Source organism: Ylistrum balloti, unplaced genomic scaffold (assembly GCF_031769215.1).
Source record: "Ylistrum balloti isolate Yb309-2 unplaced genomic scaffold, AGI_CSIRO_Ybal_v1 Utg370388, whole genome shotgun sequence".
In the NCBI taxonomy this organism is placed as follows: domain Eukaryota; kingdom Metazoa; phylum Mollusca; class Bivalvia; order Pectinida; family Pectinidae; genus Ylistrum; species Ylistrum balloti.
In genome coordinates, this window is record NW_026782269.1 from 160,033 (window position 1) to 695,862 (window position 535,830).

At 35.5% G+C, this 535,830-nt stretch overlaps 15 protein-coding genes and 1 non-coding gene across 17 annotated transcripts; 9 read left to right on the forward strand and 7 right to left on the reverse strand.

The window, feature by feature from the left end:
* Positions 1 to 892: 892 nt before the first annotated feature.
* On the reverse strand, positions 893 to 9,467 carry LOC132554283 (cilia- and flagella-associated protein 90-like). Its single transcript, XM_060218590.1, has 4 exons — positions 9,315 to 9,467; positions 7,873 to 7,893; positions 1,415 to 1,534; positions 893 to 1,157 (listed from the first exon to the last, which is right to left on the reverse strand). The coding sequence occupies exons 1-4, from the start codon at positions 9,465 to 9,467 to the stop codon at positions 1,014 to 1,016; spliced, it is 438 nt and encodes a 145-aa protein (XP_060074573.1). The 3' UTR covers positions 893 to 1,013.
* Positions 9,468 to 10,132: 665 nt separating this feature from the next.
* Positions 10,133 to 45,017, forward strand: LOC132554255 (RING finger and SPRY domain-containing protein 1-like). Its single transcript, XM_060218562.1, has 14 exons — positions 10,133 to 10,472; positions 11,237 to 11,402; positions 11,659 to 11,791; positions 12,297 to 12,355; positions 12,789 to 12,855; positions 13,102 to 13,242; positions 14,234 to 14,244; positions 14,525 to 14,629; positions 15,620 to 15,763; positions 16,646 to 16,757; positions 43,258 to 43,360; positions 43,725 to 43,886; positions 44,340 to 44,444; positions 44,726 to 45,017. The coding sequence occupies exons 1-14, from the start codon at positions 10,138 to 10,140 to the stop codon at positions 44,877 to 44,879; spliced, it is 1,797 nt and encodes a 598-aa protein (XP_060074545.1). The 5' UTR covers positions 10,133 to 10,137; the 3' UTR covers positions 44,880 to 45,017.
* On the reverse strand, positions 23,924 to 27,885 carry LOC132554236 (uncharacterized). The gene is made up of 2 exons (XM_060218542.1): positions 27,816 to 27,885; positions 23,924 to 25,602 (listed from the first exon to the last, which is right to left on the reverse strand). Exons 1-2 carry the CDS (start codon positions 27,883 to 27,885, stop codon positions 23,924 to 23,926), a joined length of 1,749 nt encoding a protein of 582 aa, XP_060074525.1.
* A 17,857-nt stretch (positions 45,018 to 62,874) lies between the features above and the next one.
* On the forward strand, positions 62,875 to 80,411 carry LOC132554240 (serine/threonine-protein phosphatase 4 regulatory subunit 1-like). Of its 2 annotated transcripts, none has more exons than XM_060218546.1 (19): positions 62,875 to 62,981; positions 63,278 to 63,387; positions 64,407 to 64,549; positions 64,840 to 64,900; positions 65,244 to 65,329; positions 68,059 to 68,163; positions 69,293 to 69,358; positions 69,732 to 69,890; positions 70,324 to 70,451; positions 70,924 to 71,771; positions 73,328 to 73,392; positions 73,706 to 73,912; positions 74,346 to 74,507; positions 74,841 to 74,941; positions 75,094 to 75,214; positions 75,520 to 75,635; positions 76,145 to 76,305; positions 76,536 to 76,720; positions 77,188 to 80,411. In XM_060218546.1, the coding sequence occupies exons 1-19, from the start codon at positions 62,956 to 62,958 to the stop codon at positions 77,197 to 77,199; spliced, it is 2,862 nt and encodes a 953-aa protein (XP_060074529.1). In that variant the 5' UTR covers positions 62,875 to 62,955; the 3' UTR covers positions 77,200 to 80,411. The 2 variants fall into 2 exon arrangements, with proteins under 2 accessions (XP_060074529.1, XP_060074530.1); XM_060218547.1 differs by having other exon boundaries at positions 73,727 to 73,912.
* A 26,118-nt stretch (positions 80,412 to 106,529) lies between these two features.
* Positions 106,530 to 145,707, reverse strand: LOC132554257 (carboxypeptidase B-like). The gene is made up of 12 exons (XM_060218565.1): positions 145,235 to 145,707; positions 120,610 to 120,689; positions 119,550 to 119,625; positions 116,628 to 116,764; positions 116,221 to 116,320; positions 115,676 to 115,780; positions 114,821 to 114,925; positions 112,856 to 112,948; positions 112,421 to 112,517; positions 110,522 to 110,727; positions 109,993 to 110,077; positions 106,530 to 106,865 (listed from the first exon to the last, which is right to left on the reverse strand). The coding sequence occupies exons 2-12, from the start codon at positions 120,684 to 120,686 to the stop codon at positions 106,663 to 106,665; spliced, it is 1,284 nt and encodes a 427-aa protein (XP_060074548.1). The 5' UTR covers positions 120,687 to 120,689; positions 145,235 to 145,707; the 3' UTR covers positions 106,530 to 106,662.
* Positions 121,950 to 123,055, forward strand: LOC132554262 (uncharacterized protein DDB_G0284671-like). Its single transcript, XM_060218570.1, has 2 exons — positions 121,950 to 121,965; positions 122,415 to 123,055. The coding sequence occupies exons 1-2, from the start codon at positions 121,950 to 121,952 to the stop codon at positions 123,053 to 123,055; spliced, it is 657 nt and encodes a 218-aa protein (XP_060074553.1).
* A 6,694-nt stretch (positions 145,708 to 152,401) lies between the features above and the next one.
* On the forward strand, positions 152,402 to 160,938 carry LOC132554251 (dysbindin-like). The gene is made up of 8 exons (XM_060218558.1): positions 152,402 to 152,488; positions 153,641 to 153,736; positions 154,233 to 154,293; positions 156,562 to 156,694; positions 157,059 to 157,214; positions 157,446 to 157,586; positions 157,898 to 158,032; positions 158,616 to 160,938. Exons 1-8 carry the CDS (start codon positions 152,448 to 152,450, stop codon positions 158,867 to 158,869), a joined length of 1,017 nt encoding a protein of 338 aa, XP_060074541.1. The 5' UTR covers positions 152,402 to 152,447; the 3' UTR covers positions 158,870 to 160,938.
* A 4,166-nt stretch (positions 160,939 to 165,104) lies between these two features.
* On the reverse strand, positions 165,105 to 363,895 carry LOC132554263 (ATP-dependent DNA helicase Q4-like). The gene is made up of 21 exons (XM_060218571.1): positions 363,874 to 363,895; positions 363,484 to 363,524; positions 361,325 to 362,485; positions 358,456 to 358,553; positions 355,093 to 355,286; positions 354,790 to 354,954; positions 346,907 to 347,035; positions 345,234 to 345,367; positions 342,333 to 342,468; positions 341,971 to 342,107; positions 341,413 to 341,676; positions 330,986 to 331,168; positions 330,559 to 330,721; positions 328,814 to 329,085; positions 209,433 to 209,570; positions 205,162 to 205,660; positions 201,623 to 201,753; positions 194,024 to 194,192; positions 180,357 to 180,537; positions 166,933 to 167,074; positions 165,105 to 165,341 (listed from the first exon to the last, which is right to left on the reverse strand). Exons 1-21 carry the CDS (start codon positions 363,893 to 363,895, stop codon positions 165,105 to 165,107), a joined length of 4,596 nt encoding a protein of 1,531 aa, XP_060074554.1.
* Positions 363,896 to 391,369: 27,474 nt separating this feature from the next.
* Positions 391,370 to 410,087, forward strand: LOC132554246 (sodium/hydrogen exchanger 3-like). Its single transcript, XM_060218552.1, has 12 exons — positions 391,370 to 391,682; positions 395,279 to 395,745; positions 396,120 to 396,376; positions 397,499 to 397,716; positions 398,584 to 398,786; positions 399,184 to 399,273; positions 399,794 to 399,864; positions 400,283 to 400,474; positions 401,074 to 401,200; positions 402,156 to 402,324; positions 403,359 to 403,445; positions 404,027 to 410,087. The coding sequence occupies exons 1-12, from the start codon at positions 391,478 to 391,480 to the stop codon at positions 404,815 to 404,817; spliced, it is 2,877 nt and encodes a 958-aa protein (XP_060074535.1). The 5' UTR covers positions 391,370 to 391,477; the 3' UTR covers positions 404,818 to 410,087.
* A 2,274-nt stretch (positions 410,088 to 412,361) lies between these two features.
* On the reverse strand, positions 412,362 to 413,636 carry LOC132554265 (uncharacterized). The gene has a single exon (XM_060218572.1). It carries the CDS (start codon positions 413,634 to 413,636, stop codon positions 412,362 to 412,364), a length of 1,275 nt encoding a protein of 424 aa, XP_060074555.1.
* A 4,935-nt stretch (positions 413,637 to 418,571) lies between these two features.
* LOC132554266 (uncharacterized) lies at positions 418,572 to 418,991 on the reverse strand. Its single transcript, XM_060218573.1, has one exon. The coding sequence runs from the start codon at positions 418,989 to 418,991 to the stop codon at positions 418,572 to 418,574; it is 420 nt and encodes a 139-aa protein (XP_060074556.1).
* Positions 418,992 to 418,994: 3 nt separating this feature from the next.
* On the reverse strand, positions 418,995 to 420,591 carry LOC132554267 (uncharacterized). The gene is made up of 2 exons (XM_060218574.1): positions 419,240 to 420,591; positions 418,995 to 419,196 (listed from the first exon to the last, which is right to left on the reverse strand). Exons 1-2 carry the CDS (start codon positions 420,589 to 420,591, stop codon positions 418,995 to 418,997), a joined length of 1,554 nt encoding a protein of 517 aa, XP_060074557.1.
* A 9,059-nt stretch (positions 420,592 to 429,650) lies between these two features.
* On the forward strand, positions 429,651 to 471,214 carry LOC132554242 (chromodomain-helicase-DNA-binding protein 8-like). Its single transcript, XM_060218549.1, has 42 exons — positions 429,651 to 432,017; positions 438,867 to 439,651; positions 442,512 to 442,632; positions 443,303 to 443,440; positions 443,876 to 443,953; positions 445,705 to 445,775; positions 446,169 to 446,286; positions 446,536 to 446,763; positions 447,202 to 447,329; positions 447,535 to 447,723; positions 448,021 to 448,252; positions 448,642 to 448,803; positions 448,937 to 449,017; positions 449,287 to 449,446; positions 449,734 to 449,941; positions 450,077 to 450,272; positions 450,598 to 450,759; positions 451,113 to 451,292; positions 451,754 to 451,864; positions 452,254 to 452,537; positions 452,752 to 452,839; positions 453,075 to 453,177; positions 453,415 to 453,583; positions 453,843 to 453,932; positions 454,103 to 454,203; positions 454,563 to 454,668; positions 455,108 to 455,369; positions 455,566 to 455,639; positions 456,004 to 456,216; positions 456,520 to 456,747; positions 457,723 to 457,841; positions 458,051 to 458,670; positions 458,981 to 459,073; positions 459,175 to 459,420; positions 460,596 to 460,686; positions 461,199 to 461,338; positions 464,097 to 464,162; positions 464,303 to 464,438; positions 465,515 to 465,687; positions 466,242 to 466,367; positions 466,703 to 466,807; positions 466,969 to 471,214. The coding sequence occupies exons 1-42, from the start codon at positions 429,651 to 429,653 to the stop codon at positions 468,451 to 468,453; spliced, it is 10,833 nt and encodes a 3,610-aa protein (XP_060074532.1). The 3' UTR covers positions 468,454 to 471,214.
* On the forward strand, positions 454,824 to 454,925 carry LOC132554285 (small nucleolar RNA U6-53/MBII-28). Its single transcript, XR_009554385.1, has one exon. It is a non-coding gene; the product is annotated as a small nucleolar RNA U6-53/MBII-28 (small nucleolar RNA).
* Positions 471,215 to 475,707: 4,493 nt separating the features above from the next.
* LOC132554247 (retinoblastoma-like protein 1) lies at positions 475,708 to 506,689 on the forward strand. Its single transcript, XM_060218554.1, has 25 exons — positions 475,708 to 475,845; positions 476,056 to 476,192; positions 477,028 to 477,228; positions 477,463 to 477,527; positions 477,925 to 478,050; positions 478,240 to 478,400; positions 478,984 to 479,048; positions 481,118 to 481,165; positions 481,936 to 482,119; positions 493,244 to 493,410; positions 494,197 to 494,278; positions 494,526 to 494,669; positions 496,119 to 496,201; positions 497,181 to 497,301; positions 498,088 to 498,186; positions 500,335 to 500,464; positions 500,983 to 501,209; positions 501,837 to 501,995; positions 502,161 to 502,340; positions 503,428 to 503,499; positions 503,719 to 503,845; positions 504,799 to 504,941; positions 505,183 to 505,242; positions 505,769 to 505,927; positions 506,157 to 506,689. Exons 1-25 carry the CDS (start codon positions 475,708 to 475,710, stop codon positions 506,346 to 506,348), a joined length of 3,270 nt encoding a protein of 1,089 aa, XP_060074537.1. The 3' UTR covers positions 506,349 to 506,689.
* A 9,461-nt stretch (positions 506,690 to 516,150) lies between these two features.
* LOC132554269 (uncharacterized) lies at positions 516,151 to 527,860 on the forward strand. Its single transcript, XM_060218576.1, is given in 15 exon segments — positions 516,151 to 516,461; positions 518,112 to 518,429; positions 518,912 to 518,984; positions 518,986 to 519,120; positions 519,329 to 519,460; positions 520,953 to 521,132; positions 521,256 to 521,382; positions 521,810 to 521,964; positions 522,866 to 523,034; positions 524,297 to 524,423; positions 524,726 to 525,233; positions 526,225 to 526,267; positions 526,476 to 526,681; positions 527,188 to 527,269; positions 527,580 to 527,860. Coding segments are annotated over 15 exon segments (2,847 nt in total).
* Positions 527,861 to 535,830: the final 7,970 nt, after the last annotated feature.

Consider the following 535,830-nt stretch of genomic DNA (forward strand, 5'->3'; position numbering starts at 1 on the left):
GCCAGTGGAAACAAAACACTTCAATGGTTGTGTCCAGTGATGATGAATTTGTAATTAAGTGTGGCCCCTGTATGTTGAATTTAATTTGATTATCTTTTGATGGTGTTTAAGCAGCATATCTCAATATCCAAGTCTCACCTTCACTAAGTCAGAAACATAAAAAATTACCAATTGATCTGAGGCTGTCAGTTGATAAACAAACAAAATTTGTTTGGGTAAGTCACGATTAACAGTATACAAATAGCTTTCCAGCTGACGGTTAATGAAAGGCCAAAATTTCAATTGGTAAATCACGCTTAATTCTCAGGTTGTCAGTGAAGAAACTGATCAAATTTGTATTAATAAATCATGCTATGTTTTTCATGATTCATAATACTACAACCATACAAAACTTGATAATGAGTACAATTCTTACCCATACCACAATCTACTGGGAACATATCTCATGAAACCCCTAAAAAGTTACTGTTAAGTTATTTATTTTCATGGGTAGACTTAATCTACTAATTCATATGTCCAAAACCTGTGAAGATCAGTACAAGTATATTTATTGAGGTTATGTTTATCTATGAAATCAATTAAGTGTCCACGAAAAAGTAATTTTTTGAAACCATAAAAAGAAGTGATTTTACAATACATTGTATATTGGTTAATAAATAAAACACTACATACAGTATACACAATTTTGATAAAAATAATAAAAATCATCAAGGAAATAAACAAATTTGTCAACCCATTTTCCTGAAATACAGGAACTTAAATTTTTCTGGAATAATGCTTTCATGTACATTACATGAATACAATGCTAACATGAATACCTTAATCGTTACTCCAAATTACATGCATCTGTAAGTTAGCCTACTCTTGATAAAATATATCAGCCACTATTAGATACCAACAATGAAGTCAACATCATCTTTTATGACCTGCAGTAAGTTAGCTATGTTGTCTATGAATGAATTGCACAACCAATGATGTCTTAGATGAAGTCAGGAAGCACCAGTCTAAAGGTCTCATGATGTGATCCCGTTCCTCCTGTAGAACTGTGATTTGACATGGGCAATCCTCACATGCTGTCTGGTTGGAGGGTCGCTACACATGTCCAGTCGATGGCCGTACTCCGAGGAAGCGAGGGTGGGTACTTCTTTTACTTTTTCCTGTAAACCCCATAAAGTAGATGTGATTCTGAGCACAGCTATAATAGATATATCCATTTCTGCTTTTTATCATTATATATATAATCCTGGTAGACAGCATCTCTGCCCCTTTATATCACTTGCCTCAATCAAAATTCAGATCAATATATTTAATTAACTACAATCTATCAACAAAACTTAAAAATGCAAATCTTTTCAGATTTTATTTAGAATCTGAGAAAATATGACATAGGTATTAAATGTAGTGATCAACTTACCTCATCATTGACCTTAAGACCCCGAGATTTGGCATGCTCTCTGTCATCACGATGAAGCTTATTGTTGAATCCAACTTGTTTTCTAAAAAGTCTCTGATATGTTGAATAGGGATATCTTTCCTAAAGATAAACAAAGCATTTTTATTTCACAAAAACATAAACATTTATCATGCAGTATTATAGTTAAACACATTAAATATAGATCAGATTTTAAAAACTATTTTGTGTAAAATTAAGATAGTTTAGAAGAAAGCATCTTTTATCTCTCAGCCATGAGAAGAAATTTAGAAATTTCATAGAATTTCCATCTCTGTTTTAATCAGATCAAGTTCGTACTCAGCTTTTCTGTCACTCTGATTAAGTTCCAATAAAGCATCCATTTTATATGCACATTAAGGGAATTGATGTGGAAATCAGTAGAAATTCGTGCTTTTGCTTATATGAGAATATGTTATTGTGAAATTAATAAAAACAGGTATGAATTAATTCAATATTTCATTGGTTATATTGGTGTTAATATGGTTTATTTGAATGTCCTATTACAGAAATAATATAAGATAGGAACCCAGTCTAGTATCATGATAAATACACATGGATTTTTTCTTATATTCCACAATTAAATATATACACCACAACATAACACATGTATCATTCATTAAAAACTTCTGTACATTGTTAGTAACAAAAGGGTTGAGTAAAGATTTCATCCAGTGTACACATGGCAAATACCAGATATTTATTTTTCAAAGCAAAACAAATTGAAATCTTGTTTTATTTCTATCTTAAATACACTTATACTCAAGAAAGCATGTTCCCCATAATTCCACCACTTCCATAACTAAGTATAACTGTGGGTAGGTTAACCTGTACAGTTCTTTCTATCCCCTTCGTCATTCTCATAATTAACTCAAAAACCTCAACATCGTTTTCACAGCCAATTCATTCTTATGTATCATCTCTGCCATTCTCATTACTTTGTGTAATTATATATACCCTCCATCATAGTCACAAATCTGTGTAACTGTATCATCATTCTCATGACTCAGTGTAATAATATATCCCCTCCATCATTCTCATGACTCAGTAACAATAAATCCCTCCATCATTCTCATGACTCAGTGTAACAATATATCCCTCCATTATTCTCATGACTCAGTAACAATAAATCCCTCCATCATTCTCATGACTCAGTGTAACAATATATCCCCTCCATCATTCTCATGACTCAGTAACATTATATCCCCTCCATCATTCTCATGACTCAGTGTAATAATATATCCCCTCCATCATTCTCATGACTCAGTGTAATAATATATCCCCTCCATCATTCTCATGACTCAGTGTAATAATATATCCCCTCCATCATTCTCATGACTCAGTGTAATAATATATCCCCTCCATCATTCTCATGACTCAGTGTAATAATATATCCCCTCCATCATTCTCATGACTCAGTAACAATATATCCCCTCCATCATTCTCATGACTCAGTAACAATAAATCCCTCCATCATTCTCATGACTCAGTGTAACAATATATCCCTCCATTATTCTCATGACTCAGTAACAATAAATCCCTCCATCATTCTCATGACTCAGTGTAACAATATATCCCTCCATTATTCTCATGACTCAGTAACAATAAATCCCTCCATCATTCTCATGACTCAGTGTAACAATATATCCCCTCCATCATTCTCATGACTCAGTAACATTATACCCCCTCCATCATTCTCATGACTCAGTGTAATAATATATCCCCTCCATCATTCTCATGACTCAGTGTAATAATATATCCCCTTCATCATTCTCATGACTCAGTGTAACAATATATCCCCTCCATCATTCTCATGACTCAGTAACATTATATCCCCTCCATCATTCTCATGACTCAGTAACATTATATCCCCTCCATCATTCTCATGACTCAGTGTAATAATATATCCCCTCCATCATTCTCATGACTCAGTGTAATAATATATCCCCTCCATCATTCTCATGACTCAGTGTAACAATATATCCCCTCCATCATTCTCATGACTCAGTGTAACAATATATCCCCTCCATCATTCTCATGACTCAGTAACATTATATCCCCTCCATCATTCTCATGACTCAGTAACATTATATCCCCTCCATCATTCTCATGACTCAGTAACATTATATCCCCTCCATCATTCTCATGACTCAGTGTAATAATATATCCCCTCCATCATTCTCATGACTCAGTGTAATAATATATCCCCTCCATCATTCTCATGACTCAGTGTAACAATATATCCCCTCCATCATTCTCATGACTCAGTAACATTATATCCCCTCCATCATTCTCATGACTCAGTAACATTATATCCCCTCCATCATTCTCATGACTCAGTAACATTATATCCCCTCCATCATTCTCATGACTCAGTGTAACAATAAATCCCCTCCATCATTCTCATGACTCAGTGTAACAATATAGCCCCTCCATCATTCTCATGACTCAGTAACAATAAATCCCCTCCATCATTCTCATGACTCAGTAACATTAAATCTCCTCCATCATTCTCATGACTCAGTGTAACAATAAATCCCCTCCATCATTCTCATGACTCAGTGTAACAATATAGCCCCTCCATCATTCTCATGACTCAGTAACAATAAATCCCCTCCATCATTCTCATGACTCAGTAACATTATATCCCCTCCATCATTCTCATGACTCAGTGTAACAATATATCCCCTCCATCATTCTCATGACTCAGTGTAACAATAAATCCCCTCCATCATTATCATGACTCAGTGTAACAGTGTAACAATATATCCCCTCCATCGTTCTCATGACTCAGTGTAACAATAAATCTCCTCCATCATTATCATGACTCAGTGTAACAGTGTAACATTAAATCTCCTCCATCGTTCTCATGACTCAGTGTAACAATAATTCCCCTCCATCATTATCATGACTCAGTGTAACAGTGTAACATTAAATCTCCTCCATCATTCTCATGACTCAGTAACATTATATCCCCTCCATTATTCTCATGACTCAGTAACAATAAATCCCTCCATCATTCTCATGACCTAGTAACATTATATCCCCTCCATCATTATCATGACTCAGTGTAACAATAAATCCCTCCATCATTCTCATGACTCAGTAACATTATATCCCCTCCATCATTCTCATGACTCAGTGTAACAATAAATCCCCTCCATCATTCTCATGACTCAGTGTAACAATATATCCCCTCCATCATTCTCATGACTCAGTGTAACAATAAATCCCCCCCATCATTATCATGACTCAGTGTAACAGTGTAACAATATATCCCCTCCATCGTTCTCATGACTCAGTGTAACAATAAATCTCCTCCATCATTATCATGACTCAGTGTAACAGTGTAACATTAAATCTCCTCCATCGTTCTCATGACTCAGTGTAACAATAATTCCCCTCCATCATTATCATGACTCAGTGTAACAGTGTAACATTAAATCTCCTCCATCATTCTCATGACTCAGTGTAACAATATATCCCTCCATCATTCTCATGACTCAGTAACAATAAATCCCTCCATCATTCTCATGACCTAGTAACATTATATCCCCTCCATCATTATCATGACTCAGTGTAACAATAAATCCCTCCATCATTCTCATGACTCAGTAACATTATATCCCCTCCATCATTCTCATGACTCAGTGTAACAATATATCCCCTCCATCATTCTCATGACTCAGTAACAATAAATCCCTCCATCATTCTCATGACTCAGTAACATTATATCTCCTCCATCATTCTCATGACTCAGTGTAACAATATATCCCCTCCATCATTCTCATGACTCAGTAACAATAAATCCCCTCCATCATTATCATGACTCAGTGTAACAATATATCCCCTCCATCATGCTCATGACTCAGTGTAACAATATATCCCCTCAATCGTTCTCATGACTCAGTAACATTATATCCCCTCCATCATTCTCATGACTCAGTGTAACAATATATCCCCTCCATCGTTCTCATGACTCAGTGTAACAATAAATCTCCTCCATCATTATCATGACTCAGTGTAACAGTGTAACATTAAATTTCCTCCATCGTTCTCATGACTCAGGGTAACAATAATTCCCCTCCATCATTATCATGATTCAGTGTAACAGTGTAACATTATATCCCCTCCATCATGCTCATGACTCAGTGTAACAATATATCCCCTCCATCATGCTCATGACTCAGTGTAACAATATATCCCCTCCATCATTCTTATGACTCAGTGTAACAGTGTAACAATATATCCCCTCCATCATTCTCATGACTCAGTGTAACTATTAATTCAATTCCATCATTCTCATGACTCAGTGTAACATTATATCCCCTCCATCATTATCATGACTCAGTGTAACATTAAATCCCCTCCATCATTCTCATGACTCAGTGTAACAATATATCTCCTCCAGCATGCTCATGACTCAGTGTAACTTTATATCTCCTCCATTATTATCATGACTCAGTGTAACAGTGTAACATTAAATCCCCTCCATCATGCTCATGACTCAGTGTAACTTTATATCTCCTCCATCATTATCATGACTCAGTGTAACAGTGTAACATTAAATCCCCTCCATCATCCTCATGACTCAGTGTAACTTTATATCCCCTCCATCATGCTCATGACTCAGTGTAACTTTATATCTCCTCCATCATGCTCATGACTCAGTGTAACTTTATATCCCCTCCATCATGCTCATGACTCAACATAACTTTATATCTCCTCCATCATGCTCATGACTCAGTGTAACTTTATATCTCCTCCATCATGCTCATGACTCAGTGTAACTTTATATCCCCTCCATCATGCTCATGACTCAACATAACTTTATATCTCCTCCATCATGCTCATGACTCAGTGTAACTTTATATCCCCTCCATCATGCTCTTGACTCAGTGTAACTTTATATCTCCTCCATCATGCTCATGACTCAGTGTAACTTTATATCCCCTCCATCATGCTCATGACTCAGTGTAACTTTATATCCCCTCCATCATGCTCATGACTCAGTGTAACTTTATATCCCCTCCATCATGCTCATGACTCAGTGTAACTTTATATCTCCTCCATCATGCTCATGACTCAGTGTAACTTTATATCTCCTACATCATGCTCATGACTCAGTGTAACTTTATATCCCCTCCATCATGCTCATGACTCAGTGAAACTTTATATCCCCTCCATCATGCTCATGACTCAGTGTAACTTTATATCCCCTTTGTTATTCTAATGATTCAGTTTAACTATCTACTCACTCTATCATTATCCTGATTCAGTGCAAACATATATTCTTTCCATCATTATCAGATTAAAATGTGACTATATATATGTTTACTCCTCACCTCCACCACTCACACAACTCAATCATGCTTTTCCAGCCACCATTTTTATTACTTAATCAACTAGCTCTTAACTGACCAAGCTACTAATACAGTACAGCAAATTTTGGGGTATTTTCCCTGACCATTATGACACATATAGAATTTTGAAATACATTTTTTTTCCCCTGTGAATAAAGGAATTTATCAATTCAATATAAACTTCTATCATCAATACAATGAGGATGTAAAAAATCTTATATATTCACTTGACTTTTCAAGTAATAATATAATTTTTGTAGTTTTGACCAATCAGAGAAATGCTTTCTAGTCACTGAATTGAACTTTACTGACTTTCCTATTTGGATGCAAACTATCTGCCATCAAAACATTTTTGAATTCACTTCATAAAATGATAAGAATTTTCATGTTTTTTCCACTTACCAAAAGTAATTACAACAATGAGACATATACAGATATAGGTACACGAATATATATTTTTACATACATTTATACATAATTATGAATTCAAGTTTGTGCATGGCCCTCCCAGTTGACCCTATTTAAAACTGTCCTAATTGCTCTAGATGGCATGAGGTGGGCCTTCCATATGTTGTTCAGTTGGTAGCCACCAGCTGCTGCAAAGAATTGCACTCTCAAAATGACCCTGGATGTTACGAGGCAATAAACTCAGCAAATAGACAATTGATATAGAACCAACACAACAAACGGTTGAAATAAAAGGAAAAATACCACTGGGATGAATCACAAAATTAATGCCTTAAACATGCAATTAGTTTTTACTGTTATTTATAAAATGGTTGCTTATTAAAGAATCTTTAAACTTGCTTCACTCCACATGCAACTTTTGAGTGTTCCAGTGTTTCAGTGAAAATAACAACAATTTGGGAAGAAAAACAAACACCAAATCTCTTCATAATGTTAACATATATACACCTGTTCTGCAAAGCAAAATTCTTTTCTTGTTTTGAAAGCAAATGTAAGCACATGCAAATCAAGCAATATATATTTTGAACAAACAAAAAGCCATGGTAACTGACACACACTAATAACACTATATTGTGTATAGGGCTCTGTTACCTCAGCCACAGCTATAGATACCTGGAAAACAAGCATCAAATTGACCATTCTTTATCATTGTCATAACATATCTAGTTACAAAATTATAAAATCATCTACCTGACAATATGATATCCTGCACATGTCTAGTACATCTGACATTTGAAATAAATGTTCACTCTAGTGTTGGAACTATAGTCTGTTGTGTGAACTATAATGTGACATTGGAATTTAGAGTGTGATGTTGAAACTGTGTTCTAATATTGAAACTATAGTCTTATGTTGAAAACATAATTAAATGTTTGAAATATAGTCTAATGTTGGTATAGTGAATTGTTTGACCTTTAGTCTGATGTTACAACCAGGGTTTTCCATAATTTTGTTAGTAGTAGGCTGTGTAGTGAAAGTAGGAGGCTGTCCTGTTGTTTACGTGTAGTCGTGTATGGAACATTATTACAGAACTGGATTGGTGTAGGCGGCCAAATGATCAAAGTAGCCGGTCAAATTGGCTGGCGACTGGCTCTTATGGAAAACCCTGGTTACAACTAAAGTCTGACATTTTAACTACAGTATAACATCTGAACTACAGTATAACATTGGAAATATAGTATAAAATTGGAACTACAGTACAACATTGGAACTATAGTATAAACTGGAACTATAGTCTGATGTTGGAACTACAAAATGTTTAATAGAATGTTGAAACTATAGTCTGATGTTGGAACTATAGTATAATGTCGATACTATAGTGACACATGTCTGAACTAAAGTGACATTCTGATGCTAGAACTATGGTATAATGTTGGGCTATAGTATGATGTTGGAACTATAGTCTGGTGTTGGAACTATAGTATAATGTCTGCTTATATTTAAGATTTTTGGAGTTTCTTGATATACATGTAAAATAACATTCCCAATAATCAGTTATGAATTTTCACTTCAAGCCTACTTGCATATTTATTAACTATGGAAACAAATTTGAATTTCTGACTGATACCAATAATAATTACATTTGGTCAGAACCATTAACATTTCTCAAAGTAGAATCTAGTAGCAACATCTTAAGTGCAGGCTTATTACCGATATGCGGGGTTGTGCCAAGGGTAAGACCCGGACATTGTCAGATTATCAAAAAGAAAAGGACTGAATGCCCTGCGACTCATTGCAAACCATGAGCATGGCAATATTGTTTATTTATATCACAGGGACATGTACTCCAACAATGCTAGAGGTTTTACACGGCGAGACAGCGGCCTCTTATATTATAGGAATAAGGGACATGTTACAATGTTTCTGAGGATGGGGGCTTGTATGGTATAGTTTTACAAGTTATGGTATACTATTACTAGTTACGGCATACTAGATCTATCACTAGTTATAGCATACTATTACTTGACATATAGTATACCATCCAACTACAAGCCCTCGTCACAAAGAAACATGTCCCTTTATTATTTACGTACATCTTTAGGGGTGTTGAAAACAGTCCTCTCCGCAGGATCTTCCCTTTTCGTGGGTATAAATGAATAGGCTGACATTTCACATGATCTTCCTTTAAGGGTGAAGCTATTGGTGTCTGTTTGGACCTCCAGTTTTCGTTCTGTTGATTCCGCCATCGTTTTCCCGTTTTCAGCAAATCCAATATGGCCGATGTCAACTTCCGTTGTCAGGTGCCCGCTTTTATTATTTTCATTTTGTATAAGCTATTCAGATACTGCATTAGACCATAATATATTGTGCCAATTTAGTGTATTCAATCAATGTTAATATCACTTTATCCAGATACACGAAAATATAATTAATAAACCAATTTCCCATGGTACTTTTCGTCATTCCAACATGGACGACGTCGTACTAGTTTCTCTTCCTACATTGAGCAGGTAGATGATGAAAACTGTTTTACTTCATTATAGTGTGACATTCAGGTGCTTTTTTCATTTGTATCGAATAATTATGGTATTTCATATATATGTCTGTTCCTATAATCGCACTTTGAGGAAACGTTTGATTATTCTTTGCTCACATTTGCCACCTTATCTGCACTCCGACTGTTCTTAATTTTGTGATAATGCATTGATATATTTATGTTACTGTACAGTATACATAATGATTTCATTTGCTAGATAGTTGTTGAACAGCTTTAAATCCAGTATTTGAATGGCATATTTTAAGTTGTTTCTACGTTGTTATGTTGTTGTTTTCAGGTCTTAACAACTGGAAAAAAACATGGCCATCCAGGGAAATTATATTTGTGAACCTCAAACTTGACAAGAAATACGATATGGTATGATTGTAACATTTTGGATATTGCATAGCGTTTTTAGAAGTGCAATACAAAACAGAGGACTGCTGAAATCAGCACTGCAGTCATTGGTGTGGAAAATGGGAGCATGTATTTGTAAAGATAAGACCAACAACAGAGACAATCGAAGAGGTAGCAATGTTGTGTCAAGTCTCATGTCTTCTGAGACAAGTACAAGGGGGCAGCATTCTGTGCAGACAGATTCAAGAATGGGTGCCCACAGGCCGACATCCTCTGGAGGCTGGCGATCAAGAGAGAGAAAGCCTGTAGATGCACTTGTGCTGGAAACACTTGCTGTTATTCGTTCTCTTGTAGATAAGTATGTAAACAAATGAATGTATCAGTTTATCAACAAAGGTGTAATATAAAAAGGTAGCATATTGCTTTTCAGATGATTCTATGAAAAGGTAGAATTTTTTTTTTCATTTCATTTCCTGATATGTGGTTAATGCATACATATATTGAGAAAATGAAAACCAAAGGAATTGTTATCAGAATAAAACTCTTCTAGATTTAGCTTCTGTTTGAAAAAGTGACATTTTTATTTTCATTTACATTTTGAATCCAGAATAAAAGCACTTAACACATACATATATAAGTATGGGGTGCAGTTTTAATATTTATCCATACTGGTTGGAATTTATCATGCAATAACGTCATTAAATAAATGGTTAACAAGTTTAATATGAGCTAAACCCTTGGGTATCATTTTTTCCCCTTTAATGATATCATTAACTGAATTAATCATATCAATAGTTCATTTAGTGCTTAAATATCATTAGAAACTCTTATTTATTGATATTAGTTAAATTAAAGATATAGATATATCATTAAATTGAATTATTGACACCACTTCTTCTGTGAATAAATGATATATCAATCACTGATTGTACCTAATGATATTATTAACTCTATTTTATTTCACATCATCAGAAATTAAATGTAACTATGTCACCATCAACTGAGTTTTTATCTCAAACAATAAATGTCAGATCTAAATATAGATCTTGTCTGAAATTGATGAAGTAGAATGTGGATAGGGAGTGATTTTGAGTGTTTGACTAGTTTGACATATGTTGACAGTGAGAGGGAACCACCACAGGCGATGCTGTGTCTACAGGAAGTAGCTGAGTCACAGAGTGGATGGCTGGATATGGTCAACTCTCTGATCTATTCTATACCTATACAGGATCCTTTAGGACCTGCTGTGGTTACTCTACTCTTAGATGAATGTCCTCTTCCAACCAAGGTAAAATGGCATGTCTTCAAGTTATGGTAATACAGCATTGTAAACAGAATGCTCTTCCAGCATCATTACTTTAATACTGGTAGATATCAGATAATTAACCACCCAGCATATATCATATATCAAATTGTTTTCTTGTGATGTTTTGAAATATAGATTTTCAGGTATCTCACTAGTCTTAATTCTTTTATCTTATAAATCTTATAAATTAAAAAAAGCAAATGTTTTTTCTTTCATGTTTTTTTTTCTCAAATCTAAGGAAACAACATTGATTTTATGTGAAAAGATGAATTTGACCAACGAAGAACCAGGGGCCAAAAATTTAAACACTTTTCGTCAGATCCATAGGAATAATGGAGTTGTCCTTGGTTGTTTAGCAGAAAAATTAGCAGGTAAGTAGTATATACATGTAATTATATATAAATTCCCTATAGACGGTTACATTGAGTTCTCCATAGATAGTACTGAATAACATATGAAGACCTTGTAGATAAGAATATATGAGGTCCCTGTGCATATTGAGCTACATATATAAATTTTTTGCTTTTTTATCGAGTCAAAGCCTACGACAATTTGTTCATCAGTATAAGATGAAGCATTGACCTTACTTTTGCTTGCCATGTTGACTCGTTTCAATGCAGTTATTGCCCTGTTGCTATTTCAGATAATTAAAGCCTGTTACTTTAGATTTGGTACATGATATCAATTGGATATGAGCATTGGTACCTTTTCTTTTCAAATACAGTATACATCTTGCAGTAGACCTTTTAAGATTACCTTTTATAAATTGATATTTCATTATATGATATGGTTCCATCCATTATTTCATCTTGATTTTTGAGGATTTGTCATCTTCTGATGACTCCTTTCTAATTCTAATGAACTCTGAAATTTCAGGACCAAACAGTATCGCTCTTTTGACTTCTAGAGTAATGGATTACTTACTGGGAAATCTAGTAAGTATGTAAGGGCCTGACTGTAATCTTTTAGTCATTATTGAAACAATTAAACATCTTCAGTATTACATCAAAATGATCTGAACAGAGTTGGATCCTTTGTTTCACAAATGGTACCTCATCATATGTTCCATAAACAATGGTAAATTATACTGGAAATTACATCATGCTTGCCCAGTTTATTTACAGCATTTGGAATGTATTAGATAAATTTTAGTAGTATGAAGCCTGTAAAGAATTCTTAATTCTTAAAGTTTTGTCAGAAACTGATTAAGTCTTACAGAAATTATAAACAAAGAACGAACGGACATATCATGTTAAAAATTAAATTTGCTACTTTAATGCAGGTGCTCTAATTTTGAATGACCAGCTTTTATGTCGTGTTATCTAAATCCTTTTCAGCCTTAATTTTGTGTATAATGTTGTGTTGTAGGACATGTCACTGCCTTCTGTAGTCATACTTCATTCCTTGGTAGCATTGGAGAAGTTTGCACAGACGAGTAAGTAAAACATACTAGTAGTGACATAGATCAGACATGCCGGAGTGATCTTGTTCTTTGTTGTGTTGTACATGCTTATTGATATATCTGTGAACATTATGAAGTGTATACTGTTCTAATCCAGCCTTGAATAAATGATTGATTAAAGAGTTGATAGTACAGCTGTACAGACCTATCCCACTACTGTGTATTGGGTGGGTAAAACTTAAGCAAATTAATTATAAGTATGTATACTGTACATTTCAGGTGAAAACAAGGCAACAATTAATAGGGCTCTACAGAGAAATTCCCCAAACCAAATAGAGAATCTCGAGAAATGGTGGAAGAACTCAGATTATCAGAAACGAGAGGTTGGATTCTGTGCCAAATGGTGCCTGGATAATCTCTGTAAGTTGCTTTGAATAAAAATCATGATGGGAATACAATAATTGTAACCTGATGAATCCTAGATGAGAAAGTCCATGGTAAACATTGTTCGGCCTTAGTTTATAGTGAGCAGTTTTATCAATAAAATTGGATAAAGTTTCATAGTAAGTAATAATATATGATATGTTCAGGTTAAATTGGTTTATGCCTGTTGATGTTTGATGGTAAATGGGTATAAGGTAGGTAATCCTGTGTAGTTTAGATATTAACTGGGTGTACAGTTGGTAAACCTGTGTTGTTAAGATATTAACTGGGTATACAGTAGGTAATCCTGTGTAGTTTAGATTTTAAACATGTTTACAGTATGTAATCCTGTGTAGTTTAGATATTAACTGGATGTACAGTTGGTAAACCTGTGTAGTTAAGATATTAACTGGGTATACAGAGGGTAAACCTGTGTAGTTAAGATATTAACTAGGTGTACAGTTGGTAAACCTGTGTTGTTAAGATATTAACTGGGTGTACAGTAGGTAATCCTGTGTAGTTTAGATTTTAAACATGTTTACAGTATGTAATCCTGTGTAGTTAAACAGGTTTTAGTATGTAATCCTGTGTAGTTAAAAAGGTATTAGTATGTAATCCTGTGTAGTTAAACAGGTATTAGTATGTAATCCTGTGTAGTTAAAAAGTTATACAGTGGGTAAACCTGTGTAGTTTAGATTTTAAACAGGTTTTAGTATGTAATCCTGTGTAGTTAAACAGGTATACAATGGGTAAACCTGTGTAGTTAAACAGGTATATGATGGGTAAACCTGTGTAGTTAAACAGGTATATGATGGGTAAACCTGTGTAGTTAAACAGGTATATGATGGGTAAACCTGTGTAGTTAAACAGGTATACGATGGGTTAACCTGTGTAGTTTAGATTTTACTTGGAATACTCTGTGATTAATCCTTTCATTTTTCTCTACCCTTGCTGTTGCTAATTGCTGTTGCCTTGGAATCACTGACAGTCATCACTGAGGTAATCTGTCTTTTTCTGTATATCAAATAAACAATTCTGATTTGTGAATGATGGGAGGTTATAATGATTTCCAAACCAGTGGTCTTTTTCATTTTATTTTATTCAGAAAGCAAAATACTGTGGCTTCATTTCAGAAAATCTGATTATTTGTTAAGATAAGATGATTTCTTAATCTGATAGGCAAACAAGATATATCAGTTTTCTGATACTTTAGTTACAGCTCAGTTTTCATACATGCTGCTATGTATTGTTTATGAAAAGAATAAATTATAAAATCCAGGGTCACAAATTTTCCCATGAGGCTGAGGACTTGAGTGCTGTTAATGTGATGTTGAATAGTAATGATGTCAGTGAATACCTCAAGATTTCACCAGATGGCACAGAGGTAAGTTACACAATTGTGGTTCAATGGCTGTCAAAAAACTTTTAAAGCATGTATTTGAACATCAGCGAAAAGTTTCCTTTTCAATTTCAGTAATGTAATCCTAGTGATAAATTTAGAGGGAATATTCTTATATGAAGGAACATGCAGAAACTGGGATCAGACTTTCCGATGTTATTGTAGACATGGTTATCTCCCTTGGAACAATTTAATAGACTTATTATTAAACATTGTTTTTTTTTTTAATTTTCAACCAGTCTTACTTAATGAAAAAAAATAATCTGACATTATTTTGTACATTAGTTTAGGTTTTCTTACCCCAGTTATATTATAGATGACTAGACTGCATTATTCACACCAATTTCATTCCTTTACTTCTGTCCTATCTCAGTGTCTCTGTTGACAACATTTCATGATTAAAATAATTGACAAAGTGAAGGTATGAAAGTACCACAGTGGGATTCTCCCAGGATACCAAGGTCAAGGCTATTGAATCTGATTCAGCATCATTGCTCAGATACCTTTACCTTAGGATCAGTATCAAACATTTAAGTGACATTTAAAGCATATAGTGATTCCTCTTTATTTTCATCATTTTATTGAAGTGTTTCTGGAAATATGTTTCCTTCTCTTCGGAACTGATCATTTTGTACATAAATTGATTATGAATTCCCTTATCAGTTACCAGAAATCGATTCTGTCATGTCAGCTGAAGTGTTCATTAAGATTGAAGGTGTTAATAATGCTTGAACCCTGCTTTGTACATTTTGTACAATTTCAGATCTTTGTCAGTTACAGATATAAATACTACTAGATATTCTTAATTCTTTCATGGTGAATTAAAACAAAATTCTATGTAATCATTTTATGCTAATAAAGTGGAAAAAAAGTAGTTTTTTGCTAAAATATTATTTCATGGTGAATTCTATACTATAGGTATTAATGAACCAAATCTGAGACTTACTTTGATTTCTGAACTTGTCTCCTTTACAGGCGAGGAGTGATGCTTCTTCCTTCGAGAGCGTGCGCTGTACCTTCCAGGTAGACACAGGGATATGGTACTATGAGGTTACAATTATAACAGATGGAGTGATGCAGATCGGCTGGGCTACTAAAGACAGCAGTTTTCTTAACCATGTAAGTAGTTCTGCCATTAGTGTTTCTGACGTAACTAAGTGAACTTTAACACTTCTTTCTTTTGCATTGGTCTTTGTTTCTTATGAATGGCCTTTGAGTTGTAATTTATCTGGACTCTGTGTTATCCTGGCTTTTATCACCTCAGTAAGATTTTTATTTGTTTATGTTTTCGCAATCTTGGTGATGTAAATGCTTGACTAGTGAAACGCATGCAAAGTGGTGACCTGTCGTAGATTGTGTAAAATTAGACTAGTCAACTCTTTCTCTGAAGGAAATGACTGAAAATAGCAAAGCCTAATATGCAGGAATTTGTGTCTGTACTCTGGAAAAACAAGACAGGGTTTTTTGTAGTTATTAATTTGTCGGTATGTTGGGTGTTTTTTTCCTCGAAAATGCATGGCAGTGTGTAAATTGTAATGTAAATAAATGTGTATTTCTGTTATTTGGCTAATATTGTATCTATTTGTCATAGATACATATTCAGTGTCCATTACCAGGTTCTTCATTCACTAGGTATAAAAACAATTGGAAGCAAGTAAATGTTCTTATGCAATGTAGCTATTAGTGGCATTGCACAGTCATTGAAATAATGTGTCTGGTTTGACAGACTGCAGGTCTTTTTTACCCTTGGATGCCCATATATGTTTCCAAATAAGGGTTGGACTAAAATGCTTGCTACTTCCTTTGATACAATGGCTTGAAGATAGCATTAGCTTAGTGGAGGAGATCTCGGAATCATTCTAAAAACTATATGTATTTTGTTATCTCAACATGGAAATTTTTTTGACTTCCATAGTCAGCTTTAAACAGTATCAATTGTGACTAAACCCTAAAACAGTAAATAACCTATAGATTGCTTTTAAATTTCCTTCAATCTTGTAGGAAGGATATGGTATAGGTGATGATGAATATTCCATGGCGTATGATGGGTGTCGACAGCTGATCTGGTACAATGCTGACAGCAAGCCTCATGACCACCCCTGCTGGAAACCAGGTAGGTCTTATTAGCCCATTATCATCAGACTGTTCCGTTTACACTTCATCCATGCTCTGTTGTCTGTCCTTAAACTGTTATTGTTATTGTTGTGTTTTAAGTACTGGATGGATCTTTCTCACATTTCCTATTATGGTGAACATTGGTTCTTGTAGAACCCTTCATATACTGTGACAGATTAGGAAAACCACATTTTCTGACAGGTAGTCATCTTGGTTTTAACAATGAAAAGTTTTTACTGCTATAAATAGACAAGTACTTGTTATATTGTTGGGGTGTACATTATCAATATAGACAATATGTTGGGGTGTAGATCATCAATATAGACAATATGTTGGGGTGTAGATCATCAATATAGACAATATGTTGTAGATCATCAATATAGACAATATGTTGTAGATCATCAATATAGACAATATGTTGTAGATCATCAATATAGACAATATGTTGGGGTTGTAAATCATCAATATAGACAATATGTTGTAGATCATCAATATAGACAATATGTTGTAGATCATCAATATAGACAATATGTTGTAGATCATCAATATAGACAATATGTTGGGGTTGTAAATCATCAATATAGACAATATGTTGTAGATCATCAATATAGACAATATGTTGTAGGTGTAGATCATCAATATAGACAATATGTTGGGGTGTAGATCATCAATATAGACAATATGTTGTAGGTCTAGATCATCAATATAGACAATATGTTGTAGGTCTAGATCATCAATATAGACAATATGTTGGGGGTGTAGATCATCAATATAGACAATATGTTGTAGGTGTAGATCATCAATATAGATAATATGTTGGGGTGTAGATCATCAATATAGACAATATGTTGTAGGTGTAGATCATCAATATAGACAATATATTGTAGATCATCAATATAGACAATATGAAGCAAATGAATTTAATAAGTATAATTGATTTTTTTCAATTCTTTGATGAACACAGGTGTTCTGTAAATACCAGTAGGACAATGATTCCTATCAGACAATGATATAAAAAAGTTGTTTATTGTTTATCCTGAATGGCCAATTCATGATGGGGTGGTCATAATTTCAAAAGTTATGTAATACCTATTTGACTTCAAAAAACATGGTAATGTATCCTGTCCCTTTTTCGTAGGCAGATTTGTTATATATTTGGATCAACTCAAATATGTAATGAAAAGAAAATTGGATTGTTTCTTGTTAATGTCATATCTATTTCACTTGTATATACATGTATAGGTATTCTCTTCCTGCTCCAAACTCAGGAAAACCATCTTCTGTCATACTAATAAAATATATACAGTGTTAAACAAAGCCAAGAAACGTTCTCTACATACACAATTATGACGATGTTTAATTGGTATACTAAAGGATTAGAACTGATAGTTTAGTAGGTCAGTGTGAGTGGGATTATTATCCTGGCCAGTGAGTTTGTCCTGGATTAGTGGAGCCCCAGGTTTACTGTTAGTTGTGATTAGTGACTCATTATGGGCTACTTAGACAAGATTAGTCCTGATTGCTGACATACTTTGATTGTAAAAATGACCGTGTGACTCTTGTGAATCATATTTGTTATAGAGACAGTATACATAGCTTCAGGTATTCTCACGAACTATATATCCTGTAAGACAAACTTTGCCCTAGTACCATTGTTTGTAAGTACATACAGAGAATAAGCCTCAATAGTAACTAGTGATAATTCTTTGTTTTTTATACAGTATAACAAGATTCATTTGATGCCTTTAAGCTGTAAACTTTTCGGGTACCATGTTTGTATTCATATTAATTTTAGATCAAAGTCTCAAACCTTATAACTGAAAACACACTGGTTTACATGTAGTTCGAATTATGCTGATGTTCTATCAACTTTTTGATATCAGGTAGGCATCGATGTCAAAATAGATAGAATGTCAGAATAACTCAGACAAGTTTCCATGGTGACACTGTGGGAATGTAAAACAAACACATGATTATACATCTACATAAAAGTTTATGTCCTTTTCTTAAAAAAAAAAAACCAGAACTATATTACAAACATTAACCCTTTATAAAATGACTTTTGTGTGATTTAAATTTTTCATGGGGATTACTGCAAACTTAATTGAGATGTTATCAATATATTCATGATTAATTGGAAAAAAATTAATGAAAACCACTTGTGCCTGATATAAATATTTAACTCAGAATAAATAGTTTTCTTTCCTAATGTACACCCCTACATTGATTTCATGTTTTCATCTACATGGAAATGTTACTGAATGCACTCACATTATTACTGTCACTGTTTAAAATTATTGGGTAATAGATATGTACCTGTTACACATGCCTAACATCTTTACCTCTATATGATATGTGTCAAGGTCTATGGAAGTGCATGTTTTGTTGGGGAAAAATGGAAAAAAACAATTTGTGAAAAGTATTTTGTGTCTAACTATCACCAACTTACATACATCACCATCTCATCTATCTTCATGGCAACATAGCAATGTCATGTTCACTGTATTATATCTGACACCACAATGTCATGATGTTATGTTCATTGTTTTATATCTGACACCACAATATCACGATGTGATGCCCAAAATCTTGTATCTGAAACCATAATGTCATGATGTGATGTTCATCTTATACCTAAAATTACAATGTCATAATGTCAGGTTCATCTCAATATATCTGGCTTCACAATGTCATGATGTCATATTCATCATGTTATATCTGGCATCACAATGTCATGATGTCATATTCATCATGTTGTATCTGGCATCACAATGTTATGATGTCATATTCATCATGTTATATCTGACATCACAATGTCATGATGTCATATTCTTCATGTTATATCTGGCATCACAATGTCATGATGTCATATTCTTCATGTTATATCTGGCATCACAATGTCATGATGTCATATTCATCATGTTATATCTGGCATCACAATGTCATGATGTCATATTCTTCATGTTATATCTGGCATCACAATGTCATGATGTCATATTCATCATGTTATATCTGGCATCACAATGTCATGATGTCATATTCATCATGTTATATCTGGCATCACAATGTCATGATGTCATATTCATCATGTTATATCTGGCATCACAATGTCATGATGTCATATTCATCATGTTATATCTGGCATCACAATGTCATGATGTCATATTCATCATGTTATATCTGGCATCACAATGTCATGATGTGGTGTTTAGTCTGGTGCTAATATTTTCTTGTAAGTGTTTCTTTAATCTGTATTGGAATGTTGGAAACACCGATTTTTTTATCATATGGATCAAAATACAATGATACACCAAACATATATCATATTGTTTATTCAAACTCTGTAAAAACTTGAAAATCCATCAGAATAGCATTCACCAATTGTATCTGCCAACATCTAACACAAACAAACTAAAAACAAACTACTGTACGATAAAACTGAAAAGATTTACTATATAGGTCAATTAGGAATGATCCCTACAATAACCTAGATAAATTAAGATCTATATATATACATATCTCGATCAGATGTTTAAAAAATCCCCATTGTGTCATATTTGCTGGCTTACTGATATGTTGTTGGGGATTTAAAAATCAAATGTTTTACAGAATATAATGTTATTTTTTGTGAGAAATGAGCAAAGAAAATATGGCAATGTATGTATTTGTGATTTGATATTTTTTACGTAATGGTGTTCTATAGAATCTCTCAGCACATGTCTACCATGTAGATAAATGATTATACCAACATGTCCCTATAAATCCTTTTCTGTGTAACAATAGGAATATTGCTGGCCCACTTTAACTTTTCTTGTCCACCACAGGTTTCATAGGATATTTTGATATGCACAAACTAGTTATTGAAGGTGTCTAAATCTGTACATAAATAGAAAACCGACTGAGGAGTGAGCCCAGACAATAACATATGTAACATGAAATTTCCCTTGTGTAGAAATATTTGTGGTTTTCATGGGAGTTCTTATGTAATACAAAGGAGCAACACAAAAAATGGCCTCTGTCCTGCTGGGGATTTAATGCTTGGTCTCAAGCTAGACACTCTGCCGTTCAGATAAAGGAAAATTCTGCTAACCGAGGGTAGTATGGTGATTTGTACTGTCTACGTCTTCACGTTGACCATTGAAAATGAATACAAAATTTTTTGTTTATGTTCTTTACTGCCTTGTAGGGTCAGTTAGGGGTTGTATTGTTAACATGACATAACTCCTTTCTAAATCACTACCTATGGAGATGAATGTTGATGAAATATAAATACAAAACATAAATACCATCACACCTTTACATTATTGTACTGTTAATTATAGTACAATATAGCACCTTAAGATGATTGACAAGAACATTACAAAACATACACAAATATGGCTACATACAAATAGCTTTAAATCGACATGTAAAAACTCCTCATTGAAAAAAAAAAGAGAAAATGGCTGCTCATAAATGAAAACATTCATAAATGACAAGTCAAATAGAAAATCTCTAAATCTTTAGAAAAGGATTGCATTCATAAATATATAAATTTTATCCAACATGATTTTAGACTATACAACTATCCTGTTTGTTGGTATGTATGAAATAGACATAACTTATGTCAATGTAAGCTGTAATCTTTAATTAGTCAAGATGGCTTTTAATCACTCTTTTTTAATCATCTCAATTTCAAAAAAGGATAGGTAGTCTGAAAAAATTATTAGAATTTTGAACTGTAGATTTTAATTAGATTGCCAAAAGTAATGCAGGCCAAAGATTTCTCCCCGCCAATACCTATAAACCTTAATTCATTTTTTTCATTTTCTAGAAATTACTATTATTTCAATCATACCTAATGCTAGAATATGATTGTTTTGATTTACATTGAGGTAAATGAATTATGCACCAAACATGGAGACATTTGGTGGTGTATATGTTAACAATTTTCATGTTATACAACATATAAATGTAAATCACCATGAGTGGTCAAAATTGATTAATGTCAGTTTTGAAGTCCAGCCAGATGCTGATAATTCCTGTAATGAAATACTACTTAATTAATCACTCTATAAGATATTAACACACAGATACTCTAAAAGTTTTTTCTTGGGGTTAACACAAGGACCTGTATCTCCATGTCAGATAAATGACACACACATACCCTAGGTTGTACTAAGCTCCATGGGAGAGCATGATTATATACATGAACAGTTTTGGCACATTGGAGGAAGTTGTAAGACATTGTATATGCATATAGATCCAGTATTGAATTACAGGTTTTCAGATATCACACCTTACTGTCTGTCACAGCGGGCTAGTCTGATATCATTGTTGTTGAGTCATACTTGTTAGATACTGCAGTGCATTCCACTATTGATATTAAAATGGAGTATTACATTAAACAGGGTGATATGTGATATAATGGGGAATAGTATTGTACTTTATCGAAAGTAATATTAATTATGTTATCAAAAAATGATATTACATTGTCAAAGGTAACATATTATCAAGAATAATATATTACATTATCAGATGTAATAAGTTACATTTTAGATTAATATGTTATATTGATGGAAGTAATAAATTACATTAACAGGAGTAAAATATTACATTAACAGGAATAATATATTACTTTATCAGATGTAATAAGTTACATTTTAGATTAATATGTTATATTGATGGAAGTAATAAATTACATTAACAGGAGTAAAATATTACATTAACAGGAATAATATATTACTTTATCAGATGTAATAAGTTACATTTTAGATTAATATGTTATATTGATGGAAGTAATATATTACATTAACAGGAGTAAAATATTACATTAACAGGAATAATATATTACTTTATCAGATGTAATAAGTTACATTTTAGATTAATATGTTATATTGATGGAAGTAATATATTACATTAACAGGAGTAAAATATTACATTAACAGGAATAATATATTACTTTATCAGATGTAATAAGTTACATTTTAGATTAATATGTTATATTGATAGAAGTAATATATTACATTAACAGGAGTAAGATATTACATTATCAGGAATAATATATTGTTAACAGGTGTAGGTGTAATATGTTGCTGCATTTAACATATTACTTTATCTGGTGTAATATTTTACATCAGTAGGAATGATATATTACATTATCAACAGTTATACATAACAATGAATTGTTTTAGATATTGATTTTGAGATAAATATACATGACTAAGAACAGGAGTTTGGATCACACACAATAGAAGAGAGAAAAATAATGTTTGGAAAACATAGTGCTGACATAGAACTTGATATGTTATAGAGTGGAATGCACTGTTTATCTCATACAAGTAGCAGACAATTGCATCAGTCTGTAACCTGGTCTGGTGAAGCACTTAAAGATATTTGATACCAGTAATCTAATTCTGATATGATTCTGGGTCCAAGCAACACAATTTTATCTTAATTCCGGCCAGATCAGGTCACATGATGTTAACTTTACATGGAACTCGGTTACTGGTCGTGTTTGGTAGATGTCGGTCATTCTTTTGCTTTATTCTGGTAGGATTATATCTTTTGTTTTATAGCCATTTTTATGGTGTTATGATATTTTAGGGTCTGTGTTATTGACCAATCAGTGATGCTTGGCTTGACATAATTGAGTGCAAAACTGCACCAGTATTGTATCATACTGTAGGAATTTATGTGACTACTTCTGATCTGAAATTAAATAAGAATTAGTTATATTGATTTAAGATGTCTGAACCTAAACAAGAAAGAAGGATGTAATATATTTCTATGTTTATTCACCTCAAATTATACACTCAACCCAAAACTTGTAATTCCATCTTGAAAACTGAAATAAACAATTTGTTTTGAAATGTAATTCCTTTATGTTGTCAATTACAGTAGACGTATTCCAACAGTCGAATAGATCTACCAATTTCTGTAACCAGTAAAAGTTGGTTATTATATGTCACAAGTTCCCTGTTAACATACAGTTTTGACACTATCTCCCTTGTCAAGATCACACTTGGCTTAGTACAGCTATTTTTGTAACATTGTATCAAGCTGCCACCTGCACTCTGCTTATTCCCACCATTCACAAGGGGCATACATATGGTTGCACCCACAGTAGCCCCTGTGGTCACATTGTGGTCACCCTGTGCTCATCCCCATCGTTTGTACAGGCCTTTATGCTGTTGCCCCTACCATTTGCCCTTCCCCTTCTGCCCCACCACCTCCTCCACCTTCAAGCTGCTTTTTCAAATTTTCTACTTCCTGTTGTTCAAATTTTGTACGATTCTTCATTAATCCTTCAACAATTCGCCTCATTTTGAATGTAGGTGTGTGTCGCATTGCTCGACTGGCTGAGTTCAATGGTACATGTGATTGCCGTCTGTTTGATAAATCCAGTTTTGTCATTTGTGAAAGAATAAGTTGAGTTGGTGTCACGGCACGTTTGATTTTACCTTCATCCATAGATGTTTTGATTAATTCCCATAGATTTTTCTTTTCTTTGCCTTCCTTATTTACGGGTTTGACTTTTTCTACCACAACTGATCTCTCACTCATCCTAGAAGCTTGGTTGTTTCTAGCTTCCTCTGCAGCTTGCTGAAGTTCCTCCTTTTTAAGTTCCTCCTCTGTTTTCCATTTTTTCGAATTGTCAAGAGGTTTAGAAAATACACTGAGAATAGCAGAGGCCTTGGACTGATGTGCCACAACAGGAAACTTACTAGTTTTAGGTGGAGGAGGTTTCACTTCAATAATCTCCTCTTCTTCATCAGATACATCATCAACTTTCTTATCACATAGTTTATAAAATTGCACCAGTTTTTTATCCAGCTTCTTTTGTTCGTCGACCATCATTTCTTGTGTCATTGGCTGAGACTGACCTCGCCTCACACTTCGTACTGATCGCACACTCTCTCGTGTCTGGGGCCGTGATGTCCCTGAAACTTCAGAAAACTTGTCTCCAAAAAGAAGAGCTCGCAGATCAATTCTTTCCATTGCATCTAAGTCATCCATGTCATCATCACTGTCTTCCCATGCAGTGGTGCGACGTGTCGTTACAGATCGTGTGGAAGCGTATGTTTGTGATCGGGTTAAACGATCAGCCGTTGAACTTTTCTTATCAAAATCATCACGAAGAGAAAATTTTACATGAGAAGCACTTTTCTTTGGCCTTTCTATAGATGGCAACTTGGAATCATTGTGATCAGTTTCTTTTTTGTATTGTTTCGTTGATGCTATAGAGGATGGTGGAGCAGGGTATGATGAAGGAGGGGCTGACTTTGAGCTCCGTCTTCTCCAGATTGGCACATGTGTACTTTGAGAATTGACTGACAGAGCTCCAGGTGTTGACGCTGCTATTCGAGACCGTTCCTCGGCGCGTTGTAACTGTTCTTGCTCCCGTAGTTTGTTACGGGCTTTAGACACCAAAGGCGCAGAATCCAAGTCATTTAGGGTACGACCCCGTAATGGAAACTTTTGTTGTTTGTCTAGATAATAACAATCCTGCATAATACCTAGACGCTTTTCAGAATTGTTTATTTGTGTAGCATCGTAAGTAAAGTCTTTCTCGGGTTGAATTCTTTGTTTCGTCTCTAGATCTATTTTCCTTTTATTGATATCAAACACTTTTACTTCGTAGCGAAGAGCACTCGAGTTGTCATGAATTTTCTTCATTTTCTGGTTCACCTCACGCTGAAGTTGGCCATGCTTGATATTGAAATGGTTGTCACATATATTGTTTTTGACACTGACTAATTTCTCAGTAACCGACACTTTTTTTGTGACATCCAGAGCCTCTTTCTGAAGATCTTCGAATGGATTCACTACTAGTTGCTCTGAATCCATGATGAAGAAGTTTCCTGTGAAAAGAATTGAGAATTTTAATCATTCTGATATGTTAAAAGTTGATTTTATATTTATCATTAACACATAAAGATAACATTTCTTTATAAATACATAAAACATTTACTTAATAAAAAAAAAAAAATGATAAAATCTCACTTTTTATTATACTATTTAACTACATTATTACTGAATCCTAAATCCATAGAAATATTTCCTGTGGTGCCTTCATAGTAACGTAAACACTTACATGAGAGCATGTGATGACACCTACATAGAAACCATTATTTGTGTCACTATGACCGATTTCTGTTGTACAGCAACACATATAGGTACACAGATTTCATTTTACATTGATTAAATAACCCCTCGATATAGAAACATTCGCCAGCCTGACACCCTGACTGCACACTGTCAGCCTGGCCACTGGTGCAGTGTTTGAAAGGCTAATTGTTCAGCCATTAGAGAACAGCCACTCCTGGGATGGCTCAGTTACGTCCTATCAATAATCCATGTGTTGGTCATCAATCGGAAGATTAAACTCGTAAACCATCACTTTATTGACAAACTGTCATCGTGATAAAAGGCCGGGCATTGAAAAGTGATTGAACCAAACACTCTCTATATGGTCAATGATGTTTCAACTGTTAATCAATGCTTATTATGCATTGAATCCAGGAATTGTTTGATTGCAAATTCAAAGCAAAATCCTGATTTAAGTCAACTTCAATGTAAACAAATTATACATGTGTCCTTTGTATCAAATTGTTATGTTTCTTTTTAGTTCATTATAATGGCTGACTTCCATAGGTTTCCGAGTCTTCAGGCCAACATGTCTAATCATTATTACATTTATCATACTATTGTGTGTTATAGTTTGGTTATTACATATTGTATGTTTCAGTATAATTTGATTGTAATACAGTGTCGCTTCTGATTTAGGATATTTTGATATGAGTTAGTTAAATATGTGACTATAGATTTAGTACAATGTATTTGTTGAAGTACAATGTAATTTCTGATTTTAGTATATTCTGATATGATTTAGTTTTAGTATGTAGATATAGATTAAGTATGTGTCTATTTAGTCCTGTATCACAATGCGACTGTAGATTTAATACACTAATGGATTATGTATATAAAGTAAATGTAGGTTGAAACCTGCCTTCCTGTGTTAACGCTGTAATGATTATATAACTATTAATACTACTCAGCAATCTATCCAGGGCACAGCAAACACTTGATCTTAAAACAAAACCTAGTGACATAATTGTTACCATTGCCTTGGAGATGGCGTGATAGTGTGTAGAAACAGGAAGTGGTATCTCATTGTGTTAGGACTGGTCAATGTTTCAGTGTAAAACAGTTACTGTTTTATTGTTGGATGATTGACATTGGTAAAGCAAATATTTTACATCAGGTTGATTAAATGTGTCTGTGTTTCTATATAGGGAAAATATCAATGTTATGCTGAATATAAAAAGATACATTTCGGTTTTTTTTGGTTTTTTTTTTTAAATTTTTTTTGGCAGTAAATAATCTTTGTACTGTTAGTCTATTTAATTGATATTTACAAAATAAGGAGGCATATTTGCTGAAAGATGAAACAAAAATTAAGAAAAATGGAAATAAAAAAAGCAATATTGGAGTATTTCTATTTAGAACTAGTGTATAAGGGATTAAACTCAAGTGACAAGAATAGATAACTAATAAGATGTTTTAGAGCAGGTGCTAGACTTCTTGTCCAATCTGCCTGGTAACTTTACCTGATATTGGTGCCAGGAGATGACAAAGTTAAAATGATTTCATATTCGATAATTTTTTGACTTGTAACAAAATAGGGAGAGTAATTTAATTGATTGAAGTATTAGGAAATGAAACTTTTTATAGAAATTTTAAATAATTTTGACAAAATTATGTGTGGAAATATGTTTGAGAACACGTACAGATAAGATTCTAGTAACTGAAATTTCCTGTACTGAGACAGAAATATAATTAGTTAATTATGTTCTGAGAAATTTTGTTAAATATCCATTCAGTTAAAAATTCAGAAAAACATGTGGATGAGTTAAGTAGAACACAGAAGTCTTTACTTTCCCTCTACGACTTGTCCCCTCCCCTATTTACCACGGTAGTAAATGTCACTAGTAAATCTGTCCTCAACCCCATTAGTTATTATGTAAACTTCCCCCATATCCTTCTCGTAACGTTTCAAGTTAGAGTGACCTACTTGTGGAATCCTGAACCTCCATGATGCTGTTTTTGTGCAGCATACCGCTAAGGTCTCCTAACACATCCATATTTATAGAATCAGAGCACAGCCTTCACAGTGTCAAAAATATCAAAGAAGTCAACTTTGTATCATTTTGTCAACATTCACACGATATCTAATAGAAGTTGATGGAAACATGTCATATCCATGGAGTTAGTATGTTGTTTCCTATACTGGTACGTAAATCAACAAAATGGCCAGATGGCCTCATCTTTGGCTCAAACAGGTTCCAAATACCACCAACAAGTTTGTTTCTCTGTTGATCAACAGTTGAAATTTGAATTGTCAATGAATTAATTGATGAAATGCTGCCTGAAGAATTCTGCTTGTTGTAACACTAGTGAACTACAGAAATCCTTTTGATAAAGTTTTTAGAACAATGACAAAAGTATCGTACAGAACTGATAAACGATCGGACATATCATGTAGTGACATGATTTCAGTACATTCACTTAAAAAATTCCCTGTAAGTTATACATTGTTGTCTTTCTATAACAAATATGTGACAGTTGTCCTTTTTCACAGTTTGTTCGGTAAGTTTTAGTGTCCAGTGGCCACTGAGACATCATTGAATTGTGTGCGTGGACACGTAAAGATTCCACACTGAATACTACTGTTACAAACCTGAGGTAATACTCAAAGTCCTTGTCTAAACTTAAACAGATTAAAAACCAGGGTGTAAAAACACCAGGCCAAAAGAAAACAAAACGTTAAAGTTCCGCTCATAATCTGTCGCAGGATTTCATGTGGGGATTAGTAGGATTATATCTTGCTTTGTCAGTGGACACTGTGAAAGCCACACTGGCAATTGATTTCAGAAACAAGATTATAGCTAGGGAAGTCTCTTAGTAAGTGAGAATGTCAACATACTTTTCTGATGTTGGACTATCTAATTAGTTAAATTGACACCAATGTATCAATCTTTAGTTACACCAACCATCCTTCCTAATGGACAAAATCTTCAAGGATTTCTATTTTTACTCTTTTTGAGAAAATTATACAGTTGTAAAAAACAGATTCCTTGCAAATGAAAAATGAAAAAGAAAATGTTCATTCCAAAATTCTGTAAAAAGACCTACTTATTGCTTCAAATGTTTAGATTTTAACAAATGAAAATTAGAATCATAAAAAAGCCCAGCTTTAGAGTTCCTGACCATAACACTGACCCAGAGGACTTTTCCATCTGTAATGCCACACATAATTGGAAGTCTTTGGCCCATGACATTGTGACATCATACCTGGTGCCTAGAGGCATAGGTAGTATCTATTATGTGACAGTTATATCAACACTAAAGCATTGGACCCATAGCTCCATGTCAGTCCAATTCTGTTCTGTAGGAAAAACAACCAATTCTATCCCATTGTCCTGTATTAAGCCCATGCCTGCTTTGATTTATGTCTTGACCAACAAAAGGAAAATCTTGTAGTCACTACGTTAGAATTCTATTAAACTATTTCTGGGAAGAAAAAGAATAATCATAAAAATTTTTGTAATGTTTACACATGGTCTTTAGTTAATTACGGAAAATCTTGTAGTCACTACGTTAGAATTCTATTAAACCATTTCTGGGAAGAAAACTTGAATAATCATAAAACCGTTTGTAAACATTTGCACATGGTCTTTAATTAATCACTATTTCACTATGCCATATTGTGTGGGCTGTACAAAGAGGATAGAGTTATTATAGTCTTGTAGTCAATATGTTAGCATTCTTTTCAGCTATATCGGTGAAGAAAACTTGAATAATCATAAAAATGTTTATAAACCTTTACACATGGTCTTTAATCAATCGTTATTTCACTCTGCCATGTTGTGTGGGCTGTACAAAGAGGATATAGTTATTACCTACTAGGACCCATACATATGTGTTTAACAGTACAGGAATCCAGGTTTCCAACTGTCAATTGTAATACATGGAATTAAGGTATGTTATATTGAATGACCTGGGTCATTATTAAGTCTGCGTAACAGATATTTAAGGGTAGAGCTATCAGAGATTACAATCTAATTACCGAGTGTACAGGTGATAGGCTCTACCGTTACCACCACTTCATATACAAGTAGTCTAGTCGAAGGGTGGTGTAGTCTCACCACACAATGTTTCAACATGCTTAATTCAACTGAAATTATAACCATCTAGAAAATATTGCTGAACGTCATAGTATCTTGTATAATTAGTAGCTTTTACTCAGTGCTTGGTTAGATTTATTTTAATACACAATATTAAAAGCTTTACTCAGCCTATCATTTTTACACAGATGCCAATATGTATGTAAAGATTTTAGTACACAATATTAGTGACTTTACTCAGCCCTTGGTTTTACTCTGGTGGTATTACATATATAGATTTTAGTACACAATGTGAAGAATATTTATATAGGTAACAGTAGAACATAGAAAAGTCTCTGTAGAATTTTCATTCTGATTACCACGTTTGTTTCTCTTTGTTGGCATTTTAGTGCAACATTTCTCATATTTTGGTCTGACTTTTCTACCACATTCAGGCCTGTTTTAGACATGACTTATTCTATGTTGTTTCTTGGACTGGCTTTCACTATTTAACATTACCAGAGTTTAAGATTCTATTACTCTGGCTGTGTAGTTCCTTAACAGCATTCAAAAGTTATTAAGTGTATGCTTTTCTACAAATGTAGCATACATGTATATTAAAAGTGAGTTTTGAGTTACATTTTAAATGTATATTTTCTACAGAAAATGTTTCTTTGCTATTATACATACCATACTGTGTCATACTGTGATTGGTTGCCATGGTTTCGCACCAGGTTCACTTTTCTCCAAATTTCAGACAAGTATGATCTATTACTATTTTAAGCACTATTAAGCTTTCTCTGCACTACCATGTAAAGTTTACACATCCATCTTTCATTAGAATATAACATCTTTAGTACAAGAATCTATCTCCTCATTGAAAGCTTTGGTGTTGGTTTACATGTTGTGAGTATAGGGGTGAATCCATCACCCTGAGGTTTCTTAGGGTCATCACAACACACAGTATTGACCACCAGCCGGCCATTAACACTGCAGGTAGCTGATCAATACTCCAAAGTAACAGCAGAGAATCTCGAAGCGAAGAGTATCAGAAAGCAAGAGCTACAGAAAACATCTCCAATTAACTCACAAAGTGTGTGAAGTGGTAGTTACAGAAGAACTTAACAAGGTTAAGGTAATGGTTTAGTCATCATCCCGGTGATCAAGTCTTTACACTCTATTCTCTGTGCTGTTTACAATGACTTCAGTGTCAGATACCCCGCAAATCCAACAACAATCTTGACAAACATCTTTTTTTCTGTCAAATTCTATGGCATACATTAAGCATATTCAAAATTCTTCCTATGAGAAATAAAACATTGTACACACTAGGAAAATTTCCACACCTCCTAATGTCTGTAACCGTTTAGAGAGGATTCATCAGATGTCTCCTCTTAATGTCACAGATTCTTACAAACACAAGAAACACAGGGTAAAACTTGTCCTCCTCTGCAGGTGGTAATTAGCGATAGAGACAGGTACGCTTTAACGACACCAGATGGCAGCATTTGGATCTGTGTGGTTGGTCATGAATTAAGATTAACATCACAAGTCTTAATCTGATTTGTTTACTCGCAAAACAAGTTTTCTAAACACAAATTAAAGGTCTACTGGTTTTGTAAACAGGATTTAATCAAATCATAAGTAGTAATTATATACTTATAATTGAAGTCACAACAGGTAGATGACCCTCAGTACTGGGTGTTTGGGTGCTGTGTCTTATGAACAGACTGCTTTGACTGGATGTAGTTTACCAATTTTAAATTTCTTTTCATTGATTATATAAAAATACAGCCACAATAATCATACTGAAAACTTCAGCCACCAACTTGATGATTTCTAAATGAAACCCTGGTTTTTATTACAAAAGTTAAGGTCAGTTTAGTCCAGTCTTCACAAATGTATTGTTGTTTTTATTAACTAATTCTGAAGGATTTGGTGAGGTTGGAATTAGTGATTACTGCCATTGGGGGATAACCTTCCGATCTGTGGTGATTTCAACACCACTAAAATTCCCAGCTTGAGCTAAGATTGAAATTTAAGATTCATGGTGAGCTGTAAGGTGTATAATGGAATTTAAATATAGTCGTATTCAGGGAATAGAGAGGTGTTTATCATGGTAGAAATAACAAATTTGACACCCCACTTGATTCGGTGTTGACTGAATCAGAGCTAAGTAAGTAATTATCTACTAATTAAAAGGATTCCGTAGATCCATCTGTATGTGTATCCTGCTGGTAAGTTTCCTGTAGAAAGCAATCCAAGGATAAAATATCAAGTACAATAATCCCTTCAATTAACTGAACTTTCCTGACATCTTAATTCAGAACAAAAATAACACTGTTACTAATGCTGAATACCTGTACACTCCATCTTAGACTTTCCACAGTTAGCTATTTCTTCTGTCACATTTGTCACTTTTTTGGAGACTCTTTCTGTAATAACCAATAAATTGAGGACAGGATTTCTACCAGTCTGGTATGCTCCATGTGGATTTTTGTTATATGTAACAAAATCTATTGAATTTTGAAATGTGCAGTTTGTCAGTGTTTGATCACAGTATGTTCTGACAATCTAAAGACAATTACAAACATGATGAGACCATATTATTGATTTACACCTGGGTAGATTGTTAATCCTACTAATCCACATGACCTGTCACTATATCAATGTTTAAACATCAGTGACCTGCTCTATATGAATAAGCTTTGGTCTATTTTATAATAGTATAAGACTTCCAATGTAACACTATGAAACTTCTCTCATATTGTCCTTTTTTTCTAGTGGGGGGTCTTTCAAATGTTTGAAATGGAACCATCTTCCATTTAGAGATTTTTATACAGCATAGGAGGATCACACAATAGTGTGTAGTTATGGTTTACTTAGAGAAATCGGGAGCATGATTGCCTGACATTGGGTAGTGGAAGTTGCCCAAGGTATCCCTGAAGGCAGTCATGTAGATAGGAATATTTACATTGTTGATTCAGGAATGTGTATTCATGGTATTGTTACACATTATCATAACTATTTAATGCTATTACATTTTGTATAGTGATTTATACCGATTACTTTAAGTATTAAGTACTTTTTGTGATTTATTGTATAACTGAGACAGCTACATTGACAAGGATGTTAATTGGCAAGCATATCCTAAATATTTTTTCTGTCTAATGCTCAAGATGTTTCAATACACTTAGTTTGAAATTTTCTCTTAAATTCATGCAAAAACATTTATCTTGGAAATTATGTGAATTATAAATAAATTTTAAATCAAAATTTTTATAGATGCTTTTACTGATGTAATTTGGAAACAGTTTATTGATGTGAATCTATTGTATTTGGAAGGTTACCCAATACTTAAAGAGTTTCATGTTTAGTCAAATTGGAGTCTCAGTGTCATGAAAATAAAGACCCTTCATACATATTTCAGTACACTTTTTTCAGACCTTTCATACATATATTACAAAGTTTTAAACCTAGGACGCTCCATATATACACCACAAAGCTAATAAATCTTGAGACACATCATACATATTCCACAAAACTTTAAATCTTTAGAAACTCCATACATATTCCACAAAGAAATTAATCTTGAGACACGTCATATCATATTTCACAAAGTTCTAAGTCTTTAGAAACTCCATATATATTCCACGAAGAAATTAATCTTGAGACACTTCATATATACACCACAAAGCTATAAATCTTGAGACACTTCATGCATATTCCATGAAGCTATAAGTCTTTAGAAACTCCGTATTTATTCCAAAAAGCTATAAGTCTTGAGACACATCATACATCTTTTAATTAAAATTTAACTTCTGAGACATTCCATTCTGATCTCTGATTTGTACATGAACTCCTAAGTTTTAAATCTTGAAGTTTTACAGATGCTCCATACATATTTTACTATGTCTGAAAATTTCTACCCTGAATTGATACCAACTCCTTCATTAGTGATACAGAGGTTAGTTACTATTATCATGGATTGGTTTATCACTATACTGGGGGTTTTGTCTAAGAAGGTGAACAATGTATATAGAACTCTTATTAAAAGTTTTATTAGAAATTTGATATCTAACATGGCTTAAAATTAAAGTTCAATTTTCAAATCTAATCTGGAGCTTTATTACTTTCACGATGTTAAAGTATAAAATCTGATGATATAGATTATTTCACACCAATTAATCACCATTAGTTATTAACTTTTGTCCTTGCTAACAAGATAAGGCCCACTTTTGGGATGTTTGTCTTTAAATATAGGGAATGTCAACATGATAGGATGAAATATGAAAGGGGATGAAATCTGAAATGGTGGAACCAATATGAGAAAAGAATTTTTCCTTCTTTCTGTCCTTACCTGATTGTTCTATAGGAGAAACAATGGAGTTCTCCGACAGAAGTGCATCAAACGAAGACATGACTAGATATCACTTGTTCTCTAAAATCTTAATACGATATAAGGATGTTAACGATAACGATTAGTATCCACACATATCCTCTATAACAGAATACATCTTATATCATGTCTTCTTCTGTAGGTTTAATCTCCAAGGTAATAATATCCGCAGGGTAAGGGTGTTTAGTATCCTCTGAAGCTGCTAACTCCCAATAATTTCATTTGTATCCTCTAAGAATAATCAAGGTTTGATTAAACTTGATGAAAAAATTTCAATTGTTTTTTTCAAATTCATTCAATCAATCATGACTTTGTTAAACACACATGGTTGGTCATCAAAGGAAGTCCATATTGTCTTTAAAATGTTTTGATTGTAAACCTTTTTCTTTCTAATGAATATCCTGCTCCATTTTGGTAATCCAGTCTTGTCAAATTGTATGTAAGGCATTAAATGGCTCTATAGAATAGAAGGGGTTGCTAAAGCTTATATTGAAACATTGGACGAGATGAGGTATCATGTTACTAGTTGTTAGGCACTGATAGTCTTTATTCTGTGGATCTGATGAACTGCTTCTAAAGCATTGTGTCCACTAGGCTTATAGGTAATTGTTGATAAGCCTGCAATAAGAAATCTTTTGTTGGCCCACCAAACTGATCTATGATATAGTATACTTAAATATTTAAATGTATTTGTTTTATAATTACTCAGTGATCCTTGCCCTACCTACGTAGACCGGCCTGGCAGACACCACATCCACCTGCCACCATAATGTTGATATTCTATTAACGACACAAGGATCAAATGACAGTGTGGGGCTTTGGTGACACCACATTTAAATTTGTCATCCTTTGAAATCATGAATTATAATTATGTATCTACATTTCAATGTTACTAAGATGGGTTACACTATCACAGATAATGTTATTGTAGAATTAGTTTCTCAATTTGTAAAACTGTGGTGTCGGCAATACATTGTTACCAAATGCTGATACGATTGATTTTAGGATTATTTTCAAATTATTTTTTTAATATTGTAGTATCAGAATATTTCATCAATAAGATATTCTCACAGTGTCACTATAACAGGGTGTCATGATAACAGGGTGTCACAATAACAGGGTGTCACTATAACAGGAATTCACCATATTAGGGTGTCACTATAACAGCTTGACTGTCACTGTAGTAGGATGTCATTGTATACAGGTTATAATGTATTTACAACAGAATGTCAATATAGAGAGGATAGTTTCTATAAACAGGTTACTTTAAATAGGGTGTTACCATGAGCAGAAAAGATTATCACAGCTGGCAATATGTCTTATACATGAACAAATTTACACCAGAAGTGAAGGACTAACACAACATTGAAAAACTCATTCCTTAAAAAAAGACACATGCCCAATATGCCTCTTTAGTCATTATTACACAGGTTATAATGTATTGACAACACAATGTCAATATAGAGAGGATAGTTTCTATAAACAGGTTTCTTTAAATGGGGTGTTACCATGAGCAGAAAAGATTGTCACAGCTGGCAATATCACTCTAATACAAGGAAAAATTTTACACCAGATCACTATCACAAGGTACCCAAACACAACATCTAAAAAAAGACACAAGTACCCAATGGATCCTCTTTACAAGGTACCCTAGGTTGGATCACTATCACAAGGTACCCTAGGATGGATCACTCTATTACAAGGTACCCTAGGATGGATCACTCTATTACAAGGTACCCTAGGTTGGATCACTATCACAAGGTACCCTAGGATGGATCACTCTATCACAAGGTACCCTAGGATGGATCACTCTATTACAAGGTACCCTAGGATGGATCACTCTATTACAAGGTACCCTAGGTTGGATCACTATCACAAGGTACCCTAGGATGGATCACTCTATTACAAGGTACCCTAGGTTGGATCACTATCACAAGGTACCCTAGGATGGATCACTCTATCACAAGGTACCCTAGGATGGATCACTCTATTACAAGGTACCCTAGGATGGATCACTCTATTACAAGGTACCCTAGGATGGATCACTCTTTCACAAGGTACCCTAGGTTGGATCACTATCACAAGGTACCCTAGGATGGATCACTATCACAAGGTACCCTAGGATGTGTCACTCTATCACAAGGTACCCAAGGATGGATCACTTTATTACAAGGTACCCTAGGATGGATCACTCTATTACAAGGTACCCTAGGATGGATCACTCTTCACAAGGTACCCTAGGATGGATCACTCTGTCACAAGGTACCCGGGGATGGGTCACTCTATCACAAGGTACCCTAGGATGGATCACTCTATCACAAGGTACCCAAGGATGGATCACTCTATCACAAGGTACCCTAGGATGGATCACTGTATCACAAGGTACCCTAGGATGGATCATTATATCACAAGGTATCTTAGGATGGATCACTATATCACAAGGTACCCTAGGATGGATCATTATATCACAAGGTATCTTAGGATGGATCATTATATCACAAGGTATCTTAGGATGGATCACTATATCACAAGGTACCTTTGGTTGGATCACTCTATCACTAGGTACCTAAGGACATCTTTGATGTTTGAGACATCAATTGAACTCCTGGCATAATTATTGGAAAATAGTGTTCCTGTCATAGAAATAGCTCTACTGAATTAATATTCTATTATTGCAACACATGACACAAAACAGAACTTCTTAGATATTTAAAGGCATGATTACCTCACAACAGGCAGACCTATATTTGTAGCAAATCGCTGATAATCATAAACCCCAGAATACATTATGTCCAATGTGCCATCAGATTTTAGGCACTGCTCCCTTTGAACAGATATAAACAAAAACTTATCTGCATTTGCAAAGGCACGAAAGATTTATCTTCTTATCAACAAAAGTGTTAAAACAATTACAAATGGCTATGATTACATGGTATTGTGGGTCATTCAAGTACAGATTCTGTCACCTGAGTACAGTCTTTGTCATTCAAGTACGGAGGTTCTCTCCTCTGAGAACAGAGATTATGTCATTGAAATACAGGTACTGTTGCCTAAGTACAGGTTCTGTCACCCAATTACAGGTTTCGTCAGTTTGAGTACAGGTTTGGTCGTCCCAGCACAGGTTCTGTCACCAGTGTACTGGTCCTGCCAACCAAGCGCTGGTTCTGTCACCCAGCACAAGTTCTGCCACCCAAGCACTGGTTCTCTTGCCCAAGTTTGGGTTCTGTTACCCCAGCAAAGGATTTGTCACCCAGGTACTGCTAACTGAGTTCAGGTTCTGTCAGCATACCACAGGTACTGATACCTGAGTACAGTCAGTATAAGCCAGGCCCTAAGATATACCTGCCAGATAAGATTTAGTATCTGTAAGGCAATGCTTCTACCTAGATTTTTGATACAGTTTGGTACATTAGAGCTGTTGATTGAAGCCCTTAAACCTCTTAAACCCTGATCCAAAGGAGGGAGAATTCTCTGATTGGTAATTGGTAAAATTTAGGTTAGAGGTAGAAAACCACCCAGAGTTTGGTTACAATTTTATACATCAGAGTGGTTGGAAGCCTAAAACCCTGTCCACAGGGTAAAAAATACTCTAATGGGTAACTATCAAACTTTGATGAAGAATTCAAAGTTAGAGGTAGATAGTTAGGGTAGAAAGTTAGGAAGGTAAACACTTGATTACAAGGGTAGTCAGAGAGGTAAATCACATGTTAGAGACAATGATGAAACAATATCATCTTAGTAAGAGCATGTACACGGTGACTACAAACTATTGTATGGGATGTTCTCCAACTTATATATATGACTTGTAAAGAATTAAAATGCTCAAACATCAAAGAAGACATGTGAGGTGTTTTTATGATTCAAGTTTGAGAATTCAAAAATTGTGTGAATTCTTTTCCAGATTATACATGCTGGATAATTTCATCTCACATGTCATGAAATTGATTTAACAAATTGCTTAACTCCATAGCTTTTCTGTAACACATAAACTATATACAGCTGTTCTTATCAGAATTATCGGATGTTTGACTGACATAATTTAAAGTTCAGTTTGAATCTGTATGTAAATAATGATACAACCTTGTTGTTCAAAATCCTTTTCTTCTGGGATTCCAGTATACATCATTTTGAGTTGGTTGCTAAGGAAACTTGTCTTCCAGTGACATAAGATCAACATGTCTCCAACACCCCAGAATGCTGGTCCAAAGAAACATGGCCCGAAAATCTAACACTCTAACACTCCATTTACAAGTGTTACATGATACGCAGAGTCGTTTAAATGTTATAGTTTTCTCTTAAATGCTTTTAAATGTGTTTGACTTGACTTTGATAGTGTTTTTCTCCTGCCATTTTATACCCTTTTCTCTTGCCATTCATAATTTCATACCTCTGTAGATTTTCTCTAGATACCATCTCTAATCTTTGGAAGATCTATTAGGGGAATACTGGGGCTTTAAATCTACAATAATGGTCAGACTGTCAGCTGACCAGTAAAACTGGTATGTGATGTAATGGTCAGTGGTGTAATGGTATGTAATGGTCAGTGGTGTACTGGTATGTAATGGTCAGTGGTGTACTGGTATGTAATGGTCAGTGGTGTACTGGTATGGTATGGTCAGTGGTGGACTGGTATGGTATGGTCAGTGGTGTACTGGTATGTAATGGTCAGTGGTGTACTGGTATGGTATGGTCAGTGGTGTACTGGTATTGTATGGTCAGTGGTGTACTGGTATGGTATGGTCAGTGGTGTACTGGTATGTAATGGTCAGTGGTGTACTGGTATTGTATGGTCAGTGGTGTACTGGTATGGTATGGTCAGTGGTGTACTGGTATGTAATGGTCAGTGGTGTACTGGTATTGTATGGTCAGTGGTGTACTGGTATGGTATGGTCAGTGGTGTACTGGTATGGTATGGTCAGTGGTGTAATGGTATGGTATGGTCAGTGGTGTACTGGTATGGTATGGTCAGTGGTGTACTGGTATGGTATGGTCAGTGGTGTAATGGTATGTACTGGTATGGTATGGTCAGTGGTGTACTGGTGTGGTATGGTCAGTGGTGTACTGGTATGGTATGGTCAGTGGTGTACTGGTATGGTATGGTCAGTGGTGTAATCGTATGTACTGGTATGGAATAGTATATAGAATACAAGTACATCTAATAAGAAATTTACCACGTGATGTTAATGGGTCTCTTACCCTCAGAACTCATTAAACTGAAAAAGTTCTTATTGAAGAAAATAAAAATCATGAAACAATACATTCACCAACTTTAGAAAATCATTCGCTCTTTGTTAACATCTCTTAAATGACTAAATGTAGAAAAAAATCTTCTTAAATAATTACTTGGATCACAACCAAAATGTACAGAAAAAAATGATGAATTATGCAATAATTTGAAAAGTTTTCCGTTTAAATGGTTGGTGTAAATTATATTTAAATGGTCCTTAAAACTCATGGCCGATTAGGTAGTCTACTGCCCATTCTATGGAGATCATATTTGTATTTAAAGTAATTGGAATGAGAATAATTCCAAGGCCAATCAGTGTCTTGACAGCCTACAATTATCCCCAAAGTGGGGTTGAGTAAGTGTGTGTAAACTGTCACACTGTTTCGCCAATACTCTCAAGTCTCTGTGCAGGGATTTAGCAAATACCTGATAAATATATATCCTTGCTTTTGCTCTTTATCTCTGAACCATGAATTCTCCACACTGAGAAATCCTGTAACACATACCCATGGTTTTCTGTCTACTGAGAAACCCTGTTACACACACCCTAGGTTTACTCTCTACTGAGAAACCCTGTCACATATACCCTAGGTTTTCTCCCTACTTAGAAACCCTGTCACATACACCCTAGGTTCACTCTACTGAGAAACCCTGTTACATATACCCTAGGTTCACTCTACTGAGAAACCCTGTTACATATACCCTAGGTTCACTCTACTGAGAAACCCTGTTACATATACCCTAGGTTTACTCTCTACTGAGAAACCCTGTCACATATACCCTAGGTTTTCTCCCTACTTAGAAACCCTGTCACATACACCCTAGGTTCACTCTACTGAGAAACCCTGTTACATATACCCTAGGTTCACTCTACTGAGAAACCCTGTTACATATACCCTAGGTTCACTCTACTGAGAAACCCTGTTACATATACCCTAGGTTTACACTCTACTGAGAAACCCTGTTGCATATACCCTAGGTTCACTCTACTGAGAAACCCTGTTACATATACCCTAGGTTTTCTCCCTACTGGGAAACCCTGTTACATATACCCTAGGTTTACTCTCTGCTGAGAAACCCTGTTACATATACCCTAGGTTCACTCTACTGAGAAACCCTGTTACATATACCCTAAGTTTTCTCCCTACTGAGAAACCCTGTTACATATACCCTAGGTTTTCACTGCTTTACTACTCCATGTAATGGAAAAGTTACTTTGTCTTTCTACTGTGAATGTTAACAGCATTGGTTTGATATGGAGTTTAGAACAAGCTATAGCACCCACCTATGTAAGTGGTATGCCCCCTGGCAAGCACAACTGGATAAATTTATCAGATATCCACTTGTACAGGGAGTTTAAGTGGATATTTCTACTTAGTGATGACAGTAATCGTGAAAACAGCGTCATGTAGAATTAAGTAATAATAAAAATTGTAGAATAATAGGAAACTTCTAGATTGATGTTTTCACTGATACCTTACTACAAACATAACAGGAATGACTTCAGTAATTAACCTACCATATCTACCTGTTAATTAGCCCACCTATATATACGGGTGGTAAGTAAAATGACAACAAATAAGTCCTGAAAATATTGTCCTTTAAAAATGGTGTCGCTTTGTCAGTATGCTGATAATATTTTGTAGGAGAGACAGTGAATTACTAATGAAGGATGATGTATATTTCAGAGGTGAAAGTTGAGAGGTAACAGACTACTACAGTTCCATAAAGTCAAAATATCAAACTTACCTTTGTGGTAAAATGTTACATCAGTTACTTCAATTTAATCCCAGACTTACTTTTCTGGTAACAGGTTACCTCAGTTTCCTAAAGTCACAATCCCAGACTTACCTTTCTGGTAAAAGGTTACCACAGCTCCTGAAAGTCACAATCCCAGACTTACCTTTCTGGTAACAGGTTACCACAGTTCCTGAAAGTCACAATTCCAGACTTACCTTTCTGGTAACAGGTTACCACAGTTCCTGAAAGTCACAATTCCAGACTTACCTTTCTGGTAACAGGTTACCACAGATTCCTAAAGTCACAATCCCAGACTTACCTTTCTGGTAAAAGGTTACCACAGTTCCTGAAAGTCACAATCCCAGACTTACCTTTCTGGTAACAGGTTACCACAGTTCCTGAAAGTCACAATTCCAGACTTACCTTTCTGGTAACAGGTTACCACAGTTTCCTAAAGTCACCATCCCAGACTTACCTTTCTGGTAACAGGTTACCACAGTTTCCTGAGAAGTGGGATTCATTCTCCCATTGAATTAGATGATATTCCATACAAGTGTTTACCGTAAGCTGTTGGAATGGTAGATTAAAAAGTACGAAATAAATAAAAAACCTACTGGCTACGAAATATATATCAGACAAATCCATAAAGTTTGTTGTTAATTGGTAAGTTGTAGGAATAATATGATAAATGATTTGATACTTACAAAGCAGTTGAATGATCTTCAGTCAATTAAACAATATTTGTTGAAAGACTTTTATCAGTAGAGGTTGTTTGTATAAGTGTTAGTAGTCTGTCATTATATGTGGTTATAGTGACATAGAACACTGATCTACTGCAATAATACATGACGTCCAACTACCTAAAACCATTAATGTCTTTTGAGAAACACGAATAGATTACTTTTTTTTAGTGTGAATTACCTCGCACAAACAAAACTGAAAACACTTTGAGTAAGAAAGAAACATTCAGACAATTGTCAGTGTAGAAACTATCCAAGGCAATTAAACTGTTCACTTTAATGTCAAGACTGAACCATTAGGAGAAAAACTTGTCATAATCATTTCAGTTTTCAAATATTTTTAAAAAAATAAAGACTTCCAGTCATGTAATAGGGTGAGATCTGTCTTTGTTACATTTAAAATAATTTCAGATTTAAAAGAGGAGATTTTTTTTTGTCAGTTCCAGACAGTAATGACTGACAGTATTACAAACCAGTTGTCCCTACAGTATTCTACAGTATAACATGAAAGGTTCCTCGGTACTGCTTTTTGTAGTTAAAACTTATGACGTTGTTGCAAGGATGAAATCTTTCATGTTCATTACATAACTGTACATTACGCTTTAATCTGAAGTCTTGTTTGATTAATTATATTCCTTGTTTGTTTATAAACAGAAAAATCAAAGTTTCTGTACTCCCAATATTTTATGTTATATGGTACATATCCTAATGATTTCACCAATATTATGTCAGAATGAAATCTTTTTATTACAGGTTAGGCTGTTACAAAAGCAGCTGGCTCCTGTTATTTGTTGTATGAACCTGAAAATTTTACATGCTCTCTTGTATGTAATAGGAAACATGATTAGCTTGAAGAGTCACATGTTAAAGGAGACTTGATTTGCCAAAAGTTTTTTCTTGTATGTAAAAGGGGACTTGATTGGCCCTAAGTCATGTGTTGTATATAACAAGAAACATGATTAGCTCCAAAATGTTCATTGTATGTCACAGGAGACATGAGTGGCCCAAAGGTTTGTGTTTAGGTGAAAGGACATATAACAAGAAAGAGATGTGATTGGCCAAAATGTTTGTGTTCAATGTAAAAGGACACTTGAATGACTAAAATGTTTGTTTTGTATGTAAAAGGACACTTGAATGACCAAAATGTTTGTTTTGTATGTAAAGGACACTTGTTTTGCCCACATATTTATGATGTATGTAACAGGAATCGTGATTGGACTAATGATATATTTCCATTTTTACAGGGGACACCATTGGTCTACTGTTGAACCTTGAGGATAAGGAGCTGATATTTTCACTGAATGGTGTCAGCCTCCCACCATATAGGAACCTATTTGATCATGCCAAGTTAGTATGCTTTCTTACCTTACACAAATTGTGTGCGAGTTTATGCTGTAGTGTGTTGTCATCAACTTCCAAAAGGTGCATAATTGGAAGGGTAAAAACTTTCATTTTGTATCAAAACTGAGCCTTGAATTCAATTAATTAGATCAAGTTTGACAATGAACACTTACAGAATAGTAAGATGTGTAAGTCTGTGTAGAGTTATATGTGTTAACACCATTAGTAAACACAGAATTGATCTAGACAATTTAAAACTGCCTTTTCATAGTCAATTCATTTCAAAACAGGAAAATGAATAATCTTTTTTTTTTTTTTTTTTTTTTTGAATTTGCTTGAAAATGTTGATTGTATGTTCATGAATTTTCAGGGGAGGATTTTTTGCTGCTGCTAGCTTCATGTCTTACCAGCAATGTGAATTCAACTTTGGTGCCAAAAAGCCTTACAAGTATCCTCCTCTAGATGATGTGAAGTTCAAGAGTTTTAATGACCATGCTTTTCTGTCAGATGAGGAAAAAGTTATATTACCAAGGTGACCTAATAGAAAACTTCCCTAGGAAAATTGATTCAAACAATCAATATCTGAAACTTTATAACAAATAAATAATGTATAGTTTAAGAATATTTCTGTTTTTGAAAATCAAATTTATTGTAGAATTAAATAATTTTTGGTATCATTTCCATTGATTGTAGAGGTGTTGATGTATTTTTAGGGTCCAGTGTCTATCTGTCTATATACCTCAGCTTCCCCCTGCAGGGTTTCTCAGAAAATGCTGGACAGATGTTCATAATACTTAGGAATTTTAAACATTCTTTTATGAAAATTTTTGGCTGCAATGGTAACAAGTCACTCAAGTTTTAGGATGGAAATCTGTTACTCTTGAGCCCTATATTGAATTCTATTCAGACTTGGTTCATAAAGTTCACTAATCATGTCTTCTCATGTCTTATATGTCTTCTTATTTATTTACTTATATATTCTCAGGCATAAAAAGTTGGAGCTGTTGAAGAGTCTAAAAGTACATGAAGATTCATGTACACTTTGTTTTGACAACAAAGCCACACAGAGTCTATTGCCTTGTAACCATATGTAAGTTTGTGTATGTTGTGTTCAACACACATTATTTGCACCATTATGGATATGTAAAAAAAGATATAAATTAATGAAAATGAAATATTAAATCAATGTTTGCAAAGTAGAGGCAATGTATGATGAAAATTATTCTGTAAAAACTTAAGTGATTATAAGACAAATGATTGAAAATGTTAATGTAATTTGGTGTCTCTAATTTCAAATGTTATGTAAGTTCTCCTTATAATATTGTTTGGCACATTGCTGAAGATTTCATTCTGTCTAATGTTCTGTTTCAGGGGTTTCTGCTACAAATGTTCAATACAGTTAGAAATTTGTCCAATTTGTCGGTGTAAGATTGAGGAAAGAATCAACACATGTGATACAGATGACAGAGACATTGTAAAACTCAATCCTACAGCTTCAAAGAAACGGAAACACAAAAAAAGCTGATGTTTCTTTTGTCCTTCCTGACCCTTCTGCTACACAAATCTGTTCAGCCTTACGTGACATACACAAAACAGCTAATTAAAAAATTTTGAACTTTTTTATAATTCAACAAAGTCATTTTAGAGGAGATGTTATGCGACAAAGAATGGTGTTTTTATCTACAATATCAGGCACTTTCTTTTACAGAGTTTTTTTTGTTGATGTCTACATTAAATCATTACAATATATAATGAATCATGGGGAAAATTTATACAAACATTGTTCAAGAGTTATATATGATATAGAACATTGTTCAAGAGTTATATATGATATAGAACATTGTTCAAGTATTACTAATAAGATATTGAACAATTTTTCAGGTATCACATAGTTTTATGGTATTGAACTATGCTCAAGTACATGTTACATATAATATTGAACAATGTTCAAGTACAATGTATGGTATTGAACAATGTATAACATATGTAATCGAATTAATGTTCTGCTATCACATTTGATATTGAACAATGTTAAGTATTTTATATGATACTGAACAATGTTCAAATATAATGTTGATATCAAATAATGTTCAAGTATTATGTATGGTATTGAACAATGTTCAAGTCTTATGTATGATAGTGAACAGAGCTATAAGAGTATGTAGAATTTCCATGTTACAACTTCCTGTAAACTTTTCCTATTGAACATGCTCTATTTTTCAACATAAGTTCTTTTTACCAAGAGTCTAAGGAAAACCCTAGTATTCTGTGTATAATTTGTTACCTAAAATCTTGAATGGACATCTGTTTTTAAGCTGTTCGAGTAAAGACTTTGAATTCCTGATCAAGAAAAACATACTTACCAAGAGACAAAGAGGACAAAAAGACAGACATAAAGACAGAGGGAAAAGAAAGCCCAACATAACAAAATGATAGGCATAACATAAAAACATACACACAGAGAAACAGACAATGGACAGACAGAGCAGAGAGAAGACAGCATGGACAAAGACAGACAATGTACATACTTTTACCTGATTTTAAAAGATAAGACTCAGTCTTTATGATGAGCTTGTTATTCTAACACTTAACGAAAACTTTTGTAATTTGTCTACAATTCAAATTACTTAAAGTAACTCAGTTATTATATCTGACACCTTTTTTTCATTGTTATAGTTACAGTGTATCAAAGACTTAGATGCACTGACAAGGAATGTTTGCTAATAATTTAAAGGGTTTTGACCACGATTTTTCATAATTCAATATTCCAGTCTAATATAATGCAATAATATATATATATTCTGCAGTATCCTGTCTCTCTGACCACAAAAGCTGGTACAGCTCCTTTAGCTTAGCAAGGTGAATATGCATATTTTCAATGCAGAATCTTTTAATAAAATATCTGTATAATTGTGTGATATGTTATATCAGAAAGTTATGTTATAACAAGAAAAGCTGTTATAGACCTAAACACATACACAGAGATGTATATATGATTGAACATTGCTGACTCACAATCCTGTGATATGGTTATTCAACTAATTTTGTTTTATTTTAATAGTTATATTTACTCGAGTATGTATAGAAATATAAGTAGTGTTTAGGTTAAGTAAAATATTTCACTGCTAATCAAGGGTTTTACAAAAGTATGGGATTATATGAGAAGTGCCTGCCTTCTGCACTACTGTTAACATATTAGCCAGTCAGTCAAAGTAACACTTTGATGTCACATGTGTCATGTGACTGGTCATTTCATTTAATTTCTCACTCTCACTCACAAATCTTTTCAACCGCATAAAAAAGAGACATACTTGAAAGGTGCCATATTGATGGCAGAGTTTTTTGGATTATGATTTAACAGAATTTAACAAAAACCAAAATCGTGGCCAAAATCCTAGTGGCAAACTCTATGACCTGATTAATTTTTGTTAAAACACTTAAAAGTGACTCTTAATTTTTCATGGGTCAGCTTTATCACTGTAACTATGTACAATAATCAGGACGACATTTTTACACTTAGTAGGCAGGTTTGTATGTAAAATTCCCAGAAACTTTGTTAGGACACAACAAGATACCTTATGACAGACTCATTGAGGACCAAATGACCCCTGAATCATTCTTTGTTAGTTTTAACGTGAATAAACTTTTATATTTCTTTCATAACTAAACAGTAAAATTAAAACAATGCTAAAGATGTTTGATTTAACATGCAGTCCTAGCAGTAACAGGGTGCTGTTTCAGTGATATCAGTAATAGCATAACTTACTGACCAGAGTTATCTCCCATGATTGAATCATATTGTGTGTGAGCTTGTACCAGTCACATTATGAGTGCAAACGTGTTAACTTCTGCTTTTATTGGAGATATATTTTCCAAAGTAAAGTATGTTGTTGTTCCAGTGCAAAAAATCCAGTATATTAAATGTACAAGGCCATAATAGCAAAAGGAGAAAAAATAGGGCCTCCGACTTCTTACAAAAAATGTTAACGTTTTATTTCATTTGAAGTGTGCTTTTTTTAAAGTATAAAACTATAGTGGAAATTCTTAAGTATATTTCATTTTCATTTCAGTATTTTTTCAAACAAAATATTTGTTTGAAAAGAATTTAGAACATTATTTTAGATAAGATGTGGAGTTGAAGATTTCTGTTGAAGACTTTTACAATTGTTTAAGGCTGTGATTATTTAATGTGTGTTAGAATCTTGTCATCCTTAAATCATGTATTTTATATGTTTTCTATATTTAAGCAGTTTGATGTGTCTTGTTTCTTCGTGCTTATTTACAAAATAACCAAATTCGACAGTGTGAAAAGCTTCACCAAATACGTCTCAGTAATACAGCATATACTTCCTATATTTTAGTAGTAATTTTATTTTAACTCTTTTGTTTGTCTTACACAATGGTGTCGATTTTCATTTGTAACACTTTTTTCTGCATTCTTGAAAAGAACAGATTTGCTGCTTATGGTGGTGCCATATGCTTCTCATTCAAGCATTTTCTAGTAGATTTGATAATTAACATTTATATAAAGTCAGCGTGTTAATTTTACATCAATTCAAAAATATTCCATTATCTATACATCAATACATATGTATACATACCCATCAATACTTCTGATTTTCTTCACACTATTTTATACCCCTGTCATGGTCAAGGCATGCAGTATTACCCTTATGTGTCACTTTGTTTCTGCTTACCTACAGACATAGATCTGATTCTATTTAGTTGTAAATCAGTTATGTGCCGGTCAAATTCTGGTTTTGTTATGGTTTATTTATTTTTCCAAGGTTATTGCCATTTAACTTTGGGGGAATCAGTAGGCAGAATTTCACTGGGTCCCCCCTCCAAGATTCTTTACTATGGATTCTGCTGGCAGAACTTCAGTATTATTTTATGAGTCATGAGTATACCTCTTCAAAACCATTAACACTACGGTTCTATGACGCTTAACTTTGTTTTATCCATACTGAAGTTATATGATGCTTAACTGGAAACAAATGTTGTACACCTCAATCTTGTCATATAGGGCATGATATGTAAGTTTTTGGAATTTTGATACATACTTTTCTCCCGAATTTCAAATATAGAAGATTGACTGGTTTTTTATAAATTGTAGCACTGTTTTTATTGTAATAAGGCCAGTCGTAAGGTTATTACAGAACAGAAGGGGCCATCACAAAGCTCTGAATCAAAATCAATGGATGGGCCTTTCACATGACCCCCAGAAACTGTCACAAAACCTCTGATTCAAAGTCAAGGGGTGGGCCTATTTCAGAGCCCCAGCAAACTGTCACAAAATGTCTGGTTCAAAGTCAACGAATGGGCTCATTACAGGACCCAGGGGGCCATCACAAGGCTTCTGATTCAAAGTCAAAGGTCAAGGGGTTAGTTTATTAAGGGACCCAGGGAGCCATCACAAAACCTCTGATTCAGAGTCAAGAGATGGTCTTATTACAGGACCCAGGGAGCCATCATAAAACTTCTGATTCAAAGTCAAAGGTCAGGGAGTGGGCTTATTACAGGACCATACTACTATACTGTAACATTGGTTTGTTGAAATTTCTTCTCAACCCTAAAATCAAGGTTTTAGAAATGTGAAAACTGATCAATTAACTTAAATAATGGTAAATAATTATTGCCGAAAGTGAGCATAGTTTGATCAAAAAGAAACATATATAGATATATACTATGTATATAGTTTCTAATTGCCTGTTTGCTGGCTTCACTCAAGTTGATTATACATTATTAGAAATGAATTTATTTTTTTCGTAAACGTATAAATATCAAATTCAAACAAATATTGCAAATACATCCTAATAATGTGATTGCAGTTTGTAGACAAGGCAATAAAAATACAACTAGTTTCATGCTAAATCAGAAACCTGTGTTACTTTCCATGGAAGAAACTATACATTTCTAGATGAGTGAAGATGGTCCCTGACCTTTCAACTTGAAATCAGGTGAACAGGAAATCTTGATTAGTTAAAGTTGTATTTATTTCGACAAGGTTTTTGGCAACCTGCATTTCAAGTATGCATTAATGTATATGTTTGTAAAATTTATTTCAAGTTATTATTAGTATGTTTTTATTTCCACGTGAGAAAGTTGAAATTTCTCATTCCATGCTGCAAGCAACTGTTGAAGACAATCACATGTGCAGTCTGCGGTTTTGTTAGGGTTTTTGGGTGTCTCATGGTGACCTATTCTATTACCCTTTAACCGGCGTCTTGCATCCTAAACACTTTCGACTTCTTCTCAATGAAATTTTGCAGAAACTGTCCCGGGCCTAAGATAAACAAACATTGTGAATTATACAGTCCCCACACTCCAGGGGCCTGAGGCAGGGCCAAAAGGAGTTGAATTGACTAAGATTTCAAAAATCTTTATATTCAATATTGCTCAGGTGACCGTCAAGGCCACTAGGCCTCATGTTTAATTTTTCCTCACATGATACTGTAAAGTGCTTGCTATCACTGTGTATATGAACAATAAAAGTATAGTCCAGATCTGATGTATTCATTGTTCACACTACAGAACAAAAAATGCATCAAGGTGGGCTTATTAGGAGACGTGGGTTATTGTGGGATAGAATATGATAAACTACCTTTGTTTAGAGGTTGTAAAAGTGTATGAGAGGTCACCTTTCCTTTGTATATCTGAATGTATATACCCAGTCCTACTGGAATATATACAATATCTGTTAACTTTTTTCTGCGTTACATAATTTGTATTATTTACATGTTGCCTACCAAAGGCTGAATGTTTAATTTTGTTTGCAAGTCTTACACCGCTTCAGCTAGGCGAACATTGAAGCCATCTACAGTCTGTATTTGTTTAACCTGATCCTTTGGCCATATTGTTTAGATATGACCAATATCTAATAGTACTTTGTATCAGGTTACATACAGGACGTATTACTGCATGTATTAATATTACTGGTAAAACTGCAGTCTTTCTATGTCATTAATAAACACTAATACACAGGTCATATACAGAAAGACTTTCTATATGTCACTAATACACAGGTCACATACAGGAAGTCTTTCTATATGTCACTAATACATAGGTCACATACAGGGTGTCTTTCTATATGTCACTAATACACAGGTCACATACAGGGAGTCTTTCTATATGTCACTAACACACAGGTTACATACAGGGTGTCTTTCTATATGTCACTAATACACAGGTTACATACAGGAAGTCTTTCTATATGTCACTAATACACAGGTCACATACAGGAAGTCTTTCTATACGTCACTAATACACAGGTTACATACAGGAAGTCTTTCTATATGTCACTAATACACAGGTCACATACAGGAAGTCTTTCTATATGTCACTGGTAAATTGTTATCAGCAACTGTTATTATTTATTATTGTCATTTTATAACAGCTTTCATTAAAGTAATATCAATGTCATACAATATTGTATATTTTTTTATTGACTGAATCAGTTCATACTTAATGTTTTCTAACAATACAACATTGACTTAAATATCTAATATCTTGTCTTTTCCAACACTGGTCAAATGATTGCTATCCTAATTTTGTCACATGATCACTCTTCCACATTGGGCACTTGTTTTTTCTCCTCTTCGGTTTATATGATTGTTTTGCAACATTGGTCATATATTACTCTCTTATCTTCCAATTGGTTGCTTTCATATTCTAGTCACATGCTTGCTCTCCTGTACTGGTCACATGATTACTCTCCTGTACTGGTCACTTGATTTCTCTCCTATACTGGTCACATGATTTCTCTCCTATGCTGGTCATTTGATTACTCTCCTATACTGGTCACATGATTTCTCCCCTATGTTGGTCACTTGATTACTCTCCTATACTGGTCACGTGATTTCTCTCCTATGCTGGTCACTTGATTACTCTCCTATACTGGTCACATGATTTCTCCCCTATGCTGGTCACTTGATTACTCTCCTATACTGGTCACATGATTTCTCTCCTATGCTGGTCACATGATTTCTCTCCTCTCATAGTCACATGATTTCTCTCCTACCTTGGTCCCATGATTGCTCTTCTATACTAGTGTAAATGGCAGTGTTTTATGTGCAGCAACACAACCAATGAGTTCAGGAACCAGACTTTATTGGCACGACCATACCAATCTATAACTCTGCAGTAAAGTTTTTTAAAAAAAGCATATTAAACACTTTTTTTCACAAACACAAGTACAAACAAGGGACATAACTCTCAGTAATCTTATATTACCCATCGTATGTAGTTATAATACAGTCATAAATCACAATTAACACTACTTATATAAAATGTTATATTACTCAATCAAATAAATACAGTTTTAACACATTTCAGCAGTATCATACCTGCATGTAGGATAGACTCAATCGTAAGAATTGATTGTAAGACTGAGACACACAAGTAAACATCTCACATCCAGGAATAAAAACAAACCTTCTCTCCTGTTTAACATCAGATATATGGACAATCAACAAAACATCACTTTAAAATCACAGATATTATTGATGAACCATTGGCATTCACAATGATTTTCTTTACATAACAAGACTTGTGATAGCTAAATCTAAAATACAAACAATTATGACAAATCCTGCTAATATGATAGAAAAGGAGAAATAATGAATTTAGCAAATAGACTGTTTAAACTACTTACATTCATGTCCAGTCTTTCAATCTGTCTGACTTGTGATCTAATGAACTCCTGCCAACTTACCACTACACTAAACAAACACATGACCACACAATGACCACAACAACCTCACCAATCAGAATGCAGGACAACTACAATGAAGTAACGAGACATTAACACCACATAGCAAAACCACACATAGGAATATGGATGCACAACGCAATACACACGAACACAACAGCAAAACAAACGCATGGCATAATATAATAATAATCATATAAATTGGGTACAAAATGAAGCATAAAATCCACCCCTTCTACACTAGTCACATAATTCCTCTACTCGCTTATACTGGTCACATGATTACTCGCCTATACTGGTCACATGATTACTGTCCTATACTGGTCACATAATTACTCTCCTATACTGGTCACATGATTACTCTCCTATAGTGATCACATGATTTCTGCCCTACACTGATCATATTTAAATTTTTTTAATGAAGTAACTTGTTAATTTATTTGCATTTGTCATTTTGCCAAACCTCAGTTGTTTGAAACCGCATTGACAGTTTCAGTGTTGTTTACCCATCACTGTGTATATCTTGATTTGAACAAGTGGAAGTTTGGTCATCTCCATGATTTCTTTTGATATAATCTGTATCATGATTGTTAATGTCACTTTTGTATAAGCTCCATGAAGTAAAGCAGAATTACCCACCTGTGTAAGTGTAACAGTGAAGACAAAGGTTATTATTTCGAAGAATTGGAACATTTTAGAATTATTCCCAGTCCAGTAATCCTATTTTTGATCGCAGGTGCAGTAGATTGGTTGGTTGGTTACAGAATTTCCATCTCCTCGACTTGTCCTATTTCTAGACTGTGGTTGACTGCTTTGCTTTATAATCAGGAATTTAATCCCCATAACAGAAATGTTTCCTTTTGCATTCAGTTATTTGCGATACTAAATGACCATATAACACCCGTCACAACAGCGAGAAAACAATTTTGACAAATATGTTTTTAATGTCTGACAGTTAAAGGGACATAACTCCTTGATTTCCATACATTGTTTTGAGTGTCTGGCTATTCAGTCTCGTGTAGCAACATTTCAGTTTGCCAACACAGGTATTTGAAAAGGTTGTTAATGTCTTGTATGAGCAGCACTAATCCCTATAACATCAAATACCTCTCACAACAAAACAGAGTTTTAAATCATTAGATCACTATCATAATTTAGCCATTTAAGCTGCAGGTTAGATGCTTTCAGGAGTTTTACACTGCAGGCAAGGTGCTTTCTCCAGTTTACACTGCAAGTTAGATGCTTTCTCCAGTTTTACAAGGCAGGGAAGATGCTTTCTCGAATTTTACACTGCAAATTAGATGTTTTCTCAAGTTTTACACTGCTGGTAAGATGATTTCTTGAGGTTTATACTGCAGTTTAGGTGTCTTCAGGACCTTTTTACACAGGGTAAGATGTTATCTGGAGTTTTATACTTCAGGTTGTATACTGTCTGGTTTTCATCTGCAGGCTAAATTCTGTCTTAAGAGTTCCATTCTGGAGGCAAGATGTTACTTGAAATTCAAACTGAAGGCAAGTTGCAAGTCATATTCTGCAGACTAGATGAAATGCTGTCTGTTGTTCTACAGGCTAGATGCTGTCTAAAGTTCTGTGCTAAAGATTACATGTTGTCTGCAGTTCTACACTACAAGCTAGATGCTGCAGGCTTTATGTTGTTGGGAATTCTACACTGTAGACTAGATTCTAGATGTCTTTAGCAACTTGATTTATTACTTTTTAGGTCATCTGACCCTAAGGGTCAAGATAACCTGTAGCCTTGTGTGAACTTTCCATTCATGACTTCTCAATAACCAAGAGGCCCTGTGGACTGTGATTGGGCCTGTATTGGTCCATCTTGGGTGAAGGGCTACCAATATTGTTTAAATGGTTTACCTTGGCCCACATTTAAGTCACAGGGGTCAAATGTAATAAAATCTTTAAATAACCAAAAGGCCCAGGGTGGTAGTATACTTTAATATAGGGCTGCAAGTTTGTTCAAATGAATGATCTTGACCTACTTTCAAGGTTATAGGGGTCATAAGTCTTAAAACCTCCAAAAGATTTCATCTAAATAAACCAAAAGATCCAAGGTTCTGATATTGGGACTATAGCATGCTGGGATGTAAGGCTGTCAAATCTGTTCAAAGGAATGATCTTAACAGACTTTCAATGGCATAGTGATCAGATCTTAAAACAACTTATTCTCAAAAAGCCCAGGGTGCTGATATTAGTCCTGAAGCATGCTGGAATTAAGGACTACAAATTTTGTATATATAAATGACAACCCACTTTCAAAGTCACAGGGGAATAACATGTTATAATCTTTAAATGATTTCTTAATAGCTTAAAGGTTTAGGCTACCGATATTGGTTCTGTAACATGAAGATGAAGGGTTACTCTATTTATTCAAATAACTGACTTTCAATGTCACTGGGTGAAATGTGTTGAGAACTTAAAATTTGTTCTTTCAAAAAGCAATATGTCTTTGGTCATGGTATTTGTGTAGCAGCATGCTTGGGGAATAGGATTTCAAGTTTACAGATATTGAACTGATGAACTGACAAACTCTTCTGTGTATGTTGTTGAAAGGCGGGCAATTTAGGCCCATTGAATCTCTATTTGTCTTTATCGTAAGATGACCATAAAGACCCATGGACTTCTTCTTGACATGAAGATGGAGTGGCAGAAATATAATATTTTACTTTTCCTGCACAGGATGTCAACAACCAACATCAAAAGTTGTATTAGTTTCTCAGAAAATAAAGTACTCAAGCCACTAAGGTTGTACAGCTCAAGTCAGAACCATTTTGAAGGGGAGGAGGAGGGAGGGAGACATTGGCAATGTTATTTGAGACATGTACAGCTGTAAAGGATTTTTTGCTCATTCAGACAAATCTTTTAATTTTCATCTGTTTTTTTTCTTGGTTACTTCCAATGACAGTTAAAAATTATGTTTAGATTTAGTTTCCAAAGAAATAAATACTGTAGCTACCACATTTATTTATATCATAAATCAAGACTAAAATTATAATTAGTTTGGTGAAAAACTCATGATTTTGATGGGTTTTTAGAATAAGAAAACAAAGTCCTTGAGTTTTTGTATTTGCTTCTTTGTTAAACACCTTCAGCTACAGAAGTATGAGCAACTTGGATGTTAAGTAAGTTTTGGACAGTCATTCCGAACTTCATACGCAATGAGGGTTTCAATTTTAAGACTGATCAAAGCTTTGCTTAGCAATATTTCAGTAAATAGTCCTGGATCTTTCCTAAAGGCTTTTCTTTCTGAATAAGGAGTAGTGATATTTTACTTAATTTGATTAACAATATGATCTTAACCATGCTCATTGTAATCATTGTCACTGTTAATAAACACTGTTTTCTGCCATTATTGTTCTTTCTTTTTTACTATTGTATGTAAATACCATATTGTGTCTTGGTGATAAAAATGGATGTTACCACATTGTGGTGACCATAGTGTATTGCATGTGAAGAAAAGGAGGTAAATGATATATCGTTTACACCATTATATTTTAATATCATTGATGAAAAGGGAGATAACTGATTTCTACATCATATACATTATCATAATGTATAGTCTGTGATGACAAGGGGAGATATATAATGGATTACTACATCATATACACAACCATGGTGTATTGTCTATGATGAATAGGGAGATAACTGGTCACTATATACTATACACCATCATAGTGTATTGTCTGTTATGACAAGGGAGATAACTGGTCACTATATACTGTACACCATCATAGTGTGTTGTCTGTGATGACAAGGGAGATAACTGGTCACTATATACTATACACCATCATAGTGTATTGTCTGTAATGACAAGGGAGATAACTGGTCACTCTATGCTATACACCATCATAGTGTATTTTCTGTGATGACAAGGAGAAGTAACTGGTCTCTACATCATATACACCAACACGCAGGTGATAAGTTGGGGAGGGGGTAATTCTGGTCACTTTGATGGCAACGAAAAGTAATTTCGATCACTACAGTTATGAAAAAGCTATGTAATTACGGCCAGTTTTGTTATTGAGTGCCACAACAGGAAATTCAACATTTTGAATTTATTTGGCGAATCCTTCGTTGTATTCCTTAGGTCGTAATTTGGCCCATATTGATTGTGTGCGTGCGTGCGTGCGTGCTTGCGTGTTTTTTTTTTTTTTTTTTACTGAAAGAAAATGTGTAGTCGGGCCTAATATATAGCTATATGTACACATCGGATCTAGGAGATACAATGTACACCATACTGATATCAATGAAACCGTCTGTCTATACCACTGTATAGTAAAATATGGTATAATCCTTTACGGATTGTACACAGCTGATATACAGTCTTAACATGTATAAGATTTATTTTAAAACGCCAAGTGTTTGGGTTTTTTTTTCTGTCGTTACTAGTACTTTCGTTTCAAATAGATATTCAACTTTCTTACGTTATACAAAAATACGTGTTACTAATTTTATACATCTAGATTTCTGATGTTTGGGTTCAAAATAACTTTATATCCGTGTCAAAATACCCTATTAGACAAGTCCTGCATGGCGTGCTTTGTGCTGATCCACTGTAGTGTATGGGAGATAATCCATTCTACGATTTGTCTTAATACAGTCTGGTTTAGTTCACCGCAATAGATAGCCTACTGAAAAACATGTAATCATTCAAAGTCAAAGGTTGTCATCTTTTTCTGTTTTTAACTTTAAGCTTGCATCTGCATTCTCAGTAATAATGTTTTTTTCAGTTTTTTTTTCAACTTGTTCTCTTCGGAAAATACGTTTGTGATTTCTTCATCAAACAAATATATTTTACATTTTACAAAATTTGAAGTACTTGTAAATAATCATACATAAGTTACTATAAAGTCTCCGGAGTAAGGCACTGTAAAGAATGCATACAGCCTTTGAAGACAGGCTAGAAAATAAAAATTTTTACAAATCTCTAAAAATCAAGAAAATACAGAATGGAACATGGCTTTTATACCAATGATTAACAAGGCGCCAGTCAATCAGGAGATCTCCTCTCTATCTCCAGGAATGATCGATGGGACATCTCGGAATACAGGAACACTTCTTACCCTCTCGGAATACAGGAATACTTCTTAACATCTCGGAATACAGGAACGCTTTTTACCCTCTCGGAATACAGAAACACTTCTTACCCTCTCGGAATACAGAAACACTTCTTACCCCCTCGGAATACAGGAACACTTCTTACCCTCTCGGAATACAGGAACACTTCTTACCCTCTCGGAATACAGGAACACTTCTTACCCCCTCGGAATACAGGAACACTTCTTACCCCCTCGGAATACAGGAACACTTCTTACCCTCTCGGAATACAGAAACACTTCTTACCCTCTCGGAATACAGGAACACTTACAGGAACACTTCTTACCCTCTCGGAATACAGGAACACTTCTTACCCTCTCGGAATACAGAAACACTTCTTACCCTCTCGGAATACAGGAACACTTCTTACCCTCTCGGAATACAGGAACACTTCTTACCCCCTCGGAATACAGAAACACTTCTTACCCTCTCGGAATACAGGAACACTTCTTACCCTCTCGGAATACAGGAACACTTCTTACCCTCTCGGAATACAGGAACACTTCTTACCCTCCAACGATATACTGGTGTTAAGCACTCTTCATTCTCGCGGAATGACACATTCGGGACAGCACTGAATATGGGACAAGTCTCACTGTCCGGAATAATAAACTTGGGGAAGGGGACACTTTTCACTCTCAAGATACGATACTCTGAGGATAGCAAAGAATACGAGAACACTTTTCACTATTCAGGAATGATACAGTAAGGGGGACTCTGCTCACTCTTCAGGTATTATACGCTGGGGACGTCACAGAATGCGGGAACACTGTCCTTACTCTCAAAGAATGATACACTGGGAACATCACAGAACGTGGGAACACTGTTCTTACTCTCAAAGAATGATACACTGGGGCGTCACAGAACACGGGAACACTGTTCTTACTCTCCAAGAGTGATACACTGGGGCGTCACAGAATACGGGAACACTGATCTTCCTCTCCAAGAACGATACACTGGGGACGTCACAGAACACGGGAACACTGTTCTTACTCTCCAAGAATGATACACTGGGGCGTCACAGAATACGGGAACACTGTTCTTCCTCTCCAAGAACGATACACTGGGGACGTTACAAAATAAGGAGACACTTCTCGCTCTCCGGAATGATACACTTGGGATATCACGGAGTACAGACACGCATATGAATCTTCATGTATTCTTGGGACTTGACTATTTAGACACTTTGAACCCAGGTATCACATAGATCGGGATATATCAGTGAATGTTTCCGATATTGTGATCACCCATCTAGGGCTCTCCTCGACTGAATGGCATTTTAGTATGTTGGTTCTTCTTTTAAAAGAAAACAATTTTCCGCAAGGGAACGTTGGTGATAGCATTTCATGATTTTGATGTCTTTAACAGGAAAACCGTTCAGAAAACGCGTCTCCGTCTAAATAAATAATTATTGTTGATTAAATCTTATTAATAAGCTTGTTTCCCATCCCATACGTATCATATGCATATGTGTTACATTGATGAATATGAGATAAAAATATACAAAATACATCATATATATGTTTTTGAAAAGTAATCACGTGACACGATTACTTATGTCACAATGTATTAGAATACTATAACGTTTTACATGCCGTAGTGAAGAAAAGGGGGGTTACTAGATGCCCGTGAGAAGTTCAATCGTCAATACCAAACGTCTGACACATTAATGTTATAATTAGTAGGTTAATGATGGTCACACCTCTGGGCACTCACTTGTACTAAGAACCCGGGGGAGATGGAAGTGATTATGATAGAACAAAATTTCGGACACACCTGTACCCCCTACTTATCTCAGGTAACAGGTGTGATGGTGGTAAGTGCGACCGAACAGGTGTTAACTTCTGTCAAAAGCTAGTTATGTGGGAATATAAAGGTGAAAGCTAGTCAGTAGAATGTAGCATTACTTCAGTGTAAACATTACCTAAACTACTGCACCTAAACGAAATCCAGAAGTTAAATACATTATTTCAAATGAAATTGATACTAGGTAAGTTTCTACTCGCTTTAAAATTCTCAAATCACTGCTATTCTCTTACGTATTAAGTACCCGCATCGCTTAATTAATAGCAATTAAGTTATAATACATGATGAAAAAATATCTATATGATGTAACTGGGGAAAACACACCTCTTCTATGAACACGGTTCCACACTACGTCTAATGATATAACATATAACGTCACTGAGGTCTGGTGAAACCCTAACATACTACGTCACTGAGGTCTGGTGAAATCCTAACATACTACGTCACTGAGGTCCAGTGAAATCCTAACATACTACGTCACTGAGGTCTAGTGAAATCCTAACATACTACGTCACTGAGGTCTGGTGAAATCCTAACATACTACGTCACTGAGGTCTAGTGAAATCCTAACATACTACGTCACTGAGGTCTGGTGAAATCCTAACATACTACGTCACTGAGGTCTGGTGAAATCCTAACATACTACGTCACTGAGGTCCAGTGAAATCCTAACATACTACGTCACTGAGGTCCAGTGAAATCCTAACATACTACGTCACTGAGGTCTGGTGAAATCCTGACATACTACGTCACTGAGGTCCAGTGAAATCCTAACATATGAATGAAGACACCACACAAACATGGTGGAATTAGATTATCTACATTAAGTCCATAGTACTTATCCGAACACTATCACGAAGCATTATTGAAATTCTGTAAAAATTGTTAAAATCGTTTCCTCTGAACTTCTATTTTCCTCTTTATGTGTAAACCAGGCAACACAATATAATGTGATATACACACGTGTGTCACTTTTGTTAATTATAACGTATCCTCCACATTCGTCATCAGTTATATTCATATAATTTCAAGTCATAACTAATAATATAATTATTATAATGACAAGTGGTTAAAATCATCATTGCATACAAGTGCAACCTGGTAATATATTTAAGAAACAACAAATGGTTTAAGTATTTCCGTGATCAACGATTAGTATCGATCGGTTATTTGGTAATTATGTAGGCGACCGTTCTGTTTTCACTGGCAGCAGCCTGATCATCATGGTAGCTTCCTGCTACATTACATATAATTATATTTTGTGGACAAACCATTCTTCATTAACAACATTAAATAACACCAACAACAATGCAATATAATAATCAGTGTATTTATATTAACAAAAAATGTGGTAGCTCTCTTAATGTCAATTATGTAGTACACAAAAAAAGTCTATTTATATGGCCTATTTTCACTACGCGGACGCACCCACTTAGAACCAAATTGCACCAGACGCCCTATCACACCCTTTCAGCACACCCCTTTGTCTTCCTTGAAGATGTAACCGAGAAATTGTACCTATATACACACAATCCTGTGTACATGGAAGATAGTGCAACACGTATGCAACAAATACGGAATCGATGTGACAATATGCATCACAATAAACGACGAAAATGCATTAGAAGTACGATGCAAATGTCAGACAAATAAAACGATTTCTGACTCATCGTGAACCTTCGGCAAACTTCGGCACTATCCGAAAAACAAAATATTACCAACCAATCAAAAACGGGAAGTTCCAACAAGCCGACCAATCGTATCGCCTGTTACATATTGATGGGCCTTTTCCAACATGGCGGGTGAGTCCTCCTCACATATCAATAGTTTGTTATACGAAATTTGAACTTTTGCGCCTTCACTGACGTAATTATATTACCTTTCAGATATTGACTTTTATACCGACTTAAACGATGACAACCCCGAAGATGGTATGTATTGCCTCCATTTTATTATAATCGTATGTGGGTCAGTTTTGATGATGCGGAGAAGAAAAATGCCGTCCCAAGTTCTATATAGATTCGATATCCTTTCGCGCCGTTATTTGTAAATTTCTCATTCATAAAATGATTTCATGGTGTGATTTCTATGTCATAGATAAGTTTATTTTGGTATTTTGAGCAGGAATAGTGTAATAATTGTTGAATGATATCTGTGCACGTGTATTTTGGTCGAAATTCAAACACGACGCCGAGTTTTTCCGAATATCGTGATGCCATGAAGGTGGGTCACGTGACCTTGGGTTTCCCTGACCTTTTGAACTGTAGTGTTCGCGCGCAGTGATGTCCCGTTCAATTTCGGGACGTTTGTATTTTGTGTGATTTCGTGTTACCCTAATTTATTTCTCTCGTGGAAATTCTGAAGTATTTTATGTTTTGATGTTACTTACTCGTATTATGTCTCGGTATTGATTTCGAAATATCGGCACTTAGTCATTTATGAGTAAGAACATCCTTCATGAGTGGTTCTGTGATTAATGGTAAATTGGGTCACGCTGCCATCTCCTTCAGCGGGGGGATTCGACAGGAGCCCGCCAATTTTGGGTTTTTTTATTGACGTGAGTATATCGAATATTGTACAGAATTTTAAAGCAGTTCATTTTGCAGATGAATTTATTAATGTAAATGTCATATGAGGTAATATATGAAGGTCCAAGAAACGTTCGAGAACAAAGCCATTGTGCAGGAAGCCATCTCCCCATGTAAATAGTCCGCGCACATGTCCTACGACTATTACGGGCAGGTGTAGAGGTTTCCGTAAACTTTTCTTTTTTTTCGTCGATTCATTTGTTGTGATTTTTTTTTATATATTTTTTTTATTTGGATCTTCTTTCTTGATCTATGAGGAACACGTGTTTACCTGGTATTTAGGCAGTTGTTGCACAACTATATATCTATCTAACCAACCAATATTTAATCCAGTGTTGTAATATTGTTTATTCTTTGTGACTTAATACTTAGAAATTTATGGTTAACTTTATTCAAACATCATTTCAGTAAACCAACTCACCATTTTACCCAAATTAAAGGTATTGCATTGAAATTACATGTTAATGGATTAATTTTTAAGAAAAACAAAATTAACAATATTTTGAAAAAAAAAGACATACAGAATATTCCTAGTTATTGTGGAATCGACTAGTTCCAGTTTTTTGTACAGGTTTTCGGATCATGTTTGAAGTCTCCCAAGTTACTGTGGTAGAAATACCTTCAGTGGTACATTGCATGTAAAATGTTGCTGCAGACTTGTAAAAGTTGCGAGTTTTTATTTTGCTTTTAAAACTTGAGAAAACTTGATAAGAGATTATTTGAAAATTATTATAGTTTTAAATATGGGTATTGTAAGTAGCATTCATGTAAAAAGAACTTTCATTGAGCTAAAAGCATTACTAGAAAATGCTGTGATATGATTTAAAATTAAGCACTATCAAGCATCCTATCTTTGTATTTGATCAGGTTTCATCTTCAGATACACATTTACTGTTCAAGCTTAATAATTTTCCATCATACAGTGCCAAAATACCAATTATGCTGTTTGGTTTTCAGCAAACATCAGACTTGTTAAGGTTTCTCTCTCTCTTTCATGTTAATGAATATATTTATCAAAAAAAATTGGTTAGTGATTCTTTAAAAATAAACCTGTAACACATTACTGCTAAATACATGAAAATCATGTAAATTAAACAGGCAGTTGTAATTCTTGTTTCAAGTTTGTGTTCTTGTTAGTACTGTAGTCGTATTGATATGGTAAGTGAAGAAAGAACTTTTTCTAATTTGACAAATTTTTTGAAAATTAATCAGGACACAATAAGCATGCAATTTCCAAATTTTAGATTGTCCAGACACTCTCTGGTAAGTACAAATGTCTTATACAACATATATTTATAGGATTTGGATTGGACGACAGCCTTGATGGAGAAGACAGTTATGGAACAGATGACAAGCTTACGCCACTTCAGAAACTTGAGAAATACATGCAGAGTGACAATGTTTATACAAGGTAAATGATGCTGTCAGCTCCTATCAAACATAAAAATATTTATTTCATTAATATGTTCTATGTTTTCTGTTAGAAATTTTGATTACAGTAAGATCTTGTATTTTCCTTGGCCATTTTAGGAAATATATTTTTGGATATTGTGCAGACTGCATTGGGAAAAATTAAAACATCAACAGTTGGAAACAGGTGTCCATGTCTGGTTAGATATCAAAAGTACCATGAAAATCTTGAGTATGTATTAAAAATAACTTTTTTTGTTTAAAAAAGAATTTTGAAATTGGTGTTTATTTTAACAGACAAATGGTGGCAAGAGGTCTGCTGGATACACTGCGGGCTGTGGAGGACACAACAGACGGGGAATGTGTTGCCGTCCTTAATGCCATGGTCAGGTTGTCTGAGGACAGTGGTTAGTACATCTGTGTGAAATTTTTCTGTTTTAAGGAGATGGATCTAGTCTTTTGCAATTCACAGAAAGTGCATGTTTGACTGATCTTTCAAGGTTTAGGGATACAATATTATCCTTATTAGTCATTCCATCATAATCTTTGTTTCTGCTCATTTACTGCTTGATGAATACAGATACTGAAATGTGTCTTTATGCATTTGTAAAATGATATCAGTGCTCCAGATAGCCTGCGTGAATGCGTTTTCACACACAATATTTCTAATTTCACGCTAGGAAAAAAATAAGATTTGCGTCATTAACCCGTGCGAAATCCGGACTCTGCGTCAATGTCCGGCTCCAATATTACGTAGTTAGAAAACTCAATAATCTAAGTCAAACAGACACTTATCAAGTAAACGAAACTTGTAACAAGCGCTTTCTTGATCGTGATTATAAACCAGTCGCATAGCAAATATGGCGCTGTCAAAAATGTTTACAAATTCAGTGTTACCCTAATATGGAAAAACCCATACACTTGATGAAGGCAGGGGTGAAAAAACCCCTCAATTTATAAAGGTAGGAGTGAAAACCCCACATGTCAAAAAGTTATCTGGAGCACTGGATATGTAGGTCAGGTTTTGATTTGTCAATGGTCACTTTGTGAATGTCATGTAAAATTTTCATAATACCGAATATTATAAGTGTCTTCCATTGAGAATTAAGTAAAAAAATCTGCAGACAGAACTTATATTTTTTTAATACCATAAATTTTTCCCATTTTTTTTCTTGAGTCTTGAGCATACCATATACCAATAATGCTAAAGTGGCCCAAAATTGTGGCATGGTCATTCATGTCACTGTAAAATATCTGGATGTGTACAACCTACGAAGTTAGTTTGGAAATATGATTTTACCTAAAGGTTATCCATATTTAAAAAGTACAGGTATATTTGCTATTACTTTCAAAAAGGAAAATTAATGCCTCCATAATGTAAACCCTAAATTGACTTTGTTCTGATCCTAAATATTTTGTTTTTCAGATCCCATTGTTCGATCAGAGTTGATGGAACAGGTTCCACACATAGCAGTATATTGCCATGAACATGCTATAGTGTTCCAAAATTCTGTGCCTTTGTATGTCCTACCTATGGTAGTCCGGTACCTCAACGACCATCACAATCAGGTAATTGGCCAGTCTTCCTTGTTGGAAGTTCATGCTAAAATCATCTTTTTGTCATTGAGACTTTGCTTGAGCTTTTCCAATTTCAAGATCTTGAATATTTTGAAAGGTAAGGAATTATGGAATTCTAGAAAGGTAGTGGAAAGGAACCAAATTACTGCTGGAGTGTTCATTAAAGTCTCATCCTCTGTCAGGTTTCAGGGTTAGACTTTATGCACAAATTGGCCTGTAAATATTGAACTTTGTGTAGTTGAATACTCTCATTGTTGCAACATTAAATTGTCTTTTTCTAGGTAAGGAAAACAAGCCAAGCTGCTCTATTGGTGCTGCTGGAACAGGAGCTGATTGTGAAAGGTGAGTTAAGTAAAAGGGGAAAATATATTTTCATAATTATACAAACTTTCACAGGATATTTCCATTTTGACAATTTTCTATTCTAGCTACAGATTATATCTCATTATAATCAGAGTACTTGTTCACAGGCACAAACGTTCACAAAAACCTTAATCTGTTATAAAGATCTTGGTGTAAACATTTGCTGGATTTGTTGAGCTTAAACAATCTGCAAGGATTTTAAGCTTTTTAGTGCAAGAGGAATATGGCTTAACATCTTTGAACACATTTCTTAGAATGCTTGTTTTGGGAACAATAAAATACACCCATTAGTAATCATCTGCTTTATTTTTGTGCATTTCAGCGGATATAGAACAGCAGGTAGTGAGCGTCATCCTCGACCTTGCCAGTCCTGATAGTTTAGATGACTATAGAACCGAGGCTGTTGCTGTAAGTTTATCACACAGGAATAGAATAAATATCAAGTGTTTGTATGACTATTGGTTTTATACGAAAGTAGATGAGTATAAGGATTATCTTCATTTGGTGCAATATTGAGCTTGAGAATTACAAACTAAAAAAGATGCCCCACTTTCCTGTGGAAGGATCCGTTTTCCTCTACTTTGTGAAAGACATGGGTAGTGAGATGTTCTACAGCATCACCTTACTACCCTGTCTTTTGCGTAGTGGGGGTATATGCTGCCATATAGAAGTGTTGTTGTAGCAGGACATGCTTCACTCTAATTCCGTTTCTTGTTGAGTTATTCCATCTTCAGCTGGTAATGCTTTAAATATAGTGAGTGTTTTTGCATGTATATTAAATGTCGTTACAACCTGAGATGTTGTAGGTGGTCAAGGTATTGTGAAGAGTTGTGTCCACTGGAATGCTTGTCATTGCAAGATTCACCCGTCAGTGCGGTGTGTCTGTCAATGCTGGATGTTATAGTAAGCTATACGCCCTGTCACAGCCAGCTTTGATGAGCCATACTGTCTGCTTTCTCACCATTATTACCTCCTTCAGTGGTTTTTGTGTCCATTTTCCCATTATATTTTTTTTATCCGACTGCTTCCCAGGTGTTGTGTTTTACTAGTTTTACAAGAAACCTGAAGAGCTGAATTGAGGTTCTGACTAAGTGGTTGTGATTCATTGATATTAACTGTATCACAGCCTGCTTGGATCAGTACCTAAGTTTGGCATAACCATCATTCTGGTCACTTGGCATCATTAATTCTTTGTCAAATGTTTTTCATACCACTACCCATTTCCTTTATTATCCATACCCAATGACCTTCTCATCAGAACCTGCTTTGTTTGAAGCTTTCATTCCATTTATGCCCACAAATAGGGTGGCAATTCTTGCACAACATTTTGATAGTGTAGCTCTTTAATATTCTGGCATTTTTATCTGTACAATAAGCCCAATCATTATGCTTTATTTTGAATAATGTGTGTTTATTAGAACAATTCTAGCATATATGCTGATATACTGATATAGGGATTCAGTGCAAAGAATGGGATTTTTGTCAGATGCAAAGTTGCTGTCTATTTAATCGTTTGGTTTTGTATTTTTTATCCTGTTGTTTTAATGCTTTATATTGTGACGTTTTGTCTGCTAGTTTGGTGCATGTTGTGTATACCAGAGTTTGTTTTGCTTTTTGTGCATGTTTGCCTTTGAACAGTGTACTGCGATTGTTGTGTTGTAAGGAGATCGTTTATGTGCCTGTAGTATTGGTCAGAGGCATCAAAGTGGTTGTGAAATGTTTAAAATTATCATATCACAGCCAGCTTTGATGAGCTCAGGGCAGTATCAACTTCATCTCGCATTAAAGTCATATCACATCTCATGTCTTTCAACACTACTTTTTCCTATGTTCTATGTGTCAGTTATTTTTCGCCATAATGTGATTGTTTGATCATATCAAAACATTTGGAATATTGGCTTTTGACTTGTCAAAGTGGCTGTGATTATGTTTATATATATCATATCACAGCCAGCTTTGATGAGCTCAGCGGCTTCAGGTAACACCGTGATGGCCCATGTACATGATACCTAGCGAGCAGTGATATATACTGTCTGTAGCTGATTCAATTTTTGACATTCGGGATATTATACAATGAAGAAATTTGATATCCATGGGCTCGTTAAAGTGGCAGTGATGTGTTGAACATTGCTCATATCACAGCCTGCTTTGATGAGCTTTTGGGGGTATCCTGCAGCAGATAAGTAGAAAGGGGCGAGACACTATGCTTGTTATAAATGGTGAATTATACAAGTCAGCTAAACTAAATATAGTCAGCTATGCTGACACTGGCAGACAACGTGATGCAGACCAACACAGATCAGGAGTCCAGTCCGTCAAGACTGTCAAAGTGGCTGTGATGTGCTACACTATTCCATATCACAGCCAGCTTTGATGAGCTTTGACAGGAAAGCCAAGCAGCAACTCATCCTCAAATCTCGAAAAAAAAATGTAATTTCTTCTCTAAATGATGTATGTATTTGTGTGTGCTGTTGGAGGAGTTTTCATGCTGAATAATGTTCATATTTCTGTGTGCTGATGGAGTTTTCTTTCTAAATAATGCATTTATGTTAATCAATGGAGGAGTTTTCATTCCAAATAAGTATGTATTTCTGTATTCCTTTGGAGGGGTATTCATTCTATTCAGTTTTTATTTCAAATGATGGATGTATTTCTGTTCACTGATGGAGCCTAATACCTCCAGTTTTCATTCTGAATGTATATATTTCTGTGTAGAGGTAGGGGATTTTTCATGCTAAATGATGTATATATTTCTGTGTGTTGATTGAGGAGTTTACATTCTAAAGGATGCATGCATTTATGGTTACCAATGGAGCCTAATGCTGCCAGTTTTCATTATAAATGATGTATGTGTTTTTATGTAGTAGTGGAGGAGCTTTCATTTTAAGCCTGTGTATGTGTGCCATTATGATCTCTTGTAGGTAAGAAAGAAAAGACGGAATATGTTGCTGTCAAAGTGGCAGTGATGTGTTGATATGTGTCATATCACAGCCAGCTTTGATGACAGACATTTTTGTCCTATCATCACTCATGGTGTGAAGTTTCATGTGCATTGACATTTATCCCTGTCCATGTTAATTATCTTTTATATGCATTGTGTTGTAGTCGATTTAAATTCAGTGGTTTAACTGTTGCAGCTGATGAGCAAAATGGCTCCATTGTTAGGAAAGGAAATGACAGAGCGTGTGTTCCTTCCACGATACTGCGAGATGTGTACAGATCCTCTTTTTCACGTTCGAAAGGTAATTTTTTTACTTTTTTCGGGTCTTGATTACTGTTTTGATTGTGATTAACAAAATAAAAACTTAGATTGCATCCTGTGTTATAAACCTTAACCTTAGGGCACCCTTTACCAAATGCATTTTTCAGTTTTGACTTATTGAACATAGGGTATTAAAACATGCACAGTCGGTAACATCAGAGCTGAGGTGGTGATGGGTATTAAAACATGCACAGTCAGTAACATCAGAGCTGAGGTGGTGATGGGTATTAAAACATGCACAGTCAGTAACATCAGAGCTGAGGTGGTGATGGAAAGTCTTGTTAAAATCACTGGGTCAAGGAAAAGAAGTTCCCAATTTATTCAGTCCTTTATTAGAGTGTAATATCTGGGTGAGATGCAGAGCCCTATAGTAATCACTTGATCTATCTGACTGTGCCTAGTTTGCCTGTGGGTTCCATTCACTGCTGGTGTAATACAAATCTTGGCAAAAGCTTGTACAGAGCTTTCTAATACCACTCATTGTTCCAAAACAAATTACATCAAGTTTCATTGTACCGAGAGAAGACTTTGAAAACTCCAGAAGAGTGAAGAAACTGGCTACCTGATCACATCTTTCAACAGTTTGCAATATAAACAAAATATACACAAAGTTCCTTCCTACATACAAAGATATGATAATTATACTAGATGACTTCTAGGAAGTGGAATCCAGTGATAATTACATCCAAATGGCCAGGAATAATATTGTCCATTGTCATATCAAATAATGTTTGAGCACCACAAGATACAAAGTTTGATTAATTTTTTAAATTGCAACTGAAAATAGAAATTTTTAAGAGGTGATATTTGTATGTCATACAATCATGAGCAAATTTTGACATGTTATTCAATCCACATTGACTTTAAAATCTTGTCAATGAAAATATGTTGAAATGAAGTTTTGCAAAGTTCTGTGAAAGCAAGGTCCATGTTTGTAGGTGATGTTGTGTTTACCCTAAGTGTAGTCTAACCCAAAAGACCCAAAGATAATTTTACATATTTGTAATGAATTTCTTCAAAGCATCATCTATTGAACTCTGAGGATGCCTTATTTAGATTCATTGTGAAAGAGATTTTCTTAATTCAACCAAGACCGTTTAATATTTCAGGTGTGTGCTGCAAACTTTGGGGATTTTTGCACTGTAGTTGGACAAGGAAACACTGAACAGCAGTTGGTAAGAGCAGTGTTGTAAAACATTTCTCAAAAGAATATTTTGGCTTAACTGAAAAATTGTGCCATCAAAGAATAGGGAATAGTACTAGTTAAGATATTGGAGTGATCCAAAACATGTTGTCACTCTAATGACTTTGTACTTGTATAGAAATTGTTACAATGGTAAGATTTGAGAGGACTGGAGTTCCAGAGTTTAGATATCTGCAAGGTCATTATTAATTTCCTTTTCGGAAAATCTTAACTGCATTGCCATTGGTCCAAGGTTGTTGGGGTTTTTTTTATTTATTTATTTACAATGAAATAATGTGTTCTAGTTTGTGAAATACTAAGTCAAGTTTTTAAAAAAAATTAATGAAAGATTAAACATTTTTCAGTTGCCGAAGTTTTACTATCTTTGTGAAGACGGCGTGTGGGGAGTAAGAAAAGCCTGTGCTGAGTGCTTCATGGCTGTGTCATGTGCCTGCTCACCAGACGTAAGGCGAGGAGAACTCTCAACCCTTTTTGTTAATCTGCTGTGTGACTTGTCACGATGGGTGAGTATTTGATAAAAACAATTATTCCAAATGTTGAGTCTTCAAATTGTTAATTGCATACAAAATGTATGATATAGGATTGATACTGCTATTTGAAGAAGTTGTGTTTTAAGTAACCATACAATATCTGTTAATCTGTGTGGAATCTAGTTTGAAGTCTTGTGTTCCATCAGCAACAGCCTTTTGCCAGACTTAGATATTTTCATTTGGATCACTTAAAAGAGAATTAGTTATGAATTTATCAAATCTAATTTAAGTTTTGCTCAATTTTATTTCGAAAGAAACTTCATGGAGTAAGATATCATAATAGTTGATTCCACTGAAACTGGATTTCTGAACACTTTATAACAATTTTATAGAGTCAAATTTAGAAGATACAAAAGGATATATATGTTGTTCTTTCAATAGAAAATTATTTTCTGATTTGGTAAAGGTGCGGATGGCAGCTTTCCAACAACTAGGTCCATTCATTTCCACGTTTGCTGACCCAGGAGTGACCGGATTATATGTTGATGATGATGGCATACTCTGTATCAAGAACCCGGAAATAATATTAGCATTGTAAGTATTACCTTGCATAAAAATAACACTGTAAATTTAAAATTGTCTTCTCAGTCAGTGAAGAAATACAGTGGTCAATACCTGTTTTCCATATTTAGGGTTTTTGGACTATGCCTTAAAACGAGGAGCTTAAGTGCAAAATACTGATCCTGATACAATTAAACTTATTTTTGTGTTAATGTCTATTTCGATGTTAATACCAGTTTATTTTCTCATATCCCAGATATACATGTTGAACATTTTTGTAGTATTATTATTGTTATTTACCATATTTGATTCTGAAAAGTTGTAAAGCTTGATCAAGTCCATTGAGCTTTGCACACAAAGAAATGGAAGAAAATAATATATCAACATATGATTTGATATAGGACTTTGTTGCCAAAATAATTCCAATTTAGGAAACTATGTGAATATTAATGTGCTAAATTTTACTGGAATGTAAATTGCATATCATATTTAATCATTTATGCAGGGAAAGTGGTGAACGACTTCAAAATATAGTTGGGCAGATGGACAAAGATGACATGCTTGTGCCTCCTCCTGTCTACAAGGATGACACAGATAAGGAAGACGACAATCAAAGTGGTAGTGTAGATGGTAGCTGTGATAATAGCGGCATTGGGGAACCCATGGAAATTTCCACCGCTGACAATGAAAATGATGTGCAAGGTATTCTCAAGTCAGAAAATAGAGACTCGCCAGATATTTCACCAGAAGAGCTGCGAGCAAAATGTTACAAGGATGCTGGAAAGTCTGCGTCACATGAAAACTCTGAAGTGCATATAGCAGACAGTAGTGACCATTGTGAAACAAACAAATGTGAGCAGGTCTGTGATAATGAGGAGTCACTGCAGCAACAGGAAGAACCATCGAAAAATAATTCTGAAAACGTTTTATCAAATTCAACAGAAAAAGAAAAAGAAAGCTCTTCTGCTGGATCAGAAGATGTAGTGCATATACATTTAGATAATGTAGGAACCAATTTCAATTCTTTCCAGTATTGGCGAACTCCTTTACCTGAGATTGATTTAGATTTTGATATTGTCAATGGAGCTGCCACTAACTTTCATGTGACCACAAAAGTACGGGAGGATAAGATGTACAGTATGTCAGGTCCCCCAGACAGTAGTACGACCACATCAAATAGCAATACACAAGCATCAAGTGATAAATTGTCAGATACACTCAACTGGCTTAATTTGGGTGTGGAGAACGAGCCCAAGCAGTCTGTGATAGAGGAGGGCGTCACTTTCCACACTGCTAGTGTTAACACTGTGTGTGATGAAACCGTTGATAACATTGGCAGTACGCATGTCCTCGGTGAGCATTTGAATGAGACCACCAGTAAAATTGTGGATGGGGTTGTAAAAGGTTGGTTTCTTGTGTCTGGTAAATCTATGTGTAGCTGTAGAAATCATCATTTCACTACACAATTTTTTTATCCATTCGAAACTGACATATAGTTTTTTTTAAATCCACTTATGTTTTTTCTATTGGTTAGCATTAGAGCCAGACGTATTCAGGACCATTGTTTATGTTTATAATTGATGCATTGAAAAGAAACAAAAAATACAAAATTTGAAAATTTTTGAAGACGTCAAAGTGCATCACTACATTAAAAAGTTTTGTGTCTGGTTAGGCTATTTGTTTGATATTTCATTGGGTAACCTTGAACATGCAGTTAGATAGTTGTCGATTTATGGTTTGGTATCGGTTAATAATAGTTATTTGCTTTTGATATTTTGAGGTTAAAGCAGTATGCATAAATCTGTATTGAGCCTCTAAAACAAATGAAAGTTAAGATTAAGGGTTATTACAGTAAAATCTTGTCCTTATCAGAATCGATGTTCATAAAAGAAAAATGGGCGAAATGAAAAAAAGGAGGAGGAGTGTAAATAACTGTCCATTTTCTGTAAAGGCAGTTACATTTTTAAGACCATGGAGCAATGATCTGGTGCTTATAATAAATACTGTATTCGTAAATTCGAAATTCATAAATATATGCCCATTTAAAAAAAAAGTGAAAGTGATTAAAATCTAATCCTTCATGAAGTGAGGTTAAAAGTAAAGAAACAAAACCCAGAGAAACTGGGGAATCAATACGGGCAGAGAAAAGAAGAAAAACTTGCCACAGAGAAGATGTGGTGAATTTACAATTAGAGAATGTCTTTGACTTTGATGATAGAATGTAACCACATGTCGGGCATCCACAGCATTTTGTTGCATTAAAATCAGAGTGGGTTTTTTTTGTGATATTAAGTTTGAGGTATAAGTTTGCTTTGCATGACTAGCATTATGAAGCTTTGTAACATTGTTTATACTTTAGGATGTGCTGTGCACTAAAGTCATGGCAATGCTTTGCAGAGTTGCAATTTTTTCTTGAGTGTAACTGCTGGTGGTAGTTTGAATTGATGTCAAAGAAACTTTGTTAGTTTATTTTTTCAAAACCTGTGAACTCACGATCATCTCCAACAAAATTTTTGATACTAAATTCTTCATAAACACAAGCCCTACCAACTGAAATTAGCTGGCTGGAAAATTAAGTATTGGACTGAGTGAAATATGCCCTTATTTTCATAGCTCAAGCATAAATATGTATCAGACATATACCGGTATACATGTATGTTACATGTTGAGACATTATTCTTGCCCTTCCAAACATATTTCAATAGATATCTCATTTGTATGATGAAGTATTAAAAAAATTGGGAAATTTAAGGCCCCTAATTAAGTTGTCCAGAAGCATTTATCAATTGGAATGATACTATTGCGTTTGAATTATTTTTTGGGACTCAGTGGGTATTGTTTGACAGCACAGTAAGTAGTGCAGTTTTGTTTACTTTAAGAATACATTTCAAATATCATTATCTTTGCAGACATCAACGGAAGTAGTTTATCGGACAACACTGAAATGGATGAGGCCCAACTTGCTCAACAACAGGTATTAATTCTACCAGTGGTGTTTTACTTGTAAATGAAGAAAAACATACTCATATTTATTTTTATTTTTTTATGTACTTTTAAAGCATTTATTATATGGAAATTAAAAATAAATTTAGTGTGTGCTTGATGAAACTTGTGGTTTTTAGCTTAAAATTTACGCACATTGTTCTAATATTTTAGTCGCTGGAATTTCTTATTATGGGCATGGGTTCACTTTCAGTGCATTATGTAATATGACACTTGGTGGGGGACTGAAGTTTGCTGAATTGTTCTAATTGGTTTATGGAGAATAGATTGTTATATTGAAGCAGATGTTGATGTGTTTAAACCAGGATATAGTGCCTCAGAGCCTGCTGGAGAGTTACCTGGGTATGGCAGATCCATCTCGGGCCCAAACTGTGGACACGGAGATCACACGTCACTGTGCCTACAATCTGCCAGCTGTAGCTTACACTTTAGGACGTAAAAACTGGAACTGTATCAAGATGCTGTATGATGTGCTGGCCACAGATATGCAGGTAAACAAACATATTTTAGTCCAAGGCATTTTTGATTAAAAATGGTGTTATTGTTTACTGTGACACTTTTTTTTTTTACTTCTATTTGGCAACTTCACATAAAGGAATTCTATGATTATTTCGTCTTAAATGGTATTATAGTTATTGACTGACCATTTACAAAACTTATATGAAAGCTTCAGAAAGGCAGATTTGCTCCTTAAAATGACAGACCTGCTTGTATTTGGACAGAACAGGGTTAGTTTGATACATGTTTATAGTAGGGGCATGTAATAAAATCCAACATCATGTACTCATCTTATGGGTTTCTTATTTTTCAGTTCCCTACTCATTTTGTGTGTTGATTAAAAGTTTTATTTCATTAGCATATGTCTTCAGTTATGAAATACACATGTAATTAAATAAGATTTACAGCATAATGTTTTTTCTGTAGTGGAAGGTTCGACGAACATTGGCCTTTTCTATACATGAAATGGCATTAATCCTCGGAGAGGAGATAACACACAGAGACCTTGTTCCAGTATTTGATGGATTCCTTAAAGATTTGGATGAAGTCCGAATTGGGGTTTTGAAACATCTAGCAGACTTTCTAAGAGTAAGTACATCCATTCTGTCTGAATGGATTCTTTGTAATTACTGCATCACTGCCCAAGTGTTTCACACAGTTTTACTTTTTAGCGCAAATGAGGTTAAATTTTTGCTGCGTTACAGAAAGTTACTAAATGTGCTAGTATATCATTAAATATATGCTGCAGGATATGGAGGTATCGGAGAAGTTTTGCAATATGTGTTTTATTTACATGGAAATGAAGTCATGGACCTTGATTAATTACAAAGCAATTGTAGGAATTTGTTGAATGGCATATTTGATCAGAAAAATCCTTGTTTGTGGAAACCATTTTATTTCAATATGCATTTGGTATTACAGCTTTTAAAACCTGACATGCGACAACAGTACCTAACGAAAGTGGAATGCTTTATGAATACAGACAACTGTCGTAATTGGCGATTCCGACTGGAATTAGCAGAGTAAGTTACTGCTTTGTTAGTATAGAATTTAATGTAACTTTTTAAGTTTTATAGCAACTCTTTTAACTGGTTCAGTCAATGCTTACTGATACTGAAGCTCTTCTCGGCACATTGACATCCAAGTAGTCATTTTGTCTGTGTTTGTCTTTCAGTCAGCTCATGCTGATGTCCGAGCTATTCTCAGCACATGAAGTCAGCCACTACCTTCTTCCCCTTGGCATTACTTTAGCAGAAGACAAGGTGGCAGAGGTTCGTCAAGCAGCATTCAGACTGGTAAGTTCTAACACAGGCTCTGCTTCATATTTTATGATAATGTAATTCTCTATTCCTGGTGACAAGTTTTGTTATTTTGGTGGTGGTATATTCAGCTTCATGATACACACAGGGTACAACAGGTCTATGTGGACCATCCGCATATTAGTTAAAATTTAAAAAAAAATGCTTTATTGTTTTTGGTAGAATTAACAGTGTCAGAAAGAAAATGATAGCAAAGTGACATTTCAAGAATTTTTGAATTTTGCCTGATGTTTTATAGTCAGTGATGCAAACAAATCATACTTAAGGTATTCTTTTTACAGCTCAGCATCATGATGAAGCGGATGGCTGACCAGAATGATGAAAAACTGACTGTAGGATTGGTGAAAGCCTTGAAGGAAAAATTCGCTGAGAGCAACAAGTGGGCTCGAAGACAAGTGTAAGTAGATCTAGAATTTTAATAATAAGTTTACAAAGTATTTAGGGTTATTATTAAATTATCATAAGATGGTGAGTCATTTGAATTGCTTATAGTTTGTGTCATTGCACAATTATTGTTTGTTTTGCTATTTTATGAGAAGTTTTGCATAGATCTTTCTCAAATTTCATGTGTAGGTGCACCTTGATCCTTAGTTGTTGCCATTTGATTTTAGAACTGATGACAGATGGCCAGATAGGATTCTGACAATGAAAGCTTTTCACCACTTTATCTTGAAGTACTGGACACATTTTTCTCAAATTTGAAATGAAGGCTCCCCCTCAGTCCTTAATTGTGCTCTTTTGATTTTGATTTTTGGGCTGATCAGAAAACAAATTGATTGAGAGGCAACTGTCTTGATTTGGCAACTATGTGGTATATGTGTATGTTAGTGACGAAAGCACAATGGATGATAGGTCAATGTAAGGATATTCAGTGAACAACTCCTCATGTAAGCTTCTATGTTTCAGGTATGCTCAATTGATAGAATATATTCTGGAGGAAGATTCTGTTCCTATAGAGATCTTTACTACAGAACTGGTGCCAAGTCTTTTATCTCTATGTCATGATGTTGTGCCAAATGTGAGAATTTCTGTTGCCAAAACGATGTCTCGACATATATTCACTCGTGGTAAGACATTGAAATTAATACCTTTTGATGTATGAAATTTGTTTTGAAGTAATACCCAAGATGGAATAGATGTTATTGGTTTTTAAGTCCTGATATAAGATCAGGAAGGCTTTGAAAATTTTATTTGTTATTTAAAGAAAACTGAATTTCTTTGGAAGAAATACCCTAGACGATAGAATTAAGTTACCGATTGCCTGTCATTACCTGTTTATTCTTTTTTTCTATTTCAGAATATTTTACATCGCCAAAGAACCCTCTGTATGATGAGATGTGTAGGACTCTGCATAACTTGCAATCTGACAGTGATCGTGATGTGCGTTTCTTTGCTTGTCCCCAGCAGGATACTTACCTAGACCATGAGGGAGACTCTAATCCTGATGATAGACGACCAAATAATTTTTCAGAGGATGAAACGGTAAATGGAGTTTTTAAGTATCTAGGCTCCTTACATTAACTTTAAGGTTGTTAGGAAAGCCTTTGAAGTCATTTTTATTAAAATTGATTCACAACTGAACCAATACTGATTAGACAAACATCACTTTTAAATTGTAAAAGATACCTACTTTTTCACAAGAATTGTCTAAGGTTATCATGACAGGAGTCATGTTAGTTACCTTCAAGGTCACAGACTTGTGATAATTTAGTATTCAGTAAATATTTATTTATGCCAGGACTCTTTAAGGAAAATGTGTATCAAATAAGTTTCAACAAACACAATTTGGTTAGTCAAAATTCAAATTATTTGTGAAATAAGGGTAATAGAGAGATCACCTTTTGAAATCTGGTTGTCTTAGATATATGAGAATTTAATGTATGAAGAAGTGAATGCAAGATACGATATCTCTTTTTGTACTATCGAAACTTTCATTTGCTTTCCTACAGCTTCCTGTATAAAGCTAAGGAACCCAGATGTGTCCATTGTATCAGGACTCAGGGACCAAGATTCAACTGTATGCAATGTTGCAGGCTGTGATAATAGCTTCGCACATATAAAATTTAATGTAAATTAAATATATGTGATAATTTAAATTCATGTCATTAGTACAAGACAGATGCTGGTGTCTATAGGCCATGTTTCAAAGATCCTTCTGTTTTCTGGAATTTATTGTTAGGTAAATAAACAAAAACACCAAAGAATTTTACTCCAATGAGAGCAATCAAATAATAGACAACCAATTTTTGTTATCAACAGTTTGTAGCATGTTCATAGGAACAGGTATTTTTTTAACTTGGCCTACCTTGTACAATATATATGATATAATCCAACCGGGGCTGTGACTTTGTGTTTGTGTTCGTGTGAGAAAGATGTACTGAGACTAACGCGAGACAAGTTGTGTGTTTTATGTCTTGTGAGAACTACAGTGAGGGATATTTTGGAAGGATAAGACTTAAGAATGAAGTTCCTTGTGTTGAATGAGGATGTGAATGGTGTACAGTTCTTTGTACACATTGTTGATTGTTCTGCCATATTGGTAAATTGATGTAACTAGCGAGATATTATTGTCCTTAACTAAAAATTGAATGCCTTGTATGCCAAAATTATCTATCTTATTTAGCTCACATGTATTCAGTTAAAAGTTTAATTCCTTGACAAAGGTTATTGATCTGCCTTCAGTTTCTTCATTAGAGGAAAGACAGCTTGAGAAATCAGTTTGTCCAAGCTGTACACTATCGTCCATCCATTTGTTCATCTTTAGGTTTAAACATGATATTAAAGGTTGAGCTCAAACGAAGGATATTAGTCTTGAGAGGTATCCTGGAGACACCAGACTATTGCCAGGCCTTTTTGGAGACCTTGGCTATCGTTGTTAATTAGAGGTACTTCATATTCTACATTCAAACCCAGTTTTGTTGCTTAAGTTTGCCAAGCAAAAAGTTGATGATGTAACGAGTACATCAAGGAGAAATGCTTATAGGAACTACAGTATTTAAAAGGGAGATCACTTTTGGATAAACTAATAGTAGGTGAGGTTGGAAGGAAACCGAGTGTATTATATCAGCATGTTATTGTCAGAATTTCGTTTCTGGTTTGTCAGGGGAGTGTCTTAAAGTTCTTCATTTTAAGTGCTGAATAATTTGGAACTTTTTTTTCCAATGTAAAAAACTTAATAATATAATTTATAAGTCCCATCTAAGTCGTGCTACTGAGGACATTAGTCTCGAGGTCAAGGCTAAAGCCTGATACAAGGACCTTGACTCTGTCTTACTTTTTGTACAATAATTAGCTCTTATAAAGGGCGTACTATATGTAGAACTTTTTAAGTAAAGATCGGAGTACAAGTTAAGTTTTGACTATCAGTATAGTTAAACAAAACCTTGGGTACATTTGTCCTTTTAATTTTATTTTTGTGCGTTTTAGATAAAGGTATATTTATATATGAGTTGATATGAAGACATTTTATGTAGATACATCTGGGGCCAGTGTTATTGATTACATCAGCAATTAATTCAACATTTTTTCTTAATGTTTTAGTTTTTAAACTTAAGAGCAATTTCTTCTTTTGTTTTCTTAATTTTGGAATAGTTTTGACCATAATTTCAATAAAATTGAAAATTTTACTTGGGCTAGCAACATGATGAACAACTGAACTAGGGTAATTTAGTGCTGGGTAAACTCCCTACAGCTTGCTTCTTCGTTGTGCCTTAAAGAAGTTATACTTGAAATCTTCTTCATATGGTACAAAGCAATTTTATCATGGGACATTTTTTTATCTGTTTGGCAAAAAATGGTAAGATTTAACTGATATTGTCCATTTGGGTTTGCAATCCTCTGTTTATGCTATTCACATCTGGGGTTATTTGGCAATAATAGATCAAGCAAATCGATGATAATTATTGAATTGTTTCAAAATGACGAATTTGTTCTACCTCTTTGCCAGTAGTAGAAACGTTTTCTGTACATTTGCTGCCAACAACATTGTATTTTTGACATGGAAATCTGTTCAATACTCTTGATATTGGATCACCATTACCTGTGATGTTGCTATGATCACTACTTTTCACTGCTTTAAATGTCAAAACATGAAGGTTGTATGTTTTGAAGATATGACATTGGATTTTAGGTAATATTTTGTTGGAAGACCTGGTTTTTGTTTCATAGGGTTATTAAATCAACATAGATTGCTGAGTAGGTATTACAATAGCCTGTTACACAATGTGATGTAGGATGTAATATGTTATTTCAGTGTTGGTGTCTAAAAAGGTTGCTACAAGAATTTAACAGTAATCAGATATTAAAACAACACACTTGAACCAGGAAGAGAAATTAGTACATTTCTCCTACATTTCTGCCTTAGAAGTGATGGGCAGAAAAACTGAAGTCAGTAGAAGTGATTTATAGCAAGTCCTGGAGTCCAAAAAGTATTTTCCAAGATTAGTCCTTCAAACATCTAAAATATCAAATGAAATGGTTTTATTTGAATGACATTTGTATTATGTTGATTTGAAAAATACTTTTTAGTTATTTTTTAGAAGGTTTTTGAAATTTTGAAAGCAAGTCTTCCTCCAATAATAATTTTACTTTAATTGATGAGGACTGGTATCGGTGTACCATTGAACAAATTAGGAAACGAGTACCAATCTAGGTATAAAATCTGGAGTACACAGTAGTGAATTTTGAGAGACGATGAACGTTGATATGGATATGATAAACCCTCTCCTTTAATTAATGGTTGTAACGATTATCTACAAGAATATTTAGATGGTGTAGATATATTTGTGCTGTTGATAAAGACATTTATGATAGAACAACTTCGACTCCAGCAAGTTGCTACCTGTACCAAAAGAGGATAGTCACAATTGTCATCCTTATCAAAATAACGATGAAAGGGGGAGGGGGGAATGAATGTTGAAAAAGTGACCTGGTTGTACTAATAAAAGAGCAAGATGGTTGTATCTGTTGTGGTGAAGTCCTCTAGTTTCTGATCATGTTAAAGCAATATTTGTACCCTAGAATGGAGTGCTGTGTTGAGACCAGTGGTCAAGCATTGAAGATATTTTAGTCTTTCACAACCTGAATCCATTAATTTATTGGATACTACGTGATTTTGAGTGACCAAGTATTTGATATTATTGATTTTAAAGTGGTAAATAAAAACACGAAATGATTGGAGTGTTGTGTTGTTTGTAATGTAACATTTCCATTACACGATCTCCAGCTTCTGGATGTTGAGCTTGTGAGGGATTCCATAACATAAGGTTTTCGTGCTATACAGACAGTGTTATTGGCGGCACTGAATAACGGCTTTCCAAACCCCGAGCTTTTATCGATGGTAACCTAGAAGCATTTGACACCAGTCCACTACCTACAGAATATGATTGTCTGGGATTGAACTCGACCTGTCACGGTAAAAGGCTATCTAGCTCCCCTTGTACTTGTCGTTGCTTTATTGGGTTTTCCAATAGAGAATGCAATCGGCGACAAACATTGATGTACATGCTCTGGCAAGACGTCAGCATTCCACAGGGAAGTTTTGCACCGTGGTCATTACTGAGAAAGTCCAGCTCTAACCAAAACGTGGTTATTACATGGTGTACAAAGCATCAACCACATCAGAATATCTTCAAGAATTGAATGTCCAGTCCAGCAACTCAGAATCGCTCTAGGAGTAATATTTTTTTGGTAAAAAATATAATAATTGAGTGAATTTTGAGAATTGAAGGATTAACAAAACTTCTATTTCATGTTCCACTAGGAATGCAATTCACAGATATTTCACACAACAGTTGTTGTTAACATAGTAATAAAAAAATAAAGTAAAGAAGACAAAGTCTAGTGTATACAAACTAAGTATAAACGGTCCTGACATAACTACCCGTAATGTTTAAAGTGTTACTGATATAGGACAGACATATAACTACCCGTAATGTTTATAGTGATACTGAAATAGGACAGACATAGAACTATCCGTAATGTTTATAGTGATACTGATATAGAACAGGGCAGACATATAACTACCCGTAATGTTTACAGTGATACGGATATAGGACAGGACAGACATGTAACTACCCGTAATGTTTACAGTGATACTGATAAAGGACAGGACAGACATGTAACTACCCGTAATGTTTACAGTGATACTGATATAGGACAGGACAGACATATAACTACCCGTAATGTTTATAGTGATACTGAAATAGGACAGACATAAAACTATCCGTAATGTTTATAGTGATACTGATATAGGACAGGGCAGACATATAACTACCCGTAATGTTTATAGTGATACGGATATAGGACAGGACAGACATATAACTACCCGTAATGTTTATGGTGATACTGATATAGGACAGGACAGACATATAACTACCCGTAATGTTTATAGTGATACTGATATAGGACAGACATATAACTACCCGTAATGTTTATAGTAATACTGGTATAGACAGGACAGACATATAACTACCCTTAATGTTTATAGTGATACGGATATAGGACAGGACAGACATATAACTACCCGTAATGTTTATGGTGATACTGATATAGGACAGACATATAACTACCCGTAATGTTTATAGTGATACTGGTATAGACAGGACAGACATATAACTACCCGTAATGTTTATAGTAATACTGGCATAGACAGGACAGACATATAACTACTCTTAATGTTTATAGTAATACTGATATAGGACAGGACAGACATAAAACTACCCGTAATGTTTATGGTGATACTGATATAGGACAGGACAGACATATAACTACCCGTAATGTTTATAGTGATACTGATATAGGACAGACATATAACTACCCGTAATGTTTATGGTGATACTGATATAGGACAGGACAGACATATAACTACCCGTAATGTTTATAGTAATACTGGTATAGACAGGACAGACATATTACTACCCGTAATGTTTATAGTAATACTGGTATAGACAGGACAGACATATTACTACCCGTAATGTTTATAGTAATACTGGTATAGACAGGACAGATAGGTGTGTATAATTATGCCGTTAGTCTGATAGTTATTTCCAGTGTATTCTTTTGAACTTAGTAATGGTTCCTGGTATTTGATGAAAATAACTGACAACACATATAAAAAATATGTTTAAAGACCATAAAACTTGGAAGATTGGGATTTGTTTATTTGAAGTTTCTAAACAAAACTTATTCGTGACGAGATCAACAAGTCTGCTGAATAGCACACGCCATGGCCTTGACACCGTCCCACGTCTCTTCTACGGTGCATGGCCTTAACACCGTCCCATGTCTCCTCTACGGTGCATGGCCTTGACACCGTCCCACCTCTCCTCTACGGTGTATGGCCTTGACACCGTCCCACCTCTCCTCTACGGTGTATGGCCTTGACACCGTCCCACGTCTCCTCTACAGTGCATGGCCTTGACACCGTCCCACGTCTCCTCTACGGTGCATGGCCTTGACACCGTCCCACGTCTCCTCTACGGTGCATGGCCTTGACACCGTCCCACCTCTCCTCTACGGTGCATGGCCTTGACACCGTCCCACGTCTCCTCTACGGTGCATGGCCTTGACACCGTCCCACGTCTCCTCTACGGTGCATGGCCTTGACACCGTCCCACGTCTCCTCTACGGTGTATGGCCTTGACACCGTCCCACGTCTCCTCTACAGTGCATGGCCTTGACACCGTCCCACGTCTCCTCTACAGTGCATGGCCTTGACACCGTCCCACGTCTCCTCTACGGTGTATGGCCTTGACACCGTCCCACGTCTCCTCTACGGTGTCTTGGATCTGTTCTATGGGCAACAGAAACCCATACTGTCCATTGTATCTCAGCTCCAGCGCGTAGGAATAAGTCACATTCACTCTACCTTTTACCCAATCAAATAAACCACCAGAAGCCATATCTGCAATGCAACAAAGTATCAACTATCTGAAATGTGGCTTAAGAAGAGCAAGTTGGCGAGAATTCCATATAAATAATCCCTCTCCTCCTCCCCCTCCAACCCGCCATGTTGTGAACAAATTTGTTCTGAAAATAATTCTGTCAATATTGATAATTTGATGGTATTAAAATTTCAGGAATTCTATGAAGAATTTTTAGCCCACCCAACCACCATGGCGGCTGGCTGTTCAAATAGTCCTCAGTCCGTTGTCTGGTCGTCTGTCTTTCCTTAAACAATTCTTGATAGATAGATCATAAATAAAACTATTTCTTAAACAAGTCTTAAATTGATCATTCCCATAAACTTCATATGTAGGTTCTCCTAGGTCCTAAGTTGTATTTCTGTCGATTTTGGCGACGATAGAAAATTGATATGGTCATGTTGGCCTTGGCAGGAATATTTTTATAGCTACAAAGCACTGAATGAACCATTCTCATATTTTGTAGAGTTTCTTCTTGGACCTTAGTTATGGGACAAAAAAAGAAAGGGTGTTGGTGATAAAACTGTCTTGGATACTTGGATTCTGGAGCGTTGCTGGGTGGATCTCTATCTATCGTACATGTTTCTCTTTGTGCCTTGTCACGTTCGCATGTAATTATTTGTATAGATTTTGTCTATGATTCGTCTGTTCTTATACATAAGTCCGTATGGCACGATTGTAAGTACGGCTAAAACGGAAGTGCACGTGCGGAATTTGGCGAGCGTCACTACAGGCAAGGTATGCCGATATTAATGGCTGTGTAGTGTTTACCTGTTGTCAATTTTTCCGATTCTCATGGATACAGGCACGGAATACAGACTGTGGTGAGTAACTAATATTGTTACATCTCTTTCTCTTTACTAATTGTCTATTAGAGTGTCTTATTTTCCGGGAAAAATGTATTTCCAATATATATATCTTAGCGTGCGGTCCAATCAAGCGTAGCAATTGATTAGAGTTGTAAGCGTGTATGTTTTGTTGATATATTAATATTTCCATGTTTTGATCGCTGAAGTCTAAATATTATGTTTATCATATGTCATTTGTAGTATATAGTAGGGCTTAAATGATAACTTTTGTATTAATGTCCCTGTACAGGTGAACGATAATCCACTGAATATCGCCGGTTTAAAAAAGTATGGAAGCCTTTAGTCGCCATATGCGTTACTTTGTCAAAATTATAGCGTAAGTATGGACCACCGCACGACTTAGTTTGAGAATTAAAGCAAATATTGTGTGTTTATTCCCATATGGAATGAATAATTAGGTATTTAACGTATGTAGTGTACTTTGTATGGACGATATGTTGTCATTTTTGTGATGGTTATCAGAGTGAATGTTTGTGTGTATTGTTTGTTGTTTAAGCTTTCCATGCCGGCGTGAGAGTCTACAAATACGCCTATCAGGACCTGAGGAACCACAGCTTCAGCAACGGGGCCGGTCATAGACCCAGGTCAGCCACAGGAAGATTGTTGGTCGTTACAGTCGGGTCAAGGCACCGATGGCATTTTCATCGCCGTAGAGAATCTCCGTCGTAGGGAGACATGTCCTCAACTGTCGGGGATAGTTTGGAGCACACTATCTAGGTGGTAGAGCATACACTACGTCTCTGGTGTTGTATGTAGTGGGGAAGGCTTGGAAGTCCCCCTGATAGACACCCGTGTGGAACTCTTGTTCGCGGGAGCCTCAGCTGGGCTGCGGTTCAGCTGCTACCTTGTTTCTTGTTGTGAAAAGGACTTACGTATTCTGTGACCGTGTTGTGCCGTGCTGTGTTGGACGCCTTTTTGGAACTTTGTGTGCTTGTTAGAGGAAGTGAGAGTGAGTGTGGATGTGCTTTAGTGTGATTATATACTTGTATGTAATAAATTGTGATTGTTTTCTATACAATATTTTGATTTCTTGCTTTCTTTCCGAAACATCTTAATCTGACGCTTGTCCTACGTTACATGCCTCACTGCCCATGTTCAGTATGCAGAGGACAGGTGAGATCAACGTGCTTGATTGTATTGTAAATTCATTGATCTTGCCATTCTGTTAATTTCTTTGGTAATTATTTCTCCAGTTATAAAAGTGATAACTCCAACCCCTTCCCCGAGAGAGAGCGAGACAGAGAGAGAGAAACAGAGAGACAGAGAGACAGAGAGAGAGAGAGCGAGCGAGAGAGAGAGCAGAGCAGATCTGACAGGGAGTGAAAAGACTGTAAACAGTAACCAGTTTATTTGTGAGAAACTTCACACAAATACTTACATGACAGCACGTTTGCTGGGGTGCCGACTTCATATGTCGTCCTGTACTTCACAGCAATGGCATCTGCAGCCTTTTCCCCGATTTCCTGAAATGGCCAACGCAACGTGGATTGATGTAAATCAAAATATTATTCAATTTTTTTCAAACTTTTTATAATACTACAGGTAGATGGTTGTAGTTTTTATATTTTCTGCTTCGCAGATATGAGGTCCATTAAACAATTTCTTCCTATGCTTAAAGGGTTACAAAGTCGGTTCAAATGAATGACCTTGACCCACTGTCAAGGTCACAGGGTAAAAAGATGTTAAAATCTTTTAACATTTTCTTCTCAAAAACCGAAATTCACAGGATATTGTTATTGATCTGTAGCATGCTGGGTGAAGATCTATCAAGCTTGTTTAGATAATTTGAATTAACCAAATTTTCAAGGTTACAGGGGTCAAAGTTGTTAAATAATTCTCAACAACCAAAGAGCACAGGATACTGATATTGGTTTTGTAGTGCGCTGAGATGAAGGGGTATCAACTTTGTTCAAATGACCAACCTTAACCGACTACTTGGGATCAAATGTGTTATTAAACAACTTTTTTTAGACGCTGTGGGTCTGTAGGCGTCTATAACCATCTCTTGGATCAGCTGCTAGCTAACTATTTATAGCCTGGGCCGAATTTTAAACAACAACAAAAAATCCAACAGATCCAAAGATCCATGGAAAGAATATAAATGTGTTTTGAAATTAGTTCATTAAGTAGTTGATGCTGTTATTTTATGAATACAAGTATTTGAGAAAAAATATGAAAAAAAGAAAACCCAAAAAATGTAAATCGATGTTGTGTTTTAAATTCCTACAGTTTCTCTGATTGGAAGAAAAATAATATCGCCTACACTGTACTATTTATCTCCCTTAGTCCATACTTTCGAAGTTTCTTGTACTAGATATTTTTGCGATATGGTTTTTCTGCCACGACACAACTAAAGATATTAAAATATTTTTGATTATTCTATGGAAGATATCCGTGGTATAACCATGTCTCCGAGATCGACTTTCTTACATGGTTCATCAAATAGAAGTTTGAAACTATAGAATTATAGAACAGTAAAAAAAATCTGTTCATAAGCATGACAAGAAAACAATAAAGAATTTGAAAGATATATTACTTAAAGAAATGAAATGTCGTCGGCAAACTTTATAAATGCGAACAAGGCAGTCTTTAGGTTACGTTGCCGAATTTTTTTGTTAATAAAGGTTTGTAATTATCTAAATATTGGCGACAGTTCTGATCACGTGTTTATGTTTCGTCATAAGCTTATAGCCCTAATGATGAAATAACAGTGAACCTTGAAGTAGATGTTTATACACGTGGACAGCTGAAAGGCTGTTATGACTTAACTCTTACGTCATGTTATATCTGTCTTGTAAATCGTGTATACTCTATACATTCTTGTGATAATTTCGCATGAGCAAGGATTTATAAACTTGTTTTCTGTCGAAATGAAACCTATTGTGCAGTGGTTGTTGATTGCATCTAAAAATGAAGGCGTGACTGGTTTATATTTTGACTTTAAAATCAAAATGATTAGATCTTCTTGGATTTTGATGCATATGTTTAATATACATAGATGTATTTGGAAGGAGTCATGGAAACATAGCTCCAAGCTGCTGGGGTTTGAATGAAGCCTATAGCTTGACTTTTTTTTCGTGGTTTCATCTCCATCAGTACTGGTGATTCTGGTATGGCTAAAGTGAACATTTGGTCTCCAGCCAGACAATCTTCGATTAAAGAGAAATTCGTATAGCCACAAGTACCCTCAACATCTACAACTTATAGTATCAGTAGGACTTTTAAAAACATACACTTTATATTTCAGATCTAGTAATGTACAGTGCTCAAACAGGTTAGGAACTGACAAAGTATTATTGGTCACTTTTGTGTAAGGTACTTTGAAAGAAAAACAATTTTAAAAACCAAGTTTATTGGATAACCAAGCAAATAATTGATCGGTTACTAGCTAGTTATAAAATAACTGATCATCGATGACGGAATCTAAACCCATCTCCGTGAACACAAGAAAATGCTCAAACGATTTATGAGGGTTTACTACCTCAAACCTGCAGTGACCTATCATTGTGCACTACACTGCAAAAGGTGTATATTTCAGGGTCACACTTGACTGGACATGACCGGTTATTACCTCTCCAATCACACTTATCAACCAAAAATGATCATATGAAGATCTTATCATGACTATATGTCTTGACCAATCACTACAGACCATATGCGAATCCATACTGACATACCACTTTATTTTATCCCTTATTTCCATCCACACTATACACAACATTAATGAGTTGTAATAGGTCCTCGGTCATGTTATGTGTATAGCAGCATGTCCGAGGAGCAGACATTCAGGGGCAGTCTTCTGTGTAAACTTTAGAAAAGGTGACCCACTCAGGCCCATTTGTCCTCTTGTTTTATTAACTTGGTTTCGTTCAGTGTTTATTATATACTTACATATTTTTTCAAATACTAATTTGATTTAAAAGGTGTCAAACTCTTGCATGCCTTTTGTATAATTCTTCAACCTATCCAAGCTCCAGCTATGTTAGCATAAGGTTGTGGCGGATATTTGACATAACTTTTATCTATCTATTTATAGAATATATAAAATTTCTTTCATCGAGCAACAATATTTTGCCGTTAACGTGATAATATACACACACACATATATATGTATTATGAACACGGTAAATATACGTAAATAATTTAATGCGTCTTGTGACACTAGATGTATACAGCATGTTTATATAACTAAGTCCTTCCTTAATCGTTTTTCAATGAACAACTCTTATATTTCTAAAAAGACCACCAGAGGAAAGTGAAAATATTTTTATATTCTAAATACTACTTCTTCAATACCTTTTTTTATGTATGTCCAGTTGTGTACACCCAAACCACTCACCAATACGTTTATGTCAGGAACGGGTTCATCCGTGTATCCCCATGGTGTCATCCAGTACTGGCCATAAAAGTGCACGTTTAAATAGGCAATACTGTTTTTTCGGCTAATATGGCGTCCTTTACAGTCCGTGATTCCGGTTCACTGAACCCAGACGTTCCTCTGTAGATTTCAGCACATTTATCTCCACTTGTTTCGGCTTCTGTCATGGCAAAGAAATGAACGTTATATTATAGTCATATATACTGGAGAAACACTCTATATTACACACAGCTTAATACAAACTTCCAACTAAAAACACATTTCAGTACAAACTTCCAACTAAAAACACATTTCAGTACAAACTTCCAACTAAAACACATTTCAGTACAAACTTCTACCTAAAAGAAAAACACATTTCAATACAAACTTTTAACTAAAACCACATTTCGATATAAATTTCTTAAAAAAAAAAAAAACACACACACACACACACACACACACACACACACACATTTCAATACAAACTTTTAACTAAAGACACATTTCAATACAAATTTCTACATCATCGATAATGTATGCAATTTTTATAGTTTAATTTTCGATCAATCAACAAAAGAATTATATCTCTACTCAAATCCGAATGACTGGACATAATAGCAGACAATACCTGTGTTCTTTTTATCACTGTAACACCATATTATATCAACTGACTATATACTTTTCCATTAAGGATTTCTTCAGTAGTGCTGAAAGTGATAATGGCAACGCGAGACACCTCACTGCACTAAGACGTCGTCGGCTCACCAGATTGCTTTGTTTACGCTAGTTCTGTATAGTTAAACAGTTCAAGTGGCCGAGACATTTTTATTTTATTGTAAAATTATGTTCAAATTTGTAAGTCTCTTTTTTGAATGCATATATTCCATATTCAGTTCATTCAAAATTATTTAGCGTACATTTGGCTTTTATGTGTATCTCTCCAATGACTTGTTGAACGATAGTGGACATAGGAGACCACCCTGTTACACCTTTCCTAATATATAACAACCCCTAGCACGCATGTTCTTGAATAACTATATCTGTCAATTATAATTAGGACATTAAATACATTATATGACCGATAGTTACTATACAAATTGTCCAACAGTATATTATATACACCATATATCCGAACATCATCAATTGTTCTTTTGACATTACTTTCTTCTTTTTCTACAAAGATGGAGACTTTGAACACCTAATACAGAACCGTTTTCACAATGAGAGGTAGATGTGTCAGTGTGGATTGTAAAGTTGTCTGTAAGAGAGACTTTAAAACCGAGAAATCTTCTAGAAATCAAAGTGTTTTGAGGATTGTCAGAAAAAAGCCACAACCTGAAATTCAAAACATTGGTGATGATGATGATACGTGGCGAATCATCCCTCAATTATTCAAAGAGGATCAATTTTATGGCAAGTCTTCCCAAGCAAAATGCACACTATTTATGAAGTATTTCAATCAAAACTCGATCATATTGCCAAATCGCGCAAAACATTAACTCATCTTTCATCACATGCTGTGGTATCCTTGGTCCTCACGTATTTTTTATATCACCTCATAGTGAACTATCTTAATCCTAACGTTCCAATCCGCTCTGTTGAAAGAGAAATGTTGACTTCCCAGCTATCTTCCAGATTAATGAAAATTATCAATGATCTTCTGGAGAGATTACATACGCTATCAAAACACGAGTCTTCTTTTGCTATGCGTTTCTTCTCTCTGGACGGGGCAGATTGTAAAGCCTGGACTGGTTGGACAGTTTCTAAGAATTCTTTCCTATTGTTCATCCTATATTGGCACTGATATTTACACCCCAAACCACGAGCATGGACTACAGTTCTTTTAGGTAAAGATGAAGATGGACATATCATGGAAACAGTGTTCAACATGTCAATTTCCGGTATATCGAGGACATTTCATTCCATAGTAAAAACATTAGAAACAACCATTGTTCCTTGGATGTGAACATCTTACAAGAGGAAATATTCTGGAGCACAACACTGTGTTTTCAAAAGCATTTCTTGGCTAGAGGATGACTGTCATACTTGACGGAACATATATGTTTGTTCTTAAGAGTTCTGATCACACGCCTAGAGAATCTCCGACTGTGGTTTGACAACAAATACGCCATCCTATCTCAAACGTAGGCATATTCAACATGATGACCTACTAGCTAACTATGATGGATCCATAACTAAATTCAGATGGGTAGTGGAGTCATTTCACGGACGATTCAAGCAATGGCTGTTTTTCAAACAAAACTTGCCTCCAACTATTTTATTGATGTCATCGAGGCACTCGTTACAATGGTAACAGCCTGTCGCAATGGAATCCGAGGACCCATATATGTTAGAACACAAGAGCGAAACGCAAAGGATAACTCAGCGTGTGAAAAACGAGCTAGATCTTACCAGAAGGGCCCAGTCACTATTTGTCAAACTAGATGCTACTGCGATAATGGTGAGTTTCGATAGTTAGACATGGAATACTTTCGGGTGATATCCTGTGGCAAATATCATTGGCAGCTGACAACACAAGTGAGCATATCAGTAATGATGATGACGACGAGATCTGGATCTATCGACACGCACGTGACATTGTACGATGTCAGATCCACTCGAGACTCAGGAACAGTGTAAAGTACAATGTTTTGATCCAGCACGACAGCTCCGATGCCATTAATCCCATAAAGGATTATTATTTCCAGTGCCATACTGGACAGAGAATAATTGGGGTATGTGCCCACGTAGCCAGTATCCTGTACTATTTAGGATAGTGCATGCATTTGAAACCAGTAAGCCTTTGCAACCAAAAGTCAAAAGGTTTAAGCAATCTTCAAGTAATGTAGATTTTACTACCAACCGTCATCTTCAAGGCATTATGAAGGGCCGACTTGGACAATTAGAACTACATTACTGTACGATGTAGACCAACACTAAAACACAGATTTCAGGATAAAGAAGCCTTATTGGATTCCAGATAAGATGGTTTAATGTGTAAACCAATTTAAATATATCATCCTTGTTAAAATATTGATTTTTGCAGTTGTAAGAACATTTAATTTTTGTGGTTATCAGGGAACATGACGGCCATTTTGAATGTTGAAATTTAACTTTAGTGGATTATTAGTGTAGGTGACAGTCACTTTGTACTAATAAAAGCAAGTGTAAACATTTTATTTTTCAGCTCACTTTACAATTTTTCAGTCCCAAACAAACTTTCCCCTTTGCTCGTTTTTCCTTAAAAAATACATAGCAATATTGTCAATCAATTTTAATAACTTTGCTCAAAACTCCGAGTTACTATTTTGGGCATTTTATTATCTACGGATAAAAGATGTTTTAGCACATAATTACGAATGGACTCCAGTAGAAATTTGTATTTTGACTTTCACTTAATGTAATTAGAGCATTTTCCTTCTCAAAATACATAACACTTTTATCTACTGTTCCAAATGTATTCAAAACTGTGACTTCTTCCTTTAAATATGTGATATCTAACATGTTATTATCAGCATGTTCATGTTTAGTTTTCTTTGAAAAATGATAAAGAATTATATTGCAGCATTCTCTCCAAAAAGCATACATATTTCAATTTTTAGCACAAAAAGGGCGCTATATTCTTTCGTCGTAATGGAGGTTGTCTACTTCAAGCGCACTTTCTCCCATTGCATCATCATATATTATTACTTTATTTGTATCATGTCCTCCGAGAGTTGCTGATCCTTAGAGCAATGTTTAGCTTATGGCAGTTGTATTGTACTTTGGCAATACACCCAGATGTAATCAAGGTGTGAAGCTCCATCGGCCTTGTGAAACGCTCTAATTTAGGGAAACTTGCGATTGTCTCTAAATAATTCAAGAAATTAACTGAAAAAATTACCAATTCAGGACAAAGTCTAAAAACTGTACGTAGTTAATTTTGTACTAATATGACCTGTAGCCATTTATAAACTAAACTAAATATAAACTAAATAGTCACAATGAGTATATACAGAGTCAGTCATAACCAAAATAAGTTATCTTTAAATAGTCACAATGAGTATATACAGAGTCAGTGATAACCAAAATAAGTTATCTTATCTCTAGATAGTCACAATGAGTATATACAGAGTCAGTGATAACCAAAATAAGTTATCTTATCTCTAAATAGTCACAATGAGTATATACAGAGTCAGTGATAACCAAAATAAGTTATCTTTATATAGTCACAATGAGTATATACAGAGTCAGTGATAACCAAAATAAGTTATCTTATCTTTAAATAGTCACAATGAGTACATACAGAGTCAGTGATAACCAAAATAAGTTATCTTATCTCTAAATAGTCACAATGAGTATATACAGAGCCAGTGGTAACAAACACAGGGTTTTCATTATCTTTTTCTATACGAGTTCAAAGTCTAGTCCCCTCACTTCATCGACTCTCTGTTCAGCAGGTAGACTCACGAGGACTGATTGATTAGTTGTCAGCCTCATATTTAAAGGTTTGACTTTCGGCGGACATATTGCATTATTTCTCAACAAAATCCAACTTCAGTACCGATACACTTTGGCAAGCCATGTTTAAGAGTCTCAATGCCACTTTTAAAGAAGCCCTTTTCCTTACCGTTCAGAGAGTCCTCCACTGTATGTATGATGTCATCATCAGACCGAAAGTGTGTACCGGAAATGACCTTTTTCAGTTTTGGAAATCGATGAAAGTAACGAGATCAGGCGAATAAGACGGATACTCAATCAATTCAAAGCCACAATCATTAATGGCAGTCATGGCAATGACTTGTGAACAGGGGCATTGTCCTGGTGGAACAACACACCTTTATTGAATTTTACGCGGAGCTTGAGTTTAATATTTCCTCTTTAATGCCTTGGAAGTGATGCATAATATGTGGCTTTTATTGTTTGTCCCTTTGCAGATAATCTACCATCAGAATACCATCAGCATTAAAGTCAACCGAGGCCATAAACTTTTCTGCATATATAACAGTGTTTGCCTTCTTAAGTTGGGATGAACTAGGGTGCTTCCCATGTTTAGAATGTTGTTTGGTATCTGGGGTGAAATGATGGACCTGTGTTTCATCCATAGTCACAAACTTGTGCAGAAAGTTAGCAGAATCTGCCTCTAAAAGGCTCAGATAAGCACATGACAAGTCCGCCTGGTGTGCTTCTGATCAACTGTCAGAAGTTATAGTACCCAGTGGGCTAAGAGCTCATTGCAAGATTTTCCTTAATAATGTAATCTTTCCTGTGAAATTCCAACTGTACTGGCTATACCTGTCATTGGTATGGACTTTATTGACAATTCCTCGAGTTGCAACTGTGACGAGCATTCAAAGGTGGGCGTCATCCCCACGACTCTGCCTGCCTCCTTTAAATTCCGTCACCCGTCTTTTCACTGTAGTATATGAAGGGACACCATTCTCTAGTGTTGTTACCATATCAGTACGGATATCCTTAGGTGCTAGACCTTTCTTATGCAAATGTTGAATCACAGTTCATTCAGCGATTTTGTCCTTTTGCGAGTAACTTGCCCTGTTCACTTTAGAGTCTACATCTTCGACATAAACTGACCAATTGACACCAGTCTTCGGGTACATAGCCTTACATAGGATCCCTGCTTAACTTCTTCAATACAAGACTCACAACTTATCAATCATCCCTTGTATCTATCCCCTCTCCCTTGCTGTCCTTCTCTCCAGCAGTTTTATATTTGGCAATGTTTTCTAAGGGATTCATATAGAGCTAACACTTTAAGAATATACATAACGACTTCGATTCTAAAAGTATTTCAGTATTATTGGAAACGATAAAGTATCAGGCGATGGCTGCAAATTGATCTTATGAAATATAAAGATATCATAGACCTGTTTTCAAACACACATCTCTCACATAATGTATATCTGAAGACTTATATATGAACATGTATATATACGGTTCACTTCACCTTCGTCACGTTCAGGTTAGATATATATAAGTATTAAGGATTGTGAATGTTTAAGTACACGCACTTTGGCTCCAAACACATCCACTTCTTTATTCTAAATACAATAATACTCCGTGTCTATACTTATATACCTGTATTTCGAGATCATATTATACTTATAAAACTTTCTTATTTAACACCAACTATAATCAACATTTAAAAAAAATCAATGAATTGGCAACACATGATAACTTATTCCAATATTTAACTATTAAAATATTAATTTCTGAACATTTCTAAAGATCTAATAATATCAATTACTATGTATCATTTTGGATTTTTTTTTGTGATCTGGACACGGGTCGATGTGGTATCTGGTATGACGCATGCGTCATTGTGATATCTAGTTAACGCATGCGTCTGATCAAATCACTGAAACTATGCGATACAATCAGTTTCATGTAATGTGCTCTTTACTTGCAGTTTTCGTGAGAGTACACAAGATAAACTGATCAAATCATAACTTAAATACAATCAATTCCATGTAATGTGCTCTTTACTTGCAGTTTTCGTGAGAGTACACAAGATAAAGTATACAGTGCAAGATATCAACCCATTCCGCCATGGTTCAAAGTACAAAATATGACATTTTTGAGAAAATGGATTGCATTGAATGGCATTATGTGACGATGCATTTAACGCCGTGATTCGGCTTTAGCGTATTCAATATCAACACTTGTAATTTGATAGACTTCTCTTATGTATAAATCAGGAATTCTGGGATAAAAAGCATCAAAAGTTATGACCACAAATAACAGATTTAAAAATACACTATCTCTATCATGGTGCATTACCGTTCTTGATTTTAGGGTCCCGAAATTTTTTTATATTTTATTTGGTTTTTTGATTTTGGAAAAACGGTTGTTTAGGTGAAAATTGTAAAAAAAATAAGGCACGGCGACCCCTGATTTTTAGTTACGAAAAAAATTTTTAAAAAATTTCTATAAAATATAAAGTGTCAGAAAAAGGTTTCAAGCATTTTCTCCCTTTAAAATATCCATTTCTTAGTTGCCAGGCAGAATTGAGCCCGTAAACTTAAATCGAAAAAAAAAATCATATTACCTTTTTCTTGATTATCTAGGTATCATTCAATAGCAATTTAACGAATAAGGGAATGTTGAAAAAAAACGATCGTCTTCAAAATAATAAAAATGTGTTATTCGCGAAATTTTTTTTTTCTATCATCTTACCTTCAAATAGATATAATCAAAACAAAAGTTCATTCTTAGAAATTTTGGCCCTGGGATACTGAAGTGTTTTTTATGATCTTAAGACTGAAAAGGACTTCACCCTACTACAAGATTGACTACCACTGAATCAAGAAATAATCTACTCTCCGTGTAACTAAATAAAACGTAAATATCTATATCGTGTCCCTGTACAATCAAATCATCTTAATTAGGCAGTGTTACCTGGAAAGCCACAGAGTTCACGTCCTTTAGATTATATAACGTCTTGCCCCGCCCATCTCATCATCATCACGACCTGCTCTCAATTTCCCCAGATATTTCCCTACGCGTGGGAAGGCACACACATGCAGACGTGAAACTCAAGTTACTAGATAACAACTTTCCATTATATAACCAAAATTACGACATCAAGTAGACTTTTATGACACGGTTTTATGTGTTATTGTAAGAGACATTTATATTTAGAAATTTTAAAAATTGATGAAAAAACATTTGACACGATCTATCCATTTTCTTAAAATACCGATTATTAAAAAACAAAGTAGAAAACAGACGATAAATATGATTAGTATATCTAGAAATAGATACATTTCAAAATGGAAAGAAAATATCCTGAAACTAGAATGAGAAACTTTATGTAAAGGAATCATTGTGAGAGATGTCGGTCCTTTTCTCCGTAAAGGCAGGAAGGGGAGGAGGTTCAAAGTGATATAGAAATAACAGCTGAACATTTATACGAGCTTATATTTCCATCGTTAAACGAATGAACACGAGACATAAAGTTACTAACACAGGGAGATAGAGATCGCATTTTAACAAGGGAGGTCATTTGGCTTTGTTTTCCAAGAACAATTACAATGCTTGAAGACGTTTGTTCCGACATTAGAGGTAAGACAAGAAAAGTCCACTACAAAATGAACAGATTTGAATTCCTGTTCTTTATCTCTCTCTGGTCATACTTAGTCTGTAATAAGAAGTCAAACAGTATACACGGCAGACAGGGTAATAGGACAATGGTAAATGTTAAATACACTGTAACATATGAATAATTTCGACTTAATTATAAGGGTCGCTTATAAATTTCTAAAATGATTAACGCAAAAGTGATGTTGGATATATTTATGTTTACAACTAGTTACCATAGTATAAATATATTGAATAAAATAGTGGAATACAACAACATTACTGTTATAACACAGTTAACAAACACGGCTAATACCAACCTGTACTTCCGGGTAAGTCGATAATAATTAAAGTTATTTAGGATTAAGCTAAATTAGCAGGTGATGGTTCTACTGACAGACATTACCCCTGTAACCTAGAGAGTGATGGTTCTACTGACAGACATTACCCCCTGTAACCTAGAGAGTGATGGTTCTACTCCCCTGTAACCTAGAGAGTGATGGTTCTACTGACAGACATTACCACCTGTAACCTAGAGAGTGATGGTTCTACTGACAGACATTAACCCCTGTAACCTAGAGAGTGATGGTTCTACTGACAGACATTACCCCCTGTAACCTAGAGAGTGATGGTTCTACTGACAGACATATCCCCCTGTAACCTAGAGAGTGATGGTTCTACTGACAGACATATCCCCCTGTAACCTAGAGAGTGATGGTTCTACTGACAGACATATCCCCCTGTAACCTAGAGAGTGATGGTTCTACTGACAGACATATCCTCCTGTAACCTAGAGAGTGATGGTTCTACTGACAGACATATCCCCCTGTAACCTAGAGAGTGATGGTTCTACTGACAGAAATTACATCTTGTAACCTAGAGAGTGATGGTTCTACTGACAGACATTACCCCCTGTAACCTAGAGAGTGATGGTTCTACTGACAGAAATTACATCTTGTAACCTAGAGAGTGATGGTTTTACTGACAGACATTACCCCCTGTAACCTAGAGAGTGATGGTTCTACTGACAGACATTACCCCCTGTAACCTAGAGAGTGATGGTTCTACTGACAGACATTACCCCCTGTAACCTGGAGGGTGATGGTTCTACTGACAGACATTACCCCCTGTAACCTAGAGAGTGATGTTCTACTGACAGAAATTACATCTTGTAACCTAGAGAGTGATGGTTCTACTGACAGACATTACCCCCTGTAACCTAGAGAGTGATGGTTCTACTGACAGACATTACCCCCTGTAACCTAGAGAGTGATGGTTCTACTGACAGACATTACCCCCTGTAACCTAGAGAGTGATGGTTCTACTGACAGACATTACCACCTGTAACCTAGAGAGTGATGGTTCTACTGACAGACATTAACCCCTGTAACCTAGAGAGTGATGGTTCTACTGACAGACATTACCCCCTGTAACCTAGAGAGTGATGGTTCTACTGACAGACATTACCCCCTGTAACCTAGAGAGTGATGGTTCTACTGACAGACATTACCCCCTGTAACCTAGAGAGTGATGGTTCTACTGACAGACATATCCCCCTGTAACCTAGAGAGTGATGGTTCTACTGACAGACATTACCCCCTGTAACCTAGAGAGTGATGTTCTACTGACAGAAATTACATCTTGTAACCTAGAGAGTGATGGTTCTACTGACAGACATTACCCCCTGTAACCTAGAGAGTGATGGTTCTACTGACAGACATTACCCCATGTAACCTAGAGAGTGATGGTTCTACTGACAGACATTACCCCATGTAACCTAGAGAGTGATGGTTCTACTGACAGACATTACCCTCTGTAACCTAGAGAGTGATGGTTCTACTGACAGACATATCCTCCTGTAACCTAGAGAGTGATGGTTCTACTGACAGACATTACCCCCTGTAACCTAGAGAGTGATGGCTCTACTGACAGACATTACCCCCTGTAACCTAGAGAGTGATGTTCTACTGACAGACATTACCCCATGTAACCTAGAGAGTGATGGTTCTACTGACAGAAATTACATCTTGTAACCTAGAGAGTGATGGTTCTACTGACAGACATTACCCCCTGTAACCTAGAGAGTGATGGTTCTACTGACAGACAATACCCTCTGTAACCTAGAGAGTGATGGTTCTACTGACAGACATTACCCCCTGTAACCTAGAGAGTGATGGTTCTACTGACAGACAATACCCTCTGTAACCTAGAGAGTGATGGTTCTACTGACAGACATTACCTCCTGTAACCTAGAGAGTGATGGTTCTACTGACAGACATTACCTCCTGTAACCTAGAGAGTGGTGGTTCTACTGATAGACATTACTCTGAGAAGGAATTATTCTACAGAAGGTATATAAGTGACATTACCCCCGTGAAGTTGGTTGAGCGATACTTCGCCGCCCAGGGAGTGATATTTATATTTGTACTGACTGTTGTAAAGGTACGATATAATATCAGGTGACTACAATAAATTGTAATAAGTAGATAATTTAACTCTATATTTAATCACACCACGTTAACAGAACAGGTGTTACAGGTTTCTTACAGTTCCCTCCTTTAAACCATATGATGTGATGTCCATTTGGCCAACTGTTGCCCTGGTGATAGGTCATAGGTGATTTTACTGGCAAAGGGTTACACGTAATTGACAAACGTTTAAGATCACAATTATAGAAGTAAATGACTTGTTCTAGGAAGTATTATATCACAGAGACTTGTTCTAGGAGATTAAGACTCAGGGTACAAGGTTATATCACGATATATCACAGAGACAGAGTAACAAAGAGACAGAGACAAAACCCAGTAACAGTCAAAAGATTAAGGTTATACATCACGATATCAAAGAGGTAGTCAAGGTACAAGGTTATACCATCACGATATATCACAGAGACAAAGAGACAAACCCAGTAACAGTCAAAAGATTAAGACTCAGGGTACAAGGTTATACCATCACGATATATCACAGAGACAAAGAGACAAACCCAGTAACAGTCAAAAGATTAAGACTCAGGGTACAAGGTTATACCATCACGATATATCACAGAGACAAAGAGACAAACCCAGTAACAGTCAAAAGATTAAGACTCAGGGTACAAGGTCATACCATCACGATATATCACAGAGACAAAGAGACAAACCCAGTAACAGTCAAAAGATTAAGACTCAGGGTACAAGGTTATACCATCACGATATATCACAGAGACAAAGAGACAAACCCAGTAACAGTCAAAAGATTAAGACTCAGGGTACAAGGTTATACCATCACGATATATCACAGAGACAAAGAGACAAACCCAGTAACAGTCAAAAGATTAAGACTCAGGGTACAAGGTTATACCATCACGATATATCACAGAGACAAAGAGACAAACCCAGTAACAGTCAAAAGATTAAGACTCAGGGTACAAGGTCATACCATCACGATATATCACAGAGACAAAGAGACAAACCCAGTAACAGTCAAAAGATTAAGACTCAGGGTACAAGGTTATACCATCACGATATATCACAGAGACAAAGAGACAAACCCAGTAACAGTCAAAAGATTAAGACTCAGGGTACAAGGTTATACCATCACGATATATCACAGAGACAAAGAGACAAACCCAGTAACAGTCAAAAGATTAAGACTCAGGGTACAAGGTTATACCATCACGATATATCACAGAGACAAAGAGACAAACCCAGTAACAGTCAAAAGATTAAGACTCAGGGTACAAGGTTATACCATCACGATATATCACAGAAACAAAGAGACAAACCCAGTAACAGTCAAAAGATTAAGACTCAGGGTACAAGGTCATACCATCACGATATATCACAGAGACAAAGAGACAAACCCAGTAACAGTCAAAAGATTAAGACTCAGGGTACAAGGTTATACCATCACGATATATCACAGAGACAAAGAGACAAACCCAGTAACAGTCAAAAGATTAAGACTCAGGGTACAAGGTTATACCATCACGATATATCACAGAGACAAAGAGACAAACCCAGTAACAGTCAAAAGATTAAGACTCAGGGTACAAGGTTATACCATCACGATATATCACAGAGACAAAGAGACAAACCCAGTAACAGTCAAAAGATTAAGACTCAGGGTACAAGGTTATACCATCACGATATATCACAGAGACAAAGAGACAAACCCAGTAACAGTCAAAAGATTAAGACTCAGGGTACAAGGTTATACCATCACGATATATCACAGAGACAAAGAGACAAACCCAGTAACAGTCAAAAGATTAAGACTCAGGGTACAAGGTTATACCATCACGATATATCACAGAGACAAAGAGACAAACCCAGTAACAGTCAAAAGATTAAGACTCAGGGTACAAGGTTATACCATCACGATATATCACAGAGACAAAGAGACAAACCCAGTAACAGTCAAAAGATTAAGACTCAGGGTACAAGGTTATACCATCACGATATATCACAGAGACAAAGAGACAAACCCAGTAACAGTCAAAAGATTAAGACTCAGGGTACAAGGTTATACCATCACGATATATCACAGAGACAAAGAGACAAACCCAGTAACAGTCAAAAGATTAAGACTCAGGGTACAAGGTTATACCATCACGATATATCACAGAGACAAAGAGACAAACCCAGTAACAGTCAAAAGATTAAGACTCAGGGTACAAGGTTATACCATCACGATATATCACAGAGACAAAGAGACAAACCCAGTAACAGTCAAAAGATTAAGACTCAGGGTACAAGGTTATACCATCACGATATATCACAGAGACAAAGAGACAAACCCAGTAACAGTCAAAAGATTAAGACTCAGGGTACAAGGTTATACCATCACGATATATCACAGAGACAAAGAGACAAACCCAGTAACAGTCAAAAGATTAAGACTCAGGGTACAAGGTTATACCGATATATCACGATATATCACAGAGACGATATAAAGAGACAAACCCAGTAACAGTCAAAAGATTAAGACTCAGGGTACAAGGTTATACCATCACGATATATCACAGAGACAAAGAGACAAACCCAGTAACAGTCAAAAGATTAAGACTCAGGGTACAAGGTTATACCATCACGATATATCACAGAGACAAAGAGACAAACCCAGTAACAGTCAAAAGATTAAGACTCAGGGTACAAGGTTATACCATCACGATATATCACAGAGACAAACCCAGTAACAGTCAAAAGATTAAGACTCAGGGTACAAGGTTATACCATCACGATATATCACAGAGACAAAGAAACAAACCCAGTAACAGTCAAAAGATTAAGACTCAGGGTACAAGGTCATACCATCACGATATATCACAGAGACAAACCCAGTAACAGTCAAAAGATTAAGACTTAGGGTACAAGGTTATACCATCACGATATATCACAGAGACAAAGAGACAAACCCAGTAACAGTCAAAAGATTATGTTAAGGATTTAGAATGTCATTACCATGCAATCATCGGGAATAGACACGTGATGTAAAAAGTGTGTAGGGTACTTTATGTACCACTACGGAATATATTGATGGGAAAAGCAGGATGAAATAGATTTCAGTCTGTACTAGATTGATAAAAAAGTACCAATTAACAAGAAAGAGTATCATATTTACAACTTTCGGACCTGACGTCATTGCTATCACATGTTCTTTTTTTTATCACTATTGTGGATGCTGTACTGGGATGTATGAAAAAAGGATATCTTTTTCCGAATTTTGTCACTATTTTAACTTATTGCTGTTACTAGTTACTGACTTGGGGATTCAACACTGATGTTTACTCTAAACCGAGAAATGTTTTACAGCTGTATAGGTCGAAGCTTGTGTCAACACGCAGTTTGTAATGGCATATCAAGTTAAAATTTCCCACTAACTAGTTGATAGTCAGCCTAACAATTACAAAATAGAGTTTGTCTTTTTATCTGATTAAGAATGATCGGGAAATGGATTTTGTGTGTATTAGAAATTGCGCAGAAACAGAGCTTGTATATTGATACATAACTAATAAATGTCCTAGGTACGGATATTCACCTATTATCGTTTGACTCCTTGTTCTGTAATGATTAAAACTAGTCATTTATCGGAAAAAAGTCATAATATGTAGTTTATGTACATCCTTCTTTCGACGATAGGGTTCGGAAATCGTTCTTGTTTTTAGATTCTTCATTGTTTCATCAGTTCCTGGAAAATCAATATACTTTTTTTTCAATATTTGACCAATATATAATAGGTCACTCACGGTGACGTTTCTCCTAGTTTTACAATAAACTGATTACAACACAAATGGCAATTTGTGAATTCATTTTTATTCTCCAATATCCAAATTGTCTAATAGTGGAAACAAATATTCACTATAACTTAATATCAGTCGTGATCACAGGACATATAACTTCTTTTGACATATCGCCTAACTAGGACTGTGTTTTATAGTATAACAGTTTCTGCAGTTCAGCTGAGCGGTATATCAATACAAGTATTTTTAGAAGATCTTTCCATAAAATTCAACAACGATATTGCGGCCAGTCAGTGATTAAAAAATTCGGTCTCACTATATTTCGTCTTGATACGTTCCACTGTAGCTCACACCCACAAACTTGTACCCGATAAAAATATGAGAGCTTTCTTTTCAACGAATGTTGGTATCTGCGTTCTATGATTCAGAATGAGATATGTTAATTGACAGTGTAAAATAATCAAAAGTTCTTTTAATAGGAGAGACTTAACTCAGCATTAGACGTTCCAGATTTATTAAAAGCTCCTTAGAGTTCTCTCTAATCTACATCTAAAAAAACGATTTTGGATTGGTCACGTTCTCCACGTTCTTGGGTTTCTTTATGAAATCTCATAACTATTTATTTAATAAAACTCCTTGGAATTCTTTCCAATAAGGCCATGGCTTACTTTCGTAGGTATGTGGTTGTCGTGGTGACAACCCTAGCTACCAATACTTAATGATATGTGGTTACCTTGGTGACTTAAATTAACTACCAATACTTCATGGTATGTGGTAACCATGGTGACTTAACCCCAACTACCAATACTCAATGGTATATGGTTGCCGTGGTGACTTAACCTTTACTACCAATACTCAATGGTATATGGTTACCATGGTGACTTAACCCTAAATATCAATACTCAATGGTATGTAGTTGCCATGGTGACTTAACCCTAACTCTCAATACTCAATAGTATGTAGCTATCCCAGTGACTTAATCCTAACATTGTGTGTATGTTGATATTTTTAAAGGACCTCAAACAACATGAATTTCCTTTTGAAATTGATCACAAGATTTCCAAGAGGTTTTCGTACGATTGGTATATTGATTCTTAAGAATCTACAAGGTCTGTTTCCCATTCTGTTTAAATTGCACGACATTTGTTTTTACCTCTTTCAAATAGTTATTAGGTATGCATTGCATATCAGTCGATTTAATTGCCACAAAGATAAAAATATTCGAGCTCAGTCAAAACTCACGCAAGTCCTCTATTAAATAGTTTGATCGTGACTTGTGACATAAGAGAAGCAATTCCGAAATAAATATGATAAAAACACCACTGAGATATCAACACAATCTCAATTATAACAAAAATTTGATATAAACTATTACAAGGAAGCACCTAGAATGAATAAGCAGAATAAAATCAGGTGTTCCGGAGTTGTAAGCGTCTTCTGTTTTATTGACGACGCTCGCCATATAAATCTCGGCCAATCTCGATTTGATTAGTGTTAAACAGCATATGATACAATGTAAAGTAAGGAGACATTGTAGACGGTACACAATGTCTTTGGTGTACTATAGCTTCGCCCAAAATTCAGCGACACTTTTTTTTGTAATTGGCATTGTTCTGTTGACGTGTTTGGGATAATCAGCCGTTGTTTCTGTCATTACAAACCCAGTGTACTGTTTCTTGTAATTTTAAAGATGGTCCCGTTACCTCAAGCTCAAAGGAATTCCTGAACCAGGTATAAAATAACAATACATTAAAAAACTTACTTGGCTCGATAACATGAATGATATGTGCCTATGTATCGATATATATATTTAGATGTACGATTGCGGTGTGGATACTGTGTGTATAGAATGGGAGTTAACATGTGTGAAGACACAGTGACAATGATATGTGTGTTTATCAACAAAAGGATTGTGATAAAAAGGAGATATTATTGGGCATAGTTTTTTGATAATATATGTTCTTACTTGATAAAACACTATGGATTTAATTTAACTATAAAGTGATGTTATCCCGTTGATCAGTGACCTATGTGACTACAATCACGGACATTTTGGTCCAAATGTGACAACTACTGCTTATGACAATGTGTACATAACAATGTACATGGAAAAGTGTCAAGTATTTTTACCGTTAGGCAATTTTGAGGCAAATTTCAAAATTGTCTAAAAACTCGTAACGTATACATGTAAATCTTATATTCTACTCTTGCAATTTAATGGAGAAATTTTTTTTTTTTAATTTGTTGGAATAAAAAATTACGTCTTTTCCTGTTCCTCGTTTTGATTATTGGAGGTATCAGGTAATCTCTAAACGTCTTCTAGTTGAGAAATACAATTTCATCCGTTTGACTGGGGAATAAGGATGAAATTAATTTCTCCGTGGTATGTTTTTTCAATAGGTGGCGTGTTAGGTATTAGCACGTGCGAGTCGTGCTAATACACGTGTCCTGGTACCCGGGTCCGTCATTCAGGCGATTCGGGTAGCGCTGTACACACGCAATTTTTTGTTTTTAGTAGGTGTAAGGATTTTTTTCCCGTAAGCTTATTAAGTTTTTTTGGAAGAATTATAATAATATTAATCAATTGAAATGAATTTAGATAATTTCGTTTGCTATTCAATCCAAACCAGTATTTAATAATTGAAGTTGTTTTCAAATGTAAGCAAGTTGCGCGTGCTTATGAAGAACAATACATGTTTCTGTTAAATATTAAACGATGTGGCAATAAATCATGCAGTACCCTCTGTCGCTGTGAAAATACAGTTAATGGTTGTTGTTATCATTATCCTATTGGATAATTAAAAGGAGAAAATCTATAATGTGTTTTGACTTGACGCTAAAGAGTAATCCGTGTTCTAATGCGGAAATCTAAAACATTTGTTCGTCATGGTCACCCGCATTTTGTGCATAAACAAATTCACCATCTTAAAAGTGACTTGGATCATCTGTAATATTTTACCTTTAGGGTTGTAATTCAATTATACTCTATTTTATTGATTGGTCAGTAAAATGTTTGTCGTTAATCGACGGCACTTAAGACATTTTTATAAGTTGGTGCTATTGAAAAAGACATATTTTAGTTAATGGGGAATCACAATTTAAAGACATTTTCTTGTGTAATATAATAAGATTTGTATATTTCCTTTTTGGTGAATATTGTGTATTGTATCTTTCTTTACTGCGTTCTTCGTTCCGTTTTCTCCTGTAAGTCTGGTCACGTGTGTGATGAAGACGTTAGTTTACCTCTCGTCACCACGTAAACCTACTTTCCTACAACAATCACTGTCTTATCTGAAGAGTTGTTTCTAATTTCAGGATATCTAGATAATTCATTTTTGCATACTTCCTTTCTAGATAAAGTAACTCCAGAGTACAGAAGGCTAAGTATGATAAAATCCAATACATAACTAGGACGTAAATAGGACCATGTATTTCAGAAAGTGTATGCTGATATATAAACCATGCTCATGCTGTATGGCAAATAAAATAAATCTCAATAATTAAACATACAGATCTGGCGAAAAGGAAACGAATTTACAAAGAAGAGACATGACCAAACATAGGGCCAGTTTTATAGTAAATAGAGTCATGTTTCTTTAACAACTCTGGAGGAATTATATTGCGACCATGACGTAGACGATTAAGAAATTGTGTTTGATTACAGTATATATACAATATGATCGAAAAATAAAATTACGGAGAATGTGAAGTAAACATGACCTTATCCAAGTCATCCGGTGTTTTCAGATGATACCCTGAGAGAACCATAAAGTAAAGTAAAGCCAATCATCTTTTTTGACATTTTTAATTCAGACTTACAAAGTTCGAATTTTAAAAATGTGTCACATACGTTTTTTCTTAAGTTTTGGTGAAGGTTAACACGTGAATCTGTTTTAGCAACTACAATATCTCTAATAGGAAAAGACTGGAAAACAAGAAAATTCTTCAGAGGGGAGCGAATCCGTCAGAGTAGTGGAAATTTAGGAGGGAACACCAGAAATTCTTGCTTTGAGTTCTTTAGCTAGAGCTTTGACCCCTTCCCAAGTTTCTGTGACAGTATCAGAAATTTGGTCCTCAGGTAACTGGAAACCATATCGTCCTTTGTCCCTTAGTTCTAGAGTGTACGAATATTTTATTTCCGCTGCACCCTTAGCCCAGTCATCGGATCCTCCGGCTGCCGAATCTGTTGAATTAAGAAAACTTTACATTAAAAAAATATCCGCTTGTACCTATTTCACACCGCACATGCAACATAATTATAAAATGGAATTCCGTTAAACTATCTATGCGTGTATCAGCCGTTCAGTACAAAGTCCCAATGAAGCCATTTTCATAAGAAAACCATGATGTGACATAGTAAAGAAACCAGTTGCAGAGCAAGTTGAAGAGCATCAAGCATGTCGAAGTTCTTATTGTAATTAGAAAAAAAAGAATATTTCCCAATAAGACCACTAACGACAAAAATAATAATAATAATAATAATAATTCAGAAGCGTTGTTCACATTAGGTAAAAGCACATAAAAATATCAACATTTGAACATAGCTATAATCCAAAATTAGATTCCATAATTCTATGGCAAACTATCAACAAAACAAACATTTACATAGAGACTCCTTCAAAAATACAAAGAGAATAAGATCAGATGTTCTGGAAGAGTAAGCGTCTTCTGCTTCATCGACAACATCAAACGCGTCCAGCTTCATATCGCACAACGGAATAGAATATTTCTCAATGAGATTACTATAACGATCGTAAAACTTCATATCCATTAACTAGATCTCTTTTGAAACCGCGTGCTACGAGCCAACCTCGATCCTGATAGATAACTCCATCGGTGAAAGCTATCAAATGTGAATTCTCTCACATCTTTCGTAAGAATTCAGTCACTTCTGTACTAATAGGAAATTCTCTGACCATCACTTCCAGTTGATAATTTAGCAACTTCACTTCTGTAAAATGGTTTATCTTCAATTAATCCGATTCACTAGTCTACTTTATTCGTCATTTAGCATGGCTTATTTCCTGTAATATGATAATCTTGTTCTTTATCAATTATTTCAGTCCACCTCGGTCTTAAACTCCACTTTACAGCATCGAGATACCCAGGCAACCCGTGCTCTCTATTCATCACCACTCTCACTTCACGACCTCGAGATACCTAGGCAACCTGTGCTTTTTATAAATCACCACTTGACTTTACGGCATCGAGATACCCAGGCAACCTGTGCTCTCTGTAATCACCACTCTCACTTTACGACCTCGAGATACACAGGCAAGATGTGCTCTCTATAAATCACAACTCTCACTTTATGGCATCGAGATACCCAGACAACCTGTGCTCTCTATGAATCACCACTTCACTTTTACGGCCTCGAGATCTTGAAGTAAGCTGTTCTCCATGAATCACCACTCCACTTTTTCGGCCTCGATATAACAAAGTAAGTTGTGTTCTGTATGAATCACCGTTCCACCTTTGCAGTCTCGAGATAACCAGGCAAGTTTTGTTTCTTATAAATCGCAATTGATCTTCCATTCCTCTATATACCACCAATCCATCACCACTGCGATGATCAATTACCTTGTATTTTATACGAATTACATTACACCTTACCTACCTAAAAATAATCAAATGACGAATACATCAACAAAAGTGTTTGTTTCGCTCACATTATTTAGAAGCTTACGTATTACCGGCATTTTATCTGATGCACCAGACAATTAATTCAGCAGCTATTTCACTAGATATATATGTAAATCTGTGGGAATTCGTTCCTGTAAGTTAATCTATTATCATCGGTACCAGATAAAGAATATAAGCATTTGTATTGCTGTAATTTAATGTATTAACATCGACACCTGATAAATAATTTAAGCATTTTTATTGATGCAAGTTAACATATTGTCACGGTACCAGATAAAGAATTTAAGCAGTTTTATTGCTGTAATTTAATCTATTAACACCGGTACCAGATAAATAATTCAACTTTTATCATTTTGCTGTAAATTAGTCTGTTTACGTTGCAGATGATAAATGATAATTAGCTGCCAGATCATGCTTCATTTACAGGAGATAAAATGATAAATGCCTTAAGATTATCCATACTTTTATACAAAGGAGTGAAACCTTTGACACAGAATAATACATCCATCTTTCCGAAGAACTCGCTTCAATCAACCATAGCTATTGAAATCTATGGCAATTAGTTCAAAATAAAACTCACACATTTTAATTGTGTAAGTTAACTTGTTGATCTCCGTATCAGAAAACAATTCAACCGTTTTGATTGTTGTAAATTTTAGAGCTTTCTCCTGCAAGGAAGGTGAATGGCGGTATAAATATACGGCTGTGAACTATACCGAATCGTATTTAGTAAAATATATGTCCAAATCAAAGAAGAAATATACGGAGGACGAAAACAAAAGATACGATCGAGTTTCTTGTTGACAACAGCTTTGTTGCGTTTGGCGGTAAGACCTTCTAACAGACTATTGACATACCTATGGGAACTAACTGTGGCCTCTGCTGGCTGACTTGTTCTTGTTTTCATACGAAGCAAAATTTATTGAAGAGCTAACAAAACAGGCCACAAGCATCTTGCAATGATGTTTAATTTCACTTTCAGATATATTGGTGACGTCTTCTCTTTAAATAACAAGAAATTTATTGACAACGTCAATAGTATATACCAACACGAATTGGAAACCAAAGACAAGACAGACTCTTCTACATCAGCTACTTATCTCCATCTTTGCATACATGAAAACAAAGGTGGCCAGCTTTTCTCCAACCCGTATAATGAACGTGATGATTTCCTTGTTGTGAATTTTCCATTTCTGGAAGTTTAATGGTCGCAATAACGATCTCATTGAAAAACATTCTACTACTTTGTATGATATGATGCTGTACGTGTTTGATGCTCGTTAATTTAACTGTTGGTTCCGTTATTATATACATGGTTCTCATTTGTGAACGTATCATTACTTACTTGACCAAGGTTTACATGGCGGGTGTCGCGGATGAAGCAGAGAACGCTTCCTCTTACGGAACACCTGGTCTTTTTTGTACTATTTCAGGAGTCTTCGTTTAAATATTTCTTTAATTAATGTTTTCCTCTCTGTTTATGGAATTTGAGTTGCAATGTTGGTATTTTTCTATGTTTTTTTAAATTAGATGTACATTTTTTTTTCAATTGTCTATATTAGTTGATCATCGAAATGCTCTAGGTGACAAGAAGTCCTCGCCTTATTTAACAGCAGTAAACCAAGCGACTCGACGAAAACTATCAAGGTTTCTGCAGGTATACTTACATAAAACTTCAGTCGACGTTCCCAAACTGTATCGGGTGCGGCTCTGCGCATACAGTGCTTCGATGGCGGCAAATCCGGCGCTTTCCTAACAGATATTAAAACAAATGACATGTGTCTTTCTACTTTAGATACAGTGTAGGAAATGACTTCATTAGTACATATCAGTACAAGGTGACATTTTGATGAGATTGTCGGTGTGGTGAGGGGGTGACATTTTAATGAGATTGTCGGTGTGGTGAGGGGGTGACATTTTGATGAGATTGTCGGTATGGTTTGGGGGTGACATTTAGATGAGATTGTCGGTGTTATGAGGATGTGACATTTTAATGAGATTGTCGGTGTGGTGAGGGGGTGACATTTTGATGAGATTGTCGGTATGGTTAGGATGTGACTTCACTACATGTTGTGATGATTATGCTGCTGTTTCATAAGAGTGTTGCTATGATGAAAATATAAGAGTATTGAAGGATATTTTTAGTAGTTAATAGATGATAGTTAAAGTCATGAGGCTATATTGATTTTAAGTTACCAGGTCAGCGTAGTCTTCCGGCTTTTCAGAAGTATATCCCCAAGGAAAGAGCCACATCTGACCGTACGAGTGAACAGTCAGATAAGCGACAAAGTTCTGATCCGAATTGTCCAAAATGTAGCGACTGATACCGTCCGACTCCACTTCACTAAAGGCTTCAGTACCTGTGTAAATGTCGGAACAGGCATCCATACTTCCTCCGGTACCTAAGAGTTATGGCAATCGTAAAAACGTCATTGATAGCAAACAACATAATATAAAACTTTAGAATGATCTGAAATTTTAAAGTAAAATTATATCATGTAAAACACATCTTTTGAAGATAAAAATTCTAATGAATGCTGGAGGTTATTTTGATTAACAAAATAAGAAACAAGATGTCCGCGAGACTTTACTTACTACGTCCGTCATAGGTCAAAGGAGCAATTTGCGAGAAGAAAGGGAAGGCAATTAATGTTGAGTGTCTGATCAACATTTACAAACAGTGTCAGCTGTGTAATGGTAGAAGAAACAACAAGTACACCAACAAGGCAATAACATTCCAATATCTATGAAACCTACTCTAGTTACTGATCCATCAATTTTACAAAGGTCATTACTCAATAAATAACAGGGGAAAGTTTTGAGTACTGCTGAAAATATCGAGCGGACACTGTTTAGGCTATTGTAATTAGATGCCATAACTGTATGGATTACAGGCCTAAAGTTGCGGTTATCCATATTGAACTATAATGGTAATGAACTTCACTTTGTTTGAAGATAATCCATTGACAACTAATTGAGATATCGAGCAGCCACTGGTTTGAAAATTGAATAAAGGACCATAACTCCGTGAATTAGTCGGAAAAAAGCAGTTATTGTTTTTTTTTCCGATAGATTTTGATAATAAACCTTCCTAATTGGATTGAAAATAAATCTGTTGATTAATTCTCATTTAAATGAAGCCTGTCCATTTTATCTTGTTTAACTGTCACGCGTTTCTAACCAAACTAAAGCCCGCCCATTTTATCTTGTTTACCTGTCACGCGTTTCTTACCAAACTAAAGCCCGCCCATTTTATCTTGTTTAACTGTCACGCGTTTCTAACCAAACTAAAACCCGACCATTTCATCTTGTTTAACTGTCACGCGTTTCTAACCAAACTAAAACCCGTTCATTTTATCTTGTTTAACTGTCACGCGTTTCTAACCAAACTAAAACCCGACCATTTTATTTTGTCTTAAGTGTCACGCGTGTATAAATAAACGAAAAAACCTTCCATAGTATCCTTTTTGTCACGCGATTCTTACTAAACTGAAGCCTGTCCATTTCCTCATTTTCACTATAACGCGATGCTAACCAAATTAAAACCCGCCCATTTGATCGTATTTTACTGCTGCGCAATTCTCAACATTTCTACCACCATTCTCCCGTCTTGTTCTATGTATACCAGCTTTCAGTTATATGAACGCCAATCTGGTCAAGGGTATGGATACTTATTCAGTGGTCAACGTGAGACCTCCACCAAACAGTAATACGGGTAGATATAAATGTAATATTTAAATTCTGTGTTAAATTCGCCTACATATCATTTTTATGCCAAATTTGGTATATGAGACTGTACATTACAATTATCAGTGATTCGGTCAGTGTTGGAATTGATAAACCTAAATGTCCCCTACGTTGAAACAAAATTGGCCGCCGGGCATTTTCTTTTCTGTATCAATGTAGTGAACTTTTACACATTAAGTTGATGACTTTTACAAAAATAAGTTACTCTATAAAGCTATCATTTTTTAAGAGAACAGATTTCTTATCAAGCATGTAAGTTGGCCACAAAAGCATTATCATCACCATAAAAAACTAGATTACAAAGTTTGTCACCTTCGTCTGCTAGAGTTGTATTATGCAAGTTATTACCTGGGTCGTACATGAAGCCGAAGTTGCGATTTAAATCTACACCACGACAATTAAGACTTTCTCCGTTTACTCGTCGGTTCTTTCTCCACAGTCGGTCCTAAACAACGAAAACATACATCCATTTAAAGATGCAAATTTAAAAATAAAATAGTCATTGTAAAACAAAATTGGAAAAATTATTATTCTCTGTAATATATATATACATACATACATGTACCGATGATCGATGTGTGTGTGTGTGTGTGTGTGTGTGTGTGTGAGAGAGAGAGAGAGAGAGAGAGAGAGAGAGAGACGCACACACAGACAGAGAGAGAGACAGGGAGAGACAGAGAGAGAGAGACAGAATGACAGAGACAGAGAGAGACATGCTAGTTTTTTCACAATACGTATAGCTAAATGGATAAACTAATTGATAATTCACTAGTATATACTCACCATATTGTGACTGTAGGCATAACCGTCTGGGTTAAGAACGGGGACGATATGCCAGTTGAAATCACTTAGCAGCGAGTGGTTACCATGTAGTAACTGTAATAGAATAACACCGTAAAAACACAGCAATGAATATTTTCTACTTTACATTAGTGGCAGTTTAAAAAAAAAAACATCCTCCAGTAAAGACAATAGCTATTCAAATGTAGTATCTTTCAACCTTGTTGGAAAACTAATTCTTTTACTAAGAACAAACAAATGTGTCCTTTCAGAGTTCAGTAAAGATCATGAGGTCCACTGGGCTTGTACCATCTGTAAGATTTTGTGATAGTTACAATTGCTTTATTCAAACTGCAGGAGAATTAATCTAAATATGTATCTTCTATTGGACCCTTTCTATCTTATTATCCCCTATTTGGCCCCGCCCCTCTGATCCCAGGGTGTTAATCGTTTAGGGGCTTAAGCTTTTCCCTTCTTCCTTAATTGCCATCGACCGTATTGCCCATTGTTCATACAAAATTAAGCTACTTTCAAAATTGGGTAAAAAATATTTTCGTTTTAAAAGATGGATTTTTTAGCGTTTCTTCCATTTTCCCGTCTTAAACCTCTGGTTCGTGTGGAGTGAGAATGGCCATTATTTAAAAAAAACTGCTCAGTATGCTTAATTTCTGTCATTTCTAAAGAAGGAGACTAAAGAATATGCTCAATTCCCCCTATTTGGCCCTCAAGCTCCAGGGGTCAAAGATCCATAATTTTTATACAAAATCGATTCTCATTTTTCAAGGATGCTTCAGTCAAAGTTTGATTATTGAAGCATGACTTATTACAATGGTGTTAACAAATCATTGTTTCCTTTTTGTTAGAATTTACAGGCAATATTTACATGTACATTTACAAGTCATCCAAACTTAATAGTTTGATGTCTAACTTTTTGACCCCAAAAATAATCTCAGGGAAGCTCTCTCAAGCAATGTGTGAAGTCTAAGTTTAATTTGTCTACGTAGGAATAAATGTTCACGTTATTGTGACAGTGATCTTTAACTCTGGCCTTTCACATAAAAAGGCAATGTCGTTTGGGAAGCATTTTGTGCAATTTGTGATAACATTTGGTCTCACGAAACTGGAATTATCACACAGAGACTAGTTTCTATTTAGAAGTATGATGACTTAAATTTTGACCTTTCAACCGGAAAGGCAACCGGAAGCTAGCACTCCTGTGTGAAGATTGGCTTTTATCGGTCAACTTATACTTGCGTCACTGTCTGGTGGTCCGGAGTAATTCCCCATCAATAATTAGAGAGGTAGTTGGAAGTTGGAAATCTTCCTCTAGGTTTGCACTGATGACTTTTTGTTTATATAAGCTATAATTTAACGAACAGGTTTCTGTTGCTTAAGTCAAGAGAATCTTCTTCGGATCCCGCTGTCTTAAAAGCATACCTCCACGGTTGACTGGCGTTACTGTACCGATTTATTGCCCGTACATGTAGTCCACTCATAGAGGCAATCTCCTCCATGCAGTCAACCCAATCGGGCAACACCAGAGACAACTTTCTTCCAAAGTCACGATTTCATCAAAGCCACCCTGGCTTCCAGTTTTAGTAACAAAGGGGCGTTTTCAAATTCCAGGGGTAAGAATCGCACTAATTACCAATGGTGGTCTTGACCTTTGACCTCTTTACCCCATACTCAATCAGCCAGAATTGCAATATCCTTTTCCAATCTGGATAAATAGTAAAAGGCATCCAGCGCACGACTATGATGACGTCATTAATAGGAACATTGACACATCGTCGGCTCGCCGTCAAAATGACAGTTCCACTTGACTTATTGCACGGCCGATAATGTATTTATATTTTATATCAAGTTGAAACCGGTAAAAGACAGTAAGTTAGGAATGAAAATGTTAACATAAGTATTGAAAGTTCGCAGTGTGATGTTGTATAAAGACTCTACATAACAAGGACGTACCTGTTTGATAGCATGCAAACAAAAGGCAGGCGATATCCATTCTCTAGCGTGAATTCCACAGTCAATAAAAATCGATTGATTAACCTTTTTTTCCGGGTGAGATATCTGAAAAAAATATAACGGAATAAAACCGTGTAAAAGGAAAGGACAGCTCGGTTTATCAATACAATACAATACTCTACAATACAATACAATACAATACAATACTACACAATACAATAGTTTTGTGTCATACACCATACTGTTTTTTAAATACAATAAGGTGGTGTACAGCTTAGTGATGTCCGGCTGTATTCAGCTTACTTAGACACTCTCAGATTTACCGTTGCTATATTCTATTGGTATTAAACCATATAAAAGAGAGACGGAGAACAAATGTCGGCTTATAAATACAAGAGATTCCAGAGGGATCTGGCACCAACGATTGTTTTGATCGTCCGGGGAATGAACGAGAGTGTGAAGTCATTTATCAAATTCTTAAGAAGCATTTCGTCGCAATAGCAATTTTGTATTGCAAGCAGTCTGACCGTAAGTTGTTGTTTTATCCACTCTGCTCCTTATCCGAGCACCCTATTCACCCACAGGTCAGTAGTCGACACGAGTAAGGTCATTTCTCAGAGACTTCGGAAAGACAAAACTTCAGGTCGAACAGCTAGACGAGCCAGCAGTAAAACCTGATATTTAGAGATCTAATATAAACGAAGGATGTCCGTATTCTTATCAACCAGCTTTTTGTTGTTTTATATGGTAGACCAGCACTTTGCAAATTGACACCTTACCTGTGTTACTGCTATGATAGTACGAATTATGCATCATTCTAGTAGTTGATGGAGCTATGAAGGTTTTTTTACCTACCTTCACTACATGTATTTCGTTTTCATCGACAGTTCTGTTCGGGAAGTAATCCACGCTCATGTACGAGCTATTTTGTTGAGCCTGCCATATAACATACTGGTTGATCTGTAATGATTATGTAAAAAACGCCATTGATTAACAAATCTATATATAAAATAACGCATAATCTATCAGTGAAGTCATATTGATGTCATCGCCATGTCACAATAATCGATATAATGACCATTACTTCAGTGCCATGCGAATACACAAAAGGTTTCAATATTCTCTGTAAGTTAACGGTAATAAGAATGAAATCTCGGACAACGGATGGTTACATAATATAAGCATGCCATTAATTTTTGTGTGTACGTCTCAACATTCTATGGTTTCGCTCTGTTATGTTTTCACGAAGCTGAAAACACCAGTATGTATCATGTATGCTTTACTGTTTTGTTTTAACTTACAGCACCTTGATATTGTTCCAATTATGCTAGAAAATGTGTAAGATATGCAATTCTAATCAAGTTATTGGACCTGTACAGGATAAAACAGTATTAACTTACTTCATCTAGTGTGAAATATTTCCACTCCAGATCGATAAACGCATCATTAAACTTAACTGAACGCCGCTCTCTCCGTCTTCTGTCCTCCGTGTCTATCAGGCTGTAATTAAGAGAACATTACGTCAGTATCTAGGCTATAGTTAAACGTACACATTTACGTCAGTCAACAATCTCTTTTTCTCAATTTCTTTATATGGTTTTCTATATAGAAAGTGACATCCTTGGCTCATCAAAACGAGCTAATTGATACAAAATAGAAAGATCTCGATTTCATTAAGCAATAACACAACTCTTAATTTCTGACGAAGCGTGATGTTTTTCCATTCTGACATGCACGAAACAATTGTTCGCAATTACACAGATATTTGCTCATTATCAACACGTACATATTTTACTGGCATTCATACCTTTGCACGTCATTGATCCAGATGCTTACGGCCGTCTCCATTTGCCGTAATTTGGCTAGAAAAGGTTCGAGAGAATGTGGGCCTACTCTCACATGGAGACTGTCGTTGAGGTATTTTGGGAGGTGCCAAAAGTCAAGCTGACCGTCGCAAAGAGATATAACAGTCACATACATAACATATATGCTCTTTGTTATGACAAAATAGGCTGTACTGCTTTCATTACAAAAGTCCAATATTTCTAATTTTCACTTTCTGACTATATCGATAATCTGCTTTTAAAAAACATTTGAGAAGAACAATAATATGTTATGTTTTATATTCTCACAAAATCAGCTACTAGATATTTTTATATTCACACAAATTATATTAGGTTTCAAGGAATCTTAAACACTAGCAGGAAGAATTTTGACTTGGATACGATTTACATTTTCCTTTGCCTTTTATTCCTTACAACAAAGAAGCCTTTTTTTTACGGGAAAAAAGAACAAATGACATCTAAAGATATTTTATAAAAGATAATGAAATTCCTTCAGGTGGAAGAAAAAGAGTCGAACAGTTAAATTTCGAAGATTCCACATGGACAAGTATGTTCTCGTTACCATTTTAAGTTATTAATAATTCTAAACTTCAGTGGTTTCAGTATAAAGTTCTACATTATATTTTGACTACAAATTCATTTTTAAGGCAAACATTGTTGATAGTCAATAATGTACTTTCTGTTTACCCGAGACAAAAATTGTAACACAAATACTGTGGGAATGTGAAAAAGTCCAGAATCTCTTACAAAGCTTAGAAATTCTCTTAGAAGCAATTTTTATCCCATAAACAAAAAGTCCTTTTGGTTTCTAGCCTATTCAGAATGTGTTTATCAAAATTGATAATGAGGTTGATATTGTCATTAAACCGTACATTTACAATTCTAGATGTTTTAAGAATTCTCTTGACATAAACACATTGGTAAATGTAATTAAGGATCAATATAAGGTTAAAAGATATATTGCTATATCAAAGGAAGAGACCTATTAAGAAATATTTAATGAAGAATGGAACAAATGGAACAAAATATTACTTCTTAAAAAACCCATTTTCCTTATACATGCTCTTGTTTTATTTTTCACTTGGCCTTGACAGTTTCTCCCGCCAAATTTGATAAATGTTAAAATAATGGTTATGCGTATTCTTGATCAGTACCCTGTTAATACTATTAACATTGCTTTGTCTCTGTTAGTCCATCTCTCCCTCCCTCGCCCTCTCTCTCCATTAAATAAATACAAAAACCATGTGTCTATGTAAATAAAGGAATATTTATCTTTAATGGTGTAGTGGTTTAATGCTAGTTAAGTTAACTGTTTCTTTGAACTATAATGTATACGATTGTCACAATATTGTCCGTTATAATAACGGATATCTTTGAGTCCATAATTAATGATGACTGAATGAAGCCTGTGTATGGATGGTGATGATTGTGGTGTGTGATGAAATTCATATGTAAAGATGCTGATGGTGACATAAGGTATTGTGATTATGTTAATGCTAAAGATGACTGTTGCCTTTCTAAGAGGTGTGATATGTTGCCGATACTAATGTGTGAGGTGCTGATATTGACGTACGATGGTGCTGATTATAACGATGACTGTTGCCTTTCTAAGAGGTGTGATATGTTGCCGATACTAATGTGTGAGGTGCTGATATTGACGTACGATGGTGCTGATTATAACGATGACTGTTGCCTTTCTAAGAGGTGTGATATGTTGCCGATACTAATGTGTGAGGTGCTGATATTGACGTACGATGGTGCTGATTATAACGATGACTGTTGCCTTTCTAAGAGGTGTGATATGTTGCCGATACTAATGTGTGAGGTGCTGATATTGACGTACGATGGTGCTGATTATAACGATGACTGTTGCCTTTCTAAGAGGTATGATATGTTGCCGATACTAATGTGCGAGGTGCTGATATTGACGTACGATGGTGCTGATTATAACGATGACTGTTGCCTTTCTAAGAGGTGTGATATGTTGCCGATACTAATGTGTGAGGTGCTGATATTGACGTACGATGGTGCTGATTATAACGATGACTGTTGCCTTTCTAAGAGGTGTGATATGTTGCCGATACTAATGTGTGAGGTGCTGATATTGACGTACGATGGTGCTGATTATAACGATGACTGTCGCCTTTCTAAGAGGTGTGATATGTTGCCGATACTAATGTGCGAGGTGCTGATATTGACGTACGATGGTGCTGATTATAACGATGACTGTTGCCTTTCTAAGAGGTGTGATATGTTGCCGATACTAATGTGTGAGGTGCTGATATTGACGTACGATGGTGCTGATTATAACGATGACTGTTGCCTTTCTACGAGGTGTAATGTTCCTGATAATGATTGTATGATCATGCAGACGGTGATGTGATGATACTGATATCGATGATTGTAGTGCGACTATATTTGTGTGATTGTGGGCTAAATGTTATGTAGACCCTATACAAGTAGATCGTTCACTGCTCAATATATAATTACATGTGTTATGAATAAATAAAAATATATATATATATTCTCTCGATATTAACTATGTCGCGTGCTTTATATTCTGAGGGAGTGAATGACCTTTAATCAAACTTCAACACAAATAGAATTTTTGTCCGAAGAATAACTAAAATCTTTGGTATCCAAATATGATATTTTTGAAAATAATAGCATTACAATTACCATTCTCCAAAACCTATTGAACATACTGACTATAAAATCTAATTGCTATTGTTAACCTTCTAACTACTAAACAACACTGTTAGTGTCAAATTATTGAATATAAGAACACAATTACGTATAGTGTTTTAAATATGTAAATCCACACAAGGCGATCTTAACACTTGAACACTTTACTGATAAGAAGCAATAAAATTCTTAGCTGTCACCTGGAATTCCTCCTCCATTTTTACGATGTCGTGTACATCCCTTGCAGTGCGTGGAATGATATTGAGCACCTTGTGTCTACAACATACAATCATGTCTCTTGTACTTGGTCTTTCCATTTAAAATATGGTATCTCTACTTCATAATTTGCCCAATGATTATATATTGATAGGAGTGATACAGAATCATACAAGGAACAGATTTTTTTCCGAAGTTAAAAATATCACAATTAAAATCTAAACCAGCAAAAGTCTTGAAAACTAAGTGCTCACGATTTCACATTACAATATTAAAACACCGTCTAAGAACATGAACTATTATTAACTATGTCCAACTTGATAAGACAAAATGTTGAGATCTCGAACGAACAATCCAGAAATGTAATACTTCGTTTACAAATACAAATTTGAATTTTTAAAAAATGTGAATGAATTAAACATGCACTGGTCTTAGAATACGTTAATTGAATATGGCCAAGGTTGTAATGAACTAAACAGAATGACAGGAAGGTAAACAACGTCACAATACAGTTCAGTACAACTATTAGAACCTGAAACTTCAAGCGAATACCACAAACGACATTCGAAAAATGGAACTGGGAAAATATCATTATGCAACTTGACTTAATAAGAATTTTACAAATTAGGATTATGTCCTCAAATATCAAGCCGTAATTCCAAAAATTGACAAAAAAAAAAAAAAAAAAACAAAAACAAAAAATAAAAAAAAAAAACCAAATGCATCTGTAAACGTAGATGATGACCTCGACTACCTAGACCTTACAATACAACTTATGTTCTTATTTTTCATACTGTTATCTGTGTTTATTTGAGATTAGTATGCTCCTTGAATGAGCGTCAGTCAGAACATTATGTTTTACGATTTTGTTTCAATTTATAGACTTAAATATTTATATTAAAAATTTAGGAAGACATAACAGAATCCAAATACAGTAAGAAAATAAATAAAATAAGATAAAGTAAAATAGATATTATCGTAACACAGGAAAAGTATGTAACAAAGCTCTGTAATATTTCTATGAAAAGACATTTTTATACATACCCATCGTACCGTACTTTCTCAGACAGCGCCACTGCAGTTAAGGCACAGATCAGTGTTATACTCCCTAGAATGTTCATTGTCTGCGGACAAAAAAGCATCAGCTGAATTAAAACTGATAATAAAAGAAAATTTTAAAAGACAATGATAAAAACAAGAAGGAAAATTTAGTATGTATGGACGTGGTGACGTTTAGCTACCCATCTCAGAACCAACACCATCGGTTAGAATATAGACGAATTGCTTGAATAATTTATTCGATAATTTCCAAAAAGAATAATGTCACTTGAGCAAAACGCCTACTACTGACATTCAGTTGGTCAGCTTTTTATGGAGACAAATGAATAATTCCGTACTTTCTATATAGCATCACTTATATTATCTATATTTCATGGATAGACTGTCAACTTCGAGGTATTACTTTCGTGTTAAAAAAGTTTCAAAATATAACATACGTGTATTTAACTACCATATATAACAGCAGTACAATTATATGTGCTAGGATATTACTAACAATCTCCCTGTATTAACATGTGCACAAGAAATAGTAAATGATACAAAGTATACACATAGTTTATCAGCAAAGTCTTGTACGACACGACAGAGCATTCAACATAATATCCTTAGGCATAATGTCACACTTATGTTGTTGGACTATCGTAACTGGGTAACTTACCGGTAGGATACGAAAGAAGAATTATCTCGATTTATCAGACAGTCTACTTATACCCTTTGTAAAATTTACAAGTCTTGAAACAATCGACAGGTGCAGACATTTAACGTCATGTGACAAGAAATATCAAGTACTGGATTTATGGCTTACAGTTTCTTCAGGTAATGACGCCCAGCATCACCATATCGTCCTTATCATTAGTCACATTATCGTCCTTATCATTAGTCACATTACCGTCCTTATCAATAGTCACATTACCGTCCTTATCAATAGTCACCATACCGTCCTTATCAATAGTCACATTACCGTCCTTATCATTAGTCACTATACCGTCCTTATCAATAGTCACATTACCGTCCTTATCAATAGTCACATTACCGCCCTTATCATTAGTCACATTACCGTCCTTATCAATAGTCACATTTCCGTCCTTATCATTAGTCACCATACCGTCCTTATCATTAGTCACTATACCGTCCTTATCATTAGTCACTATACCGTCCTTATCAATAGTCACATTATCGTCCTTATCATTAGTCACTATACCGTCCTTATCAATAGTCACCATACCGTCCTTATCATTAGTCACTTTTGCTTTTGTAAAACCAGGTAAGGGACATTCATTTGATCTAACATAAACCTATCATCCTTTTTCTGGTTTATAACCAATATGAAAATGCGTATTTGTAATTCTGATAGTTGAAGAGGGCTGTTAGTTTATTTAGGCTGTGGTATAGTATTCTCGAATGTAGTGGGGTTAATTTTTGTAGTTTAACAGTTTCTTGTTAAAGACGTACCGTTTATAATCTTATATGTATACGTAAGGTTGCACTCTAATACGTTAGAGATTTTATGATGGCGACTGAGAAGTTTTGATATCTCCGAGCCATTGCGATCAAAATCAAAACTTCGAGACGATTTTCATAGTTTTGAAAATTAAAGATAATTTTCATCACATAACAGAGTACAGTAACAGTAACACACTGACGGGGTTTGAAGTCAAAATGTGCAGGACGTTATCAAACAGTGGCGACATCTACAATTCCTGTCGAAATCATGACAGGCCGATTATTGGATTAATAATTGATAAATAATATTGTTCACTTTCGACGTGGTGCTCAAACACAATCCCAAGGTGGTGCTCAAACACGATCACGATGTGGTGCTCAAACACGATCACAAAGTGGTGCTCAAACACGATCACAACGTGATGCTCAAACACGACCAAAACGTGGTGCTCAAACACGATCACAAAGTGGTGCTCAAACACGATCACAACGTGGTGCTCAAACAGGATCACAACGTGGTGATCAAACACAATCACAAAGTGGTGCTCAAACACGATCACAAAGTGGTGCTCAAACACGATCACAACGTGGTGTCCAAACACGATCACAAAGTGGTGCTCAAACACGATCACAAGGTGGTGCTCAAACACGATCTCAAAGTGGTGCTCAAACACGATCACAAAGTGGTGCTCAAACACGATCACAACGTGGTGCTCAAACACGATCACAACGTGGTGTCCAAACACGATCACAAGGTGGTGCTCAAACACGATCACAAAGTGGTGCTCAAACACGATCACAAAGTGGTGCTCAAACACGATCACAACGTGGTGCTCAAACACAATTAAAACGTGGTGCTCAAACACGATCACAACGTGGTGTCCAAACACAATCACAAGGTGGTGCTCAAACACGATCACAACGTGGTGCTCAAACACGATCACAAAGTGGTGCTCAAACACGATCACAAAGTGGTGCTCAAACATAATTAAAACGTGGTGTCCAAACACAATCACAAAGTGGTGTCCAAACACAATCACAACGTGGTGCTCAAACACAATTAAAACGTGGTGCTCAAACACAATCACAACGTGGTGTCCAAACACGATCACAAAACACGATCACAAAGTGGTGCTCAAACACGATCACAAAGTGGTGCTCAAACACGATCACAACGTGGTGCTCAAACACAATCACAAAGTGGTGCTCAAACACAATCACAACGTGGTGCTCAAACACAATTACAACCTGGTGCTCAAACACGATCACAATGTGGTGCTCAAATACGATCACAAAGTGGTGCTCAAACACGATCACAAAGTGGTGCTCAAACACGATCACAAAGTGGTTCTCAAACACAATCACAAAGTGGTGCTCAAACACGATCACAAAGTGGTGCTCAAACACAATCACAAAGTGGTGCTCAAACACGATCACAACGTGGTGCTCAAACACGATCACAACGTGGTGCTCAAACACGATCACAACGTGGTGCTCAAACACAATCACAACGTGGTGTCCAAACACAATCACAACGTGGTGTCCAAACACAATCACAAGGTGGTGCTCAAACACGATCACAAAGTGGTGCTCAAACACAATCACAAAGTGGTGCTCAAACACAATTAAAACGTGATGCTCACACACGATCACAACGTGGTGTCCAAACACAATCACAATTAAAACTCAAACACGATCACAACGTGGTGCTCAAACACGATCGCAACGTGGTGCTCAAACACAATCACAACGTGGTGTCCAAACACAATCACAAAGTGGTGTCCAAACACGATCACAAGGTGGTGCTCAAACACGATCACAACGTGGTGATCAAACACGATTATAATGTGGTGCTCAAACACGATCACAAAGTGGTGCTCAAACACGATCACAACGTGGTGTCCAAACACGACCACAAGGTGGTGCTCAAACACGATCACAAGGTGGTGCTCAAACACGATCTCAAAGTGGTGCTCAAACACGATCACAAAGTGGTGCTCAAACACGATCACAACGTGGTGCTCAAACACGATCACAAAGTGGTGCTCAAACACGATCACAAAGTGGTGCTCAAACATAATTAAAACGTGGTGTCCAAACACAATCACAACGTGGTGTCCAAACACAATCACAACGTGGTGCTCAAACACAATTAAAACGTGGTGCTCAAACACGATCACAACGTGGTGTCCAAACACGATCACAATGTGGTGCTCATACACGATCACAAAGTGGTGCTCAAACACGATCACAAAGTGGTTCTCAAACACGATCACAAATTGGTGCTCAAACACGACCACAACGTGGTGCTCAAACACGATCACAATGTGGTGCTCAAACACGATCACAACGTGGTGCTCAAACACAATTAAAACGTGGTGTCCAAACACAATCACAACGTGGTGTCCAAACACAATCACAACGTGGTGCTCAAACACGATCACAAAGTGGTGCTCAAACACAATCACAAAGTGGTGCTCAAACACAATTAAAACGTGATGCTCAAACACGATCACAAAGTGGTGCTCAAACACAATTACAACGTGGTGCTCAAACACGATCACAAAGTGGTGCTCAAACACAATCACAATGTGGTGCTCAAACAGAATCACAACGTGGTGCTCAAACACGATCACAAAGTGGTGCTCAAACACAATCACAACGTGGTGCTCAAACAGAATCACAACGTGGTGCTCAAACACGATCACAACGTGGTGCTCAAACACGATCACAAAGTGGTGCTCAAACACAATCACAACGTGGTGCTCAAACAGAATCACAACGTGGTGCTCAAACACGATCACAATGTGGTGCTCAAACACGATCACAACATGATGCTCAAACACAATCACAAATTGGTGCTCAAACACGATCACAATATGGTGCTCAAAAAATGATCACAACGTGTTGCTCAAACACGATCACAAAGTGGTGCTTAAACACGATCACAACGTGTTGTCCAAACACGATCACAATGTGATGCTGAAACATAATCACAATGTGGTTCTCAAACACAATCAACATATCAAGTCGCTGTTGATTTTGTTTCGAAAACTTTTTTCTCCTCCCTAGCATCCATATATTGTCAATGTTAATGTATCGAGGAGTTTTGCTGACGTTACTATATAGGAAACTGTTAACGATGTGAAAGTAGCACGTGCATGTTTTGTCCCAGCCACTCAGACTAACAGTGTACAAGGATGGTGACCTTCTTAGTGATGTGAAGACTCGATAGTGGCGATAATTCTATAAATAATCACGACGTCCATGCCGATAAACCCATTCCTGAAGTCTACCTCATTTTCTACCCATTTTTTTAAATTCCGAAGGCTGTCTATTATATTGAAATAAATCTAAGGCAATGTATATATCAAGTCAGATTTTAAGGAAACGTCCATTGTTGTCACGTATTATCTCACCACAGTTAATATATGAAAGTTGAAACATAGGAGCATGCCCGTGACTTTTGATCAGAAATATCACCTGCAATAATCACACTGACAAGTTAATACGGTATTATAGATAAAGATAAAACACCTTTTAATGTCAAAACGTAACTTCGCGCCATTACAGACGGTGATTACCTCAAGTACTGAATTAGCACCATTGTCTTTGGACCTTAACAGTTCTTTAAAACCTGTAGCTAAGAAAAAATACTGTGAAATGAGAAATGCTATTCCTACTTTACTTGTACACAAATTTTGAGTTTTTAGTCCAAGATGTGATATCGGGACCAGGTTGGATATGATAGTTTTCACCTGGAATATGTATGACTTGTTTAGATATTCACGTGAGGATCAAATACATTTATTCATATATTCACATCGAGCGTTTGATAAATCATCAGTTTAAATGCGATCGTTAAAATAATAATCGTAATCATGTTGATAATAGTTTCTAAACGCCGTAAAGAAATGAGTAAATTTTCGTTGATGTAAATGTTTGGTAATGAATGTGGTTAAACCAGCCGGCTATCACAAAACCAACGTGACAATCGTATATGTCGTTATTTATCACTAATCTAGTAATGCCGAGTTATCGGTCTCTATTAGCAGATATTGATTATTACGTCATAAGTGTGCGTGAGAAAATTATAAGTCGTTTTCACACAATGTTTTCTGACGTTAGAGCCACCACTTAATGACGAACAATACTACTCACAAGGGTAGATAACTCTGCATTACGAAAAACGGAATTGTAGAAAAATAGCGGACTGTTTATAACATATGAAAACTTACTATAAATACATTATATATGTGTTAGTAACTTAACAATGGAGATAACTATAAGGCGATTCCATCTTAAAACTTGTCATCGATATTGTATAACGTGTCATTGTTGAAATATATCACCAGTATTGTTAATGTTTCAAACCATTATCAAATGTTCTCTTTATTTAAAAAAACCCGTCTTTCTATTCTATGTGTCGTCATTTTTATAGCAGAAACTCGAAAAAGACATCAATATTAAAAAAAACAAAAACGATACGATCTGTCCAGAATGAAAAACACAAGACGATACAATAAGGAGAAGATCGGTCCAGAGTGATAAACACAATAATATACAAAACAGGTAAGATCGGTCCAGAGTGATAAACACAATAATATACAAAACAGGTAAGATCGGGCCAGAGTGATAAACACAATAATATACAAAACAGGTAAGATCGGGCCAGAGTGATAAACACAATAATATACAAAACAGGTAAGATCGGGCCAGAGTGATAAACACAATAATATACAAAACAGGTAAGATCGGGCCAGAGTGATAAACACAATGATATACAAAACAGGTAAGATCGGGCCAGAGTGATAAACACAATAATATACAAAACAGGTAAGATCGGGCCAGAGTGATAAACACAATAATATACAAAACAGGTAAGATCGGGCCAGAGTGATAAACACAATAATATACAAAACAGGTAAGATCGGGCCAGAGTGATAAACACAATAATATACAAAACAGGTAAGATCGGGCCAGAGTGATAAACACAATAATATACAAAACAGGTAAGATCGGGCCAGAGTGATAAACACAATAATATACAAAACAGGTAAGATCGGGCCAGAGTGATAAACACAATAATATACAAAACAGGTAAGATCGGGCCAGAGTGATAAACACAATAATATACAAAACAGGTAAGATCGGGCCAGAGTGATAAACACAATAATATACAAAACAGGTAAGATCGGGCCAGAGTGATAAACACAATAATATACAAAACAGGTAAGATCGGGTCCAGAGTGATAAACACAATAATATACAAAACAGGTAAGATCGGGCCAGAGTGATAAACACAATAATATACAAAACAGGTAAGATCGGTCCAGAGTGATAAACACAATAATATACAAAACAGGTAAGATCGGTCCAGAGTGATAAACACAATAATATACAAAACAGGTAAGATCGGGCCAGAGTGATAAACACAATAATATACAAAACAGGTAAGATCGGTCCAGAGTGATAAACACAATAATATACAAAACAGGTAAGATCGGGCCAGAGTGATAAACACAATAATATACAAAACAGGTAAGATCGGTCCAGAGTGATAAACACAATAATATACAGAACAGGTAAGATCGGGCCAGAGTGATAAACACAATGATATACAAAACAGGTAAGATCGGTCCAGAGTGATAAACACAATGATATACAAAACAGGTAAGATCGGGCAAGAGTGATAAACACAATAATATACAAAACAGGTAAGATCGGGCCAGAGTGATAAACACAATAATATACAAAACAGGTAAGATCGGGCCAGAGTGATAAACACAATAATATACAAAACAGGTAAGATCGGTCCAGAGTGATAAACACAATAATATACAAAACAGGTAAGATCGGGCCAGAGTGATAAACACAATAATATACAAAACAGGTAAGATCGGTCCAGAGTGATAAACACAATAATATACAAAACAGGTAAGATCGGTCCAGAGTGATAAACACAATAATATACAAAACAGGTAAGATCGGGCCAGAGTGATAAACACAATGATAAACAAAACAGGTAAGATCGGGCCACAGTGATAAACACAATGATATACAAAACATGTAAGATCGGGCCACAGTGAAAAATAAAAGATTACACAAAAACGATAAGACGGTGGAAAACAGAAGAACGAACAACAATGGAGATACATAGATATATTGATTCCGTTGAAGACTGGGCTAGAATACGTGTTTATTTATGTCATGTTTATGTTGTCCTATCGCATTTCTGATTTTCAAGAAAGGCAAGTAAACATGTCTGTATCTAACAGATTTAATGAATCTAGGATCGTAATATATTATGATATACACTAATGGCTGTAGCTCCTTTGATTTTAGACGTAATCTATAAACTATATCAAAAGTATTCTTGGCAGCTAATAGACGGTGCCTTTCTACCATCACGCATTTGTATAGTGAGTAGGAGCATGAGTGACGTGACAGGCGACAAGGTTTCATAGTTCTCCAATTTGAGGTATTACAAAAAAAAGGACACAGCAACGTGAAATACGACAAAACGAGGAAAAACGTAAAGAAAATAAAGACTAACACGGCGACACATAAAAGTAGAAAAAGAATGAGGTTTGCCTGAGATAGTTGCCATTTCTGTCTCCAATTAGCCGTAGTTTTAAAAAAAATCATTTAAAGGCTATACACTTTTATCATCTTGACCAAACAAACAAAATTGAAATGTCGAATGTAGGAGTATATTTATTATTGATAAGCGTATGTGTCTGTGTTACCATGAATTAGCTAATCCATCACGGCTATGATGACGTAGATTGGATAGCATGGAGAGTTATATACGATGTAGTTATTTTTGACTCCATCTGATAAGAAACCTACGCTGTTATTATTTTCCACAGGGAATATGCTTATTCCTGTACCCATCTGTCAATCAATTCTTATTCAAACGAAAATTTGTAGCACGGGGAAACTACAGTTACATCGGATGGAGCGCACGTGACGATGATATATGACATGCGCAGTGTAGATTCCTTTGGGAGTATATATTAGTTTGATTTATAATTCCAACTACGAGTAGAATCTGTCGAGACTTGAAATAGTAATTTTATTGAAATATTTATGGGAAACATTATGTCATTTTTATATCAGTAATAAAAGGTTTGAAATAATGAAATTGTCCTTTATGCATTTTTAAGCACATGTAAAACTGAAATAACCAGGGTTTTAGATGTGAAAAAGTTTGATCCGTCTCTATATAAGCTTGTGTGTTTGCACTCCCGTTTTGCGAGACCGTGAAACTCAGTTTTAAGATTATCGCACTAAAGCGACTCCAGATGAAGATGTGAGGGGTGTGATTCAATCCCTACTCATTGTGATGTGTGTTTCTCAGAAAGTTGATATTCCGGACCGTCATATACTGCAGTGGTCGTCATTGATCCAGATCAAGATACTTTCCCTAATTGCTCTGAATATTATATGACGGACCTCCCGCATGATCTTCAGTAAGATAACACCTGCTGCAAGCTAACCCCAAATGTCCCTGGCTGTGTCAAGGGACGATAACTCAGCACAAACCAACAAACTTTTTAGTCACTTTATGGACAGTATAACTTATAATCATTTACTCAGTATAAGAGTGTTTCACCTATTTGATGCTTGTACATTTTTGTAGTTCATGATATCTTTATAAAATAAATAAACATATGTTAATTACCTCCCTGATATTATAAATGTAATAACTACATGTAGTGTCCAAGAAAATATAGAAATATACCAAATGTATACTATGGAACCTGCTTGTCTATCAACTAATTACACCAAATATATAGGAAAACAACATGTCTAATACACCAAATATATTACAAAAAAAACATATATGTATATATATATATACCAAGTATATACCTAGAGAAATATATTTTCTAAAAATATCAAAATACACTAAAAACGCAATGTCAAAAAAATTATAAAAATCACTTAGTACATATTGTCAAACAAATATAACATATACTAAACACACACTGTAAAACAAAACAAAAACGAACAAAAAATACCTACCAAATACATACTATCAAAAAGTGTCAAATAAACGAAATACAAAAATTTAAAACGTAATTAATACACACTATCAAACAAAAATGTAAGATATATTTATTACATTATGTCAAACTTAATTGTAAATTATACTTAATACATCATGTCAAACTTAAATGTAAATTATACTCAGTACACATTGTCAAACTTAAATGTAAATTATACTTAATACATCATGTCAAACTTAAATGTAAAATATTATACATCATGTCAAACTTAAATGTAAATTATACTTAATACATCATGTCAAACTTAATTGTAAATTATACTTAAATGTAAATTATATAGTACACACTGTCAAACTTAAATGTAAATTATACTTAGTACACACTGTCAAACTTAAATGTAAATTATACTTAGTATATCATGTCAAACTTAAATGTAAATTATACTTAATGCATCATGTCAAACTTAAATGTAAATTATACTTTATACATCATGTCAAACTTAAATGTATTATAATTATACACTTCAAACACATTATGTCAAACTTAAATGTAAATTATGTAAATTATACTTATACATCATGTACTTAAATGTAAATTATACTTAATACATCATGTCAAACTTAAATGTAAATTATACTTAAATGTACATCATGTCAAACTTAAATGTAAATTATACTTAATACATCATGTCAAACTTAAATGTAAATTATACTTAGTACATCATGTCAAACTTAAATGTAAATTATACTTAGTACACATGTCAAACTTAAATGTAAATTATACATGTCAAACTTAAATGTAAATTATACATACATGTCAAACTTAAATGTAAATTATACTTATACATCATGTCAAACTTAAATGTAAATTATATTATACTTAATACATCATGTCAAACTTAAATGTAAATTATAATCATGTCAAACTTAAATGTAAATTATACTTAGTACATCATGTCAAACTTAAATGTAAATTATACTTAATACATCATGTCAAACTTAAATGTAAATTATACTTAGTACACACTGTCAAATTTAAATTATACATCATGTCAAAATCATGTCAAACTTAAATGTAAATTATACTTATACATCATGTCAAACTTAAATGTAAATTGTACTTAAATGTAAATTATAATACATCATGTCAAACTTAAATGTAAATTATACTTAATACATCATGTCAAACTTAAATGTAAATTATACTTAGTACACACTGTCAAACTTAAATGTAAATTATACTTAATACATCATGTCAAACTTAAATGTAAATTGTACTTAGTACATGTAAATTATACTTAATACATCATGTCAAACTTAAATGTAAATTATAGTACATTGTCAAACTTAAATGTAAATATACTTAGTACACACTGTCAAACTTAAATGTAAATTATACTTTATACTTAAATGTAAATTATACTTAGTACACATGTCAAACTTAAATGTAAATTATACTTAATACATCATGTCAAAACATATCAAATTTAAATGTAAATTATACTTTATACATCATGTCAAACTTAAATGTAAATTATACTTAATACATCATGTCAAACTTAAATGTAAATTATACTTTATACATCATGTCAAACTTAAATGTAAATTATACTTTACATCATGTCAAACTTAAATGTAAATTATACTTAGTACATCATGTCAAACTTAAATGTAAATTATACTTAATACATCATGTCAAACTTAAATGTAAATTATATCATGTCAAACTTAAATGTAAATTATACATACATCATGTCAAACTTAAATGTAAATTATAATTATGTCAAATTTAAATGTAAATTATACATCATGTCAAACTTAAATGTAAATTATACTTAATACATCATGTCAAACTTAAATGTAAATTATACTTAATACATCATGTCAAACTTAATTATAAATTATACTTAGTACATCATGTCAAACAAACTTAAATGTAAATTATATTATACTTAAATGTACATCATGTCAAACTTAAATGTAAATTATACTTAGTACATCATGTCAAACTTAAATGTAAATTATACTTAGTACACACTGTCAAACTTAAATGTAAATTATACTTAGTACACACTGTCAAACTTAAATGTAAATTATACTTAGTACACACTGTCAAATTTAAATGTAAATTATACTTTATACATCATGTCAAACTTAAATGTACATTATACTTAATACATCATGTCAAACTTAAATTTAAATTATACTTAGTACACACTGTCAAACTTAAATGTAAATTATACTTAGTACATCATGTCAAACTTAAATGTAAATTATACTTATATGTACATCATGTCAAACTTAAATGTAAATTATACTTAGTACATCATGTCAAACTTAAATGTAAATTATACTTAGTACATCATGTCAAACTTAAATGTAAATTATACTTAATACATCATGTCAAACTTAAATGTGAAATAAGATTAAATATACGTCATACGTACTGCCAAACAAAACATAAAAATTTCTAAATACATACTTTTAAAAAACATGAAACTGAAATCAAACTTTCACACGAAGATAAAAAATATACTCTGTATACCGCAAACTAAAAATATACTCTGTATACCGCAAACTAAAAATATATGTTAAAACTACTTTAAAATACAAAACGTTCTTTGAATATAAAAATGTATACCAAATAAAACTATCAAAACTATGTTGTATAGATATAAAAATATACTAAATATTTCTAAATATAAAAAATAAATAAGAAATGTTACAAATATGAACTTGGAGTAAAATTTTAACTGCAATACCTACTCGTCACATCGATCTATTTTGTAATTTCTTGTCATGGTATACCATCTATATCATTATATCAATTTCCGGAAATATAATCAACAACACATTTTTTAATTATTATTTCGAACTTTACAAGAAACACCCATACTATCAAACAATCAACAACAAAGAACCCACTGTATATGTGCCCACGGCGGTCGCCAACAACCGGAAGTTATAGATCAGAAATGATTGGTGTAGTTCCTGTGACAATGTAGGAATATATCGATAGGATGTAATGATTCTTGTGAACACGAGACGACAAGAGATTAATTAGCAGTATTAGTTCACCTGATACACGAGATGTGAACGTGTTTAGTCAATAAATTATTTAGATGATAGGTGTTTTCCGTGTCGACACCCATTTCCTTCGAGACTTAAGGAAGTCTCGCGGAGTCTCGCAATACATCCATCATTACAAAGCCTACACGTTTCAACTAATTCTGTTATTTGGACTGAAATCAGTAAGATTAAGTACCAAATGGTGAGAATTAAACTACACAGAGATTACCATATACTTCTATAGTTTAGCAGTCATGAGCAAACATTTTAATATCAATTTCAATAAAGTTTTGCTTTAGGAACCGTACTGAAGTTTATCTTAATCCTGTTGTCACCTTCATTTCAGAATAATGTATTGAATAGATATTGCATGCAAAAAGAAGAAGTGTAATGGATAGTGAGACCGGTTCATGATAGGTAAATACACCTAGCATTCTTATAGGGTTATTTAATGCCTACAAAGGGAAATATGTTTACATTCCCACCAACATCTTAACATTTGCTGAGAAAATAAATCTCACTAAGTCTTCTTCTGGTTGTTTGTTAACATTTTTTCTCCTTCCATTAACGGGCTCTAAAAGGATAAGTAAAAGTCATGATTTAGTGTCAGTTTTAGCTATTTAATACATATTTTAGATAAAACGAAATTCGCATTGAGAGATGCTTGCAGTTCTTTTATTTTTTTGTACGATGATTTCCTGTCGTGACGTAATCAAACAGTTCCCATTCACAAATCAAAGTGCTGAAAGTACTGAGAGGCTAAACGTTTTGAAAAATGTTAACAAATAACCGCTAAGCTATATTACTTTCCCCATACTCCTACACTTTGGAATGCAAAAATTACTAAAATAAGAGAACCAAAGGCTATTTTTCTTAATTAAGCGATTTTATATCTTCTTTAATTTTTATTTCAAATTTGACGACAATAATGTGAACAAATCAAAATAGGTAAAAAAAAGATAAAATAACAAAATACACACAACCATATATTTAGCGTCAACAAGCCAAATGATAAATAGCTCTATGATGAAGTTGACTAAATAAAACCTTTAAAATACCCAAGATGTTGCAATTACTACAATATCAATATGAGGATTCAAACAAATCGAAAGGACTTTATACCTACTTCTTTATTTTGAATGTATTGCAAAGTAATAGTCCTTACTTATAATAATCATATTTGTAGTAGAGGAAAGTAGATAAGGTATAAACAGCATTTCAGATAGGTAAAAGTGTAAGTAATTACATTAAATGTATTTACATGCCTATCTTCCTTGAAGTATCATGGTTAGACTTTTCAGTAATTATGTCTATAAAGGCATAGTTCTTTGAGATTAAACCATACTTCCATATATATACAAAATTTACAATATTTTCACTATAGCTTCTACTATTTCTGATCTCCAATGCATTAGATAATGTCACCATGACACGCTAAATTAATAAATATGCTGCGGAAATATTTCGTTCTAGTTAATTGATAATAATAAACATGAATATTTTGGGTTTTTTTTATACGCGCTTTGTTTGAAGGAATATTTTCATTTCAAGGAACTTTGATACACATTAACAAACCTTGAGAAATCAGCACTATCAACCTTCATCAAATAAAACTAAATGAGAAAAAAAATGTAAGTTATAACAAAGTCAACATCATGATCAGTACAGTATTAAAAATATATTATTCATAAATCATGAGCACCAAATGTATCTTGCCTACGAAGCGCTTTTTATCTTCAAAAACTTGAAAAAAAAGTGTCATGGCGGTGGGTGTGAAAATCCTGAAAAAGTGTCATATCGGCGGGGTGCGCGTAGGACGAACGGTTTAATCCTGTTTGTACCAAAACTGAAAATTTATAAATCCTGTTTGTCCCGAAATCCTGTGTGTTGTTATGACAGTAAGGTACTGCAGTGTTGTTTTAACAGGTAAGGGAAGTTGTCCCAAAATTCATACAGGTAAATTAGTAGGTGGTATTTTGTGTACACATATGTGTGTGTATTTCAGTTTGAAAAAAATAATAATAAACAAATAGATATATAATATTATTTTAAGCATTTTGTTTTCTCTTAAACATTTCATCTGAAATTATCGTACTATTGAATGGGTTTGTGATCATTATTTTATAGAAACTTATTCTGAACTCAAACTCATAATTAATCTATTTTAATGATTAATTAAGAAAATACATATCATGGATCTCATAAAAACCAAATAAGCCAGTTAAGGTTTTTAAATGAGTAATTAAGAGAACAACTATGATAGATTTGAATGTGAACAGTTAACACCAAACTGAGTTTGAGATGAATACCCAAGCTACATGTCATCCTGCTGAGTGGAAATAGTGAATACTCAAGCTTAACGGAAATGACTATGGCAAACTACCAAGTTCAAGTTGAATTCACAACCAACAAGCGTGGTGGTCGGACTCTACATCAAGCCGGATTTAGTTATATGGTGAAGAACAACTACCGAGATAAACCTATTGGAGATGCTGCATTGATGTTATATATTTCAAGTAGAAGTAAAGAAGGTCATGAATAGTATAAAGAAGAGATGCAGAGAAGAACTTAAAGCCGTACCCGCCATCTCAATTGGTCGACCTACCAGTGGATACAACACCATTCACCGACTATGTCACAACCCAATGGATAGAAGGAGACCGACATGTTTGGAACCACTTCGACAACGACGGGCCGAGGACTACCAACAATCTTGAAGGATGGCACAGCAAACTCAAGAAGAGGATTCCACATGCGCACCCAAACATCTATCTGTTCATCCGTGTACTGAAAGACATCGAAGCTAATGAGGTCAACGTGAGCTGGAGGTTTACCTGTGCCAAAGAGACGACGCTATCGGAACCTGGATGACCGCTTGATCCAATTGAAGACTCTCCTACAGAACAAGATCAACTTCATCAATTATAAAGCCAAAACTGATGTTCTGTTTGTAAGTTTTGTTTGTTTATAAGTGTTGTTAGTTGATAATTCAAACCAAGCCCCCAGACTAGCTTCTAATCATGGCGCCAACTCGCACGTACAGTATATATCTGTACGCAATATTATATACGTAAAAATGTCATGCTATTTGATTTAAAACAAATATCTTTCGTAAAATATATTGTTCAAAATTTATCAATAGTTCAACCACACTGTGCTTCTTTTTTGAAATCTACAGTAATCGTATTGTTATTAAAAAATAAACTAATTTTGGATGCTTTTAAAATAGCGATTTGAAAGATCGCGGCATTATTTACGCAGAAAATTGCCGCTATAGGGCACAGTGTGGTTGAACTATTGATAAATTTTGAACAATATATTTTCTACAGTAATCGTATTGTTATTAAAAAATAAACTAATTTTGGACTTTTAAAATAGACGTAAGCGTACAGAAAACTGTACTCTTTTCGATATTTCAGCCGAGTTGGCGCCTGTAAAATTTGTCTGAAAGGCCTGGGGGCTTGGTTTGAATTATCAACTAACAACACTTATAAACAAACAAAACTTACAAACAGAACATCAGTTTTGTTTTAATCCTTGTCGTTGTGGCAAGATCGTCTTAATATATAACATCACTTTACCTCATTAGACGTCACCGAATTGGACTGTTCGTCCAACGCGCACACCCGCCGATATGACACTTTTTCAGGTTTTTCACACCCACCGCCATGACACTTTTTCAAGTTTTTGAAGATAAAAAGTTTGCGCTTCGTAGGCAAGTTATATTTGGTGCTCATGATTTATGAATAATATATTTTTAATACTGTACTGATCATGATGCTGACTTTGTTATAACTTATATTTTTTGTCTTTTAGTTTTATTTGATGAAGGTTGTTTGTGCTGATTTCTCAAGGTTTGTTAATGTGTATCAAAGTTCCTTGAAATGAAAATATTCCTTCAAACAAAGCGCGTATAAACAAACCCCCAAAATATTCATGTTTATAATTATCAATTAACTAGAACGAAATATTTCCATAACATATTTATTAATTTAGCGTGTCATGGTGACATTATCTAATGCATTGGAGATCAGAAATAGCAGTAGCTATAGTGAAAATATTGTAAATTTTGTATATATATGGAGGTCTGGTTTAATCTCAAAGAACTATGTCTTTATAGACATAATTACTGGAAGAAAAGTCTAACCATGATACTTCAAGGAAGATAGGCATGTAAATACATTTAATGTAATTACTTACACTTTAATCTATCTGAAATGCTGTGTACACCTTATTTACTTTCCTCAACTACAAATATAATTATAATAAGTAAGGACTATTACTTTGCAATACATTCAAAATAAAGAAGTAGGCATAAAGTCCTTTCGATTTGTCTAAATCCTCATATTGATAGGATAGTAATTGCAACATCTTGGGTATTTCAAAGGTTCTATTTAGTCAACTTCATCATAGAGCTATTTATCATTTGGCTTGTTTGCGATAAATATATGGTTGTGTGTATTTTGTTATTTTTGTTTTTACCTATTTTGATTTATTCACATTAATGTCGTCAAATTTGAAATAAGAATTAAAGAAGATATAAAATCGCTTAAAATTAAGAAAAATAGCATCTGGTTCTCTTATTTATTTATTTTAGTAATTTTTGCATTCCAAAGTGAAGGAGTATGGGGAAAGTAATATAGCTTAGCGGTTATTTGTTAACATTTTTCAAAACGTTTAGCCTCTCAGTACTTTCAGTACTTTGATTTATGTTTTACCTACAGTGTTGGTGTTTACTAACAGACAGGCGATGAAGAGGAAGTTTTAACAGTAGGTCTTAATCTGACAACATTTTAACCTCGTTGTGTTGTCCACTGAAGACAGACGCAGTAGAGGATGTTTTAACAGTAGGTCTTAATCTGACAACATTTTAACCTCGTTGTGTTGTCCACTGAAGGCAGACGTAGTAGAGGATGTTTTAACAGTCGGTCTTAATCTGACAACATTTTAACCTCGTTGTGTTGTCCACTAAGACAGACGTAGTAGAGGATGTTTTAACAGTCGGTTTTAATTTGACGGTATTTTAACCTCGTTGTGTTGTCCACTAAGACAGACGTAGTAGAGGATGTTTTAACAGTAGGTCTTAATCTGACGACATTTTAACCTCGTTGTGTTGTCCACTGAAGGCAGACGCAGTAGAGGATGTTTTAACAGTAGGTCTTAATCTGACGACATTTTAACCTCGTTGTGTTGTCCACTGAAGACAGACGTAATAGAGGATGTTTTAACAGTCGGTTTTAATTTGACGGTATTTTAACCTCGTTGTGTTGTCCACTGAAGGCAGACGCAGTAGAGGATGCTTTGACAGCCGTGTTAATATGAAGGACTTAATGTATCGATATTCATGAACGACTGATGATAGGGACGGCTAGTGTTTCGCGTTGTGATCGTCCATATAGTGAGGTTGTGTAGTGATAGTTATGTGATACCACCCGTCCCTTGTATCAACAGCTGAGTATAGTGCCGCTCGATAGAACGCACCGTAAAAATTATAACCTGTCTAAATCATACATATTACTTTTTAGTAACATGTAATTCCCATCTACTATGAAGGCATGCAGGACACGCCTCGTTAAAGGCGCCACACATGGTTGGCAAATTACACACCACGATATTCAACAATTTTACAATTCCATTTCCGATCTGAGACTTGACAGGAAATTAGACATATTTCCCCTTTCAGGTAACAATTGGTTGACGGACGAAAGCTATACTATGAAGAAAATGGTAAATTGCGTTTACCTTGAAAATTAATACAACAAGATCAGGCAGAAGAATTTAACATGTATAATATACTATAGTCTACAGTACAACACAGATATAATATAATATAATATAATATGATATAATATAATATAATATAATATAATAATAATCAACAGTACAACACAGATAAAGTGTATATAATATAATATAGCACTGTACAGTACAACACAGGTTATATATTGCCTATTGTACAACATATATATAGTCTACAATACAACACAGGTTATATATAGCGTATTGTACAACATATATATAGTCTAGAATACAACACAGGTTATATATAGCGTATTGTACAACATATATATAGTCTACAATACAATACAGGTTATATATTGCCTATTGTACAACATATATATAGTCTAGAATACAACACAGGTTATATATAGAATATTGTACAACATATATACAGTCTAAAATACAACACAGGTTATATATAGCGTATTGTACAACATATATATAGTCTAGAATACAACACAGGTTATATATTGCTTATTGTACAACATATATATCGTCTAAATACAACACATGTTATATATAGCGTATTGTACAACACATATATATAGTCTAGAATACAACACAGGTTATATATTGCCTATTGTACAACATATATATAGTCTACAATACAACACAGGTTATATATAGCGTATTGTACAACATATATATAGTCTAGAATACAACAAAGGTTATATATAGAATATTGTACAACATATATATAGTCTAGAATACAACACAGGTTATATATAGAATATTGTACAACATATATATAGTCTACAATACAACACAGGTTATATATAGAATAGTCTACAATACAACACAGGTTATATATAGAATATTGTACAACATATATATAGTCTAGAATACAACACAGGTTATATATTGCCTATTGTACAACATATATAGTCTAGAATACAACACAGGTTATATATTGCCTATTGTACAACATATATATAGTCTAGACTACAACACAGGTTATATATAGAATATTGTACAACATATATATAGTCTAGAATACAACACAGGTTATATATAGAATATTGTACAACATATATATAGTCTAGAATACAACACAGGTTATATATTGCCTATTGTACAACATATATATAGTCTAGAATACAACACAGGTTATATATTGCCTATTGTACAACATATATAGTCTAGAATACAACACAGGTTATATATAGAATATTGTACAACATATATATAGTCTAGAATACAACACAGGTTATATATTGCCTATTGTACACATATACATATATATAGTTATATCTAGAATACAACACAGGTTATATATAGAATATTGTACAACATATATATAGTCTAGAATACAACACAGGTTATATATATTGCCATATATATATTGTACAACAGGTTATATATATAGTCTAGAATACAACACAGGTTATATATATTGTACAACATATATATAGTCTGAATACAACACAGGTTATATATATTGTACAACATATATATAGTCTAAATACAACACAGGTTATATATAGCATATTGTACAACATATATATAGTCTACAATACAACACAGGTTATATATTGCCTATTGTACAACATATATATAGTCTAGAATACAACACAGGTTATATATAGAATATTGTACAACATATATTGTACAACATATATATAGTCTAGAATACAACACAGGTTATATATTGCTTATTGTACAACATATATATAGTCTAAATACAACACAGGTTATATATAGCATATTGTACAACATATATATAGTCTAGAATACAACACAGGTTATATATAGAATATTGTACAACATATATATAGTCTAGAATACAACACAGGTTATATATATTGTACAACATATATATAGTCTACAATACAACACAGGTTATATATGCGTATTGTACAACATATATATAGTCTAGAATACAACAAAGGTTATATACAGGTACAACATATATATATAGGTTATATATAGAATATTGTACAACATATATATAGTCTAGAATACAACACAGGTTATATATAGAATATTGTACAACATATATATAGTCTAGAATACAACACAGGTTATATATTGCCTATTGTACAACATATATATAGTCTAGAATACAGCACAGGTTATATATTGCCTATTGTGCAACATATATATAGTCTAGAATACAACACAGGTTATATAGTGCCTATTGTACAACATATATATAGTCTAGAATACAACACAGGTTATATATAGAATATTGTACAACATATATATAGTCTAGAATACAACACAGGTTATATATAGAATATTGTACAACCTATATATAGTCTAGAATACAACACAGGTTATATATAGAATGTTGTACAACATATATAAAGTCTAGAATACAACACAGGTTATATATTGCCTATTGTACAACATATATATAGTCTAGAATACAACACAGGTTATATATGCAGGTTATATATATTGTACAACATATATATAGTCTAGAATACAACACAGGTTATATATAGAATATTGTATTGTACAACATATATATAGTCTAGAATACAACACAGGTTATATATTGCCTAGAATACAACACAGGTTATATATTGTACAACATATATATAGTCTAGAATACAACACAGGTTATATATTGCCTATTGTACAACATATATATAGTCTAGAATACAACACAGGTTATATATAGAATATTGTACAACATATATATAGTCTAGAATACAACACAGGTTATATATTGCCTATTGTACAACATATATATAGTCTAGAATACAACACAGGTTATATATTATATATATAGTCTAAAATACAACACAGGTTATATATATATTGTACAACATATATATAGTCTAGAATACAACACAGGTTATATATTGCATATATTGTACACACATATATATAGTCTAGAATACAACACAGGTTATATATTGAATATTGTACAACATATATATAGTCTAGAATACAACACAGGTTATATATTGCCTGTTGTACAACATATATATAGTCTAGAATACAACACAGGTTATATATAGCATATTGTACAACATATATATAGTCTAGAATACAACACAGGTTATATATATATTGTACAACATATATATAGTCTAGAATACAACACAGGTTATATATAGAATATTGTACAACATATATATAGTCTAGAATACAACACAGGTTATATATATATTGTACAACATATATATAGTCTAGAATACAACACAGGTACAATATATATATATAGTACAACACAGGTTATATATTGCCTATTGGTCAACATATATATAGTCTAAATACAACACAGGTTATATATATTGTACAACATATATATAGTCTAGAATACAACACAGGTTATATATATACAACATATATATAGTCTAGAATACAACACAGGTTATATATATTGTACAACATATATATGTCTACAATACAACACAGGTTATATACTATTGTACAACATATATATAGTCTAGAATACAACACAGGTTATATATATATTGTCTAGAATACAACACATATATATAGTCTAGAATACAACACAGGTTATATATATACAACATATATATAGTCTAGAATACAACACAGGTTATATATTGCCTATTGTACAACATATATATAGTCTAGAATACAACACAGGTTATATATAGAATATTGTACAACATATATATAGTCTAGAATACAACACAGGTTATATATTGCCTATTGTACCACATATATATAGTCTAGAATACAACACAGGTTATATATTGCTATTGTACAACATATATATAGTCTAAATACAACACAGGTTATATATAGCATATTGTACAACATATATATAGTCTAGAATACAACACAGGTTATATATTGCCATATATTGTACAACATATATATAGTCTAGAATACAACACAGGTTATATATTGCCTATTGTACAACATATATATATAGTCTAGAATACAACACAGGTTATATATTGCCTATTGTACAACATATATATAGTCTAGACTACAACACAGGTTATATATAGAATATTGTACAACATATATATAGTCTAGAATACAACACAGGTTATATATAGAATATTGTACAACATATATATAGTCTAGAATACAACACAGGTTATATATTGCCTATTGTACAACATATATATATAGTCTAGAATACAACACAGGTTATATAGTGCCTATTGTACAACATATATATAGTCTGGAATACAACACAGGTTATATATAGAATATTGTACAAAATATATATAGTCTAGAATACAGCACAGGTTATATATTGCCCATTGTACAACATATATATAGTCTACAATACAACACATGTTATATATAGCATATTGTACAACATATATATAGTCTACAATACAACACAGGTTATATATTGCCTATTGTACAACCTATATATAGTCTACAATACAACACAGGTTATATATTGCCTATTGTACAACATATATATAGTCTAGAATACAACACAGGTATATATATAGCACAGGTTATATATAGAATATTGTACAACATATATATAGTCTAGAATACAACACAGGTTATATATTGCCTATTGTACAACATATATATAGTCTAGAATACAACACAGGTTATATATAGAATATTGTACAACATATATATAGTCTAGAATACAACACAGGTTATATAATATTGTACAACATATATATAGTCTAGAATACAACACAGGTTATATATTGCCTATTGTACAACATATATATAGTCTAGAATACAACACAGGTTATATATTGCCTATTGTACAACATATATAGTGTAGAATACAACACAGGTTATATATATATATTGTATAACATATATATATAGTCTAGAATACAACAAAGGTTATATATAGAATATTGTACAATATATATAGTCTAGAATACAACACAGGTTATATATAGAATATTGTACAACATATATATAGTCTAGAATACAACACAGGTTATATATTGCCTATTGTACAACATATATATAGTCTAAATACAACACAGGTTATATATTGCCTATTGTACAACATATATATAGTCTAGAATACAACACAGGTTATATATAGAATATTGTACAACATATACATAGTCTAGAATACAACACAGGTTATATATAGAAAAATTGGACAACATATATATAGTCTAGAATACAACACAGGTTATATATTGCCTATTGTACAACATATATATAGTCTAGAATACAACACAGGTTATATATTGCCTATTGTACAACATATATAGTCTAGAATACAACACAGGTTATATATAGAATATTGTACAACATATATATAGTCTAGAATACAACAAAGGTTATATATAGAATATTGTACAACATATATATAGTCTAGAATACAACACAGGTTATATATATATTGTACAACATATATATAGTCTAGAATACAACACAGGTTATATATAGAATGTTGTACAACATATATATAGTCTAGAATACAACACAGGTTATATATTGCCTATTGTACAACATATATATAGTCTAGAATACAGCACAGGTTATATATTGCCTATTGTGCAACATATATATAGTCTAGAATACAACACATGTTATATATTGCCTATTGTACAACACATATATATAGTCTAGAATACAACACAGGTTATATATAGAAAAATTGGACAACATATATATAGTCTAAATACAACACAGGTTATATATAGTTTACAATACAAAATAAATGTCTTGCAAATGATACATTATAGTTTACAGCACAGTTATCGTGTATATAGTTTACAGAAAAACTAAATCATTATACTTTATTTGATTCAGAGTTGTCATTATATGGCTTTGATAAGATATAATCAACTCATGAATTGCAAATGTCGTAGGATCTTTTTTAAGTAACTGAAACTGTCATAAAAAATGATGACTGTACGCATTAAATTGTCCTCATTTGACAGTAATGGGCAGCTGAGTACCAACTATATAACAGAATATACCACGCTTCATAAGTTTCCCTCTACTAATTGGCGATAAGGTCACCAATAGATGCAAACGGAAAGACAATCAATCCTTTAGTTTGACATGTAACATACAAAATCATACATTGAACTTCGTTACTGTATTTTTTAAATCACTGAATCTTTATTTTTCACTATGCATTAATAATGAAAAAAATGTATGTAGGTAAACTCTAATTCTTATATCTCACGTCATCAAATATGACTATTTTATGACGTTTTATACTGGTAGAATATGATGACTTATTTGATTAAATCTGCTTTCTTGCTTTTAATCCTTGGTTGTTTTTTTATACTTGTGATAAAAGGTGCCCTACAAGGACTGGGAATAAAATATGCATAGACAATTAAATTAAACACCCTCTTACGTGATGTGGTAGAGATAAACAATCTTGTTGCATGTATGAGCCAAATAGATACTAACCTTACGTCTTGTCGATGTTGAATTCCCTGTTGATCAGTAGCACCTACGTTAATCTTCTAGCCAGCACCACAAAATCGAAACTAAAACTATAATCAGCAAACGGAGAAAAGGAAAGAAAAACGCATTTTATGGCATTATATTGGGTTTTCCAAACAGTGCACCAAACAAATGTCGTCACTCCAGTTCAAAGTTTGCAAAAAAGTTTATTGCGGTGTGGTCCAGCGTTTTCCTATTTATAGAGTGTCCATCATGCTTATTAGTTGCCCAGATTCCAAAAACACAAACGACATAGTGACAATTTTATTGCTCCATGTCTCCTCACCACGCGCATGCCACGTGCTTCCTTAACCCGAAAGATTGATTGATATTAGATAAAACATTTGGGAATTTCAGTTTGTGAAAGTAAGAAATGAATACACTCAGTAGCACTAACGCATCTTTCTTAATTTGCAATAAAACACTTGGACGGTGTGTGTCCTCTGTAATTGGTTACATTGACTGGAGCGACCACTGTCATGTCTTCATCACTTCTCGAACTAGGCACGAGGGTGTCAGCTATCACAAGAATATCTTTGGTTGATTAAATGTCGGTCCATCTTGTATGGTCGGTTCTTACATCAGTGAGTTTGGTATATTTTATCGTCCGTCTGTTTTTATCGGCTAGCTAATTGGCCTGTGCTATCTGAATTGGTGACACCCGGGTTCAACTTGCTAATATCTTACATGTGTTTTATTGAGCATGGCCAACAATCAATACCATTAACTAATTAGGAGAGAGACACGTGTACCTATTTATAACGTTTTACACTCCCGTCATTAATCTAAATCAGCTGATAAGGTTGTTTTGATAATCTGACTTTTCTTACCCGTTTTAGATATAACAAAGTGCTATGGTGTGGCGTTGTAATGTGGAAATATGCGTATTCACCATCACAGAAGATTATACTGAAAATATAACCATATGATATTTTTGCACACGAAGTCGTATCATAATTATGGTAGATTTCATAATGAAGTACTGAATGGATAATTTTTCAATTCAGTATTGCCCATCTGAAGGAATGTTACAAATAATTAGAAATAAGAAAGCGAATCCTATACAGTTTAATGAAGGTAAACCCAGTTCTTTCGAGAAGTTGCCATACCAACCTTCCATGGTCAAAATTCAAGATGGTCGCTATCAACCACTTTCTTTTCCAAACAGTCTCAAAATTAAAGACAATGTCATAAGACTAAACAAAACCATGACCCGATGATTTGAATACGTTCAGACATTAATTGAATAAGTAGAGAACCAAGGCTAAGGACATTCTACGAAATAAGGTCAGTCTCACACAAAGCATGACTATGGCTGAAGTACCAATCTACATACAGCATGACTATGGCTGAAGTACCAATCTACATACAACATGACTATGGCTGAAGTACCATACAGCATGACTATGGCTGAAGTACCAATCTACATACAACATGACTATGGCTGAAGTACCAATCTACATACAACATGACTATGGCTGAAGTACCAATCTACATACAGCATGACTATGGCTGAAGTACCAATCTACATACAGCATGACTATGGCTGAAGTACCAATCTACATACAACATGACTATGGCTGAAGTACCAATCTACATACAACATGACTATGGCTGAAGTACCACACAGCATGACTATGGCTGAAGTACCAATCTACATACAGCATGACTATGGCTGAAGTACCAATCTACACACAGCATGACTATGGCTGAAGTACCAATCTACACACAACATGACTATGGCTGAAGTACCAATCTACACACAGCATGACTATGGCTGAAGTACCGATCTACATACAGCATGACTATGGCTGAAGTACCAATCTACACACAGCATGACTACTGAAGTACAGCATGACTATGGCTGAAGTACCAATCTACACACAGCATGACTATGGCTGAAGTACCAATCTACACACAACATGACTATGGCTGAAGTACCAATCTACACACAGCATGACTATGGCTGAAGTACCAATCTACACACAACATGACTATGGCTGAAGTACCAATCTACATACAACATGACTATGGCTGAAGTACCAATCTACATACAGCATGACTATGGCTGAAGTACCAATCTACATACAGCATGACTATGGCTGAAGTACCAATCTACATACAGCATGACTATGGCTGAAGTACCAATCTACATACAGCATGACTATGGCTGAAGTACCAATCTACATACAACATGACTATGGCTGAAGTACCAATCTACATACAGCATGACTATGGCTGAAGTACCAATCTACACACAGCATGACTATGGCTGAAGTACCAATCTACACACAGCATGACTATGGCTGAAGTACCAATCTACATACAACATGACTATGGCTGAAGTACCGATCTACATACAGCATGACTATGGCTGAAGTACCAATCTACACACAGCATGACTATGGCTGAAGTACCAATCTACATACAGCATGACTATGGCTGAAGTACCAATCTACATACAACATGACTATGGCTGAAGTACCAATCTACATACAGCATGACTATGGCTGAAGTACCAATCTACATACAACATGACTATGGCTGAAGTACCAATCTACACACAGCATGACTATGGCTGAAGTACCAATCTACACACAACATGACTATGGCTGAAGTACCAATCTACACACAGCATGACTATGGCTGAAGTACCAATCTACATACAACATGACTATGGCTGAAGTACCAATCTACACACAGCATGACTATGGCTGAAGTACCAATCTACATACAGCATGACTATGGCTGAAGTACCATGACTATGGCTGAAGTACCAATCTACACACAGCATGACTATGGCTGAAGTACCAATCTACACACAGCATGACTATGGCTGAAGTACCCATCTACACACAACATGACTATGGCTGAAGTACCAATCTACATACAACATGACTATGGCTGAAGTACCAATCTACATACAGCATGACTATGGCTGAAGTACCATACAGCATGACTATGGCTGAAGTACCAATCTTCGCGTTAGGATTTAACGTATTATGATTTAACGCGATTTTAACACATGAACGACCTACCTCACATATAGTATCTCTTAAAGAGTTTTATTTTCAGTAATTTTATGAGACGAGCAGTTCGCGAGACTCTCCGAGTAAAAATTAAAACTTTGAGACAAGATTCATACATTCTCATATGAAATAATAACAAATTGAACATACATTTTGTTCCATAAGTCGGAAAAATTTACATTTTGACAATTTTAACGCAAAAACTTTGAGGAAGGGATCAAACAGAGGCGGCCATTTTGTTGTGCCATCTTGAACTAATGACGTGACGTCATCGTCTATCACAATTGAATTCAGACTTTTGTATCCAACACAATTCATGATATATAATCACACTAGCTACTAATTTAGTTAGTTACAGGTTGATTATCTTATGAAAATATAAATGTTCATGTTTTTCATTATTGTATAACAGGATTTTATACACCATAACTCCTTCGGAGATGACCATTGAATACTATTATTTTCAAAAAGAGCTCTCCTTCGTATGCGGCGCAGCAATGACTGGTTGGACACGCAGGATGCACGGTGTGGTTAGTGTGTGAGTTGGGCTAATGTCCTGCGCATTCACTGTAACATTGGATGACTCCACATAAACGACCACCCATTTAACTCGTGTTCGCGATGGATATGGATTCTGTCGGATATCGAACTTCCGAAGTTTAAAGAATAAATCAATCAATCATACAGGTAAATCAATGCAGTAGATAACCTGTGTATTGTTGTTTTTAATTATTTTTTGATTTATTCACGGAAGCTGAAAGATAAGGTTGTATGAACGCATTGTAGATAACAGGGAGGGGGAGGGGGACATTCCGATGATTTGTGGGAAATCACATCAACACTAACTGAGTGGGTTTGGGGATAACAGCGAGAGAAACGTTAGAAGAAGATGAATCTGGTGAGAACAGGTGTATCGCAGCGACAGTAACTAGGTTAGCGAGATCAAACTAACATGTTTCCTAACAGTACCCCATCTACCAGCTGTGCCTATATAATCATAAAGATGTTGTACTCTTGTATTCAGACAGAAAATTGAAAAATAACTCGAAACTATACTGTAACTATATCAACTGATTCTACAGAGATCTTGGTGTCCATTGTTTGGTCTTCAGTTTTTCTTTAAAAATTTTATTCTGCTCCCTTCCTTTCTATTCTTTCCTCTGTTCTTGGTCTTAATTATATGAAATCTGAAAAATTCTCTTAAGAAATAGTGATAATAATCTTTGTCAATCCAAGATGGTCACCTGTCGGCCATTTTTCTTGTTATTTAAGGAGGAACATTCATATGAAATTTGAGAAATGCCTATCCAGTACTTCCCAAGAAATAGCCGTGACAACTTTTACAGACGGACGGGCGGACAACGGACATCATACTGTGGGCTAAAAAGTAATTTTGATCCGAAACCCTTTGCTATAAAACCACACATATAAGTATGACAATACACTAACAAAAACAATACCGCTACAGAAAATAATGAAATGAAACTACATTTGTAACCTGTTTTTATAAAGTCAGATAGTATGAAAGTGTGAAAAAGGAAATGTGAAATCTTCAAAGGGACAAAACTCTGTAAACTAGAAAATATCTGTAGCATTTGAATGTCCTGATACCAATGCATAAGAGTTAACTTTGTGTAAAGTTTGATCAGAGTTCTTTACAAATTGGTTCATGATTTTTCTTTTAAATGCGTATATTTATGATGGTCTTGGAGCCTTAAAACACAACCACATCCGATACAGGGATGGTGGTGTGGGGGTGGGGGTTAGTGGTGGTGGTGGTGGTAGTGGTAATGGTGGTCACCAATAGGGGGTTAATTGATGAGGTTTACAGATGGGTATTAGTAACGGAGTGATAAGAAGCAGGGTTGTGGTGTTGATATTTTTGTAATTAGATTTCCAGTGACTGTTGACGTAAAATTAACATCTGATATTGATGGAAGCATAAAGAGAGGAAGTATTTCCATGGCTCGGTGGTCCTATTTGATTTATATTGCACAGCAGGTTGTCGTGGTGTACACCACTATCAGTCAGTCTAACCTGTTCAGTAATTTAATTATCGGGGACAGGAGATATCAAACCAACTCTATCACTAGTATATTACGAGCTCTTCTACTTCGACGTACAATATGTATAACAGTATTTGTTCAGGGCGTACTAATGCTGCGTTTCATCTACCCAAAATCTGACGCCGAGAACGTCTAGGGATTTTAAAAGGAACCTCAAAATCTGTATTTACAAACATATATTAACTTTTCCTTATCTGAATACAGTCCAATCAAATACAATACAATACAATACAACGCAATACAATACAATACAATACAATACAATACAATACAATACAACACAATACAACACAACACAACACAACACAATACAATACGATACAACACAACACAATTCAACACAACACAACACAATACAATACAACACAATACAATACAACACAATACAACACAACACAACACAACACAATACAATACGATACAACACAACACAATTCAACACAACACAACACAATACAATACAACACAATACAATACAACACAATACAACACAATACAATACAACACAATACAACACAATACAATACAACACAACACAGTACAATACAACGCAATGCAATACAATACAACACAATACAATACAAAACAACACAATACAACACAACACAATACAACACAACACAACACAATACAATACAACACAATACAATACAACACAATACAACACAACACAATACAACACAACACAACACAATACAATACAACACAACACAATACAACACAATACAACACAACACAATACAACACAACAGAATACAATACAACACAATACAATACAACACAACACAATGCAACACAACACAACACAGTACAATACAACGCAATGTAATACAATACAACACAACACAATACAACACAATACAATACAACACAATAAAAACAACACAACACAATACAACACAACGCAATACAATACAACACAACACAATACAATACAACACAACACAACACAATACAACACAACACAATACAATGCAACACAATACAACACAACACAATATATACATATCTCATACATTGTAATGATTATCATTAACTCTGAAATAGGGTAACCACAACAAGTTAACTTAGTTAAACCCTGGTATATACAACAGTGATGGATTAAAAGCTTACACAAAATCAAATACCGGTTTCTATATTTATGTTTAAAGCATTTTATATCAAGTATCATTTACATATACCCTTATATAGTAAATTGTAAAATATGAAATTTGACAGGACATTCTTTTATACAATATGTAGATTCAACGGACTGAGAAATAGCTATGCGGAATGGATGTCATTGTGAAGCTAGAGCGAGTGGGGGTGCGGAGTAAGCAATGCAATGCACGTGTAACATCGTTGTATATAGAGACACACAGGTAATCATGCACGAATCACGGAACATCGGACTGGCCAGCGGAGTTTGTAAACTACAAGACAGCAAAGGTGAAAGGTAAGATGTATACTACCAAGTACTAAGTACAATGTCAACCAGTCAAAACAAAAAGGTTGTTACCATCCTAGATTTTGGAAGATAAACTATGTGAACTCTTTCAAGCATTGGGATATTTGAAATTATGATGACAAGCATGTAACAATTTTTAACTTGAACAGGAAAAACCGAAAGTAGAACAAAATCGTTACGTCACGAAATAAACTGATCCCAGTATATTTGTATTCATCAATATTCATCTGTTTGTTTTCTGATGGTTTAGTTTTTTTGGCCGAATCTTTTTGGTTGCATGTATGTGAGTTTCATGGTGCTCCTCGATCTCGGAAAATTATCTAATTCCTCCTGCAGTTTGCTCTGCCTTCTTTTTCGTTTTGCATCCCGAACAGAACACATTTGTAAATGAACAACGAAAAGTATTTATCTTTGGTTGTCTTTGGCTTCTTCGCGTTTTTATTGATATTTCACACGAACGTACATCGTATACATTACGGAGAACAAAATTTCCCGCCATTATACATCAGCCGCGAACTCTTTATTAAGTCACATGATAATGCATGTGATCATTCAAAATGGCGGCGTTGTGACTGCCGGAAGAAATCCTGGCGATAATGTTGTATGCGAATAGTTTTTATTGACCAAAATGTAAAATGAGTGTCTTTCAAAGCATCAAGGGGACATTTGCAGCAGGGTAAGGAAAAGCCGATGTTTAATATAGTTTGTTTATGCTGAAATCACGTGGAAACTTCGGGAATTCTTAAGTCCGGCGGTGTTGTCGGATCATAGCCTACAGGAAGTATTGTGATGTAACACGATTTAGGATATTGTTGGAATGCCTTCTGAACTTTATCTTACTATATTTAGATAAATTACGAGCATTCACACCCAGACCAGTTGTTAATAAACACCTTCCAACTATTAAATGCAATAACATCCCAATAGACTGCATGGATCACCGTCATGACGGTTTAGTAATGTGAACAGAACACTAAGCTAATTTAAGCTTGATACAAGTGTATGCACAGGTGCTGTAAGACAGTAGGCGTAAACACACATACTTGTTTGTAATAGCCATGTTTATTACATGTTGAATAATAATAATGTTACATGTACAAAAGCAACATCTTATCAACATACAGAGTTCATATACTAGTACTTCACATTGTGTCTCGTATCAGAACTGTCCACCTGGTGGGCTTCCCCAAGGCTGTCTCTGACCGTGCAGTCGGGTGTCCAAACCCCTTCTCCCTTATCCCCAGAATCTAGTATCTATTTATCTCATCTTGACCGATTCTGTCCCGCTATCCCCTTATATGGACTTCACTTGTTGCGAGATGATACAATTGTTGAAGTATAACCCTGTACTCGAGGTGTAAGGTTGAGATTCCTCCTGCTAATTTGTTACTTTAAATAGACCCTAATAATTACTCCACCACTAGGTGGCCACTGTCCAAACGGTAAATTACATAAGTTTAATTATCAAGGAAGTGGGGATAGTCTCTAATTAGTTAAATGGCCAAGGCTGTACACCCACTGATAAGATTCTCGGGGCCCAGACTACACCAATCTAAGTGTATATATGCAAGTAATTATCCACACCCCTATGACCCACCTATATGTGTTTTATTGATATACTATTGAACATTAAACGAACTATTGTTTAAGCTAACTTATTTCAACCAATCCCATATGAAAATCCAGATGTGTTACGCTAAACCCTATTTTGTTACAGTGCATTGAATGTGTTAAAGCGTGTAAAATGGTGGCCGTATCTATTAATGTATTGAAATCATAGGATAGTTGTTATGTTTGGTCAAAAGTCATTTTAGATTTATACTTTTAGATTGAAGTCGATAACCTCTCGTGATGTTAAGGAGGAGAAACTTCAACATGTGAAAGCGGGAGTGTGTTTGGATGCTGGGGCTGATCTGTTAGACAGGTAAACAATAGTATTCAGTTTATTTATGTAAACACCTTCAAATGGCTGAGGCATCTGTTTTAGCAAGGATCTGTAGAAGACCTAATGGAACTCCAAACAAATATTCAATCACATTTTATTGTGTAAAATTATGATTTTTTGTGAATATGTACATCTTTCTTCAGACAGCCGGTCCATCTAATGTTGGTTACAGTTGATGTTTTGACTCCTCTTTAAGTCTTAACAACTGTTAGTGAGCGATGAATTGTTAGCATGATGATTTTTAAGCATTTAGCATTTATGTAAATTGTGAAAAAATCCAATTCTGTCATATTTTGAGCTCAGATTTTTGTTCAGAATTTTTGAAGGGAGAATGGGTCTGTGAGACATATGAGGTACATGTAGATTTGTTGACAGTACCAGGAGAGTTATGACCCTTAATTATCTTAAAAGAATACCTCACGGGTAATCAGTATGCTATGGATGCTTCATGGGACACTTTAATTTCATTGTGCAGGTACCAGAACATTTGGAAGGAACTCCATCAGGATGCAGAGGAGAATGCTAAATTGGCTGAGGTAAATACATTCAAACTGAAAGTAAACTCATGTCATAGCTGTATGGTTTTTATGTTTTGACAAATGAGAATGTTTATAAGGTCATTTTTTACCTCTTCTGTTGACTAAAGGTTGTGGTAGGTTTATACTACCTGGAAGAGGTGTTCTTTCTTATGCTTAGTTTGTATATAAATGTTTGATAAAGAGGTCAATGAAATGAATTAACATATTATCTGATACTTGGCTTTCTGTGGTATTATCTGATATTTGGCTGTCTGTGGTATCATCTGATACTTGGCTTTCTGTGGTATCATCTGATACTTGGCTGTCTGTGGTATTACGTGATACTTGGCTGTCTGTGGTATTATCTGATACTTGTCTGTCTGTGGTATTATATGATACTTGGCTGTCTGTGGTATTATCTGATACTTGGCTGTCTGTGGTATCATCTGATACTTGTCTGTCTGTGGTATTATGTGATACTTGGCTGTCTGTGGTATTATCCGATACTTGGCTGTCTGTGGTATCATCTGATACTAGGCTGTCTGTGGTATTATCTGATATTTGGCTGTCTGTGGTATCATCTGATACTTGGCTGTCTGTGGTATCATCTGATACTTGTCTGTCTGTGGTATTATGTGATACTTGCCTGTCTGTGGTATTATCCGATACTTGGCTGTCTGTGGTATCATCTGATACTTGGCTGTCTGTGGTATCATCTGATACTTGGCTGTCTGGTATTATCCAATACTTGGCTGTCTGTGGTATCATCTGATACTTGCCTGTCTGTGGTATTATCCGATACTTGGCTGTCTGTGGTATCATCTGATACTTGTCTGTCTGTGGTATTATATGATACTTGGCTGTCTGTGGTATTATCTGATATTTGGCTGTCTGTGGTATCAGCTGATACTTGCCTGTCTGTGGTATTATCCGATACTTGGCTGTCTGTGGTATCATCTGATACTTGGCTGTCTGTGGTATCATCTGATACTTGTCTGTCTGTGGTATTATGTGATACTTGCCTGTCTGTGGTATTATCCGATACTTGGCTGTCTGTGGTATCATCTGATACTTGGCTGTCTGTGGTATCATCTGATACTTGTCTGTCTGTGGTATTATGTGATACTTGCCTGTCTGTGGTATTATCCGATACTTGGCTGTCTGTGGTATCATCTGATACTTGGCTGTCTGTGGTATCATCTGATACTTGGCTGTCTGGTATTATCCAATATTTGGCTGTCTGTGGTATCATCTGATACTTGGCTGTCTGTGGTATCATCTGATACTTGGCTGTCTGTGGTATTATCCGATACTTGGCTGTCTGTGGTATCATCTGATACTTGTCTGTCTGTGGTATCATCTGATACTTGGCTGTCTGGTATTATCCAATACTTGGCTGTCTGTGGTATTATCTGATACTTGTCTGTCTGTGGTATTATGTGATATTTGCCTGTCTGTGGTATTATGTGATACTTGCCTGTCTGTGGTATTATCCGATACTTGGCTGTCTGTGGTATCATCTGATACTAGGCTGTCTGTGGTATTATCCGATACTTGGCTGTCTGTGGTATCATCTGATACTTGGCTGTCTGTGGTATCATCTGATACTTGGCTGTCTGTGGTATCATCTGATACTTGGCTGTCTGGTATTATCCAATACTTGGCTGTCTGTGGTATCATCTGATACTTGCCTGTCTGTGGTATCATCTGATACTTGGCTGTCTGGTATTATCCGATACTTGGCTGTCTGTGGTATCATCTGATACTTGGCTGTCTGTGGTATTATCCGATACTTGGCTGTCTGTGGTATCATCTGATACTTGGCTGTCTGTGGTATTATCCAATACTTGGCTGTCTGTGGTATCATCTGATACTTGGCTGTCTGTGGTATCATCTGATACTTGGCTGTCTGTGGTATCATCTGATACTTGTCTGTCTGTGGTATTATGTGATATTTGGCTGTCTGTGGTATTATGTGATACTTGTCTGTCTGTGGTATCATGTGATACTTGGCTGTCTGTGGTATTATCTGATACTTGGCTGTCTGTGGTATTATGTGATATTTGGCTGTCTGTGGTATTATCTGATACTTGGCTGTTTGTGGTATTATGTGATACTTCGCTGTCTTTGATATTACGATATTTGCCCATCACTCTCAGTAAATAATCAGGGATGTTTCTTCACTTTTTACAAATGAAAGCTTCATTGTATTTACATGATGTCTGTCACAGCCATAATTTTAGATTTGTTGGTATGAATGACCTTAATATGTCTCCTTCTCTACAGAATGTAGATAGCCAGATTACGCAGCTGTTTGTGACCTATGACAGACAGGCAGAAGTGTTGAGTCAGTTACACTCCACTGTGGCTGATCTCCCAGTCATACTAAACAAACTTCAGGAGTTGACAGATGTACTTGGTAAGTCATTTACAGATTTTTAAATTTTATGAAAGTCATAGAATATTTTTATCCCATTGCCATGTTACGGAGTTGCAAATTGTGTTAACTATGTCCATCCATACCATCCTGCCTTGCTTTGTTGTGTTATGTCACATCAAATTCTAAGTCAGTTAAATTCTAGGGGTGGTAAACAAAACCTGGAGTTCTGAGATGTTTTACTGGAATAGCCTGGAGTGATTTCTGAGAAAGATGTTTTAGTGGAATAGCCTAGAGTGATTGCTGAGATAGATGTTTTACTGGAATAGCCTAGAGTGATTGCTGAGATAGATGTTTTACTGGAATAGCCTAGCGTGATTCCTGTATCTAAGGTTTGCATTTACAGCATCTTTGGATGAGGAATATGAGAATGTGGAGGTGGCTTTGATACGTCTGGAGGACACTTGTGAAGAACAGGAACTTACACAGGCAAAGGAGTATGATGCTCAAAAACTGGCCACCTACACCCACAGGAAGAGTGAAGAACTCCAAAAAATTAAAGGTTTATTGATCTGATCTTACTTAAAGAAATTAAAAAATGCATTTTTCATTCAAATTTGTTAAAATATATACATGATTATATATTATGTCTTTTCAATGGTACTATTTATAATTTCTATTAAGAAATAACAAAGTATTTTGTTACTGGTCTAACAGATGTGTTATGAATAGATTACATTGATGTCTGTGTAGACTGGGTTTCTGTTAGAATTTAACAAACATTTTTTTTCAGTGGAATTTGCCAAAGATCATGCCAAAAAAATGGAAGGTTACGAGAAACATCGCCAGACAAAATTGAAGGAACGACAGGAAGTGTTTGAACAGCAATTTAATAACGATCTTGACTACTTCAAGTCCCACGGCCGTCTAGAAAGTGAGTAGTCATAATTATGTATAGTATTTCAGAGGTCTCTAGTGTTTAAATTTCACTCAACATATGGCCTTTATTGGGACGTGAAATGTTTCTGAGGAACTTTGTGTTTTGAGCTTCTTGTGTGTAATAGCTGATCAATTTAACTCTTACTTTTCATTATAGCCATAAGTGCCTATGATAACAACTTGATATTTAGCTATGTCCCTGCTCTGTACTGTTTTTGATTGTTGAAAAAGGATCAGTCTGGCTTTTGTATAAGTTTGAATAACCTAAGAAAATAATTTTACCAATCTGGAATGTTTGCCTCGCAGGACTATCCACTAGCAGTAATGATAGCAGTAAGAAAACTGACCTGGCAGACATCAGCTGGGAGATGGAGAACACAGACTTAGATGAATTCCTGGAGACAGACACAGCAATATCAGGAGACAGTCAGCTGCCACATGGTGTGTGTTTATCCTGTGGGGAGAGAGGGTGTGTCAACTGAGGCTATTGGATGAGAGGGGAGTAGGGGCAGGCCAACTGAAGATTTATCAAGATGGCAGAAAGTAAAGATAGGTCAATTGAGGATTGAGAGGAGCTTTTGAGGAGATTAAGGGTGGGTCAATTGAGGATCGAGAGGAGCTTTTGAGGAAATTAAGGGTGGGTCAATTGAGGATTGAGAGGAGTTTTTGAGGAGATTAAGGGTGGGTCAATTGTGGATTGACAAAGCGTGGGAGAAAGGTAAAGAATAAAACTGGATTAACATGGATGGAAAGCGAATAAGGATCAATTGAGTATTAATAGGGGTGGCAGGAGAATTAGGATTAATTGAGGATTAATAGGGGTGGCAGGAGAATTAGGATCAATTGAGGATTAATAGGGGTGGCAGGAGAATTAGGATCAATTGAGGATTAATAGGGGTGGCAGGAGAATTAGGATCAATTGAGGATTAATAGGTTTTTTTTTGAGATTATTTCCTGTTTTCTGAATTAAAACAAGTTACTGCCTAATACATATTTTGAATTATTTTGAAACTACTGCTTTCAGATAATTTTAATGCTGAATTTGAAGATGAAGTGGAACAGTTTTCTGAAGAAGAGGTGGAGGAAGAAGAGAGCGAGGAAGAGGAAAGGGTAGATGTGACATTGCCTCTCAAGGACCAGTGTGATTCTATAACAGGAGGGGAGACAACTCCGTCTGAGGATAATGAAGAGGCTGCTATTAGTAATGAGAATGTTGATGTCTCCGACAACACCCACTCAGCTGGTGAAGCCAACACAGATGATACAAATGGGGTCTAGTATAGAAAGAATTCATAAACATTCCAGGTTTGACAAGGAAGTATGTAGACAATATGAAATTTAAATGTTTTTGGTGCTGGTAGTGGGGAGCAGGCCCTAACGATGGATAAATACATCATATATTCTAAGTTAATAAGGCTGATAGTTGTCACACTTGTATGGGGCAGGCCCCTACTATGGATAAATACTTGATACTATCTAACTTAATAAGGCTGACAGATGTCTCATTGATAGCAAGCAGGCCCTAAGTGTGGATAAATACATAGTATAATCGGACTTGATAAGGAAGGTGATTGTCTTACTGGTATGAAGCAGTTAGACCACGACTCTGGATAAGTACATTTCTATAGTTTATAAGTCTGAGGATTGCTTGTTACCACGCTATTTCTTTCATGATTTCCTTACGAAAGGAGTTAACGTGAAATCAGACTCACCGTTTCATCACTTGATGCCTCCATATAGCGTGCATTTGTTTACAAGCAGTCTTCTCCCCGCCAGAGGGTGCAGCATTTTGCAGTATATTTGAATTATTGCTTTTTTTGGCGTGGGCTTCCCCAGATTTTAAACTGACCACACTGGACATTGGCTAAGTAGGAGAAAACTATTATGTACAGATTTATTTGTCTGGACACATATATTTTCTTTCCAGCTGAATAGAAAAAAACATTGCTTGACTGAATAGCCCCTTTAAGTCCAATTCATGCCTTTATAAAGAGATTTTTTGCCTAAGATTACAAATTAATAAAATCACAGTTCTAATCCACCTAATCCATCTAATCCATTGATTCCATATAAACATAACAGTTTACTCTTTTCAACCAGGAATATGTCATAATGTTTATAATTTTAAAGATAAGGTGATATAGTGTTGATAATCTCCATTTTATATGATATATTTGTGTAATGGGTTAGGATGTTGTTTTAAAGTGGATTTTTTTCAGTTGGGAATTTAAGGAATGGAATTCAAATAAACTGTGAAAGAACAAGGAAAATACACATTCCTATCCAGTGCACTGATCAGAAATGGAACAAGGGTCTCTGGCGTGATAATTGAATGGTGCTTCTAGCTGAGCCAAAGAAGCATGCTCCGTCAGCTGAGTGATAGACAATAGATAACACTATGTACAAGCCACACCAACCTGCTCCTTTTATAGTACTTTCTACATCAAGGGATTGGATTTTAAACACTTCCATGGGACCAGGACTGGGATTTAGTCACCCATATTGGACCAGGGCAGAGATTTAGTTACGCTCATTGGACCAGGGCTGGGATATAGCTACACTCCTCAACCGGGGCTGGGATTTGGTTGTGGTCATCAGACAGGGCTTGAATAAATTACACTTGTCTGACCAGGGCTTGGATTGAGTTATGCTCATTGGACCAGGGCAGAGATTTAGTTACTCTCATTGGACCAGGTTTTGGATTGAGTTATGCTTATTAGACCAGGGCTTGGATTGAGTTATGCTCATTGGACCAGGGCTTGGATTGAGTTATGCTCATTGGACCAGGTTTTGGATTGAGTTATGCTTATTAGACCAGGGCTTGGATTGAGTTATGCTCATTGGACCAGTGCCTGCATTAAATTACGCTTAAATAGACCAGTGCTTTGATTTATTAATGCTCAATGAACTAGGGCTTGTATTAAGTTATGCTTGTAGGAAAAGGGCTGAGATTTAGTTATACTTGTGAGATGAGGAGTGGAATTTAGATATTGGATCAAGTCAATTTAATTCCTTGCCATATAGTTAGCAGATATATGTATGTAACTTATATTGAGTTCAATAATTAAATAGCTGGAGGTGGATATCACTGGTATCTCAGTATTAATTTACTCACACATAACAATGGTATTTGTGTTGTTTGTAATGAACAAAGTTTTATAATGATATTGTATGTTGTATTTCTGTCCATCCAGAAGAATACCATACTCACCACATAAGCACTGTAAAATGATAAGAGTTTATTGTTAGGGTCCTGCCACTTATTATGTATATCTGTTGTTATAAATTGATGTAATGACATGTTGGAGTTACAGTACATATTTTATCAATAAATGATGTGTAAACGTTCTGGCGTTACATTTGTGCAAACGTTCTGGCGTTACATTTGTACCTAATTACCAGCTTACATTCAACAGCCTAAGTATACGATCACTTGTACAAGTATCGTACTGCAGATTGTTTTTTGAATGATTCACAAAACCTTGGTCATTTAAGGATTGATTTGTCTTTGAAAATTTCTATATGGGTATTTAAATTACCAGGTACTTTAAATAGGATCTGAACAAAAATAAATATTTCAGAAAGTTCTATCGAAAGATAACACTGTGAAGGGAGATAACTCCTCTGAATAAACAGGAGTATTCACAATTTCTCTTCACAATCTCATCAATATAAATCTCTACATTTTCATGTTTTGTAATCAAATTTGCTTTTTTTTTGGTTTAGATTTTTTTAGGTAAAGTGAAGTTGGGGGTGTCTGAAGTAGCCACTCTAAAGTTTCAAGGATGACCTGTAATTGTTAACATACACTTGACTATATCATCCACTCCAACTGAAGGAAACAAGTTGCCTAACATGTATAACTGCTATTGAACATGATACCCTGGATATTCAACTGACACCTTTGAATTAGGGAATATTATGTTTTTTTTCTGCACCTTTTGGAGATTAAATGATGATTTTTGGCAAACAAGAGGAAAACTCTAGCACTAATGTATGTAGTGAACAATATGGTTAGGAATTTACCAACTTTTTCGACTGCAATAATGCTATGTACACTGAATATGGCGGGTAAACAAGAGGTACACACCATTTGATTGAAATTTGATAAACTTTTGATGGAGATGTTTCATGGAATCATATTTGCATGACCTTTGGTTTTTTTTTATAGTGACAACAAACATTAATTTTTACAAATACAAATTTAATATCACATCAGTTTATTGGCATTTTGACACTCAAATTCCTTGAATCAAAATCATTGTATGTTTACACACATTTACTTCACCTGTACATATATTTTCAAATCCTTGTATTTGTACGCACATATCCACAAGTAAACAACAAACATCCTCACCTGTACACAAATAAGAAACATGATATAAACAAACACACATTGTTAAACATGAAGAATTATTAACCTTATATATAAGTTTTCTTTTCACTGATGACACAAACACCCGTATTACTTGTAGTCAGAAGTCGCCTGATACTGTCATGTTATATTATATTCACAAAGTACCTGGTTATTAAACACCTGTATTAAGAAGGAGTTGTCTTTCTTGGGACCAACTTTCCGATCTATGCCAGCTGTTATTAGATTTTTGGTACAATGTCAATAGAGAGGAAAAATAATAAGCAGTAATGTATATAGACAAGATATACTCATAATGTATGTGTAAACATTTCAACCTTTCTTATTTCGTTAAAACATTTAATTAAACCTTTCAGAAAATGTTTACAAGATGTCAAAGGACCTTAAAGGTTGTCTGACTATAAAGACATCTGATATAGGGCTCAATGGGCTGGAACTGCTCACCTATACAACAGAAGACTTTGTCAGTTCATAAAGTCATATCTGTAAACTTGAAATCATATTTCTCAAACATGCTTCTACACAAAGTTCTCAACACATTTGAATCCAGTGAGCTTGAAAGTGGGTCAAGGTCAATCATTTTGATAAATTTTGTAACATTCATCAAATAATGTTAGAGAACCAATATCAGTAATCTGAATTTTTTGGTTATTAAACAAGAACTATTTGAAAATTTTAACATATTAGACCCTTGTGACCTTGAAAACAGGGCAAACTTGATAGTCTTTCATCCCAGCATACTACAAGACCAATATAAGCACTCTCGGCCGTTTTTTTCTTGAGAAGAAAGTGTTTGAAGATTTTAAAACATTTGACCCCTGTGATTGTGAAAGTGGGTCAAGGTAATTATTTTAAACAAACTTGATAGCTCTACATCGAAGAATCCTACAGGCCCTGGGCCTCTTGGTCGTTGAGAAGAAATTGTTTTGAATTTAAATTTTATACATGGCAGACAATGCATAGTGCATGATTTCCGATGAAACACAGTTGCTGTAGGTCATCCTTATCCCTCAGGGCAGATGACCTAAAAATTCATCTTTAATCTCGATCAAATAGAATACAATCTTACATTAACACCGAAGTCTACTGAAAACTAGAAAATGGGAAATGTCATGCTAGTAGATGACACCCTACTTGTCAGATCCTGACACTGCTTGCTAGCTAGTCATTTACTCCTTAGTCTGTTTAAGGATTGACATGCAGAAAGCTATAGAATTAAATAATTTTGAAATATTACTCTCTGGATTTGAAGCCACAATATTACAGCTAAATAACGAAACTAAATTACACATTCCAAAACAATTCTTACTCTCTCTTAGTTGTAACTAAATATCAAGCAAATACATGTAGACATCTCTCTCATTTTAGGATTTTATCATACAGTGATGTGCCAAATTTGGTCACAATGCCAAACTGTTTACATTTTCTGTATGGGATAAAAGGGCTTTTGTTATCTGCATCACTGATAACAACATTCACTATTTCATGATATGACATATTGTCGTTATCTACTTCCGGGTTTTCCCCCAAAAGAATTATGAATACAGGATGGAACAAAAATTCTGGAAATTCAAACGGAGGTGAAAAATATGGTTATAGGGCTTTAGAGCAGATATACCTACTGAAGTATATGTGTGATGCTAAAATTATCTAAATCTACAATTATTGATATCAGATGAAAGTTTTCAAGTTTGGAATCAGTAGAAAACAAGGCAGGTCACATTTGGTGAGCAATCGTGAGTAGTGAAAGTTAGAATGAAACATAATGATTTTTATACAAACATGTACACAATAAATGTGGTTCCAAGAAAAAACTTAACATGAGAAAAGTGAATTGGGCTAAGAAACTTGCATGGTTCTGAGAAAAGAGGAAATTTTCCTTTACACAAATGGGAATAGGTCATACTCTTCGACAAAGGCAAAATAGTAATTGGTCAAGACCACTGTATTTATGTCTGAAGAAAATAAGATGAGGAATAGACGTGATCTCGTCCAAACATGCGTGATCTCGTCCAACCATGCTTGGCACAAAACAAATACAAGTGATGTTTTGGGGCTTCATTTGTTGGGATGATGTGGGGACACGGATGTGTATCGATGAGAACATTAAGACGAAGAACATATTTGACCTGTAAGACATTGTTCTGTTGGTGGTTATTTTTTCCAAGATGATAACCTCATACATGGTGCAAAATCCAGTGAGGGATATTGGTGCCCATCTTGGAATCAACTGCTTAAGTTGGCTTGCACAGTTGCCAGAATTGAAAATGTTTTGTGGTATGTCAAAGGAAAACTGTTATTCTACATAGCATTTATGAAATCAACATTCAAAGAATTTGGAATTGGAGCTCTCACCTGCCTACATCCTGTGCTTGTATAAATCTATTCTTTGGTGGATTTGAAACGTGATCAGATTAAAAGGACACTTCAGAAGTTCTTAAGGTAGGTGTGTAAATATTTTGTTGTGATTAACATAACTCTATTGTTCTTTGTTCTACATGAGATCCTCCTAGCATGATAAAATTTGTTTAGTAGTGAAGTCAGTGATCATTTCACCTTGAGACATGTTCGAATTTGAAATGTGACTGCTATGAAACTTTAAACAGGTGTCTTGTTATGGTTAACAACAGAAAACTGATGTGGATACAAAGGAGTATGCTGGCTATGCCACCAGACAAATTAATACATGATTGTATAGACATACCTAAGCCATTAGCAACAGAAAAATTCATGTTGTATTAAGTAACTAGCCCCTTGCACCTATTATGACAATTTTTAGTTTCAACGATTAGCTCACTGAAACAATAATTTGACATGACTACCAGGGTATCACACCCCTCCCTGGCAAGCAAATGTATTCTGAGATTTAAACTGATGTTTGAATACCTTCGGAGAATAAAGAACTGACTTTTACACAATAAAGAACTGACTTTTACACAATAAAGAGCTGACTTTTACACAATAAAGAGTTGTCCATTATTTGGGCAGTGATCTCTTACAGTAATATGGTGACCTGATTCTCAAACTTTCACCTGGTACTGATATATTCTGTTGATTCTATGTACAAAAATTATGAAAGTAGAGGACGGGATTTCCAGTGACCACACAACGTCACCTGTGGACATGTGTTTACTGTGGTCACCTCATACTGATGAGTTCTTTAGTTGCTGTCCTCACCACCAAATTGAAGTCAATGTTCATATAGGCTCGCCAGTAGCGTCTGTTCCGTCCCCAAACATTGGCAGGAAAGCAGGGACTACCAATACCATGGAACACACGGGCAACAGCTCGACCATTCAGCTTGTGATCTGTACCGTAAACATTCACAAATTGGCGAATGTCTGACACTAATTGTCTGAGCTCATGTTGTGGAGTCTGTTAAAGAAAAGGGAGATAACCTTCATTAGAATTTGTTACCATTACAATTTTATACCTATATATATATATGTATGTATAGTCGCATGAATGGAGACCTAATATATGTATAGATGTATATAAAGCAGGTTAATATCAGTTCAACCTCGATAGATGTTGAATGTAAACTTTATTTATTTTACAACAATTAGGAAACAAGCTATCAGTTTATATTAATCACTCTTGTTGTTCCGAATGGAAGCGTGGCAGGAAGTCTTAATGTTGAAGGAAACAGGAGTACCAGTGGAAAACCCACAAAGTTGGGCAGTTAACCCAAAACTTTTTCATGTTCGTTCCGGAAATTGAATCCTGGAGGGCTAGGTGAAAATTGAGTGCATTACCACTGCGCCACCTGACCACAGATAGATATTAGGCAAGCTGTGGTAAACATTAGGCTAATCAATGTACCAGGTACATAATAAATTCTAAACCTACCCAAGTCAAAAACCCTAGTAAACTCAGGTAAACATGTATCAACCCTGGCAAATATCAGACCAACTCAGGTAAACAGGTGTCAACCTTGGCACTCAGGTAAAACATGTATCTACCCTAGTAAATGCCACACCAATTCAGGTAAACATGTATCAACCCTTGTAAATATCAGACCAACTCAGGTAAACAGGTATCAGGTAAATCAACCCCTCAGGTAAACATGTATCAACCCTGGTAAATACCAGACCAACTCAGGTAAACCTGTATCACCCCTGGTAAATACCAGACCAACTCAGGTAAACATGTATCAACCCTGGTAAATACCAGACCAACTCAGGTAAACATGTATCAACCCTGGTAAATACCAGACCAACTCAGGTAAACATGTATCAACCCTGGTAAATACCAGACCAACTCAGGTAAACATGTATCAACCCTGGTAAATACCAGACCAACTCAGGTAAACATGTATCAACCCTTGTAAATACCAGACCAACTCAGGTAAACATGTATCAACCCTTGTAAATATCAGACCAACTCAGGTAAACAGGTATCAACCCTTGTAAATACCAGACCAACTCAGGTAAACAGGTATCAACCCTTGTAAATACCAGACCAACTCAGGTAAACAGGTATCAACCCTTGTAAATACCAGACCAACTCAGGTAAACAGGTATCAACCCTGGTAAATACCAGACCAACTCAGGTAAACAGTTATTAACTGAGGTAAATATCAGACAAGCTTGGATAAACAGCTACCAAACCTACTATGCATTTCATGATAGAGAACTAAGGATTTGGTGTTATCACTTTTGTTTGTACTTCCAAGACCTATATGTTTGGTGATGAAGATGTCAGTGACCTGGGAAACAGGTAAATAGTTTACCTTATCAGTTACTGTTATATCAGCCGTAAATGATGAATAATTATTTTATAGTTGTCTGTAAAGAAGGACGTCTGGATGCAAAACAATGCAGACAAATCATCATTAACTATACCGTTTTTGCTCCAACTCTTTTGGCCAGTCCTGTTTTATAGATGACTAACTTCATTTCCACACATTTTTCTTATACGTGCTAAAATGATAATTGGTTTACTTGCCCCTGTCATAGACATTTACCTCGGGTGTGTTGTCTGCTTCCTGCAGGGCCTGTTTTAATAATGTCTGTTGTTGGAAGTAGTCCACAATGGCAACCTTCAGCTTTTCATCTTTTCTTTTGTCATATTCGTCTGAGCACATCCAGTAGTTCTTATGAGAAACACTGAAACATTAACAAAATCTGATTTAAATCTCCTACAGCATTTAGAGACGGAAAAGGTTCTAACAGAATTTCTCCTTAGCTGAAGAATTATACAGAGAAGTCTTCCACAAAGGAAATCCTGAATCGTCTAATGCAATGCTTGAAGAGACATTCAGCATTCAACAATGGCAATTTCACTGTCCTAACCTCAAGCAAGAACTTCTTTTTCCTTTTATGTTGTTGGTTTTTGAAGGATTATTGATTTTTAGATCTACTATTGATAATTTCACAGTGGTTGAGAAGGTGCCGAGTAACACATTCACCTTTCACTTAAGTGTCCCAGGTTTGTAACTGGAACGGAAGCGAAAAGGTGCAGTGTCACTTGCCTGACCATGTGGGTTTTCTCTAGGTACTCTAGATTCCTTCCACACTAAGACTTCTTGCATGCTTCCATCAGGGCCAACAAGAGTGATTAACATAACCTTAAAGCTTGTTTCGTAATTGTTGTAATATAAAGAAGGTTCATATTCATAATTTCACAGACATTCATTCCACCATTATAACCTCTGACCTCGGGTAGACACATATCACCCCAGGCATACGTAGATTCTGATACTACCTTGCGCAATTGTAATTGCTCTTTGTACATTGTTTCCTGTCTTTTTTCTTTTTAAATCATTACTTATTTTTTGTGAATACCTCTCAAATAACTACTGATAATAATCTTAAACTGTCAAATCCAAGATGGCCACCTGTCAACCATTTTGTATTTCTGATGCGTATCAAAATTTTTCAATGCATAACCATGCTATGACCCATTCAGTTCTTTATAGTAATAACATTTTAACCTCATTTGTCAGAATCTAAAAAAGGCCACCTGTCAGCCATTTTGTTTCCCTGATCCGCCTAAATATCAAGGGGAATCTTACTACAATAATTCATGGAAGATAAATCTAGGACAATCCAAGATGATAACAAATCTTCATTATCAAAATCTAAGATGGCCACCTTTTCAGCTATTTTGTTTAGATCATTTATGATTCTATATATCATTACAAAATTATCTTGTATTCTTGGGAACTCCAAGGAAATCCGAGGGAACCCAGCCTAATTCTTTATATAAGATATCATGGTTGGTATCTGCACAGTCCTGTTATTACAGCTGATAATTGAACTGATCTGAAATCTTTTTAGATATAATGAGGAATTGTCCTATATGATAACAGTATATTCTAGTAAAGGTCTTATATATAAAATGTAAATTGTTGTAAGAGTTTATCTATCAAGTTTGTATTTCATCATTCTTAAAATACTAATTCTATTCCATGTACATGCTTTCTGTTCGACCAAGATGTTTAAGAATATTTACAACTTTAACTGGTTCAGTATATAAATATATATCTGGATGATAAGGTTTTTTGAAAAAAATAACTGATTCTATTTTAATCAGATTAAATTTAATATCCAATCTCTTAGCTCCATGTTGAATATAAGATAAATCATCAGTCAGCTCAACAGGATTATCATCAATGACTGTAGACCATCATGTATCATCTACAAATAACTTTAAAACATTTGAAACACAGTTAATATCACTGATATACCATAAAAACATAATTGGACCAAAAACAGATCCCTGGGGCACCCCTGCACATACTGGCTTGAAAGTAGAAACATATTCCCTCTGTTTGTACTTTTGTTTCCTATATATAACAAAGTTTTAAAACCAAATGAGTAATTCCCCTTTAATTATTTATATAAAGGCTCTTTGTGTCATATCCTGTCAAATACTTTACTAATGTCACAAAAAACAAATCTTAAGTGAACAGTTGAGTCTTTAGAATCCTGATTGATACATAGTAATAACATTATGTTTTATGAGATTGTTTTAAGTATTTAAATGTATTTTTTCAATCATTTTCCTTAATCAATAAGTAATAGACATGGTTCTATAGTTCGATAAATTATTTATTAAACATTTTATCGTTGATAGATATCATTTATATTGGCACTTTTCCAACTAAGGGGAATAACTCCACTTTAGATTGTCTTTGTAAAGAGTAAAGTTAGAGGAATATTCAGAGTTAAAATTTCTTCATTATTTTAAGTACCATATGATCAGGTCCAAATAGGAGGAGATATTACAGCATTCTACCTAGACTTTTATTAGTTTAATCTATTGAGGTTACAGATGTTGGAGTTATTTGTGCAGGTTCATCAACAAAGCCTGTGTTCCAGTAAATGACCTACATTTCTGGTCTGTATATATACACACAACCAAGAAGAAATTTGCCAAATTTGATGTGTAACTCTAGCTGTAAAATTTTAAATCAAGTTACCTTTAAGTATATTATTTTCATGATGAATTAGCACACATCAACACCAGTGGCCCTACTGATGATATGAATAAGTATTGATAGAAATATCAGAATCTGCAACTTCTGTAGAAAGACCAGTTTTAGTAAGACATTTTACATCATTTTCATGGAATTGTCAACTTTATTTCTTCATAATGGAACTTTTAGGAGTGATGTATCAAGACTGTGCAGAGGCCGTGGATTTAATTTAACATCATTGGAAATAACGGCCAACTAACACATAATCAATATGTAGAAGACACAATTTCTATGGATTAAACTATTAGGTAGAGTGACAAAAATACAGTTAGAGAAATATGTAGAGTAATAATCTATCACTTTAAATCTCTATTGTCTCTCTAATACACTATCTACACAGAGTTTATTGGCGACTTAGATGAGAGACACTTGGTATAACTGCTTTCATCATGATACTGGTATTTGTTCATTTCAATAATACACGCAGAGTAGTGTGAGCTGCGAGAGATCGATAAGGTTTTAATGTTGCCTTTAATATTACAGTTTGTAATTACTTATGACTCAATTAACACATACAGAAATCATAAACATTATGAAAATGAGACACCAATTTAAAAAAAAAAGAAGAAAAAACAAGAGGCTCATGGGCCTTAATGGTCATCTGGCATAAAATACAAGATTTCAAATTTTGAACTTAAGAAGAATTCGAAAATGTGTTTTCAAGATGGCAGCCATGTTGGATTTCTGACCACCCCGAAATTAACAAACTTTGGTCAGGATCATTTGAGGTAAGTTTCAGCTCAATGAGACATGTAGAACTTGAGAAGAAGTTGAAAATGTTTACAACAGACGACGCTGGACAAAAGGCGATCACAATAGGTCATCAGACCAAAGGGTCTGATGACCTAAAAACCTCATAACATGAGTACAAATCTTAAAATATTGAAAATATTGATTAATCTAGATACTTCTAGTTCAATTTAACAGACACGTGCTTATGTATATGTATACTGATGACCATGCCGATGGAGCCTGATTTACAGACATGAGACGAATATTGACCCACAAAGCAAAAAAAATGAAACTTGAAAACACTTATATTTCAAGGTGGAATATACATTGATATCAAAATCTGTTTAAAATATGTCTAAATAAAGCGTTTGTTTTGTGAACAATTCTGAATCCTGTGTATTGATCCTAAATAGAGCTAACAAGTAACAATGGATACCTCCTGAATTAAGTGATATTTGTAGTCAAACTTCTATGATTCGAACTCTGATGATTCATATTTCTTGATGTATCAAAGTTTTTGTTCTGTCCCAAATTTTATTCCTATATATTACTACTAACAATATATAAGCCTTGGAGCCTAATCTTACTTATGGACTTAGTGGTCACCAGAGAATCAAAACAACAGGTAAACAACTTTACATTGTCTCAGTGTCACCACTGATTTATACCACGTATAATTATCCTAGTTTAAAAGCAAGCAAAGTTATGTTTTCAGATTTCAAATTTTAACATTAAGGGCAATATTTCTGTAAATAAGGGGTTGTAGGTAGTGGTGTTATGATAGGTTAAATTAGTGATGTATTGTGATAGTTTGGCTCTTGATAGCTATAGGTTCATAGCATATCTTCAAGTTGATAACTATTGAGATTATTCTTTCAACTATCATTCATTACTTGAAAACAAGATTTTTCACGGAGCTAATAGCCAAATGTCTGTATAGCTTTTGTATACTTATGAAACATCTCTGATATCAGCATTTTGATTACAAAAGTTCTCAAAACTATTCACAAGGGAACCCCTGTTTATGAAAACACAGGCACCTTCATTTGGTAAATAGCTATGTCATCATACCTTTGGTAGGCATATATTGGTATATAATTAAAGATAAAAACTTTGTGTATCGTATATACAGAGAAAATTAATCACATAACATGACAAACAAATATATCACTAACGTATATATATATATTTTCCAAGAGAAAGGTTGAAATATATGACATGGCTGTGCTAACAATGTTATAAAGTGTGTCAAAACCAAATGATTATATCATTGTTGGATTAAATTTTCACCTTTTAAAACATTAAATAAAGAAATGAAAAATAAAGAGAAAATTCATACTAAATTTTTTGTAAAACTAACACCAAAATGAAATTAATATTGTACGGTCCTAAGTGTAAGTAAGTGTATGAGTTTTATCGTAGATATCACAGAATAATATGTAATATTATATAAAATAAACAATATAAAAATTTAACAAACTGTACAAAGTACCACAGTGCAACACACTTTATATATTTTTTCAGCTATAACATTTGTAAACTGAGCATTCCGATACATTTAATAGGTTAATGACCCTGCTTTACTTCTGAGTAAGAAAAACATCATTCAAAGGTAAAACAAAAAATTCATACTATTGTGATATTCACTGGAATATTGTTATCATCATGACGCCTTTTTTGGCCACAATAGTCATCCCCAGTTGTGGGCCTTGAATCTAGAACACTGCTCATCACCTTGGTATAACTGATGTACAGACCAAGTCTCCTGATCTTTGCTTTACTGCCGGCAAAGTTATGTTTTGTACACAAAATGGCTGGATGGAAAGTTGGATGGATGGACAAAGCACCAACTTTATGCTCCGCCCGAACGTTTTTGAGCTAAATGGTAAAACCTCCACATGGCCGCCGTTAAGCCATTTTTTTCAAAATTAGAAGGATACCATACCAGAGACCAAGAGAAACCTACCAGTGGAATGTGAGAGAAACAGATCCACCCATTATCTCTCAAGAAATAATGATAAATTATTAGAGGATAGATAATAGATCACGAACAACAGGATACATGAACCACCTGATGATTGTATCGGTGGGCTAAAAGTTCCACACTATTGTATACAGGTGTTATAACAGTCACTGTTTTAATTTCCAAAATCAGAAAAAGTCTAGCTGTATATTTTAAAATCATTAATTTTTTGTTGTTTAATTCAATGATTTTTACCTAAATCCACTCATTATTCTGTTCACAAAATGAGAAACGGTTAAAAATTAACAGGAACAGTATAGTACTAATTTCCTGAGTACTGTACTGTTTATCCATCACACCAATAGCCGATGTAGTCGTGTTCTTGTTTATACAAAACAACAAAATCAATTAGGTTAAGATAACATTGTTTATTTACACAAGATGTTTTTTCTTATGAACTTTATAAAAGTATGGCATCCTCAAGGGGCTACACAGAATGACTGCTTCTATCAGTTCGGTAAACATCTGCTAATTGAAATCAATGTGATAGTGCAGCTGTGCTGGAGCCTGTAGTTAATGCCAACTGTGAGTCTACAGGACCTGGTTGTCATTGGGGAGGACAACCTACAGCATAACGATCTCACAGGATACATAAACACATCAATTTATCAGTAGCAGAACCAATGGAATTGCTGTAGACTCCATGCCTATAACTGGGGAGGGACCGACAAGGACAGTCATGTCTGTGTGTGGACACAGAGTATGGAACATTATTAATTTATGGTCAATGTAGTTAGAGTATAGACTGATTGTAATCAGTATCTGTACATCCATATAGGAACCTGTAGATAAATGCTAAGGTGTTTAGTGTACAGGCCCAGGTTGAGATTGGGGAGGACTCGGCAAAGCCAATCATATGTGCAACATCTCCTGGATATACAAATAATTAATCACTTTCTGAATGAATGATACACATTGTAACATCAGCTTGCTAGTAGTAGTTGGAGATAGAACCCCCAAGAAGACCAGTTATTATTATCATTTAATAAATTTGACATCAAATTATATATACACTGCACAAGATACATTATAAATACAGAAAGTATATGTAACATAAGGTAAAACACGTACCTTGTGTGAAGTATATGTAACATAAGGTAAAACACGTACCTTGTGTGTAGAATATGTAACATAAGGTAAAACGCGTACCTTGTATGTAGAATATGTAACATAAGGTAAAACACGTACCTTGTGTGTAGAATATATAACATAAGGTAAAACACGTACCTTGTGTGTAGAATATGTAATATAAGGTAAAACACGTACCTTGTGTGAAGTATATGTAACATAAGGTAAAACACGTACCTTGTGTGTAGAATATGTAACATAAGGTAAAACACGTACCTTGTGTGTAGAATATGTAACATAAGGTAAAACACGTACCTTGTGTGTAGAATATGTAACATAAGGTAAAACACGTACCTTGTGTGAAGTATATGTAACATAAGGTAAAACACGTACCTTGTGTGTAGAATATGTAACATAAGGTAAAACACGTACCTTGTGTGTAGAATATGTAACATAAGGCAAAACGCGTACCTTGTATGTAGAATATATAACATAAGGTAAAACACGTACCTTGTGTGTAGAATATGTAACATAAGGTAAAACACGTACCTTGTGTGTAGAATATATAACATAAGGTAAAACACGTACCTTGTGTGCAGTATATGTAACATAAGGTAAAACACGTACCTTGTGTGTAGAATATGTAACATAAGGTAAAACACATACCTTGTTTGTAGAATATGTAACATAAGGTAAAACACGTACCTTGTGTGTAGAATATGTAACATAAGGTAAAACACGTACCTTGTGTGAAGTATATGTAACATAAGGTAAAACACGTACCTTGTGTGTAGAATATGTAACATAAGGTAAAACACATACCTTGTGTGTAGAATATGTAACATAAGGTAAAACACATACCTTGTTTGTAGAATATGTAACATAAGGTAAAACACATACCTTGTGTGTAGAATATGTAACATAAGGTAAAACACGTACCTTGTGTGTAGAATATGTAACAAAAGGTAAAACACGTACCTTGTGTGTAGAATATGTAACAAAAGGTAAAACACGTACCTTGTGTGCAGTATATGTAACATAAGGTAAAACACGTACCTTGTGTGTAGAATATATAACATAAGGTAAAACACGTACCTTGTGTGTAGTATATGTAACATAAGGTAAAACACGTACCTTGTGTGTAGAATATGTAACATAAGGTAAAACACGTACCTTGTGTGTAGAATATGTAACATAAGGTAAAACACGTACCTTGTGTGTAGAATATGTAACATAAGGTAAAACACGTACCTTGTGTGTAGAATATGTAACATAAGGTAAAACACGTACCTTGTGTGTAGAATATGTAACATAAGGTAAAACACGTACCTTGTGTGAAGTATATGTAACATAAGGTAAAACACGTACCTTGTGTGTAGAATATGTAACATAAGGTAAAACACGTACCTTGTGTGAAGTATATGTAACATAAGGTAAAACACGTACCTTGTGTATATAAAAATTAAAAGAATTCTTACTGTTTCTGATGTATGATTACTTCCCTATCCAAGTTGTATTAAAGGTTGGACATTTGTGTTTGTGTCGGTGGTATCACCTCTGGAGATGATCAGATATATTGAGTGAAGCAGTCTGATGACCATCTCCCTAGAGTTTTTATCATATGGTCTTCAATACCAGCAGCTGCCTCAATTCCTAAAGAATGACTATTATACTTTGTGCTGTTTCTACTTGATAATGTTAACAAAGGCCATCAGAGATGGGTTATATTCCCTGATAAGTATAAGTATAAAAATATCAAAGTTCAATACGAAATCCTTATTGAGATCTAATAACCAATGAAGTTTCATGTTGATACCTCTTACAGTTTTAGTGTAATGCTCCAGACAAAATTATGACAGACGGATGGACGGACAAAGTGGCGACTATATGCTCTACCTTTGGGAAGCATAATAAATGATGCATGTACGTAATAAAGAGTTGATGTATCATAAGTTAATCATCTCCTCCAACTAACGAGGGGAAGTTTTGTTATCTCCTTGTGTTGCTCTAAGGTATGAATTAATTTTTTTGGTTTAATTTGTTGATTTTACACTAAATCCACTGATTTAGTTAAACAAGAGTACCGCAAAACGGAACAAAATACGCCCGTGAATATCCCCAACGAAGTAGATAATTCAAGAATTACAGTCCTCCACCTGGTGTACTTTGATGGAAGTCAAAGGTCGAAGGCAAGGTCACAGTGACCTACTTTTGGTACACGACACACCATGGTGCACATGTTTTTATTTTACAGAGCCTTTGGCGAGGTAAAATGAAAAAAAATTGACTCAAGTTTCATAAATCTCACATCAAATGGAAACGAATATAAGATCCTTTTCATCACATGATTAAATATTCACTCAAATTTTCATAAAAATATTGAGTGATTGAATACTTTTGGAATGGTTCTGTATATATCATCTAATTAACCTCAATTCAGAAAAATAAAATCATGTTATAGAGATTAAACCTGCAAAAGTTCATAAACATCGGTTAGAGAAAATATTCAGACAAGATTTTTAATTTCATATCATGGTGATTAAGCATACAAACTTTCATAAAAATCGACTGAAAAATGTAGGAGGAGATCTCCGGACAAGATTTCTATAGTGAAATAAACAAAGGGCCATAACTCTTGTTCAAATCACCAAATCAAAACCCTATTCAGGAAGACACAACTTCATATCATGGTGATTAAGCCTACCAAGTTTCATAAAGATCGGCTGGAAAATGTGGGAGGAGATCTCAGGACAAGATTTCATAGTGAAATAAACAAAGGGCCATAACTCTTGTTCAAATCACCAAACCAAAACCCCGTTCAGAAAGACACAACTTCATATCATGGTGATTAAGCCTACCAAGTTTCATAATGATTGGCTGAAAAATGTTGGAGATCTCCGGACAAGATTTCTATAGTGAAATAAACAAAGGGCCATAACTCTTGTTCAAATCACCAAATCAAAACCCTGTTCAGATAGACACAACTTCATATCATGGTGATTAAGCCTACCAAGTTTCATAAAGATCTGGAAAATGGCTGGAAAATAGTGAAATAAACAAAGGGTCATAACTCTTGTTCAAATCACCAAATCAAAACCACGTTCAGGAACACACAACTTCATATCATGGTGAAAAGTTCATAATGATCGGCTGGAAAATGGACAGCGCCATACCATAATACGTCTGTCTTTCGACGGGCGTATAAAAATAACAGGAATTTTCAGTACCAACTTCCTGAGTATTGTACTGTTTATTCATGACACCAATAGCCAATGTAGTAGTGATGTCATTAATATAAGAAAACAAGTGTAAATTCAGTAAAACACACAATATACGACGGGGTTTCAATTTTGTCATGAAAAAATAACAATAACAGTTCCCATAAATTCTGAGTATAATGAAGCATTTTGCACAAATGGATTTCGTCTGTTTTGGATTTATTAAAATGAATATTATTGACAATTACGACAATAAATTTTAATGCTATGCTTTTAGTGCTTGACACTTTGTTGGACTTGGTGGTGTATACTTCTGTAAAGAGTAACACTGTGTGTGTGTATAGGGAATTACATGCCTGTCCAATGCTCGAGATATATTCATGATGAAACGAACAGAAATACAGAAATAATAAAATTAAGTGAGAACAATGATAAAGAAATCATTGCTATACATTTTGATAATGAATTAAAGTAAGATTTAAAGCTATCAGAAAATCAAAATTCTGGAACAAAAGCCCAAAGGATAGTAATTCTTTGAAATATTGTTGTATCAAATGCTGTTTATGAAAGCAAACCTCATGTTATGGTTACAAAGTCCGCCAAGTTTTTAAGAACTGGTTAAGACAGAAGGAGGAGATATCCACACGAGATTAAAATAGTGAAAATATAAAATGGTAATAACTGTTCCAAAAATAGTAAAATCCTATTGTCCTTAAGGAAGAAAATTTTTATGTAACCATAAAAAAAACTGAGGGAGGAGATTTCTGCATGATTAAAATGCTGAAACGAAACAAACCCCAAAGGGTAATAACTCCTTTAATAACAGTTGAACAGATCTGCTGTTAAAGAATACTCATTTTCATGCTGTAGTTGTAAAACCTACAATGTCTGCCAGAAATCAGTTAAATCGGAGGAAATCTCTAGGCAAGACTTATGATATTAAAACAACAAGGCATGACATGGTAATAATATTAAAACAACAAGGCATGACATGGTAAGAGTACATGGAAATGACACATGTCCACTAACATTACATCTTGTAAGAGTTCACATTTGTGTCTTCTGCAGTGCAAATCTAGGTTACGGTTACTATAAATATGTAAAATTGTGTACTTTTCATTTAAATGCTGCATAAATGACAATGGAGTCTGTGTAATACTGTAAGTCTAATGCCCGATTTGATGATGTGAATGTCTCTGGTGTATATATGATATAATAAACTTCAAAAATGATGGGTAAGAGACTTGATATGCTGCTGATAAATGTTTTATATGGATGACAATACATCTGGCAATTCATTAATGTCAGAAATTACGTCAAATACAGCCTGTAGAGTAGTGACGTCATTTTTCATAACATGTGTACATACAAACATGTATTTAGGGGGTATTCCTACATAATGTCAACAATTCATCACGAGGGTATCAAAAAGAGAGGGGGGGGGGGGGGAATTAAAATCCCAAAGGGCAATAACTCCTTTAATAACAATTGAATTGGTCTGCTCAATTTCATGTCATAGTTGTAAAGCCTACAAATGTTTAAAAAATCAGTTATAAGTGAGAGAGGAGATCTTTCAACAAGATTAACATGATGGAAACAAGAGAGGATATTAACTCTTTCACATACAGTCATATCAAACTGCCATTCAGGGGAAATGAACTTAATGTCATGGGAATAAAGTCTAACAAGTTTGAAAGGAATTGGTTGAAAATGTTGGAGATCACATGACAAATAAAAGTCCATGACAGGTAGACAACAGCGTATCATGATATGTCTCGTCAAAGAATAAAAACATCTTGAAATATTTACCATTGTGTCCTACAAACATAAAATAGTAAAATAATTGCTGGATTGTGCTTGATGTAGATACGGAGGATACAGAACACAGACTTGTAATAGTTCCAATGCATTTGCGGCAATTTTTTTAAAACAAAGACAGTTTTAGTTCCATAATCATTACAGTTTGTGCTACTGACTGGTTATCAAGATTTATTGTGATAAAAAATTAATTTCTGAGCCAACTCTCTAAAAGCAACTGCGGTCTATCGCCACAAGAACAACTGCAGACTGTTTCCAGGGATAACTGTGGCCATTCTCCGGGGCCAACTCTGGTCTGTCTTTAGGAACAACTGCAGACTTATTCTAGGGGCAACAGTGGTTTATCTCCACAGAAACAACTGCAGACTATAGACTATAGTTGTGAAGTGACAGGTACTTTTTATAATTGTTTATCTGTATAGAAAGTGTAATGAAACTATCACATCCTTTGGTCCCTCACTACCTAGCCATGTCACAGTACACATTAGGCAGATGATGACTTCGGTAGTACATCTGATTACGGATGGTTAAAGTACACAACCATAAACATTCGTTTCATGAAAATAGAAAGCACTTCATAATTTAGACATTAAAAATAGCAAACATCCAGCTTCTCTACTTAAGGAAATGAATTTTGTGAGTTTTGCAAAACAGATGGATTTAATTTTTACCATATATATTCAATTTTAAGAGAAATAAACAAGTTCATATCACCTCACCATCTTTTTCATATCTATCTCATCAAATCTAAAACTATGTGCCTCGGGTATAAACATCAAGACAAAGTGTGTTGTAGAGAAATTTAAATACCTTATAAATGTAAAGTAGAGGAATTTGTGTTACATACCTCCAGGGAGTGTGGTAGAGATGTTTGTGTTACATACCTCCTTAAAGTGTTGTCGAGATGTTTGTGTTACATACCTCCTGAGAGTGTTGTAAAGATGTTTGTGTTACATACCTCCAGGGAGTGTAGTAGAGATGTTTCTGTTACATACCTCCTTAAAGTGTTGTAGAGATGTTTGTGTTACATACCTCTTGAGAGTGTTGTAGAGATGTTTGTGTTACATACCTCCTGAGAGTGTTGTAGAGATGTTTGTGTTACATACCTCCTGAGAGTGTTGTAGAGATGTTTGTGTTACATACCTCCTGAGAGTGTTATAGAGATGTTTGTGTTACATACCCCCTGAAAGTGTTGTAGAGTTGTGTGTTACATATCTCCTGAGAGTGTTGTAAAGATGTTTGTGTTACATACCTCCTGAGAGTGTTGTAGAGATGTTTGTGTTACATACTTCCTGAGAGTGTTGTAGAGATGTGTGTTACATACCTCCAGGGAGTGTTGTAGAGATGTTTGTGTTACATACCTCCTGAGAGTGTTGTAGATATGTTTGTGTTACATACCTCCTGAGAGTGTTATAGAGATGTTTGTGTTACATACCCCCTGAAAGTGTTGTAGAGTTGTGTGTTACATATCTCCTGAGAGTGTTGTAAAGTTGTTTGTGTTACCTCCTGAGAGTGTTATAGAGATGTTTGTGTTACATACCTCTTGAGAGTGTTGTAGAGATGTTTGTGTTACATACCTCCTGAGAGTGTTGTAGAGTTGTGTGTAACATACCTCCTGAGAGTGTTGTAGAGATGTTTGTGTTACATACCTCCTGAGAGTGTTGTAGAGATGTCTGTTACATACCTCCAGGGAGTGTTGTAGAGATGTTTCTGTTACATACCTCCTGAGAGTGTTGTAGAGATGTTTGTGTTACATACCTCCTGAGAGTGTTATAGAGATGTTTGTGTTACATACCTCCTGAGAGTGTTGTAGAGTTGTGTGTTACATACCTCCTGAGAGTGTTTTAGAAATGTTTGTGTTACATACCTCCTGAGAGTGTTATAGAGATGTTTGTGTTACATACCTCCTGAGAGTGTTGTAGAGTTGTGTGTTACATACCTCCTGAGAGTGTTTTAGAAATGTTTGTGTTACATACCTCCTGAGAGTGTTGTAGAGTTGTGTGTTACATACCTCCTGAGAGTGTTTTAGAAATGTTTGTGTTACATACCTCCTAAGAGTGTTGTAGAGGTATCTCAGTTGCTGCAATTCTGTTTTTTCCTGTGTTTGAACTCTGTTATGTAAGAACTGAAGAACATCATCCAACTCATCATCATCGAGATCACCTGGTGAACGGAAGTGGAATGCAAGGTTGGAGAATTCCACAAGTACTCCACTTTTTACTGGACCAGCTGTACCTGTGAAATACACACAGTTGAGGACACTATTGTAAGAGTTCCAAATTTCACTTGTAAAGTGGAAACCACTATATCATGTTCTACTTGTCAGAGGGAAATGTGATAATAAGTGGAATGTGACATTAACAGTTGACAGTTTTTTTTTTCTGACGTCTTAACCCAGAAGTTAACTTTCCGATTGGCCACACTGTCTTATTTCTTACAGAAACTGTTTCGAGATAAAATTTTACTGTTTGATCTATTTTCCCCATAAGTGTTTTTTCTTAATTTTTGTTGTTTATCCTTTGAAGTATCTAATAAATCACATTTTTCGACACGGCTTCGACACACTATATTTGCTACCGTATCATGTAGTTGAATGAGCAATGGAAATATGGGACCTATTTTAGAAATTTGTTTCTAAAAAGTGTGTTTTGAAGCGTTTTTCCTGACAATGGATTGAACCACTACACAATGATTACTACTCACTGCATATTGTACATGTATATGTAATATATATACACGGATCTCGATACCTGTCGGCCTGTGTTACCTGGATTTGTTCACTGATAGAAAGCTCTGTTAACTTTATCATGCCAGGACCGGATAAACCAACAGGTGTATCTACAAGAGGTAGCACTGTAACTAAAGACAGACGGCAGAGTAATGTGTTCAGTAATGTGAAGGACAAAATGAGCATGGAAGACAAGTTGGACGAAATTTTAAAAATACTTTCCTCTATGATAACACGGGACTATCTCGACAATAAGTTGACCCAACTCAAGAAGGAAATTTGTGCAGAGAATTCCGAAATCACAGATCGTCTTGAGGGGCGAATTTTTGCGTTAGAGACTGAAAATGAGAACCTTTGTAAAACAGTGGAAAGTTTGGAAAATTAGATAGTCAAACTTCAAGATGCGAGAGATAAGACTGAGTTAAAACTTAACGATCTCGAGCAGCACGGTAGAAACGACTCACTCAGGATTGTTGGATTAGAGGACGTATCAGAAAAAGAAACCGCTGAGGAGTGTGTTGGAAAAATTGTTTCCTTTGTGACGAACAATTTGCATGTTGAATTGTCTGAGAACGATATCAACATAGCCCACAGACTTGGACGTTTTAACAAGGCCAAGCCAAGGAACATCATCGTAAAGTTTACTAGAAGGCTCAAGAAACAAGAAGTCATCCGTGCGCGAAAGAAGCTGAAAGGTACCGGATATGTCATCTTAGAGGATCTGACCAGGATCAACAAACATATTCTTAAGAGTGCTTTCGATCTGGACTGTGTTAAAAACACTCACAGTATAGACGGAAAACTTTTCGCTTTCCTGAAGAACGGCAAAAAACGACGACTTTTCTATGACTCACCGTTGAACGATGAGTACTTGATGGATGATAACAACTTTAGAGGACGAATGGTCGGTAAGGACAGTTAAAGGCACTGAATTGTGCTGCCGACCAGCTTATAATGAATCGCGAATCATTATGACTATTTTTTTTTTCTCTCTCCTCTTCCTTTGGTGAATTTGTGATATAATTGTGTTCAACTGGTGAGTTTTGTGTGCAAATGTGTATTTCGTATGGAGTTATAATATGGATGTTCTAATTTCTGATACCGGTAAGTAACGTCTGATTTTTTACTAATTGAAAAGTAGTTTATTGCTAATCTTCAATATCGATCCCCTGACTCATCCGGATATTCTATTCCGATCGCCCTTCTTTTATTAGTCACAGCCCGTGTCCGGAATTCGTTGGGGTAATCTCTCCATATTTAGTATACTACTTCCGGTCATAGGTCGACAGGCTTTTGGAGATCATCTAGACCTATTTGATTATTTTACAGTATGCAGACAGGTAGTAATCAAAACGCCATTCCTAAGTATTAATGTATTTTATTTCTTCTATTTTGTTTTTCTCTTATTCTTTATCTCTCTTTCTCTTGGGTTTGAGTTAGCATATCAAACTTTGCTGTTGATCGAATGGGGGAGGGTATAAAGATTATCTCGGCCAATGTCCAAGGACTTTCGAACAAAGAAAAGCGTGAGGATGTTTTCTCTTACTTAAGACATACTAATAAAAATATATACTGTCTACAGGATACGCACTTCACTGATGATAATGAACAGTTGATAAGAAATGAATGGGGTTATGAATCATTTTTCTCGTCCTTCCGCGGAAACTCTCGAGGGGTAGCTATTCTTATAGGTAGTAATTTTGAGTGCAAAATTCACAAGGAAAAGAAGGATTCATCAGGAAATTTCTTAGCACTAGACATAGAAGTAAATGACTCACACATTACGCTTGTTAATTTATACGGTCCTAACCAAGATAATCCAGATTTTTATACAAAGATTTCAGACACCATAGAAGACTTTGAAAATACACACGTTATTATTTGTGGTGATTTTAACCTTGTTTTAAAGCCTATTCTTGATTATGACAATACATATAAAAATATCAACAATCCAAAAGCAAGAGACAGGGTATTAGATACCATGGAAAATTTTAGTCTTGTAGATATTTTTAGAGAGCATCACGAAAATGTTAGGAGATATACTTGGAGAAGAAAGAACCCAGTGAAACAGGCACGTCTTGACTTTTTCCTTGTATCTGAAAGTTTGCTATCTAGTGTAAACCATACAGGTGTTGATCCTGGTTATAGGAGTGATCATTCCTTCCCTAATATATCCATGACTTTTAACGAGTTTAAGAGAGGCAAAGGAACATGGAAACTTAATAACTCACTGCTTCATGATCTAGAATATTTAAACACTGTAAATACTTGTATCAATACAGTAAAGAAACAATATTGTATACCAGTTTATGATCTTAATGATATTGAAAATATTCCTAATTCATTAATACAATTCACTATTAATGATCAATTATTTTTAGAAACTTTACTGATGGAAATTCGAGGGAAATCCATAGCTTATGCATCATACAAGAAAAAACAATCTCATTTAAGGGAAGGTAATCTTATGAAAGTAATACAAGAGCTAGAAGCACAGGAAAACATTGATATAGATGAATTGAAAGAGAAAAAGCAGGATTTAGTAAAACTAAGAACACATAAGATTAAAGGGAGTATTATTAGATCAAGGACCAAATGGGCGGAAGAGGGGGAAAAACCAACCAGTTACTTCTTTAACTTAGAAAATAGAAACTATATATCTAAAATAATACCAAAATTACAAACCGACAATAATAACATAATAACAAAACAGGAAAGGATATTGGAAGAAGTTTGTTCTTTTTACAAAAATCTCTATGATGTCTCAGATAGTAGTAATATACAAGACATTGATCTTAATCATTATATCAGTGATGAAGTTCCTAAACTTTCTGCACAAGAGTCTGGAAATCTAGAAGGAGAAATTACCTATACAGAAGCAGGAAATACTTTAAAATTTATGAAAAACAATAAGAGTCCTGGGTCGGATGGGTTTACAACAGAATTTTTCAAATGTTTCTGGGGGAAAATAGGGGAATTTATTGTTAGGTCTATTAACTTCGGTTATCATTCAGGGCAACTATCCATAACACAGAGGCAGGGCTTAATTACATGCATACCAAAACCAGACAAACCTAAGCATTTCATAAAAAACTGGAGGCCAATTTCTCTGTTAAACACTGTGTATAAAATAGCATCAGGTACTATAGCACAGAGAATAAAAACTGTCCTAGACAAATTAATTAACAATGACCAAACAGGTTTTTTAGCTGGGCGTTACATAGGGGTTAACACACGATTGATTTATGACATTATGCAATACACTGAGGAAAAGGATATACCAGGAATGTTATTAATGATTGATTTTCAGAAAGCATTTGATTCTGTGTCTTGGCTATTCATAGAAAAAGTTCTACTTCTTTTTGGTTTTGGTAAAAGCATAATTCACTGGTTTAAAACATTACATAATAAAGCACAGTCAGCTGTAAATCAGGGGGGGGGGGTGGGGGGGAACCTATCTTCTTTCTTTGATATTAAGAGGGGCTGCCGACAGGGGGACCCAGTCGCGCCGTATATGTTTATTCTTTGTGCTGAGGTTTTGGCAATAAAGTTAAGAAACAATAGAAATATCATTGCTGTTGAAGTTGAAAACTGTCCTATATTACTATCTCAGTATGCTGATGATACTTCGCTTATCCTCGATGGGTCTGAAAAATCACTAAAAGAATCCATCAGAGAGCTTAATGAATTTGCAAATATTTCTGGATTAAAAATGAATATTGATAAAACTCAGGTAATATGGATTGGAAGTAAAAAATATAATGAGGATAAACTTTTACCTGAACTTAACCTACAGTGGGGCAAAGAAAGATTTACATTATTAGGAGTTGATTTTAGTGTGAATCTACATGAAATACCGAAACTAAACTTTGATAAAAAACTCACTAAACTGAAATCGCTAATAAAAATATGGAATAGAAGATCATTAACTCCAATAGGAAAAATAAACATTATAAAGTCGTTGCTTATATCACAATTTAATCATCTCTTTATTTCATTACCTAATCCAGATGAGAAGTTTCTGTTTAAACTCAACTCTCTACTTTTTGACTTTCTATGGGATGGAAGACCAGATAAAATCAAACGGGATACAGTTATGCAAAACTATGCTAATGGTGGTCTTAAGATGGTCAATCTTGTAGCTTTTATAAATGCATTGAAACTGACTTGGATAAGGAGACTCTATCGCAGTACTGAGAAATGGCAGATAATTCTAAAAACCTATATTGACACTGACCTTCTTGCAAACTGTGGTAATAATTATATTCATTTATGCATAAAAAAGTGCAAAAACAAATTTTGGTGTGATGTTTTCAAAGCTTGGGGTACACTTAACACAAAATATGAGGATAAGCTATTTCAGAGTAATATATTATCTGTCCCAATTTGGTATAACAATAAAATAAAGATAGGAGGTAAAACAGTATTTTATGAGAGTTGGTTTAAGAAGAATATAACTATCATAGCTAATTTAATCAAAGATACCAACAGATGTGTTTTCTATGGAAGGGAAGAATTTATTCGAAAATATCAAATAAATACAAATTTTTTACAATACCAGGGTCTGGTCTCTGCAGTCAAAAAATTTATTGCATCAGATACTATCTCTAACCCCTCTATAATCTATCCTTGCATACCAATCACCTTACGTATCTTTCTTCAAGACAAAAAAGGGTCAAAAAGGTTTTATAATACTCTAATTAAATGTAACGTGTTACCATCGGGTACCAAAAAATGGAATAGTATATTTGATAATATAGATAAACAAACTTGGGATAAGTACTATTTAATGCCATTCCATGTAACAAAAAATACAAAGTTCCAGTGGTTCCAGTATAGGGTAATCCACCATGCATTAGCAACAAATTCCCTTCTTTTTAAAATTAGATTAGTTATCTCCCCTCTTTGTGTGTTGTGTAACTCTGAGCACGAAACAATCAGTCATCTGCTGTGGGAATGTCAGGAAGTACAAAGACTATTACAGAGTCTTGATATTTTGTTAGAAGCTCTATTTATCCCTTTCTCAGTAAACAAGCAAACTTTCATTCTTGGTCTCCTACATCAAAACTTCCTTCCGAGTAACAGAGTAGACAATGAGATTATAATTATTATTAAACAGTATATTTATAAAATGAGATGCTTACACCGTTCACTAAACTTGCATGCACTAATTAATACAATCAAAGATAATTATATGATACAAAAATATATAGCTAATGGTAAGGATGATAAAGTAAAACGTAAATTTGAGAATGAATGGAAAAAATGGGAAAAATTAATACAGTTTTGATCTACACACTTTGATCTATTACCCATCGCATTACTAGTTTTTCTTTTTTTTTCTATAATTTTTTATAATTATATACATAACAGTCCTTGACCATACCGAGTAACCAGATATAAAGAAAGAAAAACATTAAAAGATTAAATTACTCTAACCTATTTTACCATCTCACCCAACAATCCACTTTACTATTTCTTCCTTCTCTTCAATTTCTTTCTCTTTAAATTTCTTATCCCTAATAAAGTTCTATTTCATTTCCTCATTTCTGTATGATGATGTCAATTTATGGTTGTGTGTGTGTTTATGCATGTGTGCATTTCAAACAAAAGTTTACTGTGATATTTATGAATCATAAGGTTTCATAATGGTTATGAAAGTATGAATCTTGATTTGATGATGATAATGAATTGTTGAATGTGGATGATGATGATGCATTATTTAGTATGTACAATAATCATGATAGTAATATTGATTGTGATATATATGTTGAAATGGATGATGAGGAAGATTATCATGTTTTTGAGGATGATGATGATGATGATGATGATGATGATGATGATGATGATGATGATGATGCATTATTTAGTGTGTAACATAATAATATTGATTGTGATATATGAGGATTATCATGTATGGTGATAATAATAATAATAATAGTAGTAATGATCACATGCATTGTTGAATGTTGATGATGATGTTGATGATTCTTTTGAATGGAGTGTACTTGTTTGACACGCAATGACTATATGTGCACCTGTGGTTGGATGTGTGAGAGGGTGTGAGTGTATTTGTCCTGTTCAACGTGTAAAATCTTGAAAAATAAAAAATTATAAAAAAAAAATAAATCACAAATTAATGGGAATGATCACAGTTTACAGTCAATGTGGTATGTGACACTACAATATCATCAACTGATATTTTCAGCATCCATCCATTATGTGTAAGGCTTCATAATAGGGCATCATTGCACAGTTAACATATATTAAGTGTGAAGAATGCTCTCATCGAGAATTGCTGACACAAATATCTGACAAAGTGTGAACTGTTCACTTTGAAATGCCACCTTTCATAAGCCGTTATCTTGGTGGTTGTTTTTGACAGTCAATCAAATGTTGTGAAACACAACACATGGAATTTCCAGTTTGAGAACATTTAACAGCTACCTTATGAGTGCTCAGATAATTTAAGCAATAAATGATTTGAAGAAAGAAAAAATGTTCTGAAGTTCTGATATTATGACCATATGGATTTTCAATCTTCATCCCATAGAAAACATTATGTAACCTGAACAAATCATTTGGGAAAGATAGAAGATTAAGATACCAGCATAGACGTAAGCAGCTCCATGAAGCTTTCGAGGCAATTTTAAGCGGGCCGATCTACTGTTTGGGAGACATGAGGTATAAAAGTTTGCCAGTGGAGCACTGACAACATTTACATAACATGTCCAGGTGTGATACAAAGATCTTGAGGTATGAATACATAGTTCTTGTCCTCACTTACTTGTAATTTACCTGTGTTTTGTTTGCTGAAAGTTGTCAAAATATAATTTACCTTTTCTTGGTGAAAGTTTTTCAAAACGAAGTGATATTAAGCATTGACCACATGACAATAAGTGACATAATCAGATGTCAGATTACATAGAAGATATAAAGCTAAAAACGGGTATTTCAAGAACGTACAATATTTACAAAGAGTGACATTAAACGATAGGGCATTAAGTGGTTTCCATCTTATAATGAAGGAATATCTCTGTGTATACAACATGTAAATTGGGCAACCAGGTTTACTTTTGTTGACCAACATATCAAAGTAACATGTATTTTGACAAATGATTCAGCTGTCTGGTGGTTGTGGTCCACACTAGACTGAGAGGAGATGTAATAACTATGTTTAGAGAAGGTGTCTGTAGTCTGGTGGTTCTGGGTCACACTAGACTGAGAGGAGATGTAATAACTATGTTTAGGTGTCTGTAGTCTGGTGGTTCTGGGTCACACTAGACTTAGAGGACATGTAATAACCATGTTTAGGTGTCTGTAGCCTGGTGGTTCTGGGTCACACTAGACTGAGAGGAGATGTAATAACTATGTTTAGGTGTCTGGTGGTTCTGGGTCACACTAGACTCAGAGGAGATGTAATAACTATGTTTAGAGAAGGTGTCTGTAGTCTGGTGGTTCTGGGTCACACTAGACTTAGAGGACATGTAATAACTATGTTTAGGTGTCTGTAGTCTGGTGGTTCTGGGTCACACTAGACTGAGAGGAGATGTAATAAATACATTTAGAGCAGGTGTCTGCAGTCTGGTGGTTCTGGGTCATACTAGTTAATCTGTGTTGGCCACAACCAATATCCTTCTAGCATAAAGACTGCTGTTAAACTGCCTTTCAAGGAGACTAAATCTGCCACGTCCACCAGAATTAAAATCAATTGTAGATCAAGAAAAGGAATTTGTAATCTATTTTATTGTATTGTGTGAATGTCTGTAGTGTAAATATGTTACATACATAGCTATACATTTCTCCTACAAACGACTTTGCCAATCAAACTCTCCTTTAATCAGATCTTGTATCTTTTAAGGAAGAAAATCTAGTTTACTTTGAGCTGAAATTTCATCAAACACATTAGAACTGTATATCCCATCCAATAAATACTGCTCAAGGTCTTATATCTATCACAAGGAAATTGTCTGAAGGACAGATCGCAACGCTAATCACCCTATATAGTGATCAAAGACTAATAGCTGTAGTTCACAAAAACTTACTGGAGGTCATCCTCATCACTCAGGTGTCTCGTGTTTATCATCGATGTCAAATGCAAGAAGGGGTGGTTGTTAGTATAGTGTTAGATATGAGGTAAGGGTTGAGTTTCTGTTAGGACATTCAGCAGGAATATGTAGCTTTCCCTGTTCATTCACACATCACAATACAAATATCAATAATGAAGATCATGTCACAAGACACAGGAAATTATCACAGTAGATGAAGGGGCCAATAAGACCTGTACTGCTCACCTAGCATAATTGATTCCTCTTCATCATCAATGCTTCAAACATAATTTTGGCAAAATCCAATAATTCCTTTAAGAGGAGAAGGATTTCCAAGAATTTGCTCTATTTCCTTTATTGGGCCTCAAACTCCTGTTCCAAGGGCCGAGACCAAACGCTTATATAAAACTGATTCCTTTTTTCCTAAGAAAGCTTCCTATCAAATTTAGGCAAAATCCAATCATTCCTGCAGGAGTAGTAGGATTTTAAAGAATTTGCCTAATGTCCCTTATTGGGCCCAATCCCTTCTTCCCCATGAGGTAAAGACCCATATGTTTAAACAAATTTCACTCCCTTTCCTCCAAGGATGCTTCAGAACAAATTTGGGTAAAATCCACTGAGTTGTTCATAACCATTGGCGACATGTAGAAAAAGTTGAAAGACAGTTGGCAGACGACAGACAATGGATGACAAATGACAGATGTCATGGTATCCCTATACCTCACTTAGCCTTTAGAGACTAAAACCAACAAACAATCATATTACAAGACACAACAGCTTGTGTGTCTCATTTCTAGGTATAGAGAATGTTACAGTGACACCAAGGCTAACAGAACAGTGACACCTATGAATACAGAACCGTGCCCTCTATGAAAACAGAACAGTGACACCATGGCAAATATAATGGTGACACCTATGAATACAGAACAATGATACTGAGGCAAACAGAACAGTGCCATCAAGACAAACATAACAAACACACCAGTGTGATTAGGCAAAATATACCAGTATGATATAGTCAAACATACCAGTGTTATATAGTCAAACATACCAGTATGATATAGTCGAACATACCAGTATGATATAGTCAAACATACCAGTGTTATATAGTCAAACATACCAGTGTTATATAGTCAAACATACCAGTGTGATATAGTCAAACATACCAGCATTATATAGTCAAACATACCAGTGTTATATAGTCAAACATACCAGTGTGATATAGTCAAACATACCAGCATTATATAGTCAAACATACCAGTATGATATAGTCAAACACACCAGTATGATATAGTCAAACATATGTGTATAATATAGTCAAACATACCAGTGTTATATAGTCAAACATACCAGTATTATATAGTCAAACATACCAGTGTTATATAGTCAAACATACCAGTGTGATATAGTCAAACATACCAGTGTTATATAGTCAAACATACCTGTATGATAGTCAAACATACCAGTATGATATTGTCAAACATACCAGTGTTATATAGTCAAACATACCAGTGTGATATAGTCAAACATACCAGTATGATATAGTCAAACATACCAGTTTGATATAGTCAAACATACCAGTGTTATATAGTCAAACATACCAGTATGATATTGTCAAACATACCAGTGTTATATAGTCAAACATACCAGTATGATATTGTCAAACATACCAGTTTAATATAGTCAAACATACCAGTATGATATAGTCAAACATACCAGTATGATATACTCAAACATACCAGTATGATATAGTCAAACACACCAGTGTTATATAGTCAAGCATACCAGTGTTATATAGTCAAACATACCAGTGTTATATAGTCAAACACACCAGTATGATATAGTCAAACACACCAGTATGATATAGTCAAACATACCAGTGTTATATAGTCAAACATACCATTATAATATAGTCAAACATACCAGTGTTATATAGTCAAACATACGTGTATAATATAGTCAAACATACCAGTGTTATATAGTCAAACATACCAGTATTATATAGTCAAACATACCAGTGTTATATAGTCAAACATACCAGTGTGATATAGTCAAACATACCAGTGTTATATAGTCAAACATACCTGTATGATAGTCAAACATACCAGTATGATATTGTCAAACATACCAGTGTTATATAGTCAAACATACCAGTGTGATATAGTCAAACATACCAGTATGATATAGTCAAACATACCAGTTTGATATAGTCAAACATACCAGTGTTATATAGTCAAACATACCAGTATGATATTGTCAAACATACCAGTGATATATAGTCAAACATACCAGTATGATATTGTCAAACATACCAGTTTAATATAGTCAAACATACCAGTATGATATAGTCAAACATACCAGTATGATATACTCAAACATACCAGTATGATATAGTCAAACACACCAGTGTTATATAGTCAAACATACCAGTGTTATATAGTCAAACATACCAGTGTTATGTAGTCAAACACACCAGTATGATATAGTCAAACATACTAGTATGATATAGTCAAACATACCAGTATGATATAGTCAAACACACCAGTGTTATATAGTCAAACATACCAGTGTTATATAGTCAAACATACCAGTATGATATTGTCAAACATACCAGTGATATATAGTCAAACATACCAGTATGATATTGTCAAACATACCAGTTAATATAGTCAAACATACCAGTGTTATATAGTCAAACATACCATTATAATATAGTCAAACATACCAGTGTTATATAGTCAAACATACCAGTGTTATGTAGTCAAACACACCAGTATGATATAGTCAAACACACCAGTATGATATAGTCAAACATACTAGTATGATATAGTCAAACATACCAGTATGATATAGTCAAACACACCAGTGTTATATAGTCAAACATACCAGTGTTATGTAGTCAAACATGTTATATAGTCACAACATACCATTATAATATAGTCAAACATACCAGTATGATATAGTCAAACACACCAGTGTTATATAGTCAAACATACCAGTGTTATATAGTGTTATATAGTCAAACATACCAGTATAATATAGTCAAACATACCAGTGTTATATAGTCAAACATACCTGTATAATATAGTCAAACATACCAGTGTTATATAGTCAAACATACCATTATAATATAGTCAAACATACCAGTGTTATATAGTCAAACATACCAGTGTCAAACATATATAGTCAAACATACCAGTGTTATATAGTCAAACATACCAGTGTTATATAGTCAAACATACCATGTATAATATAGTCAAACATACCAGTATTATATAGTCAAACATACCAGTGTTATATAGTCAAACATACCATTATAATATAGTCAAACATACCAGTGTTATATAGTCAAACATACGTGTATAATATAGTCAAACATACCAGTGTTATATAGTCAAACATACCTGTATGATATAGTCAAACATACCAGTGTTATATAGTCAAACATACCAGTGTTATATAGTCAAACATACCATTATAATATAGTCAAACATACCAGTGTTATGTAGTCAAACATACCAGTGTTATATAGTCAAACATACCAGTATAATATAGTCAAACATACCAGTGTTATATAGTCAAACATACCTGTATAATATAGTCAAACATACCAGTGTTATATAGTCAAACATACCAGTGTTATATAGTCAAACATACCATTATAATATAGTCAAACATACCAGTGTTATGTAGTCAAACATACCAGTGTTATATAGTCAAACATACCAGTTTGATATAGTCAAACATACCAGTGTTATATAGTCAAACATACCAGTATTATATAGTCAAACATACCAGTTTTATATAGTCAAACATACCAGTGTTATATAGTCAAACATACCTGTATAATATAGTCAAACATACCAGTGTTATATAGTCAAACATACCAGTATGATATAGTCAAACATACCAGTGTTATATAGTCAAACATACCTGTATAATATAGTCAAACATACCAGTATTATATAGTCAAACATACCAGTGTTATATAGTCAAACATACCATTATAATATAGTCAAACATACCAGTGTTATATAGTCAAACATACGTCAAACATACCATTATAATATAGTCAAACATACCAGTGTTATATAGTCAAACATACCATTATAATATAGTCAAACATACCAGTGTTATGTAGTCAAACATACCAGTGTTATATAGTCAAACATACCAGTATAATATAGTCAAACATACCAGTGTTATGTAGTCAAACATACCAGTATGATATAGTCAAACATACCAGTACGATATAGTCAAACATACCAGTATGATATAGTCAAACATACCAGTATAATATAGTCAAACATACCAGTGTTATATAGTCAAACATACCAGTGTTATATAGTCAAACATACCATTATAATATAGTCAAACATACCAGTGTTATGTAGTCAAACATACCATTATAATATAGTCAAACATACCAGTGTTATATAGTCAAACACACCAGTATGATATAGTCAAACATACCAGTGTTATGTAGTCAAACATACCAGTATGATATACTCAAACATACCAGTATGATATAGTCAAACATACCAGTGTTATATAGTCAAACATACCAGTATGATATAGTCAAACATACCAGTATGATATACTCAAACATATCAGTGTTATATAGTCAAACATACCAGTGTTATGTAGTCAAACATACCAGTGTTATATAGTCAAACATACCAGTATGATATAGTCAAACATACCAGTACGATATAGTCAAACACACCAGTATGATATAGTCAAACATACCAGTATGATATAGTCAAACATACCAGTGTTATATAGTCAAACATACCAGTATGATATAGTCAAACATACCAGCATGATATACTCAAACATACCAGTGTGATGTAGCCAAACAAGTATATATCCACGTGACTATAATAGTGTCACAATGCCAAACATAGTTAAGGGTCTGCCCAACAGTCCAAGTCAGTACCTGGTTTGTTGAAGTCCCATGCAAGTGTCTTCAGCTCCTGCTTGACTGGTGCTGATGCCCAGCCCATACTGTCACTGATCTCCACAACAGAAAATGACAGACTGTTGGTGTCACGGAATGACTTTCCATTCTTCTTCGCCTTTGCTATTGCCACAGCAATAGGTGGACACTGCAATATCAAGGGTATATGTTAATCTGAAGTATTACATAAGGTCATTGTTCTTTCTTTAACCTCTCTTCATACTTAGGAATCTTTTCTTTTCAAAGTTATATTCCTTAGCGTAGAACGTGATGATATAATACTATGGTGTGGTGATAATTTCTGATGAAGACTTCATGAGATATCTAGTGTGTAAGCCTTTTAGTTATGACCAATAATCATCAAATGCTTATCAGGAGTACTTGGTTGTGTGATGCAATGGTAAGAATAATTAAGAAGCATATCTATGGAGAGGTTCCAGAGATGTCTTAGATATAAGGTTTGTGTTACAAACAAAACAAACAATTAATATATACCCTATGACCTTTAAAGAGTGATTATTTATATATGTATGACAACAGTTCAGCTCTGAAATGAAGAGGGACCTATGCTATAAAGGAGACACCCTTTGGTATATTGTCACGTAAGAATCTAGGTCCAGACTAATTCTGGTCACCAGGATTCTCAATACAACTGTCACCAAACCAGAGAGTATATCATTTGAGCTGATATATGGTGTTTCTAATGTTGAGTTTGGTCAGTGCGGTATTTCTGACGTTGAGTATGGTCAGTATGGTATTTCTGATGTTGAGTTTGGTTAGTATGGTATTTCTGATGTTGATATTGGTCAGTATGGTATTTCTGATGTTGAGTATGGTCAATATGGTATTTCTGATGTTGAGTATGGTCAGTATGGTATTTCTGATGTTGAGTATGGTCAGTATGGTATTTCTGATGTTGAGTATGGTCAATATGGTATTTCTGATGTTGAGTATGGTCAGTATGGTATTTCTGATGTTGAGTATGGTCAGCATGGTATTTCTGATGTTGAGTATGGTCAATATGGTATTTCTGATGTTGAGTATGGTCAGTATGGTATTTCTGATGTTGAGTATGGTCAGCATGGTATTTCTGATGTTGAGTATGGTCAGTATGGTATTTCTGATGTTGAGTTTGTTCAGTATGGTATTTCTGATGTAGAGTTTGGTCAGTATGGTGTTTCTGATGTTGAGTTTGGTCAGTATGGTGTTTCTGATGTTGAGTTTGGTCAGTATGGTGTTTCTGATGTTGAGTTTGGTCAGTATGGTATTTCTGATGTTTAGTATGGTATTTGTGATGTTGAGTTTGGTCAGTATGGTATTTTTAATGTTGAGTTCGGTCAGTATGGTATTTCTGATGTTGAGTATGGCATTTCTGATGTTGAGTATGGTATTTCTGATGTTGAGTACGGTATATCTGATGTTGAGTATGGTATTTTTGATGTTGAGTACAGTATTTCTGATGTTGAGTATGGCATTTCTGATGTTGAGTACAGTATTTCTGATGTTGAGTATGGTTTTTTTGATGGTCAATATGACATTTCTTATCCAAAGCATGGTATTTCTGATGTTTACAAGGAATTGTTTGCGCCAGGACTGCTGACAGATTTCTGTACTTTCACATTACAAAGGTATTAAAGTTGCACAAGGGACACCCCTGGTCTGTGGAGTTAATCCCTTTACTGGTAATCCAGGGTTCATTTCTATATCACCAGACAGAAGCATCATTTACACAAAAATCACATTGCTTCATTTCGTTCTCTTAATCTAATGTTTCTGATCTGTATATGTGATACAGTAGGAAATGTTTCCATTAACAAAAGGTTTCCTTTCTCTTTAGATCTGATACTGTAATATTACAACTGTTTTCCTGGAGACTACTAGATATGTGTACAGACTCTTGAGGGTTAAAAACTCCTATAGGTTTTTAAAAATTGAAAGAAACAGTGGTAAATACCAGAGCTATCCTAGCACAACTGAATATGAGGACCTCAATGAGAACATGCTGTCTGCATACTACTGATATAAATATAAAACCGGTGAAAAGTTCATGAAGATTGACAGAGAGACCACCAGTAGAGCAACAGCAGGTTGTCAATGGTGATTCTGTTTGTCGTAGCCGTGGGGCAGGTCAGAAAAGGGCTAAACAGTCTAATCTGCTTATTTATCCTTAATTACATCTACGCATTTAAAGCATCACCACTCCACTGACAACTTCAAAGACTGCAGATCTATCAAGTTACAACAAAATACTTATTGCAACATCAAATTTTATATGCACAAGAAACGCCAGTGTTTTTTACACTCAAGCAGCACAAGTATTTTTTTACACGTAATTAACTAAAATCTTCTTTCACAACCAAGGAGCAGTCATTTTTCTACACTGAAACAGAAAAAGTCTTCTTTACACCCAAGGAACAACAGTCTTTTTCAGGGGTCAGATCGAACACTTGTCTGACCGGGCACGACGAGTAAAATTTTGGTTGGACGAGTAAGGGTTGTTATCATACTTGTCCACCGGACGAGTGGTTTTGACTGCCTTGGTTTTGATAAAAAATGTTCTCATGATTGTGCATTCAAATATTCATATTAAAAAATGTGCAAAGTCCCCATTCCTTTAATTCATAGACAATTAACTAGAAATAAAACGTCAAACTCCGAAGTTCCGTGAACGCTCGACATGGCCGTGATATAAATGGTAAACTTGTAGTACACACAAACTTTGTTCACAATGGCTGCTAAAAACACAATAACGTTCACACTTTTCTTTCCTATCATTGAAAATAGTTATATCTTACAGTCAAATAGAATTTCGTTCAAATTTTCTCAGAAATGTGTGCAATTAATAATCAGTGACATTGCGCAATTGATCAAGAATAAAATACGTTTTATTTTTTCATGTTCAATATATCGGTAGCGCTACCCATTTTACCCTCGAAACAATCAGTTCAGAACGAGGCTTGCTAGTAACCAAGCAAGCAAAGTCGTGCTAAGATGGTGGAACAGAAGAAACTCACTTCGTTCTTCACTTCAAAAAATAAAAATAAAGAGTCAGAGGGTCAAGAATTAACAGACAATCTTGTTACTAACAAACAACACAACATCCCCATAACGACTGCCATAACGGCTGGATCTAGCAGTAGCAGTACTGAGACATGTAAAAGGAAACCCACGCATTCACACAGCGGTGTGAATGTGAAAGCAAAAAAAGATTTGTATTAAACGAATATATATATCGGATGCGGAATGGGTGGTACGTTTATAGAAGATTCTCTCTATTGGCATAATAGGTCTGAAAAGCACAAGAGATGTATGGCTGTGAATGAGAATGAAAGTAGGGTGCAAGGGACTGGACCGTTAGAAGTATGTGTGTTGGCAGATGATGCAACGGATTTGTCAGTTATTGAGCAGGAAACAGTTTATGTTAGGTTTGTTGATGATGGTTGCTTACGTACTGAGTTTGCAGATGTCGTTCAGTTAAAACATGCTAATGCAGAAGAAGTTCTGGAAGGTATAGTAGAGGGCTTGAACAATGTAGGAATCTAATCCAATGAGTTAGAAAAGAAGTTGATTGGATGTAATTTTGATGGTGCGGCAGTTATGTTAGGCAAGAGAGGAGGTGTTGCTAAGAAACTGGAGGAAAAAGTTGGACATCCAATAGTGGCTATTCATTGTGTTGCTCATAAACTTGAGTTGGGTGTTACAGATGCAGTTAAGTCAATCAAATATATGTCCAAGTTTCAGGATACCATACATCAAATTTACAAGTTTTATTACTATTCACCCAAGAGGAGGAAGGAAATGAAGGAAATTGCTTCTATTCTTGATGAAATGCCAATTCAGCAGACAGGTTTGCAAAAAACTAGATGGGTAGCTTCCAGATTATGAGCAATAGCTGCCGTGATTAAAAGTCTGCCAATCATAGTCTCTCATATGGAAAATGCTAGCAATGGTAAGGGTGAAGAGGCAGCTAAGGTGAAAGGCATGTTGAAAGAAATTTTGTCTGTGAGGTTTGTGAAAATGTTGTATTTCATGCAGGATGTATTGGCAAAGCTTTCTGATCTTAGTAAACAGTTTCAAGATAACAGAATGATTATTACAGATGTTGTAGCAAAACTTGAGGTGTGCTTACTGAGTTCAGAGGAGTTGAAACATACTCCTGGCGCTTCATTGTCCAAGTTCAAATCCTCATACTGTACAGACAGTGGAAAATTTTTTTGTGGCAAGAGTGAATCACAGGAAATTATCTTGTCTCAGGCACGTCTAGGCTCTTATGCAGATGATAACATAGACAAAATGATGATGAGCTATCTAGACAAAGTGATTGATTATGTAAGTAGCAGGTTCAAGACACTTCAAGAGCCCTCTTTTTCTCATTTTGCCATATTTGATCACAGAGATCTTCCCAGGGACAAAGGGCAGTTGTTCCAATACGGTAAATGTGAAATTTGGGGTCTTCTTGAAGTGTTTAAATGTCATTTTTCTGAGGGGACTGACACTGAAAATGTCATGCAAGAATGGAATGAACTGAAATTCAGGTTAGTTAAGCAACAGAATAAGCACCCTTTGGATATTTATTCACAGTTTTTGTCTGGTAATTATGAGGGACTGAAAAATATTTTGCTTCTTGTGCAAATCATGCTCACAATGTCACCTTCCACTGCTGAATGCAAGAGAAGTTTCTCGGCCATGAATAGAATTAAATCTTGCTACAGAACATCTCTTAGTCAAAGTATGCTAGGTTGCTTGATGAGAATCCATGCTGCGGGTATTTCTCTACAGGATTTCAGTCCTAAATCTTCCATTATACGTTGGATGTCAAACCACCAAAAAAAGGGACAGACTGATTGTTTCAGGTAGTGGAAGTAAGAGGGTAGTAGATGCAGTGCCCAGTTCATCAAGTGCTAGTGTTGGTTCAGCTCCTGTATCAGAATGTTCTGTCGACCTCACACAATCTCCATCTGATCACAATTAATGTTACTAAATAAATCTTGATCTGTGTAGTATTAGTTACTATCTATATGATCTAGTATTGTGGACATATTATTATTTACCCCATTATTAACATCAAAGTAAGGAGTGTTGCAAATAATGATTATGTGAATATCATGTTTAATTAGAAGTTCTTGAATCTTCAGGAAGAGATATATCTGAACTTTGTAACCACCTAGACCAGCCTGCATGCATATCATTTCCTTTATACAACTGGTAAATAAATGCATAATTTTGAAAATACTCTTGTTTTCTTGTAATTATTTCAAAGATAAGTGTTTTGTTTACACCCAAGCCGCACCAGTCTTTTTGACACTCAAGCAGTTAGATTTTTTTTTCACGTCCAAGCAGCTCCAGGTGTACAGTATGCAGCAACATATTAATATATAACTATACATGTTGTGACGGGTATATTTCGCAGATTTTTATGCCAAAAAACCATAGATTCCCTTCATATGAAAATAATTCTTTCATCCATTATATTGCATAATGACAGACTGATATGAATACTCAACTACAAGGTCCCCGAACTGAGAAATACTCACTGATTCAGATAGAGATAAATTCTACAGAAAACAAAGCAGAGTTTGGTATAAGGGCTGACAGGGTGAGCTGTTTTTATAACTCTTTAGGTTTGATAGATGTGAGAAATGTGCAGTAAATCAATTAATTCATGATTTCTCATTACTCTTAACTTATTACATCCTCGCTATTGTTAACTTGTAATAAATCCTTTCTTACTCAAACAATGCAATACGTATACCCATTCTTTGATTCTGTAGCTGACTAGGACAGGTTTTTGATGTTTGTTTCACATGAAGTAATTACTGTTTTTGCAAGTTTCTGTAGCTAACTAGGGCATCTGTAACTCTGTATATGACAGTTGCTTCTCATCAAGTAATTTGAGGTTTTTCATGTAAAACCAATTTTCATAATGTAATACTTACCATAACTTCAGTATGCATATATGGTACCTGCATCCATTTTTGTATCTCAAAAACAAAAGGTTTGAAATCCCGCCCTCCCTACAGTTCCATGAGCTATCATGGCAGAGACTTAGAGTGATCTCCCTTCTTGAAAAAACCTTTTGGAGCCCAACTAAATTTCATTTTCAATTTCATTTTAGTTATAACTACCATAACTTTAGTATGCAAATTTGTCTTACTGTAGTGAAGACTCTAAGCCTGGCAGCCCATCACAGAACCCAGAGTAACAATTCCACGTAGGGTGGGAAAGGAGTGCCAGATCAATTGGAATACAACCTCCCAATGTAGGAGTAGGTGCACCAATGTGGCATGTAACCGGAAAGACATACCCCTGACTACTGAGGGGGCACAGCTACTGACTGCGCCTTCACAAGAGGTCCCAAAGAATACAAACCTTCAGAGAGGGAGGCCAGGGTCCTCAGATAGAAATCTGTGAAGGTGTTCCTGTCTCGCCAGAAGGCAGTAGGCATGGGCCCTAACCTCATGAGCCCACACTTTCACTCTTCCGACATAGACAAAGCAGTCTATAATGCTGGACCAATCAAAGCCAGAATCCTAATGGGATCGGTCAAGAACCCAGGGACCTGATTCTTCGCCAAGAAGGAAGGATCAGTCAAGTGAGTTACAGCAGCGTAACCTCTGGACCAATCAAAAGCAGGAAGGAAGTGATGACGATGTGTGGACTTTGCTTCTCCTACATCCAAAGCCAGAAGGAAGACTGCCTTGAAAGTAGTGAACCCATCAAAAAGAGTAGGGCCGGAGAAGGGGGCATTCAACAATTGGGAGTGGTAGGGTTCCTCGACTGAGTGCTTTTTCAGAACTGAAAAATGCCTAGCCAACAAGGAAAGAAACCTGCAGCGCAGCCAGTGCGCTCAATGCCGTGTTCAGATCAGAGGTGACTCTGTCCTGGATGTTGGCCTGCTGTCTCCGATATCCGACCCTCAGGCAAGTTAGATACCCGATATAGACCAACAGTCATATATGACAATATCCGGATGGAGACACACAGCAATCTCTCCATCCTGTGGTGTTCCTTGGAGTTCAACACCGCCTGGTTCATAGACTTGCTGGTTGAGAGGCAAGCTGCCCGTCGTGTGTCACATAGTATTTGGCGTTAACCGCCAATAAATTGCCAATGTTAAGCTGCAGTCCTGCACACCTGGGAACTTGGTAAAAGAAGAATTCTGCTCCAAAACCCGAGTCCAGCCAGCGGCCTCCTGAGGAGCCACCAAAGAACCTAAAATGGTGGTGAACTCGGGAATTGACAATGCCGAAGGTGGTGGGAAAGAACATGCTGAGCCTCAGCTTCAGCAGCCTCTTGGCAACCCTCCTCATCTGTCAGGTCAGCTCACAGCAGCGCCATAAAGGAGAGAGGAATGGAGATCATTCTGACTCTCTACCATGATGGCTTGTGGGACTGTAGGGAGGACGGGATTTTTTAATCTTTTGTTTTTGGGATACAAAGATGAGTGCAGGTGCCATATATGCATACTAAAGTTATGGTAATTATTAATGAAATGAAATACCTTTTTCGCAAATTTCTGTAGCTGACATGTGGCTCAGTAACTCTATACATGACAGTTGCTTAACATTAAGTAATTACCTTTTTTGCAAGTTTCTGTAGCTGACTTGGGCCTCCATAACACTGTATATGACAGTTAGCATACACGTTGGACATGGATTGTAGCCACATCTGAGAATGGTTTTCTAGGTAGCACATCAGTGTACACAGCCCTAAAACAAAGAGAATCAAACATCACAATCTAACACAGTCCTAACACAAACAGAATCAAACATCACAATCTAACACAGTCCTAACACAAACAGAATCAAACATCACAATCTAACACAGTCCTAACACAAACAGAATCAAACATCACAATCTAACACAGTCCTTACATAGATATACCACCACCCCTGGATCAGGATGTTAAAATGAGCAAGGGCTTACATAGATATACCACCATCCCTTTATCAGGATGTTAAAGTGACCAGGGGCTTAACACAAACAGATCTAACACATAACACCACACACCCCTGGATCAGGTTGTTAAAGTGACCAGGGGCTTACATAGATATACCACCATCCCTTTATCAGGATGTTAAAGTGACCTGGGACTTACATAAATATACCACCACCCCTGGATCAGGATGTTAAAATGAGCAAGGGCTTACATAGATATACCACCATCCCTTTATCAGGATGTTAAAGTGACCAGGGGCTTACATAGATATACCACCACCCCTGGATCAGGTTGTTAAAGTGACCAGGGGCTTACATAGATATACCACCATCCCTTTATCAGGATGTTAAAGTGACCTGGGACTTACATAGATATACCACCACCCCTTTATCAGGATGTTAAAGTGACCAGGGGCTTACATAGATATACCACCACCCCTGGATCAGGTTGTTAAAGTGACCAGGGGCTTACATAGATATACCACCATCCCTTTATCAGGATGTTAAAGTGACCAGGGGCTTACATAAATATACCACCACCCCTGGATCAGGATGTTAAAGTGACCAGGGGCTTACATAGATATACCACCATCCCTTTATCAGGATGTTAAAGTGACCAGGGGCTTACATAGATATACCACCACCCCTTTATCAGGATGTTAAAGTGACCAGGGGCTTACATAGATATACCACCACCCCTTTATCAGGATGTTAAAGTGACCAGGGGCTTACATAGATATACCACCATCCCTTTATCAGGATGTTAAAGTGACCAGGGGCTTACATAGATATACCACCACCCCTTTATCAGGATGTTAAAGTGACCAGGGGCTTACATAGATATACCACCACCCCTTTATCAGGATGTTAAAGTGACCAGGGGCTTACATAGATATACCACCACCCCTTTATCAGGATGTTAAAGTGACCAGGGGCTTACATAGATATACCACCACCCCTTTATCAGGATGTTAAAGTGACCAGGGGCTTACATAGATATACCACCACCCCTTTATCAGGATGTTAAAGTGACCAGGGGCTTACATAGATATACCACCACCCCTTTATCAGGATGTTAAAGTGACCAGGGGCTTACATAGATATACCACCGCCCCTGGATCAGGATGTTAAAGTGACCAGGGACTTACATAGATATACCACCACCCCTGGATCAGGATGTTAAAGTGACCAGGGACTTACATAGATATACCACCACCCCTGGATCAGGATGTTAAAGTGACCAGGGACTTACATAGATATACCACCACCCCTTTATCAGGATGTTAAAGTGACCAGGGGCTTACATAGATATACCACCACCCCTGGATCAGGATGTTAAAGTGACCAGGGGCTTACATAGATATACCACCACCCCTGGATCAGGATGTTAAAGTGACCAGGGACTTACATAGATATACCACCACCCCTGGATCAGGAAACAAGTGCTCACTCTCATCATTATTCTTTATTTCTCTAGATTTGTTTAGAGGTTCATGATATATCTTCTTCACAAGGTTTTTATTTCCAAAAAGATCAAAGATGACCTTTGGCCTTTGACCTTGACCACCAAAATTGAATCAGGAATAGACATTGGTAATATAAATATGAACCTAATCTGTTCAGGGGTTCATGAGAGATCTTGTACAAAAGTTACCATGGATCCCTGCATGCATGCATACACTCATGTTTTCACAGAAAAATTGAGGAAGTGAGGAGACATAATTTCGGAGTCTAGAGTTAGTGTATTACAGCAGGGGTCGTTGTATTATTGAACAATTCAAGCCTTACCCGTATCCAATCACAAAAATTCTACAGAATCATACCTCAATGTTTGCACTTTAACTCTTGTTATATAACTTAGTCACGAAACATACTAACATTCATAGAAATAAATCTTTCTTGTATGTGCCATCTAGAAGCAAATTTGAAAAAGTGAAAAAATTCTTGCCAGTTCTAAAAATCCTTCAAAATTTAATGTTTCTTAGTTGAAAATTGAATTTTACCCTTCTAACTCAAGAAATTTTTATCATGATTTCAGATGCTTTACATCCAGCTTACACTTAATTGGGTTACAGAAGTACATGTACTTTTCCAAGAAGCTCAGCAGTTTCATAGATATGATGCATTGTGTATTAATCTTAACGAAATGCATAGACGTATGGAGCCAATAAGATAACCACCTAACTTGGTTTAGTGAGGATAACGAGCTCATTAATATACCATTATAATGAGTAATGTGTGAATGAATTATTATATACATGCATTGCTGATAGTCATTAAAATTTATCAAAGTGAATAAAAAATTGCCTGGTACAGTTTATGAATTTAATGATGAATTTTAAGAATTTTAGTGAAACATATATATATATATAAATTCAATACCTATTACAAGAGATCCCAGAGGGATTCTGGCACCTACCATTGTTTTATCTTTATATCCTCTTTGAAAGTTATTTTCCCTTCTTTTCTCTTCTCTGTTTTAGCTCTTAATGATGACATTTAAACATTCCTTTGCAGAAATAGCGACAATAATCTAAAATGGCCGTCTGGAAGCCATTGTGTTTTTCTGATCAGTCCCAAAATTATATGGGCACAACTAGAGACCAAGCGGAACCCACATATGCAATTTGGGAAAGATGCATCCAATATTTCTCAAGAAATGGCGATAACAGACAGATGGACGGAAACTGATCTGATGATGGTGGGCTAACAAAACGTCAGGAAAGCCATAAAATTTTTCTTTCAAACTCTATTTAAGTTCTGTGAGGTAAAAAAGACCACATATGATACCATACCTTGGAAAGTCCAGGCCCAAATACTTTCTGTGATTCAGAACCAAAGGGTTGACTTTGTATACGACAACGTAATAGATTTTGATGGTCTTGCATTTTTATCATGATGAATACAGTGTACTGTGGACTTCAGCACCTGTGCCTAAAGTTTTATCACAGCTACACCTCTTACACAAACTTATTAGCTAATTTTGCCAACATAACTTTTACATTTTGGTATGTACTTTAAAACAACTCTTGTTGTATACATCTACTAACTCATTTGATGTGACTAATGTTAATTGTTCAAAGTTCCTGACAGCTTGATGCAATAAATGTTTCCGTCTGAACCTCTTGAGGATTTTAGACCTTTTTTGCTATATGTCTATATTTGTCTGATGAACACACCTTCCTCTTTGACATCCAAACTCATGACTGTATCATCTATTGGCATGGCTCTTTCATGACCTACACAGACCCTAGGCTGTGTTGGCATGCCAGTGTCTCCCCTTGGTGTTTGTGTGCCAGTGTCTCCTCCTGGTGTTGGGGTGCCAGTGGCTCCTCCTGGTGTTGTTGTGATGGTGTCTCCATCTGGTGTTTGTGTGCCAGTGTCTCCCCCTGGTGTTGGGGTGCCAGTGTCTCCCCTTGGTGTTTGGGTGCCAGTGGCTCCTCCTGGTGTTGTTGTGATGGTGTCTCCCTCTGGTGTTTGTGTGCCAGTGGCTCCTCCTGGTGTAGGTGTGCCAGTGTTTCCCTCTGGTAATAGTGTACTAGTGTCTCCCCCTGGTGTTGATGTGCCAATGTCTCCCCCTGGTAATGGTGTACTGGTGTCTACCCCTGGTGTTGGCATGTCCTCTTCATCCCAGTCTGTTGCACAAAGTTGTGCAGCTTTCTCACATTCATCCTTTTCCTATGAAAATACAAGAGGAACTATATTTTGTCTTGCAAATTATGATATTTAATTTGGTTCATGTTCAGAAAAAACAATACACACTCAACCAATAACAAAGTGAAATACATTATTTTATCAAAATGCATGAAAATATGACTGTGTAAGAATATTTCAATGAAAGCACACATGAAGTTTTTTATAAAGAACCTACACAATTTTTCTATTAACAAAAAGCCTACATGAGTAAACAATCACCTGTTCACAATGAACAATAACACAGCAGGTTACAAGAAATGAGTCCCATTGTTAAACACATCGAAGATCTTACTGATACACGACCATATGATCATATCTATCATATTTTCTGGGTTATAAACCGTACTGGTATATAAGCTTCAGAGCCAATTTTTAACAATTTTTTCAATTTGATCCATATATTAGCAGCACTAGAATATAAGCTGCATCCTTATGTTGACCAAAGTTCATTGATATAACAGACAATGGAAGCCAACTTATCAAGATCATCAGTGAAACATTTAATATTAGTTTACAAATATATACAGATAATCCTTTATCTAATTGATGTGTTTCAAAAAAGTGAAATAACTTTTATTGGACTTGTTTGGCTTGGGAGCCTTCAAAGATTGTTTACACACAGATAAAGGGCCTGATGTTACGTACAGTTTACTGAACAATATCTCCATCAATGTCTGTACTGTTAAATACTAGTGAAGGCCCTTGAATGCTGACAAATTTCTTACAGTCCAATATTATTTCTTGTATGTTACATGATGCCTTCCTTATCATAAACAAGCATGGCGGTCATTCTTGAATTTGACCCGATGCAACAGCTGTAAACTTCAGCTATGGCTTCCAAAGCAACCACGAAAGTTCAGGAGATATCATTGTCATTCATATCAAAAGGTATGATTAATTAAATTCACAAGCATGTTATTTTTATTTCAATCTTAAAATCTGTATACGGTTGCAAATAACAGTTCTAGACAATCTGTTTCATTGAAAAAATATGTGATGGAAAGGTACTTAAAAAAAAACTAGATACTGACATTTTGTACTGGTGAACTGGGATCTTTGGTTTAAATCACAATTTTGTATTCTTTCTGGAACCATGACCAAAATTATCAGGGTGCGAGGACCTGGATATCAATAGTGCATGTGACACCCCTCAACAAAATGACCATTCCGAAACACATAAAGGTCCGAAACCAATGTTCAGACGATACGCTTATTTTTCTTATTTCATTCTGCTGATTTTTTTTTGGGTCTAGATATAAGCTGTATGTCTGACTGCAAAGGAGAAAAGCAGCAGCTCATCTTCCTAAAAATACTATACTCAAGATAGCATGTTCACAAGGTTCAAAAGTTATACAACTGCAAAGGGTCATAACTCTGTAAAATATTATCAACTCCATTCTATTGTCTTATTCATCTGAGACTTAATTGATATGAGGCTGCATACCGAGTTGCATTAAAATCTGTGTATATTTACTCAAGGTACTGTGTTCACATCGGCCAATGGAAATAACACTTCAAAGAGCCATACCTCTGTAAATAGCGGTCCCTTTGTCAAACTCTTTTGAGATCTTATTTAAATAAGGCTCCAGGCTAGGTTTCATTGAAATCTCTATATATTTACTCGAACTATCACATTCACAAGATCACAAGAAAAGGTTAATGCATGAGACAGTCTGCACGATGGTTGGACGGATGAAGAACAATCACTATAGGTCACCATAATAATTAAAGAAGAAAAAAAACCCCGACCCTGAGGGATCTTGACGCTCCCCGTTGTATATAACGAAGGAGACATTCAGATAAAATTAAACAAACATATCTATCTAGAGCTCAACTGAAAGGAGCAAAGAAACCTACACAGGAATCCTAAGAACAAGAGGCCCATGGGCCTTAACGATCATCTGACTATAAAGACCTATATATGAAAGAGGCAAAATAGGCCTAAAATAAATTGCTCAACTACTCTACACCTTACAAAGAAGACATATTTACAAAGCAATTGTTAAGCTTTAAAGGAGAAACATCTAAACATCTCAACCCTCCTAACCCCCAGGGCAGGGAAATCATTGTGTCAAACTGTCACGCTATTTTTCTCAACGGTCAAAGACAAACATACAATCTTATGTCTATTCTCTATCATCCAAATATTTTTATGCACCTGTCGTGCAAAGTGATTACTATGTACACCCCTTACATAGGTGGTGTGTATAAAGACACACAAAGTGATAACTATGTACCCACCTTACATAGGTGGTGTGTATAAAGACACACTAAAGACACACAAAATGATTACTAAGTACACCCCTTACATTGGTGGTGTGTATAAAGACACACAAAGTGATTATTATGTACACCTCTTACATAGGTGGTGTGTATAAAGACACACAAAGTGATTACTATGTACACCCCTTATATAGGTGGTGTGTATAAAGACACACAAAGTGATTACTATGTACACCCTTACATAGGTGGTGTGTATAAAGACACACAAAGTGATTACTATGTACACTTCTTACATAAGATGTTTGTATAACATAACAATACTTCGTACACCAGGACACTACATCCATCTTAGTTGCTCTCTGATTGGTCTAACCAGAGACCTATAAAACAGAGAGATAAGAAACTCCGTCTTCGTCCTACCATTGGTCAGCCATGACTGAATGTCCGAGAATAGCTGTACAACAATGTAGGTACTGATATGTAGTATGAGATCTAAACGCGTTCCAAAAGTGGGATCTTTGTCATACTGGATATTCATTAGAAACCATTATGTATGTGACTTTAAGACAGAACCATAATGTAGATATGGAGTATCCTTTAAATTAAAAGCTTTTTCATGGTGTTTCTTCAGCAACATCTTTGTTGTGATGTTGTACTAAGTCATCTTTTACACAGAATTTGGTTTTTGAAATTACATCAAACATCTTAATGTCCAATGCTGTGTTTATGTGTCGTGGCATTTCAGTCCATTTATTAGTGACAAAATACATGAACTCTTCTTTAATTTATCATTTGTTTTCAATATGGTTTTCTTGTGTTTGTATGTACCTTCTTAACTACATTTCAAAATATCTTCAATATAGACCAAGCTGTAGAAAGTAATTCCACAGCAAAGTTTTCTGACATGGTGACCGTGGTTGTGATGTGTACCGTTGTTTAAGGCTTCAGCTTGATACAAGTTCAGTCTTTTGTATGTTACTTTGTTTAAAAGGATTTTCTAATTTTGATAATGTAATTACTTGAATCAAAATCTCACTATCAATTTGATTTGTCCCTCATAAAGTTTGATAACAAAGCTGTGAAAAGTTAATTTCATGACAAAGTTATGTCTAACATGGCGTCTGTCGTTGTAATCTGTGGCTATTCTAGGCATCAAGTTAATACCATTCTGGTGTTTTGCTTGTAATTCTGTTTAAATGATTTTCAAACTTAAATAATATGATAATACTTCAGCTCTAAATCTCAATGACAATACATTTCCTTCAAGAAGTCAATATGGTCATGTGATATCCTACAAGAACCACAGAAGTAATTATCTATTTGATTGATTTTATATCCAGTATTACCACATTTCAGCCTTTCAGTGGACCAGTGTGGGAGCAGTTAATCTCAGCCTCATATACATCTCCGGCCTATAGCTATAGTGTTCTTTTATTCCAACAATCAACTGTCCATTCAAAATATCTAATATCTGAGGTTTGGGCCAGTGGAATCTCCAGCTATTCTCTTGAGCTACTAACCTGATACTTACCTTTTGTGCCTGTTGTTGAAGTTTCTGTACAGCTTTACAATGACAAGGTACAAAGATATGCTGAAGGAACTTCTTTATTGTACGATAGTCCACAGTATTGGCGTACGTATGTCGGCGAAGCTCACACAAGTCCTTACCCTACAATACAAGGAACGTTATAAATAAAGGAGGAAGTTTGAAGTCATGTAGAAAACTATCTTATCTTACATTCCTTAACATGTATCATGTTCCTGTTACATATGATATTTTCACAAAATTTTACAAGATCTGAGTGATGACTTTTTGTGCAGTACTATGTCTTTATACAGCTAACTCCCTAAATGTGTAATGGTTATTAGTGATGTAACAGTACACAGTTAACCTGTTATTACCGGAGCTAGTTTCACTTACTGTGTCTCAGCAGTGAAGATCTGTCTAATACATTGTATCACACTTTAAAGCTAACATATATAACTACTTACAGATTTTACTTCATAAATCGTAGTCAAGTGATGAAAAGTACAACAAACTTTAAAACATTGGTAAAATAAGTTCTTCTTGTGCCAAATAACTAAGAAAACTACAGTTAACCTTATTGATAGCACTAATATCATATTGTTGCTTCAACTTCCTCATTGCAAACTGCTTGAAAACAAAATATCTTGAAGCCCACCAATGTGTAAAAGTTGGCTGCTTCTGTCTAAATTTTCCTCTGTTCTCTTGCTCTTAACTATATAAAATTTGAAAACTCATCTTGGGAAAAAAATGTGGTAATAATCTTTAACTGTCAAAATCCAAAATGGTTGCTTTGTCAGCCATTTTGTTTTTCAGATCAGTCCCAATATAAAATTCTAGAAGAAATTTGAGAATGATCCATCCATTATTTCTAGAAAAAAGCAATGATAAACTTCAAGTTTGTCTTACCAGGCTCTCAATAAATAGTAATAAAAAGAATTGTTTACGGATGGACGGACAGACAGCCGATGACTGATCACAGATGTGAGGCAATTTAAATAGCCCACCATTTCAATGCTTTGTTGGATAATATCTATAAAGACTGGCATTGACAAGAGTGGTGGAGTGACATCTACAATGATCGCTAGCCTGTTGAGAAGGAGGAAAGAAGGAGGATGACTCATTAAGGAGAAGAGAAATGATATGAGTAATTACAGCAGCTTGTTAGATGTTTTAGGCTGAGACGCATACCTATTATTATCGATGTCTTGCATATGACAACAACAGAAATATACCAAATGAAAGGGATATTAGAAGTATAACGTACAGACAGCCATTGTGAACCGACATCCCTACAGGAAACTATCCTTTTTGTCAGGCAAGTCTAAAAATGACTTTACAATTACCATTGGAATTATTGGTGTAGTCTGTTGACCCTAACTGCAATACAATAGATTAATAGGGACTGTATCATTCACATGTCTGACACTAACTGTACTAATACAAAAGGTCTACAGGGACTGTATCACTCACATGTCTGACTCTAACTGTACAGAACCCACCAGTCTGACACCAACTATACAGAACCCTCCAGTCTGACACTAACTGTACAGAACCCACCAGTCTGACTTTAACTGTTCTAATACAAATGGTCCACAGGGACTGTATCACTCACATGTCTGACTCTAACTGTACAGAACCCACCAGTCTGACTCTAACTGTACATAACCCACCAGTCTGACTCTAACTTTACATAACCCACCAGTCTGACACCAACTGTACAGAACCCGCCAGTCTGACACTAACTGTACAGAACCCACCAGTCTGACACTAACTGTACAGAACTCACCAGTCTGACACCAACTGTACAGAACCCACCAGTCTGACACCAACTGTACAGAACCCACCAGTCTGACACCAACTGTACAAAACCCACAAGTCTGACACCAACTGTACTAATACAAAAGGTCCACAGGGACTGTATCACTCACATGTCTGACTCTAACTGTACAGAACCCACCAGTCTGACTCTAACTGTACAGAACCCACCAGTCTGACTCTAACTTTACATAACCCACCAGTCTGACACTAACTGTACAGAAGCCACCAGTCTGACACTAACTGTACAGAACCCACCAGTCTGACACCAACTGTACAGAACCCACCAGTCTGACAGTAACTGTACAGTACCCTCCAGTCTGACACTAACTGTACAGAACCCACCAGTCTGACAGTAACTGTACAGTACCCTCCAGTCTGACACTAACTGTACAGAACCCACCAGTCTGACAGTAACTGTACAGTACCCTCCAGTCTGACAGTAACTGTACAGAACCCACCAGTCTGACAGTAACTGTACAGTACCCTCCAGTCTGACACTAACTGTACAGAACCCACCAGTCTGACACTAACTGTACAGTACCCTCCAGTCTGACTTTAACTGTTCTAATACAAATGGTCCACAGGGACTGTATCACTCACATGTCTGACTCTAACTGTACAGAACCCACCAGTCTGACTCTAACTGTACATAACCCACCAGTCTGACACTAACTGTACAGAACCCACCAGTCTGACACTAACTGTACAGAACCCACCAGTCTGACACTAACTGTACTGATACAAATGGTCCACAGGGACTGTATCACTCACATGTCTGACACAAAGTGTACTATTACAATAGGTCCATTATTGTACCGACAATGTTATATCTACATGTTAACAGTGGACATGTTATCTACATGTTAACAGTGGACACATGATGAGGCCATGTTATCTACATGTTAACAGTGGCCATGTTATCTACATGTTAACAGTGGACACATGATGAGGCCATGCTATCTACATGTTAACAGTGGACACATGATGAAGCCATGTTATCTACATGTTAACAGTGGACATGTTATCTACATGTTAACAGTGGACACATCATGAGGCCATGTTATCTACATGTTAACAGTGAACACATGATGGGGTCATGTTATCTACATGTTATCTACATGTTAACAGTGGACACATCATGAGGCCATGTTATCTACATGTTAACAGTGGACACATCATGCGGCCATGTTATCTACATGTTAACAGTGGACACATGATGAGGCCATGTTATCTACATGTTAACAGTGGACACATGATGAGGCCATGTTATCTACATGTTGACAGTGGACACATGATGAGGTCATGTTATCTACATGTTAACAGTGGACACATCATGAGGCCATGTTATCTACATGTTAACAGTGAACACATGATGAGGTCATGTTATCTACATGTTAACAGTGGACATGTTATCTACATGTTAACAGTGGACACATGATGAGGCCATGTTATCTACATGTTAACAGTGGACACATGACGAGGCCATGTTATCTACATGTTAACAGTGGACACATGATGAGGCCATGTTATCTATACGTTAACAGTGAACACATGATGAGGCCATGTTATCTACACGTTAACAGTGGACACATGATGAGGCCATGTTATCTACATGTTAACAGTGGACACATGATGAGGCCATGTTATCTACATGTTAACAGTGGACACATGATGAGGCCATGTTATCTACACGTTAACAGTGGACACATGATGAGGCCATGTTATCTACATGTTAACAGTGGACACATGATGAGGCCATGTTATCTACATGTTAACAGTGGACACATGATGAGGCCATGTTATCTACATGTTAACAGTGGACATGTTATCTACATGTTAACAGTGGACACATGATGAGGCCATGTTATCTACATGTTAACAGTGGACACATCATGAGGCCATGTTATCTACATGTTAACAGTGGACACATGATGAGGCCATGTTATCTACATGTTAACAGTGGACACATGATGAGGCCATGTTATCTACATGTTAACAGTGGACACATGATGAGGCCATGTTATCTACATGTTAACAGTGGACACATGATGAGTTATCTACATGTCATGTTATCTACATGTTAACAGTGGACACATGGAGGCCATGTTATCTACATGTTAACAGTGGACACATGATGAGGCCATGTTATCTACATGTTAACAGTGGACACATGATGAGGCCATGTTATCTACATGTTAACAGTGGACACATGATGAGGCCATGTTATCTACATGTTAACAGTGGACACATGATGAGGCCATGTTATCTACATGTTAACAGTGGACACATGATGAGGCCATGTTATCTACATGTTAACAGTGGACACATGATGAGGCCATGTTATCTACATGTTAACAGTGGACACATGATGAGGCCATGTTATCTACATGTTAACAGTGGACACATGATGAGGCCATGTTATCTACATGTTAACAGTGGACACATGATGAGGCCATGTTATCTACATGTTAACAGTGGACACATGATGAGGCCATGTTATCTACATGTTAACAGTGGACACATGATGAGGCCATGTTATCTACATGTTAACAGTGGACACATGATGAGGCCATGTTATCTACATGTTAACAGTGGACATGTTATCTACATGTTAACAGTGGACACATGATGAGGCCATGTTATCTACATGTTAACAGTGGACACATGATGAGGCCATGTTATCTACATGTTAACAGTGGACACATGATGAGGCCATGTTATCTACATGTTAACAGTGGACACATGATGAGGCCATGTTATCTACATGTTAACAGTGGACACATAATGAGGCCATGTTATCTACATGTTAACAGTGGACACATGATGAGGTCATGTTATCTACATGTTAACAGTGGACACATGATGAGGCCATGTTATCTACACGTTAACAGTGGACACATGATGAGGCCATGTTATCTACATGTTAACAGTGGACACATCATGAGGCCATGTTATCTACATGTTAACAGTGAACACATGATGAGGCCATGTTATCTACATGTTAACAGTGGACATGTTATCTACATGTTAACAGTGGACACATCATGAGGTCATGTTATCTACATGTTAACAGTGGACATGTTATCTACATGTTAAGGCCATGTTATCTACACGTTAACAGTGGACACATGATGAGGCCATGTTATCTACATGTTAACAGTGGACACATGATGAGGCCATGTTATCTACATGTTAACAGATGAGGCCATGTTATCTACATGTTAACAGTGGACACATGATGAGGCCATGTTATCTACATGTTAACAGTGGACACATGATGAGGCCATGTTATCTACATGTTAACAGTGGACACATGATGAGGCCATGTTATCTACATGTTAACAGTGGACACATGATGAGGCCATGTTATCTACATGTTAACAACAGTTATCTACATGTTAACAGTGGACACATGATGAGGCCATGTTATCTACATGTTAACAGTGGACACATGATGAGGCCATGTTATCTACATGTTAACAGTGGACACATGATGAGGCCATGTTATCTACATGTTAACAGTGGACACATGATGAGGCCATGTTATCTACATGTTAACAGTGGACACATGATGAGGCCATGTTATCTACATGTTAACAGTGGACACATGATGAGGCCATGTTATCTACATGTTAACAGTGGACACATGATGAGGTCATGTTATCTACATGTTAACAGTGGACACATGATGAGGCCATGTTATCTATACGTTAACAGTGGACACATGATGAGGCCATGTTATCTACATGTTATCTACATGTTAACAGTGGACACATGATGAGGCCATGTTATCTACATGTTAACAGTGGACACATGATGAGGCCATGTTATCTACATGTTAACAGTGGACACATGATGAGGCCATGTTATCTACATGTTAACAGTGGACACATGATGAGGCCATGTTATCTACATGTTAACAGTGAACACATGATGAGGCCATGTTATCTACATGTTAACAGTGGACACATGATGAGGCCATGTTATCTACATGTTAACAGTGGACATGTTATCTACATGTTAACAGTGGACACATGATGAGGCCATGTTATCTACATGTTAACAGTGGACACATGATGAGGCCATGTTATCTACATGTTAACAGTGGACACATGATGAGGCCATGTTATCTACATGTTAACAGTGGACACATGATGAGGCCATGTTATCATGATGAGGCCATGTTACATGTTAACAGTGGACACATGATGAGGCCATGTTATCTACATGTTAACAGTGGACACATGATGAGGCCATGTTATCTACATGTTACACATGAGGTCATGTTATCTACATGTTAACAGTGGACACATGATGAGGCCATGTTATCTACACGTTAACAGTGGACACATGATGAGGCCATGTTATCTACATGTTAACAGTGGACACATGATGAGGCCATGTTATCTACATGTTAACAGTGGACACATGATGAGGCCATGTTATCTACATGTTAACAGTGGACACATGATGAGGCCATGTTATCTACATGTTAACAGTGGACACATGATGAGGCCATGTTATCTACATGTTAACAGTGGACACATGATGAGGCCATGTTATCTACATGTTAACAGTGGACACATGATGAGGCCATGTTATCGACATGTTAACAGTAGACACATGATGAGGCCATGTTATCTACATGTTAACAGTGGACACATGATGAGGCCATGTTATCTACATGTTAACAGTAGACACATGATGAGGCCATGTTATCTACATGTTAACAGTGGACACATGATGAGGCCATGTTATCTACATGTTAACAGTGGACACATGATGAGGCCATGTTATCTACATGTTAACAGTGGACACATGATGAGGCCATGTTATCTACATGTTAACAGTGGACACATGATGAGGCCATGTTATCTACATGTTAACAGTGGACACATGATGAGGCCATGTTATCTACATGTTAACAGTGGACACATGATGAGGCCATGTTATCTACATGTTAACAGTGGACACATGATGAGGCCATGTTATCTACATGTTAACAGTGGACACATGATGAGGCCATGTTATCTACATGTTAACAGTGGACACATGATGAGGCCATGTTATCTACATGTTAACAGTTGTTGACACATGATGAGGCCATGTTATCTACATGTTAACAGTGGACACATGATGAGGCCATGTTATCTACATGTTAACAGTGGACACATGAGGCCATGTTATACATGTTAACAGGCCATGTTATCTACATGTTAACAGTGGACACATGATGAGGCCATGTTATCTACATGTTAACAGTGGACACATGATGAGGCCATGTTATCTACATGTTAACAGTGGACACATGATGAGGCCATGTTATCTACATGTTAACAGTGGACACATGTTATCTACATGTTAACAGGCCATGTTATCTACATGTTAACAGTGTTAACAGTGGACATGTTATCTACATGTTAACAGTGGACACATGATGAGGCCATGTTATCTACATGTTAACAGTGACATGTTATCTACACACATGATGAGGCCATGTTATCTACATGTTAACAGTGGACACATGATGAGGCCATGTTATCTACATGTTAACAGTGGACACATGATGAGGCCATGTTATCTACATGTTAACAGTGGACACATGATGAGGCCATGTTATCTACATGTTAACAGTGGACACATGATGAGGCCATGTTATCTACATGTTAACAGTGGACACATGATGAGGCCATGTTATCTACATGTTAACAGTGGACATGTTATCTACATGTTAACAGTGGACACATGATGAGGCCATGTTATCTACATGTTAACAGTGGACACATGATGAGGACATGTTATCTACATGTTAACAGTGGACACATGATGAGGCCATGACACATGATGAGGCCATGTTATCTACATGTTAACAGTGGACACATGATGAGGCCATGTTATCTACATGTTAACAGTGGACACATGATGAGGCCATGTTATCTACATGTTAACAGTGGACACATGATGAGGCCATGTTATCTACATGTTAACAGTGGACACATGATGAGGCCATGTTATCTACATGTTAACAGTGGACACATGGACACATGAGGCCATGTTATCTACATGTTAACAGTGGACACATGATGAGGCCATGTTATCTACATGTTAACAGTGGACACATGATGAGGCCATGTTATCTACATGTTAACAGTGGACACATGATGAGGCCATGTTATCTACATGTTAACAGTGGACACATGATGAGGCCATGTTATCTACATGTTAACAGTGGACACATGATGAGGCCATGTTATCTACATGTTATCTACATGTTAACAGTGGACACATGATGAGGCCATGTTATCTACATGTGAACAGTGGACACATGATGAGGCCATGTTATCTATACGTTAACAGTGGACACATGATGAGGCCATGTTATCTACATGTTAACAGTGGACACATGATGAGGCCATGTTATCTACATGTTAACAGTGGACACATGATGAGGCCATGTTATCTACATGTTAACAGTGGACACATGATGAGGCCATGTTATCTACATGTTAACAGTGGACACATGATGAGGCCATGTTATCTACATGTTAACAGTGGACACATGATGAGGCCATGTTATCTACATGTTAACAGTGGACACATGATGAGGCCATGTTATCTACATGTTAACAGTGGACACATGATGAGGCCATGTTATCTACATGTTAACAGTGGACACATGATGAGGCCATGTTATCTACATGTTAACAGTGAACACATGATGAGGTCATGTTATCTACATGTTAACAGTGGACATGTTATCTACATGTTAACAGTGGACACATGATGAGGCCATGTTATCTACATGTTAACAGTGGACACATGATGAGGCCATGTTATCTACATGTTAACAGTGGACACATCATGAGGTCATGTTATTGACATTAACTGTGTAACACTGGAGTCCTGTCATTTCTACTACATCTGACCCTGTCATAACACTTTTCTTGAAGGAGATCACTTGCTTCCATCATCACATATTTCAAGTTTTCAGATGAATTTTCATTTGCATGGCTGCCATGAAGATCAAAATCTTTGATTAAGGAAATTGAAAGTCAGTGATTTGGTCATCGTGTGAGACTCAGAAGCACAACAAAGATTAAGAATCATTGGATACGCACACATTCTGATTCTGTTTAAAAAAAAATAATGTAATTTTGATGATAAAAAACAAGAGACATGCTTTACAATCATTTTCTCATTACACAGGAAATCTGACTGTAAAAATCATTAAAATCACATTTGTTCTACAAGGTCATCAAAGGTCATACAAGGTCAACTTCTGCAGGTTCTGTTTTCCTGAGTAGGGCATCCTATAATAATGTTTAACTATCTAATAATTACATTTATAATCCTATAATTGTGTTTGAAAATTCTTTAATTGTGTTTAGAATCCTATCATGGAGTTCAGAATTGTGAAAAGTATCCAATAATTTCCAGTTGTATGACATGACCTTTAATCGTGATATCATGGTTGTGTTTTCCTTTTCAACCAAGTCATTGTTCATGACGTGGTCAGTGCTTTTTTTTTTTTTTTTTTGAAAATCTTGTTTAATTGCATGAAAAATTTACATTCCACTATAAATACGCTTAGCAATACTTAAACACGGGGTAAATTCCAGTTTTACAGTTGGCACATGACAGTAAATTTGGTGTAAAATTTTCCATCATATTTAAAAGTATTGGGAATAGGGTCATTACCGCACCCAGTTATACAGTCACAAAAAACTCTGGGTGAATTACAACAGTCATGCTAGGACAAAGGATCTAAAGGAGCCTGCAGAATTTCAGGCAGTACATAAACTAACTCAAGTTCAATATCCTCAATGATAAAGCTGTGCACCTATCACAAATGTGGAAAAGAACACCTGTTGATTATATTTGGAAAAGTGACCACTATACTAGTATAAGATATTTTTTAAACATTTGTCACCATAGGTTTTATATATAGAATGATTTTGAGTATGTAAAATGTTAATTTTGTTCACAAGGAAATGTTATTACGGTGATTCAAGCAAATACACAATTAAGCACCGAACCCTATCTCAACTCAATTTCCAGCTTAAGTCACATTCAAATCTACTCATTACTACCTCTTTTGTGTACTGTAATTGACAATAATCAGATATGGGTTAGTCAGCACAATGTTTGTACGAAGGTTTGTCATGATGACATTAGTACAAAAAAACAGGGAGAGTAGATTCGGAAATGATTGACATTTCAGTGAAATCTGCCCTATAATTCTGTTTATGAGATTTTAGATTTTATAAAAGTAGTTATTCACTGCGTGTGGTGTAGCTATCACTACATGCTATCAATCGCCTTCTCCCTTTCCATGTTGACACACTTTCAACTACACCCCCCCCCCCCCCCTCCCCATCCCATCCTTTTAGACGGTTGTAACTCCACTATCCCAGAAGACTTAATATCTCTGTCTCTCTGTCAGAATTAATACAACAAACTGACCATTCTAGCCTCTAAATTTGTAGAGCCCTGATTAATGCTAAATAAATTCTGACCCTGATTAAGTTCTTGAGATTGATCGCAACAAAATATTGACCACCATGCATAAAGCAATCTCTTGACTTTGTATTGGAAGGTTTCTTCGGTCCAAAATCAACACATCACTACTGCAAAACATTACATACGCATGGGCACGCACCACACACAGTCATTGTGTACCAAGCTTCTTTGTAGATAAACTGGATTAGCTATCATGCAATAATCGCAAGTTTACCAATGAAATCAGATACAAAGTAGTTAATCACATCATGTATGTGACAGTAATAATAAAGAAATGGCGAGTGAATTGAATTCCTTTGACAGAATTGACCTGCAGCTCCCCTGTCAGAATCCATAAAAGTCATACCTCCATAATGACTGAACTTGTAAGGCTTCCAGGGAGATGTGCACTTTTACACGGACTTATGAACATTTGACCACAGCTGTGAAGGCAATCATTTGCTCATCTGTTACTTAAAAAAGTGATGTAGACAGCTATCAACAGATAGTTTCAATGACATGTGTCACAGCAGGTTAACTGATATATCTAATGTGTCAACTTTTTCAGGTAGCAGCAATTTTCTCATTAAAAAGAATATATATGTATTATAAATATATATGGCAGAAGGACAGAATTGGATGCTGAATATGTTCTAGAGATAATCACAAAATTGTGAAGAGCATACTTTTGAAAGAACTAAGAACAAAAGGTGGTTTTTAAGACTAATCTAATGATTGTGACTGAAATTACATCAGAGTCCAATTAATCATCAACATCACTCTCCCCATCCAAAACAAAAACAAAAGGCCTAATGGGTCTGATTCCCTTATCTGGCAGTCATCCTTTTTTTTACTAACACATCAACATTTCACATCTTAGGCATTCAAATCATCACCAACATGTTGTTTGAAGGTTTGAACAAATTTGAGTCATGTGACTTTGAATATGATTAAAGATCATTTCTCTATGCAAAATGTTTTGGAATTCACATCAGGCACCTTCCAGGCATATTTCATTATTCTTTGGTTATTGAACAAATGTCATTTGAAAGGAGAGGATGATCCTGGAAGGATGAATAGACTACAGATGCCATACAATGCCTTAAGCTCGTTTGAGTGTCTAAGTCAGGTGAGCTAAAATCCATTTTGTTGTGGTATTAATTTTTAGGTTTCAAAATGTAATGTAACAATTAAAAACCAACAATGATTAAGTACACTTCTTTTTCGGAAACTGGCGTTGAAATGTGTGTAACAGAAAATCATCCATTTTCATGTATCATTTTTATTTTCACTTTTGGAAATAAATGTCCTGTCATCAAAAGGTTCTAGAAAAATACTACAAAGATTTTACAGGATAAAAAAAGAAAAGTTTAAAATCCCCCCCCCCCCCCCAAATTTTTTTTTAGAAAATGGTTATAAGAAAAGAAAGAAATAAAAAGTTTAAAAACTGCATAACAAAAAAGAAAACATGAAAATTTTGGAGAATGGTTGATATTGTTTATATGACCATGCTCACAAAGCTTTCGTCTTATAATCTGATTGAGAAACATTGGAGGATATTTTTCCTGATTTACAAGAGGTGGTTTTATTGCTTTACTTTTTCATCCAAAGTTATTTTCATAGATCAAGTTACAAAATAGACTATTTATAAGTGGTTCAACAAGTCAGAATTCACAAATCTGAAATCTGTGATTTGTTGTGAATTCATGTAAAATTGAGTTGAAATCTACCCCGACCTCTATATTATACTCCCGAGAGTTACCTTAGCAAAGAAAAATATACAAATATTGTTAAATGACTCTCACCATCAAACATGTACCTAACAAGCAAAATTCCTTCTCATTTCCAATCAAAACGTAATATTAGGTACATTTCAAGTGGGATGGGGGTGGGGGGTTCATTTCACTAAATGGTATTTTGACCCCAATTCATTTCCCCATGCTTCACAATAACATTCTACACTGGTTAAACATCGTTCTGTATAGCCATGTTAGGTCATCTAAACCAAAGGGTAAGGATGATCTTATAGTCATTGTGTATCACATTTGAAACTTCTTCCAAGTTCCCTCTCTATCCTTGGAAGTGTTCAGAGCTGACTCAATGCTTCAGACGTGTTGTTGCTGAGACTGAGTTCCTCCATCAGCATCTCAATGGCCTGGTCCATTACTGGCCTTGACTTCTCAGGGTCCCTCACATATAAGCTACATTCTGAGGACCATCTGGAATTGAACTAAGTTATCCTTCTTCTGATGTTTTTGGTAGTCTGCGTTCCTTCTACATGACCTTCTGATGTCTTTGGTAGTCTGCGTTCCTTCTACATGACCTTCTGATGTCTTTGGTAGTCTGCTTTCCTTCTACATGACCTTCTGATGTCTTTGGTAGTCTGCTTTCCTTCTTCATGACCTTCTGATGTCTTTGGTAGTCTGGATTCCTTCTACATGACCTTCTGATGTCTTTGGTAGTCTGCTTTCCTTCTTCATGACCTTCTGATGTCTTTGGTAGTCTGCGTTCCTTCTACATGACCTTCTGATGTCTTTGGTAGTCTGCGTTCCTTCTACATGACCTTCTGATGTCTTTGGTAGTCTGCGTTCCTTCTACATGACCTTGAGATGTCTTTGGTAGTCTGCGTTCCTTCTACATGACCTTGAGATGTCTTTGGTAGTCTGCGTTCCTTCTACATGACCTTGAGATGTCTTTGGTAGTCTGCGTTCCTTCTACATGACCTTGAGATGTCTTTGGTAGTCTGCGTTCCTTCTACATGACTTTTTGCATATCACACTTACATCAGGTCTTCAATGCCAAGCTTGACATATTCACAAGTCGATTTCTTATATTAGCATATATCTTCCCGTAAAGAATACAGTATACTCTCCTCGTTGTTCCTTGCTTGTGTTTCCTTTGTCTTCACCATAATACTATGTAATAACATTGAGCCCATCAGGTTGTTGCTTTTCTAAACATTTATATGTAGCTCTCCTCCAAACAAAGCCTGCAGTTGATGTTGTGTATATCAGTAGTCAAGCCAAAAACAATGACATCACTGACATTGTGACCCGTGTACTGAAGTGTCCAATCAAAGGCTTGTTGGCGCATAAGTATACAATTGGTTATAAGTGATTTCTGATGCATGTGTTAATCGTAGTTGATGTTTGACCAACATATTGCTTACAAAAGTTTTTAAAAGTCCTGAGGAGTTTGACTTATCTGGGTTTTACTGTATTATAGTGTAAATACAGAATCAAAGTGTCTGATTTGTTATATAACTTGTTTCTTAGACTGCCCTGTGGTGGCACGTAAGTATCAGTATCAAGGACGTTTTTCTCAGTGACACTGTCTTCTAACATTATCTTTATAGTTTGGTGGTATGAGTTCAAGGCTTCCAGGAAGGAGGCACATTAGGGGCTGGTTTTATATGTAAACTAAATGTGTTCACACACCTAAAAAGCCAGACTTGTATGTCACACTAAAGAACAGAAGGAGGTGACTAAATAGCAATAATACAGATCACAGTGCATTCCTTTCTCAGGACAACAGCTCATCAAGAAGACAGATTAGCCTCAATTACCACCAAGCTGCAGATACTGCCAGACAAGTGGGTATCACACAGAGGCTGATGAATATTTATTGACATCACAAATCTCTTACTTTTCTACAACATTGAGCCCAATTTTCCCATTATTACTAGAGTGTTCTGACTTGTAACACATAACACCTTATAACTGGGGTGGAGTGAAAACAGGACTTTGTCTTGTAATTTACACATCACACCTTATAACTGGGGTGATGTGAAATAATGACTTTGTCTTGTAGTAGCTCATAACACCTTATAACTGGGGTGATGTGAAAACAGGACTATGTCTCGTAATTACATATAACACTTTATAACTGGGGTGATGTGAAAACAGGACTATGTCTCGTAATTACACATAACACCTTATAACTGGGGTGATGTGAAAACAGGACTATGTCTCGTAATTACACATAACACCTTATAACTGGGGTGATGTGAAAACAGGACTTTGTCTTGTAGTAACACACAACACCTTATAACTGGGGTGATGTAAAAACAGGACTATGTCTCGTAATTACACATAACACCTTATAACTGGGGTGATATAAAAACAGGACTTTGTCTTGTAGTAACACACAACACCTTATAACTGGGGTGATGTGAAAACAGGCCTTTGTCTTGTAATTACACATAACACTTTAAAACTGGGGTGATGTAGAAACAGAACTTTGTCTTGTAGTAACACACAACACCTTATAACTGGGGTAGTGTGAAAACATGACTTTGTCTTGTATTTACACACAACACCTTATAACTGGGGTAGTGTGAAAACAGGCCTTTGTCTTGTAATTACACACAACACCTTATAACTGGAGTGATGTGAAAACAAATGAATTTCTTTTATATAGTAATACATAACATGGTTCAACTTGAATGGTTTTAAAACATGGCTTTCTACTGGAAAAGTGAAAGATTTCGTCTGTATAGTCACGTGTCATAAGCAATATTTACAGAAAGTCATTTGAAACTGAGAGCAGCAACATGTGGGAATCTAGTGGTGAATATTACTGTATCATACTTAGTCTAGACAAGCTCTTGTGGAAATTTACATATCAATATCAGATCTGTATTTTGATTAGAGAAATATATTGGCTAAAGCAATTATACATAATTAATAACACACCGAGGTCGTTGAACGGCAGTGTCACTATTAAACACCATCAGATATAATCTGTAGTAGTATATAAGATATAAGTATGACACGCAGAGGTTATCGAACAGCAAAGTCACCATCGAACACAAACCCTGTACCCAATAGTAAGAACCCTGTACTGTTTTCTATCTTTACCCAGTAGTAAAAACCCTGTACTGTTTTCTATCTTTACCCAATAGTAAGAACCCTGTACTGTTTTCTATCTTTACCCAATAGTAAGAACCCTGTACTGTTTTCTATCTTTACCCAATAGTAAGAACCCTGTACTGTTTTCTATCTTTACCCAATAGTAAGAACCCTGTACTGTTTTCTATCTTTACCCAATAGTAAGAACCCTGTACTGTTTTCTATCTTTACCCAATAGTAAGAACCCTGTACTGTTTTCTATCTTTACCCAATAGTAAGAACCCTGTACTGTTTTCTATCTTTACCCAGTAGTAAGAACCCTGTACTGTTTTCTATCTTTACCCAATAGTAAGAACCCTGTACTGTTTTCTATCTTTACCCAGTAGTAAGAACCCTGTACTGTTTTCTATCTTTACCCAATAGTAAGAACCCTGTACTGTTTTCTATCTTTACCCAATAGTAAGAACCCTGTACTGTTTTCTATCTTTACCCAATAGTAAGAACCCTGTACTGTTTTCTATCTTTACCCAATAGTAAGAACCCTGTACTGTTTTCTATCTTTCCCTAATAGTAAGAACCCTGTACTGTTTTCTATCTTTACCCAATAGTAAGAACCCTGTACTGTTTTCTATCTTTACCCAGTAGTAAGAACCCTGTCTGTTTTCTATCTTTACCCAATAGTAAGAACCCTGTACTGTTTTCTATCTTTACCCAATAGTAAGAACCCTGTACTGTTTTCTATCTTTACCCAATAGTAAGAACCCTGTACTGTTTTCTATCTTTACCCAATAGTAAGAACCCTGTACTGTTTTCTATCTTTACCCAGTAGTAAGAACCCTGTACTGTTTTCTATCTTTACCCAATAGTAAGAACCCTGTACTGTTTTCTATCTTTAACCAATAGTAAGAACCCTGTACTGTTTTCTATCTTTACCCAATAGTAAGAACCCTGTACTGTTTTCTATCTTTACCCAATGATAAGAACCATGTACTGTTTTCTATCTTTACCTGATAGTAAGAACCCTGTACTGTTTTCTATCTTTCCCTAATAGTAAGAACCCTGCACTGTTTTCTATCTTTCCCTAATAGTAAGAACCCTGTACTGTTTTCTATCTTTACCTAATAGTAAGAACCCTGTACTGTTTTCTATCTTTCCCTAATAGTAAGAACCCTGCACTGTTTTCTATCTTTACCAAATAGTAAGAACCCTGTACTGTTTTCTATCTTTACCCAATGATAAGAACCCTGTACTGTTTTCTATCTTTACCTAATAGTAAGAACCCTGTACTGTTTTCTATCTTTCCCTAATAGTAAGAACCCTGCACTGTTTTCTATCTTTACCCAATAGTAAGAACCCTGTACTGTTTTCTATCTTTACCCAGTAGTAAGAACCCTGTACTGTTTTCTATCTTTACCCAATAGTAAGAACCCTGTACTGTTTTCTATCTTTACCCAATGATAAGAACCCTGTACTGTTTTCTATCTTTACCCAATGATAAGAACCCTGTACTGTTTTCTATCTTTACCTAATAGTAAGAACCCTGTACTGTTTTCTATCTTTCCCTAATAGTAAGAACCCTGTACTGTTTTCTATCTTTACCCAATGATAAGAACCCTGTACTGTTTTCTATCTTTACCTAATAGTAAGAACCCTGTACTGTTTTCTATCTTTCCCTAATAGTAAGAACCCTGCACTGTTTTCTATCTTTACCCAATAGTAAGAACCCTGTACTGTTTTCTATCTTTCTCCGGTCCTAGGAATTCTCTTCTGTTGTGCTGTTTCTTAATTTCAAGGCTGTTTGTCATTAATCAGACTGTTTTTGTCCACAGAATTTTTCTGTGTTTGTCAAGTCAAGCAAATATCCCTGACATTGGTTCCTATAGAACCCAACTCTCTGATACATGATTAACGTTCACTAGGATTGGGTGGCCTTCTGATGTGGACAATCACCCTACTCTATATCACCCCAACGCAGCAGTATGCAATTTAATTGTGCAAGATTTTTTTTACAAGACATCATACAGACTGTTTACAAGGAGATAACAGAGAGTTATGGCATTCATCATGTGATGAAGTAGACATTCTCAGTTTTCCAAAAATTCCAATTAGGAGACTTATATTAATTTTCAGGTAATTACAAGTTCATACTAATTGACCACTCTGTCTATAGAAATAGGTCATCACAGCAGTGAGATAATCTCAGACATTTCAAACGGAATCAGAGTAAACATTCTATTTTACACATGCTCTAAACAGATGTATACCTATCCATTGAAATCATTGGTGTATATTTTCCTACCTACCCCGTGGTGTATTTTTTTATCATTCGATGGTATATTATATGTATTAAGAGTTTGAATAACTATTGGTACAGTTCTGTACACTTTCCTACCATTGGACAGATTTGATTGTAACAATGTCCTTGACAAATTGACAGTTTAAAAGCAATTCAAATGTAACAAGAAAATAGTTTAAGAATGCAGTGTGACAATATATGGTTTGATTGATTACAGGAGACTCAAGTTACTGAGTGGACACCATTTCTTTTATCATACTATTAGTGACCTTGACTGAAATAAGAAAGCAGTGGGTCAAATGTGTGTTGGGTTGATCCACTTGTGTTATGGTCAAGTATTGGTGATCTGGACCAATTTTCTGTTTATAGTAACCCTTTCACCTTTGACCTTTTGAACCAAAAACTAACACCAAGAAAGCACCCCCGATAACAGAGACAACTGCTTTGAGACGGGTAGCAATTAGGTAGCAGTTAACAGTGACACTTATGAGCTGGGTAGAAATTTACAGTAACAGCTATGAACTGGGTACAAGTTTAAATTGACAGCTATGAGCTTGGTACAAGTTTAAATTGACAGCTATGAGCTTGGTACAAGTTTAAATTGACAGCTATAGGCTTGGTACAAGTTTGAATTGACAGCTATGAGCTTGGTACAAGTTTAAATTGACAGCTATGAGCTTGGTACAAGTTTACAGCGACAGCTATGAGCTTGGTTTAAATTGACAGCTATGAGCTTGGTACAAGTTTACAGCGACAGCCATGAGCTTGGTACAAGTTTACAATGACAGCTGAGAGCTACGAAGAAGTTTACAGTGTCAAAAATGAGCTTGGTAATTGTTTACAGAAACTGCTATGAGCTGGACAGAAATTTACCATGAAAGTTATGAGCAGGGTAGATGTTTATTGGGAATACTACTAGTTTGGTAGAAGTTTACAGTGACAGCTATGAGCTGGGTAGATGTTTACAGTGACAGCTATGAGCTGGGTAGAAGTTCACAGTGACAGCTATGAGCTGGGTAGATGTTCACAGTGACAGCTATGAGCTGGTTAGATGTTTACAGTGACAGCTATGAGCTGGGTTGATGTTTACAGTGACAGCTATGAGCTGGGTAGATGTTTACAGTGACAGCTATGAGCTGGGTTGATGTTTACAGTGACAGCTATGAGCTGGGTAGAAGTTCAAAGTGACAGCTATGAGCTGGGTAGATGTTTACAGTGACAGCTATGAGCTGGGTAGATGTTTACAGTGAGAGCTATGAGCTGGGTAGATGTTTACAGTGACAGCTATGAGCTGGGTAGATGTTTAGTGACAGCTATGAGCTGGGTAGATGTTTACAGTGACAGCTATGAGCTGGGTTGATGTTTACAGTGACAGCTATGAGCTGGGTAGAAGTTCACAGTGAGCGCTATGAGCTGGGTAGATGTTTACAGTGACAGCTATGAGCTGGGTAGAAGTTCACAGTGAGCGCTATGAGCTGGGTAGATGTTTACAGTGACAGATACGAGCTGGGTAGAAGTTCACAGTGAGCGCTATGAGCTGGGTAGATGTTTACAGTGACAGCTATGAGCTGGGTAGATGTTTACAGTGACAGCTATGAGCTGGGTTGATGTTTACAGTGACAGCTATGAGTTGGATAGATGTGTACAGTGACAGCTATGAGCTGGGTAGATGTTTACAGTGACAGCTATGAGCTGGGTAGATGTTTACAGTGACAGCTATGAGCTGGGTAGATGTTTACAGTGACAGCTATGAGCTGGGTAGATGTTTACAGTGACAGCTATGAGTTGGATAGATGTGTACAGTGACAGCTATGAGCTGGGTAGATGTTTAGTGACAGCTATGAGCTGGGTAGATGTTTACAGTGACAGCTATGAGTTGGATAGATGTGTACAGTGACAGCTATGAGCTGGGTAGATGTTTACAGTGACAGCTATGAGCTTGGTAGATGTTTACAGTGACAGCTATGAGCTGGGTAGATGTTTACAGTGACAGCTATGAGCTAGGTAGATGTTTACAGTGACAGCTATGAGCTGGGTAGAAGTTCACAGTGAGCGCTATGAGCTGGGTAGATGTTTACAGTGACAGATACGAGCTGGGTAGAAGTTCACAGTGAGCGCTATGAGCTGGGTAGATGTTTACAGTGACAGCTATGAGCTGGGTAGATGTTTACAGTGACAGCTATGAGCTGGGTAGATGTTTACAGTGACAGCTATGAGCTGGGTAGATGTTTACAGTGACAGCTATGAGCTGGGTAGATGTTTACAGTGACAGCTATGAGCTAGGTAGATGTTTACAGTGACAGATACGAGCTGGGTAGATGTTTACAGTGACAGCTATGAGCTGGGTAGATGTTTACAGTGACAGATACGAGCTGGGTAGAAGTTTACAGTGACAGCTATGAGCTGGGTAGATGTTTACAGTGACAGCTATGAGCTGGGTAGATGTTTACAGTGTAGACTCTATTGACATTAAAGTTAAGGCTATGAGTTGGGCGATTCAATTTATACAATACATTAGCTGCTTATTTCAATTGTTTTCTACTAAACAAGAGGCCCATAGGGCCTGTATTCCTCACCTGGCAATATTTATTCCTCTTCACCCAAGAATGTTCACACCAAATGATCACAATCAAATTATTCCTTCAGAGGAGTAGGATTTTAAATAATTTGCTATATTTCTCCTATTGGACCCCGCTGCAGAGGGTTGAGTTTCACCATTTATTAAGATGACAGTACTTCATCCAACAATACTTCAGACCAAGTTTTGCCAAGATCCTATCATTCCCACAGGAGTGTGGATTTAAGTATTTGCTCTATTTCCCCTGTTGGACCACACCAGGTTAGCTAAAAACCACCATGGACAGCTTTCCCCCTAGCCATATAATGATAAGCATTAAAATTTAAATTTCCCTATTATCAATTTTCCATTTATGGATGGTAACATTCCTGCATTACCAACAAATGGATTTCACACGTTGCAGTTGATTCTATATTAAAAGGCCTATTCTCAATATCACAATTTTTTTGCAAAATGTTGTCAAATGACAGACAAACCCAAAACATAGTTTTTAAAGATGCAGGTTGATGAAAATTAGCAATATCATTGGGAAATATTCTATTTCTTTATGTGATATGAATCTTGTCATGTTTGATGCTTATAAGATTGCCAGTTGGTTTTTGTGTACCTTGTTCTCAAAGTAAAACAAGCTGGGTAGTATTTAATACTATGAACGGGGTAGTATTTAATACTATGAATGGGGTAGTATTTAATAATATAAGCTGGGTAGTATTTAATACTATGAGCTTGGTAGTATAATGACTACTATGAGCTGGGTAATATCTAATACTATGAGCTGGGTAGATATTAGTACTATGAGCTGGGTAGATATTAGTACTATGAGCTGGGTAGATATTAATACTATGAGCTGGGTAGATATTAGTACTATGAGCTGGGTAGATATTAGTACTATGAGCTGGGTAGATATTAATACTATGAGCTGGGTAGTATTTAATACTATGAGCTGGATAGTATCTAATACTATGAGCTGGGTAGTATTTAATACTATGAGCTGGGTAGATATTAGTAATATGAGCTGGGTAGATATTAGTACTATGAGCTGGGTAGTATAATGACTACTCTGAGCTGGGTAGTATTTAATACTATGAGCGGGGTAGATATTAGTACTATGAGCTGGGTAGATATTAGTACTATGAGCTGGGGTATAATGTAGCATATTTAATACTATGAGCTGGGTAGATATTAGTACTATGAGCTGGGTAGATATTAGGACTATGAGCTGGGTACATATTAATACTATGAGCTGGGTAGATATTAGTACTATGAGCTGGGTAGATATTAGTACTATGAGCTGGGTAGTATAATGACTACTATGAGCTTACTCCTGTAGCTGTTGTGGTATGTGCCTGCCCAATGCTGCACGGATTATTGATACTGTCACAGAGAGAATTCAATCTCAACCTTGTTGGTGATACAAGAACAGTGTACCTCTAACAATATTGTGTTATTTCCATCACGCTTTAGTTAATATCAATCTGATTAATTCTTAAACATCATTACCAAGCTTTTTTCCAGGACACTCGGACCAGAAATCAGTACCAAACTTTTTAGACATTTGGACTATATCGGACATTACAACTCACTGATTTCCAATGGCTACGTTGACACAGAAAGATTATGTGGAGATGAAGGTAAGAAAATGTTGTGTAGTAATTAGTACTGTCATATTGTGTGAGAAATAATGAACACTTGTAGACTCTCTATATAGGTGGGGGGAATCTTATACACATGTAGACTCTCTATATAGGTGGGGGAAATCTTATACACATGTAGACTCTGTATATAGGTGTGGGGAATCTTATACACATGTAGACTCTCTATATAGGTGTGGGGAATCTTATACACATGTAGACTCTCTATATAGGTGGGGGGAATCTTATACACATGTAGACACTCTATACAGGTGTGGGGAATCTTATACACATGTAGACTCTCTATACAGGTGTGGGGAATCTTATACACATGTAGACTCTCTATACAGGTGTGGGGAATCTTATACACATGTAGACACTCTATACAGGTGTGGGGAATCTTATACACATGTAGACTCTCTATACAGGTGTGGGGAATCTTATACACATGTAGACACTCTATATAGGTGGGGGGAATCTTATACACATGTAGACTCTCTATATAGGTGGGGGGAATCTTATACACATGAAGACACTCTATATAGGTTTGGGTTTGGGGAATCTTATACACATGAAGACACTCTATATAGATGTGGGGAATTTTATAGACATGTAGACTCTATATATAGGTGTGGGAAATCTTATACACATGTAGACACTCTATATAGATGTGGGGAATCTTATACACATGTAGACTCTTTATATAGATGTGGGGAATCTTATACACATGTAGACTCTTTATATAGGTGTGGGGAATTTTATACACATGTAGACTCTCTATAGAGATGTGAGGAATCATATATTTTGATTACTAAATCATTCACTTTGAACATACCATTACTTCTTGTTGGGCTTCCTTAATTATTGTACAGGAATAATGAGTGAGCTTCTCTTGTAATGAAATGCTGAGGTTTAGATACTGCTGGTAACAAAGACAATTTATAAGCTGGAGATATACTAATTACAGACTAACCAGGTTCTACTGTACACAAAAACCAGAAATGTCCAGACTAACAAGGTTCTACTGTACACAAAAACCAGAAGTGTCCAGACTAACAAGGTTCTACTGTACACACAAACCAGAAATGTCCAGACAAACAAGGTTCTACTGTACACAAAAACCAGAAGTGTCCAGACTAACAAGGTTCTACTGTACACACAAACCAGAAATGTCCAGACAAACAAGGTTCTACTGTACACACAAACCAGAAATGTCCAGACTAACAAGGTTCTACTGTACACACAAACCAAAGTGTCCAGACTAACAAGGTTCTACTGTACACACAAACCAAAATGTCCAGACTAACAAGGTTCTACTGTACACACAAACCAAAATGTCCAGACTAACAAGGTTCTACTGTACACACAAACCAGAAATGTCCAGACAAACAAGGTTCTACTGTACACACAAACCAGAAATGTCCAGACTAACAAGGTTCTACTGTGCATACAAACCTGAAATGTCCAGACTAACAAGGTTCTAATGTGCATACAAACCAGAAATGTCCAGACAAACAAGGTTCTACTTTACACAAACTAGAAATGTCCAGACTAACAAGGTTCTACTGAACACACAAACCAGAAATGCTCAGATTAAAAAGCTGATTCTAAGCCAAAGACAAATTCAGGGTTTATTGTATCAAAAGGAATCAAAATATGGAAATATTAATGAGTTAAAATGTCAAGAGGGAGATCAGTGCTCTATGTTCTAATGATAAATAAATGCATACCAAGATTTAAAGAAATTTATAAAAGGGCGTCACTAAGGCAATGTATAGGGCATCACTAAGGCAATGTAAAGGGCATCACTAAGGCAATGTAAAGGGACAGACACTAAGGCAATGTAAAGGGCGTCACTAAGGCAATGTAAAGGGCATCACTAAGGCAATGTAAAGGGCATCACTAAGGCAATGTAAAGGGCATCACTAAGGCAATGTAAAGGGCATCACTAAGGCAATGTAAAGTGCATCACTAAGGCAATGTAAAGGGCATCACTTAGGCAATGTAAAGGGACAAACGCTAAGGCAGTGTAATGAGACAGACAGACGAAAGGACAGTCCAAGAGGCCATTAATCCAATCGGTCATCAATAAGCATATAATGATACCATGGCTTAATCAGTTTGTTCATCGAGAGCCACAATTAGCCAGACAACATAATGTAAATGTGTGCTAGTCTGCCACCTTTTATGATTGAACAGCAACAACTTTTATCTTCTCCATGAGGACAATTAATCTATATAGCTGTCTACAATAAGTTTGCCTGGAGCAAGTTGTCCTAAAAGATGGAAATATGTTTAGAGCCAGGATGAGTTACAGAATTACATGGAAAGTGTATTTTCTGTGATATTAGCAAAAGCAACTGATCATATATTAGAAAGAATTCTATATGTGGTTCCTCATCACTAATTCTCCATTTTTTTTTGTGTCTTCGAAGCTGTCAGTGGAGTAGTGATGCTTTAAATGCGTAGATGTAATTAAGGATAAATAAGCAGATTAGACTGTTTAGCCCTTTTCTGACCTGCCCCATGGCTACGACAAACAGAATCACCATTGACAACCTGCTTTTGCTCTACTGGTGGTCTCTCTGTCAATCTTCATGAACTTTTCACCGGTTTTTATTTATATCAATAGTTAGCAGACTTATAGCTTTGAATGCTCTCATTACACACTTTCTTCATGCTGCCAACATTGAACATCCGAACAGCCCAAGTGTTTTTTCAAACCAAAGTAGTAATCTTTTTTACTCCTAGCCAAAATGTTCTTTTAAAAACCAAGCATTAGCTGTATGTTTTAAAACCAAACATTTTACAACCAAATTTTTAATACCTTAGAAACATATTTTTTTCACCAAGCAACCAAAGTCATGTCTTTGTTTTACAACCAAGAAATCTGAATTTTTTTTTCAACCAAGCAATTAATGCCTTTTTTCACACCCAAGCAATCTAAATCTCTTTTACACCCAAGCAACTCACGTTTTTTTTTTACATGCAAGAAATCTGAATCTTTTTTACAACCGAGCAACTCACGTCTTCTTTTAAACCCAAGCAATCTGAATTTTTTTCACACCTAAGCAGCATATGTCTTGTAGCCAAAGGTTTTGATACACTTGAGAAGACCTACACCCATATTCATGAAACCATTCTCATGCTCAAGCATAGATTTTGTGCTCAAGCAGACTTTTTTATTATTCGCCAAAATCATATAAAATAATGCAAATGTCAAATATAGCCATTGAATATAGCTCTGACTTGAAGTCCTTTCAAAATTTATTTTAAATCTTTTGCAAAATTAGCCTTATTTATTAATTTTTAACTTAAACAAGATATAAGTCTTGAGCACAAAATACATGCTTGAACATGAGAACGGTTTCATGAATACGGGCCCTGGTCTTTTTTTACCAAAGGAGCCAGGCTTATTCTATACCCATGCAACACCAGTCTTTTCTACAACAAAGCTGTAATTTTAGCTAGAGATCAGAAGAGCAAATTTAAACTGCAACTTTGGGATCAAAACAAGAAAGCTTTTATCAACAGATTCCTTCTTCAATTGGAACATAAATCTTTTTTATACTGGTGGTCTTCAGGATATCTCTGACTTAGCCAAAGCTATGGGACACAGCATACAATAAGACCATGACTCTTAAAGACTAAGGCTGCTTGGCTGCATAGTGCAACACGGTATGTCTGCACCATTGGAGTAATGTTATTTGGTAAAAAAGAAATATGTGTCACAAATGACAAGGAGGATAGTGTATACATTAGACCAGAGTTTACCACTACCTCAACTAAGGGCATTAGTGTCTAGAAATCTAATGCAAGATGCATCACGATCTGTATTTCATGTCAGAATAGTGCAGCTTCAAAAAGTTGATCTCTCAAACCAAGAGACAATCATGTATGGTAAGACGTATTAGAAATGACAGGCTCTTAAGGATGTACGCCTCTCATAAGTAAAAAAAATCCCAATATCAAACTTTTTCTGAAGATAATATTTTGAAAGATTTGGTTTTAGAAAGTAAATTAAAAGCAAAAAATCAGTATGTTGCTTCACCACTTTTCCTAGTACAGTTGTCCGAATATATGCGAGAGAAAATAATTCATTTTCACATATTGTTCTTATTTTTTACTTCCACAACAGATATTCCCTGTTATTTTTGCGGAAACCTTTTTAAAGATAATTTTTTGTCTTTCATAGTAAGATAAGGGTATTTATTATACTTGAATATTAGGGGGAAAATGTGAAAAATGCCAACTTTTATTAGCTTTAACAAGATTTAACAGCATCATGCTCAAAAATGACATATTTCCTTTATTTGATTATTTTCTAGCTTTCAACTTTTTTTAATATTATATACTTGGACAGAGAAATTTTGAATGATTTTTTCATGATTGAAAAAGAGGAGGTCACATTACTTTATTTTTTGCAATTTTCATCCAAAAAGTAAGTTTTTCAAAGATCAAGAAACAAGCCAAATTATTTGATTTCTGGTCCTAAAAATCTGGGAAAGTAATGAACAAAGATGAATTTGTGATTTGTGATGATAATTCATGCCCAAGATTTCCAGTTATACTCTAAAGAAATTCCTTAGCAACCAGAAAATGTTGAAATCGTTGACGCTATTAATGGAATCATGCTGTCAAGTATTCCATTAAAAAAAGTAGTCCACAAGCAAAATTTCTTCAAAACGTCATAAAAATTGCCCTTTTTAAGTCTATAAGTACAACTCTATAGATAACATAGTGTATAAGACTACCATGTCCAAAATGTCATGTTGGAATTTATTTTATGTAAAATTGTTTTAATTCTGGTCAATCATCAGACTGCATCCTTTAGAGAACATTTAAAATTTCCACTTTGGTCACAATCTCTCAAATGTTGATAAAAGTCATCAACAAAATGACAGACTGAAACAATCACCTATCAATAATTTAAATATTGAGAATTTTAAAGAATTTATGACATCTATCCCTAGTGACCTTAAATATCTGCGGTAGGTCAAGGTCATATACAAATTTAATGGTCTTTTATTCCAACATGCTACTGTAAACAATTTAGAAGAATTAAGTTTGGGGCCACAGCAAGCCTATGGACCAAATCATTAGCTCTTGCTCAAAGCATACTACTTGGCAATATGTTATTACGTCTCTTCAATTTAGAAGAAGATTAATCACTTAAACACATTTGACTCCTGTGACCTTTAACAATTTGAGTAAAGGCTATAGCACATCATCCTAGTAAACTACTGGTCTGAGATCAACTAAGGTTATTTAAATAAGATGGATGTTCTCATGAAATTACTTTATAATGACACATATCTGTAAAATTATTAAATCTAAAGAGTTTGGAAGAGGTAAAAATAATGTTTTTATTTATTACATACATATGCTTGTGTCATACTTATGCATGAGCTATGAAAGAAGGGGCATGTTTCATTCAGTCTGATACTTAATGTACATGTCAGCTATAGACATGGGTTGTTACTAATATGTATTTAATGAATATTTTTTGTCAATTGTGAAGGGAGATAATCAATAGTTGAAAGATTAAAAACGCTAACAATGTTTTCAAACATGAGGGCCTGTATCAACTACCTGGCTTTGTTAAGCTGAAACTGCTTTATCCAAACTGAGTGAAAAGTATATATTCTAAAAATCCAAGCATACAACACACTCTGTATCTTTTTTTCCCATTGAACCCTATCTCTATACACACTATATCTATTTCCCCATTTGGCCCCACCCCTCCATCTTTAGGCAGTCAGCCAAACCAATCATGCTTTAGCCCAAATGGGACAGAATTCTGCTATTCCTACAAAAGATTTTGAAATTTTTTTTTGCTCTATTTCCTGTTTGATGGGTCTTGTCCTTCCAATCACAAGGGGCCAAGACCAACTGTATAAACAAAATTGATTTCCCTTCACCCAAGGATGCTTCATGCCAAAATGAGACAGAATCTAAGCATCCCCCAATAGAGGAAGTTAGATGGGAAATTATTTGCTTCAATTCCATCATTGACCCCTACCCATAATATACAAAAATCAGACCCTTTCACACAAGCAAGCTCCTAAATAAAGTGAGACAGAATCATTACATTCCTCCAAATAAAGTGGGATTTTAAAGGATTAGTTCTATTTCCTCAATTGATTCTCATCCAAAGGGGCCTAGACCCATCATTTGCATTAAAAAAAAATCTCATTCACTCAGGATGCTTCAGACCAAACCTGGGCAAAATCTAATTATTCCTGCAGAAGGAGTAAGTAGAATTTTAAAGAATAAGGGTGGAAATGGAAGCATGAAGAGATTGATCCTGGGGGCAAACACTGGACAACAAACCATTGCAAAGGCTAACATGACATTATATTCCAGTAATGGATAAACCATGTGTTTTTACAACCAAATTGCCATGGTTTTATGTGCAAAATTTGTACTTTGTGATATCTATAATTCTGTATAAAGTGACTTCAGACAAGGCTGTAGAGACAAAGCTTCCAATCAGAAAAGCCTGTCGTATAAAACAACTGTAAACAAGAATGTAAGCCGCTAGGATTTAGCCATATGTCCCATTTCACTAACTAGGTTGATGAATATCAGTCCTTGAGTTCCTAATGTGGACTTTATCGGAACACAACGACCCTATTTGCGATCGGAAACACACCAATCCGAGTGATAGGCAATATAACTGCCAGTTTGCTCGGGTCAGATAAACATTAAGAAACTATACAATCTAATTGATGTGTCTCTGTTAAGGTAAATCATATTTCCTGCATTAAGCCTGGGCATTCTTCATTATATTAACTTGTATAAGGAAGGGTTATCAAGAATGATGTATATATGTTGTAAATCATATGTTATCTTAGTGTCTTTTATGGTATAACCTTACCGAGCAACATTTACCTGCTATTTAATGTAAAAATAGGTATGACTTGTATTTTCAGAAGTTTAGTGTGAGAGTATTTGTTCTAAAGTGAACATTCACAACCAATTTAATTAGGGAAACAAAATTAAACCAGGCAAATTATTCAAGTCAATGAAAGGGTCCTGACTTAAAGTTATTCAAAACAGAGAAATAACTGTATGTAGTGATCAACTATCAATGTTAAAAACTGATGAGGAGTACTGTATCGAGAATTTTATCTTGTAGATGACTTAGTCTAAACAACATGGCAAAAAAATGAACCAAGGGCAATAACTCTGTTTAATATTACAATGACAGAAGTCATATTTAATTATCCTTGACAAATTCTGGAGAGGATGAAAGAGTTTTTAAGAACTGTTTTTTGGGGTTTTTTTTGTTTGTTTGTGGTATATAAAGCATGAAAATGCTTGTGAAAGGTGGCATGACAGTCATATCAGCTAATGACAATGGGGTATTTTACCATAATATTTCACAATATTATCTCCCTTTACTCCTTCTAGACTCCACTCATATTTTTTCTGTCACTATCAAAAGTGTTTGCTTCTTTGCAAAAATGTGTTTTACTGAGCACATGACCCTGCATTCACAATTAGCCACTGACATGGAGGTGTACTTTCCTTTTCTTCCTCTACATACAAAAGAGTTCTCTTTTGCACAGCACAAAATTTACATCCCATTGAAAATGCTTGGTATACAAATAGGAAGTTACATCACAATATAGGAATCAATACATGTGTATAACAGAGAGCTGAGTTTCCTCAAGACTGATCAAATTACAACTGTTATTGCTGGTGCTTCTAATACCAGTACAATGACATAATTTTGCTGCAAAATATCACATGAAATGAATTGAGATGTTCTTACTAAGGATTTACAAGGAAATATGGCGAAATTGTAAGTTAGTAAATTATCCTGTCAATAATGCCCAATGGATCAAAATTAGAATCTACCATTTGGTTGTCAGTCTAAACAACCTGGGAAAACCAGTAAGTTTTTGAGCATTTTACCACTATTTCTGCAAAAGGACATGTTTCTTACACAAATTTATTTGTTAGTTACCCCTGGCACGTCCCTGGTTACCCATTTTGTATTATAATTCCCACTAATGAACAAGTCCCCAAATGGCAAGACACAAGAATGTCTCACTATGTCGAAAAGTAACACAAGGAAACAACACATTCACCACAACATCTGAATGTAAAACTTCATTAGGGATACCAAGCTCTGTCCTCTCCAGAGGTCACAAGTACTGAAGGAATAAACTCAATGTAAACAAATGCTGGACACAGAGAGGAGAACTGTTATGGAGAGTTTGCTTTTAGGATTTGAAAATTATATCAGAAGATCAGAGCTGGTGATATATATCTAAATTTGAACGTTTGTTTTCTTACTAACATGTTATTTTATTTATCATCTTCTGACAAAAGTGGCTGGTTCAGGCCTTATAAGGTAGAGAGATCTATCTTTATCTAACAGACTGACTCAGGCTCTATAAGGTAGGGTGAACTATCTTTATCTAACAGACTAACTCAGGCTCTATAAGGTAGAGTGATTTATCTTTATCTAGCAGGCTGACTCAGACCCTATAAGGTAGAGTGATTTATCTTTATCTAGCAGGCTGACTCAGGCTCTATAAGGTAGAGTGATTTATCTTTATCTAACAGACTAACTCAGGCTCTATAAGGTAGAGTGATTTATCTTTATCTAGCAGGCTGACTCAGGCTCTATAAGGTAGAGTGATTTATCTTTATCTAGCAGGCTGACACAGGCTCTATAAGGTAGAGTGATTTATCTTTATCTAGCAGGCTGACTCAGGCTCTATAAGGTAGAGTGATTTATCTTTATCTAGCAGGCTGACTCAGACCCTATAAGGTAGAGTGATTTATCTTTATCTAGCAGGCTGACTCAGGCTCTATAAGGTAGAGTGATTTATCTTTATCTAACAGACTAACTCAGGCTCTATAAGGCAGAGTGATTTATCTTTATCTAGCAGGCTGACTCAGGCTCTATAAGGTAGAGTGATTTATCTTTATCTAACAGACTGAATTAAGTCCTTTAAGTTTGAACGCTCTCACCTCATAACCCAAGTGTGATTCCATCACCAGTACAGGTAATCACTGAACATTTTATCAGGGTCAGCTTATGTGCCTTAAGTGATGTTTTTTTTTACTGAAAAACTTGTAATGCCACCTTGTTTAGTTCTAAAATGACTGATGCAATTAAATATCTGATACCTGCACCAGATTGTACAGTTGATGGTCCAGTTATCATAGCAAGTAAATCACACAATCAAAGGGAAATATCCCATTTTATAATTGATATCTTGAATTCATGTTTGTTCCTGAAAACAAGAATGAGAGAAATATATCATAAATCTATAAAAGAGACAGATATATGATGATGAAAGCAAAGCTTTTCATGAAAGAGATAATGTTTAACTTTTTTTCCACTAGAAATATCAGTACAAAATCAATGCCCTGCCCACTGGTAAATTTCTTAACTAGCAATGTCTGTACAATATAAACGTTGCCACACCCCTTTCCATGTTGACATGTATTGCAGGAGGAAGGACAAGGATTTAAATAAGACAGATCACAAACATTTGTCAATTATTATCGGCAGTATGGTTATGTTACCAAACTAAACAGTCATGCTTTTCTAAACATTTTTAGAGACAAAATATTTATCTAGTAATGATGAATGACGAAATCAATTAAATAAATGAACAGTTTATGTATTGGAACAGGATTTACCAGGTAAGGGCTGATCAACATATCCCAGACTGACAGTCATTCTCATCATTACAGGAAACGTTTAAACTGCAGCAAGTTAATGAGAACTTCCATAAACCACTGTATGTTCAAGGGATGATCGCATCAATACAGGCTCAGAATTATAGTATGAGTTGGATATAAGATACTATTGAAGAATATGAATTTTAGCTGGCATTCACTGAAATGTATATCACTTTATTTTCAGCATAAAATCCTGTTGTATAAAGTTTATCACAACAATAAAATGGTTGGAAATGTATGTGGAAAGGATTATATTACTCTTTGTAAAATATAAGATCTAAAGTTGACCCACTGATATGTTTCGCAGAAGTTATCAGCCGTATATATTGTGAATTTGACCTATAAATCTGTAGATTGAAGCCAAACCCTAAGTGATTATCCCTGAAGATAATGGATAGAAGTCTGGAAAGCTAGAGAACAAAGGGCAAAAACTGCACCTAAAATCAGATTTTTGGACTGGGATTCAAAACTACATCTGTATAACCCTGTAGGCAGAAGTCACACACCAAAGTCATTATCTCCAAACATAAGGTAAAAAACATCCAGACAAATGCTATTTTGAACAATATTCAAGTGTAAATAAAGGGCTGTCCATCTAAGATTTGGATTTCCAATTGGGATTCTAACTTGAAGTTCCATAAGTCAAAGCCACACACCAAATCTAAAGTCAGCATCTATGTGAAAAGGGTCTAGAAAACTGCCATCTTTCACAATCTTCTAAGTGGGAATGGTAATAATTCTACCCAAAGTTGCAATTTTTTTTACCAGGGTATTATGTAACCATGTAGTCTGAAGCCACACACCAGATTAATCGTCATTACAGTTTCAGTACCAATGGACAGACAAGGGTAATACACTATGTCTCTCCATTTTATGGCATGGAAATAATACCCAAAGAGAAATCACTAATGATCCTGGTAAAGAGGTTTCTATATCTCGTCATTGCCAGTTGAAACTATAAAGGAAAAGAGTTCTATTTTCAAGTGGAAGAGACGAGGGATTTGGGATCAATATGTACGTACCATCAAACTGCCATCACACATCATTCTTACCAAGGTCAAAATCAAATCAAAGAAATTGTGATTGTTTTCTCACATGAAGTTAATGTTCCCTACTGCTCAGGGATGTGAGATCCAATGGTGATGATATTCACACTAAAATTATGAATTCTATAATACTTTCACCCATAAAGACTTTTTAATTCTACTATATCTGGGTTAAGAAGATTTTGAAATATAAGTTAAACTGGATGTTTTTGTCTCCATCATGAGTAGGGATAGTATAATGGAGACACTTGTTGTAGATTTGTATACAACTCCTAGGAATTCATAAGGTCAATGATCAGATATCTACTGACACATGGTCAGCAATCTTTGATGACGTACAGCTTATGTTACAAAAGGTTAATTAACCCTTCAGGTGAGATGACCTCGGAATAAAGAATCAAACTGACCAACACCAGTTTGTTGACCACTGTGATCTATTCTATCTGTGACAGAAAAATAAAAAATTTCAACTGACCACTTCTAGACTGTTGACCGCTGTGATCTATTTATTCTACCTGAGATAGAAAAATGAAGAATTTAACTGACCACTTCTAGATTGTTGACCGCTGTGATCTATTCTTCCTGTGACAGAAAAATAAAGAATTTAACTGACCACTTCTAGACTGTTGACCGCTGTGATCTATTCTACCTGAGACAGAATAATAAAGAATTTAACTGACCACTTCTAGACTGTTGACTGCTGTGATCTATTCTACCTGTGACAGAAAAATAAAAAATTTAACTGACCACTTCTAGACTGTTGACCGCTGTGATCTATTCTACCCAAGATAGAAAAATAAAGAATTTAACTGACCACTTCTAGACTGTTGACCGCTGTGATCTATTCTACCTGTGACAGAAAAATAAAGAATTTAACTGACCACTTCTAGACTGTTGACCGCTGTGATCTATTCTACCCAAGATAGAAAAATAAAGAATTTAACTGACCACTTCTAGACTGTTGACCGCTGTGATCTATTCTACTTGTGACAGAAAAATAAAGAATTTAACTGACCACTTCTAGACTGTTGACCGCTGTGATCTATTCTACCCAAGATAGAAAAATAAAGAATTTAACTGACCACTTCTAGACTGTTGACCGCTGTGATCTATTCTACCCAAGATAGAAAAATAAAGAATTTAACTGACCACTTCTAGACTGTTGACCGCTGTGATCTATTCTACCTGTGACAGAAAAATAAAGAATTTAACTGACCACTTCTAGACTGTTGACCGCTGTGATCTATTCTACCTGTGACAGAAAAATAAAGAATTTAACTGACCACTTCTAGACTGTTGACCACTGTGATCTATTCTACCCAAGATAGAAAAATAAAGAATTTAACTGACCACTTCTAGACTGTTGACCGCTGTGATCTATTCTACCCAAGATAGAAAAATAAAGAATTTAACTGACCAACACCAATCTGTAGACCACTTTTATCCATTCTACACAAGACATTACAAGATATGTCGGAGAAACACTCTGACCTCAAGTAGAGGTCAAAGGAAAGCTTGGATATTCAACTGGAAGGTATTTTTGTAATATACACTTTCAGTATGAACATTTTAATCAAAGCTGACTTTGTTAAAATAAACCTTGTCATACAACTTGCAGTGTCTGTGTGTTTAGTGCTGTATTCCTAGAAGAGATACATTCCAACTTAAGCAAGATTAAACTGGGGGCTCTTTACTCTTACAAAACACATGTTTGTTGTGCCACTTAAAGCAGCATTTCATATGTATTATTGGTGAATCATACACTTGCTCATACTGTATTTTAAAAAAATATCACTTTAAAAATTGACAAATGTCGGAAAATGGCAAGCTTCTGGAATGACTCAAGGTAGTATGACATTCTGGCAATTAACTGCATGTTTTTGATACCAGCTATTCTGTTATTTATTGGTAAATACAGGGTCTAAACCAAACTAAGCATGTTGATGAGTGTCCCTAGTCTGGCAGGCAGCAAAAGACTACAGAAGGCGAAGACTTCTGTGTAGACAGGCAAGCCCATCCCCATTCACCACTGCCAACAGGCTCAGCAGGCAGTGGCAAATTGTTAAAAGACAATTGAACAATAGGCAATTCTGATCTAATCAACCAGTAAAATAGGGTCGTTTGACAGGGAGGCATAAAGAAACAAGACTGCAGTGGGCACATATCATCAGACATGGAGTATCAGACATTGGCTAAGAGTCCACTGGTCTGATGAAAGCTGCTTAGTCCAACAGACAGCAGACCATCAGAATCACATTCTGGGCACAACAGTGTTGGGTGGTGGCGGTTTTACAGTTTGGTAATGCTTTCTGTATAGAGCAAGCTTTGCTTGCATGTCCCTGATTGAACTTTAAACGGGCAGAAGCACCATGATAAGATCATTTGTCCTTCAGTTGTTTCACATTTTCATGCTCATCGATTGGCAGATTGGCCTATCCTAATGGATGACAATGCCAAACCAGACAGAGCTCGCAATGTGCAAGACTATCTTCAACAACAGGTGATACATGTATAGATACTCCCGTGGCCTGCAACGTTTACAGATGAGAACCCAATGTTGTATGAGTAGGACTATCCAGGACAAAATGTCGATGATCTGGATCCAAAATGCCGAACAATTGGATAATAAATGGCTACATTAATTCAGGAGTGGCAGAGGTTTCCTTAGAACAAGCGCCTGGTCAATGGTATGAAACAACAACAAGCACAATGATTGTACCAGAACCTTGGTGCCTAGACCCAATAATGACATTTCAAACCCAATGGATCTCTTTGATTAGTTTAACTTCTTTAAAAATGCCTTTTTTGAGCACATCTATTTCATGTGATATCTGGTAAAAGATCATTAGAAATGCATATAATAGATAAGAAAGCATTTCCTAAAAGGAAATAAGATACTGATTGGCAAGGAGACTGAGACTCTATTGAAGAAATATATCTGACAGAATAATGGAGGACTGATTGTTCATACCTTGTTAATAATCATTGTTTTCATTACAAAAATTGCATAGCTCTGGAAAATGTGGGGAAAAAAATATATATATAAAAATATGTTTTAACCAAAATTGAACCTATTTGAGATCTCATATATTTAAAGCAATATACTAAATTTGGTCAAAATTTAACAGTAAAAAAAAAGTTTTGTGATTAAAAAACAAAGAAGTTATCTTTTTAAAGAATTGTTTACAAGATCTGACCAATCTCCAATTCATCTGAGGTCATATTGATACAAAGCTTTTGGTTGTAATCTGATGAAAAAATCTCAAGTTATGTGTCAGAGAACCTGAAAGAAAGAAAGAAAGGATGACAGAAAGAAAGAAAGAAAGAAAGAAAGAAAGAAAGAAAGAAAGAAAGAAAGAGAAAGACAATATATCCCCTGTTTTTTGGGTCATACATAAATTGAACTGAGAACAGTCAACAATCTGTCGATCATGGATCTGTTCTATCCACAACTCAATGATCAACTAACTACAAGTTTCCAGACGTAACATCAACATGAAATGTTATATTCATTAAGCAAGGTTATGTGACAAAGAAATCTCGATAATATCTACCAATGTAACCTGTATATTTACTGAACTGAGAAATCAGCAGACAAAGAGATATAATGTTATCACTATTCTTGTAAGCAAATGGTTGTCGCCACAACAACATCAAAAGTCCTTTTATCAATAGCAACATCAGCTTATAACCCTAAAACATCATTGAGGAAGCATTTCAAACTTGCAGTATAATGATTGAAACATAGAAGTAATTTTCTTTGTGATAATCATGGCCATATATTAAAAACACTGACAAAAAAAAAAATTAGATATATATTATATATAAGATAAATACAGGATCTATGTCATGTGATGGTAAGCTATCAAAACTGCAATTTCAAAGACCTTGGAGTTTATGCTTTCTCTGTGATAGGCTACTTGTCTAAGTATCTCAAATTGGTGTTCAAAACCTCATTACTGCAAAGAAGTATTGATTGCAAAGCTTAGGTCCTAATTTCAGTTATTAAGATAATCTATTGTCCAGGAACTGTTCTGTTTTAATCTAATTTACTAGTATTAAAATTCTAAACAATATTTGTTTTAAGATTGTTTTCCCGGGAAGTTATGGTGAATTTATAGGAAATTGCTGATAAAGACATCTTCAAAAGGTCTGCAACATATTTTCTGTGTGGTTTCATACACCACTTACCGTTCTATTTAATGTTTTGTTAATATTCACATACAAGTGTTGCAGCGTCACTTGATGGGTTGGTGGTAAGAGATTTAATGCTTTGTTAGTACTGACATACAAGTGTTGCAGCGTCACTTGATGGGTTGGTGGTAAGAGATTTAATGCTTTGTTAGTACTGACATACAAGTGTTGCAGCGTCACTTGATGGGCTGGTGGTAAGAGATTTAATGCTTTGTTAGTACTGACATACAAGTGTTGCAGCGTCACTTGATGGGCTGGTAGTAAGAGATTTAATGCTTTGTTAGTACTGACATACAAGTGTTGCAGCGTCACTTGATGGGCTGGTGGTAAGAGATTTAATGCTTTGTTAGTACTGACATACAAGTGTTGCAGCGTCACTTGATGGCCTGGTGGTTAGAGATTTAATGCTTTGTTAGTACTGACATACAAGTGTTGCAGCGTCACTTGATGGGTTGGTGGTAAGAGATTTAATGCTTTGTTAGTACTGACATACAAGTGTTGCAGCGTCACTTGATGGGCTGGTGGTAAGAGATTTAATGCTTTGTTAGTACTGACATACAAGTGTTGCAGCGTCACTTGATGGGCTGGTGGTAAGAGATTTAATGCCTATGATTATTGACGGGCTCATGATCAGATATATCACCAGGTGATGACAGATTTGAGTACATAATAAAACTGATGAGTAATTATGCCTTTATGATACACCTATATGATATAAGGTTAACACTATCATACAGAGCAAAACTCAGTGGTGTTGAATCTTCATAAGATTAATACCGGAAACAATTTGCCTTGAGTACAGAGAATGTCATGACTGGAACATATGAGAACTCGCCTGGAGTACCGAGAATGTCATGACTGGAACATATGAGAACTCACCTGGAGTACGGAGAATGTCACAACTGGAACATATGAGAACTCGCCTGGAGTACAGAGAATGTCACGACTGGAACATATGAGAACTTGCCTGGAGTACCGAGAATGTCACGACTGGAACATATGAGAACTCGTCTGGAGCATAGAAAATGTTGTGACTGGAACATATGAGAACTCACCTGGAGTACCGAGAATGTCACAACTGGGACACATGAGAACTCATCTGGAGTACAGAGAATGTTGCGACTGGAACATATGAGAACTCGCCTGCAGTATAGAGAATGTTGTGACTGGAACATATGAGAACTCGTCTGGAGTATAGAGAATGTTTGACTGGAACATATGAGAACTCGTCTGGAGTATAGAGAATGTTGTGACTGGGACATATGAGAACTTGTCTGGAGTATAGATAATGTTGCGACTGGAACATATGAGAACTCGCCTGCAGTATAGAGAATGTTGTGACTGGGACATATGAGAACTCGCCTGGAGTACCGAGAATGTTGCGACTGGAACATATGAGAACTCATCTGGAGTACAGAGAATGTTGCGACTGGAACATATGAGAACTCGCCTGCAGTATAGAGAATGTTGTGACTGGGACATATGAGAACTTGTCTGGAGTATAGATAATGTTGCGACTGGAACATATGAGAACTCGCCTGCAGTATAGAGAATGTTGTGACTGGGACATATGAGAACTCGCCTGGAGTACCGAGAATGTTGCGACTGGAACATATGAGAACTCATCTGGAGTACAGAGAATGTTGCGACTGGAACATATGAGAACTCGCCTGCAGTATAGAGAATGTTGTGACTGGGACATATGAGAACTCGTCTGGAGTATAGAAAATGTTGTGACTGGGACACATGAGAACTCATCTGGAGTACAGAGAATGTTGCGACTGGAACATATGAGAACTCGCCTGCAGTATAGAGAATGTTGTGACTGGGACATATGAGAACTCGTCTGGAGTATAGAGAATGTTGTGACTGGGACATATGAGAACTTGTCTGGAGTATAGATAATGTTGCGACTGGAACATATGAGAACTCGCCTGCAGTATAGAGAATGTTGTGACTGGGACATATGAGAACTCGTCTGGAGTACAGAGAATGGTGTGACTGGAACACAAGAGAACTCGCCTGGAGTACAGAGAATGGTGTGACTGAAACACAAGAGAACAACGCGCCTGGAGTACAGAGAATGTCACAACTGGAACACATGAGAACTCGTCTGGAGTATAGAGAATGTCGCGTCTGGAACATATGAGAACACGTCTGGAGTATAGAGAATGTCGTGACTGGAACACATGAGAACTCGTCTGGAGTACAGAGAATGTCACAACTGGAACACATGAGAACTCGCCTGGAGTATAGAGAATGTCGCGACTGGGACATATGAGAACTTGTCTGGAGTATAGATAATGTTGAGACTGGGACATATGAGAACTCGTCTGGAGTACAGAGAATGGTGTGACTGGAACACAAGAGAACAACGTGCCTGGAGTATAGAGAATGTCGCAACTGGAACACATGAGAACTCGCCTGGAGTATAGAGAATGTCGCGACTGGCACATATGAGAACTCGCCTGGAGTACCGAGAATGTTGTGACTGGGACATATGAGAATTCGTCTAGAGTATATAGAACGCTGTGACTGAAATATATGAGAAAAACTTGCCTGGAGTACTGTGGACTGAGTACATGATACAGTACTCATTTGTGTTGATACTGCAAAAACAAAACCAACGTAATTTAAGCCAGATATTTTCTGTGGAAAAGAATGTGGGAATAAGAAGCTCTAACATGTGAAATGTATATTACATTACACGAGAACAGATCTATCAGACATAAATACCTTATCTGATACATAAATAGGATCTTGGTAATTTTGTGCACACACATTTTATTATAAAAGACGTTTTACCAAGTACCGAACTTGATCTTACAATGTTATGAGATAATATCAGGTAATTATAAATTAAATCTGTTGAGAGATGCAGAAGACTTGGAACATTGATGACAGAAAAATCAGCAACATCTATATGTTGTGCCCCTCCCCCCACCTTCCTCCCCACCACCATTACACTTTTTATGTTTATTACAAATCAATCATCATCAACATAATTTACTGGTACATTATGTCTAGACATGTAATTTATATGTATGGTATACTTGTAATCTTTATGAATAACAAATTTAAAAGTTGAGTTAAACATCATTTAATATCTAATATTTCAATTTCTACCTAAATCAGACTCAATGAAACTGCTAAATGTGATCGGTTTCATTTACCGATGAATTTGACCAGATTAACATTGCCAGTGCGCATGAATACAAATATTAGGTAAGGGGAGAACACTCCCCAACTTCTACTCGACTGGCAATACACCACAAGTACGAGATTTAAAAACATCAAAATAAAAATTTAAAAACTATTGAAAACTATTAATAAAATTAAAAAAAAAAAAAATTGTGTATTCAACATTTATTAACTGTAACTTTACGTTTCAAAAGATGTGAAGCGAATAAAGCCTGATATTTCTTGTTCTCAGCTTCGGCCGACACCGCTTCGTTTTCGAACTGGCGCACCACGTCTAGACATTATTCCTCCGCGGAGAAAAAATGCATACTGTCTTTGTTGCACAGTATTTTTTAAATTTTCATTAAAGTTGTCGAAGAATATATTAAATTTTGTTCTTATTTAAGTTTCATTGAATATTAATTAACCATGCTGAAATATATTTCAACCACTTTGCAGTTCATTAAATCAGTCTCAAGACCAACTCAATTCATCATCCCATGAAATCGACAAAAGCAAGATTCGATCCTTAATTGCAACAAGTAATCAAATGTTTATATCTACTGAAAATTAATTCATGATGTCCCTATTCAACTCCTTATAACCCTTCACAACTCCTGACATACCTTTACCATACCTGATGTCCCTCTATCTCTTCTGATCTCACTATACGATTCCGTAGGTTTCTTTACAACTCCTGCTGTCTCTTTATAACTCCTGATGTCACTTTACAACTCCTGCTGTCCCTTTACAACTCCTGCTGTCCCTTTACAACTCCTGATGTTCCTTTATAACTCCTGATGTCACTTTACAACTCCTGCTGTCCCTTTACAACTCCTGCTGTCCCTTTACAACTCCTGATGTTCCTTTATAACTCCTGATGTCACTTTATAACTCCTGATGTCCCTATACATCTCCTGATATTCCTATACAACTCCTTATGCCCAAATACAAGTTTTGATGTCCCAACACCACTCCTAATGTTCCTTTACAACACCTGATGTCCTTTTACCATACCTGAAGTCCATATACCTCTCCTGATGTCCCTATACCACTCCTGATGTAACTATATCATTCCTGATGTCCCTACACCACCCCTGATGTCATTATACCTCTCCTGATGTCAATATACCACTCCTGGTGTCTCTATACTTCTCCTGATGTCCCTATACCTCTCCTGATGTCACTATACCTCTCCTGATGTCCCCTAATGTCACTATACCTATCCTGATGTCCCTACACCACCCCGGTTGTCATTATACCTCTCCTGATGTCAATATACCACTCCTGGTGTCACTATACCACTCCTAATGTCCCTATACCTCTCCTGATGTCCCTATACCACTCCTGATGTCCCTATACCTCTTCTGGTGTCACTATACCTATCCTGATGTCCCTATACCACTCTTGATGTCACTATACCACTCCTGATGTCACTATACCCCTCCTGATGTCCCTATATCTCTCCTGATGCCTGTTTACATGTCCCAATGTCACTTTACCTCTCCTGATGTCCCTATACCACTCCTGATGTCACTATACCTCTCCTGATGTCCCTTTACCACTCCTGATGTCACTTTACCTCTCCTGATGTCCCTATACCACTCCTGATGTCCCTATAACTCTGCTAATGTCAATATACATCTCCTGATGTCCATATACCTCTCCTGATGTCACTTTAACTCTCCTGATGTCACTATACCTCTCCTGATGTCCCTATACCACTATTTTTTTTGATGTCACTATACCTCTCCTGATGTCACTTTACCACTCCTGATATCACTATATCCCTCCTGATGTCCCTATATCTCTCCTGATGCCTGCATACATGTCCCAATGTCACTTACCTCTCCTGATGTCCCTATACCACTCCTGATGTCACTATACCTCTCCTGATGTCCCTTTACCACTCCTGATGTCCTTATAACTCTGCTAATGTCAATATACATCTCCTGATGTCACTTTAACTCTCCTGATGTCAATATACATCTCCTGATGTCCTTATATCTCTCCTGATGTCACTATATCTCTCCTGATGTCCCTATACCACTATTTTTTTTTTGATGTCACTATACCTCTCCTGATGTCGCTATACCACTCCTGATATCCCTTTACCTCTCCTGATATCACTATACCTCTCCTGATGTCATTATACCCCTCCTGATGTCACTATACCACTCCTGATATCCCTTTACCTCTCCTGATATCACTATACCTCTCCTGATGTCATTATACCTCTCCTGATGTCACTCTATACCACTCCTGATATCCCTTTACCTCTCCTGATGTCACAATACCTCTCCTGATGTCACTATACCACTCCTGATATCCCTTTACCTCTCCTGATGCCACTTTACCAATCCTGATGTCCCTATACCTCTCCTGATGTCCCTATACCTCTCCTGATGTCACTATACCACTCCTGATGTCCCTATACCTCTTCTGGTGTCACTATACCTATCCTGATGTCCCTATACCACTCTTGATGTCACTATACCACTCCATATATCCCTTTACCTCTCCTGATGTCACTATACCCCTCCTGATGTCCCTATATCTCTCCTGATGCCTGTATACATGTCCCAATGTCACTTTACCTCTCCTGATGTCCCTATACCACTCCTGATGTCACTATACCTCTCCTGATGTCCCTATACCACTCCTGATGTCACTTTACCTCTCCTGATGTCCCTATACCACTCCTGATGTCACTTTAACTCTCCTGATGTCAATATACATCTCCTGACGTCCTTATACCTCTCCTGATGTCACTATACCTCTCCTGATGTCACTATACCACTCCTGATGTCACTATACCCCTCCTGATGTCCCTATATCTCTTCTGATGCCTGTATACATGTCCCAATGTCACTTTACCTCTCCTGATGTCCCTATACCACTCCTGATGTCACTATACCTCTCCTGATGTCCCTTTACCACTCCTGATGTCCCTATAACTCTGCTAATGTCAATATACATCTCCTGATGTCCATATACCTCTCCTGATGTCACTTTAACTCTCCTGATGTCAATATACATCTCCTGATGTCCTTATACCTCTCCTGATGTCACTATATCTCTCCTGATGTCCCTATACCACTATTTTTTTTTTGATGTCACTATACCTCTCCTGATGTCGCTATACCACTCCTGATATCCCTTTACCTCTCCTGATATCACTATACCTCTCCTGATGTCATTATACCTCTGCTGATGTCACTATACCACTCCTGATATCCCTTTACCTCTCCTGATATCACTATACCTCTCCTGATGTCATTATACCTCTCCTGATGTCACTATACCACTCCTGATATACCACTATTTTTTTTGGATGTCACTATACGTCTCCTGATGTCACTATACCACTCCTGATATCCCTTTACCTCTCCTGATGCCACTTTACCAATCCTGATGTCCCTATACCTCTCCTGATGTCCCTATACCTCTACTGATGTCCCTTTATCTCTCCTGATGCCTGTATACATGTCCCAATGTCACTTTACCTCTCCTGATGTCACTTCACCACTCCTGATGTCACTTTACCTCTCCTGATGTCCCTATACCATTCCTGATGTCCCTTTATCTCTCCTGATGTCCCTATACCACTCCTGATGTCACTATACCTCTCCTGATGTCCCTTTACCACTCCTGATGTTACCTCTCCTGATGTCCCTATAACTCTGCTAATGTCAATATACCTCTCCTGATGTCCATATACCTCTCCTGATGTCACTTTAACTCTCCTGATGTCAATATACATCTCCTGATGTCCTTATACCTCTCCTGATGTCACTATACCTCTCCTGATGTCCCTATACCACTATTTTTTTAGATGTCACTATACCTCTCCTGATGTCACTATACCACTCCTGATATCCCTTTACCTCTCCTGATATCACTATACATCTCCTGATGTCACTATACCTCTCCTGATGTCACTATACCACTTCTGATATCCCTTTACCTCTCCTGATGTCACTATACATCTCCTGATGTCACTATACCTCTCCTGATGTCACTATACCACTTCTGATATCCCTTTACCTCTCCTGATGTCACTTTACCACTCCTGATGTCACTATACCTCTCCTGATGTCACTATACCACTCCATATATCCCTTTACCTCTCCTGATGTCACTATACCACTTCTGATATCCCTTTACCTCTCCTGATATCCCTTTACCTCTCCTGATGTCCCTTTACCACTTCTGATGTCCCTTTACCTCTCCTGATGTCCCTATACCACTCCTGTTGTCACTATACCTCTCCTGATGTCCCTTTACCACTCCTGATGTCACTTTACCTCTCCTGATGTCAATATACATCTCCTGGTGTCATTATACCTCTCCTGATGTCACTATACCTCTCCTGATGTCACTATACCTCTCCTGATGTTCCTATACCACTACTTTTGTCACTATACCCCTCCTGATGTCCCTATACCTCTCCCGATGTCATTATACCTCTCCTGATGTCACTATACCTCTCCTGATGTCACTATACCACTCCTGATATCCCTTTACCTCTCCTGATGTCACTATACCTCTCCTGATGTCACTATACCACTCCTGATATCCCTTTACCTCTCCTGATGTCACTATACCTCTCCTGATGTCCCTATACCTCTCCTGATGTCCATATACCACTCCTGATGTCACTATACCTCTCCTGATGTCACTATACCTCTCCTGATGTCACTATACCTCTCCTGATGTCACTATACCTCTCGATGTCAGTCCTTAGGTTCTTTTACGTGTCTCAATGTCCCTTCAGGTTTATATGTTTGTATGATGCTGTATTAACCCCAATAGAAATACCTAATTTAATTGATATTTCTAATTGATACAACTGAAACATTTTGCTGTAGTATCTTTGTGCAGCTGTCAATAGCTCATCAAGATAACATCTCCAGTTCAGCTGCTCTGTACCATAGACAAGCTTGCCATTTTATTGATTGCACAGCTTGTCTCCGTGGTGATACTAACTTACATGTCCCTCCATTCTAACAGTGCTGGAATGACATCTCAATCGCACAAAATCATCTTTTATATCCCATATTCCAAAAATACCTGTTTTTAATGTGGATAACAGATCCATGTGTAGAATCCATCATCAATTGAAGTACATTGAATCAGACAACCTGAAAGCTCTTGATATTTTCTGCAATGTCTTGAGAGTTTTTCCTTTGAATATACAATGCCATAATATTTCTTAGAATGTACTCAGGACTTTTTTACACTACCTGAGAGCCCTAATATTCCCTTGAATGTACTCAGGATTTCTTTACCCTCCCCATTGGCAATATAAAATCTATTGCATAATACTTTATGTTAAATAACACATTGATATTAGAACATTTTAATTCCAACAAATATCTCCATGTCTTACTTTCCACACACACATTATTTGTATTTTCCTCCTAAAACCAGGTTCATATATTTTCATTAAAATTCTTTTAGGATTTTCTCAAACTTGATATAAAACTAATGATCCATTTAAGGTAACTGAAATCAAAATCGGGTGTAGAGTCTGAATTTATCAAGACTTGTACTAAATCATCACAAATAGAATCTTTCTATTTTGATCAATGTAGTCATGAAGGTATGAAACATTGTGCTATCAAAGCACAGCAACTTCAATGTAAGCCACAAAGTAGGTGTTTAATTGTGGGTTATCATAGCATGCTTTAGGGAAATAATGAACATTTATTATCAACTCTGCATTTCAGATATATAATACATTTAATGTAGGTCAACAATTCTATGACATCACCCTTTCCAGAACTTTCCATTACTTTTTGTATAACACACTATCTACGGCCGGTTTTGAGATTACATTTCACCCTGTCATTATGGACGGTGTGTTTGCTAATCACCAGATGAAGCCTAGAGATGGGAAATCATGTAAAAGGAGGTAAATTTAATAAAATTGGTATATCAAATAAGAGTAGAAAACACAGATATCGGTATTAACTTCGTGTCACTTTCAGTACGATCATGATTATCAGCAATTATGCAGAAAGTAAAAATTCATAAAAATACAGAACAGTATTCTTATGGTTAGTAAATAACATTTTCTTCTAGAACTAGATTGACAAAAGTAATGGTACAAATGTAGACAAAAATCTGCAAACATTAGGTGTGCTGTTGTAAAACCAGCTTCAGATTAGTCCACGTTTGTACTTTTTGAAGCAAACATTAGGAGTACTGTTGCAAAATTGAGTGGTGTAAATGAGTGAGAAGTCATTATTATATTACAATACTGTTAGACATATGTGTTTTATGTGTTTGTTGTGGTGTAAGTATCGCTACCATTAAAATAAAAGCCATTTAATGGAGTTTTATCCCATAAAATCTGAAGGGATTGACTACCGGAATTCAATTTTTATTTAAAAGACTACAAGTAAAAAAAAACTTGTAGATCTTCAAGTGTTTGATCAAATTAACAAGTAACATTGTAACCTTGTTACCATAAGCTTAATAGGGTATTATGTAGCTACGCAGGGTCGTTCAACTTGTTTTGAGCAATGGGATAACAGGATTGTCACATGTAGCGTAAAACCCGTTATCAGGAAAATGAGGATGGGCACTGAACAAAATGGGGATTCTCTTATATAGACGCAAATGTCTAAGGAATTTTGTAAAAAAGCAATATACACAATGACGCAATCTGTTGGGTGTGCCTCAGGATAAAACAAGATATCCAGAGGGCCTGTATCACTCATCATTCATAAGGGGTATGAAAGCAACATTGGCAATCATTCCATGTGAAAATAACGTATTAATATTTTGTGTTAAACAATTTGTATTCAAGGTGCTAAAATGTGAATAAGAAATGATAAATGTATCTATATGTTATAACCATGAATGAGTGTTCTAGATACGTCTGATTTTACCGATAATGTTGTTTGATATTTAAAAAATTGAACATTGTGACATTCAAATTGGGTCAAGGTCATTTATTTGTAAAAAGTTCATAGCAATTTTCCATTTGAGGCAGCTGCTGGCAAAATATAAGGATTATTAGTATTATGCTGTCCAAAATTAGGATGATGAATCTTTTGAAAATTCTAAAGAATAACCTTTATTACAATTTCAGAACACTTGAATCCATGACCTTGAAAGGAGGTAAATGTCATTTATATGCAGATGCTTAACAGCACTGCATCCATGGAGCCTACAAGCAAAAATAGGACCCTGTATCGTCTAAACTCTAAAAAAGAAAATTCTTAAAGGCTTTCAACACATTTGACCCTTGTGAACTTGAAAGAAGGTCAAGGTCATTTGCATTTTGCCAAAAAAATATAGCAATCCATTCTTGATATATTCTGACCAAATACCAGTACCCTGCTGTGAATAGTTTTCTATACAATATTGCCAAAATTTAAAAAGTTGATCAACAGACAGATGACGAGCCCAACATCACACTAAAAGATCACAAGAATTTTTTAACATATGAGTACAAACTAGGAAGAACCTTCACATGAATATACATGTATATGTTGACTTCTTCATGAAAGCTTTATTAATTACATGACCTTATGAAATCACATCCATCTTATTTCCTCATTATCATGTCTTTATGCATACAGACCCTGAAGCATTTAACATTAACACAAAAGTTATGTTACATTTCGAGCTCCTTGAGTTCATTAACACTCTGATTTGTCCATTGTTTTTTATTTGCATTTCTGCCTCACTTTCATTCGCCTGCATTTGTCTAATTAGTTTGCATTGGCGTTCTTTTGCATCTACTGGATGTAAATGTCAAATTGAATTAGGAAACATTCAATACACATGCACTTACAAAACTAAAACTGATAATAATTTATTATAGTGTTCAATTAGTAAATATGCCTGATAATTTGTCGGTATTGTTGTGTAGTATATGTGTCTCAGTTCAATATGTCAAACTTGAATTAATTTTTTCTTATAAGGAATCTGCAGTTTGATTTCAATAATATCTCGACAAGATGTAGATTTGACCAATAACTGATGTCCATCTCTTTGATAAACCAGTAATGTTAGTATGCTATGTATTAACAGGTATACCTGGAGGTACTGACCACAGGTGAAAGATAATTACAATTTGGGCGTCACCAGTCACTTATTTGTGATTTATACAAAAAAAATCAAGCATGACTGAAGTTAAACTATTTATTGATGAAAAGTGTTGTTATATGTACATGGAAAACATAATTTTGGTGCAAAGAGGGGCAACTCACTCATAAGCACTTAATTAAATAAGATAACAAACTTGACTCTGTGACATCAGAGAAGCACAGTGGAGAAGGCAATGGCTAGACTCCATATAAGAGAAGTACTTGACTCTGAAGAGGCTCGGCTTAAAGAGAAGTGACTTGACTCTGTGACTTACTACGTATACGGAGTAGCTGCCTTCAAACACGGGACAAACTTGACTCCTAAGGTAACCAATGAGAAGACCCTTGACTCTGTAATGATTCAGAGAAGTGACTTGACTCAAATAAGAACCTTGGAGAAGCTTGACTATGTCACCAGTCACATAGTAGTGATTTATACCAGTAAGGTATATACAGTCAAACTTTGATGTTTTGAAGTTCAAGGGACTACCAAAAAAACTTTGATACATCGAGACTTTGACTCATGTGTGGTGGGTTATATTGATGTTTCCAGCTTCATAACTATGATTGATGATACAACATGTCTACCTGTACAAACACATCAAATACCAAAACACGAGATCAAGTAAAAAGAGACATTTCTATCTTGAAATAAAACATTCATGAAAATATACAAAAACATAACTTTAAACAGAAATCAACGAGAAATCGACAATACATTTATATTTATATTTGTGCCGTCATGTCACACAGTAAGGTATCAATTTTAAATGAATTGACATATGGCATTAAATTGGTCTTCATGTGTTAAAGTGATTATTCTAAGCCTGATACATAAATGTTACAGGAACTAATGGATTTAAAAGAAAGCAAATTAATATCATAAGGTATTCTGTCCAGAAAATGACAGTACTTACCTCACACATCAAAAATTATAAGGGTATCTGCCTATGTTCTGATCAAATCATGATTGTATTATCATAGCTAATGATGTGTGAAAAAAAGTTCCACACATTGAAATTTTGATACAATGAGAAATTTGAAATCATCAAAGTTTGATTCATAGAAGTTTGACTGTATATTCATGATGGAGTCAGACAGATTCAGATTTTTTAAAATTCCCATTTTGGTAGGACCAGACCCAAGGACAAATCATCAGTTATGATTGTGTTTATCTCCTGATGTTCAGCAATGCTTATAATTATTCAGTGGGGATCACAACGGTTTCAAAGAACTAAAGATCCAAATGAATTGTTGATGGTGCAAAGCAATGATATGGAAATGAACTAGATCTACCTGGGGGTTAGATTTTTGTAACACAGTAGGCGTAAACACACGTACTTGTTGGTAATAGCCATGTTTATTACATTTTGAATAATAAAATGTTACATGTACAGAAGCAACATCTCATCAACATACAGAGTTCATATATCATACTAGTACTTCACGTTGTGTCTGGTATCAGAACTGTCCATCTGGTGGGCTCCCCCAAGGCCCACCATTTTATCTTACTCTGGACAAAGCTTGTGCGGCCATTCCCTAATATGGACTTCACTACAAGTATCACTAGTGTCAGTGTATAAAACGTAAGGTTTTGTTGTATCAGGATAAGCTAGTAGTGGGACTACTGTTACATCATTTTATAATTGATCAAAGGCTGATTGACAACTATGAGTCCAGTTAAATTTGGCATATTTCTTTGTCAGAGTAATTAAAGATACTGCGATTTTGAGAAGTTTGGTATATATCTCCTGTAATAGCTACACATTCCAATAAACCCTCTAACTTCTTTAACACAATTTGACGCTACCATTTTTTGAACAGCTTTAACTTTGTCTGGATCTGCCTGTATGCCATTCTGATTAATTACAAATCCAAGATATTTTGTCTCTGTTTCGAAAAATTTACACTTTTTCAATTTCAACTTCAATTTGTGCCTTTTCAATCTGGAGAATACATTTTCAATGTGAGCTAAATGTTCTTCTGTTTCTGAATAAATTAAAATGTCATGTAGATAAGCTATAGCAAATTGGTCTAAATCCTGTGAAACTTTGGACATAAGTTCTTGAAATACAGCTGGTGCATTTCACAACCCAAATGGCATGACATTATATTGAAATAGTCCCTTATGACAAGCAAATGCTGCCTTTTCTTTGTCTTCTTCTTCCATCAAAATTAGCAATACCCTGACTTTAAGTCTCGCATTGTGAAATATTTTGCAATTCCCAATAAAGCTAAAATCAAAACAAAAACGTTTCAAGCCATCCTTCTTATCAACTACCACAATTGGAAATGCCCATGGTGACTTAGATCTACTAATTATTCCCACTTGTAACAAGTCGTCAACTGTCTTGTCAATAACTGCCCTCTGAGTCAGTGGTGTCCTTTTGGGTACAAGTTTAATTGGCCTATTGTAACCTGTATCAATTTTCATCTTAACTGTATGACCTAACTCAATATCTTTTTCTGCAGATAAATCTCTCTAATCTGCTATCAAATTTTGAATTTCACCGCGATTGCTTTCAGGTACACTTATTTCAGCCATGTTTACCAAGTCAACTCCCTGGGAGTTTCTAGCACTACACGCGTTAATGGTTACTACACTTTGTTCATCTAGTGAATCTACCTGGGCAAGAACAGTTTCTTTTTTCAAGTGGAAAGTTTTGTTGGTGCTATTAACAATAAAAATAGGAATTTTACGATTACTCTGGAGTTTAGCTATGGACCTGGATACCATTAAGCCCGACTCTTCTGCAATTTCACCTACATCAATAGCAGATACTTCACATACACCTGTATTATCTAAACCTGCACTCAGTTTAAATTTGCATATGCACACTTGTGCTGTTTGATGTTTTATAATTGTTTTTGATGCCAGTCTTACAACAGAAGCCACATGAAGCCGCTGGTTTTGAATTTTAATTTTACATGACCCGGGGGTACCTGCAAGTTGTATTTTGTACTCGGGTATTTTGTTGTGTTTATCAACTCCCTTCTTTTTGGAATCACTTTTTTGTCCGTTAATTGACAGGCTATTTTCCTTCTCTGTTGGCAGCTTTGTTTTTATTCCACTCCTTCTATTTGCCAACATATGAAGGGAGTGCTTACTTTTCCCTGATTGATGTACTGCCCATAATTTCTGCCTGAAATGTTTTAGAGTTTTCTCTCATTATTTTAAGTTAAGACGGCATGTAACACAGAAGGCGTAAACATACATACTTGTTGGTAATAGCCGTGTTTATTACTATATTCAATCCAATAAAAGCCCAGGGCGCTTAAAAAAATGTAATTAAGGGGGGCGCTTATTAGAGACCATCTTAAATGTAAAAGAAACACATTCAGTACTAAAAAATCTACTCTACGGTTCATGTATTTATAAAATCACTAGTTTTTTTAAAAGTAAGTAAATATAGACTTTTAGGTATCTGAAGGGGGGAGGGGACGTGTATTGGATCAAATATGGTACATGTTGAATAATAATAATGTTACATGTACAAAAGCAACATCTCATCAACGAACAGAGTTCGTATACTCATACTAGTACTTCACGTTGTGTCTCGTATCAGAACTGTCCATCTGATGGGCTCCCCCAAGGCTGTGTGTTCTAACCTAAAGATCTACCCCCTTTTATCTTACTCTGGACCAAGTTTGTCCGGCCATCCCCTAACATGGACTTCACTTGTTGCTAGATGATACGATTGTTGAAGTATAGCCACCTGTACTTGAGGTGCAAGGTTAAGATTCCCCCTGCTAATTTGTTACTTGAAACAGACCCTAATGATTACTCTACTACTAGGTGGCCACTGTCCGAATGGGAAATTGCATAAGTTTGGTTATTTTGTTACATTTTCCCTGTTGGGCCCCATCCATCAAGCCTAAAAAGGCTGAAACCCAGGCTTATTCAAATCTGATTTTCCCTCACCCAAGTATGCTTAAGACCAAATCTGGACAATATTCTGCAATCTCTAAAGAACAAAACAGATCTTAAAGAAATTGATTCCCCTTTTCTCAAAGGATGCTTCAGACCAAATTTGATTAAATCTGATCAGTTGTTCAAGAAAAGTTGCAATATATAGTAAAAGTTGACACGTCGGACACTGCTAGACAACAGATGCCGCCGTATCCTTTTGGACCAGGTGAGCTAATAACGAGGTACATATAGAAACTCTCTGATCCAAAGGTGGATATTATGGTTGTAGGAACTGTCAAGATTTTAATTATCAAAAAAATATTACCTTAATTATCCTTCAAAGATCTAACTGATATTTAAGAAAGGCTATTTCCCAAACAGCTAATTACATAATACTTGTGTAGGCAAGTTTTATGTATTCATGGAAGAACAAGTAACCTGCCTTATGTTGCAGAAGTCTAGCAGTAAAATATATCACCAAATTTTAATGAATCACCCAGGTGTTAAGAAGGAGTAGTGGTTTAAGGGAAATGTTTATGGATGGCACACAGCATATGACGGAAGACCCAGGTGTTAAGAAGGAGTAGTGGTTTAAGGGATAGGTTTATATTTTTCTTTAAAATATATACAAAATGTACCATAAAACTTTGACAAAATCGTCATGTCAAGTATTATTAGTTAATCATTTAGAAATAGGTCAATGTTTTCAGTTGTGGAATCATACAGGCACTTTGATAAAGCTATGATTTATGTTTATATACAAACAGAGTAGGTAACTTATTTTTGAAATCCTGTTTTCTACAAGACATGATTCGTTAATAAATGACTGTAAATGGGTATCATTTAGAATGCTTCCCCGATCTACCATACTTTCACTTTCATTTTTCATTTATGTTTATCATAGTTCATCATTTTGTATTTATCACCGATCGTTCTGAATTTTTTTTTATGCATTTGTGTTAATAATTGTTTGCCAGATCATTTGGTTTTTGTTTGCATTTGAACATTAAACACTTCAGGGTCTGGATTATTACCCATATTTCAAATCCAGACCAATTAACTTGTGAATGTTCAATCATCACACAGACCCAAATCAATCAAGACCACTCATGGTGGTGTACAAACACCAAAAGACTTTGACTAATCGAGGAGGGTGTAAAACATCACAGAGACCAAGACTACTTATGGCTGTTGTCCATCAAATAATTCACTGAGACCTACAGATAAATAGCCATGGTTGTTGTCTAAACATCACAAAGACTTTGTGATGGACACCCTCCTTGACTGAGACCAAAACCATTTATGACTGGTGTCCATGGAACAATTCAATGAGACCTCCAGATAAATGTAGACCAGTGAAAGAGGGTGCCACATCATCACAGCTACGTCTAGGATTTCAGACTTTTCTAGAAAACATCATTCACTGTTCCAGGAGACATAAACTGTCCCTTAAACTGGGCCATGACCAGGAATGAATAGTGTCTATGCATTTAAATAGGCCACTATTGTCACTGGTCATTTTTTTTATAAGAGCTATCATTGAGGCATCCAGATTGATTTTCCCAAACACAACTGTGCACTTAATCTATACACTTTAAATACAAACCAACACTTTTATACATTATAAGATTGCAGACTGCCACTGACAAATGACTAGGCCGACTTTTTGGCTAAAAACGATTTCTGTATAAATACACTCTCCACACAAACAGATAGCTAATATTATCTACAAGTACCATCCAACCCAACTCACAAAACCCCAGAAAAAACAATCAATCCAAAATTTATGATTTTCACTTGCTATCTTATAGCCATTATTTTGATATAGGTTACAATGATATCAAACATGTTAACTTATTAACCTTATATGGAATGTAACAATTTACTGTTTGTTAACCTGGCTCCAGGAGTTACTGTATTTCTAAATTTTTTAGTTTGCTTACTTTTTTTTGAGAGGGTCATTCATACCACTTGCTTGAAGCCTAGCAGATGAACAACAACAAACTCGAAAGGATGTAAAAAAAAATTTCTACTGAATTTTTTTTTCCCATTGGAATTTGTATATACCCAGGTATACATATATATATTTCAAGAATGCCAGCATTATTTATGGAATCCGTCCTCTTCTGACCTGCACCAAACCTTCTGGCCAGTTAAATGAAGATCAAATACATATAATAAGACCTCGAAAGATCACCAACTTACCAAGATGACCAATCGGAAAATCAACACCCTCCAATCTAATGTGTTCAATATTTTAGATGTAATGAAAACCATTATTTCTGATGAATCTATAATACTATACCACAGACCATATATGAATGGACATATGCTACATACTTCATTACTTGAATACCAAACAAACTCTTTTCTACTCCACATTTTTCAAAGCCAACAAACGACACCAAAGGAAATTTTTCATTCAATGAGATGATACAAAGGTCTTGGTATTGCTTGACCATAAAGAACCACATTTAACACTACCATTTTTACCTTGTTTCATCCTCTAAGTGCCTACTACTTCCTAATCAGATGGTGGCCTGGAAATACCAGATCTTACCAATCCAAAAGCCACAGGTAACCATAAACTGGTAGTAACAAAAATCAATGAATTCCAAAACAGCCACCTGTCTACCATTTTGTTCTACCAATTAGGCTCAAAACTTAACTTCCATAATAACAGACTATGAAATGAACCTACATATGAAATTATGAAGAATCCAACTACTACTTCAAGTATGGGGTTTAAAAATTTTCTAAATCTAAGATGGCCACCTGTCATACACCATATTTTTCTAGATGTTGATTTGTTAAAGAGAAAAAATAGATGTTGGTTTGCTAATAAACTCAAGCAAGTAATCAGTATTCATCACTTACCTATATGAATTATTTACAGTTTCCAGTGTCTCTATAATGAGCCACCAACTCATTGTGGAGAACTCTTGTATTGCATTAAAAAAATTAATTGTCTTTTACTGCAGCGATGAAGATGTTCTCCTATAAATGACAAGTGTTTCACACCTGTTACCTGGTAGACAGAGGCATCCTGGCTGGTACAGAACATCAAACACACAATCATATACCATGTAAATTCTAATTAATGGTGTGGTATTCTTCCAAAAGGGAGTGTTAAGTGGAAGACAAAATTAAAAAAAAAACAGCATGGTTTACCCCACAAGTATAGGAACAAGAGGTCCAAAGGGCCTGCATCACTCACCTGTTATGCAATGTTCATCAAAAATAGTATAGTGTTAATCACAAATAGACTAACATATACACCACTGGCATTTAAAGTAGCCAATCCATCTTAACCAATTTCCACAAGAAACAGCTTCTAATACTCAGCTCTAAACAGTGACAATGATGACGTAGATTACAGGTAAATGTAATTTCTTATTTTTCTAAAAACATGTCAGACTTTGACCAAGAAACACATTCCACCAACTATCTAGCTTCTCTGACTTTTGTTTTACCAGAAGAAGTCTTTTACAGGCTTTGGCAAATTTACCCCTACGGATCATGGACATTTCATTTGTTTGGAACATCGTTGGGCTTCATCTCACCACAAACCTATCAGCCAAATACCATGTTTCAGCCTTTTTTTTGGTGAGTCAGAAGCTGTTTTATGGTTTCAACAAATTTAACCATTGTGACCGTGATTAAGGGTCTGGGTTATTTCTTGTTGCAAACATTGTGGAGCTTCACCCTCAGAACCTTTCATCTTCTGTACTTTTTGACTAGTCAGAAGAAGTCCTTTAGATTTTTTTAAAAATATATTCAACCCCTTTGACTTTAAATATTGGTCTAGGTTATTTCTTTTCCAAAATGAGTCCTAGGAATCCGTCAGCCAAATACTTTGAAAGAAATATTAACAATCCCTTTGACACTTTAAACTGAATTAGAATTGTAATTAAACATTGCTATCATTTGTTTTATATAAATATATGTAGGAAATGATGTTAAGTCTTGTATGTCAAATTATGTAACATTTGAGTATTGAGTATGGAGTAAAGAGTTCATTTCAAAAGACACTGTTTTAATTACATAAATTGATTAACAAGCTTATGGCCATACTTAACATCAATGCCAAATACCCTTGATGTTCCATCACAATGTACTGAAGCTTGGCTTATTACCTTTTCATTGAACAATCAGCCAATGAGATACAAGCAGTTGGTAAAATGAAAAATGAAAATTAATTATTCATTAATTAGGGGGAAACATTGAAACCTAAACAAAAATAAAACTGTGAGAAATTTAAAATGAAATTGTTTTAAAATCTGTCCCTGGGTTACATTTAATTTATCCACTGACATATAGTAAATTAGATTGATTAGCCAGATCATTTTATAAGTCTCAGGCTGTTACCTTGTAGTTCATCTTTATTACACGGAATGAGGAACAAACACACCAGCCTGTTGTATCACAATTAAAGCCATGGCAGTATTTCTCCCAGTTTGTGATTGAAGTGAAATGAAATAATCTCGTAATAGTTGTTTTTGATAAAAGATTTAAGTAATATTTAGCCTTGTGAATTTCTTCTTTCCCTCCCAACAAATCTTTCTCTTTGGTTTCCATCCAAAGGCTAATCAAAATGAAGTCCAGGAAAGAAACACAGACAAATAAATTAAGTAGGGGTCCATCAAATCATGAAAGGGAAAGCTTAGTCCTCCTTATCATGTCTGGGAAGGCTTATTGGAAAATATAATTATTACGTTTCACTAAACCTATTGTTACAGACAAAATATAACAAAATCTGAGATGGACTCCAAACCTTTATCACTAAGAGCTATTTCCCAAATATCCAAGGGTTTCTGTTTTCATAAAATATGGTGGTTGTATAAGGAACGACAGTAAAGGAATGGCACATCCTCGGAAATACAACTTTAATGAAAACAGGTCAATGTTATTAGAATATCTCATTACAATAAGTGTTACCATGGATATAGATCGCCAAGGAAATTAGGGAAACATCCGGCTGACAGCTTGTCACTGCTAAAAAACAAGAGGCCACTACACCACAAGTCCAGAGGACTTCAAAGTAATCTATAACTATGAGCTCCAAATCTGAATATACTGACCACCAAAAACAGAATACCACAGAGAGCTCCAAATCTGTAGATAACTTTCAACAGACCATAAACAATTATCTGTGACAGCGAGCTCCAAATATGTATCTATCTATAAACAGATGAAAACAACAGTCTACCATGGTTACGCGCTGAAAATCTGTATCTATCTATCTGCAAACTAAGAGACAATTGCATTGTATGTACTGACAGATAAATGGTTTCCTGACAACAGCAGTTATGTCTGCAGCTTCATGTCATACCTTCACTGAGCTCCAGATAATATAACATGACTATGCCATATAGAAATGTTAAGATAATGTGTAAGCTAATGGTACTTAGCATTCCAGACATTCCAGAGTGTAAAAAATAACAACTGTTAGATATATTGCTATCAGAACAGAACAAGACTTCCTGTAGTCACACAGACATAATACAAAGTATCAAATCTCTACAGAACAAGACTTCCTGTAGTCACATAGACATAATACAAAGTATCAAATCTCTACACAACAAGACTTCCTGTAGTCACATAGACATAATACAAAGTATCAAATCTCTACACAACAAGACTTCCTGTAGTCACATAGACATAATACAAAGTATCAAATCTCTACACAACAAGACTTTCTGTAGTCACATAGACATAATACAAAGTATCAAATCTCTACACAACAAGACTTCCTGTAGTCACACAGACATAATACAAAGTATCTACACAACAAACTTCTGTAGTCATAATACAAAGTATCAAACTACACACAAGTAGTCACATAGACATAATACAAACTACACAGCAAGACTTCCTGTAGTCACATAGACATAACACAAAGTCTCAAATCTCTACACAGCAAGACTTCCTGTAGTCACATAGACATCCTACAAACTATCAAATCTCTACACAACAAGACTTAGACATAATGTAGACTTCCACACATAGACATAATACAAAGTATCAAATCTACTACACAACAAGACTTCCTGTAGTCACACAGTCTACAGAACACATAGACATAATACAAAGTATCAAATCTCTACACAACAAGACTTCCTGTAGTCACATAGACATAATACAAAGTATCAAATCTCTACACAACAAGACTTCCTGTAGTCACACAGACATAATACAAAGTATTAAATCTCTACACAACAAGACTTCATGTAGTCACACAGACATAATACAAAGTATCAAATCTACACAAGACTTCCTGTAGTCACACAGACATAATACAAAGTATCAAATCTCTACACAACAAGACTTCCTGTAGTCACGCAGACATAATACAAAGTATCAAATCTCTACACAGCAAGACTTCCTGTAGTCACACAGACATAATACAAAGTATCAAATCTCTACAGAACAAGACTTCCTGTAGTCACACAGACATAATACAAAGTATCAAATCTCTACACAACAAGACTTCCTGTAGTCACATAGACATAATACAAAGTATCAAATCTCTACACAACAAGACTTCCTGTAGTCACATAGACATAATACAAAGTATCAAATCTCTACAGAACAAGACTTCCTGTAGTCACACAGACATAATACAAAGTATCAAATCTACACAAGACTTCCTGTAGTCACACAGACATAATACAAAGTATCAAATCTCTACAGAACAAGACTTCCTGTAGTCACATAGACATAATACAAAGTATCAAATCTCTACAGAACAAGACTTCCTGTAGTCACATAGACATAATACAAAGTATCAAATCTCTACACAACAAGACTTCCTGTAGTCACATAGACATAATACAAAGTATCAAATCTCTACAGAACAAGACTTCCTGTAGTCACATAGACATAATACAAAGTATCAAATCTCTACAGAACAAGACTTCCTGTAGTCACATAGACATAATACAAAGTATCAAATCTCTACACAACAAGACTTCCTGTAGTCACATAGACATAATACAAAGTATCAAATCTACACAAGACTTCCTGTAGTAACACAGACATAATACAAAGTATCAAATCTCTACAGAACAAGACTTCTGTAGTCATACAGACATAATACTAATTGTAATACTGCTATTGACTAACAATGTGAGTTTCTGGTCTTGTGCTACATTTTTCTGATTGTTGCCGGAAGCAGTCACAGGGTTTGTCCTTTACACATATGCTTTTTTATGTAAACCAATTTGTGCTGCCTACTGCAACCTATTTCAAGATATGAGTAAAAATATATTTACTTTTGATTTAGTTGGCCATTCTGTTACTTAAGAAGCTCTTTCTTTACAAAATTGACCAGAGTTCCTTATTGTGATTTTCATCTTATGTTGACAATAGTTTCCATGGCTGGTCACATGTCAAACACTTGTAAAGTTACTCATGGTGTTACGCAAGGATCTATTTTAGGTCCTTTGATGTTTCTAGTTTCAATAAACAATATGCCATTAAATGTGAAGGCTGATAGAGATATGTATGTAAATGACTCTACTTTATCTGCTGCTGGCTGATATCAAAAGCATAATGCAATCTGATTTAAATAATGTTCATTTTAAATCAATGTTCATACATGGCGTGTTGAAAATAGATGATTATCAATGCAAAAAAATTGTATGTGTATAGCTTCTAAAAAGAAACCGTTTAATCCTAGATCTTACTTTGTGTAATGAATCTCCGGTTGTAAGAGATAAATAACTTGGTGTTGATATTGATAATTTTTGACATTGTCACATCATATTTCATCTATTTTGGGAAAAATAACGGCAAAGATTATGTCGTATAAGTCCATATCTACTCATGGAAGGCTAGTATTTCTCCACATTTTGTATATTGTGGTACCAGGCCCCACTTGTATAAAACATCTCAACTTGAGATTTCCTTAAGTTGAGATTTTCCTCAGCTGATATCTCCTCAAAAACGGCTTGTATAAAATTTTCTCAAGGAACAGGAGGAAGGCATCGGCTAGGATGACCTGAAATTTATTGAGGAATTTTCATACAAGATATTTTCACGGAGATATTAGCTGAGGAAAATCTGGGCTTAAGGAAATCTCAAGTTGAGATGTTTTATACAAGTGGGGCCAGGTACTCAGAAACAAGCAGCCAGAAGGATTCCAAAGACATGTTGGAAATTTTACAGTGGATGCCAATCGATAATATAATCTAAATTCTGTATGATTTTTAAGTATTTTCATGAAGAAGTCTCTGATTACTTATCCAGCAATGTATTTTTAGTTAGAAGTAGTCACAATAGAGCTACAAGATATGTCTGTGATAACAGCTTTATAGTGACAAAACACAAAACTGTTTTTAACTCAAACCATTTTTTTTATATCCAGAATGAAAGACTGGAATGTTTTATCTCATGAATTTAGGAGACACATTATTTCACCATTTTTAAAAGAAAACCCGTCCAATATTTATTTGAATTTTAGGTCATTTCCCAGATACAGATTTTTTAAAATCATATACAGTAACTATCTCTTTCAAAAAATTAACAATGTATGTGTGCGTATTGTATATTTAATATTTATATGTTATTATTTTCCCCTATATTTGTTGTTTTTTACTTTACCTATTTATGCCTATGTATATTTCACTAATAAGACGGCCATGTGTTAGATAAGCCTCCGGCTAATTAACATGTATTTATTCGTGAAAAGTGAAGATTATTATTATCATCTATTTCCATGAAAATATATCAAAATTGTCTCATTGAATAATGTGAAGTTGAAGCCCTTGTTTGTTCTTGCATTGATGACATACCGGTATTCTAATCCTATTTTGATGATAAACCAAACTCAATCTTATATATGCAAATGATTATTTGTTCATTAAAGACCCAGATACTGAAAGCAGAATCAGATTCCTCTATGTTGTTTTCAGTGTAAAATATTGACAAAAACTGAATTCTCCAGCCAATTCCTACATATAACCATACCAAAAGGGAGAGCAACACAAACATGTTCATGCTGCTTAGCTGTGTCACCAAAGAGGCAAAAAAAAACTGTAGATTTGACAGCACTTTCTATAATGTCTCAAAACTTAACAAGTATGGGAGGAATCAACAGTCTAACAACAGGAAACAGTGTATGTGATTAAGTGATCTCCTTATAAGGAAACTGTGTATGTCAATCTGAATTTAAATAATTGATTACCCTCACCCAATCAAACCAAATTTGGTAGAAATCCATCCAGGTAGAAAAAAAGAGTGGGGTTTTAAAGAAATAGTTTACACATGATGCACGGCACACGGCAAGGGGACGAAACACGATGGCTATACGTCATCTTGACCCTTTGGGTAGGGGAGATTTTAGAGATGTTGATATATTTTCCATATTGTGCCCCACCCCTTCTGGCCCCAGGGGGCCAAAACCCATCGTTTATGCAAGACTGATTTCCCTTCATCTAAGCATGCTTCAGACCAATTTTGGACAATATCCTGCACTTCTTAAAGAAAAAGATATATTTCAAAGATATTTACAAATTTCCTCATCGAGTCCTGCCCTTCTAGCCCTCGCAGGCCTAGACCCATCGTTTACAAGGAATCGGTTCCCCTTTCCACAAGCATGCTTCACAAGAAAATTGATTAAAATCAGCTCTAGTGTGCATTACTAGTTGCAATTTACAGAAAAAGTTGACAGGTGACAGACAACTGATGGACAACCACTGAGGGATGACACGAAAGATGCCGCACTATCCCTAAAGCTCAAAAGGCCCCTGCGGCCAGGTGAGCTAAGTATGGTACATTTGAAAATTCTAAAGAGTAACATCTGATCTGTTGACCTTGGATAGTGAGCACCAAAACCTGTTGAAAGGTTGATGACAAGTGTATAATTTTTTCTTTTGATTTTAAAGGAAATCTGGAGATATTGCCTTTGTGATGTTTATGACATTTTGTAAACAAGTTCTCCTCTGATAACAATTAAAGATTATAGAAGGAATTGATGACAAGATAACAGTGAATCATAGCTTCCTTTTCACACTACCTTGAAGTACAATAATGGAGAATCTTCAAATCAATAACAAAATAAACAAGAGTAGAATTTCAACATATTAAGTGAGTTTAAAGTGTTTGTGATTGAAGAGATCTCAACAGTGTACTGTGAAAAGGCATGTGGATAGAACAGCATCCCTCTCATCTCAGATTGATTCTAACCAATGGAAACAACATTGATGAATGCCGGCATTACCTCGTGTACAGCTGACATTTAAGTCATTAGATTTGTCAACATTGTATTTGTGGATGATTTGTCGATCAGTGACTGATGGTGATAACCACACATGTCAGGCACACTTTGTCAATGTAATCGGGCACTCCTCACCAGGAATATGTGATAGGTGATTTGTTACAATCTTCATGGCGCCATGTTTTTGTTGAATTATTTTTTTGAAGTTCCATGTATCCATAATTTCAAACAACAACAGAGAAGAGTGGTATAATATTTTGCACAATTTGTTTAGGATGAATTACCTTTCAAAGTTCTTTGTGTCCATGAATTCAAACAGCAACTAAAAACTGTGGTGTAATTTCATAGCCTTTACTTCAAAATGTATATGTTTGTTTTTCATTTCATCAATATACAAGAGATAAAAGATGATGCCCACCATTTCTGATCCTTAAAACAAGAGATCACAGATTTATAATTGTCGTCACTAACTATTTGTGGTCCCAAACACTAGATCTCACTGATGTATGTTGTCACCAACCATTTGTGGTCCTAAGCACTAGATATCACTAATGTATGTTGTCACTATCAGTTTGTGGTCCTAAGCACTAGATATCACTGATGTATGTTGTCACTAGATATCACTGATGTATGTTGTCACTATCAGTTTGTGGTCCTAAGCACTAGATATCACTGATGTATGTTGTCACTATCAGTTTGTGGTCCTAAGCACTAGATATCACTGATGTATGTTGTCACTATCAGTTTGTGGTCCTAAGCACTAGATATCACTAATGTATGTTGTCACTATCAGTTTGTGGTCCTAAGCACTAGATATCACTAATGTATGTTGTCACTAACAGTTTGTGGTCCTAAGCACTAGATATCACTAATGTATGTTGTCACTAACAGTTTGTGGTCCTAAGCACTAGATATCACTAATGTATGTTGTCACTAACAGTTTGTGGTCCTAAGCACTAGATATCACTAATGTATGTTGTCACTAACAGTTTGTGGTCCTAAGCACTAGATATCACTAATGTATGTTGTCACTAACAGTTTGTGGTCTTAAGAGCTTGAATTTTCGGTTCTAGCGATCTAAACCTATGGAGATGTCAATTAGATTTAATTAGCTATATTTTATTTTTCATTACAGAACATGTAATAGCTCTAAATTAATTATATATATCCTTCACTATTGACCTGTTGAACTTGACCTTTCAATATTTTGTAAAACAAAAGTTTTCATGATGTCATATGAAATTTCAACTTCTGAAAAGATACTCCGTAACAAAGATGATGTCACAAGCTATGTTACAATGAACACCATTATCCTGATCTTACTGAAGAAATTTTGCGATTTCTGTTCTGTTGTATGAGTGTCAGTGCTGAAGTTTGACATTCATGTGATATATTTATATAGTCTGATAGAGAGAGTTCATCTGTGGATGTGTGGATCTGTGAAATTATATCCGGAATGTAAAACAACAATACATCAATCATTGCTTGAGGTCGTCCAGAGAACAACATAGGTGACAATAACAGATACATGTCCAAACACAATTCCAATTATGGTGAAACCCTGGAGGAAGTGACATCGCTGAGAGTTTAATTCAAATCATTTCACTACTATTCAATGTAACGGATACCTCTAAGGCAACACCATGCACTGTCTCCGTCGCTTACACATCGGATACCTAATGAGACGTTCTCATTGCTTCCTGGTTACCGGAAATGGGCAAATATTTTTGATTTTTTTCACCTTGTTTTCTAAATAAAATCAATATACAAATGTAAGAGAATCTGTAGATCAATGTTCCCCATCACTAGTTATTTAGCTTTATTTGTCTAAACATCAAAATCATACCAATCAGCATGCCTCCCAGCATGGGTAAGTGTAAGGTGATACTTCACGTTGACCTCAGCTGTAACAACAGAATAAAATATCTCACTATCCCAATTTGATCTCGGCTATATCACCATTTAACAAAATTAAACGTAACAACCTTAAATTATCTCTCAGACTAAGACAAACAACCTTAAATTATCTCTCAGACTAAGACAAACAACCTTAAATTATCTCTCTGAAAACGACAACCAACCTTAAATTATCTCTCAGACTCAGACAAACAACCTTAAATTATTTCTCTGACTACAACAAACAACCTGAAATTATTTCTCTGACTACAACAAACAACCTGAAATTATTTCTCTGACTACGACAAACAACCTTAAATTATCTCTCAGACTAAGACAAACAACCTTAAATTATCTCTCTGACTACGACAAACAACCTTAAATTATCTCTCAGCCCACGACAAACAACCTTAAATTATCTCTCAGACTACGACAAACAACCTTAAATTATCTCTCTGACTACGACAAACAACCTTAAATTATCTCTCTGACTACAACAAACAACCTTAAATTATCTCTCAGACTACGACAAACAACCTTAGATTATCTCTCAGCCCACGACAAACAACCTTAAATTATCTCTCAGACTCAGACAAACAACCTTAAATTATCTCTCAGACTATGACAAACAACCTTAAATTATCTCTCAGACTACGACAAACAACCTTAAATTATCTCTCAGCCCACGACAAACAACCTTAAATTATCTCTCAGACCACGACAACCAACCTTAAATTATCTCTCAGACTCAGACAAACAACCTTAAATTATCTCTCAGACTAAGACAAACAACCTTAAATTATCTCTCAGACTACGACAAACAACCTTAAATTATCTCTCAGCCCACGACAAACAACCTTAAATTATCTCTCTGACTACGACAAACAACCTTAAATTATCTCTCTGACTACGACAAACAACCTTAAATTATCTCTCTGACTACGACAAACAACCTTAAATTATCTCTCAGCCCACGACAAACAACCTTAAATTATCTCTCAGCCCACGACAAACAACCTTAAATTATCTCTCAGACTCAGACAAACAACCTTAAATTATCTCTCAGACTCAGACAAACAACCTTAAATTATCTCTCAGACTATGACAAACAACCTTAAATTATTTCTCTGACTACGACAAACAACCTTAAATTATCTCTCTGACTACGACAAACAACCTTAAATTATCTCTCAGACTACGACAAACAACCTTAAATTATCTCTCAGACTCAGACAAACAACCTTAAATTATCTCTCAGACTCAGACAAACAACCTTAAATTATCTCTCAGACTCAGACAAACAACCTTAAATTATCTCTCTGACTACAACAAACAACCTTAAATTATCTCTCTGACTACGACAAACAACCTTAAATTATTTCTCTGACTACGACAAACAACCTTAAATTATCTCTCAGACTACGACAAACAACCTTAAATTATCTCTCAGACTACGACAAACAACCTTAAATTATCTCTCTGACTATGACAAACAACCTTAAATTATTTCTCAGACTCAGACAAACAACCTTAAATTATCTATCTGACTACAACAAACAACCTGAAATTATCTCTCAGACTATGACAAACAACCTTAAATTATCTCTCTGACTACGACAAACAACCTTAAATTATCTCTCAGACTATGACAAACAACCTTAAATTATTTCTCTGACTACAACAAACAACCTTAAATTATCTCTCAGACTAAGACAAACAACCTTAAATTATCTCTCAGACTATGACAAACAACCTTAAATTATCTCTCAGACTACGACAAACAACCTTAAATTATCTCTCAGAACATGACCAACCTTAAATTATCTCTCAGAACATGACAAACACCTTATGGCCTTTATCCTAAATGAACCTTTAAGTCACCCTATCATCCTTAGTTTTGAAGGACTATGAGCAGGACTGGTGACAATATCTCAGATGTATTTGAGAAACAGTTCCCACGGTCAAAATTACTTGACATCATGACAGCAACCTACTGACTTCCATCTGCGTACAGCAATATTACTTGAACAAATGTCACAGCAGTCAAGTCTATCATCTTTCTTTAAATTCAATGTCATTTATCTATTTTGTGCACCTTTAAACTTGACAAAAGGTCTCCTGACAAATTTGTTTTTAATTTTCTTTTTCGGAATTACAAATTGACATTATTTTTCCTACTTTTTAATTCAAATTTAAAAATAAAATGTCAAACAAGCTGATATATGACTGATTTTGGATTTGTTTTCTAACACATTCTAAAGTGATATGTTACACATAGAGTTTCCATCTTGTCAACACATTAAACCAGATGAGTTTTACATTGGTTAATCATATCAATATACAGAACACTAAACGTTTAAGATGTTACAGAATGTGACCAATTTTCCGCTACAATACAATGAGATTGGCTGTTTAGATGACTGTTTCCGTTTGGCCTGACACACAATGTATCAGGTCAGGTTTCCACTGTATAATCAGTAACAGTTGGTTATTGGTTGGTTGGAACACTCCACATGGTATAAATAAGCTCAGGTATCTAGCAAACACATCATGTCAATAACCACACATTCCAGTTATAGAATATAAACCACAGGTTTATCTGGACTTATTCAGATTTTTCTGTTTTACCATCATCAGAAAAAGATTCAACTGATCAGTGATGGCAGAGAGTATATATATCAGTGGAACTCTGGCTCTAATCACAATATTAACTATCAGGATATCCTGCTTATTCTGATATTTTTGCCATATACAGATTATTCCCCTTATAAATTAAATTAAAACAAGTTTATAATGTTAAAATTTTGTCCAAACAATTCAAAGAAGGAAGAAGTATATACGGGTGCTACTGGCTACCATCATTTTCTAACAGCCATTTTATATCACCTTGTCATAACCTTGTTAATTTCAATTCATTTCAATAGCAGCTCTGGTTGATTAGATCAAATCATTCTACTATTTATAATGTGTTGTTTATAATAGCCATACATAAATCTGCCAAAAATCCAGTTTGACATCAAAACAACATTTAATTATAAAAAAAAAACAAAAAAACTATAACCCCCCCCCCCAAAAAAAAAAAGAACAGCATTTGATTACCACAACTACACACAAAGCAGCATTGAATTAGAACAATCAAGGGCAGACAACTACACACAAAGCAACATTTAATTACCACAACCAAGGGCAGATAAGTACACACAAAGCAACATTCAATTACCACAATGAAGGGCAGACAACTACACACAAAGCAACATTCAATTACCATAATCAAGGGCAGACAACTACATACAAAGCAGCATTCAATTACCACAATCAAGGGCAGACAACTACACACAAAGCAACATTTAATTACCATAATCAAGGGCAGACAACTACATACAAAGCAGCATTCAATTACCACAATCAAGGGCAGACAACTGCACACAAAGCAACATTCAATTACCACAATCAAGGGCAGACAACTACACACAAAGCAACATTTAATTACCATAATCAAGGGCAGACAACTACATACAAAGCAGCATTCAATTACCACAATCAAGGGCAGACAACTGCACACAAAGCAACATTCTATTACCATAATCAAAGGCAGACAACTACACCCAAAGCAGCATTCAATTAAAGCAATCTAGGGCAGACAACTACATACAAAGTAGCATTTAATCACCACAACCAAGGCCAGACAAGTACACAAAAGCAATATTCAATCACCTTATCATTTACCAATGTGAATAGCCATGATATTTTATAAGTGTCTACCACTAATAAAATCCCAGATGACAGATTGTTGTCAGGAAAATTGCTTTTAAATCAAGTGTTTTAGAAACTGGAGCTCTTAATCTGATTAGAATGAGAAATTTCTGTACGAGATATATTAATTAACCTGTGTCACCTGTAATTCTATAACTTAATGTATAGCATCAGCCCGGTAGGACATGACGTTCCTTGGAGACCAATTAACTGGATCATACTGACAAACATTGATGATATATGATATATAATAATTAAAGTATGCTCATTCAGAAGAGGACAGCAATTGTTTTCTGATTATATAGCTGGGCAGATAAATATTACACTACATCCAGCTTTGTGTCAGGGAGGAAGTTATTCTAATGGTGGTATACACCATACTGTCATATGCTTAATATCCAATTTAAAACTTAATTGGCAAAACTTTAAACTAAATACTTAATGTATTATTACCATATCTATAGTAACTAACAACAGGTAAACAAGCGATAGTTCTTTTATATTTTCAATTAGTTTGAAACATAACAGGTGAAAATGTTCCAATACCACAGTCATCAAAGCCAATCATTACCATTATTCATGAAGCAAACAGAAAAGGATAATTTTTATAATATGATGCAGTTCCCAATTATTATTAACATACCGGTACTACTTATTAACAGCACATAATGGGGAATTTTTAAATAAAGTTCATCATTCCATCAGGGAGTGAACCATACTGTAACATGGTTTGGCGGGGAGTGAATCATGTGGTAACATGGTTTGACAGGAAGTGAACCATGCTGTAACATGGTTTGACAGGAAGTTCATTATGCTGTAATATGGTTTGGAGGGAAGTGAATCATGTGGTAACATGGTTTGGCAGGATGTTTACCATGCTGTAACATGGTTTGACATCGAGTGAACCATGCTGTTACATGGTTTGACAGGAAGTTCACTATGCTGTAATATGGTTTGACAGGGAGTTAATCATGTGATAACATGGTTTGACAGGAACTTTACCATGCTGTAATATGGTTTGACAGGGAGTTCGCCATGTGTTAACATGGTTTGACAGGATGTTTACCATGCTGTAACATGGTTTGACAGGAAGTTCACAATGTGATAACATGGTTTGACCGGGAGTTCACCATGCTGTAACATGGTTTAACAGGAAGTTAACCAGACATGATTTGACAAGTGTGCACCATGTAGTAGTAAGGTCTGACAGGGAGTGAACCATGTGGTAGCATGGTTTGACAAGGGCCAAATTGTAATGAAATCTGTGAACAAGTTATAAAGTATTTCTATCTGTCAAGATGACATCCAGTTGGTAATATTGCTTCTCAACAAGCTCTCAAAACTGAAGACAGAATAATGGAACCACTTGATATTACTTGAATTAGTGAGAAGGATCAATAAAGTTTTTCTTAACTAACACCAATAGCAAACTTTATCTGTCAAAGTCAATGATGGCAGGATGTCAGCAACTTCATTTTACTCATCAGCCCCAATACTGATCTGACCAATATAAAAATAAGGACCAAGGGAATATTGATATCAGAAAAAAAGATTAAGTAATTCTCATTATTAATATTTTGATTGTCACACACAGTTATGACCGACCACCTGTCTACAGTTTGTGTTCCATCAGCTCTAGAACTGGTAAAAGAAAGCATAGTTTAATGTAGACCTCAAGTTAAAAGAGGTAGTATAGCTTACTTCAGAAATTGTTATAAGAAATGTTGTAATTAACTATAGAACTGGTTATAAGGGATGATGTTGTTTACTGTAGAACTGGTTATAAGAGATGGTGAAGTTTACTATAGAACTGGTTATAAGAGATGGTGAAGTTTACTGTAGAACTGGTTATAAGAGATGGTGAAGTTTACTGTAGAACTGGTTATAAGAGATGGTGAAGTTTACTGTAGAACTGGTTATAAGAGATGGTGAAGTTTACTGTAGAACTGGTTATAAGAGATGGTGAAGTTTACTGTAGAACTGGTTATAGGAGATGGTGAAGTTTACTGTAGAACTGGTTATAAGAGATGACACGATTTACTGTAGAAATCATTATAAGAGTTGGCATAGTTTACTGTAGAACTGGTTATTTATAAGAGATGAAAGTGAAGTTTACTGTAGAACTGGTTATAGGAGATGGTGAAGTTTACTGTAGAACTGGTTTATGAAAGAGATGGTTATGAAATTAGTTTACTGTAGAACTGGTTATAAGAGATGGTGAAGTTTACTGTAGAACTGGTTTATAAGAGATAAGAGTGGCATAGTTTACTGTAGAACTGGTTATAGGAGATGGTGAAGTTTACTATAGAACTGGTTATAAGAGATGGTGAAGTTTACTGTAGAACTGGTTATAAGAGATGGTGAATTATACTGTAGAACTGGTTTAAGAGAAATAGTTTACTGAGAACTGGTTATAAGAAATGACATAGTTTACTGTAGAACTGGTTATAGGAGATGGTGAAGTTTACTGTAGAACTGGTTATAAGAGATGACACGATTTACTATAGAAATCATTATAAGAGTTGGCATAGTTTACTGTAGAACTGGTTATTGGAGATGGTGAAGTTTACTGTAGAACTGGTTATAAGAGAAAGTGAAGTTTACTGTAGAACTGGTTATAGGAGATGGTGAAGTTTACTGTAGAACTGGTTATAAGAGAAAGTGAAGTTTACTGTAGAACTGGTTATAAGAAATGACATAGTTTACTGTAGAACTGGTTATAAGAGATGGTGAAGTTTACTGTAGAACTGGTTATAAGAGATGACACGATTTACTGTAGAAATCATTATAAGAGTTGGCATAGTTTACTGTAGAACTGGTTATTGGAGATGGTGAAGTTTACTATAGAACTGGTTATAAGAGATGGTGAAGTTTACTGTAGAACTGGTTATAAGAGATGGTGAAGTTTACTGTAGAACTGGTTATAAGAGAAAGTGAAGTTTACTGTAGAACTGGTTAAAGGAGATGGTGAAGTTTACTGTAGAACTGGTTATAAGAGAAAGTGAAGTTTACTGTAGAACTGGTTGTAAGAAATGACATAGTTTACTGTAGAACTGGTTATAAGAGTTGGCATAGTTTACTGTAGAACTGGTTATAAGAGATGGTGAATTATACTGTAGAATGTATAGATGATTTTGTTGAAGGCAGAAAATGAGGCAGTTGCATGTTTTGGAATACTTGATGGACAGTTACTCTGGGTGTTATAACACAGTTTGATGGATAATATGGAAGAAATACTGGCATCTGTAGAGACAATTAAAAAAATTTTAATTGTTAAATATTGATATCATAGTGTTTTCAAAACAGGAAAGTATTCTATCTCTATTGATTGGAACTGTGGATTTTTTGACAACTGTTTTAATGTACTGCCACATGTACAGAGTGTAAAATGGATCTTCTGAGAAACAACATATATCTCATTTCTGTACCAAGTTCACACTACAAGACAACACATCAAGGGCATATCATATAAATATTGCAACCGTTACCAATCTTAATGGACAGAAAACACTGGGACATGATACAAATTTTCCTCATATATATATATATATATATATATATAACAAAAAAAAATTTTTTTTTTAGTGAAAGGATTATTTGAACATACAAAGTGAAGATTTTATGGTACAATTCATCATAAATATTTCAAAGTGTCAGTCAAGTTTACGATCAATTTAGACTCGTGGTATAGTATGACATTTTACAGTGGAGACATCTGTAAGGAGTTGATGATGTGAATAGTTTTTATGAAAGCAGGCAATTCAATACACAGCAGTGTGAATTAGCTATAATTATCAGCACCATACATCTGGTGCCCTAATGGTAACCAGCGAGATAATGTATACAGATCAGTCAATCATTAAAACATCTAAGTCATCTACAGTCTCTGTCTAAATGTTACAAAAAATGTTATTATATACTCCTTCAGTACTCTCTCACAGATCTGGATAACTACACTGAATGCTGAATATTATACAAGTCATCAGGTAGCTACATCAGCACTCACTGTTTAATAGAGCGTAATTTCTTATTGGTTCCTTTTGAAATGTATTTATAAAAAGAATTTTCAGTTCATCAAGTATTTCCCGTATCTTTCAAGGAAAAACAAGAGGCCCAGAGGGCCTGTATCGCTCACATGGATCTTAATGACCAACATTACTATATCTGTGCATATGTTCCACATTTAACATATTTGATCCCTGTGACCTTGACTATGGGTCAAGGTAATTTCTTTTACTTTCTTGGACTTCATAAAAGGAACATACTGGCCAAATATAATGATTCTAGGCTTTTCGATATTTCAGAAGAAATTGTTTAAACCTTTTGACCTCAGTGACCTTGAATATGGGTTAAGGTCATTTCTTTTAGCAAACTTTGTAGGACACCATAAGAGGAACATAGTAGCCCAATATAATGATTCTAGGCCTTCTGGTATTTTGGAAGAAGTCGTTTAAAGGTTTTAACACATTTGACCTCTGTGACCTTGAATATGGGTCAAGGTCATTTCTTTTGGCAAGCTTTGTTTGGCTTCATCAAAGGAACCTTCCAGCCATATATATTGATTCTAGGCCTTTCAGTAATTCAGAAGAAGTTGTTTAAACGAAAAGCTGATGAACGCCAGATGGACGGACGATGGGCCCTTTGGGCCAGGTGAGCTAATAAAAAATATCTATAATCTTCCTATATACTATAACAGTGATCTTGACATTTGAATCATCCCAGATACATGTATTCACAAACAAACTCTCATGTTGTTAGTAAACCTTTGTAAGGGACAATGAAGTCAAGTAAGAAATTTGAAATCAGCCAGGTACCAATAAAGTACAAGAGGCCTGTTGGTCTCAACAGCCATCTGAAACCTATACATGTTATAATAGCCATAGCAGTCATGGGGGAAAATATTGAATAATTATCTACAATCAAGGATTGCCAAGCTCATCAATGCAGCTACTGTAAAATGATTATTTATTGTATATGACAAATAGGAAAGGAGTCATATATATATATATATATATTTATGACTTTAACTGCTAACCCTAACTACTTTAAAGAGAGTATTGCTGTGAAAAAAGGTTAATTCTAATACATATTGATGCTTTCCCCCCAAAAGAGTTATTGGAGGTGTTTCAGTTCTTGTCTGTAAATTATATATTTGGTACAGTTAGTGATAAATATCTGTAAACACATGTTAATGAGTTTGGAAAAGGAAACCTTAATGTTTCAATACATTACATTTATGTATTTGCGTCTGACACGTAGAGGATATTAAGGACATATTTCATTCAGTCTGGTACTTAATGTACATATCAGCTATAGACATGGGTTGTTCCTATTTTGTGTTTTCAAGAATGTAATTTTGGATTGTAAATTGTGAGGGAGATAATCAAGAGTCCAAAGGTAATAGGCTTTGAAACTGGTTTTCTTTTTAATGTACTTACTACAATAATCATGAGTTTTATCAGAATCATCTTTGTATGACAGATGTATACACTAAATTTCATCATTCTAGTATGAATGCAAGAAAAATTATGCACCGGACATCAATTTTAACAGATGGGAAATACTTGGAGCCCTCACTTTGGCACACTGTATCATTTAAGTATGACCATTGTCTCTACCAAGTGTCATTATCTTAGTCTGAACATAAGCAATGTTATGTTGTGGACACAAAATTTCAACAAGGGGCCATAACTCTGTAAATAGGGGTTGTGGGCATGAATCTAGTACATTGTACATTATCTCAGTGTAGCAGACCCACCACTTCCTCTATTTCCCCTATTGGGACCCACCCCTCCCAACCCAGGAAGCCGAGACTCACCATTAATACAAGATTGATTCCCCTTTCATTCAGAATGCTTCTGTGTGAATTTGGACAAAATCCCAATTATTCCTACTGAGGATAAGAATTTTACATAATTTGTTCAATTTCCCCTTTTGGGCATCGCCTCTCCTGTGGTGAGGGGCCAAGACCCGCCATTTACACAAAAGATATTGGCCTTTCCCTAAGGATGCTTCTGACCAAATTTTGTAAAAATCAGCTCAGTCATGACTAGTAGAGATTTGTAGAAAAAGTATGACAAATGCCTCAGCATGCAAATAACTCACATGGCCATTCATGCTAGGTGAGCTAAAATCAAAGAAAAAACAAAAACTGACAGATTTACAGACAACTTGCTTAATATGGGGAATCTTCGCCAAAGCATGTGTCAAGCACTTGTTTGTCCAATGGATGAGACATGATTGAAAAAGAGGAAGCATTATACAGTAAAAAGAGAAAGCTTTATACAGTAAACAGACAGTATTTGTTTTTGCTAGCAAATTCAGGTGTTACAAAAGCAATGGCTGACATGAATTGTTCATAAGGAGAACTGATCAAACTATTCTACATCTGATTATGAAAATAATTCAAATTTCACAAAATTGCCCTTTCAAGAAATAAAGTATTGCCAGAGTGATGACACTAAGGAAGGAATGATACAGAAAGCAATGCGAAGGACATAGGAGCTTGTATAGACATGAACGTAATTTAATTCCTATCACAACAATGTAAGTTTGATCTAATTTTAAGAAAGAACTTAATGTTTCATTATCTCACACAAAATTTTCAAAAATTATGTTCTGGAAGATGGGATAGGCAAACCCTGGTAATGAAATTACCATACAAATACTTTTATGCCATTTGAAAATAAATCCAATGAGTCGTACAAAAGAATCATTATCCTTTTCAAAAATAATATGCAGCAGTTTAGAAAACTGATAATACCTGGGCATCTGCTCCTATCAAAGCAACCTAGAATAGTTTTATCAAAATTGATTTGGCTGCTTTTCAGAATCTAAAATGATTATTGTTGATGGATTAAAGATGACAGACAAATAGACAATTTCATTTGACACAGATGATCTAAATTGTAAAAATTGTAAAAATAGATGGATATATTCTGTTTGACTACCCTCAGTTGAGGGGAAAGTGTCACCACCATTCTCCTTGTCTGACTACCCTCAGTTGAGGGGAAAGTGTCACCACCATTCTCCTGTCTGACCACCCTCAGTTGATGGGAAAGTGTCACCACCATTCTCCTGTCTGACTACCCTCAGTTGATGGGAAAGTGTCACCACAATTCTCCTGTCTGACTACCCTCAGTTGATGGGAAAGTGTCACCACCATTCTCCTGTCTGACTACCCTCAGTTGATGGGAAAGTGTCACCACCATTCTCCTGTCTGACTACCATCAGTTGATGGAATAGTGTCACCACCATTCTCCTGTCTGACCACCCTCAGTTGACGGGAAAGTGTCACCACCATTCTCCTGTCTGACTACCCTCAGTTGATGGGAAAGTGTCACCACCATTCTCCTGTCTGACTACCCTCAGTTGACGGGAAAGTGTCACCACCATTCTGTACACTGAAAGCTAGCTTAAAAGCTTTTTAACTGGAAGTGCATATTTAAGAAAAAAATGTTTCAGACAATCAATAATCTAGTGAAAAAATAATCTCATCAATTTACTTTACTAAATGCTCAACATCATTCTAGTGCAATTGAATCCATTTACTTCTGGATTATACCAAACATGCAGACATCGACAGACAGTGATTTTTTTCTTCTTCATAGTTCAGACTCCTCTAGTGTACTACAGAACATGTTAGTATATGTGCCTCTCTAATAAATAGCACTCACTAGTGTACTACAGTACATTTTGGGTATATGTGCCCCTCTTATGGTCCCCTCTAGTGTACTACAGTACATTGTTGGTATATGTGCCCCTCTAATGGTCCCCTCTAGTGTTCTACAGTACATTGTTGGCATATGTGCCCCTCTAATGGCCTCTCCATCCTAGTGTACTACAGTACATTGCTGGTATGTGCCCCTCTAATGGTCCCCTCTTGTGTATTACAGTACATTGTTGGTATATGTGCCCCTCTAATGGTCCCCTCTTGTGTACTACAGTACATTGTTGGTATATGTGCCCCTCTAATTGTCCCCTCTAGTGTGCTACAGTACATTGTTGGCATATGTGCCCCTCTAATAGCCTCTCCATCCTAGTGTACTACAGTACATTGTTGGTATATGTGCCCCTCTAATGGTCCCCTCTTGTGTACTACAGTACATTGTTGGCATATGTGCCCCTCTAATGGTCCCCTCTTGTGTACTACAGTACATTGTTGGCATATGTGCCCCTCTAATAGCCTCTCCATCCTAGTGTACTACAGTACATTGTTGGTATATGTGCCCCTCTAATGGTCCCCTCTTGTGTACTACAGTACATTGTTGGCATATGTGCCCCTCTAATGGTCCCCTCTTGTGTACTACAGTACATTGTTGGTATATGTGCCCCTCTAATGGTCCCCTCTTGTGTACTACAGTACATTGTTGGTATATGTGCCCCTCTAATGGTCCCCTCTAGTGTACTACAGTACATTGTTGGTATATGTGCCCCTCTAATGGTCCCCTCTTGTGTACTACAGTACATTGTTGGCATATGTGCCCCTCTAATAGCCTCTCCATCCTAGTGTACTACAGTACATTGTTGGTATATGTGCCCCTCTAATGGTCCCCTCTTGTGTACTACAGTACATTGTTGGCATATGTGCCCCTCTAATGGTCCCCTCTTGTGTACTACAGTACATTGTTGGTATATGTGCCCCTCTAATGGTCCCCTCTTGTGTACTACAGTACATTGTTGGTATATGTGCCCCTCTAATGGTCCCCTCTAGTGTTCTACAGTACATGGTAGGTATAGATAGTTAGCTAGGTATAACTGATCATGTATTATCTGAACTTGTCTATAGTTAGATAGTTAGCTAGGTATAACTGATCATGTGATATCTTAACTTGTCTATATTTAGATAGTTAGGTATTACTGATCATGTGATATCTTAACTTGTCTACCTTTAGATAGTTAGGTATAACTGATCATGTGATATCTAAACTTGTCTATATTTAGATAGTTAGCTAGGTATAACTGATCATGTGATATCTTAACTTGTCTATATTTAGATACTTAGCTAGGTATAACTGATCATGTGATATCTTAACTTGTCTATATTTAGATAGTTAGGTATTACTGATCATGTGATATCTTAACTTGTCTACCTTTAGATAGCTAGGTATAACTGATCATGTGATATCTAAACTTGTCTATATTTAGATAGTTAGCTAGGTATAACTGATCATGTGATATCTTAACTTGTCTATATTTAGATACTTAGCTAGGTATAACTGATCATGTGATATCTAAACTTGTCTATATTTAGATAGTTAGCTAGGTATAACTGATCATGTGATACCTTAACTTGTCTATATTTAGATACTTAGCTAGGTATAACTGATCATGTGATATCTTAACTTGTCTATATTTAGATACTTAGCTAGGTATAACTGATCATGTGATATCTTAACTTGTCTATATTTAGATAGTTAGCTAGGTATAACTGATCATGTGATATCTTAACTTGTCTATATTTAGATAGTTAGCTAGGTATAACTGATCATGTGATATCTAAACTTGTCTATATTTAGATAGATAGCTAGGTCACTTATGATATGGCCATCGCACCTTCCATGAGAAACTTCTCTTCACAGACTGAATAATGTTTGTTATATGTAGAGAAAAACAATTCCCCAGATTTTTTTGTCCTCGCAGAAAAATAGTCGAAGTTAAAGTTGGCATCAAGTATACAAAAACATTTCCTCCAAATTTGATACCAATCTTTCACCCATCTGTTTATATTTTCCGCATGCGTTAGAGCACAAAGGGTTGAAACTGTAAACAACCCTCCACCAATACAATGACATAAGGTTTTCTGGATTAGAGAGTCAGCATAAATTTTCTTCAATTGTACAGAGGCTGGAAGAATTTTGTTGGCATCTGAGTTTTTTTTTTAAAAATGTTGTTATGGCTGGGTAAGGCAAGTTTTTAACAGATTTCTATAGGAAGATAGGGTAATGTTAAATAGGAATATCTGAAGGATGAATTCAATTCTAATAGACCTTGGAATTAAAAGTAGCTATGATATAGATTTTAGGATAAGAAGTGGTCGGTGGTATCAAATTTGGAACAGAAACTGTTTCATTAATGGTAAATGACATGAAATATTTAAGTAAAAGCATTGATGTGATCTTAGTATTAACTGTACTTTGTCTTACTATTTACATCAACAGACTGCCCCTAGAAGCTCATAGGTTTTAATAGTCTCCCAACACAGTCCCACAACAATTCATTCAATTTTCTTAAATTCAATTACCAAAAAGTGTGCTCACTCTGGAGGACTTATATCAGGAACAGGACCAGTTGATTGGTCCCTGATTACATTAAACTGAACAGTGTACTACATACACGGTGCGTTCTACACTTAGTTACAAGGCTCGGAATCCAAGTTTTACTCCACAGTGACTTTTATTGAAGAAATGATGGAATGCAATCTTAACCAAATACATAAAGCACATACAACACTTACCATCCTGTTTGTTGTTAAGATCTTCACTAGAATGGTTCTAGACAAGTTATGTTTTAAGTATTCTTTAGAGTTGTCGTCACTAACTACTTAAAGAAATGTGTTTCCGATATGACACCTGTCAGCAGAAATATGTAACAAGGTGACACTTAGAGCTTTAATTATATATAGACATGTATATATGTTTTTGTTTTTTTGCTGTTTTTGTTTTATTTGTAGAAAATTCATGAATTATCTTGTCGGTTTTCTCAGGAAATGTACAAAGGTCGATGAAACATTCTGCGATGCAGAAGCGTAAAAAAAGTGGTGTTTGATAAATGACATTGGGAAGTCCCTACTGTTTATAGATATATTAATACAACAGATGATCGAAGTTTCTTACAACAATGGATATGGTGATCATCATGATATACCAGACAGAAAATGATTAGTGTTCTGTATAATGTCACTCTGATGTGAATTTCTGTCTGGAATTAATATCAGGTGTTAGGACTTAAATACTAAGATTGTTAAGCCTAAGAAGATATAAAACAAAATATATCCTGTCACAACGCTATTTTCATAAGGCTAAAGTTTGATACATCATTGGGTATGCTTTGATAACCACAAGGTACGCTGTCAAGACATATTTCAACCGCTGTATTTGGTTAAACAGAAAAACAATAAAAGATTTACTTCAGAATTTTGAAAACTAATGAAATCAAATCTCAAAATTCTTTTTCTGGGTTGAGTTGAGGCAAATAATATATTATTTCAGGCCTCAATATGCTATCTGGAAGTGACATGGTGAAGAGGAGAGCTAATGAGATATCACGTCTGTTAAACCTACTACATCATATCATTACAGAATGACAGCGAGATTCATCCCCCAGATCAATGGGCACACATTTCAATTTTCATGTATTATTGATCTGAACATGTAAATACAAATTACATTCCTAGCTATGGAATACAATATACTTTGATGTTTTTATATGTCTTTGAAATTGATTACCACATGATGAAGGAAATGGGTCTACTTTATTTCCTACCAATCCATCGGCACTATATTTATCAATGTCTTTCAACTTGATGAAGGTGGAGTTTTAGAGTATTGATGAAACAGAATCATCCTAACAAGGTTATTATCACTAATTCTACATTAACCTGGATCAAAGTTCAGAGCTCAATCTCTTTATCCCCACTTCCACTATATTTTTTATTTGCAAAATGATTTATATTAAAGAATCTACATGAAAATATTGTCCATGCCCTCGGATATCCTCCTGTGCTTATTATTGCCATTTCTTTCCGCACTATTACATGTTCATTGTCGGATAAATTAATTATACAACAATATATAGGGAATGAAAATCTTAATACCCTTATAAAATTGAAAACATACTCATTAAAGGAATATCTGAAAAAACATTTTCAAAAAATCCACAAATCACCAAATCAACATTGCTCCAGCAGAGCATGTTTTTTTGGTTATCTGTCTCAATATTGAACACACACATCAAGAGACCCGGGGGAACTTACACATGAAATTTGAGACATAAACGTCCGGTAATTCTAAGGTGGCTACATGCAGCAAAATGAGTAGGAAATGTTTGGCACTCACTGTGAATTGCAGTAAAACTTTTTACTCATGACTCCTAATAAAAGCAGCTAAGACTTCTGATTGGTTCGTCATGACATAATATAAAAAAGCAACACTCAAATGATTGGCTTTTACCTTAATAAACTGCAAATCAGGTTTTTTGTAGCAAGATATTTCTTCAAACTGTTATCAACGGTAATCAATTTAAGTCTAATTATAAGCCAGACAATTTGATATCACCCATAATCTTGGTACGGAGATAGCATAACAAAAATGTCAGTTTTATCAACTCAACAGACAGCAGTGCATTTCTGTGATAATCAGTCTATCATTGTTCATATAACATTCATACTACTGGCCAAGACTCACTTGATCATTGCTTGAACACAAATCCTAGTTATTTGTTGTTTAAATCAGAATTCTTGTCAATGATTTCAATCAACATTGTGTTAACATATAAAAGACATGTCATGAACATTTTCAGCTATATTCAAATCACATGCAATGGAGGTTAAGTTATCAGCAGTTGTCAACCAATGCCCCAGCTCCTCTTAATAGAGGTAGAAAATTGCTGATACATTCTATAATTATCGTTCATCATGAATGGACAAATAGGTTGTTTAGTGGAATGAGAACCGAAAATAAAATACACATTTGAGCACTGTTCCCATTCATGCACTGGTAAGGTTAGTCTACTGCTTAATTCCGAAAATTCATTTTTTTTGTTGTAAATATTCAGTCAAGGAGTATTTGTTTGTCCTGATGATACTTACACCTGGCTGAAATCAAGTTATCTAAATCTCATGGACAGGTAAGATTCACCCGTGGTAATTCCAGACTAGATCAATGTTTTATGAACTAGGTATAATATAAAGTAAGAGTTTAAATCTTCTCCAAAATACACTCAGCAACATGTTTGTTTAAGACAGATCGAAACAAGTTAAGGGTATCATTTTACCTAAGAACCATATTGCTTTACAGCATCTTTCAACAGAACAGAAACTGTTATGATTTGCAGCTACAAAAAGCTGATATTCATTTTTGCCATCATTGTCCTGTTCAAAAACTATTTCTAACCTGCTTTGTCCCTTTCTCTTTGATGTCGATGCAAATATGTAATTGTGAAAGTAATGCAAACTACAGCCAACAACAAACAATTTGACTTCTAAACACAAAACAGGAAAACTTTTTTTTGTTTGAAATCAGCAATATTTTGATTAAATAAGGAATGCAGCACTGATGGCCTTAACTTAACAAATAGTCTGACTGCCCTTTATTGGAGATATGTTACTTTGAAGTTTTATATCAACATCAGTATTATGAGGCAGAACAATGTATATCTGTCCCATGCTGTCAGATATTTATGATTTATTCAATACAAATGCCCATATTGAATCTAAATGCTATATATCTTATTGATGAAAGGTTTTCTATCTCCAAACGAGGTGATGTTACGGGGTGACCTGCACCCCACTCAAGGGGTAGACCACAAACAAGAAGATCAAAATTTTCAGTAGTTTTGGAAGGAGGCTCCTGGGCCTCATATTGCCTTATTCTATCAATGGTGTAGATGTTGTTTGTCATGTCAAACCAGTTTGGTTGTCTCTGAATGAAGATGGAAAGGGGGGCTGGGTGGGGCCTATAAAACTTTTATGGATATTATTTATGATACAGATGTCAATCATATACCATAATAAAGATGTATCTTAACCATAACTATAGTCCCTAAACCTCTGGCATTTCCATACTTACTCTTCTCCCAAACCCACACATGGATCTTTATCACGAGAGGATGGACAGTCTTCACACATGCAATGGTTTAATGTCCCGTCTACCTGACTATAAACATTAGCCGTTAGAAAGCTGTTGGCGTTAGTGCTGGTGCAGTTATAATGCTTGTGTGATTTTCTTTTTTTCTTTTAGTTGTTGTTGTCCTATCTTGAATACCTTCAGACTCAACTGAATAAAAGTACTTGATCAATAAACAAGTACTAATTGTCATGGTTATTTCAGTCTTCAAATCATCCTATATACAACTGCAATTGATGGTTCCAGAAAGTCTGTTTCAGTGACAAACACATAATGGGCAGGTACCCATAAAAAATTTCAGTATCGTCTTGTACAGGTGCACCTACAATTTTTTTATTTGTTTTTTTTTGTTTCTTCTTTATTTCATTCCCATATAAGCCGCATTTGTATATAGGTCAACTCTCAATGAAAAAAATAATAATGCAGAAATATGGTACATCAAGTTTGATGATCTTACTTTTGATAAAACAAAGGGCAATAACTCTGTGATAAATGTGTTGCGGACCATAACATGGATTACTGCGCATCATCTTAGTATGATCATCAAGTTTCTTTGTCCTAGTTTTAATGTGATTAAGGTTAAGCTCTGGAAATGAAATTGCAATAAAGGGCAATAACTCTGTTATGGAGGGGTTACAGGCCCTTATATTTTGTCATCACTATACAACTTAAGTAATTACACTGTCATCGTTGTACAACTATAGTAGTTACACTGTCATCAGTGTACAACTTTAGTAGTTACACTGTCATTAGTGTACAACTTTAGTAGTAACATTGTCATCACTATACAACTTTAGTAGTTACACTGTCATCACTGTACAACTATAGTAGTTACACTGTCATCACTGTACAACTATAGTAGTTACACTGTCATCACTGTACAACTAGTAGTTACACTGTCATCACTGTACAACTATAGTAGTTACACTGTCATCACTGTACAACTTTAGTAGTTACACTGTCATCACTGTACAACTATAGTAGTTACACTGTCATCACTGTACAACTTTAGTAGTTACACTGTCATCACTGTACAACAATAGTAGTTACTGCCATCACTGTACAACTTTAGTAGTTACACTGTCATCACTGTACAACTATAGTAGTTACACTGTCATCACTGTACAACTATAGTAGTTACACTGTCATCACTGTACAACTATAGTAGTTACACTGTCATCACTGTACAACTATAGTAGTTACACTGTCATCACTGTACAACTATAGTAGTTACACTGTCATCACTGTACAACTATAGTAGTTACACTGTCATCACTGTACAACTATAGTAGTTACACTGTCATCACTGTACAACTATAGTAGTTACACTGTCATCACTGTACAACTTTAGTAGTTACACTGTCATCACTGTACAACTATAGTAGTTACACTGTCATCACTGTACAACTATAGTAGTTACACTGTCATCACTGTACAACTTTAGTAGTTACACTGTCATCACTGTCACTGTACAACTACAACTTTAGTAGTTACACTGTCATCACTGTACAACTATTGTAGTTACACTGTCATCACTGTACAACTATAGTACTTACACTGCCATCACTGTACAACTTTAGTAGTTACACTGTCATCACTGTACAACTTTAGTAGTTACACTGTCATCACTGTACAGCTATAGTAAAAAAAACACTGTACAACTATAGTAGTTACACTGTCATCACTGTACAACTTTAGTAGTTACACTGTCATCACTGTACAACTTTAGTAGTTACACTGTCATCACTGTACAACTATAGTAGTTACACTGTCATCACTGTACAACTTTAGTAGTTACACTGTCATCACTGTACAACTATAGTAGTTACACTGTCATCACTGTACAACAGTAGTTACACTGTCATCACTGTACAACTATAGTAGTTACACTGTCATCACTGTACAACTTTAGTAGTTACACTGTCATCACTGTACAACTATAGTAGTTACACTGTCATCACTGTACAACTATAGTAGTTACACTGTCATCACTGTACAACTATAGTAGTTACACTGTCATCACTGTACAACTTTAGTAGTTACACTGTCATCACTGTACAACTTTAGTAGTTACACTGTCATCACTGTACAACTTTAGTAGTTACTGCCATCACTGTACAACTATAGTAGTAACACTGTCATCACTGTACAACTATAGTAGTAACATTGTCATCACTGTACAACAATAGTAGTTACTGCCATCACTGTACAACTATTGTAGTTACACTGTCATCACTGTACAACTTTAGTAGTTACACTTTCATCACTGTACAACTATAGTAGTTACACTGTCATCACTGTACAACTATAGTAGTTACACTGTCATCACTGTACAACTATAGTAGTTACACTGTCATCACTGTACAACTATAGTAGTTACACTGTCATCACTGTACAACTTTAGTAGTTACACTGTCATCACTGTACAACTTTAGTAGTTACACTGTCATCACTGTACAACTATAGTAGTTACACTGTCATCACTGTACAACTATAGTAGTTACACTGCTTTTACTGCTGTAGATATAACAGTATTGATCCTAAACATACTGTGAATAGGCTGCTAATTTCCTCACTGATGCGGAGAGAATCTCCCAAACCTGTACCAGGTGTACGATAGTTATCAACTTTAAAACAGTGACAGGAAATGGCTGTAAGCTGTGTTTTGAGTTACATTCAGCCTGTAATTTAGCCTGTAACTGTGTAACATGTAGCTACAGTGATAAATTTTACGGAGCTAATAATCCTGTGGAGGTTGTCTACAGTACAGCTGCACGCTTTCTAGGATTGGATTTAGTCAATGACAACCATGCTGAGGTAAGGTAAATCATCTTATATCTAACAATTTATTTTCTTCATTAAATTATAGTGTATCCTTCCAACTATATCAAATTAGTGCAGACAATCTAGCCATGATTGTATTGGATGATGTTACTTGTAAAAATACCAAAATGTTGACACTTAAGAGCAAACTAAACTAGTCTTTCATCAGTTAACATCATTATCAATACAACCATACCAAAAACAGAATTTTTTTATCACTAATCATTAGAATGAATGCAGAAGAATGGTAACATTATCTGAAGATCTGTTTACTTTCAGTTTTGTTGATTTGTTATTTTATATGAGAGAAAATATGTTGAAATTACATCCCTTTTTTTTAATGCATCTAAACTTTAGTTTTATATTGAAGGTTACAATCTGAAAATGAATCTTATCTTTTTTTAACGTTAAGCTTAAATTCTTGTCATGCAACACCTTTGAATTACATGAATCTTCTAAACACCTGTATTTTCCCCTATTACACAACATTTCTATGTCCCCTACTAAACATCACCTATATTTCCCCTATTACATTACATTTTTATGTCCCCTACTAAACACCCCCTATATTCCCCCTATTTCACAACATTTCTATGTCCCCTACAAAACAGTTCCTATATTTCCCCTAATACACAACATTTCTATGTCCCCTACAAAACACCCCCTATATTTCCCCTAATACACAACATTTCTATGTCCCCTACTAAACATCCCCTATATTCCCCCTATTTCACAACATTTCTATGTCCCCTAATAAACACTCCCTTTATTTCCCCTATTACACTACATTTCTATGTCCCCTACTAAACACCCCCTATATTCCCCCTATTTCACAACATTTCTATGTCCCCTACAAAACACCCCCTATATTTCCCCTAATACACAACATTTCTAGGTCCCCTACTAAACATCCCCTATATTCCCCCTATTTCACAACATTTCTATGTCCCCTAATAAACACTCCCTTTATTTCCCCTATTACACTACATTTCTATGTTCCCTACTAAACACCCCCTATATTCCCCCTATTTCACAACATTTCTATGTCCCCTACTAAACACCCCCTTTATTTCCCCTATCACACTACATTTCTATGTCCCCTACTAAACAGCCCCTTTATTCCCCCTATTACACAACATTTCTATGTCCCCTAATAAACACTCCCTTTATTTCCCCTATCACACTACATTTCTATGGCCCCTAATATACATCCCTACAATTCCCCTATTTTGACAAACCCAGGATTCCTTGAAACAGAGCTGTCTGATGACATATGTTATTTACATCATTCTGGCTGTGTAGTAGTGTTGTAATGAAAACTTTGATGGATGAACAAAGTATCCAGCACCACATATATAGCATAATGGGGCAGTAACTTTGGCAAAATTATACAAAAAGTTAAACTTTACAAGAAGCCAACATGCCTTAATAGTCACCTAAGTTATGAAATATTTCAGTCAGTTTGACCAATTTTGGCCCTGACCATCAGCCCCTGTAAATATGTGATTACTATCAACATGTCTTTGGTACTAATAATTCTAACTAAGTTTATTTTATTTCCAATGGCTATTTAACAAATGATGCTTAAAATATGATATTCCTATACAAAGTGATAAAATTTTACACACTCCCCTGGGGAAAGGTGGTACCCCAGGTTTAGGAAGTTAACATAATTTGGGTAAAGCACCTTAAGATCCTTCCATCTATGAAGTGGACTTAATTCTTTCATTTCAGGGTATTGAGACCTTTTTTGGCTCCATCCATCAGCCTCTTGGGGTCAGTTAGGGTTAACATGTGTGTACCATCTTACTGCCATCCCACACTGTTTATTCTGACCAAGCTTACATTATTTCCATATAATGGCAATTAAATAAATTGTGCTGACGTATATGATTTCCCTATACATATATAAACTATAGTTAGTTAACCCTCATTCCCAGGTGAAATGTAGGACCATTCCTTCAGATCCTATCATTTCTTGGTATTGAGAAGATTTTAGAAATATTTGTCAATTTGATGTTTTTAGGGTCCATCCATTAATCCCTGGGAGTCAAGCTCACTCAACATGTCTTTTCCAGCAAACTGCCATTCCATGATTTAAATTGAGAAGATGTCATTTGAAGATCTTCACATTTAACCCCTATGACCCTTAAAAGTTGGTCAAGGTAATTCATTTGAACAAACTTTGTGTCCTTAAATGCTACTACGAAATATAATGACCCTTGTTATTGAAAAGTTATTTGAAGGTTTTGACACATAACTTCAGTGACATTTGAACAAACTTTGTAGGCATTCATCCCTGCATTTTACATGCTTAATATCAGCACCCTGGGCCTTTTGGTTATTGAGAAGTTGGTTAAAGATTTCAATATATTTGACCCCTATGACCTTGAAAGTGGGTCAAGATCATTCATTTGAAGGACTTGTTAGACCTACATTCTAGCAGGCTAATGGCCCAATATCTGCATCTTGGGCCTCTTGTAATTGGTAAGTGAGAAGAAGTAAAAAATGTTTGAGATGATCTAATAATTGAGGAATTTTTGTTGTGATATCCACTTCTCACCTGATGTAAAGTGACACATGATGTATCAGCTGAATAATATATTATGATGAACATGGTAACACATTAAAACACTTTGATAAACACATGATAGTTACAGTAAGTAAACAGAATAATGTATGTGAATTATCTAGTTATAAAAAATCACCTGAATATCAAACTTCTTCACCTGGATGAACCGTCATTATGAACACTTAAGGTATCATTACACGTATATCATTACCCATCTACAATTCAATAATTCAGTATTTGACTATTACGTATACTAACTATTCTACAACAACATGCTGTAAACCAATTATTTCAATGGTGACAAAATTTTACAGCTAATAAACCAGTTTCCAGACAATTATTTCAGAATTCTACACAGGTCTGAAAATTACCAAGGAAACCAAAACAATGTCTGTTGTTTAAATCAGTCTGAAAATTACCAAGGAAACCAAAACAATGTCTGTTGTTTAAATAAGTCTGAAAGTTACCAAGGAAACCAAAACAATGTCTGTTGTTTAAATAAGTCTGAAAGTTACCAAGGAAACCAAAACAATGCCTGTTGTTTAAATCAGTCTGAAAGTTACCAAGGAAACCAAAACAATGTCTGTTGTTTAAATCAGTCTGAATGTTGCCAAGGAAACCAAAACAATGTCTGTTGTTTAAATCAGTCTGAATGTTGCCAAGGAAACCAAAACAATGTCTGTTGTTTAAATCAGTCTGAAAATTACCAAGGAAACCAAAACAGTGTTTTTGTTTAAATCAGTCTAAATGTTGCCAAGGAAACCAAAACAATGTCTGTTGTTTAAATCAGTCTGAATGTTGCCAAGGAAACCAAAACAATGTCTGTTGTTTAAATCAGTCTGAAAGTTACCAAGGAAACCAAAACAGTGTTTTTGTTTAAATCAGTCTGAATGTTGCCAAGGAAACCAAAACAATGTATGTTGTTTAAATCAGTCTGAAAGTTGCCAAGGAAACCAAAACAGTGTTTTTGTTTAAATCAGTCTTAGAATAGCCAAAGAAACTAACACATTGTCTGTTGTTGAAAACATTACAATTAGGGAATGTTTGGATTTGTTTGTTTTGATATATTTTAACATATTTTATTTGTTCAATATCACAAAAGGGATTAGGCACAAGTTTTCAGAATTTAGAAAATCATTCCTCCAGAGAAGGACCTAATTCCTGTAAACTTAACACTTCTTTGAGTGGAATGCAGTATATTACACAATTTACCTAAAATCGATGAAGTAGTGTATCCCTATCAGAGTATGCCTACAGGTGGATTTGCCCATCAAGTTTGGTAACTGTGACACTTGTAATAGAGATATAAAGCTGTTAAGTAATATCCGACCTTACTATAATATCAATAAAAGCTGTCATTTTTAAGTGGAATGACTGATCTAGAAATTGTCAAGTTTAGGATTTGTAAATTTCAAGTTGGATTTGAAGCAAAGCAGGTTGTCTTCAATAAGTAGTCAAAACAACAACCAGCATTTACTTTATAACATAACCATCAATCACAAGACGAATGTGAGGAATTTCAAGCCTTTCTTACAAGTGCAATCAATGATTTCCAAGCTCACCTGCAGCAGTTGTGGAAAATACTTAATCATAGGATGGATGTATACATAATTGACTTAGAAGCCTTTCAAATACTTTCCATGAAAACTAGAGGCATGGACATGGATGCTGACATGCATGGATGTCAATATTAGCTCATGTTTATTCATGATACTGGTTAGATTGTTAGGATAATCAGCAAAGGCTATGTCCATTATAGTTTCTATTACAGCAACATTTGCAACTGTGGACACTAATATTTACTGATGTAGTTTTGCAATTATTGTAAATAAACACATATCTGATATAGACATTGGTAATCTATCATGAACACTTTTTCTCCCCACTTCTAAATCACTCACTGTATCAGACACATAATGCCTTCTGAATTTGGTTATTAGAATGAAAGTTTGTCAGAGAAATGAGTGAAAATTTTAAACACAAGTTTGATTTCTCAGAAGTTCTTTCTCACCAACTGAATAAAAGTGATGAAAAATTTTTTGAAGTTACATTGAGTCAGTGACATAATTTAATTGTCACATGTTAATACCTACGCCTTACCAACAGAGAGTGTCTGATTGGTGTACCAGACATCAGTTCTATTTTGAGTTTAGAAGAATATAAACTATAGGCTATGTGTAAAAGCTAACACATTATGATCTATGAATGTGAATCAGAGCTATTTGTCATGATGGTTCTAGTAATACTTTCACCACTGGTACAATACATAGCACAGCAGTTTCTAATTTGAAATCCGTGAAATATTTCCTTCGCCACTCTCCTATCATTGAGAGTCTACAGCCTACACGACACTGAGAGACAGAACTAATGACAATCAAGAAAACATCTCCTCTACCCAATCAATGCTTTCCTAACAACCAATTCTACCACTTCAGGAAATACTTCAACTCTCACTGAGATTTAATTATACTAATACAGACACCTAAATGTCTTCCCCAGTGCCAGTTATTGCATTTCTTACAGGTGAGATTCTTTACCTGTAAATCTTTACATCTATTACCAACAGATTCTCACATATCACCCACCCAGGGCTAATTACCCTGACACTCCCACTAATCTACAGATCAGTGTGTCTAGAGAACTTCCTAACCGATAGCAAACATGAGGCATAAGCCTTGATGGTCACCAGAGACAAGCAATATTGGATATAAAAGTTAAAGGGAAAGTAGTTTTCAAGTGTCATGAAAAAGAAATTGTGACATTGATAGTAGTTAGCAAGTGTCAATACATACATACCATCAAAACTGTCATCCTATACAAATAAATCTTTCAAGTGGGAAATAAACAATGTTATGCTCAAATATGCAATTTTTCTGTAAAATTATAGTGAAATTAACCTCCTCTCCAGGAAGAAATGTGAGAACTATTTTGGTAATTAAAGCCCCTCGAGACACATCCCTCCATGAAGAGCATTTGATTCTACCATACCTGGGTGTTGAGAAGATTTTAGAAATTTAAATCAATTTGACCCCTTTTGGCCCCACCCATCAGCCCCTTGGGGTCAACGAGGATCAATATGGGCATACCATCAAAGTGTCATCCTCCACTCATAATTCTGACCAAGCCTGAAATATTTTTAATGGAATTTGAACAAATCATACTCAAAAATCAATTTTCCTAAATAAACTATAGTAAACTTTACCCCCTCCCCATGGGAAATGTGAGACTCTTGGGCCATGAAATTCACAATTTTCGTAAACCACCTTAAGATGCTTCCATTCAAGAACAGCAGTTGATTCTACCATATCTGGGTGTTGAGAAGAAGATTTTGAGATTTGAATGAATATGACTCTTTTGGCCCTGCCCCTCAGGCCCCCATTGCGTGGGTACCATATAATTCATTATTTTGTTTTATCTTCAGATGGTTTCTGTAAAATTTCACTGAAATCGGCTCAGGAGTTTTTGAGGCGTCGATAATGTTAAATTGTTCGCAGACGTATAACACTGGATGAAGGTGATTGTAATAGGTCAACCTGAGACTAAATACCGTAAATTTTCGCGTATAGTGCACACTTTTTCAAGCTAAAACTATCGTGTCAAAAAGGGGTGCGCATTATACGCAGGAACATGCCATTCTTGGGGTTATCATTCACGAGTTCTGTGTTCTTACCTCCCTTCACATAGTTATATGTAAAAGTCGTCAGTCTTATATGATAGTTTGGAGATAAGAACAACATCAACAAAAAGTAAAATGAAATAAATATCGAATGTTTTAATCATCGGCCATTCACGCTAGCATCACTGTGTATCTATTCTTTTTTATTTTCGTTTCCCGTCATTCGAATAGTGACGGTCTTACTATTGGTCGGGGCTACAGTAGTGTCTGAATTTCTGTCTCATTTTAATGATGTATCTGTGGAATTCAATGAGTCCGGAAGTTTTTGTGCGATTGTCGTTCTGTTCATAAATCGGACAGCCCATCCCACCGATGCCCAAAGTTGGTGACCCCATGACCTCTCTTGATCTGCATGGCCCGCACGCGCAGTTCTGTTGTACTGACAGCGATGCCGGCATCTCCGCGATCGCATACAGAGTTGAACATCTCTCTCCACCTCTGGGTGTTTCGCTGTCACACCTATGTCAGCCCTTCTGGTCAGTGGTTGGGACTTTAGCTGGTATTTTTTTTTCTTCCATGCCTTGATATTTCACTCTGGAATGTCGAAGTGGCGACCGGCGGCACGAAACTCAAGTCTCTCGACGTAGTCAATGGCCTTCGCTGTTTCCCCATGTCGAAATCGGTGTAAACAATCTATAATTAAATACCTTCGGATATCGCGGTAGGTACAGATATGGGGACAAGGTATGATTGAAACTTTTCAGACAGTTAAAACAACATCGTTTTCTGAGCAATAGTACGCGTTCAGCTGAAGCCGGGTGTCATCAATCTCCTCATACTCAACGTGTTTGTTACCTGTTCAGAACCGTTAATTATCCAATTAGCCAAGCCTTTCACGCTTGTTAAGTCAGGCACCTGTGTGAATTTGTTTACATAAGGTAATTAAATATGTTAGGGTCACAATGATTATGGTTTCCTAATTATCAATGGATCAAACCACAACTGTTTCACCGCGGTAACCAGTAATTAATTGATCTTTCTGTAGAAATTTTTTGTTTTTTTTAAATCTTACCCCAAAAAAGTACCTGCGCACTATACCCGAGTGCGCACTATACCCGCAAATTTACGATACTTAATCAAATACATATTAACACTATAACTTACATATCCTACTGTCCTGTCATCTAATTATATAACCTAATGACCTAAATTCTTATTACATACTCTACTGACTGACCTCTTAATTACATATCTTACTGACCAAACATCTAATTACATATCTTACTGACCAAACATCTAATTAAAAGCTCTCTTGACTGACAAATACATTACATATTCTACAGACCCATCATTTAATTATGTATCCTACTGTCCCACCTAATTACATTCCCTACTAATCCACCACTTAATAACATACATGTATCCTAATGTCCCAGCACTGAATCCCTTATCCCACTTACCAACCACTGAATTACATATCCTACTAACCTATATCATATTATGACACATCCTGGTGACCCATCACTTCATTACATATTCAAATTACTCCTCTCTATTACACCTCTTATTGACCTTGTATCTTATGGTCCCATCACCTAATTACATATCCTACTGACCCATCATCTAATTACATACACTACTGACCCATCACCTAATTACATACACTACTGACCCATCATCAAATTACATACCCTACTGACCCATCACCTAATTACATACCCTACAGACCCATCACGTAACTACATATCCTACTGACCCATCACCTAATTACATATCCTACTGACCTATCACCTAATTACATACACTACAGACCCATCACCTAATTACATACCCTACAGACCCATCACATAACAACATATCCTACTGACCCATCACCTAATTACATACACTACTGACCCATCACCTAATTACATACCCTACTGACCCATCACCTAATTACATACACTACTGACCCATCACCTAATTACATACCCTACTGACCCATCACCTAATTACATACACTACTGACCCATCACCTAATTACATACCCTACTGACCCATTACCTAATTACATACACTACTGAGGTATCATTTAATAACCTATCCTTTGAGCTTATCCCTTTATTCCTTTTGACTTTTTTTTTTCTCCAATCTGTCCTGATGACTCAAAACAATCTACATATACAACAACACCTATAATTGAACTGTTATTAGATTAGAAGAAGCCGTCTGAGCTGTTAATCTTGACTACTTTTAGCAGGTGGCTGTAATCTGTCAATATGATCTGTAAACCAAACCCCACTGTTTTACATAGTTTGGTTATCCAAAACTAACAAACATCATAACTATATGTAAATTCCTGTGAATTACATAACACATCAAATAACTTGTCTGATGACATAGCACTTTCAACACTTTCTATAATAACAAGCTTGATATATCAGATTTCCCAACCCCTGGATGGTAGCTTGTTACTTCCTAAGTACATAGACACTGTGTTAGCATCAAAGAAGCATAGTACAGTCTGATTATATTTTGTAGATGCCATACCAACTATCTTTTTATCATGTTTCCCTTATACATTGTGTCTGTTAAATACTACTTATCAGATGACTGGGTAGACTACATGTTACCAAACTGAAATTGATCACTATTGGAAGTCTCTAAATATAGGCAAACAATGTGTCTACCATCTAAACAATATATATGTATCGCAATAAAGCCCACTTTTAGTACAAACAGATGTTGTCTATCACTTTAAATAACAAATGTATCAGTATTCAAAATAACATTTATCAGTACTGTGTGTACTACTTACATCAACACAGTGTGTGGAATATTCATCACAACAGTGTGTGGGACATACATCACAACAGTGTGTGGGACAGCATCACTTCAGTGTGTTGGACATACATCACTACAGTGTGTGGGACTTACATCACTACATTGTGTGCGACAGCAACACTACAGCGTGTGGGACATACATCACTTCAGTATGTGGGACATACATCACTACAGTGTGTTGGACATACATCCTACAGTGTGTGGGACAAGTGTATGAGACATACATCACTACAGTGCGTGGGACATACATCACTACAGTGTGTGGGACATACATCCTACAGTATGTGGGACATACATCACTACAGTGTGTGGGACATACATCCTACAGTGGGTGGGACATATATCACTACAGTGTGAGGGACATACATCACTACAGTGTGTGGGACATACATCCTACAGTGGGTGGGACATACATCACTACAGTGTGTGGGACATATATCACTACAGGAGGGACATACATCACTACAGTGTGTGGGACATACATCACTATAGTGTGTGGGACATACATCACTACAGTGTGTTGGACATACATCACTACAGTGCATGGGACATACATCACTACAGTGTGAGGGACATACATCACTACAGTGGGTGGGACATACATCACAAAAGTGTGTGGGACATACATCACTACAGTGCATGGGACATACATCACTACAGTGTGAGGGACATACATCACTACAGTGGGTGGGACATACATCACAAAAGTGTGTGGGACATACATCACTACAGTGTGTTGGACATACATCAATACAGTGTGTGGGACATACATCAATACAGTGTGTGGGACATACATCACTACAGTGTGTGGGACATACATCACTATAGTGTGTGGAGCATACATCACTATAGTGTGTGGGATATACATCACTACAGTGTTTGGGACATACATCCTACAGTGTGTGGGACATACATCACTACAGTGGGTGGGACATACATCACTTCAGTGTATGGTACATACATCACTGCATTGTGTGGGACAGCATCACTTCATTGTGTGGGACATACATCACTACAGTGTGTGGGACAATACCACTTCAGTGTGTGGGACATACGTCACTTCAGTGTGGTACATACATCACTGCAGTGTGTGGGACAACATCACTTCATTGTGTGGGACAAACATCACTACAGTGTGAGGGACAATATCAGAACAGTGTGTGGGACATACATCCTAAAGTGTGTGGGACAATATCACTACAGTGTGCGGGACAATATCACTACAGTGTGTGGGACATACATCCTACAGTGTGTGGGACATACATCACTTCAGTATGTGGGACATATATCACAATAATGTGTGGGACATACATCCTACAGTGTGTGGAACATATACCACTTCAGTGTGTTGGACATACAACACTGCAGTGTGTAGGACATACATCAGTACTGTGTGTGGGACAGATGTGTTTTTTCACCTGTGATTTCTCCTCTTATTACAGATATAACAGCTTTTTTTTTATTTGACAAAATAATTTTCTCATGTATCAGAGGTAAAAGTAGATTGAGGGGAGATTATCTAAAAAATGTTGTTAATATCAGGAGAGGTAATATTACTTCAGTGTCAGGGGAGGTAATAATTCTTCATTGTCAGGGGAGGTAATATTACTTCAGTGTCAGGGGAGGTAATATTACATCAGTGTCAGGGGAGGTAAGATTATTTCTGTGTCAGGGGAGGTCATATTACTTCAGTGTCAGGGGAGGTCATATTATTCAGTATCATGAGTGGTAATATTATTCATTGTCAGGAGAGGTAATATTACTTCAGTGTCAGGGGAGGTAATAATTCTTCATTGTCAGGGGAGGTAATATTACTTCAGTGTCAGGGGAGGTAATATTACATCAGTGTCAGGGGAGGTAATATTACTTCAGTGTCAGGGGAGGTAATATTTCTTCAGTGTCAGGGGAGGTTAGATTCCTTCAGTGTCAAGAGAAAAAAATTACTTCAGTGTCAGGAAAGGTAAGATTATTTCAGTGTCAGGGGAGGTAAGATTATTTTGTTGTCAGGAGAAGTGATATTATTTCAGTGTCACATGAGGACATCAAATGTCAGAATCTAGGAAGGTAATTATAGGTCAGTTTCAATTACAATAAGAAAGAGACCTCTCAAGAAAATCAGGTGGTGATGATAATAATGCCTAATACCAAACCTGCAGATTTTTCATTACCAAACTAAATTCATATATTTGCTAAACAAACCTCCCTGTCTAAACAGAGAGATGCAGGACTCTCAATCTGCCAGATTTGGGGCCGAATACCCAATGCAAAATAGTATCTTTTTTTTCCTATTTAAACCAATTCTAAGGAAAACGCCGCTATTTTTCCCAATGCTAAGGGCCCCGGGCCCCAGTCCCAAAATGGGGTGTGAGAGCCCTGAGATGACTGCCGTCCCTCTCTACATCATTGAGGGATACAAACTAAAGGTTAAATTGATCTAGTTTTGTACTTGGTACACTGTTTCTTTCTTAAATAAGCAAACCAATGTCAAACTTTGATTATTGTATAAGATGTTCTGCTCCTCATCGAGGATATAGCTCAGACTGACTGGGTCTCAAACAGTTTGATAACTTACAAGACGTATATTTACTGATCAGTGACTCTCCTTAACTGAAGTCTCGACAAAGTTTATCATCCAGAACAGGTATTCAAAACTGTATGAAACTTGCTGAATAAACAACAGAACTTGTTTGTCTGACGGTCAAAGAGCTTGCTAGTCTGATACCAATAAAGCTTGCTGGTCTGGTACCAACAGAGCTTGCAGGTCTGATACTAACAGAGCTTGCTGGTCAATAATATTAACAGAGCTTGCTGGTCTGATGCTGAGAGAGCTTGTTGGTCTGAAACTAACAGGGCTTGCTCGCCTGATACTAACAGAGCATGCTGGTCTGAAACTAACAGAGTTTGTTTGCCTGATACTAACAGTGCTTGCTGGTCTGATGCTGACAGAGCTTGCTGGTCTGAAACTAACAGGGCTTGCTTGCCTGATACTAACGGAGCTTGCTGGTTTGATGCTGACAGAGCTTGCTGGTGTGAAACTAACAGAGCTTGATCGCCTGATACTAACGGAGCTTGCTGGTTTGATGCTGACAGAGCTTGCTGGTGTGAAACTAACAGAGCTTGATGCCTGGTTTGATGCTGACAGAGCTTGCTGGTCTGAAACTAACAGAGCTTGATCGCCTGATACTAACGGAGCTTGCTGGTTTGATGCTGACAGAGCTTGCTGGTGTGAAACTAACAGAGCTTGATCGCCTGATACTAACGGAGCTTGCTGGTTTGATGCTGACAGAGCTTGCTGGTCTGAAACTAACAGAGCTTGATCGCCTGATACTAACGGAGCTTGCTGGTTTGATGCTGACAGAGCTTGCTGGTCTGAAACTAACAGAGCTTGATCGCCTGATACTAAATAAGCTTGCTGGTTTGATGCTGACAGAGCTTGCTTGCTGGTTTGATGCCTGATACTAACATACTGCTTGCTGGTTTGATGCTGACAGAGCTTGCTGGTGTGAAACTAACAGAGCTTGATCGCCTGATACTAACGGAGCTTGTTGGTTTGATGCTGACAGAGCTTGCTGGTGTGAAACTAACAGAGCTTGATCGCCTGATACTAACGGAGTTTGCTGGTTTGATGCTGACAGAGCTTGCTGGTCTGAAACTAACAGAGCTTGATCGTCTGATACTAACGGAGCTTGCTGGTTTGATGCTGACAGAGCTTGCTGGTGTGAAACTAACAGAGCTTGATCGCCTGATACTAACGGAGCTTGCTGGTTTGATGCTGACAGAGCTTGCTGGTCTGAAACTAACAGAGCTTGATCGCCTGATACTAACGGAGCTTGCTGGTTTGATGCTGACAGAGCTAGCTGGTCTGAAACTAACAGAGCACTAACGGAGCTTGCTGGTTTGATGCTGACAGAGCTTGCTGGTGTGAAACTAACAGAGCTTGATCGCCTGATACTAATAAATCTTGCTGGTTTGATGCTGACAGAGCTTGCTGGTGTGAAACTAACAGAGCTTGATTGCCTGATACTAATAAATCTTGCTGGTCTGATGCTTACAGTGCTCACTGACTTGATGGAACAATTAAAGTTACACCTTCTCACAGGAGTGGCCAGGGAAATATTACATCAGCAGTTTTCTTTATTTTATTTCATTTTTTTTCTCTCATTTCAACATTAAACCATCAAAATGTTATAATTGTAGATGATAGATGCAAGCAATAAAGTAGCACTTTATTCCTTCAACAGTAAGAGTTGTCCTTACAGGAGGACAGTACAGTAATATATAAGGTGACATTTTGCCCTTTATTTATCTAGGATCAGTACCAATTCATAAAAAATATACTTGAATTTGTGCCTAAATACATAAAAGAACAATACATTTATCATGCCTTGTTTTGATGTCTGTCAATCCCCACCCACCATTACAACAATGTCTTGCAATCCTAACCACTACAGTAATTCTTAAAATAACCACCCCTATAGCAATGTCTTGCAATCCCCAACATAACAACAATGTCTTACAATCCCTACCCCTACAGCAATGTCTTACAATCCCTACCCCTACAACGTCTTACAATCCCTACCCCTACAACAATGTCTTACAATCCCTACCACTACAGTAATGTCTTACAATCCCTACCACTACAACAATGTCTTACAATCCCTACCCCTACAACAATGTCTTACAATCCCTACCACTACAACAATGTCTTACAATTCCTACCCCTACAACAATGTCTTACAATCCCTACCACTACAACAATGTCTTACAATCCCTACCACTACCGCAATGTCTTACAATCCCTACCACTACCGCAATGTCTTACAATCCCCACCACTACAGTAATGTCTTACAATCCCCACCACTACAGTAATGTTACAATACCAACCACTACAGTAATGTCTTACAATCCCCACCACTACAGTAATGTCTTACAATCCCCACCACTACAGTAATGTTACAATACCAACCACTACAACAATGTCTTACAATCCCCACCACTACAGTAATGTTACAATACCAACCACTACAACAATGTCTTACAATCCCCACTACTACAGTAATGTTACAATACCAACCACTACAGCATTGTCTTACCATCTTTACCACTATAGCAATGTCTTACCATCTCTACCACTATAGCAATGTCTTACCATCTTTACCACTACAGCAATGTCACATGTTTATTGAGAATCATAGTAAGGTTGTCAAACCTTTCTACCTTTTTCATATGATTTCCATTAGATAATTTTGCATTGCACATCTGTTTAGAGTAAGTTATTTCTATATCCTTCAGTTAACATTCTCAAGCTTCCTAGTGTATTCAAATTTATATCAGTGGCACAACTAGATCTGTCCATATTTATTAGCCAGTATATAAAACTTCATATTTACAGGTAAAGTCTACACGGTTTTACTCGGGCCTGGTTACATCTGTAGATCTGATATATTTTTACAGATTAAGTCTACACTGTTTTACTGGGGCCTGGTTACACCTGTAGATCTGACATATTTATTAGCCAGTATATAAAACTTCATATTTACAGATTAAGTCTACACTGTTTTACTGGGGCCTGGTTACACCTGTAGATCTGACATATTCATTAGCCAGTATATAAAACTTCATATTTACAGATTAAGTCTACACTGTTTTACTGGGGCCTGGTTACATCTATAGATCTGATATATTTTTACAGATTAAGTCTACACTGTTTTACTGGGGCCTGGTTACATCTATAGATATATTCATTAGCCAGTATATAAAACTTCATATTTACAGATTAAGTCTACACTGTTTTACTGGGGCCTGGTTACACCTGTAGATCTGATATATTTATTAGCCAGAATACTTTACTGCTTATATTGATTACAGTTAAATTGTTCATTAACTGACATTTCACCTAAAGGATAATCAAACATTTTTGTTCCTGAATTTTGTGAGTAGGTCTTCTCTCTTATCAATTACATAAAAAAAGTCGGTTCAAACTAGAACTGTATCCAGTTGTAGGGAAGGTAAATAGGCAGACGGACAGAAGGACAGACGGACAGATGGATACAACATTTCATCTTCAACGCCAGGGTACAATTATCGTCAATAATGCAGACTTCAATGATTCCTCACGTATTTCATATCCTTTGTGTATTGAATTAATATTTTTATAAGACCAACATTCAACCATTTCCAAAGTCAGTTATAAGAAAACAAATGGAATTTCCCTCTCGGGTTACCAAATCCTATCATAGTTCTAATGCTATTTGTTTAGCTTAGTTTAGCTGTAGTACACTATGTGTTCAGCTGTTAACACAAACAGTTGATTCAATAGCATTACCAATCTATATCAACAGAAAAAATTATTATAATAAAATTTTTTTATTATCTCAAGTAATTATATTTCACACTTTCATAATATTATTTGCCCTGAATCTATTTTGTAAGAAAGGCAAGATTTTCCATATGTTTAGAAACCATTTCATCTAATTTTCTAGTTTTGAACCTAATTCTAAGCATCTTCATTGGGTACCTGTAAGACAAGTTAGAAATGACTCCCAATACACTTCGTTTTGTGATCCCTACAAGGGTCCAGTGGGTGAGACTGTTTTGATAAATATTCACCTTAAATCATCTAAACTGCTTCATTTTTAAAAAATCCTATGCCCAAGGTTACCTAAATCATGAAAAATGTGTAGGGAAAGATGACGGCAAGATGGCTAGGAAAAGATGACGGCAATATGGCTACAGACACAAATCTATATGTATCTTATTTCAGGATTTTGGTACCAATTATAGTTTGTATGCCTCAGTTCAGGTTTTTTTTGTATTTCCTTTGCTAAATTAATGTATGCTGGCTTCTGGGTTTTGGGGTTAGAGATATATCAATTTTTTGTTTTTTTTGCGTTATGGTGTAGGGTGTAGGAAACTCCTGAAATATTTGTATACATCAATCAAACATCTGTTTTTTTTACTTCAGATAATGGCAGACTGTCTAAACCAGAGCCTTGGCAATGTAACAGTGCCTGTAACAACGTCACCGGAGGCTCTGCTGGAAAAACACTTCAACCACATCTTCATGGAGGTGGGAGTTCCGACTGTATGCGCTTTTGGACTGGTAGGCAATGTGTTGAATCTAATGGTGCTCACTCGTGAAAAAATTCACTGTACATTGACAAAGATGGAGAAGTCTGCACACATTGGGTTGATTGCGTTGGCAGTTTCCGACTTCATGTTCTGTTTTCTGGCACTCATGTTTACCATCTTGCCACTTGAGGGCGTGTACAAAGAGTTATCTCCACTTCTGTATTACCATTGGCTTGGACCTAGTTTTATTACTATCTTTATCATAACAAGCACATGGCTTATTGTTGTGATGGCTGGAGAACGATACCTAGCCGTCTGTCATCCCTTTAAAGCCAGAAAAATTATCTCCCTTAAACGTACCCGGATCACTATTTTACTCGTCTACACTGTGTGTATATTACTTACACTTCCACTGTTTTTTGAAAATGTCATCATAGAAACACGATGCTATAACAACAGCTTTCGATACAAAATTGATAGACGAAGTGAATTTGGGGAGGACTTTGTTCCAATTCGGCGCATAATATGGGCAGTTTTATTTGATTTCCTTCCAAGCGCTGCCTTGTTGTATTTCAACATATGTTTAATCTGGAAAATTCACAAAGCTAAAAAGATTCGTCGTGAAATGGCTCCAGGACATAACAAAGACATGGTGATATACCGTCACGGACGTGAGAATACGAGTACGCACACCGAACGCGACTACACACAGTTACAGTCCATGGTTCACAACAAGTCTAGTGTTGTTACAAGGCACAACGGCCATTCCTATGATGTCACCACAGTCAAAAAGGTACCCACTAAATCACATTTCTCATGTCGCTTCGCAAATGCCAAGCTGAAGAAGAGACATTCCGAGAGTGCTCTGAACAGTGTCACAGCAACACTTGTGGCTGTAGTAGTGCTGTTTCTCATACTTGTGTCCCCATCAGAGGTGTTGAAACTCACTTATGCTAAAATCAATGAGGGTAAAGAAGGACCAAAATACACCAGCAAGATGATTACATATGTAACAAACTTCATGCAAGCACTCAATTTCTCCATCAACTTTGTGCTATATTGTGCTGTTAACAAGTCTTTCCGAGATACTCTTGCTAGTATCTTTTGCTTCTGCTCAATTCGTAATTTTAATGATCCGGCCACAACACGGCTTCATCAATCCACTGATGTTCACGAATTGTCATAGACAAAAAGACTCCGTCAATCGTTACTGGTCATCAACCTACTCTCACCAAATACCTTAACTCGCCAAACACTTGATAGGCGTACTTGGCAAGAATAGATTGGCCACTGGTAGTGTGTAGGCTGTTCGTGACACAAATCTGGGAGAATCAGTGTCAAGCTTTAGTGAAACATGTATATTCTGCTGTACTATATATAGTAACAATAACTGTTATAAAGGCTATTCAAACCCAAGTGATGATTCCCAACATTTTTCACGGCAGGATCAATTCTATCGTCTTTACAAACTATTTTTCCCCTAGGTTTGAATAATCTAATCTGTGTATCAATAACAAGCACCAAGTGATCAATTAGCCAGAGGATCTTAATTAGCACATACAAAACAAAATGTGGACTTCATGTGTGTTTTATATTGTGTTGAGTGTCTGAACAAATCTTGTGTTTATCCTGAGTTATGCCCCTTACTTCATCAAGCTTAGACAATTAAATACTGTAAAATTGCTTAATTCAATGCTATTAAATTCAAGTGCAATATTAATTTGTAACATGTTTACATGCTAAATTAGAGCATCTACAATTATTTCTATATAAACAAAATACAGGAACTGGGTCAGTGCAATCACATATTAATGCAACATAACATAAGATTTTGACTGATATATATACCCAAAGTAGACACTAAAAGTATTCTGCTTCTCATTAATATCACATATGTAACAATTTTGGCTCAAGCAGAAAATGTATTAGGTTTATCTTTAGGCTTAATTATTTTAATTTCAAATGATTAGAAACCACAAGGACTTGGAAATGCAGAGTTACAAATACATAATTTTATCTAAATGTGCTTGAAAATTGAATCTTCTCTGCATTCACATTAAATTCATCAGGCAAGTAATCTTAACAATAATGTCATTTTTCATAAATCAAGCTTATTGTGTTCTCATAAATAAAGCTTATTGTGTTCTCATAAATAATCATAAATAAAGCTTACTGTGTTCTCATAAATCAAGCTTATTGTGTTCTCATAAATCAAGCTTATTGTGTTCTCATAAATCAAGCTTATTGTGTTCTCATAAATCAAGCTTATTGTGTTCTCATAAATCAAGCTTGTGTTCTCATAAATAAAGCTTATTGTGTTCTCATAAATCAAGCTTATTGTGTTCTCATAAATCAAGCTTATTGTGTTCTCATAAATCAAGCTTATTGTATTCTCATAAATCAAGCTTGTGTTCTCATAAATCAAGCTTATTGTGTTCTCATAAATCAAGCTTATTGTGTTCTCATAAATCAAGCTTATTGTGTTCTCATAAATCAAGCTTGTGTTCTCATAAATCAAGCTTATTGTGTTCTCATAAATCAAGCTTATTGTGTTCTCATAAATAAAGCTTATTGTGTTCTCATAAATCAAGCTTATTGTGTTCTCATAAATCAAGCTTGTGTTCTCATAAATCAAGCTTATTGTATTCTCATAAATCAAGCTTGTGTTCTCATAAATCAAGCTTATTGTGTTCTCATAAATCAAGCTTATTGTGTTCTCAAGCTTATTGTGTTCTCATAAATCAAGCTTGTGTTCTCATAAATAAAGCTTATTGTGTTCTCATAAATAAAGCTTACTGTGTTCTCATAAATAAAGCTTATTGTGTTCTCATAAATCAAGCTTGTGTTCTCATAAATAAAGCTTATTGTATTCTCATAAATCAAGCTTGTGTTCTCATAAATAAAGCTTATTGTATTCTCATAAATCAAGCTTGTGTTCTCATAAATAAAGCTTATTGTGTTCTCATAAATAAAGCTTATTGTGTTCTCATAAATCAAGCTTGTGTTCTCATAAATAAAGCTTATTGTGTTCTCATAAATAAAGCTTATTGTATTCTCATAAATCAAGCTTGTGTTCTCATAAATAAAGCTTATTGTGTTCTCATAAATCAAGCTTGTGTTCTCATAAATAAAGCTTATTGTGTTCTCATAAATAAAGCTTATTGTATTCTCATAAATCAAGCTTGTGTTCTCATAAATCAAGCTTGTGTTCTCATAAATAAAGCTTATTGTGTTCTCATAAATAAAGCTTACTGTGTTCTCATAAATAAAGCTTATTGTGTTCTCATAAATCAAGCTTGTGTTCTCATAAATAAAGCTTATTGTGTTCTCATAAATAAATTGTGTTCTCATAAATCAAGCTTGTGTTCTCATAAATCAAGCTTGTGTTCTCATAAATCAAGCTTATTGTGTTCTCATAAATCAAGCTTATTGTGTTCTCATAAATCAAGCTTATTGTGTTCTCATAAATCAAGCTTGTGTTCTCATAAATAAAGCTTATTGTATTCTCATAAATCAAGCTTGTGTTCTCATAAATCAAGCTTATTGTGTTCTCATAAATCAAGCTTATTGTGTTCTCATAAATCAAGCTTGTGTTCTCATAAATCAAGCTTGTGTTCTCATAAATCAAGCTTGTGTTCTCATAAATAAAGCTTATTGTGTTCTCATAAATAAAGCTTATCATAAATAAAGCTTATTGTGTTCTCATAAATCAAGCTTGTGTTTATTGTGTTCTCATAAATCAAGCTTATTGTGTTCTCATAAATCAAGCTTATGCAGATCTCATTACTCAACAAATCTTACTGATATTTACCGCTTCATGAATATGCTAATGTCAGCCTAAAAAGTCATTCTAATACGTTGAAAACTGCTTAATATCATGGTAATTGCATTAATATCATATAAATGTGATAATAACTGAAACATGACATTAACTGTTAACACAGAAACTGAACTTTCTGCAAGCCAAACTGACTTGTTTCTAGTAGGAATTGTTGGGAGACAAACATCTTAGAATTTACTTTATAGTTTCCCATAAGCATAGTTCTTTTTTCTTTTTTATTTGTTTATTTCTTAATACTTAAAATTCTGGTGTGTTTTCTCAAAATGTTTATATTTCAATAAATGTCAAGTCAGCCGAACTGGAAGCTGGACAAGCTCTACACATGTAAAAATTTGAGTGAAATGCACTATTGCTTTTTTTTCGTTTTGTGAATAAATTTTGTTTAAACTAAAAATCTCAAAACAAAATGTGAATTGAAATGTAAATATATAAAATATCTCACAAAACCATAATAAAAAGATGATAATATTTTCTCTCTATTTCCTGTAGTTGACAACATCCCCCGCAAAATCTGAATCGGCTTATATGCTATTCCATCAGTTGTTATACTGTTCTGTCAGTGTGTATAACATCCAACGAATGACGATAAGCATTGAGCACAAAGAAAAAAGAAACTCTCAAAATGTAAATACAAGAAACAATTTTTCCTTTTCTGTAGTTTACTGGCGCGTAAATTAATTTTTACAGATATTTCAACATGATGCGCTTTAAATTTCTTAAATGAAAATATGCAACCTGCTTACATGAATCCTTGTAAACTATCACACCATATTCACATTACACTTGTTTGTGTGTTTGTCCATGTCAAGTTATTTTGCCTCAGATCTCATTCATGTCATTAGTGGTTTTGATACATGTATGAATCCCCACAACTTTAATAAATTTACATTCATAAGATGCTGCATAACATTCACAGGTTTCCATAGTATATAGCCATTTCTTGTCAAGTGTAATTATATTGCTGACAAACTCACTAATGATAATAGTTATCTTACTGATTATGTTGATAATTATGTCATCAACTTATCCCATACTCGTAGGTGAATACACTACAAATAACACAGATTTTCATAATGTTATAGTGATATTGATCAATTCATTCACAACTGTAAATTTTACAGTTTTACAATTTCACAATTGGTTTGTCAACAGAGGGATCATATAGTATTAACTGGTCAAATTATTTATCACACAGTATCTGTACAGTTCCTGTTGTTTAAGAAATAAATATCTCTGAAAAAGTATCCAGTGTAATAGTTTTATCAAGAGAGACAATATGGTTGAACCATCGTCCCCTATTTGAGAAAGAAAATACCAATAAGTCAACAGAATCCAAACAAAATTCAACAACACTGGTGCAAAATATGAACAAAAGAAACATCAATACAGCCACTCCTGAAAAAGTACACGGATAATAGGACCAGGTGTTCCAGAAGAGTAAGCATCTTCTCCTTCATTGATGACACACGCCAAATAAATCTTAGTTATTGTTATATTGAGAACAAGCCTTTGAATATTGAATCAACTGCAACATGTAAACACCATAGGTTGGAGATGAAGGGGTGTCGCTCTTCAGAAATTGGAAAATTCACAGAAGGGAAATTGATATCATCATGCTTATCACCCAGCTTCTGAACTCTATCCTCCAGACTTCTACCGATCTTTGCTGTTCAGTATGAAAGCATGCCTTTTCTACAGCCAGTGACTGCAGTTCTGAGGAAGGCTACAGCTGATGAAAATGTCTGATCAGGTTTCTACATATATCTTGTAACAAGATTGTGATGATGACCATGACAGTAAGAGGGGTTTGCACAGTACAAATTTTTCATTTCTACAGTGTTTGACAAATGTCAGATTTTGGATACATTCTCCTAAGGCTAGGATGCCTTACCAAATGTTATGTAATTTTAGATTTAGTCATGATAAAATTAACCATTTTAAAATAAGGTTTTCTTAAAACAGGACCTATACAATTTTAATTTTTAATTAAATAGTAAATGGTTTATATTTTTGGATTGTCATTTGATGAAAGGATTTCAACAAAGGAGTGGGTAATTGAGAAATACTTCGTTGAAATTGTAGATGATCCATAATTAGTTCCACCTCAGAAATGATTTTTATGTCAGTGAAGGCAACATCCATTCTACAGTAATCCACATGAAATATATAAAGCGACTAGAAATATTTAAAGAGTCTTTTTTTTATGTCCTCCTTAATTTTCTTCTTTCAATATTCTGCTTAAAATTTCTATTTCGATAATGAAAGGTTATAAAAAATTTGGGTTGGATTTCAGAACATTTTCTAAAAAATAAAAACATGTAAAATCATATTTTGAAAGTACGTTCACTGGAATATTCTAATGAGGAACATAAAGAAATGACAAAATCGTACGTAAACTATTTTATTTTGTAAAACTTAATATTTGTTCTACTTTTGCAGCTGAATTAATTCTTTTTTAAAAATTGAGAAAATGTTGTAAGATTATACAATAACCAACAACACTCCTTATAACAGACCAATAACTCATGACATGATACCTCATGCTTGCCATACAGTAGGGCATACTTTTAAGTAAAACACGTCTGATTTTTCGAAAAGTTTGTCAGCTACAATGTACATATAGGACAAACACTTATCCTCGGGTTTTTTGCCAAAAAAGTGCACTGCTGTAACAGATGAAAACAAGAGCATCAGTGAAACAGATGAATGCTCCTCGAAAAGGACTTTATTGGATGCAAAATTTTAACATAGAACAATAATTCAGTAATTAAGGAGTTTTAAGCTTTGTGTTTGGTACACCATACATCCTGGTAGTATGACTAGTGTATCCACCAAGTTTCATCCTAGTTTAATAAACGCAAGCTAAGCTATCAACATGAAACTTTAACAAGTTCTGTAATCAAACGGTCGCTGGCCCTAAATTTGATGCACTGCACATCCTCTTTGTATAACCAATGTTCACATCAAGTTTCATTGTCCTAGCTTAAATGAAAACAAAGTTATACTCTAGACACAAAAAATTTAACAAAAGGTAAAAACTTCGTAACTAAGGGTTTGCAGGCCCTCTGCCTAGGACAGTGCTCATCATTTTAGTATGACAAATATACACACAATGTCTCAATATCCTTGTTTTAATGAAAGCAGAGTCAATGATTATAACACTCATTTTTAACAAAGGGCAATAACTCTGCAATTAAGAGGTCCCAGGCCCTGAGTTTGATATACCGCACCTCCTCTTCATATGATCAACGTACACATCACATTTCATTATCCTAGTTAAAATGCAGGTCAAGTTATGCTCTTGACACAAAATTCTAACTAAGGACAAAGGGTTATAACTATCTTATTGAGGGGTTGAGGGTCGTAAATTTGCACATCGCCTTAGTATGACTAGTGTATACATGGAGTTTCATGATCCTTGCTGAAATGGACAAAGTTATAATCCGGACACATGAGGACGGACCAACAGACAAAGCAGCAACTACCATTTTTTCCTCGGCAGTCTGGCAAGAATGAAAAAAAAAAAAAAAAAACATATCATCAGGACAACTGTTTCGTATCGTTATGTATTTCGGAAAGCCATTTTGTCCAGACATATCATATGCACTACTGACCTGGCTTACCCCACACCCTGATGATGTTGGTTGCAGTAACTTGTCACACTTCCAGAAACAAAAACAAAAACTCATGATTTAAACCAAGGACACCAGTACCCCAGTAGGAGACATCGGTACCAAGTTTTGTACAAGTGCTTGTCCATCATATGTTTGCAATTGAAACAGATCGCCTAGAACTGTCATTTGCAATCATATACAGGATGATTTAAAGATTGAAATAAAAATAACATTCACGTTGATTTAATCAATCGTACATATTAATATAAATCACAATAGTATCTTCTGAACTTCCGTGATTGTCTCGGAAGCCAAAGTGGAAGTTAATAATAGCCTGTTGCATCCTGGGATCAATAGGTCATCAGGTCAAATTCTGGAATCACCGCCATGCTTGTTTATAAGAATGAAACTGTGTAACTTACAAGAAACTATAATAATTTTGCCAGCATGCAAGGACCTTCACTAATATTTAACAGTACAGCCACCAATGGAGATATTGTGAAGTAAACCATACATAACATCGGGCCCCATATCTGTGCGAAGACAATCTTTGCAGACTCGCCAGCCAAACGAGTTCAATAACCGCTATTTTACACTACTGAAACACATCAATAAAATGAAGGATTATCTGCATATAATTCATTTGCAAACTCATTTTAAATGCTCCTCTGACGATCTTGATAAATTGCCTTCTGCTGTCTGTTATATCAACAAACTTTGGTCAACATAACGGTTAACATATCATAAGAAAGGTGCAACTAATATTCTGATGGGCCTAATATGTGGATCAAATCCAAAAATGGTTTAAATTGGCTCTGCAGCTTACATACCAGTGCAGTTTAGAACCCAGAAAATACGATGTATGCTCCCCTGAAAATTTTTCCAGGGAGCATTAGAAAAAACTTTGATGCACTTTCTATCTTGAGTTAACCTCAATCAGTTGTTCTGACCCAAAAACATTGATGATTTTAAAGAAATCAAATTCACCTTATCAATGCAGCTGATTTTTTTTCTTTTTTTCCATTTATTTACAATTTGAAAGACAACAATAATTTTCCTTTATAGTTCGAGTCGCAAGTTAAAAATAGCTCTTAACTTTTTGTGGAGGTTAGCATACTCTGATCAATAACAATTTGTCATGTTTCTCTTCATTGTTTACCACATTTAAACCTAGATTAGATAGACGATGAGGAGACGCATAAACATGAATAGGCAGGAATTAACATCATTACTACTAGGAATCACACAATCTACTGAACACAAGTAGCTTTCATCTAGAAACTATTTTGATCTTATTTTTTGAGAGAATCATTACGATTTATAAGTGATAATTAGAAATCTGTTACATCATCACTAAGGCTTGATAACAAAATCTGGCATTAAACTACGACAATTACAAACATCACATGCCTGATCCTTCATCCCACTCAAAATTTCGATAATTGTGTTACTGAAGTTGTCCTTTTGAAAAAAAGGTGTCTAAAAGGGAAACTATTTCATTGATGAGACTGAAAACTTTCCTATCAGCAGTACAAGGAATTGATTGAGTGGAAACAGCTTTTGATTAGGACACGAATCCTAGAGAGCTGTAGAGCAGGCACCACTGAATAGATTACATAACCAAATCCTTCCGATTAAAAAAAACATCATTTTTTTTTTTTCAAAAAATGTACCTTACCATTCTTGTTAACTATGACTTCCTTTTGAAAAAGAATGATTAAACCTTGGCCTGTTACATTCTGCAATGCATAGTTATTTTACTATAGCAATGTATTAATCATCTAGATTAATTAGAACTCCTTTCAGATGTCTCTGTTGGATGCAGTTTTCCTGATCTATCAAAGGAGTCAGAGGTATGACATTCTAGTTAAAAGCGTGATATTGTGGGAAATCTAAAGCACAACATAATTGGTGTTAAAGGTATGACATTCTAGTTAAAAGTGTGATATTGTGGGAAATCTAAAGCACAACATAATTGGTGTTAAAGGTATGACATTCTAGCTAAAAGCGTGATATTGTGAGACATCTAAAGCACAACATAATTGGTATGGCATTCTAGTTAAAAGTCCAAGAGGTATCACATCACATTATATAGATCCAAATGTCACATCACATTATCTGGAGTCCAAGTGTCATATCACACCATCTGGAGTCCAAGTGTCATATCACACCATCTGGAGTCCAAGAGTCATATCACATTATCTGGAGTCCAAGTGTCATAAAACATTATCTGGACTCTAAGTGTCATATCACATTATCTGGAGTCCAAGTGTCATATAACATTATCTGGATTCCAAGTGTCATAAAACATTATCTGGACTCTAAGTGTCATATCACATTATTTGGGGTCTAAGTATCACATCACACTGCATATTAAGTTATATCGTACTCAGTTCTTATTTATTCAAGTTATTGTTTTCACAAGATCATAGTAATAAAACCGTAAAGACCCATAACTCTGTAAATTACATATGAATCAATCCCATTGAAAAAACACATCCAAGGCCTTTATATACATATATATACATAAAGGATGCTTAATCAAAAGTAACTACTCAAATTATCCTGTTCACAAAGTCCAATGGTAATTTCATTTTAAAGGGCCGAAACTCTTCAAAGATCTCAATAACATCATTCAGCAAGTTACACTAAATTGGTTCATATTTATTCAAATTATTGTGTTCACAAGAAAATGTCAATGCATAATGTACGACCCACGACGCATGATGTGTGACCCATGATGCATGATGTGCGACCCACGATGCATGATGTACGATGTACAACCAAAGGTCAATTCTTTACTTCCTCATCAATATCAAAATTGCTGAAGGACACCTGCTGGCCATTTTTTTTTCTGATCAATCTCAAAATGAAACAGGTACATTTAAAGACAAAGGAGAACCTCCTACATAGGTAATTGGTAAAAGATCCATCAAGGTCTTTTGGAGAAAAAGTGATACCAAAAACTTGTTCAAGACGGAAAGACCATTGGTTAACAGTCAAAATGAACCACCATCCATCTGACAGTCTATAAATACATATGTAGATTTGGCTAGGTAGACCTTTGCCTGGTGGATATAATGAAAGTCTGGTCCATAATTGGTAATTTATTAAAGAGAGTGATTACACTGGGTTTGAGGCTCTGCTGTCCTTGGATACATAGTACAGTCTTTACAAGCCATAAAATCTAGGGTGACCAGGCTAGACATGAATATTCGGTCAACTTCATCACCAGCATCATTTTCTCAGGTGTTCCAATATAATGACAAACTCTAACAGAAGGAAATGTTTCAGATAATGGTAAAATCAACAAAACATTACTGTGAATTTGATAAATCTGTAAATAAGGCCAGAAATGACAGTGCTCAGAAAAAACAACTAAGAAACAAGACAAGATGGTGACAATACTCAGAGTTATTGATTAAGGAAAAAAACCAGATTGTGACAAATCTTGTGGTTGTGTATTGTCCGAATTCTAAGTGACGAAAAAAAAGCTTACAAAGGATTGAACTAAAAAAAAGGATGTATCAATATTCCCCCTATATTTCAGGAAGTTTTATACAAAATATAAAAAAATAAAATTTGATCCTTGTGATTTGTAAGGAGACTATAGGGGTGCACGTGATAGTGTTACTTGGAGTAACGTTAAAACGGCACAAAACAACTGTATAGTGTTAATGATATTTTACCTTTTAACCTGATGACTTTAATCTTTGAGTGAGAAACCTGTTAGTGTTGTGTAACAAGCTAAGCTTAGTCTTATATTTTAAGCTATTGCTAGCACAAGATTTTGATACAGTTAAAATCTATTATACTCAAACCTTGTTCTCTCAAACTCTGCAGGATCATGGGAAAACTTCGAGATTAAATGGGGTCTTTGAGTTATACAAGTTCAAGAAAACAAGGTTCCACTTATAGGCATAAGCAATCCTATCTCCTGTTAATGTTGATATCCAGGCAGTCTATTTTTCAGTATTTTCGAGGATGGATTAATATCGTGAAAAAAATATACCATGTATACTTTAGGCTTCACAACAAAATATTTTAAAACAATGGCGGTTGATACCATTATTTTCTTGAAAAAAAACCATCCCTTTTGGTTAACCTGTGAAAATTTCAACTTACAACTTTAACAGATTACAATCATTAAATGCCACTATTAAAAAACAACCTATTAAACACTGTCAGGACATTGCTGATGGTTAGCTGTTAATCAGCTGTTAATGTGGACAAACACTGTCAGGACATTGCTGAGAGGTGGCTGTTCATCAGCTGTTAATGTGTAAAAACACTGTCAGGACATTGCTGAGAGGTTAATCAGCTGTTAATGTGTACAGTCTTCACACAAATTGCTACCTTGGAATATTTTGCAATCCTCACATTACGGAATGTACATATTAGCATATTTCTAATATCAATACAAAATCCAATTAAACCACATCAAGTATTTGCTTACTATCAATAACACTAAAATCTATGAAATCTTGAAGACACTAAAATCAATGACATCACACACCTCTATGCCCACACTACTTGGAATGTATGACATCACACACCTCTATGCCCACACTACTTGGAATGTATGACATCACACACCTCTATGCCAACACTACTTGGAATGTATGACATCACACACCTCTATGCCAACACTACTTGGAATGTATGACATCACACACCTCTATGCCCACACTACTTGGAATGTATGACATCACACACCTCTATGCCCACACTACTTGGAATGTATGACATCACACACCTCTATGCCCACACTATTTGGAATGTATGACATCACAAACCTCTATGCCAACACTACTTGGAATGTATGACATCACACACCTCTATGCCAACACTACTTGGAATGTATGACATCACAAACCTATTAACATTGGAATGTATGACATCTTAAAACTATTAAAACTGGAATGTATGACATCTTAAAACTATTAACATTGGAATGTATGACATCTCAAAACTATTAACACTGGAATGTATGACATCTTAAAACTATTAACATTGGAATGTATGACATCTCAAAACTATTAACATTGGAATGTATGACATCACAAACCTATTAACATTGGAATGTATGACATCTTAAAACTATTAACATTGGAATGTATGACACCTCAAAACTATTAACATTGGAATGTATGACATCTCAAAACTATTAACACAGGAATGTATGACATCTTAAAACTATTAACATTGGAATGTATGATATCCCAAAACTATTAACACAGGAATGCATGACATCTCAAAACTAGTAACACAGGAATGCATGACATCTCAAAACTACTAACACAGGAATGTATGACATCTCAAAACTACTAACACTGGAATGTATGATATCCCAAAACTATTAACACAGGAATGTATGACATCTCAAAACTATTAACATTGGAATGTATGACATCATTGGAATGTATGATATCCCAAAACTATTAACACAGGAATGTATGACATCTCAAAACTACTAACACTGGAATGTATGATATCCCAAAACTATTAACACAGGAATGTATGACATCTCAAAACTATTAACATTGGAATGTATGACATCTCAAAACTATTAACATTGGAATGTATGATATCCCAAAACTATTAACACAGGAATGTATGACATCTCAAAACTATTAACACTGGAATGTATGACATCTCAAAACTATTAACACTGGAATGTATGACATCTCAAAACTATCAACACTGGAATCAATGACATCACAAACCTATCTACACTAAAGTCAATGACATCACAAAACTATCTACACTGGAATCAATGACATCACAAAACTATCTACACTGGAATCAGTGACATCACAAACTATCTACTATCTACACTGGAATCAATGACATCACAAAACTATCTACACTGGAATCAATGACATCACAAACTATCTACTATCTACACTGGAATCAATGACATCACAAAACTATCTACACAGGAATCAATGACATCACAAACTATCTACACTGGAATCAAGGACATCACAAAACTATCTACACTGAAATCAATGACATCACAAAACTATCTACACTGGAATCAATGACATCACAAACTATCTACTATCTACACTGGAATCAATGACATCACAAAACTATCTACACTGGAATCAAGGACATCACAAAACTATCTACACTGGAATCAATGAGATCACAAAACCATCTACACTGGAATCAATGACATTACAAAACCATCTACAACATAATCAATGAGATCACAGGTCTACAAACACTGGAATCTATGACATCACAGGTCTACAAACACTGGAATCTATGACATAACATCCAACAACAAAAAGCTTTCATTCTCTAGACAAATCTACATACTAAGCTAAATATGCTTCTCTCTTGTAGCATGTTACCAATCTATAGTTTATGTTGATAATAAGGTCCAATTAATTGATGTGAATGTGTATTTTGTTGAAGAATGTGTATTCCTGCCACCAAAAGTCATCTCTAGCCACCAAAAGCTGGTGATGATATAAGTATTTGTTCTATTTAGAGTCACAAAATTGATTGATAAGATAATGCCTGTCCCTGATTGTACAGGTTTTACTGGATTATGTATCAATGCTTTGTACCACACTGCTCTAATCTACTGCTTCCTGTCTGTTACCGTCCGGTTTATAGGAATAAAGATATCAATATTAGAATCCATGACATCAGATTATTTCTAAACCTGCTGGAGTAATATGACAGAGGGATTAAGAACTTAGACAGAAATGGAAAGATGCTTACAGATTTATCCACTTAGACACTTCGTGCCACGTATGCAAATTATTCTTAACAAGAATTAATTCCTTTTAAGGGTCATATATCACATGCATCTACTCTTTATCTCCATCCAAAAACAAAATTAGAAAATTTGGTTATCTAACAACATTAAAATATCACATATAAGAAATATTAGTCAAGCAATCATCTTAAAACTTAAAATATTATACCCTCCACATATTGACCTAGTCATTATACTGACTGGTGACTATATCAGTGAACAATATACGAGAGGCCCTCCATATGCCTTATAAAACAATGTGAGTAAAGTATCTTGCCCAAGCACATAATCCTACAGCTAACAACAACACAGAGAAACAAGGAAAGTGTATAGATTACTAAAATAACACAATCCTCAACCCAAACTCACAACCAGGCAGAGATCATTAAAATAGTAGATATTAACTAAAGGAGGATTTGTTGAAATATCTTCTCCATCAACTCAGAAGGGGTCAGTGAACAGTGGACATATTAACCAAGGAAACATTAGATGATTCCCTCCTCCTCTCACCTGAGAAGGGGTCAGTGAACAGTGGACATATTAACCAAGGAAACATTAGACCTGAGAAGGGGTCAGTGAACAGTGGACATATTCCTCTCACCTGAGAAGGGGTCAGTGAACAGTGGACATATTAACCAAGGAAACATTAGATGATTCCCCCCCTCCCTTCACCTGACAAGGGGTCAGTGAACAGTGGACATATTAACCAAGGAAACATTAGATGATTCCCTCTCACCTGAGAAGGGGTCAGTGAACAGTGGACATATTAACCAAGGAAACATTAGATGATTCCCTCTCACCTGAGAAGGGGTCAGTGAACAGTGGACATATTAACCAAGGAAACATTAGATGATTCCCTCTCACCTGAGAAGGGGTCAGTGAACAGTGGACATATTAACCAAGGAAACATTAGATGATTCCCTCTCCCCTCACCTGAGAAGGGGTCAGTGAACAGTGGACATATTAACCAAGGAAACATTAGATGATTCCCTCTCACCTGAGAAGGGGTCAGTGAACAGTGGACATATTAACCAAGGAAACATAAGATGATTCCCTCTCCTCTCACCTGAGAAGGGGTCAGTGAACAGTGGACATATTAACCAAGGAAACATTAGATGATTCCCTCTCACCTGAGAAGGGGTCAGTGAACAGTGGACATATTAACCAAGGAAACATTAGATGATTCCCTCCTCCTCTCACCTGAGAAGGGGTCAGTGAACAGTGGACATATTAACCAAGGAAACATTAGATGATTCCCTCTCACCTGAGAAGGGGTCAGTGAACAGTGGACATATTAACCAAGGAAACATTAGATGATTCCCTCTCACCTGAGAAGGGGTCAGTGAACAGTGGACATATTAACCAAGGAAACATTAGATGATTCCCTCTCACCTGAGAAGGGGTCAGTGAACAGTGGACATATTAACCAAGGAAACATTAGATGATTCCCTCTCCCCTCACCTGAGAAGGGGTCAGTGAACAGTGGACATATTAACCAAGGTAACATAAGATGATTCCTCCACTCCCTTCACCTGAGAAGGGGTCAGTGAACAGCGGACAAATAACCACGGAAACATTAGATGATTCCCTCTCACCTGAGAAGGGGTCAGTGAACAGTGGAGATAGACACCTATCCTCACCTCAGAATGGGTCTGTGAAAAGTGGAGTCACATACTGTGCCACAAACAGAAACACTTTGTTGATGACCATATAAATATGACAATAGAAAAATCCTTGACTAAATGGGCATGTATTGAACCACTCTGCTCCTGCTTTGTTGTGTAAATAAGTTTATTCAGTAGCAGAGGTCAATGGGTGGTCACCTGTTGGTCACTCATTTAGTATAAAAGACACAAAACAGTAAACATGTTAACACCTGTCACGTATTTTGATACAAGTATTTCTAGTCTGTAGAAATTAACTACAGAGACGATTAGGACTGTCATTCTGAGGATAACACGGCTCCTGGAAACACAAATATAATTTACATACCAATCGGTTACCAAGACGAGCAAATGATGGCAACAAATTTCTTTTTCTTTTTTTGAATGGTATCATTTTACTTGCCGTCCCATCAACCCTTTTATATTGATTTTCAGCGTAAATGAGAAATATTTCGATTTTGACTCACTGTATACATCACGCGACTTAAGAACCAGAATTTCATTGCAACAGTCTAACACATTCACCAGGTATAAAATTTGTCAGATTTAGATTCATTCATAGATAGAGTAGAATTAAAACCATCATGAACATAAGAAACAAATAACACAGTAATATATAGCCCTTAAGCATGGATGACTACATACAGCTGTTCCACACTATACAGCACTAGAAATCGGTCAGGCAGGAGTATCAAATTGTGATTATTGACCACACTTAACTAAAATGATATTTATTACAAATGTTTTTATCAGATCTATCCACTAGTAATCTGAAAACAGTGCCTAAGTGGTATATATCATGTAACTTTATTGAAAGTATCAATTCTTCTCACTAACAATGCTGAAAACAACGGACCTAATCCGACAACACAAATTATGTTTAAATACAAGCTGAATAATCTAGTACCTCAACAAATTTATTTAAACACAATTTTCTTCTTTTTTCAAAATCTAATTTTTTTCCATTTACTCATTGCTAAAAGCTGACTTTTTCTTGGCTAGTGTCCTGGATGAACTAGTTGACAAATCTGTTATGTCGGTGTGTTGGGTGTGATTTTGGGTTCATACCCAACACAGTAAAATGAAAGCAAGGAACATCAATATTCCATGAACCACTTGTAATGTAGGAATGGTTAATAAAGTGTGCTAACTTAACAACACTGAACAGGTCAGCCCATCAGAAATAATAATATCCATTTAAAACTGCTGACACTAGCTTTTAACTATAGAGGAAATGTAAAACTCGACCAATTCTCGAAAAATACGCTACATTATTGATACACAGAGCCATTGATATTTATCTGGTGATAACATAGCTTGTCACCCATTCCATCCACGTATCGCTCATCCATGTTTCAGTTTTTGTATGCATCACAACCTTTAGTCTGGAGAAAACAATTCAAAATACATAGATCATAGCATCCTGTTTCATTTTTAAGCCTAATACATCAGACACATAATATAAATAAACAAAATTGAGAGACAAGTCCTGGGACAAACGAACAGTTATACCCCTTCAAATCACTCGGTTCACACTTAACTGCACAGTTATCAATCCTTTTGATATTATCTAAAGTGATGCATAGTGTTAACAGATTCCACAGAGATAACCAGAACAATATTAATGCAATTTTATAAAATAGTACTTCAACATCACTAAACATATAGAGGTTTCATATTACTTTCACTGAAACAACAAAAAACTTAAAGTCACCATGTTTAAAAGGGAGTTAACCCAGAAAATATAGATCTGCAGTATAGAAATCACATACCTATTCCTGATGAGCAGTCAGGGGTAAAGAATAATTAAAAAAGACCATGACAGTGAAATATGTAAAATCTTTACTGTTTCCTTCTAGATCTCAAGACAGTTAGCATGATTTTCTGCAATTAACCACCCCAAACACACTTTATCAGAGTGAGCTTGACAACTCAAACACCCTTTATCAGAGTGAGCATGGCACCTCAGGCAATGCTATTAACAAGGAGCAGAATTCCTGATAAGCTTTCACAAAAAAAGAGGGAATGATAGCTGTGTCATGTAAATGGTTAACACAAACAAATTAATGAAATGATTGGTTTATAAAATGGTGACAGGAACATGTCAGGAGTCAGGTTGATCAGTTGTATTAATAATAAAATTGTAGCAGATAACCAAACAGATCTAGAATATACAGGATCACCAAAGGGATCATGTACACAGTACATCTCACAAACAAAGTCAGCTGTAATCATCACTGACGTCTAACACAATAGTGTGACAATATGTATTTCACATCCATTATAAATAAACCACTGGACTATTGTTTTCTCTGTATTCCTTTATGTGCGGTTCCCAATGGAACACCCAATTTCCACTGCAGCATCAGTGAAACTCAACTGCGCATCATTCTGTAATTAAGGTGATGGATCACAACAGCCAGTGAAAACTTCAGCAGTTACTTTGTCTAGAATGTGAAGTAACAGTGCTGTTCTGTAGGTAACATGTTCTCTTATGTCACATGCATTATCTCAACAGGCCAAACGTAATACCAGAAAATGTTATTTATTGATATCCATGAGCTTTAACCTAGCAGAAAAAGAACAATACACTATGCTCAAAAAGGGCTGTCAGAGACAGGCTTTGTTCCCAGAATGTGGACAAAATTTAAGTTTGAAAAATAACAAATTATGCATAGAGAGTTATGGTTCTTGTACTCTGCACTTCTTATTATGAAGATCTATCTATTTTCGAAGTTTCATGTTGATACCTCTGACAGTTTCAGTGTAATGCTCCAGAAAATATCTAAGTATAAAAAATAACAAAGGCCAATATCTCCTAAATTATGCAAAAGAGAATGATGGTTCTTGTGCACTCCGCTTCTCCTTGATGAAATCTATCTATCTATAATGTTTTATGTTGATACCTCTTACACTTTTTATGTTATGCTCTGGACAAAATTATGACTGATGGATTGACAGACGGTCAAAGCGATGACTTTATGCTCTTCCTCCGGGGAGCATGAAAAGAAGTCTCAGAAACTATGTTGTTTTTATTAGTGTATCATCACGTACCTCTGAATCTAAAAATAGGTGACAATGCGACTCTCTGCCATCTCTTCCAGCTCTTCCAATCTCCTGTACATAGCTCTCAAAACTCTTTGGAAGATTGTAATGGATGATACCACGAACGTTTGATTTGTCCAGACCCATCCCAAATGCAACAGTTGCAACAACTACCCTCAGTCGTCCAGACATAAAAGCATTTTGGACCCGTTTACGCTGAGCCGCAGTAAGACCTGCATGGTAACTTTCAGCATCCCAGAAAGCATACTTCTTCCTTCCACCTAAATGAAATCATGAAATTTGTTTTGTAAGGATATTACAATTTTAAGTGCAGAAAGAAATACTCTATACTTGCTTTATTTTGCTATGTGCAAATTTTGTCATTTGGTGTCAAATCCATTATATCTAATTACAGCCATTGCCACATTTTTGATGGATCTAAAGTATCTCCATAATGTGACCGTTTCTCAATAAAACTCTGCCGATTTTAATATTCATCTTATATAAAAATAAAACAGATTTAATACTGTCAAACAATAGGTTATATGGTACATGTAAAATGTCAAATGTATTGCAGATATGATTAAACATTATTTTTATGAAAATTTAAAGATTTTTTCTTTTCCTTCCGTGATATGCTTCTAAGGATTTTTTGTCATTCTCATTGTAGAAGATTTTCTCACACCAGATTGTCAACTACCATTTCTAATATTAGTTAGATAAAATACCTCTCCAGATGAGAAGCAATGTGCCCTAAGTCACCTTAATTTTTGTCAAAACATCGGCATGTGAAGAAATCAGTCAATACATACACAAAGTAAAAAGGCATCTGTGTGTAACACTTAGCTAATTATGGTTTGTTTACTAAAGGACTGAGATTGGCTAATCTGCTAGATTTAGTGTAGGACAAACAATGCAGTACTGACAGTAATTTTTCATTGATAGAGTCTATATCTGTGTGTGATTTGTTAAGTCTAGTGCTTGTACAATGTTTTCTGTAACAGGTAAAAGCTTTCTAGTGCTGCCTTTTTCATGTTTATTCATTCATAGTAAAGTTATGTTAATATGATCTGTACCTTCATTCATCGTTTATTGTAGCTTATTAAAAGCAAATTTTAGTTTCATTTTATTGTCATTCCATAAAAGGTATGAACTATATAAACTTTGTCAGTAAGAGGAGTGGACACTGATTGAAGTGAGTACAGATGTCTTTATTACATGTTGGGTATTTTTATAACACGTTTTGTTATTTGGATGAATAAATAACAACAGGAGAAAAAGGAAATATTTCTCTCTCTTTATTTACTGCTATTTCAAATAATAGATTAAATTATGTTGTTTGTACCACAGTATATCGTACTATCGTAGCCCTACTTTGTTCAACCGTAATCAACATCAGGAAACCTTATTTAGACACTTTGTTTGAGTCGAAATTCAGTTGAGTCAAAATATCTTCCATGGTCTCATGAATTTTGAGATGACGTGTTTTGACTATATGTCCATGTCACCTTTTTAACATTAGTTTAAGAAATTCCTGGTGAGCTGTGTGTCCAACTCACTTTTCTAACAAAACTTAGCCTGACTTTTACTCCAACTAAGCAGAGTCCAAGCAACTTTCCTGATATTAGCCAGTAGGAATCCAGGTAAGGGGCACAGAGTCCCAAGTCACCTTTCTAAATTACCAACAGGGAATCCCTTCAAGGTGAGAGCCTAGTAATCCACTGAAGGCTGTGACTCTGACCTATAACATTTACCTTTCTTTTTACCAAGGCCTTCTTCCCAGTCCTGAGACTTCTCCTCTTGCAGACATGTCCTGATGAGGGTAGCGAGTCGTTCTGTCTGGTCGCGTCTTGTACAGTATATAATAATGGACTCACACTGGCTAAATCTCTTCCCCTGTAGCATCCCTATCAGAGACTGGAAACAACATGAAACATAAAAATCCACTTAGTGTAATTCAGGAGATAACATTGCTGTATATTTATAAACTGGATCTGAAAACTTTCACACAGGATCAGTAAAGCTGTTGTCAATCTACTTTTCAGTAAGGGGAAGATGGTAATGTTCACCCTAAATAGGGACCATAGTGAAATGAAAAAGAGACTTGGATGGAGTTTATTATATCTAATTGTAAGGATGAAGCTTGATGTTCACATTATGTTCCTGAAAATCCAGTTGTACCTGGTCTCTGTCTTCATCCCGTGACACAGACAGGAACAGGTTCCTAGGTACAGGAGGACCTCGGATCACCGCCTCATCACAATCCTCAATACCTATGTGTTTAGCAACATCAGCAGCAGTTGATTGAGTAGCTGTGGCTGTGAGACCGAGGAAACAACGAACACCAAACTTGTCACGTAGTACCTGTATAAGACAATTATCAGATCAGTTGATGGGACCAAGGAAACAACACACACCAAACTTGTCACTTAGTACCTGTATAACACAATTATCAAATCAGTTGATGGGACCAAGGAAACAACACACACCAAACATGTCACACAGTGTCTGTATAACATAATTATCAGATCAGTTGATAAGACCAAGGAAACAACACACACCAAACATGTCACATAGTGTTTGTATAACACAAAATCCATTGTAGCATTAATAAAAAGTAACATTTTTGAAGCAAATATTGACTAACTTTCCCATTTGGGTCCCCACACACCTGCAGGTCCCTTGGGGTCAAGTTGACTTTCTGAATATAAGAAATGATTCCTGACACTAAATGATGTTTGCGACTAAATTTGGTTGAAATCCACTGAAGGATTAAGAGTGAGAAGCATTTTAAAGCAAAATATTGACTAACTTCCCCATTTGGATCTCTGCCCCCAAGTCCCTCGGTGTTAAATCAACTTTCTGAATTCAATAAATGAATCCTGACCCTCAATGATGTTTCAGACCAAATTTGGTTGAAATCTATAATGGCATTAAGAAGGAGTTGCGTTTTGAAGCAAAATATTGTTTGATTTCCCCTTTCGGGACGCCATTTCAATTTTTCTTCAGCATCCATTTTTAATGGTAGAGGATATCTGAATAACCTTTGGTGATCTTCTGCATATTTGTTAGGTGGAAAAACTGTGCTATACCATGAAAGTCAGTTTGGCTATGTTTTGTTTACAACCAGGATATAGATCCGTGTGCCATGTTTAAGGTAGGGCAGACAGGCATTCGCACATCTATGACTATGGTTTAAGGGGAATTTTCGTGGAGTTGTCTCTCACTACTTTTTTAACTTAGTGTATGTAAAATTATGCTACAACAAAACTCTGTGAATTTATTACCATCATGTTCACTGTACATACCCCGGTGTAGATGTGCTTCACACAGGTCATTAATGTTTGTTGGGGGTGAAAGTGTAGGGTACATTTTATTGAAACATCACACATAAATTTATCCACCGAATGAGATATAAAAAGCATCTTTTCATTATACATAACCAACCTGCAGAAAACAAATTAAGAGAGACAGAAATCACCTAATGTTCATACTTAGATGAAGGGTACTTGCAAATAACACTGTCAAGTCACAATATCAAATGTCTTACAAAGACTAAAAATGGTTGAAATATCATCAGTAAAACACAGATAGAGCAAGCAAGAGAAAAATCATTCAAAAGCTTGAAATCAATAAAGCATTCAACCAAATCAATGACAACAATATGACAAGGTTGAAACGCCATGAATAGAAATCTATGAATAACAGCACATTTACAGATACAGATTTGAATAATACCATTAAGGGTAGATAACATCTCCAACAATCGATAACCCATACTGAAGAGCATAAATTATACAATAACTCAACAACATTTCAATAACGATAAAACAACAGGTGATGATTTTGTGGCAGATACATGAAAATGTGGAGGAAAATGAGACATGCAGATGCTGATAAATTGAAATCTCAGGTAAATATAACCAATCAACAGTATAACAAGATATGTAGATCCTTAAATAATTAAACAGCGACAAAAAAAAGGAGGAAAGGAAAGAAAAAGAAAAAAAAAATACTATCAAAGGAATTAATAATTAAAGTGACAAGTATTCATCATCTACTTAAAAGTTATCAGACACCATACAGAGATTACACCACAGCCTTAACATTGCCAACAGCCATTAAACATCATGATACGCTCTACTTTACCATTGTACCTGTAGAGAGTGTTGCAGTATGTGTATACTACAACCAGGTGAAAGGACTGTGACACAGTTTATGTCAAAAGAAACTGTAAAGATATTTGGGGTTGACTCAGTAAACATCAGAAAGAATTGGAAAGCCAAACAGATAGGAATTTCACCAACAATCAAAACGTAAGCAATCCAAGTCCCAGATCTATTATCAGACCATGTTATACAGCAAACCATATCACTGACTAGGTCCATGCTAAAGTAGTAGAGAGGGAAAACAACTTTTTCAAATGACAAGCCAAGGAAGCCATAAGGATATCCGACAGCAGGCAGGCACTAATCAGGGACAAAGGGCTCATAGACTTTCACAAATCTTTGACAAGTTTTAAACCTAAAGACTCTCACATATCTATCTATGATCAGGTGGAGCAGAGTGTAGCCAATTTATCTTTCATGGGATAGTACATTACTATTACCACATAATGTATGTCTGGAAGAAATTTATCATTATCACTTATTACTTACTACCTTAGTATACAAAAGAAAAAAATGCCACTGGAACTTCACAAAAAGATCATAGATTTAACCTATTTTTTTCCTATGACCTTGAATATAATTCAGGGTCATTTTAATAAAGAAAATTTGTAGTATACCAGGTAGTACTCTTTACCAGGAACCTATTGACCAAATATCAGTATCCTTAATATTTTGGAATTTCAGAAGATTACAATTTAAAAATTTTTTAACACCTTTGACCTTGAAAATAGGTCAAGGTTATTTGTATGAAGACACCTTGAAACAATCTGTCCTAGGTACTACCTGGCTAAATATCATAACTCTGAGTATTCTGAAAGTTCAAATGATAGTTCTGAAAGGTCTTTAATCAATTTGGCCCATGTGACCTTAAAAATAGGATAATGTCATTTAGTTGAGGAAACATTGCAGTTTTCAATTTCAAGTACTTATTCTGGCAAGCAATTTTCCAAAAAGTCTGAAACTTTCTTTGACTATTTACTTCCATGACCTTGAAAACATGTCAAAGTCAATTACAAGAGGATACTGTAGCACTACATTCAAAGTACCTAGTTTCCAAATGTAAGTAATTTGTGTTTTCTGAAACCAGAGAAAACAATTCTGAATGTTTCTTTATATATAACATCTGTGACCTTGAGAATAGGACAAGGTAAATTATATAAGGAAACTGTAACAATTTTCTGTGCATAATATAAGGTCTCTGGGTTTTCTGGAAATTGAGAAGAAGATTCTTGAAATTTTCATCATATTTTGACCTTTGTTACCATGAAAATAGGTTAAGGTAATTCATATAAGAAAAAAATACTGTACTCCATATCATGTAATTCTTCACCAAATATCAGCTACCTGTTACTTATTGGTTTTCTAGAGGAAGATGAAAGTCAACAAAAGGAAGGATATATGATGAACGACAGATCCTTCACCATAAAACAAGCCCACTGGCACTAGGTGACATGTGAGCAAAACATTCAAATCTTACATGTGCATTTTCCCTCCAGGCAACGATTCACTGAGCTCATCAGTAACTACTGCATATAATGTTAAGTTATCAACTAATGAGGAAACATATTTTTATACAAAATGCTTGATATTTCTCAAAGGAAGAATTACTACTGTATGGTAATCGTTTACCACCTGCCTTAGGGAGTTCTGCAGTTCTACAATGGATTTCTTTCTCCCATTTTGTTCTGCTATTACTGTGATTAAATGAGAAAAAAAACATTTTTTTTTTAAAAAATAATAATGAAATTCATTTTCTTCAGGTAATGCTGGACAAATATGAAAATGATGTCAAAAAAGGATATGTTTGAGAACATTAAGTCCTCTAAGACAAAGCCATTCATGACGGCAACCATGACGACTAGGACACTCAACTTTGATATTTTCCCAATACACTGAAGATGTAGGTGAATAAATGTGCTACATCTATTATCAGATTTTCACAAATATCAAATTTGTTTGAGACCATATTGATATAAAGCAATAAACATATTCTGGTACAGATCTGACAATAAAAGTTAAACAAAGAAATGATCAAAGTTCAATAACTCTGATAAATGTTGACGAATTTTGAAAATATCAAGCCCACTCAAGATTTTATTGAACAACACTCTAAATTTGGTTCAAAATTGACAGTAAAAATCAAAATTACTTGACAAAAATGAAGAAATGACCTATTTTCCTATTTTAAAAGTCCCCAAAATTTGGGAAATGATGACAGATTTTGAAAAGTATCGTAAACATCTGTGATGTTTTAACATTCAGCGAAATACCAAATTTGGTAGAAACCTAGCAAGTGGTTGACTATAAGGGGTTGGACGAGAATTTTGGTGTCAGAAATCAGATGTTTATTCAGAGTTTCTATTTGAAAAGACATTTCTGTTTAATATAAGTGGTAATAATCTGGGGAGAAGAAATGTGATGTAGAATGAAAACAGAATGAGTATCAGTTCTTAATACAAGTCTCAAAAGATTTTATTTTTGTTGAACTTTCTGATAGAAATCTTTTAGGCATAGGTGTTCAAGATGGACAAGAGAATTCTTTCATTAAAGTAATAAGGTAATAATATATACTGTGTGTACGTATATGTGAGGCTGGAGTTAGGGTTGGAGGTGGGGGTCTGGGTGGGAGGGTTACTTTACTTCATGAAGCCTAAACACATCTCTGGCACTACCCTAATTAAATATTTAATACTATAGACAATGACTAGAAACAACAAAAATTTAGGTAATATATCATTGTCATTCTTTTTGCTCTATATAAAACTCTCTCTTCTTTCACACAGTCTGCAGAAAACTGAGGGAATGCCAACTCCACTGTATACTGATAGAGTACCAGCATTCAAACGTATTATTACACACCTAGGTCCTATCAATACAGCTTTATCTAAGTCGTTACTACAAGAAATTGTGTAGGGGATCTCTTTATGTTTCAAAACTCTCATTTCCACTGAAACATAACAGTCGAAAAATACCACTTACCGACCATACAGAGCATAGCCTCTTAATAACAAAACAAGGAGATAAAGCATCTCCTCTCAACAAACAATGAATGTAATTTGACTCGGTGAAACTGCAGCCTAGAGCATTTTTTTCTGACATTTTCTTTACTATCCAAAACAATAGCTGTACTTTAACTTATGATATTTCCTTTACCTACACACTCCTGTGCTGTAACTTACCACCTTTACTTTAGAAGTCCTACACACTCCTTAACTATGACTTACCACCTTTCCTTTACTAGACCCCCAAACTTCTGTACCATAACTTGCAAACATTCCTTTATTGGACAACTCTCCCCTCTCCACTTCTGTAGTCTAACTTATCACCTTTCATTTACTAAAGCCCCACACTTCTGTACTGTAATTAACCACCTCACTTCTGTACTGTAACTTATCACTTTCATTTACAAGACCCCAACACTTCTGTACAGTAACCCACACTACTGTACTGTAACCCACATTTCTGTACTGTAACCCACACTTCTGTACTGTAACCCACACTTCTGTACTGTAACCCACACTTCTGTACTGTAACCCACACTACTGTACTGTAATCCACACTTCTGTACTGTAACCCACACTTCTGTACTGTAACCCACACTTTTGTACTGTAACCCACACTTCTGTACTGTAACCCATACTTCTGTACTGTAACCCACACTTCTGTACTGTAATCCACACTTCTGTACTGTAACCCACACTTCTGTACTGTAACCACACTTCTGTACTGTAATCCACACTTCTGTACTGTAACCCACACTTCTGTACTGTAACCCACACTTCTGTATTGTAACCCACACTTCTGTACTGTAATCCACACTTCTGTACTGTAACCCGCACTTCTGTACTGTAACCCATACTTCTGTACTGTAACCCACACTTCTGTACTGTAACCCATACTTCTGTACTGTAACCCACACTCCTGTACTAACCCATACTTCTGCACTGTAACCCACACATCTGTACTGTAACCCACACTTCTGTACTGTAACCCACACTTCTGTACTGTAACCCACACTTCTGTACTGTAATTTACCACCTTTTCTTTATTAGACATAAGAATACTATTCCTTTACTAGACCTCCACTGTCACTTACTGACTTACCTTCTGTTAAAAGACCTTCCCACTCTGTACTTTTAACTTACCACCAATACTTTACTAGACCTCTATACTGATGTAATGTAACCTAAATTTCTATTAGTAGACTCACACACAGCTGTACTGTAACCTACATTTCTATTAGTAAACCCACACACAGCTGTACTGTAACCTACATTTCTATTAGTAGACTCACACACAGCTGTACTGTAACCTACATTTCTATTAGTAGACTTACACACAGCTGTACTGTAACCTACATTTCTATTAGTAGACCCACACACAGCTGTACTGTAACCTACATTTCTATAAGTAGACCCACACACCGCTGTACTGTAACCTACATTTCACCCACACACAGCTGTACTGTAACCTACATTTCTATTAGTAGACTCACACACAGCTGTACTGTAACCTACATTTCTATTAGTAGACCCACACACCGCTGTACTGTAACCTACATTTCTATTAGTAGACTCACACACAGCTGTACTGTAACCTACATTTCTATTAGTAGACTCACACACAGCTGTACTGTAACCTAAATTTCTATTAGTAGACCCACACACAGCTGTACTGTAACCTACATTTCTATTAGTAGACCCACACACCACTGTACTGTAACCTACACTTCTATTAGTAGACTCACACACCGCTGTACTGTAACCTACATTTCTATTAGTAGACTCACACACAGCTGTACAGTAACTTACACATTTCTATAAGTAGACCCACACATTATTGTTAAGCAGCAATGTAAAAAGTGAAAGTAGATAGTGGAAGACAGGAGATGGAATAAAGATGGAGACATCTGTTTCCTTGTCCCTATGACCTAACAATACAGTTTGACCTCTGACTCAAATCTGACCACTGACAACTTGCTAAAACTACACTACATAATACTACAAGAGAAATGATATTTCTAATGTATGATGATTTTGTATAGTCTGTATTATTGAAGTAAGCCTAATCTCCTATTAATATTAAGTATATGAGCATGTCCTCATATGCTCTCGCCTGAACTCTGCCAGAGATGCAAGTTTACATTTTCACACGAGTGGTGTTTATTAGTATTCTTACACCTAAATTGATTCTTGCCGGAACGTCTGTTAGGTTAGGAATACTACTGTGTGTATTTTGATGTCAGATCTATTCTGATGTAATGATTGTCATTCCTTTATCATAATGATGATAATTGAGTAGTCACAAGAGTGTTTAGTGGACAGAATCAAAACCACACAAAACAGTTCTTATACTTGCACTGTTACAGTCTATACTATCCAACCTATATAATGTCCCCACACAACACTGCTAATTATAATTGTGGATTATAATACTTCCATAAAGATCAGCACTTTTAAGGAGTGCACCTGATCTGGTGATGAAGCTGCACGATATACATTTATATTACAGTTTTTTATTCAACTCCTATAAAGATTGTCTGGATTTCCTGAGAGGAGCCCTACTGTGCCCTTTACAATGCCTTGAGGCATAAGCCCACATCTCCAATGTCTGAACCCATTTCCTGTCAGTGAAGATATGATTTTTATAAACATCATCATCCAATGCTTTCCTCAACACTTTGTCAGATTTTACGTTGCCTGACAGGAATATATCCAAGTTTTGTGATACCCTGTTCATCTAATCATAGTAGGGAACATCATATCCAATATCTAGTGAAAGATCTTGAGCTATTTCCAGTGTCTATAGTCTGTAGTGCAAAAAGACTCTGTGAGAAGGACTCATCTGTCTGGTTTAATTTGATGGATCAATGTTAAGGCGAAGCTTAAAGCTATAAACTCAATGAAATAAACACACAATTGCTTGAAATTCTAATTGATCTGTTCATGTTGTCATCAGGCAAGAAACCTGAAGACTTACTATAGCTATTGTTAAAATTCTTGAACCGTCAGTAAAGTATTTAACATAACCATTGTATTTGTATTCTATGGTTGCCATGGCTTCAGTTGGGTTCAGGTTTTGTTGGATAATGAAGAATTTCCTAATTAATATCAGTCTTCAGAGAAGCTAACTTGGTAAAGGAATACAAAACTTACCATCAATTTAAATATGTCTAAATCAAATTCCTTTAATAAATTAACTACTTAATGTATTTACATGGTTTTGGCCTTTTTTTTTGCATGAATGAAAACTTTCTACAATGATAATTTATGTTGTGTTTTACATAATTGACGATGCTCTGATTTTTTTAAGATATACCAGGGAGTTAGACAAGGCAACCCATTCAGTCTCTAATCTATCTTCACCCTATGTTTTGAAATGTTAAGTTCAGCAATACAGGTAAATCCCCAAATCTACATTATCAAAAATTCAGAATAATTGATCAACCAAGTTACAAATGACCTCACTTCCTTTATTTTAACAGATGATCCAAACTATTTCAACTCGGTTTTAAAAATGTTAAGATGATTTCTGTAACATAATGGTTACAAGAAAGAGTGCAGCTTTTATGTGGATCAAATCGTGAGAAAAAAAAGGACAAAAATCAGCTCTGCAGCTTATATACTGGTATGGCTTATTACCTGGAAAATACAGAATATTCCAAGGAAATGATACAATCGAAGCAAAATAATGTAAATTTATTCAGTATTTGAAGAAACATGAAATAGTTAAAACAATTTTTACTAATATATGTTGAAATCAGTTACAAAAATATTGAATAAAAGTCCTGTTGATTCCTGTTGAAATTTTATTTAAGCCGAAAAATAGAAAAGGACCTAAAGCTTCAGAATTTTCATTTCAAACTATTTTATAAAATATTTTATACCAATATTGCTTTCTGTGGCAAGGAAAAAGTAACATTACATCTATTATGGAAATGTCATGTGGTTTCTCAGGTCAAACTTTACGTATCTCTTGAGGCTCTAACTGAGAAACAGACCTATCGAGAAACACTGTAATCAAATTGTTTGGAATTGACATGGAGTATGAAATAAATATAATAATTTTACTATTAAAATATTACATATATTTGTGTAAATAAAATAGGAAAAATTCTACAATTACTGAATGGAAAGATCAACTCTACAGACGCCTTACCTTAGAGATGTGGAGGTGTGCTTATTTTACACAGATGGAGATAGACTAACCTTACAGAAGTGGAAACTGACTATTCTTTTACCCTTGATAGGGAAATCCATGCTTTTCTCATGTTTGGGATTTCTTTGTCTCACCCTAAGGTTCAGACAAGGGGATTCCCCCGTCAAGACAATGATATGACAGTAACAATTCACAGAGGTCACACAAGCAATCAAATAACATAAATGATGTGAACCATTAGGGCAACAAAATTATATATAAGTACCTTATACAGCCTGGAGCGTCAGAGAAAAGTAATTATTCACCTTATTGTTGGTAAGATACGGTAATCTCAATCTGCGGGAAAAGTTGTTTAAGTTGCAATCACTCTGCAAGCCTCATGTTTGCTACCTTAATTACCTTCATGGGCGTGAAAGATTCTATTAACCCTCCAGAAGTGGTGATAAGCTTACCTAACAGAAGTGGAAAAATGTTCACCTTACTGAAGTGGAGAAAGCTTTGTTTACGTTACAGAGGTAGAGATAGGCTTACCTCACAGAGGCAGAGATAGGCTTACCTCACAGAGGCAGAGATAGGCTTACCTCACAGAGACAGAGATAGGCTTACCTCACAGAGACAGAGATAGGCTTACCTCACAGAGGTAGAGATAGGCTTACCTCACAGAGACAGAGATAGGCTTACCTCACAGAGGCAGAGATAGGCTTACCTTACAGAGACAGAGATAGGCTTACCTCACAGAGGCAGAGATAGGCTTACCTTACAGAGACCGATATAGGCTTACCTCACAGAGACAGAGATAGGCTTACCTCACAGAGGCAGAGATAGGCTTACCTTACAGAGACAGAGATAGGCTTACCTCACAGAGGCAGAGATAGGCTTACCTTACAGAGACAGAGATAGGCTTACCTCACAGAGGCAGAGATAGGCTTACCTTACAGAGACAGAGATAGGCTTACCTCACAGAGACAGAGATAGGCTTACCTTACAGAGACAGAGATAGGCTTACCTTACAGAGACAGAGATAGGCTTACCTCACAGAGGCAGAGATAGGCTTACCTTACAGAGGTAGAGATAGGCTTACCTTACAGAGACAGAGATAGGCTTACCTCACAGAGGTAGAGATAGGCTTACCTCACAGAGGCAGAGATAGGCTTACCTCACAGAGACAGAGATAGGCTTACCTCACAGAGACAGAGATAGGCTTACCTCACAGAGACAGAGATAGGCTTACCTTACAGAGGTGGAGGCAGACTAACCCTTCAGATGTGGCTAGAGGCTTACCTTGCAGAGGCGAAGATAAGCCGGCCGAAAGTTGTGTGACCATTCTGATAGACAATGAGCCTCATCTATACAAACAAAAGAGATTGGTGGAAGGTTGGCACGGGAGTTCAACAAAGACATATTGCCACCAGCAACAGCCTCAGGAGACACTAACAGGAAGTGAACATGACCGTCCTTGACCGAAGCAAGTACTCCTTCCCTCTTGGCAGGAGTCATATTGGTGTGAAGGCACGCCCCATGTAGTCCAGCAGGCAGACCAGTTATCTGAAGGTCAAAGTCAACCATTAGTGTCAGATCAGACCTCTAAAGCCCAAGAAACCAGCTATTCTGGATGTCAAGGTCAACGATTAATGTTAAGTCAGACCCATGTAGTGCCACAGGTACTGAAAGTTAATGTGTAGAATAGTTTTGTATTAGTGCTTACCCTAGATAGAAATACACGTAGATATCTCAAGCTCAGTGACACTAAAGGTGATATCACCTGGACTGGGGGTTTGATCCACTTATTGTACATTAATGGAGTCATTGTATTTACTGATCATATCCACATTCCCTTACCTGATCCTCCATCAGTGACACTAAAGGTGATATCACCAGCGTGATGCTCTTTGACTTCTGGGCATAAAGATAGGCTGGTAACTGGTAACAGAGAGATTTACCTCCCCCTGTTGACAGGACAACCAGTGTCGACTGACCTGTCAAATGAAATGACATTATCATGTTTTCTTTAACCGACATTTCTAGTGTCATTGTTTTAAACTGATGCCAACATTCTACAGAGGAAACAGTGTCCTATTCTGACAGAAATGTCTGTCTGGAACCCTACAGGCAAAAGTAGGACATGTAATATAAAGTTCATTACTTTCAATGTCTGAAATATAATTACAATATAATGTTTGATATAGCTGCAAAGCACATACCAGACAGAATCCTCATGACAGCCTTTTCTTGTCCTCTTCTGAACCCATCAAAGCCAAACATCTTCAGACCTTTCCAAACATCTTCTGGGGTTTCTGAAAATTTAATCCAGCTGCCATTTACAGTGACTATCACCTTCTGTAAAGGTTGTCATTTATCATACTTACATTTACTGTGACTGTCACCTACTGTAAAGGCTGTCATTTATCATACTTACATTTACTGTGACTGTCACCTACTGTAAAGGCTGTCATTTATCATACTTACATTTACTGTGACTGTCACCTACTGTAAAGGTTGTCATTTATCATACTTACATTTACTGTGACTGTCACCTACTGTAAAGGCTGTCATTTATCATACTCACATTTACTGTGACTGTCACCTACTGTAAAGGCTGTCATTTATCTTACTTACATTTACTCTGACTGTCACCTACTGTAATGGCTGTCATTTATCATACTTACATTTACTGTGACTGTCACCTACTGTAAAGGCTGTCATTTATCATACTTACATTTACTCTGACTGTCACCTAATGTAAAGGCTGTCATTTATCATACTTACATTTACTCTGACTGTCACCTACTGTAAAGGTTGTCATTTATCATACTCACATTTACTGTGACTGTCACCTACTGTAAAGGCTGTTATTTATCATACTTTTATTTACTGTGACTGTCACCTACTGTAAAGGCTGTCATTTATCATACATTTACTGTGACTGTCACCTACTGTAAAGGCTGTTATTTATCATACTTTTATTAACTGTGACTGTCACCTACTGTAAAGGCTGTCATTTATCATACTCACATTTACTGTGACTGTCACCTACTGTAAAGGTTGTCATTTATCATACTTACATTTACTGTGACTGTCACCTACTGTAAAGGCTGTCATTTATCATACTTACATTTACTGTGACTGTCACCTACTGTAAAGGCTGTCATTTATCATACTTACATTTACTCTGACTGTCACCTACTGTAAAGGTTGTCATTTATCATACTCACATTTACTGTGACTGTCACCTACTGTAAAGGCAGTTATTTATCATACTTTTATTTACTGTGACTGTCACCTACTGTAAAGGCTGTCATTTATCATACATTTACTGTGACTGTCACCTACTGTAAAGGCTGTTATTTATCATACTTTTATTTACTGTGACTATCACCTACTGTAAAGGCTGTCATTTATCTTACTTACATTTACTCTGACTGTCACCTACTGTAAAGGCTGTCATTTATCATACATTTACTGTGACTGTCACCTACTGTAAAGGCTGTCATTTATCATACTTATATTTACTCTGACTGTCACCTACTGTAAAGGTTGTCATTTATCATACATTTACTGTGACTGTCACCTACTGTAAAGGTTGTCATTTATCATACTTACATTTACTGTGACTGTCACCTACTGTAAAGGTTGTCATTTATCATACTTATATTTACTGTGACTGTCACCTACTGTAAAGGCTGTCATTTATCATACATTTACTGTGACTGTCACCTACTGTAAAGGTTGTCATTTATCATACATTTACTGTGACTGTCACCTACTGTAAAGGCTGTCATTTATCATACATTTACTGTGACTGTCACCTACTGTAAAGGCTGTTATTTATCATACTTTTATTTACTGTGACTGTCACCTACTGTAAAGGCTGTCATTTATCTTACTTACATTTACTCTGACTGTCACCTACTGTAAAGGCTGTCATTTATCATACATTTACTGTGACTGTCACCTACTGTAAAGGCTGTCATTTATCATACATTTACTGTGACTGTCACCTACTGTAAAGGCTGTTATTTATCATACTTTTATTTACTGTGACTGTCACCTACTGTAAAGGCTGTCATTTATCTTACTTACATTTACTGTGACTGTCACCTACTGTAAAGGCTGTCATTTATCATACATTTACTGTGACTGTCACCTACTGTAAAGGCTGTCATTTATCATACTTACATTTACTGTGACTGTCACCTACTGTAAAGGTTGTCATTTATCATACATTTACTGTGACTGTCACCTACTGTAAAGGCTGTCATTTATCATACTTACATTTACTGTGACTGTCACCTACTGTAAAGGCTGTCATTTATCATACTTACATTTACTGTGACTGTCACCTACTGTAAAGGCTGTCATTTATCATACTTACATTTACTGTGACTGTCACCTACTTTTGAGGTATTAAGAGTGTTAATTGAAATACTTTAAACATTACTAAAACATTTAAAAATTAAATAAACCTACACAACCTTCATACCCTTGATTTTACTCCAAAATCTGAGAGGTTAAACTATTTAGAGTGACATTTTCCTGAATGCAAATTGAACTTGATGAATGTATTATTTTCCAGACTTTGTAAATTAGTTTATTTCATCCAAATTTTTTATTTTAATTGACATGTTTAGTTCATGTCATACTGTTCACCAATTATGACGCAGTGGATCGAGGGGGTACACAGTACTTAACTGATTTTACTGTGACAATAAAGAATGTTATTTTCCAATTTGCAGGGTTATATCGAACTTTCTAAAAATGGAGGGAAAAAATTACCATATCTTTGTGCATAGATTCATCAAAGTAATTCATTCCAAACATGTGAATTGAAATTTAGATACGATTAATCACATTTGCTCAAACTTGGCCAAGGACACCCCTTTAAATTGTGATGGTTGTAGTCTTGGCAACAGTCCAGGGAAGTCCTGTACATGACTGGGAATAACAAATTCAGAAAAAATGGTTCCATACCTCAAACTGAATGATGTAAACACTTTCTCTGACTTAATTTGAAAACATTGTATAAAGAAATGAGCAAGTTCTATCATAGTGATGTATGGTGTTAGACTTCATGGCGTGGTGAAAACTGAAGAAATGTCACCTACCTTTGCTGATTTCCCAACAACAATTGTTAGCAGTAGGTATACTGGTTTGAAATGACAAATTGTACTTTCTAATTTCTGACTAGTGACAGTGTTTGATGCAAAGTGTCCATACATATTTGTATGTTCTTCTTGTGCTACAGTAACAGGCAACGGTTGAAAATATTGGTTAAACATCAGGATTCTGACCACCAGTTATTAATTACACCCCTAATACCTTGAGGCTGTCATTTTCTGTTCTTTTACCAAATGTTTAATGATGCAAATCATATTTCCATGATATCGACTAGTATTTCTCAGTCAGTGCTATTTTTCCATGAAATTGACAAGTATTTCTCAATCAGTGCTATTTTTCCAAGATATAGACAAGTATTTCTCTTGCCTGAATTCTTGGAATTATGGATGCAATGATAAACATGTTGCCATTATGAATGTGGTATAACTTTTTTACCCAGTCAGGGACTATTGAATCAGTACCTGTTCACAACATAGCAACGAAATCAGTTTTTTTCCTACCTTTTGGAACAGATATATTTATTACATATTTCTCTAAAACTAAGGACAGATTATTTTGTTCCTTAAAAGACAAAAACAAAAGGAAATGAAATTCAGCCGTTTTGGTTCCATAGCCCATTTTGTCATTTATCGTTGTATGTGGTGATTTGGTGTACAATATCAAATGTACAAACTACGGCAGCGACTCATCTCCTTGAAAGTACAAAACTAAATCCTTGTTCTTCAACTATTTTCAATGTCTGCCATATTCATTTTCATTTTATTTCAGAGAATGAAGTCATCGGTTATCTTTCATGTTTTTTGACGCAGATTTCATTCACTTTGTGACACAACTAAACAGTATGCTGATCGTAACAGTGTTTTCACAATGCATTCATCATTTATATGCAATTTAATTTACATTTAAATCAAATACTAGATTGAAAAGTGGCAGTAATTTATTGATATTAGTTCCGTTTAGTGCCAAGAGATGGAGTATGAGTAAACATACCAATTTTTAACCAATAAGAAAAGAGAATGAAACAGCAGGATGGCAGTAATTTGCAAAAGGCCTTAGGTCTTCACATAAAACCAGTAATTGTTAGTTGTTGTGAATTATATTCATTGTATTATTATAAATGTCTTATGATATTTGAATTGAAATTGATGATGTTATCGACTTGCAACATTATTGTGCTACATAAAGCAACGAAGCGTATTGCATCATTGCGCATGCCAGTCTCCCTTCCCTATCAGTGGAAGATAGAGTTATCCCATTCCAAGCCACCATGGCATCAAATTGTGAAGTATGTTGAAAAAGATGTCACATGGGACAGGTGTACCTTAGACAGACAGCTCAGGTATAATCTGATTCAGATCACCTGTTCTCCGAGGACTTTGATGAGGCCAAAAGAATAGCAACACTCTGTCGCTTCCTTTCCTTAACAATCTTATTGGTTTCCAGCAATTTTCAATGACACCAGTCGAGTTTGAGAAATTAAAAAAAGTGTTTTCGAGATTGTATTCACACGGAGAACTTGAGAAGAAGCTTAAAATAGAAAGAGTTTTTACATACTACACAAGACAACAAATGAAACATAATGGCTATAGTCCATGCTGATCCTTCAGGTTAAATAGCTTAAAAAGTTGACAGACACTAACCAGAAACCATCAATCCTTACCTTGGGTGGATGATTTTATCAACGGTGAAAACGGTGGTGGAGCTCCAATATCCTCGGGGGCTGACCTTGTAATTCCAGCCTCAATTTGGATATCTTCATTGTCATCTTCAGCAGTACACAGAGAAACACCTAAACACATCGTTATAATTGAAAAACCTCAGCTAAACTAAAATACCCTATCATAACTAAACACTACCAGACCTAAACACCCCATCAGAATTAAACACCCCATCACAACTAAACACACTATCATAACTAAACACTCCATCATAACTAAACACCACATCAGAACTTAACACCTAATCATAACTATACACACTATCATAACTAAACACTACCAGACCTAAACACCCCATCAGAATTAAACATCCCATCATAACTAAACACCCCATCAGAACTTAATACCCCAGTAGAACTTAATACCCAGTAGAACTTAACACCCAAATAGAACTTAATACCCTAGTAGAACTTAATACCCAAATAGAACTTAACACCCCAGTAGAACTTAATACCCAGAATAACTTAACACCCCAGTAGAACTTAATACCCCAAAAGAACTTAATACCCCAGTAGAACTTAATACCACAGTAGAACTTAATACCCCAGTAGAACTTAATACCCCAGTAGAACGTAATACCCAGTAGAACTTAATACCCCAATAGAGCTTAACATCATAGGAGAACTTAATACCCCAGTAGAATTTAATACCCCAATAGAACTTAACACCCCAGTAGAACTTAATACCCAGTAGAATTTAATACCCCAATAGAACTTAACATCCTAGTAGAACTTAATACCCAGTAGAACTTTATACCCCAATAGAAGTTAACACCCCAGTAGAACTTAATACCCAGTAGAATTTAATACCCCAATAGAACTTAACATCCTAGTAGAACTTAACACCCAAGTAGAACTTAACATCCTAGTAGAACTTAATGCCCCAGTAGAACATAATACCCCAGAAGAACTTAATACCCCAGTAGAACATAATACCCCAGTAGAACTTAATACCCCAGTAGAACTTAATACCCAGTAGAACGTAATACCCCAGTAGAACTTAATACCCAAGTAGAACATAATACCCCAGTAGAACTTAACACCCCAGTAGAACTTAATATCCAGTAGAACTTAATACCCCAATAGAGCTTAACATCCCAGTAGAACTTAATACCCCAGTAAAACTTAATACCCCAGTACAACTTAACATCCTAGTAGAACTTAATGCCCCACTAGAACTTAACACCCCAGTAGAACTTAATACCCCACTAGAACTTAACACCCCAGTAGAACTTAACACCAAAGTGGAACTAAACACCCAAGTAGAACTTAACACCCAAGGAGAACTTAACACCCCAGGAGAACTTAACATCCTAGTAGAACTTAACACCCAAGTGGTACTAAACACCCCAGTAGAACTTAACACCCCAGTAGAACTTAATACCCAGTAGAACTTAATACCCAGTAGAACTAAACACCCCAGTAGAACTTAATACCCAGAATAACTTAACACCCCAGTAGAACTTAATATCCAGTAGAACTTAATACCCAGTAGAACTTAATACCCCAGTTGAACTTAACACCCAGAAGAATTTAATACCCCAGTAGAACTTAATACCCCAGAATAACTTAACACCCCAGTAGAACTTAATACCCCAGAATAACTTAACACCCCAGTAGAACTTAATACCCCAATAGAGCTTAACATCATAGTAGAACTTAATACCCCAGTAGAACTTAATACCCCAATAGAGCTTAACATCATAGGAGAACTTAATACCCCAGTAGAATTTAATACCCCAGTAGAACTTAATACCCCAGTAGAACATAATACCCCAGTAGAACATAATACTCCAGTAGAACTTAATACCCCAGTAGAACTTAATACCCCAGTAGAACTTAATACCCAGTAGAACGTAATACCCCAGTAGAACTTAATACCCCAGTAGAACATAATACCCCAGTAGAACTTAACACCCCAGTAGAACTTAATACCCAGAATAACTTAACACCCCAGTAGAACTTAATACCCAGAATAACTTAACACCCCAGTAGAACTTAATATCCAGTAGACCTTAATACCCCAGTAAAACTTAATACCCCAGTAGAATTTAATACCCCAATAGAACTTAACATCCTAGTAGAACTTAACACCCAAGCAGAACTTAACACCCCAGTTAACACCCCAGTAGAACTTAATACCCCACTAGAACTTAACACCCCAGTAGAACTTAATACCCCACTAGAACTTAACACCCCAGTAGAACTTAACACCAAAGTGGAACTTAACACCCCAGTAGAACTTAACATCCAAGTGGAACTAAACACCCCAGTAGAACTTAATACCCAGTAGAACTTAACACCCCAGTAGAACTTAACACCCCAGTAGAACTTAACACCCAAGTGGAACTTAACACCCCAGTAGAACTTAACACTCAAGTGGAACTAAACACCCCAGTAGAACTTAACACCCAAGTGGAACTAAACACCCCAGTAGAACTTAACACCCAGTAGAACTAAACACCCCAGTAGAACTTAACACCCCAGTAGAACTTAACACCCAGTAGAACTTAACACCCCAGTAGAACTTAATACCCAGTAGAACTTAATACCCAGTAGAACTAAACACCCAAGTGGAACTAAACACCCCAGTAGAACTTAACACCCCAGTAGAACTTAACACCCAGTAGAACTTAACACCCCAGTAGAACTTAACACCCCATTAGAACTTAACACCCCAGTAGAACTTAATACCCAGTAGAACTTAATACCCAGAATAACTTAACACCCCCAGTAGAACTTAATACCCCAATAGAACTTAATACCCCAGTAGAACTTAACACCCAGAAGAATTTAATACCCCAGTAGAACTTAATACCCCAGAATAACTTAACACCCCAGTAGAACTTAATACCCCAATAGAGCTTAACATCATAGTAGAACTTAATACCCAGTAGAACTTAATACCCCAATAGAGCTTAACATCATAGGAGAACTTAATACCCCAGTAGAATTTAATACCCCAGTAGAACTTAATACCCCAGTAGAACATAATACCCCAGTAGAACATAATACTCCAGTAGAACTTAATACCCCAGTAGAACTTAATACCCCAGTAGAACTTAATACCCAGTAGAACGTAATACCCCAGTAGAACTTAATACCCCAGTAGAACATAATACCCCAGTAGAACTTAACACCCCAGTAGAACTTAATACCCAGAATAACTTAACACCCCAGTAGAACTTAATACCCAGAATAACTTAACACCCCAGTAGAACTTAATATCCAGTACAACTTAATACCCAGTAGAATTTAATACCCCAATAGAACTTAACATCCTAGTAGAACTTAACACCCAAGTAGAACTTAACACCCCAGTTAACACCCCAGTAGAACTTAATACCCCAGTAGAACTTAACACCCCAGTAGAACTTAATACCCCACTAGAACTTAACACCCCAGTAGAACTTAACACCAAAGTGGAACTTAACACCCAAGTAGAACTTAACATCCAAGTGGAACTAAACACCCCAGTAGAACTTAATACCCAGTAGAACTTAACACCCCAGTAGAACTTAACACCCCAGTAGAACTTAATACCCAGTAGAACTTAACACCCAAGTGGAACTTAACACCCCAGTAGAACTTAACACCCAAGTGGAACTAAACACCCCAGTAGAACTTAATACCCAGTAGAACTTAACACCCCAGTAGAACTTAACACCCAAGTGGAATTAAACACCCCAGTAGAACTTAATACCCAGTAGAACTTAACACCCCAGTAGAACTTAACACCCCAGTAGAACTTAACACCCCAGTAGAACTTAACACCCAAGTGGAACTAAACACCCCAGTAGAACTTAACACCCCAGTAGAACTTAACACCCAAGTGGAACTTAACACCCCAGTAGAACTTAACACTCAAGTGGAACTAAACACCCCAGTAGAACTTAACACCCAAGTGGAACTAAACACCCCAGTAGAACTTAACACCCAGTAGAACTAAACACCCCAGTAGAACTTAACACCCCAGTAGAACTTAACACCCCAGTAGAACTAAACACCCCAGTAGAACTTAACACCCCAGTAGAACTTAACACCCCAGTAGAACTAAACACCCCAGTAGAACTTAACACCCAAGTGGAACTTAACACCCAAGTGGAACTTAACACCCCAGTAGAACTTAACACTCAAGTGGAACTAAACACCCCAGTAGAACTTAACACCCAAGTGGAACTAAACACCCCAGTAGAACTTAACACCCAAGTGGAACTAAACACCCCAGTAGAACTTAACACCCAAGTGGAACTTAACACCCCAGTAGAACTTAACACCCAAGTGGAACTAAACACCCCAGTAGAACTTCACACCCAAGTGGAACTAAACACCCCAGTAGAACTTAACACCCCAGTAGAACTTAACACCCAAGTGGAACTAAACACCCCAGTAGAACTTAATACCCAGTAGAACTAAACACCCCAGTAGAACTTAATACCCAGTAGAACTTAATACCCAGTAGAACTAAACACCCAAGTGGAACTAAACACCCCAGTAGAACTTAACACCCCAGTAGAACTTAACACCCAGTAGAACTTAACACCCCAGTAGAACTTAACACCCCATTAGAACTTAACACCCCAGTAGAACTTAACACCCAGTAGAACTAAACATCCCAGTAGAACTTAACACCCCAGCAGAACTTAACACCCCAGTAGAACTTAACACCCCAGTAGAACTTAACACCCAAGTGGAATTAAACACCCCAGTAGAACTTAATTCCCAGTAGAACTAAACACCCCAGTAGAACTTAACACCCCAGTAGAACTTAACACCCCAGTAGAACTAAACACCCCAGTAGAACTTAACACCCAAGTGGAACTTAACACCCAAGTGGAACTTAACACCCCAGTAGAACTTAACACTCAAGTGGAACTAAACACCCCAGTAGAACTTAACACCCAAGTGGAACTAAACACCCCAGTAGAACTTAACACCCAAGTGGAACTAAACACCCCAGTAGAACTTAACACCCAAGTGGAACTAAACACCCCAGTAGAACTTAATACCCAGTAGAACTTAACACCCCAGTAGAACTTAACACCCAGGTGGAATTAAACACCCCAGTAGAACTTAACACCCCAGTAGAACTAAACACCCCAGTAGAACTTAATACCCAATAGAACTTAACACCCAAGTGGAACTTAACACCCCAGTAGAACTTAATACCCAGTAGAACTAAACACCCCAGTAGAACTTAACACCCCAGTAGAACTTAACACCCCAGTAGAACTAAACACCCCAGTAGAACTTAACACCCAAGTGGAACTAAACACCCCAGTGGAACTTAACACCCCAGTAGAACTTAACACCCAGTAGAACTAAACATCCCAGTAGAACTTAACACCCCAGTAGAACTTAACACCCCATTAGAACTTAACACCCCAGTAGAACTTAATACCCAGTAGAACTTAACACCCAAGTGGAACTTAACACCCAAGTGGAACTAAACACCCCAGTAGAACTTAATACCCAGTAGAACTTAACACCCCAGTAGAACTTAACACCCAAGTGGAATTAAACACCCCAGTAGAACTTAATTCCCAGTAGAACTAAACACCCCAGTAGAACTTAACACCCCAGTAGAACTTAACACCCCAGTAGAACTAAACACCCCAGTAGAACTTAACACCCAAGTGGAACTTAACACCCAAGTGGAACTTAACACCCCAGTAGAACTTAACACTCAAGTGGAACTAAACACCCCAGTAGAACTTAACACCCAAGTGGAACTAAACACCCCAGTAGAACTTAACACCCAAGTGGAACTAAACACCCCAGTAGAACTTAACACCCAAGTGGAACTTAACACCCCAGTAGAACTTAACACCCAAGTGGAACTAAACACCCCAGTAGAACTTAACACCCAAGTGGAACTAAACACCCCAGTAGAACTTAACACCCCAGTAGAACTTAACACCCAAGTGGAACTAAACACCCCAGTAGAACTTAATACCCAGTAGAACTAAACACCCCAGTAGAACTTAATACCCAGTAGAACTTAATACCCAGTAGAACTAAACACCCAAGTGGAACTAAACACCCCAGTAGAACTTAACACCCCAGTAGAACTTAACACCCAGTAGAACTTAACACCCCAGTAGAACTTAACACCCCATTAGAACTTAACACCCCAGTAGAACTTAACACCCAGTAGAACTAAACATCCCAGTAGAACTTAACACCCCAGCAGAACTTAACACCCCAGTAGAACTTAACACCCCAGTAGAACTTAATACCCAGTAGAACTTAACACCCAAGTGGAACTTAACACCCCAGTAGAACTTAACACCCAAGTGGAACTAAACACCCCAGTAGAACTTAATACCCAGTAGAACTTAACACCCCAGTAGAACTTAACACCCAGGTGGAATTAAACACCCCAGTAGAACTTAACACCCCAGTAGAACTAAACACCCCAGTAGAACTTAATACCCAATAGAACTTAACACCCAAGTGGAACTTAACACCCCAGTAGAACTTAATACCCAGTAGAACTAAACACCCCAGTAGAACTTAACACCCCAGTAGAACTTAACACCCCAGTAGAACTAAACACCCCAGTAGAACTTAACACCCAAGTGGAACTAAACACCCCAGTGGAACTTAACACCCCAGTAGAACTTAACACCCAAGTGGAACTTAACACCCCAGTAGAACTTAACACTCAAGTGGAACTAAACACCCCAGTAGAACTTAACACCCAAGTGGAACTAAACACCCCAGTAGAACTTAACACCCAGTAGAACTTAACACCCCAGTAGAACTTAACACCCAAGTGGAACTAAACACCCCAGTAGAACTTAATACCCAGTAGAACTAAACACCCCAGTAGAACTTAACACCCCAGTAGAACTTAACACCCCAGTAGAACTTAATACCCAGTAGAACTTAATACCCAGTAGAACTAAACACCCAAGTGGAACTAAACACCCCAGTAGAACTAAACACCCCTGCAGAGATTAAATAAAAAAAGAGTTAACAATCCAAGAAATGTTAAAAAGCAATACTTCTACCAGACATTAGACTTGAATCTTGATCTAACCTCTCTATCATCTGACACCTGAATATATTCTATATTGACCGACCCTCTCTATCATCTGACACTAGAATTTATTCTATATCAACCTACCCTCTCTATCATCTGACACCAGATTTTATTCTATATCAACCTACCCTCTCTATTATCTGACACCTGAATATATTCTATCCTGACCTACCCTCTCTATCATCTGACTCCAGAATTTATTCTATCTTGACCTACCCTCTCTATCATATGACTCCAGAATTTATTCTATCTTAACCTACCCATCATCTGACTCCAGAATTTATTCTATCCTGACCTACCCTCTCTATCATATGACTCCAGAATTTATTCTATCTTGACCTACCCTCTCTATCATATGACTCCAGAATTTATTCTATCTTAACCTACCCATCATCTGACTCCAGAATTTATTCTATCCTGACCTACCCTCTCTATCATCTGACTCCAGAATTTATTCTATCTTGACCTACCCTCTCTATCATCTGACTCCAGAATTTATTCTATCTTGACCTACCCTCTCTATCATCTGACACCAGAATTTATTCTATCTTGACCTACCCTCTCTATCATATGACACCAGAATTTATTCTATCTTGACCTACCCTCTCTATCATATGACTCCAGAATTTATTCTATCTTGACCTACCCTCTCTATCATATGACTCCAGAATTTATTCTATCTTGACCTACCCTCTCTATCATATGACTCCAGAATTTATTCTATATCAACCTACCCTCTCTATCATATGACACCAGAATTTATTCTATCCTGACTTACCTTTCTTATCATGTTGTGTCATCATTTTCTTCCCTGTTTTGTCCTCTGATCTCTTGATTCCCTTCGCCATCATGGCTGCCTCATGCAGACTTGGGAAGTCTTCTTCATTAATTGGTTCCTCATGTCGATCGCCTCCCTCCATCTTACCAGACTTTGAGGAACCACCTTATTACAATAAAACATTGAAATAATAACCTTTTGGCTATCAAATGATGCCTTTACCAGTTCACGATTTTCCTGAAATTTTCACCAAAATTTCTTGACATAAATTACATTTTTGGCTTTAATAGATTTCAAACTTACCAGGACATTTGCTTGCCCAGTGACCAGGCTGTCCACACTTGAAGCAGTTGTCTCCCCTACTGGCACTGCGAGCAGCCATCTTTTGTTTCCACATAAAGCGTTTGTGCTGTGGTCCGGTCATTCCCTTCCCTCCCTTACGTTTGTAGGTCTTCACTTTCATATTAAGACGCACAAAGTTGTCCTGAGTGAGTTTCCTACCAACAAAAACAGCTGTGACAATTCCTGCATAACTGTGACACGCCCCTTTACTACTCCGGGCCCCTCACAGTAAATGAGAATTAAAGTGTGCATACCATCAATACGCATGAAATTGCCATCCAACACTTGTAGGTAATTTTATAGTTTATCAAGACAAGTTCTAGTTGATTTGCAGACAGAGAGAAGGACGGAAAGACTTACAAAATTATCAAAGGCCAACCATCTTCACCATCCTTGAGATTGCTGCCTTTTAAACTGACAATATTCACCTTTATACTGACAATGTTCACCTACACACAGACAATTGATTGAAACATTTATATAGACAATTGATTGAAACCTTTATACAGACAATTGATTGAAACCTTTATACAGACAATTGATTGAAACCTTTATACAGACAATGGAAGCAGTTATACTGTCAACAGAAACCTTTATACTGACAATGTTCACCTACATACAGACAATTGATTGAAACCTTTATACTGACAATATAAGCCTTTATACAGACATTGGTAACCATTATACAATATGGAAACCGTTATACTGACAATATGGAAACCGTTATACTGACAATATGAAAACCGTTATACAGCCAATGAAATCCTTCACACAGACAGAGGAGACTTTTTTAGAAACAATCTGTGTTAGACTACATTTAAATTTGCACTTTAAGCGAAATAAGGAATACATATTTTATATTATTTGCTGAGCTATTAAAGTACACCATACTGTCTGAAGCCAACATATTTAACCATATAGAAGTCTGAAGTCTGAAAATCAATGATTTTCTGTCCAGAAAGAAAATCAATAACTTCATAAAATTGGCAACATTAAGTAAACATGTCTTGTGATTATGTATAAGTATGAGTTAATTTCTTCAGATTAAAAACTTGTCAACAGTGCAACATATACCTTAAAAAATGCATATGAAAACCGACTCAAATACTACTCTAGAAAATCCTTGACAACTACATAATATATTAGATAAAAAGAAATTGATCTCTCACAGCTCAGGCATAAACTGATCAGTTTCAAAATAAATCTTTTACAACTCCTGGACCTGTTAGCTGAAACAACACATTGGGATTGTAACACTCACCAACGTGAATTTTATTGGCTACCAGTTAGTTTGATCTTTTCCCTTCATTTTCCCTCTTACTTCCTACTATTTCAGAACCCTTAAGCTAGAAAATTTGTCTCTGACGAATCCTGAACCTGTTAGCTAGAAAATCTATCTCTGACAACTCCTGATCCTTTTAGCTAGAAAATCTGTCTCTGACAACTCCTGATCCTTTTAGGTAGAAAATCTGTCTCTGACAACTCCTGAACCTTTTAGCTAGAAAATCTGTTTCTGACAACTCCTGAACCTGTTAGCTAGAAAATCTGTTTCTGACAGCTCCTGAACTTTTTAAGTAGAAAATTTGTCTCTGACAACCTCAGAACCTGTTAGCTAGAAAATCTGTTTCTGACAAATCCTGAACTTGTTAGCTAGAAAATCTATCTCTGACAACTCCTGATCCTTTTAGGTAGAACATCTGTCTCTGACAACTCCTGAGCCTGTTGAATCTGTCTGAAAATGTCAGAAATTGTTTGATGGAACATCTATCTCTGACAAGGTCCAAAAAACATTGTCAAATAACTTAATGTGTTTTTTGTAGAAATACATACAACAATTATCAAATCTTATGCCATACTGGACAACAAGAATAACAGTGAATATTTATTAGATGTTGTCTGTGTCAAGTGACACACTGTTGGGCATGATATGTGTCATTTATACCAATACTAGTATTATAAAAAGGCTCATCATTCAGTCATGATCAACATAAGTCAACTACCATATATACACCATGTCCCGATATTACATTTTAATAACTGTTATGATACTGAATACAATGTAAGCTCTAAGACTTTTCCTACATTGCTTTACAGGCAGCCATTAGCTTGTCAGAACATTGAGAGAGTGATGCCAGATCTACTCTACAAGTTGGAATCACTTATGATAGTCTTTCAGTTGTGTTAAGCTTGTCTGAGACATTAAACACTGTAAATTTTCACCTCTCTCTAAATTTCCTGTAAGAGCTCTGGCAATGCTAAATGTATCTATTAGTTGATTGAGTGCTGTCTAGGGAATACATCCTTGTCAGTGTCCTTGTATTGGGAACTTGTGTAACATAATGTAATCTGATATCATTGTGCACAATAAATTACCCACATCCATTAAAAGTTTATGTCATTCTATGAATTTTTGTATGACATTGATGAAACTCATTACAATTGTCTTTCAATTCATGTCACAAAAGGCTGATCAAAATAAACACTTTTTTAAAAATGTGTTTCACACAATTATATAAAACAGGTAGTGAAGTAAGATCAAGGACATATTCTATATATAGATCAAGGACATATTCTATATATAGATCAAGGTAATGATTTATATAGATCAAGGACATATTCTATATATAGATCAAGGACATATTCTATATATAGATCAAGGTAATGATTTATATAGATCAAGGACATATTCTAAATATAGATCAAGGACATATTCTATACATAGAACAAGGTAATGATTTATATAGATCAAGGACATATTCTAAATATAGACCAAGGACATATTCTATATATAGAACAAGGTAATAATTTATATAGACCAAGGACATATTCTAAATATAGATCAAGGACATATTCTATATATAGGACAAGGTAATGATATATATAGATCAAGGACATATTCTATATACAGATCAAGGACATATTCTATATATAGAACAAGGTAATAATTTATATAAAGAGAGGATTCAATCAGTTTATTGGTGTGTGGAGTTTGTTACTAAATCACACCTACAATGTTCACCTCATGGAACAGACCCGGTCTCGAGATATCAGAAACTTACCATATCACTGAAGTCTATCCTTTAACTGCATATATACTCAACTGAAATATCTTGCTTCAAGATAAAATAGAAAGGTGCTTATTTTGATTTCGATCTATTCCATCTTATCCGTTTTATAACTATCACATTATTCAGTATTTTAAAGTATGGTTTAGACAAGAAAAACCCCCATAGCAATATTAAAGTGATAGATAAAAGGATTACACTAGATAATTTCTGTCTTACTTCTGCCAATAAGTGGTGTAATCTTGTAAACAGGACTTACCGCCCTCCTCCAGCAGAGGATTGTTTCTTGGCAGGAATACTGTCTCCGCCACCAGGTTGATTTTCTGTATCACCAGTCACCAAAGATGTACCACATGTCTAAAGAGAAGCAAAGAAATACCACAGAACTTGTACCACAGAACATGTACCACATGTCTAAAGAGAAGTAAAGAAATATCACAGAACATATTTCATATGTCTTAAGAGTAATTAAGGTATACAAAATCTGTAGCGCATAACTACAGGGTAAAAGGAAAGTTACCACAAAATCTGTAGCGCATAACTACAGGGTAAAAGGAAAGTTACCACAAAATCTGCATCATATACCTACAAATGAAAACAGGAAGTTGCCATTAAAAAGGTTTAGCACATAAATACAGGGAGACAGAAATTTTAACACAAAAACTGTACCACACGACTACAGGGAAGCTGAAAATTACCACAAAATCTGTACAATATAACTACAGAGAAAACAGAAGTACCAACAGAAGTACCACATAACTACAGGGAAACAGAAGTACCACATAACTACAGAGAAAACAGAAGCACCACATAACTACAAGGAAAACAGGAGTACCACATAACTACAGGGAAACAGAAGTACCACATAACTACAGGGAAACAGAAGTACCACATAACTACAGGGAAACAGAAGTACCACATAACTACAGGGAAACAGAAGTACCACATAACTACAGGGAAACAGAAGTACCACATAACTACAGGGAAACAGAAGTACCACATAACTACAGGGAAACAGAAGTACCACATAACTACAGAGAAACAGGAGTACCACGTAACTACAGGGAAACAGAAGTACCACATAACTACAGGGAAACAGAAGTACCACATAACTACAGGGAAACAGAAGTACCACATAACTACAGGGAAAACAGAAGTACCACATAACTACAGGGAAACAGAAGTACCACATAACTACAGAGAAACAGAAGCACCACATAACTACAAGGAAAACAGGAGTACCACATAACTACAGAGAAACAGAATTACCACATAACTACAGGGAAACAGAAGTACCACATAACTACAGGGAAACAGAAGTACCACATAACTACAGGGAAACAGAAGTAGCACATAACTACAGGGAAACAGAAGTACCACGTTACTACAGAGAAAACAGAAAAAGAGGCCCAAGGGCCTTAACAGTCACTTGAGTCACAATGGTTCTTGTAACATGTCACAGAAATAACTTTAAAAATGTGTTTTAACTTAATTATATTTTACACATAATACAGATGTAAATTGTGTATAATGTATACATTAATTGCTGTCCCATGCTAAGGTTTCTAACCAAGTTTGAATTGAAAGAAATTTCGCTTAAGATTTGAATTTTCCTATATAAAATCTTCCATCCAGGAACAGTAGAACATCTTTGAAATTTCAGTCAATTTGACAACTTTTGGCCACGCCCATCAGCCCCTGGAAGTCAGTCAAGGTCAATATGTGCATCTCATCAAACAGTAGGCTTATACTAATAAGAAATAAATTCTAACCTAGTTTGAACTCTTTCTGAAAGAAAATAAACAAATTATGCTCAAATATGTAGTTTTTCTATATGAATTATAGTAAATTGTCACCCCTACCTTGGCATAAATGCAATACCCTAGGGTTATGAAATTTACATTTTTGGTAAAGCATCTGGAGGCCTTTCCATCCATGAAGAGCATTTGATTCTACCATACCTGGGATTTGAGAAATTACAGTCAATTTGACTCTGGGGGTCAGCCGAAGTCAATATATGCATCTCATTAAACTGTCATCTTACATTAATAATTCTATCTAGGTTTGAACGATTTCCAATAGAAAATAACCAAATAAGGTTCAGAAATGGGATTTTCCTATATAAACTTTTATCAATTTTATCCCCTACCCATGGGAAAATGTGGGACCCTGGGGTCATGAAATTTATAATTTTGGTAAGGCATCTAAAGGCATTTCTATCAATTAAGAGTATTCAATTCTACTATACCTGGAATTTGAGAAGATTTTTGAGGCTTCAATCAATTTGACCCTTTTTTGCCCCATCTCTCAGGCCCCTGGTGGTTGGGGACCATTTAATTTACAATTTTCCTTAAGCTATGGAAGGTTTTTATAAAATTTCATTAAAATCAATTCCAGAGTTTTCCAGCAGAAGTCAAAAAATGTTAAAAGTTTACAACCCCAGACACCAGACAAAAGGGGGTTGAAATAAGTCACCCGGAGACTTTGTTTCAGGTGACCTAAAAACAGAAAAGTTATCCCAAAATCTGTACCACATAACTACAGGGAAACAGGAATGTTACCAGAATCTGTGCCACACAACCACAGGGAACAGTTATCACAGAATCTGTACCACACAACCACAGGGAACAGTTATCACAGAATCTGTACCACACAACCACAGGGAACAGTTATCACAGAATCTGTACCACACAACCACAGGGAACAGTTATCACAGAATCTGTACCACAGGGAACAGTTATCACAGAATCTGTACCACACAACCACAGGGAACAGTTATCACAGAATCTGTACCACACAACCACAGGGAACAGTTATCACAGAATCTGTACCACACAACCACAGGGAACAGTTATCACAGAATCTGTACCACACAACCACAGGGAACAGTTATCACAGAATCTGTACCACACAACCACAGGGAACAGTTATCACAGAATCTGTACCACACAACCACAGGGAACAGTTATCACAGAATCTGTACCACAGGGAACAGTTATCACAGAATCTGTACCACACAACCACAGGGAACAGTTATCACAGAATCTGTACCACACAACCACAGGGAACAGTTATCACAGAATCTGTAAAAAGATATAAAAAAAATATCACTACAGTTAGATATTTACATTTTCATCAATTTCAGCTTTTTTCCGTTTTCTTGGTGCCCCTTCTTCACATTTGTCTTTCTTTCGCTTCCTGTCTTGTTTAGAAATGACTGGAATATCCTCAACCTCCATCTTATCCTCACCAAGATCCACAGGTATACAGTCAGGTGTCACTGTTTCTCCTGTCCATTTCTGGTAGGTCTTCTTCATCGGAACAACAGGTACAACTTCCATTTCTTGATCTCCGCAATTCGATAGAGCTTGAGAACCAACATTTGATTCCATTGAGTCATTACAAAGTTCTGATGAGTGTAACTGTTCTACATCTTTCTGACAAGATGTTTTTTTCAGTTTTCTACATCTAGGTTGCTTGGGTGCAGATCTTTGTAGTGTGGTAACATTCTCACTGAATTCTGATTTCTCGCTACCTGCAATACCATCAATTTCATCGTTTTTTGATTCTCTGAAATCGTATTTGTCCTTGACTGACCTTGGCAGTACTGGAATTTCACTTCTCACCTTACAAGTTGTACTGTATTTACTATAAACAATGACGTCTTCTATATCAGGCTTCGGAACAATACAGGTTTTCTGACTTGAAACAGAAACTGCTTTTCTAAACATCCCAAACTTTGAGGATTCCATGTTTTTATTTTCCGTTGGATCAGTCTCTTGGACAGGGTCTGTGGTGTCTGTCTCATCACTAAAACAAGTAAAACTTTCCTCCTGTTCAGCCGGTGGTGTATCTTTGGCTACATTTGGGTGGATTGACTGTTTCCATTGTCGTGTTAAAATGGCTTGCTCTTTTGCCTCTTTTTCACCAAACTTTTTGGAATTTGCAAACAATTTGCTACTCAGGCCTTTCAAGTAAACATTGTTTTTCTTGGGTTTATTTTTGGGCTTCTTCTCTACAGAACAACTTGAAAGTTTTTTATCAAACTGTCTTCCCCAGATTTCTGGTTGTTCAGATGTTTTATCAGTGCCTTTATTTTCAAGATGTGTGTCAGCTGACATCCCTTCACACTCCTCATCATCTTCATAATTAGAAGTCTTATTCTCACTTGTAACTATGTTGTCTAATGCACATTCGTCCTTAACCAATGTTGACCTTTTAGTGGAATTTAAGGTAACCGTTTCATTTTCTATATCTGTAAATTTGCAATCAGATGAACTTTTCTTCCTCTGAAAAGAAAATAAATGAATCAGACATCACAGGGTTCAGCTCACTAATAACAAATCAAAAACTATGTCACTGATTCACGATCAACTGGCAACAGGTCACACACTTCAGGTCACACACTGTGACGCACAGACTAGATGTCACAGACTACAAGTCACATACTACAGGTCACATACTACAGGTCACACACTGTGACACACAGACTATATGTCAGAGACTACAAGTCACAGACTGTAGGTCACATACTACAGGTCACACATAGTGAAGCACAGAGTATATGTCACAGACTACAAGTCACAGACTGCAGGTCACATACTACAGGTCACACACAGTGGAGCAGAGTATATGTCACATACTACAAGTCACACACTACAAGTCACATACTACAAGTCATATACTACAGGTCACACAAAGTGGAGTACAGAGTATATGTCACACACTACAAGTCACTGACTGCATGTCACATACAACAGGTCACACACAGTGGAGCACAGACTATATGTCACAGACTATATGTCAAAGACTACAAGTCACATACTACAGGTCATACTAAGTGAAGCACAGACTATATGTCACAGACTACAAGTCACATACTACAGGTCACACTAAGTGAAGCACAGACTATATGTCACATACTACAGGTCACTGTATGTTCATCTGTACCCTCCTGCTATTCTATAATTTACTCTAAGACAATAAACATACTGTACCTCTATTTGAACACAAGTTAAGTTTTCTCTATATTGACCTTAAATACTTCATCAGAAATGTTCTTATTAAACAATGACATACAAATACATGTATATTCAAGTTATGTTAAAGGAAGTAGGGTTTCACTGAGTTTTTGGTTCCTCTGTTGATGCCGTTGTAGAATCCCAGTTTGTGTGTGTAAATCAAGGCAGCCAGTTTTTGGAGCTGCTATCACTGTATCTCAATTAACTAACTAATGAATCAAAAAGATTCCCCATACAGTAACTACTGACACCTTGTTACAACCTACCTTCTCCTCCTTACGATGTTTATTGTACTGTAAATAGGCATCTGGAAAAAAAATAATATTCAAAACATCGTCTATTCATTTCTCCATAAACTACATTGTTAACATTGTCTATTCATTTCTCCATAAACTACATTGATAACATCGTCTATTCATTTCTCCATAAACAACATTGTTAACATTGTCTATTCATTTCTCCATAAACTACATTGATAACAACGTCTATTCATTTCTCCATAAACAACATTGATAACATCGTCTATTCATTTCTCCATAAACTACATTGATAACAATGTCTATTCATTTCTCCATAAACTACATTGATAACAATGTCTATTCATTTCTCCATAAACTACATTGATAACATTGTCTATTCATTTCTCAATAAACTACATTGATAACAACGTCTATTCATTTCTCCATAAACAACATTGATAACATCGTCTATTCATTTCTCCATAAACAACATTGATAACATCCTCTATTCATTTCTCCATAAACAACATTGATAACATCCTCTATTCATTTCTCCATAAACTACATTGTTAACATCCTCTATTCATTTCTCCATAAACTACATTGATAACATCCTCTATTCATTTCACCATAAACTACATTGATAACATCCTCTATTCATTTCTCCATAAACAACATTGTTAACATCCTCTATTCATTTCTCCATAAACTACATTGTTAACATCCTCTATTCATTTCTCAATAAACTACATTGATAACAACGTCTATTCATTTCTCCATAAACAACATTGATAACATCGTCTATTCATTTCTCCATAAACAACATTGATAACATTGTCTATTCATTTCTCCATAAACTACATTGATAACAACGTCTATTCATTTCTCCATAAACTACATTGATAACATTGTCTATTCATTTCTCCATAAACAACATTGATAACATCGTCTATTCATTTCTCCATAAACAACATTGATAACATTGTCTATTCATTTCTCAATAAACTACATTGATAACATTGTCTATTCATTTCTCAATAAACTACATTGATAACAACGTCTATTCATTTCTCCATAAACTACATTGATAACATTGTCTATTCATTTCTCAATAAACTACATTGATAACATTGTCTATTCATTTCTCAATAAACTACATTGATAACAACGTCTATTCATTTCTCCATAAACTACATTGATAACATTGTCTATTCATTTCTCAATAAACTACATTGATAACAACGTCTATTCATTTCTCCATAAACAACATTGATAACATCGTCTATTCATTTCTCCATAAACAACATTGATAACATCCTCTATTCATTTCTCCATAAACAACATTGATAACATCCTCTATTCATTTCTCCATAAACTACATTGTTAACATCCTCTATTCATTTCTCCATAAACTACATTGATAACATCCTCTATTCATTTCACCATAAACTACATTGATAACATCCTCTATTCATTTCTCCATAAACAACATTGTTAACATCCTCTATTCATTTCTCCATAAACTACATTGATAACATCCTCTATTCATTTCTCAATAAACTACATTGATAACAACGTCTATTCATTTCTCCATAAACAACATTGATAACATCGTCTATTCATTTCTCCATAAACAACATTGATAACATTGTCTATTCATTTCTCCATAAACTACATTGATAACAACGTCTATTCATTTCTCCATAAACTACATTGATAACATTGTCTATTCATTTCTCCATAAACAACATTGATAACATCGTCTATTCATTTCTCCATAAACAACATTGATAACATTGTCTATTCATTTCTCAATAAACTACATTGATAACATTGTCTATTCATTTCTCAATAAACTACATTGATAACAACGTCTATTCATTTCTCCATAAACTACATTGATAACATTGTCTATTCATTTCTCCATAAACTACATTGATAACATCGTCTATTCATTTCTCAATAGACAATTCTAAAGTTAAACTTGATGAGAATCAATAATTTCTAATCAATGACCGAAAAAAGTTCCATCAACAAAGATAACTCTTCTGTATAAGTAATAATACTGTGGAACTTGATTAAAAACAAATAGGCATTTTCTTTTTTAAAGTAGATAACACTTGTTTAAATTTCCGTATTTTCTGAAATTTACTGCAAGATAAGTACCTTTGATGTCATCTGGTGCATCTCTAATGTCTTCCTGAAAAAACAGTCAACAAAACTTAAAATTACAAGGAAGAATCTATTAAATGCTGTGAAATTTTCATCAAAATATTTTCAGTCGCTTATAAAATGTCATTTTAAAATGTTTTGACGAGAGTCCCCCATTTTGACCTCGTCGACAATGGCAGTCCTAATCACACTTCAGACACGTCTTTGACTTGTCTTAAGGTAATTACATCCAAGAAACACTCCAATGAGGTAATTGAACAAAGCTTATTATATATTTATATAGTTCTAATGCAATTACATACAGACAATACTTTATACATGTGGCTTCCGATACAATACCAAACTCACATATAGGTAAACATAGCCTCTCATTTCGTTGCTTGTTCATTTATTCATGTAAAAGATACATTACTGACAAATCCTGATGATGTCATAATGTTTACAGTGGCCAAGGGGCATTGGCTGACATTTTGGCTATATTTTGTGTTTGGTTGTGTGATGATGTTGAAACTGAAAGGATGTTAAGTAACATCAAACAACAAACAAATTCAATTTCATGAAATACAAATATATATACATAGTTAGACAACAACTTTTTTCTTAATTGATAACAGGCCATGATCAGCTGTCACGACAACAATATAGAAGGCATATTTCTACTGAACAAAAATCACCAAACATCTAAATATAATTAAAAAGCGTACAACAGGATATTTTATGTCAGAAGTAGAATTTTGGTATCAATCGCTGAAGATAAACATTAATATCAGAAAAATAGGTAATAAAATCCAAGAACAACATGATAACTAGCCAAGGCCAGTACTACAACAACAAACAGGCCTACAGGGTGAGAGATGGACGTTACAAACAAACCGATTTCTTGACTGAAGTTTTATTTATTGGGGAGTAAGATGAATTGTAATCAATATAGAATTGTTGTCACTTAGAGAGCTTAAATCAAATTTATTACAAACAGATGTCACCTGCTTTGGTTTCCGATTATGAATTTTGTAGAAATGAGTTTCCCAATGTTTCAGGATTTTCTTCAGACTACATATTGCATCCATGTCTGGAAAAGAGAACAAAATGTATATAGATGAAATCTGCAGAGCAAATTATTAAATACAGAGAAATCATATATGACTGTCATGTCCCTGATGTCCCTGGCGGCAAGAGTCAATATAAGATAGTCTGTACATTGAAAACTTCATTGGATATTAATATAAATATCAACCGACGTTGATGGAAGACAAAATGTCCTTGGAACTCTCACAATGCTCTGTATGCGGACAGATCATTACTCATTTACCATGCAACTGACACTTTTTTTATTCCGTCTATAAAATTTGATTACATTGTTTTAAGCCTTGACAAATTGTTTTCGAATATAAGAATTTTGACTAATGATATCAACATGACTAGACAACCAGAAAAATGTCAGTCAAACATGAAATCCCATGCCCTTGTGCATATTAGATAACTTTCTGTCAATTGTAACGAGGAACTTGACCTTCGAACCTTTAACTTTAAACTCCTCCAACGTATTGGTTTTCCCCTGTAAGTTCTCCTCCAACACCAAAAACAATATTTGTCCTCTTAGTGCCATCATAATAAAAGCTCTACCAAGCTTATGTAGATTCTTGAACATGGAAGTGACATAAATTCCAATACAAGATATCCCAGAGGTATCTTGATGCCTTCAATTTTTTATCTTTTATTTCGTTCTTCAATAATTTTATCTTTTCTTATCTCTTTTCTTTCTTCTGTTTGCTCCTTTGAAAATTCCATGAATATGAAACATCCATAAAATATTTATCAAGAAAAAATGATAACAAACCTTCAATGTTCTAATAAGTCAAACAATCAAAATAGCACAGCTAGGGACAAAAGGGGACCTACACATAAAATCTGAATTCAACAAATTACCTATTAAAAGTAGAGTTTTATGTAAAACAAACTTTTTCATCAAGTCATACTGTAGGTCTAAGTAATCAAGGTAAACCCATACTCCATTTATGAAGCTCTAATTACAAGTAGTGTAGGAGATAGAGCTTGTACAATATTTTTCTTTAATTAAGGTCAAATATCAAAATTTAGGTCAGACCTACCTTTAATATAAGATACAGCTCCTCACCAATGTGAACCCATACTCACAAGTATGAAGTTTAAGTGACATGCAGTAAAGGAGATAGAGTCTGAACCAGATAACAGAAGGAAGGCTGGAAGGACAGAAGGTCAGACTGACACAATACAAAACTATAGTCCCTACTGTGTCCCAGTAGGGAGCTAATAAGTGATAACAAGCTTTCACAGTCAAAATTCAAAATGTCCATCTGTCAGCCATTTTGCTTTTATGATCAGTCCCAAAATTAAAAGGGAATAATTACATACCAAGAGACACCTACTTACAGAGTATGATATTCACCTGGTGATTCTCAGAAATATAAGATAACAAAATCCAAGCTGGCTGAATGTCAGCCATTTTGTTTTTCTAACCAGTTCAAAAATCAAAAGGGCACAAATATGAACCAAGAGGTATCTACATATATGCTTCTCAGAAATATAAAATAACAAACTTTCTTTGTCAAAATCCAAGATGGCTGTATGTCAGCCATTTTGTTTTTCTAACCAGTTCAAAAATCAAAAGGCCACAACTATGAACCAAGAGGTACCTACGAACAAAATTTGAGAAAGATCCATCTTGTGCATTCTAAAGAAAAATCAATAATCAAGGTATAAAAGACACTCATAGATGCTGTGTATGATGTGTTTCAAAATAAAGGCATAAAGGAAGTGATGTATCAATATAGAATGGCATATAATTAATAATGATTGGTCATGCTGATTATACATATATCATATGAAGGTTAAAGACATACAGTGATGATAAAGTCTATATATGATCATTATGGTGGATGAGTGTGATTGGAGAAGATATAACCCATCATGTCCAGTCAAGTGTGACCCTGAAATATGCACCTTCTGCAGTGTAGTGCATGGTTATAGGCCACTGAAGGTTTGGATATTTCTTTGTGTTCATGAGGATGAGATGAGATTTCAACATCCATGATCAGTTATTATAACTGGTTACTGACAACCAATCAATTACTGGCTGGTTTATCCAATTAATTATTGTTTTTTATTCTTTTAAAGTATCTTTCACAATAGTGACAAATAACATTTCATCAGTTCATAGCTTGTTTGAGCACTGCACATTATTAGGTCTCAAATACAAAATGTATGTTTTTAACTGAAGAGTCCTACTGATGCTAGAAGTTGGGGGCAGACAAAGTCACCTTTCTAGCTTGGCTAGAGAGAATTTCTCTTCAGTCTGGTGGTAGAGTGTCTTACTAGAGACTAAGCTGTCTCTTTAGCCTTACCAGAATCATTAGTATTTGGTGGAGGTAAATAGCAGGAGGAAGACTACAAGTTTTAGGCCTTATTCAAACTTCAGCAGCTAGGAGCTCCTTCCAAATTATCTGTATATATTGATTAATAAATCAAAATCCAATATCTTTAAACTTGTCCATTTATAAGTCAACATATACACCAATTACACCTTCATTTTTCAGATACAATCAACGACCACTGCACGATAGATTTCATTGCAACAGAAAACAAGTTGATAAATCCTAGTTTGTGATTGTACACATGCAAAATCATTTTACGAGACAGCTATAACATGATAAAAGAACAAAATCACACCGATCTATAGCTGTCCAAGTGTTTAAACAGGTACTTTATCATATGCTGTAAATTCATAATTAGAGCTTATAGGCTTATGACATAACATGAGCTTGTAAACAAAATAATTACAGTGATGTAATCTAAAGACTGTTCTATGTAGTTTGCCGACCGCAGTTTATTTCTTTAGGAAATATATCTTTCACACACTCGATCATTTTCTTGTCCATGCTTATGAACTGAGCTTAAGCTTACCACCAGAATTTATCATGAAAATCTAACTTGTCAGTGTTGTTTTCCATTAAAGTTTTCACAAACTTTTTAATCAGTTCATTGTTATCACAAATATAATTTTCTAACGTCTATTTGATAAAACATGTCAAAAATTGATCTCCAAACCTCTGTGGTAGTAGGCGTACTGAAAATTAAGTTAAAATACAAACTTTCGGTTAAAGAATTATATTGGAAATCGGTTACCTTTTTCAAATATGAATGATCATCTAAACAAAACTTCTATCTTCCATAGAATTACCTAAAATATTTGCCTTGGAATTTAGACGTTATCACAAAATAATAAGTGTATAAGAAACTATGAAAGTATGGATATAGGGAGATAAATCAAACAGTATAGACGATATGATTTTTTCTTCCAAACAGAAAAGAAAACATAGTAATATCTGCATGAAATAATTCCAAATTGTCATTTAAAACACGACATCTTAAAACGTTTTTGTGGGGATTTTTTATCTATTTATCTTATATGTATCTATAAAATAATGGTATCCACTACTTCATTAACTAATTTCCAAACATATTTTACATCCTTTCCGTGAAGCTATTGGAGGTATACATGCATTGTTGGGGTTTTTTTTTTGTGTAAGATGCGGTCCTGGCTATAAATAGGCAAGCAAGAGAACAGCTGATCTGGGTGATGGCCATAAGATGCAAAGTGTCTTGAAAACTGAAAAAAAAGCACTTGTCAAAATGCCCTATTAACCACATACACTTTTATTTCATTATCATTCATGGGAATTATTGGAGATTTCAACATCAATGAACAGTTATTATAATTGGTAATTGAAAACAGAGCAATTCTTTACCATTACTTCATTGGTTATATGATTAACTGCTTTTGTGACCAACAACATTATACAATTCAAGGTGTATTTGAGTACATTTTGTTTTTAAAAATACACCGTGTACCTGATAAACTGATCAGTTCTCCGTATATCAATACTCATATTACGAAATATTGGTTATTACGTAAATTCGTGATGGTACACAATCAGAATTGTCACCATCATGAAATCATTACTAACCTTTATTAGCTTATACATGACAAAATCTACACACAGTTTTGATCACATCTAGCTATAGGTAGTTTGCAAATATATCTTCTTCACTCTTTGTCATTTCGCGCCTATGATTATGAATGAAGATTGCAACTGTATCAACATACAAAGCAAGTTTTAATTGGAGTATCCTTTTGTAAAAAAAAGTTTCAACAAAATTTTCATTGACCATCCTCGATGAATTGTCATAATACCCTTTTCAATACTTTTACAATAGTTTTTCATTTGATTAACTATCTGATACATCGTGTAAGAAACTAGTTAACTAAGAGCATGGACATGTCATTGAAAATGAAACAAAACACACACTTCCAGTTTTAAGACAAAAGAAGAGAGAAGACAATTTAACAATTTTAGTTCACTCATAGAATAAAGACTTCTCATGCTATTAAGCGTGTAAACACTTCAAACGGAGGAGAATAGGAGACAACTACAAGATTGGCCAACCATTTTCTTTCAAACAGACACGTAGGTATTCTTTTATGAGATATGTACCTATGTACATGTTTCATAATAGCATCAACTACTTCACGAAATAACTTCAAAAAACATTTCATTCCTCTTGCGAAAGTAGATATGTTAGGTTTTTTTTTTTTTTTGATGAAATAATGAGGTTCCAGGTTACAAATCTGATGATGACTATAGACGCCCAGCATCTAAAAAGAATTGATTAAGGACAGACGAAAGGATGATGCCAGACACTGATCAATTTGAACAGCCTACCATCATCAGATGGTGGGCTAGAAAGTGAATCATTTCCTCCCAGAAGTCATCAGAGTGGTGTCACTGGAAAGTTTAATCAAAATCACCTTATGAAATGCAGTTTCTGAAGTAAATGATATTAAGACTTGGAGGAATGCAAGAGGGGCAGACATGGGCAACACAGTACATATATATATATACAACACTATTTAAAATTTACCTGTATAACTATTTTAACTTTCATTACGACAGGTGAGCACTTGGAACACTATTTTAACTGTCAATATGATGGGATATTACTAATTTACCTGTATAACTATTTTAACATTCAAATGAAGGGTGATCACTTAGAACACTATTTTAACTGTCAATATGATGGGATATTACTAATTTACCTGTATAACTATTTTAACTTTCATTACGACAGGTGAGCACTTGGAACACTATTTTAACTGTCAATATGATGGGATATTACTAATTTACCTGTATAACTATTTTAACATTCAAATGAAGGGTGATCACTTGGAACACTATTTTAACTGTCAATATGATGGCATGTTACTAATTTACCTGTATAACTATTTTAACTTTCATTACGACAGGTGAGCACTTGGAAAACTATTTTAACTGTCAATATGATGGGATATTACTAATTTACCTGTATAACTATTTTAACATTCAAATGAAGGGTGATCACTTGGAACACTATTTTAACTCTCAATGGAGTGGTTATCATCTACAAAACTAAATCAACTGTATATACAATGAGTGATCACCTATAACACATTTTTAACTGTCAACATGACACGTAATCTCTAGTAAACCTTTTTTACTGTTATTACGATAGGTGATCCCCTGTAACACTTTTGTAACTGTCAGTGTAACAAGTGATCACCTATAACACATTTTTAACTGTCAACATGACAGGTAATCTCTAGAAAACCTTTTTTACTGTTATTACGATAGGTGATCCCCTGTAACACTTTTGTAACTGTCAGTGTAACAAGTGATCACCTAAAACACTATTTTAACTGTCAACATGACAGGTAATCTCTAGAAAACCTTTTTTACTGTTATTACGATAGGTGATCCCCTGTAACACTTTTGTAACTGTCAATATGACAGCCCTTCCCCTATAACACTATTTAAACTTTCAATACGATGGGAGATCACCTATAACACTATTTTAACTGTAGATACAATGAGTGATCATCCATAATACATTCTGAACTGTCAATATGACAGGCAAACCAATATAACTTTATTTGAACTGTCAACATGACAGGCATACCCCTATAACACTATATGAGCTGTCAACATGACAGGCATTCCCCTATAACATTATATGAGCTGTCAACATGACAGGCAAACCAATATAACTTTATTTGAACTGTCAACATGACAGGCATTCCCCTATAACATTATATGAGCTGTCAACATGACAGGCAAACCAATATAACTTTATTTGAACTGCCAACATGACAGGCATTCTCCTATAACATTATATGAGCCAGTGCTCCAGATAGCCTGCGTGAATGCGTTTTCACGCACAATATTTCTAATTTCACGCTAGGAAAAAAATAAGATTTGCGTCATTAACATGACAGGCATTCCCCCAATAACAGTTAGAAAACTCAATAATCTAAGTCAAACAGACACTTATCAAGTAAACGAAACTGTAACAAGCGCTTTCTTGATCGTGATTATAAACCAGTCGCATAGCAAATATGGCGCTGTCAAAAATGTTTACAAATTCAGTGTTACCCTAATATGGAAAAACCCATACACTTGATGAAGGCAGGGGTGAAAAAACCCCTCAATTTATAAAGGTAGGAGTGAAAACCCCACATGTCAAAAAGTTATCTGGAGCACTGTGAGCTGTCAACATGACAGGCAAACCAATATAACTTTATTTGAACTGACAACATGACAGGCATTCCCCTATAACATTATATGAGCTGTCAACATAACAGGCATTCCCCTATAACTTTATTTGAATTGTCAACATGACAGGCATTCCCCTATAACACTATATGAGCTGTCAACATGACAGGCAATCCCCTATAACTTTATTTGAACTGTCAACACAATTGATGATCCCCAAAAAGCGCCATTACTGTTTTCAAACAGCAGCATTACATAGAATTTATCATTGCATTTTAATTTGTTTTAATTGAAAATAAATTACAAAATTAAGATAATGAAGACACGTACATGTTGTGATTTTCTTTGATTTCCTAAATTCCATTTCAAACCATCAATAATAGGCTATAAATTCAGATAGCAGTGAAGGCAAGCAAAATTTAATTTTTGATATTTATGGTAGGCTGATAAGTGAAAATGGATCAGTTTGGCTTTGTAGAAGTCAGTTACATTGGTCTTCCTTAGGTTTGATATTTCTGTGTTAAAATTTAATCATTGACACAAAGAATCTTACGTCACTGTTCTCTACTACAAAGTGACAACATTTTTAATTGCCTTCCTTCAGTATATTGTTAGTCATACATACACAGGAATTATACTCTGTCAATAATACATACACAGGGATTGCACTCTGTCAGTAATACAAACACAGGGATTGCACTCTGTCAGTAATACATACATAGGGATTGTACTACTTATCTCTGTCAGTAATACATACACAGGGATTGTACTCTGTCAGTAATACATACACAGGGATTGTACTTCTTATCTCTGTCAGTAATACATACACAGGGATTGTACTACTTATCTCTGTCAGTAATACATACACAGGGATTGTACTCTGTCAGTAATACATACACAGGGATTGTACTACTTATCTCTGTCAGTAATACATACACAGGGATTGTACTTCTTATCTCTGTCAGTAATACATACACAGGGATTGTACTACTTATCTCTGTCAGTAATACATACACAGGGATTGTACTTCTTATCTCTGTCAGTAATACATACACAGGGATTGTACTACTTATCTCTGTCAGTAATACATACACAGGGATTGTACTCTGTCAGTAATACATACACAGGGATTGTACTCTGTCAGTAATACATACACAGGGATTGTACTACTTATCTCTATCAGTAATACATACACAGGGATTGTACTACTTATCTCTGTCAGTAATACATACACAGGGATTGTACTTCTTATCTCTGTCAGTAATACATACACAGGGATTGTACTCTGTCAGTAATACATACACAGGGATTGTACTCTGTCAGTAATACATACACAGGGATTGTACTCTGTCAGTAATACATACACAGGGATTGTACTCTGTCAGTAATACATACACAGGGATTGTACCTTATCTGTCAGTAATACATACACAGGGATCTCTGTCAGTAATACATACACAGGGATTGTACTACTTATCTCTGTCAGTAATACATACACAGGGATTGTACTACTTAACTCTGTCAGTAATACATACACAGGGATTGTACTACTTATCTCTGTCAGTAATACATACACAGGGATTCACTTATCTCTGTCAGTAATACATACACAGGGATTTATCTCTGTCAGTAATACGTACTACTTATCTCTGTCAGTAATACATACACAGGGATTGTACTCTGTCAGTAATACATACACAGGGATTGTACTCTGTCAGTAATACATACACAGGGATTGTACTACTTATCTCTGTCAGTAATACATACACAGGGATTGTACTTCTTATCTCTGTCAGTAATACATACACAGGGATTGTACTCTGTCAGTAATACATACACAGGGATTGTACTACTTATCTCTGTCAGTAATACATACACAGGGATTATACTTCTTATCTCTGTCAGTAATACATACACAGGGATTGTACTACTTATCTCTGTCAGTAATACATACACAGGGATTGTCTCTGTCAGTAATACATATACAGGGATTGTACTCTGTCAGTAATACATACACAGGGATCTGTCAGTAATACATACACAGGGATTTATCTCTCTGTCAGTAATACATACACAGGGTTTGTACTCTGTCAGTAATACATACACAGGGATTGTACTTCTTATCTCTGTCAGTAATACATACACAGGGATTGTACTACTTATCTCTGTCAGTAATACATACACAGGGATTGTACTTCTTATCTCTGTCAGTAATACATACACAGGGATTGTACTTCTTATCTCTGTCAGTAATACATACACAGGGATTGTACTCTGTCAGTAATACATACACAGGGATTGTACTTCTTATCTCTGTCAGTAATACATACACAGGGATTGTACTTCTTATCTCTGGGAAAGAGACACAGGGATTGAACGACTTATCTCTGTCAGTAATACATACACAGGGATCTCTGTCAGTAATACATACACAGGGATTGTACTCTGTCAGTAATACATACACAGGGATTGTACTACTTATCTCTGTCAGTAATACATACACAGGGATTGTACTTCTTAACTCTGTCAGTAATACATACACAGGGATTGTACTACTTATCTCTGTCAGTAATACATACACAGGGATTGTATTGTACTCTGTCAGTAATACATACACAGGGATTGTACTACTTATACTTATCTCTGTCAGTAATACATACACAGGGATTGTACTCTGTCAGTACACAATACATACACAGGGATTGTACTACTTATCTCTGTCAGTAATACATACACAGGGATTGTACTTCTTATCTCTGTCAGTAATACATACACAGGGATTGTACTACTTATCTCTGTCAGTAATACATACACAGGGATTGTACTTCTTATCTCTGTCAGTAATACATACACAGGGATTGTACTACTTATCTCTGTCAGTAATACATACACAGGGATTGTACTACTTATCTCTGTCAGTAATACATACACAGGGATTGTACTACTTATCTCTGTCAGTAATACATACACAGGGATTGTACTTCTTATCTCTGTCAGTAATACATACACAGGGATTGTACTACTTATCTCTGTCAGTAATACATACACAGGGATTGTACTACTTATCTCTGTCAGTAATACATACACAGGGATTGTACTACTTATCTCTGTCAGTAATACATACACAGGGATTTGTACTTATCTCTGTCAGTAATACATACACAGGGATTGTACTACTTATCTCAGTAATACATACACAGGGATTGTACTCTGTAATACATATCTCTGTCAGTAATACATACACAGGGATTGTACTACTTATCTACATACACTGTCAGTAATACATACACAGGGATTGTACTACTTATCTCTGTCAGTAATACATACACAGGGATTGTACTCTGTCAGTAATACATACACAGGGATTGTACTACTTATCTCTGTCAGTAATACATACACAGGGATTGTACTTCTTATCTCTGTCAGTAATACATACACAGGGATTGTACTACTTATCTCTGTCAGTAATACATACACAGGGTTTGTACTTCTTATCTCTGTCAGTAATACATACACAGGGATTGTACTTCTTATCTCTGTCAGTAATACATACATAGGGATTGTACTCTGTCAGTAATACATACACAGGGATTGTACTCTGTCAGTAATACATACACAGGGATTGTACTCTGTCAGTAATACATACACAGGGATTGTACTACTTATCTCTGTCAGTAATACATACACAGGGATTACTCTGTCAGTAATACATACACAGGGATTGTACTTCTTATCTCTGTCAGTAATACATACACAGGGATTGTACTTCTTATCTCTGTCAGTAATACATACACAGGGATTGTACTACTTATCTCTGTCAGTAATACATACACAGGGATTGTACTACTTATCTCTGTCAGTAATACATACACAGGGATTGTACTACTTATCTCTGTCAGTAATACATACACAGGGATTGTACTTCTTATCTCTGTCAGTAATACATACACAGGGATTGTACTCTGTCAGTAATACATACACAGGGATTGTACTTCTTATCTCTATCAGTAATACATACACAGGGATTGTACTACTTATCTCTGTCAGTAATACATACACAGGGATTGTACTCTGTCAGTAATACATACACAGGGATTGTACTACTTATCTCTGTCAGTAATACATACACAGGGATTGTACTCTGTCAGTAATACATACACAGGGATTGTACTACTTATCTCTGTCAGTAATACATACACAGGGATTGTACTTCTTATCTCTGTCAGTAATACATACACAGGGATTGTACTACTTATCTCTGTCAGTAATACATACACAGGGATTGTACTACTTATCTCTGTCAGTAATACATACACAGGGATTGTACTACTTATCTCTGTCAGTAATACATACACAGGGATTGTACTCTGTCAGTAATACATACACAGGGATTGTACTCTGTCAGTAATACATACACAGGGATTGTACTCTGTCAGTAATACATACACAGGGATTGTACTACTTATCTCTGTCAGTAATACATACACAGGGATTGTACTTCTTATCTCTGTCAGTAATACATACACAGGGATTGTACTACTTATCTCTGTCAGTAATACATACACAGGGATTGTACTTCTTATCTCTGTCAGTAATACATACACAGGGATTGTACTACTTATCTCTGTCAGTAATACATACACAGGGATTGCACTCTGTCAGTAATACATACACAGGGATTGTACTTCTTATCTCTGTCAGTAATACATACACAGGGATTGTACTACTTATCTCTGTCAGTAATACATACACAGGGATTGTACTACTTATCTCTGTCAGTAATACATACACAGGGATTTTACTCTGTCAGTAATACATACACATGGATTGTACTCTGTCAGTAATACATACACAGGGATTGTACTACTTATCTCTGTCAGTAATACATACACAGGGATTGTACTCTGTCAGTAATACATACACAGGGATTGTACTTCTTATCTCTGTCAGTAATACATACACAGGGATTATACTCTGTCAGTAATACATACACAGGGTTTGTACTTCTTATCTCTGTCAGTAATACATACACAGGGATTGTACTCTGTCAGTAATACATACACAGGGATTGTACTCTGTCAGTAATACATACACAGGGATTGTACTCTGTCAGTAATACATACACAGGGATTGTACTCTGTCAGTAATACATACACAGGGATTATACTCTGTCAGTAATACATACACAGGGATTATACTCTGTCAGTAATACATACACAGGGATTGTACTTCTTATCTCTGTCAGTAATACATACACAGGGATTGTACTTCTTATCTCTGTCAGTAATACATACACAGGGATTATACTCTGTCAGTAATACATACACAGGGATTGTACTACTTATCTCTGTCAGTAATACATACACAGGGATTGTACTCTGTCAGTAATACAAACACAGGGATTGTACTAACAATCTCTGTCAGTAATACATACACAGGGATTGTACTTCTTATCTCTGTCAGTAATACATACACAGGGATTATACTCTGTCAGTAATACATACACAGGGATTATACTCTGTCAGTAATACATACACAGGGATTGTACTACTTATCTCTGTCAGTAATACATACACAGGGATTATACTCTGTCAGTAATACATACACAGGGATTGTACTTCTTATCTCTGTCAGTAATACATACACAGGGATTGTACTACTTATCTCTGTCAGTAATACATACACAGGGATTATACTCTGTCAGTAATACATACACAGGGATTGTACTTCTTATCTCTGTCAGTAATACATACACAGGGATTATACTCTGTCAGTAATACATACACAGGAATTGTACTACTTATCTCTGTCAGTAATACATACACAGGGATTGTACTACTTATCTCTGTCAGTACTACATACACAGGGATTGTACTACTTATCTCTATCAGTAATACATACACAGGGATACATGAACTGATATTCAAACCACATTGTCACACACCATCATATATTGAGGTTAGAAACTGGATTACCCAGGGAAAATCCATGTGGTCGGGCAGGTGACCTCATACCTTTGTACGTCTATTTCAGGAATTGAATCCTGGACAGCTAGGTAGAAGGCAAGAAAGTTACTACTGCACCCATTTACTGATAGTGCAGGGTTTTCCATAATTTTATTAGTAGTAGGCTGTGTAGTGAAAGTAGGAGGCTGGCCTGCCGTGTACGTGTAGTCGTGTACGGAACATTATTACGGAACTGGATTGGTGTAGGCGGCCAAATGATCAAAGTAGCTGGTCAAATTGGCCGGCAACCGGCTCTTATGGAAAACCCTGTAGTATATATTAGTCTGGTCATATGTCATATACTGATAGTCAAACCATGTTGTAATATGTCACCATATACTTATAGTCAAACCATGTTGTAATATGTCACCATATACTGATAGTCAAACCATGTTGTAATATGTCACCATATACTTATAGTCAAACCATTTTGTAATATGTCACCATATACTTATAGTCAAACCATGTTGTAATATGTCATCATATACTGAGAGTCAATCCACGTCACAATACTTTGTCATATACTGATAATAACTGATGTATCATATGTTGTCATATGCTGCAAGTCAAATTATGTTGTCATGTGTCATCAAAAACTGATAGGCAAACAATATTGTCAAAAACTGACAGTCAAACTAGTCTTCAGCAGTTGGTGATTCACTTTGGAACACTTAAGGCCTCAATCAGGGAATAGTTTCTTTAATAAACTCCACATTAGTCTGCTGGAATTATTTCTCTAGAGTAGGTTTTTCAGGCCGAGACATATTACCCTTTTTTATCTTTAAATTGGTACTGCTGTTCTTAGAACATCCAGCTCGCATTTAAAGAGGCCATGTAGACGATTGCTAGTGTATCTTTGTGTGCACCACATGTATAGCCTTTACAATCTATCACTTGTTTCTTCTTTCTCATACCCCAGATTTTCAACTTTGCCTATGAGATTTAAATCAATGAGGTACAGACAGAGGGGCTACATCACATCTGACATCTAAGTGAGGTTCACAAATCCCCTAAACAGACCACACACGATTGTTCTGACTACTTGAAACAATGTCTAATCATCCAAGTTTACTAGATTTTGAAAAAACATCTATCTTTGTCAACAGTAGAGGAACTTTCCAAAAACTGCCATAAACACTTAAAAGTATTGATTACTGAACATTTTTTTTGAGAGGTTGAAAGCCAATTCACAAGTTACTCACAGCTATTGTGTCTAACATTTCATTGATGGAATGATGGTAGTGATAAGAAATACTGTTTGATGTAATGGAAAATATCAAATTACAAATAGCAACTCCCTCCAAATTCAGGTCACTTAACAAGAATTCTGTCTGAATAAAAGGAAAAAATTAAAGAAATACGGAAAAAATAACCTGAACATTTATCATCAATGTAAGTATCATCATATTTGTTGGTATATACAACTTCGATGTCAGTATTAAAAAGCTGGTATGGACACTCACTTGACATCAGTATTAAAAACTGGTATGGACACTCATTTAATGTCAGTATAGATCTGATATGGACAGTATTACCATATATTTTCCAGCACTGGAGTATCATCCACAAATAAGTCGCACCAGCATTTAAGCCGCACCATTTCGTCAATGTATCATTTAATAAAGTTTAATGATAGATTTTGCACAAATAATCCTTTTTTGGATGTATTTTTAAATAAAGTTGGTCATTAAAAATGTATAAAATATTAAACTTGTTTGGGCCTTCAATGATTGCCAATGCACAGGTAGGGCCTGACTTACATACAGTATTACAACCTCTCCACCAGTGTCTGTATTGTTTAATATTAACGAAGGCTACTGCATGTTGATAAAGTTCCTATAATCCTGGTAATACAGTATTACTATCCATATCAGTATTACAAAGCTGTTATGGACACTCACTTGATGTCAATGTTGCATAGCTGGAATGGACACTAATTCGTAATGCTAGGGATTTGTATGTGTGTCAGAAGAGGCAACTAATATTTCATATCAACAACTTTTATACCCAGAAACAAAAAAGGGAGGATTTGCATATGTAGCAGAGGAGACAACTTATTTTTTATACCAGGATTTTTTTTATCTAATAACCAACCGATGGAGGTTTTTGTGTGTGACAGGGGAGGCAACTCAAATTCCATATCTACAATTTTTATATCCAGCAATTAACAGCTGGGAATTCATATGCATGTCAAGGGAAGCAACTCATATTTCATATTTAAAATGTATATCAGGGAGACAACTAAAGCTAAAACACGTTGAAGATTTGGGTATTCAAATATTCCGTCAATGTATTTAAATGGTATATTCATCTAGATATCTGTGTTATCAAAGTAATTAATTAAGCTTGATTTACCATATGAATTAAAAGAATTAGAAGTTTCACGTTTGATTTCAATATAGATACCTTCGATCAGAATTTGGAAATGCATTAAAAACATCTGAAAAACAAATCGTAAGGCAAGACCAAAGGTGGATCATATGGCGAAAGAATACTTCAGGGCCTATTTGCTCATCTTAATTTCATCATCAAAAGAGCAATTTATTTATAAATCCAGGAAATAATCTAGTAATCTCGGTTATTCTGATGTTCATTACTTTATAGTGAACAGAGCTTTTGTCCCAGAGAAGACTCACAATGTTTGTGGGATAAACCTGCTCAGCATGGCTTACATTCAGCTTAAGATCTCTCTGAATTCAATCAGAAATGTTCCCAGACCAAGCTTAAATGGTTATCCATGTTTGCGAAAAAGAGGTATATATTGTACGGAGTATTCGAAAACCATTTCACTTTTCAAATATTTGGTGAATAAGTATTCATTATTGTCCAGTAATAAACATCTGGGAATGTTTATGTGTGTCAAGGAATATAACTCAAATTTCATATTTACAACAAAGCAAACAAAATGAGATTGATGTTTCTCAGAGGAGAAAAATCCTATTTCATATCTATAATTTTTCATCTCCAGAGATAAACAAATGGAAATTTGTGTGTCAGGGGATCCCTGGAGGCAACTGATATTTCCGTAATAAAGTATTTCAGCAACAAACAGCTGAAAATTTAGTCAAAATCCCTGATCTAAAGATAACTTTAAAGATTCACTTCTTAATGAAATTATTTCTTTTTCATCATTTTATTTCCTTGTAAAAAGTGGCTAAAAGCAAGGTTGACTGGTTGCCCTGTTTGTAACTGTCATCCAGCATTAATGTAATGGGAGAGGTATACTCACATGTGTACCTATACTAAATGTATGTGTACTGTCCAGTGTTTACAGACCAACCCAGGTTCATATTGAGTTGTCTGGCTATACTGTATTGGCTACAAAGTGGAAAGTACAAGACAAAGACAACAAACAAACATGAGGCCCATAGGGCCTGTGTCAACAACCTGGATCTTAAAGCCCACCAACGTTATACATATTTATAGGTTGGGTATTTCAAATATTCCCAAATCAAAGCTCAGTCACTTAATATTGTTGATGAGGCAAGACCAATGGGTAAATACTTATATCATTGCCATCTTTCTCTTTTGATTCCCAGTAAGAATTTATATGATCATCAGGTTGGTATCTCAACTATATCAAAAATATGACCAAGAAATAATGTCCCTTGAGGTTTACCACACCCAAGGGTCAGTTCTTACATTAAAAATGTGTTTGTCTATTGATACAAGCAATTATATGTGTGATAATGGGACGAGGATTTCCACTGTTTCAAAAAATATCACCCAAAAGTTATGTCCAGAGGATGGGGCCATGCCTAAGGGCTAGTTCTTACATTTTGAATGTGTTTGTCTCTTGATGCCTAGCATTGGCATGTATGGTTTAGGGGTGGGGATCTCAACTGTTTCAAAGTTATTACCATGAAATCAAGTCCCTAGGAGTGGGGCCAGATCCCATAGTCAATTCTTACATAACAATAGTGCTTATCTCTCTTCCCAGCAATGCTTGACATGGTTATGGGATGCAGATCTAAACTGTTTTCAGACACATTTCCCCTATAGAGCCTCTCTTGTCCTGCCCTAGGAGGCCAAGACCCACCATTTAAACAAATCTGATTCCCCTTCACCAAACCATGATTCACAGCAAATTTGGGCAAAATACAATCATTCCTACCAGAGGAATAGGATTTTAAAGAATGTGCTCTATTTCCCCTATTGGGTCCTGCCCCTCAGCATAGCCCCTGGGGACTGAGGACTACCATTCATACAGAACTGATTCCCCTTCACCCAAACATAATTCAGAGATAATTTGTACAAAAGCTAATCATTCGTAAAGGAAGAGAAGGAATTGAAAGAATTTGCTCTATTTCCCCTATTGGACCCAGTTCCAATTCCTCACGCCACAGGGGGCTGAGATCCACCATTCATACCAAATTGATTCCCCTTCACCCAATGATGCTTCCAAATTTGGGCAAAAATCCATTCATTCCTGCAGAAGAAGTAGGATTTTAAAGGACATGCCAAATTTGCCATTTAGGCAATCACACCATGTATTCAAAAATATTCTTCTTCCCCTAAGGATTCTTTTGACAAAATTTGGTCAAAATCATCCTAGTCTTTCATGACTAGTAGTGTTTTGTAGAAAAAGTTGACAGACAATGGACAAATGACACAGCTGTATCCCTATAGCTCACTTGGCCAGGTGAGCTGAAAATTAGCAAATATTTATCACACTATAGTGACATGATCAGTTTAAACAGAATACAGACAATACCAGGGTACACATCACTTCTAACTTATCAGATAACACAAGTTTTAAGACTATCCTCTAATCCAGATAACTGTAAATGACTACTTATTCCTAATAAAACCCAATGGATACTATTTATTCCTAATAAAACCCCATGGATATTACTTATTCCTGAAAAAATATGGATACTACATATTCCTAATAAAACCCCCATGGATACTTATTATTTCTAATAAAACCCCATGGATACTACTTATTCCTTATGAAACCCCATGGATACATAAATGCTACCTTACAATTGTAACTGTAATTGTAACAGAGAGAAAAATAGTGAGAAAGAAATAGGAGAAAAATATGCAACAAAACTCTCATTAATTAAATTTTAATAGTGGTGTTTTCTCATTAAGTCCAGAATCACAATATCCAATGACTGACCAAATATAGCCCGAATCAAACTGACCAGAATATAAAGTCTCAAACCTGAAGTATTCTCATTAACACCAATGTAAAGTGGTCAATGTATGTTACACCTAATTGCCACATATTATAAAAGAGTTCATGTGAAGAATTACAATATTTTAACCTCATTTGCATACATTTAACAAACAAGATAAGAAAGGATAGTAGGTGCAAAACGAAAATAATTTCAAATAATTTTCCTATGTCCAAATGAATCCCATTGCAGTGCTAATGAATGCAAAGTTCTGAACTGCTGTGTTTTGGATTATAGTGATGAAAAATGTGTGCCTTTGTGTAGCGGTGTATGACAACAAAAACTGCACCACCTTTCATAATGAATAAATATGGTCGTATAGAGCAATGTACACTAAAATTTGTTTTTGTTTTCACCAGTATCCACAGCTTCCATGTTTCACAATCATTGGAAAACGGATTTGTCAAAATTGTTTTCAAATACATTTTGTCCGACCTACAATGTACGCCTGGTCTAGTTTGAACAAGGGAACTTTAATAGCACACAACAGTCATTAGAAATCGCGAAACCATCAACAGATTAGGCATTACGTCTAGGGAACACATGCACGTGTTAATGTTACTGTTTATCTGGTGTACCTATGTAAACAACAATGTCTACGCATTTAGAAACATAAAAATAAATAATAGGCTGATCCTCATACCTGTGTTCTGTCTCGTTTGTAGTTGTGCACACATGGAATGCCTGTATTTTGATTCTATTGGTCTCACGCTGTGACTGTCAACAAGTAAACATGCCTAAGTTTACCTGTCGGATGCAACTGTCAGTCGCCATGTTCCTTTTACCCGCGGAAAGTGAAAACGAGGCTGAAGGGGAATTCCAAAAAACTTTGAGATGGAAGATACTGTTATCCTGTGTTGGAAGAAAGATAACTCCAACAGTCCGACAAAAAAGCTGTTTACAATGCTTACATTATGTGTATACAGATATGACATATTTTGATTTTTTACAGGGGCGATGAAACAGATTTTAGAGAATTGATGGAAATCCTATGATAGTTATCAATTTATATTCGGTTTGGTTTGGACCATGATGGAAAATGGTGGAAGATGATGCTGCGTGCCTTCGGTCACTAAAAATAAAAGAACTGTTAATTATAACTACTATCGGCAAGATCACTGCATTTAGGCGTAACCATCCATCAAGTCCTCAAATGGGATTCCTACGTCGCCAATAACAGTATCAAGCCTGCGTAACCCGAAAATTTATCATAGATCTGCGAAAAAATATGTTAATTCTGTGTTGGTCCCGAAGGTACTGACTATCTATTCACAATTTTATTTTATAAGAAAAAATCGTGGATAGATAGTAAGAACCCTTCGGACTAGTTCTGTTTGGCGGGGGACACCTACTCAAGTTCTGCGTAAGATGGCCGATTTGTATCATTACTGGTCCTCTTGTTGACAGACAGATGGACACTGATCTGGTTATAATGTTGAAAACTACTCCCAACTAAGTACTAAAGATCTATATCAGACACCACTATCACGACAGACCAGACACCCACATCACCTCTACAGCGCTGTAACATTGACTCTCGAAAATATATCATATGTGATATATACGTCTCTGATTTAAAGAATGATTTTTTTTTAACTTTTCCAACATCCAAAAGGTCATAAACAATATTGATTGCTGGCCATCAAAACATGTATTGACATTAAAGCTCTTCCGGATGAATTCAGCCTTGCGGACAGACAATTAAGTCGGCCAGGAGAGTGGACTATGATGGCAATAGTCTATTTAGGATGTATAGCACAAATATATTATCTTGTTTTTTTTTTTGCGTAACTGGTTTGTTGAAAGACTCAAAGAAGACATCGACCACAATATTCCTCGGTATATCGTCTTTCTATATATACTTTTTACAAAATTCGCTCAATTATTGTTCACAATCATAACCGTTCACATTTCTCCGATAAAAAACTCTGATAATTACCAGAGTTCCTTCAGTTTCGACAGAGGAACAGTAAAGTGGAAAATTTAATGTTCTTACAGAAGGAATCCTTTTTCAAGAAATAATGTTCAGGATAGATCAAAAGCTCATACACTTATTTGAAATCCACATCCAATTAATTTCACTTCATTTGAGGAATCCAATGTAAACGAGGCGGATCCGTATTCGTGCTATTAACTAATATTTCTTTTTTAGAAATGATTGACTTTGTTTAGGAATGATTTCTCTGGCTATCGAGTGAGTCTTATTCCTTTTGCAGTCAATGGCAAACCTGTAAGATTTTTACCTGCAGACAATCAATGATTTTATATGGTGGGGTGTGGTGTTGGCCTAATTGATTAAGGAATACACATCTCTCTTTTGTTTTCATTTTAGTGCTTAAGTTGTTGATTCATTTGAAATGCTGGAACGAATGGATTTAAGTACATTGTATATTGAAATTAATATTGTAATTGATCTAAATGTCTTCAAGAAGTGAAATTCAGTTTGAGTTTCAAATTTTCATACGAAAACAAAAACAAGACGTGTTTATGAAACACTATGCCCTCGGCTGCAACAAAATGTTGGTTTCACCAGGAAGATCTTGTCACAAAGAACACACATGCTTACGGTGCAACAGTTATAGCGGCCAATGTTTGAAACATAGGTCAAAGGTCAAGGTCACATGGTCAAAAATTTAGTACCATCGGAAAATGTCTTGTCACATAGAACACACATACCGGATATGAACGTCATACCAATTACAGTGCAATAGATATGGGCAAGGTTAAAGCTGACAACCGTAAACAAACAGACATAAAAACAGACAGCACAAAAACAGTATGCCCCGACCTTTCGATGCGGGAGCATATGAAAATGACAAGAAAAAGTATAGTTTAGAATGATGAAGGTGTCCACTAACTGGCAATCCCAATGTGAAAACAACAAGTAAGAAATCCAACGGTGGATGTATGATTTTTGTTAAGTTCAGGAGTGTTTACCTTACTTTATACATTAAACTTACTACTTGAACTTCCTTAATACTTAAACATGTTTACCTATCATTTCTTCTTTGTAAAGACTAGATAATATGTATACTTTGTTTTAGTTATAAAAAAGGGGTTCAGTTTTTCTTGTATCTTTACATATAATTTAGGAGTGTGATTTACCTCTAGTCTTGATAGAGGTGGGGGGGGGGGCTCAGAAACTTTAACAAACGTAGCATTAAAGTTACGTAGAAATAACGTATACCATTTTATCACATTCTAACCAAACTGCTATTACGATGTCATCTGTTATTAATTTTCATGTGTTGTCATTGTTATAATCCAGAGCTCGAGTCTTCAACCGAGTAGTGGCCTATATATGGATATGTATTAAACAATATCCGACATACAGATCTTTTAGTGGCGTCATAAAGGGTATCAGTGGCACTTTTATGGTATAAAACTCGGACTTACAACCCTCAGCTAGGGCTCATGACTGAAGTTTTACAACAAACATATCTAGATTAGTGCAATATACGTACAACCTTCAGCTAGGGTTCATGACTGAAGTTTTACAACAAACCTATCTCGGTAAGTGCAACAAAAAAGTTTACTTATATACAAATGGTCGGTCATAAGGCTTCTTAGGGGACGTGCAGAAAATATGGCCAAGACTCTGAAAATCTACCAGAAAAGGCGGAAAGACATTATAGAAAGTGGGTTGATTAAGAAACTTTTTATGAGGATATGTTTTACACGTGCCAACACAACGACATGATTACCACTACTTTTTAAAATATTTCAACACTGTGGAATCATATTTTGAAGATTTTGTTGAAAGAAGTTTCCCAGAATAAGTTGATTAAAATTGAAAATACACAATGTGACCTGTTTTGGGAACCATACCTGACCTTCCAAGACCATGTAGTATCAGCATTTTGCCAAGTATAAGTCAGGATTCTATAAAGTTTTGATAAGTGTTGTCAACATAGTCGAAGGTTAGTTAATGGATTTTTAGGTAACTTACAGCGTGTTTAATTTGGGAATAGACCTGTTGAAAATAATGTAACTTTAACTGATGGTATATATTTTTTTTTCTTTTTTTAGAGGAGGGAGTTTCAAATCATTTATAAAGACCTGATACTATTTTAACAGAAAACACAAAGTAGAAAGTGTGAAAGAATTTGAACAACAGTTTTACATCCCCCTACCTTGACCCCCAAATCTACCCAAAATCAGATATTTTGAATAGTATACCATATGCAGCTGACCTTGAAGTGTCTCCGTGAAAAATAAATTAACTGAATTCCACAGAATAGCTAACTTGGCACCTATCCTTTTTATAAAAAAAAAAGATGTACCTATACACAGACGAATCCACAAAATAATCACTCCAGATGATAAATAGTGAGCTCGTGTCGAAAAAGTCACCGACAATGAGAGATGGGCATTTTTTAAATTTCGTATTTCATGTACAATATCATTTAAACAACGACGTAATCAATTTGATATCGTTAAAGAATTATTTAGGACGCAGGTGCCTGGCACGAGATATATAAAAGGTTATCACATAGAGCAGAGTTGTAGCAACCACCCACCTTCCCCTCTCTCTTAAACCACCTAACGACGTAGGCCCTTATTAACACGGATGTGCTGTTTCCTGTTTAATACACGTAGTAGTGGGTGTCTGGATTATATCACATAATTATGACTGTTCGCCGTCAGCACGGATCTTTTTCCATTTTCCTCTTAATAGTTGCAAAAGAGTTCATATTCAATGGAGTATTTCAATCCGAGAAAAAAAAAGAAAATTAAAGCCAAAAAAAAAAAGAAAAAACTACGAAAAACGGAAATATAATGCAACTCATTCACATCAAATTTATCGTATTTATTGATATGTGGAAACATCATGTTTTTTTTTTAATTCTCATTATTTCTTCACCAGTATGGATAAAGGTCAATTCATATAACTCAAATGAAATCCAAAGCTCATTTACATCATGACGGCCATCTTGAAGTTGGATACGGGCCCGTGAAGATTCAAGCTGGACGTCAAAGCCTATTTGTCAACATCAGGATACACGCAACACTATGGCCTTGTACTTAGATCGATTTGCTAAAGAATCTTGTTATGATTTGAATTTTCTGGTTGCAAACGATGACAACATTGTGAAAGAAACGATGACAACACTGTGAAAAAAGACATAACTAATTACCTCATATTCTGTAATAAAAGGTACCAAACAATTCGGCCCAAAACTGTTCCTAACGCCCGACCTTGATCCATACCTTTGCAAACATTTGACCCCGAAATTCCATAACGCCCCGTCTACATCACCTCAAAATTACATTTCGCCCACAATACTACAGCTTGGACTTTTTGAACTTTTAGTCTAGTATTTTTTATGATATGTCCGGTGTTAATGACACAGGAAAACAGTAAAGAACATTAACGTTTAGCGTTAAACATAGGATTTCACATGCCAGTTGATATATGAGATAGCCCATATGTGGCTTATTATATCATTAAACAATCTTTCAGACGACCGGTTAAGGAAGTCATCTAGATACGCCGCTGCCGGCCTTACTAAACAGGGACGAGGGGGTCCAAAGGCTCTCGCATTTCTGTGACCAACTGTTCAACAAAACATAGTCGAATTTACATAGTGCATTGTTATCATGTTTAGTAATTTTTGTCTTAACCTGTTTACAATCTCGTCACACTATTTTCAACCACAGTGTACATAGGAAAAAGTTGGTCGATTCCTTACCATCTCGTACACTAAACACGCCAGCGCTAGTATGCTTCACACTAGTGAAACGTCACACTCAAATCTTTCTGTTTGTATAACAAGAACATCTTTTATTCTTTGGATTGGTGATCCTCCATAAACATGTCACGGTACCCATTCACAGGAGGATGGTCGGGTTTGATTAATTAACCAACTGACTATCCATTGTTCATACAAATTCGGTTCTCCAAAATGGAAAACAGCTTATAGGCCCAAAACGATTATATGTATTGTACTGTAAGGTACTGCAGACCATATAATTTGCCAAAATAATTAACACGGACTTAGTATATTCTAGAATGACTATTTTAAGTCCTTCATATTACGTATATTAAAGATGTAAATATTTAATTATCTTAACACGCGCAGAGTTCCGAAAAAGTAAATTGATAAGCCTACATTATTTTTTTTATATATATTATTATTTTATATTATCCAAATGATCTGGGCACAAACACAGATATATTCTGTGACCAGAAATATTATTTGTCATTGCGAACCTTTGTAAGGGTCCCTGTGTAATATATACACGACAATTTTAGGACATCATTGTATTGAGATGCTTTAGATTTTTTTTAATTATGAATGGTCTTTTCCCTCAGTACATCATAGAACTTTTAACTTTTAGACAATCTACCTATAATTTCAGACGTGATCATGCTGCTAACATACCTGACTGAGATACAGTAAACAAAGATGGACTCAAGTCTTTTCAGTTTGGGCATATTGGACCTTCCGGTCTTTAATTACCATTTATATATGCTGCCTGAGCTTTTTTGTCGCACGAGTTTTATTTAGCTAGCAGTGTTTGTAAAATTATCTGTGATGTATGTTTTAATTTCTTACTGTGGTAATTTGTTTTGTGTATATATAAATGTTTTGTTATTTATAGTCGTAATGATAGCTCTTAAGGGCTATTGTTTTATGGTTCGAAAACACGACTCTAAATACAAAATTTTGTATCTTGAGAATGGTTTTGATTTTCAGGGTTATGCGGTTGTAATTTTGACCAACCATATCAATTTTTGTCGAATCGGTTAAGAAATGAATAACACACATCTCTAATTCGTGGTCAAAGACTATTTAGCTCTCGCAACTTTAACCTGAGAATCAACACCGACTTATTGCTCCTTGCGCATGCCGGGTGACCTTATTAGAAAGGTCATATATATTTTGCTGGAGACACTCGAAGGAGAGACCCCATACGATAGGGATTGGCGACAATCTCTCGACAGGATGGCTACGGACACGAGTTAACGATAACTTGGTTACCAACGTGAATTGGTAACTCCAGTTTGGCCATTTATTGACGTACGTTTGCCACAATGGTGGGGGAAACGCGATGGCTGTCTTTGTTGGTGATCAGCTGTGCGTTTGTGTATTGGGTGCCTGTGAATGCCGAAGATTCGGAAGGACAAGAATCAAATAACGAGACAGAACGTTACCAACTTGTTGTGTTCGACTTCGCCAGAGTGGAATTACCCTATGTTATATGTCTATGGATTCTGATAGTTAGCTTGGCCAGAATAGGTAAAAAAAACAGACACCTGTGAGATTGAATGAAAGAAAGGACAATAAAGAGATTGGGGGGAGGGGGGGTATTGGTTTTAGTCTTATGTTGACTGCAAATTAATGTAAATTATCGTATGATATTACTATACTGATTTCATATAGTACATACTAATTACTTTAAGTCTTGGGTTTGAAAATATAGAAAAGACTTCTGTTGTAAACCAGCTGATGTAGAATCCAATAAGCATGTTATTCTTGTGTCATTCGGGAATTAGTCTCTTTTCTAACTATGAATATGGATAATTTTTCTCATTATTAATATAGAAACATTAGAGCAAAAAGAATGTATAATGGGGATACATTGGAAGAGAAGTTGAAATGAGAGACAATCCCTGTCAGATATTGAATGTCTGAATTTTTTTTATTGTGATCTGTCATACACGTGGTACACACACATCTCTGTAATCCATTGTAACAATAGATTGAAATACAAGCTTGTTATTTCCCATAATTCTATGATGACGTACAAATTTCAGTAAAGCAGCTGGACTCGTACCACACCTTCAGGAATAAAATCTATATTAACGTACAGGTATAACAAACATTTAGTAGAATCACTGAGGGTAATGGCCTTAGTTGGACTTTATACAGAGACTCTGTTTCAGAACACAAACACCACCCATCTGATCACTGATAAGATATAAAAAAATCTCAGATTCAAATCAGAACTCTTGTACAATGATAATTGATGATGACGTAGTGAATTGCCTGAGCTTTCATGACCGTATTTGAAATAGATTCATCATAGGAGGGCATGAAGCTCTGTTATGTTTTACAACACCTGATTATATGTGATATGGTCTCAGTAATGTGGTATGGTATATTTTGTATGTGATTCAAGAGTTAAGAATCATATTAATTGGTTAAACTGATTTAAATTTTCAAATGAAATTTTATAAATGACTTAAATTTTATAAATGTAATCCCTGAGAAAACAGTGTTAGTCAGACATACTTCTACATTCTGATTTGTTTTCCTACACATTTTACTTTTGCTAACCACTTCTAATGTTAAGAAAAAGACGTAATATACATACATGTACACTGGTCCAGAGAAATAAAACACAAGAAGAAAATACAAACTTGTCAACATAATCTTAAGTGGGTGATAATCGAAACTTGAATTCAATAAAACTAGGGCAAAATATGAACAAAAGAAAGATTTATGTGGGGACTCCTGAAAAAGTGCTTGGAGAATAAGACCAAGTGTTCTGGAAAAGGAAGAGTCTTCTGCTTAAATGACAACAGGGGCCATGTAAAGCTCGGTCAATCCAAGTAATGTCACATTTTCAAATGAGTACAATATACAACAACAGAACCAACAGGCAAACAAACGAGCACCAAACACATTAAGCTTCATATCTCACAGTGAAATAGAATTTTTCTCAATGAGGTCACTATGACAACTGTAAAACTTCCCCATAATTTACGAAAACCTGCATCTTTTGAAACTCTTTGTTTCAAGTTTGTCCATTGGTTGACGACTCTTGACGTGAAAATTGTAATTTTTGGAACAGGCCTTTGAGTATAGAATCAAATGCGACATTTAAATACCACCAGTATGCAGGGATGTTGCTATCATGCAAAATAAGGAAATTGCGAGCATCACACTTATAATACAGCTTGGAAAGCTGTCCGTGGTGGTTTTGTTATACCAAAAGATCAAGATAAGCAGCTGAAGTAACGAGTCTGTTGTGTCCTTGATTTCCAGTAAGGATAGAAATAGGCTTAAAACCACAGTGTTCTCTGCAGGAGTTCATGGATCATAAAACTAAATAAACCAGTCACAAATGTAATGTCTACTTTTTGTACAGGTGGTAATTTTCTCTGCAAAAGTTAAAAGATGATAGGAAATTAATGGTTGTTGACATCAGAGACATATCTATATACGTCTCTGTTGACATGAATGCTCTGTGATCAACCTTTATTGTTAAACATGCGTTCATTTGCTAGTAGGATATCCCTGATAATGATTGTAAGATCAAATAAGAAAATGTTGATACATTTATCAAAAGTTGCGGATGTGATACGTTGAGTGATATACAAATGAAAATAAAAAAAATCAAAGTAAATTTCCTGTATAACCAAAGTATTGAAAAAATTCAGAGAGATTAAAACCATTTGTCCTGTAAGTCAAAGCTGAAAACTTAACACAGATTTTTTATTAAACATAATCAAATGTTATGATTTGCATGGTGGCACGGCCATGTATATGTGTAATGTTAATTGAACCAAGGAACAAAACATGAAGTGGAGTTATTTGTAGAGAAGTTGATTCCTAATATATATGATGACATATTGTTACACTTTGAAGTAAGTTTTTTTTGAAATCTTAAAACTTGATACCTTCCAGCTATTTATTAATAAGATTCATAAGGATTCATTACGATGTAGAAAAGCTTTGACAAAAGAAAGGATTTTTTCATGCATTCTGGAATCTGTGACTCTGTTTTAACTTTTATATTAGTTGAAAGATTTCTGTGTTGTGTTTAAATAACTGATATGACATGTACCGTGTCACCTTTATCAGACAGGAGTAAAGTATGCATAGGGTTGTATATGAGTTGAGTGTTTGATATAGCTACACTAGCTGGCAATGTATAACTCGCCTTCATAAACTTGTCACACTTTTAACCAGCATAAAAACAAATAATTTTACTAATCTTAAGTAAACAGTTTTTAAATACTTGGTTTGGATTACACTTTATAATATTTATAGAATTATTGTGGTCAATATATTATTTAGAAATTGGTGAATTCAAGTAAATGTGTTATGAAACAAGATGAATTCTGGAATGATTGAAAGCCAACATATTAAAACTGGTGCCTGGAGCTTGAGACTTGTCAATCTGTGTTATTGTTGACTCTGTAGTGTAACCGTGTTGACTCTCTCTGAAAGGATTCATTAGGCTTGAATTATCTGCTGAGTGATAGAAAGATGTTGATAAATATTGAGGATCTAGCAATAGACTAATAACTTCTGAACTTTGACTGAGGAGATAAAACAAATAATTTCACTTGAGATATGGTCCTAGACATAAACATGGTTGTGGAATGTGATTTTGACAACGCAGGAATTCACTATCTGGTCAGCTGTCTACAGTGTCCTATAATGGTGTCATCTTGTAACCGAAATATTTAAGCTACACTCAGACGTAGTATTTGCCTCATAACTGGCTCGTTTTGTATATGTCATATCATATGACATGTCATGAATATTAAAATCCCATATTGTGATATTATAGATAATTTGTATCTTGATGACGTTACATGTTTGTCTTGCTAGTGACAAATGTACCATCTGCATCAAAATAATTTGTCTGATATGGAAATTGATTTGAGAGTTTTTGCTTATTTTTCAGAGGTACAGATTATGATAAATAGAATCTTACACTTGTGCTGATGTAATATGGAAGTCATGAAGCAAGTTTGATCATTTGTCACCAGCCTGCTATTTTGACTTATATTCACACTGCTGTTGATTGGCTGATAAGAATTAAGTATATTACTGTATAATCTAAACAGTTGTTGAGTAGTTTTTATTGTCTATTTTAGCATTCCACCTTCACCATAAGCTACCTTTAGTTATCCCGGAGAGTTGTCTGCTCATTGTTCTGGGCCTCATTGTCGGTGCTATCCTCCACTTCAGCCATGTTGCCACCACCAGCGAGTATGTCCTTGATGCCAACGTTTTCTTCATTTACCTGCTCCCTCCCATTATCTTTGAAGCAGGCTACTTCATGCCAGTTCGCTCTTTCTTTGATAACCTGGGCACCATTCTGCTCATGGCAGTGGTCAACACTTGCATCAGTGCTGGCCTCATCGGCGTGTCCCTGTATGGCCTCTCCTGCTGGGGACTCTTCGGCCGACAAATCAGCCTTCTCAGCTGTTTCATTTTTAGCAGCCTCATTTCTGCCGTGGATCCAGTCGCTGTTCTGTCAATTTTTGAAGAAGTCCATGTCAATCAGATGCTTTACATCATTGTGTTTGGTGAATCACTCCTGAACGACGGTGTTACAGTGGTGAGTACACTCCATTTATCTGTCAATAAGCCTATGCTTGGTAATAAGCCCACCAACTTCTCTTCAAATTCTGTAGAATAACATGTACCAATAATATCACTGTCCTGTAATAAGCTGATCCCTTACAAGGAGATAATGTAGTAATTTCTTGATTTAATTTCAAGAAAAAAACTTTTTTCAAATATTCTAGTTTCCACAATCAGCTGAAACAGAGTGATATTTTATCATTTTCAAATTATTATATCATATTTCATTGCTTCACCAGAGCTTCATGAAATGTGTAAAATTTTTGTAGTAATGTTTTGTACCTATGGTTTGATACATGACAGTAAATTATCTTCCTAGAGATGCAAACAGTCAAATCAATATTTCAGGTACTTTACCATATGATGGAGGGGTTCATAGAGATTGGAGAGGAAAAAATCATTGTGATTGATATTGCTACTGGCCTTAGCTCCTTCTTTGTGATTGCCTTTGGAGGCACCTTGATTGGAATTCTTTTTGGATTATTTGGCGGATTCATCACCAAATACACCCAGCATGTGACAGTCATCGAACCTCTCTTCGTCTTTGTCCTCGGGTACCTGATGTATCTTACCTCAGAAATGTGTCATTTATCAGGAATTCTTGCGTGAGTAGACATACTACATACTCATTTTGGGCAGAAATCAATGCAAGTGTGATATTTAGAGATGAACAATATGCAGGCTTCACTGTACCATATTGAAAAAAAGATTTAGATTTTCCTTGCTTGTTTTCTTAATTGAATTGATACAAACTATTAGCATAACATTTCATCAGCAATTTTTCCAATTATTTACTTATGAAAGGCTTTCAGAATCTGCATTCATCCAGGTCTCACCTTTTATTCTGTATCATAAGCAATTCATCATACCTTTGTTGTGTTAAAAAGTATATCAACGTAAGGGTCAAATATCCTTTATGACAAATATTACATAACTTAATTATTGAAGCGATATTATGAGGAATGGCTCTTAGTGTCTGTTTGATAAAATATTTTGATAAACAGTACAATGGTGCTTATTCATATTTTGCATATCCAAACTTTCATTAATCCAAACCCCAGTTGTATCCCCCCAAATATTCTGGTAGTCAGTAAGAGTTGTGCCTCTTGTGCCATATTCTTATTGGTGTGTTATAACCGTTACTCAACAAGTTGACCTGTTGATTAAAAAATACATATCTGAAAGATGGTATAACTGAACAAATTATATGTCCTGTGAGCAGTTTGGATATGTGGCATTCTAATGTAACATTAACATAATACAATCCTGGAAATCACATGATCCTTCATGTGAGACTTACTGATATCAGAATCACTAAACATTAACATCATAGAATCCTGGAAATCACATGATCCTCCATGTGTGACTTACTGATATCAGAATCAATAAACATTAACATCATAGAGTCCTGGAAATCACATGATCGTCCATGTGTGACTTACTGATATCAGAATCACTAAACATTAACATCATAGAATCCTGGAAATCACATGATCGTCCATGTGTGACTTACTGATATCAGAATCAATAAACATTAACATCATAGAATCCTGGAAATCACATGATCGTCCATGTGTGACTTACTGATATCAGAATCACTAAACATTAACATCATAGAATCCTGGAAATCACATGATCGTCCATGTGTGACTTACTGATATCAGAATCACTGCTGGACCAAGGTCCTTCGTGGGTCATTACTAATCAATGGTTTATATATGTTTCAGATTGTCTTTTGGAGGAATCGTACTTCGTCATTATCTAGAGGCAAACATTTCCCGCAAAACAAAAACCAGTATCAAGTACTTCATGAAAATGTTGGCAAACATTAGTGAGACCATTATCTTCATGTTCCTGGGGCTCTCCACCATGGTAGACACTCTGGATTGGAATCTCAGCTTCATTCTATTTGCCCTGCTCTTCTGTCTACTATTTAGAGCCCTAGGTGAGTTGAGCCTCTATCACATGGACTGCTTTTATCTAGGAACAGTCTTTTATGTTTCTGTTGTTTGTAGTACACAATCCATTATCATAGAATGGGCAGAATTGTGGCATGTCAAACATGGAAGTGCTAAAATTATGGCATAATGCCATATATTTCTTATAAAGGCTTGGAAACATTTTTATCCAAATGTAACATAATACCTTTCACAAAAGGAAGGTAATTTCACTGATGTACCATCACATGTTAGAACTAAATATATCCAGGTGCAGGAATTTGTTTCCTTTCTTTAACTTTAATTGGCTTTAATTAAGTATTCATATGCATTAATGAGACATGTTCCTGTAAGAAAATATGAATCATACCTATTAACGATTTGACATGCTTATTCACAATTTATTGTCATTGTACAAAATACATGTTTTCAGTTTTTATGTATTGATAATTCATTTTACTGGTACATGATTTTATTTTATGGTTTTAACTTTGAGTCTTTTACTTAATTACATAACTATTTCAACTTGAAGTTTTAAAGTCATGTAGTTTGGTCCCAAAATACCCGTGCTGTTGATGGGCTGTTAAACTCCATAAACTGATCAAAGTACAGGTATATAACATAGTAAAGTAGACACATGAAGAAGTGAACTGGAGCAGATTTTGGCATTTCTCACTATCCTGTCAGAGACTAAGGACCTATATATTAACCATATTACATAGGATAAGTTAAAACTACAACATAATCACATTAAAATCGTTAATACGAGATGTAGTTTCTCTTTAAGAGGGAGCTGACAGAGGATATTTCATCTGGTAATTTGTTGGGGAATACACTACATGAATATCTATTTAGAAAGCTTGTTTCTGTTTCAGGTGTTATAGTTCTCTCATTCATCCTGAACCGTCGCCGTCTGGTAAAACTGACTGGAATTGATCAGTTTATCATGGCCTATGGTGGCCTGCGTGGAGGTATTGCCTTCTGTCTTTCTTTGTCTCTTAAGGAGGAGCTGGTCCCGGAGAAACGCCTTTTCATCACAGCAACGATAATCATAGTGTTCTTTACTGTTTTTGTGCAGGTAAAGTTTCATCTGGAATAGGCCCCAAGTAGCAAAAATACAAAGACGATTGTACGTTTAAGATTTTAGAAAATTTTAAATATGTAACATTTTGCAATTTTAAGGTTGTTTTTTTTTTCAAATCCTGATATGTTGATGGGCATCATTTCAACCTTCAGTGTCCAGGCAAAATTTCTTAATAATTAAAAAGGTGTAATATATTTTTTTTTCTTCCAACGCATCAAATGTCAGGGCTTTACATATATTGTTCTGTATTAATCATTTAATTATTTGTTTTGTTTTATTAGTTTTTTTTTTTACTTTGATATTTCAAGATTTCAAGTTATATAAATATATTACCATTAAAATTTAACTTTATCTTGATTATGGTAAACAATCAATTATCTAATTATTTCAGGGTATTACCATTAAACCAGTGGTAAATGCTTTAAAGGTGAAAAGAGAAAAAAATGGTGACCCATCTCTTCACGAGAAAATCAATGAAACAGTAAGTGTAATAGAATCTTTAACATATACATGTCGAAGGATAAAATAATCTTGGATATGTACTGGTTATAGATTCAATTTCTGGTACATGATTTTGTTAAAATTGCATCAAACTTAAATTTTGCATTGCAATTACCTCCCTTTGCGGTTATACATCAGAAGGACATTTGAATATGATATCATTTCAGTATGATGTCACTTGGTGCCTTTATTGCTTCATGGTACCAGGTATATTTGACAGTATAGGAAAATCTAATTCTGTGTAACAGATAAGATTTCCATGTCTCATGTAGGAGAAATCATCATGTTCTTGGTAGCTGAACTTTAGTTTGTACAAGTTTAGAGGGGCATTAGTGTGTTTATGTGTTAGAATAAGAATATCATGGTCATACCAATTATTTATCTAAGTTCCTTTGTTTTGCTCACATTATAAGACTTCACAAAGGATCAAATTTTGAGTTAATCAGTTTTACACACTTTTTCAATTAGAAGTATATTTGACCTTTGATCTTTAAATGTAGTTCATCGACCACTTGATGGCAGGCATAGAGGGTGTAACTAAGCGATCGGGACACAATATGATGCGGAGCAAGTAAGTAAAGATAAGGAGGAATACTACAATAACTAAATATAGTCTGTATTAAATAAGTGAACTTAAGGAAAAGAACTACAATAACTTTATGTAGTCTGTATCAAGTAAGTGAGAATAGGGAAGGATACTGCCATAACAATTTCACTGGCTATGTTTTTGTCCTAGTGTGTTAATCTTTGTTCAGTGTTAGATTTCTCTTAACACCCAGGATAGATCCATATCAGCTTTAACATCAAACTTTAGTATTCTTTTATTTAAGCCTTATTGATCAGAGGGCGAAACAGGCAAAAATCTCCCTGTACATAGTAGTATTGATCATGATTGTTAAGATGTATGAGAATACATCCATAACTTTATATGTCAGTATTGATTGCATATGGCACAACCTGCAAAGTAAAATTACCTGTTTTTGTTTTAGATTTCGTCATATTAACCACAAGTACATCAAGCCATGGCTGAATCGCGAGTCTGTTAAACTGACAAGTACCAAGGCTGACAAGGTGTTGGATATCTACCACAGCATCAGTGTCCAGGACGCCCTACATCAGATGGGAGATGGCGAGGCAGTAGAGGTAGTGGGAGGACATAAGCTTCCACTACTGTCAGCTGAGTAAGTTATTGTAGGAAACTGAAACAAGGTGGCCTCCTCCTCCTTCTCCTCCAAAGAGAAGAATCAAGCCTTTCCCTTATGTCTTTATAGCTTTGAAATTATTTTGTTTCAAGGAAACATTTAAATTAAAATTCATTATCTGTATTACCCATCTTGATGAATATCAGTCTGTTTGCAAATGGCAAACTTTCATTTTAGGATAGAAATAATTTGATTAATTGAAATGCCGAATGAAGTATTCGAAGTCATTTATTGGTTGCCATCCTTTATTTCTGGTCAAGAAAAAAGAATTCTATGTTGAAAAAAAAAGCGTTGATGGTATCACAATTCTCTCTGGACTATCATAGTGATAATGCAAAAGTAATTCTGCTATTGAAATACCATCATGATAGCTTTATTGGCGACAATAATTTCCCCAAGTATAGGCTTATAGGTTTCTGTCTTGTCCTTTCAATGTTTACATCAGTAAATTGGATGAAATGAATGGAAATATTGAAGATGATATTGAAGAGAATTAGTATTCACATGGATAGAATTGCAGAAAGCTGAATTATACTTAATTTTGCTGATCAATAAAAAATTTCTTAAATCTTTTTCAGGTCAAAAATGAATGGATTTCACCAGGACAATGTAAAGAATGGTCATTTTGTGCCTTCGTCGAATACCAAGAAAGATGAACATCTCCACCACCTTCTGAATGAGGGCATGCTCAGACCAAGGACTACTGTGAGTTTACATACACAAGGTTCTAATATATCTGGTTTGAATCATGAGATATGATATATCTATCTCCAGTATCCTTATGAATGAAAGTTTTGATTCTGTTAGTCTGAAAAACCTGTGCGGAGGATATCTCTCCACAGACATTGATGACATTTGGCTCGGTCATAATGAATCAAAAATATTTCACAAATATTGGATTAATGTGGAAGTTTATATTTTGAAAGTAGGTCACTATGACATAGTTTTCACCCTACAAAGACTGAAACAATTTCCTTTGTTGCCTTTTCCATTTTGTTTTTAAGTATACAGTAATCAACTAGTATGTTGTGTTGTTATGTAGTCAACATTACAACACAGGGGAAAGTAGGTCACTGACATACCATTTTACGACTACTTTGAAAGTATTTTTTGTTGATATTAACGGATTTCCCACTTTGTTGTTAACTGTATATGTTGTTAGTGAAAACATATATGCAACTCTTAACACTTGGTTTGAGAAGCCTTGAGATAATTTTAAAGTATTTAACTTGATTTTTTCCCTGTTTATTTTCAAGCTTGCCTCTTAATTTGGTTTTGTTTATTGTGAATTGTTGGTTTTTGTCAGTTTTTATGCCCCTCCATAAAATTGGCAGGCTTACAGTGTAGCCTATGTTCTGTCTCATCCCATCCCGAATCAATATAAGCACCTAGCAACTTCAATCCAGACAGATTCTGGTCAAACTGAATACAAAGGTCAATTATGAGTATACCTTGGCCATCGTTGTGTTTCAGGGACCCAAATTTGTTCTTGCTATACATAGAAAATCATCAACTGATTCAATTTGAACACTTAACAACTTCATTCATGGTGGTTGGGGACGGGGGGGCATTTACATGTAAGTCTAACAGAGGTTTGTAGTTTTGGAGTGACCATCAAATTTGAAATGATTCCAAACCCAACAACCTTTTGAACTTTCAGTGTGTAGTTAATCAAAAGAACTCTGTCCCAGAGATAGAGGAGCACAAACACCATGTACGTCCAGTGAAACTCTTTACTGAGGCCAGCGACAGTCACCCTAGTGTTTCTACTCCTAACTCCCATAGCAACAGACATACAGAACACACCTCTTTTTCTCCAGAGGCTATTGGTAAGTATTCAGTCACGATAAAACAAAGCACACCTCATTTTTCTTCAGAGACCATCTGTATTTATTACAATTTTGCCAGTGAAATACATAGAAATATCTCATTGTTAAAAAGTGTTATTTTCAGTAGAGAAAAATCACCCTATTTGGGTTATTTTTTCACTTGTGACATTTGCAATCTTCTGCCAATGAAATGACAGAACATAAATCTTGTGATAAAATTGACAAATCATAAAGCCCTGTACAAAAAACACAAAACCAGATATCTGAAGGGTTTGTTTACTAGCGAAACGACCTTCATTTCAAAAGTAAACACTCATTTCCATGAAAGTTAGCAAACAATGCAACTGAAATTATCTTGTCAGAAGTCAAATCTAATCCCCAACGGAACGCCTTTAATGTGAAGTAAACACATTAAGACTTTCCAAGGGGTGTCAACAACAGCGACAACTACAGGTTGGCACCATATTTTCAGCGGCCTGGTAACTTGTCACAAGTTAAACTCTCTTTGAACATTTCACAGCAAATTTCGTCTCTTAGTGACATGAATAAGTAACATTTTCTTTGTGAATGTGAAAATAAATTAACATTAAAAATATGTAAGCAAAATTATATTTCAATGATTCAAAAAATGACTATACTTTGTTGTGTGCTGCAAAGATATAATGAGTGAGCAGTGTCCGCGAGAAACCTAATCAGCTTCCTCGTTTTATACCTGTTCTAAACATGCCAGTAATTTTGCTGTTTTGGTTGTGAAAATGTAATAGATAGAATATTTAATAATATCTTCAGTAATAGCAAATATATTTCACTCGTGTGGCAAATATTTTATATCGTTCTCTCATGCTGTGTACTTATGAAAGATACTGCAATATTAGACACACTTGTGAAATATATTTTACTTAAGACACTATTAAGTATCCTCTATATATTCGGTCATTATTACACAGAACACACTTCATTTTCTACAGAGACCAGCAATATGTATTCAATCATTTTAAGAATTATAGAGAAATGAGGTAAATTTTGTTTTGTAGATGAAGTCTTTGATAGTGGTACTGATGAACATGAAAATGTGACTTTGAACTTCAAACCTGATCAAGAAGATTTCAAAGAAACAGTAGGTAAGTAAACAATGGAAGTTCTGTAAGGGAGACAACTGAAGTCCATACGCCCCACAACCCTCCTACTTGAAACTCAAATTTACTTGATAAAATTATTGAAGGTTTCTTTTTACATCAAAACTAATGTTTTAAGTTTTTGGTGTAATATTTGGATAGGCACCTTTATCCACAATTCTACATCCCACACTCCTCCTAGAAATAAAGTATCAAAAAAGCATTTTGTAATGGCCGCTACAAGTGAGATTGCTAGTGATTGGTAGCACTCCGTCTACAACAGTTCTAATCTTAACAAAGTTACATACAAAACAATGAACTCTCAGTCATCTAAATCTGTCAGAGTAACTCAATACAATTTTGTTATGCTTTAAATCAAACAGAGTTACCTCCCTGTAGTTATTCATTCTTGCAAATTTTAACAAGTATATTCTTGCATTAAACAGATCTGTAATCTTAACTGAGACAAATAGCATCAGGGATGGAATTTGTAAATATAAAGATATGTATGTGTACATACTGTCAATTCTGTTGTAAAGAATGGTCAGCTGTATAATGTTTAAACAATATCTTACTTTTGGTTGTAGTGGAACCAATGCCACCAACTAGCACAGCTACAGAACTGGAGTTGCCATGGAAACGGCTCCTGTCACAAGACCCAATTCCATCATCATCACATGTATCATCGTGTGAGGAGCCACTGACAGCTGAGGCTCCTACCTGGGTGAATAATTTATCGTACAATCATCTTCTGGCATCTGGGTCCCCCTATGCCTCACCTGAAGTGACTGTTATTCCCTGTCCGAAGGAAACTAAGGTCCCTGTGTACTCTGTGTTTCCCCCAGCTCCATCAGCTGAAGGTGGTGGGTTGATGCCTCCACCCTGGTCCACACACAGTGAAGGATCACAGGAAGAGGATGCACCAGTGTCATCTGTCAATATGTGTCGCCCAGGTGACAAGAGTAACAATTACCTGCTGTCCAATCATACATCACCACCTCCCTCCCATCACATCATCATTCCAACCATTCACCACCAGGACGGCTCCATATCACGTGGTCAGATTAATGAGGAGGCTGATAATAAACCACTCCGGTCTTTGCCAGGGTCAGCCTCCGCACCCGACCTCCCAAAACACTGGACACACATTAACCCTAAAGGCAGGCTGCACTCGGAGTCAGTGTTGGAGGAGGCAAGGCTCCAGGAACAGCTTCAAAGCCGCGTTCAGGAATGGCTGTGTGCAAATAATTCAAACAACGATGGTATCATTATCAACCTCATGGATCAGGGCACCCCAGATAATGTTAGTGACAATGACGCAGACGATGAGAGTGATGATCAGGAAGATGACAACGAAGAAGAAAGCAGTCATTTATAACAACAGTGAACAGTAGTGTTTCCTGATGTGCCTGATTGTTCAGCTGATCTGCTTTCAGATTCAGTAGTGTTTTGGGCAGATCACATGAATTTCAGCTGATCCAATTTGTATGGTGGAGTGTTTGAGGCAGATCACATGAATTTCAGCTGATCCAATTTGTATGGTGGAGTGCTTGAGGCAGATCACAGGAATTTCAGCTGATCTGGTTTGGGTGTAGCAGTATTTGAGGTGGACAAGATGAAATTCATCTGATCTGGTTTTGATGTTAGAGGTTGACAAGATGAAATTCAGCTGATCTGGTTTGGGTGTAGCAGTATTTGAGGTGGACAAGATGAAATTCATCTGATCTGGTTTTGATGTTAGAGGTTGACAAGATGAAATTCAGCTGATCTGGTTTTGATGTTAGAGGTTGACAAGATGAAATTCAGCTGATCTGGTTTTGATGTTGGAGGTGGACAAGATGAAATTCAGCTGATCTGGTTTTGGTGCTGGAGTGTTGGAGGAAGATCAGATGATATCACAGTACTTCCATTCAATGTTTGATCGACACTGATTAATGTATTCCCCAATCACATTTCCAGGGAACATTCCAACGACATGCAAATATGCTCCTTGATGAAATGTAGTCAAATTAATTGTGTATTTGTTTAAATGTATATGACATGACATATTGACATGTTGATAATAAGGCACTGGGATTTTGTGTTAGGTTTCATAGCTGAATGATATATTGATAACATGTTCTATCTTTATCATAATTCACATAACCATTAACAAAATTTCTGTGTTTGTTCTGAAATTTAAAAAGACCATTCCTATATAAGATGAATATTCTACACTGATTTAAAACGTTGAATTTATTGATGTATTGATGTGAGGGTGACGTTTGACACAGCTGAGTGCTGTAATTTGGTATATATCTATATATAAATGATTGTATTTATAAAATATGTGATATTTGTTCTACTTAATGGTGTACATTTTTTATATGGACAGTCTGAATATTTGTCCATTACACATGAACAGTTGTGTGAAATACCGACATTTGTGATTGTCTATGTTGACAGCCTGTGCTTGATAATTTTTTATTTCTTTTGTGCTTCACACAGATGTGTTCAGTATTGGAGACTTGGTCATGTCATTACTATCATTTTGTAACTTTGATGCAAATTTGAGGAAAATATTTTCAGAAGATATTACATGTACCAGACTTGAACACTGGTTAAGTAACCAGACCTGTACTTGGGTGAACTAGCCAGACTTGAACGCTGGTTAAGTAACCAGACTTATACTGTGGTTAATTGGCAAGACTTTTGCCATGGTTAATTAGCCAGACGTGTACATTGGTAACTAACCAGACCTGTGCTGTTGTTAATTAGTAAGACCAGTACGTTGGTTAACTAGCCAGGCCTGACATTAGTTAACTAACCAGACCTGTACCTTGGTTTACTAGACAGACCTGTGCATTGGTTAACTAACCAGATCTGTGCTGTTGTTTACTAGTCAGACCTGTACCTTGGTTAACTAGCCAGACTTGTACTATGGTTAACTAGCCAGACCTGTGCTGTTGGTAATTAGAAAAACCTGTACGTTGGTTAACTAGACAGACCAGTACAGTAGTAAATAACCAGACCTGGCATTAGTTAACTAACCAGACCTGTACCGTGGTTAACTAGACAGATTTGTACAGTAGTTAACTAACCAGACCTGACACTGGTTAAAAAGTCAGACTTGTCCACTGGCTAGTTAAATATTTGCATCCGCACACTTCTGGAATAACTATATATTGTTTGTTTTTTAATCTAATTCCATAACTTTATTTATGTTGCTGCTAAAGCGTGCCAGTCGTTTGCCATGAATCAACGATATTTTGATTGCTTTTCGTGTTGACAACATTTGCTGTACATTCTAAGACCTGTCAATTTTACTACTTGATTCACAACATTAATGTTTATATCATTGAAGTGTTCCAGAAAGGTGTTCTTACGTATCTGTGTGTATTATTTTGATAGCACAAGTGTTGAGATATAGAAAATCTTGTGTTGGTTATACTTGGACTCATCCTGTATCAGCTTTAATGAGTGTAAGATAATTATACTCTTCTAGTCAGTGAAGATCTTTATTTAAACAAGGTTGAATCGTACCAAAGATGATGATATCGGTGAAGTGTTACAGTTGTCTCCCTTGTTTACAAATGTGACACTTCAGCTACACTATCACTGTAATCTTGTTCAAAGGAATCAACTCTTGTCTTTTACTAAATTGTCACCCCTTTTGTCTTTCAAATTGTATTTTTCTTTTGTTGAATTAATCACCAATTTTAGAATATAAAAATAAAATGGAAGAAACAACAAGATGAATACTAAGTTGTCTCCAATGGTAGTGCCTGTCTAGGCATACTATGTACCATACTGTAATGGTGTTTCAAATTTTCATGGATTAACTGAAATCATGAAACAAAAAAGTTAATTCTAATGAAGGTTAAGTTATGGATTATGCCTTCTGTAGTCATTTTGTTCTCAAGGTACAATAATGTATGTAATTCTCACAGTTTTATACTCTCCTCTAAAATAGCAACAAATAGAAATTCCTTTACAGTAGATTAAATCAGATAAAGGGTTTACATTATTGACAGCGAAGATCTGGTATTAACTAATATCTTTAACCTTGACAAGATAAAAAGTCCTAGTATTCGGCATTATTTCTGTAACATATTTGTTTAATGTTTACAATGTTTAAGAAAATACTAAAATGTTATTTATCATAAAAGTATGAAACTTGCTGTAGATTACATCAACATTTTAAAATAGAGGGTCTTGATGTAAGGTCAATCATTAATAGGTGAAGGTTAGGTCAAGGTTAAACCTACTGGTGCTGTACAATGCTCTTTAATTGTATGATTGTATAATCAAACAGTATATAAAATATGTGTGTTTTTACCTGAGGTACATTGTATGTGTATTGTCAGTCAGTGGTTGTATAGATGAGCTGTCTACCAAATCTTATTTATTTGAGTAGTTTTACTTTAAATATTAAGTGAGATCTATATGTCCAGTCTTCAGTGTAAAATGATGTATAAAGATGAATTCTTCAGTTATTAGATATTGTGAGGAGGAACAGGGCATTTTCCTGTAAAGTAACATTGTCAGAGGAAATTTTAGGTTGATATTTTTTCACAAGGATTTTGAATGTTTAGGAATATTTTGAAAGTTAATCTGTACATATATAACCTGATGATGGAGCTCCATGACTTTTCGTACCTGAATAAGAGGGTGTATTTATGTCCTTTTTATAAGTAAGATGGTTTGATCTGTTGTGAGAGATTAACAAAGTGATGTAAAAAGTGGTGTATTTACTTGTAGTTTCTAAAACGTCTTAATGATAATAGTCTTATGTGTAAAAACCTCTTTTGATGACACACTGATAATAGTTGGATATTGGTACGAGTTACTACTGTGACAAATCTAGAATTTCTAATGTTACCTAGTAAAGGCCTTTGTAAAATTTAGGATTTGTAGGCTACTAAAACGATAATGATTTCATCATAGATTCAGTAATGGACAGCATATTTTTCATTTTGTGTAAAGGATTTTTTCATGATGTTTTAGCTTGAAAGATTATCAAGTGCTTTCTGACGTGATATCCCCAATGATGCGATTTTAATTTATATGTTTTTAGTACTAGTCACTCTGAAACTTTACTGTCATATACAATCAGTTGTAATCTATATCAGGCTGTAGGTAGTATATTGCCCTGTATATTCATCAATAATAAATTATATATGATATACATGTATATACATTGCCATAGATGTCTAGGCATGATATGTATTACACTATCTATTCAGTTGAGATTGAATGTTATAAGGTACATTAACATACTGTAAATATTTTAAATATTTTCATCTCAGTTCATGGTTGTATTAATTTCAAGATGCATTTGGGTTGGCACTTAATGTTGTGGATAAATTTTGCTCAAGAATTTCACAAATACTGTAATCAATGTCAGCTGTCTGTCCATTTTGTCAGGCCATATCAATTTACTGATCTGAAAAATCAAGAATTCAAGAAAACAGATGACTTGATGGTACAGATTAATTAATGATGCAGTGAAACATGAACTGTTGGGAAAAAAATATGCAGAAAAAAGTAGATGAAAAAGAAATATGTCTGAAACCAAATCGTCCACATTACCTGACTTTCTATAAATTATTTAGTTGTTGAATATTCAAACTTTTGATCAATATTTCGTTTTTTAACAGTTTAGATAAATTGTATTAGATTATTTTCAAATGTCTGAAACATCTTTGATCCGTGATGTTGTAGCCAGTTGACTGTGGTTATTATTTCATTTTTGTCTTCAGCGTTTAAGCCTTTAAAAAGTTTTTAATTTTGTAAGTGTGTATATCTCAATCAATCTGACATATCTCAATCTTTGATCTGTGTTAAATGTCTTAAATGTTGAGGTATTCACTCATCTTAAAATTGTCTTCAATATTCAGATATAAGGTCAGATATACAGGTAAGCCTTGATCTGTCTGTACATCTGTCTGGCGATGTTGAATACAGCTGATTTCATGTAAGTGTCTGGCAATGTTGAATACAGCTGAGTTTATGTAAGTGTCTAGCGATGTTGAATACAGCTGAGTTTATGTAAGTGTCTAGCGATGTTGAATACAGCTGAGTTTATGTAAGTGTCTAGCAATGTTGAATACAGCTGAGTTTATGTAAGTGTCTAGCGATGTTGAATACAGCTGAGTTTATGTAAGTGTCTGGCGATGTTGAATACAGCTGAGTTTATGTAAGTGTTGCATATCATAGTATTAGATCATTCTCTATATTACACTGCTCTCACTAATAAAATAAGACACAATGATAGTTCACAATCTCAAAAATTAAACACATCATACAGTACTAAGACTTGCCAATTTATGCACGTTGTAAGATAAATCTACACTTTCACCAATGAAGTGTACCATATTGATGTTGGGATATGTTTTATGGCGCCTTGTGAATGTGATCGAATCTATGTTTAGAATTATTTGTAATGATAATCTCTTTAACATGTTTGTACCAATTCATAGGCTTGTTGGAGCTCCTCAATGTAAAACATCCATTTGCAAACACACTATATATGTCTTAATTCCCACGATTTGATGGATTAAGTGATCATTGACCATATATGGTTGTCATATCTTGGTATGAATTTTAGCTTTACTGATACACAAATCAATCAAACGGATTATTATGTAATAAAATATTGAAATAAAACATGTGGTTCAGTTTTCTTTTCTGTAGAGATTAAATACACTTCATGGGATTTTGTCACCACAGTACGTCCATGCTGGATGACTTAGGTGAAAAGAAAGTACAAAATTGTTTATGTTTACAGTGTACACTCATGTGTGAATTAGGGTTTGAGAGAGCATGTAAATGTACTTGTGTGACCTACACTGTGATTGAATTGGGTTGAGAGTTTACTTACTTGTATATGTGAATTTATTTGGAGACTATACAAATGTACTTGAGTTAAGCGCATATTTTACCTGTATGTGTGACTTTATTTGGAGACTATACAAATGTACTTGAGTTAAGCGCATATTTTACCTGTATGTGTGACTTTATTTGGAGACTATACAAATGTACTTGAGTTAAGCGCATATTTTACCTGTATGTGTGAATTTATTTGGAGACTATACAAATGTACTTGAGTTAAGCGCATATTTTACCTGTATGTGTGACTTTATTTGGAGACCATACAAATGTACTTGAGTTAAGCGCATATTTTACCTGTATGTGTGACTTTATTTGGAGACTATACAAATGTACTTGAGTTGAGGGTATATTTAACTGTATGCGTGACTTTATTTGGAGACTATACAAATGTACTTGAGTTGAGGGTATATTTAACTGTATGCTGACTTTATTTGGAGACTATACAAATGTGCTTGAGTTGAGGGTATATTAACCTTAATCTGTGACTTTATTTGGAGACTATACAAATGTACTTGAGTTGAGGGTATATTAACCTTAATCCGTGACTTTATTTGGAGACTATACAAATGTGCCTTATTGCTTACCCTCTGTGAATTCAAGGTTTTTCTGTTTTAGTTGGCCAGCAGGTGACAAGTTTGGATTTTGAAACTGAAAGATTAATTTTTCAGTAGAATGTATTCGAAAACTTTTTTTTTTTGAATTAATACGTAAGCAGGCTTAAAAGGATTAAATGGCATGCAAGCAACCAACATTGACAGCTTTCCATAAAGATGTATGATAAATGCGACTATCTCGATATTTTTCTATATGAATTTTGCTTACAAACCTCCCTGCTTCCCCAACTTACGGTGTTTACAGTTGATTCCCTCTTAAGGGCGTTTTCCCAGTGTCACGATTTTTGTGAGAGATGCCAACATTTATAAAAACTAACGACTCGGGGTTCTGAGGAAGATTGATTAAAACTATGAGAAAGTTTCATAGTCGCCAACATTATCTCATACGGAATTGTTTCATTTTCTTGCACAATGTCAAGTTAGATATCTAGAATGTGTTCTATTCTAGTATTCCTGTTGGTTTCGTTGTTAACCTCGTTCTTATTTGGGAACATGATATTACTTGCTTGGATTAACCAAGATTAACATAGAGCGGGTATCGTCTATGAAGCAGAAAACGCTTACCTTCCGGAACACCTACTGTAATGTATAGGTATACTCTCATTGCATTTGTTAGCAAGTTACACAGAACCGATAATGTTCATACGAAAACATACGCCGTTGTTAAGGTAATACAAAAAAATGTCACATTGGTGTTTTTAATTTGGTTGCAATCATTTTAAGAAACAAACAAATGCGTATAAAGAACCTATTCTATGTACATGTTCTGTATCAGTAGAGACAATTTTTGTACTCGCTGGAGACGGCAACAGGTAAAATGTCAGAGAATCAAAAGAGTTAATGGAGGTGATGATAACATGTCTATGAATACCAACTGATTAAGCTGATGATTAACTACTAACGATGGCTGTGTTACAATACAGACTAACAATAATGAGTTATCACCGCTATAATATGATAGTATCGTATGTTAGCAATGCCTTTTGGATCGTTATAAATGATTACTAGTTACCGCCGATCTTATTGTGATCAAAGCATGAAGATATGATTAACATTTCCATAGTCAGGAGAACGACATTATATACCAAAACACCTTCGGGTCTTACGAGATTTTACAAGTTCTGTCGTTTTCAGTGCCCACGTAGTAACTGACACCTTGCCAAAACGAAGTTCTATTTGTTCAGATATTCTGTCAGATATATGCAACTACAGAGGAAGCCTATCTCCTGCCACTAGTTATAGAAAGACTGATATTCCACGGACTTCATGAAACTTGTTGCTACCGAGGGTCCTAACCACCTATAGAAAGTCTTATATTCCATCAACAGCTACCACATATTGCTGGTGAGATGACCTGTTCATAGCACTTTGGAGGCTAGTTACGAAAAGTCCGATATTCCGTATACTGCTGACACATGTTGCTTACTGAGGGAACCTATGCGTAAGCACTTTTGGTATTATCTATGGAAAGTCTAGTAGAAGACACAGCACTTTCATCTGATCTGTTGGATTCCAACTTGTGGTACTCTGACACCTTGGTGTCCGACTTATCAGCCTCCAAGCTGTCCTCGTGTACAGGTAAATCGTCTTCTGATTCACTTGCTACTAATCTGATGTGGTCTAGTATATCGACTTTGGGTTTGTTGTGGTCCAGCGTGTTAGTTTCCGAGTGGCGGTTATGCAGCGATTCTTTGTACGTTCGGAAATCTCGAAATATTGCCGAAGTCGTTTTGCGCCTTTCAATGAGTTGTGGGAGACGCACCTTTTCAATCATTTTGTCCATTTTTGCTCTGTCTTTCTTTGGCGACGAAAGCACGATTATCCTGTTTGACACTTCGCGTTCAATGAACTTCTTCATTCCAAAGATTGTTTTACAATCTCCTGGTAACATCGATGGTTGTCGTGACAATGGTGCTCGGATGTCGGATGATGGAGGGGCTTCACCTGTGGTCTTTTTCCGAACAAATCTCGGACGTTCCGAAACAGACCTTTCTGGAACCTTGTGAATTTGTTGTTTCCACATCACCAAAGCATGAAATTTAATCGCTAATATTGTAGATAGAGCCGAAGCTATTTTCTTCTCCTCTTCCTCTCCTTCCTCATCACCCGTACCATTTTCTTCAGGAATAGGTTTCATTTCGTTTTCCGGGTCATCTAGCTCCAGATTTCTATTTTCCACTGTTGAAATATCACTGATGTTACTGTCGGCTATAGAAGAGAATCTAGTCCGAGAGAAAGCTGTGTGCGTCGGTCTGTCGTCCGTACGTCTGACGTCAGATATGTCGGATTTGCTCCTCCTCACCGGATTCCTTTTCAATACCCTCACATAGCCAGGACAGTCGTCGATGTCGGGTAGTTGTGTAGAACACATCGAGGTTTGTCGAGAGAATGTATTGTTAACGACATTGTTTTTCTCAGTTGTCTGTCGTCTATTCAGGACGGGATCATATCTCTCGAAGCAGTGTTCCTTGTATACACAGCCACAGGCTATCATCTTCATGTACTCATCCCGCAGAGTCTCCAGCTCCCTTCTAGTGTGTACTCGCGCTACCTTCTCGTTAGAAATCAATTGTTTAAGCTCCTTCAGTAGTTTCCATCTTTCGTGTTTATTTTTCATCTTAGTCTGTAGCATGGCGTCATTGCTCATCCGTACGATGGAGCTATTTGCTGTTTCACCAAACAGGTGATCCGGCAGCAGCTTTCTGGGCATTGTTCTTATCTGAAATATATATACGGATAAAATGTACAACTCTAGAACGCATCGTGGCGAAATCGGAATCACATTACTCTAATTTAATGGACAAGCACATAAGATGAATAGCGATATTAAAATTCACAATGGAGATATATTTAAAAGGACACCGTAAAATACAGTGAAATCGACATAGGAGAAACATTATCTTTGTACAATATTTTAACTGTACTAGATCCTCTGTTCTATAGATACTATCCCACCTGTCCTATATTTTAAGGTTTTATTGGAGAACTTTGATGGTCCACTAATATTAGAGTCGTCTCTAGGGTTAAGTCACTTGCAAGTCTTCTGCACTGTTTTTTACTACATGCTGTAAACACTATTGGCAGGTTTTAGTCCCTAAGGTTTCCTGTATATCTGCATCTGTATTTTACTTCATTTAAATATCGGCATGATTTAGAGTGAAATGATCTATGCTTTGACAATTTGAATTTTCTTTTCCTCACTCGTCCCCTTTTTAGTCCCTACTATCATGGTCGGATTCTAGAAAGACGAAATAGCTGTATGATACAGTTTAATTCATTGTCCGATTACTAACATATTGTAAGTCTCTCATGTCCTACCATCAACGACGAGAACGGCGAAACAGATGCATTTTACTATTTAATTATGAAGGATAAAACATGCATGAGTTTTTAAATCACAACCATCAAAGATTTACAGAGTGACCTTTCGCTGACTACACGGTCACCTTCATCAGACATTGAACACTGTGGAGCGTACTAGCACTGACGTACGTAGTGATGGTAAGGAATCGGGTGTACTATAATCCCAAGTACACTAAGGTCAAACATAGTGCGACGAGATGGTATATGATTGACCAAAAATAGACAAGAGACAGTATGTTGACTACCAACCTGAAGAAAATGTTCCGAAACATGTATGATGCAATTTAACTCACTGTTTATGTCCCCTTTCATGACTGTCTTTTAAGATTTCATTCGAGGCTGAATTTATCAAAGAGGTTATTCAAAACAGGCCACATTTAACTTCATTTTGAGATATATTGATGACGTCTAGTGTTTAAACAACAAGAAATTCGCTGACCAGGTCCATGATATATATACACCAGAATTGGAAATCAAGGACACAGCAGACTCTTTTATATCAACCGCTTACCGCGATTTTTCCTACAACGAAAACAGGACAAACTTCCACCAAGCTGTGTGATAATCGTAATTATTGCAGTTTCCATAGATGGATTTCCATTTCTGGATAACAACTTTACAAAGTCACTAACATTCGGTGTTTACATATCGCAGTTAATTCGATATTCAACAGTTTGTTCCCAATGTCATGATTTTCGTGGAAGATATTGACAACTGACAATAAAAACCACCAAGAAAATACCGGCATGTCAATAGTCTCACAACATAGGGTTTTGAGTTTTGAGGAAGATTAAAGGAAAAATTTAGGTAATCATAATGGCAACATAGAAAGATATTCTGTCTATGTGCGATATAAAAAGTGGACATATCTGAAGCTCATTATTATACCAAATGGTTCCGTCATTGCTTATCATGTTGTCATTTCAGAACGTAATTATACATACTTGGATTTACCAAAAAAAAAAAAAAAAATACATTGCGGGTGTCTTCGATGAAGCAGAAGACCGCTTACTCTTTCAGAACTCTGATCTTATTCTCCTTGTACTTTTTCATGAATCTCGGTCTAAATCTTACTTGTTGCCATTTTTTGCTCTAGTTTCATCGACATTGAGTTTTACATGTTGGTATTTTCTTTGTTGAGTTTGTCTATTCTGTATTCTGTTTATATTATATATCATATATCCATAACAATATCCACGTGTTCAAGATGGCTAAGATCACAACGGATACTTATTTTATGAACAAAACCTAATTGTTGACACCGGTACAGTATTAGAAATAATGTGGTGTCAAACATTTAGTTGTGACCTTTCTTTCTTACGAAACATGAATTAAGTATCTATTTAAGTTTCTCAAAGTTTTTACATTTTTACTTGTAAATAATTAAGGTAATGTGTATATAGAGGGGCACCACAGCTTTACATATAATATTTTTGATTATGAGTAAGGTTACATAAAAACAATAAGAAAATACCGACATGTCAACATGTACCGAGACAAATGAAAAAAATACATGGAGAATAAGATCACGTGTTCGGGGAGAGTAAGCGTCACATGCTTCATTGATGACACCCGCTACGTAAGTTTTGGTCAATCCTAGTAAATAATGTCACGTTCCCAAATAAGAACAATGTATAAAACAATGGAACCAACAGGCAAACTAACGACAATCAAAGGTGTCCAACTTAATTTCGCAAAAAGAAATAGAATATTTCTCAATGCGATCAATACAACGATCGTAAATAATAATATGAAATGATTTTCATCCTCCAATTCTCTTCCGTTACCTAAAAACCACAACCTTTGGTATTGACCTGTTTCAACGCTTAAATGATGTTCTTGTGTATTTCTAATTATGGTGGTCAAAATAGAACTGCAGATATAATTTATCAACACACACACAAGTGAATGGCGCCTTCAAATACAAATAAGACTGCATCAAACAGCATTTTCGTCCTTCTAGGATTCGTCGGCGATACTATGAACCAATATGAGGAAATCAATTTTGAAATATAGATTAGAGTTGAACTTACTCCATGTATAGTTTTCGAACTTTGTGGATGGATTTAAAAGTGCATCAACTGCATGTTTATATTTTGAACCGTATGATAAAACTATTTGTGGTATAATATCATACATACTTACAATAATTACTTCTATATAGACCACGATAGCCCTCACAAGTCCTAGACACCTGTATCAATAGCGGTTCTGTAGAAGTCCAACAAACTATTTGTCTTAAAATCCAGTTTTCATTAGTGTTTGCCAGGGCAACAGTTTGTCCTTATTTGATGTGGAATAAGATATTGTTTATACGTAAATTAATGGAATCCTACAAATATGTCGCCAGCTTCTGTGTAGGTCCGTGATCACAGGTATAAAGTTCCCCAAACAAAGAACTAACACACAATAATTCCTGGCCAAGGATAAGGTCGTTGTGATATCAGTCGAACCGCAAGTATGGTCTCATTTTTTCACCAGTGACGTGGAACTATCCTCAGCAAATGTCTTTTGAACACGAAATTTACCAAATTAACAGGTGCCCCTTCAGTCACTTCTTAATGACAGCTTTAAAGTCATATTTTGACATCACATTGCTGCACGTGTGTTATGGGTTCACTGTTCCACAATTGTGACACGGCCAAACAATGTTGCATCTAAATTGAAATCTCAAGAGTCGACAAGATTGCACTTGAAATTTGTTTTTTAAAAGTTCAACCCTTATGTGTTATAATCAATTAAGTGTATTGGGCGTACTGACGTTCTGTAAAACTACTCCCGTCGCTACCAGTCCCGATATTGACAACTTAAGTGAAATGTGACCTTCCACTATTTTTGTTTAGGTTAAGGCTATGTAGTCGTCAAAAAGAAATTAAATACTTTACAGAAACAAACCCTCATACCTCAAGGGAAAGTATCCCAAACTGTATACAATTATCCACTCACTATCAAATGTTTAAGAGGCCAGGTCAACAGATATACCGCCACTACAGCGTCATAATAGGGAAAGGTCGAGTGGAATTTTTTTTAAAAACTCGATCAGTCTCGCTGCCTTTATTGGTACCATGGATCATTAAGTGGAAGTGTAAATGTTACTTTTACACAATATATTATTTATTTGTGTGGTTTTCTGTCTCCTTTGTGCCATACAATACACAATGGAATCATATAATTACACACTATATGATCGAGGTCTAACGGTGATTACCCGCTAGCTATACATGAACACAAAGAAAAAATATTATTCTGCATGTAAATATCTAGTATTGGACAACCTACACCTTTTCTATTGGTCACGGGATCATTTAGATTAATGTTTTTTATTGTTATATTACAAATTTCATTTGAAACGTGTTGTCCACCTTTATGACACGTGATATGTAGTATGTGTTCTACTTGAATCTATAGTCAGGTACTTGTTACCATCATTATAATTTCCGTGTAAATTATCTACATCTGACAGATATATCTATTTGCCATTGTTTGATGTAAATTTTGAGGTATGCTTCAGTTGTCCCGTTGCTATTAACATCGTTACCATTGGGAAGTGACATTAACATAGGTATTTACCAAGATTTACATGGCGGGTGTCGTCGATGAAGCTGGGGACGTTTAGATCTACCCGTCTCATTCTCTTAGCATAGTTTAATGTGTCTCCGTATAAAATGTTTTTGTTAATATTTTGTCCTCGTTTCGTCCAACTGGAATTCGTTCACAGAGACTTGGCACGAAGTCCATCGGAGTTTGTAGGCATGTCGGTATTTTATTAACAATATATATATATTCTAACAATACACAACGGGATCAATTACACACTGCAGGATCCGGTCTGACGGTGATAATCCGTATATACTTATGTATCCTGCAACTGTTCTGCCATTGTCGGAATACACCTACAACATCTATGTTTGCTGTATTTGGCAGTAACGGAAACAGTTGTATTTAAGCACGTGCATGAATTCGACAGAATTACATTCTGACCTACTTCAATAATTCCTTTAAAAAATAAAAATAACTGTTTGAATAAGCTATTTTTTTTTATTCAACAAACAATTTTATTTACGAAAAAATCATTAAGTTGTTTTGTATATCTTTTGAAGTGTGGAACTTTATTTCCGTGCGGAGTAATTTTTTTGACATGAATCATCACGCATAATTCAGCGTAAACAAAGGTTGAATAAATGTAACAAACTGTTGAAGTTTCAATAGTATGAATTTTCAATCGGTACTTCAGGGTAAATGGAAAACGTGGTCAGTGTCTTCAAATAAGCTGCACTTTGGCTCACCATGATTGATTTTTCTGCCTTGTTTTGTTTGTTTGCCGGTTACGATTGTCTGTCTTGTCTCGTTTGTTTAGCATGTTTGGCTTGTCTGTCTTGTTTCGTTTGTTTGGCATGTTTGACTTGTCTGTCTTGTCTCGTTTGTTTGGCATGTTTAGTTTGTCTGTCTTGTCTCGTTTGTTTGGCATGTTTGGCTTGTGTGTCTTGTCTCGTTTGTTTGACATGTTTCGTTTGTCTGTCTTGTCTCGTTTGTTTGGCATGTTTCGTTTGTCTGTCTTGTCTCGTTTGTTTGGCATGTTTCGTTTGTCTGTCTTGTCTCGTTTGTTTGACATGTTTCGTTTTTCTGTCTTGTCTCGTTTGTTTGGCATGTTTCGTTTGTTTGGCATGTTTCGTTTGTCTGTCTTGTCTCGTTTGTTTGACATGTTTCATTTGTCTGTCTTGTCTCGTTTGTTTGACATGTTTCGTTTGTCTGTCTTGTCTCGTTTGTTTGACATGTTTCGTTTGTCTGTCTTGTCTCGTTTGTTTGGCATGTTTCGTTTGTCTGTCTTGTCTCGTTTGTTTGGCATGTTTGACTTGTCTGTCTTGTTTCGTTTGTTTAGCATGTTTGGCTTGTCTGCATTGTTTTGTCTGTTTGGCATGTTTCGTTTGTCTGTCTTGTCTCGTTTTTGACATGTTTCGTTTGTCTGTCTTGTCTCGTTTGTTTAGCATGTTTGGCTTGTCTGCCTTGTTTCGTTTGTTTGGCATGTTTGGCTTGTCTGCCTTGTCTCGTTTGTTTGGCATGTTTCGTTTGTCTGTCTTGTTTCGTTTGTTTGGCATGTTTGACTTGTCTGTCTTGCTTCGTTTGTTTGGCATGTTTGACTTGTCTGTCTTGTCTCGTTTGTTTGGCATGTTTGGCTTGTCTGTCTTGTCTCGTTTGTTTGACATGTTTGGCTTGTCTGTCTTGTCTCGTTTGTTTGGCATGTTTGGCTTGTCTGCCTTATCTCGTTTGTTTGGCATGTTTCGTTTGTCTGTCTTGTTTCGTTTGTTTGGCATGTTTGACTTGTCTGTCTTGCTTCGTTTGTTTGGCATGTTTGACTTGTCTGTCTTGCTTCGTTTGTTTGGCATGTTTGACTTGTCTGTCTTGTTTCGTTTGTTTGGCATGTTTGGCTTGTCTGTCTTGTCTCGTTTGTTTAGCATGTTTGACTTGTCTGTCTTGTCTCGTTTGTTTAGCATGTTTGACTTGTCTGTCTTGTCTCGTTTGTTTAGCATGTTTGACTTGTCTGTCTTGTCTCGTTTGTTTAGCATGTTTGACTTGTCTGTCTTGTCTCGTTTGTTTAGCATGTTTGACTTGTCTGTCTTGTCTCGTTTGTTTAGCATGTTTGACTTGTCTGTCTTGTCTCGTTTGTTTAGCATGTTTGACTTGTCTGTCTTATCTCGTTTGTTTGGCATGTTTGGCTTGTCTGTCTTGTCTCGTTTGTTTAGCATGTTTGACTTGTCTGTCTTGTCTCGTTTGTTTAGCATGTTTGGCTTGTCTGCATTGTCTCGTTTGTTTGGCATGTTTGACTTGTCTGTCTTGTCTCGTTTGTTTAGCATGTTTGACTTGTCTGTCTTGTCTCGTTTGTTTAGCATGTTTGACTTGTCTGTCTTGTCTCGTTTGTTTAGCATGTTTGGCTTGTCTGCATTGTCTCGTTTGTTTGGCATGTTTGGCTTGTCTGTCTTGTCTCGTTTGTTTGGCTTGTCTGTCTTGTCTCGTTTGTTTAGCATGTTTGGCTTGTTTGTCTTGTCTCGTTTGTTTGGCTTGTCTGTCTTGTCTCGTTTGTTTAGCATGTTTGGCTTGTCTGTCTTGTCTCGTTTGTTTAGCATGTTTGGCTTGTCTGTCTTGTCTCGTTTGTTTGGCATGTTTAGCTTGTCTGTCTTGTCTCGTTTGTTTAGCATGTTTGGCTTGTCTGTCTTGTCTCGTTTGTTTAGCATGTTTGGCTTGTCTGTCTTGTCTCGTTTGTTTAGCATGTTTGACTTGTCTGTCTTGTCTCGTTTGTTTAGCATGTTTGGCTTGTCTGGCTAATTTCTCTTACCTGGCTTATTTTTCTTATTAACCTTATCTGCCATAATTGGCTTATATGGCGTATCTTCTTTATTTCACTTGCATGTCTTGTATCGCTTATTTCCTATCGTTTGTTTCGCTTGTCTGGTTCATTTCGCTGATTTTGTTTATTTCGCTTATTCACCATTTCTTCCGTATTTGACTTTTCTTAGCATATCTGTCTTATCTCGCTAAGCAGACTCAATTCACATGTCTCGCTTGTTTGGCTTGTTTAGCTGGTCTGTCCATTTAGGATTATTTAACATATCTGACTTATGTGGCCTACTTCGTTCTTTTTAAACACATTTTCCACTGCATTTTAAGCCCATTTTGCTGTATATTCTTACTTTTTTTGTTTTGTTTACACTTTTTGTAAGAATTGTTACAAAACAATGACAAACTATGAAAAACCGTGACAACGTATGACAAAATGATGCTAAATTATAACAAACCTTGACAAACTGTGACAAAATGACAAACGACAACAAATCGTGACAACTTACCACAAATCATAATACTCTACCGCAACATGATAGCATAATCATGGCAAGTCGTGACAAATTGATAAAATGATAACAAAATCTTGACAAAACGTAACAAAATGTGACTTAATAATGACACATTACGACAAACTATGACAAAATAACGACAATATCATGACAAATCATTACAACGTTTGATCAACCTCTTTCAAGATGAAGTCGTGGAGCATAACTCGACAATCCAGATACACACTGTACCAGTATGCCGAATGTGATTGACGTCGTGAAAACTAACCAGGCCCCACTTGTATAAAACATCTCAACTTGAGATTTCCTCTAGTCGAGATTTTCCTCAGCTGCTATCTTCTCAAAAACGGCTTGTATAAAATTTTCTCAAGGAACAGGAGGAAGGCATCGGCTAGGATGTCCTGAAATTCCTTGAGGAATTTTCATACAAGATATTTTCAAGGAGATATTAGCTGAGGAAAATCTGGGCTTGAGGAAATCTCAAGTTGAGATGTTTTATACAAGTGGGGCCAGGACTGTAAAATTCCGCCGTGTGGTAGACTAGCAAACGCAAAGCATATACAATCCGATATCTACAGAAGGTTGAATTGCTCTGAAATAACACATTGTCTTGTCAAAGAGCCCTTTGTGGCTATCTATAGAAGGTGGGACCTCTGTAAAAAAAATCCCAATGTAAATTACTTTTTAAGGCGTTTCTTCAGTAAGTGGAACCTCTGTAAAATAGCGCCTTGTCTTGCAAGGCTTATGGCGGATTTCTACAGAAGGGGGTCTCTTTAAAATAATATCGTGTACAAAACTCATTTCGACAAGACACAGTGTATATCTAATCCATGGGAGATAACCACCGTTTCAAAGTTCCAGTTACCTCCCTTCAGCCTGTACAGAATGCGATATTTCTCTTAAGAAACACCCATACTGGGGGAGGCGTCTTGCCGAAGGACACAACGGATCTTACCGTCGGTCAATCCGTGACATGAACCACTATAAATAATGTTGCCTCTATGAATTACTACTTTTTTCTGGTGTGATGTGTTTTACTTTCTGCTTCCAGTCACAATATAAATAAGAAATACACTTATACATAAATCGCTAAAACTTACATATCATAGATTATAAATTATTTATAGATAAATAATTAATTTAATAAATTAATTATAAAGTATATTAAGCTTTTTAATATCTGCTGTCCCATATCACAGATAATTTGATTGATGCTGAGTCAATTAACTTGTCAGATAATCTACAGCTTTCACTATGCATGTGCCCTTTTGTTATTTTTTTGACATTGGTATTTCTGTCAATTCTCCAGTTGTATAGATCAGTAAACAATAATAGCAAACTAAGTCTGTGAAGGCGGAATAAGAAAGCGAGAGGCAGGAGCTTTTGTATAAAGGAAAAGGCAATACAATCATTTCACCAAATCCATCAAAAATATTAATATTCAATTGCGTGACATATTTACTGGGGAGGCGACTTATGTGATGACTGGTACGCCTCTATCCATGGTTCTTAAACGTGCTTGTGATATCACTTACTTAAATTTACAGATTTCTCCACGAAGCAGAAGACGTTTATCCTTCCGAAACACCTGTCTTGTTCTCTGTGAACAATTTCGAATGTCCCCGTGTAAATCTTCCCTTCATACTCTCACTTGATGCTGAATTGGAATTCAGTATTTGCATTTCCTAACAAGGTTTAAAATACGCTGCCAACAAAAATTTAAAAAAAAAAAAAAAAAAAAAAGAGAAGATGCAAAATAAAAATTAATTCCAAAAAGGCATTACTCTAAGTTCATGGTGGGTGAAAAATACGTAACCTTGTCTCTCGAAAACAATCGTTGCTATTAGATGTATCACAGGCCTTCAGCATGGGGCAACGTTCTAGTATTTGTCTACAAATTGTTATAAAACTTACTCATTTATTGATATCACAAATTCGAATTATTGAAATTGATAAATGGATAAGTTCAATTATTTGAATTAGTTATATCACTTAAATGAATCTAGGAAATCAACATTTAGTGACATTGATCAATTACATCAATAATTAATTAAGTATATCATTAATTCGAATTACTGACATCACATTTTGAAGATAAATATTAATACGAAGCCTCATACTACAGAGCATAATTTGTCAGCTAAGATATACACAAAGTCAAAACAGGAAAACCACAAATGTACACCTTGTTCCCAGAGTGAAATACGGCGGAAATAAGGCAGGCAAAAAAAAAGTCTTAAAATTCTGAAACAAGAGTGTCGGGAGACAGCAAACAAATGATAGGGAGAACGAGGAAAGGGGAAAGGTAATCTAAATGAACCAGTTGTCCCCACCTGTTAAAACCGACATGGGCATAGAAAGGTTATCCAAAGAACCAGTTGTCCCCACCTGTTAAAACCGATGTGGGCATAGAAAGGTTATCCAAAGAACCAGTTGTCCCCCACCTGTTAAAACCGATGTGGGCATAGAAAGGTAAACGAAATGAACCAGTTGTCTCCACCCGCTAAAACCGATGTGGACATAGAAAGGTAATCGAAATGAACCAGTTGTCCCCACCTGTTAAAACCGATGTGGGTATAGAAAGGTAAACGAAATGAACCAGTTGTCCCCCACCTGTTAAAACCGATGTGGGCATAGAAAGGTATTTCAAATGAACCAGTTGTCTTCACCTGTTAAAACCGATGTGGGCATAGAAAAGTAAACGAAATGAACAAGTTGTCCCCACCTGTTAAAACCGATGTGGACATAGAAAGGTAATCGAAATGAACCAGTTGTCCCCACCTGTTAAAACCGATGTGGGCATAGAAAGGTAATCCAAATAAACCAGTTGTCTTCACCTGTTAAAACCGATGTGGGCATAGAAAAGTAAACGAAATGAACAAGTTGTCCCCACCTGTTAAAACCGATGTGGGCATAGAAAGGTATTTCAAATGAACCAATTGTCTTCACCTGTTAAAACCGATGTGGGCATAGAAAAGTAAACGAAATGAACAAGTTGTCCCCACCTGTTAAAACCGATGTGGGCATAGAAAGGTAAACCAAATGAACCAGTTGTCCCCACCTGTTAAAACCGATGTGGGTATAGAAAGGTAACCCAAATGAACCATTTATCAACGACTTTTGAAAAAAAGTTTGTATGGCAAAGTGAGTTTGGATGAATTAGAGAATATGTGGTATCGAGATGTACAAGTACTGTCACGTGTAGGGTCGCACTTTGTCCGGGCACCACCAACATGAAAGTTGGCAAAGCAAAATCAAATCTATTTGCATGCTTCATAGTATTGAAACTATAGAACCGGTTCGTGGAATCCTTAACAATAAGAGTGTCACTTCTAAAGGGTGTGTGAAACAAGTACCACCCACGACTGAAACGATGCAGTCCCTCTTCAACCGACAGAAAAAAGCACGTCATATCCGGCATATCTTCGAAACACTTAGGCCGTCCGTATTTCAAGAATAGGGGATCAACTTTGATAAAGGATCAGAACAGACCGATGGTTTTCATGTATTAATTATGTCACGCTATATATAGAACTTTCATTTCGTACTCTGTTTCCTAATTGTTAAGTATTGTATTTCGTTGTATCTTTCTGTGGGAATATAGATTACTTACACCCCAAGTCATATAGGTGTGTTTTACTACCTATATTACATAATATATATATGTTACCTGTATTATTTTTTGTAAAACACGTATAAAAGTTTCAGAAACTTGACATTTTTTAGGATATTCAACAAGGGAGCGGTTATCATTAACATTTACAATATCCTGTACCACAAACCTAACTAATATAACGGACATAACGTCCACTGTTCCAGCCACGATGAAGTACCCCTGTCCATGTGTACAGAATCACTTTATCCCCAACTTTTTCAATACAACAGTAATGCTTAAGTTATGTTTCTGTTCTATACTTTTCCTTTCACCCTACGGTACGACTGAACTTTTCCCACAATGTTAGTCTAAGAGGTTTTTTTTCTTGTTTCAGGAAGAGTCAAGATCGGGAGTCCGTTTCTGTTAAATAGAAAAGTGGATGAAACCCTCAACGAAAAGTGGATAGAAAACGAAAACATTGTTCTCCATATAAATAGCTACCATATATATATGGCTTAAATCTAATAGTTAGCACACTGAAAAATAAGCGAAAGCCAACCACTCGTCTGTATCATTAATTACGAACGAAAAACACAATTATTTGTATGGAAAACATGCTATTTGAGACCACAGGGAAAGGCATTTAACAACGTGATGATAGTACACAAATGTAATTATATTTCCTGCTAGTAAACAGAACTAGGCTGATTTTCCACCCATGATGATGGGTCTTTCAAATCGTCCTGCGTCCGTGGTCCGTCGGCCGTCCGATATCCGTCATTAAACAATTGTTGTTATCACTATTTCTTGAGAAATACTGGATGGATTTTTTTCACATTTCACGTAAGGGTTCCCATTGCTCTCTAGTTGTTCCCGTTTGATTATAAGACCATGGATAAAAAAAACAACAACCCAACTGGCAGGCCATTTTGGACTTTGAAAATGAAAGTTTGTGATAGCTGTTTCTTGCGAAATGCTGAATGGATCTTTCTCAAATTTCACAGAAATTTGTCCCTAGTTGTGTTATTTCGATTTGGGAACTGATTGGGGAACCGAAATGGCTGACATGCGACCATTTTGGATTTTGAACATGAAATATTGTTATAGCTAAGTTTTTAAAAACAGATAATCAGTCTCAACTTCCATATGTAGAGCCTTTTGGTCTCTTGAACTACACTGTCTATTCAGAGACAGATAGAATTGGGCTGACAGACAGTCGCTTTGGATTTTGACATTGATTTTCTTACATTTCGATTTCTTGAGAAGTACTCCGGGTCATCCTCATATGTTATTTTTTGAAGGTGCCACTTGGTCCCATGCCTAATTGTGTAATTTTCATTTTCGAACTTGTCAGAAAAGCAAAATGGTTGACAGGCAACTATCTTGGATTCGGAAGTTCTAGAAACTACAAAGAGAATACCGGCACATTAGCTAAATCTTAAATCAAATACAATAACTTTTTTCAAGTAGATATAATCGTATGTAAACCCAATACAAACAATTTAGAACAAGTTCTGCATTTTTGTAAAATTTTGAATTCCAAGAAAAGTTGTAAATGGTACTGTCATAATACATATATATGGTATGTATTTTATAAATAAGGTGTGATTATAAATATAAGCATGACGTCCATTCCAAACAATTTAAATCACACGACAGCAGCTGATAAACATGTGTTTACCTCCGTGTTGTATAATACAGTTAAAATAGCTTATACCAGAGACGTCTCTGTCTGTATGTAATAGGTAATTTGACCTGGGGCTGAGCAAGCATTGGACATCCCGGAGAAGTAAACGAGTATTTGAAAAATATCACTTACGTAATTTTCTAAGTTATATACGAGCATATATCATATATATGTATATATATATATATATATACATATATATATATAATAAATAAATATATATATGTTGATCTGTGTATAAAAAGATATTGATTATCGTTGGTGGTAGGTTTGTTACTACGTTCTAAGTGTTATTTAACAATCCGTTAACCTAATCACAGATGCATGTCCGTTTTAATAGTCCGATTTTGGAGGGAGAAGGCATAGAGAAGACAGACTATTGTTAACTGGATTGATTTGCGCCTGGCCATTGAAAAACAAATTTAGTAATTGCATCCGGGGATCTTTTGAAAGAGTCCATTGTGATTGGTTTATCTTCGGACAGCGAAGATATGCCCATTGCATTAAACGCGTCTGTAACAGCTGATCTGATTGGTGGACACGTCGAAGCGTTCAAGGATAAAAAAAAATGCAGATGACCTAAACAATTGTTAACATATCATAAGAAAAATATTACCAACTATTTTTTTACGAAATTAATCTATTATGCTGGCATTTTTTGTTATTCATGTATTGCAATCTGTATTTTCATTGATTATTTGCTAGTTCCAAACTTCATCCGCTGGCCAATCAAAACCCTCGTTATGAAAGGGCACTTGCTATTCACACGATGCATGATGTTGAGGTTATAAGCGGTCTAAACTCAACAAAATCATCCGGTTGAAAATTGTCTGTTTTTCTTGACAAAGGACAGGTAGGGTGTTTATATGTTGTTCAATTTGTGTATTTATTTGTTAATTATATCATTCTGTGTGTCGTTTACCTTGGATTGACAACATGCCCCTTACGGTGGTCCCTATTTGTCCCTGGCTTCTGTTGGATAAAATTCTCCAAAAACTACACACCGAAATGGCGTTCAAAGGAAACTTTCCATTGTTGTGTGGTGACAGGGATAGGTAAATGTACCTTCTGGTTGAAGTTTATGTCTTAATTAATGAAAAATGAGTTAATTAGTGAATAATAATCGGTTGTTGTCACTCTGAGAGCTCTGCACGTGCGTCGGTAAATACACAATACGGGTTGTCCCGTGGATGGGGCCCAAACACAAAAATCATTATCTTAGTACACACACACGCGGTACACTAATGGCCGACGTCTTTGTCTTCACGAAGTCGTTGGTCTATAATATGTGAATGTTCAATGGTTTGTTAGTCATTTCTGTGTCTCAATATGTATATGGTTCTTATTCTGAACACAACAGTACAACCAAGAAGAGTTTCATTCGTGGTTCATCTCGACCTCAAATGGGGCCCCCAACGGGAGAACTAATCAGCTTTAATACAATCTTTATACAGGTTACTTGTTATATATTCATTAGTCTCAAGAAAACAGTATGGTTTGTACTCGTTTGTCATTTTGGTAGTATTCACTATATTTTATATGATTTTAGAAACCTGATCTCTTAAAATTACCAAAATTTTGATAAGAAATCCCCCTGAAGTTCATAAGGTTGGGGGAAAACCCCAGTTATTTGGGAAGAACTACCTATATTTTTACCTCTGTACATATGGCATTTACATATCAGAAGTTTTGAAATATTCTTCATCATTAAAATGACAACCTTATGAACCTAATGAATGTCAAAGGTAATTTAGAATTAATATTATTGATATATTTATTTACAGTGATGATACAGAGGTATGGTTTATAAGACAAACAAAGACAGTGAATATTCTTAATATTTTGGAAGTTCTAATTATTTATGTACACATGACTGATGAAAAAGAATTCTTGAAATGTTTAGCTACATATATGTACAAGCTGTAAATTCTTATTGAATCCTTGTATATGTGACATTTTATTGCATTGGTTAATGAAAATAATTTGTAACAATATAGTCAGAAGTTGCAATAAGCAAAATTTTCATTTGCATATTTATCTGATATGAAGTCTAGAGATGATGTCAGTTACCATGTCTGACCCAGACATATAATTTATTTGATACCAGGAACAAAAATGTAAAAGTTCACTTCAGTTTGAATGTTACTGGTGTCATCTATCTCGAGCCAGGTAGCACAGATTTTTCAAACAGCATTTGATTGTTGTGAATTAATGGTTTTTGCATTATATTGATATAGGTTTGAATAGGATGAATTAAACATGTTTGAAAATTATTGCAATTATTCGTTTATTGTTTTTGTTACATTTCATCAGTACAACTAACTGTGTCAGTATAATAACAAGGTACTACTGTTTTTTTCAAAAGAAGTTCAAAGCATTGGGGTTTTTTTGTTTTAATTAGAGAATGGTTTTGAAATTTTTCAAATTTGGCTTGTCCAAAAAATAAGAGTATAGAGAAGAATTTGTAACTCCTGCTTTAAAGGCTAGTCAGTTTGATTGACATTTGACTTGGTATACCTGTGTAAGTTTAGTCCATGCTGAATGCACCAACAGTAAATCTTAAGGTGATGAAATGTTGAAGAAAAAAAACCCCTGGCTTTGTATTGACTAACTGGCAAAGATTCTATGTAAAAGCAATTGAAATCGTGCATTTTATTGATTTTTAGCTCACCTGGCCTGAAAAGGCTGGTGAAATTATTCTGTTGAGTAGCGTTGTCCATTTTTCTGTGTAGCAGCAGTATTTGTCTTTTTGTCTGTTTTGCTTATTCCATTCCTTGATGCAGGTATCTGTACATTTTTTTTTCAATGTGGTCTGAACTTCAGTGCTGTTTCTTTGTTTGTCAACGTATTTTTTATATTTCCATATCATGTACATATTCTGTGCTTGTCTAAGCAAAATTGTGTAATGTATGTTCTGCAAAAGGATTTGCTTGTTCTGTATTTTGTGTGGTGTAGAATTGTCTTCATATAAATTTCTGAAAGGTTTACAGAAAAACTTCCATTGTCTATAGCAGTTAGGACTTATACTCAAATTATGGGTAAACTTTTCCAAAAATAGTGTCGTATGTCCATTAAAAGTTAATATGTAACAAATTTAATTTTGTTTTTTCAGGTGCTAGTCAAGTACTGGTCCTGTCGATGCAACTACGATGGACTTTATAGAGAAGTAATAGTGAAGAATACGTTGATAGGGATCTACCAGACACATATGTGCCTGGTGTCCGTCTCATAATGACTGACGAATCCATGCTCAGCTTGTTTGATGCGGACGGCGGGTTTTTGGATGAGCTGACAGGAGGAGACACTGGGATTGGAGGTCCAGGGAATGGGATGGACTCTTCCATGCTTGGCCCAAATACGGGTATGGGTGGCATTCCACCTGATCCGCTGCTCAACACTGGCTACGGTGCATCTCATTCTCAAATGCCTAACCTCTCAGGGAACCAATTTTCTGGAATGTCTTACCAAAGTACTGGTGCACAACAGCAGTTTTCATCAGAGAACTTTGCTACACCCCAGTATAATGAACAGCAACAGGGAATCCATCAGATGGGCAGTGTGGCTATGCCAGGTATCAACAATGGACAAAGGCAACCGAGAATAATGATGCAGAACCAGCAGATGACAACGCAACCTCCATTTGGTAGCCAATCTGCGGGTAGAGGGTTGATGCAGCAACAGGCGGCTCCAGGTGGTTATCAATCATATCGAATGGGTAGTACACCAATGACGGGACCTCGTCTCCCTAATCCCCACCAGCGCCAGATTGGGATCAATCAGAACATATCACAACAGACCAATAATATGTGGAACAACAGTCAGACTAGTCCTAATCAAGCAAGTACTTTTATCCATCAGCAGAGACCACTGCAGACTCAGCTTCAGCAGACCCCACAACCTCAGCAACCGCAAATGGCACCGTCACAACTCGGTGATGGAACCCCTATGACAACATACCTCACTCACCATGACTATGCCTTACCTAAATCCTCTTCAAATATTGTTCCCCAAGTAAATGTTAGTCAATATCCAAACACTAGTGCAAACCAAGCGGGTGTGTACAATATGCAAAGGTTAGCCTCGCCGCCTGGTAATCATAATGTAATGTCTAATGTGCCATTGTCTGCCAGCAGTGCTTTGAATGCTATGGGCCAAATGCAGCAACAGCAGCATGCCATCCCACAGGCACAGCCATCATTCCAACAACCCAGCATCAGTACGGCCAACAATGTGCGGCTTACTTACAGTGCTAGTACACAGATACAGCCGCAACAGCAACCGTTTCAAGGAAATTATGTGCACCAGCGACCTCAAGTGAACTCTGTTGTTCCAACGTCAAACTACCAAACCTTTTCATTCCAACAGACACAGAATGCTATGTCACAAGGGATTGGAGACACCTCTAGTCGTCTAAACCATTTCCAGAACACCAGTCCTAATCAGACCAACACTCTTATGCCAGGTTTCCCTGGTGTGAACTCTCAGCACGTGACCACACCCTCCCCAAGACCAACCCCACCTCCCAGGCCTACGCCTCCACCCTCCCATACCCCAGATGTCACACATACCTCCCCTACTTCTCAGGGAAATGCTAGACAGTTACATCAATCTCAGATGGATCTAATGTCGCCACCGTCTGGGGGTCAGACCACGCCTACTGCCAGTCCGTACCATAGCAGTGAGGGTAGTAATTCCTCAATGAATCAAACTCCTATTAAGTCAAACACTTACGCCCCTGTGGGAAACACTCAGTTACCCTCTGTAGGTATGAGGACAAGTGTAAATACCAATGTCCCAAATAGACCTTCTGGAGTTGCACCCTCGAGTCCAAATGTAAAGGGTCTCGGTCAGGGTATGGTCCCTCAAACTGTGAATTTAGGTGGTCAGTCTGCAGTGGATGTAGGTGGACAATCGGCTATATCTAGCATGAATATGAGTGGCCAACAGAATGTGAATATAAATGGACAGACTAATATGAATATTTCTAATGTTCAACAAAATGTGAATCTGGAAATTCAGAATCTACAGCAACAACTTCAGCAGCTGCATAACATGCCACAGACCAACCAAACTCAACAGGGTATGCTGGATCTGCAGGAACGAATTCGTACACTGCGTGCTAAACAAGAATTAACACATCAAAGGCAAAAGCAGATGCAACAACAACAACAACAGATGCAGCAACATATTCCAAATTCAAATATGGTTTCCCAGCAACAACATCAGCCAGTTCAGCATAATCAACAACAACTTGTGTTTCAAATTCCAAATCTACAACAGCAACAACAACAGCAGCAGCAACAACCAGACAATCAACAGAAAGTCATTCATCTGCAGTCGAGTGTCAGTGGTACAGGTGTAAGACAATCATTCATTCAAATCCAACGTCCAAACTTGCCCAATCAGTCGCAAAATCAACAGCAACAGAAGATTGTTATCGTCAGTTCTCAGCCAGGGGGTTCTATGAGCATGCTCCAACAGCGTCCTCTCACAACCCAGCCGCAAGGCCAGCAGACAGGGCAGATTGACCCCTCTCAGGGACAGTTCAACCAAGTGATGCCCCAACAGACACAGCAGAATCTACAGGTGATCATACAGGTGAGACTCAATGTCCCCTTTCTACTGTTGAGAATGCCTCTTTGTTTTCAGGTCAAATTTGGTCCCATATGAGCTTTTAATGATTTCTTCACCACAAATCCAGCTTGGTAGCTGTGTGTCCGTCCTTCCTTACCGTATGTTAAAAATGACTTTAGATTATCTGTGTAACTGCAGGTGCTACCTGTAGTGTGTTATTACATTGCATCAATTGATGTTGTATTTGATGGTTGTTGTTTAGTGTTTTTGTACTAGTGGTTTCCTTGAGGCTGGAAGTGGTATACTTGATTTATATTCTATTGGAGGTATTAAGACAGATATTTAAAAAAAATAGGTTATTTAAATACGGGCATTGAATAATAATTCCAAAGCAATTGAAATTATCTGTTTTTTGATTTGAATAATATGTTATGACTGGTTATTTGATATTGTTTAAAAATTATTCAATGTGCAATAATATCAATTTTGGAATCAGGCAAAAGAGGATGATCTGCTTAAATAAAAAATACATATATGAAAATATCTTTCAGACTGCATACATTCATACTTTCCCAAGTTGAAGTTTAGTTGAAGTAAGGTAAAATTGTCTACTTAATGGGTCCATTATTTTGTATATGCAGTGTTTTCTACTGTTCATGAATCTCTTTGTAGTAGAAATATAGTCAAACTTTGATGTTTCGAAGTTCAAGGGTCTACCAAAAAACTTGGTTACATTGAGACTTAAATCATACCTGGTGGGTTGTATAGAAGTTTCTTGTTCATGGATCATTGATGACACAATATTTCTACCTGAACTATTACAAAAAATACCAAAATACAACTTCAAATGAAAAGAGGTTTTTTTATCTTAGCAAATTTTCATCTATGGAAAAAAGAAACAAAACTTTGAATGGAAATCAACGAGAAATTGACAATGGATGCTTATATTTGTATTGGTGCCTTCCTGTCACACAGTATATGTATTTTATGGATCAATTTTAGAAGAAACAACACGCAGCATTAAAGTGGTCTTCAAGTGTTACAGTAATTATTTCAAGACTGATGCATAAACGTTGTAGGCACTAATGAATTTAAAATATATCAAATTAATATCATAATGTATTCTGTCCAGAAATGACAGCAGTAATATCGTACATCATCGGTCTTAGAAATTAAGCCGATGTTCTGACGATGGCTAGTCTTAATCAATCGGTGAAAGCATGATTGACTGATAAATCACAGTGTTACTCATGCTTTTACGCTTAAAACTGAAAAGTGACGCTTTGGGAATGGGTGAAATCATCATACAAGTGATGGGATTGCCTCCGATTGTTTTCAAAATTCTGTACATTAGAGTTAACTAAATGCCATTGCCACAATGGTGGCGATGAACATCACACAACATCCCATTATCTTTGATTTAAATATCATGGCTTGTAAATAAGCAATTAAATTTTAATCTGTGTTCAGTCATTGATTAACTTTGTAACACAGAGCTAACTGATAGGGGGCTATCGTAATCCCATTGTCGGGAAGCATTCTTCGTTGAAATGTGTGAAATTTTGCCGCAGGATGAAAATACCTGTACAGTACAGGTAAATGTTTTGTTTGAATCATGAGCCATCAACGACTGTGTTATCATAGCTTACAGTCAATAAAAAACTTGTGATGCATTGGAAAGTTTGATTTATGAAACTTCAATTCATAAAGGGGAAAGTTAGTAGTAAAATATAGGAACAAAATTTGGGACCGGACAAAAACTTCCATACATGGAGAAATTAGAATCATCGAAGTTCGATTAATTGAAGTTTGACTGTATAACTCTGACAATGCATTGTGCTGGACCAGTTATAGCGATATGCTATAGCTTCTTCATTTCGGTAATATCCTGACCTGTCTTGTTGAGCAGGGAATATGTTGATGGTGTTCTCTTTTATGTAGGCATACATGGTTCATTATAACATACTCCAACATTGACAAACCCGGTAACTTTAGCTCCTACAAATCCTGTCTGTTTTGTTTGAACTGGTCAGTGAAACCAAAATGTTCAGCCCTTGCTGGAGTTCAAACTAGCAACCTCTCCCTCTGAAGACAATGGGTTGAAGAGAAATTCCCACCAGCTGCAAATAGTCAGAAGACTTGTAATCTGAACTTGTTCAAGCAGTCTTTTTTGTAGATATTTTCAGTTGTGTCCTGAATACCAATTTCAAATTTTTTATAAGTTCCAGTAGGAGATATAGTGGGTTCTCAAAATTTCAATTTTAATTAGTTCCACAGGAAAAGCATGAGTGAAGGTCGTAGATTTCCATGTCCCAAAAATCACTGTTAAGAAGTTGTCAAACTTTATTTATGTTGCCTCAATATGTATACCTACTTAATAATGGCAAGATGTCCTTAGACTCTTCTAAACAGGAATGCATTGTCTTTTTTATATTAACTATCACATTGTCTCTTTCCATGTCTTTTGTCTTACTATCATACTGATTACTGTATTTCTGGATAGTTTTCAAAAAACATTTGTCATAAGGTACTACATTTTGGACAAGTTTGAATATTGCTGTTATCGGGCCAAAATCACATAACATCAAAAGGATAAAATGATTAATGGAAGAAATAAGTTTGTGGCTGGTAGCAATGACAATTTTCAACTGAATCGCAGGAAATTTCACAATTTTTGTGTTGTTTTTCACATGCTTGACTTAAGTGTAGGCAGATATTCAGTGGTCTAAGTAATTATTGTAAAAATATAAATTGATTCACTAATGAAATTAAAGCATTTACTTGAGACCTACGCTTCAGCTGTTTGATTAGAGTCATCCTCAAGGCAAATAGGTGTACCCTGCCCCCTATCTGACTAACATATCTCCCTTCTGTGTGCCTACAGTATAAGGTCTATAGATGTGCCCCCCCCCCCCGCTCCTCCAACTGACTGACCTGACTTATCTCTATGTGACTACAGTTTCCCTCTATATGACTACAATATAAGGTATATAGAAGTGTCCCCCTGACTGGCATATCTCCCTCTATGTGACTACAGTATAAGGTATATAGATGTGTCCCCCTGACTGACATATCTCCCTCTATGTGACTACAGTATAAGGTATATAGATGTGTCCCACTGACTGACATATCTCCCTCTATGTGACTACGGTATAAGGTATATAGATGTGTCCCACTGACTGACATATCTCCCTCTATGTGACTACAGTATAAGGTATATAGATGTGTCTCCCTGACTGACATATCTCCCTCTATGTGACTACAGTATAAGGTATATAGATGTGTCTCCCTGACTGACATATTTCCCTCTATGTGACTACAGTATAAGGTATATAGAAGTGTCTCTCTGACCGACATATCTCCCTCTATGTGACTACAGTATAAGGTATATAGCTGTGTCCCCCTGACTGACATATCTCCACCTCTATGTGACTACAGTATAATGGTATATAGGTATATAGATGTGTCTATGTGACTACAGTATAATGAGTATAGATGTGTCTCTATGTGACTACAGTATAAGGTATATAGATGTGTCCCCCTGACTGACATATCTCCCTCTATGTGACTACAGTATAAGGTATATAGATGTGTCTATGTGACTACAGTATAAGGTATATAGATGTGTCTCCCTGACTGACATATCTCCCTCTATGTGACTACAGTATAAGGTATATAGAAGTGTCTCTCTGACCGACATATCTCCCTCTATGTGACTACAGTATAAGGTATATAGCTGTGTCCCCCTGACTGACATATCTCCCTCTATGTGACTACAGTATAATGAGTATAGATGTGTCTCTATGTGACTACAGTATAAGGTATATAGAAGTGTCTCTCTGACCGACATATCTCCCTCTATGTGACTACAGTATAAGGTATATAGATGTGTCCCCCTGACTGACATATATCCCTCTACGTGACTGCATTAGTGTGAGATATAAAGATTGCGGTGTCTCCTTGTATGTGACTAAGAAGTATGGAAGCGACAGATCAATCGTTAAAAATGTGTAAACAGGTTGATGGTTGGAGAGCTGTATCGAGCTTGACACTATGGTAGAGAGAAAGGCCACAGTAGAGCTGCCAGCTGAGTTACACAGAAGGACACGCTTGTATATATCAGTGCTGGTGGAATATTGATTAAACTGACCAATAATCTACCTACATGCACTGCTGACCCATCCCTTACCATTCACCACTGTCTAGCAAAAAATAACTTCATTGTCACCGATCCAGCTTATTGAATCCTATCATGAGAATATGTCTGACAAAGGCCATTTTAATTAGTGACAGATCCTTATTGTCTCTCCTTCAGGCTCATGTTTTTTGCTGAGATGCTGACACATTATTATTTATAAAGATGATCAATTACAACCTCAAAGTTTGCATTTCATTTGAACTCGTGATTTTCCCACAATCTGTACCAAGGTTATACGTAAAGAAAGGTCAAACCTTCCAAGAGCTTCTACTTAGAACTAAACCCAGAACCACAGACTAGCAGGCTAGAGTGTTATACTGTTGTAGCCATAGACCAATTCTAAGATGGCAATGTCAGTTACAAGTAAATGGATCATTCTGGAAAGTAACCTTTAAGGTCAAAGGTCATTTGATATTTGTCTTCTTGAGATAATAGGTTTTTGTTTCATTATTAGTTGGGAAAGCAACTGTGAAGTAATAGGTCAAGACATAAGGGTGTCAATGAAATTAATAAGATAAAGGTAATGTATTTATGATATATGCTTTTAAAATCAACACATGGTTTTTAATTCATGTCCCAGGTCACTTGGCTGATCTTGTGTATATATATATATGTATGTAAATGGGTCACAAAGTAAAAATTGAAGTAGCATGAAACTTCCTGATCAATTTAGACCAAACAAGTAGAATTTAAAGGATAACTAATAATACTTAAAAAGGATATAGTGATGACGTAGTCTTCAAATAACAAGCATTAGGTACTACTAAATTTAGACCAGGAAAATCTTCACTCTAGTTTGGCATCTACTGAGTATTTAAGTGTCTGTCTTTTCTGTAGGTTAAATTCCTTTTAGGTCAATATATAGCCAAAATATGTTGATGCACAAGTATCTGACATGTTGTATCAGTAACCAAGTAGTATTCACTGAAAGTCACATGGTTCTCTGACAGATTCTGGTCACATGATTAACTGGATCATGTGACTCCCACTGAATACTGTTCAAAAGACCAAAATGATCTGGTTGAAATTCCTGACAGATTATAGAGGTATTACATGTTGTTATCAAATGTTTGGGATTTACAGTTCTTTTAATACTGCAGAACGTAAGGCATGGAAAAGACAGAAAGTCCAGTGCCTGTTGGTGCCTTAGTGAAGTTCTTTGTTAAGGAGGAAGATAACAAATCTTGCTGTTCATCATACACCAACAAAAATCTTCTTGATATTAATGGTTACTATTTGCTGTTGCAGTGTGATTTGTCAGCCATTTTCAGTTAATTTCTCATGGGTTGTTAGCAAGACACCATCCCTAATTTGTTACGAAAGGTCATGTTAAATCCCCAGATTTTGCTGTTTACTTGTGCATGATTTTGCAGATATCCATTAATATAGTCTCCATTTATCACAAATATTTGACAGAGCTTCTAGATATGTGACCTGATTATTTTGTTGTACCTCATTTGTGGGGATTAAGAACCATCCTCAATTTATTTTTCAGAATTGTACTTTCATAATCTCTTATCAGAAAATTACCACCAATTTCTATAGAAGATGCAGAAATCCAGATCATTGCATATAAAAGTAGTAAATTTTTTTTCTGTTAACAGAAACCAATTAGTAAATTTATTAATTTTTTTTTTAATTTTGACGTTAGTTAATTTTGCAGTCTTGGACTTCTGCTTTTCCTGTGGAACACACTGAAATTTTGCTTTATCTTTTTGTAAGTGAACTCATCAAAGTTTTGGAGATGGTGCTCTTGACTCCGTTTTGATTTTGATTCCAGTTCTTAAGGTTAACTGACATAATTACAGATGGACCGTGTATTATACATTTAGGAAGTGAAGTACCGAAACAAGATTGAGTGTATTTATCCTTCAATAAGCCCAAGGCCTACACTCAAAGTCAGGGGTGGGGTTATTACAGGAGTATATAGCATTTATAGTCATTTCTACAGAAATTGCAGTATATGTGTTGTGGGCTTGTTATCAGACACAGACTTATTGTCTAATAAATATAATGCTTTACTGGCAATATTCATTTCTCCAGAATGTGTCTGCCCTGGAAGCCTGAGCAGATATGCTGATTATTTTCAGCATTCCACTCTATAATGTGGAAATTAATTTTCCCAACTACAGTTCAAATCAAAGACAATGCCCATGATGGTTTTCCTGATTCCTAGACAAGTGACATACCATGTTTTATTTAGAACTGCTCATGGTCAAGGTCACCTTTACTAAAAATTGAATTTTAGAGAAAGTGCACCATGTTCTGACTAGTGTATCATTAGGATATGTATACTTGACATATTGCCATAGACATTACTTTCAAGTTTTATAATGCATATTGTGTGTCTCGTATGGAAAAGACAATTTCTGTCAATTTTTGCAAAATTTTCTGTGTGAAAGTTGATTAATTTGGGCCTGCTTAAATAAAAAAATCATACTTCCTTTAATCTTTACCGAAAATTCTTGTATAGGATAACTTTTTATGTCTGGAGGTCAAAGGTCATTGAAAAGAAAATTGTTTTCTATTGATAGTTCATTTAAATATCTACAGTTGTTACAGAGATGTGTGAAATTCTTGTGTTGTACATTACAAGTAATATAAAATTAGTTATTTTGTATTCTGTTTATCATTACAAACAGTAGTCTGTAACTGTTTTATATTTTGTCTTGTAGCCCCAGCAGCAGCAGACTGTGTTACAACAGCAGGGCCCAGTCATGATGAGTCCCCCTCAAGTGCCTACTTCCTCTTCTAACATACCTCAACAGCCCTCACAGGGCAACCTGGCTGCCATGTCGGGTCCTCTCATGCATCAGGCTGCGGCTACATCTGTACAGCCAACCCCCAATATGCCTTCCAATATGCCAGTGCTACAGATCCAGCAGCTGGGCCAGTCCCAGGCTCAACCCAATTCCCAAGTTCCCCTTGTAGGTTTCCAAACGATGGACCAATCCGAGCATATGGACACTAGTCAGTTATCTGGTTCAGTTACTCCAGGTACAACTGGTGGAAAGAGGTCAAAGAAAGCCAAGCAACAACAAGAAAAGGCCAACAGAATAGTGGCTGAGGCTGTGGCTCGAGCTCAGGCTGCTGGAAACACTGGATTACCTCCCTTATTAACCCAGAACCCAGCTATTCCTTCCACTGTTGGGGATGTGACAACACCAGAAATACGAGATGAGGATGAGGATGAAGAGGGAGGTAAGAAAAAGAAGAAAGCAAAACGGAAGAAGAAACCAACTGAGCCGAAGACTCCAAAGACACCTAAAGTAAAAAAATCTAAAACTCCTCCTGCTTCTGTTGGACCTGCTGAAAAGGTGGAAGTAGACAGTGCTGATAACAGTGGGGAGCTTATTGTTGACATTGAGTCTACAACTACAGCAACTCCAGAAAAGAAGAAAGTCGTCAAGAAAGCAAAATCAGAATCCAAACCAAAATCATCTGTTAAAAAGAAGAAGAAGTAAGTACTGTATGTAGTTGTTGATAGTACTATAGGTACAGTTGAAACTCGTTTCAAAATCGCTTGAGTCAAAATTCTGTTTTGAGTTGAAACAATTTCCCGATTTTTCCCTTTTATATCATTGTAATTTTAGGGCGGATGACTCAAATTTCATTGAGTCAAAATTTGGTTTGAGTTAATGTGATTTTTCAGTCCCTTCAATTTGAAAGCAATGGAAGATGCATTTATTGTCGCAAAATTAGTTTTTGTCAAAACATCGGCAACTCTTCTGAAGAAATCGGTCAATGTATACATAGAGTAGAATGTCACTTGTGTCAAACATATGGCTAATTACAGCATATCAGTCTATCGTACACACAACAATTGGTCTGTAAAGATTAATTACTAGTTTAGTTATCCAATTAAAAGTTGACTTATTAATTAGTGTCACCATCCTGTAGCAGTGATTTACCTGTACGTTAAACAAGTGGTGCATTTACACAAAATATGAAAGCATTTAGCTTGGTTCTGTGCATCTTGAGGAACAACAAAAATGAAACCGTAAAACTAGTTCGAACTTTAATGAAATGTGATCCCCACAAATCAAAACAGAAACAAATTTTTGTGCTTTTTTACTAAAGGATTGTGAATGGGTACTTAGCTAGATTTAGTGCTTGAACAATACATTGCTGAAAGTGTTTTTTCATTGATGGAACTGATATCTGTGCATGATTTGTCAAGTCTGGACTAGTGCTTGTATATGTAATGTTTTCTATAACGGGTAAAAACTTTCCAGTGCTGCCATTTTGTACCGTTTTATTGTAGCTCTACTTTATTCAACCTTAATCAATGTCAGGAAAATAATACTGACCTGATTTGGATACTTTTTGAGTTGAAATTTGGATAAGTCAAAATATTTTACACGGTCCATTGAATTTTGAGAGATAACAAGGTTCGCCCGTATCTGGTAGTGATAGTCTGATATAGTTATAACCATTTGATATAAAATTGAGTCCATTGTTCACGGGAGTATTTCCCTGTGTGTTATCTTTTCTGCTGTTTGCTTAATAATCTGATTATTTTGTGAAAAGAACAAAGGATTGAAATAGGAATAACTTCCTAAGCTCTTCAACAGATAGCTACTTTATAGCAGTGTACCTTAATGGAAAATGGTTTTGCTACAGGTATATTTGAACTTTAATGCTCTGCTTTGGAGAGACATGTTTGTGAGGACAATGCTTGTACTTTGTTAAGAATTTTATATGAATATAAAATTACATAAATTTATGACAACAAAGCCTTTTCTGTAGTGCCCTTAGGGCCAAATATGGACCCCATTCCAAAAGGATTTATTTCATATTAGACCAAATTCCACAAAAATATAGTTTACTCCTTTACATTTCCCCCCAATAAATCAGTTTGAACAAAATTGAAAATGAGACTAAAAGGCCCTTTCGCAAATTACTGGAAAACCATAGACAAAAGTAAACATAAATCAAATGATGATATCTGAAACGTGGCTAATAAAAATTCTTTCCATTGGTGGAATAACAATAGAATAAATCTTTATATACCTGTAACTTTCTATGTTCTTATCGGATTCATAAAAAGTGTCAAGATGCTGATTGATCCCTAACAGAGTTCCACGTAGCCACGATTGATTTACTCTTGGTTTAATAAAGGGTTGTGTTAGGTATACAAGCACTGACCTGATTAAGTGTTATTCCTACTGATTTATAGTTGCGGATGTTCACTTGTCAAGTTAGTGTTAACTAGGTCACTGGAGCATAAAACAAATGACATTTATGTTATACAGATACACAAGCCACTTGGCTGAGACTTGCTAAACAATCACAAACTCTAATCATAGATAGACATGAATATTAAGAAAGCTGCGAAAACTTAAAATAGAAACATGTTTACCTTCAAGGTTATAAAAGGCTTAGAGCATATGTGATGGTCTGAAATACTCACCTGCTGAAGTGCAGAAAGGCCATAATAGTGGACAAAAAACTAAATAAAACAACAAGGAAGTGATGGTCCACAATCTGTTTATTGTCTGTGTTTTTACATCTGCCTATACTCATGACTAAACTTAGATAAAAAATAAGAAAATACCTTGATGTTGAAAGAATATTAAATCAAACTCGAAATTGATGAAAAGATGAACTAAAAAAAGATTGATGTTAAGACACTTGACAGAAATTACAAGGAGAAAATTACCAGGTGTTCAGGGAGATTTCTTAGACTTCTTTGACAAGCATTTGGTTCTTTTGATCCTGTCTTGCCTTTGTTTCATCTTTGTTCTTTGTGTTTGAGTTAAGATTTTTTTTTTAGTTTTAACATACAGTATCAGTATTTTCTTGCCGTTATCAGAGTGTAACTGGAAATTTTGAGAAGTAATAAGGAATGCGTGAATAATTTCCAGTTCTCTTCACTTTTTGAAAATGATATCAATATACAAAATTAATATGTGAAATATTTTTAAAAAACAAGTTTTGTTAATTCAGGTTTTATGACTTCAGAGATTTAGTCATTTAAGCGAGTCACACTGTGAGACATAAAACTCTGTGGAATGATCAGTATGTTTGTGATAGATTTAGTTTGGGGGACAGCTCTATGAAAAAAATGGGGTCATATTTAATAACAGGTAGCAAAAGATAGTATGATAATTAAATCATGACTTAATATGTTTGTAGCATTATATAGTATGATAATTAAAACATTTCTAAATATGTTTGTATAAATATTTATACACCTATAAGATGTTGAAATCAGTGTCAAACTAAGCTCAAGAGGGAAAAGAATCATAATTCAAAGTCAATATTGTTATGCATAAAAACAAAATATCAGTTTTAAGTACATTTAAATTTGATTTCAGACCACCAGCTACATTTATGAAGTTAAAGAAAAGAAAGAGAGGTGCTTCTTCTGACGGCTCTGATGTGGAGTTAAAGATAACACCGCCTCCATCCCCTGTAGGAGATGAAGAGGGGCTCCAGGTATAATCTCCTTCCAGTCACTAAAGTGACATGATCTCTAAGCAAAAAGAGTCTGGTCACAACATTTTGGACCAAGTATAAGACATTTATTTGTTAAGTCTTTATTCTGACATGGTTCATAGTATCTCTCAGTATGTCTGTTTATTATTATTAATCAGGTTTTACGTTCTGTTCCACAATTAGTGCTTGTAAGATCGATCTCAAATTCCACATGTTGATTCATTTTTCCTTCTTCGTGCATGTATAATATTTAGAATGATTGTGGAAACAAAATGATGGCCTGGTGACAATATTATATATGAAAAGTAAAGTTTATTTGCAGTATTTTTGAGAAATTATAAAGGGGTTCTAAAACTCAAAAGTAAAAGTAAAGTTCTTACTTTGACTAATCAGAGGAAAGCTTGCCATATAACCGTCTTATTCATACAGGAAACTTTTGAGAATTTTTGTTTTTTTTCCAAATGCTCTGTATCTGAAATTGGTTGACTGGTAAATGCATGTGTATATACTCTGGAAGAGATTTAAAAAAAAAATGGATAATTTCAATTTATTCACTTTATTTGTTAACTTTTTCATTCTTTCAAAATTTACACATACAAAATCGTACAAGAAATCAAAAACAGTATTAAGCAAACTTGAAATCCAAGAATGTTTTTCCCTGTTCCTGTAGAAGCGTCGATCAGCTAGGAACACCAAGCGAAAGAAGTACATGGATGATGTTGACCTCAACTTATCAGATGATGATAATTTAGACATTGATGTGGAGGGTAATGACGGTGCTATCATGAAAGCTCTTGAAGTCAATGCAGTAAGTGAGCCCCCCACAACAACATCAATTCAATTAATAATAATTGAGGAATTTGAATTTTATTACTCATGACTGCTAAAAAAAATTTGGCTCCTTTATATGTAGTACCATCCTGGAATTTAAATTCAATTACTTAAATTACTTTTTATGTCCCTGCAATTAAATGGGGGGCATATAGTGTTACCCATGTCCCTCCCTCCCGTCATGTCGTGGTGTGCCACGTCCCCATTCCTATTCAATGCAAGCATCTACTAACTTCATTGTTTGATTTTGGTCAAACTGTATACAAAGGACAATTATATTATGAGTATGATTTAGACAACCATGTTACATTATTTATGATATCTTGTCTGTTTCTGCCTTAGTTCATGCTACCTCAATGTTGAATTGTACTTTACTGAAGAGTAGATATACTTAATCTTTGTCTGTTTACAGGAAAATGCTGTCGAGGAAGATAACAACATAGTGGTCGAGAAGATCCTAGGCATGAGAATGCGAGTTAGTGACAAAGACGTAAGATATCTTTACTTATCAATCATCATAGTTTCCTGGGTCTCATCTATAGGTAGAGGTAAAACAAAGTTCTAGAATGTGAGAGTTAGTGACAAAGACGTCAGATATCTTTATTTATTGATCATCATAGTTTCCTGGGTCTCATCTATAGGTAGAGGTAAAACAAAGTTCTAGAATGTGAGAGTTAGTGACAAAGACGTCAGATATCTTTATTTATTGATCATCATAGTTTCCTGGGTCTCATCTATAGGTAGAGGTAAAACAAAGTTCTAGAATGTGAGAGTTAGTGACAAAGACGTCAGATATCTTTATTTATCAATCATCATAGTTTCCTGGGTCTTATCTATAGGTAGAGGTAAAACAAAGTTCTAGAATGTGAGAGTTAGTGACAAAGATGTAAGATATCTTTATTTATTGATCATCATAGTTCCCTGGGCAGCATCTACAGGCAGTGGTAATGCAAGGTTCCAGAATAATGGAAGCTTTTCAGAGTGATTTCCCATACCTCTATATAGCTAGATGTAATGTAGTTTTGTCTTTTTGTAGCCAACAAGTCGTTTTAGACCTGAATTCTCTGGTTAAATTTGTGCTATTTCAAAGCTTTATAGTAAAATAAAACTGAGCTGCTCTTGCTATTCCTCGAGATTCAAACCTTTGATGTTTGATATTAACTTTAGTGCATTAGAGTGGTATAAGGAAATATGTAATTCTCTTTCCAGCCAGTTAAATTAGTCCAAACAAATCATTTCTTATAACATACTCTGTAATCTGAACTTCTTTCTGATCTGAAAAAATTATTTAATCCCAAAGGATCAGGTTATGACAGAAAAAACTGTAAATGGTTCAAGTTTTACCCGACAAATATTTACCATGGTTGTTTGATCAGGTTAGTCTAAAATACAGGATCATACAAGGAGGGAAATTGGGTAATGTCATAGTAAACTATTTCTAACTGTTCATATGTACAGGTGTGTCTGTAGGTCCAATTTATGAAAAATGATACAAGGAAGCATTGACACACAATCAGTTTTAATGAGGGATAATCTTATATTTATCTATCAATTACTTTTAAATTAGTAACAGTCCTGTCACGGATGGTAAGATTTCTGATAGTGTCTAAATAAGTAACAGTCCTGTCACGGATGGTAAGATTTCTGATAGTGATAGTCCTGTCACTAAATTAGTAGTAACAGTCCTGTCACAAATGGTAAGATTTCTGATAGTGTCTAAATTAGTAACAGTCCTGTCACGGATGGTAAGATTTCTGAGTGTCTAAATTAGTAACAGTCCTGTCACAGATGGTAAGATTTCTGATAGTGTCTAAATTAGTAACAGTCCTGTCACAAATGGTAAGATTTCTGATAGTGTCTAAATTAGTAACAGTCTTGTCGTGGATGGTAAGATTTCTGATAGTGTCTAAATTAGTAACAGTCTTGTCACAAATGGTAAGATTTCTGATAGTGTCTAAATTAGTAACAGTCTTGTCATGGATGGTAAGATTTCTGATAGTGTCTAAATTAGTAACAGTCCTGTCACAAATGGTAAGATTTCTGTTAGTGTCTAAATTAGTAACAGTCTTGTCACAGACAGTAAGATTTCTGATAGTGATTAAATCTTTACCTGTAAGTAATGAGGAAGGTGTTGGCTGTAATGGTAATCCTGCAGTTGTGGTAAAAAAAGTCTATATTGTTTCAATTTTAATCATCAAACATAAACCATTTCATCTTGATGTTATCAACTTGATATTACAGGTGGATGTGGAGAATGAAGATGAGCCTCCAGAAGAGGAAGTGGAGGAGTTCTATGTCAAGTACAAAAACTTGTAAGGTTTTTTCTTTGTCACCTTTAAAACTAGAAAGCTTTGTGATTTGATGAAAGAAAAATCTTCATATTCAATAATGACGTGTTTTTGCTGCTCAGGTCAAATAATGACATATCATGTTTGAAATTAAGATATGTGTTTCAGTTTGACTTTATTGTTAGTTTATTCAGCTCTTTGAACTCCTTTTGACACACACGAGAATACAGGAGTAATTTAGGGGATTCTGTATCAGTAGTCATTAGCCATCCCTCGTACGTTGTTCAGTGGGTTAGCCACCAGCTACATGAAGACCCTTCCTCAGAATGGCCCTGCTGTTCACGGGGTGATAAATGCAGCAAACAAGCCATGACTTTACTGTGATGCCTGACAAAATGATCATAAATATCCTTTCAGTTCCTATCTTCACTGTGAATGGAAGACAGCTGCGGAGATGTACAGAGATAAGAGGATACATCAGAAGATCAAACGCTACAAGATGAAAAAATTACAGTCTAGCAACTACTTTGCTGAGGTATGTCACTGTTACTTTAAGGAATTGATATTTTGTCAGAGTTTTGTAGAATATTTATTTAATTATCAACAAATTCAAAATTTTAAAGAGCTAATTAAATGATGCAAAACATATCTTTAAAATCTTGTTTGGTGTCAAAAAATTAGCCTAGATGAATACTTTGGTGTCAAATTATCATTTCTTTGGACATTTTGTGAAATTCATGCTATTGACACGGCCCATGTACTCAGAAACTATATGCCATTTCAGATTGATGATGATGAACTCTTCAATCCTGACTATGTGGAGGTAGATAGGGTTTTGGATACCTCGATAACAACTGACCCGGCAACAGACGAGAAGACCACTCATTTTCTGGTCAAGTGGCGAGGACTTCCATATGAGGATGCCACCTGGGAGCTGCAGCAAGATGTTGACCCTGAGAAAGTTAAATTTTTCAACCGGTTCAAGGACCCTCCAGACGAAGACGATAGAGAAGTATGTGATGCTATGTAACACTAAGGAGTGTTGTATATGTACTATTGTGGCAGAAAAATTTTTAATTAGAAGATCTAGACTTTGTCAACTTGGATTAGGACTAGTTCAATCAATATCTACTAAAACGCAATAGACTTAAGACAGTTTGTTTTAAGACTATTCATATAAAATACCTAATGGTAATAGACTCGAGTCAGTTTTTGTTAGGGGTATTCAAATATAATACTTACCCAAAGGGAATAGACTCCAGTCAGCTTTTGTTGAAATATAGATGAATCAAATTAGATTTGCATGCACCACTGTTGTCTTTTCAAAAATGTCGTATTTCAGACATATTTTGGATAAGAAGTGACATTTGGATCAACTGATCATATATAATTTATTTTCAAGATATATTATACCATATATTAATATGGCAATATTTGAATTAAATTTCAGCCCGTTGAACGCCCGAAAGCCAGCAACTGGAAGAAGAGAGATGAGACTCTTGTGTACAAGGGAGGTAATACAGTGCGAGAGTACCAGTTGGAGGGTGTTAACTGGCTCACCTTTGGCTGGTACAATGGGTAAGTTTTAATGTCTCTGGTTAAATTTTTTTAAAGAAGTGTTTTAATTTAAGTATCATTTTGCTGGAAAGTACATTATTTTGGCTGAAATGTGATTAATAAAATTGACAAATCAGTTAAAAATTACATTAAAGTCATATTGTCTGTACATGTCTAGCTATTTAAACAAGGCTAGTCAAACTGATTACATTTTTTGTTGCCTCAGACAAAACTGTATCCTAGCTGATGAGATGGGGCTTGGAAAAACTATCCAGAGTATAACATTCCTCCATGAAATATTCCTTGCTGGGATAGAAGGGCCTTTCTTAGTCGTTGTTCCACTATCCACTCTGGGCAACTGGCAGAGAGAATTTGAAACCTGGACGGACCAGAACGTCATTGTTTACCATGGAAGGTCAGTCCTGTTTATAACCATTTCTCAAAGTTCTTTAATAAGCATTCGTTCTAACTAATATTATATAGCTTTTCATGGTGACACTTTCTGGTTAGAATCTCCTCGATGAACAACAATTTTGACTGTTTAATGGCCCCCAACAATTGTGATTGTTTACTTTGTACACTTTTAATAAAATGAAGATACTTCATGTTTCTTTACTTGTTTCTAACCTATCATTAATGAGACAGATTTCAGATGTAAAGTTTAGCATAATGAATGAATACAGGTACCAAGAAAATTTGTTTGTGTTTGTAGTTCTGTAAGCAGGAGCATGCTGCAGCAGTATGAGATGTACTACCGCGATGATAATGGCAAGAAGATCCCCAATGTCTGCAAGTTCCATTCTCTGATTACCACATACGAATGTATTATCTCTGACTGTGATGTGCTGAGTAGCATTGACTGGCGCTGCCTCATAATAGACGAGGCCCATCGACTGAAGAACAAGAATTGTCGACTAATGGAAGGCCTCCGCATGTTTGATTGTGTAAGGCCAATTAACTCCATCAATAAATTTATTACAAGTCACATGTCCTTTATGTTACTGCGAGTAGAAATTGGAGTCAACAGGTGTATCTCATCACTTGTGATATATGTTCTGATTTTCAAGTAAAAATTTCAACTTTTTCTGACATTTCTCAAGTCTACATCTCCATCCACTATACATTAAAACATTCATGTATAAATGGTATGTTTTAAACATTTCTAACTGATGGTTGTTAAGAAATTCTTTGAACATTAGAACTTTCACAAGATTTGTTATTTAGCTTTATCCCAAATGTCATGAGTTTATCTTACTGATGTCATATTGTCTTAGAACCCAATAACTGCTGCATGATAAAAAGGATATTTTAGAATTGATGTGTTGTTTTGCAGGAACATCGAGTGTTGCTGACCGGAACACCTCTTCAGAACAATGTTGAAGAACTCTTCAGTCTCCTCAATTTCCTGGAACCTGAACGGTTTAGCTCCGTCAACAGTTTCATGGTAGACTTTGGCGATCTGAAGACGGATGCTCAAGTAGACAAGCTGAAAGCGGTAAGAAATTCAAGATATATGAAAGATAATTGGAGTCTGTTTAATGTTTGTGTATAAGCTTCCAGTATTAAGGGAAGCAATATTTTGTTCCATTTTAAACCATCTTTAATTGTGAATCAAATTTTATCTGTAGCTCCTGAAACCAATGATGCTGCGTCGGCTGAAAGAGGATGTAGAAAAGAACCTTGCATCTAAAGAGGAGACCATTGTGGAGGTAAAATTTCCATCTGTATACCCCAAAGTAATCATAAATGCATGAAATGTGTTTTATTTCGACTCGAAACATTGAAAGCAAATATGAAATGAACATTCTAAACATAGAAAGTTTTTCCTTTCAATATTAAAAGGTGATTGTTCGAGTTGTATGGGAATGAATTCATACAGATTTCTATTTGATAAAGATGGTGATGGTGTTAAAGTATTTAAGTCTATGATAGAATGATTTAAAATCTTGTAGTGCATGTTTGATATTGTATGTTACAGGTGGAACTGACCAATATACAGAAGAAATACTACAGAGCAATCCTAGAGCGGAACTTCAATTTCTTATCTAAAGGGACAGGAAGCTCTACCAATGTACCAAATCTTCTCAATACAATGATGGAACTCCGCAAATGTTGTAACCATCCATTTCTTGTCAAAGGTAAATTTGTTGTCCTTCGACATTAAGATTTTGTGTCTGCTGATTTGTAGTTTTCAATCAGTTTTGTATTGATCTGTGATTTAATCCTGTGGTTCATTAGCTCGAACTGAGAAAAAGTCCCATGTTATAGACAAATTACTAAAGATAGATTCAAATTCTTAAATCTAGTAGTGTGACAACAAAATGATTAGTTCAGGAGAGACAGATTATTTCATTAAGTCTGTGTACAGATTATAGGAATTAAGTGCTTAGTGAGATTTCGCTAATAAATGTTTGATGGATTACAGGTGCTGAAGAGAAGATAGTGAGTGAAATGAGAGAAAAGTTTGGTGCCACACAGGAAGCAACATTCCTCTCCATGGTCAACTCGGCTGGTAAACTTGTCTTGTTGGACAAACTTCTGCCTAAACTCAAACAGAATGGTCACAAAGTTCTCATCTTCTCACAGATGATAAAAGTCCTTGATATCCTGGAAGACTACCTCATTCATAGAAAGTAAGTACCACATGGCTATTATAGACATTGACTGTGCTGGTAGATCATTATTACCTATTGATAAATTGTTTTTAATATCTATAAAAACAAAGTTATTTTTTGTATTGATTGATTCAATGAATCGTTTTATTTTAGATATTTGTATGAAAGACTTGACGGACGAATTCGAGGAAATATCCGTCAAGAGGCCATTGACCGCTTTTCCAAGCCGGAATCTGACCGATTCGTTTTTCTTCTGTGTACCCGGGCTGGTGGACTGGGAATCAACTTGACCGCTGCAGACACTGTGGTCATCTACGATTCTGACTGGAATCCCCAGAACGATTTGCAGGTAAAAAATTAAAACCTATATATATTAATTATTTTGTTCATTGAAAGTCAAATCATTTCATTGTGATGTTCATGTTGGGTATATACCACTATTAGAATAATGCTTTGTTTTGATATATATCTTCTGTAGCTATCTTTCTGGAAGAGTGTCCGTTACTTGTTTTAATCTAAAAGAATTATATCTCTGAAAAAAACTGTGAATAGGGAAAAAAATAAAACTTAAATAGTTGCAGATATTCGAAAAGAAAAAAGGAACATTTTCTGTAATGATACACAGGTGACAGTATGATAAAAAGTGGTTGATCTTACACTTTCTTTGTTCTCAGGCTCAGGCGCGGTGTCACAGAATTGGACAAAGTAAAGCAGTGAAGGTGTACCGATTGATCACAAGAAATTCATATGAACGTGAAATGTTTGATCGTGCTTCTATGAAATTGGGCTTGGACAAAGCTGTGCTTCAGTCAATGGGTGGAGAAAAGAACTCCCCAGTAAGTAGACAACATTTGAAGACATGACATGTATTTTAATTACTAAAGAACAATTGTTTTTTTAAGTAGTAATTTTCCTTGGCTATTTCATGGAGATATGTTCTCATGAATCTTTGTCTTTTATGAAAAATAACATGTTCATTGCATGTGAATGTTTGTTGACTTGCAGTATTTCAGTTACAGCTGCAATGGTCATAATTATTACATTGTGAAAAGTCGCAATGTTTTATGGAAATACAATTGTAGCTAGCTCAGGTATCCAAAGTTTTCTCTTTAAAAAATTCTGTTTAAATTGTAGCTAGCTCAGGTATCCAAAGTTTCCACTTGAACAAGTCTTTTTTTTTAAATTGTAGCAAGCTCAGATGTCTAAGAAGGAGATCGAGGAACTGCTTAAGAAAGGTGCATATGGAGCTTTGATGGAGGATGATAATGACGGTGATAAATTCTGTGAGGAAGATATCGACCAGATTTTACAGCGTCGCACACAGGTCATACAGATCGAGTCGGAGGGCAAAGGGTCTATCTTTGCCAAGGTATGTTGAAGCACTGATAAAAAATGAATGGTTGTGTTTTAGTTGAAATACCTACTGGTAACTCTACAGTACATTCTGTGATATCATGCAGTGAAGCAGATGGGCTTTTTTTTTTTTGCGACAGGAAATAAATGATATCAATTAAGTAAAAGAATCTAACAGATATGACCTACATTATTGCACAAATATGTTACTGATTGAAAAAGGTGTTGTAAACTGCAGGTATGAAAAGGTGTCATTTGCATTGCACTTTCATCAGTGTTAGGTTATGATAAAATTGAATATAATGTTATAAATATTGGACAACTACAAGCAAGTTTCTCTGTGTACACTGTTACGAAATTAATTTGTCTGTTCCTACGAGCAAGTTTCTTAGTGTATGATGTCATAATCATTTTGTCTATGCCTACGTGCGAGTTCCTCTCGCTACACTGTTTTAATAATTTTATGTATTCCTACAGGCGAGTTTCTCGATGACCGGTAACCGAGAAGACATTGACATCAATGATCCAAACTTCTGGCAAAAATGGGCAAAGAAAGCGGACTTGGACACAGATGAGCTGAAAAACAAGGTAAAGTTTTAAAAAAAATACAAAAATCATATGTGTTTACTAATGTTTATGTTTCCTATAAGCTGATCAGAACATCAGAGAGTATGATAGTATTGAAACATCAACAGAACACTGATATTTGTCAGAGTGACAATGCCCAGAGTGAAGAAGATTCACAGTGACATTAAATTCCTTGTCATAAAGATGTTCCTGCCTCACAATCAAGATTTTCTGGTCAATACACATAAATCCAAATAACCAAAAAGATTTGTAGTTGTTAAGGTAGAAATCAGGCACACTCTAGAGTCTTGCTCTCAATCAGTGTTTTGATAATTCAGATAATTTGAAGTGTGATATTTGAGTATTCTTGGTTACAAAGTAGTCATGAGATGAGGTTTAATTTTTTCCAGAATGAGCTGATCATTCAAGAGCCACGTCAGAGAAAGAAAACAGCTCGTTTCGGTAATGATGAGTCCCTGCTTGACATGTCGGAGCTGGAATCAAGCTCCAGTAATACAGATGAGGATGAGGATGCCGGAGAAGTAGGTGGACTACGTGGTCGTGGAGGGCGCAAGAGGCGTCGTGGACGAAACAAGAACAAAGATGATGATGACTTTGATGGAGATGACTACAATGGTGAAGGATACTCACGGTCGGAATGCTTTAAAGTGGAAAAACACCTGCTGTTTTATGGGTATTTACATATTCATTCTGGCTCCAGTCATATTACTGAGATTTTAACTGGAGGAAAAATCTTCCGTCAAGCTTTGAAGTTGTGTACAATTTATTAATGACACACATCTATTACTCAGTAAACTGTTTATTGATCTTTTATTCTGTTTTGTCAAATTTATCTTTTCCATCATTATTTTGTTTTAAATGCATTTATTGTTGTTTGTGCATGACAGATGGGGAAGATGGAAAGATATCATCGGGCATGGAAAGTTCAAGAGGAGACTGCTGGAGAAAGATGTGGAAAACATATCCAGAGCACTGGTAGGTTCTCTTATTGTTAGGATTTATGTGTTAACTATGACATATTGTGATTCTCCTCTTCAAGAATCCTTAGATGAAAAAATTTATATATATATTTCCTTATGCTCTTGACAAAATGTTCTGGTAATCTGTTGCAGCTGTCACCTATTTCTTTTATGAATATCTCATAGTGTAGTATAATTGCTAACAGTTGGGCACTTTGTAGATAGTAATTTATTCTTTTATTATGTTCCAGCTTATTTACTCGCTGCAACATTACAAAGGCGATGACAAGATCAAGGAGTTCATCTGGGACCTGGTATCGCCATCTAGTGACAGCTCCCTCAAAAACCATTCAGGTATTGTATTTCTCACACTTTGCCTGTTCAATCTTGCTGCCTTTTAAGAAATTTCTTCGTGCACAAATGTTATTCAGTCATTAACAATCTAATATCTAACATAGAATATCCTTCACACAAAAATATGCCTGTCAGACATTTAGAATCTAGTATGATAATGTGACATTACAGACTGAATTGGTATCTCTAATAACGTTTAACATTTTGGTTAACCTTGCATCTTATTCTGTCACACAGGATTATCTGCCCCTGTTCCAAGAGGCCGCAAGGGAAAGAACAAGAAGAAAGAGGCCCTACAAAACATGGACCAGTCTTTTGCTCTTGACAAAAACAAGATAGATCTTGATCCTGAGGTTGTGTTGAGAGATGCTGGTTACCGCCGTCACCTCCACAGACATGCTAACAAGTAAGTGATCACTACAGTATTCAGGTATTTGGGTTGTGTTAGAAGATATTTGAATGATTACAAGTATTATCCATAGGATTTAATGATGATTTTGTTATCGGCACATTTTTTATGCTTAATGTGAAAACTTATATTATTGGTCCATTTGTTTTATTTGAGCAGTTGAAATCTTATCTGACAAAGTTTTGGAAGGTTATACAACTGATGTAGAGGATTTTTAAAGAAAAAAACTTGACTTCAATTTGTTGTATACTTACAGGGTTTTGCTTCGAGTCCGGCTGTTATATTACATCAAACAGGAGATCATAGGAGAGGAAGCAGAGAAAGTGTTCCAAGGCATAAATCCAAAGTAAGTGGAAATAGATTCATCTTTCTGTGAAAATCAAAGATTTATTAAAATCATTGAAAGTTACAAAAAATTGTTCTACTTCTAATGGGTATACTATCTTTAACTAACATTTCACAAAAACACAATTAAAAAACGCAAGAATGAATAACAGTAGTATCATATTTTGACAGTGAGATAGACATTCCACAGCCTAATGCTGACGGTGAACCTCCAACTGCCTGGTGGGATGATGAGGCTGATAGATGTCTCCTTATAGGAGTGTTTAAGCATGGTAAGTTTGATGAACTTCAGTACTTTTGTTTCTATGTTTAGAAAATTCAGTATTCACTTCAGATTGAGAAGAATGGTCATGATAGATAATTTCAAGTGCATCATCAACCAAGCTTAAGTGACAAATGATTCTCTCTATCTAATGAATAATTGAATCTGACCCACATCTTATGCTTGATTGACCCAGTTTTATGACCCACATTTATATGAGTGATGTTCCATCCATAGCATTTGCAAGTTTTGTTTTAGATAAACACCCTTTGTCTTAATTAAATGTCTTAAAACCTATAAATCTTTGATCAATATTCCTGTCTGGCTCCTATACTAAACACTGGTTCTTCAATTACATTTTCTCTGAAGGTTATGAAAAATTTAATGCCATCCGGTCAGACCCGAGTCTATGTTTCCTGTCGAGATGTGGACCACCAGATGGTGCTGCCTTAGCCGCTGAACAAAATGATGACGAGTAAGCAATTACAATCTTACCATTTACATTTCATGTTTATTTAGGCTACACCTACCAGATGATCACATTTAGTTTTCTATTCCATCCAGTTATAGATTACTTGTAAATCTGTGAAGCTGTTGAGATTTTGTTTTATTGTGATAATGATAGGCAAGTTCCAGTGATGACCTGTCATGCTAATACAGAGGGTCCATTGTGACACTGGATGTGCTGGTGACACCGGGCCGCAATGAGTTGACAAACAAATACTGAGGAACATTTTATTTGCCATGTTTATCAGGCAATACATGTCTGGAAATAAACCCGATAACCTGAAAAATCTTTCAATTTTCAGAAATGGCAGCAATTGCTCTTCAGTCGTTCTTTGTTTTCCCCTTGCAGGATGAATTAGGTGTTTTGTAGTTAAGTAGTCTCATTTGACCATATGAATTTTTGACAGTGATGACCTGGACGACACTCAGGGAACAAGCAGTATGTCTAAAGTGTTAGATACACCAGATGAAGGATCAGTAAGCTCCATGTCAGATGCTCTCAGTAAAAAAGGACCTGCTGTGGGGTCATTAGCCTTAGTACCTGAACCAGAGGGAGACAAACTTCCTTGGCCGACACCTTCTGACCTCAACACAAGACTTCGACGGATGATCACAGGTTATCAACGCAATCACAAACGCCAGCTAGTGAAGAATGCTCAGAAAGTGAAGGTGAGCTGAGATAAATGTTGTCATGTTGTCTGATTAACACCTGTTAAAAGAGTAATAACTTTTGAATGTCATGGTCCTTAATTTCTGATCAGTGTCATCAGGACCAGATATCAAAGCACTGAATATTATTAATAATGGGTAAATCAAACAATTAATAGGATTTAACAATTAATGACATCCTTTTACTTGTGTTCAGCAACTCCAGAAGCGAGATCGACTAGAGCAGGCTATCAAGGAAAGGGAGTCACAGCGTCGACAGTTCCAACAGTGGTATGTTTACTAACAGGGTCATAGCTAAACACAAGTTAAAGAATGTAGTGTTATAAAGTTAAGATCTGCAGTCAATGAAATGCTATTGAATGTGGTTGTTCATATAAATTAGGATCCAACATTCCCTTTGGGACAGAAGTAGGAGAGGTATTTTTTAACTCCACTGAACAAAGTATTGATGCTGTTGTGATTTTCATGATTGGCCTCATTTGTTACATGTATGCTTTTGTTCACTGAATATAACCTCACAATAGCTAATTTAGAATCACAGGTTTTCCTGAGAACTGGTTCTAATTATTCCTGGTTAGTTGTCCCTTTGTTAGAAGGTTCATGTGATCAAACTGTCAACTGTTTCTAATTGCAGTCGCTGGTCTCGGCGTGAGGAAGCAGACTTCTATCGTGTGATATCAAGTTATGGTGTGGAGTTTAACCTGACCACAGGCAGATACAAGTGGGACAGGTTCAGAGCTCTCGCTCGCTTAGAGAAGAAATATGATGAAACACTCACAGAATACTTCCAAGCTTTTTACCACATGTGTATGAGAGTCTGCAAAAAATTCAAAAATGATGATGATGGTAAGATTTGTGTTAAATAGAGATGAGAGGTTTCTGACAGAACACTTTAAATAAGAAGTGTGGTTACATTGTGATGTTTTAAGTTTTATATTTTTATATCCATGTAAGATAGTAGTAAATAATGAATCAATAAATAATTTAATAGATAGTATTAATCTTTAAATAATTCAAATGATTCATTTAAAGAGATGGAAATATTTGCATTGAAAAAATTAAAGTTGTCTTCTAACACAAAATCATCCATTATAGATTTAACTTGGTTTAAGATTTATGGTTGAATTAATAGTATGCCTATAAATTATAATATTTGTGTTTCAGCCTTGCCCCCAAACAACATCTACGTTGAGCCAATCACAGAGGAAAGAGCAAGCCGATGTCTTGCCAGAATAGACCTGCTAAATAGGATCCGTACAGATGTGCTGCCCCATCCAAAGTTTGAGGAGAGGGTGAAGTTGTGTCAGTCATCCTACGACCTGCCATCCTGGTGGATTCCTGGCAAACATGACCGTGACCTTGTCATTGGGGCTTCCAGGTAAATTAATTTTCATTTAATGAAGTTAATTTATGTTTGCTTTTATTTCTAAATTAGTTCCTAATCATGTGAACAAATTATTGCTGCCTAATGAGAAATAGCTGTGTTAATGTGTACAGTATGATATATGATAATCCTGTTGATTTTTTATTCTTTAATGTAGTCATGATAGGTAACACTGAAGATTTACAATCATCCTATGATAGTGATTTTAAAATATTATGTCCAAAGAAGAGGTTATAGCGAGTGAACTTCCAACTGACATACTCTCAATATACATGTATACTGATGAGCCACAAGGTGCTAAGTAATAATAAAGAATTCAGTAGGAAAGCTGTGTAGGCAAATGCCTCTTACTTTAGGGTCTGCTATTAAGGTTGGACCCGCAGAGGGGTAGCTATTTGGCCCGCAGAGGGGTAGCTGTTGGGTCCGCAGAGGGGTAGCTATTGGGCTCTATTGTCTGTAGTTTTCAGCTTCTAATGAGAGATTAAATGTAGATCTTAAGAGGTTTTGTGTAAATATAGCAAATTAGAAATATATCAGAAGTAGAGCCAAAGCTGCTGCTTCTTTATAGGTAGAGATTCAATAGGTCCTACAGCTTTTGCCTGGATACCTGAGGGTATGCAGGGGATTGATTAGAAGGGTGAGCTTAAATCAGGCAGGATCAATCTAAACTGGCTAGAGTCAGGTTCTTCAATCTTTAATTAGGTAATATAAGATTGGAGAACCTGCCTCTTGCCTGTTGATATTGATTCTTCCTGATTTAAACCAATTAGAAATGTCTTATGTAAGACTGAAGTGAGAAGAAAGTAAAGTATGTCGAACTCAGTGTTATATTTTTCTCATTTTTCTCACATTAAGGTGTAACTATCCCTAACATACATAGTTGTGATTATGATGGCACAATAGATATAGAGATGACACTCTATTTTGCTTGTTCAACTCCAGTATTTAACTTTTGACTTGATTTTACAGACATGGCGTTGTGCGGACAGATTATAACATTCTGTATGATTCAAACCTGTCATTCAAAGATGTGGTGAAGAAAGGGATCTATATGACTGAGTCCCCTGTTCCTCAAACAGTTACAAAAGGTAAGACTTCGAAACAATGCATTAATGGTATATATTACAAACATTTGGTCTGTTTTGTAACGCTGCTTGTCTTGGTAAATTCAGCATTATGATGTGTAACACTGTCTCTTACCTAACATTTGGTGAAATAGCAATGCAAAAAACCTATTTCACTACATTAGAGTATGTGAAAATATAGAAATGTTTTCAATTAGATATTTTCTTTACAGAAAAAGATACAGAAGGTGAGAGTCCTGTGAAGAAAGAAGATTCAGAATTAGAGGTGAAGGAGGACGATCTGAAAATTGAGAAAGTTGAAGAAGACATGGAAACAACGGAAATTAAAGAAGCTTCTAATGGGGTCAAAACAGAGGAACCGTCTGAAACTGAGATAAAGGAGGAAGTGAAAGAGGTGAAGGAAGAAAAGGAAGAAGAACAAGATCAACAGGATATTTCTAAGGATCAGGAAAGTATGGAGATTGAAGAAACAGGAGATGAGGAGATCAAACAGGAAGCAGAAGAGGAAATGGAGGTGAAGACAGAAACTGCAATAACGAAGACTGAGGAAAATGATGACACTGAAGAGAAACCGGAAATAGTAAAGGAAGAAGACAAAGGAGAGGTAGAGGTTAAGACAGAAGAAGAGGAGAAAAAGCCTGTAGAAAATGGTCATCTAGAAGACGAAGAGGAGGAAGAGGAAAGGAAACCTGTAGATCTTGAAGTGAAAGTTGAGGAACAGAAGGAGCCCAAGGTCCTGAGTGATACAGAAATGGTCCGTAAGGTGATAGAGGCAGTGAAGGAGCGACGAGAGGACCAGCTGATGGACAAAAGGTTCTCTAGGGAAGATGAGGTAGGACTTGTTTTTGTGATCAAATGATGATAGCAGTTTTAGATAAGTTCTAGAGCAAAGGGGTTTGGAAAAGTGAAAGTTTTAGTAATTCAATGACCAGGGAGATAGAATATGGTGAAACCATTTTGCAAATGAAACAGCTCATTGGTGGAAATTAAGTGGCATGTAAGAAAATGGAATATTTCTTGCCTCAGTAATGTTGAGAGTATTGCATGCAAATCTTACAGTTTGTTTCAGGAAAATTGCATGATTAGACAGACAAATATCATTCATTTATTCTTAATATTCACAAATTTATTTTTTTTTTTAGGAGCTACAGAAGTTCATGATTCATGAGGACTTTGATCCTGAACTCCCTCCAGGAGAATTCAATGCACTTGGAGTTTCTCTAAATTGGCCAAAGGTAAAAAATCTAGTAGTGGTAGAACCAACTTCGTTGAAATCTCCATTTGGTGTCTTTTGTGTGGTTCAGCATTGCAGAAATTATTGTTTTTCTATTTTTAGGATCGTGTAGTGTTTCATCGCTTAGAACACATCTGTTACTGTGTGGAACAAGGGGAATGGCCTTTCCCTAAGAGAATGAACCCTCTGACAGACTCTCGTAGTGGCACCCCCATCGGCTCGCTGACACCAAAGGAAGATGCGGACTTGAGTCACTCGGATGCCGGCGACTCAGTGTATGATGGAGTGAAGGTGATGAATGTGGGCGTAGATAGATTAGATAAGGACTTTGAAGTTGAGATGACAGAGGTAGGGACTTTTGAGTCAAAGTTAGCGTGGCTTGGATTGATTTGTCATCAGATGCCAGCTTCTATTCTCTTCTCATTGGCTGTTTGAATGTCAGACACATTTGCTGCATAATTGTTTGCCTGTGGTTCGTGGTTTGTTTAATAAGCTCTCCTAACACCTGGTTGCTACAAGGTGATCTCTATAAAACTGTTGTTGACTGAACCCATGTATTTCCTGCCTAGATAGCATATCCTGCAGCACCTCAAAGCTGATTTACCATTGAAAAAAAAAGTGTACCATAATTTCATCATTTGAATTTTTTACGGTGTTAAAAAGGTTAATGGATAGAAAATCTACAAACATTTTGAAATGCCAATGTAATGTTAATTTTACAATGTAATCTATTTGTGTGTCCATCAAATAGTTTCCATTCCATAACTGCCCTTACAATGAACTTCATATGTAGATACGAATGTAGAATGCATGCCTCAGGATAGAATATTATAGATATATGTACTCTTTGTCAGCGAAGTTAAATAAGATTTTTTGTTTCTATTTAATAACTGCCTAGAAATTGCTAGATTGCCATCATTTCTATTCCAGTGGTATAGACCAAATTTACTTACAATTTGCACATTGTGTATCTACTTCTGACTTCATCATTGTAATGTTTGACTAGAAGTATTTGAGATTTATGTTATGTGATATATTGACTGTCGTAGCCAGGTTTGATATTTGACATTTGTGAAGATTGGTTGTCTATAATATAAAATGCAGTGAAGTGTTGTTGTTGCATTGTTGAATATTCGTTTTAACCTCTTTCGTTCATTATCTTTGCTTATTTCTTTATATCTTTTTATAACTATTTATTGCGGTTTTGAAAGTCTCGTACAAATATATAGCATGCAATAATCCAGTCACAGTTGGTTCAGTGATTGTTCAACTTTCCTATGACTTGCCTCAAAGTATTATGTCTTTCTTCAATCAGTCTAAAAATGAAACTACTTCTGTGAATGCCTTTTAATTTCTCTGTAAATCTTGAAACATTCTGAAAGATACAACAAAGTTTTGTTTCTGAAATACATTGATGATGACCAGGTCTGTAAGGTAGATCAGAAAAGGACACAGGTTTGATGTAAACATTTATGATCAAAATTTATGAGGCTTCAATTCAGGTTTGGTTGTCATGGTTACAGGGAGATGGTTTGAAGATGACATTCCACCGACGAGCTGCAGCACAGAGGAAGTATGAAATGGAATTAGAACGAGAAAGAGAAAGGGATGTGGGTAAGTATCCTTATAGATTGGAAACTAGTATTATTAAATGAAGTCGTTGAATCAGATCAATAGTTCTACAGAAGAACTTCAATATGTGATGTGTAGATACTCAAAATCTCATTCAACTGGAAACAGCTTGATCTACAGAAATAATCTTCAATTATCTGAGGCTTGCTAATATTTTGTACAATTTGTTATTTGTTAAAGAGAGTTTACAGTTAGTCCTGTTAATTCAATGGATAGTGAAAAGAACAACAGGCATATGATAAAAGAAATGTATCCTTGTGTTTAATGAGGACCAAATTTGTATATTAGAAATATACTGGAAGCATTGATACTGCAGTGAACCCATAGTTAAACAAGCCTGATATATTGAATGATTTCTGTGGCACACGTTATGTATGATAAGAGGTGAGAGGGATACAGGAGGGATACAGGTAAAGTAAAACTATTTAAGCATCAACTTTTTCAGTTTGTAAATATGTTACACAAATAATAATGTATATTGAACCTTGTTGTAGGAGGCCGTGTTCAACAGATACTCAACCAAAATCTGCAGTCAACAGCCTCAAGTGATGACAGCCAGTCTGACATGACACCTCGTTCTCAGGTACTCGGTCATTCACCCCGCCAATCACCTCATCAATACTACTATCCACAGGTTTGTCAAGTGTCCATCCAGGGTACATGTACAAGCTGTTGTGTCCTGTCTGCCTGTGTGTGGCTAGATAGTACTGTAGTCAACGATTAGGCACTGTTTAGTTAGAGACGCATCTCTATCTCTTCTGGAGGCAACTTTTAGAGACTCTCATATTTCACCTTGTTAGATTTACATATGGTAGTCAAGAATTTAACAGCTGTTGTGTTATTTCTGTCTAGATCAGATACTGTAGTCAAAAAATACTGTAGCATTATATAAACTTCCCTTTTGTCAATTATTGAACTAATTAAACTGTATCTTTAAATTTGGTCACAAGTGAAATTCTATTGTATAGTTGTCCCCAGATAAGATGTATTTATCATAGAAAACTTGAAATAAAATAATCCAGTTGAAGTTCCAAAAGAAAAATCTTTAACATTAATCAGTGGAATGATATCAAAATATTGAACAACTTGTACAGATATTTTTATGGGATAGACAGTGGTTACAGATATACATAAAAATGATTCTTGTTGGGCTATTTAGAATTTAATTAGGGCTAGCTAACAACAATGAACAATTCAAGTTTGTTTCTATTAAAAATATAAGACACTCCACACATGATGTAATGGGGAACCAAAATTAGATATAAAGTAAAACAAATGAATTAGGATAATGAGCTTTGTAGTTCAATTAAAAAGGGAAAAAAGTGAAAATTGTGTAGGAATAAAAACGGAGAAATGTGAAAATTGTGTAGGAATAAAAAGGGAGAAATGTGAAAATTGTGTAGGAATAAAAAGGGAGAAATGTGAAAATTGTGTAGGAATAAAAAGGGAGAAATGTGAAAATTGTGTAGGAATAAAAAGGGAGAAATGTGAAAATTGTGTAGGAATAAAAAGGGAGAAATGTGAAAATTGTGTAGGAAGGTTTGATGAAAAGTGGGGGAAAAATCCATCATACAGTATGCTGGTCTGAAACATTGTAAAAGGTTGGGCAAATTGTATTGTTTCTAAACCTTATTAGGACTGTATAAACCTTAGTTGTATTGTATGTTAGTCCTACTGCATGAAAGCCTTAATTGTTCTATATCAGCCTTGTACTGTCATTGTATATCTGTCAGCTTTATATGTTAGATTTTAAAGCATGCCCGTAGATAAGTATACAAAGATGTTTAAAACAAAGCCGGACTATAATTATGGTGATGCTAAGTCTTCTACGAAGATCCTGGAGTATGTGTACAAGTTGAATGGAACTTGCTGTCGATGGCTGACCTCGTGACAGTGACGACTATGGGTGAAACCCAATAGTAACCTGTACTACAGTGTATATGAAGGTGTGGTGACCTGTACCAGACTGTATGAAGGTGTGGTGAGCTGTACTACAGTGTGTATGAAGGTGTGGTGAACTATACTACTGTATGTATGATGTGTCCCACTTGAACTTGAGTTTGTATGACCTGTGGTGAACTGTAATACAGTCTGTGTGACCCAGTGGTGACCTATTCTACTGTGTATATGAACCTATGGTGACTGGTTCTGCTGTGTTTGTGACCCAGTGGTGACTATACTTCTGTGTATATGAATCTATGGAGAGCTGGACTACAGTATGTGACCCTGTTGTGACCTTTACTGGTGTATGTGTGACCCTGTCTTATGTATGACCTTTATGACCTTATTGTAGGTATATGTTACGTGTATGTGATCCTGGATGGTACACAAGACAGAAGAGAAAGCCATGTTATGGCATTCTTCCTACTAACCTCTTCAGTTTCTAAATTCATTTCTCATTGTCGCTTCACTTCCTTAAATCTTGCAACTTTTAATTTCTTTTCCTTTGCTGTCACTATTGTCATTGCCTGTTTTGTGCATCACCACTTAATATTGTTGAATGTTGGAAGAATATCTGTCATCATTATCAAATAACAGTGCAAGAAGAAACACTGAATCAACAAAATGATATGAACACTGACTTTTTCAAATAATGAATCGAGCAACATTTCTCGTAATCATCAGAATTATTCTGGAAATATTCATGGAAACATTGTATTATAAATGAGAGCCAGTTCTGGTCGATTCATAAGGTTTCTGATCACTAAACCATGGCAGTGTTTATATCCCAAATATTCACCGAACCATATTGGGTTTATATTCCAAATATTCGCTGAACCATACCGGGTTTATATCCCAAATATTCGCTGAACCACACCGGGTTTATATCCGGAATATTCACTGAACCATATCGGGTTTATATCCGGAATATTCACTGAACCATACTGGATTTATATCCCAAATATTCACCCAAGAACAGCAAACTAGATTGCAACAAACACGTAGTCCTAGGAAATGTGGTGTTCTTTTTTCACAGGCACAGTTTTTCAAATTAACCAAGTAGGTAGCCATTGCATGTTAATTTAACCCTTCATTCAGTTAACTAGATCAATAATTTCATCATTGACTTTCTCAACAATGTCATCTTTATTCATTTACATAAATACATGTGTGGATTTTAATATCATGTAGTAAGTTTGCAGGAAAACATCTGTAACATTTGTAAGACAAGCAATTTGTCATTAAGTTTGATTTGTGAGGAATTTTTTATATATTTTATTTAAACTGTTCAATGAAAATAAATGTATTTCCTCTGAAGTTACACACAAGTCAAAAGACATTTTGGGGTCTGTAAGCCGGTTAGCTGGCAAACTTGTGTTTTTGTCCCCAATCATCTGTAGCCTTTATATTGTAAAACACGTTCAGATGATAATCTTGTTTAATATTGATAGACTCCTGCTGACCTGATGACCAATGGAGGGCCAGAGTTTGACCCAGTTCTGTTGAAAAGGAGTTTGGTAAGCTGAAAATTGACACACATAGACTATATTACATTTTACATTAGTACTCATTTAAAATAGTCCAATATTACCGAGGATAAATCTGACAAAACTTAATTACTGTATTGTAGATGATAGTGTTTAATACTTTCTTGTAGATGGAGCATGCTTTAATGTTCCCTGAGAGAAGACGGAGAGGTCGGAAGAGGAAAGCGGAAAAAATGGCAGAAATTGCTATGGCTGAAGCTCTGGCAAGAAGAAGTCAGGCGCGAGCCTTGGTCAACATAGAATGTGGTAAGTCTGATGCTACCTGTAGACTTGTATGTATAGGATGGTCAGAAACTGTAGGTAATGTTTAATATGTAGGCAGGATGTGGTAAGTCTGATGATACTGGTCAGAAACTGTAGGTAATGTTTAATATGTAGGACAGGATGTGGTAAGTCTGATGATACTGGTCAGAAACTGTAGGTAATGTTTAATATGTAGGACAGGATGTGGTAAGTCTGATGATACTGGTCAGAAACTGTAGGTAATGTTTAATATGTAGGACAGGATGTGGTAAGTCTGATGATACTGGTCAGAAACTGTAGGTAATGTTTAATATGTAGGACAGGATGTGGTAAGTCTGATGATACTGGTCAGAAACTGAAGGTAATGTTTAATATGTAGACAGGATGTGGTAAGTCTGATGATACTGGTCAGAAACTGTAGGTAATGTTTAATATGTAGGACAGGATGTGGTAAGTCTGATGATACTGGTCAGAAACTGTAGGTGATGTTTAATATGTAGACAGGATGTGGTAAGTCTGATGATACTGGTCAGAAATTGTAGGTAATGTTTAACTTGTACAACAAGAAAATAGTGACTTCTTAACAATACTGTAATTCAAACTCAGTCATGAACCAGTGTAAACAAAAGAAAAACATTACATCAAGACCCTTAAAAATGAGATTAAACGAAATATTCTGAAAAGGTAAACATTTCACCTTCTTCCTCAGATGAGAATAAACTTAACATAGAACCCACTTGGGATATTAATGATCATTGAATCCATCTGACTTCAGATCACACAAGGAAATAAGGAGTTCATATTGTGGATCATAAACCTTCTCCATTTTCATTAACAAGTCCCTAATTATTGAATCATCTGTGTCATTTAAACATTAAGTCGGGAAGAGGGATTGTTACTGCCTAGAGAAAGAATATTCACAGTGATGAAATGGAAGTTTTTACATCTGTACTGTAACTGTTTTAAATCATTTTGGTTGTTAAATTCTTGTTTGTGATGTATGGGTTCTAATTTGGTTATATAGTAAGTAGTGTCTGTTATATTATCCTCCCTTCAATAATTTATCATTTTTTGAGCAGAAGCTCGCGTTCCTGTGATAAACCTTGAAGATGGTAGCCGTCTGTCTGGGGATGAAGCTCCACTTAAAAAAGACTTGGACAAATGGTTAGACCGTCATCCCGGGTATATGGTGGACCGTCCAGGTGAAATGGAAGATGTCGAGGACTTCTCCGAGATGGCAGCATTGCAGCGGGTAACTAAGGGTTTCTTTGATATTACAAGAAGTAATGATAAATTTATTGTATGTATATTTAACTGGATGATCAAATTTTCTACAAATCCCCATTCTTCTCCTTATTGCCGAAGTTATTCTAATTTTAAATATGTTGGCAAACACGATACATGTAATTACAGAAAATGTAAGGCTGAATCTTGTGATCTTAAAATTTCGGATCTTCTTGTATGCCAGTTTGATGAATTTTGGTTCATCATACTCAACACAGCTTAATGCCACCTGATATGTAAAGGTTTTCCTTGAGTCTGTTTTACCCACTTACTCCATCATCTCTTTGACAATAAGATCTTCCAATTTTATCTTTGCTCCATAACTATAAGCTTTATTCTATTTTCTGTGGAACTATGCATTGTTAGTGTGAATCTGAATACTTATTAACATCATTGATGGTAAATTTTGGTTATATAAAATTCACAAAATGGCCAAATTAAAGTTTCTGTAAATTTGGCTGCAGTACACATAACCTAATTTGTATTGGTACTACCTAGTTTTCACACTACCTGTGTTATTAGTTACAGCAGGAAACTCCAGAGAGAAGGAGAGGACGACGACCTCGAGTGGACCCTGCCATGCTGGATCCCAATAAATTAACTGGAGATGAAAATGTGTCTGTTATTCACAGACTGACAGGGAAAAAGGTGGGTTAAAAATAGAATACCCCAGGCAGGGATAATGGAAACCTGGTCTCTGCTGAAAAAGCATTAATTGATATGGATTCAATTTATGATGGAGATTTATCAATGAAATTAGTAGCCAATGGAAATGTCTATTTTTTGGAAAACCATAAATTGGAGCCTCTCGAGAATATGATTTTTTCATTGTATAAATATACTGATATAACAATATAAAACCTTGCTGCTCTATATAGTATACTGACATAACAATGTAAAACCTGGTCTATATATAAAATATGCCGATAAAGCAATAAACATTCTAGTCTGTTTACTTATGAAGACACACTTCTGTTTTACAGATAACTGGTGCTAAAGCTCCCCCTTTGAAATACCTAGCAGAATGGTTGGAGCAAAATCCCTTCTTTGATGTTGACTCAAAGTGGACAGACCTAGTCAAAGCTAAGGTAAAGATCAACTATGATATTGTAGATGTTGTTAATGGTATATCTGCCACTTCCTACCACCAATCACTTTGCCTGTTCTGTACTTCTGTGAACTGTGGCTTTAGAAATAATGCCTAAAACTTTCATGAACATGATTTAACACTACAACACTTATTTTTCAGGGCAAGCTTCCCAAATCCTTATTGTCTCGTGTGATCACACCTTCAGAGAAGAGAGGGCGTGGAAGACCACGTGAAAATCTTCTGTCACAGTCAGTTCTAGCCGGAGAAAACCCATTCACATCCATGGCAGGATTTTCTGGGATAAATTCTCCCAGTATGATGACTGGGTTTCACAAACTACCTCTGGGGATGCCCTTCGGGTCACTACCCCCTCTTGGAATGGCCAATCCAATGCTTGGCTTGGCTGGCTTTATGCCTGGATTAGCTACCTCATCACTAACTAAAGAGTTTGAATCTTCTTCTAAGAAAGATAACTCTCCAAATAAAAAGGACAAGTCAGATTTGAAATCTGCATCAAGTAGTACCCCCACACCCCACCCATCATTCCCAAACCTTATGTACAATCCGCTCATGTTTAACCCCCTGTTAGCAGCCCAGGCACAGCACCTTGGCTTCTCCCTTCCCACCAGTCTCCCCACCTCCTTTGCCTCGCTGGCCGCTCAGTCAGCCATAATGAATGGCCAGGGAGGGGATTCAGATCTGGAAGAGGGAGAGATTAAACGTTACCCTACGAAACAGCATCAGGATATGGCACAGGATTTATCAGTTAAAAAGAACTCTGAGCCTTCACCCAAACGCCAACGAGAGGACAGAGAAAAATCCTCGAATTCTAAGGTGCAGATTGATCAGGAACAACCATGTGATCTTTCAATGAAAGTCAAACCCAAGGAACATTCGTCTCATAAAGAACAGTCAAGGGTACAACAGAAAGAGCTTAATAAATTACCTCACAAAGAGCACCACAAAGTACCTCATAAAGAGCACCAAGGCAAGGAACAGTCGCGGGAACATCACAAATCACACCACAAGGAACACCATCGAGATCACCATAAAGAGTTGCACCATAAGGAACACAGAGAATCACATCACAAGGAACAGCAAAAGGAATCACCTCACAAGGAACCACATCACAAAGATATTGATAAGGAACTAGCTTTAGAACTGTCTCAAAAAGATACCAAAGATTTCACAAAAGTAAAGACTAAAATACAAAGTTCATTTAAACTGAGCAGGATTGTGGACTCTTTGAAAGACAAAGTGAAAAAAATGGAAGATAAAGGAAAGACAAAAAAGTCCAAACTTGACAGTATTGTGTGTAAACTTGGTTCAAAGACGGATGGAGATGAAGAAAACAGTCAATCAAGCATGACTCACGAAGGTAGGGATGAGGAAGCCAGTATAACCACTAGTGTGGAAGGTATGGAGGAGGTGGGGCCAGACCCAGAGGAGGCGGGGCCTGGTGTAGAGAGCCTGGAGCCTGAGCCAGAGGAGGCTGGGCTTGAGAAGGAGAGCCCTGAGGAGTTTGGGTCTGAAGTAGCAACCAACGAGACTGAGAACAGTGAAATGGCTGACAATTCAGCAGGTATCACTGAAGACGATGAGAAGTGTGGTGGGGAGGAAGAGGAGGCTGTTGCTGACTCTTGATGTGTTGTCTCATTCAGTCATTGTAGTGCAATACACCACAAACCTCCTACCACGCTGTGTAATTGTGAGTTAGTGTATAGCTCCCTCACCAGTGTGACTGTGTATACAAGTGTGTGTGATATACTGTGATTAGATATCAGATGTGTTGTGAAAATTGTCATTTCTCACCTGGTCTATTGTTATTCCCATGTGTGGTTTCAGACATTTTCAGGATATTTTCTTTTTCCAATTACGGATTTTTTGGTGAAAAGTGCATATCAGTGAACTGGTATATTTTTTGTGTTCCCACTGGACCAGTACTGGTAGACTGATAGCTCTGTCTTGGGTTACCAAATTACTCAACATACCAACAGTGGATCACTATTCCTCTAGGATTTCAGGCCAGATTTGTTTGTCCAATGTAAAATTCCTTTTGCTCACCGATGATTGATTTTGCGTTTGATACGTTTTGTAAATATCAAGTCAGAATTTATTTTGTCTATATTACTTTATAGTTGTTTTGATTTTTAATGTTTCCAGCTCTTAATTTAAATTTTAAAAAAGAAAGTGCAGGTGACCGGTCATCATGGAAATTGAGTTAGTGTGATTGTCTGATGAAGACAACAGAAGCAGAACAGCATGGAAATTAAACCTGTACTTTGTATTTTAGCTAAAGGTATCAGGAGATACATTCAATAAAAGTAATTAATGGATTTCATCAATAGTATTGTAGTAGTTTATTGTGAAACATTGTCAAGATGGATCTTGAACAAAGATAATTTTGAAGAGCATTGATATTGGATTTAGAACAAGATTTGTGTGTTTCTGGTAGATGGCTGGTTGTACAGTAGGTATCACACTAAATATATGATCTCAGCAAGGGTTATTGGTAGGACATGTCCCCCCCAGATCTGACCGCTTGTCTCGCGGGGGACAAGGTCTAAACCATATTTCAGGGCTACCCTAGCATCTTTAGTATTGATTTGTCAATTGTAAACTCTCTTTTAATTTATTGTCAACATGCTTATATTAGCAGTCTGATTCAGCAGGTTGTTTAGCTGATTATGTGATCATTACGCATCAGATTGTAAAAACCAACATTTGAGCAGATTGAAGTGCTAAATCAAATTTGGATGCTGCTAGCATAGGTGTGTTGACAGCCATTGTATTGATGTATGTTTAGCATTAGATTTCATCCTCATAATTTCCTGGTCAGGACTGTGTTGAAGTCTGTTTTCTGAATCTAACTCGCCATTAAATGATTCGACCACTGATATATCAGCTGAATTACAGTAAGAATTTGGAAACAAGTTTCATTTTACTGAACAAATTTGATATTATTGTTTGACTATTCTTCTTTTCTGTATAACAATGATGTAAGATTACAAAAAATTGAGTTGATGACATTCTAAAAAAAACCCCAATGTTACAATCAGAGAAATTAGAGTTCTTATTGTAGCAAAAAAGTTTTTACACAATTGGAGAACAGACTTCATCACACTTACGTTGGGCCATCCATAAGATGACCACCATCATTTCTATACTTAAACCATTCAGACTGTACATTCTGTGCACTGTCCACCATTTTACGAGAGTTCACTAACCACACCTGTTTATGGTTTTGGCAAGGAAATAGCTCAAAGGAAACTTCTGTCATTTGTCCAGAATAAAAAGCAAGAACTTGCGAAGAAGATGAAATAAAACTGTTGTTCCCTTTATGTTTGATGTATTTAGTACATATTGAGTGTTAAAAACAAGTCTGATTAGTGTCAATGCAAACAGTGTATAGAATGTGCAGCACCGTGTCACAGGGACTTGTAGGTTTGATTTCTTGGAAATATACACAGTACAGTGTGAAGTGTGCTATACTGTACTTCCCAACTCAGATCAATTATCTAGTTATCATATATAATCAGCACAAGTTTTAGAGTACCTAGGACTGTCCTTTTTGTGTAACAGGATCCAGGTAAAATCTTATAATCCAGATTATTTTTACTGAGTAAACCTACACGCCCCTGTGTAATCACGCATGAATTGCTCAGTCTCACTCAGGTGTCTATATAAAACTAGTCGAGATGTGATCACCATGTCATACGAAATGCCAAATGCAGTGCAATTCTTTTTGATTCTGTTACCAAATTTGATTCAGAAAAAACCAATTCCATTATTAGTTTTGAATATATTGGGTAAATAAGTTAATCACTTAAATTGAGGTCCCTTGCATTAATTAAGCTACAGGTAGCTTAGATGTAGAAAACCATTACCACGTGGCAATGAAATAGTATGTTAAGATATTAGTGCCTCTGATATTTTTTACTTATTTAAGGTTGTTTTGCCCCTGCGTAACCCTAGCTATTTACTGCTGTACTGTGTTTGTGTACTAGTGTACAGTGTCTGTGTATTGTATTATGTACAGCATACATATCCAATTGTAAATATCACATTTCACAAATTGTTCATACATGAAGTCTGAATTTGAACTTCGACCTCTGGTCAAAAGTTTAACAGAAAGAATATATATTGATGACTTAATATTTTCCAGATACCATGGTTACATTTTTTTCTCCTTCTCTTAAATCAAAATGTTGATTGTACACAATGAAGTGGGTGATGTAAGTTATTGAAAATGACCTGATAATTTATAGGTACTGTTAGTCACATGGTTGCCACAACATGAGAGGATTTCCTTCTGTATTATCAGTGTGTACTGTATGGGTGTATTTATTGAAAACGACAACAGATTGTATGCATCATTATTTTTTATTAAAAACATGGATTTGGTGTTGATTTTTCCTGGTTTTTCTTTTATGCCTCTGTTTACAACAGTGATATATACACGTGTATATATCAAAACAACCTGTCTGTTCCAACTCTGTGTGTGTTTGGCACAACTTAACTTTTCAAATTAACCTGTCCAGTCTGACTGCATGTCCAGTTTGACTGTTGGTTCAACCTAAGGAAAATGTCCTTTCTAAATTTCAATGAAGCACAGCTGGTTTTTGTTACTTACACATTCTTATGAATTTCTAAACAACCTCAAGACTAAAGCTATTCTAACACAAGATATTCACTTCATTTTTGTGTCGCCTGCAGAGCTGGCGGACACTTAGGGATCACTTTGTCCGTTGTCACGGGTCGTCATTGGCGGCGGCATCCGTACGAAAGCTTTCTGGACTTTTTTCGGTAGTGCTTTGAGTTACCAAAATGAAATTTGGCATATAGCTTTTTGTTGCAAGGGTACAGATTAAGTTGGATTCCGGGCTGTCTGTGACCCTTTTTTGCAGAGTTATGCCCCTTTCAACTTAGAAAATTTCCTGGGAATATTGCTTTGCAGTTTTCCCTTTATGATTTAAGTTATAGAAATGAAATTTGGTATTACAACTTTATGGTTGATCATTGCACATCCAGTTCAATTTCTGGGTGACCGCGACACTTTATGCAGGTGACACAGTTCCGAGGAACTCTTGTCTTGTGCTAAAAGACTGTTTGGCATCAATGGTATCAAAAAGTCTATCAGAATCTAGTTAAAATATGTTTCAACTTACATCAATACCATGACAAACAGTGGGTGTGGAATTGATTTACCAAAAGTATATGACTTGATGCAGTGTTGTCAAATATCATTTGCATAGAAATTTCATTTTTGAAAAGCAATGAGGTAGCAAAGAGAAATGTCATAACTTGATATAAAAATGTTTCAATGAAAACTATGTTCTTCCTTAACGAGTTACAGAGGAATTTATGTAAAAAGCACTCTTAGTCCTAAATATGTTAATACCAACAATGAAGGGACATTCACCTAGTGAACTAAACGAGCTACAGATCTTTCAGCACATCCAGCTTCCAATAAATAGTTTATGCATAAACAATTGTTAGTTTTTAGACTGACTTGGAGAATAAGACTACCATGTAATGGCCAGTTGAGGTTTTAACTATATGTTTAGCCCACAATTTGATCTGGTGGACTGATAAACATGCCCTGTCCACGGTCCATCACCATCCATTGTCATGAAACAATTATTGTTTTAGCTGTTACCAGATTGATTGTTTTCGAATTTCATATGAAGGTTTCCCAATTTTGGAACTGGTCATAAAGCACAGTTTACTATTGACATTTCTTAGAAGTACTGGATGGATCTTTCTTAGACAGATTTCATGTGTAGGTCGTTGGTCCTTAATTCTTCTCTTTTGATTTTAGGACTGACAGACAACCATCTTAGATTTGATAGTAAAAGATTAGTATCACTTTTCCTTAGAGAAATTTTCAAATTTCATAAAGAGTGAAAACCAAGAAAAAATTGGGAGGAGAAGGGAAAGATCCAACCATTAGAGAACTCATAAAGATCAAACAATGTTCCACACAGATCATTTTTAATTTTCATAGTAAGTTTCCCTTGATCTGTAGTGTCTTGTTGAAAAAATATATGTATGGCCTACAGAACAAAATTTTGAGGCTAAATGGAAAATATAAATGACGGATAATATCAGAAATCTGAAATTGTGGCTCACTGGCTCTGCATTCATCACCCATCCTTAAAGATTTGAGTCCACTATCATGAGATGATGGGCTTTTCAAATCCCTGCATCTGTAGTCTGTGGTCCACCCGTCTGTAAACGATTTTTATTCTTGCTTTTTTTCAAGTCTGTGGTCCACCCGTCTGTAAACGATTTTTATTCTTGCTTTTTCTCAAGTCTGTGGTCCACCCGTCTGTAAACGATTTTTATTCTTGCTGTTTCTCAAGTCTGTGGTCCACCCGTCTGTAAATGATTTTTATTCTTGCTTTTTTTCAAGTCTGTGGTCCACCCGTCTGTAAACGATTTTTATTCTTGCTGTTTCTCAAGTCTGTGGTCCACCCGTCTGTAAACGATTTTTATTCTTGCTGTTTCTCAAGTCTGTGGTCCACCCGTCTGTAAACGATTTTTATTCTTGCTGTTTCTCAAGAGGTAGGGTATAGGTCTTTCTCAAATATATTATGTAGGTTCCTCTTGTTTTCTAGTTGTACCAGTTTGACTTAGGGACTGATTGGAGAAAAAAAATAGCTAACTTGCAACCATCTTGGATTTGTCAGTTAAAGATTCTTATCACTATTTCTTCAGAGGAATGTTCAAATTTCACATAATTAAGAGCAAAAATAGAGAAGAGGAAAGAACAGAAAAAGATCTGACTTATGAAGAACAAATAAAGATCGAACAATGATGGGTGCCAGGATACTGCTAGGATCTCTTATGGTCATCTAAATGGTCTTGATGGACCCAGATCTGGAAGAATGAAATACTCTGGCTCTTTACCAACATATGTATATCAGCAGTATACTAGGTATTTGATGGGACATTTATATTGCTATTAGAATAATATAAAGCATTGCCCTTTTGAAATGATAATTTTTTGGCAAAAGCACTGTAACATTTGCATTACATGCATGATGTTCAAGCAATCTTACTTTGTCTACTGGATGATTACTTTGTCTCATTGCACCAAGTAAAATATCAGTCTTTTTTTATTGACAAGTGACTGTTAGGTTACATCCTTTATGGGTTTAATGGCGGCCAGTGTAGCAGAGAAGAGTGCTGCAGAATTTGACCAAACATGATCAGAAGTAGGTATGCCAAAAGTGTTAAGCCTCTAGATTTGAATTCCAACAATCAATCTTTTCCGGAAAAAAAAAAGAAAAAGCTTTGAAATATTAGATGTTTAATCCTAGAACAAAATTTGTGAATATACAGGTTTTTATAATGATTTTCATGCTAATGCCAATTGATTATATTCAGATGTTTAAGTCTCAAGCAAATAAAGAAGTGACTTTTTATAAAACAACTATTGGAGAATGAAGTCTATGATAAAATGGTTATAATGTTTGGTTATAATTCAACAAACCTCATCAGTATGTAATTACATTTCTGGATTTGAATATTAATAATTGACTAAAAACAAGAACCAACATCCATTCAGTGTAGATAAAGAAATAGTTCATATTCTAGAAGGATACCAAATAGTCTGCAGAGCACTCTCAAAAAGTAGATTGAAAAGAGAGTAGCAACTCCTGCGGCCAGGTTTGGAAAATATGAAACTGCCAACATGTTTCAGTCTGCTTGTCACATGACCATTACTGTTATTCAGCTTCAAAATGTTACAGTTACGCCAATAAATTATGCCCTGATGATGACCTTCCCAGCAGGCTGAAACATGTATGAAGTCACATATTTTTTTCAAACCAGCCCTTGGGAGTAATGCTGCTCTTTCTGTAATCTTGATATTAAATAATTAAGTCAGGTAACACATGTCATTTTTTTATAGCACAATCTACAATTACTTACAAAAACTATCCTTCACTATAGATGCAGCCACATGAAGCAAAATTTTGTAGAAACGGTGCATTATCATTATAGAGTTAAAGATCAATTCAAAGAGCTATGTAAACTCATGTATTCTAGAATAAGACATGAACCAACGCACCAATTCTGACTAGAGATAAGCTGCAATGGAGCCAACTCTATAAAAGTAACATTAATGATACTTCAATTGGACAGGAATTGACATGGCTGATTTTATATGAAGGCATTTGCTAAAATTGTTTCCAAATAAAAATTGGATGTAAAATATTCCATCTTTGTCGCTCTAAGCCAAATACAGTTTTCTTGGATATTATCTCTTTATTTTTATATTCTGAAGTTAATTGTATAATGATTGAATCTTAATTTCATGTTCTTTTTTGTGTTTTTTTTCTTGTCATTTCAATCAATTATCTTTTTTAATTACACATCATTTTTTTGCATTTTTCAAAGTTAACAATTTAAACAATTATATTTTGATTACATTTTGTTTTGGTTTTCAATGTTGGATAAAAATAAAATGCCACAAGCACAACAATACAAGTTTTCTACTTGGCCACATCTTGTAAATGATTGTTATTGGCTGGGAAACTTGATCACGTTAAGGACTTGAGCAAGTCATTTTTATTCATACGCGCTAAAATCTAAAAATAACTACAGTATTCGCTATCTATATTTTATCGTTATAAAATATTTTCTGGGTGTTTTTACAATCCAATGTTCATGCCTTTAATATATCTGTATGAAATTTAGATGTTTTGTCCGCCCATTGAACGTTTTAAAGAGCTTATATATTGCACTATTTTGCTAGGCGCATTTACAAATATTTCTACGTTTTCTAACTTGTCCTAAATTTCCCGCCACTTGTGTGTTTAGAAATTGACGGCCATTGTTGATTCTTCCCCTGAACCGGAAGGGGTCTTGCTATAGTAAAAAGTTGTGAAGATGGGCTTGTCGGAGGATGGGGAAGAAGCTGTAGAGCGGCGATTTGAAGAAATATGTTTGGATTTGAACATGGATAAACATCCACGAGAAGAATCATGGAACAACTATAGAAAGATTCGCGAAAATTACACATTAGAAGTAAGTTTTCCTCCACAAAGCTAGTAGCCGAATGGCCGAGCTTAAGCTCTGTGCACGATAGAATTAGTGTTAATATTTGTCGATTGCGTTGGTAAATTGTCAGTCTCTTAATTAATTGCGATTCAAGAATCTTTCACTTGAATGCATATTTTATTAATGTGAAGCCATTACTTTGTTTTGTAACACTAACGACACGTTTATTGTACACAGGGTGATCAGCTGCACTGGCTGGCATGTGCTCTGTACGAAGCCTGCAGGCGCAGCGTGGTGCCGACAGTAGGGAAGGGGACGATAGAGGGCAACTGTGTCTCCCTCACAAGACTACTTCGCTCTGCTGGAAGGTTCAGGTAACGTTGTGATCGACTTCGAAATTTATGACGAGAACTGACTTGTTTTGACAGTTTTGACATCATGCCATGTTCATTTCCAACAATAATGTGCCGGGTGTCCTTCACCGGACTTCTAGTAAAAGTTTAACTTAGGGATCACATTGTTGATTGCCATGTGAGGACAAATAGTTGTGAATTCTAGTAACACAGATGATTTAATATTAGCTAATTTGATATTGAAAAATAAATTGTTTGCATCACAATAAGTATTTGTTGGGACAATGCAATGTATATCCTGATGATGTAAACAATACACCCTTGATACTCTAGGGGTTACAATCACTTTCACTATCTGCACCCCAGGAACATGTCAAGACAAAATTGAAGGTTTCCAGTTCAATACCTTGTTGACAAGAGGAAAAGACTGGTTTGATCCTTTAAAGTACATGAAACAAATCTTGTGGGTCTCATAACAGTATATTGTAATGGCTCTGAAGTTGGATGTCACTGCTTTGTACCATTAGAAGGAGCTTAAGAGACCTTGGAATGGTCAGCTTTTTTCTCTTGGAACTCATCAAATTATTCTGCTTGTGCCTTCACTGTGACATGTTCCAGGGGTGCATAGAGTGAAAGTGATCATAACCCCTGGAGTAGCGAGGATGTAAACAATATGCCAAACTAGTTAGGTTTTGTTGCATTGAAGATGAGGTCTGTGAACACGTTGTAATGTAGGGTTCAATTTTCAGTCCTATATAAATAAAATGCAAGAAGTTAAAAATGTTATTCTCATTCTCAAAGTTAATGATAATAAGAAGAAATCAATTTCTGATTTTCTTACAAATCTATTTTACAGTTTAATCCAGTTTTTCAACAAAATGAAGAAGTGGGCTGACATGGCCAACCTCCCTCAAGAATTCAGGGATAAAGTAAACAGACTAGAAAGAAACTTTGCAGTGTCTACAGTGATTTTCAAGAAGTTTGAACCCATATTTCTGGATATCTTCAGAAGTCCCCTAGATGAACCTCCAAAACAGAACAGAAGTAGGAAGCAGAGGTATGTTTGTAAGAAATATCATGTTTCATAGTGATTTGGATTAAAACAATTTCATGGTTTATAAGGTGAAAGTAATATAATACAGCCAGATTTGTGTTAGCTACTACTGACAAGTTCTTTGTAATGAATACATGTCAGGGAACACTTGTATACCCTTCATACATGTAATAATCACATCCCTTCTTATTTTCCATATATAGATAAATGTATTTTCTACATTCTATATTATTACAGGAGACTTCCATGTTCCTCGACTGATGTGTTTAACTTTTGTTGGACAATGTTTGTACAAGTCAAAGGTAAATTGATTAATTATGTTGAATTATTAAGGTTTCTGTAGGGCAAGTCAAAGTGTATGTTACTTTCAGTTATTATAAATATAGACGAGAACTTTGCTAACCTTAATCCTCATTACTTGGGTATATGTATTGGTTTCGAAGTTAAAAAGTGCTAAGAAACCCATAGAAGTCCTTCAGTTTCAGAAAAATCAGCCTGTTTGATCTATTCTTTTCATAAAGCTGAAAAAAATTAAATTCACTAGATAACCTGTTTGTGGATAGTTAACAGCATAATTATAATTGTGAGCTACTCCTTACTCTGTTATTTCCAGTATCAGGAATACAGAGATAGTTGATAGGGTGGCAGTATTGAATATATTTATTCACACAAGATCTCCAGACAACACTTTTCTTACAGGAAACTTTCCTGCCATTAGTGATGATTTGGTCAACTCTTATCATCTCCTGTTGTCCTGTATCGACTGGTTCTACGCCAATGCTCTTCTTGGAGGCAGAAAAGATTTATTAAATGCAGACTTCACTGGTAGGTGGTACTCTGACATCAGAATGTCTCTTCTGACAAGTGTTATGCAGTCTTCATTTATAAAATTAGTGTAAAGAAATACTAAGTCATGAAATTATTCAACCCTGATCTTAAACAATTTGTGATGTGAAAACATTTTGTTATCTTTTGAAATCAAATTATCACAAAATTTTGCTGATCTTTATTTAGGTTTACCGGATGGTTATCACTCCAAAGATTGGAAACCCCCTACTGAACCTCCCTGTATCATCAAACTGCTGTGTGAGAAACATGAGGGGCTGGAGCTGGAGGCTAAGGTTATTAAAGAACATTGGTGGAAACCTCATATTCGCAAACTGTTTGGCAAGAAAGTAAGTTTCCAAATCATGTGGCCTCCTGTTTCTCGGACAATTTGGTTTTTGTCTGGTCTGGAACCTTTCTTGACTGTATTTGCTGAAGTGAAATCTAACCTCATTTCATCTGCAAAAGCTGTATTTCTCACTCAGAATATTCTCAAAGATCAATTAATGAGAAATCATTGACACCAAGTATCAATCCAAGGTCCTAGTTTAAGGTCATTTGTGAAATACACTTTTCATGTATCCCAGACATGGTTGAATGGGGTGTAGGTTGCTGATTAAAGTTGTAAACATGTGGGAAATGATGATATATGCTCCAGAAATGTAATGAACCTGGATGATATTCAATGGTCAAGGCTCTATTAAGAGGTAAAGTGTCAAGATCATTGTGATTGTGTCGGCCCCGACTCGGGTTGCTTGAAGATGCTAAAGGGTAAAATGCCAGCAATGATTTTGAATGGTTTTATCTTTCACAAAAGTTTTATCATATAGGTTAAATACAATTGATGATGACACCAGAAAATGTAGAAATTGTCCTAAAATGAAAGGTCACAATGGACCCGTAATTTAACAGAATTTATCTGATATTTTATAGGTATTGAAGGGGAAACCAGAGACTTTATCAGCAATACTGGAGATTGGAAACTTTGAAGCAAACAGGTAATATATAAAATGTTTCATTGAGCTGATAGTCACCATTTGAATACACCATTGGTATTAAACCTCAATAACTGATTGTGCCAGTTGAAAAAAATACATGCATTTGGAAGCCAAATTTCTGGCTAGTTGACATATTATTGATCTGGATCATATTGAATGTCTGAGCCTGTCAGATATTGGGGGTTTTGCCCCCTAAATGTGTAACCAGAATAGATATCACAAAGTTTATGTAGTCTAAATCAAAAGACAAAACTATGCATTGCACCATTTGTACTGACCCAAGAGTCGAGATTTAGTGTTATTTGTTAAAGCATTTTAACTGACTGAGTATGAATACACTGATTGTGAAAAGTCTTTAAGGTCATCAATCATAAATTTGTCAATATGTATATAAAAAAAGAAATCAACAAAGATAACATCTTGGTGTTAGTGGTTTGTTTTCACTTTGAGTGTTTATTTACCTTTGTTTATTGTTTTTCACCAGCTTCTCTATATTTGAATGATTTTTTTTTCAATGATTCATGTCATGTGTACATTTCTTTTGTATGTGTGTAAGAAGTCTCCTTAGTTGTTGTAAGTAGTTGTTTTTTAGAGCTCTAACACAAATCTGACATTCTTGTTGGTCCGTTGCTGACCAGAGCGTTGGATTGCTTTTTCACCTGTTATGAATTCCATGATATTTTTTCAATATTTTGTTTTTGTCCTATGTCAGACAATATGTTCATCCCTAGCAATGCCTTAGATATAAAATCTCGCGCAATGGTTTTGATGTGTAACATCAGTAGAAATGAAATCTAGTTTTATAAATGTTTCATATTGGCTATGAGATGAAATTGGATCTAAAATATCATGGACAGTTCAATTCACATCCAAAGTTTGTTTTTACGTTATTTATTGTTCATTGCCTTGGATACCTTGACGATGGAAGAAACATCAACTTTAACAACACTCAGTTGTCATTTTATCCTCCAGTGATATTTTATGCGGCTAAAACATTATCTTCCCTACTCAAAATTTGTGTAAAAACCCTTAATAAACATAAAATATTACCACTTCTCAATTTCTGCAGCCACAGACTATTGTAAAAACTTTTGAGAATGTGGAACTGTGACAGCAGTGCTGCTAGAATAGCTAAAATTCTGATCTGAAGCATCATTAACGTATGTAATTAAAATGACAAAGTAGTGAACTAGCTCAGTGGTTTGGTGGTAAAAAATCCTAAGTAGCTCCCATCTTTTGTATGACAATACAATTAAGAGGATTTCTTTCAATCACCAATGAAAACCTTGCTTACATCTTTGCATTCATTATTAGGAGTATCAAATTCACTTTAATGAAAATTTTGTGAAAAAGTTGAAAAAAAGAAAAGCTCAACTTTTAATTGCATGTCCCTTTATTAAAAGTTTAATTTTATCTTTGACAGTTGTTAATTCCCTTCCAACAAAGTTGGTAGCCCTTTGGTATTGACATGGGCTCTGTGTGTCTGGTGAAGAATTATGTTGTCCATATCTGGGAGACTAACAGGGCTTATACTTACATAACTGATGGGTCTTGGGTGTTACACGGAATATAGATGATAGATGCCGAGTTTGACCTGCATTTTATGCTCAGTACACATTGGTTTTTTGCTGGGAAACTATTAACATTACAGAACATATACTTGCCTGAATGATGCAAGTACTACAGAACTTCTTTAATTGATGCTTTGTTGTAAATCAGTACTAAACCTGTGAACATTGTAATGTGATGCAATTTCCCTGTGTAGTGAGTGGGGGATTTTTATAAGGTCAAGTTTTCCTTTCAATAACTAAGACTAGTTATGTTTTGCTGAAATGACGGCAGTATTAGATTTATTTTTTTTATAGATTTCATGCTTCATCAAATCAATTTTTGTCTGATTCTGATGATTTTACCAGGGTAATTTAAGGTACTCGGGTTCCCCCCCCCCCCTAACCATCACTCCTTTAACATTACCCACACCTGCCTGTTCTTGCATGATTTTGTTGAATGATTCTGATTGAGTTTTTTGATGTTGTGGTTTAATGTTCAGTTTCTCCACTGCTTTTCAGTATTGCTATCAACCAAAGTTATGAAGAGTTTCCTTTACGCTATAGCAGGTAATTAGATCTGTAAAGGTGCCCCATGCAGGCTGTCTTTCAAATAATGACCAGATTTTCATTTTTCAGTCATCCAGCTGATTTCATTTTTCATCTTTATACCATCACATTATCATCAGTAGTTTTGTGCCAAAACTCTTGAAACTTAAAAAAAAAAAATTGAGAATGATTTAAAGATCAACTGAAACTGAAGATTTGGTCACCGAATCCCACAATGTGTCAGATTCATTTAAACTGTAAGAAAATTATTTATTGTTCAAACTTAATGAAAAAGAAAAAAAGAGACTTTCTTTTGGTTGAAGATTTCTATTATTAACAAGTTTTTGCACATCACTACAAAACCGAAATCTTATTTTATGCCATTTCACTTGCAAATTCCTCCAAAAATTCTGCAGGTATTACAAAAAATTTTCTCTGGCTCAAGTTGTCATGGTAACATGCTTTTTCATTTGGTTGGTACTTTTGAAACAAAACATAGAAATTAAAGAGAAAGTTGTTGAGTTTAATTTTTTTCTGTCATTAAATAAGAATATTTACTGAAAAGTGTTACTTTTATAAGTAGTTGTCAAAAAAATTTGATTTGATCAGAATTTCAATGAAACTACCCGAAATTCCTTGACATGAAAACAATACATGATATTGGCTCCTTGTCAATAAACAAACCATATGAAAGAGGAAATTGCATTGTGGAAGGTTATGTAAGTTTCGGGTTCATTTTTTTCCCCTTTGAAATATTGTTTGTTTCAAATTCTTAATCCATATAATTTCAGTAAAACAATAAACAATCAGTATGAAGAGTATGTACTAAGTGTTGGAGACTTTGATGAGAGGATATTCCTTGGGGATGATGCAGATGAGGAGATAGGTACTCCTGCTAGGGCTTCTGAAGAGGTCACAGGCGAGTTTTCAGAAAGGATGAATGTGAAGAATAATTTGCAACAACATTTTGAAGAGGTAAGTGGAGTTTGTTTTGTGTACATAAATCAGTAATATGTAGACTTCACTGAGTGCCAATACAAGGTGCTTGTCAATATAATCAATCAGTTTGGATGTTTTACAGCTCTCGTTGGAGATTTCTTTCTCCTCTTTTGTTAAAATTCATTTTCATTTCATCACATTTATTCGTCTCGCTTTTCCACCATTCATTCATTCATTCATTCATTCATTAATACAGTAAGAGTAATCAAATAGAGATTTACACATAAATGTACACATACATAGCTATAAATTATTTCAATCTTGTAAGAGGAAACAATGTGTATATGTATGTGTGGTAATCATTCTATCCACCAATGGAAACACTTTACACGATTTATATTTGCACATTTTACGTTACAACAACAACAGCAATATACAAGAAACAAATACAATATTAAGACAATGAAATGCATTTGTACAAAAAATACATGGCCGACAACAATTTTACTGATTGGTCATTTCATATCATTGATTTCATGCATAAAACTCCATGAACATGATGGTGTTTGGTATTGAATTAAGGATATTTATATTATTTTTATCTTTCTCATACCAATATGAATAGTTGTCCACATTTTACACACATGTACACTTACATGTGCATCCTCTCACACATACTTCCCTACTGTGCCAACATACTTGCAAACATACATTAATCATGTTTAAAAAAATCTGATGTTTATTTTTAGAATCAGATTGACCGAAAAGTCCATTGTGCTTCTACATTGACCTGTTGAAACTCTTGGATACATATATATAGGTTATATATCAACTTTTTGCATACACATACAAATGCATTATATCTTCTGACACACATATGTACAAAATACACATATCAACAAACCTGATCCTAGCATTGCAGCATGTTCCTTTGGAGACCATCTTAATCAGTAAAAATATATTTCTTTTTTTATGCCCCCGCCATTTATGGCCGGGGGCATATAGCGTTGCCCATGTCCGTCCATCCTGTCCCGTCCCAAATCAGTTTATACCACCTAACAACTTCATTCGGACCTTTCACTATTATTTCACATGGGGGGGGGGGGGGGGCATTCATGTCTTACAGACATTTTCTAGTTTTCATACTATATGACCAATTTCTTCATCAATCCATATTTTATAAACCTTAACACAATAAAGAAAAACAAATTTGCAAAGTTTCTGGTGCGTGTCTACCAATAGTACACAAGCTATCATCAATTATGTTTATTTGATACAGGAAAGTAGTCCAATCACTATCCTCATTTATAGTTGGCTTTCTATTCAATTCAACTTTCTTTTCTATAGGATGGTGTTTAAAATTTTCCACATATAGACATATTTAAGATATTTTACATTATATTATAACTTATTTGTTCTCTTCATATACAATTTGATTTATCTTTCTGTATTTCACCAACTAATGTTAAATATTATAGAAAGTTAAGTGTTTCACGTTTGACATTTTCTACATTGAGAGAATCTGTAGGTTATCATCTGATAAATCTTTACCAACCTTAACCCCGTTTGTTTTATATTGAATAAATGATCTGAATATAGGAAGTGGTATGTAACTTAAAAGATCCCTCTCAAGGAACAGAGATAAATTGTCCTTATCATTTTTATATTCTCTCCATGCTAAAATAATGTGTAGAGGCATGATATTTGACTGGTAGGTTCCCAGGACGAAGCCAGGCCAAGTTTGTGAAAAGAAATGACCTTGACTGATATTCAAGGTTACTGGGGTCAAATTTGTTAAGACCTCTAAATGTTTTTTTCTCATGAACTAAGAAAAAGCCTATAGGAGATATATCTGGCTGGTGTGTTCCCAGGATGAAGCCCGACAAAGTTTGCGAAAAGAAATGACTTTGACTGATACTCAAGGTCACAGGGGTCAAATTTGTTAAAGCCTTCGAACAACTTCTTCTCATGAACTTATATACCTAGAGGCATGGTATTTGGTTGGTATATATATACCAGGTGATCGCTGTGGGCCATTGGGTCTCTTGTTCCCGTTATTTATGCTATCTGCAAACTACATAAAAGCAAATAAAGCAATCTTTAGATTAAGTCATTGAATTTGCATTAAGAAAGTTTAGTAATCATTTTAATATCAGTGACAGTTCTGATTGTTTGTTCATACATTGTCATAAGCTTATAGGCCTAAGCTGAATTTACAGCATATCGTTCATGTGTTCAATGGCATGTAAGGATATATTGATAACTCTTTTTGTTGAAATGAAACTTATTGAAGAGTCTTTGATTTTTATCTGAAAAAATGAAATCATAATTGGGTTAGATTTCGACTTAAAAGGAAAATGTTTACATCTTTGGATTTTTATGCATGTAATTGATGTGTAAAGATAAAATTTGAATACTGCTGGGGTTTGAATTAAGCCTATAGCTTGAATTCATAATCTTCACAGTTTTCATTAATACCAGTGATACCGGTGAGACTATAGTGACCCTTTGGCCACTAGCCAGACACTTCACCCCTAGACAAAAGAGAAATTTCCACTAGCCAGTGCTAGAAAGGGGATCTTGAGTACCATCAACTTCTACATTTCTACAATGTATAGTACCCATAACACTCATCAGTTTAAAACATACACTTTGTAATTCAAGAACTAGTCATGTTGCAGATCACATCATGACTATATGTCGAGAGCCTTCATATAAATACACATGTATATACACATTAGTTTAACCAATCACTAAAGATCATAATTTCACCACTTTATTCCTTCACATTGAACACCATTTCATTTATATATATCAAGAATCCAAATACACAATGTGTCTAGCTATTTTCTTCTATTCCTTATTGATACACTGTAAATCACTAATACTTTGAATGATGTTTATTTTCGCATTGATACTTGAGGAGAGCCAATCACATATGCAAATCTCTCGCCACTACTTGCATGAATCTCTTGATGACATCCTTGTTATTCTATTGTAAATATGGTTTAAGTTTTACACTTCCGCTGAATTTTCAATATATAGGGAAGATAGGCATACTGTGGTGTCCATTGTTCATCATCTATTAACTTTTACTATATGTTGCAACTGTACATGAACGGCAGAGCAGATTTTAATCAATTTGGTCTGGAGCATTGTTGGTGAAAGCAGAACCAATTTTGTGTAAGTGATGGGTCTAAATTACTATCCAATAACTTATTGGCATGGCTGGGCAACTGATCTCTGTCCCCACCCCTAGGGAATTTGAAGCTGAATCTGTGGGGTGAGGCTCATTGAGGGAATGCTTTCCTTCTGAAGATATGTCAAGTTTTTCATTATTGACTTAAATATCCAAGTGAGCGATACAGGCCTTCTGTGCCTATTGTTTTAAATTACAAAATAAACCGTTGGAAAACTGTCCTGGTCAATACTGCTTGGACGACTACTGTATGATTAGTATAATTATATTGCTTAGTTTTATGTAAAAACTGCACAAACACGTCTGGCTTATTGAAATTGTGTCCTCTTACCTTGAAAACGGCTCACTTCACTCTTCAAACATTAAGGCATGTTCGTTTCTTTTGCCTACATACTAGTCTGCAGTCAGGTAAATACAATTCAGTACAGACACAACATTTATTACACAACTAAATCACTGTCATATATGGTCACATGACTCTCATGAGCAAAAAGGCAGCCAATGAAATTTTGTGTAAAAATTGGTCATACTAAGAGGATGAACAGTGTACAAAATTCAGGGACAGAAACACCTGAATTACAGAATTATTGCCCTTTGTTAAAATTTTGTGTCTAGTCCAATTGTTTTTGGGAAGCAGTCTTCAGTTTCACTGATATTCTTGTGTTTCCAATGCTTGCAAAGTTCTCAAATCTTGACTGGACATTTGCCTGATTTGGTGAGGTAATCTGGAAATTTTACGAACTAGGCTGACTTTATATGCTAAAAACTATTATTACAAAACATCTATTGAATTTCAATTTTCCATTTTATTCTCATGTCAAGACATTGTTCGATACTGGTACTTGTAATTTAGCTTCAAGCTTGTTTTAGTAATATTGAATAAATAATTATATTCAACTAGTTTCTCAATGATCATTAAAGAATTGAAGCAATTAGCAATGCTGCAATATAGCACCTGGTTCAAAGACCAGTTCTTACTTTCCTCTGATGCAAACTGACAAATGTGTGGGCTGTGTTAAATTTCTAAATTGATACATAGACCTAACAGCTTAATCTACAAACTAGTGAGATACTGACCTGTGAACCTGTGTGTCTGGTGATTCTGGCATCAAATTCACCTGTTTACAGAAGTAAAGACGCTTTCAAAGTCATTTAAATGTCTTCATTTTTTCCTAATAAGAAATAATTGTAATAAAATACTCTCATGTACAGGACTGACTGATATAGGCTCTCAAACTTAATCTTCTATTAAGCGTTTCTTTGTAGTGTTTGGAACTATCTAGTGTTAATTAAGACTTAGGAGAAGACATCTCCAACATAGGCAGACAGGAAACAGAAAAAAGGGTACCAGCACTAAATATGATACACAAGACAGCGGTATATTAGTATACAGACCAAGTAGGATGATAAGGGGACCAGTATACAGACCAAGTAGGATGATAAGGGGACAAGTATACAGACCAAGTAGGATGATAAGGGGACAAGTATACAGACCAAGTAGGATGATAAGGGGACAAGTATACAGTCCAAGTAGGATGATAAGGGGACAAGTATACAGACCAAGTAGGATAAGGGGACAAGTATACAGTCCAAGTAGGATAAGGGGACAAGTATACAGTCCAAGTAGGATGATAAGGGGACTAGTATACAGTCCAAGTAGGATGATAAGGGGACAAGTATACAGACCAAGTAGGATGATAAGGGGACAAGTATACAGTCCAAGTAGGATGATAAGGGGACAAGTATACAGACCAAGTAGGATGATAAGGGGACTAGTATACAGTCCAAGTAGGATGATAAGGGGACAAGTATACAGACCAAGTAGGATGATAAGGGGACAAGTATACAGACCAAGTAGGATGATAAGGGGACAAGTATACAGACCAAGTAGGATGATAAGGGGACAAGTATACAGTCCAAGTAGGATGATAAGGGGACAAGTATACAGTCCAAGTAGGATGATAAGGGGACAAGTATACAGACCAAGTAGGTTGATAAGGGGACAAGTATACAGTCCAAGTAGGATGATAAGGGGACAAGTATACAGACCAAGTAGGATGATAAGGGGACAAGTATACAGTCCAAGTAGGATGAGTATACAGACCAAGTAGGATGAGGAAGTAGGATGATAAGGGGACAAGTATACCAAGTAGGATGATAAGGGGACAAGTATACAGACCAAGTAGGATGATAAGGGGACAAGTATACAGACCAAGTAGGATGATGATAAGTATACAGACCAAGTAGGATGATAAGGGGACAAGTATACAGACCAAGTAGGATGATAAGGGGACAAGTATACAGACCAAGTAGGATGATAAGGGGACAAGTATACAGACCAAGTAGGATGATAAGGGGACAAGTATACAGACCAAGTAGGATGATAAGGGGACAAGTATACAGACCAAGTAGGATGATAAGGGGACAAGTATACAGACCAAGTAGGATGATAAGGGGACAAGTATACAGACCAAGTAGGATGATAAGGGGACAAGTATACAGACCAAGTAGGATGATAAGGGGACAAGTATACAGACCAAGTAGGATGATAAGGGGACAAGTATACAGACCAAGTAGGATGATAAGGGGACAAGTATACAGACCAAGTAGGATGATAAGTCCAGACCAAGTAGGATGATAAGGGGACAAGTATACAGACCAAGTAGGTTGATAAGGGGACAAGTATACAGACCAAGTAGGATGATAAGGGGACAAGTATACAGACCAAGTAGGATGATAAGGGGACAAGTATACAGTCCAAGTAGGATGATAAGGGGACAAGTATACAGACCAAGTAGGATGATAAGGGGACAAGTATACAGACCAAGTAGGATGATAAGGGGACAAGTATACAGACCAAGTAGGATGATAAGGGGACAAGTATACAGACCAAGTAGGATGATAAGGGGGTATACAGTCCAAGTAGGATGATAAGGGGACAAGTATACAGACCAAGTAGGATGATAAGGGGACAAGTATACAGACCAAGTAGGATGATAAGGGGACAAGTATACAGACCAAGTAGGATGATGATACAGACCAAGTAGGATGGACAAGTATACAGACCAAGTAGGATGATAAGGGGACAAGTAGGATGATAAGGGGACAAGTATACAGTCCAAGTAGGATGATAAGGGGACAAGTATACAGACCAAGTAGGATGATAAGGGGACAAGTATACAGACCAAGTAGGATGATAAGGGGACCAGTATACAGACCAAGTAGGATGATAAGGGACTAGTATACAGACAAGGATGATAAGGGGACAAGTATACAGACAAAGGAGAATGTTATGGGGGCTAGTATACAGTCCAAGTAGGATGATTAGGGGACAAGTATACAGACAAAGGATAATGTTATGGGGGCTTGTATACAGACAAAGGATAATGTTATGGGGGCGTGTATACAGACAAAGGAGAATGTTATGGGGGCTTGTATACAGACAAAGGATAATGTTATGGGGGCGTGTATACAGACAAAGGATAATGTTATGGGGGCTTGTATACAGACAAAGGATAATGTTATGGGGGTTTGTATACAGACAAAGGAGAATGTTGTGGGGGCTTGTATACAGACAAAGGATAATGTTGTGGGGGCTTGTATACAGACAAAGGAGAATGTTATGGGGGCTTGTATACAGACAAAGGAGAATGTTATGGGGGCTTGTATACAGACAAAGGACAATGTTATGGGGGCTTGTATACAGACAAAGGACAATGTTATGGGGGCTTGTATACAGACAAAGGACAATGTTATGGGGGCTTGTATACAGACAAAGGAGAATGTTATGGGGGCTTGTATACAGTCAAAGGATAATGTTATGGGGGCTTGTATACAGACAAAGGACAATGTTATGGGGGCTTGTATACAGACAAAGGATAATGTTATGGGGGCTTGTATACAAAGGAGAATGTTATGGGGGCTTGTATACAAAGGAGAATGTTGTGGGGGCTTGTATACAGACAAAGGATAATGTTATGGGGGCTTGTATACAGACAAAGGAGAATGTTATGGGGGCTTGTATACAAAGGAGAATGTTATGGGGGCTTGTATACAAAGGAGAATGTTGTGGGGGCTTGTATACAGACAAAGGAGAATGTTATGGGGGCTTGTATACAGACAAAGGAGAATGTTATGGGGGCTTGTATACAAAGGAGAATGTCATGGGGGCTTGTATACAAAGGAGAATGTTGTGGGGGCTTGTATACAGACAAAGGAGAATGTTATGGAGGTTTGTATACAGTCAAAGGATAATGTTGTGGGGGTTTGTATACAGACAAAGGATAATGTTATGGGGGTTTGTATACAGACAAATGAGAATGTTATGGGGGTTTGTATACAGACAAAGGATAATGTTATGGGGGCGTGTATACAGACAAAGGAGAATGTTATGGGGGCTTGTATACAGACAAATGAGAATGTTATGGGGGCTTGTATACATAGTAACTATCAAAGCTCTAAACACTTCAGGATGATTGTCTGGAATGTTGACAAGTTTGGATTGATTTTAAATCGTGTTATATGTTTCACTTGAATGAAAGAGTCGTGTGTATGGAAAGCTGTTTAAGTATTTAATCAGCCTGATTGACTTTCTGCATGAATGTTATCAAAGACATGGCTACAGATTTCATGCATAAATAATTAATATAATTACATTGATTACCGTATTCGATCCAATAAGCAGCTTGGGCGCTTGAAAAATTGCAATGGGGGGGGGGGGGGGGGGGGGGGGGGCGCTTCTTAGAGACCATCTTAGATGAAAAAAGAAACACATTCAGTACTAAGAAATCTGCCTCCTTTAGGAATTTCCTGTCTTCTTTTTGAGGTGTTTTGTAAAGATGGTTTCAATTCACTCTCTTTTTGTCTCCAATCGTGAATTCACTTCCTATCTATACCGTACTGCTTTGATACTTTGCTGTTTCTCCATTCCTTGGTAAACTCCAAAACTTTTAACTTGAAAAGAAATTTCATAGGACTTGATTCGTGATTCGGCCCCCTTTGTGAGATTGTGATGTGTCTGGTCGCCATAATTTCAGTGTCAACCTCTATGCAACAAGGTGCACTCTGTCATTACGTGCTCGTGGATAAATTGTTTCAGATCATTTTAAAATGATGACACGAAAGGGAATTTGTTTATGATAAAGATATAAAATTCCATTTATACTTGCCTATTTTAGCACAACTATTTTATTTGTCATTTGATATCTAAGTGCTTCATTTGTTTCTGTCAGATAATCTATCACACATGAAAATATCATTTCTTAATCTGCTGTATCAATGGCTATCTTACCTGTTAAGTAATGGACTATGCCTTTTCAGTTGTCTTTACTGTGGCTGAGCGTGCGACACCAAGGTACACAAGGTAAAGGTCATCTGCCACATGGTTTAGGAATGTGTGAAAAAAATGTCTTGTATGTATGAATATTCGTCTGTGGTCAGGGGATATCATGTTTATAGAGAGTGTTGGAAATCATTCATAGGACAGTGCCTTGATACAGTTATTTAGGATAATAATCCATTCGACAAGTTAGCAATCAGAGTTGTGAAAGAAGGGAAAACAGTGGGTAACATTCCAAGTGAACTGTCAAAAACAGCTAATTTTTTTATCAGGCATGGTGGGAAAATTGTGGTAGTAGTTACAGAGGACACTTATCGACACTAATCGACACTCCTCTGTTGCTGGTGGACTGGAGATTTACTGGTTTTTTTTATGTTTTTCTTTAATACATCTCCTTATAAACCGACTTAAAACACTTCTTGATCGTGACTAAAACGTAAGTAAATCAAGACTTTAAGGTATCTGAAGGGGTGAGGGGGCGCTTATAGTGACATAGGCACTTATTGGGTCGAATACAGTAATTGGTTGGGGTGTTGTGCTACATTTGATGTTGAGGTCCAAAATTTCTTTCAGTAGGTCTTTTCTGACCTGCATATTTTGACCTTGCAAATCTTATTAAAAACTTGCATGTCACAACCAAATTTTCAACTGGAAATTGGACTCGTACAAGTTTAAATGTATATCATGAGTATATAAGGATAGTACGATTCATTGTGATGGGTGAAATATCATGATAAAACTGGTGGTGCACAGTTTACTCTTGAACATTGATTCATGGTGAATGTGGAGTTGGTGTATCCAGTAATGATTCAGTTTTTGATATTAAGCTGAGGTAGGGGGTGTGGGGTTGTTTGATTGTAGAATGTCAATAATTTGATATTCTAGGTCTGTGCTGATTGTGATCAGAGATTTAAATGGAGTGCTGCTGGGCTGTCTGATGGGATAGTAATTTAATATAATTAACTAGTTAATTGTGTGTTAGCTAAAGCAGTCTTCATTTTATGTAAAATAGATACCAATTGCTGACACATTCATTCAAATTAAGATAAGCTAGAATTTTATGTTTAAATTTAAAAAAAAGGTAATGAATTTCCATCACAATTTTCATGAGTTATCGAATAGTTCATAGAAATACTGAACTTAATTTAAAGTTGGAAAAAAAGGATCCCGAAGACAAAAGATTGAGGAAATCTGTGATTGTGTGAATAAGTATTTATTGTTTTATAGGACGATAACTGCAGGTCAGCTTCACAGAACAATTTATTTAAAACCTCAAGTCATGTTTGAACTCTTAGAAAATTTGAGGTCAAAGTGAGGGAATGAAATGTGATTGTAGAATTTACAAATTTAGTATTGACTGAAAATGTTGGATTTTTGTTTTTTGGGTTTTTTTTTTTTTTGTGTATTAGACAGGTATCGAAAATCAGGTTTTGAAAAAATGATAATACAATTACTTTTTTGCTGAAAAAAGGGGGAAAAAAATTTTAAAAAATGAATACAGTTTTTTGTAAATTTGATAATTTCCTGGGACAAGGTTCTGTTTCACTTCAGTCAGTAAAATAAAAAAATTTGTGGCTGGACTGGTACTCTAAAATATATAGACCAGTCCATGAATATGTAAAACCTGAAATAAAGTGGTCAAAAGTTGGTTTAAATTGAGATGGACAGGCTGAATTTTCATATAAGCTTCTCTTAAACTCTTGTGGGTAATTAAGATTTAATGAATGATGATAATAGACCCATATATTGATACTTTAACGACATCGTCAACAAAATTACAGTGAATGATGAGTTATACTACAGGGAGAGAATTCGGACACAGTCTGACGTGTGTATAGTGGTTAAATGCTGCTGTGAGTACAGCGTGTAGGTGTATATATTAAACCTAGTGTTGATATCATCACCTGTGTAAGTAACAGGTCTGAACCTGTCTACTAGCTTTCCCTCAATCTACACTGGAAACAAAGACACAAAGAGATAGTGAAGTTAGTAAGACTTGGGCCCCCTGGTGTTTCTTAGGAGGGACACAGCCACTGACCAGTGCTAGTTTTACTCAGGGACATGCTCCACTGACCCAGTACTGGTCAGAAGTCATTGTCTAAGTGGTGCTTTATTACATTTAGCACTTAACTTCACACTTCAATGTAAACAATGGTTTTAATGGATCTATACGGGGTGTATCTCCAGTCATCAACTCTACCAAGGATTTCCAATGATTTCTATTTCTTCATTGTTCATCAGGTTGAAAGCTGCGTGATATATCTCTGGATTTATTCCCATTTAAAAAAGATAATGACATGATGAACTGCAGATGTCATATATTGGGACATTGAAGAGAAAAGGGCAATATTCTTATGTGTCATGCAGTGAAAATAATCATATTAAAATGTGAAAATGTGAATTTTGTGGAGGAATCTGTCAACTAAACTTACAGAAATGTATTGAGATTATGACATTGTGTGACTCTACAGGATTTATGTTCAATATTACCATGTCGTGTGTGCCTAGATTTAGAAGAAGAAAAAGGAGGTTCTTGAAACCAGGAACATGTCCATGTCGAAGGAGTTTGCAAAGCTCTTGGCCTAATGCTAACAGTCCATGTGTTTTTCTGTCATTTGAGCAGACGAGAAGTCTGGCCCCTCTCACCCCTCTTACTGGCAGACGATATCTGAAGGAGAAGGATCACAGCATTACCCCAGTATCCACTGCCACACAGAGCGTTGGAAGACTCCAACATCTCCTGTCTGGACGTAAAACTGGACCCAGTGACGAGCTTCTACAACTGTTCCAGTAAGTCTCAGCTGTCTCATTATGAAAACTTTCTCATGTTTCAAGAAATCACAGTGTTGATATGTAATGATGATTCAAAATATAGAATATTTTATCCAATCAAAATATTTCATTGTAGGTGGTTTAATCCTCTTAATTCTTGAAGACAGTTTCATGGGCAGTATCCATTTCACATAAAAAAAATAATTTTGATGTTTATATCAAAGATTTACTGATAAATGAAGGGAAGTTCTAGCTGTTACATGGCATGTCATTGTTTTACATTGACCTAACAATGCTTTAGAAGAAACGCTGTTGAAGGATAAAGACATTGAAAGCCAGCCTGCTGTTATCAAAGCTTTGTTAACTTTACCTACCATTCAGTCACTTTTTAGAATGACAAAATATTCAACAAATCTTCATAATATCACAGATAACTTTTCTATATAGATTAAAGTTTCATTTCATTTGATGGTAATATAAAAGCACTCAAGTGAAAATTTTGAGATGCATAATTTTTCCATATAAGGTCTTTTTGGTCCGTCTTGGATTTTATCTTGTTAAATTGTAAAACAATAATTTTCAATGGATTTAAAGTTGGACGTGCTTTAGAATCTTATTTTAAGGGCCAAATAAGTACAAAGCTGAGTCTTGGTTAGATTTTCAATTTTGAACTTGAAGTTGGAACACAGATATATTGGTGGTATCACAGGAATTCTAGTTGGTAATGGCACTTCCTTAAATAAATATAATGGATTGTAGCTAAAACTTTTGCATTGCAGTAAAAAAAGTGTTTTTTATTTGCAGAGAATGCAAAAAAGATCCAAATGAATCCATCATTCCTCGGTTAAAGGAGATGGGTGATGTTTTCTGCAGTCATTACGTCCAGGTCTGTTAATCAGCTTCATGTTTTTCATGGTTGCAAACATTGTAGTTGAAATGGAATAAAGTTTGAAGTGTCAGTGAATTCCGATTCTGAAGTTTAACCCTGATTTCAATGTTCAACTTTCTTATTTTACTGGCTTCATTTCAACACAACATCCAATTCTGATTTGAATCAAATTTTTTTAAACACTAAATTGAAATGAATATTTAAAGTTTCTTTTCCAATTGGGTTGATTTTTTGCTTCCACCAGCCTACTGAGGACCATCCAGGGGCGCATATTGACTTTGCTAAACGTCGTCTCCAGCTGGGTGAGAGCCTATATTTTAAGACCTTAGAGAGTATTATCATGTCCGAGAAGAAACGCAGACAAGGCAGCACCTTGGCAGCAATAACTGTAAGTGTACTGAGGTCAAAGGTTATGAGATAAACCATTCCTTTAATGTGGTAACAGGCCAGTGTCCATCACTGTATGTGTACTGTGGTCAAAGGTTAAAAGTCATTTGATCTTGAAATTGCTGAGGTCAAAGTTTCCCAATTCTTTAATGTTAAAATAGTCCAGAAGCCATAACTAGTATGTTGAGGTCAAAGGTTATAAGTCATAATAAAAAATTATCATACATTGATGTCAAAGGTTACATGTCCCATGTTCCTAATTGCTGATGATTGGAGTTAAAATTAAAAATGTAGTGGGAGAATTTTTACCCAATCTTACGTTTATCTGAATATTTTGGGTAGACATTTCTGTGAAGTGGGGAGTAATTTTTAAATGATTTACCCCTGTAGTCTTTGAGTTAATCCTGAAATGACCACTAAAAATTTGGCAATACTTCTGTGGTTTTACCTGATTTACTCTTGTACTCTTTGAGTTAATCCTGAAATAACCACTAAAAATTTGGCAATACTTCCGTGGTTTTACCTGATTTACTCTTGTACTCTTTGAGTTAATCCTGAAATGACCACTAAAAATTTGGCAATACTTCCGTGGTTTTACCTGATTTACTCTTGTACTCTTTGAGTTAATCCTGAAATGACCACTAAAAATTTGGCAATACTTCCGTGGTTTTACCTGATTTACTCTTGTACTCTTTGAGTTAATCCTGAAATGACCACTAAAAATTTGGCAATACTTCCGTGGTTTTACCTGATTTACTCTTGTACTCTTTGAGTTAATCCTGAAATGACCACTAAAAATTTGGCAATACTTCCGTGGTTTTACCTGATTTACTCTTGTACTCTTTGAGTTAATCCTGAAATGACCACTAAAAATTTGGCAATACTTCCGTGGTTTTACCTGATTTACTCTTGTACTCTTTGAGTTAATCCTGAAATGACCACTAAAAATTTGGCAATACTTCCGTGGTTTTACCTGATTTACTCTTGTACTCTTTGAGTTAATCCTGAAATGACCACTAAAAATTTGGCAATACTTCCGTGGTTTTACCTGATTTACTCTTGTACTCTTTGAGTTAATCCTGAAATGACCACTAAAAATTTGGCAATACTTCCGTGGTTTTACCTGATTTACTCTTGTACTCTTTGAGTTAATCCTGAAATGACTACTAAAAATTTGGCAATACTTCCGTGGTTTTACCTGATTTACTCTTGTACTCTTTGAGTTAATCCTGAAATGACCACTAAAAATTTGGCAATACTTCCGTGGTTTTACCTGATTTACTCTTGTACTCTTTGAGTTAATCCTGAAATGACCACTAAAAATTTGGCAATACTTCCGTGGTTTTACCTGATTTACACTTGTACTCTTTGAGTTAATCCTGAAGTGACCGCTAATGACTTGATAAAACTTGCTGGTTTTACTTGTAATATTGCTATCCATCTGTTACAGGCTTTGTTGGAGCAGGACATGTTCCACCGGTCACTAATCGCCTGCTGTTTAGAAATAGTTATTTTCTCCTACAACTCCCAGAGGTGGGTATGACAAAATGATTTGTGAACTGATTAATTTTTGTTAAACATAAATTTTCATTTGCATGGTACATATTGCAGAAATCTGAATTAAGACCACTGTAACTAGTTTGGAGATTGCATTGACTGTACTTGTTTGAGGAGGACTGTAAGAGGTATGGAGGTAAACAAATGAATACTACCTGTAGGATGGACTGATTATTGGCCCTGTACTAGTGAAACAGTATACGTATGTTAAAGTTCTAGTAGCATCATTCATTATTGGATTTTCATCAAACCTCACTCACTTACAAATGACCATAATATCAAAAGTTCAAGGATTATTGGGTCATTGTCAAGGTCACCATTACTATTTTAACAAAACAAATGTCGGCACTCTTATAGAGGCTTCCTCATTACTTGAGGGGTTTTCACCAAACATCACACTTATAAAGTACCAAAATATCTTTAACAAGATTTAGTTTCAGGACTGTTAGGTCAAGGCCACTGTTACTACCTTAAACAAATCGTCAGCACATTAGTGGCTTCATTCCTTACAGAATTTTGATCAAACTTCACACACTGACATGACCATATTATCTATAAAGAGTTTGAGTTTCAGGGTTGTTGGGTAACAGCAAATGTCTCTTATAATTTTTTAGTAATCGTTGTTTGAGTTCTGATGAGTACATTTCTGAACGGATTCTCATAAAAATCCCAAAGTATGATAGTTTGTAGGGGGCATATAGCTATACTCATTATACTTGTGTCACAGAAATATTGTTAAAATGTTAATGGATGACGGAGAAATATTTTCTTGTGTGAAATCTTATAGGATGTTTCTGTGTATGATAGAGATATCGGATGTAATATACAATATTTGTACTACAGAATATTTTTCTGGAGACTGGAGATATCTGTTGTAATATCAAATGCTTTTACTACAGAATATTTCCTGATATAATGGAGATATGTGTTGTAATAATGAAGTTTTGCTTTACAGAATGTTTCCTTGGATAGTGGAGATATTTGAGCTGAGTGCCTACCATTTCTACAAGGTTGTGGAGATCATCATCAGAGCAGAGGAAGGGCTTTCACGAGACATGGTCAAACATCTTAATCATGTGAGTCTGCCATTGACTGACACTGTCCTGAAATCATTATGTTGGTAAATTTTTAAGGGAGACTTAACTTCTCTCTCAAGTAGCAAACAGATTTATTCTTTGTAGGTATGAATAAAGCTGTTATGTAACACAAGGACTCTCTGATATAGAGAAAGGCTTGACTTTTTTCATCTACTTTTAATTGAATTTTTTGATGTTTGTAAAACTGGGCTAAACAACCAATTTTGTGGAAAAAACACAATACCAAACAAAATGTCCATGAATACAAATTAACAATGAAAAAGTATGAGCGAGGAAAATTCTCACGAACTTGCTCCTATTCTCACGTCTATGTTAAAGTTATATTACATAAGTTTATCTTGAGGATAAGAACATAAGATGTTGACAACAGACAGTCCAAAGTTGTTACTGAATATCAGAGAAAACATTAGATGCAGAGCATTGTTTGTGAAACAATACAGTGACAAAGCTATATTTTTGACAGTGTCTGCTTTGTCATACTCATCGTGGAAACCACCCTGCTATACATTTGTCCAGTCCTCATGATGGTCTGAATAGGAAGGTGTCTCTATTGTATATCGGACAATAAGTCTCAAAGTATCAAAGAGATAGATAGCATAGATCTGCATCTTGTATTGATTGACTCTTAGAAGTTCAGTAAGCACAGGTGTACCATAATATGATGTATATTACTTAATTATGCAAATACAGAGTGAAAAAATTTTTCTCGTGAAGAAGCATGAGTTTAAAAGTATGTTAATTCATTCATGGCATTTAATTTGGCAGATTGAGGAGAGTATTTTAGAGTGTCATGCCTGGAGAAATGAATCCCCGCTCTGGGACTCAATCAGAGACCAGAATAGCACAGTGCCAGCTTGTGAAGAGGTAAGCTTCCTTAGAATTACTCGATCATGTAGCAAAAAATACTGAGGCATCTTATGAGATTATCTGTTTCTAGGATTATGAATTGAGGTTGGTATCTTTTAACTGTGTATCATTTTAACTAGTTCCAATCGCATATCATTGTTTCATTTCACCCAGTTTGTTAGGGAGCGAATAATTATAGTTCCAACAGTGTACCAGTGTTACATTTCACCCAGTTTGTTAGGGAGAGAATAATTCTATAGTTCCAACAGTGTATCAGTGTTACATTTCACTCAGTTTGTTAGGGAGAGAATAATTCTATAGTTCCAACAGTGTATCAGTGTTACATTTCACTCAGTTTGTTAGGGAGAGAATAATTCTATAGTTCCAACAGTGTACCAGTGTTACATTTCACCCAGTTTGTTAAGGAGAGAATCATTCTATAGTTCCAACAGTGTACCAATGTTACATTTCCCCCAGTTTGATAAGGAGAGAATCATTCTATAGTTCCAACTGTGTACCAGTGTTACATTTCACTCAGTTTGTTAGGGAGAGAATAATTCTATAGTTCCAACAGTGTATCAGTGTTACATTTCACCCAGTTTGTTAAGGAGAGAATCATTCTATAGTTCCAACAGTGTACCAATGTTACATTTCCCCCAGTTTGATAAGGAGAGAATCATTTTATAGTTCCAACTGTGTACCAGTGTTACATTTCACTCAATTTGTTAGGGAGAGAATAATTCTATAGTTCCAACAGTGTATCAGTGTTACATTTCACCCAGTTTGTTAAGGAGAGAATCATTCTATAGTTCCAACAGTGTACCAATGTTACATTTCCCCCAGTTTGATAAGGAGAGAATCATTCTATAGTTCCAACTGTGTACCAGTGTTACATTTCACCCAGTTTGATAAGGAGAGAATCATTCTATAGTTCCAACAGTGTACCAGTGTTACATTTCACTCAGTTTGATAAGGAGAGAATCATTCTATAGTTCCAACAGTGTACCAGTGTTACATTTCACCCAGTTTGTTAGGGAGAGAATAATTCTATAGTTCCAACAGTGTACCAGTGTTACATTTCACTCAGTTTGTTAGGGAGAGAATAATTCTATAGTTCCAACAGTGTACCAGTGTTACATTTCACTCAGTTTGATAAGGAGAGAATCATTCTATAGTTCCAACAGTGTACCAGTGTTACATTTCACTCAGTTTGTTAGGGAGAGAATAATTCTATAGTTCCAACAGTGTACCAGTGTTACATTTCACCCAGTTTGTTAGGGAGAGAATAATTCTATAGTTCCAACAGTGTACCAGTGTTACATTTCCAGCTGTTTGTTGAGATAACTCTACATCATAGACACTACCGTTTCTCTCCACCATCCCAAATGTAAGGGAGATAACTATATCATAAATACTACCGTTTCTCTCCACCATCCCAAATGTAAGGGAGATAACTATATCATAAATACTACTGTTTCTCTCCACCATCCCAAATGTAAGGGAGATAACTATATCATAGATACGACTGTTTCTCTCCACCATCCAAAATAGAAGGGAGATAACTATATCATAGATACTACTGTTTCTCTCCACCATCCCAAATGCAAGGGAGATAACTATATCATAAATACTACTGTTTCTCTCCACCATCCAAAATATAAGGAAGATAACTCTACATCATAGATACTACTGTTTCTCTCCACCATCCAAAATGTAAGGGAGATAACCATATCATAAATATTAATGTTTCTCTCCACTATCCAAATTAGAAGGGAGGTAACTATATCATAAATACTACTGTGTATCATTGTAGAAGGCTCCTGATAATCAGTGTGATCCTGAGTACTTTAACAATTTTCTTATGCTAATTGACTGACAATAAAAACAATGCATTGCCCACTTCCTTTGTCTTGGTTTTGCCTTTGCTCTTTCTTATCTGTTTTTTTTTTCTCACTGAGATTCACTTTTTTCTCTTCCTTTCTCTCTCTTTTGTTGGAGTTGTTTCCTGTGACACTTATCCTCTGATTCAACTGACATGTCAAATACCAATTTTTCAATTTAAAAAAAACTTAAACCTATCTATAAGTAATAATTATTCCAGATTACTGATAGTTGTTTTCTTAGCAAATTTTTATTTTAAGACATTATACTCTATTGCATTTAAAGGTGATTTTACCAAGCCAGCTGGAATCTGTACAAGTCAACTCTCCAATGGTGCACCCAGCTGTCAAAAGACTGCAGGTAGATGAGGTTCGTAGTGGGCAGCAGCAACAACCAGCAACAACAACTGTGAGAGGTACAGTATAGTTCACATAACAAGTATGACAGTATGATTCACATAACAAGTATGACAGTATGATTCACATAACAAGTAAGACAGTATGATTTACATAACAAGTACAACAGTATGATTCTCATAACAAGAACGACAGTATGATTCACATAACCAATACAACAGTATGATTCACATAACAAGTATGATATCAATATTCACATAACAAGTACGACAGTATGATTCATAACAAGTACAACAGTATGATTCACATAGTAAGTACAACAGTATGATTCACATAACAAGTACAAAAGTATGATTCACATAACAATTATGACATTAATATTTACATAACAAGTACGAAAGAAGAGCAAAATTTCACATAACAAGGAAAACCTGCATGATTCATTTAACACTCATGAGAAACTCAGTGATATCTCAAATTCTCGGATGTATTTGAAGAATTATTACTTTCTTTTTATTTTGAATGATAGCCTTTTGTTTGGAATCTGATTTACGAACTGTTCTTGGTTATATTATAGAATCTCTTCCTTCTCCTCCTGGGGCCACTACAATGGCAAGTGATCGGTTTAGCTCACCCTCCCCAGGATCAGCTAAGAGACGTCTTTTTATTACCAAGCACTCTGTGACAAGCCAGACCTCTGAGGGAGAGGGGTCTAACACTACCACAACCGCCACTTCAACCACGTCTACCATGCCGACCCAAATAATAGCATTCCAGCAGGCGCAGACGGAGGATGGGCGACAGGTACACATGAATTTATAGTGCAGTACAGTGTTTTACCTCAGACTCAAAGTCAATGGGCTTATTACAGGACAATGAAGTGACATGTGTGGTCAATTTATGTTGGCACCAAATAGATATAGATTACTAGACATGGGTTTATTGAAGCATGAACTTTGTTTTACATTATGAATTTCTTTTTTTTTTAATGCTCCTCTTTTGACTTGAGATTTAATTAAGATTTTATTGCCTTGTCTGTCCCTAGTGATGATGTGGTCTTATATCATGACCTTTTGTCAGCGGTTTTTCTCTCCTAAACGCTTCCTTTCAAGAGTGAGGGAAGGGATTCTGAAGAAAGTTGGTGTGGTCAATCATAGTCCAAGAGAACTAAAGTTTAATCGTGAGGTGTTGTTCATCATGCTGATGGGCAGGGTTTTATTGGGAACTATCCGTACTTGGTTTGTTTTCAAGAATCTTTGTTAACCAATCAGCATACGTAAAGAACTTTAGGCCGGTCGTGCCCTGTTTTAGGCCGGTCGTGCCCTGTTTTAGGCCGGTCGTGCCCTCATTGAGAGGTTTAGATCCTACCCAGTACTACAATGGCTAGACCTAAAATTGCTGAAATATATGAAGTGCTTGTTTTTTTTACAGGTGTTGATACCAGTACATACTATATTACCCCAGAATACTTCCAACACGTCGACCTCCTCTACAACCTCTGCCACAACAACGCCCACAGTCTCTACACAGTCCACACAGACTGGCAACAAACCCAAGAAAACAGGCTCTCTTGCACTATTCTTTAGAAAGGTTGGTTATGTTCTTTAGAAGTTTATTTATTAAACATTTCCAGTGAAAAGCATGCACTTAAGGTTATAATAATCTGTTGCAGGAGTAGCAAATAGTATCTCTTGATTTGTTGAGGTGAAATATATTGTAAATTGTAAATTTGAATTACTGAAATTCTACATGTAGATGTACCACCTAGCCAGTGTTAGACTGACAGATCTATGTGACCGTCTACAAGTGGATGATGACGACCTTCGACAGAAGATGTGGACTTGTTTTGAACACACGCTCGTCCATCATACAGATCTGATGATGGACCGTCACATAGACCAGATGATCATGTGTGCAATATACGTCATGGCCAAGGTAAGTGATACACATCTGTGATCTAGCTGTGATCATGTGTATAATACACGTTATGGCCAAGGTAAGTGATACATATCTGTGATCTAGCTGTGATCATGTGTATAATACACGTTATGGCCAAGGTAAGTGATACATATCTGTGATCTAGCTGTGATCATGTGTGTAATAAACGTTATGGCCAAGGTAAGTGATACATATCTGTGATCAAGCTGTGATCATGTGTATAATATACGTTATGGCCAAGGTAAGTGATACACTTTTGTGATCTAGCTGTGATCATGTGTATAATATACGTCATGGCCAAGGTAAGTGATACACTTTTGTGATCTAGCTGTGATCATGTGTATAATATACGTTATGGCCAAGGTAAGTGATACACTTTTGTGATCTAGCTGTGATCATGTGTATAATATACGTTATGGCCAAGGTAAGTGGTACACTTTTGTGACATGGAAATTTTTTTTACTCATTACCATAGTCTGCTGCTCATGCAGTACAAATGTGAATTTTCCATTGAACCAGAGAGTAGTGATATAGAGTCTTTAAAATTTTCCATAATTATGAAGGATCATTCTATCTTAAGTTTACAGTCAGATGTTACAGCTATGGGCTGTCTAGTATCTAATCTTGTAGTGTTTGCAACGTTGTAATCTACATGTACACAATATACTGTATCTGTTCTTATTAACTTTTCTGGAACATGTCTTTCTTCATAGAAAGGATATTTAAAAACACCACAAACTATCTAGGTTAGTCCTTGACATTAAGTGACACTACTGTAGACAGATATTTCCTGTTTCCATTTTTCTTGAATGAATACATCTTACCTTGTTCTGGACTTCATCTATACAAGGAACCCTTTAAATACGTCGGAGAGAGTGTTGTATTAGGCAGTGTTAAACAAAAAACCCTCTATTTTCTTAACTGCCTCTTTATAGGTCAAGACCAAAGCCTGCGTGCCATTTGGTTACTTTAATACATAGGAAATCTTGGATTATTTTATGAAAATGATTGCAGAATTTGTGAGATTATTTCTGATACTTTTGTGGTATGTGTTAACATTATTCTGATTTGTATCATTTTTCAGGTGACCGATCACCCTCAGTCTTTCCAAAATATTATGAAGTGCTATAGACTTCAACCACAGGCACAAAGTCATGTAAGTATATAATTACTCACAGATTTGCATAGCATCATGTCATTAAATAAAACCATTTCAAATAAGAGAAAGGTGAAACCGTGCTGCAAGATATCACTGTGACATTATGTAATTCTGGTATTAATCATAAAAGCCCAGGGCCTGTATCATCTGTCTTGTTTGCTTGCAGGCATGCCATAGTACAGTGCTAGCTTGTATTGAAAAGTTGTTTGTTTACAGGTGTACCGTAGTGTGTTGATAAGTGGTAGACGGAGACGAACCTCTGGCAGCAGTGACAGTAGTAAAAATGGAACTAGTGGCTCATCTTCACCAGTTCCAGAAATCAAGGAGGAAGCGACAACAAAACGTAAATACTACATACACTAAATACAGAATGCTGTAGAGAAAACACACCATTTGAAAGAAATTGTGTGAACAAGGCAAAAGACCTGTGTCTCTTTCCTATGTAGTTGTTAGTTGTGTCCCTGCAATTTTGTGGAGTGGGTCATAAGGCATATCTGATCTCCCTGTGTGCTAAATCTTGCATACCAACAGTTCTGTTCTCACTAGACAGATAATTGTATAGCTAATTCAGGAAAACTATCAGGATTTTTGTGTCGCCTGTAGAGCTTGCGGACACTTGTCCATCGTCGCGCGTTGGCAGTGTTGGTACGAAAGTTTTCCAGACTTTTTTCCATTAGGCTTTGAGTCATCAAAATGAAATTTAGTATATGGCTTCTTGTTGGAAGGGTACAGATTAAGTTCGGTTTCAGGCTGTCTGTGACCCTTCTTGGCACAGTTTAATGCCCCTTTGAGCTTAGAAAATTCTGTGGGAATATTGTTTTCTGGACTTTTTTTTGGTTATGCTTTTAGATATAGAAATGAAATTTGGTATATGGCTTCTTGTTGGAAGGGTACAGATTATTTTGATTCTTGGCTGTCTGTGACCCTTCTTTGCAGAGTTATGCCTCTTCGAAAATTCTTTTTTGAAATGAAATATGAGAAATGGCTTCATGGTCAAACATTACAGATAAGGTTTGATTCACAGCTTTGTTGCATTTTGTAGACATTTACAGGTAACAAGGTATACCAATATGACATATAAAATGTTTTTTTTTGTATGGTGAATATTCCTTAGATACAAAATTGAAGCTTCTTAACTTCATTGTTGATAATAAATGTAGTAAAGTACATTATGTACATATAAGTTAACTGTTGACTATACATTATCATGGAGGGGACATTCATAAGTTATGATAACTCACATGAAATTCTTTTGGATAAAGTTTATGCAACAAAATTTTTTTTACTTCTATTTAGGAAAAGGTGAAATACGATCATCTAGTACTTTACCTGTACCCCATCCAAGTAGTCACCCTCCAACCCCCACACGATTACTTACAACAGGGCCTGGCTTTGATTTAGGGGAGGAGCGAGGAGATCTCATTATGTTCTACAACATGGTATGTAATGTCATACAACATGGTTCATATCGTCACAAGATTAATTTTCTAATTTCGTGGATAATCTTTCACATTCAAGTTTACGAAAATTTTCAAATTTCTCCTGTTCTTGTGAATAGTGAAGCACATTGAATTAACACTTAATCCTTTAAAACGTGAACAGGCAATTCATATGTAAAAGTCCTTGTACTGTGATTTGTTTATTGAAAGTTCTTGTAAAATGTCTTCCATTACATTTCAGGTTTATGTAGGAAGCATGAAGAAATTTGCTATGAAGTTTTCTTCACAAAGTCAATCTGAGGTTTGTTGGGGTTTTCTAATCAGAATCATTCTCTCCTGTTGTAACTCTAAAATATCACTTCATCATGTAATGAAATTTACTGAACTAATTAAAAAGAAAGACTATACATAACAGATATGGGGATTCACTTTCTGAACTTGTTAACACAAATTACTTTCACATTGAAAATTGTAGTAAATTAGAATTTCAATAAAGGAGAGTCTGCAGGAACTTGTTTGTGAAAATTTAGAAATTTGAAAAAGTTTTGTGTTGTGACTTTTGTGATAAAATAAGATTTGCTGCAGAAAACTGTTGAAAGCTGGTAAATTCTACTTTCACCTTTTGTAAGAAGAGCAAAAATATACCAGTCTAATCAACTTCTGAATGAAATATGGGTTGTACCTGAGTAATGACTATCTTCCTTTGTCTCTTGTATATAAATGTTGTATAGAGTAATGAGTTATATATCTAACAGGATTGTCCACCATCATCACCTCCTTTGTAAATGTTATATAGAGTAAGGAGTTATGTTTTGTTTGTTTGACAGGACTGTCCACCACTGTCGCCTCTGCCCATGTCTAAAGTCCACCCTTCCTCGCCTCGGCGTGTGTCTGGTAACCATTGCGTGTACATATCACCTCACAAACTCACTAACAATCTACCTAGTGAGAGGATGTTGTACTGCTTCCAGAAGAGTCCAGCAAAGGTCTGTAAAATTCAAAGTTTTAAGGGAATTTTTTTTCTTTACTTTCTGTACTACCATCAAATAATACCTACTAATCTCATTTAAAAGTACAAAATCATTATTCAAGAAATTTTCACAAGTTTGCCTTTTTTTTTAAAACTTTAGATGAATCTCTTACTGTTTCACAGTTGATAGCATCTTGCATTAAATACTAACTTTAAAAAATTATGGTAATTTTTTTTTTCTTCAGGACTTGCGTGCAATAAACAGAATGATCAAGATGAATGAGAAGAAAACATCTTTCCTCGGTAAAAGAGTGCTTAACGTTGATAAAGACAATGAAGGACCTAGTCCAGCCAAACAAATATATCAGGGTACTGGTATATCATTAATGAGGCGCTTACAAAACCTGAACAATGACCGACAGGAAAATGCCCAGTGATCTCCCTAGACAACACTAGACCTACAATGTCTAGGAACACAGTCTGGAAGTAGTGCTGTGATGATTAAGCTGCATTAAATACAATCATGTTGTTCCTGTATACTGATTTCTGTGACATTCTCAAGAAATTTTCATACTTACTTGTGTACCAATTCTCGCCACTGACATAAACTCACAGGACTGTTTTCTATCAGTGATATCTCTTTCACACTATCTCCATATCCTCTCTCTCTCTCTCACACACTATCTCCATATCCTCTCTCTCTCTCTCTCTCTTTCTCTCTCTCTCTCTCACACACGATCTCCATATCCTCTCTCTCTCTCTCTCTCTCGCACACACGATCTCCATATACTCTCTCTCTCTCTCTCTCCTCTCTCACACACGATCTCCTCTCTCTCTCTCTCTCTATCTCTCTCTCTCTCTCTATCTCTCTCTCTCTCTCTCTCTCTCTCTCTCTCTCTCTCACACACACACATGATCTCCATATCCTCTGAAATAATAGGGCAATTTAAATATAAACTAGCAAATCTGAGGAGGATTATTTTGCAGAAATATTTGATGAGTACTCGATAATTAAATGTTCCCTTAGATAAATAGTACTCCAACAGTTGCATCTTGTCAGTACTTATTTAAGTGATTAGACAGTTGTTTATCAGACTGTTATCTTGTTTTTGTCGATCAGACGGTTATAGACCTTGTCAATGTTGACAGTTATAGACCTTGTCTGTGTTGTACCAAATTTTTAGCTCACCATCATCACAGGGCTTACCAAATCGCATTCACTTGTCAGTCTGACTCACAATATTTGTGATCATTATTTCTTGAGAACCACATAAAGGATCTGCTGTAATTCTTATCAACCTCATCATTATGGGTCCTAGTTATGTATTCCATGTGAGCAAGATCAAAGTTTCAGCATTTTTTGCAGTGTCCATTTTGGATTTGACTTTTGATAATTGTGACCAGTGTGACATTTTAAATTAAGTAGGCAAGTTTTTTCAGAAAGTACTGAAAAGATCACTTACAAATCATTGCTTGTCAATGTCTTCATACTTACAAGTGAACATGCAAAGTATATTTATCATATCCCCCACCTATTAAGGGGGGTGGGGTGTTGTTGTTTATGTATAGTAATTACTTTGTGCATAGGTAATAGATTTCTGTACAACCTATTTCCTGAACCGCTGAACATATCTGGTTCATATTCACACATCATCATACCACCAAGGTCTGTGCCTTTGATTTTGGTGGTCATTTATTGAGGATAAAAGTTCACCCTTAAACATTTTGAACAAGGGATAGGACGATGTTTATACATTAAGTCCGAATTTTGTTATCAAAGTGGCTTAATACAGACTAGAACAGATACAGGTAAAAGAACAGTATGGTGTAGAAATTACAGATCTTATGGTAGTGCATGTCAAGGCATGTAGAAGACATTTGTTGTGTTTTGGAGATGTTTTGATATATAGATATACATTTCGTGAATAGTCGATGGAGGATATATTTTCCATCCATTGATTATGCAATTATTTTTTTTTTTTTTCTTTCCCGATTTTCTCTGTCACATTATATTGTAACTTTTGATCCTTTCTAATGACGCTCCAATTCTTCGCTGTGCTGGTTTGCATGATCCTCATTTATCTATTTTGTGTAATGTTCACATATTTTGATCTCTTTTATTGACCATCGTGTCATGGTGGTTGTTATATTAATGGTAGATGTATATATGTAAAAATAAGATTTTGTACATAATTATTGAACCTGTACATTCAGAAGACTGAATATATATATATATATATACACACAATCCTTTAAATTCGTGTGGTGCAAGATGCACAAAGACTGTGATACATAGAAAAATTTTATTGGGAGTTTTGATAACTATATATTGTGTAACTTAATTTTTAAGAACTTGATAACTACATACTGCAGTGTGTAGATTTCTATACATTTACTGAACCACTGGATGGCAAGAGAGGAAGTCTGAGAGTGACTGAGCTTAATCATTATTGTAAATAGCAATGTTACCCATCATTTAAGAATGATATGGATAGGGGTGTCAAATTGTATTTCATTTTGAGATTTAAAAAAAAAAGAAAAAAATTCTTTAAGGGTTAAAAATGGAATGATTTCCATGAATAAAATGAAGTTAGTTGATTCTTCAACAAATGAAATTCCCAGACATAAAAGTACTTCTGTCAGTGAATATCAAGTAATTGTTGTGGATAGGAAATTTTATTGCAATAGAGAAAAAAAACATAATTGAAGTCAATATAATTGAAAATGACCTTCAAATGATTGAAATTGAATTTTGTTTGAATATTAAATGTCATTTCAGCAGAATGAAATGTTTAATTCAAAAATTATTATTATAAAGGAAAGGATGCAAATTGTTATGAACAGAATATTCTAATTTTATACAAAATGTAAGTGAAAACTGGTGTAATTTCAGATTTTACTGCTGTGTCTACTTCTGTGAAAGAAGTTTTATCCCTGGGTAACAAGTCCTTCCCCTGTTAATATAAACACTTCTCAGCTCACCTGCCCCAAGGACAAGTAGTCTTATGTTGTAATGCAGCACCTGTCTGTCTGTCCACTTTATATTTTCTTTTAAACAACTTCTCAATTGCAAATTTGCTAGTATTAATTATCTTGTTGTTGACCACAATCAATAATCAATGTGTTAAGGTATTCAAACAACTTGTTCTTGGTAAACTAATGATTCTTGGTAATTTTTTCCCTTCATTTTGAATGTACTGGAAAGTTGAATAAACCTGATAGTTACCTGAATTTGCTGATTTGAACAAAATTGGGCCCTTTGTTAATGAACTATCACTACAGGAATAAGAAAGATAAGATTTCAAAGACCTTTTTATTGATTTGACGATATTTTAACATGTATAGTGCTTTTTTATGTATCATTTGAAAATACTTGTTTCTTACATGATTATGTAGTAATGAATAAATCATACAGGGCTTTGTGGATGATTAAAAAAAAAAAAAAAAAAAAACTTTGTTAAAAGACCATGTCAGGAAATGACTCCTGAATGAAGTTAGTCAAAACGTTTGAGATAAAAATGATACTACTATCCTATGGGAAATCTTGATGTCTTGTATCATGTTTGTAGGTTGAGGAGTTAAATTCGTACAGCAGACATTTTAAAATTGTTTTAATTTTGGGTTCTGACCTTTGAGGTCATTCCATCTCTGAATGTATGTATGTGTCTTTAGTGTTGCCAAATAGTACCTGTGACTTTGTTTTACTGTACATAGCCTGTGATGATAAAATACTATACAAATTATTGTATGAAAGGCTTGGATATTGATGAAAGAATACAATGTGAAACAAAATGATATTGTAGTCAAAAATAAAATGTTTCAACACTTATTTGTAGATTTTGAGTGTTATCTTGGGTGAGCGATGGAGATGGGTATTGCCACAATGTCTTACAAAATCCAGCTGATTGTTTTGTCACTAACCAAGGCAGTTTGTGTTTCTCAGAAAACTGAGGAACGGGGCCCATGCTGTGCTGTGATCTCGTGTTAGACACTTTACCCAAATCGCTCATCATGGTATTTGATCAGCCACTGGTTTGATGTTCATCGAGTTGATCATCAGCTTCTTCAACCAGGTCTCGCCTAAAAATAAATTGTCAGTTAATGAGGGATAAAGACAGAAATCAACAGAAACTCTTGATGTTTCCATGGTATAATTTCTATAACCAATGAGAATGAAGGTGTGAAAGGAGCATCTGAATAATTCAAGGGACATTCCATCATTGGAATGGCAACAACAGATTTTATTATTGTTTTCTTCTTGAGGCACACTATTATATGTGTGCCAAATAGTGACAAAATAAGCACAGGGATTATATAGAATATACACGTTAGCTCTAAACACTATATGGATCTGCATCTGACACGTGACCCATGTTTACATAGAAATGAATAATTCGGTCTAGATGAAAAGTGATAAAATGGATGATTACAACCCACTTTCAATGTCACAATTTAAATCTTGAAAATATCTTGAGAAAACTTGTTACCATGTTTCTTTAAATGAATGATCTTGGCCCCATTTTCAATTTGCATACTATTTTTTTATGACCAAAAGACCCAGGGTCATGAGCAAGTCACCAATAAGTTAGAGTAATATTACAACATGAGGGGAAATAATTAGCACAGATTTCGAAATTTCTTTGAAAAAATGTACATCATACAGAAAGAGATCTGGTAACTGACAATGGATAAACATTAGGGATGGATTTATACATGTATTGGGACTTTCCTTGTTTCCTCCAGATGGACAATAGACAGACATTTAGGATTTTGTACTTTATAATTCATTGTTCCCTCCAGACTGACAATAGACAGACATTTAGGATTTATACATTATATTTCCTTGTTCCCTCCAGACTGACAATAGACAAACATTTTGGATTTATACATTATATTTCCTGGTTCCCTCCAGACTGACAATAGACAGACATTTAGGATGTTGTACACTATAATTCCGTGTTCCCTCCAGACTGACAATAGACAGACATTTAGGATTTTCTACATTATAATTCCTTGTTCCCTCCAGACTGACAATAGACAGACATTTAGGATTTTCTACATTATAATTCCTTGTTTCCTCCAGACTGACAATGGACAAACATTTAGGATCTTGTACATTATAATTCCTTGTACCTCCAGACTGACAATAGACAGACATTTAGGATTTTCTACATTATAATTCCTTGTTTCCTCCAGACTGACAATGGACAAACATTTAGGATCTTGTACATTATAATTCCTTGTTCCCTCCAGACTGACAGTAGACAGACATTTAGGATGTTGTACATTATAATTCCTGGTTCCCTCCAGACTGACAATAGACAGACATTTAGGATGTTGTACACTATAATTCCTGGTTCCCTCCAGACTGACAATAGACAGACATTCAGGATTTGGTACATTATATTTCCTTGTTCCCTCTAGACTGACAATAGACAGACATTTAGGATTTGGTGCATTATATTTCCTTGTTCCCTCTAGACTGACAATAGACAGACATTTAGGATGTTGTACATTATAATTCCTTGTTCCCTCCAGACTGACATTGAGGATTTTGTACATTATAATTCCTTGTTCCCTCCAGACTGACAATAGACAGACATTTAGGATGTTGTACATTATAATTCCTTGTTCCCTCCAGACTGACATTGAGGATTTTGTACACTATAATTCCTAGACTGACAATAGACAGACATTTAGGATCTTGTACATTACAATTCCTTGTTCCCTCCAGACTGACAATAGACAGACAGTTAGGATGTATACATTATAATTCCTTGTTCCCTCCAGACTGACAATGGACAAACATTTAGGATGTTGTACATTACAATTCCTTGTTCCCTCCAGACTGACAATAGACAGACAGTTAGGATGTATACATTATAATTCCTTGTTCCCTCCAGACTGACAATAGACAGACATTTAGGATGTTGTACACTATAATTCCGTGTTCCCTCCAGACTGACAATAGACAAACATTTAGGATGTTGTACATTATAATTCCTTGTTCCCTCCAGACTGACAATAGACAGACATTTAGGATGTTGTACACTATAATTCCTTGTTCCCTCCAGACTGACAATAGACAGACATTTAGGATGTTGTACACTATAATTCCTTGTTCCCTCCAGACTGACAATAGACAGACAGTTAGGATGTATACATTATATTTCCTTGTTCCCTCCAGACTGACAATAGACAGACATTTAGGATTTGGTGCATTATAATTCCTGGTTCCCTCCAGACTGACAATAGACAGACATTTAGGATTGATACATTATAATTCCTGGTTCCCTCCAGACTGACAATAGACAGACATTTAGGATTTGGTGCATTATAATTCCTTGTTCCTCCAGACTGACAATAGACAAACATTTAGGATTGATACATTATAATTCCTGGTTCCCTCCAGGCTGACAATAGACAGACATTTAGGATTTGGTACATTATATTTCCTTGTTCCCTCTAGACTGACAATAGACAGACATTTAGGATTTGGTGCATTATAATTCCTTGTTCCCTCCAGACTGACAATAGGCAGACATTTAGGATCTTGTACATTATAATTCCTTGTTCCCTCCAGACTGACAATAGACAGACATTTAGGATTGATACATTATAATTCCTGGTTCCCTCCAGGCTGACAATAGACAGACATTTAGGATTTGGAACATTATATTTCCTTGTTCCCTCTAGACTGACAATAAACAGACATTTAGGATTTGGTGCATTATAATTCCTGGTTCCCTCCAGACTGACAATAGACAGACATTTAGGATGTTGTACACTATAATTCCTGGTTCCCTCCAGGCTGACAATAGACAGACATTTAGGATTTGGTACATTATAATTCCTGGTTCCCTCCAGACTGACAATAGACAGACATTTAGGATTGATACATTATAATTCCTGGTTCCCTCCAGGCTGACAATAGACAGACATTTAGGATTGATACATTATAATTCCTGGTTCCCTCCAGGCTGACAATAGACAGACATTTAGGATTTGGTGCATTATAATTCCTTGTTCCCTCCAGACTGGCAATAGACAGACATTTAGGATTTGGTACATTATATTTCCTTGTTCCCTCTAGACTGACAATAGACAGACATTTAGGATTTTCTACATTATAATTCTTTGTTCCCTCCAGACTGGTAATAGACAAACACAAACAAATGACTTATATAATGTTACAGCTACGACAGATTTACAAAACGGGTATTTTGAATGGAACTATTATTGACAATAGTGATACGGACTTACGTGTATAGAGATTATCGTTACAAAAGAATAAAGCGACCATATCAGGTTGTGCTGAGGTAAGGGTTGTCGCTATACAAGGACCCGTGATAAGATACATACACAAGAATATATACTCATTGTATGTGTACAACGAATTACTCTGTATAGGAACATCTAACCTAGCTCCTTATACTTGCATAACTGCCTCTCCTACCCTCCCCCCCTCTCTCTCTCTCTCTCTCTCTCTCATGTGAAACATTTTATGCGTGATGACGCACAAATCACGGGTACAAGCTTTAAAAAAGAATTTATCGTGAGTTCTCTGTTACTTTTCTATTTTCTCGTTTCTATTGAATACCATAGTGCGATTTTTTAAATAAAATTTGGTTGTGTGTGTTCTTGCCTGTATCGATAGTATATCAGAATGGATGTATCATTTACAACGTTATAATTACGTCATATATGCCTGCCATTCTGCATCATAGCTAGTATGACAGGAAAAATGCCATGTGTATAAATAATGCGTGTGTAACGTTGGTATAATGATAATGACGTCATGTATTTCGGTGTGTATCATGTTGTAGTATTGTAATATTACGGCATAGACCTCAGGAATAAATAATTCAATTTGATATGATATCTTAAGATCATCTGACTTAGTTTACCACACAGTATAGACATATTTGACACCATCAAGGATATTGGTGGTCATCGGTAAAGGTTAAAGGTGAAAGTTCAGTCTTATCTTTTTTGTCATAGGAAGCTTTTGAACAAGATATTTAACATATTCCTCAACATAATTAGTTTATATTCACATCATAGCACCACATCATCAATTTCTACACCTCTGATTAGATTTTGTAGGTCATCAATCAAGGTTATTGGGTAGAGGTCACTTGGGTTCATGTCCCTATTTTATTTCCCTACTATTTTACAGTGGGGTTTTATGGTGTTGTTACACGTGTCTGTCTGTCAGACCCCATCCAGGAAAAATGTCCTATCTTCTCAACAGAGTGGGTTCATATTCATATATATATTCTGAACCAATGTCAGTAAGGTACAGGATAAATGCCTGCTCTTGCGAATATCTCAACAGAGTCGGTTCATATTCATATTCAGAACCAATGTTATTAAGATACGTAAGCGTGCCAATTTTATAACAACATACAATAAACAACTGCACTTTAGGATCAGACAAGGAATATACACCAAGTATAAACTATAGGGTAAGACTGTCTAAGCGGTTTACTCGGGAGAAGCTTAAGAGGACACTGACCGTAACTAAACGAAAGGTACGTTATCAATTAGAAACAACGAAGTAAAGTCTATCTTATTTAGAGTTATATCTGAACTGTAGCACTCTATTGAAACAGATATTGTTTTCTATTATTTATACCTAGTATTGCATATAACAATCAACTTATCTCTACTGTCACAATAAACAACATTTATTATATAAAACATACAGAACCACATTTCCCACATGTCACTACACGTATTTGTGTACAATGAGAGTCCAGTATCGGGGAAAAGTTTGCGTTTTGATTATAATATAATATTATGAAACAACGTTAAGGTAGAAAATTAATCATTTCACAGGAAAATAAACTTGTCAAATCACAATTACTCAAACCACATGGTATATACCCACTGTCCGTTATATACGTGTGTGCATATAGTATTAATGGCCCAATTAAATCTAAGTTTAAATCGACCGACAATGAATTCTAATGTATGGTGCCATGATAGCCAGACTTCTGTCATCAAGTTTCAGTTTAAACTCTTGTGTATTTACGGCTTTTTAACAACGGTCGCCGTGGGGATATGTTTCACTGTAGGATTATACAGAACATAGCAAATGCGACATAGAGACAATCATATAAATCATATTCAATGTAAATCAACAAAGTCTTCAAAATCAGTAAATCACAATTCTGAATTTGTCAGGATGTAGTTTTGCATGTATTGAAACATAACTTTACCTATAGCGCACCGTGTATTGGGTACCGATCGTGTATATTGTGTTCTATGAACCATGTTTAACAGTGTCTATGGTCGGCCGTTAAGCTTATAGTTCTGCGACGAAGGAAGATAGATCAGAATGATTTTTCGTCACTGCGGTCTGCTGTCCCCTGCGATGATAGATGTCCGAGTCAGTTAAGAAAAACGTGCTCGCGTTTCGGGTGTAATCTATTTTGTTTCAAACCAGAAACGTTATCTATGACGATACGAACATTGTGTCTTTCTCAGGATCTACCAATAGTTATCTTTCTATCAACGAGATTATTGACTTTGAAAATTGAAAATCAGATTTAGAAAATTGAAGGCATTCCATCGGCTCTGTTGTCGTTGGCGGTAAAAGTCAAAGAAATTGAGGTCAAGGTCAGTGATGTTACCTAAGTTATATAGAAACTGAAAAAAAAACAACACCATATTTATCAGTGAAAATGCTAATTCAACAGTCATGAAAAACAAGAACGATATTTCGAAGGTCGAGACTTACTTGTATGGCGAATGTCGAAGAAACTGCTGGTTATGCGGAGAAGGCACGTCTGCAGATCAACAAATCCAGAGGGATGGTCACAGACATGAAACACAGTAACATTTTATTTTCGGGATTACAAGAGAATGGCGGGGAATATACAGAAGCCTTGGCTAGGCAATTTATCTGTAACGAACATTACATAGACGAAATCCTCTGCCTTTCGTCAATATTTTTTATTTAAATAAGTTACCATATTTGATATGAGTTTCCTGGGATTGATGCCTTACAGATTTTGCGGGGAGAAACGACCTAGATCAATATTCAAGGGCCCAAGTCGAATTTGTGAAACACTCAAATGACTTTGCATGTTCTAATGTTAAGCAATGTCGATCGCAGATCTAAGAGTGCTTAGTTGTTCCCTGGTGTACAGGATAATTGTTAATCACATGTTAAGCCAAATGTTCCTAACTTATATCGATAAAATTACACAATTTAGTTTGCAGTGAGAGACGATGGGAACAAAACGCGACATTCCTGCAATTAACATGTTGAGCAATTTTTCCTGGGAATGGAAAGAGATCACCAGCCCTCCTACCACATCTACACTACACCTGCTTGAGGAGGCTCAGCGATATCATTTACGTGTGAGTGACCTGACCACGAGGACCACCGAAGGCATCAAGAGCGTCAAACGGTACGTTGAAGAAATAAACGAGGAATTAAGCTCTATCACAAACCAGGCGAAGAGGTCAATGATAGAGAGCGTGCAGATCATGTCGGATCTCGTTAAAAAATTAGGTAAGAGCATCTCACACCGATATCAGTGACATTGTTTACGTGTGTGATAGATACGGTATAATTCTAGAATTTCCATTATTGAGACACGTGAACCTAACACGGATAAATAAAATCCTAGAATTTCCATTATTGTGACACGTGAACGTAACACAGAAACATAAAATCTTAAAATTTCTGTTAATTACATTATTTTACATGGAGACTTATTTTTCCTCCTTCATTTATGCATCACTCTATTCTGTTTTACTTTGTAGTTCCAACACACGTGACCAACACCAAGGACAGGTACGTCAAGCTGTACTCTATCTTACTTACCTGTAGTGAAAAATTCCAGATTATTTTATACATATTGTATACATGTCATTAGAAAATTCGGAAATCGATCCATGTTCTTTTCTTGCTGTATTTAGTTATGTAACAAATCAAACAAACCTCTTCAAGATATCAAAGAGTTTCAGTATGATTGAAAGTATAAGGAGGTTTTTATAAGCAACGACCTAACCGAACATGAAAGACAAACAAGCAAACTAAGAGACGAAGGAAAATCAGCCAAGGGTTCGGGGTATATTCGTATCGTGTAAACAGATCCGTATGACACAGACAAGATAAAATAAACGGGCTGGCAACACAAATAGCGTTAAGAGACATGATACACACAAGTGAATATCGCCTTTCAAAACGAATTTAATGAATGAAACTGCTGTTTCGTCCGTCAAGGACTTGTCAATGATGTTAAGGACCTATAGTTTGAAACATAGAAGGCAACAGAGGAAAATCCAGATTGGTAGAAAAATGTCAAAATCTAGATGGGATGGTGCACTAAGCCCACCATTGAATGAATTTTATGATAACTGAAATAAATCCAAGAATTTTTAGGTACTTGCCTTACAAAGCTGAATCTGTAATTGAAGAACATGACCTCTTTGAAATGATAAATCGAAAAATCGGCACGAAGAAGGCAGGCTATACTTGAAGTCAGAACTTCACGGAGTAGATGTAGATTACATAAGTTTGGTTCTTAATTTCCATAATTCATATTGGGGTGATGATTATTGACGGTGGTTCAGATATTTGTTTCTTGGGGCTCCTATGTGAGGATGGTGGTTCTATGAAATATAATTCTTTTATTCTATCAAGTACATAAGATAGTAACAATGTACTGTAGTCGATTTGGTTATGCTTTGTTTTCAACACTTGGTGCTCGAGAGTCTGTACCCAACTCCCCCCTCGTCCCTGTTTAGTACTGGCCCACTGCAGTGTATCCAGATGCCCGCCTTGACCAGTCGCTTGAAAAAGTTGTTTCTCCGTTCATAATTTTGGAATTTTCAGAGTCAATGATATTATATTATTCTTCATATTTACCACTATATTGTACTTCTTATTCATCAATATCCTGTTTATCCTATTTACCAATTTAGTGTACCTTATATTTAACATTATACTGTATCTGATATCTACCACTGTATTGTACTAAACTATTTTATTGTTTTCATATTAACCATTATATTTTACTTCATATTAATCATTATCTTTTACCTCAAATGTACCATTATATCGTACCAGATATATGGCACGATATTGTACTTTTCTCTTTGGCCGTCATGTCCTTACACCATGCTATATTGTTCCACATTGCTGTAACAGATCTTAACTTTTAGTTACAATACTGCTGTAGGACACATAATGCAAAAATTGCAAAAGAGCTGGAGAAGGTGTCGGAGGCGGTCGAGCAACAACAAAAACTAACCTCTCTCCTTGAAAGTGTCAATAATTTGTGTGGAAAAGTGCTATCAAATCGGGGGTTAGAAAATGATGACATCAAAGATTTACAAAGTTCAATCGATGACTATGGTAAAACTTTAGAAACCGAAAGACAAAAAAAGGTGAGACTGGAAAAAAGGAGGAAAGAAAAGGAGGAAGCAGCAGAAAAAGAAAAGAAACGTGAAGAGGAAGAAAAACGAAGAAAAGATCCTGACAACTGGAATCCTACAGTGTAAGACTTCGTTCAATATTTTGTAGTTTCCATTTTATGTTGATATTACGCACGTAAATTACCTTCCATAAACACCTTGAACACGCTCACTCTGCATTTGAATGTTTTTATCATGTTTATAAATGACGTTTTCTTAAACATATGTTTACTATGGTGAAATAGAACGTTTTGTCAAACACATGTTTACTACGTTTTGTGCATTTAAAAATGTAAGGATATATACTTATATATGAAAAAGAAAACGTTGTGTTGTATATATCTTTATTTCACCTGTCACTTGTTCCGAGGATGCTTCAATAATAATCCAATGACGTTATATAGACATTTTAGTATAATTGTATATAATCTTACCAAATCGTATAATGATATTCATCTACCTTTGTATAAACAACATGTGATTCATCTTGTTTTCTATAACTAGTTACCATGTTGGATGACCTAAATGTAAATACTTTGGACCAATACTGATTTCAATGATCCAGGTTTAAGGACGACGGATCTACAGCAGACAGATTCACTAACACCGACATACTGTGTGTGATATATGCCATGGAAGGGAAGCTTTCAAGACTCCTCGCTCCAATGTACCAACATGGAAGGAAAGATTAAAGTGTCAGAATGGCTAGATATGCGATATGAAGAACAGGCGTCATGTCCGATTTCGATAAGGAATGTCTCAGTAAAACTAGAGGTTATTATGGATATTTTTGATAGAAGATACAATAGTTTTAGATCCAGGCCTCATGTGACGATATTGCATAACAGATGTTTTTCATGTGATCTATTGGTTCCTGTTGGTGTTAAAATAACTAATTTATATGATTTTCGATTTGACCGATAAATTTGTAATGCTATTTTCTCATGCACTAATAAGGTTTCTGTATATCTTGACAAACAAGGCGCCTATGGAAGTGTACGTGCCATATTCGATTAACGGGAAAAACCGCGAGCCAGAGATCAAGATCTCAATCGACAATGGACCCTGGGCGTCCCCTGATATGCTCACCGAAAGGAAAAATAATGTTTTCCCGGTATGTTAATCGTCCCGTCCGGATATTCTTTATCTCTCATCTTCCAATATGTACTCTAAAGTTTGCACAAAAGACACACACGTGAATAGCACCTTTTGATAATAAAGGCAAAAAATTAATCAAATTACATGATACAGCTGCTTCGTCCTTCTAGGACTCTTCAGTAATGTTAAGGGCCTAAAGTCAGGCGACTGGGGGGAGGGTGGGGGATCCAAAGTGATCGAAAGAAAAATCAAAGCCTTAATGGAGATGTGCACTAGCCATAACATTCAATACATTTCTTAATTTTCATATTTCATATTGGGGGTGATAGTTATGGATGGTGTTTAGGATAATAATTTTAAAGGGGTGATATTTGAGGATGGTGGTTAGGATAATAATTTTAAAGGGGTGATATTTGAGGATGGTGGTTAGGATAATGGTTTAATGGGGTGTTTTTTGAGGATGCTGGTTAGGATAATGGTTTAAAGGGGTGATATTTGAGGATGGTGGTTAGGAAAATGGTTTAATGGGGTGTTTTTTGAGGATGGTGGTTAGGATAATAATTTTAAAGGGGTGATATTTGAGGATGCTGGTTAGGATAATGGTTTAAAGGGATGTTATTTGAGGATGGTGGCTAGGATAATAGTTTTAAAGGGGTGTTATTTGAGGATGCTGGTTAGGATAATGGTTTTAAAGGGCTGATATTTGAGGATGGTGGTTAGGATAATAGTTTTAAAGGGGTGTTATTTGAGGATGCTGGTTATGGATAATGGTTTTAAAGGGCTGATATTTGAGGATGCTGGTTAGGATAATGGTTTAAAGGGGTGTTATTTGAGGATGGTGGTTAGGATAATGGTTTTAAAGGGCTGATATTTGAGGATGCTGGTTAGGATAATGGTTTAAAGGGGTGATATTTGAGGATGGTGGTTAGGATAATAGTTTTAAAGGGGTGTTATTTGAGGATGGTGATTAGGATAATGGTTTTAAAGGGCTGATATTTGAGGATGCTGGTTAGGATAATGGTTTAAAGGGGTGTTATTTGAGGATGGTGGTTAGGATAATAGTTTTAAAGGGGTGTTATTTGAGGATGCTGGTTAGGATAATAGTTTAATGGGGTTATATTTGAGGATGGTGGTTAGGATAATAGTTTAAAGGGGTGATATTTGTTAATGGTGGTTAGGATAATAGTTTTAAAGGGGTGTTATTTGAGGATGGTGATTAGGATAATGGTTTTAAAGGGGTGATATTTGAGGATGGTGGTTAGGATAGCCTTTTTTTTAAGGGTGACATCTGAGGATGGTTTTCGTAATTCTGGTATTGATTGTGGTTATGACATTTAAAAGAAAATTCCTATTGAGAAATGATTGTGATAGAAATTCCATTGTATCATGGATGTCATGTGGATATCATATGCTCTGACCTAACAAGATTCGTATCACTGTAAGATGTTCCAGTATCAGTTAATAAATGGAAACATTATCAATATTCAATCAAACTCTTACATTTACAGAAAGGAGTCAGGTATATTGGTACTAAAGTTGGAGGAAGCTTCAAGTCAGTAAGAATAGTAGTAGTCGCTGTACACAAGGGAAAGAAGATAAAAGTCGACAAAAATGGTTCGACCTTCACGGAAGACTGTATGCAATTCCAGGTTCCTCCAGGGTTCGGGAATGACAATATCAAAATAGGCGTAAGTTACACGTTAATTTGGTTCGATTCAAGGGCCCATCCATAACTTCTAACATCAAAGCAAAGAAGTCTTGTATATTGGTACGTATTAATGCTATAAAGTAAACATGTATTTTGTCTACAGGTATCAAATGATAATGGAACAAATATGAGACAACAGAACAAGTTTCTTGGCGCTCAGGTACACATAGAACTCGATTGTGGGCAAAAAACAACGAAGGACATCAATGTCAAGATATCAGAAGATAAGAGTGAGTGAATTGTCTTTTCTTACAAAAATAATATGTATAAGATTATATGTTAATAAATTCGTTTTCACTTTAAAGCATAAAATATTCATTTTCGATAATTATTTTACGAAATGTTAATTGATTTAATTTTCTCTTATTTCTTCAATTCACAATAAAGAATTGAAAATAATTAATCTGCACCGAAAAAACTTTATTGAGTTTTAGGTTGATAGAAATGAGCGGTAGATGTAAAAGAATCAACCATTTATGTGATAGGTATATACAAATGTAATTGATATATTTCTTGTTAGAAAATCATAATCGATATACCTAAAGGGGAAATTGATTCATTCAATTCGCACCCATTATGCTATAATTAATATTTGAAGGATTTTGTTATCCAAATCAATCTCGTATTATCTACTGCTTTCATCTCATTTCTTTATAGTGTTGTCTCACTGTAAGGAACGGAAGGAGACTTGCAAGGCCCTGAACGAAGTGGTTACGTCTGGAAAGGATATGTCAAACATCCAATTGGATCTTTTTCTTGTGCACTTACAGAGAGATGGCGTGATCACCACTAAGGAAGCAAACGATAACAAAGTATTGAAATATATATTTTAATAGCTATATTTTCGTTAATATGTATTGTATTATTGTACCTAGCATAAATAAGACATTGAACAATTATAGAATTATGTTTATCACATAACTACCCTATTATCGGTGTATTAACACCATATACATAAATATTTCTTATAAGACATTTATAAAATGGCCTAGTGAAGCGGTGATTGACTGGAACATAGCTTCCTGGGGTCATTTAAATAGTGGCATGACATAGAGTTAGAATGATAACATTTTAGTTTTTACATCAGTTTGATATAATGCTGTTCTCTCAACGTGTTATAAATGTATCCAAGTTAAGTGATAAACAGAGTCTTGAATTTTGATTTTTATCTCGCTAAATGTTTTCATATTTTGACTGGTTTAACAAATTCATATGACTGGAAACCTGTACAAGATCCTCTATTTTTGTGAAGATTGCGTAAAAGACACGTAAAAGTCAAGCACTATCTAATGCAAATTTATTCAAAGTAAGTCAGAGAAGAGCTTACTATAGAATAAATTACACCAAGAAACTGTTTCATCACTTCCCTTACTTACGAGTGATACTGAGGGCCTACATTTTGAAACCCGACATACGGCTGAGGGATAACAAAAGTGATCAAATGTGAAAACCTAAAAATAGGAAGATGCATTTGCCCGTAAATACCATATATTTTGAAAATTGTGGAACAACGTCAAATACACGTGTATATTGTGAACAGTGCCATTCCGCAAATGAATTATAACGCGGCATGCAGGTTACAGCAAACATTGCGGACTTAAAGTCCACTTGTAGTTTGACAATTGCATAACCTGATAATGGAAACTATAATTTGAAAATTAATATAACCAAATTATTATGGAAAAAGGTATAATTTAATTTCATTTTTACCAGAATCTGTTGGATATGAAGAAAAGGACAAAACATCTGCTCGAGATGATTCTACAGCGACCATCGGCAGCTGAAAAGGTCTTGGTATGCTTAGACAAGTCAGGAAATAGTCACATAGCAAAACAGATTCGACAGCTGATTCCGAAAAAATCCGGCAATACAGCTGCAGATGGTAATGTTAAATACTGACACTGTATAAATATTTTATTTCCCTATTAATATCAAGTCACACTATCAACGATCAGATTACGGCATTCCATTGTAGACATCTATAAAACCCAGTCAGGGGAAACACTCAAGAGAAGGTCGTTATCAGTGTTACTCTATTGATGTACAGCTTCTCGAAAGAAGGTCGTTATCCTTGTTACTCTATTGATGTACAGTTCCACTAGAGAAGGTCGTTATCCTTGTTACTCTATTGATGTACAGTTCCACTAGAGAAGGTCGTTATCCTTGTTACTCTATTGATGTACAGTTCCACGAGAGAAGGTCGTTATCCTTGTTACTCTATTGATGTACAGTTCCACTAGATAAGGTCGTTATCGGTACAGCTACACAAGAGAAGGTCGTTATACTTGTTACTCTATTGATGTACAGTTCCACTAGAGAAGGTCGTTATCAGTGTTACTCTATTGATGTACAGTTCCACTAGAGAAGGTCGTTATCAGTGTTACTATATTAATGTACAGTTCCGCTGGAGGAGGTCCTATCCTTGTTACTCTATTGATGTACAGTTCCACTAGAGAAGGTCGTTATCCTTGTTACTCTATTGATGTACAGTTCCACTAGAGAAGGTCGTTATCCTTGTTACTCTATTGATGTACAGTTCCACTAGAGAAGGTCGTTATCCTTGTTACTCTATTGATGTACAGTTCCACTAGAGAAGGTCGTCGTTATCCTTGTTACTCTATTGATGTACAGTTCCACTAGAGAAGGTCGTTATCCTTGTTACTCTATTGATGTACAGTTCCACTAGAGAAGGTCGTTATCCTTGTTACTCTATTGATGTACAGTTCCACTAGAGAAGGTCGTTATCAGTGTTACTCTATTGATGTACAGTTCCACTAGAGAAGGTCGTTATCAGTGTTACTCTATTGATGAATAACAACATTATTGTATTACAATGTTATATGTAAGAAATAACATAGATTGCGATGCTTCCTTGGATGCCTGAGGTACATGATGGAAGCTAACTAGCACTGAATCACTACCTTAGACATAGATTGTACTTTCTCGTTGATGTTCCTGATATATACTCTAATTTCAAAGTAATTGTTCCGTATTATTTCTGATTAACTGATGTTTCAGTTTTACAATATATTTTACTATTGTTTGCTATAAACCCGTAAAATCGTATCTTGTTTATTGACTGGTATTGTATTAACAATTTCAACGTGGCTATGTCCATTTGTACTTCAATAATACCATTATTAGAAAAATGGCGTTCAGTATTGGTTTTCCGCGGGGATGATGGAACGTGGAAAGTGCTTGATCCAAAAGTGGCTAAAAAGCTTCAGAGAGAGCTAGGATGTGCCTTACCGGCGGGTAACAGACGTTTTGAGTAGGTGTTTCTCCTATTTATTAAGGATTCATTGAAATATTTGTATTAAACTTTATACTGTTATATTATCATTATTGATAAAAAATATGTCAGTCCTCCACTGTGCGTTTATGAGAACAATTGTGTTAGGTATATGAAGTTGTATATCTGGAGGATGTAGGATGTAATTTTTAATTTCCCAAGTTATTACAAACACTTGTCACAGACAAAACACCTGAATCATTTTAAAAGGAAATCCAAAGAATATACACTATCTACCAATGTCAAAGTTCCGGATTAATTGGTCTCTGCAATCTGTACAGGTTGATATCCCTGACTGTCTCTGATGACTCGACAGAGAAAGATATTGAAGAAATCGCCAATGAGTTCAGAAACCGGGAGATTGGTACGACCGTAACACTGGTCTGCAGGCATAAAGCAGACGACTATCAAGCCGAAAGCTTTGTGCACATCCTTTCATCAGAGGGAGCATCAAGGGAAATCACTCGACTGCAGGAACAAGGATACACCAGAGGCCCAATGGAATTGGCTGATTTTAATGTCATGGACGGGGAAACCGTCGAGTTGTATATGTCTGGTAATATCGGACTGGAGGACAAAGGTAGAAGGTTACAACAAGGAAAGGTAACGGATTTACTATACAAAGCCCATAAAGACGTTTGCAAACTGAACTTTAATATATACGTCGTCGACAAAACATCTCCAGGTCAAATGGATGACGACAGGTATCGAGGACTGCTTCATTACAGAGTCAGAGCTAGGGAACCTCTTAAGGAGAGGACTGACGCGGTCGAGGTAACCTGGGTAAAGGTGAGATTGTAAGGGGATTAAGAAAATGAGGTCGAAGTAATCATATCAGATGTGTGATGGTATGGCTGAATCAGCCGAGGTAATTATATCGGATGTATGATAAGGTTGAAGCAACCAAAGTTACCTTAGCAGGTGTGTGATGGTAGGACTGAGGCGACCGAGGTAACCGTAAGAGGTGTGCGTTGGTAGGGCTGAATCAGCAAAGGTAACCGTATCAGGTATGTATAACAGTGGTGACACAGTAGAAGTAACCTTTGAATGTTTATATAACAGTGGTGACACTGTAGAAATAACATTTAGATGTTTATATAACAGTGATGACACTGTACAAGTAACCTTTGAATGTTAATATAACAGTGATGACATAGTAGAAGTAACCTTTGGATGATTATATAACAGTGATGACACTGTAGAAGTAACCTTTGGATGTTTATATAACAGTGATGACACTGTAGAAGTAACCTTTGGATGTTTATATAACAGTGATGACACTGTAGAAGTAACCTTTGAATGTTTATATAACAGTGGAGACACAGTAGAAGTAACCTTTGGATGGTTATATCAGAGTGATGAAACATTAGAAGTAGATTAATATTCTGGATGAAGGTTACCTGTGATTAGTAAAATTGACAACAAAATCCTGATTCATGTATTGTTTTCTTATTTTCTTAATTTCTTAAACAAAGGTATGATATAAAAAAGCAATTAACAAATTTAATGTAAAAAATTGCTTTGTTACAAAATCCGATAAAATGGTTTGTTAAACGTGCATAATTGACCACAGAAAATCATGTTCACGTTTTCCCTATTATCATCAAATTTTATGATCTTAAACTATTTTACCTAAAGGAAACTGAGGTTAAGAATAACAAAAAAAGTTAAGCTTCTGAAAATAAAAGACAATAATTCTAATAAAAATCGCAAAAACTTCAAATTATATATGTCGTTGTTCTGGAAGATAAATCTAATATTCCCATATGTTTATTTTTAGGTGTCGAAGCGCTATTTAGCACACTTATCTATGAATGGAGACAGTAAGTATTTTTTTTCCAAATATCTTTCGAGAAATATTGAAATGTTGGGAAATAGTACTACAGTATTACTGTATATAGTGAGTATATGTTCCACCTTTTTTTCTTCTACATCACACATTGTGACCTGTGTAGATGTCTTATAGGTATTTACCTACTGTTATTTGTAAAAATTCTACAAAATAAGTTTTAGTTTTCGTGTATTGTACAGTGCAAGCGCTGGGCAAATTCGTCAGTTCAAAGATGGCTAACGGGCAGGAAATGCACCGTGTGTTTGTTACCATGGACACGCCGAAAACAGTGAAAGAAATAGAAGACCGTGTTGAGAGACAATGCAAGAATGACACAGATATCATCAAATACGAGACAACGCTGTTCATATGGGCAAATCAAAACAAAGACGAAAAAGACATACAGGTGACATCTCCGTATTATCAACCACGCATAAATTAAAACTATATCAGCAATCATAAATTCAGGAAATGATCATGGAAAACTTCACATTGGTACATTTAAATAAAACTCTGGAAGGGGAAGCAATCATCATGTTAATCCAGGTTCAACAATGTAATGTAAGGTTCTCAAAATTCAGATCGAGGTAATGAACAACTGAACAACCAGACACAGAAACAAACAGACCACAAACGTAATGAACAAGGAATCCGATTGTTTTTCAATGAGTTGATGGTGATCATAAAATTTCTCCTCTTGAAAGCAACATTATTCCTTTCAACTGTTGATATCATTCAGACCATCAAATATCAAAATACATTTCGACAAGTAAACACTTTAAACTTGGATGCAGGAATTTGCTATCTTAAACGAATATTAAAATATATAATAAAAATCCAATAATCACGTCTGTATTGACAACGTAACATTTATTTGTCTCTGGGAAGTAGTAATAACTGATTGTTTTATAGATTGAGAAGATTCTACATGCTGTTAAAAGTTACTCATGGTGTGACGAAGCCCGTCGGTTTGTCAGATTCTACACGAAATCAGGTAACAATCAGTTTGTTTTCATTGAATCTGGTCCTTTAGAGCACAGGGATGGGGCTCAAAACAGAAATGGAGGAAACACCTCAAGTGTGAAGGTTATTTATCGATATTTGTTCTTGTTTAATCCTGAGTGAATATGACTCAATGTTACATAACCGGAAGATCTGACCTCATCGGACAAACAAGGACACGTCCGACAAGTGAAATATAGATCTTTAAAATTCATTCATATTCTTCTGTTCAGAGGTGCGGGTGGGTTATGAGGGGTTGGCAATTGTGGGTAAATGCGTTCAATTCCATCTATTTTTTGTAGGTCTGTTCTCGGAGATGTCACTTCTGGCAATGTCAAAGCTGTTGGGGCCGGAATGGAAGGATTTGGCGGTCCTTCTGAAAATACCACAGGTGCAGATCGATTATATCAAGACCATGCAGCTCAGTGAACAAGACGCGAAGGGGAAAATGCTTGATAAGTTCCGCCTGACACACTACGCCATCGGCTTCGGCGAAAAACTTCCGGATGTATTCTTAAAGTCCCTTCAGCAGTGCAAGTGCAGTGACGAACTTCTGGCGTACGTGAAGTCGAAACTGAACTGACTTTTTTTACATATATTAAAAGACATTGCCCATTTTAATGATCTTGCTCTACTGAAAACGAGGGTTGTCATCGTCGGTGGAAAGATTACAAAACTGATTACGAAAATTAATTTAATTCACACAAACCCAGCCCCCCTCCCCCCTCCCCACACACACACACGTTCGGAGAAAGATTTCTAAATAAAGCATATAAAATACATTGAGTAATATTCATGTGTAAGAGATAGCATAAACATGCAATGCAAGCAATTTAACAAGAATACTTAATACATTTTAATATACTTTCGTCTAATTTCAATATATGATGGACATTGTAAGATGAAATGGGACTCGTCTTCAGTTTCATTTCACTTCATATATTCTACGTGTCCTCTCAATGTTGTGATAGCGACCATTTTCAAATATTTAACTGGTGTGAAAGCAATCTAATACTAACTATACATTTTACATACATCCTCAATAGGCTTCAGTAAGGAAAGTAATACGGCAGACAAAAATGGTCAATTAGATGTTTATATAGGTCATCTGGAGCAGCATTAATATGCCTTGCTCTTATGCCTCAGTATAACAATATTTAAATATTTGTTCTATTATTCTGTACATATTATTATTTATACATTTAATGTTCCAAATGTATGATGAACCTAATATATCAATTTCTTGTGTGATTTTGTATATCTACTTATATTTCATAGTAATCTATTTATACACCGTCGCTGTCTACCAAGATCTTATTATTCAAAATCAGAACCTATATTATTTTGACACCAAGCAATCGTATACAAAACCCAGAATGAAGTTTCTCTATATCTGGTACGTTGTGAAAGCCCCATATCTCGTTTCCATATTCTAGTATGCTATTGACATATGTATCAAACACAATTAATTTACTTTTAATTGCGAATAAAAAGCGTGGATAGCAACATGTTTCTGAGTTACGTTGAATTAATTAACTATAGCGATTTATTGGTTGTCCACTTTTCTGCATCTCTTATATTCCCACTATTTCGAAAAATGATAATCTTAGTTTTGGAGGCATCAAATTTTAACTTCCATTCTAAGTTGTATACACACAATGAATATTTAAAGTTTCTGCAATGCTTCTGGTTTCTCTGCAACAAAAGTGTTTTCTTCAGTGTCCAGACTGCAGTTTATTGATATGTTTGAACAAAACAAAAACGGCCTTGTTAGGGTCACCAATGTTTCAAAAATGGTCCCTTTGACTCTAGAATTACGCTTACTTTCTCTCATCACTTTCTCAATGATAGTTTAAAAAAATCCTGATTAAAAAAAAGTTAAAAAAATTCTAAAAGACAATTTTATTTTTCCAAATTTTACACTACCATACCCTATTTATAACTGAAAACTTAATTCAATCAGATTTCTATTAAAATAATGTAATGTTGTGTAGCTGACAAATGATTATACGTGGTATTGCAATAAAATGAATTTTAAATTATTATATTTCTTTTTAAATATTGAATAGTGTTTTGTCATCATTCAACTTTCATATCAATATTGTTAATATCCATCCGGGCAACCGCTGTAAAATGAAGTTAGTTTCCCAACCGTAGCTAAGATGTAATGTGGTAAATAATGAACATGTAAATATGAAATTAGGTTAAAAATTGCAAAGAATATCGGTCGTTTGAAATTAGTAGCATTCTAAATAGCATTTGGCTACCACTCGGTCAGTGTACAAATATTTCTTCGTTGGTACATACAAACCCCCATCCATGAATGACAATACTTTCTCAAACGATCTGACTACCGATAGTATTTTCATAAAATTCGTCAATGTTATGATTTTAGAAGATCTGAAATTTGACTGTCTTGATGAAAGTAACGGCAAACATCTTCTGGACCTCACTAGTAAAATTACGAAAGTTACTTGTTTTATGAAGGGTTGTGTCCCTTCTTTAGTTGATGTCATTCTCACTAACTGCCCTAGCCTTTGTTTAAACCAATACGTTTTAACTGTGGTCTAAGTGACTGTCACAACTTAATTGGAACTGTTATAAGAGGTCCAGCACCGTGTTTACCTCGAAGTAAGTGTAAGTTTAGAAGTTTTAGAAATTTTGAACCAGATGTTTTTAACTCAGAATTCTCTAAAGTTCCTTTCCATGTGTCTTACATTTTTGATGATACAGAGGATATCTACTGGGCTCATGATAAGTTAATGGGAGAAGTTGTTGATGCCCTTATACCTGTTAAGGAACGTAGACTAATCCAGAGAAATTTCAAACGATTTGTTTTGGTAAGAAGACAAGCAACTCTGTAAATTCTTTTGATATTGAAGGTTTGGAGATATCATATCAAGAAAGTGTCAAATCATTAGGTATTGATATTGACTTTCTTCTTAAATTTGATATTCATGTTTCTCGCCTTTGCAGAAATGCTTCTAAACGACTTGCCGTTTTAAAAATACTGGGAAATAATCTTACCAAGAAAGGAAAAGTTACTATTTTTAAGTCTTTTATATTGTCAATTTTTAATTATTGTCCCCTTGCCTTTCATTTTTGTACACTAACAAATACTAGGAAAATGGAGAAAGTGCAGGAACGTGCTCTTCGTTATATTGAAAATGACAATACATCTCCAGTTTCTGATATTTTAAGAAAATTTAAACTTGATTTTTTATATGTGGTACGTATTAAGTGTATGGCCTCTGAGGTTTTTAAGATTTTAAGTGGCATGTCCCAAACCATTTTAAAGGCCTTATTGAGAGGTATGAAGTATTTTATAATCTTAGGCAGGATAATCTGGTAAGGATTCCAAAGGTGAACAACTCCACGTATGGGAAGAGGTCTTTCCGGTTTACAGCTTCCTAGGTTTATAACAGCTTACCCAATCAGATGAGATTAGCCAAGAATTACGACTCTTTTCTGAGGCTGCTACACACCTGGGATGCTGAGCTCTGTTCCTGTGCTTTCTGTACACATGCTACTGTGTAAGTTATTTCCCTTTTGAGTCCTTCACCAGCACTTGTTCATTTAACTAACATTGTATATCATGTCAATTTTCATGTTTTGTTATGCTAGCATATATATGTAAATTACACTTGGATAGTGTGTTAACTTCAACATTTAGTGATCCTTGTGTGAGATACAAGAATCCATTTTTAAACTGTTTCCTTTTAATTATTATATCTATGACTAAACTAACTGCGATATATTGATACTGATACTGCACTGTGATGTTGTTAATATTTTACCTATGTTTGTCGCAAGAATAGCACTACAGTGCTAATGTTTGTCCTATTTGTAATATGTGACTTTAAATAAAACTTCTTGACTCTTGTGTTTCCACTCAGTTCGCACTCACTTGTATGTGACTTTTTCGTCTTAAAGATACATAGGATGTTCCTGCATTTTACCAGAGATTAACCTGTTTTTCAAACAATTCATTTCTTCACATTTGGTGAAAACATTGAAATGATGTTGCTAAAAATGATAAATGTGTGAAATTTTAATAACGTGAATAATTAAATTAGGGGAAAAAATACATATAAAAACTACAAACGAATATATCGGATATAATATACTTAGATATATTAAATAGTAAAGCAATAATTTTAATTTGTATTTAGAACAATCAACCATACGTTTATAGTGTAAACTGACAAGTAGAATATTATCAAAATAAATCTGTCCTCATTGTGATACAAATGATACAGGTATGCCCAATAGATCAAGGTGAAATTAAAAGCTAATATCAGTCTACACCTGAACATAAGAAAATTCAAAATATCGTTACATCAGTCAAAATGCAATTTTGTTTAAAAAAACTTATGGATTCCAATCATAACAGAATTTAAATACACCATGAATGTGTGAAAAGGTTTTAGTAATATTTGTCCTCCATGATACGATGTGATATAAAGTATGTAACGACAATATAACAACATATAATATGATAAAACATGATATATAAAATGGTGTAAAAGGTTTACATGTATTCTATATGCTAATAGTATTAATTACTTTGTTTTACACATATATCACATACTTATGTAAAGTAACTGAACTATTAGCATGCTATAATCTAGAATTCGAAAATTATTAATAATCAATTATTTGAAGTATGATAAATAACATAATATTTACAAAATCAATATATATTTTTTGACATTTATATCTTACAAAAAGTGTAATAAGTTTTCAAAATAGAAAATGAAAATGCTGAAAATATCAGTCACTGAGTACCAACAGGTAAGTTTTTACAGGTAAATTTACCATTAAGAACTGACACTACTTTAAGGGAAAACTATATTTACTATCAAAACAAATTGTCCTGTAGGGATATTTAAAATATTGGTATTCAGAGATACACCAGAATAAATACTGAGATAGCAATAAAAGCCAAGTGGTCTGAATTGTAAACTCAAGCATTGTCGCGATACATGTAATTAAAAATTTTAATAATCATTTCTTGATTATGATATCCATTTTATTCATTTATGCAATGATAAATATACAATGACATTGTTGTAATTTGAGAAGTCACTATTGATACTAAAGGTCCTTGACGCATTAATATGTCCACGTGATGTAAGAGTGTATGTATTTTAAAACCTCCCTGGCCGAATTATTGAATTATGTACAGGCTTGCTTCGACCGAACCAGGAAGTTAGTAAACAAAGAATTCGTTTACAGAATCGACAGTTTAAACCGGTCTCCTTACAGCAATTTACCGTACGTCAGGCACGGATACCGTTCTTCGGCGATATCAGAAACATTGAAGGTAAGGCTCTTAGCATTTTTACATCATTTACAGTGAAATGAGAGAAATTTTTAAGGTTTGAACTAATATATATAAAAATAATCCATTAAAATTACACAACACCAATATATATATATATAATCTTTAATTATGATGAAACAAACAAGGATGTTAACAAAAGTATTTTTTCTCAAACGAGTGACACACATACCACGTAACTGAAATAGATGTTAATTAAATTCTGTTTAATTCTGCAATCAATAGTCCAATCAGCGCGGTTATTAGCATTAAACTTATTATCTATTAATCAGCGATATTGTGCCTATCAAAATCCAATATATAAACCACATGAGATACATCCTATATACCGGGATATAGACATACATAGAATCGCCTTTTATAAATGCCATCCTTAAGTAGATAAGGGTGGGTTGATTTTTTTTCATACATACGCAAAATTGTATATGGCCTTCGGTACCTCGAACACTTACAATCATCTTGTTTGATTTGAATTAATACATCAGAACTTGTTCAAAGCATACAGAGCAGACCAGGACATGCGTCTTTGTTCGGGTTCCTTCTTGCCCGGTATGAATCGCCTCAGCCCTAGCTTGTCCTCTCTAGAATGTAGTGATTCTAGGATATCCACTTCAGGACAGAGCATCCGAACCCTTTGAATATGAATCTCCACAGCCCTAGCTTGCCCTCTCTAGAATGTAATAAACCCATACTGAGAGGAAAAAGAAACGCAATTAGGAATTTCCAGGTCAACTACGGGAAAAAGAAAAGGGTTTTAGAATGTAATTATGGTGTAACTGGAAGATAGTTGACCACTCTGTCATCTACGAGAATTTCATTCGTGTACGTTAAGTGAACCTTTCAAATTTGACGTTGATTCAAGAGTACCTCGGTCATTCGCTATCACGCAAGCATCTGCATAGCGCTCATGGGTACGTCTATAGACACGACGACGGCCGTCTGCCCGGTAAAGCGATAACCTGGACTCATCTGAGAACAGGATCCTTCTCCAACGTTGCCGCCAGAAAGCGTAGGTGCGAAAGTCCCATTGCCCTATCCTACCGACGCGTCGTTACATGAGGGCGACCGTTTCGAGGACGGTCTGCAACCCTTTCGGTGACATGTAGTCTTTGGATGAGACGGCAAATGTTCGATGGATGGACTACAAATTGATTAGCGACCTGATTTTGCGGGGTACCTTGCATAAGAAGTGCAATGGCACGACCCCTTTCAACTTCGGACAACCGTGCATTTTTTACAGTGAACTGTTTATGCTTAAAATGTGGGAAATCAAGACGGATATGTTTGAAGATTCGCACACAAAGATTTTGAACCAATCCTTTATACTGGGTTCGAGATATCGTGCTTTCGTCTCTCATTCTTTTGTACAAGCGGCGTGCGCAGTTTAGTTCTGCATCAGTGATTTTAATACGGTACCATAGGGACATAACTCAAATGCACACATTTGTCAAGTTTCAAGGGTGTACGGCAAGGATTTAATTTACAATATTAACATTCTGCTAAGTGCGTTTCTTTTTCCCCTCAGTATAGGATATCCACTTCAAATGCTGTCATTGTCTCACAGTAAGGCATAAAAATCCACGAACATGTAATACAGTGAGAATTTCCTTCCGTTGTAAAATATAAACCATTTGTATCGGGTTTACAAATTAATCTTATATAACAGTGATCACATGTAAATTTGAATGGCGTGTTCTGTACAAACCTAACTAACAAAAAACCTAAACAATGCAGAATGATACTGAAACCAAACCAGGAAGTCAGAATGATAAATTTTGAGTTGATGATGTCTTCTTTCGGATTGGCGGTAAGATAATCTAACTTACTATTTGGAAAACGATGGAAATAAACAACCTCTTTCTCTTGACCAGCTTTTCTCATACGAGGCTGAATTTGTCAGAGATCTTATCAAAATATGTCACATAGAGCTTATCAAGTCCTTTAATATCACCTTTTAATTACAGAGACGATATATCAGCAATACTATTGTATATACCAACTTAAACAGGAAATCAATGACATGACAGACTCTTCTACATCAGCAATGTACAGCGATACCAACAGAACCAAAAGAATACTTGTGATAATTTAAATTACCCTTCTCCTTTCTAGATAGTTATATTCCTGTTTCCCGTATTTATGAAATTCACAAACGTGTTTCATATACCATAATTTCCTGCATGACATCGATAACTGACAGAAAAATAACTCACAAAAATAGGAAATCGAGAAATTCGGGTTGATGAAAATTATTAGACATTTTATGGTCGCTACAATGATCTCATTGAGAAACATTAATTTTACAATTGATGTGCAGTTTGACATTTTTAATGCTCGTCAGTAAGACTTGTGTTAACCGTGTTTGAGTTTACTTTATATATAAATCAAGCAAATAGTTTAACGTGTTTTTGTGGTGATATCACAGTCAAAATCAATGGTCAATATATGTTGAAAGTAAGTCTCGTATTCGTGTACGCATTTAGTCAGAATTTGTTGCGCCATATAAAAATCCAGTCTTATTTACATGATTTTCACGTCCCAAGTGTTATCCATTGACTTCGTTGACAGGGAACTATTAACGTGTCTGTTAACACAATAATAATGGATCGCTCTATTCAATTGCATAATGTGTGTATATCAATCGTCTTTCCTCAAGAGAAGTTAATGCACACACATATATATATTGACGGCACATCAATGCACTTTATTTAAGAAAACATGTCAATGTACGACTTTACCTGATAGAATATTTAGCAGATGTCTGCATTATTTTTTATGATTAAAACGAGCTCGAATTTTCTACTATTCAATAAAATGTCCAATATATTTCTGAAATACCACTTATAATGACTTTATTGCAGCATATTATATTTCTTGTATATTTAGGAGGGTTTTTTTTTTAAAAATAATTATCTTCTGTTGGGTAATGTGTCCGATTTGTTTAACACTCAACAGAGTGACTGAAATGTTTCCAAATTACCGTTCTACCAGTACAGTTTCGTATTTTGAAACTAATTCATTAATGTCTTGACATAAAGTCTAGTCTAAAAAAGGAACTTAAAACTGCATAAACCTCTATAACGCTTGCACTTTGTGAGAAAGCGGTGTCATACAGTAACATCATTTTGTGTGATCGGTACATTTTTCAGTTGAATAAATTTCGTAAATCGTAACAAAGAGTGCTAATCTTTTAAAAACAAAACACTGTA

What these genes read in the sequence shown, in the direction of transcription:
- LOC132554283 (XM_060218590.1), bottom strand. Translation starts at nt 9,467, where the DNA reads ATGGCGGAATCAACAGAACGAAAACTGGAGGTCCAAACAGACACCAAT. An exon ending in TATCTATAGCTGTGGCTGAG is followed by an intron (nt 1,535 to 7,872) that starts GTAACAGAGCCC and finishes GTTTATCTTTAG; the next exon opens with GAAAGATATCCCTATTCAAC. An exon ending in GTCTTAAGGTCAATGATGAG is followed by an intron (nt 1,158 to 1,414) that starts GTAAGTTGATCA and finishes TGGGGTTTACAG; the next exon opens with GAAAAAGTAAAAGAAGTACC.
- LOC132554255 (XM_060218562.1), top strand. Translation starts at nt 10,138, where the DNA reads ATGATTGTAACATTTTGGATATTGCATAGCGTTTTTAGAAGTGCAATA. An exon ending in AATGTCCTCTTCCAACCAAG is followed by an intron (nt 11,403 to 11,658) that starts GTAAAATGGCAT and finishes CTCAAATCTAAG; the next exon opens with GAAACAACATTGATTTTATG. An exon ending in TTTAGCAGAAAAATTAGCAG is followed by an intron (nt 11,792 to 12,296) that starts GTAAGTAGTATA and finishes CTGAAATTTCAG; the next exon opens with GACCAAACAGTATCGCTCTT.
- LOC132554236 (XM_060218542.1), bottom strand. Translation starts at nt 27,885, where the DNA reads ATGGATGTGTTAGGAGACCTTAGCGGTATGCTGCACAAAAACAGCATC. An exon ending in GGAGGTTCAGGATTCCACAA is followed by an intron (nt 25,603 to 27,815) that starts GTAGGTCACTCT and finishes TTCTTTTCACAG; the next exon opens with GAAACTTCTTCATCATGGAT.
- LOC132554240 (XM_060218546.1), top strand. Translation starts at nt 62,956, where the DNA reads ATGCAGAGTGACAATGTTTATACAAG. An exon ending in ATAGAACCGAGGCTGTTGCT is followed by an intron (nt 65,330 to 68,058) that starts GTAAGTTTATCA and finishes TAACTGTTGCAG; the next exon opens with CTGATGAGCAAAATGGCTCC. An exon ending in TCGACATATATTCACTCGTG is followed by an intron (nt 76,306 to 76,535) that starts GTAAGACATTGA and finishes TTTCTATTTCAG; the next exon opens with AATATTTTACATCGCCAAAG.
- LOC132554257 (XM_060218565.1), bottom strand. Translation starts at nt 120,686, where the DNA reads ATGAACATTCTAGGGAGTATAACACTGATCTGTGCCTTAACTGCAGTG. An exon ending in AAATGGAGGAGGAATTCCAG is followed by an intron (nt 116,765 to 119,549) that starts GTGACAGCTAAG and finishes TGCGACGGTCAG; the next exon opens with CTTGACTTTTGGCACCTCCC. An exon ending in ATGCCTACAGTCACAATATG is followed by an intron (nt 112,518 to 112,855) that starts GTGAGTATATAC and finishes TTCGTTGTTTAG; the next exon opens with GACCGACTGTGGAGAAAGAA.
- LOC132554251 (XM_060218558.1), top strand. Translation starts at nt 152,448, where the DNA reads ATGAGTGTCTTTCAAAGCATCAAGGGGACATTTGCAGCAGG. An exon ending in AAGGGGACATTTGCAGCAGG is followed by an intron (nt 152,489 to 153,640) that starts GTAAGGAAAAGC and finishes TTATACTTTTAG; the next exon opens with ATTGAAGTCGATAACCTCTC. An exon ending in AGAACTCCAAAAAATTAAAG is followed by an intron (nt 157,215 to 157,445) that starts GTTTATTGATCT and finishes ATTTTTTTTCAG; the next exon opens with TGGAATTTGCCAAAGATCAT.
- LOC132554263 (XM_060218571.1), bottom strand. Translation starts at nt 363,895, where the DNA reads ATGAATAGACGTTGTTATCAAT. An exon ending in GATAAAATCATCCACCCAAG is followed by an intron (nt 345,368 to 346,906) that starts GTAAGGATTGAT and finishes CTGTTACTGTAG; the next exon opens with CACAAGAAGAACATACAAAT. An exon ending in TTGTTGGGAAATCAGCAAAG is followed by an intron (nt 342,469 to 345,233) that starts GTAGGTGACATT and finishes CAACCTTTACAG; the next exon opens with AAGGTGATAGTCACTGTAAA.
- LOC132554246 (XM_060218552.1), top strand. Translation starts at nt 391,478, where the DNA reads ATGGTGGGGGAAACGCGATGGCTGTCTTTGTTGGTGATCAGCTGTGCG. An exon ending in AGTTAGCTTGGCCAGAATAG is followed by an intron (nt 391,683 to 395,278) that starts GTAAAAAAAACA and finishes TGTCTATTTTAG; the next exon opens with CATTCCACCTTCACCATAAG. An exon ending in TGCTCAGACCAAGGACTACT is followed by an intron (nt 401,201 to 402,155) that starts GTGAGTTTACAT and finishes TTGAACTTTCAG; the next exon opens with TGTGTAGTTAATCAAAAGAA.
- LOC132554265 (XM_060218572.1), bottom strand. Translation starts at nt 413,636, where the DNA reads ATGCCCAGAAAGCTGCTGCCGGATCACCTGTTTGGTGAAACAGCAAAT.
- LOC132554266 (XM_060218573.1), bottom strand. Translation starts at nt 418,991, where the DNA reads ATGTCAAACAAACGAGACAAGACAGACAAACGAAACATGCCAAACAAA.
- LOC132554267 (XM_060218574.1), bottom strand. Translation starts at nt 420,591, where the DNA reads ATGCTAAACAAACGAGACAAGACAGACAAGTCAAACATGCTAAACAAA. An exon ending in AAGACAGACAAACGAAACAT is followed by an intron (nt 419,197 to 419,239) that starts GTCAAAAACGAG and finishes CATGCCAAACAG; the next exon opens with ACAAAACAATGCAGACAAGC.
- LOC132554242 (XM_060218549.1), top strand. Translation starts at nt 429,651, where the DNA reads ATGACTGACGAATCCATGCTCAGCTTGTTTGATGCGGACGGCGGGTTT. An exon ending in CTAGCAACTACTTTGCTGAG is followed by an intron (nt 446,287 to 446,535) that starts GTATGTCACTGT and finishes ATGCCATTTCAG; the next exon opens with ATTGATGATGATGAACTCTT. An exon ending in TTCAAAAATGATGATGATGG is followed by an intron (nt 456,217 to 456,519) that starts TAAGATTTGTGT and finishes TATAAATTATAA; the next exon opens with TATTTGTGTTTCAGCCTTGC.
- LOC132554247 (XM_060218554.1), top strand. Translation starts at nt 475,708, where the DNA reads ATGGGCTTGTCGGAGGATGGGGAAGAAGCTGTAGAGCGGCGATTTGAA. An exon ending in GCGAAAATTACACATTAGAA is followed by an intron (nt 475,846 to 476,055) that starts GTAAGTTTTCCT and finishes TATTGTACACAG; the next exon opens with GGTGATCAGCTGCACTGGCT. An exon ending in AGCAACAACAACTGTGAGAG is followed by an intron (nt 500,465 to 500,982) that starts GTACAGTATAGT and finishes GTTATATTATAG; the next exon opens with AATCTCTTCCTTCTCCTCCT.